General features: G+C 36.3%; 17 protein-coding genes and 1 non-coding gene across 47 annotated transcripts in view; 8 read left to right on the top strand and 10 right to left on the bottom strand.

Annotated features, from left to right (window-relative positions):
* The first annotated feature begins 77,597 nt into the window (after window positions 1-77,597).
* Window positions 77,598-78,473, top strand: LOC129925053 (uncharacterized). Its single transcript, XM_056023385.1, has one exon. It carries the CDS (start codon window positions 77,598-77,600, stop codon window positions 78,471-78,473), a length of 876 nt encoding a protein of 291 aa, XP_055879360.1.
* A 40-nt stretch (window positions 78,474-78,513) lies between these two features.
* On the top strand, window positions 78,514-106,685 carry LOC129925052 (E3 ubiquitin-protein ligase TRIM9-like). Its single transcript, XM_056023384.1, has 2 exons — window positions 78,514-78,766; window positions 106,381-106,685. The coding sequence occupies exons 1-2, from the start codon at window positions 78,514-78,516 to the stop codon at window positions 106,683-106,685; spliced, it is 558 nt and encodes a 185-aa protein (XP_055879359.1).
* A 121,970-nt stretch (window positions 106,686-228,655) lies between these two features.
* Window positions 228,656-240,461, bottom strand: LOC106056903 (radial spoke head protein 4 homolog A-like). The gene is made up of 10 exons (XM_056023922.1): window positions 240,194-240,461; window positions 237,699-237,888; window positions 236,853-237,135; window positions 236,681-236,740; window positions 235,248-235,361; window positions 234,795-234,892; window positions 234,223-234,364; window positions 230,945-231,057; window positions 230,308-230,567; window positions 228,656-229,861 (listed from the first exon to the last, which is right to left on the bottom strand). Exons 1-10 carry the CDS (start codon window positions 240,298-240,300, stop codon window positions 229,636-229,638), a joined length of 1,593 nt encoding a protein of 530 aa, XP_055879897.1. The 5' UTR covers window positions 240,301-240,461; the 3' UTR covers window positions 228,656-229,635.
* Window positions 240,462-240,523: 62 nt separating this feature from the next.
* Window positions 240,524-253,058, top strand: LOC106056902 (scaffold protein salvador-like). Of its 6 annotated transcripts, none has more exons than XM_013213822.2 (11): window positions 240,524-240,717; window positions 242,942-243,078; window positions 243,303-243,382; window positions 243,476-243,546; window positions 243,920-244,028; window positions 244,150-244,776; window positions 245,107-245,370; window positions 246,127-246,322; window positions 248,338-248,492; window positions 248,604-248,665; window positions 248,915-253,058. In XM_013213822.2, the coding sequence occupies exons 5-11, from the start codon at window positions 243,932-243,934 to the stop codon at window positions 249,242-249,244; spliced, it is 1,731 nt and encodes a 576-aa protein (XP_013069276.2). In that variant the 5' UTR covers window positions 240,524-240,717; window positions 242,942-243,078; window positions 243,303-243,382; window positions 243,476-243,546; window positions 243,920-243,931; the 3' UTR covers window positions 249,245-253,058. The 6 variants fall into 6 exon arrangements, with proteins under 6 accessions (XP_013069276.2, XP_013069274.2, XP_055879895.1 ...); XM_013213820.2 differs by having other exon boundaries at window positions 243,907-244,028; XM_056023920.1 differs by having other exon boundaries at window positions 240,524-240,745; window positions 243,907-244,028.
* Window positions 253,059-253,064: 6 nt separating this feature from the next.
* LOC106056904 (coiled-coil domain-containing protein 42 homolog) lies at window positions 253,065-260,245 on the bottom strand. The gene is made up of 8 exons (XM_013213825.2): window positions 260,075-260,245; window positions 258,477-258,696; window positions 256,821-256,978; window positions 256,634-256,716; window positions 256,387-256,496; window positions 255,115-255,285; window positions 254,738-254,854; window positions 253,065-254,349 (listed from the first exon to the last, which is right to left on the bottom strand). Exons 1-8 carry the CDS (start codon window positions 260,155-260,157, stop codon window positions 254,197-254,199), a joined length of 1,095 nt encoding a protein of 364 aa, XP_013069279.1. The 5' UTR covers window positions 260,158-260,245; the 3' UTR covers window positions 253,065-254,196.
* Window positions 260,246-273,146: 12,901 nt separating this feature from the next.
* On the bottom strand, window positions 273,147-312,563 carry LOC106050982 (TNF receptor-associated factor 3-like). 3 transcript variants are annotated; one of them, XM_056023911.1, is made up of 14 exons: window positions 312,386-312,563; window positions 299,070-299,155; window positions 289,562-289,741; window positions 288,527-288,721; window positions 288,271-288,375; window positions 282,248-282,415; window positions 281,624-281,704; window positions 281,333-281,407; window positions 280,732-280,848; window positions 280,425-280,499; window positions 278,954-279,077; window positions 277,819-277,973; window positions 277,448-277,636; window positions 273,147-277,055 (listed from the first exon to the last, which is right to left on the bottom strand). In XM_056023911.1, exons 3-14 carry the CDS (start codon window positions 289,691-289,693, stop codon window positions 276,819-276,821), a joined length of 1,653 nt encoding a protein of 550 aa, XP_055879886.1. In that variant the 5' UTR covers window positions 289,694-289,741; window positions 299,070-299,155; window positions 312,386-312,563; the 3' UTR covers window positions 273,147-276,818. The 3 variants fall into 3 exon arrangements, with proteins under 3 accessions (XP_055879886.1, XP_055879887.1, XP_055879888.1); XM_056023912.1 differs by lacking the exons at window positions 299,070-299,155; window positions 312,386-312,563 and adding an exon at window positions 294,909-296,023; XM_056023913.1 differs by lacking the exons at window positions 299,070-299,155; window positions 312,386-312,563 and adding an exon at window positions 294,941-296,023.
* A 43-nt stretch (window positions 312,564-312,606) lies between these two features.
* On the top strand, window positions 312,607-348,891 carry LOC106050162 (purine nucleoside phosphorylase-like). Of its 5 annotated transcripts, XM_056023917.1 has the most exons (12): window positions 312,607-312,714; window positions 313,064-313,194; window positions 317,181-317,624; window positions 321,310-321,464; window positions 324,636-324,654; window positions 325,153-325,223; window positions 341,992-342,036; window positions 342,585-342,754; window positions 343,830-343,933; window positions 344,097-344,272; window positions 345,867-346,057; window positions 346,577-348,891. In XM_056023917.1, exons 7-12 carry the CDS (start codon window positions 342,002-342,004, stop codon window positions 346,771-346,773), a joined length of 873 nt encoding a protein of 290 aa, XP_055879892.1. In that variant the 5' UTR covers window positions 312,607-312,714; window positions 313,064-313,194; window positions 317,181-317,624; window positions 321,310-321,464; window positions 324,636-324,654; window positions 325,153-325,223; window positions 341,992-342,001; the 3' UTR covers window positions 346,774-348,891. The 5 variants fall into 5 exon arrangements, with proteins under 5 accessions (XP_055879892.1, XP_055879889.1, XP_055879891.1 ...); XM_056023914.1 differs by lacking the exons at window positions 312,607-312,714; window positions 313,064-313,194; window positions 317,181-317,624; ... (1 more) ...; window positions 324,636-324,654; window positions 325,153-325,223 and adding an exon at window positions 339,594-339,889; XM_056023916.1 differs by lacking the exons at window positions 312,607-312,714; window positions 313,064-313,194; window positions 317,181-317,624; ... (1 more) ...; window positions 324,636-324,654; window positions 325,153-325,223 and adding an exon at window positions 339,603-339,889 and having other exon boundaries at window positions 341,946-342,036.
* Window positions 348,529-352,909, bottom strand: LOC106050163 (protein dpy-30 homolog). The gene is made up of 4 exons (XM_013205109.2): window positions 352,859-352,909; window positions 350,335-350,420; window positions 349,874-350,019; window positions 348,529-349,251 (listed from the first exon to the last, which is right to left on the bottom strand). Exons 1-4 carry the CDS (start codon window positions 352,866-352,868, stop codon window positions 349,188-349,190), a joined length of 306 nt encoding a protein of 101 aa, XP_013060563.1. The 5' UTR covers window positions 352,869-352,909; the 3' UTR covers window positions 348,529-349,187.
* Window positions 352,910-368,260: 15,351 nt separating this feature from the next.
* Window positions 368,261-371,379, bottom strand: LOC106071485 (PH domain-containing protein DDB_G0274775-like). The gene is made up of 2 exons (XM_013231606.2): window positions 371,176-371,379; window positions 368,261-368,479 (listed from the first exon to the last, which is right to left on the bottom strand). The coding sequence occupies exons 1-2, from the start codon at window positions 371,377-371,379 to the stop codon at window positions 368,261-368,263; spliced, it is 423 nt and encodes a 140-aa protein (XP_013087060.1).
* Window positions 371,380-373,697: 2,318 nt separating this feature from the next.
* LOC106059311 (serine/threonine-protein kinase D1-like) lies at window positions 373,698-467,731 on the top strand. 10 transcript variants are annotated; one of them, XM_056023903.1, is made up of 23 exons: window positions 373,699-374,179; window positions 400,608-400,746; window positions 438,384-438,515; window positions 439,176-439,351; window positions 445,214-445,433; window positions 446,630-446,713; window positions 449,224-449,359; window positions 449,819-449,942; window positions 453,716-453,793; window positions 455,028-455,289; window positions 455,744-455,781; window positions 455,913-455,988; window positions 456,693-456,799; window positions 457,062-457,118; window positions 457,630-457,734; window positions 458,159-458,257; window positions 458,728-458,812; window positions 459,117-459,192; window positions 459,300-459,406; window positions 459,737-459,822; window positions 460,196-460,337; window positions 466,673-466,807; window positions 467,156-467,731. In XM_056023903.1, the coding sequence occupies exons 1-23, from the start codon at window positions 374,042-374,044 to the stop codon at window positions 467,158-467,160; spliced, it is 2,607 nt and encodes an 868-aa protein (XP_055879878.1). In that variant the 5' UTR covers window positions 373,699-374,041; the 3' UTR covers window positions 467,161-467,731. The 10 variants fall into 10 exon arrangements, with proteins under 10 accessions (XP_055879876.1, XP_055879878.1, XP_055879877.1 ...); XM_056023901.1 differs by lacking the exon at window positions 467,156-467,731 and having other exon boundaries at window positions 373,698-374,179; window positions 466,673-467,145; XM_056023902.1 differs by lacking the exon at window positions 467,156-467,731 and having other exon boundaries at window positions 449,251-449,359; window positions 466,673-467,144.
* LOC106059312 (elongation factor 1-gamma) lies at window positions 467,472-483,898 on the bottom strand. The gene is made up of 11 exons (XM_013216893.2): window positions 483,792-483,898; window positions 483,510-483,659; window positions 474,877-474,940; window positions 474,587-474,729; window positions 474,163-474,306; window positions 473,897-474,026; window positions 473,616-473,746; window positions 473,018-473,097; window positions 472,403-472,575; window positions 471,396-471,520; window positions 467,472-467,731 (listed from the first exon to the last, which is right to left on the bottom strand). The coding sequence occupies exons 1-11, from the start codon at window positions 483,801-483,803 to the stop codon at window positions 467,579-467,581; spliced, it is 1,305 nt and encodes a 434-aa protein (XP_013072347.2). The 5' UTR covers window positions 483,804-483,898; the 3' UTR covers window positions 467,472-467,578.
* Window positions 483,899-496,143: 12,245 nt separating this feature from the next.
* Window positions 496,144-506,120, top strand: LOC106059314 (calcineurin subunit B type 1). Its single transcript, XM_013216894.2, has 6 exons — window positions 496,144-496,276; window positions 499,239-499,278; window positions 499,377-499,553; window positions 500,182-500,241; window positions 500,416-500,600; window positions 500,887-506,120. Exons 1-6 carry the CDS (start codon window positions 496,274-496,276, stop codon window positions 500,932-500,934), a joined length of 513 nt encoding a protein of 170 aa, XP_013072348.1. The 5' UTR covers window positions 496,144-496,273; the 3' UTR covers window positions 500,935-506,120.
* A 540-nt stretch (window positions 506,121-506,660) lies between these two features.
* Window positions 506,661-518,991, bottom strand: LOC106059315 (JNK1/MAPK8-associated membrane protein-like). Of its 5 annotated transcripts, none has more exons than XM_056023896.1 (8): window positions 518,877-518,991; window positions 514,740-514,879; window positions 513,949-514,007; window positions 513,708-513,862; window positions 510,546-510,749; window positions 509,693-509,862; window positions 509,343-509,419; window positions 506,661-508,558 (listed from the first exon to the last, which is right to left on the bottom strand). In XM_056023896.1, exons 2-8 carry the CDS (start codon window positions 514,840-514,842, stop codon window positions 508,319-508,321), a joined length of 1,008 nt encoding a protein of 335 aa, XP_055879871.1. In that variant the 5' UTR covers window positions 514,843-514,879; window positions 518,877-518,991; the 3' UTR covers window positions 506,661-508,318. The 5 variants fall into 5 exon arrangements, with proteins under 5 accessions (XP_055879871.1, XP_055879872.1, XP_055879874.1 ...); XM_056023897.1 differs by having other exon boundaries at window positions 518,916-518,980; XM_056023899.1 differs by lacking the exon at window positions 518,877-518,991 and adding an exon at window positions 518,748-518,873.
* Window positions 518,992-519,043: 52 nt separating this feature from the next.
* LOC106059316 (serine protease HTRA2, mitochondrial-like) lies at window positions 519,044-538,144 on the top strand. The gene is made up of 7 exons (XM_056023895.1): window positions 519,044-519,826; window positions 525,689-525,893; window positions 526,931-527,125; window positions 528,436-528,468; window positions 532,978-533,092; window positions 535,327-535,516; window positions 537,883-538,144. The coding sequence occupies exons 1-7, from the start codon at window positions 519,363-519,365 to the stop codon at window positions 538,043-538,045; spliced, it is 1,365 nt and encodes a 454-aa protein (XP_055879870.1). The 5' UTR covers window positions 519,044-519,362; the 3' UTR covers window positions 538,046-538,144.
* A 4,324-nt stretch (window positions 538,145-542,468) lies between these two features.
* Window positions 542,469-555,768, bottom strand: LOC106059317 (uncharacterized). 2 transcript variants are annotated; one of them, XM_013216898.2, is made up of 6 exons: window positions 555,365-555,768; window positions 553,364-553,438; window positions 548,484-548,719; window positions 546,966-547,107; window positions 543,596-543,787; window positions 542,469-542,807 (listed from the first exon to the last, which is right to left on the bottom strand). In XM_013216898.2, the coding sequence occupies exons 1-6, from the start codon at window positions 555,566-555,568 to the stop codon at window positions 542,577-542,579; spliced, it is 1,080 nt and encodes a 359-aa protein (XP_013072352.2). In that variant the 5' UTR covers window positions 555,569-555,768; the 3' UTR covers window positions 542,469-542,576. The 2 variants fall into 2 exon arrangements, with proteins under 2 accessions (XP_013072352.2, XP_013072353.1); XM_013216899.2 differs by having other exon boundaries at window positions 548,484-548,614; window positions 555,365-555,747.
* Window positions 553,248-553,318, bottom strand: Trnag-gcc (transfer RNA glycine (anticodon GCC)). Its single transcript has one exon. It is a non-coding gene; the product is annotated as a tRNA-Gly (tRNA).
* A 45-nt stretch (window positions 555,769-555,813) lies between the features above and the next one.
* LOC106053693 (uncharacterized) lies at window positions 555,814-569,095 on the top strand. 4 transcript variants are annotated; one of them, XM_056024088.1, is made up of 8 exons: window positions 555,838-555,949; window positions 559,209-559,295; window positions 560,688-560,737; window positions 562,352-562,433; window positions 564,250-564,456; window positions 566,524-566,580; window positions 568,507-568,679; window positions 568,761-569,095. In XM_056024088.1, exons 2-8 carry the CDS (start codon window positions 559,281-559,283, stop codon window positions 568,999-569,001), a joined length of 825 nt encoding a protein of 274 aa, XP_055880063.1. In that variant the 5' UTR covers window positions 555,838-555,949; window positions 559,209-559,280; the 3' UTR covers window positions 569,002-569,095. The 4 variants fall into 4 exon arrangements, with proteins under 4 accessions (XP_055880061.1, XP_055880064.1, XP_055880063.1 ...); XM_056024086.1 differs by lacking the exon at window positions 559,209-559,295 and having other exon boundaries at window positions 555,814-555,949; window positions 560,688-560,834; XM_056024087.1 differs by lacking the exon at window positions 555,838-555,949 and having other exon boundaries at window positions 560,688-560,834.
* Window positions 569,096-574,846: 5,751 nt separating this feature from the next.
* Window positions 574,847-576,716, bottom strand: part of LOC106052479 (uncharacterized) — a 10,328-nt gene continuing 8,458 nt past the window's right edge. The window contains exons 5-6 of one of the 2 annotated variants that reach the window (XM_013207864.2): window positions 576,463-576,640; window positions 574,847-575,215 (exon numbers count right to left, since the gene is read on the bottom strand). In XM_013207864.2, the coding sequence (XP_013063318.2) occupies window positions 575,207-575,215; window positions 576,463-576,640 (187 nt within the window). In that variant the 3' untranslated portion in view covers window positions 574,847-575,206. The remainder of the gene's footprint in view (window positions 575,216-576,462; window positions 576,641-576,716) is intronic. The other variant, XM_013207866.2, reaches the window with a different exon arrangement.

Genomic DNA, 576,716 nt, shown 5'->3' with positions numbered 1-576,716 from the left:
TCCTAACCCACAAGTTCTGTTCTTACTATGGAATAAGTTTCAGTCAAGTAGTAAACATTCAACATTAAGCTAAACAATGTCAAGGACGCTTAATTGAACTTTCGTGTTGCCAACTAAATAAAGAACTGAGCTCCAACTTTAGCACTATCTCAATGCCGGGCAGTTGATCTTCATAGCAGACCTTCTATTTTAGAGCTAGCTAGTTGGCAATTTGTTTTGAAACACAGTTCAAGTCCTAGAGTGAAAGTCTAACGATTACGGTGGGAAAAGTGGCTGAGTGGTTAAGCGCGCGGCTTCCGAATCTGGGGTGCTGGGTTCCAATCACAGTGAAGACTGGGATTTTGAATTTCGTGTCGTTGTGCTGGCCACATGACACCCTGCCGATGACCTTTACATATTTTTTTTTACAATTGGAGGAGCTCCGAAAATTGATTTAATTCTGCGTTGAAAAATGTGCACAAATTTACCATCATATAACTTTAAAAAAAACGTATTTATCAATACTTCCTTTAGTTTCTACACCGGATACACCAAGCAGCTTGCTACTATTTATAGTTTTTCCACCATGTATGAAAATCTCCGATTGAAAAATTGTTGCAATCTTTTCAATACAAATTAAAAAAACAACTTTTGTCTATTTAATTTGAAAAACAAAATGATTTGATTTTTGAAGACGAAATCGTTGAAACTATTTTTAGAATTCAGTGAATTGTAATTTGTCAATAGCTCTTTTAGCTCTAGAGATCTCAACCTGCAACAACCGGAAGCTTAATTGCTGACACCGGAAATAAGTGGCAAAAAAAGTAATCTCACAGATCTATCTATAGAGACTGGACAAGGATTTAATCTAATCTATCATCTATTTTCGGCGATAAGGAACGACAAAATGTTTTAGATGTAGCAGATATACATATTTAAAATGGTTTCTACTTGATCCAGATGTCTAGATGTAGCAGATATACATATTTAAAATGGTTTCTACTTGATCCAGATGTCTAGATGTAGCAGATATACATATTTAAAATGGTTTCTACTTGATCCAGATGTCTAGATGTAGCAGATATACATATTTAAAATGGTTTCTACTTGATCCAGATGTCTAGATGTAGCAGATATACATATTTAAAATGGTTTCTACTTGATCCAGATGTCTAGATGTAGCAGATATACATATTTAAAATGGTTTCTACTTGATCCAGATGTCTAGATGTAGCAGATATACATATTTAAAATGGTTTCTACTTGATCCAGATGTCTAGATGTAGCAGATATACATATTTAAAATGGTTTCTACTTGATCCAGATGTCTAGATGTAGCAGATATACATATTTAAAATGGTTTCTACTTGATCCAGATGTCTAGATGTAGCAGATATACATATTTAAAATGGTTTCTACTTGATCCAGATGTCTAGATGTAGCAGATATACATATTTAAAATGGTTTCTACTTGATCCAGATGTCTAGATGTAGCAGATATACATATTTAAAATGGTTTCTACTTGATCCAGATGTCTAGATGTAGCAGATATACATATTTAAAATGGTTTCTACTTGATCCAGATGTCTAGATGTAGCAGATATACATATTTAAAATGGTTTCTACTTGATCCAGATGTCTAGATGTAGCAGATATACATATTTAAAATGGTTTCTACTTGATCCAGATGTCTAGATGTAGCAGATATACATATTTAAAATGGTTTCTACTTGATCCAGATGTCTAGATGTAGCAGATATACATATTTAAAATGGTTTCTACTTGATCCAGATGTCTAGATGTAGCAGATATACATATTTAAAATGGTTTCTACTTGATCCAGATGTCTAGATGTAGCAGATATACATATTTAAAATGGTTTCTACTTGATCCAGATGTCTAGATGTAGCAGATATACATATTTAAAATGGTTTCTACTTGATCCAGATGTCTAGATGTAGCAGATATACATATTTAAAATGGTTTCTACTTGATCCAGATGTCTAGATGTAGCAGATATACATATTTAAAATGGTTTCTACTTGATCCAGATGTCTAGATGTAGCAGATATACATATTTAAAATGGTTTCTACTTGATCCAGATGTCTAGATGTAGCAGATATACATATTTAAAATGGTTTCTACTTGATCCAGATGTCTAGATGTAGCAGATATACATATTTAAAATGGTTTCTACTTGATCCAGATGTCTAGATGTAAATCTTAATTCTGTTTGAGATGTCAGTGTACGTAGGACAAGTATAAGTAGCTAGGTTATGGGGTGTCCGGTGTGCAGAATGGAAGAAGTTTTGACATTTTTTCTCGCCCGCACTATACTGCACTGTAAAATTAAATTTTAAAATAATTTTTGTATCGTCATTGAGCTTTCAACGTGGCGTTCTTCACATTGTTTTTTTTTTTTTTTTTGTCTTTTTATTTGGGAATCTTCTCAATCAAGCTTGTATCAACTCTGTCTGTCTGTCTGTCTGTCACAAATATTGTCCACGTTATTTCTCCAACTTCCCATCCTCGAATGATGTTGAGACTTTTCACAATTATTCATTGTCGATGACAACATATGAATATTTTTTTTAATTAGCAAATTATATCATTTTACCTTATCTTTACATATCCCTTAGTCTGTTGGATTGTTGTGGCACTAAGCAGGATTTGTCGACCTTCTTTCTCTACGTCTAATTTCCACGAAGAAAAATGTCAGCTATTAAGAGTAACGAAAAAAATCTAAAACAAATAAATTTCACTTATCTTATTCATGGTAAACCAGTAACACAGAATAAAAACGCAAACTACCTAGGTGTTATAATAAATGAAAACTGTCATGGAATCCCCATGTTGATGAAACTATTAAAAAAATCAAACGAAGCATTAGGGTTTATTAAAAGAAATTTCTACAAATCGAATTAGAACATAAAACTAAAATGTTGTTTAGTCACGGCTATTATCATAGTAAAATATGCAACTCAAGAAAACATAAAGAAACTAGAACAGACACAAAAAAGATTCATAACAGAAGAATATTCACAGTTGACTAGAGTAATACTTTTAGTAAAATCACTAAATTTAGAAAGCCTTCAGGATAGACTTATAAGTAAAGTAGCAATTATTCATAAGGCACTGAACCATAATCTTCAAATAAAAAAACTAAATTTAATAAAATACTCAGAAACACACAATGTGAACATCATCATACGTAAAGACAAATGTGTACAAATGCTCTTCCCTCCCCAGTGCTATTAGAACATGGAATGGGTTGCCTGAGCCAGCCAAGAAAACCAATGACTTGGCAGAATTCAGGTCATTGGTTAACATGCATGACTAGATTGACCTAGGAACACACGAAGGACGTAATCATTTTCTTTTTTTTTTTTTTAAGTAACGCCTGTATTTTATAAGATAAATTTATCCTGAAAATCTTCCGATATTCTAATTTGCAATGACCAACAGAAAAAGGGTTATCCTTTAAATCTGCAGCGTTTGTTTCGCGCAACTGGACAATGTACGTGACAGCACTCTCTCAAATCATTTATTATACAATTTCTACTAAAATCTAAAAATTAGAAGATCACCCCAAAAGTTTTTACCAAAAACAGAATGATGTCAAAAAAATGTTTCGTTTCTTATTTGATGTGTGAATGCGAACTCTCTGGAATATGGAAATTTAAATTCTTGAAATTAAACTTCATACGTTTTCTAGCGGGATAAGAAAAAAAAATTCACATAATATTTAACGGTTAATTTCTTTTCATCCATCGATATAGATAGCAGCTTAAGAAAGGGAATAAAATAGTGTGGTTTGTGTAATGTGTGTGTAGTGTGTTGTGTGTAATGTGTGTAGTGTCTTGTGTGTAATGTGTGTAGTGTGTGATGTGTAATGCGTGTGTAGTGTGTGGTGTGTAATGGTGTGTGAGAAGTGTGCGGTGTGTAGTGTGTGTGTTGTGTGTAAAGTGTAATGTGTAGTGTGTATGTAGTGTGTGGTGTGTGTAGTTTGTGGTGTGTAATGGTGTGTGAGTAGTGTGCGGTATGTAATGTGTGTGTGTAGTGTTTGGTGTGAAATGTGTGGTTTTGTAATGTGTGTGTAGTGTGTGGTGTGTAATGTGTGTGTAGTGTGTGGTGTGTAATGTGTGTGTAGTGTGTGGTGTGTAATATGTGCAGTGTGTACTGTGTGTGTAGTGTGTTGTCTCCTCACGTCTTCACTACATGTTTGAACTAACCAGAAACATTGAGACCATTCAGTACGTAGGCGAGAAAGTGATGACGTGTGTTGGACGTCACAAAGGTTGAGAATGGAAATATCAGCATCTCAAGTTACTTGATTAAGAAGAAACTCAACAAACACTCATGCTGATATATGTCTAGAGATAGACAGAGGCATAGAAGACAGAGAGAGAGAGACAGAGAGAGAGAGAGAGAGAGAGAGAGAGAAAAGAAGACGACAGACATAGACATAGAGAGAGAAAGACAAACTCACTTCTATTATCCTATGCCCTAGTAGTATGCTGTTCATTTCACAAGGTAACGTTGACAGAAAAATGTCTAAAGATTATTTTCAGAAACAAAACACTTACTAAAACAAACAAACAAACAAACAAAAACACAACAACAACATTGCCTTCCATTGACGTTTGAATTGCTGTGTAGGCATTTCAGTGTAGGCATTTCAGTGTAGGCATTTCAGTGTAGGCATTTCAGTGTAGGCAGTAAAATGTTTCGAACATGTTTGACATGTTTCGGATGTTCCATCAGAGTTTCAGATAATCTACTTCCTAGTCCTACGCAGGACCATCGACAAGTCCAAACGACTGTCCAGTGCGCCTACCACACGACCTGGCAGCCACCAAAATATCGAATAATATTATTAATTGAAGGCCAATAACTCGCGTTGAGAAGCTTTATGTTGTTTTTTTTCTATAAAGAAAATAATATTAGCTACACAGTATCCCTTCTATGACGTAATCAACCAAATGGCAAATGTAAAGTATCAAACTAAAAACTGCCATGAAGATATACATTTAAAAAAAAAAAAAGCGTTGTACCAGAAGCACAAAGATAATAACGGCCCATTATTTTCCTACTTTTATTTTGGCCCTTTAGGCGCGTCTGGATACTCCCCGTTGGCTACCAGAAGTTTCTTCATGTTTCCGACAAGGGGCGCCATCTCTCTACTTCCTCTCAATTTTACCATGTTGATTCTAAAAGTATGTCTGGGGGTGTAAGGGTGTGTCTGGACTGTGTGCAGTGTGAGAGGGGGAGGGGCAAACATTGGGAATTGCTATAAAAATATACGAGATAGAGTTGGGAATGTCCATAATAGTGCTGAACACTATTCTATGTGAGCCCTGCATCCCACCTTCCCATTCTACTCCTTCCGAGGTCACCTTGACATCACAACTTTTACACCCACTGAAGGTTTGTTTCCTAAATTTTCTTTTTTTTTCTACTACTTCAGAAAATTGTGTTGTGATCCTGTCAGCTGGTACGTCCGTCTGTTTGTGCCCCCATGTCTTTTCAGGGCGTTTGTTTTCCGGGTGGAGCTGTGGGCGAAAACAGATTGCTCTACAGTTGCCGCCACGGCAGAGTTTCCGAGATTGCAGGAGGCCACATCCGGTGGCTACATTTTGTGTTATTTGTCCCTGCAGGAGGCCATCGCGTAGGGGTTTGCCAGATGAGAACCTGATATTTTGTACCTATTTTGTTAACACTTTACAATATCTATTTATATTTCTTATTTATTTTTTCCAGGACAATAACTGAATTTCGGCACTGTTACAATAAGGGAGTGATGGTTCAGTGGTAAAGCTCTTGGCTATTGAAAGGGAGGTCCCGGGTTCAAATCTGGGTGAAGACAAGGATTTTGAATTTGGTCATTATGATGTCACCTCTGAGTTTACCCAACTATAATGGGAGTGTGACTTAAGTTGAGGAAAGTAAAGGCTGATGGTTGTTGTGCTGGCCACATGACACCCTCGTTATAATGTAACAGTGTGCCCTGAATAACTCTTAAGGAAAGGATCTCAATGTAATGATGTGTCCTGCTAAACGACTTGTTTCAATTAGTGTAGTTATCAAACGAGAACAGAAACTAATTAGGGAAATAAAAGAAAATCGTTTGAATTAAGGAAAGGAACAATAATGTAAACCAACGGTTCTCAACCTTTTTTGTTCCGCGACCCCTAATATAATTTCCAATTAGGTGGCGACACCCCAACCATAAATTTTTGTGATCATCATTAAATTTGAGTTTATTTACTATTCTATTGCGTATTCACAATATACATGTTGCACACTTAAGTGACAATTTGATAAATATGGCGAAGTATGGATACCTATCTTTGATACAGTCAACTACATTGTTACAGACATAGTGTTTCGACAGTAGTTACAAACACGACAATGATAGTATGAAGGTCAAGTTTGTTTCTGTTCCACCAGGAATCTAGTAGCACAACGAATGTCCACTTCTGCATCAAGTCTGCTTCTGACTTTGGACTTCACAACTAAAAGCTAGAAAACCTTGCTCGCAAAGATTTCTTCTTGGAAATGGAAGAAGAAGGCGCAGACGGATATGAAATATGTTGTATACCAAGTACAGTTCAGATCTGCTTGTTACAGCACATTACAATGGACTAAAACTTTCTATGATGAATAGACAAAAAATCCAAATTTCCTGGGGTCCTAGGCTACCCCTGACAATTTGTCATTCGACCCCTAAGGGGGTCGCTACTCAAAGGCTTAGAACCTCTGACGTAAACAGTCCAAAAGCAATCTTGCTAAAATTTTAAACTTCATCCTAATTATTTCAGTTTTATCATTCTTTATTTTCGAATCCAACTTTTTACAATACCTTTATTCAAGTCAGAACTTCATGGAAACTTCAGGAACCTGCATGCATTGAACATAGACGGATCTCAAAATACGGCTCCAACGATTTCCCTAGAAATGTAACAGTTGATATATATCACTGAGAAAAGAATTACCAGCTCGTTGGCCACATGGAGAAAACTGTAGTTTAAACGTTATACATTTTCGAAGTAAAAGCTAAAAAAATGTAAATTTGGCTTGAGTACTAGACTTACATCTAGAACCAACATCGGTTTTGAAAGGACAATTGGGTTCTAGAAAATACTTTCGCGTTCGGGAATTTCGAATGTAAGGCAATATATTCAATAAATTAATGCTCAGGAAACATTTGCGCATTGTCTTCTAAGTCTAGATTTAAAGGACCCATCATTGGAATTATTAATAAAAAAAAACATGGCTTAGTCAGCCGTAGTGTACCAATATTGTGCGATAACTAAGTAAATTGAAAGTTGCTTCAAGTTTACTGAAAGATTATCTAGTCTTTACTTGTATTTTTACGAAATCTACTTCAGAATTGGAACTAGATTTAGGCTAGATCTTAATAGTTCTTAATCAGGAATCTAGATCTAGTGTTAGCTCTAGATGTACATATAATGAAAATACCAATAAATAATCACTCATGTATGCCCGCTGTCCGAGTTGGTAACGCCGTACGTTCACGCAGCTGACGTTGTCAAAACCACTGGTTCGATACCCAGTTTGAACCAAATATTTTTTTACAATTATTTTTTAAATAGATTTATTATATTTTAAGTTGTACAATGGAGAAACTATAAAACTATTTTTTAAATGTATATGTTAAAATAATTTTCTTATTAATATGTCCATGTCGCTTCCATTTGTGTCTGAAAGAGTGTTTTGAATAATATTTTTCAAACTCATTTCAATGTTTAGTTTTCGTTTATTTCGATTCCATTTTTTTCATGTTTATTTATAAGATGCGTATGCAACAAGAAGTCTTTGCACCAAGAAGCTTTTGCACAGGAAGTCTTTGCACCAAGAAGTCTTTGCACCGAGAAGTCTTTGCACCGAGAAGTATTTGCACAGGAAGTCTGTGCACCAAGACGTCTGTGCATCAAGAAGTCTTTGCACCAAGAAGTCTGTGCACCAAGACGTCTTTGCACTAAGAAGTCTTTGCACCAAGAAGTCTTTGCACTAAGAAGTCTGTGCACCAAGAAGTCTGTGCACTAAGAAGTCTGTACACCAAGAAGTCTGTGCACTAAGAAGTCTGTACACTAAGGTCTAGTCAAACGGTAGTGGAAAAAGATATACGTTAAGCAATCAACACGGGGATGGGGGTAGGTATGTTGGGGCGGGTATGTAGATGAAGTGTATACATCAATATGGCTTTGCTCTGTCCAAACATGTCCCCTCCCCAACCCTGTTAGCCACAGTGCTTGACCCCTGCTCCAAAGACTGGACTTTTTGTGTGTGTGTCTCGTTTGTTATTGTTGATTTTTGTTTGTCTCCGTAATATCCAACAGAAACCTGAAGTGATTTATCGCCCAGGCGCGACTGGATTAATTGCTGGCTGTTGGGAACGTAAGGACCACTGAAAGAGGAAGGGTGGGGGCTTAAAGGGGTGGGCCACGCCAAGCGAAGGGTAAATCACATTGCAGATAAGAAGGAGAATTAAGTGCATGCTGGGAAACCTGGTTGGCCCTGTCATCCATAGATTTAATAGAGGACATTCTGACTGCTGAGTCTTTTAAACAAAGCAAAACAAAACAAAAACTACTGAATTAAACTATTCATCAACAAAACTTGAAATAATTATAAAGTTTGAAAATCTGAATCGCTTAGCAGGCCACAGTAACATTAAAAGTGTTACTAGCTCACAGCGTTTAACATCTGGGTCAAGATGGTACAGTATAACCTGTTATTAATAGAGGCACATAGATTTACCTTTTGATAGAAACAAAACAACACACAATAAAGAAGCTTTCATATGGGATGCTCTAACTCTCAACACCCCCCCCCCTCACCAAATTAATGAGAGGGATGAACCTTAATCAACCGGAGGTCGAAGATTTCCCAACGACTTCCGTTTCCTGATAGAACTACGTCATTGCAGGTATTCTGATGACATTTCAAACGTGAAACAAACTAACAGACTTTCTACCAGTATTTGTAATATGTAAAGATTATTAACTTCTACAAATGATAAGCTAATTGAAGCAATGCTACTTATAATAGTAGGCCTAATATCAAGCAATTTTGAGCTATGCTTTTTTTAGAAATACTGCTTATTATGGCACGATTAGGAATTTGGCGGGAAAAGATATTTGTTTCACAAAAAAAAAAGGAAAGTTTTGACTTAGAGACGATGACGCGACGAAAAAAATAAATATGATTAGTATTTTAGGAAGAATACTCCGAACAAGGATAAATGTCTCTTATTAGAACTGAGCTACACTTCGTCACTTTTTTAAAAAGTACAATTTTATTACAAATCGAGACTGTTTACTATTAAAGACTATCTCCCAAATTTCCCTTGGCCCCAGGCGAAATCAACAGAATGATGTGTCTATTAAAGACTTTAGCAGACGTGAACTCCTTTCGGTCCGAGGAAGACTCCACTGCACAGATAATGTGTCTCACAACTGATCTCTCCCGCGCTCACGTGTAGCAAGAGTTGGATATCCTTGGAGTTATCTACCTCTTTGTGAACTAATACTGAGAAAATGTACGCCTGCTGTTGATATCATAAAGTACATGAACACATACACACTGAATACCCCGGACACAAAGACATATACTTACTCTTACCTAAGCTCATGACGTCATGTTTATTATCAGCATCGTGATAAATTCCCAATTGGTAATTATCAATCTCTCTACGTTAATTATCAATCTCCTGTGATATCCCACGCAGACGTCAGGCCTCATTCCATTATACCGGAGCCTCTAGGGGCGCGCTTTCCGAGATAAGCGTAATTTTTTTATTCTTCTTTTCTTTGTGTGTGTGTGTTTGTGTGTAGACTTTTCTCCCCCCCCCCCCCTGCCTCTCTCTCCATTTCCTTTAATACAAAATAAAGAAAATAAAGAGAATATAGGTTAGTTGCCTGCTCAAACATCAGTTTATAGCACTATAGATTAAAATAAAAGATGTTTGAACATTGGTCATTTTATCATGACCTATTATTCAGACCTATTATTCAAACAAATATTGAAGAAATTCTGATTTACCTGAAGATTTAAAGCTAATTTACAACACGAACCTCTAAGTTTTGTGGTGTACCCCTATGTGTCACAGGGAACTCCTGCAACTCGAAACCACAATTGTCATAGGAAATTTTGCAAAGAAACTTTGCATCCTGGACCGAACCTCCAAGTTTCACTTTGCATCGCGGACCTCCAAGTTTCATATGGGACTTCGCTTGTAGTTTTGGGCAGAGCACTGCACCTTACCCAAGGTTTGCTTAACAATATTAACAATTATAACAATAATCGATACGATCCATAACACTTAATTGATAATTGGACAGGTCATTTAAGTCACTACTTTTATCAGCATGGAGTATTTAGGCAATGCCCCTAACAACTTTTTAGTTTTTACTCAGCATTCTTAAGCAAATGTGCCATTGTACTGAACAGTGTCATTTCCATAATAATCTTTGCACAATTGATATAATTGAAAACAAACAATATTTGGTTGAAGAACTTGCATATAATATCAAGCAAAACTGGAAAAAGGGAAGGGTAGCCGTATAACTTCACATGGTTGAAACAACAAGTGACGTAGCAACCATTGCGCGGAGGGGTTCAATACGCTCGGGCCCACAACTAAAAAAAGTCCCCAAATCGGTTATTGTAAGAGAAAATAGGTTGGCTGTAAGGATTTGAATGTTTTAAAATCTCAAATTATTTAACTAATCTTTTTATTTTTATTGTTCTTTAATTTTTAGCGGCCCCCGAAAGGGGAAATGACGCTATTAGTTTTGTGTGGTCTGTCTGTCCGTCTTTCCGTCTGTCCGTCCGTCCCGTTTAGATCTCGTAAACTAGAAAAGATATTGAAAATCCGACATCAAAATATTTTAGACCATTCAAAGTTCTGATGCAACGGCTACTTTTTTTTTTTTTTTTTTTGAAAGCGAAAAATCTAATTTTTTAAATCACTTATGCAAGCAGTTTTTTTCATTAAAAAATACACCACTTTTACAACTATTCACTATTAATAGTAACAAACACTTAAGGCTCTTTATTAGGGGAGATTTTCAATTACTATATTCTTAAAACACATTTATGCAAACGGTTGTAGATTTTTGTAAAAAAAAAAAATTTTTTTTTTTATTGTTAGGTTAGGTAAGTTCTGTTTTACTAAATACTATATTTACACACATAATTTTTTTTTAAAGAGAAATAATCTATTTAATATGCAAGTAAGTCAAACACAAATTAAAACAACAATTAATAAGTAGTTTTTCATATTATCACGTGAACTTCACTATGGAACACGGCTTCCTCCATTATTTTCTGTCATTTGTCTTTGATAGAATTTCATTCTGATAATATTGAAACCTGCCTTTTTACCTGCCTTAGTGGACCACTTCGGGGGCCGATCTTCAGTTTGTGTTTACACATAGACTGTCTTTGTAACCTTGTTTTTTTTTTGTATACTTATCAAAAGAGCGAAATCGATAACGAAGAAATGAGAATCTTATTCGACCATCGGCTGTTATGTATGCATTGGATGTGGAGAAATTTTAAATATAGCGTAAATTCTAACGAGTTACATTTTTATTTATTATTATAACTATAATTATAATTTTATTATTATTATTATTATTAATGACAAATTTGTAAAAAAAAAAAGTGAAAGTCCTTTATAAGATAAATTATGTTTGTTTTTGTTAAATTGTAACTGCATTCTTTAATATTAAGGTACATATTCACTTGTTATAATACGTGAATAGATATTATGAGAAAAAAAATAGCGTTTAGCTCTTTGGATTGGACACATTCTTGATCTCGTTCTATAAATATGCAGATTAAAATCTATTTAAATGTGCGTAATTTAACCTCACCAGTAACTTTACGATTAATCTACCATCTTTCAATCATTCAATGTATTTTACAAACGTGTCTGTGGAAACTGAGCTTCTGATTACAAATGACTTTCTAGTGAGTAGGATGAACAATGACCTGAACAAAGGGGCTTCTCAAACGTGTGTCTTCTGTGTCAAACATTCAATCAGAACAATTGTAATGTGGGATGTCTTCGGGACTTTGATTTGCTGTACTGAGCCCCGAAAGAACACCATTTTTACTGTTTACTACATTTGAGACGATTAATACACATTTAAAATATCCTAAGATTCAGCTTGAGACTCGGAAATCCTTGCAAGTTACATGGTTGAACAATGACATTGAACTTTAAAATTAAAGAAAGTTTGAGGACCTCATTCTCATTTACCCTCTGTCTTGTGTACTCTATGTATTATCTGTCTTATGTGTAATGTGTATTTTATGTATTGTCTGTCTTATGTGTAATGTGTACTTTATGTATTGTCTGTCTTATGTACTTTATGTATTGTCTGTCTTTGCACATCAAATAGGATTACAGTATTGCTCAACTTGGGTTCAGTCGCACTCAACTTACCGGAATAACCAAATGTCGTATTCCTGAACCGGGGCCCACAGGGTACCTTGATACGCCACTGGCAAACAAACATTCAAACACTTTAGACTAGCTCACTGTTGTCACACACTAAATGACCATTTTAAGTGCACACAGAGTCACTTTAAAGAGCGGCTATTATTTAAAAAAAAAACATTTCATTTAAGAAACATTGAAGATTGTTCACTTACTCGGCGGCTATTTCAGACTTCATTAACTGACCCAATTAAACCAACTCGCACGAATACTACACTGCCGCTTCCTATCAGGGTGAGAGGTTTCGGGCTTTATGTTGCGCGGGGCCCCTCCTGTCATCGAATTAAGTGCACTGAGTTAATGTAATCTATGCTCTGAAGCACGAGGCCCGACAGTCACCCTCTCTCCTCCCACGTCTCTGACTACAGAGTTTCCAGTAATAATTTATAATGACAATAAAAAAAAGATATATATTTTTTTTTATTTATGAAATTGCTACCAATTTGCATAGGTTGACAGTCTCAGGTTTAAATCTCTATAAAATGCAACTGGTGTGCATTCAAAGAGTTCCCCCTCCCTCGATTCTCTTTTTTAAGCGACCAATCTTCATGACAATAAATCTCGATCAATCTAAAAAATGTTCATGGCTGTTCATGTCCGAACTTTATTAATATTTTATGTTATATGTGAGCGATGATGTATCGCCAAAGGGCGCCACGTGAAAATAATGTCCCCCCCCCCTTCCCCCTAAACCTAGTCGGATTGAACCAGCGACAGTCACTCCGAATTCTCAAGTTGTTGGTTTAAATTATCGTCCGTCATGGCGCCCGCAAGTCACGTGGCTAGACCGGAAATCTTCATTACCATCGCCATTAAATTTGACACTATGCACCATTTATCAGCGCTCTTTGAAACAAAGTGTAAGAAAAAAAAATACACAATTTATTTCCCTCGCTTTAAATCTTTAATCGCAAATATTTCTTTATAAAAAAAATAATTCAATTAGCTTGTGCTATTAACTTTGACAAAACCGGATCTTTATCTCTACATTGACTCGGAACGAATAGCCAGCTATTGACAAAATTGACATTATATAATGTGATATCATACAGTGTTTCCCAAGCTTTTTTTCCTTAACGGAACACTTCGCACTTTCGGCATATTTAGCGGAACACTTTATTCTTAAGATAGATTACATCACGTGGTGGCTTACTAGTTCATTATTCCAGTAGTTCGTGGACACACCTAGTCAGGCCTCGAGAGACACTAGGGCTCCGAGGAACAGTTTGGGAACCACTGATGTAATGCGTTTTTTTTTTTAGTCGACTGCCCTCCCCTGTTACATCTTCGACTCCTTTATCCACCATGTAGTTTGTTGTTACTTCCCTTAAGCCAGATGTTACTCCAAATAATATCTAAAATGGACCTCAGTCACCAATCGTAAACAAACAATATTTTGCCACGTGGTTCTCTATCTCTTCTATACAACTTACGATCTAATTGTAATACATAGTGGCTAAATGTTGTTTGTTTATTATTGGTGAATGAGGTCACACACACTCGCATTGGAAGTGTCTTTGATTTTGAAGATAAGGATGAGTACAGTATTTCACGTGACCAGTAATCCCAGTTGCGACCTACATATTTAGCCGAGTGATGCAGACAAAGTCGTAAGGGGTGGGGGTCTATTAATTTTTTTCTTTTTGTTGTCTGCGCATGTCTTGTGCAAGGGCTTTACTTTGGGTCGCAAATGTTTCAGACGACATCATGACTTGTCAACAGCCAACTGTTATAATTATAACTGCTATAACTAAATTAGAATGACTCATTAGTTTCTGAGGGTGTGGATACGTTACCACCACAGCGATAAGATGTCCTCTTCTAAATGGCTGCCTGAACCTACGGTATGAGCTCAGGACTGACGTCTCGATGGTCCGGGTTTGAACCCTTCCCGTTTCCTTCCCATCTCACCTTGTAGGAGGTTTGGCCTTGGTGTAATAATCTTCAGTCCTAAAAGAACACCAGAAACTAGCAAGTCTGGAGTCCAACTGTATTTAGGTAGTCACGTGAAACACTGCACTCGTCCTTAATCTTCGGAACAGAAGACATTGCCTTTTATTATTATAGCCAAATCCGAAGCAGAATTATGAAGTCTCTTATATCAATTTCTAAAAATAGTAACCAAACGCCATGTTATTAACTGAATAATAATAAAACAACTGCATGTACCATCATTGTATCTGTCGTCACGCTCATCCAACTGATACCTAAGATTTAAACTGTTACCCGATGTTGGGATAATTACTTCCTTTTCACCGACCACTTTTCTAGAAGAAATATCCATCATTCCAAACAGTAATTTCTTTAAGTTTATATATATATATATATATATATAGTTTATATACATATAATGAATTAACCTTCACCTCAAAAAAAAAAAAAAAAAAGAACTCAAACGCCAATTTAGTACAGTCACTACAAATCTACTAATTCAGCAGCCTCCAAATATTCGTGTGCCCCCATGTCCTTCAGCGTGTTTATTTAAACCATTAAATTGCCAGTCGACATTGTGTGCTCACCAGACAAATTGACTTAAACATTGACTTGAACAATTGACTTAAGTCACGCGAATGCCTTACAAACTACATTGGTGTGTTTTATTGTGTGCCGCATGTCTTTTTATTGTCTCGATAATTCTACGTGGCTGGTTGTTTACAAAAAATAAATAAACACTAAACACAAAGACAAATAATCAATGACACAAGTAGGCCTAGATGTCTTTACAGGAACAGCACAGGATTAAAACGTTAGGTATGGCCTTTAGAACGAGTACAGTAAACATGATCGTAACCGTATAGCGGGAGAAGGGAGGAGTTAATCCTGACAGTTGTATTCCTTCGGATGTCCTACGGCTGATTTGGGCAAGAAAGAATAAGAGAGACAGACAGTGACAGAAAGTAGATGAGAGAAAGTAGGTAAGAGAAAGTAGGTCAGAGAAAGTAAGAGAGAGAAAGTAGATGGAAAAAGTAGGTGACAGAAAGTAAGTCATAGAATGTAGGTGAGAGAGAGAGAGAGAGAGAGAGAAGAAATAACACAGTCTAAATCAGCGGTTCTCAACCTTGTAACCCCTCACTCTTCTGCGACCCCCAACCACCCACCCACACAGCAATAGAAGAATTGACAAAAACAATCCATTTATCGATGGTCTTAGGCGACACCTGGCAAATCGTCAATCAGGTTGAGAATCCCTGGTCTAAATATACATGTATAAAGTTAGAGAATTCAAAGCGACCATTTGGTATGTAGAATGTCAGGACTAAATGTGTTGACTATTTCTATTAAGAATGAACAGTTCCACTACATGAACCATAGTATACATATATATAGTCTATGATAGGAACACATGACGAGGCTTGTCTTCAACTTTGAAGATTAAGAAGGAGTGCCGTATTTCTCATGGCTACCAAGTCCGATTTTTTTATAAACCTATTTTGTCACAGCCATTGAGAGAGAGAGAGAGAGAGAGAGAGAGAGAGAGATGAATATAGATAGATACACTGACTTGAAACCCATGGAGCTGCTAACTATATGTACCACTCTAATGTTCTATTTAAAATACATCACTATTATTCCACAATAGTTTCGACGCAAACGTGTTAAGGATTGATGGGGCGAGGAAAGAATGGTACCTTGGAAAACAGAGATGGAATGAATGGTACCATCGCATTCATATTTTCAGGGTTCGGTGACTCTGAAAAGTGTGGGTACCATGTTTGTACAAGTACTCAGCTTTCAAGGTAGAGTGATCCTCAGAACTGATCTGTCTTCTGACTATGACAGTGGGAGTCCTGTGTGTGTAAGAGTGTGGGAGAGTGAGGGTGGTTGAAGGATGCTGAATAGAAGTAGCGAGACAACAAGCTCCATTAGGCACAGGTAAACACGAGCTAACATCTGTACACATTTCAGGAGGGAAAAACTTGTCAAAAAAAAGGGTATGAATTGAAAATAGATTAGGCATTAGGGTTGGAGGGGTAGGAGGGTATTGTGTGAAAAGATAGATTATCCTCTTTCTGTCTGATCTGAATTGGGGAAGGGGATTAGAGAGTGTGGAGGGATGGATAATCCTTTCTCTGAGTGTGCTTTGAAGAAAAAAAAAGGGAGGGGGCAAGAGACAATTGTGTGGAGGTATGAACAATCCAGTCTTTGTGTGTGTGTGTGTGCTTGGTCTCTGCTGTACTGGGGAAGAGAATTAGCCTACAAAGAACTTTGTGGAGGGATGGGGAATACAGTCACTTAGTGTGCTTCTCATGGGGGGGGGGAATAGAGAGAACTGCGTGGAGGGATGGGGAATACAGTCACTTAGTGTGCTTCTCATGGGGGGGGACTAGAGAGAACTGTGTGGAGGGATGGGGAATACAGTCACTTAGTGTGCTTCTCATGGGGGGGGGACTAGAGAGAACTGTGTGGAGGGATGGGGAATACAGTCACTTAGTGTGCTTCTCATGGGGGTGGGGACTAGAGAGAACTGTGTGGAGGGATGGGGAATACAGTCACTTAGTGTGCTTCTCATGGGGGGGGGGAATAGAGAGAACTGCGTGGAGGGATGGGGAATACAGTCACTTAGTGTGCTTCTCATGGGGGGGGGGACTAGAGAGAACTGTGTGGAGGGATGGGGAATACAGTCACTTAGTGTGCTTCTCATGGGGGGAGGGGACTAGAGAGAACTGTGTGGAGGGATGGGGAATACAGTCACTTAGTGTGCTTCTCATGGGGGGGGGGAATAGAGAGAACTGTGTGGAGGGATGGGGAATACAGTCACTTAGTGTGCTTCTCATGGGGGTGGGGACTAGAGAGAACTGTGTGGAGGGATGGGGAATACAGTCACTTAGTGTGCTTCTCATGGGGGGGGGGGAATAGAGAGAACTTTGTGGAGGGATGGGGAATACAGTCACTTAGTGTGCTTCTCATGGGGGGGGGGAATAGAGAGAACTGTGTGGAGGGATGGGGAATACAGTCACTTAGTGTGCTTCTCATGGGGGTGGGGACTAGAGAGAACTGTGTGGAGGGATGGGGAATACAGTCACTTAGTGTGCTTCTCATGGGGGGGGGGAATAGAGAGAACTGCGTGGAGGGATGGGGAATACAGTCACTTAGTGTGCTTCTCATGGGGGGGGGACTAGAGAGAACTGTGTGGAGGGATGGGGAATACAGTCACTTAGTGTGCTTCTCATGGGGGTGGGGACTAGAGAGAACTGTGTGGAGGGATGGGGAATACAGTCACTTAGTGTGCTTCTCATGGGGGGGGACTAGAGAGAACTGTGTGGAGGGATGGGGAATACAGTCACTTAGTGTGCTTCTCATGGGGGAGAAGACTAGAGAGAACTGTGTGGAGGGATGGGGAATACAGTCACTTAGTGTGCTTCTCATGGGGGGGGGGGGACTAGAGAGAACTGTGTGGAGGGATGGGGAATACAGTCACTTAGTGTTTCTCATGGGGGGGACTAGAGAGAACTGTGTGGAGGGATGGGGAATACAGTCTCTTAGTGTGCTTCTCATGGGGGGGGGGGACTAGAGAGAACTGTGTGGAGGGATGGGGAATACAGTCTCTTAGTGTGCTTCTCATGTGGGGGGGGCCAAGGAGAACTTTGTGGAGGGATGGGGAATACAGTCTCTTAATGTGCTTCTCATGGGGGGGGGGGCGGGAGGGGACTAGAGAGAACTGTGTGGAGGGATGGGGAATACAGTCTCTTAGTGTGCTTCTCATGGGTGGGGGCGGGAGGGGACTAGAGAGAATTGTGTGGAGGGATGGGGAATACAGTCACTTAGTGTGCTTCTCATTGGGGGGGGGGGGCGGCGGGGACTAGAGAGAACTGTGTGGAGGGATGGGGAATACAGTCACTTAGTGTGCTTCTCATTTGGGGGGAGGAGAAGACTAGAGATAATTGTGTGGAGGGATGGGGAATACAGTCACTTAGTGTGCTTCTCATGGGGGGGGCGAGGGGGACTAGAGAGATTTGTGTGGAGGGATGGGGAATACAGTCTCTTAGTGTGCTTCTCATGGGGGGGGGGCGGGGGGGGACTAGAGAGATTTGTGTGGAGGGATGGGTAATACAGTCACTTAGTGTGCTTCTCATGGGGGGGGGGGGGGGCGGGGGGGACTAGAGAGAACTGTGTGGAGGGATGGGGAATACAGTCACTTAGTGTGCTTCTCATGGGGGGGGGGCGGGGGGGACTAGAGAGAACTGTGTGGAGGGATGGGGAATACAGTCACTTAGTGTGCTTCTCTTGGGGGGGGGGGCGGTGGGGGACTATAGAGAACTGTGTGGAGGGATGGGGAATACAGTCACTTAGTGTGCTTCTCATTTGGGGGGAGGAGAAGACTAGAGATAATTGTGTGGAGGGATGGGGAATACAGTCACTTAGTGTGCTTCTCTTGGGGGGGGCGGTGGGGGACTAGAGAGAACTGTGTGGAGGGATGGGGAATACAGTCACTTAGTGTGCTTCTCATTTGGGGGGAGGAGAAGACTAGAGATAATTGTGTGGAGGGATGGGGAATACAGTCACTTAGTGTGCTTCTCATTTGGGGGGAGGAGAAGACTAGAGATAATTGTGTGGAGGGATGGGGAATACAGTCACTTAGTGTGCTTCTCATGGGGGGAGGGGGCGGGAGGGGACTAGAGAGAACTGTGTGGAGGGATGAACAAGCCAGTCTCTGTGTGCTGGAGTGTAGTTGGGGAGGAGTCCGACGATTGTGAGAATATTAGTAAGGATAGGCTCAAACTAACCTCCTATTCAAAGTGAGAGCAGGTTAAAAAATCGTTTATTAATTAACTGGAGAAGAAATTATCTGGTGATCGATTTATCAGATACCTAAAGAAAAAAAAAGTTAGAAAATGAAAGAAAAAGATTGCCATTGAGTTTGAAATCATTAGATACAATTAAGAATATCAAGGACGACTTATAGAAAAATCAGTGACGCTAGTTTTAGATTTGACTTCATATTAAATGAAAAGCTCCAATAGAATATGGTTTTAAAATGTATCCAAATACAGTCGATCTGTTAACAATGTCAAGGACATCTTTCACTTTCCGTTCCATGTCCACCAGGTAACTTGAACTATTGAAAATGTAGTCCTTCTACATTCTGTAGGAAACAAAAGAACTAGAGGAAATAGAGTTCTAGATCTAGCTCATCAATGTGTGTGTCAGCTCGCGGGAGTTCGGGATGGCCTATTACGTTGAGGAATGCCGTGGTCGTAGACTAAACTCTATGGACCTAAGTTCAGTTCTTTGCTTATTGTAAGAAAGTCACACACAAAATATCCAACTCAATAGGATTTTATCTCTAGTAAGATCTGGGTTGGCTCCATGGAGACCAGAGATTGGGCCGCGTCTCCGTCCTCATTACTATCGAGGTCGTTATTCAGAAGATTAAGTTATCATCGCTTGTTGCTTCGGTTAGGATTAGTAGCTGGGATTATTTTGGATTATTATTTATGACAAAAAAGAAATTCACTAGATAAGATTTAGCCAAAATGGCGTTATTTGTTTTTCTTTAGGCAGGGTCATGGGCCTATAACTGAGAGAAAAAATAACACGATCGGTCTTGTCTATTGAATAATGATCGATGTTGTCTTGTGATGTCTTTGTAAAGAAGTTGGTGGGGTGAGGGGGGATATAAATTCTTCTACAAGTTCTTAAACATCGAGCAACCGAAATTATGATGAAACAAGATTACAATACAAACTCAGAGGCGGCCCCCGTCGGATCCCTGTCGGATCCGCCTATTCGCAAGGAATATTCAAGACATGATTTTGTTTTGATTGTCCAAAGAAATGTTTCAAAGATTTATTTGCCGTTGTAAAAAACAAAGTTTTTTTTTCTGTTTTATATGCTTCGGATGTTCCTTCAAAGTCAAAGATAATTTACTTCCTTGTCCAAACCTCACGCTGGACTGTCGCGAGCAGGGTATGTACCCGGGACCGTCGAGATAATCAGTCCAGTACGCTAACCGCACGACCAGGCATTGGTGTTAACCTATTATTGATAAAGAGATATATTACACATTACGGCAAGACATCTACCAAATATGTACAATATGTCAGACGAGCGATTTTAGATAATCTGTTGGCATTGATTTGTAATTTAAAAAAAAAAAGAAGAAAAGAACAGGTATAGGCAACGTCCTCAGTGTCCCAGCACAGTTACCAACAGAGCTATTGGCATTTTCATTTAAATGGAGCTAGAATGAGGATGTAGATCTACTTAAACTAAACTTCTGATTTAGCACTTTTAAGATCTATATCTACTAGATCTAGATCTAAAATATAAATTTGGAATAATTTAGATTTAATTTAGATTAGATTTATGCACAAAAAAAAGCCTAGATAATCTATCAATAGACTGAATGCATCATTAAATTTAAAAATAGTAGATTAGTTTTAGTATATTATAACATTGCAATATTGATCTAGACGTTATGAAATCAAAATCTACACTTTAAGTCCAGCAAAATTGAAATTTGATTAAATTTAATTTTAATATTTTTTTTTACATCAGTTAACAATTGAGATGAGTTCTGAACCCAAATATTCCTTTCCTAGTCGACTTTTTCCAACCTTTGCTCAATCTGATATTTTTCTATTACATAAATAAATTTGGGACTACTACTCACTTAACATGAAGATGATATTACGATAAATACACCTGATAAAGAAATATTTAGGCTACTTGTGCCTCGATTGTCAGTCACACTTCAGGATCGGCCCTCGCCCCCACGTTACTTTATGTCATATGACCTGCCTTTTTTTAAAAATAGGATGAATAATGAGCTGTAGATGTCAGGAGAATGCGTTTCTGAAGTGAAGAATGCAAGAAAACGCTTGGCGTCATTGGTTTTCCTGGCTGATTCAGGAAACCCATTCAATTCTCTAAGATGGAGCACTTGTACGAATTAGTCCTAGCATATGGAATAAGATGGGTGCCTCTATCTTTATGTCTTTATAAGTACTTGTGTGTCCCATAGTTATATTTAGTTAACACGAACATGTTATATCATACTCTAGCGGGCCTAGCCTACATGTGTCTATGAAATCCTATGTTGTAAAATGCACACCAATGCTAAGATGTCTTTTCTTCCATGCTATGCTAGGGGATAAAGAGTAATCTTCTAGACTTTTCGTTCCCTGATCGTAAAAAAAAAGTAATTACTTGGTTTATATGTGTATCTATAAAGTTAATGGAAAACAATATGTTTAGTACCTATAGCTCATTGCTTTGTGTTACGGTTCCATTAAGTTTTATATCTCAAGGTTAATTAGTTGTTTGTTTGTTGTTTTCTTTATCTTCGAACACTATCAGAACTGGAGGTCTCTCTTGATTAATAACTGTAGTCAAAAGTGTGTCCTTATATTAAATATATAGCATAATATATAAAGATCAACAGACAGAAATGAATAGATAAAGCAGTGGCGTAGCTATGTTGGGGAGAGGGGGTCCAAATGTGAAAATTCCCCGGGGCCCCCAAATCCCTAGCTACGCCAGTGCTTCTAAGGAAGAAAGAGTTAACAGTCAAGAAAAGCAATAAAGGTAGATGATTTTCACAAGAAGAGAGAGAGAGAGAATGTCAACCATTTAAAAAATTCTTTCTTCGCTAGTATAATTAACGTTTGACTACTACTTCTGATGTTAAGTCAATACAGCAACTCTATCAAAATATTTTGTTGAGAAACTACAATGGCAGAACCTGGGAGTAACTCTCTCCATCTCTCTCTCCCTCCCTCTCTGTCTTGCCTGTCTGGTCAAAATATCTTGCAAGTTATTTCTCCCACTTCCCTGTCTCCGACCAAATTCAAACTTTGCACAATTACTCATTGGTGATGACAAGACATGAATTAAACAAAAGATGAACTAATTAATAATCACCTTCACCTTCACTCATCTCTTAGTCTCTTGGACCCCTGTGGAACCACACAAGTTTTGTTGACCTTCTTTCTCCATTCCTCTCAGTCTTTTGCCTTGAACAGAATCTCTTTCAATGGTAGGCCCGTCCATTCTTTGATTAATCAATTAGTCAAAATTTATAGGTCTTGTTTTTAAAGAAAATAGGACACGTGTCAACATGCAAGATAGCAGACGCATACAATTTGCAAGGCCTGGAGAGTAGCTTACGCCATTGCGTACAGATTGATTCAAACTAATTGATGCAATTTCACTCAATTTAAGCGAGTTTTTTCAAAAAGTATTTGTACAATTAAAAAACAAAACGGGAACCTGTACACAGATCTCGAAAACAGATCCAACTGTTTTTCTAGAAATTCGATAGTTTATGTTTATCTTTGAGAAAAATAAATTAGTAGCTAATTGGTGAAAACATAAACTCATGTTTGACCATTATAATTTTTCAAAATATCATCATCTTAAATTGAAATTCGGTCTATTTTGAAAACACGTCATTGGCGATTCCAGCATGTGTTTAGTAAAATGTTAAATAGGCATAGACGTCAACGACATTTTTCGACGCGAGGGGGGGGGGGGGGGAGATTGTGTCAGGGGAAACATTCTCGTTTTTTTTAAAACTTATCATTCATTAGTTATTAAGAGCAAAATAATCTCTCATACACAATGTCATCAACGTCTTTTTAAAAGACTTTCCATATGATTGTTGCTTATATTTAACTTGCTTTTTTTAATCAAGTCCAATTTTATGCTGAAAAAAAAAAAAGTAATTTAAATATTCTGATTTTATTTGGCATTCGCGTTACTAGCGCGACGCTCTACTAAATGAGTTAACATGCCATAGTATTTTTTGCAAAGCTAATATTATCTCACTCTTTCTGTCTGCCTGTATGCCTGGTAAAAATCAAAACGTTATTTTCCGACCACCCAATCTCGGATCAAGCTGAAATTGAGATCAGTTCACTCTTTGACCTGACAACACAAGAATCAATCAAGAAAGAACAAATTAGTTAACTAACTATTGGTCATTCATTATTTTAGTTGGTATCTCGAACAAGGGAAAGAAATTGTCTAACATAGTGATAGAATCAGTCCACTTTATAGGTCGCCGCTTTAAAGTAAGTTTGAACTAAAAAAACAGATGACTATACAATTTTCTATTTTTATACACTTCATCTCACTAGCAGATTTGATCGAATGTCGGCTTGAGGAGGCTCGAGACAGGAGTTCGAGTTCAGGTCGTCGTCCCCCCCCCTCCTTTTCTATATAAATCTATATAAAGGTTTTTAAAAAACGATTACGGTAACATTCACCTAGATACCGCCCCCGCCACCCCATCACATGGAGAAAATGTGAGCTAAGGATAGGAATAGAGAAAAAAATATGTGGTCATTGGTTTCAAACATGTAGAACCGAAAGAGTCACTATTTGACTTATCAATATACCCACTAAGTGTCATACGTAAAGGACAATCGTCTGTTCTTCTTCCAACTAACCCTGAAAAATGTTTCCTAGCCCCTAAGCAGATCACGGGAGGGTAATGTCCTTAGGGAGAAAATAGTCAGACCAGTAGGAAACAAAAAAGATTGGGTGGACATAGTCAGACCACTAGGAAACAAAAAAAGATTGATATACCTAGTCAGACCACTAGGAAACAAAAAAGATTGGGAGGACATAGTCAGACCACTAGGAAACAAAAAAGATTGGGAGGACATAGTCAGACCACTAGGAAACAAAAATGATTGGGAGGACATAGTCAGACCACTAGGAAACAAAAAAGATTGGGAGGACATAGTCAGACCACTAAGAAACAAAAAAGATAGGGAGGACATAGTCAGACCACTAGGAAACAAAAAAAGATTGGGAGGACATAGTCAGACCACTAAGAAACAAAAAAGATTGGGAGGACATAGTCAGACCACTAGGAAACAAAAAAGATTGGGAGGACATAGTCAGACCACTAGGAAACAAAAAAGATTGGGAGGACATAGTCAGACCACTAGGAAACAAAAAAGATTGGGAGGACATAGTCAGACCACTAGGAAACAAAAAAGATTGGGGGGACATAGTCAGACCACTAGGAAACAAAAAAGATTGGGAGGACATAGTCAGACCACTAGGAAACAAAAAAGATTGGGAGGACATAGTCAGACCACTAGGAAACAAAAAAGATTGGGAGGACATAGTCAGACCACTAGGAAACAAAAAAGATCCCCTCATCGGGAACCAATGTAACCGAGTCCATTGAACATGTCGGGAATTACAGATGGCAAAACATAAGCATAACAATTTGTGCTCGCATGCGTTTTGATGCAGGTCAACGAAATGGGAGCCTACTTTTAGCCTAGAATCGACGTATCGCCTAAAGTCGCAATGAGCAAAGAGAGTCACTGGGATGATTCCCATTCTATCAGTACAAATACCAATCAATATCAAAATGTGTTGTCATTATTGAAGAACCTGGCATTATTCAATAGATAGTGAAAAACCCCAAATCGTCAGAATCATTCCATCTTTCTGTTTCCAGACCTCTGTTAAAACAGGACAAAATTTTGAGATGTTCGTTCATGACATTATGAAGTAATTTTGATGTAAGTAAAATTTGTTCACGCCCCCACTTCATTGGGCGTCCTTGGAGCGTGATGGGAAGAATTATGTGGATGTATTTCTACCTCTGGCTATATATTTGTTGCAACGAATGTTTGTGGGAGGGAGGCTCTGTCTAGAACTACGATACCCAGACACATGTTGCGTTTATGTGACTATGCCTCTCGTTTTACCATCCAACGCTATGTCGTCTTTACTTTTATAAGGTTCATTCTGGCTACAAACTAATCTCTTATAGTTTGTAAGTGTTGATAGTGTAATGCCATCAGAAGGCAGGGGAGATAATGAGATGAAAAAAAAAAAGGGGGGGGGGCAATCCTCCATTCCTATCTAAGCTAGACCAGAGACATTTTTTTTTTTACACTGTAAAAATACGATCTAGACAAGAGCAGACACAATATGCGACACCCTTCTCGCTACTGGCTCCCCTCAAACCAAGTAATAAGTTTATCAACTTAGAGTGTAGCGTCCAGAAAATGTGGAGCAATTAAAGTCATAGTCGACTTGCTCTCCGGCTAGCCGTGACATACCTACGTGCTGGCGGGAGCACACATTCCAGCTGTCCGTTTGAATATCCAGTCTCTCTTTTAACTGCTTGGTTTTATCGGAGCAGACTTACACAGGATGCCATTAGCGGGAGGCTGACTTCATGGAGACGATGTCGTCTGCTCAAGTCACGTGGAATGGTTATATTATTGTAGTATCGGTGTTCGGAACGCGATATGACATTGAATTATAAAAACAAACAACCCCCCAAAAAAATGCTAATAAAAGAATTATCTATTACAAATAAGCTCGTAAGCGGCCCCGGAGACTCGGTGATAATCACTCATGTATTGCGTATTTGGAGTGTACAGGTCCTCGTATTTATTGTCATAAAAGTTGCCGGCTATTTGTGTTTTAAAAGAGGTCTATATAAATACACATATTATGGGGACATTTCTTAAAAACAAAATATCAAATTGAAAGCTTGCTGAAGATCATAAGAATTAAGGAATTTGCAATTAAATTGTTTAATTCGTTTATTTAAAATACCAAAACTTTATATACATGCTTATACTTGTGGCAGAAGAGAATGCCTTTTTTTTTTCATTATTAATTCATGCTTTTAATGTGTAGATAGTATTATTAGGCAAGACTTTTTCAATTGGCTGTGTCATTAAATCATTGACTCACGGATACATTGTAGCACAGAATCATCTGTTAGCATAATAATAATTTGATTTATAATGCGCTGTTAACAAACAAAATGTAGGCTCAAGGGGAGGTATCCCTGAAAATCTTATTTTTGTTATTTCTAAAGCTAGGCCTTTGAAATTTGTTATGGTAACATATAATGATATTCTAAAATAAATAATGCTAAAAAAAGTTTTTTTAATGATGGTTGCCATGGTAACGGCGGCCATATTGTTTATGTATACAAATTAAAACTCAAAATTTTGTAAAAACTATTGATCAGAAATACATGAAATTGAATTAAAAGATAAGAAAAAAGGATCCTCTAATTGGTGGAGCATCAAAGTGAAAGATTTTAGTATGTTAAATTTTTTTACAAATTTTTGAAATTTTAGTATATTTTAGACCTAAAAAACAAGATAAATATTAATTAAAATTACTTTTTAAAAAAAAAAGTAAATAAAATATTGAAAAAAATCATTGTACGAGTAAAGTAAATGATGTCCTTAAGAAGTGTTTCAAATTTCATTAAAATCTATCAAGTAGTTTAGGAGAAATTCCTAGTAAGGCACAATGACATGTGCAAAAACTAACATTTTGAGAAAAATGAGTTTAAAGTATAAATTTTATTAAGATTTTGTCTCATAGCCCCTACAAAAACATTTAAAAAACATGTTTTAGACATGGTTGTAATGTAATGAAAAATGATTGATCTACTTAATTATGTTATTAGTTAAAAATCGATATCCTAGACCTAAAACTCGATTTTCTCTAGGGATACCTCCCCTCAAGGCGCTGTGATAACATTACAAGACGTGCGCCACCTTCTCTTCTGATTCCCCGCAGTGTCGGCAACGGGCATCAAAATTAGGCCGGAACCGGGCGAAGTACGCACCTATGGGGCAGTGTCCCGTACGCCACTGCGCTATTGTTGTTTGTTCCGACCTTTTTAGCCTCTACCACGGGTCCTCTCGATTTGGGCTCCGCATGTGCTGCCAGACTCCCCTGGTAGTGTTGGAGTCATCCCAGGATTTCAACCATTTTTCATGTACCCACTCTCGTGCTTCTTTCACCAGATAACACAATTACGACTAATGCATAATGCCGTTTTTATTTATCGCGCGTAGGATTGGCGTTTTCCATATTGAATGACACCCCAAAATGACAATTTTTGTCTATATATTCCGTTTATTTAAGGACTTTTTCGTATCTTTTGCTATTTCAGGAGATTTCCAGGAGTTCCTGGTAAATCGACAGGAGGGCGTGGGAAATCTGTTTTAAGTTATAAAATGGTTAAATTTAATAATTTATACACCTCAAATTAGCGCGGGCCTTATGAAAGTGCGGGTCCTATAAAAGTGTGGGGCATAAGTTGCAGTGTCCTAAGGCCGGCCTTCAAAATAGCGGCTTATGCTACGCCGCCGGTCAACTAGTTACTATTATTTTTCATGTAATGCAACCTGATAGTTCTATCAATTTTACCATAATTACATTTTCCTAATTTTCGAATTTTCGATAGCTTAAACAATCTGGCCTACAAACCAAAGTGCTGGCCTGACAAAGTGGATATTATTGTGCCAGTTTTAAAAAAGAGGTGAAGTTAAAAATATAAAAATGCATTTTCTCACATTGAGAGTAATTTTTTAAAAAAATAGCACCCATGTCAAAATAGATTGTCAAACAAAAATAGTTTCAAAGAATGAGTTCGCACTTTTAACTAGGATGTCAATTACAACCGTCTAATTCATCAATTGACATTTCAAATATAATATGTCAAACTATAGCCACAACTACAAAAATAGCTTGCCAACTTTGAGCCGTGGGGGGTGTTCATTTATAGATTTTTGAATGGGATTTTTTAAATTTTCACATTAATTGTGCAGTCTCAAGACGTCATTTTGTTTAGTTTGTATTTTTAGTTTAGTATTCACTGAGGCTATGAGGGAGGGGGGAGTGGAGAAAAAGGGTGTGAGGGTCGTTGTTTTCAAATTAAGAAACACTCAAGAGGGTATGCAACAGTGATTCTCAACTTGTGGAGGACTTCTCCCAAGAGAAAGTAAAGAGTAAAAAGTATAATATTGTATTTAGTATTATTTAGTGATATAGTATAGCTGTGCCTATTCCCCATTGCCCAAATACTTTGCGAACGCTCTGCCTCCCTAGGTTAAAAATGTCATTGTGACTACACAATAACTAACACTTTTCCTATCAACTCATCAGCACTGACCTATATGCACTAAAACATCTACATTGTAAACATTAGGTCACGTGATGCGCCTGCACGTGAAGACTTTCATCTGAGAGCTAAAGAAAGCTGCATGATGCCAGTACTCACACTACACTTCTACAGACAATAGTTTATTTAGGTGTGACAACCCCATGCCCTGTCACATTCTGCTGTGTGTTTTTCTGTCTTGTTAGCTGACATCTACTCCGAGCTCTAATCAAGATTTTTACATTCCAGGGGAGAGAAAAAAGGGTATCTGTACTTAAGTATACGGAGGGTAGCGCAAGAGTTAGCGTCCTTACACTGCAGGAAAGAAAGACGAGTAAAGGCGAAGCAAAAAAAAAAAAGGTTCCAAGACCTATAACTCAGTCACTCTGGAGAGAACGAAAGGTAACTTGGAAGAGTATACACATAGCAAAAGAAAGGAACTGATAAGATGGACACAGGACGTCTAGGTAGTTCAGACCAAGTAATTTAATGCTGAAAAAGAAACAGATTTTTTTTTAATTCAGCATCATAGCCTGAAGCACAGAGCGCACGTTCCCCCTCCGACCCCCTCCCTGTCTCCTATTATTACTTCTACACGCGCAGTTATAAATTATAGAGATGTCTGTGTTTTAGAATATATTTTATCTTGCCTAGTACTGAGCACAAAACAGTATTACTTCGTATGAATATGTATAGTGTCTTTGACTCTATGGAATGAGTAGACTTTGTTGACCTATCTCACATGTGATTAAAAACATAAGTTTCTGTTTTGGATTATATATATATATATATAACTTCGATGGGCGGACATGTAGTACTGCGCATGTCAGACAATCGCCTTCCCAAACGACTTCTGTACGGGGTAGTTGTGTGCAGGAAAGCGCTCCCAGAGAGCTACAAAGACACTCTCAAGAGCTCCTTCAAGGAGTGCGATATCGACATTCGTGGCTGGGAAGCACTAGCTCTCGATCGCTCCTAATGGCGTGAAGCACTGAGTCTCGGAGCCTCATGATTAGAAGCAAGAAGAGTGGCCAGGGTGAAAGAGCGCCGAACCAACAAAGAACTGAGAGAAAACGCAGGCCTATCTGCAACTGACAAAATCTACCCATGACACGTATGCTTTACAGTCATTTTCGAGTCCATAGGAAATGAGAAATTTATATATATAAATACATATATATACATGAATTAAAAAAAGAAATGATGATAATATGGCTCAATGTGTATATCGTAAAGATGGCGGAATCCTAATTAAACCAAATCCTGAATTAACCCATAACTACATTTTGCCAAGAGGTTGTCAACGTTGTTGCGTGTCCAGTGGTCATTATATTTGCTATGAGAGGAATCCAATAGAATCTGTACAGAAAACAAAAGTGGCCCCTGGACTTTTCCATCTAGCTTTGCCTTGCATGCAGTACAAGAGAAAGTGTAGAATGTTTTAATTTCAATGGAAGTCCGAACGACAGTCCAGCGCGCATAACGAACGACCAGGCAGCCATCCAACGTGTTCCTTGTTAATTGTGTATTAGGCTACCTAGTGAATGTGTATTAGGCTACCTAGTGAATGTGTATTAGGCTACTTAGTGAATGTGTTTTAGGCTACTTAGTGAATGTGTTTTAGGCTACCTAGTGAATGTGTTTTAGGCTACTTAGTGAATGTGTTTTAGGCTACTTAGTGAATGTGTTTTAGGCTACATAGTGAATGTGTATTAGGCTACCTAGTGAATGTGTTTTAGGCTACCTAGTGAATGTGTTTTAGGCTACTTAGTGAATGTGTTTTAGGCTACTTAGTGAATGTGTTTTAGGCTACTTAGTGAATGTTTTTTAGGCTACTTAGTGAATGTGTTTTAGGCTACCTAGTGAATGTTTTTTAGGCTACTTAGTGAATGTGTTTTAGGCTACCTAGTGAATGTGTATTAGGCTACCTAGTGAATGTGTTTTAGGCTACTTAGTGAATGTGTTTTAGGCTACTTAGTGAATGTGTTTTAGGCTACTTAGTGAATGTGTTTTAGGCTACTTAGTGAATGTGTTTTAGGCTACTTAGTGAATGTGTATTAGGCTACCTAGTGAATGTTTTAGGCTACTTAGTGAATGTGTTTTAGGCTACCTAGTGAATGTGTTTTAGGCTACTTAGTGAATGTGTTTTAGGCTACCTAGTGAATGTGTTTTAGGCTACTTAGTGAATGTGTTTTAGGCTACTTAGTGAATGTGTTTTAGGCTACTTAGTGAATGTGTTTTAGGCTACTTAGTGAATGTGTATTAGGCTACTTAGTGAATGTGTTTTAGGCTACTTAGTGAATGTGTTTTAGGCTACCTAGTGAATGTGTTTTAGGCTACTTAGTGAATGTGTTTTAGGCTACCTAGTGAATGTGTTTTAGGCTACTTAGTGAATGTGTTTTAGGCTACTTAGTGAATGTGTTTTAGGCTACTTAGTGAATGTGTTTTAGGCTACTTAGTGAATGTGTTTTAGGCTACCTAGTGAATGTGTTTTAGGCTACTTAGGGAATGTGTTTTAGGCTACTTAGGGAATGTGTTTTAGGCTACCTAGTGAATGTGTTTTAGGCTACTTAGTGAATGTGTTTTAGGCTACTTAGTGAATGTGTTTTAGGCTACTTAGTGAATGTGTTTTAGGCTACTTAGTGAATGTGTTTTAGGCTACCTAGTGAATGTTTATTACGCTACTTAGGGAATGTGTTTTAGCCAAAGAAATGTCTGCCTATCCCATCGGATGTTTACTTGCTTCATTAGATGGGCACCTTCACTGAACTTTGTTTGGTGTAAATGGCTAAATGGAGAAGACATTGCACAAAGAAGTCTACATTACGATTCGATTTTGATGGCCATGTCTTGGCTTGTTTTGAAGTATCACTGATAGTTAGATTGTTAATGCCGTGAAGAAAGCCCCCCCCCCTGTGATATTCTTGTATTTCAATAGACTTCCTGGTATTGTATAGCTGTGGATTAATAGCTTCAACCTTCAATGCAACGTCAAGGTAAACTGCAGCGAGAGCCTTCAAATGTAATGCCTAATCCAAATGTGTGACCTCTTTCAATTGCAAAGAGACTATAGTACATCTCATAGCAATGAAATGAAAGCCTGGCCATTAGCTATGGACGGAACAATGCCTACCCTTCTCTATGCAAATGATGAATCCAAAGAATCGGCAAGGGCCGATACAGTTTTGGATCAGCGGCTTCACAGTGTTCTGTCAGGGAGTAGCACTCTGTGCTGCAAACTGCTTAAGGATCAATGTCTGCTGATTTTTCCTTTGGGTTGACTCCCGAAGCATTTCCAAGTTTGGGTATAGCCGCAATGCAGCAGGATTGGAATCAGAGTCTAACTTCTTCACATCAAAGCCTGGTTAAGGCCGAGTGCTATTCTTACCATTAAACGCATTGCGTGTCTTACACTTACATGTAACTTATATAAAAGTATATTTTAAAATAGTTCTCATTTGTTTCAATTAGAATAAAATATAAAGTTCAAGTAGTCTCATCAAGAATTATAATGTAGTCGTCAGTATAAGCCAAGTTAAAGTAATCTCTTCTTTCTTTAATACATATGTAACAAAAAAATATAAAAAATATTAAACAATAAAATAAAAGTAAAAATCTTTTAACAAAGGGGAAGAACTTCAACTTTTACAACTATATTTCTCACTAATTAGAAGTTATTTCCTTTTTTCGATATCAAACAATATTATTAATTAAGAATAATGAATTGGCTAATTAGTTAATTCTTTAATTTATACATGTTTTGATAGTTACAATAAATAACTGTTTAAAGTTTCAACTTGATCCAAGGATGGGTGTGTACAATTATCTAAGGTGACAAACCCCAAATATTTAGCCGTATATCTGAAAACTGAAGAATTAAAGACACCAAACGGAGATTGACAATATCAAAGACTATAACTAATTACCAGTTAATTTTTCGTATTGATTCATGTTTCGTCTTCGCCAATGAAAAATTTTGCTACGTTTCAGCTTGATCAGAGAATGGGTGTAGGAGAAATAATATAATTGAAGCTCCTTACCAGACAGAGTGAGCTGATATAAGCCATGGACCTATTTCTTACACTTTGAGTAAAAGACAGAGTGAGCTGATATAAGCCATGCACCTATTTCTTACACTTTGAGTAAAAGACAGAGTGAGCTGATATAAGCCATGGACCTATTTCTTACACTTTGAGTAAAAGACAGAGTGAGCTGATATAAGCCATGGACCTATTTCTTACACTTTGAGTAAAAGACAGAGTGAGCTGATATAAGCCATGGACCTATTTCTTACACTTTGAGTAAAAGACAGAGTGAGCTGATATAAGCCATGGACCTATTTCTTACACTTTGAGTAAAAGACAGAGTGAGCTGATATAAGCCATGCACCTATTTCTTACACTTTGAGTAAAAGACAGAGTGAGCTGATATAAGCCATGGACCTATTTCTTACACTTTGAGTAAAAGACAGAGTGAGCTGATATAAGCCATGGACCTATTTCTTACACTTTGAGTAAAAGACAGAGTGAGCTGATATAAGCCATGGACCTATTTCTTACACTTTGAGTAAAAGACAGAGTGAGCTGATATAAGCCATGGACCTATTTCTTACACTTTGAGTAAAAGACAGAGTGAGCTGATATAAGCCATGGACCTATTTCTTACACTTTGAGTAAAAAACAGAGTGAGCTGATATAAGCCATGGACCTATTTCTTACACTTTGAGTAAAAGACAGAGTGAGCTGATATAAGCCATGGACCTATTTCTTACACTTTGAGTAAAAGACAGAGTGAGCTGATATAAGCCATGGACCTATTTCTTACACTTTGAGTAAAAGACAGAGTGAGCTGATATAAGCCATGGACCTATTTCTTACACTTTGAGTAAAAGACAGAGTGAGCTGATATAAGCCATGGACCTATTTCTTACACTTTGAGTAAAAGACAGAGTGAGCTGATATAAGCCATGGACCTATTTCTTACACTTTGAGTAAAAGACAGAGTGAGCTGATATAAGCCATGGACCTATTTCTTACACTTTGAGTAAAAGACAGAGTGAGCTGATATAAGCCATGAACCTATTTCTTACACTTTGAGTAAAAGACAGAGTGAGCTGATATAAGCCATGGACCTATTTCTTACACTTTGAGTAAAAGACAGAGTGCGCTGATATAAGCCATGAACCTATTTCTTACACTTTGAGTAAAAGACAGAGTGAGCTGATATAAGCCATGAACCTATTTCTTACACTTTGAGTAAAAGACAGAGTGAGCTGATATAAGCCATGGACCTATTTCTTACACTTTGAGTAAAAGACAGAGTGCGCTGATATAAGCCATGGACCGATTTCTTAGGATTAAAGTTAAAAAGAAGTTGCATGTAGAAAGAGAACGCCTTCTATAGACTCTGGGACTACAGTATCTGAGTGACGATAGCAGTGCTAGCTGGCAATCAAAGGCGGCCATTTCAAGGTGTGGGTTTGCGAAGGGAAGAAGAAAAGACATGGGGAAACAAGACCCCCCCCCCCATCCTATTTCCCCCTCACCCGTCCAAGCTTCCCTAATTATCTATCTCTCTATTCTTTTCACAGCTTCCGGTTTCAATTTAACTGCACGAGCGCCTTGGGGGATGTGAATAGACTTATTGAAATCTTGTTTTTCAAGGCATTCGAATCACACGTTCTGTTGGTGCGTGTGTGGGAGAGAAAGTGAGGGTGCGTGTGAGTGTGAGTGCGCGTCAGAGCTAGTAAAGCCTGGATATTCTCTCCTTAAAATCTTGTAAGCTTTTAGCGTGTCCCCAAGTGTCTTTCTTCTTTCTTCTTTCCACACAAATCCATAGATAGATAGATAGATAGATAGATAGATAGATATATAGATAGATATATCATGGGCGTAGCCAGGATTTTTTTCGGTGGGGGGGGTTATGCATATTCTGAGGTATCTACAGTCCATTTTCCTGCTATTAGAAAGTTTTATTGCAAAAACTAAATGTGCTATTCTTACTGACTAAGACCCTCTCGCGCCTTTCGGCGCACTGGGCGGCAAGCTGTTTCCACAAAAATCTGTCACTGGTAATGTCTGAAGCCTCTTCCCACCTGCTCCGAGGACCTCCATGAATGTGTGGCGCCCAGTTGTACTAGGATGTCATCGCAACTCTTATTATGAGTAATTCATCTTGTCGGAGAACATGTCCCGCAAACCTCATGCGACGCTCTGTCACAATCTTACTAAGGGGTCGACTCACAGTTCGGCATAGGATTTCCTTGATTTAGACCCGATCTCTATAACTGACTCCTAAAATCTGTCTTAGCCATCTTTGTTGAGCGACATTTAGTGTTTTCAATTTCGGTAGATGACTATTCACTGCAGTTTATTAATGGAACACCATCACTGGTAGAAATGTGTAACCTCTCTTGAATACGCTCTTGGAATTAGGTGACTGTAGTTTGCTTTAGATTTTATATCGAAAGGGGATGTTTTATCGTCAAAATCATCTGTTGGGGGTTTTAAACTAAAAAAATCTCTGGAGTTATTTTTTTTTTTTAATTCAAAACCCCATTTAGCTACGGTCATAGAATTTGGTAACTGTAGTTTGCTTCAGAATAATATTGAAGATAGAGTTTTTTCCACATCAAACCTCTCTGTAGGGGGATTTTAAAGTCAAAACTATATGGAGGGGTTTTAAACTTTTAAGAAAAGACATCTATTGGAGAGGGTTTAAACTCAAAACCCCCAATTGGCTTGGCTACGCTCAAATAATTTTAATGTGTAATTTGCTTTTTTTTTTTATATTGAAGAGGTATTTTTTTTTAGCATCAAACCCCTCTGAAGGGGGTTTAAACTCAGAACCCCTTTTGGGAACGCTCATAGCATTTTGAGTGCGTAGTTTGCTTTTTTTTTTTACATTGAAGATGTATTTTTTATCTTTAAACTCCGCAGGAAGGGAGTTTAAACTCAAAACCCCTTTGACTACACTCATAAAAATTTTGAGTGTATAATTTGCTTTGTTTTTAATATTAAAGAGGTATTTTTTACCTTCAAACCCAGCTGAAGGGGGGTTTAAATTCAATACTGAGTCAAAACCCATTTAGCAACGCTCATAAGATTTTGAGTGCGTAATTAGCTTTTTTATATTGAAGAGGGGGTTTATCGTACATTTTGGAGGGGGTTTTAAAATCAAAATCTCCCTTAATTGTGCTCTTGGAATTTGAGGATTGTCGTTTGCATTTTTTTTTTGTTTTGTTTTATAGAAGAGGGGAGTTTAACTGCAAAAACCTCTGGTAGGGCGGGGTTTAAACTCAAAACCCCCAGGTAAGGGGTTTTAAACTCAAAACCCCCTGTAAAACCCCCTGGTAGACAGAACTAAAAGAAAAATGTATGTTTCTTATTACTTAGTATCAGTAACATCCTTTTTGTATATGGTCACCCCCATCTTTTATTAATATGTATCTACAGTATGTGATGATATATAGTATTTAATATAACATTTCTTATCTATGTAGTATTAATTACACTTCAATTTATGGCTCATGTATGACTCATTGGAAATGAGAAGAAAACATGTACAAATTAAAAAAAAAAATAAAAAGATAATTATTCCTTTATACAGCTGATGACTTTTTGTAGTAGCGGTTTCTCTGCGCTCCATAACTAATGATTGATATATATTTTAAAAAAAGAAAAAGTTTTACCCCAACCTCCCCCCACCCCCACACAAAGTGTAGACAATTGCAGTTGATCTAGCTCCAGGCCTAGAAATAGTAACAGACAAGAGTTTTTACGGTGGGAACACTAACAATATATGCATATAGTATAGAAAGAGATACAGAGAGACAGAGAGACAGAGAGACAGAGAGACAGAGAGACAGAGAGACAGAGAGACAGAGAGACAGAGAGACAGAGAGACAGAGAGACAGAGAGACAGAGAGACAGAGAGACAGAGAGACAGAGAGACAGAGAGACAGAGAGACAGAGAGACAGAGAGACAGAGAGACAGAGATACTTTTTTTGTATGAAGTACAAACATTTCTAGCAGTGCTTCCCTATACTAGATAATGGCAGTGCTTCCCTATACTAGATAATGGCAGTGCTTCCCTATACTAGATAATGGCAGTGCTTCCCTATACTAGATAATAGCAGTACTTCCCTATACTAGATAATGGCAGTGCTTCCCTATACTAGATAATGGCAGTACTTCCCTATACTAGATAATGGCAGTGCTTCCCTATACTAGATAATGGCAGTGCTTCCCTATACTAGATAATAGCAGTACTTCCCTATACTAGATAATAGCAGTGCTTCCCTATACTAGATAATAGCAGTACTTCCCTATACTAGATAATAGCAGTACTTCCCTATACTAGATAATAGCAGTGCTTCCCTATACTAGATAATAGCAGTACTTCCCTATACTAGATAATAGCAGTACTTCCCTATACTAGATAATGGCAGTGCTTCCCTATACTAGATAATGGCAGTACTTCCCTATACTAGATAATGGCAGTGCTTCCCTATACTAGATAATAGCAGTACTTCCCTATACTAGATAATGGCAGTGCTTCCCTATACTAGATAATGGCAGTGCTTCCCTATACTAGATAATAGCAGTACTTCCCTATACTAGATAATGGCAGTACTTCCCTATACTAGATAATGGCAGTACTTCCCTATACTAGATAATGGCAGTGCTTCCCTATACTAGATAATAGCAGTACTTCCCTATACTAGATAATGGCAGTGCTTCCCTATACTAGATAATGGCAGTACTTCCCTATACTAGATAATGGCAGTGCTTCCCTATACTAGATAATAGCAGTACTTCCCTATACTAGATAATGGCAGTGCTTCCCTATACTAGATAATAGCAGTACTTCCCTATACTAGATAATGGCAGTGCTTCCCTATACTAGATAATAGCAGTACTTCCCTATACTAGATAATGGCAGTGCTTCCCTATACTAGATAATAGCAGTACTTCCCTATACTAGATAATAGCAGTACTTCCCTATACTAGATAATAGCAGTACTTCCCTATACTAGATAATGGCAGTGCTTCCCTATACTAGATAATGGCAGTACTTCCCTATACTAGATAATGGCAGTGCTTCCCTATACTAGATAATGGCAGTACTTCCCTATACTAGATAATGGCAGTGCTTCCCTATACTAGATAATGGCAGTGCTTCCCTATACTAGATAATGGCAGTACTTCCCTATACTAGATAATGGCAGTACTTCCCTATACTAGATAATGGCAGTACTTCCCTATACTAGATAATGGCAGTGCTTCCCTATACTAGATAATGGCAGTGCTTCCCTATACTAGATAATGGCAGTGCTTCCCTATACTAGATAATGGCAGTGCTTCCCTATACTAGATAATGGCAGTGCTTCCCTATACTAGATAATGGCAGTGCTTCCCTATACTAGATAATGGCAGTGCTTCCCTATACTAGATAATGGCAGTGCTTCCCTATACTAGATAATGGCAGTGCTTCCCTATACTAGATAATGGCAGTGCTTCCCTATACTAGATAATGGCAGTGCTTCCCTATACTAGATAATGGCAGTGCTTCCCTATACTAGATAATGGCAGTGCTTCCCTATACTAGATAATGGCAGTACTTCCCTATACTAGATAATGGCAGTGCTTCCCTATACTAGATAATGGCAGTGCTTCCCTATACTAGATAATGGCAGTACTTCCCTATACTAGATAATGGCAGTGCTTCCCTATACTAGATAATGGCAGTGCTTCCCTATACTAGATAATGGCAGTGCTTCCCTATACTAGATAATGGCAGTGCTTCCCTATACTAGATAATGGCAGTGCTTCCCTATACTAGATAATGGCAGTACTTCCCTATACTAGATAATGGCAGTGCTTCCCTATACTAGATAATGGCAGTGCTTCCCTATACTAGATAATGGCAGTACTTCCCTATACTAGATAATGGCAGTGCTTCCCTATACTAGATAATGGCAGTGCTTCCCTATACTAGATAATGGCAGTGCTTCCCTATACTAGATAATGGCAGTGCTTCCCTATACTAGATAATGGCAGTGCTTCCCTATACTAGATAATGGCAGTGCTTCCCTATACTAGATAATGGCAGTGCTTCCCTATACTAGATAATGGCAGTACTTCCCTATACTAGATAATGGCAGTGCTTCCCTATACTAGATAATGGCAGTGCTTCCCTATACTAGATAATGGCAGTACTTCCCTATACTAGATAATGGCAGTGCTTCCCTATACTAGATAATGGCAGTGCTTCCCTATACTAGATAATGGCAGTGCTTCCCTATACTAGATAATGGCAGTACTTCCCTATACTAGATAATGGCAGTGCTTCCCTATACTAGATAATGGCAGTGCTTCCCTATACTAGATAATGGCAGTGCTTCCCTATACTAGATAATGGCAGTACTTCCCTATACTAGATAATGGCAGTACTTCCCTATACTAGATAATGGCAGTGCTTCCCTATACTAGATAATAGCAGTACTTCCCTATACTAGATAATGGCAGTACTTCCCTATACTAGATAATGGCAGTACTTCCCTATACTAGATAATGGCAGTGCTTCCCTATACTAGATAATAGCAGTACTTCCCTATACTAGATAATGGCAGTGCTTCCCTATACTAGATAATGGCAGTACTTCCCTATACTAGATAATGGCAGTGCTTCCCTATACTAGATAATAGCAGTACTTCCCTATACTAGATAATGGCAGTGCTTCCCTATACTAGATAATAGCAGTACTTCCCTATACTAGATAATGGCAGTGCTTCCCTATACTAGATAATAGCAGTACTTCCCTATACTAGATAATGGCAGTGCTTCCCTATACTAGATAATAGCAGTACTTCCCTATACTAGATAATAGCAGTACTTCCCTATACTAGATAATAGCAGTACTTCCCTATACTAGATAATGGCAGTGCTTCCCTATACTAGATAATGGCAGTACTTCCCTATACTAGATAATGGCAGTGCTTCCCTATACTAGATAATGGCAGTACTTCCCTATACTAGATAATGGCAGTGCTTCCCTATACTAGATAATGGCAGTGCTTCCCTATACTAGATAATGGCAGTACTTCCCTATACTAGATAATGGCAGTACTTCCCTATACTAGATAATGGCAGTACTTCCCTATACTAGATAATGGCAGTGCTTCCCTATACTAGATAATGGCAGTGCTTCCCTATACTAGATAATGGCAGTGCTTCCCTATACTAGATAATGGCAGTGCTTCCCTATACTAGATAATGGCAGTGCTTCCCTATACTAGATAATGGCAGTGCTTCCCTATACTAGATAATGGCAGTGCTTCCCTATACTAGATAATGGCAGTGCTTCCCTATACTAGATAATGGCAGTGCTTCCCTATACTAGATAATGGCAGTGCTTCCCTATACTAGATAATGGCAGTGCTTCCCTATACTAGATAATGGCAGTGCTTCCCTATACTAGATAATGGCAGTGCTTCCCTATACTAGATAATGGCAGTACTTCCCTATACTAGATAATGGCAGTGCTTCCCTATACTAGATAATGGCAGTGCTTCCCTATACTAGATAATGGCAGTACTTCCCTATACTAGATAATGGCAGTGCTTCCCTATACTAGATAATGGCAGTGCTTCCCTATACTAGATAATGGCAGTGCTTCCCTATACTAGATAATGGCAGTGCTTCCCTATACTAGATAATGGCAGTGCTTCCCTATACTAGATAATGGCAGTACTTCCCTATACTAGATAATGGCAGTGCTTCCCTATACTAGATAATGGCAGTGCTTCCCTATACTAGATAATGGCAGTACTTCCCTATACTAGATAATGGCAGTGCTTCCCTATACTAGATAATGGCAGTGCTTCCCTATACTAGATAATGGCAGTGCTTCCCTATACTAGATAATGGCAGTACTTCCCTATACTAGATAATGGCAGTGCTTCCCTATACTAGATAATGGCAGTGCTTCCCTATACTAGATAATGGCAGTGCTTCCCTATACTAGATAATGGCAGTACTTCCCTATACTAGATAATGGCAGTGCTTCCCTATACTAGATAATGGCAGTGCTTCCCTATACTAGATAATGGCAGTGCTTCCCTATACTAGATAATGGCAGTGCTTCCCTATACTAGATAATGGCAGTACTTCCCTATACTAGATAATGGCAGTGCTTCCCTATACTAGATAATGGCAGTACTTCCCTATACTAGATAATGGCAGTGCTTCCCTATACTAGATAATGGCAGTGCTTCCCTATACTAGATAATGGCAGTGCTTCCCTATACTAGATAATGGCAGTGCTTCCCTATACTAGATAATGGCAGTGCTTCCCTATACTAGATAATGGCAGTACTTCCCTATACTAGATAATGGCAGTGCTTCCTATACTAGATAATAGCAGTGCTTCCCTATACTAGATAATGGCAGTGCTTCCCTATACTAGATAATAGCAGTGCTTCCCTATACTAGATAATGGCAGTGCTTCCCTATACTAGATAATGGCAGTGCTTCCCTATACTAGATAATAGCAGTGCTTCCCTATACTAGATAATGTGTCTGTGTGTTTGGGTGTGTATGAGAGAAGATGGTGTTTGTGTGCATGTGCGCTCGTGAGTACGTGTTTGTTTACCATGAGGGTAGAAAGAGCCGAGTACAAGAGTATCCCATAACTCCTTGAAAGATACAACAACGGAATTTCAAAATCGTTCCAGCACTCTACCATTTCATCACAAACTCTGAAGGTATCCATCGTCCTTAAACTGAGCCGCTTAACTACCTGTGGCCGGACATTTCCCGAGACGAGGCGGCTTTAGTTTATTATAAACCATACGATTGTTTTAAGTTTACAAAACCTCATTCTTTGTATCTCTCAAAGTATCTGACCTCATGACCCAGAATCCTGAATTCTGAACCAAAATATATTTATTTATATAAATAAAGTAACGGGAAAAAAAAGAGAGGGGGGAGGAATGAAAGGGTGGGGGGTGGGAATATGTTCACCTGTTAAAAACTATCTAGATCCAGGACTACTGAGATTCGAGGTACAAAGACGGCTAACTTCTGTCTTAATCTGTCCGCGAGTTAACGCCCTTGCTTGACCCTCGCGTACCGCGAATACAAATCGCGCAAGAAATGGCATCTGTCCACAGTAGCTGACTTGACCAATGGATTATCACGCCCAGGAACAGACATTCAGTAACTTGTCACATGATTTCATGAAATAATGGGAGGAGTTGGGGGCGGCTGGCAGTACTAATAGGGTCAAGGATTCAGAATTAATGACCACGCGAGAGCGCGTGCTAACGATGGCGCATGGTTGTAGGCGCCAAAAGGGATTAGTTGCTGTCACAAGTGCGAGTTGATCACTAAATACAAGATGTAAGCAGAGCCATCACTACCTGTTGAGCAGTGCACGCAGGCGGCCGAATTTGGAGTGAGCCAAAACGTTATTCCAAATATTTTTTTTTTTTTAAAAGTGAACGACCTGAATTCGAATTGGTGGGTTAGAGACTTCTCAAGCCAACACGGTAACCACTCTGCTGGTGAAGAGCAAATGAGCATGGAAGATTGTATAGTTATGTATTGTTTCTATTTCATGTTTGTGTTCACTAAGCCTCAGACGACGACCTATAAAAGGGATTATTTCAGCTTATACCACCACTTCAGTGAAGTACTATTTCTTTCCTTTGTTACCAATTACCAATAGTTAATTAACTAATTGGCTAATTTCATTTATCGATTCTTGTGTTGTCTGGTAAAAGAGATATATGTGCGAAATTTCAGCTTGATCCGTGATTGGATGTGGGAGAAATAACGTGTACAAACATTTTAACAGACAGACTGACAGACAGACAGAGTGAGTTGTTATAGGCTTTGTAAAAACAGTGTCGTGGCAACCATGGCACAAGGGGAGTTCATTGCGCCCAGACCCACGACCACCAAGTGCCCAAACGGACACTTGAAAAGGAAACCATTTGGATGTAAGAATGTGTTTCAGATTCTTCCAAGATTCTTAAGTGTTCTGAAATAAGTTCCGTTCTATATTTATCAAAAGAACAAACTAACCAATCAAATTTAATCTTATTACTGTAATATGAACTCTTTTAAAGGAAGGCAACTCATAAATTGTCATTCTCACTTGTTTTTTTATAATAAAAATAATACCTGTAATAGTAATAATAATATTATTAAATACTAATAATAATAATAATAATAAATAATAATAATAATGAAAAATTTGTAGATAATGTAAAATGCTCAACTAGATAAATGATGTTTCTATTTGTATTTGTTATATTGTTATTTCTTTCAGTAATATTACATGACTGGTTAAGATACATGAATTAATATTATTAGATGTAAGTACATTTAAATAATTTTGGTGATTAAAAGGTATAGATTTAAAAGTAATCTCAAAATAAATTGTTAAATTGATACAAGAATTGGTGAAGGTAAAAGTAATGTGTACCAGGCGAATGATTTTTATATAAGCATTGTGTATAAAATAATAACTTTGGATTGAGCCCAGGACTGCCTCCAGCGCGCAACGCCTTGAGCCATTGGCATCTACACGAGCCTCTCCTGTAGTCTGGTCGTAAAGATTTCAATGCACTTAGTAACACTGACTTTTCAATAGAATCTCGAGAGAAAAGTACTGACGAAATGTCAACACAGTCCACACCCTCCAAAACAATCTCAAGCGAGTTAAAATATAAATTTTTAAAAAAAATTCCCGTTAGTCTGAAACGATTGGCACCGAAACACCCCCCCCCCCTCGGGTTAATGAATATTTTGGATTAAGAAAAAAAAATTTACTACAAAAGATATAATTATGAAATACACTGTAGGGCTACGCTACATAAAATATAATTATGAAATACAATGTAGGGCTACGCTACATAAAATATAATTATGAAATACAATGTAGGGCTACGCTACATAAAATATAATTATGAAATACAATGTAGGGCTACCTTACATAAAATATAATTATGAAATACACTGTAGGGCTACGCTACATAAAATATAATTATGAAATACACTGTAGGGCTACGCTACATAAAATATAATTATGAAATACACTGTAGGGCTACCTTACATAAAATATAATTATGAAATACACTGTAGGGCTACGCTACATAAAATATAATTATGAAATACAATGTAGGGCTACGCTACATAAAATATAATTATGAAATACAATGTAGGGCTAAGCTACATAAAATATAATTATGAAATACAATGTAGGGCTACCTTACATAAAATATAATTATGAAATACAATGTAGGGCTACGCTACATAAAATATAATTATGAAATACACTGTAGGGCTACGCTACATAAAATATAATTATGAAATACAATGTAGGGCTACCTTACATAAAATATAATTATGAAATACAATGTAGGGCTACGCTACATAAAATATAATTATGAAATACACTGTAGGGCTACGCTACATAAAATATAATTATGAAATACAATGTAGGGCTACGCTACATAAAATATAATTATGAAATACAATGTAGGGCTACCTTACATAAAATATAATTATGAAATACAATGTAGGGCTACGCTACAAAAGATATAATTATGAAATACACTGTAGGGCTACGCTACATAAAATATAATTATGAAATACAATGTAGGGCTACGCTACATAAAATATAATTATGAAATACACTGTAGGGCTACGCTACATAAAATATAATTATGAAATACAATGTAGGGCTACCTTACATAAAATATAATTATGAAATACACTGTAGGGCTACGCTACATAAAATATAATTATGAAATACACTGTAGGGCTACGCTACATAAAATATAATTATGAAATACAATGTAGGGCTACGCTACATAAAATATAATTATGAAATACACTGTAGGGCTACGCTACATAAAATATAATTATGAAATACACTGTAGGGCTACCTTACATAAAATATAATTATGAAATACACTGTAGGGCTACCTTACATAAAATATAATTATGAAATACACTGTAGGGCTACCTTACATAAAATATAATTATGAAATACACTGTAGGGCTACCTTACATAAAATATAATTATGAAATACACTGTAGGGCTACGCTACATAAAATATAATTATGAAATACACTGTAGGGCTACCTTACATAAAATATAATTATGAAATACACTGTAGGGCTACCTTACATAAAATATAATTATGAAATACACTGTAGGGCTACATTACATAAAATATAATTATGAAACACACTGTAGGGCTACCTTACATAAAATATAATTATGAAATACACTGTAGGGCTACGCTACATAAAATATAATTATGAAATACACTGTAGGGCTACGCTACATAAAATATAATTATGAAATACAATGTAGGGCTACGCTACATAAAATATAATTATGAAATACACTGTAGGGCTACGCTACATAAAATATAATTATGAAATACACTGTAGGGCTACCTTACATAAAATATAATTATGAAATACACTGTAGGGCTACCTTACATAAAATATAATTATGAAATACACTGTAGGGCTACCTTACATAAAATATAATTATGAAATACAATGTAGGGCTACCTTACATAAAATATAATTATGAAATACAATGTAGGGCTACGCTACATAAAATATAATTATGAAATACACTGTAGGGCTACGCTACATAAAATATAATTATGAAATACACTGTAGGGCTACCTTACATAAAATATAATTATGAAATACACTGTAGGGCTACCTTACATAAAATATAATTATGAAATACAATGTAGGGCTACGCTACATAAAATATAATTATGGAACACAATGTAGGGCTACGCTACATAAAATATAATTATGAAATACAATGTAGGGCTACCTTACATACAATATAATTATGAAATACACTGTAGGGCTACCTTACATAAAATATAATTATGAAATACACTGTAGGGCTACCTTACATAAAATATAATTATGAAATACACTGTAGGGCTACCTTACATAAAATATAATTATGAAATACACTGTAGGGCTACCTTACATAAAATATAATTATGAAATACAATGTAGGGCTACCTTACATACAATATAATTATGGAACACAATGTAGGGCTACGCTACATAAAATATAATTATGAAATACACTGTAGGGCTACGCTACATAAAATATAATTATGAAATACACTGTAAGGCTACGCTACATAAAATATCTGCATTCCGTCTCGACCCCTGCGAGTTTCTGAGGCGCTGGTGTCATATGAGAGGCGGTGTTCTTCTTTTCCATAAAAAAAATTTGTAACAGACTTTTTAAAAATCAAAATAGTTTAGAATCACATAGAACATTGTTCTGTTATGTTCATTACACATTCCTTGAAACGTACTATAATTTTTAATAGTTAAGATAAGATAATTTGTATTGATCCAAACAAATAGAGATTTAGTTTGACTACAGTTGACAACCTTAGTGTAACTACCTTCACAATAACAATACAGATACAACAAGGCACAACATTCATCCACTGGATATACACACACACTCACAACCAACACTTTATGAATTAGACTTCTATGTACTTCTCGATGGCGACAGATGACCTTGTAACACTCTGACCGAAACTGGGATGAAGGAGTTTTTAAATGTTTCTATTTCAGTCTAATGGAAAGGAGACGACCACTTCGTTCAGTGTTTTAAAGGGTGCAGGTTGTCTTTACGGTCCCCGAAAGGGGAAAAGACGCTTTTAGTTTTGTGTGAAATGTCTGTCCGTCTGTCCCGTTTAGATCTCGTAAACAAGAAACGATAGTGGAATTTCTTAAAATTTTAGTCCATTCAAAGTTCTGATGCAAATGCTACTTTTTTTATTTTCTAAAAGCGAAAAATCTAATTTTTTAAATCACTTATGTAAGCAGTTTTTTCAAAAAAATTATATTTTTTACATTTGTATTGCTACGTTATGTAAGTTCTGTCCTACTAACTATTACATTTACCCAAAAATAATGTTTACCTTTTTTAAAGAGAAAAAAATCTATTTAGCAATGCATATAAGTTGGACATAAAATAAAACAACAATTAATAAGTAGTTTTTCATATTATCGCGTGAACTACAGCACCGCTAGTAAATTTTTCACGGAAATATTTTTTTTTCTTGACGATTTGAATAAGAGTATTTACAAAATAATTAGATCAATTAGATGTTCAATTAGATCAATTAGATGTTCTATTAGATCAATTAGATGTTCATTGTAAGACATCAAATATGCCACGTTCACATTTAACTTCATATTCACTTTCACCTATCCTATGGTCTGCTGGACCGCTGGGGCACCACACAAGATCTGTCAAACTTCTTTCTCCATTCTTCTCTGTCATTTGTCTTTAATAGAATTTAATGCTGATGTTCTTTCTGAAAATATTGGTACCTGCCTTTTTGACCAATTTGGGGGCCGATTTTGTGTTTCCACACAAACTGTCTTTGTAATCTTGTTAGTTATTGTTTCTATAAATATCCTTATTTCGGTTTCGGATTAAGTGGACTTTTAGATTAGCGAAGTTTGGATTATCAGGACTTGACTGTAGTTGGACAAAAGAAACTTGTAGACAAAGAACAAGGCATTCAATAACACAAGTACATGATAGATAGTTTATTAAAAGCAAGGCGTCAGAAAGTTGAAGAGTGGAGGGGAAAATACAAACTTTGTGTATGAGTGCTTGTGTATGAGTGTGAGCGTGTGTTGGTGAAAGAGAGAATGCCTAAAGATAAGAGAAGTGAAGAAGTGAAGAAGTCAGAAAAACAAAAAAACAAAGCTTGAAAAGAAAGCAGTCTCAGTACTTTGGAAGCAGTCCCAGTACTTTGGAAACAGTCCCAGTACTTTGGAAGCAGTCCCAGTACTTTGGAAGCAGTCCCAGTACTTTGGAAGCAGTCCCAGTACTTTGGAACCACTAAAATTTTGTTATGTCTAGCCTTGTTTCTCGTGTTGATACTTTTATCAAAGGCTGAACTGTATCCTCGTGTTTTGGTTTTTTTTTTTTTTTATAGTTTTTATCAGCGTGATGTATAGTAAGAAAACCTACCCCTTTTCCTAGAGTCTGTAAAGTATGGGTCAGTGCTTCAGTCAAAAAGTGTGTCCATATCATTCTGCTCACTTAAGAAAAATAAACTCAGGGGACAAAAAAAAAACACAGAACTTTTTTGACTGACCCACCCAAACCAAAGAGATAACCTCGGTACTAAGAGCGCAGATTGTGATAAATGGAACACCCCTGTGAGTGTGTTTTCTAATGCCAAGGATGAGTAGCCGCCCTTCTTGTGAACAGTCAACATCGGCACCCGTGTGTGGAGCAAGCACCGATGTTCACATTATAATAGATGATATTAGAATAAAGGAAGCTTATTGTACTCCTAGCCGTATCACCCTCTGATTGCGCTTACACACATGTGTAATGGGTACACCGTCTACACACTCCTGTGAAGATTGGTATCTACAAAATACCGGCATTAAATTATAATATTTTTCATGATAAATGTTTCCTACAGTGGCGTAGATAGGGTGGGGGGAGGGGGTCCAAATGAGTGTCAGTAATTTGTTTTTACATTAAATATTACGCCATTTTCTCATGTCATGATATCGAATGTCAAAATGCAGTGGCCCCTAAAGAGGTCAAGGCCCCCCAAATCCCTAGCTTCGCCCCAGTTTTCTCCCTTTGAGCAGTAATACCAAGAAGGAGGGATGAAAAGGGGGTGGAGAATAATATCTCTCTCGCAACCAACAATTTGTTTATTAGAGTGATTTTTATAATTAGTGTGCCTTTTATAAAGTGTGTGCACGTGTGTCTTATCTATAATATAAAGCATAAAGTAAGGCGTATGTATGTATGTATGTATGTATGTATGTATGTATGTATGTATGCATGTATGTATGTATATATGTATGTATGTATGTATGTATGTATGTATGTATGTGTCTAATGTATGTATGTATGTATGTATGTATGTATGTATGTATGTATGTATGTATGTATGTCCTGAATAGAAATCAAAACCATTTCATCAATCTTGATAAAACTTGGCATAAAAGTTCCTTGGGTACTAACTCTAACAGTAATGTATGTAAGGTAGCCCTAAAACAAGCTTATGTCCCTCAAAAAAAAAAGTTGCTATTACTATTTCATGGATCTAGGTCATATAACCATGTTTAAATGAGACAAGACCGAAAGGATCTAGATCTAATTTTAAAAACTACACTTTGCAAATATAGTTTTTTTTTACTTTCACACATGAAAATACAAAATATTTTGATTTCATTATTTTTAAAAAATGTACCTTCAAATTTGTGTTTCAAAAGCATTTTTACATAAAGTCATTCCTTACATCTGCGAATTTAGACGTCCTGACGTACTTTATATTCCATTCAAGACCTAAAGGTTACGCATGCGCAGAACTCAAAATCTCTCGAACCCTAGATCTAATTCAAGTCTAACATGATAGAACTACTCTTCGCAATGATAGTTGTATACTTGAATACATGGACATACTTGATAAAACTTGGCATAAAGGTTCTTTAGATCATGGCGTAGACCGTAGTGTATGTTTAATGTCCCTATCACAACCAGAGGGCCTTAAAAAGAGACAGAGAGTACCCTAATTGTATCTCTTTTAAAGTACCAAATATTTTAACAAATCGGGTAAACCCATTTAAATAGCTAAAATTTTCTCTAAAGAGACCTTAAAGAAACTTTTAACAAATCGGGTAAACCCGTTTCCATAGTATTTTATATAATGTATCACCTTAACGCAGCGGTTCTCAACCTTTTAAGGTCGGCGACCCCTTTTAGAATCCCCCCACTCTGACGTGACCCCCTAACACACACACACACAGCAATAGAAGAATAGACAAGAACAATCTATATTTTCGATGGCCTTAGGCGACCCCTGGCAAAGTGTCAATCGACCCCCAAAGGGGGCGAGACCCACAGGCTGAGAACCCCTGCCTTAACGGGTAAACACATTTTCGCAAAACTACTTTTATTTTGGTGGCGAAAGAGAAAAACTTGAAAGGAACATTAGCTAAGTTCGACATAGATCTAAATCCAACCCACAAGATAAGTAATACACAAAGGCCCGCATGCCGCGGACATTTCCGGCTAGTATAATAATAATAATAATAATAATTATTATTATTATTATTATTATTATTATTATTATTTATTATTATATGGGCGTCTTTTATCCCGTGTGGCCTTCCTGTAGGACCATAAAACAAATATATACGTGTGTATCTTTAATGCTCGTATGTGCGTCTTTATTGAGCGTGTGTCTTTCATTGTGTCTGTCATGTTTTGTGTCTTTTAAGTGTGTGTTTATTTCATAGTAGCAGTCGAGGTGGCTGAGTGATAAAGCGCTAGGCTTCCAAAACAAGAGGTTCCGATTTCGAACCTTGGTGAAAACTGGGATTTTGAATAATAGGATACCTCTGAGTCCACCCAACTAAGTTGGGGAAGTTGGTTGGTCGTTGTGCTGGCCACATGACACCCTTGTTAACCCGGGGCCATAGAAACAGAGGGCCTTTACACCTTCTCCCCTACAAATGTCAGGTTCCGAAAGGGCGACTGCCAATACTGGAATAATGTTCTCAAGCAATGATTAAAATTACTTCCTAAAACAGAAAAAAAAATCTCCCTCCCTTAGAAACAGTGTTTCAAAAATATAATGTATTAAAAATATAACAAGCGCTTGTGTGTTATTAAAGGGGATATCTCTGTGAGTAAACTCACCAATTATTTGTAACTCCGGTGTAAGCTGTAGTGCAAGACAGTTTGATGCTAGAGGGAGTTTACTGCAAAGGTTAAAAAAAAAAACCACCAAATATTACCTCCCCTTAAAGTAGGCGCAGTCGAACTCCATTTTAAAAAAAAGTAAAAATATAGAAAAATAAAATTTATATAGGTCTAAGTATCTGAGTCACAATTGCTAATATTTCTTTATATGTACTTTTTCTTTTCTTTTTTTATTTTTCAAATGTATATATATATACAAACTTTACTTTATGTTGCTGTCGTCTGCCAGTTTGAAGAGTTGTTTTCCCTTGCCAAAGAATATATTTTTAATGCTAGAATATGAAAATTGAAACCCGCTGCCGGATCTATTAAGAACCCAGTTTATGTATCTATCTCAACCCAGATCCGCATATCTATGAGTTGGAAATTCAAGAAAGTAGAAAACAATTTTACTCTGGGGAATGTGTTTTTTTTTAATGTGGAATGAAAAAATGAAACTTGAGCAATTTTACATTGAATAAGAAATTGAAACCAGAGTAATTGGCCGTGTTTGGCTCTTGGCTCAACCAGCGGGACTCCCTGTTTGCTCCGTTCCTCCTTCCCCGCCCCTGGAGTGTGAACTTATGCTTCGCGGCGCCGACTTATTCTCGGCCAACTAATGTGTGTATACTGTGTGTATACTGTGACTAATGTTTTGAATTGTTTCTCGTGATGACTCTTAAACGTTATGTGTTGAACATAATATTTTGACAACAGAGTACCCGCCTATGTGTTGAACATAATATTTTGACAACAGAGTACCCGCCTATGTGTTGAACATAATATTTTGACGACAGAGTACCCGCCTATGTGTTGAACATAATATTTTGACGACAGAGTACCCGCCTATGTGTTGAACATAATATTTTGACGACAGAGTACCCGCCTATGTGTTTAACATAATATTTTGACGACAGAGTACCCGCCTATGTGTTTAACACTCAAACACAGAATCAATTATTTTTAAACGTCCACTATTACACATGTTGTACCCCATACCAACACCCCCCCCTCTAAACACACACACACTATCATGGTTACGTTTTGATATCGAGACTCGCTTTCTGGAAAAGGCTCGCTTGGTGCTCAAGAGGCAGCTCTCAGTGTGGTTTAACTTCTAACGGGGGTTCTGGGACCAGAAACTTTTTCGGGTCTCTTCCACCTGGGTCATGCTTCTCTGTTGACGTTCCAAAAGGGCACACGCCACTAGTTCAGATTTTCATCTTACAGAGTACGTGTTGCCTCACTCTGTTGAACTCTTTACAAAGGCAACAACAAAAAAAAGTTGACGTTGAAAGCGATTGGCACATGGCGACTCCGTAGTTGTCTTGAGCTAACACCTGTATGACTCTTTAAAACATGTCACATCCATCTCATGTTGTTCAACTTACGGCCTGCGGGTCAAATCCGGCTATTGAGGAGCTGCTGTTCCTCGAAACTTCTGCTTTTAGAGCATAATGAATAGAGGCTTACTTCTATTGGACGATTTTCTTTTTTGCTGATATTCTTGTTGCGTGTCGTTAATTGACATGCCCCCCCTCCCCCATCTTGCCAGATACAATCGAAAATGATTGGTCACCACTGGTCTCCGGGCTCAGCTGAGATCACTGGTCTCCGGGCTCAGCTGAGATCACTGGTCTCCGGGCTCAGCTGAGATCACTGGTCTCCGGGCTCAGCTGAGATCTCTGGTCTCCGGGCTCAGCTGAGATCACTGGTCTCCGGGCTCAGCTGAGATCACTGGTCTCCGGGCTCAGCTGAGATCACTGGTCGCCGGGCTGAGCTGAGATCACTGGTCGCCGGGCTGAGCTGAGATCACTGGTCACCGGGCTCAGCTGAGATCACTGGTCTCCGGGCTCAGCTGAGATCACTGGTCTCCGGGCTCAGCTGAGATCACTGGTCTCCGGGCTCAGCTGAGATCACTGGTCTCCGGGCTCAGCTGAGATCACTGGTCTCCGGGCTCAGCTGAGATCACTGGTCGCCGGGCTGAGCTGAGATCACTGGTCACCGGGCTCAGCTGAGATAACTGGTCTCCGGGCTCAGCTGAGATCACTGGTCTCCGGGCTCAGCTGAGATCACTGGTCTCCGGGCTCAGCTGAGATCACTGGTCTCCGGGCTCAGCTGAGATCACTGGTCTCCGGGCTCAGCTGAGAAGCATAACCGTAGTTCTCAAGTTCTCCAGCCACATTGAATGCTGCAATTTATTTTATTTTTTGTTTTCTGGAGTGCATGGCAACAAAATCACTGAGCTGAAGTCCAAATAGCGCTGTCCAGTGTCTTTTAGGCAAGTAAAAACTTCCTCCTGCGACTTCACAGCGGCTTCATGTAAGGGCAAGCAATGCGTTGATCAAGAATTATCTAGATCTAGACAGACAGAAAATAAATGACTAGATAAAGATAAAATAACTGGCACCTTAAAGGCAATCAGTCACCTTATAGTATTACTTGAGTCAGATATACTTGAAAATATATTATATTTATTTTTATTTTATATTAATACTCATTTTCGTTCATATTTTTATTTATATTAGCCTAAAGGCTGTGCTATATAATACCATATATATATATATATATATATATATATATATATATATATATATATATATATATATATATAAAGAGAGAAAAAGAGAGAGAGAGAGGGATAGTTCAACTATTAAAGGAACAATCCAGAATATCACGTGACAATCCTCTTGAACTTTCAATACTATTGAGCAATCTTGTTCGCGGCGCTTTGTCAATTATTATTATTTATTACTTTTTGTCTTATCCAATTGAGAATCCCTGGTCTTTGTGTTCATGTTAACTTTGTTGAACTTTTCATTCAAATAAATGTGTGGGTATGTGTGTTGGGCTATTCTTACTTCTTAGCTTTAATTCCAGGTGAAGGAGCAGAGCATCTTCTAGTCTTAGCCCCAACAAGAGTTCATCTATCTTAGCTTTTGTTTATTTTAGTGTAAACTTTTTAAATTTTGTTTTTTAAGACACAGTATTTCGAAGGTTATAACACAACTTTTGAAAAAAAAAGGGGGTCAAACCTTAGCATCCTCCCCGTTTTCTCATGTAGGCTTAAATAAGTTTTAAATTTTCATGCAGGTAAAACCCAGGAGCTCTACACTTCAACATTTTAACTGGCAAACCTGGACATTTTTTTTTTGTTGTTGACTCTATACAATGTTAAAATACACTTCCGTTGTGTCTTGGTGAGAGTGAATTCTTATCAGACAAACTGCAGCATAGTTGAACGTTGTAATGAGTAGGAGAAAGAGAGAGAGAGAGAGAGAGAGAGAGAGAGGGCTGGAAGCAAGGTGATTCAGGGGCGTGAAAAGAAAGACAACGACAACGGAAGTAATTAAAGACAAAGACTTGAACCGATCTTAATCTGTTTTTAAAACTGAGTTCTACTTTTAACTTTCAAAGAGTTCCAGCAGGAGGGAGAGAGTATAAATAAATCAGACAGAACGTATCCACAATAAACAAGTCATAGATGTTGGGAGGCCTAGACTCTAAGCGGTTGGAATTACAGTTCAGCTAAATAAAGTTCTAACCTAGGAAACAGTCAAATTGACGAAAATTTGCAAATTTTGATTTTGCCCGAGCACTGACGAGAGACATTTGTTTTTAATCTTGCGAACTAGAAAATTAAGAAATGTGTACAACAGAGAAGGAATTCAGGACTCAAAACTCGCGGTGAGTCTGTTGACCTCTAAACATACAGCTCTGCAGAACTTTCTACGATATCTAGAAATTAAACTTTGAAATAATTCAATGCTATTGTGTTTGGGGTGCGGTTTGAAAACATCGTGCTCATTCAGATTTGTGTTTTGTTTGGTCAGTACAGCCTTCTGCCCTTGTCAAGGCTATCGAACATGTTGTTTATGATATTGATCTGATCTAATGCAGTATAGTTCAATCTCTTAGGTCAGTGGTTCCAAAATTTTTCCTTAACGGAACACTTCGCACATTCTGAGTATTTAGCGGAACACTTCGCTTATAATTTTTGAAGAGAGATTATATTCCACGGGCAGCCTTTGTTATAGGTTGAGGACGGGGTTAGTTGAATCGGGAATTTCCTTTTAGCGACGCGACTTTTAATTGCACATTATTTTGGACGGAAGTAGTTCTGGGATAGTAACGGCAGTTGGAGACGCACTCTTCTAGCTTAGGCAAGACGTTGTTTTTGATTAGCAACTGATGACAAAGGAATTAGCCCCTTCTTTATGGATGTAAGGTATATTTTAAGTTGAACAAGCTTTTTCAAGTCATTTTCTTAATGTATTATATGTGTGGTGAGTGGTAGCGAACTGCAACGCCTGAGTGTGAGTTATTAATAATTTTTTTCAAAGTACAGATCTTTATTTACAACATGCAATATCACAATAATATAACCACCGCCCCACCTTCTAGTTCAGTATTACCTCTAGTTTGTGGAACACCTATGTAGGCCTCACGGAATACTAGAGGAAACATGAACAACAAAATGTATAGGTCTATTTACATCACCAAAACATAGGTATGTCCTATAGACCTTATATGTACCGAGTTTAGGAAACATGAACAACAAATGTATAGGTCTATTTACATCATCAAAACATAGGTATGTCCTATAGACCTTATATGTACCGAGTTTAGGAAACATGAACAACAAAATGTATAGGTCTATTTACATCACCAAAACAAAGGTATGTCCTATAGACCTTATATGTACCGAGTTTAGGAAACATGAACAACAAAATGTATAGGTCTATTTACATCACCAAAACATAGGTATGTCCTATAGACCTTATATGTACCGATATACAAAAACAAAAGTATTTCCTACATAGCTAAAGCAAAGACAAAACAGTGCTAATTACTTCTTCAAAAAGAGTATGTATCCCCATTTCAATTGAGCTGGACCCCACTCCATCTGTCAAAGTTCACGGACCACCGGTAAGTAAATAATAGTATACAACTGACCACGAACCAGAGCCAGCTGGTTCAATTCCCAGACTAAGCTTGCTCCCCGGGTCTATACCAGGAGCAGTAGGGGCAGATTACTCTATTGACAATGTCCAGACAAAGGCCGGTAATCACACACTCAGACATGTCACAGAAATTGGACAGCGGCGCCCCCAATATTGGGTTCAGTCCGCCACGAGCATTGCGGCCTCGGGGGCTAATTGGTCATTGTTTCACGGCTGTGACCGCGCATAGTTCGGACATCAAATAAAGGAAGTTTCTAAACTTCTGGGCCGTTGCACATCGAGAGAACGAGAGAGAAAGAAAGAGAGAGAGAGAGAGTCGGAGAAGAATATTTCAGGGATGTGGATTAGACGCCATGCTGACCTTGGAAAAGGCGTGGATGGAAGGGGGTCCATCTCATAATGTAAATTGTGGTAATAACATATTTAAATGAGCCGACGAAAGCCGAGGTTACAGTGGCTGTGTGTGTATGTGACCCTGGTGATGGTGACACGCTATTCTGTAGGCAGCAGATTTCATCCCATGCAAAACATTTTCAGGTTTTTATTAGAATTGTATTCATGTTGACTAAGCTATGTACATCAAGGTAGCAACGATCTCTGCCACAAAGAAATAAGGGGTAAAAGTAAAAGGGCTTAAAGGCACGCATCCCAGACCTATCCAGAATAGTGCTTTTCATTTACAGATGGTGCTAAGGATTTAACGTTCTACACGGAGACACTGCGAAAGGTGGACCTTTAGATCTACTACGAACCAACCTCGCTTTGGACCATTTGTAGTTCAGTTGGTAGCAGACTTAAACAACGCTAATGTAGCTTAACAAGCAAGATATAACAAACAAACAAAATCCTTTTTACAAAAAAAGAAAAAAAAAGCTTAGCAAAGGGAAAGAATTCCGCACTTACAAATACAATGTTTATTTCTCTTATTCAATATTCAACTAAATATTTAATTAAAAATAATTAATGGACTAATGGGTTAGTTGTATTTTCTTAATTTGGTTCATTTTTTTGTGGGCACAATAAATAATTGTTTATAAGTTTCAACGTGATCCGAGAATGGGGATAATAATTATGTATGTGGACGAAACCCTACATATTTAGCCGTGTCTGTGATTACTGAAGGATTAATTTCTCTTGTTGGTATAAAAAAAAACAATTAATTACCAGTAATTAATGGACAAGTAGTGCTATTTTTTTATTGCTTCCTACCTTGTCTATGCCAATGAATAATTGTTCCAAGTTTCAACTTGATCCAAGGATGGGTGTGGGAGAAATAAAGTGTACACACTTTTGACCAGACAGACAGACAGACAGACAGGGTTGGTATAAGCTTTGTAACAAGTAAATAAGCAGTTGATTTTTTTTCTTCTTCTCTATTATGAGTATCGATACGTCCTGTCAGATGTTGTAAAATAGAAATTCATCCTGTTGCTGTCTTCATGTCACGTGTTTCTGTTGGACGTGTGTTAGAGAACTGATGGACATTGAGGAAATACAACTTGGACCTGATGGACATTGAGGAAATACAACTTGGACCTGATGGACGTTGAGGAAATACAACTTGGACCTGATGGACATTGAGGAAATACAACTTGGACAGGATGGACGTTGAGGAAATACAACTTGGACCTGATGGACGTTGAGGAAATACAACTTGGACCTGATGGACATTGAGGAAATACAACTTGGACCTGATGGACATTGAGGAAATACAACTTGGACCTGATGGACATTGAGGAAATACAACTTGGACCTGATGGACATTGAGGAAATACAACTTGGACCTGATGGACATTGAGGAAATAAAACTTGGACCTGATGGACATTGAGGAAATACAACTTGGACCTGATGGACATTGAGGAAATACAACTTGGACCTGATGGACGTTGAGGAAATACAACTTGGACCTGATGGACATTGAGGAAATACAACTTGGACCTGATGGACATTGAGGAAATACAACTTGGACCTGATGGACATTGAGGAAATACAACTTGGACCTGATGGACGTTGAGGAAATACAACTTGGACCTGATGGACATTGAGGAAATACAACTTGGACCTGATGGACATTGAGGAAATACAACTTGGACCTGATGGACATTGAGGAAATACAACTTGGACCTGATGGACATTGAGGAAATACAACTTGGACCTGATGGACATTGAGGAAATACAGCTTAGACCTGATGGACATTGAGGAAATACAACTTGGACCTGATGGACATTGAGGAAATACAACTTGGACCTGATGGACGTTGAGGAAATACAGCTTAGACCTGATGGACATTGAGGAAATACAACTTGGACCTGATGGACAAAGAAAGATGGAAAGGAATAGAAATTTAAAAAAAGTTGATTGAGTACGGTATAATAATTTAAATGGGAAAATGATTTGGGGGGGGGGGGGAGAAGAAATAGACAACACTTTTTAATTTTCAAACACGTGACCATTCAATATTAGTTCTTTAAAATAGCTCAGCAGGGCATGATGGCCCCGGCCCCTTGTCTTAAGGACAGAAAAGAAAGAAATAAAAAAAAAAAAGAAACTAAGAGGCTGGTCGAAATTTAAACACATAGGGCGCCATATTTAAATTGGTCGATTGGCCGTGCGATGGCAAAGCATGAAGGGAGGGGGGCTGAGAAGGTTGGTGAGATGGGGGGGGGTGAATGACTGATGCCAGCAAGTAATTGGTCCGTCTAATTATCCTTGTCACAAGGCCAGTTAAGCTGTGTAACGTACGCAAAGGGGGGGGGAAGAGGGTATGTCTAAAAATAGAAAGATGAGAGAGAGAGAGATTGGGAGATGGATGGATAGACAGAGAGAATGGATGGACGAATAATAGTTTTTGTGTTTAATGATGATCGCCTGCAAGCAGGAGATGAAGAAGGATGACACACCAAATAATAATCTCCAGAAACCGTCCAGACGAAATTGGCGGGAGAATCTCGAGACGTCCGTAAGATGGAGCAGCTGTCAACGGCTCGCTCCAGAACTACTGCAGCGGAAAACTACTAACACTGCAAGTTCTGCTGTCTGGTGAGATTCAACTAGCGTTATCCGCTTGAGTCAAAGGTGCAGCTGATTGACTTGAATCGATCACTTTGACTTACGCACAATTTGTTGGTATAACTGTTTGACGCTTCATATTCTTTTTTAATTTTTTAATTGTTTATTTGACTTTAAGCGGGTGGGGGGACACTAGGGAAAAAAACATTTAGGCCTACATTAAGGATGGGTAAAAATGTCTCGTTCTCTCTCTCTCTCTATATATATATATATATATATATATATCTTTCTCTCTCTCTCTCTCTTTCTCTCTCCTTTTCTCTTATTCTCTTTCTCTCTTTCTTTCTCTCTTTCTCTTCTCTCTATTTCTTTAAATCTCTTTCTCTCTTTTTCTCTTTCTCTCTCATTTTCTCTTACTGTCTCTTTCTTTCAATCTCTCTCTTTCTCTCCATCTCTGTTTTTCTCTCTCTTTCTCTCTCTTTCACTCTCTCTATTTCATTATCTCTCTTTCTCTCTCTCTCCCTCTCTCTCTCTCTCTTTTCTCTTTTCTTCGTCGCACTAATTGTTATTCCATGCTTTTTCTTTCCAAATCTCCTTTTCTGTCCCTCAATCCCCCCTTCTCTCTCTTTCTCTCTCGTTCTTCATCTCAAGTTACTTCTTCTCGTCGTCAGACTGTCTTGCCAAGTTTCTCTTAGAAACACTTCATATTCTCCCCAACAATTCACCTGAACCCAATAGTACAGGTCCAGAGGTCACATCCTTACTACACCAATTAAAAAAAATGTTATCAACTATCACCACTTTGTACAGTGAGACAACGCAATGAAGGCGTGAGTCTAACTCGCTGAAAGCCTGGCTCACTTTGACCTTGACATAAATGCCAGGTACTGACCAGAACAGAGAAAAAAGCGGTTCAGTTCAGAATGACAAGTGTCATAAGTGCCTACTTTAAGAAAAAAAAATTATCTGCCCCTGCATTTGCACAGTTATCTTCCCTTGAAATCCTCCAGATTGTGTGCACGTCGTCTGCAGTTGATATCTCGTCTGCTATTATTAATGTCAGCGCATCGTGGTCGCCATTGTAGACGTTTTGGTTTCGATGTAGACAAAGAAGGAAACAAAGGAAATCATAATTTGGTACGTTTTATCTATTTACCAGCAGACGTGAGAAACTCGGACACTTTAGAGACTGCCTGGCGTTTCATGAGGGAAGAGAAAATAACTTCACCATTTCCTACTTTGTATAAACATTGTATAGAATTGGATTTATTTAAAACGTTTTAACTGAAGATCACAAGTTGTTGTTTTTTTGGGTGAAGTCCGAATCCACACATTCCCGAACGACCACTGTCTATTTGTACATTATCGTTCTAGAAAGAATATTAAAATAATCTAGTACAAATAGTCTCGCTGGTATTTTTTATGTCTCAGATAACATTATTATTATATTATTATTTTTATTATCATTATTATTATTATTAGACTGTTACGACCATTTCTAGATTTATACAGTCAATATGGCTAGTAACACTGTTAGAATTAGCTTCGTGCATGAGAAATAATTTTTGAACATACGGAATAAAACACAAAAGTAGACTTAACCTAAAGCTTACAAAATTTTGACTGGCCCCGTTTATTGCCTTCCCTTGTATTTATACCCTTTCTAAAATTGACTACTCCAATAGTCAAGAATCAGAATCTTCAACTGAAAAGGTCCATAATTATTTATACATTTCTTGGCTCTGTTTTGTTAGAATCTAACTGTTGTTTTTAGAAATGTAAAAATGTTTCTCGTTGTTTATACAAATAAAACAATTTTCTTTTCATGTCTTTTTTCTTTTCAACTTTCTAACTTTTTGTTTCCTTTATTTCAGTGGCCAGGTTTACATTCGACACGTCTGCTACTCACCAGGACGTGGTTGTGTCCAACGGACAGATGACCATCACCTGCAGCACTTTCGACCATCGGGTCGCCATCGCCACCGTCGGCTTCAGCAAAGGGGTTCACTACTGGGAGTTGACGTTTGACCGCTACGACAACGACACTGACCCGTCGGTTGGAGTTTGTCGCTTTGATGTGGACCGAAGCAGTATGCTAGGTCAGTGAGACCATTAAGTTAGGCCAGCATTACCAGTATTTTAGATCAGTGATTCCATTACGTTAGACTAGTGATTCCAGTATGTTAGGTCAGTAATATCTGTATGTTAGGTCAGTAGATACCAGTTATGTGAGGTCAGCGATAACAAATGTTAGGTTAGTAATTCCAGTCATGTTAGACTAGTGATTTTAGTATGTTTGGTCATAAAATCAATATTTTAGGCCAGTAATACCGTTATGTTAGGTCGATAATAACAGTGTGTTAGGTCAGTAATACCAGGATATTAAACTAGTAATACCTGTACATAATGTCAGCAATACTAGTGTGTAAGTCAGCGATTATGATATGTTAAGCCAGTGATTCCTTCATGCTAGGGTTAGTGACAAAAGTATGTTAGGTCAGTGATTCCAACATGCTAGGTTAGTGACACAAGTGTGTTAGGTCAGTGATTCCTTCATGCTAGGTTAGTGACACAAGTGTGTTAGGTCAGTGATAACTTCTTCTTGCTTTCCATCATTAATCAAAGCTATCAATGAATTAAGATTAATTAATTTATTTAGATATTATTTTTTACTTTAAATAGTTTGGTGATGTACTCATTTATGCGATAATTCTATGTTTATGCGACCTCTCTGTCTGTCTGTCTGTGTGTGTCTCTCTCTCTCTCTTTATAGTACACTGTTCCATGTGTTCACTGTTCCATGTGTTCACTGTTCCATGTGTTCACTGTTCCATGTGTTCACTGCTCCATCTGTTCACTGTTCCATCGTTCCATCTGTTCACTGTTCCATCTGTTCACTGTTCCATCTGTTCACTGTTCCATCTGTACACTGTTCCATCTGTTCACTGTTACATCTGTTCACTGTTCCATTTGTGCACTGTTCCATCTGTTCACTGTTCCATCTGTACACTGTTTCATCTGTACACTGTTCCATCTGTTCACTGTTCTAACTGTTCACTGTTCCATCTGTTCACTGTTCCATCTGTTCAATGATCCATCTGTTCACTGTTCTATCTGTTCACTGTTTTATCTGTTCACTGTTTTATCTGTTCACTGTTTTATCTGTTCACTGTTTCATCTGTTCACTGTTCCACCTGTGCACTGTTCCATCTGTTCACTTTTCCATCTGTTCACTTTTCCATCATCTGTTCACTTTTCCATCTGTTCACTTTTCCATATGTTCACTGTTCCATCTGTTCACATTTCCACCTGTTCACTGTTCCATCTGTTCACTGTTCCACCTATTCACTGTTCCATCTGTTAACTATTCCATCGTTCTATCTGTACACTGTTCCATCTGTTCACTGTTCTATGTGTTTACTGTTCCATCTGTTCATTGTTCCATCTTTACACTGTTTCATCTGTTCACTGTTCTATCTGTGCAATGTTCCATCTGTTCACTTTTCCATCTGTTCACTGTTTCATCTGTACACTGTTCCATATGTTCACTGTTCCATTTGTGCACTATTCCATCTGTACACTGTTTCATCTGTACACTGTTCCATCTGTTCACTGTTCTAACTGTTCACTGTTCCATCTGTTCACTGTTCCATCTGTTCAATGATCCATCTGTTCACTGTTCTATCTGTTCACTGTTTTATCTGTTCACTGTTTTATCTGTTCACTGTTTCATCTGTTCACTGTTCCACCTGTTCACTGTTCCATCTGTACACTGTTCCATCTGTTCACTGTTCCATGTGTTCACTTTTCCATCTGTTAACTATTCCATCGTTCTATCTGTACACTGTTCCATCTGTTCAATGTTCCATCTTTACACTGTTTCATCTGTTCGCTGTTCTATCCGTTCACTGTTCCATCTGTTCACTGTTCTATCTGTGCACTGTTCCATCTGTTCACTTTTCCATCTGTACACTGTTCCATCTATTCAATGTTGAATCTCTTCACTGTTCAATCTGTTCACTGTTCCATCTGTTCACTGATTTATCTGTACACTGTTTCATCTGTACACTGTTCCATCTGTTCACTGTTCTAACTGTTCACTGTTCCATCTGTTCACTGTTCCATCTGTTCGCTGTTCCATCTGTTCACATTTCCACCTGTTCACTGTTCCATCTGTTCACTGTTCTATGTGTTTACTGTTCCATCTGTTGACTGTTCTATGTGTTTACTGTTCCATCTGTTCATTGTTCCATCTTTACACTTTTCCATCTGTTCACTGTTTCATCTGTACACTGTTCCATATGTTCACTGTTCCATCTGTGCACTGTTCTATGTGTTTACTGTTCCATCTGTTCATTGTTCCATCTTTACACTGTTTCATCTGTTCACTGTTCTATCTGTGCAATGTTCCATCTGTTCACTTTTCCATCTATTCACTGTTTCAACTGTACACTGTTCCATATGTTCACTGTTCCATCTGTGCACTGTTCCATCTGTACACTGTTTCATCTGTACACTGTTCCATCTGTTCACTGTTCTATGTGTTTACTGTTCCATCTGTTCATTGTTCCATCTTTACACTGTTTCATCTGTTCACTGTTCTATCTGTGCAATGTTCCATCTGTTCACTTTTCCATCTATTCACTGTTTCAACTGTACACTGTTCCATATGTTCACTGTTCCATCTGTGCACTGTTCCATCTGTACACTGTTTCATCTGTACACTGTTCCATCTGTTCACTGTTCTAACTTTTCACTGTTCCATCTGTTCACTGTTCCATCTGTTCAATGATCCATCTGTTCACTGTTCTATCTGTTCACTGTTTTATCTGTTCACTGTTTTATCTGTTCACTGTTTCATCTGTTCACTGTTCCACCTGTTCACTGTTCCATCTGTACACTGTTCCATCTGTTCACTGTTCCATCTATTCACTGTTCCATGTGTTCACTGTTCCATCTGTTAACTATTCCATCGTTCTATCTGTACACTGTTCCATCTGTTCACTGTTCTATGTGTTCACTGTTCCATCTGTTCAATGTTCCATCTTTACACTGTTTCATCTGTTCGCTGTTCTATCCGTTCACTGTTCCATCTGTTCACTGTTCTATCTGTGCACTGTTCCATCTGTTCACTTTTCCATCTGTACACTGTTCCATCTATTCACTGTTGAATCTCTTCACTGTTCAATCTGTTCACTGTTCCATCTGTTCACTGATTTATCTGTACACTGTTTCACCTGTACACTGTTTCATCTGTTCACTGTTCTAACTGTTCACTGTTCCATCTGTTCACTGTTCCATCTGTTCACTGTTCCATCTGTTCACATTTCCACCTGTTCACTGTTCCATCTGTTCACTGTTCCACCTATTCACTTTTCCATCTGTTAACTATTCCATCGTTCTATCTGTACACTGTTCCATCTGTTCAATGTTCTATGTGTTTACTGTTCCATCTGTTCATTGTTCCATCTTTACACTTTTCCATCTGTTCACTGTTTCATCTGTACACTGTTCCATATGTTCACTGTTCCATCTGTGCACTGTTCCATCTGTACACTGTTTCATCTGTACACTGTTCCATCTGTTCACTGTTCTAACTGTTCACTGTTCCATCTGTTCACTGTTCCATCTGTTCAATGATCCATCTGTTCACTGTTCTATCTGTTCACTGTTTTATCTGTTCACTGTTTTATCTGTTCACTGTTTCATCTGTTCACTGTTCCACCTGTTCACTGTTCCATCTGTACACTGTTCCATCTTTTCACTGTTCCATCTGTTCACTGTTCCATGTGTTCACTGTTCCATCTGTTAACTATTCCATCGTTCTATCTGTACACTGTTCCATCTGTTCACTGTTTTATGTGTTCACTGTTCCATCTGTTCAATGTTCCATCTTTACACTGTTTCATCTGTTTGCTGTTCTATCCGTTCACTGTTCTATCTGTGCACTGTTCCATCTGTTCACTTTTCCATCTGTACACTGTTCCATCTATTCACTGTTGAATCTCTTCACTGTTCAATCTGTACACTGTTCCATCTGTTCACTGATTTATCTGTGCACTGTTCCATCTGTACACTGTTTCATCTGTACACTGTTCCATCTGTTCACTGTTCTAACTGTTCACTGTTCCATCTGTTCACTGTTCCATCTGTTCACTGATCCATCTGTTCACTGTTTTATCTGTTCACTGTTTTATCTGTTCACTGTTTTATCTGTTCACTGTTCCACCTGTTCACTGTTCCATCTGTATACTGTTCCATCTGTTCACTGTTCCATCTGTTCACTATTCCATGTGTTCACTGTTCCATCTGTTAACTATTTCATCGTTCTATCTGTACACTGTTCCATCTGTTCACTGTTCAATGTGTTCACTGTTCCATCTGTTTAATGTTCCATCTTTACACTGTTTCATCTTTTCGCTGTTCTATCCGTTCACTGTTTCATCTGTTCACTGTTCTATCTGTGCATTGTTCCATCTGTTCACTTTTCCATCTGTTCACTGTTGAATCTCTTCACTGTTCAATCTGTTCACTGTTCCACCTGTTCACTGTTCCATCTGTTCACTGTTCTATCTGTGCACTGTTCCATCTGTTCACTTTTCCGTCTGTTCACTGTTCCATCTCTTCACTGTTCCATCTCTTCACTGTTCAATCTGTTCACTGTTCCATCTGTACACTGTTCCATCTGTGCACTGTTCCATCTGTGCACTGTTCCATCTGTGCACTGCTCCATCTGTACACTGTTCCATCTGTGCACTGTTCTATCAGTATACTGTTCCATCTGTGCACTGTTCTATCTGTACACTGTTCCTTCTGTTCACTGTTCCACCTGTTCACTGTTCCACCTGTTCACTGTTCCATCTGTTCACTGTTGTATATGTTCACTGTTCCACCTGTTCACTGTTCCGTCTATTCACTGTTCCACCTGTTCACTGTTCCGTCTGTACACTGTTCCATCTGTTCACTGTTCCATGTGTTCACTATTCCATCTGTTCATTGATCCATCTGTTAACTGTTCCATCGTTCTATCTGTACACTGTTCCATCTGTTCACTGTTCCCTGTGTTAACTGTTCCATCTGTAAACTGTTCCATCTGTTCACTGCTCCATCTGTTTACAGCTCCATGTGTTCACTGTTCCATCTGTTAACTGTTCCATCGTTCTATCTGTACACTGTTCCATCTGTACACTGTTCCATCTGTTCACTGTTCTATCTGCTCCCTTTTACTGAAATAAAATTTTAAACAACTTTATGTTATTGTGACAAGTCAAAAACTCGCTGTCAGAGTCACTCAAATTTATCACAGCATTAATTATTATTATTTATTATTTATTTATTTTATTTTGATTATTTGTCCATCCTACCCCTAAATCATTCACCCGCCACACCTTTTCCTCTCCAGGCTAGACTTAGTTGACCACCTTGGAGATAGCTAAGGCGCGTCCTTTCATTTATTTGCCCTTGACCGGGGCAAAGATAGACACGTTCTCTTTAGTCTTATCCGCGGATGTCCGCCGCGATTGACACCCCCCCCCCTTTGGGTGGAATGTAGGTCACTCTTCCCCCCACGTCTCTCTTTGATCTAAGAGATTACACGGGTCAATACACCGCGTGGTACTCCAAGGTGTGACTCTTGTCGGACTTCACCCACGTGTAAGCTAATTCTTAGCCTAGGACATTTCCTGTGTCCCACATTTCCCAGGCATATATAAAGTAAATTAAATCGGGCCAGACCCTCTTTCATTCTCATACGAGCTGAGCTATCGAGTCTGGACTACTTCATACATTCTCTCTCCTAGAGGAATACCTGGTGGTAAGCCGAACTTAATCACAAGTTCCATCTTAATTACTCTGTGTATATTTCCATTGGATTTTATCATGTGTATTTTGCCTAGTTCATTTATATTTAATTAGTGCATTGTGTATTTCTCACTGGCGTAAGTAGAAAACATAAACATGTCCTATGTATTTATTTATGAATTGCATTAATCTATTAATGCTACGTTGCTCAATTGATCGTTGATGCAACCATGTATATATTTGTACATCTTATTTTATTTCCTTTATCTCGGCTGGTCGCCTTGATAATTTTACTAGCGCACTGATACTGCGTCTAGTGAAGAGATATGAATTATCCCCCCCCCCCTTGTGTGTAAGGATTTGTCTCCCCTGTAGTCATTTCACTCTTACGAGAGTTGCGCCCTCTCCATTCAAGTGCGTTCCATTGTTCTCGATCGACGGTCATACGTGAACATACCGTCAGGATCGCTGACCACCGCCCAATTCAACCCCCCCCCCTTCTTTCTCTATCCACCTGTGGTGTTTATTTGAGATCATTATTCCCCTTTTATGTACATTTTATATTATTACTTTCCCCTTTTATGTACATTTCTATATTGCTACTATCCGCCATCTATTTTCCCATATCCCATTTGTCATCATCTCCCCATTGTGCTCTAAAGCAATTTTACCAATCTGACGAATGCACCTCAGTCGAGGGCATCGATAAGATGTATGAGAGACATGTCCTAACTTGTCTTTATTTATCCGCAGCCTCCCTCAGGTGTCTGCCTATTTATCGGGTTACTTACCTGCCTATTGCCTATTTAGGTGCTTAGTGCTACTAAGCACTGTATTTGCTATCAAGAATCACCTATCGCCTATTTGCCTACTGGCCTATCTATGTGCTTAGTGCTAATCAGCGCTGCACTTGCCTATTTGTTCGATATCAAGAATCACCTACTATTTATGTGCTCAGTGCTATTCAGCACTGCACTAGCTCACTGACCTGCCCATTTGTTTGTGCTTAGTGCTATCCAGCACTGCACTTTCCTATTGAGTATCATCTACCGCCTGCGGAGATCTACTCAACTCTACCACTTGGCGCTATCGGCATTGCCCGCCTATTCGACGGCCCACCTGCCAAGCTATTAAGGCGACGTCCCTATAGACCAGATCTGTGTGAGACGTCATAGCTACGCCAACCCTCTGCAACTCACTGGACATATCCTGTCAACTACGCTGCCCACGGCAGATCAGCTCTGCCCGCAGTAACCTTGTGCCCACGGTATCCGGCCACCCGCCATACTGTGCCCACTACAGATACTAGAACTTGGGACTGAGACTCCACAAGAGCTATATCGCCGGCGTCCCTCTATCCGCTAGAGCGCCACCTCCAGCTGCAGATCCTCAAGCCAGGACACAGCCAGCTACGACATCAACAGGAATACCAGCTAAGTCAGAGGACAAAGTGACATACTCTCTTATTATGTGCAAGAGTGATGATTAAACATAGAATATATTAGAGATAGATGCAAACCCTCCCCCTTTTATTATCATATGTATATTTATGTAAATAAATTTCCTTTATTTTAACTTTTGTATCTATCTTTCATTGCTTTGTCTCGTTGCGTGTCTGCTCCCGATTCATATGCTGATAAGTGGGGGTGTGATAGCATTAAAAATAATCATCCCCTAGACATAAAACGTGCCAAACACACGTCACATTTCCCCACCTGTCACATTTTGGCGAGCCCGTCCGTGGATTTAACCCATCTTTACAGCAGGCACGAACAGGCAGCAATAACTAAATTCCATATCAATTTTTTTCTAAGAATATTTATAAGTATCATCACTTCGCATTTTCAAGAGTGTCACTTCTGTCATATTTTATATTTTATATTTATTGCATTTTATTTGTAATATTTCATTGCAGGAATTTGTGATTAACATAGGCAGACACCACATTCCTTTAGCACTCTTTCCTATAACCGGCGACTCACTTTCGCTAACCCACTTTCTTTAATTCTAGCTCGACCCTATTATCCATTCTATCTGCCCCTCCACCATCCTAGTACCTCTCATTACCCACCCCTCATCATTATGGCCAGCGGCACTCGCTCCAAGACTGAACCTGACCGCAAGCAGCGGATAGCAGATATCATGGATGAGGCTAAATTGTTTAGCGACGCAGAGCAGAATGAATACATTAAGGGACGACTTGCTGCTCTTGATAGAGAGGAACAGGAAAAACATGCAAGGGAGCATGAGCTAGCAATGAAGGAAAAGGATAATGAAATAGCTATTGCTAGAGAAAGAAAGGAAGCTGAAATAGCTATTGCTAAAGAAGTCACAGAGCGAGAAAGAGAAAAAGAGCAACAAATTACAGCGAGAGAAAAGATAGCCGCGGACAAAGAGAACGAGGCCGCCCGCCAGGCTTCTTCCGAGTCTCGCCCGGCTAGCCCAGCATCCTTTCAAAGTTCCTTGAACGGCCTGCCCCACATGCCAATGGAGCACTTCGACGACAAGACAGAGAACATCGAAGTTTATCTTGTCCGATTTGAGGAAGTAGCACGCTTTTACGGTCTGCCAGAGGAGAAATGGTGCTTCCGGCTATCCCAATGCCTCCGAGGCAAAGCCTACGAGGTTTACTCCAAACTTCCCTCCGGCCAGAGAGAGGACTACACAGCCCTCAAACAGGCGCTACTCGTCCAGTTCGAGTTGACCGCCGAGGCCTACCACAAAAAGTTCAGAAGTTCCCGCCTCGAACGCAGAGAGACCTACGGCAACCTCTGCGAGAGGCTGGACAAGTACCTTGTCAGGTGGCACGCCCTCAGCCAATTGCCAGAGACTTTTGATGGCCTAGCATGCCTCGTACTCTCTGAGCAGCTGTTAGAATGCATGTCCCCAGAGGTCAGAGTTTATGTCAGGGAGCAACAAGCGACCGCACCCGCTGACATAGCTTCCGCCGCTGATAGGTACTTGAACGCTCGTAAGGACTTAAAAGGCAAAGCAACCGCGACAGACCAGCAAACAGACCAACCAACCTCTCCGGCTCAATCCAACCTTGCTCCTAAAACTCTCCAGCACAACCAGGCACCAGGCCGGCAATCAACCCCTCATAACTACAATAACCGCCCCAACCATCAGTCTCGCTATAACCAGTCCAACTACTCTCAGCGCGACTTACGTCATAGCGCGCGTGACAGTAGACCCACTCCACAACGGCAGCAGCAGGCCCCACGGACCCTATCTACGGTGACGCCAGTCTCTCAACCCTCCGCGATCGATTCTTCTGACCAACCGGAGGAGGACACATACTTCGTCTCCACGATGGCCGTGGTTCCTCAACCCACTGCCATTGATCTCGGCCAACCAGAACTCCCACCAGTGCTACCTCACCCCATCTCATCTCCCCCGGGAGTAGAGAACATTCTGGCCAACGGTGTCGAAGTTTTGGGCCTATACGACTCAGGCTGTTCGTTCGGCGCGGTTATCAATAAGAAGCTGATTGACCCATCGGATCTCACTGGTGGAACAGTGATAATCCAGTCCATAGACCGTGGCACTCCTCCGCAGGTTCTACCTGTCGCGAGGGTACACGTGGAGTGCAGATACGTACATGGCACCATTGATGCCGCCGTCATGGACACGCCAGTGTATGATTTCATTCTAGGCTCCAAATATGTCCCTCTTGGAGTAGTCCATAAGCCATACTTCTCTCTGCCCGTCGGTAGATCGACGAAGCAGAAACGTGGCAGCAACCAGCAGGTTGGAAGCCCTGGTCGCCACACTAACACGCCTAGTCCCGACTCATCAGCGAATCTCAAACCACTCCACCCTGGCATTGACACTGCTAGGAAGTCACGAGTTAAAGTGTGCCCGCGCACTCGTGAGGATCTACTTGACCCAGGCTACTCCGCCAAAATTAAACGACATTCCTCTGACATTGACAGTGTCAGAATGCCCCGAGGTAAGATGAACCCTTGCTCTCGCGGACTCACTCCTCTTCATGGCTTTTCAGCCACCATTCCGAATCAACCTCCCCCTGGCATTGATAGTGTCAGGAAGTCACGAGGTAAGCCGAACCCTCGCGCTCGTGAAAACACTTTTAACCATGGCCCCTCGGCCACCAATCGTTATCAACCCCGCCCTGGCATTGACCATGTCAGGAAGCCACGACGTAAGCCAAATTATAGCACTCGTGGGGACGTTCTCGAGCAGAACTCCACATTCTTTATCAGGCCACTCTTCCCTGACATTGATCGTGTCAGACGATACCGAGGTAAGCTGACTACTTACTCTCGTAAAGAAGCGCCTCACAGCGGCTTCGGAGGTAAGCCCCAACGAGCACACGTGCCTTGGGCACCCCGCCTAAGCCCCAATCACCCTCCCCAATCCGCCCCAGGAAAGAATTATTACTCACCCAATCGCCCAATCTACTCTCCCGAGCAACCCCATATGTTTCACTCAGGTGACTACATACACAGGGACGGGAAGTAGACCACGGACAAACTTGGACAAACTCTCCTTCTGGCATGGCTATCCCTTTATTTCCAGATTTTTTTTCTAATGCTGTGATAACAACTGATCTTAAAGTTAGAGTGACATCAGTCTGCTCGCACTTTATGGATCTTTCTGCGATAGATCCATCTTGGCGGCGGCGTATGTGACAAGTCAAAAACTCGCTGTCAGAGTCACTCAAATTTATCACAGCATTAATTATTATTATTTATTATTTATTTATTTTATTTTGATTATTTGTCCATCCTACCCCTAAATCATTCACCCGCCACACCTTTTCCTCTCCAGGCTAGACTTAGTTGACCACCTTGGAGATAGCTAAGGCGCGTCCTTTCATTTATTTGCCCTTGACCGGGGCAAAGATAGACACGTTCTCTTTAGTCTTATCCGCGGATGTCCGCCGCGATTGACACCCCCCCCCCTTTGGGTGGAATGTAGGTCACTCTTCCCCCCACGTCTCTCTTTGATCTAAGAGATTACACGGGTCAATACACCGCGTGGTACTCCAAGGTGTGACTCTTGTCGGACTTCACCCACGTGTAAGCTAATTCTTAGCCTAGGACATTTCCTGTGTCCCACATTTCCCAGGCATATATAAAGTAAATTAAATCGGGCCAGACCCTCTTTCATTCTCATACGAGCTGAGCTATCGAGTCTGGACTACTTCATACATTCTCTCTCCTAGAGGAATACCTGGTGGTAAGCCGAACTTAATCACAAGTTCCATCTTAATTACTCTGTGTATATTTCCATTGGATTTTATCATGTGTATTTTGCCTAGTTCATTTATATTTAATTAGTGCATTGTGTATTTCTCACTGGCGTAAGTAGAAAACATAAACATGTCCTATGTATTTATTTATGAATTGCATTAATCTATTAATGCTACGTTGCTCAATTGATCGTTGATGCAACCATGTATATATTTGTACATCTTATTTTATTTCCTTTATCTCGGCTGGTCGCCTTGATAATTTTACTAGCGCACTGATACTGCGTCTAGTGAAGAGATATGAATTATCCCCCCCCCCCTTGTGTGTAAGGATTTGTCTCCCCTGTAGTCATTTCACTCTTACGAGAGTTGCGCCCTCTCCATTCAAGTGCGTTCCATTGTTCTCGATCGACGGTCATACGTGAACATACCGTCAGGATCGCTGACCACCGCCCAATTCAACCCCCCCCCCCTTCTTTCTCTATCCACCTGTGGTGTTTATTTGAGATCATTATTCCCCTTTTATGTACATTTTATATTATTACTTTCCCCTTTTATGTACATTTCTATATTGCTACTATCCGCCATCTATTTTCCCATATCCCATTTGTCATCATCTCCCCATTGTGCTCTAAAGCAATTTTACCAATCTGACGAATGCACCTCAGTCGAGGGCATCGATAAGATGTATGAGAGACATGTCCTAACTTGTCTTTATTTATCCGCAGCCTCCCTCAGGTGTCTGCCTATTTATCGGGTTACTTACCTGCCTATTGCCTATTTAGGTGCTTAGTGCTACTAAGCACTGTATTTGCTATCAAGAATCACCTATCGCCTATTTGCCTACTGGCCTATCTATGTGCTTAGTGCTAATCAGCGCTGCACTTGCCTATTTGTTCGATATCAAGAATCACCTACTATTTATGTGCTCAGTGCTATTCAGCACTGCACTAGCTCACTGACCTGCCCATTTGTTTGTGCTTAGTGCTATCCAGCACTGCACTTTCCTATTGAGTATCATCTACCGCCTGCGGAGATCTACTCAACTCTACCACTTGGCGCTATCGGCATTGCCCGCCTATTCGACGGCCCACCTGCCAAGCTATTAAGGCGACGTCCCTATAGACCAGATCTGTGTGAGACGTCATAGCTACGCCAACCCTCTGCAACTCACTGGACATATCCTGTCAACTACGCTGCCCACGGCAGATCAGCTCTGCCCGCAGTAACCTTGTGCCCACGGTATCCGGCCACCCGCCATACTGTGCCCACTACAGATACTAGAACTTGGGACTGAGACTCCACAAGAGCTATATCGCCGGCGTCCCTCTATCCGCTAGAGCGCCACCTCCAGCTGCAGATCCTCAAGCCAGGACACAGCCAGCTACGACATCAACAGGAATACCAGCTAAGTCAGAGGACAAAGTGACATACTCTCTTATTATGTGCAAGAGTGATGATTAAACATAGAATATATTAGAGATAGATGCAAACCCTCCCCCTTTTATTATCATATGTATATTTATGTAAATAAATTTCCTTTATTTTAACTTTTGTATCTATCTTTCATTGCTTTGTCTCGTTGCGTGTCTGCTCCCGATTCATATGCTGATAAGTGGGGGTGTGATAGCATTAAAAATAATCATCCCCTAGACATAAAACGTGCCAAACACACGTCACATTTCCCCACCTGTCACAGTTATGAATGAAAGAAAAAGATAGTGAGAAAGAAGAAAAAAAAAATAAAAAGAATGAAAGAGCGGCATAACATCAAATTAATTAATGAACATTTTTTTTTAGACAGCTGTACGTGTCTGTGCATGTCAGAGAGTTTAATCTCCTATTGATTGCCTGTTGTCAGCTTGAGTGTCATGTGACATGCTACCCGCAGACACTGTCACTGTCACTTTATTTTCTACCTGACATCAGCATCACGTCTGTCTTTTTCTTATCCCCTCGCCCTCCTCCACCCTTACTTCCTCCCCCACGTCTCCCCCTGGCGCCCCCTCAACGACTGACTTTCATATACAACTAAAATTTGCAAGATTCGTTCAGGAGAATTTGAGTTTAAAAAAAAATCTTTAAAAAAGAAAACAAGTAAAGAAAGGAAGTCTAAAACTCAAACTGGTATCTTCAGAGGGCGATGTTCGTTCAAACTTTGAGACAAAATATCTCGTATTCTCTCTCTCTATCTCTCTCTCTCTCTCTCTCTCTGTCTCTCTCTCTCTCTCTCTCTCTGTCTCTCTCTCCCTCTCTCTCTCTCACTCTCTCTCTCTCTCTCCAGTTTAATTGCTAGAATCTTATTTCTTAAAGGCTTTGTGTAATTTCTTTTCTCTCGTTTTTGTTGCGTGTTTCTTCTCGTTTCCTTTATTCCGCTGTTGATGTTTTTTTTTTGTTTTTTTTTTTTTGCTGTTTCACACTTTCTCTCTATCCTTTTTCTTTCCGTTCGTATTTTGTTCAACTCTTCCAATTTCTTCTTTTGTTTTTGTCGCTCTCATGTTTCTTTTGCTTTGTTTCTCAAATATCTCAATAATAATTATTATAAATATATAGATATTAATAATATTGATAATAATAATAAGTAAAATGCCTTTAAATATTTTGTACTCTAGTTCAGTGTTTCCAAATCTTTTTCCTTAACCGAACACTTTACACATTCTGAGTATTTAACGAACACTTTATGTTTTTAGAGAGATTATTCACATGATGGCCTACTAGTTATTCCAGTAGTTCGCGGAACGCCTATTTAGGGCTCGCGGAACACTAGGGTTAAGCGGAACACAGTTTGTGAAACAATGCTCTAGTTTACTTCTTATTTGATTCGTTTTAACTCTCTCATCTTTCTCTCAATCAAACACACACACTATTTCTCTCTCTCTCTCTCTCTCTCTCTCTCTCTCTCTCACTCTCTCTCTCTCTCTCTGTCTTGTTCTAATTTATATTGTTTTTTTCTTTTTAAAAACCTCTTTTTTTTATTTCTACCTTTCTTCTATCATTCCATTTCCTGTCAGACCCCTCGCCCCGCTCCCTTATTTCAGTCAGGAAACGTAACTGCTACGCATATTTATCACCCCGCCCCTGAAGTGTGTCAGACTCTCTTTCATATCTCCTTGTACAGCATGTGCACAAACAGACAAACAGACAGATAGCATCACAACGTAAAGACAACATTACAATCAAAGATGGCAAGTGGCGCTGAAATATTTGGTAAACACGGCGCCCTCTGGAACAATCTGTTTATGTATTGTTCCTCAGAGGATGAAGGTTTAGGGCTAGTTTAACTGTTAGATGGACAGAATAGCCCAGTGGTATGTCGCAAGAGGGAGCTGTTGGTGTCTCTTGACAACCTCAAGATTAATCTTCGAGTTTGTAAACACTACAAATCAAACACGTCAGTTGTTTTTCAAGAGATTTTTGTAGAACATGTAGGGAAAGAGTAAAAATAGAAATAAATTATAGTGTGTCGTGAAACAACGAAAGAAATAAAATGAAACTTATTTCTTGGCCAAAGAATAATTTAAACCAAATTTTGATGCTTTATTTCTCGCTTTAGCTACAAAGTTATCGATGAAAAACTGATCAGGAAAAATTCAATGACACAATTTAAATTTGAAAACAAAATCTCAAAAGCAGAATTATAACAATGAAACCCAGACAACTTAATCCCAACATAATACAAAGAAAAACTTGGACTTTTATTCTAGCCTAAAACGTTCTGCCCTCCTTAGAACTAAGCCACAGACCACACACTACTAGAACAGAATCAAGAAAGAGGACATTCTTTTCTACACTTCAACTCATTGTCCTCGTGGTAAGACCCTATGTAAGTGTGTAGACACGACACGACTGTCTAACGTTTGCTGGTTTCCAATGTTTCAGATGTTTTTCAGAGTTGGAGATTTTTGCCGGATAGCGGGAGATGGCAGCGGGGCTTAACCCGGAATCATCTATACCACACGCAGTCATTCCTAATTCACATAGATAAGGCGTTATGCCAATAATGCACTAAAAGGTGATGCCTGACCTCAGCTTAGGGGCTATATCAATTTCTAATTTGCATGTTACGGTCCGTAACATCGCAAAAAAGTAAATTAATAAAATAAAGTCCAGTCTAATGAACCCAAGCCTTTGCAGCATCATTAAGCACTTTTCACCGAATAGTACCGTGTGAATGGCCGGATATGACCCGCTGGTCCGACCAGGTCGTCGGTAGGCATCGCCGCTTTAAAGTTTTTGCAACTACTCCCTACCAGTATTGTGACAAGTCAAAAACTCGCTGTCAGAGTCACTGTAAATTATCACAGCATTAATTATTATTTCTCATTATTTATTTATCTTATTTTAATTATTTCCCCATCCTACCCCTAAATTCTCCACCCGCACCACCTTTTCCGCTCCAGGCTAGACTTAGTTGACCACATTGGAGATAGCTAAGGCGCGTCCTTTCATTTATCTGCCCTTGATCGGGGAAAGGTAAACACACAATCTCTTTTGTCTTGCCCGCCGGATGTCTGAAGGACGGTCGCGGTTGACACCACCTTGGTTTGAATGCAAGCTAATCCCTCTCCCCCCCCCCTTCTCTCACGTCTCTCTTTGATCTAAGGGATTACCCTGGTCAACACACCGCGTGATATTCCAAGGTGCCGCTCCCATCTTAAGGCTACTTCACCCACGTGTAAGATAATTCTTAGCCTAGGACATTTCCTGTGTCCGCCCGCACTTTCCAGGCTTATATAAAGTGAACCAACTCAAGCCAGACCCTTTTTCATTTCTCATTCGAGCTGAGCTATCGAGTCTGGACTATATCACTTATTCTCTCTCCTAGAGGAATACCTGGTGGTAAGCCGAACTTAATCACAAGTTCCATCTTAATTACTCTGTGTATATTTCCATTGGATTTTATCATGTGTATTTTGCCTAGTTCATTTATATTTAATTAGTGCATTGTGTATTTCTCACTGGCGTAAGTAGAAAACATAAACATGCCCTATGTATTTATTTATGTATTGCATTACTCTATTAATGCTACGTTGCTCAATTGATCGTTGATGCAACCATGTGTATATTCGTACATCTTATTTTATTTCCTTTATCTCGGTTGACCGCCTTGATAATTTTACTAGCGCACTAATACTGCGTCTAGAAAAGAGTTATGAGTTTTCTCCCCTGTATTGAATTATCTCCCCTTTACTCATTTTACTCTAATGAGAGTTGCGCCGCTTGAAGGGACACCCTCTCCATTCAAGCACGCTCCATTGTTCTCGACCCACGGTCATATGTAAACAAACCATCTGGGTCGCTGACCACCGCCCTATTCACCCCCCCCCCCTCTCTTTCTCTATCCACCTGTGTTGTTTATTTGAGATTATTATTTCCCCTTCTATGTACATTTTATATTATTACTTTACCTTTTTATGTACCTTTTTATATTGCTACTATCTGCCATCTATTATTCCAAATCCCATTTGTCATCATCTCCCTATTGTGCTCTAAAGCAATTTTACCAATCTGACGAATGCACCTCAGTCGAGGGCATCGATAAGATGTATGAGAGACATGTCCTAACTTGTCTTTATTTATCCGCAGCCTCCCTCAGGTGTCTGCCTATTGCCTATTTACCTGCTATTTATTTATTGGATCAACGATCTATTTACCTGCCTATTTACCTATTAATGTGCTTAGTGCTATTCAGCACTGCACTTGCCTACTGAGATCTACTCAACTCTACCACTTGGCGCTATCGGCATTGCCCGCCTATTCGACAGCCCACCTGTCATCTTATTAGGTGCGACGTCCCTATGGACTCAGGTCTGTGCGAGACGTCATAGCTACGCCAACCCTCTGCAACTCACTGGACATATCCTGTCAACTACGCTGCCCACGGCAGATCAGCTCTGCCCGCAGTAACCTTGTGCCCACGGTAGCCGGCCACCCGCCCTACTGTGCCCACTACAGATATTAGATTTTGGGATTGAAACTCCACAAGAACTATATCACCGGCGTCCCTCTATCCGCTAGAGCGCCACCTCCAGCTGAAGAACCTCAAGCCAGGACACAGCCAGCTGCGACATCAACAGGAAAAACCAGCTAAGTCAGAGGACAAAGTGACATACTCTCATTAGGTGCAAGAGTGATGATTCAATCTAGTAATACTCAGAGATAGATGCAAACCCTCCCCCTTTTTTTATTCTTATATGTATATTTATGTAAATAAATATTCTTTATTTTTAACTTTTGTATCTATCTTTCATTGCTTGTCTAGTTGCGTGTCTGCTCCCGATTCATATGCTGATAGGTTGGTGTGTGATAGCTTTAAAAATAATCATCCCCTAGACATAAAACGCGCCAAACACACATCACATTTACACCACCTGTCACAAGTATGGACTGTAGAAAAGTCAGCATCGACAACTCTTGTGAACATTCTAGAAGTATGGACTGTAGAAAAGTCAGCATCGACAACTCTTGTGAACATTCTAGAAGTATGGACTGTAGAAAAATTAGCATCGACAACTCTTGTGAACATTCTAGAAGTATGGACTGTAGAAAAGTCAGCATCGACAACTCTTGTGAACATTCTAGAAGTATGGACTGTAGAAAAGTCAGCATCGACAACTCTTGTGAACATTCTAGAAGTATGGACTGTAGAAATGTCAGCATCAACAACTCTTGTGAACATTCTCGAAGTATGGACTGTAGAAAAGTCAGCATCGACAACTCTTGTGAACATTCTAGAAGTATGGACTGTAGAAAAGTCAGCATCAACAACTCTTGTGAACATTCTCGAAGTATGGACTGTAGAAATGTCAGCATCAACAACTCTTGTGAACATTCTCGAAGTATGGACTGTAGAAAAGTCAGCATCGACAACTCTTGTGAACATTCTAGAAGTATGGACTGTAGAAAAGTCAGCATCGACAACTCTTGTGAACATTCTAGAAGTATGGACTGTAGAAAAGTCAGCATCGACAACTCTTGTGAACATTCTCGAAGTATGGACTGTAGAAAAGTCAGCATCGACAACTCTTGTGAACATTCTAGAAGTATGGACTGTAGAAAAGTCAGCATCGACAACTCTTGTGAACATTCTAGAAGTATGGACTTAGAAAAGTCAGCATCGACAACTCTTGTGAACATTCTAGAAGTATGGACTGTAGAAAAGTCAGCATCGACAACTCTTGTGAACATTCTCGAAGTATGGACTGTAGAAAAGTCAGCATCGACAACTCTTGTGAACATTCTCGAAGTATGGACTTAGAAAAGTCAGCATCGACAACTCTTGTGAACATTCTAGAAGTATGGACTGTAGAAAAGTCAGCATCGACAACTCTTGTGAACATTCTAGAAGTATGGACTGTAGAAAAGTCAGCATCGACAACTCTTGTGAACATTCTAGAAGTATGGACTGTAGAAAAGTCAGCATCGACAACTCTTGTGAACATTCTAGAAGTATGGACTGTAGAAAAGTCAGCATCGACAACTCTTGTGAACATTCTAGAAGTATGGACTGTAGAAATGTCAGCATCGACAACTCTTGTGAACATTCTAGAAGTATGGACTTAGATTTATAAAGTCAGCATCGACAACTCTTGTGAACATTCTAGAAGTATGGACTTAGATTTATAAAGTCAGTCTCTAACACCATTCTTTCCAACGCCGACATTGCCTTTAAAACCTTCGCCGTCCACTTCTTTAAATGTGTGCCTGGCACGAAGTGAAACACACACAAATGGTTCACTTTCACTCTGTCATGGCAGATAGTCTCCACATGTTCAACTGAACATAAAGGGCTCGCACTCTATAATTTTGTTCAAAAGCTGCTGTGATTAAGTGATCCAAGATTGTTAATGTTTTTCAAATATTTATTGCATTATTTTGTATGGAAAGACAGTATATGCATGGCAAGTCTTACAAAATGCGGGGATCCAATTTAATGGATTCTTGCGAGGTCCCTCATCTAATTGTTTTTTTTACAATTGCAACTATAACTATTAATTAGATCATTATACCAACATTTGTTATACAACATGCATAGGAAGCAACTCAAACGTACTAGGCGCCAGTGGGTTAATTTAAATTACGCCAGTCGTACGATAGGCCTCATCTAAATATGTTAAATCGGCCTAAAGCCGGCCCTGAGTATACGAAAGATATATTTTAAGAGATTTAGAAAAAAAAAAGTGACTTCTGACGTTATAGATTAAAAAGATTTAATTTTAAAAAAATTAAATTTCTTACAATAGCACTGAATATTTCACAGGACATGCGTGACATGCCTGACACTAAATTGACTTTACTTATGCATTCATTCTAATGGAGCCTTTAATTTGACTCTATGGTGCCTGGTATGCTAAAAAGATAATTCAATACTGCATGTCAATAACACATTGGTGAAATAAAACTGATCATTGCAAAGAAAGAAGTCTGCTAACTAAAGGGGAACTAAGTTTACAGAGCACCACAACCATTGACTGGCATCTGGATCACTTTTCTTCTATTCAGTTTTTTTTTTTTTTTTTTTTGTTGTTTTTTTGTATTTGTGTATTCCTGGAAAATCCAAATGTCAAGGACACTACTCGAAGATTTTATTGGAAAGAAATTTCCCAGATGCCTCCACGCCAACCCAATCTCACCTGACCTGTCCTATGTCACAGGGAAGCTTTTAAAAACACAAAATCTACTCCATCACGTAACTAAACAAGAACAAAACTGTTTGGCTATTCATTCAACGTTTACAAAATCGAACCATTAGCACAGTTTCATTTTTTTATGTCTCAAATATTTTAGAAATAATTGATCAAAGTATTAACAAAGGACATGCCAACAGGTTGACCTTCATCTTTTGATTATTTGGCAGAAGTAGAGAAAGAAGAAGACTAGAACAAGGGAAGCTGAAAACTGAAAATACTTTTAAAAAAAAACAACAACTATGCTTTTACGAAGTGTCATTGTATCAGTTTGTATCATTGGTGTCTAGATTGTATCAGTTAGTTTGGATCATTGGTGTCTAGATTGTATCAGTTAGTTTGTATCATTGGTGTCTAGATTGTATCAGTCAGTTTGGATCATTGGTGTCTACGCTATGATCCTATCACTTGTCTCACTACGCTATGATCCTATCACTTGTCTCGCTACGCTATGATCCTATCACTTGTCTCGCTACGCTATGATCCTATCACTTGTCTCACTACGCTATGATCCTATCACTTGTCTCACTACGCTATGATCCTATCACTTGTCTCACTACGCTATGATCCTATCACTTGTCTCACTACGCTATGATCCTATCACTTGTCTCACTACGCTATGATCCTATCACTTGTCTCACTACGCTATGATCCTATCACTTTCTCAATACGCTATGATCCTATCACTTGTCTCACTACGCTATGATCCTATCACTTGTCTCACTACGCTATGATCCTATCACTTTCTCCTACGCTATGATCCTATCACTTGTCTCACTACGCTATGATCCTATCACTTTCTCACTACGCTATGATCCTATCACTTTCTCAATACGCTATGATCCTATCACTTTCTCAATACGCTATGATCCTATCACTTGTCTCACTACGCTATGATCCTATCACTTGTCTCACTACGCTATGATCCTATCACTTTCTCCTACGCTATGATCCTATCACTTGTCTCACTACGCTATAATCCTATCACTTGTCTCACTACTCTATGATCCTATCACTTGTCTCACTACGCTATGATCCTATCACTTGTCTCACTACGCTATGATCCTATCACTTTCTCAATACGCTATGATCCTATCACTTTCTCAATACGCTATGATCCTATCACTTTCTCAATACGCTATGATCCTATCACTTGTCTCACTACGCTATGATCCTATCACTTGTCTCACTACTCTATGATCCTATCACTTGTCTCACTACGCTATGATCCTATCACTTGCCTCACTACGCTATGATCCTATCACTTTCTCAATACGCTATGATCCTATCACTTGTCTCACTACGCTATGATCATATCACTTTCTCAATACGCTATGATCCTATCACTTGTCTCACTACGCTATGATCCTATCACTTTCTCGCTACGCTATGATCCTATCACTTTCTCGCTACGCTATGATCCTATCACTTGTCTCACTACGCTATGATCCTATCACTTGTCTCACTACGCTATGATCCTATCACTTGTCTCACTACGCTATGATCCTATCACTTGTCTCACTACGCTATGATCCTATCACTTGTCTCACTACGCTATGATCCTATCACTTGTCTCACTACGCTATGATCCTATCACTTGTCTCACTACGCTATGATCCTATCACTTGTCTCACTACGCTATGATCATATCACTTGTCTCACTACGCTATGATCCTATCACTTGTCTCACTACGATATGATCATATCACTTTCTCAATACGCTATGATCCTATCACTTTCTCAATACGCTATGATCCTATCACTTGTCTCACTACGCTATGATCCTATCACTTGTCTCACTACTCTATGATCCTATCACTTGTCTCACTACGCTATGATCCTATCACTTGTCTCACTACGCTATGATCCTATCACTTTCTCAATACGCTATGATCCTATCACTTGTCTCACTACGCTATGATCATATCACTTTCTCAATACGCTATGATCCTATCACTTGTCTCACTACGCTATGATCCTATCACTTTCTCGCTACGCTATGATCCTATCACTTTCTCGCTACGCTATGATCCTATCACTTGTCTCACTACGCTATGATCCTATCACTTGTCTCACTACGCTATGATCCTATCACTTGTCTCACTACGCTATGATCCTATCACTTGTCTCACTACGCTATGATCCTATCACTTGTCTCACTACGCTATGATCCTATCACTTGTCTCACTACGCTATGATCCTATCACTTGTCTCACTACGCTATGATCATATCACTTGTCTCACTACGCTATGATCCTATCACTTGTCTCACTACGATATGATCATATCACTTTCTCAATACGCTATGATCCTATCACTTGTCTCAATACGCTATGATCCTATCACTTTCTCGCTACGCTATGATCCTATCACTTGTCTCACTACGCTATGATCCTATCACTTGTCTCACTACGCTATGATCCTATCACTTGTCTCACTACGCTATGATCCTATCACTTGTCTCACTACGCTATGATCCTATCACTTGTCTCACTACGCTATGATCCTATCACTTGTCTCACTACGCTATGATCCTATCACTTGTCTCACTACGCTATGATCCTATCACTTGTCTCACTACGCTATGATCCTATCACTTGTCTCACTACGCTATGATCCTATCACTTGTCTCACTACGCTATGATCCTATCACTTGTCTCACTACGCTATGATCCTATCACTTGTCTCACTACGCTATGATCCTATCACTTGTCTCACTACGCTATGATCCTATCACTTTCTCAATACGCTATGATCCTATCACTTGTCTCACTACGCTATGATCCTATCACTTGTCTCACTACGCTATGATCCTATCACTTTCTCCTACGCTATGATCCTATCACTTGTCTCACTACGCTATGATCCTATCACTTTCTCACTACGCTATGATCCTATCACTTTCTCAATACGCTATGATCCTATCACTTGTCTCACTACGCTATGATCATATCACTTTCTCGCTACGCTATGATCCTATCACTTGTCTCACTACGCTATGATCCTATCACTTTCTCGCTACGCTATGATCCTATCACTTTCTCGCTACGCTATGATCCTATCACTTGTCTCACTACGCTATGATCCTATCACTTGTCTCACTACGCTATGATCCTATCACTTGTCTCACTACGCTATGATCCTATCACTTGTCTCACTACGCTATGATCCTATCACTTGTCTCACTACGCTATGATCCTATCACTTGTCTCACTACGCTATGATCCTATCACTTGTCTCACTACGCTATGATCCTATCACTTGTCTCACTACGCTATGATCATATCACTTGTCTCACTACGCTATGATCCTATCACTTGTCTCACTACGATATGATCATATCACTTTCTCAATACGCTATGATCCTATCACTTGTCTCACTACGCTATGATCCTATCACTTTCTCGCTACGCTATGATCCTATCACTTGTCTCACTACGCTATGATCCTATCACTTGTCTCACTACGCTATGATCCTATCACTTGTCTCACTACGCTATGATCCTATCACTTGTCTCACTACGCTATGATCCTATCACTTGTCTCACTACGCTATGATCCTATCACTTGTCTCACTACGCTATGATCCTATCACTTGTCTCACTACGCTATGATCCTATCACTTGTCTCACTACGCTATGATCCTATCACTTGTCTCACTACGCTATGATCCTATCACTTGTCTCACTACGCTATGATCCTATCACTTGTCTCACTACGCTATGATCCTATCACTTGTCTCACTACGCTATGATCCTATCACTTTCTCAATACGCTATGATCCTATCACTTGTCTCACTACGCTATGATCCTATCACTTGTCTCACTACGCTATGATCCTATCACTTTCTCCTACGCTATGATCCTATCACTTGTCTCACTACGCTATGATCCTATCACTTTCTCAATACGCTATGATCCTATCACTTGTCTCACTACGCTATGATCCTATCACTTGTCTCACTACGCTATGATCCTATCACTTTCTCCTACGCTATGATCCTATCACTTGTCTCACTACGCTATAATCCTATCACTTGTCTCACTACTCTATGATCCTATCACTTGTCTCACTACGCTATGATCCTATCACTTGTCTCACTACGCTATGATCCTATCACTTTCTCAATACGCTATGATCCTATCACTTTCTCAATACGCTATGATCCTATCACTTGTCTCACTACGCTATGATCCTATCACTTGTCTCACTACGCTATGATCCTATCACTTGTCTTACTACTCTATGATCCTATCACTTGTCTCACTACGCTATGATCCTATCACTTGTCTCACTACGCTATGATCCTATCACTTTCTCAATACGCTATGATCCTATCACTTGTCTCACTACGCTATGATCATATCACTTTCTCAATACGCTATGATCCTATCACTTGTCTCACTACGCTATGATCCTATCACTTTCTCGCTACGCTATGATCCTATCACTTTCTCGCTACGCTATGATCCTATCACTTGTCTCACTACGCTATGATCCTATCACTTGTCTCACTACGCTATGATCCTATCACTTGTCTCACTACGCTATGATCCTATCACTTGTCTCACTACGCTATGATCCTATCACTTGTCTCACTACGCTATGATCCTATCACTTGTCTCACTACGCTATGATCCTATCACTTGTCTCACTACGCTATGATCCTATCACTTGTCTCACTACGCTATGATCCTATCACTTGTCTGGACCAGTTGGGAAAATGGGCGGGAGAAAGAAAGGGATATCTGCTAGTGAGGAGATAATGAAAATAAAAGATTGTATAGTTACGTATTGTTTGTTTCAAACCTACTTTAAAGCAGCGACCTATAAAAGGGACTAATTCAGCTTATACCACCACTTCAGTAAAGTACAAATTCTTTCAATTGTTCAAGATACCAAACAATATAATTAATTAGCAATAGTTACTTCACACATTTTTTTTTATTGATTCTTGTATTGTCAGGTAAAACAAAATAATTGCTCAAAATTTCAGCTTGATCCGAAATTCAGTGTCAAAAAATAACGTGTATAAACTTTTTACCAGACAGACAGAGTGAGTTTCTATAAACTTTTTACCAGACAGACAGAGTGAGTTTCTATAAACTTTTTACCAGACAGACAGAGTGAGTTTCTATAAACTTTTTACCAGACAGACAGAGTGAGTTTCTATAAACTTTTTACCAGACAGACAGAGTGAGTTTCTATAAACTTTTTACCAGACAGACAGACTGAGTTTCTATAAACTTTTTACCAGACAGACAGAGTGAGTTTCTATAAACTTTTTACCAGACAGACAGAGTGAGTTTCTATAAACTTTTTACCAGACAGACAGAGTGAGTTTATATAAACTTTTTCAAAACTTGAACTAGTTTTAGTTCTGTAATTAAAATGAAAGTTCCCATGGCAAGTCTTCTGACTTCTGAGACATTCCCAGATCCAGTTGGTTGTTCTATGAACTTCTATCGTCTGTTACTAATGTTGAGTGTAACACTGAGTAACAAAGTGTTTTCATCTAAAGTTGACGTTGTATCCTGTGTACACACTGTAGAAAGTGTTGCTATGACCTTTTCAAAACAACAACAACTTGTAAGACACAATAATATCAATATGAAGGAAGTGTTCGATCAGTAAATGTCTCATTACTCAAAACATGTTTGAAAACTATTAGATAACTAAGGGCAGTAAGCAGGATGGATTCGAAGATCAACTGATACGTTGATAGTTGATAGTTATTTAATTAATAACAATGATTTTTCAATTCAGCGTCCTTGACATTACTATTTATTTCTAAGCCTCTCCAAATTTTCCAATGTTCACATTGTAACGATATTTGTATTTGAGTGCTAGATGGAATGAAGTCTTGATGTTACGATGAGATTATGTTGATCTGATGTTATAATTTAAAATAGATTTCATCTTTTACACAATTACTGAACACTCAAACACTATTCTTATGCCGGAGATTCAGATGTAAACTATAAATTCAAACAACGAAGATTCTTCAACAATAAATACAAAGCTTTCATTCTGGAACTAGAAATCACTTTAATAATATACACACTGTACAATACAATTTAATGAAAACAAATTTATTGTCTTCGTTCAAGCTCAAACTGACTTAAAAATCCTTTGAAATCCTTTATATCATCAAACTCTTTCTATATTTGGAAACAAACAAACTCGCTCCTTATATGGTCTGGAATTAACTTGCCGCCGTGATGCAAATATTCAGCCAATGAATGCATTAATAATAGAATTGCACGCTTGGGCCGCCGCAGCGGGGGTGCAAGGTGGTGCACTTGCACACCCTTGGATTCTGAGCAGCCAAATTCTAGCTATTTTTGTGCACCAACAGATCAATTAAAATGTAAGTAAACAACTATGACCAAGTAGTGCTTCCACTACTAAGAACAGTTGTAGTAGATTAGCCTAGGCTTTGTTATGACATGATTAGGAATTAGTTATTTGTTTCGGGAATAGGGTAAAGTTTTACTTAGCGACGATGACGTAAAGTTGGTTAAAAAACAAGAACGCTCTAAGTGACGCTAAAAGAAGACGCTTCGTGTAGAGCAGTACAATAGATATACGGATTTACGGACATAGCTGACATCGGACGATTCCCTTCAGTTTAGTATTACTTCCAGTCAGACGTAGATCTACACTAGTTATATTTCATAGAATCAACACCGCGCGGAAGCCTTAACAGCTTATTGGGAATTGATGGCTGACCATGTATGTGCACCCCTCTGAATTCTGAGTACTCAAATTTCAGCCAGTAACTTCTGCTAGGAAGCAACTTAACATGTAGTGTCTCCACTGAGATAAAGTTAGTCAGGATAAGCTATTTTGTAATAATCTGGAATAGGCTTATCTTAGTTCATGTCCGACCATGTGCGCTTTATTATTAGCTTGCAATTCAATATTCTATAGCACGCTAGTCGTGACGATATGTTTTCATTTGCGCACAATTATAGTTATCATTATATTTAATAAAGGGGTAGAATATGATAAAAGTTATTTTTTTGTCTTGGAGGAAACATCCTTGCCAGCTGTCTCTCGATGTGATATATGGGAAAGTTTCTTTGAACAAGATTGAAGAGTGCAGTTATCTTGGTCAATGTATTTACGTCTTGCGGAGTTGCGGTCATTGTTAGCGCTTAATAAACTAGCAGGTTAAACACGTCCACCAGTTTACAATAGAAGAGATATAAGAAAGTTCTTCCCATGCCATCAAAACGTTGATTTGTATCGGCGGAGCACTGGTAGCAGCAAGAAACCAAAATATACCACCAGCAGCAGCATTATGAATTAACTGCGTTTTCTTGGTATTTCGTTAATGAAACTGCAGATATCTCTGGCACTAAGTAAATGTGTTTGAGACTTGGATTTGTTCATGGCAATTGTACACGAGAAGAATTCGTTGGTTTTGTCCCTGTTGTTAATAGAGACCCACTGCTTGTGTCTAAAGTCATTGTCAGCAAATACATTAAGTACAGCCTAGACCTGAACAAACTACCCGGCCAATGCTACGATGGCTGACCCATGATGATTAGCATTCAGAACTGTGTTCAGGCTAGGATTTATTAAAAATATCCAAAAGCAGACTTTGTCCGTTGCGCGTCTTACAGACTTAAACTTGTTATCATTGACCTGAATAGCGCTTCAGATATAAGTAATGCGTAAGATTGTCTATTTCTTCCGTAACAGTCCTAAGCGAGAGAGCTGGTGCTAAATTTACCTCTTTTGTTTGAGACACGATGGACTGAGAAATACTTATTCATTCTCGCTTCATTCTCGCTTTATGTCACAACTTTGAGAAGATCTTTGACTGTTTGGCGTATTTTAAAATAACGGTTGTAAGTGAAACCAGACAAACTGCATCAGTGTAATCAGTGCCTGCTTCTCATGTGTTTCTTATTTGTCTTTTAATTGTCGACCATTATTCACCTGTTCTTGAACCAGTTTCCTTGATGTTGCAGTCTGTGCAGCTTAGAATAATTAGCCGCTCAACAACACATCAGCTGTCACATTAATGACCATGCTGAGGAACACTTCAGGGATGGCATCCTAATTAAGGCAATACTATTGGCAGAGAAAATTTGGTATTGAGTCGGTGCTGCGAGAATTTGCAGTCAACAGAGGAACCGAGCAATAACCACATGTTTGGATTTTGTAATTATTACAGAACACGTGACTTAATATTCTGTATCTTGATTCGTTAGTTTCTTCATTAACGTCTCGCTTTTCAAGCAATACTAATGCTCAGTTCAACCTGCTTTGTCTACATCCTAAAACGATGCAAGAGCTGCAACGTAAAGAAGAATATTAGTTTTGGCAGCGTTTATATTTTTGTTTGATCTATTGTTGGGATGCATGGGCCACACGGATAAACTTACCAACGTGTACAGTCAATAGTTTATTCACTTGTTAGTTTGTTTGTTTTTTATTTCATGAAACAAGTATTTACAGTGAACATAATATCTCATAGGTATGGGGGAGAGGGGGCACCAGTTCTTTTCTTTAATATTCTCTGTGATAAAAAAAGTTACGACTTTGAATCATAGGTGGCAACTTGCACCCCCCCCCCCAATCCTGCGGGCGCCCATCCTTGAAACCACGACCTTGCTATGCAGACGCTGCAGAAATCTAAAAACAAACTTAATGCAACAGCTGCTTTATGCTACGTGACACACATTCTAACGTTTTTCTTTAGGCGCCTTTACACTGCACTCACATTTCTCCACATTGCTTTCTTTTCTACAATTCTTTTAGTCATTTAGTCATCTTTGTTAATGATCAACAATGCGATATTCCAACATCTAAACCTTTAAAACGTATCTGTCAAGTATGGAGATATGTTTGCACGTTTTTGAAGTGCACTTTTGGAATGTCAATAAATGTTATACTTTTAAATGATTTATCTTAACCTATGAACACATATCAATCTTTTGAAAGACACAATGAAATAGATATACAATATATTTGTCAATAGTATTTAGCGCCAAAACGGTTGGCGCCTAAACGGTAAGGCCAAAACGTCCCTTTTTGTATAGACACTACCGGACAAAGTCTTTGTCTGCACGAGATGCGGAAAAATATGTAGGTCGCTACTGGGTTTCCTCTCATCCTTAATCTTCGGAATCGAAGACATTGCCATTATGTATGTATGTAATACTATGTATTGAGTATGTATGATGTATGTATGATGTATGTATGATGTATGTATGATGTATGTAGGAGAGAGAGAGAGAGAGAAGAAGAAGAAGATGAGGATAAGTTAGAGGTGCGGTATCCAGGGTAAATAAAGTAATGGCGTAAAACAGAGGTTGACTTAAAAAAAGAAACATTTGGATTTTTTGCTTTTACGACTCAATAATTCACACACACACACACACTTAAAAATACAATCACATACTTTCACGTGCGTACAGATGTCACGCGCAAGGTGGGGGATGGGGCGTTAGAATAATCAACATAAAAGAGGGAGGGGGAGGAATTAGTGACATCTGAGTTTCTCAAAACACTGTGGGTGGTCCTACCTGATAGGTCGGGAAAATAATCTAATCTTTTGATAGCGTCTGAGATCTGAACCCTGGCCCTATAAACAAAAAGTTGTCGTTTTTCTTTCAGAGTTGCACAATCAAACAAGCCCCACTGTCCATCAGCTGCTCCAATAAAACTAAATTGTATCGACTTATCTCCCTTAGATTTCATGATAGAACGATACAACAGATTTAGGAGAGAGAACATTTTCAAAGCGATACCATAAACTAGTCCAATAGACTGGCCAGTGAGAACACTTGGTTTCGTCTATCAAAAGATAATACATAGACTCCAGAGTTAGCAAATGTCAATACTTTCATCCAATTTCTATGAGCTGATCCATCGTCTTTTTTTAACAGAGGAAGAGGGTACAATTTGACTTTTCTTCGGCTACTCGACTCAATATTTAATAGACCCTATGTTTCTTTTCGAGCGTGACCCCCGCCCCCACACACACACACACGCAACCCTCTTCACTTCATGGCTCGCATCAAAGACTCACAACATAGACTCGAAAAATAGACTCACAACATACACTTACCAACATAGACTTACCAGCATAGACTCACAACATAGACTTACCAACATAGACTTACAAGCATAGACTCACAACATAGACTCGAAAAATAGACTCACAACATAAACTTACCAACATAGACTTACCAACATAGATTTACCAGCATAGACTCACAACATACACTTACCAACATAGACTTACCAGCATAGACTCACAACATGGACTTACTATATACTTTAAACAACATAGACCCATCAACAAAGTCTCGTCAACATAGGCATACCAACATAGTCTCAACAACATAGGCATACCAACATAGTCTCAACAACATAGGCATACCAACATAGTCTCAACAACATAGGCATACCAACATAGTCTCATCAACATAAACTCACCAACAGACTTAAAACATAAACTTACCAAACACAGACTTACCAACACAGACTAACGACAAGCTGAAAATGTATTGTGCATATTAATCAAACCATGATGGCTACTTTCGCATCCGAGCCAGTTGTTTCTGGTGCAAGCCAGTGAAACTGTCCATGAAATTTGCAAGTAAAATTGTGTTGCGTTCAGTGATAAATAAATAGTGTAACCTTCAGAGATTGAGAGTTATTGTCTAGAGGAAATCATGAATGATGGCCCCTTTTTGAACAGCCTTGTTTTGATATACAATGGTTGTTGTGATGTGTCTATTTGAATAATTTATTGACGTGAAAAAAAAAAAACAACTAATAGTTTGACACTTTATTCTAAAAATAAACGTAGTAATGAAAGGACAGAATTATCAACATACGTCAAAATAAAACTCAGGGCTTTAAGGCATTGGGTCATCTCGGAAGACTTTCAGAACAAATTTGAATTCCCTTTTTTTTAAATTTACAGAAAGACTGCTTCAATGACAATACTCAGTCAATCTCTTTTTTTCCCCTCGTGGAAGTTTTTGGGTTTAAAAGGTCATAATGGGAATAAGGGGCGGCCTGGGAGTCGTCAATATTATCTTCTCCTGAATAGTCAGCTTTATTATTGTTGATAACAGGACTAACTAATTATAAAGCATTCTCAAACTGTCATAACCTTCACCACTAACCCTAGCTCAATTCACAACAATGACGCATAAGATAAATCTCTCTCTCTCTCTCTCTCTCTCCACCAATTTCCATCCGCTTGATATATTTCAAAATATAGCACTCTTTTTTTTATATCTCCATCTTATCATTCTCTCTATTTCTCTAACCCTCCTCTCTCTCTCGCTCTCTCTCTCTCTCTCTCTCTCTCTCTATCTCTCTTTCTTTAATTTATTTTTTCCTCTTTCACGACTCTGCTATGTGAACACTCTGAGGACTCAGCCTCTCAGGTTCCTTCTCTCGGACAATTACGGCCCTTCCATTCATCAGCAGTGACTAATCGTGTTACTTCAAGAAAAGTTGGTGAGCAAACTAAAGGTCTTCATGCCCGACGGGCCGATGCTGAAAGTTGGACTCCCAGTTTACCCTCGGGATTACAACAATTAGAAATCTGAACACGCGGAGAAGTAACGAATGGCAGGAAAATTATTTAAAACTCGCATTTTTATTTTATTTTTAATTTTTGTTCTGTTTTGTTTTGTTTTGTTTTTGTATTCGGTTCTTTCTTATGATCTTTCCTTTTCTCTTCCAGTTTTCTTTCATTTTAATCAATTAATTTATTTCACTTCCTTTTTTTTTTTTTTTACGTCTGATCAAAAATGTATTTTCATTTAGAGTTGCTCCTCTTTAATTATATATTTCTTCGCAGCTTGTGAACAATTTTTTTTTAAGTTTCTGTTTTTAAAAATAAATTTTATTTAAATTGTATTTCTGATGCTTTTTTAAAAGACATTCGCTCAAAAGTTTGTTTGTTGTCCATTTCTGAACTTTGTTCTACATACAAATGACACCACTCTGTCCTCCCAACCTTTCCACACGGTCATAAAACAGGAAGATTCTAGAATTACCAATACCTACTGACAGAAGCACTAGCTTATCTTGGTGGTGGTATAGAATGTGCGGCACTATGGTTTTGACAAAGACGCCAAACGTTTACATACATGATTTATTAGGATTCATGTGACTATTATAGCGATAACACTGGTTTAATTAGTAAGTTCAGCAAAAACAAAGAAGTACCTCTCTTTCGTGTGGGAAAAGGGAGGGGACTGATTATGTAAAGCTCATCTGTTTCTAGGGCTGACAATTAACGAGGGTGGCATGTGGCCAGCACAACGACTAACCGCCAATACTTCCCCAACGTAGGTCAGTTAAGAATTCGGTGGACACAGGGGCGTCCTTAGGATCCGGATCGGATTCGAACACTAGAACCCACGGTTCCCAAGCCAATCGCTTTATCACTCGGCAACCTCTAGAACGACTCCAAGGTTAAGATATCTGCCTTACTTCCTTTTATAAGAAATTTTATACATACTAATACTTATATGACATATTGACGACCCTGCCTTCTCCCCCATGCCATATGACATATTGACGACCCTGCCTTCTCCCCCATGCCATATAACATATTGACGACCCTGCCTTCTCCCCCCTGCCATATGACATATTGACGACCCTGCCTTCTCCCCCCTGCCATATGACATATTGACGACCCTGCCTTCTCCCCCCTGCCATATGACATATTGACGACCCTGCCTTCTCCCCCCTGCCATATGACATATTGACGATCATACCTTCTCCCCCCTGCCATATGACATATTGACGACCCTGCCTTCTCCCCCATGCCATATGACATATTGACAATCCTGCTTTCTCCCCCATGCCATATGACATATTGACGACCCTGCCTTCTCCCCCTTGCCATATGACATATTGACAATCCTGCCTTCTCCCCCCTGCCATATGACATATTGACGACCCTGCCTTCTCCCCCCTGCCATATGACATATTGACGACCCTGCCTTCTCCCCCCTGCCATATGACATATTGACAATCCTGCCTTCTCCCCCCTGCCATATGACATATTGACAACCCTACCTTGTCCCTCCTGCCTTCACTAACGTAATGGTTACATATAAATTCACTCATGTCTTGTATAGTACTTCTCAAGTTTGGCCAGTGCACGCCCCCTACCAAGCTTTGAGTTCTAACAAAATTACGACACTCGAAGGTTTGAACTGGCCCTCGGCGGTGTTGTCGAGAAACACCATCTGTACTCGGGGAGTGTGTTGTTTTAAGAGAGCGCCCCCACTCATCCCACCCAAAGTAAAAACAGTCCCCCCCCCCCTTTTCCCACAGTCGCTTCTTCCGATTCCGGTTGATTCTGTGAAGTGTGGTTGGACTGTGACAAGAATGGGAACTCTTTTCTGTCTGTCTATCTATCTATCTATCTATTTATCTATCTATCTATCTATCTATCTATCTATCTATCTATCTATCTATCTATCTATCTATCTATCTATCTATCTATCTATCTATCTATCTATCTATCTAGATCTTTCTTCTAATTGTTTCTACTTCTTTTTTTGTTCAATTCTCTCTTTCTCTTTTTTTCTGTACATCTTTTTCTCTACTATCTTTCTCCCCCTCTCTCCTTTCTCTCAGTAATCTCCTCTTAATTCTCTCTCGCTTTCCTCTCTTCTCTCTCTCTTTCTCCGCTCTCTACTTTTTCTATGTACTCTCTCTTTCTCTCGCCTCTCTTTTTCCCCCCTATATCTAAGCTGTGTCTATACTATGTTTCTTTTTTTTTCCACTCTTTCTCTCTTTCTCTTACTCCTTTCCTTATTTTATTCACTCAGTGTTTACTTTCTCTTTCTTTCTCTCTCTCTCTTTTACTTCTTAGAGCTCTCAAACCTATCCCATGTCTCCATATGAAAGCCACATTTATCAAACTCGTTCAAGAAACATTCCGACAAAGAGAAAATTGTTTTAATTTTGTTTCTTTTTTTTTTAAGTCACTATGTCCATTGAAAACCATGACAACATCATGTTGTATAGAAGTATTAGTAAGAAAAAAAAACATAGTTTAGTTTAAAATACCCAGACTATTTGAATGAGTGATTAAAAAAAAGAAGGGCTATGTCCTTTCTTTCTGTCTTCTTTACGAACTTCAATCATTTTGGAAACATTGGTAGTCATGTTTACAGCAAATAATAAATAGTACACAAGCTTACACTACAATGATCGATGTAGCCTACTTTCACTCCCCCTACTTACAGTGGCGCCACGAGGGCACCCTACGCCGCCAATCTAAACGTAACGCAATTCTTTTTTTTTTCTTTTCACTCCCGCCTTTCAACCTCGGGCAGACGTAATTTCAGCGGTACCGACAAGATGGCAGTAATCGATTAGCGCAGATGTGTCTTACTACTATTAAGAAGGTGTCGTGGGTAAGACTTGCTAGCACTTGCCTATGTATGTCTAACGAAACTTCACCATCAGTTATTTATAGTCTCGCGATGTGGTATCGATACGTAGGTAAAAAAAAAAGATTTTGTGATTACAATACTACGTAGTCGCCATCTGTTGAACTTTTTTTTTTATCACCAGAGAAAGATTTAGAGACAGAGAGAAAGAGAAATATAGAATTGAAAGAGAGATGTGAGAAGGATGATTAGAAATAGTTAGAAAAGTTTGTTTATATAATTAAACTAGATTAAAAATTGACATGTGTCTTGTTCCGTCATGACATTCCAAACACAAATAGCGGAGAAAAGTTTTCTTTCATTCAAAATGTTTTTCAAGATAGATGCACGCTCAATACTAAGGTATCTATCTATCTATCTATCTATCTATCTATCTATCTATCTATCTATCTATCTATCTATCTATCTATCTATCTGTCTGTCTGTCTGCCTGTCTGTCTAAGTCTGTCTATCTATCTATCTATCTATCTATCTATCTATCTATCTATCTATCTATCTATCTATCCATCCATCCATCCATCCATCTATCTATCTATCTGTCTACGTCTGTCTGTCTATCTATCTATCTATCTATCTATCTATCTATCTATCTATCTATCTATCTATCTATCTATCTATCTATCTATCTATCTATCTATCTATCTATCTATCTATCTATCTAATGTTATGGCACGATTAGGCATGAGTTATTTGTTTCCTAGAAAGGTGAAAGTGTTTGACTTAGAGACAATGACGGGTGACTAGTAAACACAAGACCAGGAATTGACTAACGAAATAGAAACAGTGTAAAAAGAAAACTTTAACTATCCCAATACTTCCATGTACGTACTAGATCTACGAGATTTGAAATAAAATAGTTTCAGGCCAATTTCATTTTGTATCTTTTCCATCACGTGGCCCGCAACACTAGTGTTAGAAATTAAAATGGCCCGCAGATTGAATTAGGTTGGGCATCATTGTTGTATATTGAAAATAAAATAATGGTAAAATTACTATGGTAGGCCAGTAGAGCAGGACTCTAAAATGTTTTCATAGTCCAGGATAGCTCTTGTCCAAGTCACTGACTTTTATAAAATTGTCATAACTCTAAAGCCTCCTCTATCAGTTTTATTACTATTGTGATGCTAGCGGTATTGAGCCTACACACAGGGAGCAGTTATTGCAAGTGTCACCGTAACGTTTGCACGCTAATGGAGGTTCACATTGTAATAACAAGGGGAACAACTTCTTAGCGTGCATGCTCTAAAAGTTTAATGAAACTGCAGCTCACTCAGTCTGTCTGTCTGTCTGTCTGGTAAAGAGTTTGTACACGTTATACTCCCTCATCCTATCTCGGATCAAGAATCAATAAAAACAATTAACTAGTTAGTTCATGAATTATTGGAAATTAATTAATTTGTTAGGTATATAACAAGAGAAGGAAATCGAACTTGACTTGTGTGATGGTATAAGTTGAATTAGCTCCCTTTACGTTTTGTAGGTCACAGTTTTAAATTTTGAAGCTAACAAAAGATATTTATAAAACCTACTATTTTTATAAGCAATTCGCTGGCACAGTAGTTGGCGTGCTGAATAGGCTTGAGGAGTCCCCGAGTTCGAATTCAGGTGTTTCAACTTCTTAAAGAAATGCATTTAAAGAGCCATCACAGTTGCATTTACCCAAACACCCTTCTTTCTAACCCCCCACCCACCCACACACACACACTTTTTCTCAACTGGTCCAGACTAGTGATTAGAATCATAACTTATTGAAAAAAGCCAAAAGCATGAAATTGCGCTTTAAAAAAATCAATTAGTAAAAATATTTTTAATCGCGCAGATCTATTATTGTAAGTCCAGATCTATTACAAGTTTAATTCTATGACCCATCCAAACGAATGGATACTAACACATGCAACATAAACCTTGTTGGCTTTTTTTTTTTCACAATTGAGCTATTGTTAGTGTATCTCAATGAAACGTCGGAGGTAGCCGGTGGGTAAAAGTTGCAATTATCTGTTGTATAATATATATCTTAAACAGGAAATCAAACATCTTTGAAATGACAAACATGATAAAAAGCTTACGGCAAAATTATTTGTACATTTTTGTAAAAAAAAATTTTTTATTTATTGTAGCATCCGTATTGATAGAAATGTCATCACACACATTCCACATAAAGACACCCCCACAGCAATGTCATCAAAAGCATTCCACATGAAGACACACCCACAGAAATGTCATCACACACATTCCACATAAAGACACACCCACAGCAATGTCATCAAACGCATTACACATAAAGACACCCCCACAGAAATGTCATCACAGATATTCCACACGAAGACACACCCACTAAAATGAAATCCCAGACATTTCACATAAAGACACCCCCACAGAAATGTCATCACAGACATTCCACACGAAGACACACCCACTAAAATGAAATCCCAGACATTTCACATAAAGACACCCCCACAGAAATGTCATCACAGACATTCCACACGAAGACACACCCACTAAAATGAAATCCCAGACATTTCACATAAAGACACCCCCACAGAAATGTCATCACAGATATTCCACACGAAGACACACCCACTAAAATGAAATCCCAGACATTTCACATAAAGACACCCCCACAGAAATGTCATCATAGACATTCCACACGAAGACACACCCACTAAAATGAAAGACATTTCACATAAAGACACCCCCACAGAAATGTCATCATAGATATTCCACATAAAGTCATAAAGAGACACCCGCAGAAATGTCATCACACACATATTCCAGATAAAAACACACCCACAGAAATAGCTACATACATCATTGCACTGAATGGTCTCATGTTTCTATAGCCATTGGCGTACGACACTGCCCTGTGGCCAGCACAAAGGATCAAAAACCTTTGACTTGCTCTGAATCAATGTAAGCTATTCAGATAGAAGCCATCAAGTTTGATAATATCATCTGAATTTCAACTCGTTACTTTGAGCGCAGCAGCTAAACATTAGCTCATCAACATGCTCGCCACTTTCTGAACGACGTCCTTGTAACCCCGTGAGTTTCAGCACTAAACACAACAATCAGACTACGTACGGATGTTCTTCTGGACACTCGTGCCGGACATGAAATTGGAGAATGCCAAAATTGACCATTGTCCACTTTGAACTTGTTTGCATTGGACGACAACTCTGTGTTGCCTTGCTTCCTGTACACGCGGCCGCCGTGTGATAAGTGATCCCCCGCGGTATTGGATCGCCAGAACCCCCGAGGCGGTCAGTCATCGACTCCAAATTAGTTAATTAGGAGAATATAAAAAAAAAAAGAACGCCGTGGTCAGTATTCTTGGGCATGTCAAGTAGTTTACGATCCGTGAAGATTGGAGATACCTCTCTCCCAGTTCCCACAACAAGCCCCTTTGTCCACGGCTACGCCCATGTTAGCACTGACTTCTCTAAAGCAATCTGTAGCAGCTAATTAAAACCCGCCAAACTGACCACTGCGTCCACTTGTGCATGGGTCCGTTTCTTTCACATCAAAAGAACCATTGATTTATAAACGTGGAGGATTCAGGTCTTTAATTACACATTCCCTCGGACAGCGTGGTCAGTTGTTGTGGCCAAGCCGGACCGCCCAAACACAACAAAGTTATGTCCAGTCGTTTGTCTCTTACGGGCTAGGGGCAACAGGAGTTAATGATGTGGTCATGCGGTCATCTTATTTAATGTCTGAATTCAAGATTTAATCGAAATCTGAACTGCTGCAGCCTTTTTGTGAGATGTGATCATCAATGCGACAAGCTATGTGCTAACCGAAAAGATCAAAATGGTCATGTCAAACAATTTTGAAAAGTCAGCCAACAAAAGAAACGAATGCGTCACTTACTAAAAGTTGAAAGCGATGAGTAAAAGTGGAACTCAATCAGAACAAAAGCATCAAGTATTGTGTTTCGTGACTTTGTATCATGGAAAAGACAGATTGAGTAGATCTAGTGGCTTGTTTCACATACAGAATGGTCAAAAATGTTAAGACACTTGGTAAAACTTAGTTTTAAGACATTTGATAAAGCACATTGTAAGACTTTGTTTGAAGACACGTGACTAGACACGTGGTTAGACTGTTAAATCTTTGTCGATATTAGTAAAACGTTTTTTTAATTAACAATACTCACAAAGAAAGAAACCTTTCTATTAAATATTTTTTAAGAAAAATAATTCAATCCTGGAACAAAATAACTTATAAAATAGTCTAATTTAAATACAACGGGCTTGTCACAGTGAGTTACATGTATAGGAGTTTCGAAACTCACTGTGACATGAGGTGATTTGTAATCACATAGTACATGTATATGCATGCCATTTGCACGGGGATAAAGATCTCTGTCTGTAAACTAAAACTACGAGGGAGAGGGGCAGTTGTTACCTGGTCCTCAGAGAGACAGGATGTGGGATTGTGGAGATTGTTAAAAGGAGAACATTAGTATTAAGTAGCATTGTGAAATGTATTCATATCTTGGTCTTGTCATTTGTTCTTGAAGCTATTATTCATTCGATTACGACGCCTTTATGGCTGCATCTCTTATGTAAACTGTTGCGCCGCCTAGAAAACATTATAAAAAGGGCATCAAAGATCACGCGCACAACATTACCATATTTAAATAAGCTTTATGGACAAAAATGTCTAAGAAAAATCGGAAAAATCTTGGAAGACAACAGCCAACCACTCCATCAGTACTACGTCAGGTCGTCGCGAAGTGGGCGACTACTGTCAATCAAGACAAGAACAGGCGGTGCAAAAACTCGTTCGTACCTTACTCGGTCAGACTATATCAACGCCACCCGTTGATCAGGAAACATGAAAAGGAACAAGATGCCTGTGTGTAGTCGCTGAATGACCTCTTTATGTTGTGTCTGTTCTATTTATGTGTAATGTTTCTGTTGTGTTGTCTTTATATGAGAAAAGAGTCCTTGAAATCACAACCAAAATTTCCATAAGGATCAATAAAGCAATCTTAGTCTTAGTCTTAGTCTTAGTCTTATTATTTTCTAGCATATACTTGTAGGTCGTCTCTTGAACGTTTTGAGCTAAAATAAAACTATAAAGCCTTCTATTTTGATAAGGTATTCCTGTCTCAGTGGTTAGTGTGGCGGCTTGAAGAGGCTTGAGCCCCCGAGTTCGAATTCAGGTCTTTCAACTTTTTATAAATTCATTAAAAAAGCGATCACTGTAACATTCACAAGATAACCTTCCCTTCCTCTTGTCCCAAGTGATGATAGGATAAGCCTGTTTAGAAAGCTAAAAGCCTGAAATTGCTCTGATAAAAAACAATTGGTAAAAAAATATTTCTAATCGCACAGATTTATTATTGTTAGTCTAAGTCTACCGCAAATTTAATTACATGACTGACCCAAACTAATTGATACAGCTACGCGTAATAAAAGATTTGTTTTTTTTTTTTTTTTAAAGAATTTTTCTTTTCTTGCTAAATGTTTAAAATGTTTTCAGCTTTCTTTAAAAGTTTCTAAACTAGGTGTCTATGTGGAGTTTGTTTGTTGCCCATGGTTTTAGTGGCACTATTGAAAACCACTAAAGATAAATCCATTTCTTTTTGGGCTCAACCCTACGTCGCTGACATTTGAAGCCAGTTGTCTTTGTTCTATAACCTTGTATCTTTGTGGGGGGAATTCCCGAGCCATGTTTATATAATTTAACATCATTTCTCCCGCTATTGACGCAGGCTACTTTCCCTGTCCGGCACTAGATTGACCTCAGCCGCCATCATTGTCCAGCCTTTCAATAGCCCAACCGTCCTGCTGGACAACCGGAAGAAGAGAGGGAGAGCATTAATGAAACGTTTATTAAAAGCCATGATTGAGGAGGGACGATGAAAGGGGCTGGGCGCCTTCCTAAGAACGTGTGACTCAAAGTAGGGGAGGGGGAGGGGATGATATAGAGCTAGTCAATAGCCATGTGGTAGGGAGAGGGAGTTCATGTTCATCTCCTTCCTCGGAATCCCTCCTTGCACCGCAAATCTTGAACTGACCGCCAATTATGACCCCCCAGTTGTCATAAAAGTGACCCGTCAGTGAACTCAAGATGTCTTTTCTCCCACCCCCCACTCCCTTTCCCATGCTGACATCAAACTGTCCACCTCTCCCCACCGCTCATCAAACTGGACACACGTTTCAGGGAAAGCAGTGGACACTTGAATGAAGTCCAGCGATTGCCTCTCGTGCTGTATGAACGCGTCTGACATCTGACGGTGACATCTTTCAAGTGGATAAAAGCTGGACTCTTTCTTTTCTTTCTTTCCTTTTTCTTGCTATCATTCTCTTGTATTCTTTCAACTTTTCTTATCTTCATTCTCTTGTATTGTTTCACCTTTTCTTATCTTCATTCTCTTGTGTTCTTTCAACTTTTCTTATCTTCATTCTCTTGTATTCTTTCAACTTTCCTTATCTTCATTCTCTTGTATTGTTTCATCTTTTCTTATCTTCATTCTCTTGTATTGTTTCACCTTTCCTTATCTTCATTCTCTTGTGTTCTTTCAACTTTCCTTATCGTCATTCTCTTGTATTCTTTCAACTTTCCTTATCTTCATTCTCTTGTGTTATTTCATCTTTCCTTATCTTCATTCTCTTGTATTATTTCATCTTTCCTTATCTTCATTATTTTGTATTCTCTCAACTTTCCTTATCTTCATTCCCTTGCATTATATTTTATTTTGTCTTCATTAACTTCTCTTATTTTATCTTTTCAATTATTTTATTTCCTCTTTCCTTTTTTCTCTTGTAAATGATTAATTTCATCACTTCTTCACTCTTTGTTTCCCCTAGCTAAACGTTTCCACTCCAACCTATTGACTCAATTCCTCCTAGAACAAATACATAGATATGTCTTCGTGAAAATTTTATTGGATTTCAATTAGTGATACTTTAGTCATTAAAAGGCTTCGATGTGGCGCTTGTCTGTTTTGAAACTTAATTCAGAAGCTCATTCTTATGCTAGTGTTGTTTTTTGCTTTTGTTTTTGCTTTTTTTTTTTGCTTTTGTTTTTTTTTCTTGTTATACAATTTTAATTGCAATGATTAATTCGATAAAAAGATAGATTAATATTTTTTTTAAAAGCTTGGAAACTGGAAAGTGCATGTGTTTCACTGAAGCAACAAACTACTCTCAAAACATCTGTCTAAAACTAAGTTAATTATTCACATCCATTTGTTATCATCAGTTGTTGTTTTTTCTGAAAAAAAAAAATCAAACATTTAACAATTTTCATACTATACATATTTTATTTCTGTGTATCTGTTGTTTTTTTATGGGTATTTTTTGTCCCAAAATTTGAGTAGATCTACGCGTTGTGAAAGGCTATCGATGTTTAAAAACACGTGCACACAAAGCCTTAAGAGTTTTTTTAGGTTTTTTATTTAACAGATGGCTGTGTTTGTTTTGTTTTGTTTTTTTTTTCTCCGTCCATTGTTCTGTTTGATTGTCATTTGATTAGAGATTGTTTGACTGTGTGTCTGATAAGGTGTCTCTATCACTCGGAACTATCAGGATTGTGTGTGTATCTGTGCCTGGGTGTGTTTGTTTAGGCACGCTGACCTCGTAAGCCCTCTGTGTGACATCAAAAGTTGTGGTCAGATAGGATTAGTAAGGGGCTTACATTATACTTCAATTTACTTTTAAATAGGGCTCGACAGGGGTCATTAAAAGATACTTGTTTAGACTTTTAAGTATTTTTAAACAACTGGACATCTGGTTTACAAAATTGTTCTTTTGTTCTCTTCTGTTACAATAGTCTAGAATACACACACACAAACGGTTTAAAAATTAAAATGAAGTTTTAAAAGTTTTCAAAGATTAAAGTTGTTGGTCGGCTCATTAGAACGATCCTTTTGACCAGTACTGACCTATGCTTTTACTAGGTGCAATGGTCAATGCACATGACTTTCATAGCTTCTGACCATTGTTGACCATTGCTACAAAACGTAAACTAGGGGATATGTTTAGGTCACATGACTCTCAGGACCTTCTGACTATTGCTGACCATTGCTACCAAAACGTAAACCTTGGTGCTATGGTCAAGTCACATGACTCTCAGGACTTGCTAAGGTCTTTCCGAAAGGTACAGAACGATTAGAAAGATGACAGAAACAAGGGGAGACAAACGAATGGTGGACACTAGTAGTGTGACGGCTTGCGATCCAACTTCCGGAATAGGATTGTCGTAAATATGAGGCTTAATGTTTATGATGCAAGCTGGTCTTGAAAGACTGGGACGCTTCGGATAAGGGCCGTGAACTTTGCAGGCAGATGAGTTAAACCAGACCGAAAGGATGCTTACTGGTAACTTAATAGAGCGGAGCAGGCCATCCTAGCCCAAAATCAAGTCGGTAACTGTCCCATTGCCCATTGGTGTTTATTTCAGACGGTTTCGAGAACACTACGTCACACGGTGTCGCCACTGCATCGAGGACGATGAGATAATAAACCACATTCTGTATGAATGTCGCATTTTGCATGAAGGCAAGGATTTGAGAAAGAGAGAGAGAGAAGAGAAAACTGGCAATGGGTCTGTCTTTGTACGGGGACAAGGCGACCTAAAGACTCACTGCCCGATTTCTTTCACGTGCTCTAAAGGAGTTATCTCAGCAGGATTTCTTACTCTCTGATACGGTCTTTCAAAGATTAGACCCCAGGTGGTTTAACTGGCATAGTAGATTGCACCTGGTAGCCAAGGGCGTGGGATACACACTAGAGACTGAAACGCTATCTACTGCTGAGGACAGGGATATAGGGCGAACAGAGACACTAGACCGACCACCGTCTGACAACAGTTATATCTGAGGTGGATGTGGCACAATATGTAGATTACAACTAGGACTGTATGTAGTCACGTCACCTACTGCAATCCTACTTAATCTTCCGGAGTCGAAGCCAGGCCTTAGTATTTACTCTTCAATAGACCACGTGAACATTGACTATTTTGAATTAAGACAGTCAGTAATGTCAATAAATCAAAAACTTTTGACGGAAATAGTGTGTAAATGAAATGAGAGTCATTGACTGAAACATTCTGAAATGCTTTACACAACAGTAAGATCTCACCCAGCCCACGAACGGATATTTTACAACTTAAACTTAGCTTAACGTAATTATCTATATGACCAGATTATAGCATTTTTTTCGTGCTAATTGAACGCATGCCTCAACAGCGCTGACACCTAGCCTTCTTTCTTTACAACTAATTGAATTGTTATGAACATAAAGATAAGAGAGTCAAGAACCATGTCTGTATAGAATGGCTTTAATACACTGAATGACTACACAGCACACATTTCGTGAACACATTCTCAAGGACGAGTTACAAGCACATGTAAACATAAGAACGATAACCGATACAGAATACAATTTTCATAACACACCCTTTCCAGAAAAAAAACAATAGCGAGATTAGTTGATAATATATAGTTGATAATTAAATGTAAAAAATCAATTTCTAAGGTTTGAAGAATTTTCTTTCTACATTAGTCTAGGACTTTTTCTTAGTCTAGGACTCTTTCTTAGTCTGGGACTCTTTCTTAGTCTAGGACTCTTTCTTAGTCTAGGACTCTTTCTTAGTCTAGGACTCTTTCTTAGTCTAGGACTCTTTCTTAGTCTAGGACTCTTTCTTAGTCTAGGACTCTTTCTTAGTCTAGGACTCTTTCTTAGTCTAGGACTCTTTCTTAGTCTAGGACTCTTTCTTAGTCTGGGACTCTTTCTTAGTCTGGGACTCTTTCTTAGTCTAGGACTCTTTCTTAGTCTAGGACTCTTTCTTAGTCTAGGACTCTTTCTTAGTCTAGGACTCTTTCTTCACTAAAACAAATTCAACAATGCATTTTCTTTTGTGTGTATCTTTTGGTCAGAAATGGCAAACTTGAGTTTGAACTAGTGACAGTCTACTTCGAAGTTGTCTCTAAATCCGTCTTAAAGCAAATTCTCAAGATTTGTTCACGGCTGTCTTCAGTTGTCTCCCACTACGTCTCCCCTTTTCTTCTCGGTCTAGTCACATTTGTCTCTAATCCAGATTAGTGGACATTGTGAAATATTGATTTGTTCCGTGAAGTAGCTTCATTATTTTATTGTAGCCGGTGACAATAAAAAAGTGTCAAGACGGACGCGGCAAAAAGGATTCCAACGTTTTGTGATTCTTTAGGAATAGGATTAAATGTTGTCCTTGACACTGAACACACGAAACAAAAAGTTGGGAATAAAAATGAAAAATGGTTTTGTCTATTCGTCCTTCATGTTTATTTCTTTTGTCTGGGCTTACGAGGCTATCGTTTGGTCAGTGCAATGACCGACAGTTTTCAAACAAAGAGATACATCTAGAACTAGATTACTTCTGCTAGATGTATGACGCAGGTCAAGTAAGCATTGCGTGGTTGACCTAAACATGAACCATCTTTACATAAAAGAATTGCAAAAAGAATGACGCCATTCACTTGTGATGTTTAAAAAAAAGAAAAGAAGGAAACTATTTAGTTGGTTACGTCACATCATGCATCTTTAGTTATTGAGGATATACCTGTCACGTGATAGATTTTACCAGGACCTTATGATGAGTTTCAGTTTGATTCGTTCAATTTATTCTGTTTGTTTGATTCGTTCAATTTATTCTGTTTGTTTGATTCGTTCAATTTATTCTGTTTGTTTGATTCACAATATTTCCAATTTGGCTTGAATCTATTTGATGTGATGCACTAATGGGATTTAAATATATAAATACTGATGGATTGATTGATTGAGTGAGTGAGTTTCTTAAAGTGCCTGTGTTCGCATTTTAACTTGTGAGTATTCCTTAAGGACTTTATTCCTTGCGACTTAAGTTGAGCCAGAGTAAGAACAAAGGAATCCGTTCAAATCTTTCGTCACAAATAAAATATCAATGCAATGTACTATAAGGTTAGTTCTTCAAGTCAAAAAAATGTACACATGATTAGTGCGTAAAAAATTCTTTTAAATTGATTTTGTAACCTGGTGAAGAAAATTGTATTTATTACAAAGCTTATATTAGATCACTATGTCTGTCTGTCTGTTTGTCTGTCTGGTAAAAATTGTGAACACTTTATTTCTTCTACACCCCCTCCTCGGATCAAACTTTACATAATTATTTATTGTACCTAACAAAACATAAATCAATAAAAAAAATAATTAAGCAATTAATTGCTGATAATTAATTATTTTGTTTGATACAAACAAGGGACATTAATCCTTCAGTATTAGGCGATATGGCTAAATATGTGTTTTTCCCCCTTAGATAATTGTACACTTTATTTCTCCCACACCCATTCTCGGATCAACTTTTCACATTTATTTATTGTAACTAACAAACATGAATACATTTAAAAATTGTCACATTTGTCAATTAGTTATTGGCATTTAATTATTTTGTTTATATCGAAAAAGGGAAATGACTTCTACATTATTGAGGTATATAGTTGTAAATATGAAGTTCTTCCCCACTAGATACGTATTGTTATGTCTTGTTTTATATTTCGCCAGTTCTTCATTTGAGGTCTGCAGCTCAATTAATGGTCCCCTAGGCTTACATTGGTACCTAGCCTCACTTAGTCGTGGGAAGAAACGATTTCGCTCAGGTCCTTATTAGTGGTCTAGAGCACACAAGAATTTGACTTCATGTCACATGAACCGCAATGTCTTGTGGGGGACTTAAGTCTTCAAAGTTTATAACTTCTCCCCCCAACCACTAGAATTGCTGCAGCTTTTTGCTAGATTGTCTTCCTTGTTATTTGCTAGATTGTCTCCCTTACTTTCCCGCGGATACCCTGACATAATAATTCCCCCCCCCCCCCTGTAAATATTCAAATTTACACATTAATATAGGTTTCGATTCAGACGACTACCCACAAGTATATCTGAAGAAATTCTCGAGTCTGATTGGCTTGGCAGCATTTCTACAGTGATTGTGTGTATAACTAGTGGCTAGTGATTCTAACCATACGCTTTTCTTTTTGTCTTCCATCCTCAGGTAAAGACGACAAGGGCTGGAGCATGTACATTGATGAACATCGGAGCTGGTTCCTGCACATGGACGAGCACACTAACCGGACGGAAGGGGGTATCCGGAGCGGCAGTACCGTCGGCGTCCTCTTAGACCTGAACCAGCACACCCTGAGCTACTTTGTGGATGACGTCCCTCAAGGACCCGTGGCTTTCGACAATATGCATGGGGTCTTCTTTCCGGCGGTCAGCATCAACAGGGATGTCCAGGTCACGTTGAAGGCCGGGCTGGTACCGCCACTGGACAGTGCCAGTGAGCTGGACTACGAATAATGTCCTAGACTACGAATAAACGCCCTAGTTGTCGCAGGACCCGCTTCAAATTTGAGAGATTTTGGCTACCTTTTATTAACACAGTAAATAGCACAAATCGATAACTACCATACGAACTTGAACCTCGCCCCAGAAAATTGTGGGCACTTCTTGAATACATATATTTTTCTTATGAAATTTTAATTGGAGAGCCCATTGAATGTTTCACATTACTAAATGATTGTACATGTTTTCTTTACATAAAAGAGGCCATTTATTTGACCACAATTTATAGATTCGAAACTTACACTGGTCTCTCTCTCTCTCTCTCTCTCTCTCTCTCTCTCTCTCTTTCTCTCTCTCTCTCTCTCTCTCCCTTCGTGTCTTAGTTACAAATCCGAATATTTTTTCTTTTCTTTTTTAGCCTTCTCCTTTTTCCTACATTTCATCCATTTTGAACAGACCTCTCTCTTCCAGTCATCTCTCTCTCCCCCCCCTCTCTCTCTTTAACTCTCCCTCTATCTCTCTCCAACTCTCTCTCTCTCTCCTTCTCTAATGTACAATTACATTTCCCTTGCCTTGAACTCAAATGTCACTTCCAAGTTGTCCGTCTCTCTATTCTCAAGTGACTTGTAAACTTCTCTACATTTGTTGTTTTGTTTTACTTTATGGTCGTGTCCAGGCTACAGCTTGAACTTAATACGATTCCTGGAAACAGTTCATTTTGTCGCTATGGTAGGTCACTGTGACACAGACATATCAGACGGACCCGGGTAACTAAATCTGACATACATTTTTTGTCCGGTGTCACTCTGAAGATGGTGTTGCGAGTTTTGAATTATGGGCACAATTATTCTGCTTCCTCTTCTTCTACAACTTCTTCCCCTCCCCCTTCCACAACTACTTTTGCAGGACGTGTATATGCAGGGGCGTTGCAACTTCTCAAGTAAGTTCTCAGTCCTAGATAGACACGATTGTAGTTTAGTTCATGACATACATTTTAGGACTCTACTGACTGCGTTTCATTTAGTTCGCTAATTAGAAACTAGTCAATAAATGGATACATTTTATAATTGTTGAAGCATTCTTTATCATTACTCAAATGCTAAGGTTCTTATGGACACGTATTGCAGGTGATGGGAATGTTGTGTGAAAACGAACAAGAAATTTAAACTATATATTATTTTAAAAAATGCACTTTATGTTCAGATCAAATCGGGTCAGATAAGGTTGTCATTAAAAACAAATTACAAATATGTGGACCTGTGGGGGACTAGAAAGTGTCCATGTCAACTGGAGATATTCAAGTCGTAGAAAATATACATTTGATGTCACTTAGAAAGTTCAATCTAGTTTAGGCAGGCATAGAGATTTTATGTCGTTATACTATGATATGGGTGGGTGACTGTGCGACAAGGAATGTCTGCGTGGTCAAGGATTGATGTGGTCAAGGATTGATGTGTTTTGTAGCTGTCCCTATTCAATTGAACTGGTGCACGGGAAAAGGTGCGGCTGAACGAAAAATGTATTTAAAGACTTGATTTTAGAATACTTGTAGAACGATAAGAGTTAGACTTTGGAGAGAGAGAGAGAGATTTGGAGACAAACGCAAGAATTGTGTTGTAGAAATGTACTAATATACTTGTAGAACTAAGCCTGTACTAATATACTTGTAGAACTAAGCATGTACTAATATACTTGTAGAACTAAGCATGTACTAATATACTTGTAGAACTAAGCATGTACTAATATACTTGTAGAACTAAGCATGTACTAATATACTTGTAGAACTAAGCATTCAAACTGCTACAAAAATGAGACTTGACTTTGCTGTTATTCAAGGTTGAACTAAAATAGTAAATCATGAACAATCATAAAAAACAAAAGTCGCACCATAACGGGACCGAACCCACGACACTCTATTAGCTTGCAGCCAGTTTGGGGAGTTTCCAGACTTTCAGTTTTAGTTTGTTATTTTGCTACCGAATAAGACCGTCTACTACATTATAAAAACCTGTTTCCTTTCGTTTAAAAATGTGATATAAAGAATTTTTTTTTTAGGTATTGTTATCGAATGTCGTATAATATACACATAATATTTTTTGTATAGTGTAATACTGCGGCACATGCGCTACTATTTAAATTTATATCAGTTATATTTTAGTATTTTTAGTGGTAGAATAGATTTCGTGGTTGAGATTAATGATAGCTAAAATCAATTCAAATGCAAGAGTCACACTGAAATATTTAGAAATAATTAAACGCGACATGCACTAAATAGCTCGGGCAGGTTTGTTCTCATCCTGAACTTGCAACGATTTTACATGTTAAAAGATCTGCAAATGTTTAAAATCGTCTCCCATGGCTCTAGATCAGGGGTGGGCACATTACGACCCGCTGGACACATGCGGCCCGCCGGAATGTTTTATGCGGCTCACAGACACCAACAGAAATCAGGTGCGCCCACAATATATACATATAAATATGCCAACCTATTAAAACTAATCCCTATGTCTATAAAGTATTAAAACTGTCTCTATATTCAGGTAAACGAAGATTATTCTTATTGGCTCTACTTCAATACACTCAGTTACTTCAATACACTCAGTTACTTCTTCAATACACTCAGTTACTTCAATACACTCAGTTACTTCAATACACTCAGTTACTTCAATACACTTAGCTACTTCTTCAATACACTCAGTTACTTCAATACACTCAGTTACTTCAATACACTCAGTTACTTCAATACACTCAGTTACTTCAATACACTCAGTTACTTCAATACACTCAGTTACTTCAATACACTCAGTTACTTCTTCAATACACTCAGTTACTTCAATACACTCAGTTACTTCAATACACCCAGTTACTTCTTCAATACACTCAGTTACTTCAATACACTCAGTTACTTCAATACACTCAGTTACTTCAATACACCCAGTTACTTCTTCAATACACTCAGTTACTTCAATACACTCAGTTACTTCAATACACTCAGTTACTTCTTCAATACACTCAGTTACTTCTTCAATACACCCAGTTACTTCAATACACTCAGTTACTTCTTCAATACACTCAGTTACTTCAATACACCCAGTTACTTCAATACACTCAGTTACTTCTTCAATACACTCAGTTACTTCAATACACTCAGTTACTTCTTCAATACACTCAGTTACTTCTTCAATACACTCAGTTACTTCAATTCACTCAGTTACTTCAATACACTCAGTTACTTCTTCAATACACTCAGTTACTTCAATACACCCAGTTACTTCAATACACTCAGTTACTTCAATACACCCAGTTACTTAAATACACTCAGTTACTTCAATACACCCAGTTACTTCAATACACTCAGTTACTTCAATACACTTAGCTACTTCTTCAATACACTCAGTTAATTCAATACACTTAGCTACTTCTTCAATACACTCAGTTACTTCAATACACTTAGCTACTTCTTCAATACACTCAGTTACTTCAATACACCCAGTTACTTCAATACACTCAGTTACTTCAATACACTTAGCTACTTCTTCAATACACTCAGTTAATTCAATACACTCAGTTACTTCAATACACAACAGATGATTATGACGATAAAACTTCCCTTTTCGATATAAAATCTAAAGCAAACTACAGTCACCTAATTCCAAGAGCGTAGCCAATAGAGGTTACAAATATCTGCCTGTGGCTGGGCTCCATTAATAAAGTGCAGTGGATAGTCATCTGCCGGAATTGAAAAAGACTAAATGTGACTCAACAAAGATGACTAAGACGGATTTTAGGAGTCAGTCATAGAGATCGGGTCTCAAACAAAGAAATGCTATGCCGAACTGGGAGTCGACCCCTTGGTAAGGTTGTGACAGAGCGTCGCATGAGGTTTGAGGGACATGTATTCCGACAAAATTAATTACGCATAATAAGAGTTGCAATGACATGGAGGCCATTACGAGGAAATCGCAAACAGGAACGTCCTAGTACAACTTCACGCCACATTTTCATAGAGGTCCTCAGAGCAGGTGGGAAGGGGCTTCAGACATTGCCAGTGACAGATTTTTATGGAAACAGCTTGACGGCAAATTAGCCGAAAGGCGAGGGAGGATCTAAGTCAGTAAGAATAGCACACGTTTTGAAATAAACCTTTTTAATAGCAGAATAATGTACTGTAGATACCTCAGAATATGCATTTTGTTGGCTTTCAATACCGGAAATAGTGCGTGGCGGGAAGTCTAAAAATTTTCCACTAATTCCAGGAAGAACCTATTCTAGGGTATAATAAATGTCTTCCAAAAGAATGAAGAGTCAGAATGTAATAAAGATTAATTATACACACACACACACACACACACATATATATATATATATATATATATATATATATATATATATACATATATATGCGGCCCTCGATACAAAAAGGTCTCCCACCCCTGATATAGATCACAGAAATGCATTTCACTGATATAAAAAAATCTTTACTGACATCTCAATGATTGACCTACTATTTACCGTGCTGTGTCTATAAGATTTGCGTCTTTAGCGCCCATGACCAGTAGTGGACTTACGAATTGTGTTTGCTCAACTCTTGAGAGTTATCTCCCACGATGAACTGTATCCTATTGCACTGTATTAGTCATTACAAAGTTTATACCAACTCACTCTGTCTGTCTGTCTGTCTGGTTAAATATTTGAACACTGTTATTTCTCCCATTTCCCATTCTCGGATCAAGTTAAAACTTTGCACATTATTCATTGAACCTGACAAGACATGAATCAATAAAAAAAAATATAATTAGTTAATTAATTGTTGATGACTAATTATTTTGCAAAATAAGGGGAATAAATTATACTTAATGAGAGATGAGTGTATATATGTATGGATTTAGTCCCCTTATTACGTTTTGACACGTTTTTTCTACCACTTCCCATTCTCAGATCAAGTTGACCTTTTGCATATTTATAGTTGATAACACATACACACATCAACTAAAAAATTAGCCAATTAGTTAAGCATTTAGTAATAAATTAATTTTGTTTTATATAGCAGAAAAGCTAAACTCTGTAATTTTCAGATACATGGTGGTACTTTTTTTCCCCCTAGATAAGCTTTGGTTTCAAAAAGTATTCTTTTATGTATTGCGTTTTAGTTGTTTTTTAATTCTATTTGTCTGTTTGTCTGTCCAATTTAAAAAAAGATAACACTATTACTAATGATGTATGTAATTCAATCAAGTGACTACAGTGCTTATGTCAGCTTAGATGTTTCCACATGGCATTATCGTGTTACGTTGTGACGTCATACATGTCTGAAAGTGTTCAGTTAAAGAAAAAAACATATAATACAGCAGTCATTGCCATTTCATTTTTGTTTTGTTTTCTTCGCTGCCTAAATGTATAAATCATTCACGTCAACAGATCCAGCATTTCTGCTTTGACATTCTCGGAAATCCAAGTTCCTAAAAGTAAGACGTTTGATGATGACTTGAGAAAAATTCATAATTACATCAAATACTCAGGGGTGGGGACGTTCTAAACAAGCCAATTTTTCTTTAAATCCCAGATTTCAACTCCCATTCTCTCGGTTTAAATCCCAGATTTCAACTCCCATTCTCTCGGTTTAAGTCCCAGATTTCAACTCCCATTCTCTCGGTTTAAATCCCAGATTTCAACTCCCATTCTCTCGGTTTAAGTCCCAGATTTCAACTCCCATTCTCTCGGTTTAAATCCCAGATTTCAACTCCCATTCTCTCGGTTTAAGTCCCAGATTTCAACTCCCATTCTCTCGGTTTAAGTCCCAGATTTCAACTCCCATTCTCTCGGTTTAAATCCCAGATTTCAACTCCCATTCTCTCGGTTTAAATCCCAGATTTCAACTCCCATTCTCTCGGTTTAAGTCACAGATTTCAACTCCCATTCTCTCGGTTTAAATCCCAGATTTCAACTCCCATTCTCTCGGTTTAAATCCCAGATTTCAACTCCCATTCTCTCGGTTTAAGTCCCAGATTTCAACTCCCATTCTCTCGGTTTAAGTCCCAGATTTCAACTCCCATTCTCTCGGTTTAAATCCCAGATTTCAACTCCCATTCTCTCGGTTTAAATCCCAGATTTCAACTCCCATTCTCTCGGTTTAAGTCCCAGATTTCAACTCCCATTCTCTCGGTTGAGAAGAAAGAAAGAAGAAGAAACAAGTAGAGCGTTTTTAAATAAAAATGTTGAAAAAAGAAAACAGAATGTCTCTCGATCTATTCTGAAGAATAGAATTCATGTTCATCCGAACCAAGTGAATGTCTCTCGATCTATTCTGAAGAATAGAATTCATGTTCATCCGAACCAAGTGAATGTCTCTCGATCTATTCTGAAGAATAGAATTCATGTTCATCCGAACCAAGTGAATGTCTCTCGATCTATTCTGAAGAATAGAATTCATGTTCATCCGAACCAAGTGAATGTCTCTCGATCTATTCTGAAGAATAGAATTCATGTTCATCCGAACCAAGTGAATGTCTCTCGATCTATTCTGAAGAATAGAATTCATGTTCATCCGAACCAAGTGAATGTCTCTCGATCTATTCTGAAGAATAGAATTCATGTTCATCCGAACCAAGTGAATGTCTCTCGATCTATTCTGAAGAATAGAATTCATGTTCATCCGAACCAAGTGAATGTCTCTCGATCTATTCTGAAGAATAGAATTCATGTTCATCCGAACCAAGTGACGTACTGAAGGCAGGAGCTCAAGCTTGGTAGCTACTGACACAATTTTAATGAGTCGAACCATAGCCTAGATTTCAATGTAAATCATGAGAACACAATGATTTCATCCCCATTTAGCAGTGAGCCATTTGAAAGATCATGTTAATTTCACCTTTTTCAATGTCCGACGATGAACAAGTATGTCATGTGGTCAGCACAACGACCAACCGACTTTACTTCCACATCGCTTCAGTTACCTATTAGAGTTGTGTGGACTAGGGGGGCGAATTCAAAATTCTAAATCCGAGTCTTCGGCGATTTCGATTTCGAAATAATCGTTTCAGAATCGACTTGACTTTTCAGCCAAACATAAAGTGTTGTTTTGTTCTTCGGAATCTGTGTTTCAATGTGGGTAAAATAAATGTCAGACAGAACAACAAATTGATTTTAAAATTAAAACATATGATCGTTTTCACTTGACGTAAATCTTGAGAACTTTTTTTAAGCACGGTCACGTGATAATTAGACAATGCATTGTTATTTGACCTTTACGAATTAGTGAGCACGTGCAGTTCTGCTGAAGTCACGTGAGTTGATTGATCAAAAAAAAATCAAAAGACGCCTGGATTTTGAGGAATAAGCAGATATTGAAACATACAATAAAACGAGAAGTAGACCTAAACTGTATGTTGTATGATAATGTTGGTCGAATGATTTTTATTCAAATCAAAGTATCTTGGATCATCACATTATATTCAGGAGGTTAGAGATACAGCAACTCCCATAAGAAGTTGATAGAACGGGAGGGAGAGTAAGAGTGATAGAGAGAGAGAGAGGGAGAGAGTTATCAATAATTGTGTCACTCATTACCTTAGTTTAACATGGATTTTGTTTTTACTTTACAAAGAAGAATTAGAGTTCACAGCAAGTAGCCATCACATATATTGTTTCGTTGCATGAACATTAATAAGATGTTCATGAATTTGTTTTTTAAATGCTTTTTAGATTCTGTGTAGAAACCAGCTGATACTCGTGCTTCGCTGATGTCATATGGACCGTGAATTACCTCATGCAACCCCCAAACACACACACACAATAATCTAATTTATAAACGTGTTCCTCCACACTGTAATAACCAAAGTACAGACCAACAGAAGTATATCATGTTTATATTTCGTAGTGCCCTGGTGGCATCTACAATGGCCATATTTGCAGTCTTGAGAGTTCAATTCCGTGTTTGTTTGATTGTTGTTGTTTTGTTTTTTTTAACTAAAATAAAAAATAATAAAATAAAGGAAATGTCATTTGGTGTTATTAATTATTTTCTTTTTTTACTCTTTGATAAGACTTATTTGAATGAATTAACGAACAAAGCCTTCTTTTTGGAAAATTTTACATTAGGTAGTTTATGGGACTTATTTCCCAATTATTGTATAATGAAAACTAGTTTATATAATTGTGTCTATGTGTCTGAACAGTAGCAGCCTTAGGGGATGGCAAGTGGGGCCACCGCCCCAAGCCCCGCACCTAAGGGGGACCCTGCGATGGGAGATTTCCTTGTCACCGTCAGGTTCGAAAAACAAGACCAGTCTCATAAACTATAACTTGTTGCTGAATTTTTCTCTGGCATCAATATGATACGAAGTACCACTTAAGCTCTTAAAAGGATATTTTTGGTTTCAAATACCGTTCATTTTCGGTAAAGATGTCACGAGTCGAGTCTGTGACCTATTTCGACCAGTTTCTAGAAGCGAGTTCAAACTAGTGCAAGTGTCCAGCGTAAACAAGTTAATTTTAGGTATCCAATCAAAGAAAGAGGTTAAGGGAAAAAATAGCACACGTCAGCTTCTAGAAGGTCAAAGTTACTAAAATAATTATCTGAGAAGGTTCCATGATTCTGGAACGTACGATCAAAGAAAGTATAAATTAAGGGAAAGTCAGTTAGACATGGTCCTCGCATAGTAGTAGTTCTTGTAGAGCGATGGTCCTCGCTTAGTCCTCGATTAGTAAAGGTCTTAAGTTTTGTGATATTAGCGGGTCCATTAGTTAAAGTTTTATTAGTTGAAGTTGAAGTTATGCTAAGTGAAGTTTCATGTATCATTTAAGTTTTATTTATGAAGTATCAAGTCAAGTTGTTATTGAATTGAGAAGTTAATTTTATGTGAAAGTTGAAGAAGTATTATTAAAGAAGTTTGGAAGTAAATACAGAGAGTTCTTTCTTCATTTCATTGAATTATCAAGTTTGATAATATAATCCCCGGCAAGTGTGATCGTCACAAAAGATATTATCTTATTTTGAACTGTACTTTCTAATCGGCTATTACTGTCTAAAGGTTTAACAGTTTAATGGTTTACCTTGGCATAAAACAATCAACACGTGCTACCAATGCTACTAACCAAAATAGTTAATGTAAAGAAAGAGTCATACAGTACTGTTATGTTGCATTACAGTATAAAAAGTAAATATACTGTTACTTTAGTCCGCCATAGAAAAACAAAGGGGACGCGGCTGTGTGAGAAAGATTTCTTGTTTTATACTATGGCCTAGCTCGTAGAGTTATTTCAGCCAATCAGCATCCAGAAAGTTTGACGATGACGTAGTCATTTTTTTTCTCCAATAGATTACTGTGCATATGCATCGGGTGGCCGTGTGAAAAGCCGTGTTTCAGTGTAAAAAAAAAAAACAACGCGGATGAATGTTTTCATTAGAAAGTCGTTTCTTTGAAAGTCAATGGACCACTTTGCTCCTATCATACACTTTGTTCTTATACCAAAGACTAAAGACAGTATTTTGTTTTCCTGGTAAGTTGTTGGCATGATAGCTACTGGAGACCAATTAGCAAACGAAAACCGTTGCGACTGGAAAGAACTTCAGTAGCATGTAAATCACGTTCAAATGTTTGTCAAATGTTTCGGATGGTGTTCCTTCAGAGTTGAAGATAATCTACTTACTAGTCTTAATGTTCCGCAGGACGACGGTGGATGGCAGCGGGCAAGGTATGAACCCGGGACCATCGGTTGGGTTAGGGTTACATTAGTCCGGGACCATCGGTTCGGGTTACATTAGTCCGGGACCATCGGTTGGGTTAGGGTTACATTAGTCCGGGACCATCGGTTGGGTTAGGGTTGCATTAGTCCGGGACCATTGGTTGGGTTAGGGTTACATTAGTCCTGGACATTTGGTTGGGTTAGGGTTACATTAGTCCGGGACCATCGAGACCACCTAACAACAGTCTAAGGCGCATACAGCACGGCCCTGCAGCCATCCATACTTGCATGTATGTGTCAGCGTGGTTGGATTAAGCTCTGAGAATGTCCAATGGTAGTGTAGTGGATGACTTGATGCTAGAACAAAGTAGAAAAGAAAAACTGCATTGTCGCGCAGTCTTAGCAAGAATTCTAGCAATCATTCAGTAATTTGCCAAAAAAAAACACACACACACACACAACCCATTTCATTGGAGAACACAAAAACTTTATTCGCCAAACAACTGTCAGTTTAGGCTTGGTTGAGATGCTTGACAAATTCGACCTAACCATGCAACAAGTTGCAAGAACATCTTCGACAAACTATAAACGCCTAGGCTCACGACCAGTACCTCGGATATAAGATTTAAAACGAGCTTGAAGACCCGATGGTATATATTCCCGTCATCATTGATTGCACGCTTGATGTTAGCCACAAAGAACACACGTCTTTCACATAACGTGTTGTGGACGTATCAAATCCAGAAGTTAAGGTGGAGAACACTTCGAGTTGATATAGTTCAATGGCCAATAGTACAGTACTTATATAAGAAAGTATTTATTTGTAACAGGCCTATGGCGTTAGAGGTGGACGATCCCGTTAACGTGACGTGGTACTCTATATACAGTCTTCCCTTAAGGCTCAGGGCACCTAGTATAGATGATTGTGCCTATGTATCAGTTCTCATAAACTAGAACTTGTTGCTTAATATTTCCTCCGTGTCTGAAAATAAATTAAAGTTTGATAATAATAATAACAATAGTCTGTAATTCAATAGCCTACTATAGGGCCGGTCCTACAGGTTGCGGGGCGAGACGGAGGGCGCGGGGCATAATTTGGGTTGTGATAAGGATAATAAGTGAAAATTAAGATTTTGAATTAGTAAATAAATTCGCCTTTGCATTTTATTCATACTTTACTAAGTACAAAATTACCTTTAAATTAACTTTATGAGCCATCTACAATAGATGGTAGTTTTCCTACAAAAAGCCGATTCGCAAAATATCGCTTTTGTTTTTGTTTTTTTAAGCGGTCGAGATAGATTTAGATCTATATTTGTAGGCCAGTGACTATTGAAGTAAATTAAATATTTGAAGTTCTTATTTTGGTTAAAATTCGCCTTATTATTACATTTTTATTAAATGAAAGCTGTCAATGCCATTTTTTTAATCGCGAGTAGGATTGGCGTTTTCCATATTGAATGACACATCGAAATGACAATTTTGTCCGTTTTAAGATTTGCATCAGTTTTCAGAAGATTTGTATACTGCATTTATCTCTTCCGATTGTATCACAAATAATGTCAGTATGGAGTTAGCATTAGACTTTCATTCTATTTAAACACCAATGGGCAACCAACTAGTGATAAGATAGAAGATTTGCTACCAAGATCAACTGCTAGCTAGACATTGAGATAGTGTAAACATTAGAGCTTAATTTATTGTTTTTTAGTTGGCAACAATAAACGTTTAACTTAGCGTCCTTGACAGTGTTCAGTTCATCGTGAAAAACTCCAATGGACTCCCTAAGGTGATGTGACAGTCTGGACATAACAAAATATTTCATAACATCAGAATAAAATAGGTGTAACTGTATAGACAATACAGAATCACTCAACGTATATTGTAGGCAACAACAACTCGCATACATATGTACAAGTTCTTCCCACTTTCGTTGAGAATCCCACTTCTGACACCAATTGCTGTAACTCAACCAACAGCGAGCCCAAAGAACCTCAACGAAAGGGATATATCAAAACACCAATTTAATAATAGAGCAATAGTAATGCGATAACAAATGTACCACTAGAGCAGTGGTTCCCAAACTTTTTTGTCTCGTAGACCCCCTGCCATGTTTTCTGGTTTTCGGTAGACCCCCTGCTCAACTTGCAATTTTTGCAAATTCATCAACATTTTTGAAAACAAATTTCTAACTGTAATGAATTGAAGAGTGAAAAATAATAATTTAAAACTACACAACTAAAGATATTATGTTTATTCATGTACGAATTTGTTGTTCAATGAAGTAGTCTTCCCAACATTAAATATTAATTAATTAATTAATATGCCTTAACTATCATTGTAAAAGGTTTCGTAAAGAGCAGTTTCTTGTATATCTCGTGATCTTTCATGTGTGGCTCAAATATTAAATCTGTGGAACTGTTTTCATTAACAGGAGAAAGGGCGAAGGCGTCGAGTAACTGGAGCCTAAACCATTAAGCTTCGAGCATGAAGGGCTCATTAGCCTTGGCTTGCTACCCACCTAGCAGAAGGAAAACTTAATTCAAAACTCTGCTGCCTTGCAACTATACCCAAACATGGGAAAGGTCTCGTGGGTCAACCTTAAGGAAATATATAAGGAGACGGCGACCATTAGACAGTTTGTAGCACACAGCGCTACACCTTGTCAGACCAAACAGTATTTATGTCGTTTGCAAAGATTTACATTTAAGAAGCTTTTAATTTTATAACTCATGCCACCGAAGCGACTTTGAACTGTATTGTTGCTTTAAGAAATTCTTTTAATAATAAAGGTTGTAGGTTTGTGTAAAACGGCTGGTAAATTCAATGCTTGCCCTTTGCTGTTTTCCGTATTTGGCTTTAAGTAAAGAAATCTTGTAAGACGCTCACAAACCATCATCTTCTTTATATGATGCCAGAGATTTTGTGGCTCTATTCTGAACTTTATCTTTGAGTGTTTTAAAGTTTTTCAAATCTTTATTTTTGTCAGTGTGGCATTGCCTCAGATGATCCTCCAGCGTAACTGGTTTCATATCGTCATAAAAAGTCACTTAGGCAACCAATGGCTTCAAAAGGAAGGAAGGAATCCCAATTTTAAATTAACAACGCTTTACAGTTTACATTTATTTTTTTCTAAACATTAGTTACATGTAGACAAAATTAAGCTGTTTAAATAAGTATTGGAATTGAATACAACAATTATTCGTTTGAATAGCAGGATAAATATTTGTAAATTTTCTTTATAGAGTTATCTGACCATATCCATTAAATATATTTGATTCTCCTATACTTAATGCCTGGACCCAAAACAATGTTCATATCTAAATGAAATGTAATGAAACAAACGTTTACTGTCATTCGAATACAAATATATATCTACTTCCCGGAATACTCTTCTTCCTGCTGGTATAGCTTCCAACACTAGTGTATATTCTCCGCCGGTGATATGTGTCTTGACCGTTGTTTGTCTATATGCCGTAGTCAGTGTATATCCGTTGGTCCTAAATGGGTACTGTTCTCCACCGTATTCAAAATTCACTATTGTTGCCCACAGCAGTGCTAATAATCGTACAAATTTCCATCAAGATTAAATGTTAAAGGTTTTTGTTGAGAACTATGACCAGCCAGAATAATGAACATGTACTTCAGCAGCCACTGACATGATTTTTTTTTATTGACAATAAATTCATAACACATCCAAATGCAGTGGGTAATCCCTAACATTTTCACATTGGTGAATGTAGAGAATTGGCCTTCATAATAATTATAATGATATAAATCTAGATTTAAATGTTAAGCCAATTGATTAATACAGCACTAATGTTTTTAGTTAAGTTTCAACCAAAGGTTTATGTCTACCCATGAGCTTACTTAGCACGTAACTGTAGAGGTCTAGATGACGCTCACTCTCTCAATCCTAATAGATCTAGAGATCTAGAGATTTTGTTCCACTTTGTAGTAATAGTAATACCTCAGTAGACAGGAATTAGATACCGTTATAACGCAGGTCTTGCCCCACGTTGGGTGCCACTTGTTACGACACAAGACTCTTCGAAATAATAATAGACTCTAGGGTTATTACTCTATAAATACTTCAATATTATAACAAGTTATGTAAATAGGAACATTTCATTTCTCTTCCTGTCCATTTCTCCCGGCTTCCCCTTTTTAACATCCCTTCCATTCATTACACAAATTCGCACCATTACATTATTCATGCACACCGTGCTACGCTACGACCGTAACAACCTTCTTAAATGAAATCTATTACCGTAGACCCCCGTGGACATCTCATAGACCCCCAATTTATTTTTTCACTTTCGTAGACCCCCTGGAGGTCTTCGTAGACCCCTGGGGGTCTATATAGACCACTTTGGGAATCACTGCGTGACTAGAGTAACCAATAATAGCAGAACTTCTTTCTCGTTTACATCCTAGATCTAATTATCGGCCATCTTTGACTTCCTCTTATCTTTTAACGTGTCCTGTGTCTCATGGTGCACAGTCTCGCACCTAATGACAGTGCGAAATTTAGAGTCATAACAATATAAATAATTATTAACATTAAATATTATTAACATAAGTAAAGAATTTGTATATAAATTGTTTGATTTCTCTTCTAAAATTCGTCCGCCACACCCTCCCTCCTTTTCGAGTGAGTGAAAACAGATGTTGGATCTAGATGGCTGACTGGTCGTGCGGTTTGCGCGCTGGACTGTCGTTTGAATTTATCGATGGTCCAGTGTTCAAACCCTGCCCGCTCCCATCCCCCATCGTCCTGCAGGAGGTTTGGACTAGGAAGTAAACTATCTTCAACTCTGAAGGAACATCCGAAACATGTCAAACATTTTACAAACAAACATTTTACAAACAGATGTAGGCGTATAGCAAAATTTAAATTTATTTCTTTTTTCTTACTTTGAAACATTATAACGGGTCAACGGATGTAATTCAAGGTGTCTTAGGTTTTGTATGTAGGTTTTGTAAGTATTTGGGACTTAGAGATAGTTGGAACTTAAGTGTATAGGAATGAAATATACTTTGAGTGAATGTGAGCCTCGTATTCTAAGTTTTTTCTTTGTTGTAATGAGTGTTTGCGTTATACTTTGTTCCTAGTGAGTGTGCGCTTGATGAGTGTTTGCGTTATTTTTTTTGGTTCCTAGTGAGTGTCCGCTTAATGAGTGTTTGCCTCGTGTTTTTTGGTTCCTGGTGAGTGTCCGCTTAATGAGTGTTTGCCTCGTGTTTTTTGTTCCTAGTGAGTGTCCGCTTAATGAGTGTTTGCCTCGTGTTTTATGTTCCTAGTGAGTGTCCGCTTGATGAGTGTTTGCCTCGTGTTTTTGGTTCCTAGTGAGTGTCCGCTTAATAAGTGTTTGCCTCGTGTTTTTGGTTCCTGGTGAGTGTCCGCTTAATAAGTGTTTGCCTCGTGTTTTTGGTTCCTGGTGAGTGTCCGCTTAATGAGTGTTTGCCTCGTGTTTTTGGTTCCTGGTGAGTGTCCGCTTAATGAGTGTTTGCCTCGTGTTTTTGGTTCCTGGTGAGTGTCCGCTTAATGAGTGTTTGCCTCGTGTTTTTTGTTCCTAGTGAGTGTCCGCTTAATGAGTGTTTGCCTCGTGTTTTTGGTTCCTGGTGAGTGTCCGCTTAAAGAGTGTTTGCCTCGTGTTTTTGGTTCCTGGTGAGTGTCCGCTTAAAGAGTGTTTGCCTCGTGTTTTTGGTTCCTGGTGAGTGTCCGCTTAATGAGTGTTTGCCTCGTGTTTTTGGTTCCTAGTGAGTGTCCGCTTAAAGAGTGTTTGCCTCGTGTTTTTGGTTCCTGGTGAGTGTCCGCTTAATGAGTGTTTGCCTCGTGTTTTTTGTTCCTAGTGAGTGTCCGCTTAATGAGTGTTTGCCTCGTGTTTTTGGTTCCTGGTGAGTGTCCGCTTAAAGAGTGTTTGCCTCGTGTTTTTGGTTCCTGGTGAGTGTCCGCTTAAAGAGTGTTTGCCTCGTGTTTTTGGTTCCTGGTGAGTGTCCGCTTAATGAGTGTTTGCCTCGTGTTTTTGGTTCCTAGTGAGTGTCCGCTTAATGAGTGTTTGCCTCGTGTTTTTTGTTCCTAGTGAGTGTCCGCTTAATGAGTGTTTGCCTCGTGTTTTTGGTTCCTGGTGAGTGTCCGCTTAATGAGTGTTTGCCTCGTGTTTTTTGTTCCTGGTGAGTGTCCGCTTAATAAGTGTTTGCCTCGTGTTTTTGGTTCCTAGTGAGTGTCCGCTTAATGAGTGTTTGCCTCGTGTTTTTGGTTCCTGGTGAGTGTCCGCTTAATGAGTGTTTGCCTCGTGTTTTTGGTTCCTGGTGAGTGTCCGCTTAATGAGTGTTTGTCTCGTGTTTTTTGTTCCTAGTGAGTGTCCGCTTAATGAGTGTTTGCCTCGTGTTTTTTGTTCCTGGTGAGTGTCCGCTTAATGAGTGTTTGCCTCGTGTTTTTTTGGTTCCTGGTGAGTGTCCGCTTAATGAGTGTTTGCCTCGTGTTGTGGTTTTTAGTGAGTGTCCGCTTAATGAGTGTTTGCCTCGTGTTGTGGTTTCTAGTGTTTTGGTCATTTTAACGAAAGTTTTTAAGGACATAAGCGTTGTACAGCCTGTCTGATTGAGTGCCCTAATGTTTTTTTTAGTGTCCTGTTGCAAGTGACTGAGCTGACTGATACCGGAAACTGAATTGGAGTGACATGCAGGTATTATTGTTAATGTATTTTCTTGTTTTGCTTGCATATAGAGCCCACCCCCCTAGGGTGTTTTGAGCGTTGAAGAGTCTTGAAATATCAACCTCCAAGGGACCTTTATTTGCTCTTGTTCTCCAGAATAGTGCAACAAAAAACAACAAAATAACACAAATAAAAAAAAATTCAACCCTGTTTGGGTTAGGCAGGGCCGGTCCTACAGGTTGCGGGGCGAAACGGAGTGCGCGGGGCCTAATTTGGTTTGTGATAAGGATAATAAGTGAAAATTAAGATTATGAATTAGTAAATAAATTCGTCTTTGCATTTTATTCATACTTTTCTAAGTACAAAATTACCTTTAAATTAACTTTATGAGCCATCTACAATAGATGGTAGTTTTCCAACAAAAAGCCGATAAACATTCAGATCTGCCTTTTAGATTTACTATCGATTCGCAAAATATCGCTTTTGTTTTTGTTTTTTACAAGCGGTCGAGATAGATTTAGATCTATATTTGTAGGCCAGTGACTATTGAAGTAAATTAAATATTTGAAGTTCTTATTTTGGTTAAAATTCGCCTTATTATTACATTTTTATTAAATGAAAGCTGTCAATGCCATTTTTTTTAATCGCGAGTAGGATTGGCGTTTTCCATATTGAATGACACATCGAAATGACAATTTTGTCCGTTTTAAGATTTGCATCAGTTTTCAGAAGATTTTAACAATTTCAGGAGATTTTCATGACTTATTGTTATATTTTATAATTTCAGGAGAATTCCTGGAACCCTTTAATAATAAGTTAAAATGGTTTAATTTAATAATTTACTCCTAGAATTCACATCGCGCGGGGCCTATGAAAGCGCGGGGCCCACTGCGACCACATAGGTTGCACTGGCCTAAGACCGGCCCTGGGCTACTACGTGGTATTTTCGTGTTTTTTTTGTTCTTTTTTCATCGAAATGTAAATAGCAGTGCACGGCTGCCGCAATCCTGCTCGAAATGTGGATGTATTCTAGACAGTTGAACTTATTGAGGACAGCGCCCTCTGGTGACAGAAATAAGTCAGCACGTTATCATAATCTCATTGTCTGGTGTGAGTGGCTCGTCTCAAGTTTCTGGAGCCAGGTGAACAAAAAAAAAAACATTATTTGTTACAATCGATATATCTATGTATGTATATATGTATGTATCTTTTGTATGTATGTATGTATGTATGTATGTATGTATGTATGTATGTATGTATGTATGTAATAATGTATGTATGTATGTATGTATGTATGTATCGTTTGTATGTATGTATGTATGTATATATGTATGTATCGTTTGTATGTATGTATGTATGTATATATGTATGTATCGTTTGTATGTATGTATGTATGTATATATGTATGTATCGTTTGTATGTATGTATGTATGTATATATGTATGTATCTTTTGTATGTATGTATCTTTTGTATGTATATATGTATGTATGTATGTATATATGTATGTATCGTTTGTATGTATGTATCTTTTGTATGTATATATGTATGTATGTATGTATATATGTATGTATCGTTTGTATGTATGTATGTATGTATGTATGTATGTATATATGTATGTATCTTTTGTATGTATGTATGTATGTATGTATGTATGTATGTATGTATGTATGTATGTATGTATGTATGTATGTATGTATGTATGTATGTATCTTTTGTATGTATGTATGTATGTATGTATGTATGTATGTATGTATGTATGTATCTTTTGTATGTATGTATGTATGTATATATGTATGTATCGTTTGTATGTATGTATGTATATATGTATGTATCGTTTGTATGTATGTATGTATGTATGTATATATGTATGTATCGTTTGTATGTATGTATGTATGTATATATGTATGTATCGTTTGTATGTATGTATCTTTTGTATGTATATATGTATGTATGTATGTATATATGTATGTATCGTTTGTATGTATGTATCTTTTGTATGTATATATGTATGTATGTATGTATATATGTATGTATCGTTTGTATGTATGTATGTATGTATGTATATATATGTATGTATCTTTTGTATGTATGTATGTATGTATCTTTTGTATGTATGTATGTATGTATGTATGTATGTATGTATGTATGTATGTATGTATGTATGTATGTATCTTTTGTATGTATGTATGTATGTATGTATGTATGTATGTATGCATTATGTATGCATTATGTAAGTATGCTAGAGTATATGGTAATGAAACAGTGTGTGTATTTATATGTATTTTATTTATCTATTTGTGTGTCATATGAAAAAGTATGCTACTCCAGTTGTCATAGTAACCAACCAGTGGCGTAGCTAGCGTGGGGGGGGGGGCGAATTCGAAAGTCCCGGGCCCCACTGCTCACACAAGCGTTATTCCTATAACGTATCACTACTCATCACAAATACATGCATATAACTTATCAGTAATCACAAATACATGTATATAACTAGTCAGTGCTCACAGATGCATGCATTCAACTAGTCAGTACTCAGACCTACATGTAAAGATGCAGACATTGAAAGAAGCCAATACGTTACACAGTTCCCACTTCTTTCCAACAGCACTAGAGAAACATTTCACCCGGCTACTCTATTTTCTCTCCCCCGTCTCGAGTCTAACAGCTGCCTTATTCACTGCCCCCCTTCCGCCAAAGCCCTCCCATCTCTCTCCCCTAGCCAGACAGACCGTCGCCCCTGAGACGTTTTGATCACGCCGAGGGCCTTATCGATTTAAGGCCTGATTGATTGATACCGACTCTTTTTGTATGTAAATAAAACTAGAATTACGGCCCCTGGCCACAAGCAGGAGAGAGAAAAAAGCGGAAGAAGAAAAAGTAACGGGGCTGACGGGAAATAAGGAAACAGGACAATTCGCTGACAGTCAGATGCACACGAACGATACGATACTTGCGTTGAGAAAAAAAAAAGTGTCAGTTTCTCGTCCGGTGGGATAATGCAATGAAAGAAGAAGGGGCGCGTTCATTCATCAATTGCTTGGCAACGCAGCTGAGTAAACATCCCGGTGACAACTCGACTTTCGTCCATCCACGAAACTTTTTTTTTTCATATATGCTGCCAAACTAGGCATATTCGTCTGATTACCCTAAGAAAATAGAAACCAGAAACATGTCTGGTACAGCTGCATGGAGCTTGTTGATGGTGGACGTTACAGACCAAATGGACCCAAGACTTACACTGAAGGTTGCGCTATTTCTGTGAGCATTACAAGTTTGTTTGTTTTTCTGTAGAATATGCAAATAAGAGCTAACAACTAGAGGAGTTGAGCTAAAAGTAGGGGATAGGGGATTGGAAGTTAAGTTTTAAAAAAAATTAGTCGAAACTCTAATGTCTTGGTGACATGAATGATTGATGTCTACATGTGAATGCAAACAGAGACGGGCGATTTTTTTAAACTACATAATAGTTTGATCATCGTTTCTAGTTGCGTTGAAAAAACGTTACATCTAGCGATTTTATTTCAATCTAATAGAAAAGAAAGTGTGGTGGCATTAAAACGTGTTGTGTGGATTGATCGAAACCCATTTTCTTTTTTTCTTTATTATTCTTTATTGCAAGTTGTGCAAGACAGTGCAAGTTGTGCAAGACAGTGCAAGTTGAGCAAGTTGTGAAAGACAGTGCAAGTTGTGCAAGACAGTGCAAGTTGTGCAAGACAGTTCAAGTTGTGCAAGACAGTGCAAGTTGTGCAAGACAGTGCAAGTTGTGCAAGACAGTGCAAGTTGAGCAAGTTGTGCAAGACAGTGCAAGTTGTGCAAGACAGTGCAAGTTGTGCAAGACAGTGCAAGTTGAGCAAGTTGTGCAAGACAGTTCAAGTTGTGAAAGACAGTGCAAGTTGAGCAAGTTGTGCAAGACAGTTCAAGTTGTGAAAGACAGTGCAAGTTGAGCAAGTTGTGCAAGACAGTTCAAGTTGTGAAAGACAGTGCAAGTTGAGCAAGTTGTGCAAGACAGTGCAAGTTGAGCAAGACAGTGCAAGTTGAGCAAGACAGTGCAAGTTGTGAAAGACAGTGCAAGTTGTGAAAGACAGTGCAAGTTGTGCAAGACAGTGCAAGTTGAGCAAGACAGTGCAAGTTGTGCAAGACAGTGCAAGTTGTGCAAGACAGTGCAAGTTGTGAAAGACAGTGCAAGTTGTGCAAGACAGTTCAAGTTTTGCAAGACAGTGCAAGTTGTGCAAGACAGTGCAAGTTGTGCAAGACAGTGCAAGTTGAGCAAGTTGTGCAAGACAGTGCAAGTTGTGCAAGACAGTGCAAGTTGTGCAAGTTGTGCAAGACAGTGCAAGTTGAGCAAGTTGTGCAAGACAGTGCAAGTTGTGCAAGACATTGCAAGTTGTGCAAGACAGTGCAAGTTGAGCAAGACAGTGCAAGTTAAGCAAGTTGAGCAAGACAGTGCAAGTTGAGCAAGTTGTGAAAGACAGTGCAAGTTGTGCAAGACAGGTCAAGTTGTGCAAGACAGTGCATGTTGTGCAAGACAGTGCAAGTTGTGCAAGACAGTGCAAGTTGTGCAAGACAGTGCAAGTTGTGCAAGACAGTTCAAGTTGTGAAAGACAGTGCAAGCTGAGAAAGTTGTGCAAGACAGTTCAAGTTGTGAAAGACAGTGCAAGTTGAGCAAGTTGTGCAAGACAGTTCAAGTTGTGAAAGACAGTGCAAGTTGAGCAAGTTGTGCAAGACAGTTCAAGTTGTGAAAGACAGTGCAAGTTGAGCAAGTTGTGCAAGACAGTGCAAGTTGAGCAAGTTGTGCAAGACAGTGCAAGTTGAGCAAGACAGTGCAAGTTGTGAAAGACAGTGCAAGTTGTGAAAGACAGTTCAAGTTGTGCAAGACAGTGCAGGTTGAGCAAGACAGTGCAAGTTGTGAAAGACAGTGCAAGTTGTGAAAGACAGTTCAAGTTGTGCAAGACAGTGCAGGTTGAGCAAGTTGTGCAAGACAGTGCAACTTGAGCAAGACAGTGCAAGTTGAGCAAGACAGTGCAAGTTGAGCAAGACAGTGCAAGTTGTACAAGACAGTGCAAGTTGAGCAAGCTGTGCAAGACAGTTCAAGTTGTGCAAGACAGTGCAAGTTGAGCAAGATGTGCAAGACAGTTCAAGTTGTGCAAGACAGTGCAAGTTGAGCAAGTTGTGCAAGACAGTTCAAGTTGTGAAAGACAGTGCAAGTTGAGCAAGTTGTGAAAGACAGTGCAAGTTGAGCAAGTTGTGAAAGACAGTGCAAGTTGAGCAAGACAGTGCAAGTTTTGAAAGACAGTGCAAGTTGTGAAAGACAGTGCAAGTTGTGCAAGACAGTGCAAGTTGAGCAAGACAGTGCAAGTTGTGCAAGACAGTGCAAGTTGTGAAAGACAGTGCAAGTTGTGCAAGACAGTGCAAGTTGAGCAAGACAGTGCAAGTTGTGCAAGACAGTGCAAGTTGTGAAAGACAGTGCAAGTTGTGAAAGACAGTGCAAGTTGTGCAAGACAGTGCAAGTTGTGCAAGACAGTGCAAGTTGTGCAAGACAGTGCAAGTTGTGCAAGTTGTGCAAGACAGTGCAAGTTGAGCAAGTTGTGCAAGACAGTGCAAGTTGTGCAAGACAGTGCAAGTTGTGCAAGACAGTGCAAGTTGAGCAAGACAGTGCAAGTTGAGCAAGTTGAGCAAGACAGTGCAAGTTGAGCAAGTTGTGAAAGACAGTGCAAGTTGTGCAAGACAGTGCAAGTTGTGAAAGACAGTGCAAGTTGTGCAAGACAGTGCAAGTTGTGCAAGACAGTGCAAGTTGTGCAAGACAGTGCAAGTTGAGCAAGTTGTGCAAGACAGTGCAAGTTGTGCAAGACAGTGCAAGTTGTGCAAGTTGTGCAAGACAGTGCAAGTTGAGCAAGTTGTGCAAGACAGTGCAAGTTGTGCAAGACAGTTCAAGTTGTGCAAGACAGTGCAAGTTGAGCAAGACAGTGCAAGTTGAGCAAGTTGAGCAAGACAGTGCAAGTTGAGCAAGTTGTGAAAGACAGTGCAAGTTGTGCAAGACAGTTCAAGTTGTGCAAGACAGTGCAAGTTGTGCAAGACAGTGCAAGTTGTGCAAGACAGTTCAAGTTGTGAAAGACAGTGCAAGTTGAGCAAGTTGTGCAAGACAGTTCAAGTTGTGAAAGACAGTGCAAGTTGAGCAAGTTGTGCAAGACAGTTCAAGTTGTGAAAGACAGTGCAAGTTGAGCAAGTTGTGCAAGACAGTTCAAGTTGTGCAAGACAGTGCAAGTTGTGCAAGACAGTGCAAGTTGAGCAAGACAGTGCAAGTTTTGAAAGACAGTGCAAGTTGTGAAAGACAGTGCAAGTTGTGAAAGACAGTGCAAGTTGTGCAAGACAGTGCAAGTTGTGCAAGACAGTGCAAGTTGTGCAAGACAGTGCAAGTTGTGCAAGACAGTGCAAGTTGAGCAAGTTGTGCAAGACAGTGCAAGTTGTGCAAGACAGTGCAAGTTGTGCAAGTTGTGCAAGACAGTGCAAGTTGAGCAAGTTGTGCAAGACAGTGCAAGTTGTGCAAGACAGTGCAAGTTGTGCAAGACAGTGCAAGTTGAGCAAGACAGTGCAAGTTGAGCAAGTTGAGCAAGACAGTGCAAGTTGAGCAAGTTGTGAAAGACAGTGCAAGTTGTGCAATACAGTGCAAGTTGTGCAAGACAGTGCAAGTTGTGCAAGACAGTGCAAGTTGTGCAAGATAGTGCAAGTTGTGCAAGACAGTTCAAGTTGTGAAAGACAGTGCAAGCTGAGCAAGTTGTGCAAGACAGTTCAAGTTGTGAAAGACAGTGCAAGTTGAGCAAGTTGTGCAAGACAGTTCAAGTTGTGAAAGACAGTGCAAGTTGAGCAAGTTGTGCAAGACAGTTCAAGTTGTGAAAGACAGTGCAAGTTGAGCAAGTTGTGCAAGACAGTGCAAGTTTTGAAAGACAGTGCAAGTTGTGAAAGACAGTGCAAGTTGAGCAAGACAGTGCAAGTTTTGAAAGACAGTGCAAGTTGTGAAAGACAGTGCAAGTTGTGCAAGACAGTGCAAGTTGAGCAAGACAGTGCAAGTTGTGCAAGACAGTGCAAGTTGTGAAAGACAGTGCAAGTTGTGAAAGACAGTGCAAGTTGTGAAAGACAGTGCAAGTTGTGCAAGACAGTGCAAGTTGTGCAAGACATTGCAAGTTGTGCAAGACAGTGCAAGTTGAGCAAGTTGTGCAAGACAGTGCAAGTTGTGCAAGACAGTGCAAGTTGTGCAAGTTGTGCAAGACAGTGCAAGTTGAGCAAGTTGTGCAAGACAGTGCAAGTTGTGCAAGACAGTGCAAGTTGTGCAAGACAGTGCAAGTTGAGCAAGACAGTGCAAGTTGAGCAAGTTGAGCAAGACAGTGCAAGTTGAGCAAGTTGTGAAAGACAGTGCAAGTTGTGCAAGACAGTTCAAGTTGTGCAAGACAGTGCAAGTTGTGCAAGACAGTGCAAGTTGTGCAAGACAGTGCAAGTTGTGCAAGACAGTGCAAGTTGTGCAAGACAGTGCAAGTTGTGCAAGACAGTTCAAGTTGTGAAAGACAGTGCAAGCTGAGCAAGTTGTGCAAGACAGTTCAAGTTGTGAAAGACAGTGCAAGTTGAGCAAGTTGTGCAAGACAGTTCAAGTTGTGAAAGACAGTGCAAGTTGAACAAGTTGTGCAAGACAGTTCAAGTTGTGAAAGACAGTGCAAGTTGAGCAAGTTGTGCAAGACAGTGCAAGTTGAGCAAGACAGTGCAAGTTGTGAAAGACAGTGCAAGTTGTGAAAGACAGTGCAAGTTGTGCAAGACAGTGCAAGTTGAGCAAGACAGTGCAAGTTGTGAAAGACAGTGCAAGTTGTGAAAGACAGTGCAAGTTGTGAAAGACAGTTCAAGTTGTGCAAGACAGTGCAGGTTGAGCAAGTTGTGCAAGACAGTTCAAGTTGTGAAAGACAGTGCAAGTTGAGCAAGTTGTGCAAGACAGTGCAAGTTGAGCAAGACAGTGCAAGTTGAGCAAGACAGTGCAAGTTGTGAAAGACAGTGCAAGTTGTGCAAGACAGTGCAAGTTGAGCAAGCTGTGCAAGACAGTTCAAGTTGTGCAAGACAGTGCAAGTTGAGCAAGATGTGCAAGACAGTTCAAGTTGTGCAAGACAGTGCAAGTTGAGCAAGTTGTGCAAGACAGTTCAAGTTGTGAAAGACAGTGCAAGTTGAGCAAGTTGTGAAAGACAGTGCAAGTTGAGCAAGTTGTGCAAGATAGTGAAAGTTACGCAAGACAGTGCAAGTTGTGAAAGACAGTGCAAGTTGTGAAAGACTGTACTTCTGCCTAAGGCCTCAGCTTTAAAGGGGGCCTCCACTTAAAAAAAAATATATTTAAGTGAAATATGCATATTAAATATACTTTAATAATTGACTTGAGATTAAATATACTTTAATAATTGACTTGAGATTAAATATACTTTAATAATTGACTTGAGATTAAATAAACTTTAATAATTGACTTGAGATTAAATATACTTTAATAATTGACTTGAGATTAAATATACAAGTAATCTATTTATTTATTCATAAGTATGACACTACTTGGGGGAACTGTGGTTGAACGAAAAATCCCTTGGCTGGGTTCGAATCCTGGTGAAGACTGGTATTTTTTTAATTTCGGTATATTTGGGCGCCTCTGTGTCCACCCAGCTCTAATGAATACCTGACATTAGTCGGGGAAAAGTAAAGGCGGATGGTCCTTGTGCTGGTAACATGACACCCTCGTTAACAATGGGCCACAGAAACAGATGACCATTACACCATCCTGCCCCATAGATCTCAAGGTCTGAGAGGGGAACTTCACTTGCTTTTAGATTTATTAATATTATCAATTGCATTGACATTGAAGCTTAGGCACGAGAGAAGCCGCCCCAAAACAAAGTAATACATTTGTTTAACATTCTTGAATGATATTTATTTATTTCCTCACATAATTGAGACTTTAAGATTTGAACAAATCGGTAACTGCTGTCAAAACGTGTACCTAATATTCTGATGTTGTTTACCAATATAATACATATTCAAGTTTCCAAAGAACATATAAAGAGGGGCTGATGGAAGAGGTGACGCAATCTCTGTATTCTAAATACAAACTGAAAAGTATTTTCTTAAGCCGCAAATTCCCACAACGCTTGAGCTTCTCTATCCAACAGATCTGAACATAATAAGGTCACTCCTTGTCCAGACGGCCCACAGCCACGCCATGATATAACGGTACCGTTCACCCACTCACTCACAGGAAAGCTCATTCACCCGCTAGCCACCGTAATTGGTAAGAGGAATGCATGGGCATCAAGTGGCTCTGGGTTTATTTAAAACTCACTCCGTTTAATCTGAATTCTGACCAGCTCTATTCTGAACTCTGTAAGATTTATGTAGGTTTTCTGACTTTAGTTAGATCTATAATCCAATCTCTTCAGATCTATGTTCTGAATTCTATTAGATCATTATTCTAAACTCTGCTAGCTCTATGTACTTAACTTTGCTAGATGTATGAACTAAACTTCTAGATCTATGAACTAAACTCTGCTAGCTCTATGTACTTATCTTTGCTAGATGTATGAACTAAACTTCTAGATCTATGAACTAAACTCTGCTAGCTCTATGTACTTAACTTTGCTAGATGTAATGAACTAAACTTCTAGATCTATGAACTAAACTCTGCTAGCTCTATGTACTTAACTTTGCTAGATGTAATGAACTAAACTTCTAGATCTATGAACTAAACTCTGGTAGTTCTATGAAATAAAGGGATGGCTGCCTGGTCGTGCAGTTTTCGCGCTGGACTGTCATTTGGATTTATCGATGGTCCCATCCCCAGTCGTCCTGCGGGAGGTTAGGACTAGGAAGTAAACTATCTTCAACTCTGAAGGAACATCCGAAACTTGTAAAACATTTCACAGACAAATATTTTACAACAAACTCTGCTAGCTCTATGCACTTAACATTGCTAGATCTATGAATTAAACTCTGCTAGCTCTATGCACTTAACATTGCTAGATCTATGAATTAAACTCTGCTAGCTCTATGCACTTAACATTGCTAGATCTATGAATTAAACTCTGCTAGCTCTATGCACTTAACATTGCTAGATCTATGAATTAAACTCTGCTAGCTCTATGCACTATAATTTACTATATCTATTTTCTCAACTTCGCTAGATCTATGTGCTTACATTTGCTAGATCTATGTTCTGATTATCTTATCTTATAAATTTCAGACGTTAGCCTACTTCAAAAGAGAAAATAATTACGTCCCTCACATTTCATGAGTCAATCTAGACATGCATGTTAATCATTGACGTAAAATAGGCTAAATCATTGGTTTTCCTGGCTGATTCAGGCAACCCATTACATTGCTCTAATGGTACTAGGTAAGAAGGAGTCCTTGTTCTATGGAATAAGAAATGTGCCTTTACCATTGTGCCTTTCGGAATATTTTATTAGGTTTTGATTTCATATTTGTATTTGTAATGAACCTCATTCACCAATCGTAAACAAACAACATTTAGTCACGTGATAATATTGATAAAACACATGACAGCCTGTGTGTATTACGTAATTTGTATAGAAGAGATAGAGAATCATGGGGCTAAATGTTGTTTGTTTACGATTGGTGAATGAGGTCCATTAAAATCTCTAGGAAGAAATGGTTTAACGTAGTACTGATATTGTGTTATTATAACAGGTACTTGTTAATGTGTGTGTTTCTGTATTTATTTGGGTTAGAGTTTGTACAAAGCTTATATCAACTCACTGTGCCTGTCTGTCTGTCTGGTAAAAAGTTTGTACACGTTATTTATCCCAAATCCGATATCGAATTAAACAGAACAAGATTACAAAGAGAGTTTGTGTTACACAAACTCAGAGGCGGCCCCCGTCGAAGTCGGATCCCTGTCGGATCTGCATATTCGCAAATAATATTCAAGAGGTGATTTAATTTTGATGTAAAATGTTTTACACGTTTCGGATGTTCCTTCAGAGTTGAAGATAATTACTTCCTAGTCCAAACCTCCCGCAGGACGACGGGGGATGGGAGCGGGCAGGGTTTGAACCCTGGGCCATCCATAAATCTGAACGACAGTCCAGCGCGCAAACCGCACGACCAGGCAGCCATCCGATGGTCAAAAGTAATAATGTTTCAAAGATTCATTTGCCGTAAATTTAAATTTAAATTTAATAAAAAAAATAGTAGATTAGTTTTAGTATATTAAAACATTACAATATTGATCAAAATGTTTGGAAATGAAAATCTACACTTTTTTTTTTACACTTTAAGTTTAGAAATTGAAATTCTACATCTTAATCTAGTCTATTTTAGTCTAAACTAGATCTAGAAATTCTAGATCTAGACTCTAAAATAATTTTAATTAGAATATAAATCCAGATCTAGATATACTGTAATAAAAATCTAGATCTAGTTTAAAAAATCTAGATTAGATCTAAATCAAGATATCATTCCTTTTTTAAACGCGAGTCACATAACGAGGCTTAATAAACATTACTATACCGAGTTCTTTTTTCATTTCATTTGAAGAATTAATTCCATATAACGTCAGAGGGAAAAAAACACTACGTCACACGGCCTAGCTAGACTAAAAATCTCCTTCATCTATAAGAGCCATTTATCGAGTGTTCATAGACTTTGGTGCACCGAGTGCGTTCTTTAAGCATTTCATTTAAAGAATTCATTCCATATGACGTCAAAGGAAAAAAAAAAACACTACGTCACACGGCCTAGCTAGAATAAAAATCGCCTTCATCATTACGAGCCTTTTATCGAGTGTTCATAGACATTGGTGCACCGAGTGCGTTCTTTTAGCATTTCATTTAAAGAATTCATTCCATATGACGTCAAAGGAAAAAAAAACACTACGTCACAAGGCCTAGCTAGACTAAAAATCACCTTTATCAACACGAGCCATTTCTCGAGTGTTCATAGACATTGGTGCACCGAGTGCGTTCTTTTAGCATTTCATTTAAAGAATTCATTCCATGTGACGTCAAAGGAAAAAAAAAAACACTACGTCACACGGCTTAGTTAGACTAAAATATGTTTTCATTAATACAAGCAATTTTTTCGAGGGTTAATAGACATTGGTGCACCGAGTGCGTTCTTTTAACATTACATTTAAAGAGTCCATTCATATGACGTCAAAGAAAAAAAATTCCATTACCTCACAATAGGCTAGTACCGGTACCATAAAAAAAAAATGTCTTTATTTACACGAGATATTTAACGAGGGTTCATAGACATTGGGGCACTGAGTTCTAATAGATATTATTTAAAAAGGATCAAAGCCACATTGTTTTTGCGTTTTGTCTGTCAGTCGATCTGTCCGTTATCTTGATATAAAAAAAAACAACTAAAAGTTATTAAAAATTGATTAACCTTTATTTTACGTTTCAAAACATCGCAATAATTTTTAGGTATGAACACAATTGAAAAGTTTATATAATAGATTGTTCCGGATGTTTGTATAAATAGTAAAAGAAAAAGAGAATTTCAGATAAATGTAATACCGTTAATTAAATTTTTTGGATGGTCTCGTATAAAAATTAGATGTACTACAGCCACGTGGAGAGATTTTCATACCTTACTTTGGTGTTTGGATTCTGTTTTCCTTAAAAATCGGAACATAATATTAACGATAATTAGATTTTTTAATGTTTTAGGTAGAAAGTTTAATGTACTGTAAGAGAGTAGTGAGTTAAAATATTTTTCATAAAAATCCGTAAAAACATTATTTCGTAAATGAGAAGATTATTTGTTTATTAATTAGAAGAGGGAGTTCAAACAATTATTTGGCGTTAGTAGATTTTTAAATAAATTCGGAAATCTCTGGCGACGATTTGTAAGAAACAAAATCCGGAACTTTCTTTATCGATTACAAAACTTCTATGTTATGTTTTACAAGAAAATTAAATGTCTAAAAAGTAATTTTCAGTAATCAATTCTAGTAAATTACTTTTTTTAAAAGCATTATGCGATTTCAAACCATCATTAGGCATAATTCAGGTTTTATAAAACAATATCCGGAACATTTTTACAATTAATGAAATATAAGTCAGTATAGAGATTATGATTTAGCATTAATATGCTATTTACATAAAAAGCGGAACAACATATTATTGATAATGTGTTTTTGCAACGTTTAAGCATGGAAATTGAATGTAATATAAGTTAGAAGAGCAAACAAACATTTGTTGGCGTTGATTAGTTTTGCACAAAAAAATCCGGAACAATCAATTTTAGATACTTAAAACTATTGAGATGTTATGGGAGGAACATTAAAGGGTAAATCAGATTTTCAATAGCTTTTAGAGTTCTAGTTTTTTAAATCTAATCGTGACGGACAGACCGACCAACAGACAAAACGCACAAAAATAAGCTTCTTTTATTCGGATGGGGGCACTAAACAAAAAATAAATAAAATCTGATTTTTAAAAAAAGTTTAAGGAATTGGTTTAGCACCTGATCATGTTGCGACGTTACGCTACTGCACGAAAATCGCTGCATAAAAAGTCCATTTAAAAAAATGTGCGTGATATTTACATACAAAGTGCATTATTAGCCTTTATAAACAAACAGAAATGTTTTCTTTTAATTTTAGCAGCTAGTTGACCAGAAAAAACGTCTTTAACTATTATTTGTATTTGTTGTAAACATTTCCTGTACATTTTAAAAATATATTTGACTTAGTGATACTGAAAATACACAAAAATTGTCCATCTTTGTTAGCATATTGTAACATTGCCTCCCTTACATTTACGTAATTGTTTTAGAATTGGTGTATTTTTATGAAAAAATCGCTTGCATAATTAATTTTATAAATTAAACGGTTTGCTTTTAGAAAACCAAAAGTAGCCGTTGCACCTAAACTTTTCAAGCCGGATTTAATGATGAAATAATATTTTTCATATCTCTTCTAGTTTTTGAGATCTGAGTGTGACAGACGGACAGACGGACAGACGGACAGACGGACAGACGGACAGACGGACATTTTGCACAAACCTAATAGCGGCTTTTTCCCCTTACGGGGGCCGCTAAAAATTGCACAATAATTTCTTTAACCTGACAAAACAAAAATCAATTTAAAAAAAATAAATAAATTATTGGTAATTAATTATTTTGTTTGGTATTGAACAGGGGAAAGAAATTGTACTTGACAGATTTTTCGATATAAGTTGAATTAGTCCCTTTTATACTTTGTATAAAGAATTAGAAACTTTCTCTTTTCATAAGCACTTCGCTGGCACAGTGGTTAGTGTATTGGCTTGAGCCTTCGAGTTTGAATTCAAGTCGTACAACTATTGTTTACAAAATACATTTAAAAAGCGATTATTATTGTGACTCTAGATCTATAACAAACTTAAGGACATGACTGATCCAAACTAATTAATGCAATTAGATTTCATTTAATATAAGCTTCGTGTTATACCACAGTTATACAATTGGCTCTAGATAATACATATACATATACATATATACTGTGCTCTTATTTTTTGTGACGGTACGCACCGGTAAGACGCACTGGCACCTTTTTCAATGTGAGGACAAAAATTATGACTTTTCTTGTATTATAACATTTATTATTAATGTATTAGTAGTTAAAAGGCAATACATCACGGAGAACCGGTACCTATTTTTTTTTTTACAAAAAAGCACTGCATTTATATATATATATATTTACTATTGGCTCCATTTAGTCTATATGGGGTTTTTTTTTTGTTTTTTTTTTTTTTACAAATGGCTCTATTAAGCCTATGTTTTTTTATTTACGCCCTATTAAGTGATCTGCTGAACAGTTAGTTCTTTCCGATTCACAGTTTTCTGCTATCTTTCTAGTCTGAGTGGGGAAACCTTGTGCCAGGTGTCTCCTTAAGTTATTTATCGTCTTTTTTATTTTGGTCTTACTTCCTGGCATAGGCTGGTTTCATTCATAACGATAGGAAAGGAGGAAACCAAAACAGTATAAAACAAAAACTTGTTTGATTAAAAAAAAAAGACAGAAAATCTTGAAATTGCCAACTCTAAACTTTCAGCTTTCATCCATTCTCTGAACGTTTCTGTCAATTAAATCTAAGTTGGCATATTAAAGTCTAACAGAAAACATCTCCAGAAAGGAGAGTTGAGTGCATGGAGCATCCCAGTGGTTCTGAAACATTTTAATTGGCATACGTCACCTCGACATGTCATTCTGTAAGTTAATTAAGCTGACTGGGTGCATCCCGAGGCAAAACAGTACTCCCTGGCCCTGGACTCATTAGAGGTCTACCAGTGCTTTATCATAAATAGGTTTTTTAATGCAAATTTTGTAAAGGCAGGGATTAGGTGAAAAGTGAGACTCACCTGAACAGTGTAGTCACGAAGTGATCTATTCTTTTTATATATTGATCTACATTCTACAACAGCGGTTCTCAACCTTTTAAGCTTGGCGACCCCTTTTTAAAATCCCCCACTCTGCCGCGACCTCCCCCCCCCCCGACACACACATACAGCAATAGAAGAGTAGACAATAACAATCCATATTTTCGATGGTCTTAAGCGACCCCTTGCAAATGGTCAATCGACCCCCAAAAGGGTCGCAATCCACAGGTTGAGAACCCATGTTCTACTATGTTAATAAAATATCCATTCTCTCATCAATGAGCTCAGACAAAAAAATATGCAATTCACTAAGACCAAGAAAACTGTAAACATTATTGAGATTTATAGTATGCTTATATTTTATTTCTAGTCTGCAGATATCGGACTAAAGTTAATATACACAATTTAATTGTTTGTTTGATGTTTTAGATAATAATATTAGAGCAAATAAGAAATCTTAGACTAACGTTTGACTGTCCCTCAAATATGATGCAATAAAAAAAGATTAAATAATTACAATTATAACCTTAGAAGGATATGTTCACATTTAGTACCATTTCAGTCCTTACGATTCTATTGGGGCAGATTATTGAAGGGTCATCTGTTTTTATGGCTGACAGTTAACAAGGGTGTCATGTGACCAGCACAGCAACCAACCATCTTGGCTGCACCCAACTCATATCAGTTACCTAGTAAGGTGGACTCAATGTTGACCTAAAAATCCCTAACTTCAAAATTCCTTTTCTCAACAAGAATTGAGCTTAACGGTAGAGAGGCTATTAACCTTACCACTCAGCTAAACACTAGGGAGGCTATGAACCTTACCACTCAGCTAAACCGAGTAAATATACTTAAATGCAGGTCGTCAACGGTGTCTGCTAAAAAAATGTCAATAGAATTACACATTTTTTGTCATTATCTCAAAATCCGCTTTAGATTTCACAATGCGATTTGATCCACCAGCGCCCTCTGCCTTACCGAGCTATTACCTTCATCTTGCATCCCATCACGTTTGTTGAATCAGGTGTAAAGCTTGGTTGAATAATCTCATAACTCCAGGTTCTTCCCTACCTTTAAAAACAACGTTCTATCTTTAGAACCTCCGAAGAAGCTGAACACATTTGGACGAGATCCTATTTGTGGATTGTGTCGTTTTCTATTTTATAGAAATAAACTTCTTACGGGCAAGTAATTCATCCAGTAATTAGACTAGAGGAGAGTATCCTTGCTTAACTTTTGGCCGATAGCTGGAAACCTACCGGTAGGTTTAATCTGATAATTGACATGCAGCCGCTTAATGGTTGGGAAGCTTACAAATAGAGATGTGTTTTTAATTGAAATGAGATTTCCATAGAAAATGCACAAAAAGCTAAAAGAAAAAGGCTGTTTCTACAATTGTATTAACAAATATTTATATTAAGGTGCAGTGGCGTCGCTATAAGGGTGCTGGGGTACGGTCCGCACCGGGTGACACCCGATAGGAGGTGACACCAGAGTGGAAAAAATGCACTTTAAAAAAATAAATTATAAAATAAATACCAACTTAAAAATGTGACAGAAGGAAGATCCTAAAGCATAGGTCTGGTTGAAAAAACTTATTCTTAATGGGGAAAAATATTAATAGTAAAAGAAGAACATTTATCAGGCTTTCAAATTTGGAACATTTTGGCAGCCGGACTTGAGCTTCAAAAATTGTCAGGGAAGTCATTGCTATGATTGACGTATAGATGGGAAAACATAGGAACAGCTTGCACTTGTAGATTGTTTACTATCGCATTGTTTCTAGTAAAACAAAAGTTAGTATATGGTGGCGAATTGAATGAGACTTTTCTTGGTACTGTGGAAATGTTATCCTAATATGACCCAGTGCTGAAATAATAACTTATAAAATTGCAAGAGAGCGACGCAAAAAAAAGTTACTTTCCAAGCTTGTACCAAAGCTCAGAGAGTTTATAAATGTTTTAGCAAACCGCTATACACTATATATAAGGGATACACTTATCAGAGACACAAATGCTGCAAGGTACTCTGGTACCTTGTATTACTCCACACCTAACATAGGTCTCTGAAGTTTTAAGATTAACAGTAGCAATGGTAATGTTCAAATGACTAAAATATTGTGGAATATTCCTTTTTAAGTGGACCAAAAGCTGATGGTAGCAGTTCTGATAATTTAAAACTCGTGGAAAGAGATTGATATGATGAGCTCAAGGACATGGTCATGCAGCTACAAAGTCAAGAATTCATGAAGAAGTGCAGGCAGTATTAATGAAGAACAGAAAAGAAACTTGAATGGATGTGTACACCAATTATTTACGCTATTTGGTCAAAATTCTTTATCAGAACATGCTTCTAACATAAAGTTTTTTCGGTTTTCTGGCAAATAGTTTTCTTTATGTGCCGCTTTTACCAATCGATGGGATATTTTAGTTAATGCTAGAGTGTCATAGGAACAACTGGCTGGTGTGCTCATCGTGTTGCTGTTAGAACCATGAAAGAACGATTTGATGAAAGTGTGACGGCGAAAATCTTTGCCGTCGTTCTGAAAATACAAACACTAGAAGAGCAGCGCAAAGACAACTGCCAGCTGTCTGTGAATACATGTATATACCTTTCATTGCTTGACTTTCTTGTTGGCAGATGTACTGAGCCAAACTAAACACAAGAGTACCTTCAAATTAAAGTGTTAATTATTGGCTAAGCTGGTGGCTAAGCTAGAACGCTTCATTTACTCTAAAGATAACTTTTGTCAAATCAAACGAGCATGTTATTGCAACAGAAAAATAAGTTTTAACAATAAGAAAATATCAGGAAAGTAATCTTAAGATGCCAGATTAGCTATTCAAATAGCGAACAAGAGATTAATGTTGAGTGCATTAATCTCTTTTATACTGAGCCAGACCTCAAGATATGTGAACAAGAAGACATTTAGAGTCAGTAAAGTTTTGAAGGACGTCAACGAATCTCTACCAGACTTAGATTTAAGCTTTTAACTGTTTCCTTCCATGTCTAAGTGGTATACCTACGTGGCGTCATGTGAAAGAAGCTTTTCAAAACTTAAGTTAATTAACAACTATTAATAACTTTTGATAAACGAATTTCAAATCAAGCAACTCTGTCCAATGAAAACGAAGTCGCAAAAGGTATTGAGTTAAAAAAATTTAATTATAAGTTTTCTAATTTGAAATCCTGAAAAGGAAATTTAAGCTTTTATTTTCCTAGGTTATAATACTTTTAAATGTTAAGATTTTAAAAAATCATTTCAAGTTTTTGTACCGATCAATATACTTTTCATAAAGTTGCATTTTGTTTTTGGTAGTCGTCCTCAGGAAACTACCACTATATGTGACTATAATGTTACAAAGTTTCCCTTAGGAGCTCTTTAAAGTTTACTAAGGAAAGCACGCATGTTCAGTTGAAGTTTAATTTCTTTCTAATTAAAAAATCTTAGGTGTTAATCTATGTAATAATTAACGATAAAATGTCAGCGACAAAAAATGAAATATAAAAGAATCGACACTAATTTTAAAGTTGTGTAACAGCAATCAACTAATCCACTAACTGTATTGCCTATTGTGCAAAAAAAAACAAAAAACGAACTAACGATAAATTTTTTTGGGAAAAATAAGTGGAACGCTGGGAGGGGGGTGACACCCTGGTCTTACGGTTCTTACCGCACCGGGTGACACCCATCTTAGTGACGCCACTGTTAAGGTGTATCCCAAATTACATACATTAAACTCATAATATTCCGCGAGGCCCAGATAACTGGAATAATTAACTAGTAGGCTTCTTCGTGAATTAATCTCTCTTAAAAATAAGCCAGTGTTCCGCTAATGACTTAGAAAGTGTGAAGTGTTCTGTTAAGGTCAAAGTTCGGGATTTAGTACATTCCATTTGCATCTACAAAAGTACATCATTTGATTGTACGTGTAATTTTAGAATTATTGAAGCAATATTACTGCGGTAAGAACTTTTCTAAACTGGTAACTTATATTTAATAAATATCGTATTAAAAATGAGTTTGAATGTATTTAAATATAAACAGATTTCCTTTAATTACATTTAGCATGTCTCTTAAAGCACAAAAGGTATTTAGATTTTGCAGTGTAAATTAAGGGTATAGCTCGAGCATGGGCGTAGCCAGGATTTTTTTTCGCGAGGATTTGGGTGGGGGGATTTTTTTGTCTACCCCCATATATATTATATATACATGTGTGTGTGTGTGTGTGTGTGTGTTGTGCTGTTGTGTGTTTATTAGTAATTCTCCTCATTATATTCTGACATTTCATTCTTTTGAATGTTTTTTTGTACCTTAGAAAAGTTATTCCTTGAGTTAGTAGAAAAACAGTGGGTCACCCCGACCTTGTTAGTTATAGAGTTTGGGGGAGTGCTGTGAGCTGCCCCAGCGAGGTCCGGGCAGGCGCCATGCATTCATTCCAGTATTTGACACTAAACAAATGTATATTCTGAGGTACCTAAAGTGCATTATACTGCTACTCATCTTTTGAAAAATTGAAAACTAAAAGTCCAATCTGCCATTCACTGCACTTTATTAATGATACCCAGGGACTGGTAAAAATTGGTTTCTATATTTGTGCTTTAGTTTATTATTGGTAGGGGGAGGCTAACCACAAAGCTCCTTTTGGCTACTCTCTTGGAATTTAGGGACTAGCTTTTTCTTTGTATTGGAAGAGGGGTTTTAACCTCAAAATCCCCCATTTGCTGGGCTCATTGAAACCCAACCCCCTCCCGGCTACGCCCATGAGCTCAAGTCTCTTGCGTTTTCTTTTGTGTGTGAACAATTTGGCGGACTGGAGTTTAAGCTATTTTTTTTCTTTTAATGTTCAATCAGGCAAAATAGCAGAGGGGAGTGGTGATAGCTTTTAATTACAGAGTGGCCTCGTCACTAATGGCAGTGCTAGGTACAAAAACATAAATAGATCTAGTGTTTCAATACTCTCTCATCGATTTTAAAAGCAAATCCTAAAGTCGATCCTATCTTAACATTGTTGCAGTTTGGGACTATATGGAGGAAAGAGTTTAGTGACCCTGGTATCCAGGGCCACCGCCTGCGTGCGAATTTTAAAAATGCCGCCCCCAGCCCCCTTTTTTTTTTTAGAAACAAAAAGTATTACTCCTTATCTGGACGCGCCCGTTGGTTGAAATCTATTTTTGTAGGTCATTCCTTTTGTTTCCCTTTCATATTCACACCGGTGTCGTATCCCTCATGCCCTCTTAGATGTTTTATAGTTTTATTTACAATTTTAACTTTGTATTTTTTTTTCTTTTCCGAAGTCACAAAGTCCTTCTCCAGTTTATCAGTAATTGGGCGAAACCCCAGAAAAATGTTCATGTATTGCAACATAGGGTATATAAGGACCAGGAGCAATAATAATAGTGATTTGTTCAGTGTGAGACATATCTGGTGTACAATGTTTTGAGAAAATATTTGTGCGCTTATACAATGTCAAAGACTTTATTTTCTATTTCACTCAAATTTTAAAACTGCCTGTATTAATTGATACAAATACCCTTTGTGTGTGTGTCAAATAAACTATTTGTTGATCCTTTGAAAGCGAGACATTGCCGTTAACTTATTCGTTCTATCAAGGATTGCTTAGGCTGCTTTTCAAAGTCATGCATTCTTTAATGCCTTGCATCTAATGTTGTTTTCTTTTTAAAAGCAATTTTCGATTAATTTTCTGCATTATATTCGTGGTTTTGTTTTTCAGAATGTGTACCTGTAATGTCGTCTTTATTTACTTAGTCATAAAGAAACGACATGGACTATTAAATGCTGAATAAAGTGACTCGAAACACAAAAGCCATTGACGGTGAACCATTTTCAACGTTACGTAAGTTTTGATAATGATGATCACGATTGTATTTTGGAGACCAAACTCAGATAAGAAAATCCAGAAGAATCACACTAGCGGAGACGTTTTGAAATGTTTTCTTCAAAAGTTTTAACCCATAGTATTGCATACACCTCTCTCGAAAATGGTTTACATTTGACAAGGTCTTAATAGAAGATGAAACGACGTCTCTTACTTAAGGTATTTTAATTTTTAAACATTGGTAATTAATTTTAATAACTACAATGAAAATAAAATCCCCCCGCCCTTTCTGTTGTTGGTTGGTCGTTGGCTTGTTGCTCGAAACAGCTAGTAGCCAACATTTTAAAATAGATCTGCATCTATAATGACCCAAAAATATTCAACGCTTACCTAACAGCCATGTAACATAAAAGTGAAAATGTTTTTAGCTATGAGTTTTTAATTGGTAGATCTACTTGCAGGGCTGGGTGTTGACTAAACAACAATATTTATATGTAGTAAGTAGGTACTAAGAAGGAAAAAATATTTTGACTGATCTGCTTCTGTACCGCGTCATACGAAACAAATATTACAGACAACCCGCGAAAATTCAAGGTCAGAAATGATTATGCGTTGGAATCCCTCGCGCGCCGCTTCATTTTTTCTGATTAAAAGTTTCCAAAATAGCTTCTTATGTATGAATAATTGAATATAGTTGTTTTTTTTTTTTTAAATAGTTTTCAAAGGATAATGGAATAATTAGAATTTATATAGAATATTAAAATATTTGAGTAACTTTTTTTTTCTAAACTAAAAATTTGAAAAAAAAGGTAACCTTGGAATAATGATTTGGCCGCCCCCTACGTTCGGCCGCCTGCGTGCAATGTACACATTGCACAATAGGTAGCGGCGGTCCTGCTGGTATCGTGTGGGGACTACGGACTCTTCTTTTATGCAGTAAATCTAGTGACACACTGTCCAAGCGTATGTTGGAAAATAGTGAAGTAGTATCGTTGCTGACCAATGTACAAAATCGAATCATGTATGTTGAAACATACTAACATTGGTCTAGGCACGGTTAAGAATAACAACACCTTAAAATCCGTTTAAATAATAAATCACCAATAATAGTCTTGCAATGAAGCACATTGATTAAAGACCATGTATTTTCTCTTATCTTATCTTATCTTATCTTATATAATACAGACGTTTCTTCAAAAAAAGAAGATGATTACGTCCTACGCGTCATGCATTTAGTCATGCATATTAACCAATGACTTAAATTCTGCCAAGTCAATGGTTTTCCTGGCTAGCTCAGGCAACCCATTCCATGCTCTAATAGCACTAGGGAAGAAGTAGTATTTGTACAAATTTGTCCTAGCATATTGATCTTTGGCCTTTTGTATATTCAACGATCTCAGAATATCTGGATTTCTATTACTTCAAACTGTACATTTATTTTTACCTTCCTTAGGCTTTAATAAGCTATTTTTAGCTCTTCCATACGTTTTCCATGTGTGATAGAAAAATATTTTGACAAATCAGTTTTTGGTGTTACTGGCGTTTTTGCCACGTTTTATCACGCGACAATAAACTTCAAATTCTAGTCATATAAATATTTTAGTTTGCAACGGATCTTATAACATAAGCAATGGACCATAGATCTATATCATTGTTATTAATATATAGATCTAGAGACTAAGACTTGACTGAATATACGTTCTACACATCTAAAAAAAAAATATACACACGCTTACCGGCACACACACACTCTTCCACACTCACTCATGCCAGAACACAGTCATGCACATCCATATACAACACAAACATATACTCACGCAAATTAACACGCACATACACATCACACACAAGTAAACACGCACACAGTTATACACACAATTTCGCCATTTTGAATTTAACATTGTATTGGTAGGTCGACGTCTACATCACACCCCCCCCCCCGCGCTACCCGCCCGCCACCTAGCGCACCGCCCGCCATCTAGCGCTTCCTGTGTGATAATTAGTTGTCGAAGTGCAGACGAGATAGTCTGTTTTTGTTTCCTTCCAATATGCCTGCGCACGTGCAAGCATTTCCCGTCCACTATATGTAGTCATCTTTCTCATCTTCTGGGGAATGTTTGGAAAGAATAAATATTTGTAGAGATCAAAGAACGCGATGGACAAAGTGAAACTCTTGGAATAGTTCAGAATAGGCTTGTAGGAAAATAGGAAGGAATTAAGCTTTCTGGAGGATGTCTTGACTTTTGGCGTAGTTGACCGAACAAGAGGAAGATAGGAAGAAAGAAAGGAAGGAAAAAAGGAAAGCAAGATTGAAATGAAGACAGAAAATGGGTTTCGGTGATTTTATGGTCACAATGTCCAATGCTCTATATTTATATTCGCGATCTATCTTGATAATAATTATATTTATTCCATTGATTTAACGTAGGCGTTACATCACACATAACTCTTAAAGCTTAAAAAAACAAATCACTCGAAGAATAAATATAAAGAAATAACAGACTAGCCACAGGTTTTGAGATCATCCATTTGTTACGTCTGCAGGAAATAATGAATTCTGAAACTCTAGTCGCCCAATCGATCATATGTGTCTGTATAAGACCGACCCCACCCTTTCCATACACATGTACCGTCAGTACTCTTTCGAGGGGATAGCCTATTGCAACGTACAAGTCATGAACCAATATAGACATACTAAAATAATATGTGGCATTCAACTGGGCAGTTGTATTTTGGTATTTTTTGCTACATTTTACCTCTTTGTTAAACTTTGTTTTAAACAGAGTCCAATTGAAAGCTAGGGAAAATAACATTATGGTTTACAATAGACTGACATTAGTTGGGGAAAGTAAAGGCGGTTGGTCGTTGTGCTGGCCACATGACACCCTCGTTAACCGTGGGCCACAGAAACAGATGACCTTTACATCATCTGCCCTATAGATCGCAAGGTCTGAAAGGGGAACTTTTCTTTTTACAATAAACTACGTATAAAATATTTGAGTAATTATTAAACTAGTTTGAAAAGTTTATTATATATATATATATATATATACATATTACAAGACTTTCAAAAACAATGTCCGTATTTAATGGCTTTTACGCTGTATGAGTTAACATACAACAAACCTCTAGCATGTTGTGAACACATTGCAAACACATGTCAACATTTGTACAAACTCTCATTCTTCCCTAGTGCTATTAGAGCATGGAATGGGGTGCCTGAGCTAGCCAGGAAAACCAGTGACTTGGCAGGATTAAAGTCATTGGATAAGCATGCTTTACTAGATGCATGACGCGTAGGGCGTAATTATCTTCTTTTGTTGAAGTAACGTCTGTATACATCGCATTCACTGTATATTTCTCTTGCCTGCCAATGTTAGGTTTACAGAGACCAGTAGGGTGAAGCATCCATTGCCTTTCAAGACACCAGGCAATTATATTAGATTTCTGTTAATGGTATTGTTTCCCGCGTTATATACTGCAACGTTCTGAGAACTAGATCTAGTCTCTTGGCAGTACGATTCATAAAGCTGACAATACTGACAAGGATCTTTCAATCTCCGTGAAGGAATATACTCCAATTAGAACAAGTCCATTCTCTCTTCAAGACTACTCCGACATCAAAACCATGTCTATTTCTGTGCAAAACTCAGCAGCAAGGAAATTTGCAAAAATATCGTAATCTCATAAGGTCATTCCCTGACCAACGTTGTGGTCCTCATGAGGTCACCCCTGACCAACATTGTGGTCCTCATGAGGTAATCCAGTGACCAACGTTGTGGTCCTCATGAGGTAATCCAGTGACCAACGTTGTGATCCTCATGAGGTCACCCCTGACCAACGTTGTGGTCCTCATGAGGTAATCCAGTGACCAACGTTGTGGTCCTCATGAGGTAATCCAGTGACCAACGTTGTGATCCTCATGAGGTCACCCCTGACCAACATTGTGGTCTTCATGAGGTCACCCCTGACCAACGTTGTGGTCCTCATGAGGTCACCCCTGACCAACGTTGTGGTTCTCATGAGGTCACCCCTGACCAACATTGTGGTCCTCTTGAGGTCACCCCTGACCAACGTTGTGGTCTTCATGAGGTCACCCCTGACCAACGTTGTGGTCCTCATGAGGTCACCCCTGACCAACGTTGTGGTTCTCATGAGGTCACCCCTGACCAACGTTGTGGTCCTCATGAGGTCATTCCTGACCAACTTTAACTGAAATAGTGGTATAGTACAAAGAAAAAAAATTGTGGAAACGGCCAGAGCTCATGGACAATGTTTCATTCTGATGTCACTGTCAATCAAGCCAACAAACAAACAAACAAACCAATAAACAAAATAGTAAGTGAGAGACAACGAAGTTTCCTTCAGTCACGAAGCGCCTATACATCATCTCATGGAAATGAGATGAATGTCTGGACATTAGCTGTGGTCGGAACGATGTCATCCACGCATCAGTTCCCCCTGCCCCATGCAGCTGATGGATCCAACTTTTATTACAATATAGTGTTAAGGCTTCCGCGAGGTGTTGATTCTTTGAAATATAACTAGTGTAGATCTACGTCTGACTGGAAGTAACACTGAACTCAAACTACTTCAGTAACACCGGCGAAAGGCCGAAACAATCAAAATATGTAGTCGACGCTGATGTTGTTCTACAAATATATTTAATCATCAAGAAGGGAATCGTCCGATGTCAGCTATGTCCGTAAATCCGTATATCTATTGTACTGCTCTACACGAAGCGTCTTCTTTTTAGCGTCACTTAGAGCGTTCTTGTTTTTTAAAGATCTGTGACGTCACTTGTCGCTAAGTAAAACTTTCCCCTTATTCCCGAAACAAATAACTAAATCCTAATCATGTCATAACAATAAATAGGTAAATTTAACTTGAGATGAAATGAAATAAATGTAGCAGAGTTCTAAGCCTTTTGAAAAATCTTGAATTAGTCTTATTAGTTGTACCAGACAGAGTGAGTTGATATAAGCTTGGTAAAAATGTAAATTACCATACATGTAGTCTGAAGGGACTTTTGCTATCAAACTATAAACATTTAATAGTTTTTTAGTTTTGTATCCCCTCTGAGGTCTCATCTTTCTTCATCCTTCTCCGAACACTTTCCAGATTTAGTTTTTAAATGGACGTCAGAAAAGGATGATCCTTCTTATTTTTATTCATCTCACTCATTGAAGAGTTCCACTCCTAAAAGAGACAATAGTGAAGGTGACACATTATTTCACGTTTCTTTTGACCCAGCTTACATTTCAATTATACACACAGACACTTACATGGGGTGGGGCTGTGAGGGAGGGCTTCTAACGCAGACCTGGGTGGTCGTCACAACTTTAAGGATAACGATTTAGTACTCCATCTCATCCAGAACAGTCAGTGATTCAGCCATCCTTCCTCATGTAATAGCTGCCACATGCTTTCGACCTGTGTGACAAAGATTAGTAAAAAGAGAGAGAGAGAGAGAGAGAGAGAGTTATCTAAACCTCTGAACTCACGTGAAGTGCAGCTTTGATGGCTGAGTAGAAAACAATAGACATTACATATTTATTGGTAGTATCGAAAAGGAGTAATGGGGGGGGGGGGTAGATGAGATTGTGGTTAAAAAAAAAGGGTTGGGAGTGATATCTGATGGAATGGAATATTTGGGTGCACTGTTTACATAGGCGGAAACTCAATGAGGTAGAAAGGGTAGCTGAATAAAATTGATAGTTTCCCCCTGATGCCTCCAAGTTGAAGTCAACTTACGGATGTATGCGTTGGTTGCTTGTTTCAACATTCACGTGTTTATACTCTAGACATTGGAGTTTTATTTCAGCTGTTAGTGTCCTCCCTTAAAAACCAAGAATTGAGGAATAATGGAGGGCCTATGATTTGAGTCTTCAGTTAAGAATCTCGGAGATGACAAGCCCATTTTTAACGGGAATTATTTGTTTCAGTATTCACTTGACTAAACGTATTGACGACTTTGTATATATCTTGCATAGCTTCATTTCTATAAACTAACTAGCCTGACATAACCCGCGGCCTGCGGGTCTAAGTTTGTGTTTACTAATCTAGTGGATTGGATTTAGATGTATGTTAAACTTAGCTAATGATCCTTTCAAGTTTTTTTCTCTTTCGATACGAAAATAAAATTAGTTTTGCGAAAAATGGGTTTACCGGGTACCGAAGCCGATACATTCATATCTATTAACAAGATTACAAAGAGAGTTTGTGTTACACAAACTCAGAGGCGGCCCCCGTCGAAGTCGGATCCCTGTCGGATCTGCATATTCGCAAATAATATTCAAGAGGTGATTTAATTTTGATGTAAAATGTTTTACACGTTTTGGATGTTCCTTCAGAGTTGAAGATAATTACTTCCTAGTCCAAACCTCCCGCAGGACGACGGGGGATGGGAGCGGGCAGGGTTTGAACCCTGGGCCATCCATAAATCTGAACGACAGTCCAGCGCGCAAACCGCACGACCAGGCAGCCATCCGATGGTCAAAAGTAATAATGTTTCAAAGATTCATTTGCCGTAAATTTAAATTTAAATTTAATAAAAAAATAGTAGATTAGTTTTAGTATATTAAAACATTACAATATTGATCAAAATGTTTGGAAATGAAAATCTACACTTTTTTTTACACTTTAAGTTTAGAAATTGAAATTCTACATCTTAATCTAGTCTATTTTAGTCTAAACTAGATCTAGAAATTCTAGATCTAGACTCTAAAATAATTTTAATTAGAATATAAATCCAGATCTAGATATACTGTAATAAAAATCTAGATCTAGTTTAAAAAATCTAGATTAGATCTAAATCAAGATATCATTCCTTTTTTAAACGCGAGTCACATAACGAGGCTTAATAAACATTACCATACCGAGTTCTTTTTTCATTTCATTTGAAGAATTAATTCCATATAACGTCAGAGGGAAAAAAAACACTACGTCAAACGGCCTAGCTAGACTAAAAATCGCCTTCATCTATAAGAGCCATTTATCGAGTGTTCATAGACTTTGGTGCACCGAGTGCGTTCTTTAAGCATTTCATTTAAAGAATTCATTCCATATGACGTCAAAGGAAAAAAAACACTACGTCACACGGCCTAGCTAGAATAAAAATCGCCTTCATCATTACGAGCCTTTTATCGAGTGTTCATAGACATTGGTGCACCGAGTGCGTTCTTTTAGCATTTCATTTAAAGAATTCATTCCATATGACGTCAAAGGAAAAAAAAACACTACGTCACAAGGCCTAGCTAGACTAAAAATCACCTTTATCAACACGAGCCATTTCTCGAGTGTTCATAGACATTGTTGCACCGAGTACGTTCTTTTAGCATTTCATTTAAAGAATTCATTCCATGTGACGTCAAAGGAAAAAAAAAAACACTACGTCACACGGCTTAGTTAGACTAAAATATGTTTTCATTAATACAAGCGATTTTTTCGAGGGTTAATAGACATTGGTGCACCGAGTGCGTTCTTTTAACATTACATTTAAAGAGTCCATTCATATGACGTCAAAGAAAAAAAATTCCATTACCTCACAATAGGCTAGTACCGGTACCAAAAAAAAAATGTCTTTATTTACACGAGATATTTAACGAGGGTTCATAGACATTGGTGCACTGAGTTCTAATAGATATTATTTAAAAAGGATCAAAGCCACATTGTTTTTGCGTTTTGTCTGTCAGTCGGTCTGTCCGTTATCTTGATATAAAAAAAACAACTAAAAGTTATTAAAAATTGATTAACCTTTATTTTACGTTTCAAAACATCGCAATAATTTTTAGGTATGAACACAATTGAAAAGTTTATATAATAGATTGTTCCGGATGTTTGTATAAATAGTAAAAGAAAAAGAGAATTTCAGATAAATGTAATACCGTTAATTAAATTTTTTTGATGGTCTCGTATAAAAATTAGATGTACTACAGCCACGTGGAGAGATGTTCATACCTTACTTTGGTGTTTGGATTCTGTTTTCCTTAAAAATCGGAACATAATATTAACGATAATTAGATTTTTTAATTTTTTTAGGTAGAAAGTTAAATGTACTGTAAGAGAGTAGTGAGTTAAAATATTTTTCATAAAAATCCGTAAAAACATTATTTCGTAAATGAGAAAATTATTTGTTTATTAATTAGAAGAGGAAGTTCAAACAATTATTTGGCGTTAGTAGATTTTTAAATAAATTCGGAAATATCTTTCGACGATTTGTAAGAAACAAAATCCGGAACTTTCTTTATCGATTACAAAACTTCTATGTTATGTTTTACAAAAAAATTAAATGTCTAAAAAGTAATTTTCAGTAATCAATTCTAGTAAATTACTTTTTTTAAAAGCCTTATGCGATTTCAAACAATCATTAGGCATAATTCATGTTTTATAAAACAATATCCGGAACATTTTTACACTTAATGAAATATAAGTCAGTATAGAGATTATGATTTAGCATTAATATGCTATTTACATAAAAAAACGGAACAACATATTATTGATAATGAGTTTTTGCAACGTTTAAGCATGGAAATTGAATGTAATATAAGTTAGAAGAGCAAACAAACATTTGTTGGCGTTGATTAGTTTTGCACAAAAAAATCCGGAACAATCAATTTTAGATACTTAAAACTATTGAGATGTTATGGGAGGAACATTAAAGGGTAAATCAGATTTTCAATAGCTTTTAGAGTTCTAGTTTTTTAAATCTAATCGTGACGGACAGACCGACCAACAGACAAAACGCACAAAATAAGCTTCTTTTATTCGGATGGGGGCACTAAACAAAAAATAAATAAAATCTGATTTTTAAAAAAAGTTTAAGGAATTGGTTTAGCACCTGATCATGTTGCGACGTTACGCTACTGCACGAAAATCGCTGCATAAAAAGTCCATTTAAAAAAATGTGCGTGATATTTACATACAAAGTGCATTATTAGCCTTTATAAACAAACAGAAATGTTTTCTTTTAATTTTAGCAGCTAGTTGACCAGAAAAAACGTCTTTAACTATTATTTGTATTTGTTGTAAACATTTCCTGTACATTTTAAAAATATATTTGACTTAGTGATACTGAAAATACACAAAAATTGTCCATCTTTGTTAGCATATTGTAACATTGCCTCCCTTACATTTACGTAATTGTTTTAGAATTGGTGTATTTTTATGAAAAAATCACTTGCATAATTAATTTTATAAATTAAACGGTTTGCTTTTAGAAAACCAAAAGTAGCCGTTGCACCTAAACTTTTCAAGCCGGATTTAATGATGAAATAATATTTTTCATATCTCTTCTAGTTTTCGAGATCTGAGTGTGACAGACGGACAGACGGACAGACGGACAGACGGACAGACGGACAGACGGACATTTTGCACAAACCTAATAGCGGCTTTTTCCCCTTACGGGGGCCGCTAAAAATGAAAAGAGCGATAGCTTTGTTAAATGAATGGGATTATAAAGTGAACTTATAAACGAAATAATTTTTAGTACGCAATTCATGAATGAATATAGATCTAGGCCTATCTCAACTCGGCTTCGCAGCTTACGTAAACGAATGTAGTCTCTTAAAAATGCTTTAGAAAACCAAATTTGAATGTTTATTTGATCAAAATATGAAATGAATGGACTATAATTAGTATGTTCATGTGTTAAAGTATAAAACTATCTGTGCGAAGAGAAGTTTTATCATCTTAGAGTTGAATTAGAGTTTTAGATCTAGGGATGGGATTATAAAGTAAACAATTAAACGAATTAATTTTTAGTACGCGATTCATTACGGTATTGTCTAATGAAAGAATGTTCGCCAGGAAATTTGTAGTCACAGATATCAGGAACTAATTTATGTAAAGAAATACGTTTGAAACACAAAATTGAAGGTTAATTTTATTATATAATGAAATCAATGGATCTTCTTTTGTATTTTCATGTGTCAAAGTAAAAAAACTATCTGCGCAAAGTGTATTTCTTAAAATTAGATCTAGGTCTAAATCCTTTCGATCTTTTCTCATGTCAACATTGTTAACCATGGCCTAGATCCATAAATACTATAGCTTTAATAGAGTCGGACAACTTTATTTTATTTGAGGGTCTTAAGTTTGTTTTAGGGCTACAATACATACACTACGGTCTACGTTGGTACCCAAGGAACATTCCTGCCTAGTTTTATCAAGATTGGTCAAGCGGTTTTGATGTCTATAAGTCACATACATACATACACCTTACATTCTACTTTATAGTATAGATAATGGTAAAATCGAGCAGTGTACATTTGTTTTAATTAATTCAGTAGGGACAAACTAGAATTTAAAATTAACAAAATCTAGAATTCCAACATCTGGTATGTACGAGTTTATTGGAATAAACTCTAAAACACGCGCCACTCTTGAGCGTTAAGTCATTAGCTTTACTGTTTTATTGTATCTCTTTCTCTCTCTCTTTCTCTTTCTCTCTACATCATTCTTCTTCACTATATCTGTATTTAACTAAACCACTCTCTTTTTTTTTGTACCACATTCTCTCTCTCTCTCTCTCTCTCTCTCTCTCCATGCACTGCCTTCATCGGCATCAAACCTCTAAACCTACAACCATTAAACCTATTCAAGAAACAATTTTGGCGGCATTCGATAGTTTTAATTTCCCTTAAAGTTCTAAAAAAAAAAAATTACAATTGCCATAAGGTTTAATTAAGAAAATTTGTTGCCTGCCAAAATAAGGGGGAAACAATTAAATGATTAATGAATTACGTTTCAGTGTTTATGTTAAACTAAGTTTTGTCTCCCCTTTACGTCTGCCTTCACGTCTGCCGCTCTCCAGGTCTGAATGGGTAGGAAAAAGAAGATGTGAGAATATAGGTCAGCCAATGTCTAGACACGATACACGAAAACAATCGAGGCGCTCACGAGGAGGCAAAACTTCAGCAAACAAGAACTCATCACGAGAGTTCCTTCACTCCTTCATCGACATCAAAACATCCAAGTGACATCCCCCCCTCCTCCTCCACACCTAGGATGTCGACACATTTCGTGCTCAAATTTTCCTCTTGGTGAATGCCGTCATCTCAACGATATACATGAAGAAATGAAAGACACAAAATGGAAGACGCGCGCGGCAGTTAATGAAAACAAAACATGTCACAAATTTGGGAGAAAATGAAAGAAACGAAACAAAAAAAAAGTATTTTCTGACATTTTGTGAAGTGTCAAAATAGGATATTTAGATGCTAGGCATTACATTTGTGTTGTCTGTACGCGTGTCCGTCAATGTGGTACTAGGGAAGGGGAAGGGGGTGGGTAGGGGAAGACATTTCTTTTAGTATATTCATTAGCAGGAAGACGAGTACTTCACATCTGCTCAAGAGCCAGACAAGGTACAGTGTATTAGGGCCCAACGGTGTTCAATAGTTTTTGTTTGAGGGTTCCTATACATTTCTGAAACGTCCAACGGCCCCCGGGCCCGCATCGCCCCTATCTCGCACGAAGTTTGAGGATGATGATTAATTTCCACAAAGAAATGCAATGAAGTCTATATTCTTCTGCTCCATTGTGCACCGTAGACAAATGTTTCAATGATTGCTACGAATCACGGGCTGGATTTGGCCCTAGGGTTGTGATTTTTGTGTGGATCGTTTGTACCAAAGAAATATAGACTAGACTTTAACAAAAAATTATTGTTACTATCTAATAGTTTTACAATTTAGATCTCTTCACAATTAATTGACCAGATAATAATAGTAATAATAATAATAATAATCTTTATAACCCATAAGAAAATTTCTCTTACAATTTGTACTGTGCATTACACTAAACCAAATAGTAGAACTATACATCCACACCAGACTCACTTAGAATTGTTCCTGTGCCAAGACCTGTTTCACTTACTTCCATTGTGTTTAAATGTTTATAAAAACAGTTAATGAGTTACTTTGATAATAAAACCTTTTACACTCTCAAATCAACCATAATTAACAATAAGACCACAACATCAAAGTCATCAATATCAATACATTAATGTCCTATATATAATACATCTGTGTTATAATAAGTTAAGAATGACATAGAAATGACACTTCCGTCTCTCATATTTGCATAAGAACAGTCAAAAGTAATTGATACAAAACTTGTATATAGGCCTAATATCAAGGAGCCCATTGATGACTAAGTGTCTACATCTATTAGTCATCAATACATCCACAAAACACGAATAGTTCTAGGAAGCAATTTAAAGATGTGCATACAATTTCGCGAAAAAAAAATACATTTAATAACTCAAACAAATTAGAGGAGGAGGGATTTTAATTGAAATAAATTCTCACATGGGATTTTTTTTTCGTAAGATCTGACGTCATTTCAACTCAACGTCCCTCATCCTGAGCTACTCGTGTCCCTAGGGGAGGGTTTGGGACATTTAGGACCTGATAAGTGGTGATCGAAAATAAGAAATGTGCTTATATTCTATTGAAGTCTGACTAAAAGTACAATGTTCGTAAAACACTTTATTTCTCCCACTTCCCGTTCTGTGATCAATGTGAAACTATTCACTGTACCTATTCACTGTACCTATTCACTGTACCTATTCACTGTACCTATTCACTGTACCTATTCACTGTACCTATTCACTGTACCAAACAAAACAGGAATCAATCCGAAAAGTAACAATTAATTCATTAATAAGGGGTAATTAATTACTTCAATTGATATTAAAAAGGGGAAATAAATCCTACAGTATTGAGAGACGTGGCTTTAAGTAATGAGTTCTTACCCTTTGATAAACTTTGTGTAGTTTAAAAAGTATTTTATATATTTTGTTTTATTGTTCTTCTTTCTCCGCTTATAAGATTTTTTAAAAATGAATAAACTTAACGCATGCACTGAAATAAGATTCTAAATTACTTCCACGTGACTAGTTTTCATGTTTCGATACACGCCCCTGAGTAAACATTCAACACAATTTATATGTAGAACGAGAGAGAAGAAAAAAAGGTGTGCCCTCCACAACGTAAACACCACAACTACAGTGGACGCCAGAGACCAGTGTCGGATCTAACAGCGAGTCTACATCAACAACTTGTCAGTGGTGTTTGTTGATCACCTAAATCCAAGACACCAGCCGCAGCATCAAAACCATGTCACCCTCTAAGACACTAACTACTTCAGGTATAGTCTTTCTAAATACACACCTGGTCTGAAGGGGGGCCTGGTCTGAGGCGTGAGTTTACTAAGACAGTGTACTCGCGGGATAGATAATCAGCCCAGGGAATGAAGATAGTTTTTTTAAAATAAATGTTTAGTAAAATCTATAATGAGAAATCTGACAAGTTTAGTTGCCAGAGAAAGTTCCATGAATGATTCTTCGTTTTTGGAAAGAGAATGAGAGATTTCCTTAAGTAAAACCACATTAAAAGAGATGATACGTTTTATCATAGCTACAAAAGTAGTGGCTCATTTATCATTGTAAACTAGTACAAATATTTTAAAAATACTTTTTAAAAAATGGAAAGCTTATATAACAAAAAAAAAACCTGCACATTTACAACCATGTATTTCAATACTGTAAGATTTGTTTCCCTTTTCTATTTAAAAACAAAATTAGTTTATGACCACTAATTAAATAATTAATTGGGTTGTTGGTGTTTTTTTTTTTTTTTTGTTAGGGACAATGAATAATTGTTTAAAGTTTGAACTTGTTCCGAGAAGGGGGGGAAGAGGGAGAAACAACGTGTGCAAAATTTGTCAGAACGAGTGCATAATATTAAATGAGGCTCTGCCCAGGTCATGGTTTTATAGTAGTCAGAAAGATGTTTTATAAGATGTTGTACAAGACGTTCTATAAGATGTTTTATGAGATGTTTTATGAGATGTTCTATAAGATGTTTTATGAGATGTTTTATGAGATGTTTTATGAGATGTTTTATGAGATGTTTTATGAGATGTTTTATAAGATGTTTTATGAGATGTTCTATAAGATGTTTTATGAGATGTTTTATAAGATGTTTTATGAGATGTTCTATAAGATGTTTTATGAGATGTTTTATGAGATGTTTTATAAGATGTTTTATGAGATGTTTTATGAGATGTTTTATAAGATGTTTTATGAGATGTTCTATAAGATGTTTTATAAGATGTTCTATATGATGTTTTATAAGATGTTTTATGAGATGTTTTATGAGATGTTTTATGAGATGTTCTATAAGATGTTTTATGAGATGTTCTATACGATGTTTTATGAGATGTTCTATACGATGTTCTATAAGATAAGATATTCTATAAGATGTTTTATGAGATGTTCTATAAGATGTTTTATAAGATGTTTTATGAGATGTTCTATAAGATGTTCTATAAGATGTTCTATAAGATAAGATGTTCTATAAGATAAGATGTTCTATAAGATAAGATGTTCTATAAGATGTTTTATAAGATAAGATGTTCTATAAGATAAGATGTTCTATAAGATGTTTTATAAGATGTTCTACAAGATGTTCTATAAGATATTATAAGATATTCTAGACTAAAAAAGGCGTTAATACACTGAAACTGTTAAGTACGATTCCACTCTTTCATTTCCCTAAGTTGTGAGTTTGTTCATTGCAGTGATGGAATCCCCGTCAAACAGTGGCACTGAAATATTAGAACCATTGGTTTTTGTACAGTGCATGAATCTTCAGATACCTACATACACACACACACACACGCTAACACACACAAACACTTCTATACTTTTCCCCTTATTGTTGTTTTCTCTTCGTCTCTTTGGCTTTGAATCTGTTCCACGACCTGGTCCCAATACTCCGTTATTGAACTCACACGGGTCACTTATTGAACTCACACATTCGGTCGTCCTGAATTATTTTTTTTTGTGCGTGTTTATGTTTTATCTTTCAAGGTCTGGGTGAGGGCGGGCGTGCATAGAGTGAGTGAGTGTGTGTGTGTGTACAGGTGAGATGAATTGGGGAGACTGTACCGGCGCCAGGTAGGGCATTCTTACTTCTCTGAGCTGCTTTCCAGCCACTGAGGAAGTTGGGGGGGGGGGGGACGGTATTGCGTGGGTGCGTGTGTGTGTGCTAGAGAGAAGGAGAGAAAGAGAGATGAGAGGAAAGATTTGAAAGAGACATTTAGAATATGGCAGTAGTTTTAGTTTCGTAAAAAAAAAAAAATCATTAAAACAAGGGGAGCTAAGTAATAATTCATTTTGAACGTGTTCTGCTAGAATTGTCTGTGTCTACTGTGTTCGGTCACGTGCCCTTGCTCGTGATTTATCTCCCCTGGAATGATCAAGTGTACTACAATATATCTTGTAGCCTTCACAGTCCTCTCCCATTACCTTAATGAACTCATACCGTATTGGTTTAACACTGCACTTTGTAATTCTCTCCCTTTGAAGGTTGACTTTTTTTTTTCTACCCCCAATTCTCATCACAGTACAAGAAAACAATCCAAGATGTTGGAACGCACATGTAAACGCGAAATAGCATAAGAACAATAGTTCAGTTGCAAGTCTGTAAAGCCTGCAGGAAAACAAACCATAAGACCAGAATTTTTAAGTCAAAAATAGACATAACTGGCACTCATAGTCAGGGGCGGACTGGATACCCAAATCGGCACTGGCATTACTTACTATCGGGCCACATCTTGCTTGTTTTATGAAGGGCTATCCATCAAAACTGAACTCACGCATGCGTTGGTTTATGTAACCTATTGTAGCCTGCATGTCAGAGGTTAGATTAAGTCTCAATATGTAATACAAAAAATCTACAATACAAAGCAGTCTTAATTTGTCTGAATAAAATACCTGATTTACATGTTTTTGAAATGATTTAAAAGGACTAGAAGAGTAAAACAACACATTCATAGGGAGAGACGTGAAAAGTTCTGTCTACAGTATACATCAGGGGTCTCAAACTCATATCAGCATGTGGGCCGCAGTGGAAAGTAACAACCAGTCAGCGGGCCGCACAAAATAGTTTCGCGGGTCGCGAGTTTGAGACCCCTGGTATACATCAACAAATTAGTTGCTGAAAGATCGTTTACAGTTGTGTCCGGATCAATTCTTTTCTCGAATACCCATCAATGTGAAAAGGGACTTTCTAAAATTATAAACGGACTTACTGTCATTTAAAGTGTCCCCTTCGACGGCAGCAATTAGGTCCATAATGTCCACCAGGCTATTGCCCACAATGTCCATAAAACCAGTCCGCCCCGGTTCCTATTAGACAGAAGATTATTGATTGAATATAAATGTTTTGTAAGAGTGCAAGAGTTTAACAGAGAGAGTACTTCAAACCCTGAAACAGTTTGAGGACCATCTAAAACGGATGCTACAACGATAGTAAGCCTCATTAGAAACAAACAGAAATGTAGAGCCTTTCATTTATTTATGAAAATCAAATATCAGATTTTTAGAAAGGGACTGCATGTAATTAAACACATTTAAATAAACATCGCTAAGTCATTAGAACTGCTAACTATTGTAGAAAAAAATGCAAAACTAAAAATCTATGGTCATATTACAAAGTCTTCGGGGCTCGCAAAGACCTTCCTTCGGGGAACAGTACCAGGAAAAAGAAGAAGAGGCAGACAGAGAAAGCGATGGTAAGAACATAAAAGAATGGATGGGCCCGCCACTGTAAGAGGTTCTATCCAAGGCAAAAGACAGAGAGGAATGGAGAAAGACAGTCGACAAATCTTGCATGCTGCCCCAACGGTCCAACATACTAAGGGATAGGTAAAAAGGTAAAAAGTTATTAGACATTAACAATCCAATGTATCTGTATACAACAGCAAGAATTAGTGACCTTTGAACTTTAACTTGGCTGCTGTTCACTGTAAATCATTGTTGAAGTACCAACATGACGTATCACACGAGTTTGCGTCTTATAAGATTGATTAGGAAGAAATTACTAATACCTTTATATTTAATTGTGTACTTCGAGTTGCTGCCTTGTTTAATTATTTCTTAACCTCTATCAAATACCAAAACTTTCTATTTTTGCTCATCCCTAAAATGTACAGGCCTACATAACAAGAGAGTGAGCAGTACAGGCCTACATAACAAGAGAGTGAGCAGTACAGGCCTACATAACAAGAGAGTGAGCAGTACAGGCCTACATAACAAGAGAGTGAGCAGTACAGGCCTACATAACAAGAGAGTGAGCAGCGGCGTACCCAGGTTGCCTGCAAGAGACAGAAAATTCATGAGTAAACAAAACAAAACAAATAGAATGTAAACAAAGTTTACGTACGAACTGAGAGTGGGGTACAAGACAGATTTGTGTAGCAACTGAGAGTGGGGTACAAGACAGATTTGTGTAGCAACTGAGAGTGGGGTACAAGACAGATTTGTGTAGCAACTGAGAGTGGGGTACAAGACAGATTTGTGTAGCAACTGAGAGTGGGGTACAAGACAGATTTGTGTAGCAACTGAGAGTGGGGTACAAGACAGATTTGTGTAGCAACTGAGAGTGGGGTACAAGACAGATTTGTGTAGCAACTGCTACGTTTTGTTATTCTCTAGAATGCTACAGCAAAAGTATGACTAGCACGATTGTATTAGATCTGTTTGTCATGTCTTGACATTTTAGATGTAACTGACTGTCACCATGACCAGGTCATGGTTCAATGCCATAACTTGTAAAGCCTTCTTTCTGTATTTTATAAGTAAAAGGACTTCACTAATCCTTACAAAGACAGAAAAATTGCATTTCTGTTATGCTTGAATGTCAAAGCAAATTTATCGTAGTTGAAACTAGTTTAGAATATTAAAATAGTGGTTTTCCTGTTTTGTATGTGTTATGCCTGGAGGCGCGGTGGCTGAGCGGTAAAGGCATAGCTTCCGAATTGTAGTCTCGGGTTTGAACGCTTCTGAGTCCACCCAGCTCTAATGGGTACCTGACATTAGTTGGGGAAAAGTGATGGCGGCTGGTCGTAGTGCTGGCCACATGTCCCCCTCGTTAACCGTAGACCACAGAAATAGATGGCATTTACATCATCTGCCCCATAGACCACAGAAATAGATGACATTTACATCATCTGCCCCATAGACCACAGAAATAGATGACATTTACATCATCTGCCCCATAGACCACAGAAATAGATGACATTTACATCATCTGCCCCATAGACCACAGAAATAGATGACATTTACATCATCTGCCCCATAGACCACAGAAATAGATGACATTTACATCATCTGCCCCATAGACCACAGAAATAGATGACATTTACATCATCTGCCCCATAGACCACAGAAATAGATGACATTTACATCATCTGCCCCATAGACCACAGAAATAGATGACATTTACATCATCTGCCCCATAGACCACAGAAATAGATGACATTTACATCATCTGCCCTATAGACCACAAGGGGAACTTTACTTTACTATGAGTTATGCCTAAGTAGTTTTTGTTTTGTTCTTAAATTGAATGGGATTCACTTTTAGAAACATTTAAAGTAATTAATTAAAATCCGAAAGAAAAAAAATGTAGATTTATTTCATCAATGTAAATCTGTAGTGCAGCCAATTATACACGGCTCACTATGGACCAGCTAGTGTCCACCATTGTTCCCCCTTTCTCCCTTTTAACCCAAATCACTAATCAGGACTTGTGAGGCACAGCAGGACCGTCATTGACCAGCCTAATCTACTGCAGTGGAGGGTCAGCTGAGGAGCTCGAACCCGTATCGACCCGTGTACACAATCCATGTCAGAGACCTCACAATCACCTGGTCACTTATTCGGTCTCTTTCAATGATAAAAAACATAATAATGTCAACAGCTTTTTAAAACTTTGTTTTTGTCTCTGTCGGACTAATTGTTCCGTTCCTTCAACCAGTCATTATCTTCCAATTTTTTTATTTAATTAACGTTTGCACGTCACGTGGCTGAACTATTACGTCATCGAGCAGATTTTGTTGTGAATTCGTTTGACTGCATTGGATTGGCAGGTCAAGGTTGAGATGGAAACGTGTTATCTTTTGCACAAATTGACTCACTAAACTGGGATGAAGGTGTCAAAGACGATCTCTTTGTTTGGTCATTCTCGTCAAGGCTTGTGTAGGTAGCTCTTAGTAATGGTGCTTTGGGTTGTTGTTTTTTTTTCATATGGGTAGCATAGAGTCCTCCCATATTCTAACTATTTACAAGACACGTAGTCCTGGATTCATGAACAGATTAGATAAATAAAACTAATGACATATTAATTTATGACATATTAATTAATGTCATATTAATTAACGACATTAATAATGACATATTAATTAATGCCATATTAATGAACGTTTCTATGTCGCTTGAATCTGATCAGCAGGAGATCGCAAGGTCTGAAAGGGGAACTTTACGTTTACATTCACAGTAAAGGAGTATATAATGTATGGGGGAAAAAAAAGAAAAACATAAAAAAGACTTAAAAAGAAAAACTTATATTAAGTGTAGTTGTATCAATTAATTTGGATCAGTCATGTATTTTAATTTGTAATAGGTCTAGACTAAAAACAATAAATCTGCCGATTACAAATATTTTTGCCAATTATTTTTGTTTAGCTCAATTTCATGCTTTTAGCTTTCTCAATACGCTATGGTCCTATCACTTTCTCAATACGCTATGATTCTATCACTTTCTCAATACGCTATGGTCCTATCACTTTCTCAATACGCTATGATTCTATCACTTTCTCAATACGCTATGGTCCTATCACTTTCTCAATACGCTATGATCCTATCACTTTCTCACTACGCTATGATCCTATCACTTTCTCAATACGCTATGATCCTATCACTTTCTCACTACGCTATGATCCTATCACTTTCTCACTACGCTATGATCCTATCACTTTCTCAATACGCTATGATCCTATCACTTGTCTCAATACGCTATGATCCTATCACTTGTCTCAGTACGCTATGATCCTATCACTTGTCTCAATACGCTATGATCCTATCACTTGTCTCAATACGCTATGATCCTATCACTTGTCTCAGTACGCTATGATCCTATCACTTGTCTCAATACGCTATGATCCTATCACTTGTCTCAGTACGCTATGATCCTATCACTTGTCTCAATACGCTATGATCCTATCACTTGTCTCAGTACGCTATGATTCTATCACTTTCTCTATACGCTATGATCCTATCACTTGTCTCAATACGCTATGATTCTATCACTTTCTCAATACGCTATGATCCTATCACTTGTCTCAATACGCTATGATTCTATCACTTTCTCTATACGCTATGATCCTATCACTTGTCTGGACCAGTTGAAAATGGGTAGGTGGAGAAACAAGGTGGAATCTGGGTGATCGCTTTTTAAATCTAATTATTAAAAAAAAGGTGAACAACCTGAATTCGAATTCGAGGGATAAGGCCTCTTCAGCCTCCTCAGGCCAATGCACTAACCAGTCTTCCAGCTAATCGCTTATGAAAATAGAAGGTTTTTATAGTTATCTATTGTTAGCTTCAAACGTAAGTTGATATAAGATATACTCTTTGTAAAAACAACGAAAATATCCGTTTCAGAACTTGCGATCTATAGGGCAGATAATGTCAAGTTTATCTTCTACTGTGGCACAACGACCAACTGCTTTTTACTTTTGAATGGACTCTGGAGAATCCTAAAAATTCCAAAGTTCAAAATCTCTTTATCACCGTGTTTCGATGATGGCCACTTTCGTCATCCAGGAGGGCTCAGGGCTCAGATATATATATACATATGTAAAACAATCTCTATAAACTGTTAAAACACTATTTCATGCAACATCCCTTCTCCTACTTGTGAAATGTCATGGACAGCCGAGCATCACCACACAGTGGACAGTTTCCCTCAAACCCACTGCGGTAAAGCGTGGTCGAGAGGCCCAGTGCGCTTGAACTTAGCTTGGCTTAGCTACCTAGAAGGGGGCTCGAGGTTCGACACCCGACTCGGGCAGAGTTGTGTTTACTGAGCGCCTAAAGGCAGCACGGAAAACCAACTCCTAGATACCCCCTCCCCCCCACTGGTCCACAAATGAGATTGGAAGTAGCGCTATATAAAAGCTATAATAATAATAATTGGTGATCTGTTTTGATTTATTATTTTTTTATTATTTTATTACATTTTCTTTTAAAAGGGTTTAGTTATACCGTTTTATGATGCTATACCAAGTATGCAGAACCTAACTAATATAACATTCTCATTAACTGGTGGGAAAATGAAACATCGACTATGCTATGGACTGATAGGTGTTCGTTCAAGGTGACTTAACTTTTAAAATGGTCATTACTACTGACCAGTAATGACATGTGGTTTAGCACCTGAATGGACATTCGGACGATTTCCCTCACACACATACCAACATAGCAACATACTAATGGACTCCCACCTGGAATTTAAAAAAACAACACAACAGCGTTGATGCTGGCTTCAATTAAGTTAAGTCACGGACGATTAGACACTGAATAGACAAGGGGGAGGGGAGATAACGGACGATGAATGACATTTTTGATCCCCCACTGGACATCTCGGTCGGGTCGTCAAAAGTACGTGACACCTAGGGGCCAGGTCAGACCAGGCCAGGACATTGCCCGATCACACGTCATTTCACTTTGTTAGCCTGGTACACAACAGTTGTTAAAGGTGTCCAGATACAGCAGCACTTTTATCTTTCCGACAAAGATAGATGTATGTATCAATACAATCCAAGGAAATATGTAAGAAGCAGTATATCTACCCACTAGTTTACATGAGTGTTTTCATAAGAGTATTGTACGCGCACAGTTTGTCAAGCTATGTTCCACTTTCCGACATTGCGATCTTTAAGGTAGACAATGTAAGGTCATCTGTTTCTATGCCCTACGGTTAACGAGGGTGTCATGTGGCCAGCACATTTTTATTGGATAAGGGGGGGGGGGGTTAACTTCAAACCTACATTGGCAACGCATGAGACAAGTTTTTGTTGTTTTTGTTAACATTATAATTTCCTTTCCAGTAAAAAATTATAAAAAAAAACAGTCAAAAAAAAATTATAACCTTCTGAACTTCAGAAGCTATCCATTCTCTTGGCGTCTGCAAGGCACTTTTCTTCCTAGTAAGAATAGCGCAGGTCAAATAGTTAGGCAGCGGTGAACTGAAATGGGAGATACAGTAACAGATGTCATGTTTGAAACTTGATCGTCCGTAAGATCATCTTTCTGGTCAACAAGAAGTTTGTTAGCGGCAATGTACAGGCAAACAGAACGATGGTATGTCTCTCTCTGAAGAAATTGAAAGTCCGACGCAAGAAAGATTCGAGAATTGTATTGGTGAAGACGTATTGAAATGTCTTCTTTAGCACAGCTTTTTACAAACCTTATATCAACTCATTCTGTCTGTATGTCATTCTCTCTGGTAAAAAGTTTGTACACGGTATTTCTCCGACACCCATCTTGGATCAAGCTGAAAGTTTGCACAATTATTTTAATTTTTTTACCTCACAAAACAAGAATCAATTTAAAAAAATAACCAATTAGTTAATTAATTATTGATAATTAATTATTTTGTTTGGTATTTTGAACAAGGGAAAGAAATTGTACTTGACTGAAGTGGTGGTATAAGATGAATTAGTCCACTTTATAGGTCGTCGTCTGAGGCTTAGTGAACACAAACATGAAATAAAAACAATAGGTAACTATACAATCTTCCTTGTTCATACGCTTTTCACTAGCAGAGTGGTTACCGTGTTGGCTTGAGAAGCCCGAGAAGGCCTTAGCCCATGACTTCGAATTCAGGTCGTTCACTTTTTTAATTACATTTAAAAAACGATCACCCAGAGACCCTGTTATTTGTTATTTATAGGCAAACTGAGCGCTGTCTCCAAGCATGCTCAGTACGCTCTGATCTATATAGCTTTTACACATATGATGTTTTGGGTGTCGGTGAGATGGCTGCCGTGTTGCTTTTATCAGACACGGTGCCGAATTTTACTATGTGAAGTCTTGAACTGTGTTAAATCCGGCCCTGATCAGAAAGATAGAATGTGACTCAAGCATGGAACATATTTTTCTTTAACACTTAGACCTTACAATTTGCCAAGAGACACATATCTATATTGTTCCACCCACAGTATCATGTCGTTCATGATTCAGAATTAAAAATACAGCCGCAATCCGCCCCATCGTCAAAAACTCAGCCGTTCCTTTCTCTGGAAGACTGTATTAGCGCTGCTCGTTGGCTGGCCAATATAAAAAGAAAGAAGATATATGTATGTCACTCAATCAATCCCTTTTTGTGTCATGTGTGTCAGTGGCTATATTACGAAGATCTTTGGGGCTCGTTAAGACCTTCCTTCAGGGAACAGTAGCAGGAAAAAGAAGAAGGCAGACAGAGAAAGCGATGGGAAGATAACATAAAAGAATGGACGGGCCTGCCATTGCAAGAGGTTCTAACTAAGGCCAAAGACATAGAGGAATGGAGAAAGACGGTCGACAAATCTTGTATGGTGCCCCAGACTAAGGGATAGGTAAAGGTAAAGGTAAAAGGTATAAGTGGATATTAATCTCGATCATTGGGATTCGACCTCGTTGCCCCTCAGTATGGCAGGTAATGCGGTAGTGGTTATTACCTCTCAACTTTTATCCCTTTTTATGCACCATAAAGATGTAAACAGGAAAGACTACTGTGTTTGGAAAATGTGTCCTTCCGGTTCTTTTTAACACATGATAGTTTTTCATTTCTTTTTCAGGGAAACAGAAGACTTTTGGTCGCTGGCTAACTAGTCATGAGATATGAGCTTTGGACATGGACATCTGATATTTCACACATGAAAACCTGCTTCCGCTGCCGCCTAGCATAAGTATCGGTTTAGTTGTTCTGGCAATCTGGTACTACAAGTTAATGTATGCTACGTTTGATAGAATACCAAACTATGCTTAAGAAAATACCAAACTAAGCTTGATACCAGACTACGTTTGATAAGAATACCGGACTACGTTTGAGATAATAACAAACTACGCTTAATAAAATACCAGACTACGCTTGATACCAGACCACGTTTGATAAAATACCGGACTACATCTGATAGAATACCAGACTACGTTTGATAAAAATACCTGACTACGCTTAATATCAGACCACGTTTGATAGGATACCGGACTATGTTTCATAGAATATCAAACTACGCTTGATACCAGGCTACGTTTAATAGAATACCGGACTACGTCTGATAGAATACCGACTACGCGTAATAAAATACCAGGCTACGCTTGATACCAGGCTACGTTTGATAGAATACCAGGCTACGTTTGACAGAACGTAATCATCTTATTTTTTGAAGTAACTTCTGTATTATATAAGAATACCGAACTACGTTTGATAGAATACCAGACTACGTAACTCCCCCCCCCCCCTTTTCTGTTACGTTTATGCTTTAAAAAAACGAAAACCAAAAAAAAAATTCCAAACTGTCCGGAGGAGGAATGGGGCGGGAGTCAGGTTAAACGTATAACTCTGATTTCTTTTTTCTACATTTTCATTCAAACATTCTGTGTGTTCAAAACAAACAACAACAATTTTTTATGTTTTGTGTTTTTGCTTACTTTAGTTTCCATAACAAACTCCCAGCGGGGTCACATGAATGTCAACATTAAGTCTAAAGACACAGCTGCCCAGCTTGTAATCTCTAGGTGAAAAAAAGATTGAATAAACACTTGAATCGAGATTATTTCAGGCTTTACCTACTGTTTTGTTCCTACCAATAATCCCATGACTAGTCCCAATGATTTGTTTATGAGTGTGAGTACTTGCATTTAGGAACTCAATCTTTTGAAAAGGAACTCTAGTAGATGTATTAGCACAACACATTGAATAAGAATGCTAACACACAAACTCATTGGCTGGAGTTACCCTGAGGATCAGCCAGTTGGAAGCACGCAGCGTGACCTCCTCAAGGAACACAGTCTTGACAACGTGAAAGAGTAGACTCGCTGTCGTCTTTTAACTTACAGCGTAATGCCTCTGACTGGGAGTAGTGGAGAACCTTGGTTGTGCGCTCCTATTTTGTCTGAATTGTCAAGGATCAATGAAACTGAATGGATGAGTGACCATAGCCAATGAAATATATCAAGTCTCTCTGCTTTAAAGGTTTGAAAAGAGTCACTAATATATATATTTTAGTTGCCAAGAGCTCCTTAAGAATTCATTTCTTACAAGTCATTGGCTTTCAACTCTTCGTGGAGGGAAATGTAAAACATTTTTTAAAAATCATTGGAGCCGTATTCGAGAATCATTCCACCCAGAATGTTCCAAGTTTTGCCCACTCCAAATGTGTGACTTGAATAGAACTACTGTTAAAGAATAAGGAACTCTTCATTGATTATCTAAATGTAAATTTTTACGCGATGTTGGATCTTTGAAGAATAACTGTGATGCTGAATTTCTCGAAGATAGATGATACTTACATTGTTTTAAATGGCTATGATAAACAGACATTACATTTTAAGCTAAGCTTTCAAAGTGTACTTTTGTTTCCTGTCCTCCTTTTTGTCCTATGAGAATCCTAAACTATATCAACATTGTGTCTCAGTGTCGAATGGAAAACAAAAAGAGATTGCATTTTTTACATTTGAAAACACAACAAACAAACAAACGAGTATGCTTTTAGTCTACCAAAGAATCTGATGCAAGACAGACAATTGTAAAGTCGGATTCTCGATAAGGCTTTTAGTTTTTTAAATTAAATTAAGTCATTGCATGACTAGATGAACCTAGGACATGCGTAGCACGTTATCATATTCTTTTTTTGAAGTAACGTCTGTACTTTATAAGATAAGATATGTCAACCAAACAGCCAAGGTTGTTTTGTTTTTTGTTTTTTCGATATCCATACATCATCTTCATATTTATATAGTATCCCTGTCAATCCTTGAATCCTTGAATTCCTATATTTAACTACATCGCCCCCCCCCCCCGTCCATGACAGCAAAAAAGGTTTCTATTTATGTCATTGAAGCCTTTCATTTCTGCTTCAGAAACACAAGGCAGAGAGAGAAAGAGAGAGAGAGAGAGAGAGAGAGAGATGGATAAAATAAAATACGAAAAAGAAATTAGGTCAATCGAAGCACTTCGTTCCACTTCCGCTTGAAGGCGTCCTTGACCTTAGCAGTTATCAGCCTTACTTCCGGCGCATATCAAGGCCAAAAACATTCACCTCGTGTAAAAGAAAGAAAGACAAAACTACTACTAGTAGTAATGGCGTCATTGTGAAGTACTCTCTACACATCTATTCTTATTACTTTAATCAATACTGTTGACTATGAAATTTCATATGATGCTAGCAAAGAAATATTTTTTTTAAATGTTCAGCTTTTCTAATTTTAGATCTTTTCCAAGAGTACAGCTAAGATGTTGAAATGAAGTAGTTACTGTATCTCCTGACCTACGACCTCTGCTGACTTCAGGTGGCCGCTACTTGAAGATATTGACCTTCAACACGTCACTTTGTCGCAACTAATATTTTCTCTCGTTCACTCTCTTTATCTCTATTTCCCCCTCTCTCTCTCTCTCTCTCTATCTCTCTCTCTCTCTCTAAATTTCTAAATATATATTTTTGGCTCTCTCTCACTCTCATTTTCTCTCTAATTTTACGAAGCTTATATCAATTTACTTTGTCTGTCTGTCTGTCTGGTAAAAAGTTTGTACACGTTATTCTCTCTATTCTTTCTCTTTCTCTGTCGCTATCTCTGTCTCTCTCTCTTTCTCTCTGTCTCTGTCTGTCTCTCTCTCTCTCTTAACTACATTAACAGAACAACCATTTATCATTTTTGTAAAAAAAAAAATAGATTAGAATTCAGGGCATTATTTTTAAAAAATCGAAAGTTTAAGGTCAACAATGCTTTATACCAGACCAATCTAGTCACTAGCCAACATGGCGCAGATAACCAGCAGCAGTTCAATGCATGCGGTCAGGACATTTTAAACTTGTCATTGCAAGAGCTCCGTTTTTCTCTTTTCAATCTTACGTAACAAGATGTCGTCGTCGTCGATATACTACTATCTTCATTACAGCCGCAAGACTATCCCTATATGGCTGTTGGGCAAGACTATCCCTATATGGCTATTTGGCAAGACTATCCCTATAAACCAATACTATCCTCGTTAGGCAAGACTATTCTCATTAGGCAAGACTATCTCTAATCGGCAATTGGGCAAGACTATCCCCATTAGCCAAGACTAGCCTCATTAGGCAAGACTATCTCTGATCGGCAATTGGGTAAGACTATCCCCATTAGCCAAGCCTAGCCTCATTAGGCAAGACTACTCTACTATGGCACTTGGGCAAGATTATCCGTACTAGCCAAGATTATCCTCATTTGGCAAGTCTCCATCATTTGGCAAGAATATCCCCATCAAAGCAAGATTATCCTAATTAAGCAAAAACAATCCCAAAAAAGTTTTGCAATACTACCCCGAGACTATCCACATTAGGCATGACTATCTATTTGTCAAGATTATCCGAATTAGTCACAATTATCCCAATTAGGCAAGACTATCTTCATTAGAGCAAGATTAGACTAATAAGGCAAACATGATCCCTGAAACAAAACTTCCCCCCTAAGCCAAATTATGTCTTAGTAGCACCCGTCTTGCCTTCAAACAGCATACTAGTAAACATTTGTAAATCTTGCCTCATGAGGAGCATATATTATATCAGCCAAATACTTAGAATGTAAAATAACATGAATTTAACACTATTTAAAAGTAGGAACCATGTAGGTATGGTTACATCCTAAGTACTTATTAATGTTTCCAGACATTATCTTAATAAAGTTGTCTACAGATGGAAGGAAAAAAACAACAATATTTATATGTGCTTTAAGTTAAAAAAAACAAAATAAAACTAGAAACCCTAATTACATTCTCAAACACTTGCATGCAGTACTGCTAAATTACTCATACGCAACATCTATTAAAGACGTGTCGTATTTTCCCCAAGAGTTAACAAGACAATAAATATTTCGTTCTTAATGTTGCCTTTAATCTCAGCATCTTGTTCTAAATACCTTAGCATTGACTGAGTCATTGGTCACGTGATCTCTTCAACTGTGCTCAAAGATAACTAGCTGGTCAAATACATTCAAGTGCAGTATCTCCAGAAATGATCTCAATAAGTTCTCTGATGATTACAGCTTGACGGGTTCAGTTGAAGGTCCGTTATCCAATCATTTCACCTTCATTCTTGCTGGCAGCATCCATAGCTGTCATTCTGGAACTCTGTTCGCCACAAGAATCTTCTTTCGTGTCAAAAAGACTCAACCAAGCTCCAGAAGAAAACTCTTTGTCGCTTTTTAAAACACCTTCATCCAGACTGAAAGACAAAAAGTGTTTACACAAGACATTTCTTTTTTGTGTGTTTAGGTTTATCTTATGCCTCTGTTTAGTTACTTTCGGACGCCTAAGGGAATTTAGTTAGATATTGGAGCTCATGCCATCATGCTTTATTAGAGGGACCTTCATCGACGGAGGATACTTGGTTTTTCCAAGGAGGCTGAATCAATAGGAGCTGGAATTGAAGGAACTGAAAGTAAAGTGGCGGCGTCTGAAACGCTTTGAAAAAAATAAAGACATTCTAAGAGCACGTCTTCGGCAGGGGAGGATCCGGAAACAATTTGTTTGAGGTAGATCCAGATATCGGCGAGCTTTTCATTTCATATAATATACACGACTTATAAATCTGAATTTCATATAATATACACGACTTATAAATCTGAATTTCATATAATATACACGACTTATAAATTTGAATTTCATATAATATACACGACTTATAAATTTGAATTTCATATAATATACACGACTTACAAATTTGAATTTCATATAATATACACGACTTATAAATCTGAATTTCATATAAATATACACAACTTATAAATCTTAATTTCATATAATATACACGACTTATAAATTTGAATTTCATATAATATACACGACTTATAAATTTGAATTTCATATAATATACACGACTTATAAATTTGAATTTCATATAATATACACGACTTATAAATTTGAATTTCATATAATATACACGACTTATAAATTTGAATTTCATATAATATACACGACTTATAAATTTGAATTTCATATAATATACACGACTTATAAATTTGAATTTCATATAATATACACGACTTATAAATTTGAATTTCATATAATATACACGACATATAAATCTGAATTTCATATAATATACACGATTTATAAATCTGAATTTCATATAATATACACGACTTATAAATCTGAATTTCATATAATATACACGACTTATAAATTTGAATTTCATATAATATACACGACTTATAAATTTGAATTTCATATAATATACACGACTTATAAATTTGAATTTCGTATAATATACACGACTTATAAATTTGAATTTCATATAATATACACGACTTATAAATTTGAATTTCGTATAATATACACGACTTATAAATTTGAATTTCATATAATATACACGACTTATAAATTTGAATTTCATATAATATACACGACTTATAAATTTGAATTTCATATAATATACACGACTTATTGGAGTGATCGTTAAATGAACTTGTGTGTTACCCGTGCTTGTAATCGTGCTAGTATTTGTAATCGTGTTCGCATTATCGTAGTCTGTGAATCGTGACCAGTCTGTACTGTGTTATTGTGTGTATCAGTCGTGTTTTATTGAAATAAAGCCTTGTTTCTAAGGTTATGAATTGACTTAGTATATTACAATTTATTTCAATATTACCATTCTTAAATGGACAAGTTTTTGCGTCCCAATAGACTGGATGCTGATCCTAGTTCAACTAATGCTTCAGTTACATGGAAACATTGGATTTCTTGTTTTGACAGATTCGCAATGAAGGTAGGGGCTAGTGAAAGCGAACAGTTTGACCTGCTATGCAACTTTGTGTCTCCATCCTTTTATCAGTATATTTCTACCTGTTCTAAATACTCAGAAGCAAAATCTATTCTTGAGAATTTATTTGTGAAGGCCCCTAATGAAACATTGGCCAGACATTTGCTTGCAACTTGCAAACAAGAAGTCGATCAAAGTCTTGATCAATTTGTACACAAGCTGAGAGTGATGGCCAGAGATTGTCAGTTCCGAGCTGTCAGTGCTGACAAAAATGAAGAGGACGCCATTCGTGATGCCTTTGTTAGCGGCATGCGTTCGAGTGTAATTAGACAGAGGCTACTTGAGAAAAGATCCCTTGACTTGAAAATGGCTTTAGATATTGCCAAGACACTCGACATGGCCCAAAAAGAATCCAGTTCGTTTAGTATTCCTTCTCAATTGGTAGAGTCATCTCTTTCGTCATCGGCAATCTCAACCGAAGAAATGGTGGACTCAGAAACAATCGCAACAGTGAATACTAAATGTTTCTTTTGCGGAGGTAGTCGGCATCTCAGAGCGAAATGCCCTGCCAAAGACTGCATGTGTCATTCGTGCGGGAAAAATGGACATTTTTCGAAGGTTTGCAGGTCTCGCAACACTCCTATAACCAAAACAAAAGTCAAGACATCTAGCCACGAGATTAAAAGACAATCTTGTAAAGATTGTAGCTGCATTAAGGACTCTACACATCTAACATCACTAATTGCTACTTCGTCGGTACCTGGTTTAACTAAATCAACAGTACACATCTCTGTAAATGGCGTGAACCTAAAAGCCCTAATTGATACAGGTAGCGGGGAAAGCTACATTTCTTCAAACATACCAAGAGAGTACGATTGGTCAGTGACACGTTCAAAGCACAAAATTTCTATGGCGTCATCTCAACTGTCAAGCGTCACAAGAGGCCACATACTTGCATCGCTAAAATACAAAGGGGAAGTTTACAATCAATTCAAACTTTCGTTACTAGATGAACTTTGCACTGATGTAGTGCTTGGGTTAGATTTCCTCGTATTACACAAAGAACTGATAATTCCATTCAACGGTGGTCGACCTGCATTTCATGTTTGCTCGCTCAATGCTGTGAAGGTAGAGGCACCACAATTGTTTGCAAATTTATCCCCTGATTGCAGACCTATTGCTACTAAATCTCGTCGTTACTCCTTCCAAGACACACAATTTATTAAAGCTGAAGTTGAAAAATTGATACGAAACGGTATCATTGAACCTTCCAAATCACCTTGGAGAGCTCAAGTCCTTGTCACGACCAATGAGAGGCACAAAAAGCGAATGGTCGTTGATTATAGCCAAACTATAAATAGATTTACTTACCTGGACGCTTACCCCATGCCTAGAGTGGATGAAATGGTGGAGAAAATTTCCAGGTATGAAATCTTTAGCACATTGGATCTGGAGAGTGCTTATCACCAAATACCTATCCAACAGAGCGAAAAGAAATACACAGCCTTCGAAGCTTGTGGTAAACTCTACCAGTTTTGCAGAATACCCTTTGGGGTCACTAACGGTGTAGCTTGCTTCCAGAAAACCATAGACACTATTATAGAAAAAGAAAAGTTGTCTGACACGTTTGCCTATGTCGACAATGTAACAATATGTGGTACAGATGTAGACTCCCATAACAAAAATCTGTTGCATTTTCAGAAGGTAGCTCTGGAATACGGAATAACTTTCAACGAAAGTAAAAGTGTATTTGCTACTAAGAAGGTAAAGCTGCTTGGATATGAAATATCCAAAGGGCATTTGAAGCCGGACCCTGATAGATTTCAAGCTCTGCGAGATTTGCCACCTCCAAAAGATCTGAAGTCTCAGAAAAGGATTGTAGGACTTTTGGCATATTATGCTCACTGGATACCAAATTTCTCCGACAAAATGTATCCTATAATGAAAAATCTAATTTTTCCTGTACCTACAGAAGTAAAAACAGCGTTGGAAGACTTGAAAGAAGAATTGCAGAAAGCAGCAATTTTCACCATAAAGTATGACCATCCTCTAATTGTGGAAACTGACGCTTCTGACATCGCAGTAGCTGCCACTTTAAATCAGGATGGAAGACCTATTGCATTCTTCTCTAGAACTCTTTCACCTAGTGAAAGGCATCAATCTGCCATAGAGAAAGAAGCAACTGCAATAATTGAAGCTATACGCAAATGGAAGCATTATTTGTGTGGCAATTATTTTACCCTTATTACGGACCAGCGGTCTATTTCATACATATTTAAAGACACTCATGACAAGAAAATTAAAAACGATAAGATACAAAGGTGGAAATTGGAACTGGCAAGCTTCAAGTTTGATATACAGTATAGACCTGGGAACGCCAACACAGCAGCAGACACCTTGTCTAGAGGGCACTGTGCAACCATGACGAAACAAAGTAGCCTGAAGACGTACCATGACTACCTGTGTCATCCAGGTGTCACTAGACTTCTACATTATGTCAGGTCAAAGAACTTACCCTTCTCGGTTGAAGAGGTCAGGCAGACCATTCAACAATGCAGAACCTGCAATAGAATTAAACCGCAATTCTATAAGGAATTTGCAGGTACGCTCATCAAGGCCACACAGCCGTTTGAAAGAATAAGTGTTGACTTTAAAGGTCCTTTGCCATCAGCTACTCGCAACAAGTACTTGTTAACAATGATTGACGAATATTCGCGGTTTCCATTCGCTTTTCCCTGTCCTGATATGACATCTAAGACAGTAATAAAGTGCTTCGACCAGTTATTTTTCCTCTTTGGAACACCCAGTTACATCCACTCTGATCGTGGCTCATCATTTATGTCCACAGAAACTACAGAATATCTACATTCTAAGGGCATAGCCACTAGCAGGACAACGCCCTATAACGCAAAAGGAAATGGTCAAATAGAAAAGCTGAATAAAACATTGTGGCAGGCTATTTTATTAGCATTGGACTCAGGGAAGTTGGAACTATCACAGTGGGAATCTGTGTTGCCCCAGGCACTTCACTCCATTCGATCATTACTGTGTACTTCTACTAATGAAACTCCACACGAACGGATCTTCAAATTCAACAGAAGATCGCCAACGGGAACATCCTTGCCTACTTGGCTACAGAACCCAGGCAAAGTATTACTAAAATCACCTGTAAGATCTTCAAAATTTGACCCATTGGTACAAGAGGTTGAACTTATTAGCTGCAACCCACAGTACGCCCATATACGATTTCCAAATGGCCGGGAGGAGACAGTGTCGCTTAGGCAGCTGGCGCCGAAGGAAAGTTACACGAACGACTATTTCGAACCAGAGAACGGTATTCTGCCTCAAGAGGTCGGTGACTCTTTGGATCTCTCACCAGGGAGTGCCTGAAACTATCAGTAATTCACAGAGTCCCACCCCAATGATGTACAACCAGCCAGAAGTCATCAGTGACTCACAGGGGAGCCACCCAATGCCAGAGGCCAATATTGACTCGAGTCCCGTACAGGACAGTTACGACTTGCAAGGAGAAAAGTCTACGCCAGAGATACCTCCGGATCCTTCCCTTCATACGCATGGCTATAACCTAAGACCCAGAAAGAAATGAAGGAGGGGTGAATGGAGTGATCGTTAAATGAACTTGTGTGTTACCCGTGCTTGTAATCGTGCTAGTATTTGTAATCGTGTTCGCATTATCGTAGTCTGTGAATCGTGACCAGTCTGTACTGTGTTATTGTGTGTATCAGTCGTGTTTTATTGAAATAAAGCCTTGTTTCTAAGGTTATGAATTGACTTAGTATATTACACTTATAAATTTGAATTTCATATAATATACCCTAGTTATAAATCTGAATTTCATATAATATACACGACTTATAAATCTGAATTTCATATAATATACACGACTTATAAATCTGAATTTCATATAATATACACGACTTATAAATCTGAATTTCATATAATATACACGACTTATAAATTTGAATTTCATATAATATACACGACTTATAAATCTGAATTTCGTATAATATACACGACTTATAAATTTGAATTTCATATAATATACACGACTTATAAATCTGAATTTCGTATAATATACACGACTTATAAATCTGAATTTCATATAATATACACGACTTATAAATCTGAATTTCGTATAATATACACGACTTATAAATTTGAATTTCATATAATATACACGACTTATAAATTTGAATTTCATATAATATACACGACTTATAAATTTGAATTTCATATAATATACACGACTTATAAATTTGAATTTCATATAATATACACGACTTTTAAATTTGAATTTCATATAATATACATGACTTATAAATTTGAATTTCATATAATATACACGACTTATAAATTTGAATTTCATATAATATAGACGACTTATGAATCAGTTTGAAAAAAAAACACATAGAAGTTGATGAATTTTGAAAAAAAAACATAATTAGCTAAGATAAGCTAAGAAGGTGCGTACCGAAAACAAAAAACATTGCAAGTGGTCAAGGATACAAAAAAAGTTTGGGAACCACTGAGTCAGAGGCAGACAGTAAAATAAATATTAATAAATCTCATCTAAATAAAAAAAAAAGGCTATATATCTAGAACACATCCTATTGTATTGTATCGTATAATCCTATCACATGATATAATCATTTTATCTAGTCGATTGAATCTTCGACATCTGCAGCTCATGCGTAGCACAGTTTGTGTAGATGATGAATGTACATCTGTCATCTTCTTCATCCATGGCCTCAATTTCATTCACTCTTCCTCTTTTACCAAACTATTACAGGCGCCAACACCCTCCCCCGCCACCAATAACCCATCATCCGTCGTAGCCTACATCTCGTGGGATCTCGTATATATCTGGTCAGGCTCACACGTCATGAGTGCCGGCCTCGTTCTCGCACGTGCGTGGGGGGAGGGGTGAGTGATGAGCAGTGATGGGATTACAACACAAAAAAAAAAAGGTGCATTTCGTTCTGCATGGGTGATCTTGATCTGATTAGTTGGACACAGAACACACAAAAACTGGTGGCATTGATTCGGAGTTCATGGCTGTGTGAGTTGATTCCCTTCTGAAAGCAGAACTTTTTTTTACTTAGTTATTTATGTTGTTTATAGTGTGGATATATATAAAAGAAGGACTGAATATAATCTTCTCCAAATAGAAAGTGGTATTGGAATGACGAATATGCCATTCCAACTTATTGGTTTTAGATGTTTCGGATGTTCCTTCTGACGACTAATATATCCTAGTTGAAACCTCCAACAGGAAGTGGGGAATGGCTTCTAGCTGAGTTCGAATCTGAGACCATCGAACAAAAGACCAGAACGCATACAACGCGACCAAGCTGCCAAGTAATATGTTATCTTTGTACCTGAGTTGTTGCTAGGCGACGTGGCGTGGTTGGGGGTCCGTGCTGAGACTCCTCACCGGAGCTTACCTGTGTTCCTCAATCATTTTCTTCACCGCCTTCTCTCTATAATTAATGTACCCTAGTGCTGCAGTTAAATGTTTAATGTTCAGTTTATTCAATTGAAAATGGTTGGATCTTTTACCATTGACTTTCTCATTGTAAAACAGTAAAATAAAAATAAATACACATTTAAAAATTTGGCTCCTCCCCCAAACATCCCCCACACATTATAGTTATTGAAACTAGATGTAGGCCTATTTCAATGTTCGTGAGTCCAGTCCTACTTGAGATTGAAAGAGGGTTGCTTGTCTAGGCCTAATTTATTAATATAAAGTGTTGTAGGGCCTACTCTTCAACACCAAATAGTTCTATCTATCTATCAGGTGGGGGGCGGGCCACAGAAAGGAAGGAACACTGCGTGTAGGCTGATCTCATCCTTTTTTTATGAACTAAAGACTAGCATCACTGCTTTTAATATGGCACACAGCGTTACCGCTAACAATTTGCAGTGGTACCGAGATAGGCCCAGGAACGTGAAGCGATGAAGGATTCTGGAGAAAATGACAATGTCTATGTTTTATATTGCCTTTTATGCGCGGACACTCGGACGCTATTTTATGGAAAACGATCAAGTGGCCTCAGTGTGCCCCCCCCCCAGAATGTGTCCTCCTCATTGCATATCTAAGTATGTATCTATGTATCGATCTAATTATGTATCGATCTATCCAGTTATCCTATGTATCTATCTGTCTATCTATCTATCAGTATCTACCTATCCTATCTTATCTTATCTATCTTACATTTTCTATCTATCTATCTAATCATCCCATCAATGTGTTTACCTTTACCTTTTACCTATCCCTTAGTCTGTTGGACCGATGGGGCACCAAGCAAGACTCGTCGACCGTCTTTCTCCATTCCTCCCTGTCTTTCGCCTTGTTTAGAACCCCTTTCAATGGCAGGCCCGTCCATTCTTTTATGTTGTCCTCCCATCGCTTTCTCTGTCTCTGTCTCTATCAATGTGTGTGAAGAAGTATCTTTGTCAATGTCATGTTTTACTGACTAGATCTATTTAGACGAATGATAATTATAATATGAAATGCCCCGGCGGACGTATTCTTAGATCTGCTGAGCTGCCACTCGTGTGGCAAACTTTACCTATCACACCTGAATATTTCACGTATCATTTACCTGCCAACCAGCTTGACATCGGCTGACATCTAGAGTATCGTTTAAGTAACCTTTACCCGGTGACACCGTTTAGTGGGGGATAATTTCCGATCCCTTCCTACGATGTTCCCATCTGTCGATTGTACCAGAGTTCAGTTCTGCTGACGAGATGGGAGGAAACTGGCAGACGTTGAGGACTCTCAAACTCTGGTGCTAGTATGTTCTACGATTGAATTGGCTTCAGGAGATTATAAAGACTAACACCAAGTATCTGATTATGATTACAAGTTGCGCACAGTTCAGAGCATACACATCTCGATGTGCGCATCTTACGCATCTTTCGTTTTCAGCACATCCGGGTCTTTGTATCAGACAATACAAACACAAACACACATTTCTTCAATGATTTTTTTCTACGTTAGCTGGGCTGAGCAAGGTGAGGTCAAGGTGAGGTCAAGAACACCCGACTAGCGTCACTGGTCTACTGTATGCCAGTTAGTTACTTTACATTAAGTAACTCTAGCACATTAATCTCTGGGTTATGCTGACATAATCAGGCAGACATTTATTATCCCCAGGTCTTAGAACTAATCCGGTAGAAACAAGAAATGAGTGTGTCTTAGAATGGTTGTAATTGAGGCCAAACCTTTCTTGTCCTGTTTCGTTAGTGTACGGCTATTTGACGGACTCTGTTCTGATACTTCTTAAAGACATACATACAAAGTACACATTCAACTATCTAATAGATATTTTTATAATACCAAGTGTAACACTTTAAAAAAAAAGAGCATTTGTAACATTTCAAACATTCAGGGTTATAGATGTAAAAACAACTTGTAAAATCTTTTATCTGCAAACATTACGATAAAGAAGAACTGGAAGTCGGTATTTTGGACAGCAAGAAAAGTCTAAAAGTTTTTCAAGAAAAAGTCAACAACAAAGTGTATCATGTAAATTTAATCTCATTTGACTGACTTTTAAAAAATGCATATTTTTTTAGTTTTCAAATCTTGCTGGTCAAACATACGAAACAAAAAGATATTTCAAAGGAAAAATTGTTACAGTTTCTGACCCGTCGAAAATCTGATTTTTTTTTCTTTCATGTGGGGACACACCCCCCACACTCGCACCTTTAGCCTACCGTAACGCCTGCCCTGATTTTAGTTATCCGCCATTGTATAAAATCTTAAGTAGAATGTGTAGCATGATTTAGGCAAGCAGCTCCCAAAATAGATTTAAATTTGCATAACATGTGCTACATGAGACAAAGTAGCCAATTTATATTTGTAAGTGTTGTGACGTTCGTTCAGAGGAATTAATATAAACATGTGGAAGGTTTTAGGTACGTTAAATATAAAAGGAATGTATAAATAACTCGGTGATTGTGCTTATCTGTGCGTCCTTGTGTTTACAGGGCAGATTTATGAAGAAGGCGTTTTTCGCAAGGGCGTCAATCTATTAGGGAGAAAAAGGAGGGAGGGGCATACTCTTGGAGGGAATAGCGGTCAGTGAGAACAAGAGGGAGTGGGAGTAAGAAAAATAGGAAGAAAGAAAAAGGGGGGGGGATGATAGCCTTAACGTAGTGCACTGAAATAGAAGCTGCACTTAAATACAGAACTGACCAGCGTTTGGCGGGGGAACCCCCTTTAGACCGGTAGTGTTTCCAAACTGTCATCGAGGAATGGAGGAAAACGATGGAGGAGGAGAGGGGGGAGGATGGATGGAGCTTGGAGCTGATTCAATCACTGATTGTCCAAATGTTAGTGACCATGACTCATGGCTATCGAATGTCCAGCGACCATCAGAGAATGACCATAAAGCAAATTAAAGCTGGCGGCTATCATCCTAAAAGGGGCGTTTCGGATTTCCTCTGAGCCCCCGCTAAACGGCCTTACCAACTTCAACGCTGAGAATATACGGGTTCTTGGCGAGCGACCAACATGTGTATAGGAACTCTTAAATGGCTCTATTTTTTTTTATGCTAGATTGAATGCTGTAAAGAAAAGCAGATATTATTTGTCAACCAGGTTGTAAAATAAAATTTGGCTTTCTATTTCATGCTTGCGTTCTAATAAAAAAAAGGTCTTTCAATTCAAAGTAGCCATTTCCTTTGACATAGCGATTATTTAACATAGCATGAAATTTCATAGTATACTACGGTTAATACTTCTATATGCATACAACGCTACGACCCTTTTTTTATTAAGCCAACACCAAGTCACGACCAAGTGTAATGTTTGAAAGTTGTAAACAAATGTTATATCAGTGGCGTAGCAATCAAGGCGTGACGTTTATATTGCGCCCGAGCACATAACAATAAGGGCGTCCACAGAGTCCATTGCAAGACTGTCGTATGTGGTATTTTTATATAAGACTTACAGTGTCTTGACACTATTCCCTGTAAGAAGTCTATGCTGGATGATGAATCGATTTGTTTGTCCGTCACACACAACCTTCATAGGCAGGGGGGGGGGGACAGCATAGTTTTAAGTCTTGACCTGGGCCCACTAGTAGCTTGCTACTCCACTGGTTATGTTTGCAAGACAAGACTTTCTTCATAACACAATTGTACGATTAAGACAAAGCATGTTAGGAGATTTAGACTATTGGCTATGATCAAGAGAGGTGTGGCATAGAGAGTAACTTCTTTAATTGAACAAATGTGTTGTACTGTGTTAAATGCGCTAATCTTTCAACAGGTCTCTTTATTAGGAGGCGCGGTGACTGAGTGGTTAAGTGCTTGGCTTCAGAACCGAGAGGTCCCGGATTCCAATTCTGGTGGAGACTGGGATTTTTTTATTTCAGGATCTTAAAAGCACCTCTGAGTCCGCCAAGCTCTGATGGGTACCTGACATAAGTTGGGGAAAAGTAAAGAAGGTGGACCGTGGGGTACATAAACAGATGTCCTTACATCCATCTGTCCTTAGGTCATGAGGTCGGAAAGGAGAATTTTACTGGACTGCACTGTTGATACCTTTACCTTTACCTATCCCTTAGTCTGTTGGACCGTTGGGGCACCAAGCAAGGCTTGTCGATCGTCTTTCTCCATTCCTCCCTGTCTTTTGCCTTGTTTAGAACCCCTTTCAATGGCAGGCCTGTCCATTCTTTTATGTTGTCCTCCCATCGCTTTCTCTGTCTGCCTCTTCTTCTTTTCCTGGTACTGTTCCCTGAAGAAAGGTTTTTGCGAGCCCCGCAGATCTTGTAATATGGCCATAGATTTTAATCTTGCGTTATTTTTACAATAGTTAGCAGATCATCATGGGGTCCTATCGCTGCAGTAACCCTGTCTTTAATCTCTTGATTTGTGATGCGGTCTTTAAATGTGATACCTAGTATCCTTCTGTAGCATCTCAATTCCATTGCTAGGATCCTCCTCTGTTGACAAGGAAGAACACATTAAATATGCTCTAGATCTTGTGAAATATATTTCTCTTCAACAAGTAGTCTTGTGAAAGCGGAAGCACAGCTTCTTGGTTAAAGCTTAAAATGGGTTTTATTGTCATTGAAGTCTCGTTCCATGTCCTGGCTTGATGTCACTTGTCCACATGAGAGACTTTGGTTTCTAACTTTCTGGTATTTCAAGGTAAACACACACACACACACACACTATGAAACTAGTTTATTAGATTGTAAGGTAATTAGGTTATTATAGATTATTTTTATTATTATATATTTAAGATTATTATATTATTAGATAAAAAAATTATTAGATTTAATTATATTATCAGATTATAGATTTAATTATATTATCAGATTATAGATTTAAATATTATACGATTATTATAGTATAAGAGTCTATTATATTTTAAGATTATTACCTTTTTAGTTATTATGTGTTTAATATTATATTATTATAAGATTATTAGATTGATTAACAGTGCTGGCAGTGTTAAGATTATTTTTTTACAATTCTTCTTCAATTTTTCTTGTTAAACTAGTCAATTTCTTTTCTCAGATTTAATGCGTTTCTAAATCAATTTTTCGTGCTTCAAATATTGACAAATCCTGTCAATAAAAAAAGGGGGCGGTGTCCGTGCAATGTTCATAGAATGTGAGCAAAATGAATGTCATTAAAAGAAAGGCAAAGAGGAAGAAGAAAGAAGAAAAAGAAATTCACTATGAAACAAAAAAAAGTGTGTGAGTAATGGAAAGATAACTGGACAACTTAAAGGTTCTCTGCTTCCGTCATCCGAACAGGGACGATGTTCGAAGGGACTCTTGTCCAGGGCGTCCGCCTCAACCCCGCACCCCCTCCTTTTACTGCTCAACCCAACTAATTAGAAAGATTTTCTGTGGCCCCCCTCGTCAATGAATCATCTCTGAAGTGGAAGGGCATGGAGAGGAATGGGGGGGGGGCAGGGGTGAGAGGTGGCTGACGAAAGAGGATCTAGTAGAAGAGGAAGGCAAGGAATTAAAGAAATATTACAACAAATATCTTTTTTATGGAGATATGTGTGAGTAATGGAGAGGGGTGCATGGATGGAGGGGAAGGTTAATCTCACAAACATCACATACAAGCACCATCTACAAGCACCACATACAAGCACAAATACAAGCACCACAAACAACAATCACATACAACCACAATCTACAAGTACCACATACAACTATCACATACAACCACCACCTACAATCACCACATAAAACCACTATCTACAACCACCACATACCACCACCATCTACAACTACCACATACAACTACCATCTACAATCACCACATACAACCACCATCTACAAGGACCACATACAATCAACCACCATCTATAAGCACCACATACAAGCACCACATACAACCACCATCTACAACCACCACATACAATCAACCACCATCTACAAGCACCACATACATGCACCACATACAACCACCATCTACAACCACCATCTACAACCACCACATACCACCACCATCTACAACCACCATCTACAAGCACCACATACAACCACTATCTACAACCACCACATACAACCACCATCTACAAGCACCACATACAACCACCATCTACAACCACCACATACCACCACCATCCACAAGCACCACATACAACTACCATCTACAACCACCACATACCACCACCATCTACAACCACCACCTACAACCACCATCGACTATAAGCACGAGTTATGGATTTTCTTTTTACACAAGTTCATTGAATGACATTTTATGGTGGAGTCAGTGTTAAACCATGTGTGTATTGCCTTACCTGGTGGAGTCAGTGTTAAACCATGTGTGTATCGCCTTACCTGGTGGAGTCAGTGTTAAACCATGTGTGTATCGCCTTACCTGGTGGAGTCAGTGTTAAACCATGTGTGTATCGCCTTACCTGGTGGAGTCAGTGTTAAACCATGTGTGTATCGCCTTACCTGGTGGAGTCAGTGTTAAACCATGTGTGTATCGCCTTACCTGGTGGAGTCAGTGTTAAACCATGTGTGTATCGCCTTACCTGGTGGAGTCAGTGTTAAACCATGTGTGTATCGCCTTACCTGGTGGAGTCAGTGTTAAACCATGTGTGTATCGCCTTACCTGACGTTACTCAAGCTGCTTCACTAGAAAGCTATCGGTTATTTTCTAGTACTGCAATCTACATCAAAAAAGTTTTTAAGGTACATGGGATGCAAAGTTGGGCCTTTCTCAATAATTTCTCATAACCAAATGTGTAGGAACTACTCTAGTGTTACATGGATAACACAATGATTGCCTTCATCCTGGAATAACAAGTACCAGAGCTGGACTGACTCACGGACCCTGGAAAGTATATATAGCCAGCATGGGCGTAGCCAGGGGGGGGTTCTTGGGGTTCAAACCCCCCCCGAAATGAAATCCCCCCCCTGGGGGGGGGGGGGGGGGAAAGGAATTGAGTGATTGATTTTTGCTTTCATTTTGTTTATTTTAGGTGAGATTTTAATACTAAATCATCACTTACCACAGCACAGCCGAGGAAGTTTTTAGTTTAAAACCCTCTACCAGGGGGTATTGAGTTTAAATCCCCCTACCAGGGGGTTTTGAGATTTAAAAAAACCCTTTCAGTGGGTTTTGAGATACAAATCCCTCTACCAGGGGGCTTTGAGTTTAAAAAACCCCTACAGAGGGTTTTGAATTTTAAACCCCCTACCAGAGGTTTTTGCAGTTAAATCCCCCTCTTCTTTAAAACAAAACAAAAAGAAAATGCAAACAACAATCCCCAAATTCCAACAGCACAGTTGAGGAAGATTTTGATTTTAAACCCCCCCTCCAAAATTTAAAATAAACCCCATCTTCAATATAAAAAAAGCAAATTACACACTCAAAATTCTATGACCGTAGCCAAAGGGGTTTTGAGTTTAAACCCCCCCCCCTCCAGTTGGGGTTTGAAGCTAAAAAGTACCTCTTCAATATAAAAAAAAAAGCAAATTACACTTTATAAAATCTATGAGCGTAAATCCCCCTCCTCCAGATGGCTTTTTCTTTAAAGTTTAAAACCCCTCCAGATGGTTTTGAGTTTAAAATTCCCATACAGAGCGTTTAGAGTTGAAAACCTCACTCTTCAATATTATTTTAAAGCAAACTACAGATCGTAGCTAAATGGGGTTTTGAATTAAAAACAAAACAAAAAAACTCCAGAGATTTCTTAGTTTAAAACCCCTCAACAGATGATTTGACGAAAAAACTTTCCTTTTCGATATAAAATCTAAAGCGAAATACAGGCATGTAATTCCAAGATCGTAGTCAGGAAAGGTTACAAATTTCTACCAGTGGCTTGGGCTCCATTAATAAAGTGTGAATAGTCTTCTGCCGAAATTGAAAATCATTAAATGTGTCTCAACAAAGATGGCTAAGACAGATTTTAGGAGTCAGTCATAGAGATCGGGTCTAAATCAAAGAAATCATATGCCGAACTGGGAGTCGAATCCTTAGTAAGGTTGTGACAGAGCGTCGCATGAGGTTTTGCGGGACATGTTCTCACACAAAATGAATTACGCAAAATAAGAGTTGCGGAAACAGCTTGCCGGAAAATGCGCCGAACGGCGCGAGAGGGTCTAAGTCAGTAAGAATAGCACATTAGTTTTTTTGAAATAAAACTTTTTAATAGCAAGATAATGCACTGTAGATACCTCAGAATATGCATTTTGTTGGCTTTCAATACCAGAAATAGTGCTCGGCGGCGGGGCTTCGCCCCGCGCTGGGGGAGCGCTGCGAACTCCCCCAGACCCCCTTGCTAGCAAGGGCGGGGAGTCTACAATAAACAATAAACGTCTTCCGAAAGGGTCAGAATGTAATAAAGATTAATTATGTACACACACACACACACACACACATATATATATATATATATATATATATATATATATAATTTTTTTCCGCGTGGGGGAGGAGGGTCGGGGATTCCCCCCCAAAACCCTCCCCGAAAAAAAATCCTGGCTACGCCCATGATAGCCAGTCTCTGAGTCTTCATTAGACCTTAAAAATACAACATTCGGTCATAAGGCCAAGCTTTCTGCCATTTGGACGCCCACGTGACGTACTTGATAAGCGTTAACTTGAAATGATTTTATTCTTCTTTTTTTTTCTTTAACAAAGTTAATTCAAGAATTTAAATCTGTTTTTAAACCCTAAAACATCTCTACCTGGAGTGCGTCTGTTTCTAAATATAGGTCTAGCTTTACGCTGATTGAATTATGGTTATGGCAATTGCCTCGGCCTAGGCTGCTACACAAACAGCAATGAAATGAAATTGATCACGTGGTTGAGTTTAGCCAAACCCTAAGCTTGTCGTAAACCTTTTTGATTCTTTCAATAAAACTGATATGATTGGTCACGTCTGCGGGCTGCAAAGCATTAGCGAACGAGTTTCCTTCTTAAATTCGATATTTATGGGGCACAGAAGATTTTTTATCTTTAAATACTCTATTAGTAGACAGAAGTATAATTATGGTGGTACAAAGTGGACAAAGAGTTGGTATAAACATTTATAGTTCGAATACCAACCTGCTGGTATGTTGATGTCTGGGTTAGGCTAAATTTAGACAAACACTGAAAGTCCAGGGAAAATGAAAATAAAAAATTAAAAAAAATGAACGCTTCATAAGTAGAAAATTTCATTGTATAATTAGATCTGGGCAATGTGCAATAATTGCAATATAAAGACATTAAAGAGAACATATGGGCAATGTGCACTATAAAAAACATTCTTCTCATTCTGAAATCTTCGATATAGGTCATTTGGTATCCATGGGCAAGAAGTCACGTCTGCATTCGATCAATTTAAATATTTCTGTTTACTTTCTGTTTTTTTTTTTTGTTTTTTTGTTTTTTTAGCGGCCCCCGAAAGGGGAAAAGACGCTATTAGTTTTGTGCGAAATGTCTGTCCGTCTGTCCCGTTTAGATCTCGTAAACTAGAAAAGATATTGAAAATCCGACATCACAATATTTTAGACCATTCAAAGTTCTGATGCAACGGTTACTTTTTTTTTGTCTGAAAGAGAAAAATCTAATTTTTAAAATCAGTTATGCAAGCAGTTTTTTAAAGAGAAAAAGCTAATTAGGTGCCTCTGAGTCCACCCAGCTCCAATGGGTACCTGATATTAGTTGGGGAAAAGTAAAGGCGGTTGGTAGTTGTGCTGGCTACATGACACCCTCGTTAACCGTAGGCCACAAAAACAGATGAACTTTACATCATCTGCCCTATAGACCACAAGGTCTGAAAGGGGAACTAGTTAGGCCGGGTTCACATCTAACTTTGCATTCACTTGCACCTATCCTTTGATCTGCTGTACCGTTGGGGCACTACACAAGATCTGTCAACCTTCTTTCTCCATTCTTATCTCTCATTTGTCTTTGATATAATTTCATTTGGATGTTCTTTCTGAAAATATTGAAGCCTGCCTGGGTGGACCACTTCGGGGGACGATTTTGAGTTTGTGTTTCCACACAAACTGTCTTTGTAATCTTGTTTTTTTGTTCGTTTTGTAACATTCTGTTTCTAAAATCATCGATAGTTTAATATTTTGAAATTGAGTTTCCCTTTACAGGTTGTTAGGACATCGGCACGAAATATGAGAATGTGAAACTCAATCTGTTTTATATTGGCATGTGTAGTTCAATCTGTTTTGTATTGGCGTGTGTAGTTCAATTTGTTTTATATGGGCATGTGTAGTTCAAGCTGTTTTATATGGGCATGTGTAGTTCAATCTGTTTTGTATTGGCGTGTGTAGTTCAATTTGTTTTATATGGGCATGTGTAGTTCAATTTGTTTTATATGGGCATGTGTAGTTCAATCTGTTTTATATTGGCATGTGTAGTTCAATCTGTTTTGTATTGGCGTGTGTAGTTCAATTTGTTTTATATGGGCATGTGTAGTTCAAGCTGTTTTATATGGGCATGTGTAGTTCAATCTGTTTTATATGGGCATGTGTAGTTCAATATGTTTTATATGGGCGTGTGTAGTTCAATCTGTTTTATATTGGCGTGTGTAGTTCAATTTGTTTTTTATGGGCATGTGTAGTTCAATTTGTTTTTTATGGGCATGTGTAGTTCAATCTGTTTTATATGGGCATGTGTAGTTCAATCTGTTTTATATTGGCATGTGTAGTTCAAACTGTTTTATATGGGCGTGTGTAGTTCAATCTGTTTTATATTGGCATGTGTAGTTCAATATGTTTTATATGGGCGTGTGTAGTTCAATTCTTTTTATATTGGCATGTGTAGTTCAATCTGTTTTATATTGGCGTGTGTAGTTCAATCTGTTTTATATTGGCATGTGTAGTTCAATTTGTTTTATATTGGCATGTGTAGTTCAATCTGTTTTATATTGGCATGTGTAGTTCAATCTGTTTTATATTGGCGTGTGTAGTTCAATCTGTTTTATATGGGCATGTGTAGTTCAATCTGTTTTATATTGGCGTGTGTAGTTCAACCTGTTTTATATGGGCATGTGTAGTTCAATCTGTTTCATATTGGCGTGTGTAGTTCAATCTGTTTTATATGGGCATGTGTAGTTCAATAAGTTTTATATGGGCATGTGTAGTTCAAGCTGTTTTATATGGGCATGTGTAGTTCAATTTGTTTTATATGGGCATGTGTAGTTCAATTTGTTTTATATGGGCATGTGTAGTTCAATCTGTTTTATATGGGCATGTGTAGTTCAATATGTTTTATATGGGCATGTGTAGTTCAATCTGTTTTATATTGGCGTGTGTAGTTCAATTTGTTTTATATGGGCATGTGGAGTTCAATCTGTTTCATATTGGCGTGTGTAGTTCAATCTGTTTTATATGGGCATGTGTAGTTCAATATGTTTTATATGGGCATGTGTAGTTCAATCTGTTTTATATGGGCATGTGTAGTTCAATTTGTTTTATATGGGCATGTGTAGTTCAATTTGTTTTATATGGGCATGTGTAGTTCAATCTGTTTTATATGGGCATGTGTAGTTCAATATGTTTTATATGGGCATGTGTAGTTCAATATGTTTTATATGGGCGTGTGTAGTTCAATCTGTTTTATATGGGCGTGTGTAGTTCAATTTGTTTTATATGGGCGTGTGTAGTTCAATCTGTTTTAATATTGGCGTGTGTAGTTCAATCTGTTTTATATTTTCGTGTGTAGTTCAATTTGTTTTATATTGGCGTGTGTAGTTCAATCTGTTTTAATATTGGCGTGTAGTTCAATTTGTTTTACTTTTTATTTTGCCTTATTAAAACATGTGTAAATTTAACATTAAAATGATAAAAAGTCAAAACTGATAACATAATCAGTTGTCAATGTCAAATCAATAACTACTTTATGTTCAAATATGATCCTAGATTGGATCAGATCGGAACAGATTGTGCTGTAATGCTAGATAAAGTTCATGTTGTCTTACCAAAACCTACTAATTGTAATCACGTCAACTCTTTTGTTGTTCCTAAACCTTGACCGAACGGACTTCTGTACATTTCTCCCCTTCCCAGCACTTCGGTCCTAATTAAATGAAAAGGTAACGTTGCCACCACTTAACTCGCCCAGTCGCCGCCACTGTAAATCTTTGAGCATGCAGCACGTCATTACTATTCCCCCCATGGAGAGTACGAACCACTTGTTCAATTGTTTTTCTTGTTTCTCCTCCCACCCCACCCCTTTTTTTTTCAATCCATTTGTTTTTCTTTTTTTTTTTTTCAAAAGCTCTAAAGCTGAACGAATCTAAACAAGCCTGTTAAGCATTACTCAATTCTCAAGTTCCCTTCCCTGCTCAGGACCCTGGGGGAATCTTGGGTGGGGGGTGGAGGGGGGCTCTTAATTCCAATACATTCAGTCTAAATTCTCCACGCTCTCTCTCTCTCTCTCTCTTCCTCTCTTTCCCCTTCCCAATCCTCTAAACACTTTCACTTTGGTCCAGTAACTTTTTTTGTTGCTCTCTTAATTCCTCCCTCCTTGAGATAATACCCCCCCTCTCTCTCTCTCTTTTTGGGACCAAAACTGGATTTAAATTACTCCTCAATGATTTTACCCCCCCCCAAACCCCAGTCAAAAAAAAAACTTTACCCTCCCCATTCCACTAAGCAAAAAAGCAACAGGAGGTTCAGAGGTGAGGAGGAAAAAAAGAAAGAAGAGGGAAGGAAAATACAAAAAATAAAAAAATAAAAGAACCGGGGGGGGGGGGGGAGGGGGGAATTGTGGTGAAAAGATAGAAGCCAAGTGGGAATTCCATGTGACAAACGCAGGCAGTGAGGGAGGTTTTAGGAGGAATTCTGTATCACATGTAAGCCCCTAGGGGCCTCCTGTGGACACCAGAGATAATGTCTCCGGCCCATTATGCGAAATGAGACGAAAGGCCTTAGCGACCCTCTTATTTTACAAGAGGATTTTTTTTTTTTTTTCTAGAACTCTTAAAAGTATTTTTTTCTGACTCACGCTGTCCTGTTTGAGGGGCATGTTGCAAGTCATTCGTGAAATGAGTTCAGAGATTTGCTTCTGTGTCAGGGGTGGTCAAGTTCCAGAACTCCGCTGGACATCAATTACATATAAAATTGAAAATTTTATTTAAAAAATGGAGTGAGAGAGAAGAAATGCTGGGAACTAAGAACATGTGAAAGTTCCTGTGACTAATTGGCTTCTTTTTTTTCTGATGTATCCCATCAGCACAAAACTTTTTAAGTACTATATGTTTATGATATAGTGATATAAACTATGTGTCTAAGTGTCTACACTACAGTGGATCCCTGGACACATTGGCATCATGGGAAATGAAAAGGCAGATAAGTTATAAAAGGCAGGTTCATCTGTGGAACAACCAGATAGACCTGTTAACTACCTCACCCTAAGGTCAATGGTAGTCAACAATCACAAAGAGGAGTGGCTCAACCAATGGGCATCAGGAAACACAGGCAGAGCCATGTACAGAGAAATGACTACGCCTAACAAACTGGACAGTATTAACTTCCTCCCCCGCAAAGAACAATCTACAATCTTCCAACTAAGAACAGGACACACACCACTATTAAATTACCACCTGAACAAAATAAACTCCACACAACTACCCCTTTGCAGACATTGCGCCCACCCCTTTGAAACCGTAAACCATATCCTCTTTGAATGCCCCTCCTTAATCCACCTTAGGCAGACCTCCACTACAGCCCAACATAACCAACACCCTGTACGGCAGTGCTGAACAGCTGAAGAAAACAGCACACTTTTTTTCCTTGGCACAGTCTACAAAAGAGCTCACAGTTCAGCAGCAATAAAGCTGGCTAGAAGAAGAAGAAGAAGTGTCTAAGTTTCTGAAAAGTATTTAATAAAATGTTTTTAAAAAGGCTCTACATATTTTGATTATTTTGATAAACAACATAGTAGTCAAAACCTCCCGCAGGACGACGGGGGATGGCAGAGGGTGGGATATGAACCCAGGGCCATCGAGACGACCGAATGACATTCCATTGCGCTTACTGAACGACTAGAGAGACATCTTAGAAGCGCTTTCTCCAGGAGCAAAACTATAGCTCTATAATGCGCACTAAGAAAATGTAATAATTTTTTTTGGATAAAGATTGTGTTATAGTGCTATATTTTTGTAATATAAAAGTCAGATTGATATATATATATATTTAGCCTTTTATCCCATACATACTGTAGATAGTAGATAGTATCTTTATTCAATTTTACAAATCCGTGACCTCTGTATAACCGGCGTGCTAACTGTTTGACCCAGCCAGCCTTAGGTACCTTTAGTTACCTGTTTCTACGTGCAACATAGTGTTCATAGGGTTCACGCCTTTCGGGGTTTATTTGTTATGTCTGGTACAAAGCTTGTACACGTTATTTCTCCAACATCTAATCTGGATAAAAGTCTAAATTATGCACAATTATTTCTAGTTCCCGACCACTAGCGGATCCAGAACTTTGGAGTGGGGGGGGGGGGCGATTTTTTTCCAAACCCTAACCCTAACGCCCAGTAAACCCTAACCCTATACATCAGTGTTTCTCAAACTGTGTGCCGCGGCACACTAGTGTGCCGCCGAAGATTTGCAGGTGTGCCGCGGGAGTTTTCAGAACGCCACACGTGCAGCGTTACACAAGTCTATCTACTATTAAATGTTTATTTTACGTTGCGATGACATACATACCCACTTGCAACGACCAGTAATAGAAGTGGAGCGCTCCATATTGACGGAAAGGGGTTTTAGCGGCTCTTCAGGTTATGGAATTGTCCTTTATACATATATTATCATTATAATGACTCAAATGTAGGCCGCTTTAGCAGACGCACAGCAGTTCTTGAATTGGTAACGATAATAATAAGCGATGTGTTTCGTGTAAATTGTGTAGGTGTATACTAATAGTAACAAATTATCAATAAGCATCATTCATTGTTATCCATGGAGAAATACGTTAGCAAGAATGAAACTGAGAAAGCTTTAAATGAAAAGCAAGGAACCAAACGAAGGTACAAAGGAGATTACATCGGGTATGGTTTCATATCTTCTGGACCTGAAGATGCTCCATTGCCATTCTCTCTGATCTGCAATGCAATTCTGTCGAATGAGGCGCTTGTTCCAATCAAATTGAAGAGACACTTGGAAACAAAATATCCAGCTGTAAAAGCGCAACCGAAAGAATACTTCGAAAACATCAGGGCTCAACAAAATAAACAAGCTAAGAAACTTACGAACTACCTAAAGCTGCCAGAAAAGGGATTGATTGTAAGTTATAAGGTTGCTCAGTTATTTGCAAAACGCTAGAAAGCACACTATGTGGCTGAATCAGTCATTGCACCAGCTTTAGCAATAGTTGTTGAAACTATCCTTGGACGCGATGCCGCCGAAAAAAATTAAAAAGTTCCTTTGTCAAATGGTACTATTTTGCGCAGAATTGAAGACTTATCGTCAGATTTACAAGATCAAATCTGCGAACACTTCGACGTGAGTGACGATGAAGTGTCTCTGCTGTGGTCTCTTCAAGTTGATGAATCCACTAACGTTAGTGGCAAAGCCCAGCTGCTAGCTTTTATTCGGTTCATAAAGGATGAAAAATGTGTCAACGAATTCTTATTTTGCAAAGACGTACCAACTACGACCAAAGGCGAAAATAATTTTAAAGTGGTGAACGAAAACATTTTGCTATTCAAACTACAGTGGAAAAACTGTGTCAGCGTTTGCACCGATGGCTGTCTTCCATGCAGGGAAATAGAAAGGGATTCGTTACTCTTTTGCGTCAAGAAAATCCAAATGTATTAGTTGTTCACTGCATGATCCACAGAGAAGCTCTTGCCTTCAAATCTTTGCCGAAAGATTTAATGTCTGTTCCGGATCAAGTGATTCAAGTTGTAAACTTCATCAAATCTCGACCGCTTGCATCCCAACTTTTCTCTCAGCTCTGTGAAGCAATGGATTCAGACTACAAATGTCTCCTGTATTACACCAGCATTCGTTGGCTGTTCAGGGGAAAAGTGTTAAAGCGTGTCATCCAGCTCAAGGCTGAGCTGATTTCATTCTTGGGGGCTGAAACAAAAGACTTTGGATTTTCCATTCATGACGAGATCTGGTGGGTTAAGGTGACATTTCTCTCTGATTTATTTGACAAATTAAATTCTTTGAATTTGTCTTCAAGGACCATCGGAAACCATCATCATTGCATTATCAAAACTGAAATCATTTGGTGAAAAATTGATTGTCTTTGTGGCAAAGTAAGATCTCGAAAGGACTGCTTTCCTACTTACAATGAATGTGCTTCAAATAAAGAAATTACCCCCAAAATTCTGGACACTTTGACACACCTGCAGTCAGCATTGCAGCATTACTTTCCACAGTTGGAAGTCATGAATATGGATGGGTCAGCTCTCCATTTGGAAACAATGAAGCTACAAATCTTACAACTGGAGAAAAAGAGCAGCTCATTGATTTAAAAAATGATGCAAATCTTAAGTCAAGTTTTGCCGAGAAAAGCCTGGATGTGTTTTGGATTTCAATCAACAATTATATCCTGCAATCAGTTTAAAAGCAATCAAAATAATTCTTCCATTTGCATCTTCATGGTTTTGTGAGTTTGGATTTTCAGCACTGACTGAAATCAAATCTAAGAAAAGAGAGAGACTTCTTACAATAAACGATGAAATGCGAGTTTGCTTGTCGACTTTGGAGCCTCGATTAGATCGCATTTGCTCTCAAAAAACAGGCACACCCTTCACATTAAATTTAATACTTAAAAACAAGTCAAATCATTGTTTTTTTAAATTATAAAACAACTGTTGCTTTTCGTGGTGTGCCGCGAAATTTTTGTAGTTTGTTTACTGTGCCGGCAGACAAAAAAGTTTGAGAAACACTGCTATACATAAACGTGCGTACAGCGCGCGCTCGCGCGCGCGCACACACACACACACACACACACACATATATATATATATAAATATATATATATATATATATATATAAGAATAAATAAGCAGTATTTCTCAGTATTTTCATGCATTCTTCACTGCAGAAACGCATTCTCCTGACAAATACAGCTCTTTATCCATCAGTGGTGTTCGGGGCGAAGCCCCGACGCCAAAAAGCGTTTTCTTGCATTTTTCACTGCAGAAACGCCTGCTCCTGACATCTACAGCTCACTATTCATCAGTGAGCTTCGGGGCGTAGCCCCGACGCATAAAGCGTTTTCATGCATTCTTCACTGAAGAAAGGCATTCTCCTGACATCTACAGCTCATTATTAATCAGTGGAGTTCGGGGCGAAGCTCCGACGCCAAAAAGCGTTTTCTTGCATTTTTCACTGCAGAAACGCCTGCTCCTGACAACTACAGCTCACTATTCATCAGTGATTTTCGGGGCGAAGCCCGACGCTAAAAGCGTTTTCTTGCATTCTTCACTGAAGAAACGCATTCTCCTTACCGAAAGCTCATTATTCATCCTATTAAAAAAGGACCTTTTGAATAATATTGTACTTGAAAAATATTCTAATTTGAATGTATACGCCCTTAATACATTGCAAATAAAACCGATTTGTTCCTTGAAAAGATCAGATACCCCACATATTTAGATTAAGGCTTTGAGGATCGCCGCCGAAAAAAAAATTCGATAAATAATATTCAATAAAATTCAAGCATAAATTGTGAGTTATAGTCCCAAATTTAACTAGAAAAATATTAGATTGAGTAGAGGTTGGAAAAAAAGGCTACTCATCTCAATCGTGACTCATATACTGAAAATTTTTGTTTAATTCTAACTTTTCCAAAACAAAGTCTTTCTTAAAATAATTATGATAAATTCATGTGAAATTGCATAAACTCTGTCTGGAAATGGGAGGGGCGGTAGAATGAAAACGATTTATCCTCGCTCCTTTTTATAATTTCTGCTAATGATTTCATTTGGCATTAAAGAATAGGGTTGGGGCGACTTGATATAAGAATTTAATTTATAGCATATATAAATTATATTAGTGGCTGATTTTTTTTTTTACATTTTGTAATTTCTTAACTATAATACAAAAAGAAAAATTATTGCTTCGTCCGATGAGGGAAAGAAGAGTGCATGTATGGCCCCTCCCACCTTTTTCCTTTTATATTTACTAATCAAAAAATTTGAGATTAGAGTGTGGTGCGACATAATATACAAATGGTTTCACATATCAATTATATAGAAATTCAACTATTTTTGTTCACAAACTATGATTCCTCCGTAAAAATATGACCGCCCCCCCCCACTCAGAGGACTAGAGCGGGGAGGGCAGTACATGCAATCGCCCCACCCCCTCTTACCCCACCGAATCGGCCAAGATACCTGAAGGAGAGCGACATAATATCAAATTTTATATCAATGCAACTAATCTTGCTCACAAACTATGATTTCTCCATAAAAGTAGGACCGCCCCCCCCCCACTCAGAGGGTTTAGGTGGGAAGGGCAGTAGAGGTTTCGCCCCCCCCCCACACACACATCAATCGGACAACAGGGGAACGACATAATATAAAGATCGGTTAAAATATTAATAACAAGTTTTAATCATATAGATATTTAATTGATTCTTTTGGCAAGCTGTGATTTCTACAAATAAATTGGACCGCCCCCCCCACTCAAAAGTTTATGGTTGGGGGAGGGCGGATTGATGCTATCGCCCCCTCCCGACCCCACCTAATCGGCCAACATACTAGAGGGGGGGGCGAAATAATCTAAAAATAGTTTGAAATATAAATAATTAGTATATATTATCAACATAAGTAATAAATTCGTATACAAATTGTGTGACTTCTATGCTAAAATTCGTCCGCCCCCCCCCTTCGGAGGGGGGGGGGGGTCGGCCGAGTGGGGGGGGGGCGATCGCCCCTACCGCCCCCACCCCCTGGATCCGCCAGTGTTCCCGACCAAACAAGAATCAATAGAAAAAAAAGTAACCTATTAGTATTTAATTATTGGTAATTAATTAATTTGTTTGGTATTGAACAAGGGAAAGAAATTGTACTTGACCGATGTGGCGGTATAAGTTAAATTAGACCCCCTTATACTTTATGTAGAGAATTAGGTCGTCGCTTAAAAGTTTGAAATTAACAAAAGATAGCTATGAAACCTTCTATTTTCATAAGCACATCGCTGGCACATGGGTTAGTGTCTTGACTTAAGGAGGCTTGAGCTCCCGATTTCGAATTCAAATGGTACTATTTGTTTATAAAATACATTTAAAAAGCTATCACTGTAACATTTACACAGATACCCCCCTTTTTCCCCCTCCCACTAGCCAACTGGTCCAGACAAGTGGTAGGATCATAGCGCCTAAATAAGCGAAAAGCTTTAAATTGCGCTAAACAAAAACGTTTGGTACAAATATTTCTAATGACACAGATTTAATATTTGTTAGTCAAGATCTATTACAGATTTAATTACAAGACTGATCCAGACTAATTGATACAATTACACTTAATATATGCTATGTTGTTTTTTTAATTATTTTTGATATTTTTCTTGTTTGTATATCTATGTTTATGTGTTTTTGTTCGTTTCTTTTGTTAGTCAAATCTTTTAAATTTGTTTGTCACAAATTGAAGCCAGTCTCCACGTGCCTGAAAATTGGAGATTACATCCAATTTTGGTTCATCTTTGAATTCAAGTTCTTGAAGTTCACAAATTCAGAGAATTTGTATGTGTTCACTATAAGGAAGAACAGACAGAAAACAAAAAGACAATATATGCTGTAAACTAAACACAATTTAAGGTGTGTACGAACTACTAGCAACAAAAGGACAAAAAATGAATAGATTCAATGTTTCTTGAACACATTCATCGCTTTTTGTCTCTCGTATTGCCATGTTTACATTTTCATGAAGTGTGAACACGCTCGTAAGTATGTTAATAGACCTCATCACTTTTGTTACAATAAGGCTTATTCAATAAAAAACAATTGTTAGTTTTGTATACACGAGGAATATATAACTTGCCCATCAGCAACTACTAAACAAATCTAGAAATTAAATATATATATATATATATATATAATAAATATAGATAGATAGATAAGCATGGGCGATAATTTGTGTAATTACATACTGGAATTGATTTATTTCGAGTATAAAGAGATACATAAATAATAGTTCTCAAATTAGAAAAATATTGATTGCATCAGATGCTCTGGCATTTGATTTTTTTTTTTACCCTTGCTTCGAAAAAAGGCAGAAAAAAAAGGGAAATAGTGATTGCATGGTTGGTACACCTTGAAGTCTAGCCGAAAGTTAATCATGTAAGTTATTGACGCCAATGTGAATATATACATGCTATACCCCATACTCTATTAATGTAGCAAGAGCAAACGAGACCTTTCAACACCAGAAAGATCGAGCCTATAGCAAGATCCAAAAACATCTAGACTTCTCAGAGTGTGGGATTATTGTGTTTGTTTGTTTTTTCGACAACACGCCAGATAACATAAAAGATTATTGAGTGAAAACTTTTTTTTTTAAATCGTAATATAATTACGAGTCCCCCTCCCATTTCCAAAGCATATTAGGATTCAACAGCTTCCCTTACCCCCCCCCCCCCCCCATCTCCTCCCATGATGCGTCAGTTCTGTTCTGGTCCTTGACATTCTTCCTCTCACTTTACTTTCTGGTTGTCCGAAAGTTCTATCTTCAAACGTCAACCCCTCACAATTTTTGTGTTGTTGAAGCCGTGACATGTGACACATTTAGTGTGACGATAAGAAACCGTCCTGCAATGGCTCGCCAAACTTTTTGTACAAAATTATTATTGGTGTCACAGTTTCTATGATGCATGTGCAAGTGTATGTGAGTGAGAGGAGGAGAGAGGGAGGGGGGGAGAGAGAGAGAGATGGGGAGAGAAAGAGAAAAAAAATGTTCCTGTCTCAATGAGAGTGGCGGGTGTTCAGCAAACGTCAAAGAAAAAAAAAAGCCCCGTTGTAGAATAGATCCGGTTGTATAGAATCGTATAGGTCATTTATACACAATTGGCAGCTAGCGTACAAGGAACAGACCTCTGGAGAAAAACAAATTGTGGTATACCTATTAGAGATTTTCATCTATGGCGGAAACAAAATATAAATATTGAGCTTTTTGGCGTATCCGGTGTCCAGAATCACGGAAGTATTAGAGCTGCTCATTTTGTGTTGTTTAGTTTGTCGTAAAAATGCCCAGTTCTATAGGGCAGATGATGTAAAGATTATCTGATTCTCTGGCCGACGGTTAACGAGGTAGTTATGTAACCAGCACATTGACCAACCTTGTTCACTTTCCCCAATCAAAGTCAGGTACCATCAGAGTTGGGTGAGCTCAGGGGCGGCTTAAAAGTCCCAAAATTCAAAATCCTAGACTTCACCGAGATTCGTACCAGAAACCTTCGGTTTGGAAGCCATGCATTTTACCACTCAGCCACCAAGTATCGTTCAATGAAAAGTTGTAATATGTACAAGATTATAAATTAATGTTACGTGCCATTGGAGAGGAAGATAACTAATTCCTATCTCAGGGATGACGTCAGGCAGGGTTTGAACTCAGAACCATCATTACAGATGATACCTGATGACGAGGCATAAAGACCAGACATTTGAAGAGCCCAAACGTCTTACAGGCCTAACATTTCATTTTCTCTCTCTCTCTCTCTCTCTCTCTCTCTCTCTTTATCTCTCTTTCTCTCTCTCTCTGTCTCTCTGTTCGCCATCTCTTATTCTGTTCCTTATCTCCATGTTCATCCTCTGTCAGGTGACTGTTGAGGAAATCTTCCTCTCGTCATCCTCTCTTACCTCAACTCACTCTTTGATTTCAAAGTTGTTGAATTGTCGTTCTCAATGTCTTCATTCTTCTTTCTAGATTTTATTTATTCTCTCTCTCTCTCTCACTCTCTTTTTCAATATTTCCGCCTTCTCTCTTTTTTTCTTCTCTCTTTAGCTCGCCTTTCTTCTCTCTCTCTCTCTCTCTCTCTCTATCTATCTCTATCTCTCTATCTTTCTCAAAAAGAAAAAAATCACACATGTTCAGGTAGGTTTACCACAGCTTTAAGCATGTAACTTTTTTTTTAGTTCTGCTGTCTTTCACTCCACACACTCCCTCCTCACATTTAATCCTCACAGCCCACTTGAGTGTCTTCAACAGATTGGCCTCATCAGTGATTCATTCTATTTTATTGTTCGTTCATTCACACATCTCAAGTCATCTTCATTCGAACGAGAGTCAGAGGTTGGGAGTAAGTGTGGTGGGAGAGAAGGGAGAGAAAGAGAGAGAGAAAGAAAGTGTGTGAAAGAGAGAAATTCAGAGAAAATTAAAAAAAAAAGAGTGATAGTCAAAGAGAAAGAATGATTTAGAGAAAGAGCGATAAAGATAGTGTGTGTGAGAGAGAAAGACAGAGATAAGAGATAGAGAGAGAGAAAAAAAAAAGGAGAAAGAAAGAGATCAAAAGAAAAATTGAGACAGTGAGAGAGAGACAAAGAAAGAGAAAGAGATATTAAAGAGAAACAAAAGTTAAAGAGAAATATGCGAGAAAGAGAATTAAGAAAGATAGACAAAAGAGAGTGTGTGAGATAGAGAGAGAGAAAAAAAGAGTGAAAAAAGTGTTAAAGATAGAGTCAGACAGACAGGGACGGTTAGTTCAATTGTTTTGTCTTCTCACTACCCTCTTTTTGTTAAACTCTCTCATTATCCACAAAGCATCCAATTAAAACATTTCTTCTAACTCCTCCACCCCCCAACTCCTTTTTATTTAAGGTCCTCCATCTTGGTGACTCATTTATGAGAATTTCAAAGATGGTGGTCACGTGCAGGGAGATCACGTGTTGAAACCAATGCGAGAAATTCGCCGGAAGTTGAAATGTAACATATTTCATTATGATGATGCTCTTATTTCTTTTCCGTTCCCTCTTTTTAAATAGCCAGCAGAAGTTTGTTATCATCCGCAGACGATGTCGTTTTTTAGCGGGGAAAAGACGCTATTAGTTTTGTGCGAAATGTCTGTCCGTCTGTCCGTCTGTCCGTCTGTCCCGTTTAGATCTCGTAAACGAGAATAGATATTGAAAATCCGACTTCACAATATTTTAGATCATTCAAAGTTCTGATGCAACGGCTACTTTTTTTTTCCCTGAAAGCGAAAATTCTAATTTTTAAAAATCAATTATGCAAGCAGTTTTTTATAAGAAAAAGCTAATTAGTATGCATTATATGTTAGACCTAATTTAAGACGAATAGTAATCTTATAAATATTATTTTAGTTAAATTTTTCCATATACTGGAAATATTTCCCTTTTTTTTTTTTGAGCATTCGAATAAGAGATTGATTAAGTAGCTAACACTTGAGGATTAATTCTGTGGATTATTTGTGTTTCTGTGGTTTATTTTGTGATTCTGTGGATTTTTGTGTGTTACTGTTTAGAGTGGACGGCGCGAGGGTTGTGTAGTAAAGTATTGTGTAGTTTGTAGTGTAGTTATCGTCTCTTTTCTGTCTCTGTACTTGTGATAAACCCTTGTAAAAATGTCAGTTAAGACATTTTTTATTGAAAAAAAGGACCTGGATGGTGGACTTGTCCACTCCCCAGGTACCTTGCTTCTAAAGCTGTCAGGCCAAGGGGCTGTTAAGGCCACTATGGCGAGCCTAATAGAGTGCCTGAAACTAACACCGGACGAAGTGAGTTCTCTCTATCGCTTCGAGAACCCCTTTGTCTGGTTCCTGGTCCCAACATCCGCCCGAGTGAGAACCCGTATACTAGGGAAATCATTCGGGAATGATAAGGACTTCAAGGTAGATGTCTGTACCTTAGAAGACGAAAAAATCAGGGTTACCCTTCACTGGGTAGCACCAACCATAAACAAATCAAAGATAGGAGAAATCTTTGGAGCCTTTGCAGAAGAAGGCTCCAAGATAGAGCCAATCAAGCTAGGCAACTCAGATAAGTGGGCGGCTTGGATCAAACTCCGCAAACAGACTGAACTCCCCCATTATATTCAGTTACGATATGAGGACGATCCGAGGACCTACAAGGTCCTCGTGACCATCCCGGGACGTAGACAACAGTGCTGGCATTGCGGACAGGACCAGCACTGGTCAAACCAGTGTCCAAATAGGGCGAACCCCAGACGGGACCAAAACCCCACAGAAGGTGCAAAGGAGGTAGGAGGGAAAATCTCCTATGCCATGGCCCTTAAAGGGGAGGGAGAGAAAAAGCAATCCGAGATTGATCAACAGCTAAAAAAAGATGGCTTCACAATGGTTGAAAGCAGCAAAGGAGGGGGAAAAAAACAAATAGAAGCTATGGGAGCTACTCCAAGTGGTCTCCCCCCACCTAACAGCCCTGAAAACAAATCTAAGCAAAGTAAAAAAATTAAAACATCCGGAGGGGCAAGTTCAGCACCCACCACCCCAACCAAAATAACAAGAAAGAGGGCCCTCTCTCTCTCTTCCTCATCAGAGGATCTAAACGAGGATCCCCGGGTAGAGGAGGAGAAAAGAGAGGAAGAACAGTTCAAGCTCGAGCTGAACTTTCCAGACTCCCCGTCAGTGCTAGTCATAGATGAGGGCGAGGACCCTAACACACATTCAAACACATAAACAACAAAGCAACTCTTAAAGATAAAACGCATACACATACAATAGAATAACAAACACGCAAACCAATCTCACACACTCATGGCAGACATCAAAATTTTGACACTCAACATCAGAGGGCTTAACAATAAACACACATACATAGCACACCTCACAAGGAAATACAAGCCAGACTTTATCTTTCTGCAAGAAACCAACACACAGTTAGAGTACAAGGCCAAAAAAGCAGTCTCTCTTATGGGCCTCCGGGAGGGTTATTTTAGTTTAGGTAGAAAGCCACGAGGGACAGCCATTTTACAAACATCCAATAGGTTTTCAATCACACACTCATATCAAGACAATAGCGGAAGGATAGTAATAATTAGGACAAGCTCACAAAAACACACATACACGTTAGTCAACATTTATGCACCCGCTCAAAAAAAAGAGAAACACGAGTTTTTTGGAATGCTAAGTGACATTCTACACACTCAGTACGCAGGAGAAAATTTGATAGTAGGGGGTGATTTAAATTACATTGATTCCCAATTAGACAAGCAAAACACAAACACAGAGGGTCCTGCTCCTCGTGTAACAATTAAAACGCATGACTATTTGGGGGGAGTCATCAAGGCTTTCCGGTTAGTAGATGCCTATAGAGAAGTAGAGGTCACGGGCCGGGTCACCACGTTCAGGGACAAGGCACACCAAATAGAAACACGGATAGATAGAGTGTATGTGCCAAGGGCGTGCGAAACAAAAAGTGTAACACATCTCATAGAGACGTTACAATATACAGACCACAAAGGAGTCTTAGTGGAACTGCTGAACCCAAAACTAAAAAAGAAAAAACAAAAAACACCGATCTGGAAATTTAACAACGACCTCCTAAAAGACCCGCTCTATTTAAAAATAATCGCAAACCTCCTCAAAAATATAATACATGACTCAAACACACCCCATTTCAAAGTGACACAAATATGGACGCTAATTAAAAGCTCCATTAAGCAGCAAAGCCAAATACTGGCCACACTAGTTAACTCAAAAAGGAAAAAAGAAGAGGAAAGACTTAAAAGTTTACTAACACACGAAGAAGACGAAGCAGCCAAAACACATATACTAACACAACTAGAAGAACTATTTAACTATCAATACAAAGGAGCGGAATTGAGGTGCAAAAGTAAAAAAATAACCGAAGGGCCTAACAAACTTTTTTTATCAGCAGAACAAAACATTCAAATTGACAGAACTATTGACAACATTGTTGATAGTAAAGGAGAAATTATACACGACCTGGACAAAATAACAGACACATTTACGAAACACTTTACTAATTTGTATGACAAGGAACAGACGGACGACAACGCACAAAAATTATTTTTACAGAACTGCAAAGAAATACCAATTACAGAACAGATAGAGACAGACGCTCCCTTTACGCTAGACGAACTGAGGGCTGCTTTAGATACAACACAAAACAACAAATCCCCTGGCCCAGACGGTCTGACGTTTGAATTTTACAAAGCCTTTTTTCCCCAAATAGGACCCCTACTATTAAATCTATACAGCGACATGTTAGTGACAGAACAGTTACCTAGAGATTTCAACTTAGCATACATCACACTTCTACCAAAAAAACAAGAAAACAACACCTCACCTAGCGACTTTCGACCGATCTCACTTCTAAACACCGACTACAAACTCCTGACGAAAATGATTTTTTTAAGACTAAAACCCCTCATACCACACTTAATAGGACAGGACCAATACTGTAGCAACCCAGACAAAAACATCGACGAACTTAACCATTTTTTAAGAGACATTATATATTTCTGTAAAGACAAAGACTTGAAAGCAGCCCTCTTTTCTATTGACCAGGAAAAAGCCTTTGACAGAATAGACCATGATTACCTTTTCAAAATACTAGACAAGACGAAGATAGATGGAAGAATGAAGAAATACATAAAGCTAGTTTACACTGATGCCACAAGCAAACTCATAATAAACCAAACCCTTAGTGGCAGTATCCCTATTAGAAGATCTGTTAGACAAGGGTGTCCCCTTTCTCCCTTTTTATACACCCTTTGTCTAGAACCCCTTTTAGAAACCATCAGGCTAGATAGTGGAATCACGGGGATAAAAATCCCAGGCCCCACGCCCGTAGTTAAAGTTAAAGCATACGCTGATGACACCACCCTTTTTCCCTCCTCAGAAAAAGACATAGCCGCAATCATAGATAAGTTTATTCAATTTGGGAGGGCAAGCGGGTCAAAAATCAACATAAATAAATCTTGTATTATGGGATTGGGCAGGTGGGAAATCCCCTTAAACATCCCCTTTAACCTTAAAATAGAGAAGGCAATTAAAATATGCGGCATCACGAGGACAAGCAACCCAACATATTACCACACACAGCAGTGGGAAAATATTTTAAACAAAACCAAAAACACACTTAAAAGATTTCATTATACAGCAACTACTATATTTGGTAGAGCAATACTAGTAAACAACCTGGTCATCCCGAAGATAGTTTATTTAGCAAACATCACAGAACCTCCACCAACTTTTATACCAAGCATAAACACAATCATTAGGAATTTTATATTTAAAAGCACTATCAGGAACATTAAACACACAACACTTATACAAAACAAAGAGGATGGGGGGATAAACTTACAGGACATCAGAACCAAAATACAAGCACTAAGATTAAAATACATAGGACAAGTAGCCAAGAACCCAAACAATTTTCCATTAACAATATACTACTACGGCTTAAGGTTAAATAAAATAATTCCAATAAAAAATGACACCCCACACCACTTTGGTACAAACACACATCCATTTTACAGATCCATATCAAGAATACTCCCCGGCAATGAACATCTAATACACAGTCAATTAAAAGACACATATACAACACTTAAGAAACAGTTACAAGAAAGATTATTCAATAGGATCAAATGGAGTAGAGAGTTAGGTGTAATAGATTTCAGAGACACTTTTATAAATCTACACAGCAAACACATTACACCCAAAGCCAGAGAAATAACATACAGACTAATCTTCGGGATGACCCCTGTAGGAAGTAAGAAAAGAAATGTACACACATGTGTTTTATGTCACACAGATAATGGTAACAATGAAAGCCATATGTTTTTAAAATGTAAAATATTTGATAATGTTAGATGCACTATGAAAGTCCTACTAGAAGCAAACTGTAACATCAATGTTAACCTTAACCTAGCTATTGTTTTAAATAAATTGCCTAAAATCAAAAGTAAGATGATTCATAAATTTAATCTAATAATAGTGAGTGAATACAGAAGTCTTGTGTGGCACAGTAGAATTAAAGTTGTTAATAACAATGTATCTTTAAATCCTTATAATCTAGAGTTAATATTTAGAAAAATAATTGAACATAGAATTGATAATTATACTGGTTAGATAGAAATTGTAATTATTGTATAATTTATTGCCCTTGACTAAATTGTCAGACCTCAGAGATAAAAATCTAAATACTGTAAACTGTAATCAATCTGTAAAGTTACTCTATTTGTATTATGTCAGTTAGTTTAAGTGGTTATGCGAGTGTGTGAGAGTGTGTATGTACCTGGGTTAAAGAGAGTTTGGGCTAAGAGATGCGGGATAGGAATCAAATTGAACTTTATTTATCTATGGAAAACTACAAAGAAACTGTCTTTTAAAGGGAAGTCAACACTTTTGAAGAATTATTTCTCCCTCGCGGTTACGTCCTCTTTGATCACATGATCGGAGAGCATGTCACAAGTCAACATCAAGTGTGTCTGTACAACACTCACAGAACACGGCAAGCTCGTGGAAACGTTACAAGAACTCTATGACAATGTCTATATCTTAGCGGCAGCCTCATCCTAGACATACTAGGAAACAAAGGAACAAGAAAACAAGACGCAACTGAATGGAGCCTGCGAAGAGACTAGAAACAAAAATAACCAAAACCAATAATCCTAAAGAATATAGACAAGGGCAGACAATTGAAAGTCAAGAATCTTTTATGAATAATGTAATAGTTTAAGACAAATTAACTATTTTTTATTTATTTATCAATTTTTTTTTTATTTTTTTTTAAACCCCTCGTAATGAGAGAAAAAAGAATCCTTAATCGACACCCCTATCCTGAAATAATTTACACATGACCCTAACAGAACCCTGAACAATTGTGATACAGCAGCACCTTTGCTTGGTTAACTATCCCAGAACGATTCTAACAGACCCAAGGGCCACCTTGATGATGCTAGAGTAGCCCTCTTACATCTCAAGGAGACCTTTAAAAATTGTCGTGAGAGGGATTAACCTGTTCCCTGATCAGTCTTTTTAAATATACAAGGCAGCTGTATAAAACCTATATTAGCTTGCCTTGCCTAATTACTTGCTACTACCTGGGAACATAGCATTGCTACAAAGTCAATTTCAGGAAAGATTGTTAATGTTGCTGTGCAGATTTGTTAATAAACTCATTTATGTAGAAGATTGTTACTGTTAAAGCAAAAATACTGAGGCCACTTATCAAGGAAGTCCTTTCTCTCTGTATTACTTTATAGAAAAGATATTGTTCTGTTGTGTAAAATTAAATATTATTATATGTCTAAAATACTATTTGACGAGACAGAATGGAGGCTTAGGATGAAATCAGTCACTTTTTCCTCTTCGTACTACCACCAAGAGCAATACATTATGTCCCCTTTAACCATAAAGTGACAATGACAATGCCAAGTGCTTAAAAGGAAACATAAACTAATTGGATACAATCACACTACAGATTTCCCTTTGTTTCGTTTAATTTTTTTGGAAAATGTGTACAAAATAAGATAACTTAAATTCAGTTTGACTACAATTGAAGGCGTTGTCAACTAGTGGATATTAAATGAATTGTAATTTCTTGACCAAAAAAAAAAAAAAAAAAAAAAAATGAGATTGAGCCTTTTCAAAGAAATTAACTTATTTAGTTCGAACCGAGGGTCCCGGGTTCGAATCCTGGTGAAGACTGGGATTTTCAACTTCTGAGTCTACCCAGCTCTAATGAGTACCTGACATTAGTTGGGGAAAAGCAAAGGCGGTTGGTCGTTGTGCTGGCTACATGACACCCTCGTTAACCGTAGGCCACAACGACAGATGAACTTTACATCATCTGCCCTATAGACCTCAAACTAGTTAGGCCAGGTTCACATCTAACTTTACATTCACTTTCACGTATCCTTTGATCTGCGGGACGGTTGGGGCACTACACAAGATCTGTTAACCTTCTTTCTCCATTCTTATCTCTCATTTGTCTTTGATATAATTTCATTCGGATGTTCTTTCTGAAAATATTGAAGCCTACCTGGGTGGACCACTGGTCGTGCGGTTTGCGCGCTGGACTGTCGTTTGGATTTATCGACGATCGAAGGTTCAAACCCTTCCTGCTCCCATCCCCCGTCGTCCTGTGGGAGGTTTGGACTAGGAAGTAAACTATCTTCAACTCTGAAGGATTATCCGAATTATGTAAAACATTTTACTTCGGGGGCCGATTTTGAGTTTGTGTTTCCACACAAACTGTCTTTTGTAACCTTGTTTTTTGTTGTTGTTGTTTTTCTTTAACTATTTACTTTTTTTTATTGTAGATCTCATGTTGTTGTTTTCTTTTCTCTATTGCACTGCAATTGAATTTCTTGTTCGTTGTCTAACTCGGTTTTGAAGCCCATGTACTTTATTATTTTAAAATTTAAACACTTTTTAGGCGACAAAGACTATCCTATGAAATAAAAAAAAGTATGAAACTACACCATTCCTATTTTTATTTCAAGTTTGCCAGACAGCTGGTAAATACATCCAGATAAAAATTTTATAAAATCCCTATTGGGCTTCCTCTACATTCTCTTCTTAACAAGATCAAATGCTACATTGGCATATAAATGCAACGAAGGACTCAATGAATGGTGGAGGTTATCACCGAAACTTGAAAAACATGAAACATGCTGAGCTCACTTTCAGTGATCGCTTTTTTTTTTTAATTACTTGTGTCTATTCTTTCTTTTATGCCTCTTTTGTGGACCAGTTTGGGGGAAGGGAGTATTTTGAAGAGAGTTTTCGTTCTGCCTTTAGGCGCCCTGCAAATACAGCTCTGCTCGAGTCGGTATTCGAACTCGTGCTCGCTTGTTAGGTGGCCAGGCGGTTTTTTCCCTCTCAGCCACACATCGCTTGCTTGGAAAGAACTTGAAGTTTGGCTGCGAGTAGAATCTTGGACATCATTCGTTTTCTGTCAAATCAGAATCTGACACTCCGCGGGCAGTGCGAGGGAGTTGAAGAGGAATTGGAGGGACACAAATCAAGGCAATGTCCTGGAGTGAAATCAGTGGCGTCACTAGGAAGACGCGGTCCGCACCGGGTGGCGCTATCGGGGGGTGACACCCAAGTGGCGATATATCCCCTTTTGCAAAAGCAGAAAACTTATTAGAAATTAGGTGACACCAGCTAGATAACAGACATGCTTATCTTCGTTTAATAGATTTAGACCTTTTTTTTTCGGCCAGAGCCGCTAGAAACAAGATCGATGCAGACATTCATTTGAAGAAGGCATTTCTATGTATTATCGACAACGCGATTCTAAGATCTATTTCCCTTTTATAAATTACTAGACATATGTTACCCGCGACCCGCGGGTCTTTATTTGCGCATTACTTTCGATATAGTCACTGAGAGTGTTTTGTAAACAATTAAACGAAATAATAATGTAATAAGTAAAGCGAATGTGTCAATGTAAAAATAGTGTGAATGAAGCTATCAAATCAAAATAGCTAATAGGCTTAATTAAATCCATTTTTTTTTAAATTAAAACATTTGCTTAAACATTTGATTAAAATTTGAGATGAATAGACTAAATTTTGTATGTTCATGTGTATAAAGTATAAAGTAGATCTTGAGGTAGACGTAGATCTAAATCTACACTAATCTAGAGTTCTGTGCTGCGCATGCGTGAACTTTTTTTCATGAATGAATATAGGCCTATCTCAACACGGCTACGCAGCTTTAGCGAACAGCGAACGAATGTATTAAAAATGCTTTAGAAAAACAAATTTGAATGTTAATTTGATTAAAATATTAAATGAATGGACAATAATTAGTATGTTTATGTGTTAAAGCATAAAACTATCTTTGCGAAAAGAAGTTTTATCATCTTAGAGTTCAATAAGAGTTTTATTAGACCTAGGCCTAGGAATAGACTCAGTAGAGAGATGTGTTAATGTGTAACCATTTGGTAATGTCAATGTCTAATGAAAGAATGTTCGCCAGGAAATCTGTAGTCACAGATATTCGGAACTAATTTATGTAAAAAATGCTTTTAAATAATCTAGTGGATTGGATTTAGATGTATGTTAAACGTAGCTAATGATCCTTTCACGTTATTTCTCTTTCGCTACGAAAATAAAATTAGTTTTGCGAAAATGGGTTTACCCGAAGTCGATACATTCTTATCTATTAAAAACGAAAAGAGCGATAGCTTTGTTAAATGAATGGGATTATAAAGTGAACAATTAAACGAAATGATATTTAGTACGCGATTCATGAATGAATATAGATCTAGGCCTATCTCAACTCGGCTTCGCAGCTTTCGTAAATGGATGTAGCTTTAGAAAACCAAATTTAAATGTTTATTTGATCAAAATATGAAATGAATGGACTTTAATTAATATGTTTATGTGTTAAAGTATAAAACTATCCGTGCGAAGAGAAGTTTTATCATCTTAGAGTTGAATTAGAGTTTTAGATCTAGGGATGGGATTATAAAGTAAACAATTAAACGAATTAATATTTAGTACGCGATTCATTACGGAATTGTCTAATGAAAGAATGTTCGTCAGGAAATCTGTAATCACAGATATAAGGAACTAATTTATGTAAAAAATGCTTATGAAACACTAAATTGAAGGTTAATTTTATTATATAATGAAATTAATGGATCTTCTTTTGTATTTTCATGTGTCAAAGTAAAAAACTATCTGCGCAAAGTGTATTTCTTAAAATTAGATCTAGGTCTAAATCCTTTCTATCTTTTCTCATGTCAACATTGTAGACATGGCCTAGATCCATAAAATACTATAGCTGTAATAGAGTCGGACAACTTTATTTTTTTTTTGAGGGTCTTAAGTTTGTTTTAGGGCTACAATACATACACTACGGTCTAAGTTGGTACCCAAGGAACATTCCTGCCTAGTTTTATCAAGATTGGTCAAGCGGTTTTGATGTCTATAAGTAACATACATCCATACATACATACATACATACCCCTCACATTCTACTTTATAATATAGAAGATAAAGATATTTGCCATGTTGAGCAATGTACCATAAACTTTTTTAGTTTTTTATAATCATGTCATTTCGTCTCTAAATGGGTAGCTGAGTCAAGAAAAAAGGACTAGAGTTTTTAGTTGAATTATAAAAAAAAAAATTTTCTAAAATATTTTATGACGGGAATGTTTTTCTTCTAAAGTGCCAACTATTTAGGTCATACCACTCTAATTGAAAAAGAGAACATTAAAACGAGGAACTCACAAATAAAAGTGTCTCATTAGTTAGGTGGCCTCTGTCGGGGGAGGGGGGGAGAATTGGGTCAGTTTTCTAGGAAAAAATGTTTGCTGATTAGACCATATAGTGTTTGGAAGGGGGGGGGGGAGGAGAATGATGAATGGACGATAGTCAGGGCAAGGGTATGGAAGAAAGTGGTGTGGGGGGGGGGATAGCGTTTATCAAAGCAAGCTGTTGGTGAGTGCCGGCGGACCACTGGGCAAGATGGACAGGCGAAAACGTTCTTTTAATGACCATCTCTGATGGAAACGTGAAGAACTGCAACTTTGCTGTGGGTCTGTTTTATTAAGTGCCTGATTGTCAGAGTGGGGGATTGTGTATTAGGATATTTTTAGATTTATAAACCGAGGGGAAACATTTATAATTAAGAAATATTATTGATCTACCTGATTGCGTAGTCACCACTGGTCACAAATTTGACATATGCAAATGTGTTCTAAGACACACATATAAACCCATCCACACACTGTGATATACATATACATTTGTCATCGTACAACGTACATATGTGTGAGATACAGAGACGTAGCTAGGGTATTTGATGTCCGGTGCGGCCGCTCCTTATGCTGCCATCCAAATAAAAAAAAAGTGAAACAGCGAAGAGACTGTTGTTGTTTTGTGTTGTTGTTTTGTGTTGTTTTGTTTTTTGGCGAGTAACACACCCACTTTCTCAGAACTTTCTTGCTGATCCGCATTTTCCGGACGAACCAAAGCATTCGAAAGCATTTTTTGCCTTTCCTTTTGCCTATTGAAAGCAAAGCCATCAGCAAGCAGTAGGTCTGTAATAGTTGCCGATTTTGTTTTTCATTTGTCAATGAGACACCTAGGGTTGAATAGGCCACCATCAGCTCAGGCCACCATCAGCTCAGGCCACCATCAGCTCAGGCCACCATCAGCTCAGGCCACCATCAGCTCAGGCCACCATCAGCTCAGGCCACCATCAGCTCAGGCCACCATCAGCTCAGGCCACCATCAGCTCAGGCCACCATCAGCTCAGGCCACCATCAGCTCGATACGTTATGTTTCTTTCCTTGCCATTACATTCCCTAAACGACAACATAGCAGGAAACTGAAGAACGTGGTCGTTGATGTTGAGACACAAAACGTATTTCAGCCCAATGAATCTCAAACTGTTCTGACGTTTCTCGGCTCACGAGCTTTCATGCCGTTGTAAACAATTGTCATGTAATAGTAAGTGTCGAGGTCAATCTTGTTCTACTTGTATAAACAATTATAGAAACAACATGTTGACATTTCGAAAAACAACAGTGATTTTCCAACGGTGCTAAAAATAGACAACGGAGTTAAAAATAATCAGGGAACTTTCCAAAAGAAGGTGACGGTTCTTTCCTATCAATTGAAGAACTAATTTTAAAGTCAAGACTTTAAGCAAAATCAGTCAATAAGTTTTAGTCTTTGAGTTAAGTCTACTTTTGAGAATGTACTATTGAAATTAAATTATGTTGTGTGTCAATGGTGTGTGTTCAATCCTTTTCATGATTATTACTTGGAAAATTAAGTTGTTCTATTTCTTCACCTGGACAAGATTCCCGGCATACTTTGGATTTTAGGTCATAACTTTTGAAAATACGAAGGCATGCTAACAGCTATCCAATTCCATTACAACAATGGTAGAGAGAACTGTTATTACAACTGTAGCCTGATAAGTGACGTGTCTAAGCAATTTGAGGACCAGCGCTAGTAGTCTACTTATAGGCTGAAAATAAACTTGCAAACAGATTAATTAACTAACGCGTACACAATAAACAACAATACAAACACAAAATTTATGCAAAGGGGTTATCTTCCTTGATAACCGATTATCTTACTTTACAATCCAAACGATTTAATTAATTAGCTTGATGGACTAAAGCCTCGGCTGACCAGCTCTAGCCGCAAAGTCGGATTGTTAATAAAAAAAAAAATCTCTCTAATGGCGGCTGTTAATTAAATGTCCACAAGGCGGTTAGATTGATCTTTTAAGTCTCGAAGATGGTCATGCCACGTTGTACAGACCTTCTTGACGGCCCTCCCGCTCTCTACCATTTATCATTGGTCTGTGGTTTACTTCCTCAATCTTAATTAGTCACATTCTAGTCCAATTGATGTTGACCTTTTGATAACCCCACCCCTCCAACCACCAAACATCTCCGAGTCGCCGACGGTGAAGCTAATGCACATATAGATAGATAGATAGATAGATAGATAGATAGATAGATAGATAGATAGATAGATAGATAGATAGATAGATAGATAGATAGATAGATAGATAGGATGGATGGATATATGGATAGATAGATAGATAGATAGATAGATAGATAGATAGATAGATAGATAGATAGACAGATAGATAGATAGATAGATAGATAGATAGATAGATAGATAGATAGATAGATAGATAGATAGATAGATAGATAAATAGATAGATAGATAGATAGATAGATAGATAGATAGATAGATAGATAGAAGGATGGATGGATGGATAAATAGATAGATAGATAGATAGATAGATAGATAGATAGATAGATAGATAGATAGATAGATAAATAGATAGATAGATAGATAGATAGATAGATAGATAGATAGATAGATAGATAGATAGAAAGTGGTCATAATCGAACTATGATGGACGAACTATATATATATATATATATATATATATATATATATATATATATAGAGAGAGAGAGAGAGAGAGAGAGAGAGAGAGAGATAGATAGATAGATAGATAGATAGATAGATAGATAGATAGATAGATAGATAAATAGATAAATAGATAGATAGATAGATAGATAAATAGATAGATAGATAGATAGATAGATAGATAGATAGATAGATAGATAGATAGATAGATAGATAGATAGATAGATAGATATGGCATAAATGTTCATTGGGTACTAACTGGAACGTGACGTATGTATAGTAGTCAGATAGTTTTTTACTTTGACACATAAGAACATATGATATGGTCTTTTGATTTCATTATTTAATAAAATTAACCTTCAAATTAGTGTTTCAAAAGCATTTTTACATAAATTCCTTATATCTGCGAATTTAGAAGTCCTTGAGTTTAAAACCCCTTACCAGGGGTTTTTGAGTTTAAAACCCCTGCCAAGGGGGTTTTGAGTTTAAATCCCCCTACCGGGGGGGGTTTCGAGTTTAAAACCCCCTACCAGTGGGGTTCGAGTTTAAAACCCCTTACCAGAGGGGTTTGAGTTTAAAACCAAATTTCACGAGCACAGTTAAGGAAGATTTTGATTTTTAAATTCCCTACAAAATTTATGATAAACCCCCTCTTCAATATGAAAAAAGAAAATTACTCAAAATTCTATGAACGTAGCCAAAGGGGTTTTGAGTTAACCCCCACCCCCTCTTCAGTAGGGTTTGAAGCTAAAAAATACCTCTTCAATACCCGGTATAAAAAAACGCAAACTACTCACTCAAAATGTTATGAGCGTAGCTAAATGGGTTTTGACTCAGTTTTGAATTTAAAAACCCCTTCAGCGGGGTTTGAAGGTAAAAAATACCTCTTTAATATTAAAAACATAGCAAATTATACACTCAACATGTTATGAGTATATTCAAAGGTGTTTTGAGTTTAAATTTCCCTCCACTGGAGTTAAAGTGGAGTGAAGCTAAAAATTACATCTTCAATATAAAAAAAAAATAAACACTCAGAAATCTATGAGAGTTGCCAAAAGGAGTTTTGAGTTTAAACCCCCCTTCAGAGTGGTTTGCTGCTAAAAAAATACCTCTTCAATATTAAAAAAAAAGCAAATTACAAACTAAAAATTTTTCTAGCTTAGCCAAGACAATTGGGTGTTTTGAGTTTAAATCCCTCTCCTACAGACGGCTTTTTTTAAAGTTTAAAACCCCTCCAGATTGTTTTGAGTTTAAAATCCCCCTACAGAGCGTTTTGAGGTGGAAAACCTCTATCTTCAATATTATTCTAAAGCAAACTGCAGTTACTAAATTCTATGATCGTAGCTAAATGGGGTTTTGAATTTAAAAAAACAACATAACTACAGAGATTTTTTAGTTTAAACCCCCTAACAGATGATTTTTACGATAAAACTTCCCTTTCGATATAAAATCTAAAGCAAACTATAATCACTTAATTCCAAGAGCGTATTCAAGAGAGGTTACATATTTCTACCAGTGGCGAGGCTCAATTAATAAAGTGCAGTGAATAGTCATCTGCCGAAATTGAAAAACACTAAATGTGGCTCAACAAAGATGGCTAAGACAGATTTTAGGAGTCAGTTATAGAGATCGGGTCTAAATCAAGGAAATCCTATGCCGATCTGGGAGTCGACCAGTTAGTAAGATTGTGACAGAGCGTCGCATGAGGTTTGCGGGACATGTTCTTCGACAAATGAATTACACATAAGAAGAGTTGCGATGACATCCTTGTACAACTTGGCGCCACACATTCATGGAGGTCCTCGGAGCAGGTGGAAGAGGTTTCAGACATTACCAGTGACAGATTTTTGTGGAAACAGCTTGACGGCAAATGCGCCGAACGGCGCGGGAGGGTCTAAGTCAGTAAGAATAGCACATTAGGTTTTTTGAAATAAAACTTTTTAATAGCTTTAAAATGCACTGTAGATACCTCAGAATATGCATTTTGTTGGCTTTCAATATCAGAAATAGTGCATGGCGGCGGGGCACCGCCCCGCGCTGGGTGAGCTCCTAGCGCTCCCCTAGACCCCATTGCTGGCTAACTCCAGGAAGAACCTATTCTAGGGCACAATAAGCGTCTTCCGAAAGAATGATGTTCAGAATGTAATAAAGATTATACACACACACACTCATACATAATTATAAATATATTTTTTTCGCGGGTTGGGGAATCCACCCAACCCCCCCCCCCACCCGAAAAAAAATCCTGGCTACGCCCATGACATATATATATATATATATATATATATATATATATATATATATATTAGTGTGTATATATGTAATTAATCTTCATTACATTCTTATCTTTCATTCTTTTAAAGGTTTTTCTACTATAGAGTACTCTTTTCCTATTAGTAAAAGGTAGTACTCACCGCCAAGTGACAGCTACAGCTAGGAAGTCTGGGGGAGCGCCGTAAGATCTCCCAGTGGGGTCCGGGGCGAAGCCCCGGATCCAAGCATTATTTCCGTTATTTTAAGCTTTAAAAAATGCATATTCTGAGGTATCTTCAATGCAATTAGCCTGCTACTCTTCCGCTAAAAAAAATCAAAAACTAAATCTTCTATTCACTGGAGTCCAGCGACTGGTAGAAAATGGTAAAATGCTTTACTTTTGTATTGGAAGGGGGGGAGGGGAACCACAAAACCACTTTTGGCTACGCTCATGAAATTTGGTGACTGTAGTTTGCTTAAGTTGGCTGCACTGGGGAAGTAAGTAAAGTTTCCCTTTCAGACAATGAGATCTGAGGCCAGTGATGGTTTGAATTCCTCCCCTCTCGGCTACGCCCATGTGTTGTATCATAGGTGTAAGCCTAATTCTATTCAAAATGTATAAAGTTTGATAACGCATCGAAAACTGGATGTATGCTTTCGTAGGCTTACATAATGTATTCTATTTATAGATCTACATGTATGTAGTCTGAAAACTATAAACACTAGAATAGCAGCCTTAATGAGTTTCTAACTTTTTGGTATTACTTATAGATTACAGACGTTTCTTCAAAAAAATAAAATAATTAGGTCCTACGCATTTCACGTGTCAATCTAGTCATGCATGTTGATCTGTGACTTAAAATATGCTAAATCATTGGTTTTCCTGCCTGACAACCCATTCTTTTAAAGTGGTATCACCACAAATACAAAACTAGGGGTCTATCGAGCCGTCATCCTCCTCTACATTGCTCTATGCCTCAGAAACATGGATAGTGTACAGTTAACATGCTAAGAAACTGAATCACTTCCACATGACATGTCTGTGAAAAATACTGAATGTCAAATGGCAAGACAAAATACCAGATACTGAAGTCCTTCAAAGAGCTGGTCTGCAAAGCATCAACACAATCCTGATGCAGTCCCAGCTGCGATCGGCAGGACACGTATGCAGAATGGAAGGCCACCGCATCCCTAAACGACTCTTGTATGGCCAACTAAACGAAGGAAAGCGCTCTTAAGGTGGTCAAAGAAAACGCTTCAAGGACACACTCAAAGCTTCTCTGAAGGCGTTCAACATAGACCCATCCACATGGGAGACAGAGGCACATGACAAAGCATCATGACGTTGCGCTGTGAAAACCGGCGCACAGATTGCTGAGGAAAAGAGAACAAAGCTGGCAGAAGAAAAAACGCCAGAGAAAAAAAGAAAGGCCAATGACACTAGCTCCAGCTGGAATAACCTGCCTAGTGTGCGGCCGAACTTCCGGGCTCACATAGGTCTCACCAGCCACACGAGAAGACATAAAACCCCAGTGCAAAGCCCTCAGCCCCCCCCCCCCCTGGATGACAAAGTGGTCATAATCGAACTACGATGGACGAACTATATATATATATATATATATATATATATATATATATATATATATATATATATATAGATAGATAGATAGATAGATAGATAGATAGATAGATAGATAGATAGATAGATAGATCTATGTATATATTCCTTTAAAAGACAAGAGAAAGCAGAACGGTTAGAGAGGTACTTCTAAACGTCCTAGTACTTTATCAAAAACGAGATTTGTATATGAATATATTATTTAAAATATAAATGATTCTAAATCTCCTTTCATTAAATATCGGATGTGACAGCGCTATATAAATTATTGTAATTATTGTAATAATTTTCATATTCAATGACTTCATACTAAGCATAAGTTTGCCGTTTATAATAATGGTATAAAATTGTTTTAGATCTAGATTTATGTTTTAATTAAATAATTATTTTTTTTGTAAGCCTTAAGTGTAGTATTTTTAGATCTATGTTATTACAAATAAACAACAAGAAACTTACTTTTTCTTTTGAAATCAAAGAAAATAGAACTTTATACCCATATTGAGCTATGAATAAGTTGGGTGGTTTGCAATTTCGCGGCTGTGTGTATGTGTTTTGTTAAAGAGCTAATTGTCTCCCTTTTTGCCGCATTATATCAATTTTTACTAACTTATCCTCTCCCATCCCTCTTTTTCGTTCACTTTCATGGAAACATCAAAAAACGGGTGAGGGAAGGAGCAAAACAAAAATAGGAGTGCCATCAAAGGCCCATGCCGACCAGCAAAATGATCAGGCCAAACACTGTCTCGAGGACATCAAAGTAGTGTAGAAGGCCATGCCGTCGTGCATAGCCAAAAGTACGGTCAAACGTTTTACAAATGATAATACGTACAGTGTATAGTGTAATTCTTAAAATTATATTCTTGTAGAATTTCAAACAAAATTAATCGTAACAAGATTACAAAGAAAGTTTGTGTGGAAACACAAACTCAAAATCGGCCCCCGAAGTGGTCCACCCAGGCAGGCTTCAATATTTTCAGAAAGAACATCCAAATGAAATTATATCAAAGACAAATGAGAGATAAGAATGGAGAAAGAAGGTTAACAGATCTTGTGTAGTGCCCCAACGGTACAGCAGATCAAAGAATACGTGCAAGTGAATGCAAAGTTAGATGTGAACCTGGCCTAACTAGTTCCCCTTTCAGACCTTGTGGTCTATAGGGCAGATGATGTAAAGTTCATCTGTTTTTGTGGCCTACGGTTAACGAGGGTTTCATGCAGCCAGCACAACGACCAACCGCCTTTACTTTTCCCCAACTAATATCAGGTACCCATTGCAGCTGGGTGGACTCAGAGGCACCTAAGGATTCCGAAGTTGAAAATCCCAGTCTTCACCAGGATTCGAACCCGGGGCCCCCGGTTCGGAAGCCAAGCACTTTACCGCTCAGCTACCGCGCCTCTCCTGGCCTAACTGAAGTCTTATAATAGATGTAATCGTTTTGAAAAGGATCAATCTCTTATTCGAATGCTCAAAAAAAAAAAAGGAAATATTTCCGCAATAGAAAATTTTTTCACGAAAATGATGTTTACAAGATTACTATTCTTTTTAATTTAGGTCTAACTTATTATGCATACTAATTAGCTTTTTCTCTTTAAAAAACTGCTTGCATAACTGATTTTTAAAATTAGTTTTTTTCGCTTTCAGAAAAAAAAAGTAGCCGTTGCATCAGAACTTTGAATGGTCTAAAATATTGTGATGTCTGATTTTCAATATCTTTTCTAGTTTACGAGATCTAAACGGGACGGACGGACAGACGGACAGACATTTCGCACAACACTATTAGCGTCTTTTCCTCTTTCGGGGGCCGCTAATAATAATTTAAAAAAAAACAACAACAAGAAAAGATGTTCGGCCTTTGTGTCTTGCTGCTGTCACTTTTTTTTTTTTTAAGTAGTCTGCATTGATTTTTTTTCTTTGGTCGCTATTAGACCGGCCTATTTGGTACCGGCCCACCGGGCATTTGCCCGTTTGCCCATATAGCCAGTCCGCCCCTGTGAACATGTCATTTTCACACTTTACTTTTATTTTCGTGGCAAAATAAAAATAGGTGAAGGAAACATTCTCCATGTTTGACATAGATCTAAATTCAATCCAGTGGATCAGAAATACCCAAACTTAGTCCAGCAGACCTCGGGTCATATCCAGTTAGTGCAAAATATACGTAAACCGACTTTTCATTTACAGTTATTACATTTTTAAACAGAAACACTTCACAAGAAAATATAAAATTAGTGATTCGCTTTAAAACTACCCCCCTCCCTTTTTTTCTTTTAGCCTAACTGTTAACTCGTCGTAGAACTAAATAACAACTGCAGGGGCATGTTAACAAAATAGAGAAAGCTCCTTTTAATTTGGAACATCTGTTCTGATGAGTCCCCATCTTCATGCTTTGTTTCAAAAGAGGAAAAATAAAAGTCGGGCACTTTATTATAAGAACTAATCCACAATCTAGCAAAGGATTGTCTCCCATTTCCTCTGCAATCTGTGTGTTTGTGACAACTCTTGATGCTCCGATTGGTGCCCTCAACTCCCTTCCTAATCCTATCTAAAGCAAATGCAAGCCACTGCACTGTGAATGCAGTTATCCACATCCATGGATCCCAAATACCTTGGATTATAGAACATTATCCTCATCCATGGATCTCAAATATAATTGATTATAAGACCATCTTATTTTTAATATCAGGAAATCTAACCCGGTGCAGTTTTATTGAATCTGAATTGCCAAGAATGAAGTTAAAAATAAAGAAATATTTTGCCAAACGTGTGGAATGTGTTAAAGGCATATTTTACATTTCTTTTTTTTTTTTAATGCAAGACTAAAAATCTTTTTTTTTTAATTAACGATTCGCTTTCGAATTAAAAACAAAAGTCGCTGTTGCACCAGAACTTTGCAAGATTTAAAATATCATGATATCGTTTTTCTATATCTTTTCTAGTTTTTGCGATCTAAACAGGATGGACAGACAGACAGACGGACAGACAGACCACACAAAACTAATAGCGGCTTTCTCCGTTAAGGTACCTCTAAAAACAAAAAGGCTGCTTATACCTATAAGTAATTAAATTTCCTTTTTCAGACCTTGCGATCTATAGGTCAGACGATGTAAAGGACATCTGCTTCTATGGCGGACGATTAACAAGGTTGTCATGTGGCCAGCACAACGACCTACCGCCTTTTATTTTCCACGACTAATATCAGGTTCCCATTAGAGTTGTGTGGACTAAAGATCTCGACGTTTAGAAGCCAAGAGCTTCACCACTTAACCACCCCGCCCCATTGTTGTTATATTGTAGGTCAAATAGTAACAAATATAAGAGCTGATGAAAGACGTCATGTTTTAACAATGTATATCAACGTTGGTGCTTGGGACAAGGAGAAATCAGTGAAAGATAAACGAATCCAAAAAAACGTATTACTCAGAGACTTAGAGAAAAGTCAAAGGGATATAATCGCGATAAATTCAAGCTACTGCAAATTAATTTCTCTTTTTATTTTATTAACGGTCCCAGTAAGGGGAAAATCTTATAATATTATTTCACCATGCGTTGTGGCTTGCAAAATGTAGGTGCAACGGCTACTTTTTTGTTTTCTAAAGCAAACCGTTTAATTTATAAAATTAATTATGCAAGCGATTTTTTCATGAAAATACACCTATTTAAAAAAAATACATAAATGTAAGGTAGATAGTGTTGTAATATGGCATTAGATACTCATAAACTTTTGTACATTTACAGCATCATAGTACAGAGTATATTTATAAAATGTACAAAACATGTTCACAAAAAATATAAGTATTAGTTAACCGTGTTTTTTCTGGTCAACTAGCTGGTAAAATTAAAAGAAAACATTTCTGTTTGTTTATAAAGGCTAAGACTGCAATTTATATGTAAATATTACGCACATTTTTTAAAATGGACTTTTTATGCAGCAGATTTTATGCAGTATAAGGACGGCTGCGGCATAACGTGATACTAAACTAGTTCCCTCAAAACGTTTTAAATCATCAAATTTTATATATTTTATGTTTAAGGCCCCCATCAGGATAAAAGCCGCTTAGGCCCTATTTGTGTGTCCGTCACGTTTAGATAAAAAAAACAACAACACTAAAAGCTATTGAAAATCTGATTTAACCTTTAATGTTCCTTCCGAAACATCGCAATAGTTTGAAGTATCTATAATAGATTGTTCCGGGTGTTTTTGTGCAAAACAAATCAATGCCAACAAATGTTTGTTTGCTCTTTTAACTTATATTACATTTAATTTCCATGCTTAAACGTTGCAAAAACACATGATCAAAAATATGTTGTTCCGGTTTTTTTTTTAACTAAACAGCATATAGGCCTAAATGTTAAATGAAAATCTCTATACTGACGTATATTTCATTAACTATAAAGTTGTTCATGATATTGTTTTATAAAAAATAAATTACGTCAAATGATTGTTTGAAATCGAAAAATTGACTAATATTACACTTATATTCTTTGAGAATACGTCACTATAGTTTAATTATCGATATCAAATTGTTCTGTATTTTCAACTTAAAACAAATTTATGTCAAATGACTTCGTTTTTTTTTCAAAAATATCGACAATAGTTTTTTTTTTCAGGATTTTAAAATAACAAAGTAATTTAGTAGAAACGATTATTAAAAATCATTTTTTAGACTTATTTTACATTTAATTTTCTTGATGAAACATCACAAAATACTTTTTATCGGTAAAGAATTTCCGTATTTTGTTTTGAAAAAGAAATCTACTTATTACTTTAATTTTCTTACAAATCATCGCCAAAATTGTTCCGACTTTTTTAATGAAAACTCTACTAATGCCAAATCCCAAATACCTGTTTGAAATCCTTCTTCTAATAAATAAAGCAAATAGTTTTCTCGGTAACACATGCGTGATATTTAATCGAGAAAAGCGGTTTCTCCGAATTTTTATGAAAAGCATCTTAAATGTATTTATTTAAAATCGCACTTCTGGCTTACACTACATTAATTTTTTAGCTAAAACGTTACAAAATCTAATTATCGATAATTCCATGTTCTAGATTTTTTTTTAGGAAAACAACTTCCTAACGCCAAAGTATGGTATGAAAATCTCTCCACAAGGCTAATTTATATACTTTGTGTGAGCTTGCGCTCCCAGAGCTATATTTTTATATATTTTATTTTTATAGGCTAGTGCCAAAATTATTATTGTACTTCCGCTTTTTGTGTATAAAAAGTGATGCCACGCTGTTTTAAAAACAGTTGAGTGTACATTTGACCAGTGGTCAGTACCATATCTGTCTGTGTGACAGCTGAAGATCTTTGTGGTCTGTCGTCTAATTATATTTTTATTCCTGTACCTGGGACGGCCTGTAAGTGTAGAAATATTTTATATTTTTTTACTAGATCTATACTATGTGTAAGGTAGTTATTTTATTTTCTACTTGGACTATTTGTCATAATAGTTGGCAACATGCTGTGTTGAAGATGGCGGCGTCCATCAGTCCTAATAGAATATAGATCTAATATAGTTTTGCATTTATGTATTGCAGGCTATTGTTACTGCTTTTAACTGCTGCTTTTAGCTGCTGAATATTACTGCTTTTAGCTGCTTTTAACTGCTGCTTTTAGCTGCTGCTGTTGAATATTACTGCTAATAGCTGCTGTTTATAACTGCTGTTGTTAGATCTATTCTAATTCTAGGGAATCTAGAATCTAGTGTTACTTTGTTTCTGCTATTGATAGTTTTGTTATTGTTTCTGTAGATCTATTCTAGATCTAATTCTAGGGAAGCTTAAGCTAGTGTTATTTCGTTTCTTTATTATCGCCTTGGTAAACTTAGTTATATTTATAGTCTGTTTCTCAGTTCTGTTCTTAGTGAATAGTAAGGTACTGAGCCTAAGGATAAGATATTCTTGTTTTAGTGTTAGTGTTATGAGTGTAATAGTAGGATATTGTAGATCTAGACTAGTTTATTGTAGTGTGTTAGATAGGTCTAGTGTAGTAGTTGTAGTGATTTAGTTAGATAGTTGGTTTGATCAGTTTGTGTTAGTTAGTTTGGTTCGTTTGTTAGTCAAGTTAGTGTTTGTAGTGGCGTAGATTTAGAAGGTAGTTTTTAGTGGTTAGTGTATATATTATATTTTATTATTATTTGATTCCATGTAAATAAAGTTTCATTTTGTTTATTTATACTAAACTAAAGTTTGTTATCTTGTTTCCATACAGTTTAGTTTAGTATGTCTGGTTACTTAGGTGACTCTAGCCCCTTGGTCGTAGACTGAGGTGTCACAGATGAGCCCACCCAGTAGCGCAAACATCTGCCTACTGTTAGGTAAAATTTAATGTTGAGCAGCAGAGAATAGGTCCTCTCTATCCACTCGCGCCTGCCTGACCTGCTCACATTTGTAAAAGCATGTAATGGGGGGGGGGGGGTAAAGAGGTATACGAAAATCCCATACATCTGATAGAAATGTATTTGTTAAGATAATACTTTAAATTTTTTAAAAAACGTTACAAAATGCTTCAGTTATATATCACTTTTTTTTTTCTTTTATCCGTTTAGTGAGAGCCCATAATGCACAAGAGATATTAAACATGACATTTGACCGTTTCGTTAATCAGTAAGCGAATTTCAAGCCTTAGAGTTTCTTTCTATTTATACAACTGAGACGCTGTCTATCAGAAAATCGTATTGTCATCGTTTATTCCACAACTTTTTCCTAAGCGTCACGAAATCAAACAAAAATGTTCAATGTTAATTTCGTCCACGTCTGCTGATCAAATAATCTGTCGACTGGATGCACTCCCCTTTCCTTCCCATCTCCATCCGTACACACCCTTAGTATCGTTCGGTCTGCCATTGTTCCAGGCGCGTGCTGCGCGGGAGGGTTGTCATCCGTTTTAACAGCACGGCTCATTTAACGTTTGCCGACTGTGGCGCCACACTGTCTGAAAGTTTCTGACCTAAGGACAGCATCGGCTAAAAAGATTTCACATTCTGCATTGTTATGAAGTCTCCCCCCTTCTTTCTCCTTTTTTTCACACACCAAAAACCCTGAGAGCTCTTCAACTTTCTGCCTCGCTATTCACTGTAACCAAGAGAAGACCACTCGGGCCTGTCTGTTATCCCCATTCCCCCCTATTCCTCTCCCCCTCCCTTCTATCAATGAATGGCGGAGACAATGACAAAGGGAGTCCCTCAGACCAACAGTGGACACCAGCTTGTCTCGCACTACTATTGCTCACGTGCCTCTCATAATTGGGCACTATAAAATTCATTTGTGCGCTCAGTCTAACCAACAGACCGGGGATGAGGTTCAAAATTGAAAGTAAATATTCCGGAGACTTGACAACGCACGTCACATTTACTACAGACTCTGATTCTAGCCTTACGTCACCGCAATGAGTCTTCAGACTTGTCAACGCGCTGGGATTTTTGTTCTTTTTTAATACTGTTCCAGCGTTTAGACTTAACCTTTTGTATTACGTCCTAAGCTATTAACAAAGACAAAGATATATATAGGCCTAGAAACTGGCCAACGAGACAATATTGATGAGATCATTTTGTATGCGACATCGATAGTGAAAAAAACAAATTGCCGTTAAAGATTCTGCGACTTTGTTCTTCATTGTAAAGAAAGAAAGAAACTAAAAATACAACACATCTTCCATATTCCTGCAAGGAACATCACTAGGAAGTTATAAATACTTTGTAATCATTCAATTTTTAGCGGCCCAGAAAGGAGAAAAGCAGTTATTAGTTTTGTGTGGTCTGTTCGTTCGTCAGTCCGTCCGTTAGAATCGTTAGTATTATATGAACCAGGCAAGATGTTGAAAATCAAATATCATGATATTTTAGATGTTACAAAGTTATGGTACCCCGTAGGCGGGGGGGGGGGGGGGGTCAGTGGTAAGACTATTGTTCTCTGGTAAGCTCTCCATCCACCTGACCACAAATAAATTGAGATGGTTTTCCATCCCTTTGGATCTGGTAAGTATGGAAGAGAGGCGAGTGTTGACGTGTGGGCAGCTCAGCACTCGCAAATTACCGCCCAGGCTTTCCCCCATCAATAGATTTGTTGCAGAGAGAAAAGATCGTCTCCCGAGACTTAAATGCCACAGACAGACAAAGTTCTGATGAAAGGTTACTTTTTTGTACTCAAAAAGCAAACTGTTTAATTTTAAAAATTAACTATACAAGCAATTTAAAAAAAAAACACCATTTTTACAACTACTCACTATTAATAGTATTAATAGTAGGCTAAGGGAGACGGATATACAATTTACTTTTAAAGCTTTCCTGCAAACGTTTTGTTTCAATTACTAAGTTTTTCCTATTAGCTACTTATAGTTTAAATAATTTGTTAACTTTTGTTTTAAAAGAGAAAGAATACCTTTATCTTATCTTACGAATAACAGACTTTTTTTTTTTAAAGATAATTGCTCAATGGATATTCCAATAAAAAAGACCACTTATATTCTGAGTCATTAGTGTTCCTGGAGAGCTCAGGCAACCCATTCCACAATCCAATTGCATTAGGAAAGAAGGAGCATATGTACAAATTGTCCTAACCGGCACACGCCTATTTTTCTCTGTTTAAATGGAGTTAGTGTATAGTTCATATCTTCTAATGTTCATGCTGAAACCATGTCGGGGGCCGATTATGAGTTTGTCTTTCCACACAAACTATCCATGTAACCTTTTTTTTTTATGACTTCCAGAAAAAAAAAGGGATTTAACGAATTTACATCTGCTTGGATCCCTCTCATTAAGAACAACTATTGCGATAATTTTAAAAATAATTAATTTATACAAATATAATAAAATGAAATATATATTTGAAAGCGAAGGTCATTTCTTTTGTACCCAAAAATTATAACCAGTTTTGGATAGTATATAAGTATAATATTATAATAATAATAACATATATAATATAATAATGTTGTTCCTAATCACCATCTATATCATACCAGAGGTGCATGTGACTTTCTGCTAAAATGTTATTAAAATGGGGGTTTTGTTTTTCTAGATGAGTAGATACATTAAATAGGACTGCATTTTTTTTTTATGATTTAATGTCGTTTCCTTTTTTTTAATACAAGGGATGTAATAAATAAAATGAGTCACCTCAAATAGAGCGACGTTTGTCTCCCATGAACATAAATTCTAATTGATTTTAGAAGAACAAGTCGGTAAGCTTGGCTGCTACAGTTCAAAGAGATCTTCGTGTCTGCATGCGTTGTTATTGTTAAACAGTTTGCAAGTTTCTGTTCAAATATATTTTAGACCCTCAAAAGTTAATGATTCTATATAATTTCTCTTTAAATAAAAACTTAGAATTATTTTAAGAAAATCAATTAATATATAGAAAAAAACAATCTCTAGTTTGTATTTATTCATTTTATTCATGTATATTTTTGTTACATAAAATTATCAGTCACCATTTTTCAACCATAGCACAAAACAAAATATTTTACTAAAAAAAAAAAAAAGAGTAGCAATAAATAATAATGTAATGGTTCATTTGAAACAAAAAAATAACATTTAGAATATGAAATCTGAATTCTTATGATAACTATAGATGGAAGAAACTGAACTGTCAGGCACGCCAGCCTGCACCTCCTAGATTTAGGTGCAAACTGTTCTCTTGACTGTCACTCCACTCTCAAAGTCATACAATCTCAATAATCAAGCATTTTATACTTTTAAAATATTCATTTCTATATAATGTTCATTTTATATACATATCACATTAAATCCTGGGATGATAAAATGAAACAGACAAATGTACAGTCTTTTACTCAAATGAGTTTCAAACATTGGTTACAAATGTTGTAATTATGCTATATTTTTTCACTTGATGTTTTTTAAGCAAAAATATAAAAAATAAAAAACAGAAAATAATAAAAATGTAAAGTTGTACCAATAGACAGTGAAAATATCTATCAAAATTTGTAAGTAGAATTTAAAAACAAAAAAAAAAAAGAAACATTATTGTAAATCATGTAAGCCTATATTATAAATTAAATTGTCCAAAGTTTGAACATATTCATGTTTGTTTGCTAATATGATGGAAATAATAACAAACTTTTAAACTTTAATACTAGCTGTTATGTCCAACAATATCCAGCGTAGTGTAAGAAAAGAAGGAAGAAAGAGAAGAAGATGAAGATGCAAGACGAACAGAACATTAACGCAATATGATGTGTTTTTGCCTGATGTAATAATAGTTGCCTTGTAATGTTGACTTTTCAAATCAAGAGATGTCAGCATCATGAGTTCACATGACTCTTTTTCCTAACAGTCAAATGATCTTATAAAAGCTACAGTAAAGTAGGCAAATCCTCCAATCAAATTCAAATAATCTAATCGTCTTCATCATCATCTCCTTCAGGCTCCTCCATCTCTTCAGCTTCAGCAGCTTCCTGCTGAGCAGCTCTGAGTGCTGCCTCCTCCTCAGGAGTTGGGTCGTCTGCCTCTGTGATTTCTGGGCCACTTGGGAACTCTTCTTGTATTGGGGGTGGGTTTGGCGGAGTGTAGTTTTCTGGTTTATACTTATGCCCATATCCAATGTAGATGTTCTCAAATTTTCTAAAACAAGTAAAAAATAGTGATGACTTTTTTTTATGCAGCATTTTTTAATGAGAAAACTAGATCGCAAGGGGAGGGTTTTTCTTCACTTTTTTTCACCCTTCGATAAAAATGTTGACCACTGGGATGACTGGCATAAACTGCATGACTACCTATCAGAGGGGCTCAAGTTCTAATCCCAATTCAACTGAGTAGTATTTGCTGAGCACTTAAAGGCAGCATTACCAGATACCACCTCACCCAATAGGTCCATAAAAGAGATTGGACCAGAACACACTGAACATGCTTAAAGCCAGAAAGATTTGCTTTACAAAAGCAAAATTTGTTTAAAAAATAATCAAACAGTTGCATTCTATTAGTCTGTACTTACTACATTTATATGTCTTTGCTTTCAAATCTGTCATTTATAAATAAAAGGATTTTTAAAAATTATAGCAATGACTCACTTGTCAATAGCGAAAGCATGTGCTCCAGGCCACAGATTGGAATGCATGACAGCCACAGAAAACTGTGAAATTAGTTGTGAAGAGAGTGTTGGAGTCCAGGCAGGCATGCCTCCTACCTCCTCATCTTCTGCTATAGGAGTCAGAAGTGGAGGCCCGACTTCTGGTTCTGGCTCGTCAGGTTCCTCTCTCTCCTCCTCCTCTTCATCTTCCTCAAAATCCTCCTCTGCCTTCTGAACAGGATTCCACCATGAACATCGGCCCTGAAGAAATTAAAAGCATTTTTTTTCATTTAATATGTGCCCTTTAAAGAATTTGTAATAATTAAATTAATTTCATTGATAAAGAAACATTCATTTTCTAGTAGCATTAAATGTATTTGTTAGTTTTGTTAAATATATTAATATTAAAATTTATTATTTAAATCTTATTTTAAAAAATTACTTGTTTCAAAGAAGAATTTTTATCAAGAGCTTCAAAAAGTTATATCACATTTTTATATGAGATAGAGACTTTAATTTTTTTTTCTAAATATTTATAGTCCAAATGATCCTAAAGACTCAAAATCAGTTAGGCTAATAATTTTTAAGTAGTCACAATTTTTTATTTGAAAAAAAAAATGCAGTTCTGAGGTTTGTACCTGAGGAAGGATGTGCTGCACATGATGTACCCAGTTACTGAGGGATGGATCTGCCAATTCTCGGACAGGAATACCCTCAAAGTCAATGTTCTCAACAAAATGATCCCGCCCGCCTGAAATGTTAAATACAAGTTAATGTCTGAAAAAGCAAATGTCTGTGTTTGTTTGTTTCAAAATCAAAGATATATCTAAAATATTTTTTTTTTAAAAAAGTAAATAAATGAAGTTTGTATTTCAGCTTCTTTTGGCTTTCCAGTAAAAATCAAAATGAATTTAACATTTTTGAGATTGACAAGACGCTACCTAACATCAGTGGCGTCACTAGGGGGTGCGGTCCGCACCGGGTGACACCCAAGAGTAAAAAAATGCACGTTTGGAATAACTGACAATTAAAAAAAGTAAGTGTCAGTGGCTAAATATTGGAATATGTTATTCACAATTGATAAATAGATCTATATACATTTTTTTTAATATTTCGGCTAAGCATATTTAAATTGTTCAATGAAATTCTACATATAGTCCAAAACGTTACACTATACTTTAAATTAAGAGCAGATGTGAGACCTTACTTAGTAGCATGTATAAAAACACTGCTTTAATGTGGAGTATCACCAGAGAATGCCGACAACATCCTCCAAAACTGCTCTCTTTACCAAGAGGCCCGTATAAGACACTGGCCCCAAAACACCCCAATAGAAAGAAAACTATATGGAGAGCTCCCTGATTTGGAAACCACTGCGCAGTTCATCTCATGTATTGGTCTAGTCATCTGAACACTCCAACATAACAATGAGAATGAAGAAGAAGAAGAAGAACTGCTTTAATTTTTAACAATGTTTTTATCAAATCTGTTAAAATTGTAGCTAGCACTGTAATATCAGGATGCCAACTAATAGTCACTGTTCAACAAATGACGATATTCTTCAGGCATATAATATTATCAAAATTTCACATGTACTGAATGTAAATTTTATAGAGTTGGCAAGTAAATAAGTGGCAATTGAGATTTCTGAAGATGATGATGTAATTTCAGATGTTGAATGTAAAAGAAACTCTAGCCAAAATGAAGGAAATGTTATGATGAATCAGTCTAATGATATAGGCTTAAATATTTTAGTTGATTGTTTCTTTTTGTCCTGGGCCAATTTTACAAAAGGAAAAGTACGCAAGTGGTTAAAATAATGGTTCTGATGCTTCCTATTGGGGCTGAATTAGTCACTTAATATCAAGTAATTGTATGTCTTTTGTTGTCAACTATCTTGAACTTAGTCTATAGAAATGAAATACAAATTAGTAACTTAATAAGTGGTGGAAGTAAAGTCCAAAATTGGAACATCAAAAGATGCATGAAGCATTGAGAATAGTCATCAGAATTAGAAAATCAGAAAACAAGGGCATCGCAATACAATTGACAATGAAGTTGTTGCTATGATTGATGTAAAGAAGAAAAACAATGGAAGGATAAATTGCACAGATTGTTTCTATAAAATCAGAATATTTGACATTTTGTGACCATATTAACAACGAGTCTTTATTTCTTCTTCTTCTTCATTGTTTTCATTTTTCATGTTGGAGGGTTCAGATCAGTAATCCTATATCTGAGATGAACCACACAGTGGTTTCCAGATCAGGCAGTTAAGATCAGTAATCCTATATCTGAGATGAACCACACAGTGGTTTCCAGATCAGGCAGTTCAGATCAGTAATCCTATATCTGAGATGAACCACACAGTGGTTTCCAGATCATGCAGTTCAGATCAGTAATCCTATATCTGAGATGAACCACACAGTGGTTTCCAGATCAGGCAGTTCAGATCAGTAATCCTATATCTGAGATGAACCACACAGTGGTTTCCAGATCATGCAGTTAAGATCAGTAATCCTATATCTGAGATGAACAACACAGTGGTTTCCAGATCAGGCAGTTCAGATCAGTAATCCTATATCTGAGATGAGCCACACAGTGGTTTCCAGATCAGGCAGTTCAGATCAGTAATCCTATATCTGAGATGAGCCACACAGTGGTTTCCAGATCAGGCAGTTCAGATCAGTAATCCTATATCTGAGATGAACCACACAGTGGTTTCCAGATCAGGCAGTTCTTCGTATAGTTTTTTGTTCTATAGAAGGGTTTTGGGGTCAGAGTCTTGTTCGAGCCTCTTAATATAGTATGCAGCTTTGAAGGGCATGGACATTTTAAGAACCAACAGAAAAGCTATTTAATAGATGTGTATAGCATTCACTTAATCTATATGGTCAACATTCTTTTCAGAAAATGCTTCTTGCCTAAAATTTTTGGTACAATGGAAATAATTTTTTTGTTCTAAAATTATAGGCTTTAGAAATGCAGCTTAAGATCTATTATTTTACCTATCTTTGCTTTATTTTTTTGCAGGGAAATTGTACTAGAAGGCCAAAGATACATAAGAGTAGGCCTACCTTTAAACATAACTCATTCGACAATGAACAGACGACACTTTCACAGCGGGCACATTTATTAAAAATGAAAATGTTAAAGACATTAATTGTAAGTGGTTAATACGTTTTCAAGTTTGAAATTCCAGAAAAGAAAGAAAAACATTGTAATTTATTTAAGGTTGTATTGTTACAAAAATTGAACAATAGATAAATAGTCATTATAGTTGTTTAACAATCAATTAATGTAGTTAATTATAAATCATGTTTATTATGGCACCACAAACAAGAAAAAACACAAAATATTGTGGGGGAGGGGGGGGGGGGGGGGGAACGGGGGGGGGCACCCTAGACTGACCACACCAGGTAACACCCACCCTAGTGACGCCATTGCCTAACATTGCCATTTCAGAATGCTGATGTGACACATTTTTGGTGTTTGGTGCTATTATTTTTGCTTTAAAAGCTTTCCTTCAGCATTGAAGATTATTTCATCCTGGCCCAAACTTCCCACAGGATGGCAGGGGGGATAGTGGCAGGCAGGCTTGAACTTGGGGCCAACAATCCAGAGCACATGCCATTTCTTTAATTTTTTTTTCAAGAGGGGGGGAAAGAGAAATTTTTTAAATACTAATTCTAAACTTGTTTGTCAGTTAACATCCTGTATGTTTTTGTTATTATGATCTTCAACAAATAGACAGTCAATATTCTGTTCATTAGGCAGTGATGATTGACATAATAATATTTTCTTACTGTAGTATAAGGTAAGATAGTTTTTCCCTCACTAGATTTTTAAAAACTAGAATAAGTATAATCTTGAGATTTAAAAGAGTATTTTTTTTATTATAATTGAATTAGGTTACCTTCTCCTTCCTCCTCCTCTTCCTCCTCCTCATCAAACTGGTAGAAACCGGATGGTGAAATATGTGTTCCAGCACTAATCCTGGCAATCTGAGATCTTAGGTAGTTGGCTTCATTACCAGGGAATGGTGGGTAACTAACAACCTAGATAGAAATAGGTAAGTTCTATTTATTAAAGTTTTCACATTAAAACATGTATGAGTATGCCTACCAAAAATTTTGAAGTGATAAGTTGTTACAGAAATTAAAGGCTGTTAAAATGACATGGGGACAACTAACTAAATAGAGGTTCTATAAACGACAGTTGCAGTTTTTTTATGCGACTCCATGGTTACAAATGATATTATAATTATTATAATTATAATGCAATTAAAGCTATTTTTATCAAGTCAAATAATTGATTTTCATTACCCAAATAATTTTTCATCAACAATTTTCTTAAAGAAATATTAAAGTATTATTACATTCCTTGACAACAAATATATCTTTTAAGGCATCTCTAATACATGCACTAAATATTTGTAGTTATATATATAATAATAATTTTAAATTAATGAACAAACATTATCCTTACTGGTGCATCTAATCTTCCTGTAAAATATTTCTTTATTTGTCTTGCAGCACTAATTTGATTTGGACTGACCATTGGTAGTTTCACCCACGGTTTTCCAGCTAATGTTTAGAAAATATAACACAAACATAGTTATGTCATCAAAAAAGTAATAATATATGAAAACTGCAAATGAGATGAAGAATGAGATGAGCTATTCTTTTTGTTACCTCCCTTACTGTTAGCCTTTTTTTTTTCCACTAGATATCATTAAAAAGTGATCTAAATTTGTTACACTCTAAAAGATGAAGGGAAAGTGTTCAGACTTTATAGGTGCAGTATGCCTATTTTGAGACACATCTCATTATTCCTGTGGTATCTTCATATTTAATGATGATCTAGAAAACTAATTACCAAGAGTGCAAGACTATTTTATAATTAAGTAAAATGGTGATAATTTATTTTAATATTTCTTACGATCATTGCAGACAAAATATGTTTTTTTATTGGCTCCAGTGCGGTTCTCTTCTTTAGGCACAACAGGTGGAGACTTGAAATCCGGTTTTGGAATATCATCTTCTTCAGTCTCTTCTGATTAAGAAGTAGGGGAAAAATTATGTTGTAGCTGATACTTAACATATAAAATGTTAATTTTATTCTAGTATTAAACTAGACCAAAGAAGAGTAGTTTCTTATAAGCATAAACTATTGTCTTAAGTTGATCCTATTATGAAATGGACCATTTTTAACATTAGTATTAACTCCATGTGGATTTATGAAGAACAAATTCACACTATCTTATTAGCTTCCTTTTTCCAGTTTTAAAAAAGACAGATCTAGATCAATATGTTTAAATGTTTTAAATTAGGAAAAAATAATAAAGCCCCATAAGTAGCCTCAATCAGACTTGATATTTATAAAGATTTATTGGCATCTATGATTTTATTAATATATTTGAATATTTTTTGAAGCTGAAGTATCTGGGCCTATTAATAACTTAAAGTTTTACATAATGGTAAAATATTTTATCCATAGTATAATATTGTTATAATGTGTGTGTGTGTTTCTATGGTGAAGATGAGAAGAAGATGGTTGGTGGCTATTCAGGTTGAATGATGCAAGATATGCTGCATTGTTGTAAGCTGACTTAAGTACACAAAATGACTCTAGAATGCCAGAGTGAAAAGATATGTTTTTGTAGTGTTAGATTTTGTTTAATATACAATTTTTACATTATTACTAAAGTCTACTACATTTATTTCATTTCATCTCAAGTTTAATTTGTCTATATGTAATAAAAGTTATTTATAGTATTGTTCACAAAGAAGTTATTCAAGTCATTTCAAGTTTTTACAAGTTAAAATATAATTCAGCTACAGCAGTTTGGTTATCAACCAGTAGTTTGGTGCTACAAGTCAACAACATAAAGAAATATTTCTTGAAATAAACAAACACATTGCAATTTTTTGGTTAAGCTTAAGTGCAATTAAAACAAATTATATGAAAATACTAGACATGGAGAGTCACTAAAACAAATTAATTAACAGATGCCTACACTGGATATTAGGATTTAGGTGGCCTGAAAAGATAACTACTGTCAATTTGTGGGAGAGAAATAGATAAAAACACATAACAAAACACATAAAGTGGAGATGGATAGGACACACCCTACAACAACCAGCTAAACATGTTACAATAAAGGCAGGCACTTGATTGGAATCTAAGCAAACTTGGAAGAGGTCAACCATCAGTGAAGCTGAGGATGCTGGAATACCATAGCAGCAGATGAAGAAAGCTGCTCAGAACTAAGTTCGGTGGAGAGGTGTGGTTGTGGCCCTAAGGTCCCCTGGGAGTTCACAGGATTAAGTCAAATAAAAAAGTCATGTGAAAAAAAAAAAAAAAGAACTTACCATCTTCTCCCTCTTCCCCTGCATCCTTGTCAATATCTTTATCCTCCTCCTTTGCTTCCTCTGTCTGTTTTAATACAAAAGAAAGTTACACACACAAATTATCCTAAACTTTTTTTGTTGATAAGATTTGTTACTAATAGTTTTATTTAAACTTAAAGTTGGTGATATAAACTTGCCTCTTCTTCCTCATCCTCTTCTTCATCACCCTCTCTGTACTCTACTTCTGCCACATAGTAATTCTGTTCTGTGCCTAAAATTTTGCCCCAAAACCTCACATGCTGCAAGGGGTGATTGTCAACAAGGTTCTTCATGGCCAACCAGATGCGGACAACTTCTTCTCTGTTTAGACCAATGGCAGCTTGTTCAAAGAAGAAGCATAGCTCCATCAAGTTTGGAAGAGGTGTTTCAACATCTTCATCTTGAGCTACTTCCTCTTCACCATCTTCACCTACTCTCTGACAATAAAAAAATTTGTTAACTTTTTTTTTTCAATCAATATTCTGAAATAAATGATTGTCTCCCCTTATAATATTTAAATGATATCAAAGGCATGAGAAACAGATTCTAACTTGTAAGATTTTAGAAGGTTCCTTCAGTCATGAAGATTATTACATCCTAGCCTGAAGCTTCTGCAAGCTGGCATAGGATTGTGGTGGGCAGGGTTCAAAAAGAAAAATGATTTGGAAAAAGTGTTGGTACGAAATAAATGTTCACACTTTAAGAAAAAAAAACTATTGTTAGCCTTTCCTTAAATAAAAGTTCTCTTTCAAAACCCAAAGACCCATAAGAACATGACATAAAGCTTATTTTTTTCTTTTGCATACCATCAATTAATGGCACCTTTACTTACATGTATAAGGTGCCCATTAAAGATAGGGGGATGGAAGAACATCCTATATTACAAACTGTATAACTATCATTTTCAAAACAAAATTGTGAATGTTTTTAAAACCTCCGTATGATGACTAAACATAGTTCAGATAAATAGCATCTTCTAATTCCCGAATGCATAACTTACTGTAAACAATTTCCTCTGAATTTGTGCAAGGGCAACTTCAGTGGATCTGTCTACTTTGTCTTGGATGGTATCAACATCTGAGGTAAATTTAGTTCTTTTACAATCTTTGCTAATATCTTCAAAAATATCTACAACATTATCTGGTCTCTCATCAAGAATTTTTCCCAACACACGAGACAGATGATCATAACTGTGAAGAAAAAATATATAAATAAATATTTCAATAGCATAACAATTTAAGCAATAAGAATGTATTTCAATTTTATTTATTTATTAGCATAGTTCATGTCGGTTGTTATAACTCTGCTTCAGTGAAGGCACTGTTCAAGACCAGTGATGAACATTTTGTTGAGATGAATGAGAGAGACAGTTTATTCCTGCCTAGGTGAATGGAGAAACAGAACTAGAGCTTAGTTTGATATGCCTAGAATTGTAGAAGGAATAAGTGCCAGTGAGCAATTTTAAACCAGCCGGTGAGAAGTAGTGTAGGTTCTCTGTGTGGGTTGTCTGGTCAGGAAGCTGTCTGGGAAATTGTGGAAGGATTATTCTTATCAGTGGAAGACATTCCTGTTGGCTCATGAAGGCATTCTTGAGACAACCTGAAGATAGAGAGAGCCACAGACTGTGATCCTGTTTTAGTGGCGAGATAGTGGACCCTGTAGGAACATGAAGACAGTGGTTGCAAAAGTGAACCCTGTGGACCAGAGTTAGAAGACCTAACAACCAAGAATGACATTTATGTTTATTGTAATCACATCACAACTCTTATCTCATGTAATACATAATTCATCTTTTATGTTGATCCCAACACAGAGCATATCATATTGTGTGTGTATGACTGTGAGAAGGAAGGTTCAGACAACCAGTATTTGTCACATACAAGTCAAATGAATGCTCAAACATGATGTAACATAGGGGCCTTGGTGGCTAAAGTGCTTGGCTTTCAAACTGAGAGGTCTTGGATTCAAATCTTTGGTGAAAACTGAGATTTTAAATTTAATTTTTTTTTAGGATTCTCTTGAGTCTACTCATCTCTGATGGATACCTGACATTAGAAAAGTAAAGAAGGTTGATCATCGGGCTAGCCACATGACACAATTGTTAATTGTTGGCTCTAAAGATTGCAAGGTCTGAAAGGGGAACCTTACTTTTGATGATCTAACATATCATATGACTTGTTTACACACAAAATTAGTGTTAGCAATCAATCTATAGTGTGTTGAAGGAGTAATTGTTGGCTTGTTATGGATGTGTGAAATAAGCTTATATAAGTTAAAATTATCTGGATTCTAATGTAATTTTTAGACACCTTTCACTTCAACATCTACATTTCGGGGTTCCTTTATGTATTATAACTTTATGTTGAAAATACTGAAATGAAGTATTAATCTGCAGATCATTAATAGCTTTACTTTCATTATCAATCAGACTTTAATTATCTGCTCCCTCTAATGCAATTCCTGTCTTAAATTACACTACAATTTAAGGCTCTTTTAAAGCAGAAGTTTAGTAGATATTTTTTGTGAATTATGTCTCCTTCTTCTTAAAAATCAAATAAAGTATCAAAACAGAATTTCAATTTTTTAATTTAATCTTTTTGTTAATTCTTTGTTAGAATTAAATTCCCTATAAAGGCTTTAAAATGTTAGTATAATGAGTAGGCTTTGTATCTATCATGTTGCTTTTTCAAATATCATTTCTGCATGACTTGATTATATTGTATTCTGCTAGGAATTAATGTCTTCAATTCAGATGATATTTGTATAGACTTTACTCTTGTTTTCTCTAGTCATTTAATGTATTTATATTTATCTTAGTACAGGAATTGTGTCACTTTAGTTGATCAACATTTTGTTGTACATTTTTCAAATATTCCTTCAGATATGAAGATAATTGCAATCTAGTCTAAGCCTTCTGCATGACAGCAAGAGATGGCCACTGGCAGGATTTGAACCCAGGACCACTGATTGTTACCATCGAACAACAGCCCAGAGCACAGTTCTGTTTAATATGAGTATAGGTATGTTAAATGTTGTATATCTATTTTTTTTATGTAGGTCCATGTATAATTTTTTAAATAAGTTCTTCTAAACACATATTTTATGCCAGATGACCTACTTTGATTTTTAATAGTGTATTCTGATGTGGATTTTTTTAAAACTGTTTTTCAATAATGTCTGGAAGGTGAGAATCTCTGAATTTTATGTTAGATCTACCAATTAATCAACAATAGAGGTAGATAGATAATCTTAAACATTAGTTAAACTTTGTGCAAGAATGTAGATCTAGATTAAAATTTTAATTTGATAAAAATCTAGCAATATAAAATAAATCAATTGCATTACCTTTCCTTTAGGTCCTATCAAATTAAAAGTATTTATAATTAACTTAATTATTTAGATAAGTTAAAAGCTTACAGAAATAATAAAATCTTAGATTATATCCTGTAACCAATATTTTATTATGAAGACTTTCATGATCTATTGAAGACTTACACATTTAGTCCTGTGGCGGTACTACTTTGAAGTAAATAAGCCTTTGCTTTTTGAAACTCTTTGTTTTTGTCATTATATCCAGGGAACTCGTGTTCTATGTCTGTCATTTTTTAAACTATATCTAGTTGGGTCTCTCTAAGAGTGTATCGCGTAATATTGAGAGCCCTATTTTAATTTGGATATATAAGTTTAATCGTTTCACATGTACACAGACTAGACAGTTCCTACATATGGCTTCCTGTCACCTAGGTGCAGGTTGCTAAGAACAACAATAAAATATAGGGATAAATGTAATTTCCGGAATGTGTACACAAAAAGTTGTGACGTAGTCATCATGTTATTGTATATAGGTGAATAGGTGAAGAGAACCTAGACTAGATCTATATCTAGTCAATACCTAAATAGAACGTATAGACTATATTACCTAAATACTAATAGATCTAGACTATGTGATGCAAACTTAAGATCTAGAGGCTTTATTTCAAATAAAATATGTGTTAAAATATGCTTAATATTTTCAGAAGGTGATCATTCACTGTTGACACTGTGACTGTTCGTAAATAAAACTGTTGATCTAAAAATTAAATAATGATAATGTCAGATAATGATGTCATTGCATTGATTATGATTGATTTGATGATCAAGTATCAATTTATGATGAATATGATGATAATATGTCCATAGATTATTAGATTAAAATATAGGTGTGTGTTTTGTTTGTTTATGAGTGTGTAGGGTTAGAAGAAGATGAGGACTGAGGTGATGGGGGAGGGGTGCTTTATTTTAAAATAGTAATTAATGCACAGATGAGAAGGCATAAATGAGAAAACTATATTGTGCATACTCTGTATAGTATTAGGGCCTGCAGGTTTCATCCGTAGAGCAGCAAGTAACTATGCTCATTTAGATATATATATATATGAGTATTAGCATTATATATAAGTGCTGTGCTGCAGTTGAAAGACTTGGACTTGGTAAATCCTTTAATAAAACGGCCCACATTCATTAGTTTTAGAACTATATGCCCATGAATGTTAAATCCCAGCTCTTGAGGAGTAACAAAGTTTCAGCTGAATTTTTGAAGGAATACCTTACCTTTACCTATCCCTTAGTCTGTTGGACCTTTGGGCACCAAGCAAGACTTGTCAACCGTCTTTCTCCATTCCTCCTTGTCTTTTGCCTTGTTTAAAACCTTTTTCCATTCTTTTATGTTGTCCTCCCATCGCTTTCTCTGTGTGCCTCTTCTTCTTTTTCCTGGTACTGTTCCCTGAAGGAAGGTCTTTGCGAGTCCCACAGATCTTGTAATATGGCCATAGATTTTAAGCTTGCGTTTTTTTTCAATAGTTAGCAGGTTATCATGGGGTCCGATCGATGCAGTAACCCTGTCTCTAATCTCTTGGTTTTTGATGCGATCTTTGAATGTGATACATAGGATCCTTCTGTAGCATCTCAATTCCATTACTAGGATCTGTCTCTCTGGCTCTGCAGTCAGCACCCAAGACTTGCAAGCATATAAAAATGTGGCCATGACCAGGGAGCACATCAGTCTGAGTTTGGTGGCGAGGGCTAAGCCCTTGACTTTCCATATCGTTTTAAGTTTTGAAAGGGCTGCTGTGGACTGTGCTATTTGGGCCAATAGTTCGGGTTTCGTTCCCTCATCTGAGATTATAGCTCCGAGGTATTTGAAGCTGCTAATACTAGTCAGCTTTTCACCTTTAATACTGATGCCCCTTTTAAAGCCCTGTTGACTATTTGTCATAATTTGTTTGTTTTTTTGGCATTTATTTGCATGCCATATAATATGCTGCGGAAGTCTTGTCAATCACCAGGTGAGCTAGTTTTTCTTCTGTCCCTGCTAGGCCGTCAATGTCATCTGCCAAGCGCTAGTAATTCTTCTTCCTCCAATGCTAACAGTACCTTCATAGCCATCGAGAGCATCTTCCATTATCCTTTCAAGGAAGATATTGAAGAGTGTTGGTGAAAGTAGGCAGTCCTGTCTTACTCCAACTGTAGTTTTGAACCAGACCCCAATATTATTGTTAAAGTACACTTCACTGGTGGTATCCTTGTAGAGGTTCTTGATAACTGTATGTTTTTATTAATGTTGTACTTTTCCATTGTCGCCCAGAGTACCCTGTGCCATACTCGATCAAAAGTTTTCTTAAAATCAATAAAGACATGGAAAAGATTGTCTTGGTGTTGGAGATATTTTTCACAGAGTATTCTGAGGTTTAGGATTTGCTCTGTTGTGCTGCGACCTTGTCTAAAATCCACTTGTTCTTCTGATATGATGTTGTCTGCTATCGGTTTTAGCCGGTTTAATATAATTTTTAACAGTACTTTGCTGGGATGGTTTATGAGGCTGATAGTGCGATAGTTTTGACATAGTTGTAAATTGCTTTTCTTTGGAAGGGTTATGATGAGTGATTGGTTCCAGGGTTTGGGCCATTCTCCTGATTGCCAGATCTTGTTACAAATCGTATATAGTGTGTTTATCATGGTTTCTCCCGCCTGTAGAAGTTCACCAGGAATGTTGTCAACTCTGACCGATTTTCCCTTTTAAGGCTTTCAGGCTGCTACTTCTGAGCAAAGAATCGGATAGGCGTCAATGTTGGATACTGCCAGGACATTTAGTATCTCTGTATCTCCTTCCTCTAGAAGAAATACAAGAGCTCAAATTAGATTCCCCCCACACCAACAAAATTTCTTTTTTTTATCTATTAATTATTTATTTACTTCCATATTTAGTTTTGTATAAAACAATGTCAACATTTCTTAAGTGGACTCAAGCATCTCATTCAACAAGCTACAGTATGGAGGCTTATAACACATTGTCACTTTTTGTTTGTACAGTTAGTGGAACACTGTGAGGCTAAAGGAAGGAGGTAAAGAGAATAGACAAGTAATTAGCAGTTTGATAAGCTTGTTAAGTCTAATATTAACTTATATCAGATGTCAGTTAGTTATCTTTGAATAAAAGGATTTATGAAAGGAAAATGTTAATTCTTATGGAAAAAAAAAAAGCAACACAAAAAATGTGCTCCCTCTCATGCTATTTGTTTATTTATTGTTACCCAGATCTAACTTGTCATATCCCATTTTTTCACAGTGGTTGCTTTGAGTGGTGCCATTTTGTAGCTCTTTAGATAACTATACCTATAAGTACAACTAAGCGTTTGAATATGACAGGTATGGCATTCTTTATTATTTTTAACAAAACCTTTTCATATTTTGTTTTAGTAATGAGTAGCATAAGTTAGCATCATTTTCTTCTGCATTCAGGAGTGAATGAAAATAGAATGCTACATGAAGAGGATAAAGAAATAACTTCTTGAAAAAAAACAACTTTAAAGGTATAGCTAGTGACTAACATATTTATTAAGAGCAGTAATTTATACAGACCTTGTTATATAAACAGATTTATAATAAGAATATTGTGCAATGCTTTCTCTAGTTTTCAATTAGTTCCCTTATCTATGTATATTATCTTAAAAATTACAGAGATTACTTCAATAGATAATAACATTCTATAAGTTTCATGTGTCAATCTAGTCTAAGACTTAAGCTCTGCTAAGTTATAATCACACTGATAATTAGATATGATTACTCTAATATGTCATCAGTGTAATGAGATTAGACTGTATTTATCCACAAAAATCTCATTGTTGCTGTCAACACTATTGGCTCTTTTAATGTTTTAACTCTTCTTTAAGGTACGTCATTAAGATTTTGTCTGCCATGGATAAAAAACGTTTGACAAGAAAAAAAGATTCTGGCCTTAATGAAGGAATTGCTGGTCGTTATGTGAAAAGAGACACACCTCCACTCCTCAGAAGTAAAGACATTTCTTTTCTTTTTTTCTCTTAATCATATTAATTGCTTTCTAAAACTAGTAATAAAATTTTAAGCTATCTGTATAAGTCATAAATGAAAGTCTTTTGTTTTCATTTTAAAAGATTACCATACTCCTGTTCGCCAAGGAACTTCATTCCAAAGAATGGGTCGCACTACGAGAACCCCAGCATCCTACATTCCTCAGGCTCAGGTGTACAATGTACCTGGCCAACCTGTCACCCAGAATGTTTCCACTCCTCGTCCAAATGCGCCAACTGTCCTGGCACATGAAAGCAGTGGTGACATTGACAAGTACTACGCTGGTCATCAGCCTCAGCAACAACATTTCTCATTTTCATCACAGCCGCAGACAGTGAGGTACCAGATGTTTTATCAGGCCCCACATGGGGTTAGTCCACAGATGCAGTCACAGCAACATTATCAACACTATGAGCCTGGAGCCTTGCCTGTCAACCAGTTGACCCAAGGCTTTCACAATTTAAGAATGACCTCCTCTCCTGTATCTCGTACGGAGGTGACCTCATCAGGTCCTCAGACATTTGGTGTGGCTTATTCTCAGGTGGTCAGTGATGTGGCCACAGGAGTGACACGTCCTGCAATAAACATGAGTCAAGGGGCTTTCAGTAATCAAAGTGCAGAATTGCAGCATCAAAAATTATTAGGACATTTAGGTGGAAATCAAGAAGATCAGCGCAGTATTACAAGTCCCCTGACTGTCATCAGAGAAGGTAGGCTTCAGATGTATCTCATATTGTTAATAATTATAAGTTTGATCTCACTAATTTTAACCTTAAACACAAGTGATATGTAGATTTTTTTTATATTAATATCTTGCCATGCAGTGGACTGAATCATAGCTTTACTTATTACATTATTTACTGCTTATACCGGCCATTTAGTCTTTTTAATGTCTTTAAAAAAAAGATCTTGCATATCTCAATTACATTCAACATTTTTTTTCATTTGTTCACATTAACTTTGGTAATTTTATTTAAATCAAGATTACTAACATTTTAATATCTCTCTTTCAACTTTTCGTGCTTTCTTGAAATGCACAGATGACAACCCTGAAGGCCAGCCTTATTACAAGTACACAGGTGCCAGCAGCGGAAGTAGCACAACAAGCAACAACAGCAACAGTGACTACTACAATCTGCAGCAGCTGGATGAAAACTACCAAATAGCTCAATACCACCAAGAAATCCGAAGTCATTATGCCCAGCAGAATCCTGGAGGCAACCTCCTTGGGAAAGGAATGTTTGGTCTGGTGACAAGTGACCTTCACGATCTTAAAACAACCTCTGGGTCTTCAGCCTCATCTGGTAAGGCCCTCAAGTTTAGATTAATGAGGTTCTTGTCTCCTCTTTAGAATCATTTGGTAAGACAATTAGGATTATCTTTCCAACCTAAAAATGATTTTTAAATTAAAACTAGATAAATCACTCAAATGGTTTTCTATTGCTAAAAATTTGTGAAATAGCTATAAATTCTGCAGCCAAAGCCTTAACACACCTCTTAAATGGATGCAATCGCAAGTATTCCTCTTAAGGTGGAAACATATTGTACTAAAGTGATAATTAGCTTACATGCCTTAAATAATAGATTTTGAAGTAAAAGTTGCTTCAACTAATTTTCCGAAAATAGAAGAGACCTTTCATAGCCCTTTATAGTTGTCAAGATGTTTACTTTTTTTTTTTTTTTGAAGTACAGAATTATAAATACAATAACTGAATTTCTATGAGAAATTATCTCTAGATAGATTTGAACATAGCATGAACCCTTTTTAGTAATTCAAGTTTCCTTCAAGATCTATCAATCCATACATTATGTGAATATCTGTTTGTTAGGCTAGGGGTTAACAGTTAACAAGATTGTCATGGCCAACACAATGACCAAACATGCTTAATTGTCATCAGCCAATGCCTGGTATTCTGTATTGTTTCTTGACTTTACAAGCATATAATCCTGTCCTCAAACTCCAATTAGAAACCTTTTAGCCCTCAGTCTCAGCTGAGACATTGGTTCTAAATGTATTTATATATTCACTTTGGTTCTCAAGTGGCATTAAATATTTTCAGGGGTGAGTAGCTATCTATCACAGGAAGAGCTTCCCCTACCACCAGGGTGGTCAGTGGACTGGACAGTGAGAGGCAGGAAATATTACATTGACCACAACACGCAAGCCACACACTGGAGCCATCCATTGGAGAAAGAATCTTTGCCCACTGATTGGGAGAGGATAGAGTCTAAAGAACGAGGTGTTTATTATTATAAGTAAGTTTTTTTTTAACTGTTGGATGTAACTCTTGTTAGGTATGTTGGAATTAGTTTAATTATAAGAAAAAGTTTCTTAAATGATCTTTAAAGCACTGGTTTATTCATTTTAACTCTAAAACCAGTTAAACAAACAAAGGGGAGAAAACTGTATGGCTATTTTAGTAAACTTTGACTTACTTGACTTAATCCTGTGTACTCCCAGGGGAGCATAGGGCCACAACCACACCTCTCCACCGAACTCGGTTCTGAGCAGCTTTCTTCATTTGCTCCCATGTCATTCCAGTGCCCTCAACTTCACTGATGACTGACCTCTTCCAGGTTTGCTTAGGTCTGGCCACTTTCCTCTTTCCTTGTGGGTTCCAGTCAAGTGCCTGCCTTGCAACATTGGTAGGTGGTTTTCGCAGGGTGTCTCCTATCCAGCTCCATTTTCGTTTTGTGATGTCTTGGGCTATGGGCTTTTGTCTAGTTCTCTCCCATAAATCGATAGTAGTTATCTTCGTGACACATAAATTATTTACTTTCACTACTATTTTAGGACAAACAGACATAACTTAAATTATTTTAATTTTTGAAAGTAAATCAGGGTATGTAATTTTAATTGACTTTTGCTACGGTGACTTCCAGTAGTGTTTGGTGAGGAAAGGCCATTTTTGATGAAGATACAAAAAAATTGATAATTAATATAAAAATCTTAAGTCATTTGTGTTAATAATCAGTATATAGTGGCGTTTGTTTTGTTTTTGTATTGCATCTTATTGTTTTTCTAAACATTCTTCAGAAAATAAGAATAGTGCAATACAATTCGGAAGCCGTATGAAACCTTTGTATTTTATTTTCGGTATTTCCCCAAAAGGCCGCAGTCTACTTACTAAGCATTTTTATTTAATATCAAGAAAGTAAGACTTCCTGTATATTTTATTTTCCCTAAGTGAACTTTTTAAGCTTGCCTTACGTCTTTTCAACTGCGACTTAAATAAAAAAACAAAACCATTCCTAATAGCATTAATAAGATAGATCTAGAGTCTTTTTCTTTTGTACAAGAGAGAGAGCAAGGAATAGATCTATTGTCATTTCGCTAGATTCAAAAGGGGCGAGATAAACATACATGGTTGAAAAAAAGGTAATCCTAATAGCATGAAAATGATAATTGTAGATCTATTGCTACATTCCAAAGGGATCAAATAAATGATTAATTAAACCAAATTGATATTTCTTTTTATTTAGAGAACAAAATACCAAGAGAAATGTAGAAACAGGAATATCTACAAAGGACTAACTTTTTGTTGTTGGCGGGGGTGGTAATGGAGGTTAGGAATAAGTCAAAGTGCTACTAAAATTAATAGGCCCAAAATATGTGAGCGTATATGTGTCAAGAGAGGGAAGGAAAGAGAGAGTGGGCCATGAAATGTCATTGTAACAGTTACACTGATTGACAGGCTAAAATAGTAAGATAGATTGATCATTAAAGCATGGCTCATTTATTTAAAAAAAAAAAGGTGTTTTTAGGAAAGCAAGAGTGGGCCATGAAATTTCATTTTAAGAGATACAATGATTCACTGGCTATATAAGTATGTTAGGTTTATCGTTATAATGATGTTCATTTATTAAAATTCAAAAAAGAAAGATAAGAAGGGGTTGTTCTGGCCATAATAAAAAAAAAATTAGGCTCGTTTATTAAAATTAAAAAAAAAAGTGTTTGGCCATAATAAACATTTAAAGCCTGGGAACAAATCAACAGGCGTAGCCGGTGTGTACTGCTAGTATATATAAATTATTTTTGCTTTTCATTTTGGTATTTGGGTGAGTAGATCTATAACTGTAGGTTGGAGAATAAAAGATAAAAGTTTTTTTTTTTAAGTTCTAGTTGTTCTAGTCTAGGCCCAATATTGCTTTTCTTTAGCTGATTTGAAAAGAATAGTTTCTATTTTGTTCTTTTTTTGTTTTTTTTCTGTTTTGTTTTCTAACTTGATCATGAGCCAGTGATGTATCTTTTATTTCTTTTTATTTTAAAGCCATATCACACGCACAGCTCAGTATCATCATCCTTGTAGTTCAACTCAAGGTATGGTACTCGCTTACGGAGGTCTGGTTCCAGAGCGTATTCCTCCCCACTTAGAGTATCGCCAAAACAAACAGCTAGTTCCTGCCAACCCATATCTCAACACAGGTTGTTTTTTTTTTAGTTGTTTATAATGTACTTGATAACATTTCAAATAGGTTCGTGCCAACTCTACCTTAATTGGTTCACAGCTCTTTACTTTATTTTGAACATTTTCAGAAATCCCAGAATGGCTCATTGTCTTTTCTAAAGCACCTCATGAGCATGACCATAAATTAAAGGTAGGAATCACTTCTATTAATTTTTTTTAGAAGTTCGGTTGTCAGTGACATTGAAAATAAGATTTGAATTTTTATGGATGTTCTTTTTAAATAATACCAGTACTTGATTTAAAAAGTTCATTTATAGATTTTTAAAAAGTTCATTTTTAGATTTGATTAAAATTATTATTTGCTTATGAAAAATTATTGATGTTCGAATCAGTGACTACAAATGTGCCAGAAATTTCTTTGTTTTATTTTTATTTTTAGTGGGAACTGTTTACACTGAAGCAGTTAGAAAATTTTGCTGCACTCCTGACGAGACTTTACAAGCAGGACCTAGAACACATTGTGATGAGCTATGAGAACTATCGCAATGCTCTCAACAGAGAGCTAGATCGTCGAAAGAAAGAGAGGCAGCTGCAGCAGCAGCCTTTGGCCATCACCAACCTACCATTCCAACATTCTCTAGTCCAGCAGCAGATGATGCAGATTCAACCCCAACAGCAAGTGCCCTACAGTCAACAGCCGTCCCAGTACCAGCAGCAGCCATCAAACCAACATTTGCTACTAACACAAAATATTGAAACAAAAGTGTGATATTTTTTTGTTTTACTTTTGGACTTGACAGTGCTTGGGATTATTACAATCAACAACAATCAAATGTTATTTTCTTCAAATGGAGATTACTAAACTTAGCTAGAAGTGTTGAGTAAGAAGTTCAATCAAGCTCATAACTAGTTTTATTTTCAGTTGCTTTTTCTTCCGAGAATCGTTTTCTCTCTATCTTTCTTTGTTTCATATAGTTTCTGTATCATCTCTCTTATATAAACCAAAAATTAATCTATTTTATATTTATGTTATAAAACATCAATAGGTTAGGTCAGTGTTAAGCACAAAGTCAGTAAATGTTGATAGAAAGTCATCAATGTCATATCATCTGAAGCTATACCAATGCAGTTAAGTGCTGCTAATGTTCAAATATTGTAATGCAATATGAAGAATTTGAGCAAGAAATGCTTGTTTAAGATAGAAATCTATTTTGTTTCCTTAGTTGGGATTTTGTGTGTCTCTCATTGGATACATATTTTGTTACTCTCAGAGCTGTCTTTCTCTTCGCAAGTGGATCTTTGTTTATTTATGGCTTCATTTTGTTAGCAATATGATGTTCTTCCATTTATTTTTTGTCATCAAATTGACTTTGCTTATGTTACATAGACAGTATGTAAGAGAAGGTTGAAGCCAATGACAACATAGCAATGTTGATCTCTGACGATTAACTTAACTCTGTACATACAATTTGTTTTTGTTTTGTTTCTGTCTTAAAAGAAAATGTTGCCTTATTTGTTAATGTTTGACAACAACTAGCGCTTGTGTTGTTTATGAACTAATTGTTATCTCTCAAAGCATTTAAATTAACCATCAATGATGAAGTTCAGGGGGTTACCAGGAGAACTAGAATAAGTATTTGAATTTATTTCTTTTCTTTTTTAATTACATTTCTTTTTCCTCTTTTAATTCCTAGTTGTGTCTTATTGAGCTAAATATATATATATTTATGTACGCATTTAGACAAATAAACATTTAGACTATCCTTTATATATATATATATATATATATATATAAATACAAAATAAAATAAAAATTATATTTTATTTTTCCATTATTTACATGAAAAACAATTTAGGTGTTATAAGAACTTCTAAGAACTTTTTTTTTATTTTGACTACAAATTGTAAGGAGCAGAATTTTATCTATAAAAAAAATTATATATTGTGGCGATGATTTAATTCTCTGCAGCCAATGTGGCCACTGTGAGAGTATTTAATAAGTTGTGATGCCACAGTATTGTTGACTACTGTTAAGCTGATTCCAGCTAGTTTTCAACAATAAATTGAAGAATAATGTTCTATTTTTTAAAGCATCATTTTACTTATATATTTACTCTAGGATGAAAAACAAAGTTTTTTAAAGTGCAAATAATTATTTCCTATTGCTTTGATATTAGAAGTCTGTGCATAGCTTCTTACGTCTACATCATACAAAGTTCATATTTTTATTATCAATTCCAAAGTTTTGTGTGTATATATTTTTTGTACTTAAAAAAAAAGGTTGTGTTTTTATCCCTTTACAAAGGACTATTTATTTAGTGTAATTTGTTTGTTATTGTGATATAAAGAAAACAGAGTACAAGCTTGTTCATTGATAATTGTTTCTGTTTTGATGGAATGAAATTCTGGATTAAATCTTCAAAGAAAAAATGATGGTTGTATTATCATTTCATTAGGGAGCATGGTGGCTGAGTGGTAAGGCTCTTGGCTTTCTAACTGAGGGATCTTAAGTGAGAACTGGGATTTTGAGCTTCAGGATTTGTAAGACACCCCTGAGTTCATCCCATTCAAATAAGTACCTGAGATACGCTGGGGAAGTAGAGGTGCTTTGTTGTTGTGCTGGCCACATGACACCCTCATTGACCACTGGCCATATAAACAGATGAGCTTTACACCATCTGCTCCCATAGAATGCAAGGGTACCTTTGCCTTTATGATTATATTAGGATTGTGAAACAAGCAGAGGCTGTTCAGTGTGTGGTGCCGCTCTGGTTGTGAAGAGTTAAATGTGTGTATGTGAAAGTTTGAGAAATGTTTAGGTGGAATAATATATGTCAGGATGGTACATGCATTACAGTCTGATACAAACTGTTCTCATCATCCATTTCAAACATTTCCATCAGATCTGCACTGCCAGTTGTCCATGCTTTAAATCTTCATTTGTTTCATTTTCTATTCTGTTTGGTAGCTACGGGCTAATAAGCTATAGATATTCATTTAATGTGATTTGTAATGAGTTCTCAATTATGTTTTGTGGAAATATGGATAAATATAAACACATTCTGCACTCATTTTGTAAAAATTTCCTAGATTTAGTCTAGATCTTGTATGTCATATTTAAGGTCAGGGTGTTATCTTTGTTATTTTCATAGTTGAAATTTAACTCTTTCTCTCCTTATCATCGATACCATGATTGATTTGACCCCATTCTTTCAGCCAAAGTGACAGTACTATGAACAATACTTGAATAGTCAGTTGTTTTGTTTTCTTTCCTTTCCTGCCAAAATGTTTTTGTTTATAATTTAATCTTGAGTAGTTTCCCTTTGGAAAATAATTTTTTCATTTTCACTGTTATACCAAAAACAATATTTTTAAGAGTAGGGGCTACCTAAAGGCTCTGTCTTTTGTTGTTTTTTTATATTACTTGTCTTGTAGGTAATGGCATGGGACAGTGAGCTCAAGAAAATGAATGTATATTTTATATGTTTTATATTAAGTTTTGTGAAAATATGAATAACTATTATAAAAATTACTTTTAGTTCAATTTGGATCATAAAATAGAAAGTCTAGTCCATTTCATTTTGGTTGTATAATCATTGATATATTTTAATTAAAAAAGGGTGTGCATTGCCCATTAAGTCTATATTAAATATAACATTTTCTGATAACAAACAAAAAAGATATTGATGTATAATCATAACAGGCTGGTGAAATGCATATGAACAAAATGGATAATGACATTGTGGAAAATAATTACAGAGAGAAATAGTTAAAATAATAATTTTTTCTACAAAATCGAATTGTATTATTTTAAAAGGGGATTCATTTCTCTGTAATTTTACCATTTTCTGATAACAACCAAAAAAAGTTAATTTAATTTAACCATAACATGGTAGCACACTACAAATTGGCAGAATGAATCATTTTTTCCTGAACTTGGAAAATAATTCAGGAGATAAAGAGTTAAAAAGGTATTTAAAATCAAGTAATCGTGCTAAAGGCTATTTCTGTAGAAGACTTTTAAAAAATGTAAGTAGTTAAAAACAACAACTTTACTTAGTAATTACAAACACTTACCTAGATATTATAGTTCATAAATATCATTTCCATATTCTGCATGATTATTGTAAAACCACATTTGACTATATTTAGTTCAAATTTAAATTTGAATCATTTCAAGGGTTATGAAATCACATAGTCTGAATGATTCTATGCCAAGATTCTGTTCAACTTGTTTCAAATATAAAAATGTCTTGAATGATGTGTTACACTTCAGAAATTCTGTCCAAACAAATATTCTTGCCTTTGAATTGAGCCTTTAGTGAGTACATTGTAATATGAGAGACTGTAACCAGAGAATGCAATCAAATTTTAAATTTTGCTATCATTTTAATTATAGAGATATTTGCATCTAAGTGATTGTTTTCTAATTGTTTTGTTTTTTTTTTTTTTTGTTCAGATAATCTTTTATAGCACTGGTAGAACAAAATTGATGGTTGTTTACCTGAAATAATGATTTCAAACACATTTTTTTATGAAAGCCAAAAAAAATAATAATAATAAAATACATCTGAGACAATAAAGTCATGTTTTTGTTTTCTTTTACCTCATCGTTTGATTTTTATTTTTTTTAAATAATCTTATTCACATATAAATACATCATATATTATGGTATGTATTTAGCAAATAAAAATTTACAGTAAATAAAAAAAAAGAAAGAAAGAAAGAAATCACAGTCAGATCAAATACTTAGTACAATTAGATTATATGCATCCGCTCCAGCTTATGTCTTTATGTACACTTTGGCATTTAATGTCATGGCTGATATTTTAGTGTCTTTACATGAACCATCATAGAACAAAACTACAGACAATTCCTGATTAAAAATATTATTAAAAAACTTTAAACATTTAAGCAGCTACTAAAGAACATAAGTAGACATTTGTATTAGTTGCATCAAAACACAATAACATAGAGTTGAAATATCACTAAACAGAATTGACATGTACAAAACTTACAAGCATTACAAAAAAAAATGATTGTATGACCAAAAAATGTACATTCAATCATAAGAGTTATAATTAAAGTGCCGATTTGTTTTCCACTTTTTCATGAGCTATTTGGGTGAAAATGTTAGTAAGAAATGAACAAATTGTACAAAATTATTGATTGATCTTTGGTGATCTAATAATTTTACAAAATTTCAATAGTTGTAAAGAATACCAAAAAAGCTTAACATTTTTTAATTGATTTTGGCATTGAGTGGGAACTCCTGTTTGGTCTTAACTCTGACATGCATAATCCAGCATTAATTAAACCAGAAAAGTTGTGTTTGCAACCCCTGAAGACCTCAGGAGCTGTAGGCTTTCACAGTGGGGTCATGAAGGGTATTTAGAATGTAATTAAAAAAAAAAAAAGCAAAAAACATGTATAAAACAATTTTTGGTTACAATATATATATAAAGATTTACAATATGTTAGTAATCTAAATTTACATATTTAATTTTCATTAAAGCTTGTCCATTTCTTTTAGATATTATGTTTCGCAGATAAACATGGATTAAAAACTACAATGACAATACCTTTTTTGCCCCTTGAAAACAAAAATGGACCCAATCTGCCACCCCCTTTATTCAGGATGTCATGCCCCACCTTGAGAAGACCTCACACCTCCCTACCCCACAGTTTGAGAAACATTGGCATAATAAAGTATCAGTTTTCTTATTTAGGCGCCTGTGCTATTGTGACTTTCAATCTTGAAGCACTTTTAACCTTTGCCCTGGCTTTAGTTTGTTCTGTGGAACTACTTCCTGTAGAAGAATTTGTGGCACTTTGAACAATTTTAGCAACCCCTTCTCTTTCTTGTAAATAATCCTGTGGATCAAACACATTTTCAAAATAATTTTAAGATTTTCTATCCTAGTATTATTAAAATCCTCTCTGATTTAGGTGTCTACATATCAAAATAGTATCAGTGGATTTGATATTAATTCAGGAGCTCTCTAAGATAGGCAGAAAAAAAAAGGGAATAATTACACTAAATATGATTTTTCCTTCAATATCACACATGCAAAATTATTTTTTTTTATTTAGAACATTCATCATTACTAAAGCTTATTTAGAATCTTTCAAACCTATCTGCCTAATAATACAATTGTTATGGAAACAAGTTTTTTAGGTCTTTCAGTGTTTAAGCAGATAGATACATCAACAATTTCCAATGCAGTGTCACAAATTTCACTTCTTTTTTGGTTGAACTTACTTTGATTTTGTTGAGCTTTTGATCCCAATCTTCTTTCCCCAGAGGTAGATCTGTTGGTTTTTTACACTTGTCATAGATGTTATCAATTGCCATAAAGATGATCCCCACCTCTGTTCTCTGAGTCAAGATACAATAACACTACAGTATTTACAGACAAGCTAAATTTATAGTGTATGTTATTGTATAATTTAAATTACAGATGTTCCTTGAAAAGGGAAAAACCTTTGAAACAAATACTTAGTTTATATTTTATGTAGTATGCCATAATGTCATTCAAAGTTGAACCGAATTCTATTTCAATTCTTTTACTTGCAATTCGATCAAAATTAGCAATATTTTTTACTTAACGATTTAGAGTTTCAAAAGAGTTGTCTAACCTTGTGTCTTAGGTCTTCACTTGTCATGTTGTAGTTCTGTTCCATCTGTTCAGTCCTACTCTGGAGGACCTCCTGCTTCTCTAACAACTGCGACAACTCTGAAGTATTGGATAGGCGACTCTTCTGGTGCTCCTGGTTCAACACCTCATATTCCTTCCTACAAACCTCAAGCTAAACAAAACAAATACACACTTTGAATTATTATTAGTGAAATCATTTTTAGTATAGTACAAACTTCAAGCTAAATAGTGCAGAGCATCAGAATTTAGAAGGACAGCATGTTCTGGTGTGTTAAGATGATCAAATTTTAAATAACCTTTTAATAAAACAATTTGTTTAGAAACAATCTTTTGAAAGTAGATTGTACATGTATTCTGTTAAGTAATTTTTATTATTTAGGATTGCTAAAATCAAATCTCATTAAACGATCACCAAAGGGCTGATGATGTAAAGGTCATTTGTTTCTGTGGCCCACAGTTGATCAGGGTGTCATGTGGCCAGCACAACGGCCAACCAACTTTACTTTTACCCAGCTAATCTCTTAGAGACGCCCTAAGGATCCCAAAATTAAAAATCCCAGTCTTCACCTGAATTCAAACACGGGACCTCTAGGTTTGAAAGCCAAGTGATTTACCACTCAACCACCATGTACGATGTGATTATCTTCTCTTTTGAAGGAACATCTGTAATTTATTAAATAAGATTTAGCAGAATTTAAGTCTCTAATCAATATGCACGACTCTGGAAATATTTCACATACTAGCCAGGAGATCAACTGTGTTGGATAAAATAAGATTTGATTTTTTTATTCCATTTAGAGTTTTTCTAACACCATCATAATTTGAATGTCAGTTGTGGTTAGTAAAATAAACCCATACTATCTTCTTTTTTTTAATCTGTCTAATTCTACATTAACATAGAGCAAGTTGAAAACTTGGTCTAATCCTACATAGAGCACGTTTTCAGCCCCAGCTGAAAATCCCTACAATTGTGTAGTTAAATACCTCTTTTAAAGTAGACATTCCAATTTAAAGATCTAGTACGCTAGTTTGCCTAACTTTCCAACCTTCAGCAGATACAAGTTGCATCTTTTTTTTTACATGTTATGGAAATTAGTAGTCTCTAAGGTACCCTAAATGCAAAGCTCAGAGAAGAATACTTGACACTTCAACAGACAGAAAAAAAAATAGACATTCATATAAAAAAAAATCAAATATGAGAGGTTATAATCAAGTTAAATACTACATCATCCTTATGTATAATCCTAATTACCTCATCAGAAATAGTTTCCAGGTTATCCACTAAACCTTTGTTAGATTCACTTAATGTTCTATATCTCATCATTAGTCCTTTAATTTTGTCTTCAGTTGAAGGGAGATAATCTAAAAGGAATGCATTATTAATCTATTATAATGTTATTGTTATGAATGATTGGAAGTACAAATATAGTATTTCTTATTTTTACTGCTTACTGCATGGATATAATTAGTCTACTAGATATATTTCATGAAATATTCACCTTCTGGCATTGCATCAACAACACTTCTTAGGTATTGCTCAAAGATCTTGTAAGCTTTTAATTTTGCTTCTAGAGTTTTATGCCTAAAAATAATTACAGAACAATATTAAACTAGTAAATTGAAATAAATTATAAAAATGTAAGTCATCTTATAAAAAGAGCCTTTGTTATTCCCTGCGAACATTACCTTTTTTTCAACTGTTCCAACTGATCTGATAGAGATGAAAACTCCAGTGCTTTTTGCTCCCGTAGTCTGACCTCCTGCTGATATTTCTGTATGGCTCGTCGTCTTTTGGCTTCATTCTCTTGGATAAACTTTTCAAACTTGGCGACTCTATCTTTCATCTAGATTGTTAAAAAAATCTTCCTTATTAGTGACCCTTTATAAAATTGGCCATAGGAAAATAATGAGTTGCCAAACTGAAATGCCTTAAATTTATTTGGGTCCAAAAAAAAAGTGAATGCAGTCAGCAAAGTCAGCATTATTATCAATTCTTTTGACTGCTGAGAAGTAGAGGAGAACTCCCTTATTGTATCATTGTGCGTCAATAAACATTGAGTACAACCTAAGGTTATGTATAAATTATAATCTTTGAAAAATTGTTAGAATGTATCCTATTCATGAATTGAGCATATTTTTTTTACACTTCCTTCTATGCTCTCATTGAGGGCACAAGAATTGTGTATTAGGTGGCACCATATTTGTCATCAGTGCAGAAATAATAGGAAAAGCAACATTATTTTAAGGAATTGATTTAAAAAATATATGCATTTCATTTTGGCATAAGGTTAAAAATATTCTATACATTTATAAAACAAAACTATGCATACATCATCTTAACACAGTCGTCATCCCAACATATGCATGTGAGACATGGAAGTCATCTGCCAAAACTGAGAAAAGACTATATGTGGCTCAACAAAAATGGCTAAGAAGGATTTTAAGAGTCAGTAATATAGATCGGACCTCAAACAAGGACATCATATGCCAAACTGGGAGTCAACCACTTAGTGAGGTTGTGACAGAGCATCGTATGAGGTTTGTGGGACCAAATGAACTATGCATACCAAGAGTTGCAATGACATGGAGGCCATTATGAGGAAAGTGCAAACAGGGGCATCCTCATATAACTTGGCAACACACATGGAGGACCTCAAAACAGTGGACACTAGGTGGTAAGAGGCTTCAGACATTGCCAGTGACAGATCTTTGTGGAGACAGCTTGCCAATGCACCCAAAGGCGCAGGAGGATCTAAGTCTAAGTAAGTATAAAAATTTAGGTCTGTATTATGTCTGTAAGATTTTTAAAATCACATTAAGCTTACAGAGGTTTCTTAAGAGAGATTTAGCAATTAAATTCTTCTTATTATTATTAAGTTTTATTATAACAGACAATCTGATGCTGCTAAACTAGCCATGAAAAGAATCTACAAATTATCTTTCTGATAACTTCACTTCACTAGTAAGTTTCAGACTTCAGAAATAAAGATTACTAAGACTGAGACTACTTTATTGATTCTTATGAAAATTTGTTGTGATTACAAGGACTCTTTTCTCATATAAAGACAACACAACAGAAACATTCACATAAATAGAACAGACACAACATAAAGAGTTCATTGAGGGACTACACACAAACATCTTGATCCTTTTCATGTTTCCTGATCAATGAGTGGCGTTGATATAGTCTGATGGAGTAATCTCCTGCAGGAGACAGTGGTTGGGGTTGAATCTTGACATCATGACAGCAGTTTGGGGCACATACCAAACAACCAAGGTGGAATTCTAATAATTCTAAAAAAATTATTCAAAGAAACTTTTCATGAATGTATTCTCAATTACCTGTTGTTGTTTTTTCTGCAGCTGTAATTGTCGCTGAGCACAGTTGTCAATTCTCTGCTTGAACTCATAACGTTTTGCATCCAAAAGACCATTAACTTTATCAATTTCTACTTCTTTTTTGAGAAGAAGTGTTTTTTGCAATGTATTGATCCCAGACTCAATAAGCTTGTCTCCTGATTCTTTAACCACAGGAAAAGCTGTGATATCTTCTTCATCCTCTCTGAAATCATAAGCATGGGGACACATTATTATCTAAATGCTTAAGAAATATTTATACATATATTTTTTTTTAATGTTAAGTTATAAGAAAGTAAATAATTTGTATACTATAAATACTTCTGTACATTATTCTGACAATAGATTGAAAATCATTGAACAGTAGGCACTATAATATATAGTAAAATAGTAAAAGTAAAGTAAAGTTCCCCTTTCAGACATAGTGGTTAACCGTAGGCCACAGAAACAGATGACCTTTACAATATATCAAATAACTGAGCTATAATTTTTGTGGTAAATTTTGCATATTATTAAAATGCTGAAGAAAGCATAATTACTACACACAGGATTTTGAAAATGTTATTTATCTCAAGTTGTTGTTTTTTTAATTTGAAAAGTTACAAAAATTTAAGTAAAATGTATCTATTTTATCTTCTATATATCCAGTATTTCAAGTGGGAATAAAGAATCATACCCTCTACTCTGGTCTATGGCTACTCTGTGTGTGTTTGTTTTAAGCAGTTTTAGTTTTTGATAAGCTGTCTATAATCGTTAATTAAATTGTGCCATGAAAAAACATCATGTGTCTTAATTTTTATGAGGTTCAATTTGTAACTTTTTCTATTTCTGGAATTTTACTGTTTTAATCTCTTCATTTTGTTTGCTACTACAATACAATCTCTGTTTAGATCTAGAAAGCATAAGTCTATTTAGAGTCTAGGGCTGGAAATATAAATTACTACTGAAAAAAAAATCTAGATCTAGTTGAACTATATTAGTATTAGTAACTTTTTATGTAATTAAATAACACTTTATATTATTATAATTTCTAATTTAAAAATCTGGTAAAAAAAATCTTATCTAGAGTTCTAGAGTCTAGTAATCTAGGCCTATATTATAACTTGATTTTCACCTACTGAGTTACTCTATTTAAAATTTAGATTTTGACTTTTAACAATAAAGAATTATTATTTACATTTACTATTTTTAGGGGTTATTAAGAAGAAGCAAAATAGAATTTAAAGATCTACTATTTAGACATAGAACTGTGATAGGGCCTATACTGGCTATACAAATGATATTCATTGATTTATATCATACAGATTTACTAATAATTTCTAATAATTTTAAAGTTTAAATTGTATATTATGATGCTCAGGCTGCAAAGTCAAATCTGACTTTCTGAGAAAGGGAGAAGGGAAAGCTGGAAAGTGGAACTTGCATTGAATGATTGATTGATTATTTTTTATACTCATTTATTAGTAATTAGTTAATTAGATCTACTAATTTTACTGTAAGTTACAGTAGGCCTAAGTAGTGTAAGATTTTTTTTAAATCTCAAAAGCCAAAAGCTTCAATTTAACGATATTAGTTTATCTTACCGGTCATGTAATTGTGTGACAAAAACGTTTTTCTTTTGATTCTCCAGATCAAGGGTATACGGACCCTGGACCGCCATTTTCATTTATTATTTATACCGTTAATTGTGTTCGCGTGTATAGGAAAACTGTCAACCATACTTAAACAGTTCCGTGCTCCTTGGAGATTGTCACGTGATTTCAGTACTTTATGAAGTTGGAAGCTTTTATACACATTTTTTTTTTATATAAACGTGTGATAAGCTATAGCAAAGTAATATAGATCAACCTGCTATACTTTACGTATAATTTCAAAAATAATATTAATTTAAATAATGTGGTTTGCTATTATTTTTAAAGGGGGCATCACTTTAACTACAATGATCGTTATCAAAATGAATCAGGTCAAGCGATCGATAGATCAAAAAAAAAATAGCTAGTCTACTCACTCTAGGTCTAAATCTAACAAGTCTTAATTTAAGAATAGATTTAGTCAATTTAGTCATTATAGACTTATTATTCTAGATCTAGAATCTAGTTAGAATTAGATTTATAATTATAAGTTAATTTAAGTCTTCGATTAACGGTCACTTCCGTCAGCAGAAATTAAAATTGCTATTTCTCATAATCTTAAATCAAACTATTGATAAATTAAATTAATATAGGCTATTGTAATAACTTTTAGGGAGGCAAGTCGATGACGATTAACAGCATAGATAAGACTAAGACTGCTTTATTGATCCTTGCGGAAATTTGTTGTGATTACAAGGACTCGTTTCTCATATAAAGACAACACAACAGAAACATACACATAAATACAACAGACAACACGAAGAGTTCATTCAGCGACTACACACAGGTATCTTGGTGCATTTCATGTTCCCTAATCAATGAGTGGCGGTGATAGAGTCTGACCGATTGAGGTACGAACGAGTTTTTGTACCGCTCCGTTCTTGTTTTGATTGACAGCAGTCGCCCACTTCGCGACGACCTGGCGTAGTTCGGATGGAGCGGGTGGCCGTTGTCTTCCAAGATTTTTTCGATTTTCCTTAGGCACGTTTGTTCAAAAAGTTCCTTTAAATGTGGTAATGTTGTGAGTGTAATTTTTGATGCTTTTTGATGTTTTCTAGACGTTGCAACAGTTTAGATGAGGCGTTGCCTTGCCAACAACTTATTCCGTATGTTAGCAGATTTTGTACAGTTGCGCCGTAAAATGTCTCAAGGATCATCTTGTTTAATTTAAAACTGTTGAGTTTGTATAGAAAAAAGAGTCGCTGGGCTGTTTTCTTTGTCAGAGTTCCAAGGTGGTCTTCCCATGAAAGCTTGTTGTTGATGATAACGCCTAGATATTTATATGCCTTTACTTGTTCTATAGATGTAGTGTTTATTTGCAGTTCACGTATAGTTTGTTTTTTCTTTCTAAAATCTATTATAAGTTCTTTAGTTTTTGTTACATTCAGTTCTAGAAAGTTGTCGGTGCACTAGTTTGTAAACTCTTCTATCGAGCTTCGATACTGAGTTTCGTCTCCTGAAATAAGACCGACTATGGCAGTATCATCAGCGAATTTAATGAGTTTAACTGAGTCATAGATGCTTCTTATGTCATTAGTGTAAATAGTGTATAGCACAGGAGAAAGCACACAACCTTGTGGAGCACCCGTACATAGTACTCGAGTTGACGATTTGGTGTTGTTGACTTTTACATACTGGGGCCGTTGGGTTAAAAAGTTTAGAACCCATGCTTGCAAGTAAGGGCTTACATTTAAGTTACTCAGTTTGTTATTTACAGATGTGAGGTGATATGAGGATATCACAGACCACAACATAGAGACAGAATTTAAGTCTTGGTGATAAATTTTCTTTTGCTTTCAATGCTCACTATCGCCGTTTCCATAAGGTCAGCAGTCCGTGTTATAAACGAATGGTCTCGGTCGCTCGCTATCTTCTAGTTGTACCAAAGAACGGTTGTCTTAACAATTGAAACAAAACACACAACCACTTGAACCACCAGCCACTTGAACCACCAACCACTTGAACCACCAACCACTTGAACCACCAACCACTTGAACCATCAACCACTTGAACCACCAGCCAAGACAAGAATGAAGAATGACTTAGAATTTCTAAGAATGTCTCCTAGATCAATTTGCAGGCACGACTCTTCCATTTGTTTCTCAGACACCGACGTCATACCATCCTGACAATACAGCCCCACACTGGGCCACACAGATCGTCTATAATGCTTCTCACCTTGCTGACCCGTCCAATCGCTTTCATAACTCTGGACTACCCATTTAGGCGGAAATCAACTGTCGGCTCTTTCTTGTCTAAACAGTTCGTCCAGATCTTGTATTGAATAGTGCGCTGCTACACACTGCTACGCGTTATAAGAGCCTATGCAGGGCAGAGTTGTCAATATTTAATTCTTATTAGGTCTTGATCTACAACTAATCTTTATTAAAATGGTGGCAGGGTTCAAACAACAGCCAAGAACGCATACCAAACAGGCATAGTCCATAGTAAGTTATTTAGCGCTTTCTCCTTAAAATAGTTCTTTAAAAGGTGATAGCATGATTATCAAATAAAAATCTCTGCCTTCTGAGCACTAGCGATCCAGAACTTAATTAATTGGAGGGGGGGGGGGTGATTTTTTTCCAAACTCTAACCCTAATGCTCATTAAACCCTAACCTTATGCATAAATATAAATATGAGAATAAATAAAACCCCAGTGTTTCTTAACCTTAGGCGAAAAAAAAAAAACAGCAGTGTTAAGGCCTTTCTCTTGACCGCTTGGGGGTCAGGGTGAGCGCCATAAGCTCTCCCATGGGGTTAGGGGCGAAACCCCCGACACCAAAAGCGTTTTTTTGCATTCTTCACTGCAGATACTCCTGACGTCTACAGCTCATCCCCCCCCCCCCCCCCGCGAAAAAAAAAATTATATGTATTTATGTGTGTGTACATAATTTTTATTACATTCTGACCCTTCATTCTTTCGGAAGACGTTTATTGTGACCTAGAATACGTTCTTCCATGAGTTAGTGGAAAAAATGTAGATTCCCCGCCATTACTAGCAATGGGGTCTGGGGGAGCGCTAGGAGCTCCCCCAGCGCGGGGCCAAACACTATTTCTGATATTTAAAACCAACAAAATGCATATTCTGAGGTATCTACAGTGCATTTTCCTGCTATTAAAAAGTTTTATTTCAAAAACCTAATGTGATATTCTTACTGACTTAGACCCTCCCGCGCCGTTCGGCGCATTTGCTGTTAAGCTGTTTCCATAAAATTGTAGATTCCCCGCCATTAATAGCAAGGGGCCTGGGAGGAGCGCTAGGAGCTCCCCTAGCGCGGGGCGAAGCCCCGCCGCCAAGCACTATTTCTGGTATTGAAAGCCAACAAAATGCATATTCTGAGGTATCTACACTGCATTTTCCTGCTATTAAAAGTTTTATTTCAAAAACCTAATGTGCTATTCTTACTGCGCCGTTCGGAGCATTTGACGTCAAGCTGTTTCCATAAAAATCTGTCACTGGTAATGTCTGAAGCCTCTTCCCACCTGCCATGAGGACCTCCATGAATGAGTGGCGTCAAGTTGTACTAGGATATCATTGCAACTCTTCTTATGAGTAATTTATTTTGTCGAAGAACATGTCCAGCAAACCTCATGCATCGCTCTCTCACAATCTTACTAATGGGTCGACTCCCAGTTCGGCATAGGATTTCCTTGATTTAGACCCGATCTCTATAACTGACTCCTAAAATCTGTCTTAGCCATCTTTGTTGAGCCACATTTTGTGTTTTTCAATTTCGGCAGATGACTATTCACTGCAGTTTATTAATGGAGCCCTGCCACAGGTAAAAATGTGTAACCTCTCTTGAATACGCTCTTGGAATTAAGTGACTGTAGTTTGCTTTAGATTTTATATCGAAAAGAGAAGTTTTATCGTCAAAATCATCTGTTGGGGGTTTTCCACCTCAAAATGCTCTGTAGGGGGATCTTAATCTCAAAACCATCTGGAGGGGTTTTAAACTTTTAAAAAAAGCCATCTGTAGAAGAGGGGTTTAAACTCAAAACCCCCGATTGGACTGGCTACGCTAAAATAATTTTAGTGTGTAATTTGCTTTTTTTTTTATATTGAAGAGGTATTTTTAGCATCAAACCCCTCCGAATGGGGGTTTAAACTCAAAACCCCTTTTGGCAACGCTCATAGCATTTTGAGTGCGTAATTTGCTTTTTTTCTTACACTGAAGATGTATTTATTATCCTCAAACCCCCCTGGCGGGGGGTTTAAACTCAAAACCCCTTTGGCTACGCTCGTAGATTTTAGAGTGAGTAATTTTCTTTTATTTATATTGAAGAGGTACTTTTTAGCTTCAAACTCCACTGGAGGGGAGTTTAAACTCAAAACCCCTTTGACTACACTCATAACATTTTAAATGCATAATTTGCTTTGTTTTTAATATTAAAGAGGTATTTTTTACCTTCAAACCCCGCTGAAGTGGGGTTTCAACTCAAATCTGAGTCAAAACCCATTTAGCTACGCTCATAACATTTTGAGTGTGTAATTAGCTTTTTTTTTATATTGAAGAGGGGGTTTATCGTAAATTTTAGAGGGGGTTTTAAAACCAAAATCTTCCTTAATTGTGCTCTTGAAATTAGTGGATTTTCGTTTGCATTTTTTTTTTGTTTTGTTTTATTGAAGAGGGGGAGTTAACTGCAAAAACCCCAGGTAGAGGGTTTAAAACTCAAAACCCCTGGTAGGGGGTTTTAAACTCAAAACCCCTGGTAGGGGTTTTTAAACTCGAACCCATCTGGTAGGGGTTATAAACTCGAACCCCCTTCGGGGGGAAGGGGATTTCATTTCGGGGGGGGGGGGAGTTTGAACCCCCCCCCCCTGGCTACGCCCATGCAGCTCATCCTATTAAAAAATGACCTTTTGAATAATGTTTTGTTTGAAAAATATGAATTTACAGGCCCTTACTACCTTGCAAATACAACAGATTTTTTCCAAACTCTAACCCTAAAGCTCATTAAACCCTAACCTTATGCATAAATATAAATATGAGAATAAATAAAGCCCCAGTGTTTTTCAACCTTAGGCGAAAAAAAAAAAAACAGCAGTGTTAAGGCCTTTCTCTTGACCGCTTGGCGGTCAGGGTGAGCGAAAAAAAAATATTCGAAAAATAATACTTTTAAAAAAAGCTCGTTTGTAAGTGATACATTTTGTTCAAATAGTATTTTTTTAACTTTGTCTTGTTACAGGACTATAATTCAAAGCTCTAAACAAAAACAAAAACAAAAATCTGAAGTGGGAGGAAAAATTAAGTGGACCAATTAGATTAGTTGCATTTTTGGGATTCAAGCATAGGGCCTATATTGTGAGTTATAGTCCCAAATTTATTTATACAATAAAAAAATATCAGTATGAGTGAAGATTGGAAAAAGGTGACTAGGAAAATAATATTTGTGTTCAGAACTCATCTGAATAGTTACTCTTATACTAAAAATTTCGCATAAATTCTAAATTTTCCAAAATAAAGTCTTTCTTAAAATAATTATGCAAATCATGTGCAATTACATAAACTCTGTCGCCATATTTGACTATTCTGTTTTAAATTAAAACTACAATATTTCGGCATTAATTGCCCACTGCATCAGTGGATTAAAGATTTTCTGATAGGGAGAGAACAAACTGTAATAATAAATGGCTCTAAATCAGCACAAATAACAGTAAACTCAGGTGTACCTCAAGGAACAGTCTTAGGTCTATTACTATTTCAGGAACAAAAGTCAGATTATTTGCAGACGATTGCATTATATTTAGAACAATAAAAACAACACAACACACAGAAATTTTACAAAGAGAATTAGATAAATTACAGAAATGGGAATGAAATTGGAGCATGTCCTTCCACCCAGAAAAATGTCAGTTATTAAGAGTAACAAAAAAAAAAAACTAAAACATATTAATTTAATTACACTTATCTTATTCATGGTAAACACAACGCAAAATACCTAGGTGTTATAATAAACGAAAAACAGTCAAGGAATCCCCATATTGATGTAACTATAAAAAAAAATCAAACAAAGCATTAGGGTTTATTAGAAGAAATTTCTATAAATCAAATAAGAACATAAAACTAAAATGTTATTTAACCTAGGTTAGGCCAATAATAGAATACGCATCCTCTGTTTGGGACCTCTCAACTCAAGAAAACATTAAGAAACTGGAACAGACACAAAATAGAGCAGTGAGATTCATAACAAACGAATATTCACATTTGACTAGAGTAACACCTTTAGTAAAATCACTAAATTTAGAAAGCCTTCATGATAGAAGACTTAAAAGTAAAGTAGCAATTATACATAAAACACTGAACCATAATCTTCAAATACAAAAACAAAATTTAATAAAATACTATGAAAGACACAAAGATAAGGCACATTCCTCGTTCCATATGCTAGGACAAATTTGTACAAAAGCTCCTTCTTCCCTAGCGCTATTAGAGTATGGAATGGGTTGCCTGAGCTAGCCAGGAAAACCAGTGACTTGGCAGAATTTAAGTCATTGGTTAAAATGCATGACGCGTAGGACGTAATCATCTTCTTTTTTGAATAGATTACGTCTGTGTGACAGGTGGTGAAAATGTGATGTGTGTCTGGCGCGTTTAATGACTAGGGGATGATTATTTTTAAAGCTATCACACACCAACCTATCAGCATATGAATCGGGAGCAGACACGCAACGAGACAAGCAATGAAAGATAGATACAAAAGTTAAAAATGAAGAATATTTATTTACATAAATATACATATAAGAATAAAAAGGGGGAGGATTTGCATCTATCTCTAAATAATACTAGATTTAATCATTACTCTAGCACTTAATAAGAGAGTATGTCACTTTGTCCTCTGACTTAGCTGGTTGTCCTGTTGATGTCGCAGCTGGCTGTGTCCTGGCTTGAGGTTCTTCAGCTGGAGGTGGCGCTCTAGAGGATAGAGGGACGCCGGTGATATAGTTCTTGTGGAGTCTCAATCCCAAGTTCTAATATCTGTAGTGGGCTCAGTAGGGCGGGTGGCCGGCTACCGTGGGCCCAAGGTTACTGCGGGCAGAGCTGATCTGCCGTGGGCAGCGTAGTTGACAGGATATGTCCAGTGAGTTGCAGAGGGTTGGCGTAGCTATGACGTCTCACACAGATCTGGGTCCATAGGGACGTCGCACCTAACAAGTTGACAGGTGGGCTGTCGGATAGGCGGGCAAGGCCGATAGCGCCAAGTAGTATAGTTGAGTAGTGTGGAGTAGACACTGAACAGCAAATAGCAAATAGTTGAGTAGTGTCGAGTAGACACTAAGCGGCAAATAGGCAGATCTCAGTAGGAAAGTGCAGTGCTGAATAGCACTCAGCACATAAAATAGGCAGACACCTGAGGGAGGCTGCGGATAAATAAAGACAAGTTAGGACATGTCTCTCATGCATCTTATCGATGCCCTCGACTGAGGTGCATTCGTCAGATTGGTGAAATTGCTTTAGAGCACAAAGGGGAGATGATGACAAATGGGATTTGGAAAATAGATGGCAGATAGTAGCAATATAGAAATGTACATAAAAGGGGAAATAATAATATAAAAATGTACATAGAAGGGGAAATAATAATCTCAAATAAACAACACAGGTGGATAGAGAAAGAAGGGGGGGGGGGGGTTGAATTGGGCGGTGGTCAGCGACCAAGATGGTTTGTTTACATATGACCGTCGGTCGAGAACAATGGAGCGCGCTTGAATGGAGAGTGTGTCCGTTCAAGCGGCGCAACTCCCGTTAGAGTGAAATGACTACAGGGGAGATAATTCCTTACAGGGGGGGGGTAATTCATATCTCTTTACTAGACGCAGTATCAGTGCGCTAGTAAAATTATCAAGGCGGTCAACCGAGATAAAGGAAATTAAATAAGATGTACAAATATACACATGGTTGCATCAACGATCAATTGAGCAACGTAGCATTAATAGATTAATGCAATACATAAATAAATACATAGGGCATGTTTATGTTTTCTACTTACGACAGTGAGAAATACACAATGCACTAATTAAATATAAATGAAATAATAAACTACACATGATAATATCCAGTGGAAATGGCACAAAAGTAATTAAGATGGAACTTGTGATTAAGTTCGGCTTACCACCAGGTATTCCTCTAGGAGTAAAATAGTATGAAGTAGTCCAGACTCGATTGACAGCGATAGAGAAATAAGAGGGTCTGATTTGATTTGGATCTACTTTATATAGGCCTGGAAAATGCGGGCGGAAACAGGAAATGTCCTATGCTTAGAATTATCTTACAGGTGGGTGAATTAGACTTGAGATGGGAGTCGCACATTGGTACGTCGAGAGGCGCTTTGACTCGAGTAATCTCCTAGATCAAAGAGAGACATAGGAAAAAAGGGGGGGGGGAGGAGTGACTTGCATTCCACACAAGGTGGTGTCCACTGCGGCTGTCAGACATCCTGCCGATAAGATCAAAGAGTCTGTGTGTATCTTTGCCCCGGTCAAGGGAAGATAAATCGAAAGACGTGGCCTAGCTATCTCCAATGTGGTCAACTAAGTCTAGCCTGGAGAGGAAAAGGTGGTGCGGTTGGAAAATTTGGGGATAGGACGGGGAAATAATTAAAATAAAATAAATAAATAATGAAAAATAATAATTGATAAATAACTGTGATAAATTTGAGTGACTCTGACAGCGAGTTTTTGACTTGTCACAGTCTGTATCATATAAGATAATATAAAACGTGATGTTTTCGTCTGGAAAAGGGAGGGAGCGGTAGAGCAAAAACGATTACTCCTCCTTTTTATAATTTCTGCTAATGATTGCATTTGGCATTAAAGAATAGGGGTGGAGTGGTTCGATATAAGAATTTAATTTATAGCATATATAAATTATATTAGTGACATTTTTTGTTTCAATGTGTAATTTCTTAACTAAAATACAAAAAGAAAAATGAATTGGTTTGTCCGATGGGCGGAGGGCTATTGCATGTATCGCCCCTCCCACCTGGTATAACCCTTTTTCATATTATATTTACTAATGATAAAATTTTGAGATTAGGGTGTGTGTGCGACATAATTTACAAATGAGTTCAAATATCAATATGTAGCTTATATTCAACTAATTTTGTTCAAAAACTATGATTTCTCCAAAAAATTGGACCTCCCCCACCCCCCACTCAGAGGCCTAGAGTGGGTAGTGCAGAAAAAGCAATCCCCCCCCTCCACACACACACACACACATCACCGAATCGGCCAAGATACCAGAAGGGCAGCGACATAATATAAAAATGATATAGTAATTCAACTAATTTTGTTCAAAAACTATTATTTCTCTCCCCCCCCCCACTCTAACGGTTTAGGTTGTAAGGGCAGTAGATGTATTCTCCCCCACCCCACCCAATCGGCTAACAGGGTAACGACATAATATAAATATCGGTTAAAATATCCATAACAAGTTTTAATCCTATCGATATTTCATTGATTAACAAGCTCGAAAGTTCATGGGGAGGGGGATTGATGCCATCGCCACCTCCCCATCCCACCAAATCGGCCAACATACTAGAGGGGGGGGCGAAATAATCTAAAAATTGGTTGAAATATAAATAATTAGTATATATTATTAACATAACAAATAAATTCGTATACAAATTGTGTGATTTCTTCACTAAAAAGGGGGTCGGCCGAGTGGGGGGGGGGTGATCACCCTTACCGCCCCCCCCCCTCTGGATCCGCCAGTGCTTTCGAGGGAAAGATTTAGTTTAGGAAAGACTATGTTGTCATTTCTATTGTCTCCATGATTGTAGCACGTTTTCTTTGCAACTTTCTTTTCTTAATCTCCCCCCACACTTTCTCTGCAACTTTTATCAATCTCTCTCTCTCTCTCTCTCTCTCTCTCTCTCGGCATCTGACTTTTTTGCTTTCACTGATTCTCTTTTTTATCATTGTCTTAGACTTTCCCTCTCTTTCCGGTATTATTCTAAATTCTCTTTGATTCTCTTTGCTTTTATTACCAAGCTTATATCAACTCACTCTGTCTCTCTGTCTGATAAAAACTCTGAACATGGTATTTCTCCCACATCCATTCTCGGATCAAGTTGAAACTTAACACAATAGTTCATTGGCATATAGGCAATAGATGAATCAAAACATTTAACCAATTAGTCAATTAATTACAGGGTATTAATTATTTTGTTGGATACCAACAAAGGAAACTAGTCCTTCATATTTTGATATCGAAAAAGGGAAATAACTTCTACATTCTTTAGTGATTTACTTGTAAGTGCGGTGTTCTTCCCCTTAGATAATTTTTTTTATTTAAAGGGATTTTTAAAAATATTTTGCTTGTTTAATATGTACCGCCCATGGCACGAACCATAACCTAACAAAATTATAATTTGAAAACCTACAAAGGTTAATTAGGCCTACTAAGAATATATTTCGAAAAAAAAAAAAAAAAACTGATTTTTTGAGGAACTAGATCTATATTGACGATGATTAGTTTAGGTTTTCCCGATTCTGACGTAAGTCTACTGCGTCTATACTGACGTAGGCCCTATGCTTGCCAACTAGTCCAAAGATTAAGGAAGAGTGCAGGATATCACGTGACTAAGCAAGCAATCTCCCTCTCACCTAAATCTCTCTTTTATATAGGCCAATATTTCTCTTTATATTTTGCTTATTGTTAAAAATGAAACGTCTTATCGACTGAAGAAAATAACAGCCATATATATATTTATCACCCCACAGTAACACATAATAGACCTAACAGGTAACCAAAAAAAATACATGAAAAAAACAACCTATATTGAGTGAAATTATTTTGAATCAATCATCAGATGATATGTAGTAGATGCAGAGTCCTAGACAAACAATAACAAATCTGTGCGGTTCGAAATATTTTTACCAATTAATTTTGTTCAGCACAATTTTCATGCTTATAGCAAGCTCAGTGCTCTATAGTCCAATCACTTTTGTGGATCAGTGGGGGGGGGGGTATCTGGGGACTGGGAGATTTGGAGCATACTTCGCCCGGTTCCTTCCCAACTATGACTCCCGATGCCGTCACTGTTCCCAATCAGAGTTCATCTCAGGGGGCTGGGAGAAGTTTTCTGTGCTGCCTTTTCAAGCGCTATTTTTTAAAAAAAGTTGCTCAAGTCTAAATTTGAACTCGAGGTCTCGAGTCTCCATGATGGAAGATGAATAATTGTACAAAGGCGGTTATTATTGTTTAGTATATTTTCAACAAGAAATGGAGCTTCAGTTTTGTTTTACACAAAGCATGCTCCCAGGCACTTTGGCCTCATTATTGTACCTTGGGATAGGCCTAGGGGGAGAGGTACTTGTATCCAGTCTGGTGTACACCGGAGAACTAAAGACCTCCCAGTTGTTGTTGACGCTCGGTGACTTGTAGCACCAAACTGCTGGTAGATAACTAAACCACTGTAGGCAATTTTAGTTTTAACTTATAAAGCTTGGAATAACTTGAATAACTTCTTTATGAACAAAACCAAATATAACTTTTATTACAATATAGACAAACTCAACTTAAAGTGAAATTAAATTAAATAAATTGATATTTGAACTAATCCAACTCACAATAAAAACACGTTCTTACAGTCTGGCATACTGGAGCTGTCTGGCGTACTTAACACAGCTTTCGACAGTGCCGCTTAACTTGTATCATTCTAACAATAAGTACTCCCTTTCCATAACACATAACAAACACACACACTCCATAACACCCATCCTTCCTTAACTCAAAGCTCCGCCACCGACAACATAACAAATAATAATTGTACTCGTTTAAGACGATCCTCATAGAGGACAGCAGACAGAGGGCTGTGGTCAGCGTGGCAGAGGGCTGTAGTCAGCGGGGCAGAGGGCTGTGGTCAGCGTGGCAGAGGGCTGTGGTCAGCGTGGCAGAGGGCTGTGGTCAGCGGGGCAGAGGGCTGTGGTCAGCGTGGCAGAGGGCTGTGGTCAGCGGGGCAGAGGGCTGTGGTCAGCGGGGCAGAGGGCTGTGGTCAGCGGGGCAGAGGGCTGTGGTCAGTGGGGCAGAGGGCTGTAGTCAGTGGGGCAGAGGGCTGTGGTCAGCGGGGCAGAGGGCTGTGGTCAGCGGGGCAGAGGGCTGTGGTCAGTGTGGCAGAGGGCTGTGGTCAGCAGGGCAGAGGGCTGTAGTCAGCGGGGCAGAGGGCTGGTTTAGAATTATGAATAGAGACTCTTCCTGCATGTCCAGGTAGCTATACAAATCATAAACTATGTTAAACTGATGGTATGGCACAGCAAATGTTCTTGATCTCCCTGACAGTTCTGTCGATTTGTTTAACGTTGAGACTATGATTTACCACAAGTTTCATGGATAATTATTAATAACAACACAGACACACTGGACAAATTTAGATTACATGAAGAGTTATACCCAAAAATACATAGATGAATTATGTTATGTACACTAGATAAAAGGTAAGGTATTAAAAAAATTATTGTATGAACCAATACATTTCTGAAACACTTCAGATGGCTATAATTATAGAATAGTTCCCCACCAAGGAAAAGTAAAAAACAAAATTTAAAAAGAAGCAATTCCTTCTATGAACAGCTGACCAAACTTTGTAAGAGCGATTATTTAGCTGCATAATAACTAATGAAGGATAGATTTTTAAAAATCCCACCCCCCAGAAACAAAATCCTGGTTAAGCCAATGGATCCAGACTTATAACATAGTACATAAAATGTTCCTGAACTCTATTTATTTAACTCTTGAATGAAGATTTTCAATTCCAAATTTTATTTTAGAAGCTATTTTAAAGAATTATGATAGTCAAATTAGAGTTTTCCTAGTGTGGCCAATTAGCTAGTAATTCTTTTCCACGAGATATACATTAACTGTCAAATTTCTAGGAAAATTGTTAGATTTCGAGAACCATGTCCAGGTTCTAGGTTTTGCCAATGAATGTGCTAGCTGAATAGAGGAATTGTAATAGCAATAGTGATGAAGTGGATTAAGAAACATTTACACTAAAACAAGAAAATAACATGATGGTTTGAAAAATCTTTCATAATAATGTTTATTTTAACACATACCATGTATTTTTTTCCTTTTTGAACAAAAATAAAATACACATCTATACTCATTGAAATCAATCAAGTAAATGAAAACAAACAGAACATAAATTACATTTTTGTGACAATCGCAATATACAATATTTTTAAATATACATTTTAAGCAAGATCCCCTCTGCCAATCACCAAACTACAATATCTTGAACTTAGGGGTCACTTCTTAAGTTTTTGAGTACATAAAGAAACTTGAATGTTGATTTTTACATGTTACACTATTGACTTTGAAATTCAATCCAGTTTACTGTTCAAGACTTTGAAACATGATCTAACTGACTGATTACATGATGTAATATTTGTTGATGCATTATCTAAGTATGAAGCATGAAACTGGTACATTAAACATTTGGGGGAAAAGATGAGAAGCGTGGAAAAATGACAATCCCAATGAGCCAACCCATTTAGACAATCATGCCAAAGTCTTCAAATGATGGAGTGAAGAATAACTGTTGTTTCTATCTCATTGTAACTTATTTACACTACCGCCTAAGGTCTCTAATAATAATGAAGGTTTCTATTCTTTTTTACATAAGCGAGTAATTAGATTAGATTGCATTAAAGAAATCAAACATTACACATCATAATAACAAAATCTGTACATTTTATTCCCACAGTGACACAACATCAAGAGAGAAAAAAGAAAAATTTTTAAAAGAAGATTCTCATAAGCAATCGACATGTACAAGGAGTGGACACACGCACTAAGAAGAGAAGAGAATGGATGGAGACTACATACTTTTCATCTAAAATATTTTTTCTTTTCAAAGTATTTCACATTTACCAAGACTATCTTAATCCTGCTGAATTTGTTTTTCCACCATGAAAACTTGAAATAGACTTTTATCTTGAAGTCCTAATGTTATAATGCCATAATTCTTAATTTTCTGTTCAGTGAGTCACACACACATTTAGACAATGTTTCTGTTTTACTCTAAGAAACACATTTAGGCATAAACAATATTCTGATTTGTTTAGATACATGGTACTCGAGAAAAGTATTCTATTTTATTAAGGTAATATTTTTTTTAAAAACCTTTACCAATATGTCAATACTTAAACTATCTTCTCAAAGCGAACAAATTATTTGGGGTCTTACATTATTTTTTCTTTATATATTCTAAGCATTTTGCAAATCTATTTTTAAATTGAAAGCACGCCGTTAGGCTGTAAATCTCAATGTAAATGATTGAGAAAAAAACAAAGTCAAAGAGTTTAACTCTATTCAGTCTAACAGAGTAAGGGATAGGTGAAGACCAAAGTAATCTAGCCGTATATCTGACACTTTTAAAAAATGAGGAGTTTGTTTTTTTTTAGATAAAAACTTGATTATTTCTCAAATATTTATCTGCTTTTAGCTATTCACTGGGGTATAGTCTGTAAAATGTTTTACATGTACATAAGAATCTAAACAATGGACCAAGACTGTGACAAACATTTACAATAGTACTTTAACTCTTCAAAACCGCAACGACACTGTCAGCATCCAATCCCTCAAGCTATGATGCCGAAATGATGCTACCAGCGTCCGATAACCTCTTTCCTGTTTACTCCTTTTTCTTTTCTAATCCACATTTTTAATCACTTGAATGGCTTTTGGGAATGCTAGAGGAGTCATTTTTAAAGTTTTTTTCCTTCTGAAACATTGTGGATCTAAGCAGTTTTTATTATTCTTCATATTTTTTAGCCTAAGTGACTAATGACTTTTTCATTTGTTTGCATTATGGCTGACAAGCCTTTCTTGTTCTTTGTCTGGCTCTAGGTGTGCTAGCCGTTTTACTAATGATCAAGCTCTAAAGATATTTTTAGATATGAATACTAGTGACATGAGTGACTTAGAAAACTGTCCTGGAAGCTCTAAAAGCTATATTCAGCCTTCAGGTTCATGTGAGTCTGATAGTGAAATAGATCTACATTTAGATACACCTAGATCTAATAAACGAAATGGGGCATCACCCCAGCCAGGCGCTAAAAAAGGATTACTTCAGGTATAAATATTGATCAAGTTCGACATTTATTTTTTTTTCTGTAGATACTTGGATAGTTTAATATTTAATACAATAATAATGAATTAGGACTGTTGGGATATTCTTTTTTTCTTGGGTTAATCAATTTTTATAAGAAATCAAATATGATTTTTTTCATCTCTGATATTACCTAATTATTTTTCCAGTGACTATTTATAACACTGAAGTATAAATGATCTTGTAGTAAATTCAATTTCCAAAAAATTTTTTATAACAAGTCTTATGTTTTAACAAACAGAAAAAAAAAGTCTGACATTTATAAATAGGCATATGTTATAAAAATTGTGTGAAAAAAATTATAGTTATAGCATAATGAGAAAAACATTATGGTCTGGAAGAGTTAAAAAATTCCCCTTTGATGATTACATGAGAATGTTTAACATGCTGAGTAATATGACAATGTATATATAATAATGTTTAATGAATATCTCAAACTAAAACACCTTTACATTTGATAATTCAAGGGTAAGGCATGCTTTTGTTACTTATACAAAATTGACAGAAGAGCCTGAATATGGAAGGTCAAGATTTATTTCTCAAGTCTGAAGGATATCATGTTGACCTTTCAACTCAAATGGTTACCTAACACCAGTAAAGGAAGGATACAGTCAGTTGAACATTGTGCTCCTACTGATAGCCACATAAATCAGTAAACTCTACCTCACCTGCTCTATCAATAGAGTCCCAGTAACATCTCAAATCAGGACCTCACTGACACAGAAGAGATTGCTCTCTAGGCCCACAAACAAATATTACAAGTTCATTGCACTATCATCTTGCTTGAGATCTAGTTGTAGCCTAACCTCACTTAACTTTGAAGAGTACCCAAAAAGAGTAGAGCGTAAAGCCCTTGAAACCCTTTACCAAATGGAAAGATTTTACCCAGGCCCCCCCCCCCCTCCCTTTTCATCATCAATCACATCCATTTTGCAGGATCATGGCTCCTTGAGCCACAACTAGGCTCCTGCTAACAAAAAGTCAAAGTTGCTAGAATAATACTGAAACAATCTGATGTATGAAGAAAGCCCTGATATTTCTTACAGAAGGCTTCAATCTCATCATGAAAATTTCAGTACTTAAAAAGAAATCCATGAAATAATTCTATCTCTTTGATAGAATCTGTCTTTTACTGGATGTAAAACTGGGTGTAAAACAAAAAAAACATTTGACATCATAATGATGAGCCCTTCAATAAAACTAGACAACATAATTGGATAGGAAGTGAGTCTGAGGAACAGTGTGGCAACTAAATAAAATGCAATCCCACTCCATTAAATTTGAAATACTGAAAAAAAAAACAACGTATAGCCATCAAGTTTGTAAAGGGACTATGATGCTCAAGAACATATGAAGCAGAGCTAACTGTTTCTGTGACACATGACATGGATCTAGTAGTCAGCACAATTTATCCCTCACTGCTAGAAGAGAACCATTTCAAGATCAAAGGCGACTCAAGAACTTCCTACAGGTTTGAGAAAAAATCCTGACCTTCCAAAATGAGATTTATTTGCATGCTTTTACCAGGTCTAGGATTGACTATTGGCCTACACAGTAAGCATAGCTAGAAATACTATTTCATCATATTGGTGTTAAATTTGTAACATCTACAGCTATTTTAATGAAAAGTGTATCATCTTTAACATAATTGTTAGATGGATTGTCCAAAACAGTGTGGGCGACAAACAATGGGCAACCGCTGGCTACGTTCATTTCTGCAGCCATGGGGCGTCTGAAACTAGTGCTGTTAGGATCTGGGAAAAATTCATCTTTAAGATGCCTCTTCTCTGGCGACTGATCCATTAATATTAGGCTCACCTGGAGTAAAATTAAAAATGTAATCAATCTTACATCGCAAACAGTCATTTTTTAAAGGTGTCAACATTAACAAACTTTGTATTTTCTTATATAAATCTAGATCTATTAGTTTTTATTATTTAGAAAATTTCAGATGTTTCCTTCTTTTCCATGATCAAATAGCACTAAGCAAGAGATATTTTATTTGATAGACCTTGTCAGTTGGGTGACTAGACATAAAGTAATTTTTTATTTTTTTTTTAAGCCTGATATGCAGGCAGGTAGCCAGCTCTGTGATGCTTGGGTATACATACCTGGACATAATAATTAGCTAGCACACTAAAAAAAATATACAAATTAGGAATATCAAAAGAACGATAATTTGAAAAACATTATTTAATACTTATTCCTACCCGATGCTGAAAAGGCCATGACAACAAAGCATCATACTCTCCTTTCATGACAACAAAGTACAATGACATGTGTGTCCCACGGCCGATGCCATCACCATTCAGGTACACTCTGGCACACATTTTATAGCCAAAGCGTCCGGTATAGAAAGGCTGACTATACAATGATACAGTTCTCCCTTGTACAGCATCCTAGGTAAAGATTTTTTTTTTAAATGATGAAGTATGACTATAAAATAAATATATGTTCATTTCATTTTGCTTAGAACAAAAAGAAATTACAAGCTAATGTTAAAAATATATTTTGAGTTGTTTCTTTAATTTTTTAAATGCTCTAAGTTAAAATTCTGTCAGTCTTTATCAAGTTTAATTACCCTTTTCCTATGGCTGAAATCTCGAATTTTCCACAAAAGTTTCCCATCATAGCTGGCTGTTTCTAGCATTTGGAATCGAAGATCCATTTCAGCCATGCGTATTTCATGGCTGGCCACCTGTCTCTCTGCATTTGAAACTTGAGTTATGAGTACCTCTGTGAATAGTAGAACAAATATTATAGTTATTAAAGATTATCACGTACCATTGCCCTTCCTGTTTTGTTAAGATCACAATATAGCAAAAAACAAAATCTAATTAGGCACTTGGCTCAATACAATACAGATGGCTGTAGAGGTGAAGCAAGGGAGCTTTCCAATTTCAATGTAGTAGTAAAAAGGATTCTGTAGCCACGAAACAGTTCTGCATAGCTACCAGACATGTCTGAATTAAATCTACCTTAGGGTACATTACTTTTTAGATTTTCATGACATTTGAGCCACAAATTAGATTGGATTCAATCTTTAAAAAACAAAATACATAGTTTTCAAATATATGACATTATTTGATTTTTTTTTTTTTAAATAACTATTATTTTTAAAAAAATTATAATGAGAATTTCATTAAACATTTGGATAAAAAAAAATTTAAAAATGCACAAAAAAAACAACAAACAACAATCTACTGAAGGCTGCCTGGTCGTGAGGTTTGCGCGCTGGACTGTCGTTCGGATTTATCGATGGTCGAGGGTTCAAATCCTGCCCGCTCCCATCCCCCGTCGTCCTGCGGGAGGTTTGGACTAGGAAGTAAACTATCTTCAACTCTGAAGGAACATCCGAAACATGTAAAACATTTTACAAACAAACAACAATAAAAATACAAGAATAATGGTAACCAATTCACACTATTATTATAATAAGAATAGCAGACTCTAGCCTTTTATTTTATAACAATGATTATAAACAATATTTATAAAAAAAAAAATGTATTATCTTTTAGAAGAAAAAAAAACACTGATTATAAACCATATTTAAAAAAAAAAAGTTAAGTAGCTTTAAGAAAAAGAAAACAGACTTGATTTTGTTAACAAAATTTGTGTTCAAAAGTAACTAAAAATGAATTTCTTTTTCTCATCAACTTCGTCTTTTCAAACAAAATTTTTTTTTTCTTCAACAGATTTAATCCTACAGTACTTACTTAGCTGTTCAATACTCTGCTGTAAATTCTGCATTTCTTGACGTAATCCAGCAATAGTTGTTTCATACTGCTGATTTTTTTGTTCCAGAATGATTAGTCTTTCAACTTGCTGAACCATTTTCAACTATACAACACAAAAAAGTAAAAATGATTATTCTGATCTTTTATACAGAATCTGTAATTTCAACCTTCGTTATGTTGTTGAATCAAGACAGTGTAGCATGTTTTAGGTGCAATAGAAAATTATAAATTTATATAAATTTATATGGAAGGTGATGTTTTATTTGAGCAGTTGCTAGGACCAGTGTTCAATGAGATTTTTATGACAACATAAGACCAACCTCTAAATTCTTTATGAAATTTCAAATACAGATTGGTTTGACAAACAAGCATTTTAAATGATGACCAACTATAAACTTCTTTATAAAACGTCAGATAGGGATTGGTTTGACAACCAAGCACTTTCAACAAAGACACACCAAGTCCCGTAAGGCTACTCAGAGAAATTCTGAAACTCCCAAGAGCACATTACAATGGAGCTTGAAAGAAAGCAATTTTATTAGCATATTTATTCTCTCTATGTAGATGTAATTTAATTCAATATTTTCTATAACTCTTTCTCTTTAAAATTATTTTTAATGTTCTGATAAAAGTATTTACCTAGCTCATTCTTATTGCACTACTATGTTATGATTGAGATTCAGTAAGTTTGAAGTTTGTTATAAAATGTTACATTTGCTATAGAATTACAGTACAGAGAAATGGCTCTTTTGATGAGATACAAAAAAGTTTGGATAAAACAAAACAAAAAATAATTTTGATTTTGATTTTGTGTTGTGGACAAGACACCTAGATATGCAGCTAGAAAATACTTTATGATCCAAATTGAATAAAATGCTTTCTTTTTCTTAGTTATACATTAACTCACACAACACAAATAAAACACATCACATGGAAATCTAAAGATTGTGACTACCAACATAAAATGAGGAAGAGAACATTTTAACTTTAAACACATTATACTGGGTAAAAATAATATAAAATGGAAAAATCCAGATGTTTAACAAAGGGGTTAAAGTAAGCAGTAAGTAAAGTTTCCCCTTTCAGACCTTGCGATCTATAGGCCAGATGATGTTAAGGTCATCTGTTTCTATGGTTAACAAGCAGGGTGTCATGTGGCCTGGCCAGCACAACAACCAAACACCTTTACTTTTACTTTTAAAGTCAGGTACCCATTAGAGTTGGATGGACTCAGAAGTGCCCTAAAATTAAAGAAATTCAAAATCCGTCTTCATTAAGATTCGAACCCAAGCACTTAACCAGTCAGCCGCCAAGCACCAAAAATTAAGCAATTAAAAATATTTACAGCAGGAGCATGGGTCTGAGGGAAAAGAGCATTTGCAATAGACAATGAAAATGTCATACTGAAGGGAAAGAGTTAAATGTAAAGATCAAAACAAAATTGACTTACTTTTAAATCTCTATGATTGCTCTTGACAGTATTGCTTAATTGTTCAGAATTTCTAATAAATGTTCCTAACATTTGCTGATAGATGGAAATAAAGCAATATATTAAGTCAGTATCATGACTTTTAAACAGTATCAATTCTAAAATACAACTGACTTAATATGAACATATTTATAAGAGATTTGATTCTAAGACAAGTAATGTCCAACATTAATGGAAAAAGTTTTAAGATATTAATAAGTCTCAGTCTATATAGGCACTAGACTATATCCTAAGAGGAAGGAATCATACAAGTAAAGCTAAAGCTGACCTCATAATATTCTTTTTCTCTCATTCTGTTTATTTCAGACTTGAGAGCAAACTCACAGACAACTTCAAAATGACTTTCAATATTCTGTTCATGAGCTCTGATTGTTTCACTATCACCCTGTAAGCAAAAGAGTCAATGTTTTAGCTTAAATCTTTAGAAAAAAAAGTCTGGATAGGTTTAAGCTTAAAAAAATTATATTAATACAAAAAAATGTATTTAAATGTTTATATACTATAACAGGATTGGTCAAACAGTTTTTATTTCTATGTGGGACATACATACACACTCTTTTCATTCTACTTTATATATTACATATTAATACAAGATAGTCTGACCAGAAATGCATCTCATCTTACCAAATGTTATTATTCTAAGCATATTATAACATAAAAAAAACTTTGCCTGAGAATGTTTATGATGTAATAAACTCATTGTTCTATACTGGCAATCAGTATGTATGAACTTTAATTAAAGGTAGACCTCTATATAACAATTTTACTGACAATAATAGTTTATGAAGTATTTGTAAATAAAACTTAAGCTTTTTTAAAATCTGATCAGGGTTGAAAGGCATTGAAAAGCTTTTGCATAAACAACATACCATAAATGGACATCCAAGACTTTTGAACTTGCATTCTGAAGGCCGCTTTGGACATACCATTTCATGATCTGCAAGCTAATATACAATAACAGAAAAGACTACTGTTTTAAAGTTGTAGAAATGAAAAAAAAATATGATCATTTTTGCAAAATATGTACCACACTATTGAATAGTTAAAGATATATACAAATACTCATACATATCTAAATTAAAATTACTTTTGCTATCCAATTTGGTGACTGAAAATACAAAACAAAAACAACAAAAGTACACCTTTTTATCAATATTTACCTGACTCCGCTTCAAGTTTTCAATTCCACAAAGAAAAGGGCAGTCAATCAAAGCTGCAGGACAAATGGAGTCTTCATGTTTCTGTTGAAGTTTAGTTCACATTAATAATTGAAATTTGTTAATACATGACTCACGAAAAGCTTACAGCTTACAGTTCATTATCGTCTCATTTCTGTTAAGGGCAAATTTTCACCCTCTACTTCTAACCCTAAACTCATTAATGTGATTTACCAAGAGTGTCATAATAATTAATGATTAGCTTCTCTACTTGATATTTGTTATTGGTAAGTACAGACAATTGATCAAAGGTAAATTGTTTAATTTAGATTAAAGGCTCAAAAACTAATTTAAAAAAAAGATCATTACATAATAAGATGATAAACCATTATTTCTAAAGATACGATCAGGCTAACACAGTTAAATGATAATAGAATTTAGAATATAAAAATGAATGCCAAATATATAACATACCGGTAGATCTTTCATGGAATTTGAAAAGTATATGATACATTTTGTAAATTTAGAAGACACAAAATTTTTTTTAAATAGCATCCAAGCATGTGCAGAAGCTGTATTAAGCAAAGAAGCATATTAGTTGCCACAAGGATGGCTATTTAACTTTACCTTCTGTTCTGATGCATTGAATTCTTGGTTGCACAGCTCACAAAAAACTGGTCGACAAGGGCACATCTTATTATGAGTGTCTGCATCTTTAAACAATATGCTTTGATTGCAGCCCCGATCAGAATAAATACATCGAACATCTCTGTATTCACAGTCTTTAGTATGATTCTGTAAGAGAATTGATAGTAACTTTAGTAGATACAGCAAATTTTGTATTTCTTTATAAAGAAGACTATGGGACTCAGTGGGTACCTGACATAAGGTGGGGAAAAAAAAAGACAGTTGGTGTGAAGAAACAAGTCCCTTTACGTTTAAAGTGCCTTTTAATTGTGAAGCATTTCAACATAACATATATACACGGTAAAAATTATATACAGATAACCAACTCCACTAGATGACTTCCTCTCTTCTTGTTTACACACTCGTCACTTCCCGCAAATCCCCACTAACTCTCCAATACCCAACACTTGACCATGTGTCACGGTTGACCACACACAGTAACCGTGTCACAACAGTCCTCCTAGGGCAGAGAAAAATTTTGATCGTATCAAAATTTCATGAACCCAATAGTTTGGGTGTACATTGATAATGTTTTACATGGACAAGAAAAAACAATGACATGTAATACAATGGCATCTTCAATTATGAGAGAACTGATAATGCCTATGACGACAAATAAATCTTCAATAATATGTTATTGCAAGGGACATTTCCAATTGAACTATCGCAGAAAGCTTTCCTGTTATATTATACAACTTATATTTTAAAAATCCTGCATTTAGTTTTTTGCTATGTCTTTTGAATGCCAACATAGTCAGGTGAAAAATACACAATTAGTTAATACTTTATGTTACATCAAAACATCTTTCAAATTAAGGGAATTGTTTATTTTGTGTTTCTTTCATACCAGTTCCTAAATGGACATTTATGACTACAATCAATGCAACAAACATAAAAAAAACTAAATTGTAGTACAAATTTCACATCTCTGAGTGAAATTTTTTAAATTTCTGGAGCGTACTGTTAACTTGACAAGACAGAATTTAAAGTTATCTTACAAGGTATTTGTTAATTTTCTCATAAGCTGATTAATGAATGAACATCAGCGGTCCCTAGACACATCTTGTCAACACGTCAGCAATCACGTTGATTTGTCCCGGAATGGCTTGAACTGTAAAGCTGAAGTCTTGAAGTTTTAAAGCCCATCTAGTAATACTCTGGTTGGCTAGCTTATTTGTATTGATATAAGCTAGTGGGGCGTGATCTGTTAGTAAGATGAATGATTTCCCAAGCAAGTAACGGGATAGTTCGTTATGTAGAACACAATAGCTAGAGCTTCACACTCTATCGTGGAATATTCTGTTCTGCTGCGTTCAACTTTCTGCTAATGTAGTAGACTGGTCGTAGTGTTGCATCACTCTTCTGCATTAAAGTGCCTCCCACTGCTGTGGAGGATGCATCTGTTGCCAAGTAGAAAGGGTTTCTGATGTCTGGAAGCTGGAGGGAGTACTATGTCGTCTGTGAAGACATTTTTAATGCTTTGCAGGCATTCCTGTAGTCTGGGGCTCCATGTGATCATGTTTGGCATGCCTTTTTTTGTCAGTTCAATTAGAGGTTGTGTAATATTTGTGAAATTTGCCAGGAACTTTCTATAGTAATTACATAAACCTAAGATGCTTCGAACTTGTCCCTTTGTTGTAGGTATTGTTGAGTATCTTATATGTTGTCTTGTAGTGGTCTGATCGTATTCTGCTGTATTCTGTGCCCTAGAAATTCAATGTCTGTTCTGGTGATTTTAACCTTACTAGGTTTTATTGTAAGCCCGTTGTCTTGTAGTACCTGGAATACTTGTTGCAGACCAGCAACGTGTTCTTCTAATGTGTTGTGGAAAATACATATGTCATCAAGATAGAAAATGACAACTGGTCTTTTCCCTAATAGTTTTGCCATCATTCTGTTGAAGGTCGCAGGTGCCTTACTAAGCCCAAAGCTCACGTAATTCCATTGGTAACAACCAAATGGAGTAGTGAATGCTGTGAGTGGCTTAGCATCTTCGTCTAGTGTAATTTGCCAATAACCTCTGGCTAAGTCAAGAGTAGTGAAGTATTTTGCACCTCTAAGTTTAGGTATAATGTTCTATATGTTAGGCATTGGGTATGTATCTTTCACTGTAAAGGCGTTTAGTTTCGGTAGACTACACATAGACGCATCTTTTCGGTTTCACTAGGACTGCTGGAGCTGAGTATGGAGATGTAGATGTACCAATTATTTCCATTTTTAATAGTGTTTCAATTTCCTTTTTCAGTATCTCTTCATGGTGTAAGGAAACTGGATATGGTTTGGCTTTTGTGAGCTTCGTATCAGTCAGTTGGATAGTGTGTTTTATGTCAGTTGTTCTACCCGGTTGGTCTGTGAATATTGGCGCCCATTGAGCTAGTAGTTTATCAATATCTTGCTTAACTGGATAATGGAGGTGTGATGTGTCTATATCTTTCAGTTTCACAGCTTTCAATAACTGGACATGGTAATTCATCTGGTTCCTCTATTGTTTCTATCATCATGACTCTCTGTCTTGAGTATCTTGCTTAGCGTTAGTTGAAAGAAAAAATGGTCTGAGCATGTACAGCTTCAGCATATTGATGTGAATTACTTTGTCTCGACCTCTGATGTTCATACTGTAGTCGACCTTCGAAATCACCTTTGTGACTTGGAATGGACTCTGCCATTTTATAAATAGCTGGTTATTTTTGTCAGGCAGCAGAACCAAGACATTATCACCAACTTTGTAATTTTCTCAACTTTCGACCTTGATTTAGCTTTCTCAATAGTTCTGGTTTCTCTTTGCTTGCTTTTGAACAGTTTCGCATGCTTCGATTATATTTTGTCTTGTCTTGATGACAAGATCGTATCCTGTCAGTACGTCGTGTTCAATGCTACTATTAACTAGAAAGTCTCTGTATAGTGACATGGGTCCCCTAACAGGTGAGCCATAGAGTATCTCGAATGGTGACAAGCCCGTTGTTGTGTGTGGTACTTCTCTGTAGGCGAACAGTATTGGGTTGATCAACTTGTCCCAGTCTGTTGGGTTGTCCTGTGCTACTTTGTTCAGCATTGTTGTCAGCGTTGAATTCAGGTGTTCGCACATCCCATTCGTTTGGGGGTGAAAATGGGCAGCAAATTGTTGTTTAATATTCAGAATTTTCCAAAACTGTGCGAATTCATTCAATTTAAACTGAGTGCCTTGATCGCTCAGTATTATGCGAGGGTAACCTGTTCTTGCAAATATTGCTGTTAGTGTGTCTCTGACATCTTCGGAAGAAATTCTTTTCAATGGTATTGCTTCTGGAAACTGTGTTCCCTTTGCTCCATGTATTTGACAAATATGGCAAGATTTTATGTAGGCCTTGACTTCTTGCGTAATTCTAGGCCAAAAAAATTCATTCAAGATTCTATTCAATGTTTTCTTTACTCCCATATGTCCGGCAAGCTTTAAAATTTTTGCTCTATACTTCTTTGGAACAAGCAATTGTTGTGTCTTGCCTGCTTTCAGATGAATTTCTCTCACATAAGCACCATCTTCGCCTATCTTGATTAGACCTCGTCTTAGTGGAGCTTCACTTTCTATGAGTTTTATTAGATCTGGATCATTTTTCTGTTCAATAACAAATTTTTCTGTTTTAATCTGTAGTGGGTCTTGACTTTCTGTGGAGATTTCATTTGGGTTGTTTTCTTGATTATGGCTTCTCATATCACTATTTTCTGTTTCTGTATTTTCATTTTCATTGTTATAAGGAACTTGTATCTTATCGTTTGTATTTAGCACTTCTTCTGCTTTCTTCTGAGCTCTTGTAGTAACAATGGAACATCTCTGTGTGTATTTTTCTTTCCACTTGTTCAATTCTTCTACTGTGCAAGGTTTAGTGCCTTTGATACAGCCAATGATAAGGCCAATGTTGTCAGGCTTATTGTCTAGTACTAAAGCCTCATGCCAACCACTGATGAACGGTGTGTGTATGTTGATACGTGCTACCAGATGTGTAGTTACTTGACCAGTGTAACCAACACAGTCTTGTCTTCTTCCGGTGTACTCTTGTGGGTAGACGTATTCTTTTGTGACTAAAATTGCGGTTGCACCTGTATCGTACAGTACGTTGGTCATTTGTTCTCTCACAAAGCCTGGGTATACCTGCAGTTTATTAGCATGTTTGGCAGCAAATGCTCGATCTCTTGGTCTGTTGTTCCAATCTTTTTTGTGTCAGTTATAGAAGCAAGTCTCTATTGTGTGGTTTGTTCTACCACAATTTTGACATTGGAAACGAACTCTTTGCTGATTACGTTGATATTCTCTTTTCTTGTAGGTCTATGTTGGGGGCTCCTTTCTTCATCTTGTCCCCTTCTATAGGTGTATGTTGGGCTCTTAGCTGTTTCTTTCTTATCTTCTATGTATATGTTGGGCTTTTATCTGCGTTCTCTCTTCGATATCTATATGTTGGGCTCATTTCTTCATCTTTGTCTCTTCGATATCTAAAGGTTGGGCTCATTTCTTCATCTTTGTCTCTTCTTCCTGTATATGGTGGGCTCTTGTCAGCGTTCTCTCTTCTATATAGTGGGCTTGGAGTCCGCATTCTTGCAGCGTTGTTCACCATAAAAGCTGATGCCGCAGTTGGGTTCTCTCTTGCTAACACTTCCCTTGGGTGTGCGGCCTTATACTGCCTTAGTTGTGCTATCAGGCTGCTGATGGTCTTTAGCTCTCGCTCAGTGACGGATGTTTTCACATTATTATTGTAAGCTTCCATCACAGCGTCCATTATGATGTGTTCTCTGAGGGTTTGATATTTGTGATCCACTTTTGACAGGTCTACCCATCGATCGAGGTAAATTGACATGTTGGTAACAAATATTTGTGGATCGTCGTTTTCTAGAGGTGTCAACTCTTTCAATCTCCTTCGGTATTCGTAACTTGTGGAGCCAAATTGTCTTAGCAAAGCCTCCTTCACGGCCACGTAGTCTTTTCTTTCCTCTTCTCTCATCTGTATGCAGATATTTATGGCTCTCCCTTTCAAATGCCCCATGAGTCTTCTTGCCCATTCTGATTGTGAAAGGTTGCATGCTGTTGCTATGTCCTCAAATCTCAGTAGATCCAAATGCACTCATTCTGGCTCTCGTCACATGGAGACATTCTGTCAAACTGTTTGTATTTGTCAAAGTGTTCCTCCTTTTCATTTTGCTGTTCTTTGTCTTTCTTTTCTTTAAGTCTTAGTTCTAGTTATAAGATTTCCTTCTTTCTACTATCTTCTTTCTTTTTGGCTTCTTCCATATTAAATCTCCTTTCTTCTCTTTCTTCCTCCTGTGTTATTTTTAGTGTAATGAACTTTTCATATTCTTCGCCTTGCAGGCCATTTTCCTTGCCCGATTCTCTAAATATTTTGTACATCGACATTTCCACTTACTTGTAATCTCGTTGTGGTCGCCAGTTGTGAAGAAACAAGTCCCTTTTAATTGTGAAGCATTTCAACATAACATATATACACGGTAAACATTATATAGAGAGTTAACCAACTCCACTAGATGACTTCCTCTCTTCTTGTTTACACACTCGTCACTTCCCCCAAGTCCCCCTAACTCTTCCATTCCCAACACTTGACCGTGTGTCACAGTTGACCACACACAGTAACCGTGTCACAACAGTTGGTCATTCTGGCCACACCCTTGTTAACCATTTGCCATAAGAACAGATAAGCTTTGAATCATCTGCCTCATAAATTGCATGGTCTGTAAAGGAATACTAAATAGAAGATTTGAAACAGCTCTTCTGATTACTTACTAATCCAAAATTTTGACCTTATTAATTAAATGCATAAAAAAAAAAAGAGCTATACTTTATCTTTTGATTCAGCTCAACTAATTATCAAAGTATTGTGTAAGAAAAATGTCAAAAGAAACAAAATATTTTAAATCTAGCATTTTTTCCATATTAAAATAAAAAAGAAAGAGATAAAAGTATATAATGATTTCAAACGTACATTTAGCAAACCAAACTTGACAGTAACTTTGCAGCCCTTTCCTTTAAATGGACAGTAAACAGCAAGCTGCTTGATTTCTCTACGAAATCCTGGATCAGGCAGTATCTAGAATTTTATAAGAAAACAAAAGATGACATTAAATTGTAAAACATTTTGTTAGTTTCATGTAGTCTTTATTAAGCCTAGCTTTGATAAATAAATATTTGTCCATCTATGTAGTTAACATTGCTAAACTTTTTTCTCGCATAGAGCTTACATTTTCTTTAGTTATATCTGAACAATCTTCTTCATTGGCTGGACATCGTTTCTTTTTATCCGAGCCTAAATAAAGCCCAACACATGCTTGACAAAGCCTGTGGCCACATTCTGTCTGCACTGCCTCCCGCAGTAATCCACCATGTACAGGGCAAAAATATTTAGGATCTGGGTTGACAAGTATTGGATCATCTTCCTGAATTTTGACAATAAATAGAAATGTGTCTAAATACAGATGTTCTAGCAGCTATACATTATATAGTATCCTACAATGCTTAATTAATAAAAAAATTTTTTTGAAGATTAAGAGATAAAGAAAACTTTGGAAAATCTTATAATAGCAAATATTTTTTATTATTACAATTAATCAAAAATATTTATTCAATCATCTAATAAATTCTCTACCTATACCTTTGGACGTCAATTATAATTGAAACAGTATTGCCGAATTTATTTAATACACCAGAGCAAGAAGTAGGTAAGAAGAAGTGATTGCCTAACAGCCTGTGACTGATGGAACCCTGCACTAATCAATGATATGCATATCAGTACTGAATTGTACTTTTTTTCAAAGATCCTGCTAGTCTCATGTTACCCACGGTCTACATCCACTGGTGTCAGTTCAATAACCCAGTAAGAAGTCTCTGTTTAAAGTTAAAAATGGTTGGGGTCTTAAGATATCTTATGATTCAATTCTTGGAGTATAACAAAAAAAAAGCATATAAATAAACTTCATTTTTGTTTAAAAAAAAACTATGGGTTATCTCATTCTTTAAATTTTGAACCAAAGTATTCATGCCTTAAATAATACCTAAGATGATCTGTAGGTCCCAATCATTCACAAAATGTAATTAAAGACAATTTTTATGATTTTCTCTAAATTTATTTTTTATGTTCAAGTGACAGGCAATTTTTTTTTAATTAGAAAAGGAATTATAAATGCTTATATTAAAAAAATGTGCTATTATTAGCCACTATTTGAGCCAGTAGGCCTTTTGAAATTTCATAAGAGAATAGATAGCATTTTTAAGATTACCGGCACAAGAGACAGAGATAATGATGTAAAGTTTCCTGATGTTGGTCCACTGTCACCACCAGAAGGATCTGTGAATGAAAAGCCATCATGGACTTCACTGGCAGTAGCTCCAAGCATCTGCCCATTGGACATCTTAGTAACTACATTAACGTCCTCTTTAGTTTAATACTTGAGAACCCCCTAAGAAAAAAAAAAGCATTTCAGCTTACTAATTTTGAAGACATTTAAATTACAGATGAAAGCTTTTTTTAAGCTAAAAGACTTTCACAAATATGTGGTGTAAACTCAATTGTTGGTTACCTATCCAGAAAGGAGTTTCAAGGGCTCTAAATATGCACTTGAAAAAGATAACCCAATAAGGAAACAAGTAGAATATAAAACCAAAGCAGATTTGTATTAGATCTGTCATAAATTGGAATGTATGAGTAAAACTGCTAAGACCTTGAGATTTTTCTTCTTCTTCTTCTAGCCAGCTTTATTGCTGCTGAGCTGTGAGCTCTTTTGCAGACTGTGCCAAGGAAAAAAGTGTGCTGTTTTCTTCAGTTGTTCAGCACTGCCGTACAGGGTGTTGGTTACGTTGGGCTGTAGTGGAAGTAGGGTCTGCCTAAGGTGGATTAGGGAGGGGCATTCAAAGAGGATATGGTTTACGGTTTCAAAGGGGTGGGCGCAGTGTCTGCAAAGGGGGAGTTGTGTGGAGTTTATTTTGTTCAGGTGGTAATCTAATAGTGGTGTGTGTCCTGTTCTTAGTTGGAAAATTGTAGATTGTTCTTTGCGGGGGAGGAAGTTAATACTGTCTAGTTTGTTAGGCGTAGTCATTTCTTTGTACATGGCTCTGCCTGTGTTTCTTGGTTGAGCCACTCCTCTTTGTGATTGTTGACTAACATTGACCTTAGGGTGAGGTAGTTAACAGGTCTATCTGGTTGTTCCATAGATGAACCTGCCTTTGATAGCTTATCTGCCTTTTCATTTCCCCTGATACCAGTGTGTCCAGGAATCCACTGTAGTGTGATATTGTTAATTTTGATATCATCTGATGGATTATCACAATGAGTGTTGTCAACTCTCTTGGGCTGTTTGAGGTGCTGCTGTTAAGTGCATGCAGAGCAGATTGGGAGTCTGTAAAGACAACAATATCTGATGGTGGTTGCACTCCTTCATATAATTTGTTTTCCACTGTCTCTGTAGTGCTATGGTAATTGCCACAATTTCGGCTTGGAAGTTTGAGCAGTAATCGCCACAGGGTGTGCTTATCTCAAAGTGTTTATTTTTAGGGAAGACCAGGAAGGCACCAAGACCAGCATTGATGGTGACTTTGAAAGCCGATCCGTGTGTATAAATATGGACAGCTGTTTTTTTATAGCTTTCAATTGTGCCTACTTTGAGCTCCAGTGGATTTGATTCTTTTGTTAAGGTGTTATTTAGTAAATGTGTTTTGATGGTTGGTTGTTTGTAGTTTAGTCCGGGTGTAATGTTTGAAAATCTGGTAATTTTTTCTCTGTTATTGGGTAGGTGGTGTTTTAGGGCTAGTTCATCAGTAAGTTGGATCAGAGTCCTTTGCTTTTTTTTGTTGTTTTTCCTATTTCTCTGTGTTAGTAATTTATTTGGACGATCGTCCTCCAACCTTCTGTATCTCTCAATAGCTTCTAATGCTGCTCTGTTGCTCCTTAACTTAAGAGGTTCAATATTGGAGTCTATTTCACAGGCTGCTGCGGGAGTAGTTCTCATACCTCCACTAATTAGCCGCAAGGCTTGGTTTTGGATTGTGTCTAATGATGATTGATAGGTTTTGTTGGCAGCTACTTGTATGGAGAGACAGTTATCCATTACAGATCTGACATATCCAGTGTATAACTGTCTTAAGGTTTTCTTTTCAGCTCCCCAGGATGTTCCTGCTAGGTGTTTTATTATGTTTAATCTTTGTGATGCCTTTTCTTTTAAATCTGCCATAAAGTGTTTTAGAGACAGCCTTTGGTCTAGTTTTACACCAAGATATGTTGGATTTTCTTCTTTATTTAATGGCTGTGAGTCTATTTTTAGGATGTAGTTTCTTTTTGCTGTTTTGTTACTGTGGCTAAAGATTGAATAAACTGACTTTTCTTTGTTTATTTCCATTTTCCATAATTTTGAATACGTGGAGATAGTTGTGAGGGCTCTATTTAGTTTGGATCTAGTCAGCACTGGATATTTCTCTGTAGTCCAAATTAAAAGGTTGTCTGCATAAAGTGCCTTATTGACCAAAATGAGGTCCGGGAGGTCATTCATGAAGATTAGAAAGAGAGTGCAACTAAGGGCTGAACTTAGTGGTAGTCCTTCTTCCAAATTTTTTTTACTAGAGATGGCACCTTCGAATCAGGTTTGGATGGTTCTGTTTTTTAAGAATGCCCTGATCCAGCTGTACATTTTTCCATGGATGCCCATTTTTTTCATCTTCAGAAATAGATCTTTTCTCCACACTCTATCATAGGCTTGCTGCAAATCAATAAATACTGCTGTAGTGTGCTTGTTTTCATGTAGAGTGAAGGGAGTGTCAAAGATCTGACAGTTGACTGTTGGAGCTTTTTCTTCTTTCTTTAAGATATTACTAAAGGCCTGGTCCAGTTGTTTTCTTGGCTTTGACTTGTAAATGCTGGCAAAATATTTATTGAAGGTTTCAGCCTTTTTAAGGTTTTCTGTTATTGTGTCGTGAGTGCCTTTTATAGGTTGGGGGTTTGTTATTTGTTTCTTTCCTGCTAGCCAGTGCAGAAGGGTCCAGGCCTTTTGACCATCCTTGTTTAGATCTAGTTGTTCGCATGTTGTGGTCCACTTTTTCTTTTTTTCTGTTTTAATTTTGTATCTTATAAGCCCTGTCAATTTGTTGTACGTTGTCTTGTTCTCTCTAGTAGGGGTTTTTTCTTTAGTCTTCCTGGCCATGTTTCTTTCTTTTACTAATTTATCTTATTCAAGTGTCCAAAAAGGTTTGTATTTCTTAACTTGGCCTCGAGGGATGTGTTTTTATGCTGCTTGTAAGATGTTGGAGACTATAGTTGTGTAGGTTGAGTTAATGTCTGTCTCCATTATGCTTGATAGTCTTGTTGTCTGTTTCTTGTGAAAAAGCTGCCCAGTTAGCTTTTTTATAGTTCCATCTAGTTGTTTTGCTGGATTGGTATCTACCTGGCGTTCCAATATTGAGGAGTATGGTCACTACCTATGTTTTCAAGTACTGTTATTTTAGAAGAGTCTGTAATGTCTGTAGAGATAAAAGTTAGGTCAGGTCTGCTAGTTGTGTTGTGTGCTCTGTGGAGGAATGTTGGAGGTGAAGTTTTGTTTTGCAGAAGTTGTAGGTTAGAGGCATTTGTTACATCCTCTATTTCTTTGCCACGCTTGTTGTAGTGTGGGTAGCCTAGGGAAGGTGTGTGTGCATTAAAGTCGCCAGCTATTATTGTCCTTGTGTAGTGTGGTAGTTGTATGTCTATTTCTGCTGTTGATGATGGTGGGCAATAGAAGTTTTTGATGGTGTACTTAGTTCCTCCTCTCCAAAGAAGTATTTCCTGAGTGTCGATGTCTGTATTGTTCTGTATTTGTTTTACTGTGGCTTGTGTGTCATTTCTTATGAGGGTCATAATTCCCTGGCATTTGGTGCAAAGGCATCTGTACTGTGTGTAGCCTGTGATGTTTATTTTTTTCTTGGGCAGTAGTGTTTCTTGCAATAGCGCTATGTGTATATCATGCTTCTTGAGTATGTGTTGGAGTTCTGTTGTCTTGTTTTGTAGGCCTAATGGTCAGAAGACTAACCGGAATATCCATGGGACAAGGTGGGGTTGGCCAATGGTCCATTCTCCGCCATCCATAGAGCTCTCCAAATGAAACTTTTCTGCAGTAGAAAGCTTAAAGTGGACTGTGCCCTGGGTATGCCCTGTGGAATTGTCACATCCTGGATCTAGGCCCCTTCACGATATCACATTCACCAGATCCAGAAAAACAACAACTTCATGATGGGTTTATATCTAGTATTAGAATATAGTGAGACAAGGACCTCCGTCAAAAAGCACCTAGATGGGGGGGGGGGGGGGGGGGGGGGTTCCACTATTCACTTCGTGAAATGCACGTGGAAAGGCAGTGGGGTTATTTATTTCTCTTGGTCATTTCCAAGCCCCGATATTCACATGGGGGAGTATCGCCACAGAGTGGAGGTTTGGAGTTTTCCTTCTTCTAGATGGGTTGCACTGTTTAGGCTGACGTGCCCCATCAACACGAAGCTAAACTGGTTTTGAGGCGCCAGTGTTCCGCCTTTCATCCATTCTCCTGTCAGTTTGTAAGAACAGGTTCCGCCAGATTTTTGGGAAAATCACACATGAAGGCCAGGAGCTGGATTTGACTGTCAGAGGCATTTAGAGATGCAAGCCATGGGAGCATTTCTTGGAAAGTGGGTGCTTATCCCCACTTTCACCCCGGCATTGGCAGTCCTTTGGAAGACTTTGAGATAAGGAAGAAGATTAAAAATTCAGCTTTTTTAACAGAGCAGCTATTCTGAACTTAAGCATTCTTTTCTAACGAGACTTTTTGACTGTCTCTAATATATATGTCTATATGTACACTGCATCTAGATTCTAGATCTAGACTAATTTTATTGATCTCTTGCATTTATATTGAATCATTCTTATAGTAGTGATATTACCATCACAATTTTTTTCCTCCAACTAAAAATTGAACTATAATTAGTGAGTTGATGGAACTTAATTTTTTATACTACTAGATATCTAGATCTATATCTAGATCTAGTTAGTACTAGAATTTTAAAAAATTTGATGTCAGATCTCCATTCTCCATGTAGCAATTCTCAAGCTCAGTTGCATATAAACAGTCATTACTTAGAGTATAAACAGTCATTACTTAGAGGAGATGAATAGGAAAGTGAAACAGAACCCTTATTACTAATATGGCTAATAGGGTGTCAAATAGGAAAAAAGCCCATAGCCTCATAGTCATAGTGGCAGTGGGCCATAGCACTGACTCACCAGTGCCAGTGATGATGGGAGAGAGCCCTAAGCCTAACACACTGTCACAATCCAAACCTTGTTTCTAAAGGCAAGGGGTCATCTAGATATCTCCGGCACCTTTTTCATTCAAAGTCAAGTCAAAGTGGGGAAGAAAATTAGATCTAGATGTCTAGATCTAGACTCCATTAAATTAAGTATTATAATATTTTAGTATTTTTAGGATGATACTTTTCAGTTTCGGTAATCATGAAGTATGATGAAGGTTGGCGTCATGGCTAAATGATAGCCGAAAATTAACAAAAATAATTTCACTAATGTAGAACAAATGGTTGAATAAATAGATCTAGTGTTTTTAATAGATTTGGTTGTACCGAAAAGTAAACCTTTATAAACTCAAAAATACTTCAAAAATGCCTTGGCGAGTTTTTAGGATGACAAGCGTGCTGCCATTTTGTTGTCAATAGTGTTTTTTTTTTTTCAGTGTTGTTGCCATTTTTTATTTTTTTTTTTTGTAGCATTTTTTTGGCACATTTTTTCTTTTTTTAAGAAAAGCTGCCACTGGCATGTGTCTAAACACTAGTTTGAAATTTGTGTAAAACGAATATTCTACACTAGATTAACAACGCTTAGATACGCATAAGACATAGACCTAGTTACATATAGATAATAGCCTATAGCATTCCTCTAGATCTAATAAAATTAAAAAATAATATCCGAGAATTAATCTAGAATCTACAGACTGATGGACGTATTCATGACGGCTTAAACTTGGTTGGCTATCTAAGGTGGATTGTTCTCAAAGCTTCAGACGTTGCTTAAGAAATGAACCATGGGATGGCAGCAGTGTGGGTTCGAACTCATCCTAACGACAGTCCGAAGCGCATAGGCTACAACGTACATTGACTAAATCTTTAGAATGAGAAAGGGACCAGAAAGCTGATAATGTCGAACAGGTTAAACTACATCTACTTCAAAACCCCAAAGCGCACTCTACAAAAAAAAAAAAAAAAAAATATGTTCACATTTCTGATTAAACGTAACGATATGTTATTTTAAAATTTGGTCAAAAGTAAAAAAGAGTTGATATTTATGGCGCTGTTAGGCCGTCCGCCCAGACGCCATTTTGCCCTCACTGGCATAAAGGAAAGTAGTTGGCAGCAGATGGCCTCTGAAAGAGAAGTTGAATAGCTTTCACGAAGGCCGCGGACACACTTTTAAGGTACAAAGAAACTTAGATTTAATAATTTCTATTTCTTGTTGGTTTTTTTTTTTTTTCGACACTTCTCAATCAGATTGTAAAAGAATTCTTTCTCTTCGTTGAGGAGGAAATTGAGACGATCACATCGAGACTCGATTAAGCCGATTACAAAAATGCCTGTGCTACTTATGGCTCGACTGTCTCTAAAATTTCAATATCGACCCATTCCATCTTTGAGCTACGCTCTTTTACTAGGAGATATTATGTGCAGCAGACACCAAGTAAAAAGCATTTCTGACATGGGCGTAGCCAGGATTTTTTTTCGGGGGGGGGGGGGGGGTTGGGGGGTGAATTTTTTTTCTCCCCCCCCCCCCCCCCCCGCGAAAAAAAAATTATATGTATTTATGTGTGTGTGTGTACATAATCTTTATTACATTCTGAACCTTCATTCTTTCGGAAGACGTTTATTGTGCCCTAGAATAGGTTCTTCCATGAGTTAGTGGAAAAATTGTAGATTCCCCGACATTACTAGCAAAGGGGTCTGGTGGAGCGCTAGGAGCTCCCCCAGCGCGGGGCAAAGCCCCGCCGCCAAGCACTATTTCTGATATTGAAAACCAACAAAATGCATATTCTGAGGTATGTACAGTGCATTTTCCTGCTATTAAAAAGTTTTATTTCAAAAACCTAATGTGCTATTCTTAGTGACTTAGACCCTCCCTCGTCGTTCGGCGCATTTGCCATCAAGCTGTTTCCATAAAATTGTAGACTCCCCGCCATTACTAGCAAGGGGGTCTCGGGGAGCGCTAGGAGCTCCCCAGCGCGGGGCGAAGCCCCGCCGCCAAGCACTATTTCTGGTATTGAAAGCCAACAAAATGCATATTCTGAGGTATCTACACTGCATTTTCCTGCTATTAAAAAGTTTTATTTCAAAAACCTAATGTGCTATTCTTACTGACTTGGACCCTCCCACGCCGTTCGAAGCATTTAACGCCAAGCTGTTTCCATAAAAATCTGTCACTGGTAATGTCTGAAGCCTCTTCCCACCTACCATGAGGACCTCCATGAATGAGTGGCGTCAAGTTGTACTAGGATATAATTGCAACTCTTCTTATGCGTAATTCATTTTGTCGGAGAACATGTCCCGCAAACCTCATGCGTCGTTCTCTCACAATCTTACTAAGGGGTCGACTCCCAGTTCGGCATAGGATTTCCTTGATTTAGACCCGATCTCTATAACTGACTCCTAAAATCTGTCTTAGCCATCTTTGTTGAGCTACATTTAGTGTTTTTCGATTTCGGTAGATGACTATTCACTGTAGTTTATTAATGGAGCCCTGCCACTGGTAAAAAATGTGTGTCTCTTGAATTAAGTGACTGTAGTTTGCTTTAGATTTTATATCGAAAAGAGAAGTTTTATCGTCAAAATCTTCTGTTGGGGGTTTTCCACCTCAAGATGCTCTGTAAGGGGATCTTAGACTCAAAACCATCTGGAGGGGTTTTAAACTTTAAAAAAAAGCCATCTGTAGAAGAAGGGTTTAAACTCAAAACCCCCGATTGGCTTGGCTACGCTCAAATAATTTTAGTGTGTAATTTGCTTTTTTTTATATTGAAGATGTATGTTTAGCACCAAACCCCTCTGAATGGGGGTTTAAACTCAAAACCCCTTTCGGCAACGCTCATAGCATTTTGAGTGAGTAATTTGCTTTTTTCTTACACTGAAGATGTATTTTTATCCTCAAACCCCCCTGGAGGGGGGTTTAACCTCAAAACCCCTTTGACTACGCTCATAGATTTTAGAGTGAGTAATTTTCTTTTATTTATATTGAAGAGGTACTTTTTAGCTTCAAACTCCACTGCTGGGGAGTTTAAACTCAAAACCCCTTAGACTACACTCATAACATTTTTAATGTATAATTTGCTTTGTTTTTTATTATTAAAGAGGTATTTTTTACCTTCAAACCCCGCTGAAGTGGGGTTTAAACTAAAAACTGAGTCAAAACCCATTTAGCTACGCTCATAACATTTTGAGTGCGTAATTAGCTTTTTTTTAAATTAAAGAGGGGGTTTATCGTAAATTTTAGACGGGGTTTTAAAATCAAAATCTTCCTTAACTGTGCTCTTGGAATTAGGGGATTTTCGTTTGCATTTTTTTTTTGTTTTGTTTTATAGAAGAGGGGGAGTTAACTGCAAAAACCCCAGGTAGGGGGTTTAAAACTCAAAACCCCTGGTAGGGGGTTTTAAACTCAAAACCCCTAGTAGGGGTTTTTAAACTCGAACCCCTCTGGTAGGGGTTTTAAACTGGACCCCCCCTGGTAGGGGGTTTTAAACTCGAACACCCCCCCCCCCCCTTAGTAACTCAAAACTCCTTTGGTTGTGCTGGGGCAAGTGATGATTTAGTATTAAAATCTCACCTAAAATAAACAAAATCAAAGCAAAAAATCAGTCACTAAATTCCGACTCCCCCCATTCGGGGGGGGGGGATTTCATTTCGGGGGGGGGGGGGGGTTGAACCCCCAACCCCCCCCCCCTGGCTACGCCCATGTTTTCTAACCCCCTCCCCCAACTGCGCTGGGGGCAAGTGATGGTTTAACATTAAAATCTCACCTAAAATAAACAAAATTAAATCAAAAGATCAGTCACAAAGTTCATTTCGGGAGAAGGGTCACCCCCGGGCTACTCCTATGAATCCCTGGTAGGTAACTTCCTGCACCACCGTAAGGGTATGGTTTCCAATACTTACCACTGGTAGCCTACTTCTATGACGTCTTGTGCCACAATTTTCGTCTTGGGGAGAATTTTTTAAAGACTGAACTCCTGACATGCAGCCGCCAAAGCATTTACCTGGCTTTTTCTTTTAGTCCTTCTTGCTAATGGGAAGAACAACAGTTTTCTATTCTAACTAGCTAAAATACTTCCATCGGATCTACTTGGATATAAACTTTTATCTTACAGGGACTAAATGGCCCTGGAGCAGGGCCAACTTTGGATAATTTGAGGCACTAGGCGAAGTGAATTCGATGACCCCAAATGAAATAGAAAAATAAAAAATATTAACAGCGAAATAATACAATTAAGAAATTTATTAAAAACCTAAAAATGTACTCCAACAAAAACATTGGTGGCAAGTTTCACACTTGTTTTAAGTCTTGTGCGAGGCCTTCATCATCAATCGGAAGCCTAGTTAGCTGCCTAGTTTTCCTATGCCTAAAGCAGGCCAGGATTTAAGTAAGTGGTGCCCCCTGGCAGGATTTTTGTGGAGGCTCCTGCCCTTTTTCGAAAGCTTCATAAAAATCCACTTTTTAAAAATAATACGTATACATATATGCATACTCACATGCAGACACGATCAGAGCTTCATGAATTAGACTTCTACTATCTATGTATGTATCGGGAACGACATGTGACCTTGAAACACCCTGACTGAAAGTGGTATAAAATAATTAAAGTGCATAATGGAATAGGATTAGTCCAAACATAATTTTTTAATGTTGATGTCATGACTCAGCCAGCCCTTAATTTTTTTTTTTTGAAAGTAATTTTAATTAATATTTATCCTTGTTTTTTAGGTCTAAAATATACTAAAAATTCAAAAAAATTGTAAAAAATTTAACATTCTTAAGCCTTTAATTCTGACGTCGTACGAATTTAGAGGATCCTTTTTCTTATCTTTAATTCAATTTCATGTATTTCTGATCAATAGTTTTTACAAAATTAAGAGTTTCAATATGTATACAATAAACAATATGGCCGCCGTTACCATGGCAACAATCATTCAAAAAACTTTTTTTTTAGCATTATTTATTTTAGAATATCATTATTATGTTACCATAACAAATTTCAAAGGCCTAGCTTTAGAAATAACAAAAATAATATTTTCAGGGATATACCTCCCCTTAAGGCTTACAACGCAAAAATGTTTTTTTTTTTACTGATGTTTAAAAAAAAAACAAATCTAGATCTAAAGCAATTTTTTTCTCTGGGGTAATAATGGCAAATTTATGCTTAGTATGAAGTCATTTTAGACGAAAATTATTATAATAATGATCTAATTTTATATAGCGCTGGCAGTGTACATCCGATATTTAATGAAAGGAGATTTATATTTGAAATAATAAATCATTGTATATTCATATGCAATTCGCGTTTTTGAGAATGTACTACGATGAAATAAGAGCTTTTCACATTAAGTGAACCGTTCTACATTCTCTAATCTTTTAATGGAAAGGGTTGCCTGAGTCAGACAGGAAAACCAACGACTTAGCTGAGTCACAGATCAACACGCAAGATAGACACATGAAATGCGTGGGAGGTAATAATTATATATTTTGAAGTAACTTGTGTAATCTGTAAGTAGGTCTAATACCAAAAAGTTTCCAAACATTTAATAATTTATACATTTCAAACTCAAATTAATGCTGCTATTGTACCGTTGATTTTCCAAACATTTAATAATTTATACATTTCAAACTCAAATTAATGCTGCTATTGTACCGTTGATGGTGTTCAGACCACATACATGTATAAATAAAATACAGTACGTAATCCTACGCAAGCATACATGCATCCAGTTTTCGATGCGTTATTGAGCTTTACATAACTATATATAAAGACATAGACTTAATAGACGAAGTAAAAAAGCATAGTATATCACTCAAATACAGCTACCATAGGCCTATCTTGCAGAGATTTTCCAAGAAAATTGCATTTCCAAAACACTCACGATTCTTAAAGACAACCTGCACCCATTAAACCACTGTTACATTATAAGATCTGAACGAAGTGGTCGTCTCCTTTCCATTAGGACTAAAACAGAAAGATTTAAACTCCTTTATCCCAATATCGGTCAGAGTGTTACAAGATCAGCTGTCGTCATCGAGAAGTACATAGAAGTTGATAGAAGTCAAACTCATAAAGCGCTGGTTGTGTATGTTTTTCATGAGTGAATGTTGTTCGAATTTTTCATCCATATTGTTTTTGTAAAGTAATTACGCTGAGGTTATCATTTGTAGTCAAACTGAATTTCCATTTGATTGAATCAATAAAATTATCTTATCTTATATATTATAACATATATATACTAGCCTGACATTACCAGCGGCCTACGGGTCTTAGTTTGTGTTTACTAATCTAGTGGATTTGATTTAGATGTATGTTAAACTTAGCTAATGATCCTTTCAAGTTTTTCTCTTTCGCTACGAAAATAAAATAAGTTTTGCGAAAATGGGTTTACCCGAAGCCGATACATTCATATCTATTAAAAACGAAAGGAGCGAAAAAAGGGGAAAAAATCCCCTCCAAAATGCTGGCAAAATGACATGCCATTTGTGGGCTGGTTTATATGGTAATGCCCGGGCCGATATTCCCAGTCCGCCCCTGACGAGATCTCTTAAACTGTCGTATGTATCCGCATCATATATTTCGTACCCAGGTTTCTTTTACCTCCTATGTGCTCACTAAGAACACTTTTTGACAGATTCATAACATGACGACCGCCATTATCGAAAAACCGCAAGCTCTATCAAACCTTTATATTTTATTTTCGGTATTTCCCCCAAAAGATTACATTTAAAGCAGTGGTCTTCAACGGGGGCGATATCGCCCCCTAGGGGGCGTTTTCGAGATTTTGGGGGGCGCTGAGAGCCAAAGGGGCAGTAGAGGGGCGCTGGGCACAAAATGGGGCGGTAAGGGGGCGCTGGGCATAAAGGCGGAAAGAAGAAACTAAAGGTGCTCTGAAACAAAACAAATTTAAAAATTCTTCAACATTAAAGCTGGGAAACTAAATATAGACAAATTAAAGTTAACTTGCTTCTAATTTAAGAACAGTAACAGCATTAGAAATTGAGTTTGGGAATCCCATTTTCTATTTTTAAATTTTTACTCTTTTGCTGTGGTTGGAGAGTATTTATTGTCCTTGGATCTTGCGCGTATAAACGTTTAATATTTGATCAACAAACTAGGTAATACGCCTTTTAGATTATATCTAGATATGTTAATATATTGATATTAAAATATTAATTGCAAAAAACATTAAAGGTAACATTTAATAGAATAATGTAACTTTTTTAAAAAACAAAAAACATTGATAAAGTGTTGTTACGAAAAGTCACTGGTATGTCATGTAATATTTCCTTGAGATTTAGTGAATTGCCACTAGAAAAAAAGTAAGTTCTACTTTGATGGCATTTTCAGATGAGGTTATGAAACCAAGTCTGCTTCACGAACATATAGCGATATCCAAAAATAATTTAAGAATATTCATGAACAATTATAAAAATCTACAATTAAAACAATTATAAAAACAAAAAACTGCAAAGCAGGATATGTTTTAATGGCTTCTTAGAAAAATGCATAACTTTTAAAAATTCGTATGATATTGTTGAAAAATTGATTAAAACTAAATTTATTTTAAAACATATGTAACACAAAATGACTTTTTTTCTGTTAGAGATGAAATATTATTTCAAAATTGTCTAGTTATGTAGCTTATGAGGACATATAGGAAACCATCAGTGGTTGGACGCTACAATGACTTCATAGGTAATATAGAATAAAGAACAAATCTATTCACTATTCACTATTCACATTGTGAGTTATGATACACAAGAAAAGTTTAGCCCGCAATTTCATTTCTATTTTAATCTAATTATAAAACTTTAAATAAAATATAAACCCATGCCGAAAATAAGCGCATCTTTCAACAGTTTTGTGAAACAAATGATGAAAAAGGTGTTAGACTCTTGTTGTAAACTGAAGTTCGCTGAATTTCGAAAGCGGTTTGTTAATTTTATGGCTCGTTTTTTTAAGCTCTTAAATAATTTTTTTTTTTTTTTTTTTGAGAAACTCGAAGATTCAACGGTTGGCGATGACTTAAAAAAAAAATTGTTTTACATGGTAGGCATCTAACACAAATGAATGAAACGAACCTCCGACTGCTAGGAAAGAGATTGACATTTATTGATAATCTCATGTTCTCTTTTATCGAGATATTAAATCTACTTTAAAGAGTTTTACAATCTCACATAACTTGTTTGTTGACAAATGAATTACTGCCCAAGGACACCGATATCTATGCCATTCACAAAACAATGCTCTATGAAGAAATTAAGATTCGATTCTAAAATTAAAAAAATATATATATAAATGACAATTATTAAACATGTGTTACTGGCGTTCAAATTAAGTTGCATGAAAAAATAGATTTACAAAACTATGTCTTCAGTAAAAAGAATGTAAACCTAGGAGGCACACAGTGGCGTAGCTAGGGTGGGGGGACGGGTGAAAATTTGAAAATCACCCGGGCCCCCATTTAAGGGGGGGGGGCAAATTAATGCTTTTTTAATTAATTAAATTAAATATTACGCAAAATGCAGCGGCCCCCAAAGATGTCAAGCACCTTGGCCCCCAAACGATGGAAATTCCTAGCTACGCCCCTGGAGGCACAACAGAGATGTGGCTGCATTGAAATGTTTCAGTAAAATCCCAAAGCTGTGGTCAAAATTGGAATTATGTTTTAGCTTTTCAGTAAACATACATGGTTAACCTAGATTTAGTGCGTAACAAAGTTAATGAATAAGCAAAGAAATAGACTGGATGTAGCAAATAGAAGAGACCTTCGCCTTGCCTTGGCTAACTTAAAGCTTGAAGTTTTTAATATTGTCAGACTGCAGGAGGCACAATGTTACCATTAGCTTAATTTCATTTTGCAGTGAATTCAGCAATAATAATATTTATATTAAAAAATAAAGCTAAATTTACAAAAATTTAAACGGAGAGTATTCTTAGGATTTTAAAGAAAGTCTTTACAATTAATTTTTGTGTGTAATCCCTGTAAATTATTTGACATAATTTTTGCATAATGATAATATTAGCTGTTTTTGCCTTTAATTCCGAAGATTATGGCTGAGTCCAGTGTTTCACATAACTACGCAAACCCAACTGCGACATACATATTTTCCCGAATTTTATGCAGACAAAGCCGTTGTATGCTGGCTTTTCTTTGTGTATCAAATGTTTGTCCCGCAGTTTTTGTAAGAGCTCTCGAACTGTTTCTCTCAGAGGCTATCTGCTGCCAGAGAATGCTGCCAGGTACTTTCCTCTACGCCAGTGAGAGCGAAATGACGCCTGAATAAATCTTTATAGTGCTCACGGGGGAGGGGGCACCTCTGTAACTCAGTCTTCCTCAAAGCTCGTCAGTCATAGGCCAAGGAGTTCACAGCAATCGCCTTTGGCATGCGGTCGTCTCCCAAGCGGGATAAGTGTTATTGACAGCATAAAAATTAATAGATAGATGATATTTTGTTCAAATTTGCCTTCTCACGCTTCTTTATAAGTGTTTTTCTTAGAGGGGGGCGCTGGCGGATTTTTTGAAAGAAAAAATTCGAAAAGGGGGCGGTAGGCCAAAAAAGGTTGAAGACCACTGATATAAAGTGTTGTTGTTTTCTTTTTATTATCACGAATTCCGAATATTTGAAGCAATAATTTTCTTTTTCCCTAAGTCTACTTGTTTTAATAGGATTTACGTCAGTTCCACTTCCTTTTAGAAGCGATCTAAATAAAAAAAAAAAAGGTTACAAAAGACAGTTTGTGTGGAAACACAAACTCAAAATCGGCCCCCGAAGAGGTCCACCCAGGCAGGCTTCAATATTTTCAGAAAGAACATCCAAATGAAATTATATCAAGGACAAATGAGAGAGAAGAATGGAGAAAGAAGGTTAACAGATCTTGTGTAGTGCCCCAACGGTCCCGCAGATCAAAGGATAGGTGTAAGTGAATGTAAAGTTATATGTGAACCTGGCCTAACTTGTTTCCCTTTTAGATGAGGTCTATAGGGCAGATGATGTAAAGTTCAACTGTTTTTGTGGCCTACTGTTAGCGAGGGTGTCATGTAGCCAGCACAAAGACCAACCGCCTATACTTTTCCCCAACTAATGTCAGGTATCCATTAGAGCTGAGTGGACTCAGAGGCGCCCAAAGATTCCAAAGTTGACAATCCCAGTCTTCACACAGGATTCGAACCAGGGACCCCCGGTTCGGAAGCCAAGCGCTTTACCGCTCAGCCACCGCGCCTCCCCTGGCCTAACTGATGTCTTATAATTGATCTAATTGTTTTGAAATGGATCATCTCTTATTCGAATCCTCAAAAAAAAAAATGTATAATTTCGCAATACAATAAATGTTCAGAAAAAATTAAGTTTATAAGATCACTATTTATTTTAAATTAGGTCTAACTTATAATGCATACTAATTAGCTTTTTCTCTTTAAAAAACTGATTTTAAAAAATAGATTTTTCGCTTTCAGAAAAAAAAAAAGTAGCGTTGCATCAGAACTTTGAATGGTCTAAAATATTGTGATGTCGGATTTTCAATATCTTTTCTAGTTTACGAGATCTAAACGGGACGGACGGACAGACGGTCAGACGGACAGACATTTCGCACAAAACTAATAGCGTCTTTTCCCCTTTCGGGGGCCGCTAAAAACCAATCCTAATAGCATTAATGAGATATAGGCCTAGAGTCTTTTTCCATTTTTTTAGAGACAGAAAGAGGGAGAGAGAAATAGCAAATGATGGTGCTTTGTAATATTGTTTTAAAAAAAAACTTAATCCTAAAACCTAATAGCATTGAAAAGATAAATCTAGATCTATTGACATTTCGCAACATTCAAATGGGGTAAACGATTACTGTTATCTTATCTTATAGAATACAGTTAATAAAACCAAGTTGATAGTTCTTTTTAATTAGAAAACAAAATACCAAGATAAATGTAGAAAGGAGAGAGGGAATGTGTGTGAAGGACTAACATTTTATTGTTATATATATATATATATAGGCCTACAATCTAAAATGAAAGAAAAACAATTTCTTTCTTTTTTAAACAAAAGCAGGCTAGACAAACGGACGGTATGACCGACAGACAAGTTAAATGAAAGTGTGTAAAAATAGATTCAACACTGTTTAAAAATTCAACAGTTATAATTGTGTAGCAAAGTTTTATGGTTTAAAACAGCGGTTCTCAACCTTTTTGGCTCGGCGCACCCCTTGTCTGTATGAAACATGCTTTCATTCTGCGAGAATAAGAACTGTCCGGTGCAGAAACTAAATTTTCTCTTTGACGATCGTTGACGCTGTAAAATGTTTGTATCTTTCCTCGAATAACAATTTTTAAAAATAGTAACTACAAATGGAAAAAGTTAGTTTAATATAAAGTTTTGCAAGTTAGAAAAAATTCAATAGACCAAAAATCAATATTTCTAATGGTCTTAGGCAACCCCTCGGATATCGTCATTCGACCCCGAAGAGGGTTTGCGATCCACATATTGAGAACCCCTTATGTAAATAAAATGTAAGTAATAATTTCTTTTAAAAGTATTTTTTACTTTGACACAAATTGTACTTTATTTTAATAAAATCATCACAATCTGATTGTTACATAGTCGGTCCTTGTCACGTATCAATTTGAAATAGTCACGTGTCAATTTAAAATAAACTCAAGTCTAGGTTATTTAAGTTATGCTTGTAAAGTATGGGTCATTCACAAAATTTGAGGTAGCAAAAACAATGCAAATTCCTAAACCCGAACAATGAACATGGGCTGAACAGCAGTTAGCTTGAGAAGGCAAAAGATGGCAGGAAAGAACAAAAGAAATAGAAAGCTACAAAAGATTTTTAAAAAATAACTAGAATTTTTTGATTCTCAAACAGATGCAATTTTGCACATACAAGATTATGAAGAAAGAATGAGTATTTTCACAAAGCAAGATTAATGAGAATTGAATCAGAAGAAGATTTAGAAGACTTTTCCAATGAAAACAAAGAAGAAAAAAAATGAAGACACAAAGTCACAACACATGAAAGATGAATGTAACAAGATACAAGAAACGAAAGAAAGTACAAATACTATGCAGGAAAAGAAAACTGAGACAAATGAACACATAGATAAAAGTCAAGAATGCAATGTCATTGACAACATGTCAAAAGAATCTAATAAACATAAAACTGAATTACATGAATTGAATAATGCAAACCTCATAAATGAACAAAAGAATGATACAACATTAACAAAGAACAAACCAGATTACAAGGTCGGAACTGACAGAAATGAATCTATGACTTATGACTCAAGCAAGTCTACATGGACATCCCTACCTAGCACATGTCCATCCTACCTATTACATGTGCATCCCTACCCACTACATCTCCAACCCTACCCACCACAGGTCCATCCCTGGCCTCCTTCAGTCGTAGGACGACTATGGTTCATCTCAGAGCACACTTCCTCATGTGGCTGTGGAGCCCTATTTTGGAGAGACTCTCCCGTCCACAGATAGCGCAGGTTAAGGTGGCTTTTGCGTCGGTGGTAGAGGATCTGGCCGTTTTTCGGATTGTGCGTTTTTCTTCCTGGGCTGAGACCCATGTACTTTCACTGTCCACAGCTTTCTTGGTCACTGTCTCTCTCCACCTGTTGCGGTCTAGAGCTATGTCTTCCCAATAGTTAGTATTGATGTTCACTGATTTGAGGTCACGTTTTATTACATCTATGTAACGGAGGTGGGGGCGACCAGTTTTTTTTGTGCCAGTCGCGAGTTGACCATAGAGGATGACTTTCGGGATGCGCTTGTCCTCCATCCGGCGAACATGTCCAAGCCAGCGCAAACGGCGTTGTCTGAGGGCTGTAAAGATGCTGGGAATACCTGATCGCGCAAGGATCTCAGTATTGCACACTTTTTCTTTCCATGTGACATTCAAGATCCTACGGAGACATCTCAAATGGAATGAGTTCAGTTTTCTCTCTTGCTTTTTCTCTCTTGTAGGTGGTCCATGATTCACTGCCATCCCTACCTACTGACTATGTTACTAATACAAGTACTACACAAATGAAGGAATGTGAGACAACTAAAGAAGCCACAACAACCATGAATATTGAAAGTCAAAGAACATTACATGAACACAGAAAACTCAGAAATTTTGCACAAGGGGACAAAGTTAAATTATTGTAACCTGATTTGAGTAACAAGCTGTTTTACAAATGGCAAGGTCCATTTACCATCATCAGAAAGATTTCAAACTTGCATTATGAAATCAACATCAACAATTCTACAAAAGTATTTAATGTTCATTTGCTTGAACAATACAATGAGACAGATAATGAAGACATTATAGCAGAAGTTGAACATTTTACATGCCTGGCAACTATTCCTGAAGAAGAAAGAGATGCTTCATTACAAGCATCTAATCAATTTGACTCTGGATGACTTAGCACTACAAAAAGTGAAAGACATTTATGTACTCAAGGATTATGCTGAAATGTCTAATGAAGTTCCTGACACATTACCAGTCCTGAACTATGAAATCAACTCGGGAAGCAGCAGGACTACCAATCCACATTCTTATCCTCCATCCATTCAAAGGACAGATTTTCTTTTAAAAGAAACATATGAACTAGTCAGACATTGCTTTGTTGATCAATCGAGTTCAAAGTACTCTGCTCCAAACATTTTACAGCGTCAACGATCGTCAAAGAGAACATTTAGTTTCGGCACCGGACAGTTCTTATTCTCGCAGAATGAAAGCATGTTTCATACAGACAACTCTTGTGAATTGAATATGGCATGGAGACAACATCTTCACAAACTTAGAGACCTTCTTTTCTAAAAGTTTAGAAAACACACACGCACAGCCAAAACGGCAACTCAAAAATGGTTTCAGAGTTCACACTTTCATTCTACACATGTACCAAATTGTGTGACACTTGCTTCACATTCAAACTCATCAAGAAATGACACTTCATTCAGATATGTACAACCAATTACTTCGTTTATTTTCAATCATATTAATATTTCATGCATTAGCAATCTTGAGTTTATTTCCAAATGCATTTAATTTGTTGTATATTGATACCAGTGCCTAAATATTTTTCTCTTTATTCTATTATGATATTACAGATACATGAAATACAATTGTAATTTTCACTTTGCTTCACACATATAGCAATTTGTTTTACATTTAGTATCATTGTTCAGAAGATTGTCTTGTACTATTACAATCATTTTTTTCTATTTTAAATGTAGTTTAGTTTTTCATGTAAATATTTTAACATATACGCATTTTTTAATTCCATACAAAATGCTAAAGAGAACGGGGGGTATTATGTCACGTATCAATTTAAAATAAACTCAAGTCTAGGTTATTTAAGTTATACATATATACCTGTAAAGTATGGGTCAAGTACACAATTTCCAATTGCATAGTTGGCATCTATCACTCGAGTGACACGCATGACACTTGATAGGAAATTATTTGATTGGTTGCAGAAAATGATTTCATTGGTTAAGCCAAAGTATGAAACGGGAAGTATGAAAAAAAGGCGCCACGGAAAAGTCATTAGTGTTGAGATTCTTAGACAGTAAAGACGTACATTAGCTTTTGAGTTAAAATTGATAGAGATCAGTCTTGTACTTGTATTTGTATTCAATCTAGTTGTAAATTTGAATATTTTATTTGATACAGTTTACTATTGTAAATACTGTACATTTCAGAGATTACTAGTTTTGAATTAAAGTTCTGTATTTGTTTTAAAAGGATCTCCAGCAAAGATCAACAACGAATTTAACTAACAAGAAAGAAACTTAGAAACAGTGATAGTCAAGCTCTTTAACTGTGATATCTTTAATCGTGATAGTCCTATATATAGGTCTTATTGCACTAGGTCACAGGGGCGTAACTAGGGATTTGGGGGCCCGGGGGGACTGACCTCTTTGGGGGCCCCTTGCATTTTGACATTCGACATATGTCATGAGATATGTACGCAAAAATATATAAGCCCCAAATCAAATTGGTTCAGTATATCAGTAAACTTAACAAAAAGTAATCATCAAGACTCTTTTAATGAATAATACCGTTGTTTATTAGTTAAATAATGCACAAGTGACAAATCTAAATTGATATCGCTTCACGTCGTGCATTCTGTGCAGCAAAGACATCTATAACATCAACTACATCGATACTTTCTAGTATTTGTGACTTCACTGACATTAAAACCATGATAAGCCTTTCTTGCGTCATTGTGCTCCTGAGATACTTTTTGATGAGCTTGAGCTTTGAGAATGATCTCTCACATGACGTAATGTCGTAATGGAAGTGGCCTGAGTTAGCGGTATTCAATATGTCTATTGGTGATTGTATTACTGTTTGTTGATGAAAAGTGCTCGTGCATCAATGACATCATTGAAAAAGCGATTTTCCATTTATTTCATCATACAAACAGGAAAAGTAGCACAGTTTGTCACAAGCGTGTCTTCTAACAGGTGTCTTGGTTCAAGAAGAAACCAAAAGGTATCCATTTTCTTTCCAGCCTTTGGAATCTGCCCTTCATCTCCATATGAAATCTGTCCAGCACTTCTGTCACAACACGTTTGAATTGCAGTTGTGTTGACAGTCCTACATTAGAACTCAACTTCCCATCAAGTCTTTTCTTTCATATGGTTGTTTTGATTACAGGGAATCCATAGTATTCACTACCTTCTTTTGCTTTTTCGATGGATTGGGTTTTTGTCAGTTTCTCATCATTTTGCAGAAAGCATGAAAGGGTACTAATTTCTTTAGCAGATTCCCGTATATGCAGTCCAGACTTTTGTAGTTTCTTCCGAACTATATTAATTGGGCACAGGAGCTTTGACCAGAATTCCAGATAGGCAAAAAATTCTTAATCTTTCACTGCATGAAGAAGATTCTGTGCTAATATTATATGGCATTACGTCATTGTTGGTTGTTTATGTTTTGTGCGAAAGCAAAAGGATTCAGGGTATACAAAAGTGGGAAAGATCCATATCTCGTTATGCTCGAGTATAGAAATACTCCGATAAGTGGACTGCCGTATTCACCATCACAATTGCTGACGAGTAGAAGACTCAGGGAATCATTCCAACTGATCACAAACTATTGAAACCATTGGTAGCTGAAAATGCAGAGACATTACTCAACGAACGACAGATGAAAAGCTAAGTGAAATACGATGCAAAAGCAAGACTACCTAAAGATTATTCTGTCGGAGAGTTCGTCTAGATCAAACATGGCAGAAAGCAGTTGTCATAAAAAACATTCAGCACCCAGATCTTACATCATAAAGACAAACGGAAAAACATACAGAAGAAATCAACGCTTTTTAAATAAGAGTTTCGATGAAGACATCTCTGGGTACTATGATACCGATGAAGACAATGAACTGCAAACTGTTGCAACAAACGAAACAGACAGTTATAGACCAACGTCTAGAGAACTTGTTCAGTCAAGACAACCAGAAGTGGACGAATTGTTAAAGTTCCTAGTAGACAGTGCCGGTCGCAGTGGGCGCCGCGCTTTCATAGGACCCGCGCTAATTCCAAGTGTACATTATTAAATTAAACAATTACAACGTATATAAAATAACAGGGTTTTCGCGACCTCCTGATTTTTCAGGGCCTCCAGGAAATCTCATAAAAAGGCAAAATATACGATAAAGTCCTGAACTTTTTTTGAATTTATTCAAATCTCCTGAAGAATAGACGAAATTGACGTTTTGGGGTGCCAATAAATAAAAAGTGGCATTGCGAGCTTTCATTTGATAAAAATGTATTGCAAAGACAAAAGTAGGCCTATTTTCTAATTTAAAAAAAAAATAATTTTGACATTATGCTTATCCCTACCCAGACTAGGCCCCGCGCGATCCGTTTCGCATAGGGCCCCGCAAATGCTAGGGCCGGCCCTGCTAGTAGATATCACTATTAAGAACTTTAAAAGGAAGGGTGTGATAATAACTTCAATAGGAAGGATGTATTAATATTATATGATATTACGTCTTTATTTTTTGTTTATGTTTTGTGCGAAAGCAAAAGGACTAGATCATAAGATGTAAATAAAAAGAGAGTTTCCATTGGATTGAGGAAAGATGAATAAAGGGGTAATAACTCGAGTGTGAAGTTTAATTCTGAAATTACAGACGCCAAACCCGAAAAATGGACAATTTTAGCATTGTTAAGAATAACTTTTTAGTTATACTCGATTCTGTAAATTTTGCTTAAGGTTAAATAGTTTAGCCATATAATACTCGCCATTTAGATCTATTATTAGTAAAGGTAACAAGATACCTTGAATTCGCTGTATATCATGCAGTTTTATTCGTGGCAACAAAGTATAAAACGAAAGGCACATACTATTTTTAAAAACTGATCTCTACGGCAAAAATATTTTTAAAATATCTAGGTTTAGTCTTTGTGATAAATTTAATCCATAAATGTTGATTAAAAAAAGACACCCGTTGACACTATTTGTCAATCAAATATATTAATTTATGTATTTACAAATAAATTTCGGACACTTATTTGGGGGCCCCCCCCTAGGTGGGGGCCCGGGGGGATTTTAAAATTCTCCCCCCCCCCATCCCCCCCCTTAGTTACGCCACTGCTAGGTCACACCCTTTCTTTCATATTTTCTCTCTTTCTCTCTCTCTCTTCTCATGAACACACTCAGGCGCAAATGTTTCTTCCACTTATTAATCCAGTAGGGCTGTTTATTCAACATTAATATGATAGGGTGTGACAAATACTAGAAGGTTTATTTTGTTAACAATATTAGGAGTCTATATATTTACAGATCTCTTTATAATGAACAACTTACCCGAGTAGATCTTCTGTTTTATTTCAACGAAAAAGGTAGCCTAATACTTAAGTATTTTGACGATTTGTTCATCTTACTAGTTTAGTTTATAAAACTGAAATAAACAATTCAATGAGTCGAAAAAGAAATTCTAGTTTCAAAATCTCTATATAGATCTACACCTAAAATTCCTCTTTTATGACAACACGTCATCGGGAAAAATAACTAAGTAAAAAAAAATCCCCTCATTGACGGGAATGCCTGTTGGGCTATATAAAGAAACCACGATCGGAAAATCTATAAAAGCTCATTCTAGTAGACTTAATTATTGTGTGCTTGTTTTTACAAAGGTTAAATATTATTTTTCTTTAATACTCTTATTATATTTGTTTCATTTTAAAAACTCAGGAATTTACGTGTTTGTTTTTATATAATTAGTATAGTTCGATGCCTAGATCTAGAATTCTAGTCTAGTTCAAGAGTATTATAGAGAGGCACTTTAGGTGACGGATGACGACATTAATCCAGAGCGAGACTGCAGATAAAACATAGTCGAGGCTAGGCTTTCATAGAGGTAACATCGTAAATGGTAGTGACTGAGACTAGACTGCTCCCGTTATTAATTAAACAGTTATACATCTTCATACTCCTGTTGATTGTTCACTCTATTTGTTATGTTATTTGTCTGCATGTCTGTAGCCAAGAACTCACCAGTAATCTGACGCGTACAGAAACACGCAACCTATTTGATGAACAGTACAAATTATACAGACGCAGATTAGAAATACATCTCTACAGTATGTTTACTACATTCTGTATCTATTTTTAAAGTATGTATCTATTTATTTAATTCTTTTTATTATTTCGGAAAAAGTGTTTAATCGCGTGAATAAGATACCTAAATTTAGTTCTTAATTTGCCTTGGTTTAATTTTTTCTTCTTTTTATAATTTTTTTTTTATTTAGAGATGGAAGAATTTCCATCTGAAATTCGTCGTATGGGGGACGACCGTTTGCCGAAGGCTAAGCTGAAAGGTCGTCGGCGCAACGGTTCGTGGTCACTTCATCCCAGGTCATTTTATACCCTGGTCATTTCATACTCTGATCCAACAAATAATTTCAAAAAGTTTGATACTAACAATATTTTTTATATTTACTTTTATTTACATGACAAAAAGTGTGACACATTAAATAAAAATAAAATTTAATGTTATATATTTACCTATTTACATATATTGTTTCATTTCTCAACAAGTATTAAGACAGGAGGCAGAAAACTATAAGGACTATAATAACTGTCATAAATATCAAAAAGCATTCTAAATAAACATATTTATGTATAAGATCTAAAGAGAGCTTAAAGGCGAAGCCTTAACAGCGCAAATACACAATGACTAAGAAAAACAAATACCGGTATTTAATTGTGGATGAAATGACCGGTCACCGGCGCAACAAAGATGACCCCAGGAAACGATATAAAGATTAGCTTAGACGCCAGTGGCGCCAGCTAGCTGAAACTGATATAGAAGAGATCATCTAGCTGGCAGCAGGTGGCTTGCGAACGATACAGCTGAAGATTTCGTACAAAGGCCGCGGGCTACACATTTGAGAACAAGAGAGAATCCACTGCCGAGGACAAACATAGACGGCGGAAAGTGAACCTAAACCGACCACCTGCGAACAAACAGTTATGTCTGCTTAAGGTGTGGCAAAATATGTAGGTCGCAGCTGGGACTGCATAGCCACGTGAAGTACTGCACTCCTTCCAAATCTTCGGACTCGAAGACACACTTTACTATTATTAATTCATCTATATATAATATGATGAAAATGATAGAGTGTAGAATAAATGAGCATTGGACCAGCTCACACCCCAACTACAAGAAAAAGGATGCCTATTATAAGCTATCTCGACATGGCCAACGCATAATTTTTCGACTCAGAGCCGGACACAACAGAATGAGAAAACATGTTCCGGAAGCTAATAGTCGGGAATAGCGAAATGTGCCCTTGTCAGTAGCGTAGCATCCATGGCGCGAAGGGGTTCAATAAACCCGGGCCCACGACCCATTAGGACCCACACCCGATGGTGAAACAACCATGTGGCCAGGCCCCCTCTATGCAACATAAGTTCTAGCTTAGGGCCTCCATGAAATATTTAGTAGTTACATTCAATATCTAGACTTATAACTCCTTTCAACTCTGCATGGCGCGTAGGGGTTTCATATCACCTTGTCCCATGACTAATGACCAATTGTGGCCTGCCCTACACTGAAATTTTGTAAAAATGGTTAAAACATTTAAAAGTTTCCTTAAACTATCCAACACGTCATGTCAAACTTTTTATTAACTTAAAAACATAAATCCATGTTTTCACCTAGAGTCAGTGTAAGGAACTGCTTTCATCAGGTTTATTGTAATGTGGTGACGGTGCGTTGGTGGTGATGGTCCCATACTCCCAATCTTTCTTTTGATTATTCCCTCTAAGTTAATTAAACCATTGATAGTATTACTTTTTTCTGTTGTTTTTTTATACATTTTTCCGTTACCAGAAAACAAGATTTAGACTTAAAATAGGTATTAAGCAAGAAAAAAAACCTTCATATTCCGTTTGTCACTTAGAGAAACGTTAAAGATGTTGACTTTTAGCTACTTATCGTGACTGTATTGGGGAGGATGTTTAGAAAAAAAAAAAGATATAGCGATAGTTACATTTATCGTGGAATAGTGTATTTCACTTGAATGGCTGCTTTGTCGTCTGGTAGGTGCACTGGAAAGTCGTTCAGATGTTCTAGGGACGCCTATGACCAATCTCTGTGAAGAGAGGTTGCGCGGGAGAACCTAAGTCTTAGCAAGTTAGGCTTTTATCATAGGTATACCAAATAATTTCTACGCCTTGACTGCGTATATTGAATTCCAATGTTTGCTTGTTTTTTTTTACTGAATTATAAGTATTGTAGTAACTCCAGTGGCGGACTGAAAGGGTTAATGTGTGTGCGGCCTACTGACACACACGACTCAGACCAATCACACAGGTCAAGGGCTGTTGAACAAGAGACAGTACTGCTAGTGCACGCAAGTATGAACCGTGCTGTGGTCATGTGACCGAAAGCCTTTACGGTCGAGGGACAATGTGTAAAGAAAGGACAGTTGAGTCCAGGACAGCGAGGCAGTAAGGACCGTGTAATACATTGGGAGTCTTAGAGAATGTAGCAGTACGAGCTAGAGAGACTTGTAGTGTTTATTAGGCAGTTCTGTTAAGTAGGCCTACAAGAAAAAATTTGAAGTTTGTGTAGCCAATTGTGTCGTATTGGCTGTCGATGTAATTGTGGTTAAAACGCCACATTGTTTATTGAAACTCTTGTTGTCAAGTTCTTGCGTTAGATGTGCTGTGTTGTGTTTAGCAGTGTTTACAGAAGGCCTGATTGAGAAGATCGTAATAGTATATAAATTTAGCTTTTGTGGTATGAAGGGAGAGTAACCCTTGAGGCACTACGGGCATGACATGGCCTAAAGTGTGCCGATGTGCAAAAAACTCAAACTGACCAGACATCATAAGTGTTACGTAGTAGTCTAGCTGCATCTAGATTTAACTCTTCCCGGATGTGGCCTTGGTAATTGGCCCCGCCTTCCTTCCAGACTTTTCTAGAGACGGAAAAACCTATGACGCCATCTGATCACGCGATTGTAGCGTGGGGCCCGCCTGAGAATTGCGGTGATTGGTTAGAGTGAGTCTTAGCGCCAGTTGTGGAGATGATTTCATATAAAGGTTGTAGACTAGAAAGTTAGGAGATGAAACTTGAATAGACAAGTCGCATTTATTTTTAATTTGAATCTAATTGTTAACCACCTTGAAAGGAGATATTCATTTGATAATTTTTTTTTTACATTTGTATATTGAAGTGATTTTAGTTATCAAATTAAAGTTTTGTATTTTGCATTGAAGGATCTTCGTTATTTGAATCTCTAAAGATGTATTTAGATCTAGAGATAATATCTACATAAGAATTCCCGGCACGTCACAGAGAGAAATAAAACTACAGTGGCAGATATTGACAATCTAAAGTAAAATACTGTGACAATAAGCAAAGTCATGATCAGTAACAAAAGGATTCATGAAAAGTTATTGTGTGGAACATAGTTAATATTCGTGGGCACCAGCTGAGAAAAAGCTGTATAAGCCCCCTATGACCGATCTCTGTGGAGATAGCTTGCCGCCCTAAACGCCGAACGGAGGCGCAAGTAAGGCTTTTACCATAGATATACCACTGATAATTTTAACGCTTTACTGTGTATAATGAATTCCACTGATCAGATATCATTAGCAAAGTTATAATCAGTGAGAGGATGGTTTAGGAAAAGTTATTGTTTGGAACCATAGAAGAATAAAGGTTATTAATATAGTTCTTTGCGCTGTTAGTATTCTCCAAAGCTCTCTGACGCATTATTCTTACCGTCACCCAAGTCACTGCTAATTAAATACGACTCTTTCTTGCACGTTGTTTTGAATATGGCTTAGCTCGATTAAGTCGTTTATCGCTTCAACTTACACTTTTCTTCTTAGTTTTCCTTTTAAAATGCCTCCAGACCACAATTTTCAGAAACAGTTTTAGACTGACTACAAAATATTCCCACATTGTGTTTCTTGACTTTCCCAAGCCACTGACTAATTTAAACACATTTTCCGTTATGCTTAGGAATGAAGCGTCAAGAAAAATGTTTCGCATTTTAATGTCCTCATGAACCATCTTTTCTGTAATTTTTTTTTTTACTTACTATAAATGTAGTAATTTTTTATTTTTACTTTTCATCTAAAGAAAACAATGGGAGAAAGGAACTCCCACGAAAGATTAATTGGCAATGTGACAACAAAACAGTGTCATCATCATGGCAAGCCCGAACTATGTGCACCTTCGGGAACGGAATATGCAGAGCCTTGCCAGCGTATGAACGATTTGCACCTATCTGAGCATTCGGAAAACGTTGAAAGAGAGAGCGCTGCCTCAACTTCTGAGATTTCGCCAAGCGTCCAAGCCACGGCTAACATGGCCGAGGTGTCAGTCTCAACAGCAATTCAAAGGGAAGCAAAGATGAAGCCCAGAGTGTGGATCCTGAAAGAGAAACTCTGACGATGATTGGAAATGGACGGCCGAAATACACTGAGATGGCATCTTTGGCGAAAAGACTTAAATCTTTTGAGAGATGTTTTAATCTAATTAAAAGCAAGGAAGAACTAGCTGAGGCTGGATTCTATTACGACGGTTTGAAATTATTAATACCATTTATATAACTATTTAAGGGATGGATTTAGTGGAGAGCAGGTGTGGCTATAGCCCCGTACTCCGTAGTTTTTTGTTGTTGTTTTTTTTCGCATTTATGACAAAAAATGTCGTGATTAAGAAGTGTTCGCTTATAATACTAAGTCAATACAGCTCCTTATTTACGACAGTGCGTCTATCAAGAGCCTTCCCCTCCACAAACTAAAACATATACACGTTTTAAAACCAAAATATGTATATTAAATATTTTTAAAAGGAAATTATGATTAAATCTACAATGACTCTATTTCTTTCTTCTAAAATATAGCATGCTTTTATATTTATATTTTCATTCATAAGTGGATCTTTATTAAATCTTTAGAAAAAAATTGCAGGGGTCCCCACAAGAAATCCTGCCCCGATGCCTCCACGTACTTAAATTCGGCCCTGGATTGAATGATTTCTTTTCAAAATAGAGAGGGTATAGAACTGAAATAGGAAGACATGGAAAGAAAACGCGGACATGCTGATGAGGGGAAAAAAACATAAAATGTAGAAATTGGAAAAAATAACAACAAATGGTGTCTGAGTCATACACAACCAATGCAAGAGTTAGGAAAATATGAGAGAGAGAGAGAGAGAGAAGATGGTGAGCTAGGAAGTAGGTGAAAAGAGAAACTAAAAATGTAACTTAAAAGTTATGAATGAAAATATGACTTAAAATTAAGAACAATACATGGCGAATCAAACGTTGACTGATTTACGTGGAGAATGGGCGTTATTCCTCCCATATGTCTTCACAGCCCTTAACCCAGTGGTTCCCAAACTTTTACCCTAACGGAACATTCTGCTTATTTTTTTTTTTTTACAGAGATTAATTCACGACGTGGCCTACTAGTTCATTATTCCAGTGGACACACTCATTCAGGCCTCGCTGAACACATTTTGGGAAACACTGCCTTAACCAATTAAAGCTTCATGCATTATTATCTCTCTCTCTCTCTCTCTCTCTCTCTCTCTCTTTCTCTCTCATCATCTGTTCCTTCACTTTGGTCGGAGTGAGGTGACAGTTCGCGCAACCAAATCACTCCACTTTTCCCGGCTAGCAGCTGTTCCAAACAAGATATCACGAGACAGGCTCGTCCATTCTTTTACATTGTCCAGCCAGCTTTTCTTTGGACAATCCTTTTTTTTTTTCTTGCTCTCTCCACTGTATCTTCATCATGGGCGTAGCCAGGGGGGGGGGGGGTGGGGTTCAAACCCCCCCCCCCGAAATGAAATCCCCCCCCCAAGGGGGGGGATCGGAATTTAGGGAATGATTTTTTGCTTTGATTTTGTTTATTTAAGGTGAGATTTTAATACTTCACCATCAATTGCACCAGCACAACCAATGGAGTTTTGAGTTTAAAACCCCTTACCAGGGGGTTTTGAGTTTAAAACCCCCTACCAGGGGGGTTCGAGTTTAAAAACCCCTAAAACCCCCTACTAGGGGTTTTGAGTTTTAAACCCCATACTTGGAGTTTTTGCAGTTAACCCCTCCTCTTCTATAAAACAAAACAAAACAAAAATGCAAACGAAAATCCCCTAATTCCAAGAGCACAGTTAAGGGAGATTTTGATTTTAAAACCCCCTCCAAAATTTACGATAAACCCCTCTTCAATATGAAAAAAAGTTAATTACGCACTCAAAATGTTACGAGCATAGCTAAATGGGTTTTGACTTCGTTTTTAGTTTAAACTCCCCTCCAGTGGAGTTTGAAGCTAAAAAGTACCTCTTCAATATAAATAAAAGCAAATTACTCACACTAAAATCTATGAACACAGCCAAAGGGGTTTTGAGTTTAAACCCCCGCCAGGGGGGTTTGAGGCTAAAAAATACATCTTCAGTGTAAGAAAAAAAAAGCAAATTACGCACTTAAAATGCTATGAGCGTTGCCAAAAGGGGTTTTGAGTTTAAACCCCCATTCAGAGGGGTTTAATGCTAAAAATACCTCTTCAATATAAAAAAAAAAAGCAAATTACACGCTAAAATTATTTGAGCGTAGCCAATCCAATCGGGAGTTTTGAGTTTAAACCCCTCTTCTACAGATGGCGTTTGTTTAAAGTTTAAAACCCCTCCAGATGGTTTTGAGTTTAAGATCCCCCTACAGAGCATTTTGAGGTGGAAAACCCCCAACAGATGATTTTGACGATAAAACTTCTCTTTTCGATATAAAATCTAAAGCAAACTACAGTCACTTAATTCCAAGAGCGTATTCAAGAGTGGTTACACATTTTTACCAGTGGCAGGGCTCCCTTAATAAACTGCAGTGAATAGTCATCTGCCGAAATTGAAAAACACTAAATGTGGCTCAACAAAGATGGCTAAGACAGATTTTAGGAGTCAGTTATAGAGATCGGGTTTACATCAAGGAAATCCTATGCCGAACTGGGAGTCGACCCTTTAGTAAGATTGTGAGAGAGCGACGCATGAGGTTTGCGGGACATGTTCTCCGACAAAATGAATTACGCATAAGAAGAGTTGCAATGATATCCTAGTACAACTTGACGCCACTCATTCATTGAGGTCCTCATGGCAGGTGGGAAGAGGCTTCAGATATTACCAGTGACAGATTTTTATGGAAACAGCTTGACGTCAAATGCTCCGAATGGCGCGGTAGGGTCTAAGTCAGTAAGAATAGCACATTAGATTTTTGAAATAAAACTTTTTAATAGCAGGAAAATGCTCTGTAGATACCTCAGAATATGCATTTTGTTGGCTTTCAATACCAGAAATAGTGCTTGGCGGCGGGGCTTCGCCCCGCGCTAGCGCTCCCCAGACCCCATTGCTAGTAATGGCAGGGAATCTACAATTTTATGGAAACAGCTTGACGGCAAATGCGCCAAACGGCGCGGGAGGGTCTAAGTCAGTAAGAATAGCACATTAGGTTTTTGAAATAAAACTTTTTAATAGCAGGAAAATGCACTGTAGATACCTCAGAATATGCATTTTGTTGGCTTTCAATATCAGAAATAGTGCTTGGCGGCGGGGCTTCGCCCCGCGCTGGGGGAGCTTAGACCCCCTTGCTAGTATTGGCGGGGAATCTACAATTTTTCAACTAACTCATGGAAGAACCTATTCCAGGGCACACTAAACGTCTTCCGAAAGAATGAAGGGTCAGAATGTAATAAAGATTATGTACACACACACACACATAAATACATATAAAAAAAATTCGCGTGGGGGGGGGGGGTCGGGGGTGGGAGAAAAAAATCCCCCCCCAAACCCCCCCCGAAAAAAAATCCTGGCTACGCCCATGATCTTCATTGATGACATTTGACAGAGTTATGTCTCACAATGTGACCAAGCTCAGCTTTAGTCTCTTCATAGTATTGAGGAGGTTGTTTTTTTGCCAGCAGAGTGTTTACTTGTAACAGTACAAACTCATTTGTCCTGGTATCTGATACACATTTGTCTGTAACATTGACTCTCAAAGGCTTGAATTCTTCTTTCAGCCATAGCGTTCAGTGTCCAACTTCCACAACCATATAGGAGTGCAGAGACTACTAACGAAAAATACATAGTTGTATATAATTAGATCTAAATAAATCTAAATAGATATTGTTAACAAACAGTATAAGTAGAAAAAAAATTAATTGAAAAAAAAAAATGTTTTCTCAATTTTTTTATTTTTTCCCTAATAACGTAGCTGACGGAAACTGTACCAGGTGCTTTGAGTGTGGAATAGGTTTGACAAATTGGCAGCCAAGCGATGACGTATGGATAGAACATGCTAAATTTAGAAAAACATGCGCTTGGCTATTAGAAAAAAAGGGACAGAAATTTATTGACGACGTAGCACAGGTAAGAATTTTACGGTTTAAACATTATAGACATTCCTCCGAACTAATGATGTCCCAATCTTCTTTAGCTTGTTCCAGTGAGTCTTCTCACGGCTCCCCCTTAACCCCCGCCGAGTTCCTGAGGCCGAGCCCCATGAGAGGTTCCCCCGTACATATATTCCCTGTCCGTGCAGTCGTGACCTCGACAATGAAAAAAAAAACCGGATGTAATAAAATGTTTCCCAAACTTTTTTCTTAACGGAACACTTCGCACATTCTGTGTATTTAGCGAAAACTTTTGCTTATTTTTAAGAGAGATTAAAGCGCTTGGTGGCCTACTAGTTCATTATTCCAGTAGTTCGTGGAACACATATTCAGGCCTCTGAAAACACTGATCTTGTAGATGGGCGACCTCTAGACTATTTCTAGACCTCGGAACAGAATTGTCAGTGAAGAACCAATATATCATTCTGGCCTCTGTGTAGAATCCTTCCTTTTTTATGTCAAAGCCAAGGTCATAATAAAGGCGCAAGCTCGACTCGTAAGGGAAACTCTACTAAGTGGTTGATGTTCGTCTGGTTTTATTATGATATTGAGTGCTTTAACGTAAGAAACTGTATGTAATGTATGTATGTTTGTGTGTGCAAGAGAGAGAGTGAGTGTGTGTGGGGGGGGGGGGGGAGAGAATTTGGTGACAGTATAGGCTTAAGTTGTTTTGTTTTTTTGTTTTTACTGTTGCTTGGATTACTTGTAGATTTACTATATTAATGGATCCTAGTGACTTTTGGGATCTCTACGATTATGGAATTTGGTTATAATAGTTTTGCTTGAGTTTTTATAGAAATGGGGTTTCAGCTTCATTTTTAGCTACACCTACGAGCTTTTGTGACTGAAGTTTTACTTTATTTGTTTTATTGGTGAGGGTTTAATCTCAAAACCTGAATTCGGTGATTTTAGTTTTGCTTTTGAACCCCAATCTCCATGCTACGCCCATGATACGCCTTTTCTGCTGAACAAATTACAAAAAACAAAAAAACACCACAAAATACTTTTATTTATATATATAAAGACAAGAATGCATTTTGTACGTTGATTATCTACACATTTGATAAAACCAGATTTAATAAATAGTATTAGGTGAGATGTATCAGTACTGTAGTATAAACCCATCCTCCGCAAAGAATGGCCACTGAACCAAAGGGAAGGACTTCTTCCAGAGTCCATGAATGGGAGATTGACCAATCATCATTTTTCTGTTCGAAGGTCACTGCCAACTAGATGATCATTTCATCATTCGTTAAGCTTATATTTATTAATTAAGTTGAAATCTTCCTAACAATCAGTTGATTGAGTACTTATGAATAGTAATAACATATAATATAGGCCTAGTAGCCTAATGATTTAAAAAAAACGTCAGCCAAACAAACAATGTAAGCACCACAGCAATTCGATACCTCTGAGTACAATTATTTGTATGGTAGAAGATAGGATTGTGGTTGTTGATAGTTTGCACTTCATAGCTTCTGATATTCGTGCTGACAATGTTGAAGCCTGCCTTTTTACTTGCATCGCACACATGACACACAGGTTGGCTATACGGTGGACTCTTCAGGGGGTCACCCGTGAATGTGTGTACAAACAGAAACTCTCTTTTAATTTTGTTAAAATACATTTTCTAATTAACAACATTCACTTGCGTAAGAAAAAGATTTGTATTCAACACTCAACGTGAGTGTAAACACACCTTTCTTTGAAAATTAAACTTCAGCTTTTCTGTTATACAAGTAAAAGAAAAACTACTAGATCTAGACTGCATCTCATTTTTTCATGGATCTGTTTTGACTCTTGGTAGTGACTAGCAGAGAAATGAAACGAATACCTATTTACACGGATACTACTACACAAGCACTCGGAAGAAAGGGGAATACCCGAAGTCAATAGTCGACTGTTTTCCAGCAACATCCATTTCCATAAAGCGGACACGACTATTGGTTCACAGACAAAGCTTTCACCGACATATTGTTCACCGACTTACCGTTCATAACAATGGGTTAACCCAAAAAATTGTTCATTAGACAAATGGTATGAATGGAAAGGAAACATGGAAGAAGCGTATTTGCTCTCGGCAAAGTTCGAAATGCCCAGAGATGTTCAATATTTCAACTGACCAGGTCAGCTTGAATACGAGCAGAACCAAACTATTTTTAGCTGCTCAGCCACTGTGACTTAAAGTAGAGAAAAGTGACGAAGACACAATTCAAGATGTTGAATTAAGGCGTTCATTTCAGATACCAATATGTTGATACTCGGTCGTTGGTTTGTATCTCCAAGCAGCCAGTATGACTAAACCTGTATAGGCGTCTTATAGTCTTAATGGTCGTTGGTTTGTATCTCCAAGCAGCCAGTATAACTAAACCTGTATAGGCGTCTTATAGTCTTAATGTAGAACGTGAAATCAACTTGAACGAGCTTCTTTTAAAACAAAGCTGAATATAAATTTAATTAATAAACATTCCCAGTTGAAAGTAGATGTTTGTAGGAACACAAAGTGAAACGATAATTGAAACCAGATATAACTGACTAAAAATACCCAGATCTTTTATGTCTCGTGTCTCTTGCTTGTTCTCTCCTCTCTTCAACGTTAACACGGACAATCACACTTCTATTGATGAACTTGAACACCTCTATTGATGAACTTGAACACCTCTATTGATGAACTTGAACACCTCTGTTGATGAACTTGAACACCTTTATTGATGAACTTGAACACCTGTATTGATGAACTTGAACACCTCTATTGATGAACTTGAACACCTCTATTGATGAACTTGAACACCTATATTTATTAACTTGAACGCATCACCTCGAGGTTTCATCAGAATCCATTCAGTCTACACAACCAAACCAATCGCCCACATTTACTCATGGTTACATCAGAAACACACACATACACTCTTTAACACGAGGTATAGTCCTGCAGGACATCACCTGACCTAATCTACGAATGTCAGTTTAAAAAAAAAGTTAATATATTCCTTACAACTGCTAGAAGTAATAAAAAGCTATAATATAGAGCTCACTGTATGCACGTGTACAGTTATTGATACTCAAATTTAACATAATTATTTTGAAGACGGGCATGGGTCTATTGCTTTAGTAAACTCGTGTAAATATGTTTACTGCTTTGTTTCAGATTCGTGACCAGATGAATGGTAAGATTTTTTTGTACATGTAATTTTCTAACGTAAAGAAAATATTAACTAATTAATCTGACTTTTTTTTTTTTTAATTCAGTCATTATGCGTTACAGTTCATATCTTTAATTGTGTAATAAGCTAAGATTTACTATTTAATAAGCCTCTGGACATAATCTCTTACATTTAATAAGCCTTTAGACTTAAGTTTTAACATTTTAAAAAGCCACTTGACTGAAGTTCTGGCACTGTATTGCACGCCTCCCCATCTACCAATGGCACTAATGGAGATCATCCAGTCCTTATGTGTCATTGGCAGGGTTTTTGAAAGTAATTTTTTTTTTCAAGCGCAGGGTGCAAAAAGAATTTAGATATTCCCTGATTCTGCCCCAATGACAATTTTTTTTTTGGGGGGGGGGGTTTAGGCCTACGGATGATTTTATTTTTTAATATTAGTGTGAGACCTTTTCAACCAAAATGTGTTTGTTAATCATAGGCTCTTTTAACTTTGCACAGGAAAGTAGTCTCTATGATGGTTTATCTGTTCACTTGGAAAAATCAGCGAAGAGGCGCTGAGCCATTGTTTCGTATGTAGCATGGCTATTTTATAACCTAACATTGTTGTAAATTCCTACCATGAGATACTTTAGTAGATATCTATAAGTCGATATAATCAAACAAGAAAACAAACAAGAAAATATATTTAAAAATAATCTGTCAAAAAAAAAAATTAATTCCCTCTATTTAGTTTGCTAATTGTTTTTTTTTTTTTTTTTTGTATTTATTTATTCGTGTTCTTGAATAAACGTACAGAGTTTCTACGTAAATGTGAAGTGGCAGAAATAGCATGTTACAAATGTGTGACAGACGGACAGATAGAGTGAGTTGATATAAGCTTTGTATCAAGAACATGAAACTAATATGATATTAAATCTTGGTTAGACCAATAGTAGATTATGCGTCCATTAATTAAAGAAAACATGAAGAAACTATGGTCAAATACGGCGAGATGACCCATGACACTTTTAAATTTCACACGAAAATGAAAATAGACTATGAAAATGAGGTTTACAGTTTAGTCGACATATTCATAGCTACTTTAAAATGATGCGAAAATCATTAAATGGTTTTCCCGATTTGCTAAAAAAAAAAAGTATTCATAGTATAATATACTGTGAAAATGGGTTTACCCGATTTGTTGAATAGTTTCGTTCTTCAATAGTTTTGTTGTTCTTCTAAATTATTATTTTTAGGGTCTTCAGCATGTGGTAGGGCTACTTTATATATATATATATATATATATATATATATATATATATACAGCTTCACCGCTAGTATCTAAGGAGCATTAACGCCAAGTTTAATCAAGATTGGTCTACGCGGTACAAACATACAAACATATAAGATAATCACTTTTTTCTCCCCAAGAACGAGGACAAAAATGTACAATTCATTGGCAGTGGTAGCAGTGGCGTTAGTAGGGGGTCCGGGGTGTGCGGCCCGCACCGGGTGACACCCACCCTTGTGACGCCATTGAGTAGTAGCCTTCTTACATTTTACTAGTTCTCACTGAGTGGTACTTAATTAAAAAAAGAGTTTGGAAACCTTGGAACTATAGAATCAATTTACACCCAAAATGCGTTTCCTATTTTATGTTACATTTGGGTGTTATTTTTTTGTCTTTTTTTTTTTTTTCAATTTGGTGTTCCATTTTGTTTTAAATATCGTTGTTCAGTAGTGTAGGTGGAAGTTGGGGCTAAAAAGTCAAAATGTTCAATTCTTTGATGGTTTACTGAACTAGAGAAGTAGAAGCCTATAGTACGTCTGTATTATATAATACTAGTCGACCGGCGGCGTAGCATACGCCGCTATTTTGCAGGGCCGGCCTAAGGTGACCGCAGTGGGCTCCGCACTTATGCGACCGCAGTGGGCCCCACACTTTCATAGGACCCGCGCTAATTCTAGGTGGGAATAGAGAGTGGTAAGGGTAGCCATTTCATTTTACCATGTATATCTTTTTTTGGTATCGCGACTTAAAGTTTCGATTTTCTTTAAAATTAAGCATGAAATTAGGTCTGTAGAGCTATAGTGACATCCCCTGTGACTTTTAGCCTCATCCCCCCCCTCCCATATTTAATGTAATCTTTAATTTGATGTTTAGTATTGTATTTAATTTGACTTTTAATATTGTGTTTAATTTGATGTTTAATATTGTATTTAATTTGATGTTTCGTATTGTATTTAATGTGATATTTAATATTTTGTTATTATACTGTTTTATATTTGATGTTTAATACTGTATTTAATTTGATGTTTAGTATTGTATTTAATATCTATATTTAATATTGTGTTACATTTGATGTTCATTATTGCTTTTAATTTGATGCATACTTCTGTATTTTATTTGATTTTCAGTATCGTAATGTTGAATATGATGTTTCAATTTGATACTCAGTCTGGTGTTCAACTTTTTGTTCATCTTTCTAAGATTTTCTTTTCAGTTTGATTCTTTCACCAATGTTTTTTTTTTTTTTTTTTTTGCCAACTAAAAAAAAAATAATCTTATCCCAATTTAGATATTATTGCATTATTACACATGATTTTTATTTATGTAACAATTGTTTGTTTTTTTATTTAACTAGAAGTTTCCATGCGATGTAAAAAGTGCCAGAGAAGAAATGCTGATGTAGTCTACTATAAATGTGGTCACATGGCCTGCTACGAGTGCGCTCACAGAGACAAGACTCTGCCTTGTCATGAATGTGGTCAAGAAATATGTGGACGGGTCGAAGCAAAATTATCAACACTAATTACTGGATAGCTTTGTGTGTGTGTGTGTGTGTGTCCATTGTTGTTCCATGCTATATACCAGGCATGTCAAATTCATTTAGGTGTATTGGCCACATAAAAAGCTTACTATGACCTGAGGGGCCGCAGCAAAAATCAGTTGCGAAATAGCCTACTAGTTTTATATAAATTGGAAACAATACAATAGAATAAAATAATTAATGGCATACCTGTTCCTTAGCTAAATTTTAGTACTATTTGGTAATGAAAAATTACTATGATTACGCATTATTTTGTTTGTCCTGATCCTTGACATATTTTCTGGGATACAAGTTTATTAATGTCAGGTGGAAGTTTGTTTGTCACTGACACTATCATCACTGACGACAAATTTAGATCAGATAATCTCGAACGGTGAAGTGATTTGTAGCTTTCATTATGGAAAAGAACTGCTCACAGAGATAAGTGCTTGCAAACATAGTAAGAATTCCAGCAGCAAATTTCCGCAATTCAACGTACCGTTCAGGTAAATAACAGTTAAAATTTTGGCACAGCCACTTCTATATACTTCGATTTCAACAAAGAATCTGACTGCTATTCTATCAGCTCTAGTTGCACATTACCAGCATTTTCAGGAGCAAATTGAACATTGGCGATGAAAGCATCACTGGCACGAATAAAATGGAGAGCGACTGAAAACGGTCTTATGACATGTTGGAATTGTAATTGCTGTGCGCAGAATGTTTCTTTGTGAATGATGCACTGAAAATGAGCAAATTTAAAATTAGCATCAGTCTCTCTTATTTTGCAAGAAGCTTTACATCAAAGCCATTTCATTTCATGGTTGGTGCGCCATCCGTTGTTAGATTAGTTAGCTTTACCAAATGTAATTCTTCGTGTATCTCAAAATTAATGTCACAGGCCCTTAAGAATATAGCCAACCCGTTACATCAGTTGACTCATCGAGAGCCAATGAAAATAATTCAAAATCAGCTATTTTGTTCTTTAATTGTTCACGCAAGCTGACTGACATGTCATTTATTCTATCTGCCACAGAGTTCCTAACGCTATTTCTTTTAATGTTTTCACCTTTTCTGGAGAAATTACTTCGGCTTTAACGACGCACTCATTCATAAAATCACATTCATTAATGATTTGCTATGGCTTGTAATTAAGTTTGATAAAATGTAGCTGACTTTCACTGTGTTCTGTTTATCAATTACTTTTTTTCAATTCAAGTAGCTAGTCATCGTTTATTTTCCAGCGTAATAGTTTAACATTATTTTGATAATTTTTAAGGTGGCCAAGCGGGCCGCATGCAAGGTGGTCGCGGACCGCATGCGGCCCCCAAACACCGTGTTTTACATGCCTGCTATATAACATCTATAACTTGATATGGGCATAACATTGTCTTACCACAAAATTGTTAAGACTAGACAGATAGATTGATAGATAGACAGATGGAAAGACAGACAGACAAATAGGTAGGTTTGTAGATAGATAGATAGGTAGGCAGATAGATAGATAGATAGATAGATAGATGGATGGATGGATGGATGGATGGATGGATAAGTAGGTAGGTAGGCAGCAAATGCGTCACCCGGATCGCGGCGATCCATCATGGCGGCTAGCGAGGGCATGGCAATCAATAATTACGCAGTGTAGTCCTATTGCTTTGTTCTGTCCAAACTGCGACGCCCGTGGTGACGTCACTGTGGAGAGTCTTTGGAAACTGCCAGATATCTTGCTAGAGTTAGGGTGGAGAAGTATATGTAATTTCACTAGACCGGTTTGGACGCAGTTTATTACCAGAGCACTACGGGAGGAGTGGTCCTTTCTGCTCTGAAACAAGGCGGAGTTCATCTCAGGTTCTGCGACCTTTCTTTTGTTTTGTACGTCGCACCCGACACATTTCTCCTGAATAAAGTACATCGTCTTATGTGTGTGAACTAAACAGGCTCGCCACAAGACGTCTTATGTGTGTGAACTAAACAGGCTCGCCACAAGACGTCTTATGTGTGTGAACTAAACAGGCTCCCCACAAGACGTCTTATGTGTGTGAATTAAACAGGCTCGCCACAAGACGTCTTATGTGTGTGAACTAAACAGGCTCGCCACAAGACGTCTTATGTGTGTGAACTAAACAGGTTCGCCACGTCTTGCTGAACACGTATGTCGATAAAGCCCATTGCAAACGTACAGGCTCTACTGCCTCAAATGTCTCTCCACCAGAAGAACTGACGGGGAAGGGGTGGCGAACGTAGCTTTTTTTTTTTAAATTATTTTTATTATCTAATTGTGCACCTCTAGTCAAAGTTTGTAAACACTTCTTTCTGTTGTGTTTGCTCTCATTTGTGGAGTAATTGTTGATGTTTTAATAGAAAAAAAGGGTCATTGAAATCACAAGAAATTTCTAAAAACAAAACGATGACTAAAGAAGTCTTAGTAATGTCTTGTAAATATAATAAAGAAAACGTGTTCAGTTAATGTTAATATTAAGTTAATAACTATTGATTAAATGTCATAATAAACGAAGTTTTTAAAATAAAATTTGACATTTTAGAGTTGTACAATTATGATATCAATGTATATATTAGCTCATTGTATTATGGCTCGACAAAAAACAAAGTAACGATAGTTTTTCGGTGGGGGGAGTTGATTAAGGGGGGCGGGGTTCACAGCTAACGGCAACGGGTGATACCGAATAATACCGATCTTAATGATGTTAGTGGTTAGAAAACCCGATTTTTACGTGTAGGCCTGCTCGATGATAATGGCTGCCTGGCAAGGAGTTAAGAATGCTTAGGTTAACTCTGAAAGAGCCTCAGGAAAGTAGGCCTACGACTCCCATCTACTCGTCATGAATCTGAAGCACACTAATCTGATGTCATCCTTGATGGCTAGTCTGCTCCCCATTTTAAAAAAGATGTCTACATTTCCTGTCAACATTCATTATACGTAGGCTAAAAGAAAAAAAATCTGCGTATGTCAGCAATGATTATATTGTTTACATTTGATGATAACTTTTATGACGTGGAAATAACTCCGCTGACAGTCAATGATTAGACAATATTGAAACACAATCTATTCTTGTAATTTGTCTTCAAGAATATTGTTATTATGTATAACCACAATTTTATGCACATAATTAGAATAAAAAGATTGTTTCAGTTCTATTTTTTTTTATCCGATTCTTAGTGTCTTTATGATCAAACGTACTTCTAAAAAAAAAAGTTAAATGTGTTTTCTGTTGTTAGTCACGGTAAATACTGCATTCCTCATTAATCGTCGGACTCGAAGACAAGCCTTATTATGCCTATTATTATAATAAATTGAGAAGTGTGAGAACTTTCATATATTTTTATGTATTTCTTTTTAAATTTAAGTAGTATACAGAAAAATATGTGATACTTTGTGCTTGTAACTGTGTAGGCCATGTTTTCTATGTGTATATATTGTTTTCTATAGACTCGCAATTGCAATTCCCCTAACAGCTTAAAAAAAACATTCTTCGTGTGTTATGGACGAGTATTTCGAAATTTACTCAATCGATTCCCCTATAAATTAGACTGTTTCGGGGTAAAATACTACCTGATTAGCCACATAGTGAAAACTCTGGTTTGAGCAATATACTATTACAAAATATCACCATGTTAAAATGAAATTAGTTACTTACTTTTTTATTTTAAACTTTGCTTTAATTGTATATACTGCGCTCGACTCAACTGTTTCTTTGTATTCAGTAAAGAGGTGAATAAATAAATAGACATAAATGAACATTTGAGCACCTACTTATGTAGAAATCATTAAGTCAATGGACTGGAAAAGACTGCTTGTAATATTGAAGCATTGCAAGAAATAAATAGAAATTATGGACCACTAACAGAATCGCTAAAAAAATTGTTTCAGTTCTTGTTTCTGTTTAAATCTCTTATATTTTACTTCTTAGAATCACGCAGAAATCTCGAATTCCCGTTGATAATATTCTTCTTATTTCTAAAGCACAATAGCCTACAGACATACTTTCAGTTATCGTGGGTTCAAGTGAGACGAAGCCCGTAAACATTTTGCTTGAAATAGTTTGAATGTTTCATAGCTATTAATTAGTTTAGTGCCTAATTAATTAATTAGTGCCTCATATTCTGTTTGACTGCCCCAGACTTGCTGATCTCCGTCTCGACAGGTCTGGGAAACCCAAAATTCTCGACCTGTATGGCGACATTTATGCACTACGCAAGACAGCAGGGTTTCTGTCCAGGGCTTTTGCAAGAGAGGATTTGAGCCTCTCAAGCCCTCACTCTAATGGAGTTTGATGATGATGATGATTAAATTGTTGATGTGTGTTTTATATAGGTTGCACCACTCGGTGTTTGGGAGTAACATCCTTTGTAACTGTTTGTTGTCAACCAAGATGGCGTTAGATTAAACAGCTGATTTCATGTCTTATAAGTTATATCCAGAGTATTGTTATTATTCGTTCATGATAATCAACAAAATAGTTTACTGGTTTCACCGCTATGAAACAGTCGAATAGTTTCACCGCTGTCTAACAGTCGAATAGTTTCACCGCTACGAAACAGTCGAATAGTTTCACCGCTATGAAACAGTTGAATAGTTTCACCGCTATTAAACAGTCGAATAGTTTCACCGCTATTAAACAATTGAATAGTTTAATAGTTTCACAGCTATTAAATATTTTGAATTGCTCACCGCTATTAAATAATTTAAATGTTTCACCGCTGTTAATTAAAAAAAAATATATTCATTGCCATTCAATAGTATGAATTGTTCACCATTATTACTAAGTTTGAATTGTTCACGGCTATTAAATTATTTAAATGTTTCACCGCTACTAAATAGTTTGAACTTTTCATTGAAACTAAATAGTTTGAATGTTTTGCCGCTAAAAATAGTTTGAATTGTTCACTACTATATTAAATTATTTGAATTGTTCACCGCTATTAAATAATTTAAATGGTTAACCACTATTAAATAATTTAAATGTTTCACCGCTATTAAAAATATATAGGCCTATGTTTCAATGCTACTAAATAGTTTGAACTGTTCACCGCTATTAAAGAATTTAATTTGTTCACCCTACTAAATAGTTTAAATGTTTCCCCATCATTAAATAGTTTGAATTATTCACAGCTACTAAATACTTTAAATATTTCACCGCTATCAAATAGTTTAAATGTTTCACCGCTATAAAACAGTTTAAATGTTTCATTGCTATTAATGTTTGTATTATAGATACTGATCTTGTTCTCTAAAGACAGTGCTTTGGAGTGCCAGATTGAAGTGTGGTAAGACCTAGCTTTGAATCGTCATACGTTCCACCATCTTTACAACTCTACTTCCCAGATAAGTGAAACGCTCCGTATCGCGTATGTTCTCTCCCTTTGGTATGATTGGCTTCTCTTATCTGATAGTGATCCTCATAACTTCTTTTTGTTTATTAGAAGTCCGATCTTCTTCGCTACTTCCGAGCATCTTGTCAATTTGGTCTGAGCACTTTGTTGTGTATGAAAGAGGAGACATGTCGTCGGCGAAATTCAGATCTTCCAGATGATGTGTTTGGGTCCATTGTATGCCGTATTTTGTTTTCTGAGACTGTCTTATGACCCAATCCATCACCACCAAAAATATCAAGGACGAAAGCATCCCTGTCTTACTTCTGTATTTACTTGAAAAGAATTGGTCAGCTTACCATTCTGTATTACTTGCCATGATGAGCCATAGTAGGCCTACAACTGTTTCATGATGTTGGTGAGCTTTGTTGGAATTCCGTAGTGATACATCGGCCTCCAAATTATGTTTCAGTCAATACTGTCCAAGGCTTTCTCAAACTCCACAAAGGTCATCTGCAAAGGAGATTCCATTAAATGGATTGTTGTAGGATAATGCGTAATATGGTAATCTGGTCATTACATGATTTTTCCTTCCGGAAATTAGCCTGTTCTGGTCTTAGTCTTTAGTCCATGACATCTTTTAGGCGTTCCAGTATTTTCTTAGTTAAAAACTTACTAAGTGTTGTCAGTAACATATTCCTCGCCAGTTGTTGTATTGTGTAATGTCACCTTTCTTGTGTAACTTGATTAAGTAACCTAGCTTCCAAATTGTAGGGACCTATTCTTAGTCGCAAAGCAGCGGATGTAGCATTTCAGCAGAGGTTTGATGTCTACATTTAAAGTGCTTCCACCGGCAAATCATCTTTTTGCACTTTTGATGACCTTGATGATTTCCACTTTAGTAGGAGGACTCGTATTTACCTCCGTTAATTCTGCAGCTGTAGATATACTGGAATAGATTCTGGCGATTGTCGGTTCAAAATGTATTAGCTTGTGTAGCAGATAAGCGTTATTTCTATTAAATTTGAAAAAAAAAATTTAAGTCAATTTATCACTTTATTATAAAGTATGATGTTACCATTATCTGGACTGTCGTTTGGACTTATCGATAGTACCGTGTTCAAACCCTCCCCGCTCCCATCCCCCGTCGTCCTGTGGGAGGTTTGGACTAGGAAGTAGATTATCTTCAACTCTGAGGGAACATCCGAAACGTGTAAACTATTTGACAAACATTTTTTTACAACTAATATAGTGAACTAAATCCTGCACCATTCTCGTTTTTTACCTAAAACACTAACAATGGATTTTAAAACAACTAAGCAGAGGACAGCAAGGATCTGTGCGAATGAATACTGGTTAGAGCTCAGTGAGAATATTCAGCTGGCAGCTAAAATAGGCAACATAAGAGGGATGTATGAATGAAATTAAAAAGGCTCTCGGACCCTGCCAAAACAAGTCAGCACCTCTTAAATCAACCACTGGGGAAATCATCACAGACAAGAGCCAACTAATGCACAGATGGGTCGAACATTACTCTGAACTCTACGCCACAACATGTTCAGTCTCTGCCTCAGCCCTTAACGCTATCAACCAATTACCCACAATAAATGAGCTTGACGAAGTACCCACTCTAATAGAGCGCAACAAAGCCATAGACAACATGGCTGCCGGCAAAGCCCCTGAATGAGATGGTTTCCCCCCCCCCCCCCCCAAAAAAAAATCTTCTAAACCAATGCAAAACCACACTAATCAAACCTCTACACGAACTGCTCTACAAACGTTAGCTAGAAGGTGCTGTGCCACAAGTTCTGCGGGAGGCTAAAATCGTTTCCCTGTACAAGAACAAAGGTGACAGAAGCGACTGCAACAATTACAGGGGAATTTCTCTCCTAACTATTGTAGGCAAAGTCTTTGCTCGAGCGATACTTCCCAGGCTACAAAAACTCGCCGATCTGGTCTATCCAGAATCACAATGGGGCTTTCGCTCAGGGATATCCACAATTGACATGATTTTCTCCATCCGTCAACTTCAGGAAAAGTGCAGAGAACAAAGGATGCGATCATTGACCTGTCTAAGGCCTTCGATCTAGTCAGCAAAGATGGCCTCTTTAAAATTTTACAGATAATAGGCTGTCCACCCAAGCAGCTAAATGTAATAGTCTCCTTTCACAAAATACGATGGCTACTGTGCAGTTCAACGGTGCCTGCTCCGAAAGTTTCAGTATAAACAGCGGACTTAAACAAGGATATTTTACATGTTTCGGATGTTCCTTTAGAGTTGAAGATAGTTTACTTCCTAGTACAAACCTCCAGCAGGACGACGGAGTATGGGAGCGGGAGGGTTTGAACCCGGGACTATCGATAAATCCAAACGACAGTTCAGCGCACAAACCGCAATACTAGGTGTCCTGGCCCATGGCCCCAACCTTCGTTTGAATATTTTCACTGCTAATCCACAACGCGTTTGACAAATCCACCGAAGGCATCTATCTCCATTCCAAATTTGATGGCAAAATTCTAAATATTGCCAGACTGAGGGTCAAAACTAAAATCAGAACAACCCTCGTAAGAGATATGCTATTCGCGGACGATGCAGCGATAGTGGCACACTCACAAGAGGAGCTTCACTCACTAATGTCCCGCTTCTCTGAGGCTTGTAAAGAGTATGGTCTAACAATTAGCACGAGAAAAACAAATGTTATGGGATCATCTGCCACAAGAATCTACACATGAGTAGATATACTAGATATGGATTTAGAATCAATATTGATCTAGAGCAGTGATTCCCAAAGTGGTCTATATAGACCATGGGCGTAGCCAGGGGGGGGGGGGGGGGGTTTGGGGTTCAACCCCCCCCCCCCCCCCCGAAATGAAATCCCCCTCAAATATGAGGGGGGGGGATCAGAATTTAGTGAATGATTTTTTGCTTTGATTTTGTTTATTTTAGGTGAGATTTTAATACTAAACCATCAATTGCCCCAGCACAACCAATGGGGTTTTGAGTTTAAAACCCCTTACCAGGGGGTTTTGAGTTTAAAACCCCCTACCAGGGGGGTTCGAGTTTAAAAACCCCTACCAGGGGTTTTGAGTTTAAAACCCCCTACTAGGGGTTTTGAGTTTTAAACCCCCTACTTGGGGTTTTTGCAGTTAACCCCCCCTCTTCTATAAAACAAAACAAAAATGCAAACGAAAATCTCCTAATTCCAAGAGCACAGTTAAGGGAGATTTTGATTTTAAAACCCCCTCCAAAATTTACGATAAACCCCCTCTTCAATATAAAAAAAAGTTAATTACGCACTCAAAATGTTATGAGCGTAGCTAAATGGGTTTTGACTTAGTTTTTAGTTTAAACCCCACTTCAGCGGGGTTTGAAGGTAAAAAATACCTCTTTAATAATAAAAACAAAGCAAATTATACACTCAAAATGTTTTTTGTGTAGTCAAAGGGGTTTTGAGATTAAACTCCCCTCCAAAGGAGTTTGAAGCTAAAAAGTACCTCTTCAATATAAATAAAAGCAAATTACTCACACTAAAATCTATGAACGCAGCCAAATGGGTTTTGAGTTTAAACACCCCGCCAGGGGAGTTTGAGGCTAAAAAATACATCTTCAGTGTAAGAAAAAAAAAGCAAATTACGCACTCAAAATGCTATGAGCGTTGCCAAAAGGGGTTTTGAGTTTAAAAAATACCTCTTCAATATAAAAAAAAAAGCAAATTACACACTAAAATTATTTGAGCGTAGCCAATCCAATCGGGGGTTTTGAGTTTAAACCCCTCTTCTACAGATAGCGTTTGTTTAAAGTTTAAAACCGCTCCAGATGGTTTTGAGTTTAAGATCCCCTACAGAGCATTTCGAGGTGGAAAACCCCCAACAGATGATTTTGACGATAAAACTTCTCTTTTGGATATAAAATCTAAAGCAAACTACAGTCACTTAATTCCAAGAGCGTATTCAAGAGTGGTTACACATTTTTATCAGTGGCAGGGCTCCCTTAATAAACTGCAGTGAATAGTCATCTGCCGGAATTGAATAATACTAAATGTACAGTGGCTCAACAAAGATGGTTAAGACAGAATTTAGAAGTCCGTTATAGAGATCGGGTTTAAATCAAGGAAATCCTATGCCGAACTGGGAGTCGACCCTTTAGTAAGATTGTGAGAGAGCGACGCATGAGGTTTGCGGGACATGTTCTCCGACAAAATGGATTACGCATAAGAAGAGTTGCAATGATATCCTAGTAGGCCTACAACTTGACGCCACTCATTCATTGAGGTCCTCATGGCAGGTGGGCAGAGGCTTTAGACATTACCAGTGACAGATTTTTATGGAAACAGCTTGACGTCAAATGCTCCGAACAGCGCCGTAGGGTCAGTAAGTCAGTAAGAATAGCACATTAGGTTTTTTAAATAAAACTTTTTAATAGCAGGAAAATGCACTTTAGATACCTAAGAATATGCATTTTGTTGGCTTTCAATACCAGAAATAGTGCTTGGCGGCGGGGCTTCGCCCCACGCTAGCGCTCCCCAGACCCCATTGCTAGTAATGGTAGGGAATCTATAATTTTATGGAAACAGCTTGACAGCAAATGCGCCAAACGGCACGGGAGGGTCTAAGTCAGTAAGAATAGCACATTAGGTTTTTCAAATAAAACTTTTTAATAGCAGGAAAATGCACTGTAGATACATCAGAATATGCATTTTGTTGGCTTTCAATATCAGAAATAGTGCTTGGCGGCGGGGCTTCGCCCCGCGCTGGGGGAGCTCCTAGCGCTCCCCCAGGCCCCCTTGCTAGTATTTGCGGGGAATCTACATTTTTTCCACTAACTCATGGAAGAACCTATTCTAGGGCACAATAAACGTCTTCCGAAAGAATGAAGAGTCAGAATGCAATAAAGATTATTTACACACACACACACATAAATACATATAAAAAGAAAATTTCGCTGGGGGGTGGGGGAGGTCGCGGGGGTGGGGGGAGATAAAAAAATCCCACCCCCCACCCGAAAAAAAATCCTGGCTACGCCCATGATATAGACCCCCAGGGGTCTACAAGGACTTCCAAGGGGTCTACGGAAGTGAAAAAATAAATTGGGGGTCTATGGCCTGTTAATGGAGGTCTACGAAGGCGGATCTCATTGAAGCATGACCATTCATGAAATTGACTCGTTCACACATGATTTGTACCATAGTTAATCCTTTGAATTTCAACCCTGTTAGTGGAATGATTTTTTCTTATTTAAAAATTTTAACGTAGGCCTATTATTTTAAATACCTTAATTGTGTCTACATGAAAGTAATAATTTACATGGCCGAGTCTATAAAATAAAATGTTGACCGTAAATTGTTGGTTATTAAAAATTTGGCTTCATTCTTTCTTTGTTGAACAACTATTGCATTTGTTCTTTATTTTTATGTAACAAAGTTTGAAGCTATGTCGCTATGAAACCATCGAAGCTGGAACATCGAGAAAAGTCAACATGAAATAAATAGATTAAGATTGGAAATACTTTTAAAAACTTTTAAATTCAGAATTAAGCCACAGTAGAAGAATGTTGATTAAACATTATAGGGGAGTATAGGTTTGTGAGCGTCTTACAATATATTTACTTAGGCTTATATCAAACTCTAAAAAACTGCACACTATAAGCAAAATATTGACTTTGCCAACCATTGAAGAGGTTTTACAATCTGTTTTACACAATCCTATATCTGATATCATTAAAAATTCCTCTAAGCAACAATACAGTTCAAAGGTATAATGGTGAAATGAGTTTTGGACAATGAATGGTTATTACGATTTACTTTTTTAAAAAGCTGGACTAGTTAACCTTGCCTGATATTGTAGTGGTATTATTATATTTTTGTTATGAATCAAGAAATTCATAAAGAATTGCTTTATGCCTGAAATTTTGATCAATTGCTCCTTCACACTGAAGTATGATAGTTTTCGAAAGGCTTATCTTTGACACTATTTTTTCTGAGTTCTTAGTTGCTAAGATCCTATTTTAAAACACAGAAATTAAACAGGAATCGGACATAGTCTATTTCACAAACTTGTTTCATAAATTGAATGAGGTTAACTTGCAGCTACAATGTGATAACCTAAATTTGATCAACACGAAGGCATAATTTCAGTGTTTCATGTGAGGATTAAATTAATGAAGCATACAATGACAATGATAAATTTTCTTACTTTCCAAATTTAAATCAGTCAGACATCATCTAATCGAGAAGATAGAATGTTAACCCGAACTAAATTGAAGCCCAAGATTGACATTTTATTATCAAAGCTGCCCACCAATAGGCGTTTTGTTGTTGTTGTTGTTGTTTAGTTACTTCTTGTAATGCATATTAAATTTTATTTTGCTTTGAATGTCATCAATAAATATATATCGCATAGTAATCAGTGAGAAAAGCATATCTGAAGTTAATGAATTTAAAAAAAAATGCTGGGGGGTCTACCGAAAACTTAAAAACATGGCAAGGGGTCTACGAGACAAAAAAGTTTGGGAACCACTGATCTAGAGCTAGTAAACGTAGATCTAGACCAGCGGTTCTCAACCTTTTAGGCTCGGCGACCCCTTTTTTACAATCCCCCACTCTACCGCGACCCCCCCCCCCCCACAAACACACATACAGCAACAGAAGAATAGACAAAAACAATTCATTTTTTTTTTTCGATGGTCTTAGGCGACCCCTGGCAAATCGTCAATCGACCCCCAAAGGGGTCGCGATTCACAGGTTGAGAACCCCTGATCTAGACAGAGTCTCTCTCTCTATATATATTAATATTTAGTACCGGTATGTCTTACATGACCTAGATCTACAAGCTAGAGAGTTTGTGACCCTTTCAAGGATTACATGTATTTGGGTTTTTTTTTCCATGCCAGTGCTATATTTTTTTTCAACCTACCGATAACCAAGCCGTGCAAGCAAACGGAAAATAGATCTAGTCTGCTACAGTCTAGATTCTAAAGATTATTTTTCCACACATTATTTTTAAAAGTTAATCTTACTTAGCTTACACCCTTACTTACACCCAGGACCAGGATACATGACTAGGTCTAGTCTAGATTGGAAATTTAGATCTTCCGAAAATCTTCGTTTTGAAGAAAGGTAATCTGGACAGAGTCTGTCAGAGGAGTGTGAGACTGTGTCACTAGTCAGTAGATAATAGTGTCACAGAGTGCAGTGATTGAGTGAAAGTTATAATTAGATTTAGATCTATATAGATCTAGTAACTAGAAACAAGAAATCTAGTCCTAGTATTATTACTATTATTATATTATTAGTATTATTAATGTTAGTAATTATTTATGTATCGAAAAATCTTTTTAATGCATTGCTATTAATTAGTTCAATACCTCGTCCTGAGATGTTTCCAGAACATCTTCAATTTAGACAGAATGGACTTCTTGCAATCCCAAATGGGATGTCAGGTAGACTGGAAAGTATGATGAATTTTTGTTCACAAGTATGGTTGTTATTTGATAGAAATTATCACAGGTTCAATGTCAATTTCTTCATACAAACCAGATAAGGTTTGCAACATATAACTAAATTTTCTTTGAGGAAGCTGAAATTTCATTTGTAAGGATCATATCTTTTCTGAAAAATTGAGGTATTTTGCACTTGATGCTTGCAATAATAAATTTAACTCATTGAAGATGGCAAAGATGGCTATTTTCTGTATTTCTCTTTCATTGCTATGAAGTGTTCTATTTATAGTCAAATACACACTTATAGGGCCACCAATTAATTGAACCAACGATCTATCAATCTGTAAATAACTAAATCCATAAATTTTTAGATCATCTAGACCAATTTTTTTTTTTATAAATCAAAGAATGGCTTTGGTACAGCTGTAGGACATACTCATCTTTAAAAAAAAAATGGTTAATAATGTTCACAAAGTGGATGACAACCATCCTCAGCAGCCAGTGAAGTCAATAGATATGTCATCATCTAATAGTTATATATTTGTGGTCAATATGTGGTGAAAAAATAGGAAACAATACATTTCATTTTTCCAATGTGGTTTTAAGCACTTGGTCTGAATAATGTGTGAAATGTCTTCTTCAGTAGTTATAATATTGTTTTTTCTATGAGATTTGGTCTATCCCCCTGCACAGTGACTTAAAAATATCTGAGCTATACCAAAGTTGGTCAGTATGACTGTTCCATAGCTTAGTTTATTCATAAAACTTTTGTTTATAGATAGGCTATCTAAAAATACCAGATTTTTTACCACTTCAATTTAGACAGGTCACTGACAACATCACTGGTGTATTCAGTTGACAAACACTGTACATTGGATCATTAAAAAAAAAACTTCCTTGTTAAGAAAATTTGTCAAAACATGTTTTAGGGGACTTGAAGCTGTTATTTACTTATTTGCTAAATTCAAAAACATTTTAAAATGTACAACTCATGTTACATAATTTCTGAAAAGTAAAATGAAATAATTTGTCTAATTTACTGGACAGTCACAAGAAAAATAGTTGTTGCTTATTATGTTTCTTTATTTGTTACCTAAAGTGTGTATTCATTTTGCACATATTAATATATATTATATTCTTAACATTGGCAATTAGAAGATCTAATCAAATTTTAGCAAATCATTTTTAATCTTCTAATAGCAAACAGACCCAACCTTTCCCCAATTTTTTTTCAAAGCTTATATCAACTCACTCTGTCTGTCTATTTATCTTTCTGTCTGTTGTTGTTCTGCTGATAAAAGGTTGAACATTTTTTTCTCCCACTTCCCATTCTCTGATCAAGTTGAAACTTTGCACAATTATTCAATATACCAAACAAAAAATGAATCAATGAAAAAAAAAAACACCAATTATTTAATAAAATATTGGTAATGAAATTATTTCCTTGACATCTGTTGTAACAGAGTTCTAGATTAATAGTTATTTTTTTATTTTCTAGTGCATTTAAATTAAAGTTTGATAGTATGGTATTGCTTTTTTTTATTATTATTATTTCACTTAGATATATATATAAGTGAGAAAATAAATTATGTATTTAATGATGCTGGGTAAAAGCTGTTTGTATTTTTTGACATTAGAGTCTTGAAAAACATTGAAAGATCTTTTTTTTTTTTTTAAAGACTAAACATACGATAATACATTTTTTTCAGCTTCATCCCCCTTTTTGCTTATAGATTTCTGTCCCATTTAGTTTGAATTGATTAGTACTCTTCTTTGTAGAAAGCAAAGAATGGCAGCTATAAACACAGACTTATCAGTCATTGGGTAAGTTTTTAGCATCTTTAATATCCATAAACTGTGTGCTTGCTTCACTAAATATTTTTATTTATAATAGTTTGACATAAATCTTTTGGGCCAGTTCTCATTCAAAATTATTCATGAAACTAATATAAAAACTGCAGATTCAGAATATATTGGCTATACTTGATGAAGTCGTCTTCAATCTTAGTTACACCTTTACTAACCCACTTGTTTTGTAGATCTCCTCCTGCCAGTCTTGTATCTTTAAATGTTTTCTTGTTATTAATCCCTAAACTAAACTTTATATTCAAAATATAATTTTCTTTTTTTTTTCCTTGTCGTTTTTTTTATACATAAATTTTCTTTTTATGGTGTTTTTTTTGTGTAAACATAACAGGGTTTTATTTAATGTCACAAAGATGGTTCCACAATACATTTTTAAAGGCATATAAATTAGATATAACCAAACTGTGGGTTGGAAACATTTGCTTTAACTTAAGATAATTAAATTTCATTGACATAATTTGGTTTGTTTCCCATTTTATGTTTAATAATTTCTATGTTGTCCAAAGGTACACTTATGAAGATATCCAGAATATGGCTCAGTCTATTTTGAAAAATACTGAACTGCGACCCAAAATAGGAATTATCTGTGGTACAGGACTTGGTGGTATAGCAGATATTGTTGAAAATCCAATCACAGTTTCTTACGACACAATAAAAGGCTTTCCTGTTAGCACAGGTACTATGATCTACTTAAGATTACAATGCTTGAAACGTCCTTAAGCTTACTCTAAAAGTTTTAAGTTGCAAAGTTTGGCATTTGATTATTTTACCATTTTTCTCACTTAACTTGAGACTTCTCTAATCAGGATGGGTCACGTAAAGTTAATAATTTCTTAATTATTGTTGATACTCATTGGTTTGTAGCTCCAGACAGCTAGTACAATTTAACCGTTGGTATTATATTTTTAATGCAGAACTTCAATAAAGCATTAACAAACTTCTTTTTTAACAAAATGAACCTAACTTTTATTAACAGTATATTCACAGCCTAGGTGGGTGGGCAGCGAAGGCAAATGAGCCAGCCATGCCCAAACTCAAACTTCTGCTGCTTTGCATCTGTATATCAGATAGGCTTCAGTAGTCAACCCAGAGGAAAAATTGTGAGCCAGTGACCTTTAGACAGCTTGCAGCACACAATTGGGTGTCAAACTCTAGCCCTGATAGGTTGCCAAGCCTCCTTGATAGGAATAATAGGTAGCCAAGCTGTTTGAGCCTGTCAGCTACACATCCCTATTTAAAACCTCAACTATGACAGACTTTCTCATGGTTATTCAGCTATATAACCGAATTATCCACCTAGCTGATTATGTCAGAAACTTGTACACATACTCCATAACAATTATCAACTGTATAAACGGCTCCTTCTGTCTCGGAAGACAATGGATTAGCCACTGGTTTTGGTTTCATCTTGAGACGGGGCAGAATCTGGGGTGACTAATCAAGCCAATTCTGGAGTGGCAGAATTTGCCACAGTTTTAGCATGTGTATGCATGTTTTAGGGCTAGCTGATAGGGCAGCTTTCTTTTTCTTTCACTTGACTAAGGCAGCTTCATTTCTTTTGCTCTTTGTGAGGATCATACCAGTACGCACAGTCTGTCTCCATACACTCAGGTCTTGGACTATTTCCTCCCTCATACTTTCATTATCAACTATTCATTTTTTTTAAATATTTGTAATTTTTTAAAATATAATATTCTTTCAGTGAATTAGTTTGATCGACTTTTGACTGAATCTTGTTTTTACATCCACAGTAAAAGGACACTCAGGAAAGTTTGTTTTTGGAACTATCAAGGGTAAAGAAGTTCTACTTATGATGGGAAGATTTCATTATTATGAGGGTTATCCAATGTGGAAGGTATGTTTTTCTTATGCTTGCTATTATTGAACTTAGTGTTATTTAATGAGTAGGTCAATACAAAATTGTGTACCCTTTCAATTACTTCACACTTCATTGCTTTGTTGTTAATCAAGCTTCACCAATCATTTATAGAATTTGTTCATCAACTTTTTACTGACAGGTTGCCATGCCTGTGCGAGTCATGAAAGCTATGGGAATAGAAGTGCTTCTGCTGACCAATGCTGCAGGTGGCCTAAATCAGGACTACAAGACAGGCGACATAATGATTTTGAAAGATCACATTGATTTGCCTGGATTGACTGGGGAGTGCGTTCTGATTGGCAAAAATGATGAAAGGTAGCAGGACTATGAATTATTTTGTTTCATTTTTATAGCTGCCATAAAATTTTTTTAAGTCTTGAAAAAAAATTTGGATCTAACAGTTAGTTAGGGAAACTCCGATAGTTTTTCAAATTTTAGTTATTGACATATTTAAATTCTGCGTAAAAAGTTGTAATAGTAAACATTATATCATTTTTTATTTAAATGCTCAGAAAATTTTATATTTAATAAATTAGACAGAAAATTCTTCACATCTAAAAAAAAAAATGGGGTTCTGCGAGATGTTTATAGTTTTAAAAGACGTGATGTCACAACTGCGTTGGCTAAATTTAGATCTAGACCTATATAACCGATAAACTATATAGATCTATCGGATCGCATTTATTGTTACTCTTCACAGCTAGATCTAGTCTCCACGTTGATTTATAATCGGTCATTGTTTATAAATAATATTCTAGATCTAAACCTCTATTTCTACTTGAAGAAAATGAAATACTGTTCTTCAGCTTGTTGCAGTAGTTCCAATCACAAAGATAAAATCAGCAAGTATGCTGATACAGAAATTACTGTCTCTTTTCATTTGTTTCCAAGATGAAGTTTTAAAGGGAAAATAGGAAAAAATTATTCGCCTGAAGAGCAAATATTTTACCAAGGCATTAGCTAATTCCTGTTTATGCTCAAACCATTTTGAGAGAAGCTGTTTCAGCAACTTCATTGCTGTGGAAATGGGATTTGAAAAAAATTGAATTTAATACCAGGTGCAGTACCAACAATACATTGGATTTCCAGGCCAAAGAATTCAATTAATGATACTACTGAGACATTTTAAACAACTGAAGTTCATAAATATAATTGAAATCAGATTTGTGGGCTAGAAATTTACTACGAATACTAGATCTACTATTAAATTTCTTATTTAACTTTTGACCTTGGGGGTGTGTCTCGCCGGCTGTGCCAGCGACAAGCTCTCTCATCACTTTTTCCATGTCAACCAATGTTAGGTCAAAACGGCACAAAAAAATCATAACTTTCTTACTGTCAAACATACAGTCATAATTTATACACCATTAGAAATTTCTTTTAAGGTATTTTAATGATGTACTAACGAAAAAATTTTTTAGCAAAGATATTTTTTTTTTCGCCTCCCTATCTATAGGATTTGAGTGCACACTCATGATGTCACACAGAAATTCAGTGAAAATCTGACCGTTTTGGATGCGCAGAAAAATTATGTCACAAAAACATCAATTACTAAGTTATTCTTGCAAATAAAAAAAAAAGAAGAATATATTCATTATCTATAAGTCAAAACACATATTATATCAAAAATTGTCAAAACCATCAGAGTTTTCCTTTAACATTCCTTGAGGAATGATTGTTGATGGCTATACAGTGACCTTATTACCCTTGGTCACAGAGATAAGTGAACATTGAATCTTGTGTGCCATGAACAATTAGATATTCACAGACTCCATGAACAATTATTATATTTAGAGAACTGTACATTATATTTTCACATAAATTATGATATAATTAATATATGATTTAATAGATATATAATAAATTAAACAATAGTAATATTGCTATAAAATTTAAATTATTTCAAAAGGTTCGGTCCAAGATTTGTGGCTACTAATGGTGCATATGATGTAGAATTAGGGAAAAAATTTCTGCAAATAGCTACTGAGCTTGGTCATGGTAGCATTATGAGAGAGGGTATCTACATCATGATTGGTGGACCTACGTTCTCATCAGCCGCTGAAGCCAGAGTCTTACGCATGTTTGGAGCTGATGCTGTTGGTAAACAAAAAAGTTGTTGTGTTGTCAGATTTAAATAAATTTATTTATTTTAGTTACTTTTTTTTTTAAAAATCTGAACATATATTGAACAACCAACTAAAATTCTGTCTTTTCTTTATCTGATTATGTCAGCCATTTTTCTTCTAAGTTGATGCTTTGCCCTTCTTTCTTTGCCTTTCCTTGAAATTTTCAACTAGATACTGTTGTTAAAATGTCCTTCACCTTTACACTCAAATCATGTGATATGATCTCAAGGGCATCTGTATTTATGATAAATGATGGACCATCAAATCAACTAAACACTGATACATTTCTTTTATTTATGTAAGAAGTTTAATTCAGTGACTTCCAATGATTATGATAATTTCAATCATTTAGATTCTTACCTAAAACATCTGTCTTTGTTACACCTTATAATTTTGTATTTTTTATACAAGAAATTTTAGTGATGTAATTATAAAAATCATTTTTTTATTGTAATTTCTTCTTGTAAATAATTTTCTTATTATATCACCCCAGGCATGAGCACAGTTCCAGAATCAGTTGTGGGCAGACACAGCAGCATGAAAATCTTTGGAGTGTCACTCATCACGGACATGGTGGACCTTGATGTCGGCTCACAGTTTCAGGTCACTCACGAGGATGTTCTTAGAACTGCCAATGAGCGGGCACTTATACTGCAAGATATATTTGTCAAATTTGTACAGCAAATTTAAGTTAAAGTTTGTGATTAGGGAAAATGAGTCAAAAGATCAATGATTGCAGATTAGCACTTTTGATGAGATTAACAATAAGTATAAGCTAGATGTAATCAAGGAGTAAATGAAATCAGTAAGATGAGATGTTAAAACTATAAGTTAAATAATGTAGCGAGAATGTAGTTGGAATATCTCTAAGCATTTCTTTATAGTGTATCCTTTTTACATCTTGTTCAATATTACTTTATCCTACAGTCCTTATTTATTATTCACCTTATATGTACACCTGTCAATAAAGAGTTGATAGCAAAACGCTGTATCCACCATTTTCAAAAAGAAAATTTTATTACTGTGGTCTAAATTTTATAAGTACTGTGAAGAAACTATTGACTATAACTAGATCATCTTACAGTTTTGAAAATGAAAATAAAGCATTTTGACTATGAACTCTTCATATATTTAAACCTGGGCATTTGAACTTCCTCTTTGTGCTAATACAACTATTTGCAGTGCTTTCAAATGACTTGTACACATTGCATTTGGTAGTCAAATTGTATTTCATTTATCACAAACTGATATATAGGAGCCATTCCTAATTATAAAGAAAAAATTTACAAGTAAATTAGATTTTGTGCAAGTAGTTTGTTCTCCAATCAATTTGATGTACTTGCAAAAGGTTCACCGTTTTTCATTTCTTTAAAAAATATGTGTTCATATTTCTACATGAGATTATCTAGACATGTTTTTTCTGGTGATATTGTTTATAGAAAAATGTTGTCTTTATTTCTCTGTGACAGAATCACTTACACTATTTTTTCATAAATCTGAATTTAATTCATTTTCTTTTTTACCTATATAATTCGTTTATCGTGTAATTTTGTTATCTAAAAATTTGATAGGAGATATAAACTCATTAAATGAGTGTCTCTGTGTATTTACAAACAGTTCTTGGATTTGTTATTGTCTGTATACAGCAGAATCATTGGAGATGTAACAGTTTTTGTTTTCTTTTATAATGTTTCTATTTTGATATTGTATTGAATCAAAAATTTGATCTCACTTTCAAATAGCAACAAAGTTCATGTATTTAAATCTGTAGAAAGACTAAAGACACTATTTGTTACTTTAAAAAATTAATAATAATATATAAATTGATTTCACCACTTGCTTTTAAAGGTCAGAATGTATTAAGTTTTTATTTTCTATTACGCTTATGGTCACTTTGATCTTACAATGAAAGGTCTTAAGAGTCAGAAAGTGACTATGCCATTTCTTAAGGTTCTTACTTTTTTTTTTTTTAAGTGAAATATAATATGCATTTCAATTATTTTTTTAAATTAAGCTTTCTATAAATATACATAATACAGTTAATGAGCATAATTCATTTTGGATCAAAATAACTGAAATATTTATATTTGCTTGTCAAAAGCTTGTGGCATTATTGTTTATGTTTTAACAAATGGCATTGCTCAATTGTATTCAAGATTGTCTTCTTTTTTTATGTGTGAGTGTGACATTTTCTCAAGTTGTATTAAGATAAAATAACAAATACATTTAAGCTGAATTAATTGATTGCTCCAATTGAAAGTTAAAATATGTATAAAAATGCATAGAGACACACACAAAACAATTTTTTTTTCTTCAGTTAATAAAGTACTGCAATTTTATTTTTAAATCCAGTTAATAAAGTACTGCAATTTCATTTTTGAATCCATCTTGCAGATACTTTTTTTTAATCCAAATGAAAATTCATTAAAAGAAAAAAAAAACAAATTTAGTATTAAAAAACATCAAAATTTATTTTGTAACATATTTTACTGCTATACATTTTTGCTTTTAATTTCAATCTAGACAGAAACCATAAAAGCACAAAACATTTGTATTGTTTACAGATGATTATTTACACAATGATGTACATGACAATGATAGATGACTTGGACATTTTTTTGTGGGGATATATATTTATCTTTTTTCTATCTTTATACAAAGTCTATAGATTGATGTTAATTTAACCTTTGAAATAGATTAGTACATTTCCGTAACAATCTTTTTAGAAATACATTTACACTAGCTAATAATTTTGTTTGTATCCTCTAGCAGCTTTGTGATGTAACAATAAAACATCCTTAACATTGATACTTTTTGTTGACTTGACTATATATATATCATTAACATATTACTTTTTGTTTGTAAACAAATGATGTGACTGGATCCATTTAAAACAATCTTTCAAGCAGATGAATGTCATACAACAAAGGTGATGTATGTGAATTGAACTTGGAAGAATACAAATATAATTTAACACTAAAGAAATAAACAGCTTGTTTCCCTACTCAGTTCTCTTGACAGTGTACTATTATTAACAACTGCCAGAGTCGAAGAAGGGACAAACAAACTAGATGTGAAACAAAGTCTGGCTGATGGATGAGAGCTCATTCAAACTGATCTTTGTTCTTCAGCAAGTAAGCTGCCAGAAATTCAATGGGATTGGGGGGTCTGAAACAAAACAGGGAAATTAATTTTAAACAACCAATAGTGAAAAGAATACTTTAAAAAAACAAAGCTTATCTAAAAGAAATAACTGCTAATTACTACCATGTATCTGAAAATTTTACGGTTTAGCTCCCTTTCTGCTATATAAAACAAAATTGATTAATTAGTACTAAATGATTAACTAACTGGTTAATGTTTGGATTGATTTGTGTATTGTCATCAACTTGATCCAAGAATTACGTCTTAAACTCTATGAATGAAACTTTTCAAATAATCCAGTTAGCTATGAATGTTTTAACATTTTCTGAGCACAGAAAGGGGCAACAACTGGATATTTCTTTCCAACTCCAATAGTTAGTTCTCATAATCAGCTTATCATAATGCGATGTTGCTACTTTATTTTAGATGACTCCACTAATGTAAATAAAAAGTTGAAATCACTGATATGAAGTTCTTATTAACTCTTTTTCTCCTATTTTACCACAACAATTCATCTAAATGTGATCCCAGGCATGAAAGGTGGAATGCTCTGAGAACACTATAGTTAGCTTATGGCTCAAATTTATTGAAATCTACATGTAGAACTTTACAAAAGTTTCTAGTAAAAAAAAAGATGATTTACTACCTCTCTCTGGCCAACACAGACATGCCAGATAAGAGTATTGGAACCACAGTTTGATCAAGATAAGCTCTAGTTGGTAATGACTGTACATCTACTTTAGGGCGTTTGGCTGGAACTTCCAAAGCTTCTTTTTCACTGGCAATAATTTTCTAAAAAAACAAAACAACAAATTTATAGAAGGGATACATAATACTCTATTATTTAGCAGTTTCTTCAGGTGTTTATATTTTGCAATTGTTTTTTTTTTGTTTTTAAAAGTTTAATTAATGTAAAAAGTATATAGTTGCTTTTTTTTTTTTTTTTTTTTTTTTTTTCATATTAGGAAATGTGATGGTCACCAAATAAGTAAAACAAAATTCTGATAGAAAATGTCAGTATTTGTCATGACTCATAAAAACAATAAATAACAAATGTATTTACAGCAAAATATTTTAAGTATAAACAAGATAATTCAAAATATTTACCTGAATATTGTCTGGTATATCTTGAGATTCCATTGGATCATTTATATTTGATAGTTGTGCAACGCTTACAGGCCTTGATACTGATTCTTTAAAATCAAAACAGTAAAATATTAATATTTTAATTTAATTTTAAGACTTCTATCATGGATCTTGCTTACAGTTCTGCAGGCTGTCTCTATCTATTAGTCCTTTAATATCTATCCAGTTGTATTTATGTTATACTGTATTGGATTATAGAATAGACTTGGACTCCTAAATTTATATGAAATATAGGAACCATTCTATGATTTAAAAAAAAAAAAAGATGACCCATATACAATTAAATTAGCTCTTGTGCAAGTAGCTTGTTCTACGGTCAAATGATGTATGTTGCAAAGGTTCACAGTTTTTCATTGCTTTAAAAAATGTTTGTTTATATTTCTACGTGAGATTATCTAGACCCTATTTTTTTTCTCTTGATATTGTTATAGAAAAATGTTGTCCTTATTTCTTTGTGACAGGATCACTTACACTATTTTTTTCATGAATTTGAATACATATCTATATACGTATAGTATTTAAAATGAAAAATATGGGGAAATTGCTGTTTCATTTCTAATGTAATCAAATATTATCTGAATCAAACCTTTTTCCAAAAAGAGAAAAGATGCTATTACTTTAGCATATGGTCTGTCCAACCCTATATATGTCACATTTAGATCTCAAAAACTAGAAAAGACATTAATATTTTGATATTTTGACATTATAATATTTTGTAGCTTGTAAAGTTTAGGTGCAACAGCTAATTTTATCTTCTGAAAATGAACTGTTTTCTTTTTAAAATTAAATATAAAAATACTTAAATATTAAAAATACATCATTTTTACAGAAGTCTTTCCCTTTGGTCAATTTACATGGTCGTCCTCTTAGATCTGGGCAAAAATTTTAGGCCACATATGAAAGGCTCAGAGAAGAGCAAGCTGGCTTCCAAAGAGGCAGATCATGCGCTGAAAATTTTTTGTCCTCTGAAATATTGAGTGAAGCCTAGAATAACAACAAAGGCTGATGAATCAGTTTTGTGGTTGCAAAAAAACGATAGTGTCCATTGTGAATTACTCTGGAAAATAGTGAGGGAATAAATGGTAAAAATGTGTCTAATTTCTGCGAAATTTCTACAAGAAATCAAGCTGCAGCATCAAAACAAATGATTGTGTAATAAAAAAAAAACTGTCTTCTGTGCCTCATGGCACATTCTAAACCAACTGATGGACCTCAACAAGTTTGTTGATCACTTCTCCTTCTTTCTTCATATGTCCAAAAGTACTGTTTCTGGAGCATGGCATGCCAGGAGCATGGAGACACAATACACAAAGAAAACAAAATCCAAAGGTAATGAGAATAATGTAGATCTGGAGTAAGAGGAGAGACAGAGAGGATTAGATCACTACCACCACTCTTCAATTATTGTTTTTTAAAAGCTATGACTTTTCAAGCTCTAAACCAACTACTTTTATATATACACAACTATATATATACACAGGAAAGAAAAGTTAAATAGACTGCACAAGATGCGGAAGAATATGCTGGTTGCAAATGGGTTTGCATATTCATATGAAACACTTCCCTCATCCTAAGTCTTCGGAATCGAAGATATTACCATTATTATATAAATAACATTTTTTTAAATTATAATATAGATCTATATTTCTATCTATAGACATCTATAGAAATATAGATCTATTACTTTAAATTTTAAATTAGAATCTAGATCTAAGATCTGTATATCTAGATATACATATAATTTGATTATAATTGATAAAATATTAGATAATTGTCATTTATCATTATGTAATCTAATTAGAATCTAGATCTAATAAATATTACTTTAAATTTTAATTATTTTTTTAAAATTTCCTTAGTGACGTCTAAGATGTGTTTGGAGGGGAGTGTTTAAATAAAATATTTTTAATGTTTTAAAATATTAATAAGTCAAGATCTAGAAATAATAATAATAACTTAACAAGTAGATCTAATTATTTAAAATTATATTAATTACTAAAATAACTAGATGTACTGTAGATCTAGGTCTAGATCTAATCATTAAGACTAAGATTAATAGATTCCCATCATTCACTGATTCTGTTATTTCAGTATTCACTGCCATTCATTTGGCCATTTCAGAATTATTATATTTATTATTATTGACTATTGATTTATTCCAATGTCTGAATATGAACAAAGATTTACAATGATGTTGAATGTCACATGTGCCATTGCAATGATGATCATTAATGTCTTAATCACGTTAATGATTATCTGTTAGTGTTAATACTGTTTTATCATTATCAGATTAATCATTACTCGACTCAAGACGTCGTAATTAATTTGTTATTAAAAAATATACAAATAGATTTATTATATTGCTAGAAGCTAATTTATAATTTCATGATATAGATTCTAAAGGGTCTAGATCTAATTATTTTTACAATTAAATTTTGAAAACAAATTAAATAAGCACGGTCGGTAAGACAACAAGCAAATATACCTTCCGCCATGTTTGTTTCTAAGGGAAGTCATTATCTCCCTTTGATTTTAAAATCAGATCTTGATCTAAGTAATTTTATATTTTCGTCCTTTTTCGTTATTATTTTCCTTAATATCATCGAAAAATAAAACATTCCTAAGACTAAACAAATGATTTATGTAATGTATTAACTGAATCAACTCTCATGGAACTAAAAAGTAAGGCGGTTTTATACGTGCGCCCTTATTGCTCACACTGAACATACTTCAACAAACCTCTGAAAAAAAAATGTCTTCTTAGCTTATAGATTACAGACGTTACGTCAAAAGAAGATAAAATTATTTCCTACTCATTTCACGTGCCAATCTATTCATGCATGTTAATCAGCGACGTAAGCTCTGCAAAGTCTATGTTTTTCCTAGCTGATTCAGGCAACCCATCCATGCTCTAAGGGCAATATGGAGTAAGGAACACTTGTATGAATTAGTCCTAGCATATGGAATAAGAGATATGCTTTTATCTATGTATCTTTCACAATATTTTATTAGTTGTTTTTTTTTTTATTTATAAATTATGGCGTAGTGTTTTATGTAGGCCTATATAAAATGCATATTGCTACTTTACTTTGTATTATTCTGTTCTTAAGTGTCTCTAAATTTTGTGATTGTAGGCTACTAAACAAATTGGAATATTCGTTTGTTACAAATCTTTCCGCTCTATATTTCGTCTTTTCTAGTTTCATTATGCTTTCTTGAGTTGAGGGATCATGTTTCAGAAGTCACCAGATAAAATCTACTCAGCCCAAAAGATAACAGTGAATGACATCCCTCCACATGGTAGACAACTTTACGTATCTGGGAAGCACGGTATCCAATGTTTTTTGTTTGGTGTAATGCACAAATTGTAAGACAAATTTCCTTACGGATAATAAAGATTATTATTATGTTAGAAATGAACGAGTAGTCATTCTCTGGCACTGCCAGGGTCGAGTTTCGCTAAAGAGAAACAAAATTCATCGTAGTCCCTTTAACAGTTTCCACTGAGGAATTTTCTGGTGATGTGGCAGGTCTGCAGCAGTACCGCCCTCTGACAGGCAACGAAGATGTTCCTAGGAATGTTAAGGGCCTTGAAGGTGTCTGTGAGGTCAGTTGTTATTATCCCCTCGGTTGATATAACAATGGGGTATATTGTTATTTTGGACAATTTCCATAGACGCTTAATCTCCAAGCCTAGGTTCCCATATTTTCTTTGTTTTTCTATCTCAGTTTTTCTCAAATTATGAGACAGTGGTACGGCGATATCGATAATGGTAGCGGTTTTTTTCTTTTTTATCGATGAACAGCAGATCCGGGCGATTGAAATCTACCGTTTTGTCGGTCAGAATAGGCCTATCCCAGTACAGCAGATGTTCAGTAGACTCGAGAACCTCTTGCGGAGAGTATTTATAATAAGGGGGAGTGTCCTTACCGATCAATTTGTACGTCAAAGCCAGGTGTTGGTGTATTAACTTTGCAACTTGGTTATGGCGACCTAGGTAGGCTGATTCTGATAGGGCTGGACATCCTGCCATAATGTGTTCAATGTGTTATTATTATTATTATTATTATTATTACTTTCAAGAGAAGTTGATAACCGTCTAGCAAGGCTAGTATAGGCCAACTAGTGCTTTTGGGCGGCTCCAGGCGAGAGTATAGCGGAATAAATCGCCCCCGCTGGCCAACAAATATACCAAGCAGTGGTTCTTTTATATGGATTTTATACATGCGTAGGGCCTGCAATACAGAAAGTAAGTAAGACTTCTTGAACGCTTTCACCAAAGATGTCTGCGCTTCATCATAATCATAGACAAACGATGGCAAGACCGAATTACAAATATTGACAAATAACAATGTTGGCTACTTGCCGTTATGGACAGTTTAGAGAGACTGATTATAGTTAGACAGCTACGCTAGTTGTAACATAATAGTATTATATGTACATTTGCACACTAGCGCGTCAGTGCACCACCGCTGGTGTTTACGTAATAAATGAGTTCCTAATATGTCTTCCCTCTTAAACACTAGTTTGTTATTTGTGTAACACGAATATTCTACATGGTGTCAGAGTAAAACTTAAAAAGCTGTCCAGACAAAGGTTTTTATTAATCTAATAATGGCTTCTTTTTATTTTGAGCAACCAATCTTGAATTGGAATGCTAAAGATCTGTATCAAGAGTTTTTAAGGTTTCAACAGCAGGTGACACTGAGGTGAGCTTTTGTTTCAAAGGACCGTTAGCTGGTGCCGATAGTAAACAAAAAGCCGGATGGCTGGGAATGTGGATAGGTCAACAAGGCCGTGAAGTGTACAAAACTCTAAATATCGATGATAGTGAAGAGGGAGATCCGCAATTGCTATTAAAGAAAATAGAAGACTACATAAGGCCAAGACAAAATAAAAGAGTGTCTAGATTTGAGCACATCAGAGAAAGCAGGAAGAAGGAGAAAGTTTTGATAACTTTGTTAAAGACCTAAAGCTTCTCATTATGGACTGTGAGTATGACAATCCAGACGATATGCTTATTGATTTGATTATTAGTGGAGTCATACACGAAAAGGTGCAATTAAGACTACTTGATCAGGGACAGAAGTTGACCCTTAGCAAGGCTATTGACATTGGACAACAATACGAGATGTCGCAAAGCCAAGTGAAAATGTTTAGGGGCCAAGAAGTTCTAGCAATCAAGAGACAGTCACACAATGTACTCAAGCAGAAGTCTAAAGACAACTCAGATAAATTATGTAGTAAATGCGGCAAGAACCACGAAAAGGGAAAATGTCCGGCAATAGGAACCACGTGCAATTTCTGCAAGAAGAAAAACCACTGGTTTCAAATGTGCAGACAAAGACGCAACGTCAATATGGTAGAAGATAACAGCCACAGTGATGAAAATGTTGTACCTGTTAGCACTGCAAGTAGCCAGTCTAAAAAGGGTAAAATTGAGAACATCAATGTCGTTGAAGACAAGTGGACTGTAAAACTAGTCGTGAATGGCAAGACATTAATTTTTCGTATCAACACTGGTGCAAGATGTAACATTCTTGTCAAGTCGGAGTTTGAAAAGCTCAAAGACAAAGTAAAACTTGCTTATTCAGCAAAGTCGCTCAAGTCTTACACTAATCATGTTATTAAGACTGTAGGAGCAGTGGTGCTACTTTTGAAAAATAATATCCAAGAGGTAAAAAAAAAAGGTTTGAGGTAGTAGACATTAGCCAAGAGAACATTTTGAGTGGTGACACAGCAGAATGTTTAGGACTACTACAACAGATAGACAGCATAGAATCCAAGGCAGAAGACGAGTTACAAAGAGAATTCCCTGAAATGCTGAAAACAACTGGAACACTGCCAGGAGAATACAAGATTCAGTTACAGGAAAATGCTAAAGGAGTTATCCATCCACCACGTCGCTTAGCAGCATCGTTACGCAAGAAAGTTGAAGAAAAACTTAAAGAAATGCAAGCTGATGGATTTATTACTCCAGTACATGAACCTACTGAATGGGTTAGCTCCATGGTTGTTTCGTTCAGGAATGACAAAGTGAGAATATGTATTGATCCAAAAGATCTCAAAAAAGCAATCAGACGGGAACATCACCCGATGAAAACTATTGAAGATGTGATCACTAATATTCCAGATTCGAAGATATTCTCAGTTTTCGATGCCAAGTCAGGGTTTATGCAAATAAAGCTTGAAAGAGAATCTTCATTTCTCACAACTTTCAACACACCTCTGGGAAGATATAGATGGTTACGATTATCTTTTGGTATCAAATCAGCGCCAGAAATTTACCAAAAGAATTATGAATGAAATGCTTCAAGGTATTGAAGGAGCATATGTCATCATAGACGACATTCTAGTAGCTGATAGAGATGTTGAGCATCATGATCACATTTTGAAACAAGTCATGCAAAGAGCAACGGAGTACAATCTAAAGCTGAACTATGACAAGTGCAAGATAAGGCAAAACAGAGTACCTTATATGGGTCATATCTTGTCAGAGAAAGGTTTAGAACCAGATCCAGCAAAGATAAAGGCAATTATTGACATGCCAGCTCCTCAAGACAAAGATGGAATCAGAAGATTTCTAGGTTTAATTCAGTACCTATCAAAATTTATTCCTAATCTAAGTCAAGCAGATGCTCCAATACGAAAGCTTCTAAAAGATGACATAGAATTTCAATGGAATCATGAACAAAACAAGAGTTTTGTTGAATTGAAACATCTTTGTACAAACCCTCCAGTTTTGGCATATTATGATGTCAACAAGAACGTAGAGATAGAATGTGATGCAAGTAAAGATGGACTGGGAGCAGTATTACTCCAGGAAGGTCGTATAATTGCATATGCATCAAGAGCTCTTACAGATATGCTCAGATTGAGAAAGAAATGCTTTCAATTGTGTATAGTACAAGCAAATTTCACTGCTACATATTTGGTAAAGAAGTAACAGTTTATAATGATCACAAACCTCTGGAGCAAATCTTCAAGAAACCTCTACTGTCAGCACCAGTGAGAATACAGAAGATGCTAATAAGACTACAGTGGTATGATCTGAAAGTCTGTTACAGAAAAGGCAAGGAAATGTTTATCTCCGATACACTTTCTCGTGCACATCTACCAAATACTGATACACAGACATGTGAATTTACAGATGATTCAGTGCATATGATCTCTGTAAGTGATTCGAAATACAGTGAAATTAAAGACTGTACAGGCAAGGAACTTTTAATGCTTCTGGAAGTAATTATGACTGGTTGGCCAGACACAAGAAGCGAGACTCCAATTGAAGTCAGGCCATATTGGGATTCAAGAGACCAGTTATCAACTTCGGATGGTATTATATACAAAGGTCTGAGAAAGGTCATGCCACCGAGCTTACGTAAATACATACATGCTAAATCTGATTCACAAGTCTCACTTAGGAATAGTCAAGTGTAAGCAGAGAGCCAGAGAAGTCATGTATTGGCCAGGCATGAATGCAGACTTTGAAGTGACAGTTAGGGATTGTAGCAGGTGTGCTGAACATCAGAATCAAAATGTGTCAGAACCGCTAATACCTACCAAGACACCAGATCTCAAGGTGGTGAAGAAACACTTTGACTGCGAGAAACAGTCTCAGAAACATTATAATGATAATTGGAAAGGAGTTAAGAGTTATAATCCACTACAAGACGGAAAGGCAGTCAGAATGCAACTTAATTCTAGGTGGAAACCAGGAAGCATTCTAAGCCTAGATCATATAATGTCAAAAGTGGAAATAAGGCCTACAGAAGAAACAGAAAACACATCAGAAATTCTTCTGAGAAAGCAAACAGATTTGACAATAATTATGACTTTCCAGATGACATCTCAGAACAACCAGAACCACTAGATCTAGAGAGTCCAGGATTACAAACTACACTAGATTTTGAGCCGCCACTACACACTGCTTCTTCTAAAACATCTAGACCACATTTAACCTTACGTAACACGCTCAGGCAGAATAGTTAACAAACCCAAGAGACTTGATTTGTGAACTTGATTTGTGAATTGACCTTTTAGTTGACTAGTTTAGTTTGTTAGTTATTCTGATAGATAGATTTTCTGAATTAAAGAAGAGAGATGTAACAAAATAGTATTATATGTCATGGGCGTAGCCAGGGGGGGGGTCCCCCCCCCCTCGAAATGAAATCCCCCCCCCCCCCCCCGTCGGAATTTAGTGACTGATTTTTTGCTTTGATTTTGTTTATTTTAGGTGAGATTTTAATACTAAACCATCACTTGTCCCAGCACAACCAAAGGGGTTTTGAGTTTAAAACCCCCTACCGTGGGGTTTGAGTTTAAAACCCCCTACCAGGGGGGGTTCGAGTTTAAAAAACCCTACCAGGGGGGTTCGAGTTTAAAACACCTACCAGAGGGGTTCGAGTTTAAAAACCCCTACTAGAGGTTTTGAGTTTTAAACCCCCTACCTGGGGTTTTTGCAGTTAACTCCCCCTCTTCTATAAAACAAAACAAAAAATGCAAACGAAAATCCCCTAATTCCAAGAGCACAGTTAAGGAAGATTTTGATTTTAAAACCCCGTCTAAAATTTACGATAAACCTCCTCTATAATATAAAAAAAAAAGCTAATTACGCACTCAAAATGTTATGAGCGTAGCTAAATGGGTTTTGAGTCAGTTTTGAGTTTAAACCCCACTTCAGCGGGGTTTGAAGGTAAAAACTACCTCTATAATAATAAAAACAAAGCAAATTATACACTCAAAGAGGTTTTGAGTTTAAACTCCCTTCCAGTGGAGTTTGAAGCTAAAAAGTACCTCTTCAATATAAATAAAAGAAAATTACTCACTCCAAAATCTATGAGCGTAGTCAAAGGGGTTTTGAGTTTAAACCCCCCGCCAGGGGGGTTTGAGGATAAAAAATACATCTTCAGTGTAAGAAAAAAGCAAATTACGCACTCAAAATGCTATGAGCGTTGCCAAAAGGGGTTTTGAGTTTAAACACCCATTCAGAGTGGTTTGGTGCTAAAAATACATCTTCAATATAAAAAAAAGCAAATTACAGACTAAAATTATTTGAGCGTAGCCAATCCAATCGGGGGTTTTGAGTTTAAACCCTTCTTCTACAGATGGCTTTTTTAAAAAGTTTAAAACCCCTCCAGATGGTTTTGAGTTTAAGATCCCCCTACAGAGCATTTTGAGGTGGAAAACCCCCAACAGAAGATTTTGACGATAAAACTTTTCGATATAAAATCTAAAGCAAACTACTTTCAAGAGAAGTTACACATTTTTACCAGTGGCAGGGCTCCATTAATAAACTGCAGTGAATAGTCATCTACCGAAATCGAAAAACACTAAATGTATCTCAACAAAGATGGCTAAGACAGATTTTAGGAGTCAGTTATAGAGATCGGGTCTAAATCAAGGCCGAACTGGGAGTCGACCCCTTAGTAAGATTGTGAGAGAGCGACGCATGAGGTTTGCGGGACATGTTCTCCGACAAAATGAATTACGCATAAGAAGAGTTGCAATGATATCCTAGTACAACTTGACGCCACTCATTCATGGAGGTCCTCATGGTAGGTGGAAAGAGGCTTCAGACATTACCAGGGAGGGTCTAAGTCAGTAAGAATAGCACATTAGGTTTTTGAAATAGAACTTTTAATAGCAGGAAAATGCAGTGTAGATACCTCAGAATATGCATTTTGTTGGTTTTCAATATCAGAAATATTGCCATCATTATTAGTGTTTCCTTAACCAACTGATCTTTAATGTTAGTATTTGTGAAGAAATACTGGTCTATTCTAGTAGGACTGCTTACTATCATTGGGCTATTCTAGTAGGACTACTATCATTGGTCTATTCTAGTAGGACTACTATCATTTGTCCAGATCTTTGTTTGCAAGTTAACTTAAAACCAAGTGTTTAATCAATAATAATTGTGCTGCCTGTTCTGACTTTTGATCCCCCCCCCCTTTTTTTTTCCCGGAGAAAAAAAAAAGGTCTGCAGTTAGTGTAGGTTATTCAGGAAAATAAAAATAGGCGCCAACATGTACTAGGAAGTATGACTAAAATGAGCTCATGAACATGCTTCTTGGAAATGTGCTATAACTAGTAGTGAGAAAAATCATTTCCCCACCAAAAGATTTGAGCAGTACACTGCTATTTTTTATGTTTTTTAGATGCAGTCAAAAACATAATTCTTGAGTCTTCACACTTGGTGTTGTTTGCTGCTGTGTCAGACTAGACTGCCACTGCAGATAACATTCAACCTAAAAATTGAGGTCAGCCCAGTCTCTCTTTACTATAAAAAAACAAAACAAAAAAAATAAACAAATCTGTAATTATTTTCAAAATTGTATTGATCGGATACATTATAGATGCATATTTAGTAATATGTAAATTTAAAAGTTAATACATCAACTGGTGTAGATTTTAAAAATTTGTAGTGACAAAAATTAGCTTTAATTCCAATGGGGGATCAGTTAATTTATTACATCATACAAATTGCTTTGATCATTTGCTGCTGTTTAAATTGTAAACACCATTTACAATTTCCTTTGCTTTCACAACAATGAAATAGAAGCTTATTTACAAAACAACAACACCACACTCTACAGAAATGTATACTATTCAATTACTTTATAGACAGTTTTTCTTCCCCCTGATACTTTCATTATAAAGCTATCATGTTGAACATAAACATGACTTTTAAAATATGTATAGTATTTGTAAACAAAAAATTCTATTAAAAAAAAAGGTAATGACAAAGTTTCCCTTGACCTGCAGCAGTATTCAGGCCCATCATAGTCAATGAATTAACTGACAGGAAAACATGACGTTGACATGCACAAAATGCTGGAATAGATCAAAGTTTTTGGTTATATCCCACGCCACTGTCATGCAGATTTCTTTTTTTTTTAATTAGGGCAAAGAAAAAATGAAAAGTGGTTAGGCTCAATTGTTGTTTTAAAGTTAAGGCAAATATTGACTATATACCTAGACACTTAGGGGAAACAAGGTAAAAGTTACTATAAGCTATATCATTTCAAGAGTGTATGAGGACAATGCAGGACATTTTCTATTTTTTTAATGAACGACATTAAGTCCTTTTATTTTCAGTGGGCTCAATAACTTGCAACAAGGATTTGATTTAGCTAGTCTGAATGCATAACAAATTTGAACAGAAGATTTAAGATTTAGAACTGCTAACCCATCGCTAATTTAGTGACTTTGAGGTATCCTTTTTCTTTTAGGGCAATCAAGATTTCAATGTACGTTGTATTCAGGGATAGACCAGTATGATTTAAAAACATTGTATTCTGTGATAGACCAACATGATATATAAAATACAATTTATGAAAAAGAGACTTATGACTAATTAACGTAAAAAAAAAACAACAAAAAACAACAAACAAACAATAATGTACATTAAGAGAAATTTTTTATAAACTATGTTAAAATAAACAAGCATTAAACTCCTTGTCCAAAGACAAAAACAAATGTTAATAAATTGAAAGTAGTTAATAATAGGTTATCAAATGTAAATTTAAAGTGCTTGATATAGCAAAATGTTCATTACATTCTTAGCAATATCAGCATATAAACTATTGAGGTAGCATTTATGATAAGTAGTAAGAACTTAAAAAAAAATAATATAGTTTAGCTTAGAAATGAAATCCAAATTATTTTTACATTTCCATTGAGAAAAAAATGCCCAAAAGTGTCTTAAAAAAGAATGATTTTTTTAGCATAAAAAAAAGTTTGCGATAATGCTTACATTTTTATATTTATTTTTTAAAAATTATGCTAATTCAAAAAAGTAGTTTCCCCTACACATCATCATTTATATCTATATACTTTAAGGGACTTCCTTGGAATTCTAAATGATATATTTGTGTAAATGAAGACCTCTTCATTAACAATGAACATGAAGACATAATGTAGAACCTTTCAAACCATTCATATATGTATTACTGAAAAACAAACATTTATTTTCATCCTCATCTTAACCAATCAGAAGATGTTATGAAGAGAGGAGCTCGTAATACTTTCTTTACATTGCAGGCCAAACTGGTGTGGCACTTGTACCGGGCATATTAAACCGGGTATGTCAAATCTCTGGTCTCAGGTATTAAAGCTCAATATTGATATTATGCGTGTCAAACAAATGAGTTAAGGAGCATGTGAAGACAAAGCTAAAAGGTGGAAATCTTTTAAATTTTAATTTTCGAAATCTGTAACAATTTAGGTCTCGCCTTTTTTATTTTGAATATTTTTGTGTGTGTGTGCAAGGAAAACAAGGAAAACTAAGAGCAATATATAAGGCAAATAGCAGAAAGCCAGGTTGAACTATCAGAAATAATTAGTTTTTGTTTTTTTTATTTCACAAAAGCAAAAAAACACCAAACAGTCTTGAAAAAAACGCATTAAATTGAGATAATTCCAAAAGAACAGAAAAAAGTTGATTAGGGGCATATATTGCAAAATAGCACAAATTTAACCTTACATGTACAAACAAAAATATTCAATAATGTGCACCTTATATAAAAACATTATAATACAATCAGAAATATGATACACAAGGAATATAACTTGTTTTTAAAAAGTGCCAACAATAAAATAAAAACATATATTTAAAAAAAAAAATGGTTTAAAAAAAATATCTAAAAATGTATTGTCCAGAAGATAACACTTCGATAACTACTATTTTTTAATGTTCTGATCAGACTAGATTGTATATTTTGAATAATTTTTTGGATTTTAAGCTTAATTTATTACTGATGCACAATTTTTTAAAATGAAAAAACTGAGGAAGTCAAGTTTAATCCTTCACCCAAGATCAAAAATTTCCTAATTATAAATATTGATTAAAAACTAAAAATCAAACAGGGATACTTTTACAATACAATATAAGAACATTTATTATGCATAATTAACATACAAAATAAAATTTATTAAGGCATTTTATATCTACCATTACAATTCTAAAGTAAAAGAAAAGATATTTATATTTACATAATATATAAGCGATTATTAGTTTAACAATTCTGAGATTATGTTGTAAAATATTACTTCTGACAACATCAAATTCAATAATCTGGAATTCAAATGAAAAAAAGAAAAACAACATAGAATGTCAAACGATAAAACTTTTAATTTATTATCATTAAGATTCATAGACTGAAGGATTGTGTAGCATTATGTTGAAAATTTGTTTAGCACAATTACAAATCTTGAGTGTTTGAAAACATTTTACAGATAAGTAAATAAATATACAAGCATGAACATCTACTACAATAATACTACAGTCTATTAGTTTTTTTATTCTCTAGGCCTTTCATCTAACTAATATAAAACCTAGAGGCATTCAATGCAGATCATTGTATTAGTAACAAAAAGGTTGTTTTGTGTATGTGTGTTTTTTGAGATTTAAAAAGTTTTCCTATTTTATTAAAAAAAAGAAAAAGTTCATCTAGAGACAACAGAGCAGAAAATATACAAAAGGCGAAACATGAAATTAACCTATTTTGTATTTTGTTTTAAACAGTACAGCAATACAAAATGCATTGACAAAATCATTTGGAAGGAAGTTTATATTATCAACAGTGTCACCTACTTTACTTTACTGATAGAGTTATAAACCAGCTACAGACTAAGAAAATAAAAAGATCTCAAAATGTATATAAATTATCACAGGAAATGACATCATAGAACAAGTAAAGACTTCACAGCCATACAGTAGAACAGTTTTTAAAAAAAAACATTGGAAAGGCTGTAAAACAAACTCCTTTAGAATAACCTAGCAACTTACTTTCATCACAAGAGGAGATATTATGCAAGAAAGTCTTACACTTCCTCTGATTTCCTACCTAGAAACAAACCATGTTCCCAATAACAGCTCCTAAGTGGAAAGATAATATGCAGAAGGGGAAAAAAGCTGGGAAATTACAAAAGATAATATAACATTACAGTAAAAAGAGGCTGATATTTTGTACAGTGACTTATGAGCATAATTGCCAAATTCCATTATAAATTTATTATAAAATAAACATTCCTCTGCAAAAGAAGATGATGATAACATCTTACACTTATCCATTCAATCACATATATGATAGAACCGCACTCTAGGACAAGGCTAAAAAATAATAAGAAAGAATGAAAAAGAAGAAATGAATCCCCCAAGATTAGAGTCCAAGACTTGATGACTTTAACCACCACCACTAGATATTGCAGTCTAGCATATTAATGAATTATCCTGTGAATGTAGAAAGTTGAACAATGCAGAACAGGTCTATTATAATTGACAGGTAAGCCAAGTGTTAAGACATTTTTGTATTGCTCATAGTTGAAATTCAGTATTTTTCATCATTAAGTTAGGAATGAACATTCAACACAGATCATTACAAAGCAATAATTCCTGTAGTCAAAGAAGTTATCACATTGCTAAACAAGGATCTAAACAAGGAAAAGCTTTTCTATTTTGGTTGTTTTGTAATTTTTGGATGATCCTTCAGGCAGGGTATGAACTTCAGACCTTGTATTGACAGCCTGAATTTCATACTGGATGCCACATACCAAGTTACCTACCATTTTATATGCACAAAGACTGTTTCCTCTTTATCATACAACTAACTTTAGAGGCACACCCTTTTAGTTTTTTGTCTGGACAATGTGTGCATTAAAACCCTCCTATCTTCTGGTGCAATAGTTAATAATTTAAAAGCTGCACATTCACAAACAAACTAGCATAAATATATTTTAAATATGACACCAATGTAACTTATTTAAATAAAAAAAAAAGTATCATGCTACACTGGAACTTTGTCTTAAACTAAAATAGCTTATCGTTATACATGATTTGTATTTTTAATATGAATACTAAGCCCTTCAACTAGGAACAAGCTGCAATAAAAGTTTGACTGATGTCTTCAAGAGTGGCACACAGTATTTCAAAAATTTAAATTTTCACTGTCTGCAAAACAAATATATTGTTAATGGAAGACTGAGTGAGTAGCCTAACAGAAAGCTCTCAGAATCTAGACATCATGCACAGGCTACAAAGTGTTTAAATTAATTTGGGGACTAAGGTGCTTGTCAATATTTGGCCACTAGAAATTAGGAAAACCCCAAATTTTCATGAAATCAATGCAACAAGACAAGAAAAAAAAAGATTAATATCAGACTACTTTGAAATAAAATGAGCATAAGAGGAAACATCCAAAAACAATCTCTCTTCTTTCAAATCAATATGCTTCAAAAATATGATGGCATTTCAATTATATGTCAACCTAAATAAAACTTTATAGCACACAGTGAGCAATGAATAGTGACATTTAGCAAAAATATAAGTTAATAGCTTCTTTTAGTGCTGTTGTATTTGAATAATTAGATAGAAATAAATAGCTGCCTAGATTAACTGACATTACTTAAAAGTCATATTGTTATTTTTTTATATGCATATATGTTTTTGTTTTAAAATCAATATGGTAGTATTGTGAAAAAAAAAATTATATGTACATCTGTATTGTTTTTTACAAGCATACTGGCTGATTTTTGTTTTTTATAAACAAAGATGTGTAATTTATAAACAAAGATGTGTAATTTATAAACAAAGATGTGTAATTTTTCTCTTCACTTACAAAATACTTCCCTATTTGTACCAGGTATCTCTAAATAAAATTATTAGTTTTTCTATCTTGAGCAGCTCACAACCTCTAAAGAAAGAAAAAGTTTGCAGTTCCATTATAATACTTTTGTTTAAAAAGGGGGAGGGGATTAAATATTACAATTTTGATTTTAAAATTAAGGCATGTTTAAATGTCATAAAAAATTTAGGACACATTCATTTAGCTAATACCGGTATATAATTGTTCAGGAAAAGAATGAGATTACAAATAAAGACTAATAATAAAAATATTATATTGTGGAGTAATTTTTATATCCCCCCCCCCCCCCCAACTAGAACATTTTCTTTCCAGGTTTCATTCCATTAAAAAATATGAATATTATATTAATGTTATTCACCTTTGAATATTTACAATAAAAATTCTACTATTCTAAGTAGATTTAAAAAAAAATCAGTTTTCCATTTAAAAACTTAAGTTTAAAAAAAAGAAATAATAAGTTTATATAAGAAATATATGCTCAAGAATAAAAGTATATTAACATTACACTTCTTACAGATACTTATTAGCAAATTTTATAAATAAGAATTATAAGGAGATAATAGTAAATTTACTTATCATAAATGGAAAAAGAAATTACTATTTAACAAACAATATGACAAAGAAAACTGAATTCATTCCATTGCACATTTGTCCATTCAGTTTTAGAAGCAGAAACTTAAATTCTTAATTTTTCCCTTGACCAATACTATTCTGACATTCAAAACCCATGCCAGCTACAAAATAGGGCTTATACTCACAAAAAGAAATGCTCCAAGATTATCTAATGGCAGCCAATGAAGAAATGAAATATTTAATTATGTCACTAAACTATTTTTGTTAACCTGTTATTAAGCTCCAGGAGACACTTAAACTATATAATTGTAACATCATGTTAACTTTTTCAAAGCAAAGCTATTACTTTTCTTTTCATGTTACTAATGGGGAACTGAGAGATTCAAACATACATGCTAACTCAATAAACCGGTTACTGTGTGTGATAGCAATTAATGAGTTTGAGTGTTTGATTTTTTTTATATTGTTTTTAATGAAATCTCTCTTTCCAATACCATAAAATTTGTATATAGAAATTAAGACATGCATGAGAGATTATGAGAAAATGACTTAAAATTTGCACTTACTCATTATTATAAAAAAAAAAAAAAATAAAGACTTAAACATTCAATATCATTCCATTTTTTTTCTAATGTTTTATGACTAGAAGGCAAGAGCTTACATTAACAACAAAACTATATATACAAGGAAATGTTTGCAATAATAACTGGAAATTTAAAAACAAAAAAAAAACAAAAAAAAAAAACATAAATGAATTCAAATAACTAATCAAGTCTAATCCTTTGTGTGTAGTCCTTTCATTCATCAGAAACTTGCATGTATTACAATTTTAAGTCTTTGTCTAGTTTTTGAAACACATGACCTAGATTGTCTTTTTCATCAAATTCATCACAAAACAAAAAAATCTTAAACTAATTAATTTACAAATGTTTAAAATGCACTCAAATATTCTCCTTCAACCAAACACCAATGTACTGAACTTGACAACCATTCAACAATAAAATTCATTTTTCTCCACTTAAAAAAAGAAAGCTTAACACATGTGACAAAAATGTCAAACTTAAAAAGCATCTGGACAATATACTGTTACTGAAGTATAATTGGAATGTTTCACATTTACAGGTGCCAGACTAAAAAGAGTAAAACAGAAATGTGTTTGGTCAAACCAACCATGATTTGGGTATTAACAATATACCAATTCATAATAGCTGTCACCAATCTGCAAAATTCCAGACATAGAAACGTAATCAAGAACCTTTAAAAGCTTTGTTTTTTCCCCCTCTTTTTCTTTGAGTTTTTTTTTTAAATAGCTGCACTTTATTTCACATTGTCAAAAATAATTTTGAAAAGTATCAATTCAATGATACCAGAATTCATAGAGACATACGTCAGTATACTTTTATCACCAGTTTTTGTCTTTGTTTATTTACATGAAGTGAGAAGTTCTTAAGTATTACTGAGCATCCCTTTTTATTCTGAGCCTTGTATATTTACAAGTGAATAGCATGAAACTCACAGCTTAATATCACAGTCTTCAGCACTCACACAAGACTGAAGGAAACGCAATTTAATCGAAATTATTTAAATTTTGAAAAAAAAAAGGAAAGTTCATTTAAGGTTATTATCACATGTTGTGCTTCACAATTATGCAGATCTTTTCCAAGAAGACTCATTGCACGACACACGCTTGTGATGCTCCACCATTATTTCCAGCAGCTTTCGCAAAACATATTGCCTGCATCCAATTGTTTTGGGTCATCTCATTTTCAGCGTGAATGTAGTAGGTGCGGCCATTCTGCTTGCTGCGAATTTGAAAAGCATACTGTTTTTTGTCCACTCTTGTCTCGGATATATCTGCATCTGTAAGTGGTATTTTCTTTAGAGAACCCTAATGTGAAAAACAAAAATTACATAATAATCCATAAACTTAAAACAAATAATTTTCTATACTAAAGTGATCTTTCATTAAAAAGAAAATTAATTTTTTTCAATACACACTGCTAGCTTGTGTACTTTTCTCATAAATAAAATTGGATGATTGACCCTAAAAGATAACCTCTTCAGCAAACATCACTAAATATAATGCATGGTGAGCAAGATGATATTAAATTACAAATCATCATCATGAAACTCCATTTGAGTGATGGCTTGAGAGGTTCTAATCCTCACTTGCAAAAGCCCTGGCATAAAAACTTCTGTTTTGCGTAGCACATATATCTGTTTCCATAAAGATAGAAAATTTGTGGTTTCCCTGACCTGTAAGGCAGAGATCAGCCTATGTATAAATATGGGATGTTCCCTATAATTCCTTTATTACTATCAATGACATTAACAAGTGGTATTTTAAAGTTGGAAAAGCGTATCAAAGGGATATACATCAAGGTTGGGAAATATAACTTTCTTTGATTTATTTTGTAACATTTTCTTACATAATTTTGTTAGACTCTCCAAGAAATAAATGCTTGTGGTGATACTTTTTTGTTTGTTAGTGTAACGTCTTGAGGATGAGTTCACATCATTTATTGATTGACAAGGATTAACAAGGTGTAATATCAGTCTCAAATACTGAGTCAAGTCAGCTGTTTCCAGACTTGTGAGACTGCGCTACATTTTTTAAACACTATTTTGCCATAAATCTTAAAAAGACAAAGGCAATCTAAATAACTCTAAAAAAGACAAAGGCAATCTAAAGTGATAGGCTACTACAGCAAAACATATGCAAATACAATTAACAAACATAGTGATAAGCACGACCCTGCTCTCCCTCTCTCCTATTCTGTTTCTCCTTGGAGCCCTAATTATTGATAGACCAGATAGGTACTAAACATGGTATCATCAACACAGTACCAGGGAAAAAAAGTTGCGTGAGTGAGAGATAATTGTTGGTCAATCAGGTACCAAATTTAGATTTAGTCACAGTCACTAAGAGGAGTGAGTGGGCTAGACACGAAAGATTAGGCAGTTTTTTTTTCATCTAGGTAGGCTACAGTACAGGTAAAGCTAGTGTCTAATGGCCTGGTTGTGGCATCAGCTATAAGCAGAGAAGATAGCAATTGAGAGTGTGAAAAGTAACACTGGCCAGTCTGTTTTAGAGTTGGTGTAAAAAGAAATTGATTTAAAAAAATATTAAGTTAATAATATTTTTTAAATGCAATCACTATGAAGTGTTACAAAGTTACAAAGCGTGGGAAGGTATTTATTAATATTAGTGCTGATCTCATTGACCTGACCCTCTTTGACATCATATTTTATGTAACTATTCGTAGTGAAACGAAACAACAAATCTATTTTTATCAACAAATGGATGACAAAAGAACATATCTATTTAGTATTTTTATTAACAAGATAGGAGTCAAACAAGGATGTGTCCTGGCCCCAACCCTCTTTGGAATATTCTTTTCAATCCTAATCCACCACGCATTTGACAAATCCACTGAAGGCATATAATATATCTTCATTCCAGATTTGATGGCAAACTTCTAAATATTGCTAGAATGAGGGCCGAAACTAAAATCAGAACCACCCTCGTAAGAGATATAATATTTGCTCTTCGCTGACAACACAGTGGTAGTGGCACACTCACAAGAGGAACTTCAGTCACTAATGTCCTGCTTCTCTAAGGCTGCAAAGAGTATGGCCTACCCATTAGCACAAAGAAAACTAATGTTATGGGACCACCTGCTACAGCACCACCATCCATTCTCATTGACGATAACAGCTAGTGCCGTAAATGAATTCAGCTACCTTGGATCTACAATTCAAGATCACCTGTCTCTAGAAGAGGAGATAAAAAACGCATAGGGAAGGCCACATCAACCTTCCCTAAACTCCGACCAAGAGTTTGGGAAAACAAGAAGCTCACCACAGCGACCAAAATGGAGGTCTACAAGGCATGCGTTCTTAGTAGCTACTGTACGGCAGTGAGTCGTGGACTATCAACACAAAGCAAGAGAGAAAACTAAACTCATTCCACTTGCGCTGCCTTTGAAGGATCTTAAAAATAACATGAAAAGAAAGAGTGTGTAAAACTGAGATCCTCGCGAGAATGGGCTGGCCTTCCCAGCATCTTTACAGTCCTCAGGCAATGCCGCCTGCGCTGGCTCGGACATGTTCGCCAGATGGAGGACAATCGCATCCCAAAAATCATTCTGTACGGGTAACTTGCGCATGGCTCAAGAAAAATTGTTCCCCCCCCCTTTCATAACGTGGATGTGATAAAACGGGATTTAAAATTTATATAAATGAACATTGATGCTGACCATTGGGAGACATAGCCTTAGACGGCACTAGTTGGAGAAAGATGGTGACCAAGAAAGCTATGGACAGCGAGAAAACATGGGCCTCAGCTCTTGAAGAAAAGCGTGCCACACAGAAAATGGCCAGCTCCACTATCACCAAAGCGAAAGCCACCTTGACGTCCTTGACCTGCACTATATGTGGATGGGAGTGTCTCTCCAAAATGGGGCTCCATGGACATATGAAAAAGTGTTCTAGAATTTTAGATCACTTAGCTTTAAGATTATGATTTCAAATAAAAAGTTAATTTGATAGACTATATTTTTTTTTTTGTTTGGTTTGGATTACCTTTGGTGATTCACTGTAATAAAGATCACAATTTTTAAGTAAAAACCACTGTTTTTTCCATTTTCTGGACAGGCGAGCCCTCTTCATTAGATAGCCTTTGATTTCAGTATCTGTGACTTCAGCATCAAGTTGTGAATCGGATCGATTAGATAAGCTATTGGTCTTTTGACTATCTGTAGTGACAGAATCAGAGCAGGAAGCCATGTTGAGAATGGTGTCAACAATGATGCCCCGACCTATATTTATATTTTAGTAGGCATTATGTTTTCGGTAGTTCCGTGAAGTCAACGCTTCTATTTTTAGTACTTACTTAGAGTCTAGTTATCTGAGTTATCTATAAATTTAAATCTAATTTCTAAATATGTTCTAGATCTAAGATATATTTATACTTTTAGACTATACTACTATAGCATGAAAAGAAACAGTAACAGACAACCATATCTTATCTAGATCTTGTAATGTAATGAGGAATGCGGTATTTCCCGTTGTGTAAACGCAGCCCCAGCTGCGACCTACATACTTTGCCACACCTTAGCGCAGACATAACCATTTTCCGTCGGAAGTCAATTTAGAATTTATTTTCGCCGTCTACGTCTGTCCTGTATCCCGCGAACTTTGTGATATTCAGCTGTCTTGTTCCGAAGCCAGGTGATCTCTTCTATGTCAAATTAAAGAAAGTTGGCACCTAAGCTGTTCTTTAAATCGTTTCCGTGGGACACCTATGTTACCTCGACCACCTTTCAGATCACCAAAAAGAACTGCTTTTGGTATACCAGACTACGTAGGCACTTATCGAGTGGGAGGCGCGCGCATGAACAACTGATCATCACACCCTCATTTCACACAAAAAATAATATAATTAACTTAGATATTATCCAAGCCCCCAACGAAGCATGTGTGCCACAAGCAACTTGATAATTAAAATAATTGTCTTCCCACATAAACGGATATAACATGGTAAATTGGTATCACTTACCAGACCTGTCAACTGAGAACCAAATTGACCACATCTATATCGTGAAGAAGTTCCGCCGCTCGTTTCAAGTATGTATTAAACGATGAGTAGATGTTGCTTCAGATCTGGTCGCCCGAGTGAAACTGAAGTTGAAGAAGAGTTGGACAGGAGGATCCAGCCAACGTGAGCACTACAACACGCAGAAAGACTGCACGCGATAGGAAGAATTCAATGTCACCCTATCAAATAAGTTCCAGTCACTTGAAGAGCTGCTATAGCAAGAGGAAATAGGACAGACGTGGCAGAAAGTGACCTCAATAACGACTTCAACATGCCTAGAAGAACTGAGTCACAAGATATAGGTCTAAATTCAATACATTAGTTCAGTGATACACAAACTAAGGCCAGCGGGCCGCGGGTAATATCCGGCTAAAAACTAGCGTCCTCCCCAAACGCTCTCTCTCTCTCTCTCTCTCTCTCTCTCTCTCTGTATATATATATATATATATATATATATATATATATATACATGGAACAAGACGATGAGTACAACGATGAGTCTCTCATACTCAAAGAAAGTGCCACTATAGATGGACAGCCATTAGAGAAACGATGTTCAGGGTCGATGCCTGATAGTTATTAAGCCTATTCTAAAATGTTCACCATAAGCAATGTACCTGATACCGAGTTAGCCTAATGAGGGTTATGTTTCACTTCGCTGTTTCATTTTTATTAACGCATTCAACAGAACACCATGATAATGCCAATACAATTTAAAAAGAAAAAAACATGGTCATACACATCTTCTTGCATTCTGACAGTCCTGCCCTCATTTTCTACCAGCAGATTTCCTTACATCATCAACATAAAAAAAAAAAAAAAAATTAACATTTTTAAAAATTCGCGATCTAAAAAATAAACCAGATCATATCTATAATTATGCGTTTAGGTTTTCATGGGGCATCTGAAACGAAATGGATGGCTGCCTGGTCGTGCGGTTTGCGCGCTGGACTGTCGTTCACATTTATCGATGGTCGAGGGTTCAAACCCTGCCCGCTCCCATCCCCCGTCGTCCTGCGGGAGGTTTGGACTAGGAAGTAATTATCTTCAACTCTGAAGGAACATCCGAAACATGTAAAACATTTTACAAACAAATGCTAACTACTCTGTTGCATTACCTTAATCAAATATACTACAGCTATACACCATTCACATTTAATACGTAACTGCATAGTTATTACGCAACCGAGTAAAACGGCAAAGTAGTATCAATGACATTGCCCCACCCCTTTTGAGGACGTCGTAAATGGATGATCCATTATAATAGTTTTTACCGGTGTTGAAAATCTTGCCATAAATATAACTAATGTCGCGAAATATTTATCACTAACATACTTAAAACGTAAAACTAAAACTTCAAACGTAATTGATAACGCTTTTTAATTTTTATTTTAATAAAATGATAATATTGTTTTATTGTTTCTTTTCGTTAATTATGGAGCGACAATAGACATTCGAATACCCTATCTATGAATACACCAACTAGGAATTTTAGCGTTTCTTATAAAGAAAATCCGGAAGTGCATCTCGTTGACTGACACTGGAATCTGCTTGTTGATAATCCGATAATTTTGAACATTTCAGGAACAGGACAGGCAGCATTTGACAACTTGGCCTAATTTTTACCATCTTACTCTTATGTTTGCTCGGGTATAGGGCACCTGGGAATGAGAGTATGAGCTATCATACAAAAATGAAAGGATAAGATCAATATACGTCTTCTTACGCTGACTAGGGCGTTAAATCAACTTCTCATTGTGGAGTATTTCAGTTCGTGTTTAAAGGAATATCGTGCCTTTGTGTGTGTGCCGCTGACGCTGTCAAGTGTCGCACACATCCAGGTAGGCAAAAATGCAACCAGATTCACCTTTTCGAGGTAGAATATCGTTTTACATGCAAAATGGCTTAACCAGAGAACCAAGAAGTCTTGAAACGGAATTTACAGTTACGAGATTACACGAAATCGCTTGTGCCTTCGTAGATAGAAAGGTGAGTGAAATAAATCTAGATTAGAATTAGATTTTGTGATTATGAGATTATCTAATCTGGTAAGATCTCTAGGCCTACTCTAGAATACTCTATATCTACTAACTCTAGATCTTGATCTAGTCTAGTCTAGCTGTTAATTAGAAATTAAATTTTTATTTAGAACTATTCTAGATTAGATAATTGTCAAATTCTTCTAGATGAGGTATATTTTCTAGATTATAAATTTAGAACTTTAGACCAAAATAAGGTATCGATAAAAAAAAATCACTGAATCAGGTTTAAGCCACGCCCATTTATTTACACTACAATCTACTACTGTCTACACTAGTCTACAGTTCTAGTCTTCTATCACATGTGGGAATGTTATTTTACCATATATTATATATTGTTGGATAATAATTATTGTTAAAATGAGTCACTGTTGCTTAATTTATTGATTATTCATATAAATTAAAACTAAATCTAGATTAGATCTAATTCAAGTTTCTTCAATGAACCAATGAATGATCAGTTTGCCAAGTTCCCCCATTTAATATGTTTAAAACACTTGTCACTTGTTGACCTAGTCTTGTTTATACAACTTTAAGATTTTTATCACATAATTTATTTGCAAATTTTCTTTTCATTTCCTTTTTTTCTTTTATGTTTTAAGTTCTAATTGTTATTGAATACAAATTTTTTTTTTTAAACATGAAAATTAACTTTGTGTTGAAACAAGTTGAGTACTTCAATCTAGTTTAGTTGTGATACATTTTTAATAGGGCCTTGAACTATATTTACATGTTGTGATGGTTATCTAATGTTAGTAAATTTAGGTTTATTAGTAATGAAATATAGTTGTATTTCAAATGGTGATGAAGTCGTTTAATTTTTATTGGTTAGAAGCATGAGATAACATTTGTTTACAGATTGTAAGTTTGTTTTAATAAAACTGGAACATCTTTGAAACTCAACTAATTAGTACAGTTCTAAAAATCTCAACTGCTCTGAAGCATTGTCTACTTAATTATGATTGCTATCATTGTTTAGAGTGATTAGGCCAGTCAGATCTTACATTTCTAAAACATGTATACATAGTCATGTATCTTATGTTTCAAAAGGTCTGAAGCATGTCCACCTATTTGTGATTGTTGGTAATTTAGTAGTATTTGTCATTCATGGTATATACATTATTTTTCAACACTTAACTACTAATATAGTGTTCATAAAAATCCTTCCGATTCAGTCTGCCTTGATCATTGTGTACAAAATAAGTACCCCTTGCAATCTATTAGGTAGAGGATGTAAAGGTCATCTATTTCTGTGGCACACAATTAAAAGGGTTTATTGTGGCCAGCACAATGACCAACCTCCTTTACACTTTCCCAACTAATGTCAGGTACCCATTAGAGTTGCATGGACTCAGGGGCCCCCTAAAAATTCAAAATTCCAGTCTTCTCTGGGATTTGCACCGAGACCCCCTTGGTACAGAAGCCAAACTTTTTACCACTCAGCCACCACACCCCCTGATCATTGTGTGAATATGATTAATTACTTTTTTTGTGAAGTCATACAGCAAGTTAGGTGTTAATTGATTTGAATGAAAAGTGATTCATACAATACAAGGAAGTGTCAGCTTGGTGCTAATTAAAAGCTTTTTTTTCTTTTCCATCAAGTATATGGGTGTAGCTCAGCCTTTAAAAAAAAGTTTAAAAATTTTTTTAAGTCAGCATATTTTGGCATAGTTCTACTAATAAGACATTTCCTGTTACCTATATAAAAATATTTCCCCTTGTCTTAAAAACATGGTTGTATAGGACAAGAGCCAATAAAAAATATCAATTATTTTTGCGTTTCTGTTTCAAAGAGTCCTAGCCCCTAAAAATAATTATTTACAAATATAATGCTGGTGAATATACATTGACAAGAAAAAAAAAAAAAAAACTTTCTTGAATTGTCAAGTTGCACGCACTTTAACAAGGTTAAAAATTCATCTTAAAAGTAGAGTAGAGAGATTGAAAAATTAACATTAAGAAATGGATTAAATTGGTTTAAGTTTGCTGGCTTACAGGCAGCTGTTTTTTTTTTTTTTAAATAATGATTTACTTTCCCTTGGATTTAATGGCCGAGTGATGAGGCTCTCGACTTAAAACTACAGAGTCAATATTTAATAGGGAGAACTCCATTGGTTGTTCTGCTATTCTCTTTATACCCTAGTTTACAATTGGCCAAGAAATAGTTTATATCATTACATCATGAGCCTAATAGACTGGTGAGACTCAAAGGAAAACATTACTTCACTTGCTTATTACTAACAAGGCGAGTTGTATTTACTTGGTCTATTGAGGTTATACGCCTGATAACAGCTGATAACATTCCATTCACAACATCAGTCCTGCTCCTTCATTATTGCTCTGTATCCTAAATACGTAGTGGTGTGAGCTCACCTGAATGGCCGTCTTTTTTTTTTTTTAAACTAATCCAACAATTTAGTCCTTAGCCATATTGTGTATAGACAGACGGATAGTATTTAATAAGCAGACTCTTCTTTAGTCTTCATTGTCTTCTGGTTTGTATGTGTGTACTGGTTACCAATCATGTCACGCGATGACCTACACTTGTCGCCATGTTAAGTGCCTGGGTATGAGGCTGCGAGCCTACATATGGGATAGTTCTGAGCACCTACAATTAATTCACCCTTACTAGCCAGTTGTTTCCTGGCTGACACATGCGCCACAATGAGTGGTATTCTCCCCTAAACACTTTGTGCAATGAAACTGTAGCATTAGAATCGTATCATTGTCTTAGTCCATCAAAACCAACCGTCTAGATGTGCCTTCACACTGAAGTGCATAGTGACGTTTTATATCACACTCTTATGTTTTATAGTATTTCATAGAACTCCTTTTGTGTTGTTTGGCGACATGATTTATCTTCACATTTCCTTTTTGATACTTTTTATTGACAAATACAACGCTCTAATATTCAGTTGACCTGTAGTTTCAAGGTATTTAGGGAACCGTAAACAAAGGGAAACAAGGGGTGTCATCTCATCCATTTAAATATTAAACCTGACATTCCATAGGCCTTTTTATTATTACTAGTCGACCGGCGGCGCAGCATACGCCGCTATTTTGCATACGCCGCTATTTTGCATACGCCGCTATTTTGCAGGGCCGGCCATAGGCCACAGCAACCTATCCGACTGCAGTGGGTCCCACACTTTCATAGGACCCGCGCTAATTCTATGTGTAAATTATTAAATTAAACCATTTTATAACTTATTGTTATTTCTCGCGGCCACCTGATTTACCAGGAGCTCCTGGAAATCTCCTGAAATTGCAAAATATATGAAAAAGTCATGGAAATCTCTGAAATTATTAAAAATCTTTTGAAAACTCATACAAATCTCATGAAATATATAGACAAAAATTGTCATTTTGGGGTGTCATTCAATATGGAAAACGCCAATCCTACGAGCGATAAATAAAAACGGCATTATGCATTAGCAGTAATTGTGTAATCTGGTGAAAGAAGCTTCTCGCGCCTCAAACTAATGAAGAATTACTTTAGTTCAACAATTCTCGTCGATGGATTGGTGATCGTTGCTATTGAGCGTGATCTATGTAGGAAATAAAATTTTCATGATACAATGTATGACTTCGCTACACGTAAGGCTCGTAAAGTTCGTGGGATTACTCTATACGCAGAATTAAAAGAGTGATCTTTCCTTTACTTCTTCTTCTCGTCCAAATTCTTGAGCGAAGAAGAGAATTATATATATATAGATTATTATTTGTTTGTGTGTGGTTTTTACACTCTCTGACCATGACTGAAAATCACGGCTCGGTGAAGCTAATCCATCGAAAGACTGAGGGAGAGCTAGTTACTGTGGATAGCGATTTATCACAATACGTGTCCTACTATTGTCGTCCTCTACAAAGTAAATTTGAAAGCTGATTTAATGTGTGACACACTTTTAGAATTACGGGTTTCGATTTAGGGCCCGATTTAAGTAAGTGGAGGCCTTTTTCGAAAGCTTGAATAGAAATCCACTTATCAATAGTACTAAAAAAGCATGTCCTATTTCTGAAGAAAGAAATAGAGTACTGGTACTTGTACATTTAATAATTTAATATCCTTTTCCGACTTCAAAAATATTTCATATCCATATTTCGGTCTAAAAAGTGTTGTTTTTTAGCGGCCCCCGAAAGGGGAAAAGACGCTATTAGTTTTGTGCGAAATGTCTGTCCGTCTGTCCCGTTTAGATCTCGTAAACTAGAAGAGATATTGAAAATCCGACTTCACAATATTTTAGACCATTCAAAGTTCTGATGCAACGGCTACTTTTTTTTTTCCTGAAAGCGAAAATTCTAATTTTTAAAAATCAATTATGCAAGCAGTTTTTTATAAGAAAAAGCTAATTAGTATGCATTATATGTTAAACCTAATTTAAGACGAATAGTAATCTTATAAACATCATTTTCATGAACATTTTTCAATATAGCGGAAATTTTTTTTTTTTTTTGAGAATTCGAAAATGAGATTGAGCCTTTTCAAAGAAATTAACTTATTTAGTTCGAACCGAGGGTCCCGGGTTCGAATCCTGGTGAAGACTGGGATTTTCAACTTCTGAGTCTACCCAGCTCTAATGGGTACCTGACATTAGTTGGGGAAAAGCAAAGGCGGTTGGTCGTTGTGCTGGCTACATGACACCCTCGTTAACCGTAAGCCACAAAAACAGATGAACTTTACATCATCTGCCCTATAGACCACAAACTAGTTAGGCCAGGTTCACATCTAACTTTACATTCACTTTCACGTATCCTTTGATCTGCGGGACGGTTGGGGCACTACACAAGATCTGTTAACCTTCTTTCTCCATTCTTATCTCTCATTTGTCTTTGATATAATTTCATTCGGATTTTCTTTCTGAAAATATTGAAGCCTACCTGGGTGGACCACTGGTCGTGCGGTTTGCGCGCTGGACTGTCGTTTGGATTTATCGACGATCGAAGGTTCAAACCCTGCCTGCTCCCATTCCCCATCGTCCTGCGGGAGGTTTGGACTAGGAAGTAAACTATCTTCAACTCTGAAGGATTATCCGAATTATGTAAAACATTTTACTTCGGGGGCCGATTTTGAGTTTGTGTTTCCACACAAACTGTCTTTTGTAACCTTGTTTTTTTTTGGGTATATGCAGTGCCTTAAATCCGGAGCTGCTTTTGTATATTACGAGCACGCTTGAAGCGGACATTTCTTAACCACGACAATGTAGCCAGCTTTAAGATGTAAAGTATTATCGATAAAAACGCGAAAAGGAATGTTTAAAAAAAAACACGTAAAGTTGCTGACCCGTCGAAGTATGGATTTATTTCCTCCATTGTGGAGGCCCCTGGGCAGTAGCCCTGCCTGCCCTCCTTTAAATCCAGCCCTGATTGTAACTTTGTGTTTGTTTGTTACTCGGAATCGTCTTATCTCCAGTTACATTAGCTGAACTTTTTTTTTTATTGAGGGGGGAGGGGGGGTTGTAGAAGTCAAATGTGCTCTTTCTGTCTACAGTATCTCCAGAAAGGATAATAGTACATAGAGGACACGAAGTCTTTCAAAAGTATTACTAGCTTTGTTGTGATTAACGTTGAGAAATTCTTCCCTCCTTCAGTATAGAAAAGCGGGCAATAGCCAACAATTCTGTTAAGAACATTCATCGACACATTTGGATCAAACAGACGCGGGTGAAATTGTTTCAGACTAATGTGAAGAGAGATCGGATTAGTTTCACTTTTAGAACATCTCCGTAGTGAAATACTTGAAATTCAGGTGAAACAACTTTATTTTCTAAATTCATCAGGTCCGGTAAGCAGAGACATAAGTGACCAAACTTGGCCGTAGTCCGACTATTGGTTTGACAATCGCCCTGCATTCACTTGACGAGGGGCGGGAACTCAAATAAAAAAAAACGTAAACATAGCTGTTGATTTCAATACATTATTAAAACTTGATCTTTACGGCGATGTTCCTGTTTCAAAAAAAGAGATGTGCTATAGGGAAGGAGGAGGGCTCGGTATCTTTCCAGCTTAACTGAGTCATTATTAGGAGATAGAAACTAGCATTTAAAAGAAAACATATACGTTGCATAGCAAGTTGCCAGGGACGCTACCTGACAAAATATAAAGATGCAAGCTATTAGAAATATTGCCCCATCACATTGAGTACTGTCTGAAATACTACGGTGCATGTATGTACTCGGTCATTGTTTTGGGCCTGACCGGAACTTCTAGAATATTCAGTTCACTGAGTTCATCTTGTTGTCCAGGATGACCGTGACTTAAGAACGTGACACTATTTTTAGTTTTCAAGCTGACCGGATGTGTACATTGGGATTGTTATTAGATGTGCTTTCCAAATCTTGTCAGACATCCTGGAGCTGAGGTCACAATTATCTTTAATTTTTCTGTAGATTAAGTCATTTTTCAGCACCCAACCAAATTAGATGTAAGTGTTTAATGTCTGTCTACGGTTTAAAAACAAATTAGGTGATCTTTTCCTCTTTGTAGTTTTCTAAAGCAGAGCTGGTTTGTTAATTAAGCTAATCATTTATGTATGGTTTTACATTCCCTACCTGTTCTCTCTCTCTCTCTCTCTCTCTCTCTCTCTCTCTCTCGAACCAGTTGATCAATAATTGAGTAAAACATTCTTGCCATTTTTAGTTTACACAAGACTGTGTTGGAAATTATTACCCACAATGTTAAAGTGATGTCTTCTAGTCATACAAAAACGTATACAGTATATGAGTATATACACCGAAGATCCCTCCCTGCATGTATTCTAGTGGCTGTACAGCCCACTGATTACCTTGGCCTCACACATCCTTTCATTCAGAGCTCTCTTGACCTATTCGTCATCGTGCCCCAACTGTCAGTAATTGTACTTTTGCCTCTACATCATCAATCCATCCTGTGATACATTCCTTTCAATAACACGAAATAATGAACGGCCTCTTTGTTGCACTTGTTAACTTTAGTCTAGTGTACGTTACCATTCTATAACACATCGTTATCTCCCCCCCCCCCCCTTCGCTGTAGTCAGTTCAGTGGCAACCAGTTCTAGACATCAGACCATGCCATCGCCATTCACTGGTTAATGACATGAGGATAGAAATGTTATAACAACCTGACTGCGCAACGGATCGAAGAATGTTACTTATCAGTATAAATCAATGTAGTAAAAAAGACATGCAAAATAATCATAATACTAATCATTTCTAAACGGGGAAAAAATTCCTTGAGGCACATTACCCAGTGGAAAACCTTGGCGTCTGCTGGCACATCGCACCAGTCGATGTGTCAGAGTCGTCAAGGCCGAGGGGATATCGATATGTTGACATTTTTTGTGTACAATGACGTCTGGATTTGTGACTTCGGGTCAATGACAACAAAATGATAAGTCGCTGCGTTGTGACGTTGTGTCCTTGGTTTGAAACAAACATCACCAGCACAACAGAAAGCATTGGTGCAAAGTCAAAGTGAAACTTAATTAGTTTTAGATATTAATCATAAGTCTAATGAGGAAAACCTAAGAAATACTTTTTAAAAATCAAAGCTTATATTAAGTGTAGTTGTATCAATTAGTTTGAGACATTCATGTATTTAAATTTGTAATAGATCTGGTTTAACAATAATAATCTGCGTGTCTAATTATATTTTTAACTATTGTTTTTGTTAAGTGCAATTTCGTGCTTTTAGCTTTGTCAATACGCTATGATCCTATCACTTGTCTGAACCAGTTGAAAAGGGATAGGGGAGAAAGAATGGGGTATCCGGGTGATCGCTTTTTAAATGAATTTATATAAAAGAAACAAGAAAAAAAAACCTGAACTACCTGAATTCGAACTGGAAGCCACCTCTGCCTCCTCAAGCCAATACACGACTCTGCCAGCGCATTGTTTATTAAATTAGAAGGTTTTATAGTTATCTATTGTTAGCTTCAAACTTTAAAGCGGCGACCTGCAAAGTATAAAGAGGACTAATTCAACGTATACCACATCAGACAAGTACAATTTCTTGCAGTTGTTCGAGATACCGACCAAATTAATTAAATACCAATAGTTTATTAACTAATTGGTTGATTTTTTTAAAATGGATTCATGTGTTGTCACGTAAAACAATTTTAGCATGATTCGAGACTGGGTGTGGGAGAAATCACGTGTAACAATACTAGGACTTCATGTACGTTTGGTCCATTCCTTGGCGTCTCTCGTTACTGGAGAGTGAAACGAAGCTGGTCTTCGTAGTCGAACAAATGTTGACACGTGATCTATGATGACGTCTCATTTCTTAATATACCTAGAATCTAGGTAGCGTGAGTTTTTAATCCGGATAACTGGGTTATCATGTAAAAGAGAAAAGTTTTATTTATTTATTTATCTTTGTTACTCTGAACGATTGGGCTTTTTTTTTTTCTGGATGTGTGGCTGAGATTCCAAAACCGCTTGGGCACGGCTTGTCATCAAGAGTTCCAATTCCGACTCGAGCAGAGTTGTGTTTGCTGAGCACCTAAAGGCAGAACGGAATCCTTCTTCCAGATACCCCCCACCCCACTCTCCCACAAAAGTGTACTGAGCATGAAAGTTCTGCGGTACAAAAAGGAATTAAAAAAAAAAAAAGAAAATATCAAACTTTCAAAACACACACATACACTCATATATTTATTTGTCAAATGAAATGATCAAATATTTCTATGCTAATTATGTGGTTAAATTAATTAAAAAAAAAAAGCTATTTCCGAAAGCGTAAGTGGGCACTTTGTAAACAAGTACGTTTAAAAAAAAACGTTTTGAAAATCATTTTAAAGGAAGTTCCTTTCCGTCCTGCTAATTTTCTGGTGATTTAATTAATTATGAGTAAATGTGAGACTTAATATATAAGTACGACTGACCTACAGGGGCGGCCTATGAGTTTGTGTTTCCATTCATTCCCATGTATTGTTTTAAATTGTGCGTTCATTTTCTGCTCGATACATTCTTATTCTGTAGTACGTTAGTTGTCAACACGACCTCCTGTGTCTTAACCAGGCTCTTGCGTCACATGTCAATTTGTATTGAATGAACAATCTCCTCCCCAGACACGTTTTCCCCGTTGTGTTTTGGAATGGAAAGAAACGTTTCTTTGAACAGATTGTGTGCTGGCAGTCTTGAAGGTGCCTTCTAGCTAATAATACTTTTCTTTCTTTGGAGTGATGTAGTTTTGTTCTGTGGATAGTTGACTACATTTCTTTCACCCATCCTCACCCGTCCTTTGTGTTCATCATGGAACTTAAAAACATAACACTCTCCACGGTCTCTTGCTAGTCTTTTAATGGCTTATACCAGCTCTTTCCCGCCCTCTCAATAATGATATTTCTTTATCGATGCTAGTACTTCTATATTCTAATACATTTTGATGTTTTCACCTTCTGATCTTATACATTTCAATGCTTATATATATGTTACTAAATTCATTCCAATGCATTCTATATACACACTAATTCATTCTACAATTTTTGCCATTAGTACTACATAATTCTAATGATTATACATACTAGTTTCCCCTTTCAGACCTTGCGATCTATGGGGCAGATGATGTTAAGGTCATATGTTTCTATGGCCAACGGTTAACGTGCAGGATGTCATGTGGCTTGCACAACGACCAACCGCCTTTACTTTCCCCAACTAAAGTCAGGTACCCATTAGAGTTGGGTGGACTCAGGGACTCCCTAACAATCCGAAATTCAAAATCCTAGCCTTCACCGAACCCAGCTTGTACATACTAGTACGATCTAATGCTAATGGATTCTAATTGACTAAAACTGACTTGATCAAAACGATACCGGACTCTAGCAGTTCCTACTTGTTGTGAAGTAATACTATTAAAGTAACAGTTGGGATTAAGCAGCGGGACTATTAAAAGTAACCCTGTGCTATTAGACTAGTCCCCAGTAGAACACATCCTTATTGACATCGTTTTCTTCTATATAACTGACACTGGGGCGACCGGACCGGTCTAAATAAATATATATGCTTTGCCTAGAGTGTTGCAGTGTTTCGGCACATTGTCATGTTGACAAGCTGCTAGGACAGTAGCGCACCGGGCCTACCTCCAGTTCTACTGTTGGAATGAAAGAGTCTCTATTCCGTTCATGAGATCCTCTAACACGAAAGAGATTAGACTGAGTTGGAACAAAAGACAAAGCAAAACTGGTTTTCACTTACTATTTTCTTGTAAACTTTAAACACCAAAATTAAGCTAAGCTGTTTTGTCATTAAATGTTAACACATGAAGTGAAAGTTAATAAAAAAAAAAAAAAAAAAAAGACAAGTTAGAAAAATGCCTAAATAACACAAGGAGATTAGTTCTTTTTAAAATTGTCTGATCTCAGTCGAGTGCTTGTTAGACATTGCAGTTTTTCATGACAATACTAAGTCACAAGAAATCAACTAGAGCTAGTGTTCTAAATTATCTAGTGTTTGAATTATCGAGAGTAGCTGAAAAGGATTTTTTGTTTAAATTAGTGTAAGCCCAATATGTAACCTTCGATTTTTAATTATTTGTTTTTATCAATTTTTGTGTTCAGTGTTTTTGTAAACCCATGTGGTATGAAAAAAATGTTGCCTAGAGTTTGTAATCAGTTGATTTTCTGTTGATGTATTGATTTTCTACCGTAAGTAAGGCACTTGGCATCGAGACGTCGTCTACGTTATAGATCTGAGGCAAGAGCTTTAGCTGAGTCTGACTCGTTAATATTTGAACATAAGATATCCTGGCCGGTAGTCATGGACTGATACACACATGCATTGTGGGAGTGTCCTTTGGAGTGTGTTTCATTGTCTGCGTCGAGGACATAGTTGGTGTGTGCATGTGATAGCATTGCATCATCGACATACATTCCTCTAGCACCAGTATGTACCATCCTTATGGACTCGATTTGAATGTCGTGCTCTTTATCCTCGCACACGCACACACACACACACTCAAGACTGACATGACCCCCGTTGACTGGATGAAATACTTCGTATTGTTTCATCTATTTGTTTAGTCACCCACCTCTTTAGATCCGATGGTTCTCAGCCCGACAAACTGACGGCGTCTGTCCCTTTCCCCTTTGTACTGGAGAGAATTTGAAAAACATACATTCATCATTCTTAGGATAGTTACATTGATGTATTAGACACATTTAGACATTCCTTAAGAAAATGTCTAGTACATATAAATGTATTCCACTATCCTAGTCCAACATTCTAAAGTGAAATATACAGAAGGTCATTTTTAACTCTGAAGAAAAAAAGTAGTTACCGATTAAACAAAAGGGGTTTGAGTTTCCCACCCCCCCCCCCTCTTTCTCTCTCTCTCTCGTACTGGGTGTAATTTGTAATTTTATCTGTCTTTCTGAAAGTAAAACGATATAGATCTAAGTGACGTCAAGATGTTTTAAACATTGATTCTTCCGCTTGCTGCCGCCCTTTCTTTCTTCTTCTTTATCACTTGCAATGCACTCGGTATTTCAGAAACCAACGGGAGTTCCCTGTTTATCTATTTCCTATTATAAACTTGCAATGCACTCGGTATTTCAGAAACCAACGGGAGTTCCCTGTTTATCTATTTCCTATTATAAACTTGCAATGCACTCGGTATTTCAGAAACCAACGGGAGTTCCCTGTTTATCTATTTCCTATTATAAACTTGCAATGCACTCGGTATTTCGGAAACCAACGGGAGTTCCCTGTTTATCTATTTCCTATTATAAACTTGCAATGCACTCGGTATTTCGGAAACCAACGGGAGTTTAGGGTTCCCTGTTTATCTATTTCCTATTATAAACTTGCAATGCACTCGGTATTTCGGAAACCAACGGGAGTTTAGGGTTCCCTGTTTATCTATTTCCTATTATAAACTTGCAATGCACTCGGTATTTCGGAAACCAACGGGAGTTTAGGGTTCCCTGTTTATCTATTTCCTATTATAAACTTGCAATGCACTCGGTATTTCGGAAACCAATGGGAGTTTAGGGTTCCCTGTTTATCTATTTCCTATTATAAACTTGCAATGCTCTCGATATTTCGGAAACCATCGGGATGTCCCTGTTTATTGCCTATTATAAACTTGCAATGCTCTCGGTATTTCGGAAACCAACGGGAGTTCCCTGTTTATTGCCTATAAGAAACTTGCAATGCTCTCTGTATTTCGGAAACCAACGGGAGTTCCCTGTTTATTGCCTATTAGAAACTTGCAATGCTCTCGGTATTTCGGAAACCAACAGGAGTTCCCTGTTTTTTGCCTATTAGAAACTTGCAATGCACTCGGTATTTCGGAAACCACCGGGAGTTCCCTGTTTATTGCCTATAAGAAACTTGCAATGCTCTCTGTATTTCGGAAACCAACGGGAGTTCCCTGTTTATTGCCTATTAGAAACTTGCAATGCTCTCGGTATTTCGGAAACCAACAGGAGTTCCCTGTTTTTTGCCTATTAGAAACTTGCAATGCACTCGGTATTTCGGAAACCAACGGGAGTTCCCTGTTTATTGCCTATTAGAAACTTGCAATGCACTCGGTATTTCGGAAACTAACGGAAGTTCCCTGTTTATTGCCTATTATAAACTTGCAATGCTCTCGGTATTTCGGAAACCAACGGGAGTTCCCTGTTTATCTATTTCCTATTAGAAACGTTCCCCAAAGTCCGGGGGGGGGGATACTACATACACCAGGTGTCGCCATTACTTTCATTGAACACGAATTTTGTAATTAGCAGTGGTTCAGGTTATTTAAAAATAACTCACACTTACCAATGTTGCCTTACATTTCTCATCTGTTTGTTTAGAAAATCCAGCAACAAGTAGAAGCTCGTGCATTGTGTGTGAGTGATTACACTCGTGCTGTAATTAAACGTTTTAATGGGGGGATGGGGATGTAGGCTTGTGGGTTTTTGGTAGCTTGTAGCTTTTAACTTCTAAAGTTCGTACTGACAATGCCAAAACCTGTCTACCTGCATTGCGGACCTGTTCCGGTCAGCTACTGTTCTTAGCAGGATACGAAGAGAGAGGCCGGTCCATTCATTTATGTTGCCCAGCCAGCTTTTCTTTGGATGACCGTCTTGGTGCTCCCTTCACTGTACCTTGAAGAATGACTTTGAACAGTGAGCCATGACCAAACCAGCTCAGCGTTTTGGTCTCTTCACGGTATTGAAGGGTTCCTCCAGCCAGGGTGTTGGCTTGTAACACTGCAAACTTATTGGTCTTCGGTATCTTATACCCAGCATTGATCTGTAGCCATCAACGTCCGATTATGAAGACTAGGTATTAGATAGCTTCTGCATTTAAATAGACGGCTGCATCAAAGAAGTTCCGAAAAAAATAATCCTCATTTATTATGGGAGACTGGATTGCTAGGATAGGAAAGGATGCATTTCTCTGCTTACGTCTTTTGTTGACATGTAGGGTAGCTTAGGGGCTCAGAAAACACAACTCAGCCCGAGTCGGGATTCGAACCTGACCCCCTTTATAGGTAGCCAATCAGTTTCAGCACATCAGCCACGCGTTATCCCAAACGTACGCTTAGTTCCTTGTATTGCAAATGACTCTTACAATATCTTCTTGTGTTCAACAAACTCTAGAAACGTTAGACAATCGATCTTTTAAATGGGCGTACTCATCGTATGGAGTAATACAGCCCCGTTCAGTTTCCTTTCATTTCTCTGACGTGTTTTCCTCCTGAATTCCCTTGTTAAAGTACTTATTTCGTTATTTTTTTTTCTGTTGAAGACGAGGCGCTTGGTGAACGCTAAGCTACTGGTCTATATGAGGGAAATACCCAAACTCAATTTGAGTGTAAATACTTTTGCTGCTCTGAACACGCTCTTCCGTCGCCAGGTATTCGTATGTGTATATAAGACGATAGTGTTTAGTATTGATGTTTTGTAAGATTAATCCACCCATTTCTAGGTCAGCTTAGACAATCTCTTGGTTCCAACAACGGAAAGTAAATATCTTGTTTGTTTGTAATGAAATCTTCTCCATGCAATTGAAATGCCCAGTCGTGTAATTAATCTCTCTGACCGTTCTTCTCTAGATTTTTTTTTTCTTTTTCTTTTTACAAAACGTTGAACGCATTTTTCCCCCGCGAATGAATATGGGCAGATAACCTCTACCTGTAATGTTAAAAAAGTTCTTTTTCTTGTTATTTCCCTTACATTCTAAAACTGTTATTGTTACTCCACTACCGGCTAGTCCCCTCACATTTGTATTTATGTAGGTCTGCGTCTACGTCAATGTGGATATAGATATATGGCTTATACAAAATGAAAACACATTTTTTTTATCTCAGTTTATGATTAGTATGTAATCTGATGAAATCATTCAGACATCTAATTATTATTCTATACTATCTCTTTCACATATCAGTTTCTTTTATTTATTCATTTTTGTTTGACACCGAATAGATCTATTAGTGGTTAATCGTTTCGGCTGACGCTGTTTACACAGTTCATTAGACATGTTTAAATCATAAGCGGAATAAGCTATTCTACCAGAAAGCTAGTTCTTAGTTGCTCAGGCATTCTCTTAAATGTATATTTATTTCTCATTTATTTCAATAATCCGTCAATAAATTTGTACTGTGCTGTATGTCCTCTATTCAAAGTAAAGATTTGTGATTGTCGACTTTATTCGCCTCCTAATACACTATGCACCTCTCCCAACTGCCTGGAGAGAAATGACAACTTTTGGACTGTATTTTCTAACAGACTCCTATTCGGAAGTGAATTTGTGGCGACTGTTTGATTGAGTGAATTATAACCCGCGCCCTTTGTTAATGGACTTCAGATTCCTTACAAAAAAGAGACTGCTACGTCTAAACTGCAGTGATCACTTGTCTCGTTGACGGCGAAACGAAGAACGACTGTGAAGAGCATGAGAGCTGGGAGGGGACGCTTGAGCACAAATCAAGTCCTTTAGTCCTCTCTCCGATTGCAAACGTGCCAATAGCAGACGAGAAAGTGGACAATTCCGCACAATTCAAGCTACAATAGCTATTGCTAGCGGAAAAGTAAGGCATCAGCAAAAGGTGTCATTAGGTGTCCTGGATCAGGAGGTTGCAGAAACACAAGTCAGGGGTATTCCAAAACTCATTGCACACCGCATGAGCATGCCAAGAATCGAGGAAACGCTATTAGACGCGAAAAAAATTATTATTTCGAAGTTATCGTCTTTGGTGCATTAGCCATGTGTTGTTGTTTTTTTTGGGGTTTTTTTTTTGTTGTTTTGCTTCAAATGCATCCGAAATTTAAGCCGCACATGAAATTAGCCCTTCGTAAACTCCCAAAAGAGTACAGCTAAGATCACTGGCGGATCCAGAACTTTGGAGTGGGGGGGGCGATTTTTTTCCAAACCCTAACGCCCAGTAAACCCTAACCCTATGCATAAACGTGCGTACAGTATATATATATATATATATATATATATGTATATATATATATATATATATATATATATATATATATATATATATGTGTGTGTGTGTGTGTGTGTGTTTATTTATATATTCGATATATGAGAATAAAATAAGACTGTTTCTCAATCTTCGGCGAAAAAAAACCCAGTCATGTTGAGGTCTTTCTCTTGCAAGCTTGGGGGTCTGGGAGAGCGCTGTAAGCTTTCTCAGTGGGGTTCGGGGCGAAGCCCCGGCACCCAAAAGCCTTTTCTTGTATTTTTCACTGCAGAAACGCATTCTCCTGACATCTACAGCTCATTATTTATCAGTGGGGTTCGGGGCGACCGACGCCAAAAGCGTTTTCTTGCATTTTTCACGGCTGAAACGCATTCTCCTGACATCTACAGCTCATTATTTATCACTGCGGTAACGCATTCTCCTGACCTACAGCTCATTATTCATTCTATTATAAAGGACCTTTTGAATAAAGTTGAGAATTATTCTAATATGAATTTATAGTCCCTTAATACATTGCAAATACAACCGATTTGTTCTTTGAAAAGATAAGATACCCCACATATTTAGATCGCCGACGAAAAAAAAATTCCGATAAATAATATTCAATAAAATTCAAGCATAAATTGTGAGTTATAGTCCTAAATTTATTTAACTAGAAAAATATGAGATAGAGTAAAGGTTGGAAAAAGTCGACTAGGAAACGATTATCTGGCTTTTGAACTCATCTCACCCGTGACTGTCATATTGAAAAATTTCGTTTGAATTACAACTTTTCCACAGCTAAATCTTTCTAAAAATAGTTATGATAAATTCATGTGAAATTACACAAACTCTGTCTGGAAAGGGTAAGGGCGGTAAAATGAAAACGATTAATCCTCGCTCCTTTTTATAATTTCTGCTAATGATTGCATTTTACATTAAAGAATATGGGTTGGGCGACTCAATATAAGAATTTACTTTATAGCATATATTAATTATATTAGTGACAGATTTTTTTAAATTGTGTAATTTCTTACTATAATACAAAAAGAAAAAGTATTGCTTTGTCCGATGGGGGGAAGGTGATTGCATGTATCGCACTTCCACCTGTTTATATTATATAGATATTCGATTAATTTTGTTCACAGTCTATGATTTCTCCATAAAAGTAGGACCGCCCCCCCCCACTCAAAGGGTTTTGATGGGAAGGGCAGTAGAGGTATTCGCTCCTCCCCTTCCAATCGGCCAACAGGTGAACGACATAATATAAAGACCGGTTAAAATACCAATAACAAGTGTTAATCATATAGATATTTAATTGATTCTGTTAGCAAGCCACAAATAAATAAGACCGCCCCCCACTCGAAAGTTTAGGGGGGGGGGGGCGGATTGATGCCATCACCTCCTCCCGATCCTACCAAATCGGCCAAAATACTAGAAAGGGGGGGGGCGAAATAATCTAAAAATAGGTTGAAATATAAATAATTAGTATATATTATTAACATAAGTAATAAATTCGTATACAAATTGTGTGAATTCAATACTAAAATTCGTCCCGGGGGGGGGCGATCGCCCCTACCGCCCCCTAACCCCCCTGGATCCGCCAGTGGCTAAGATTCGATAGAAAATGGTATTTCCCTATTGACCGTAGAAACTTTTCAGGAAAAATACATAGGAATTAAAAATATATTGCGCTTGAATAAAGCTATCAAACAAGCGATGTTCAGAAATACATACAGCTAATTTAACAAGAAATGGAGGTTCAGAAATACATACAGCTAATTTAACAACAAATAGATGTTCAGAAATACATACAGCTAATTTAACAAGAAATGGAGGTTCAGAAATACATACTGCTAATTTAAAAACAAATAGATGTTCAGAAATACATACAGCTAATTTAACAAGAAATGGAGGTTCAGAAATACATACAGCTAATTTAACAAGAAATGGAGATTCAGAAATACATACAGCTAATTTAACAACAAATAGATGTTCAGAAATACATACAGCTAATTTAACAACAAATAGATGTTCAGAAATACATACAGCTAATTTAACAAGAAATGGAGGTTCAGAAATACACACAGCTAATTTAACAACAAATAGATATTCAGAAATACATACAGCTAATTTAACAACAAATAGATGTTCAGAAATACATACAGCTAATTTAACAAGAAATGGAGATTCAGAAATACATACAGCTAATTTAACAACAAATAGATGTTCAGAAATACATACAGCTAATTTAACAACAAATAGATCTATTAGAGTTTTGGCAAGGTGATACAAAACAATAACAAAAAACATAAAGTGTATATAGGAACGTCTGACGTAAAGCTCGTAAATAACAAGAAGCTTGTTAACCATAGTGCTAAGTCTAAAATAACATGAAACTTGTTAACCATAGTGCTAAGTCTAAAATAACAAGAAGCTTGTTAGCCATAATGCTAAGTCTAAAATAACAAAAAGAAGCTTGTTAGCCATAATGCTAAGTCTGCAATAACAAGACGAAGCTTGTGAACCATATTGCTAAGTCTAAAATAACAAGAAGCTTGTTAACCATAGTGCTAAGTCTAAAATAACAAGAAGCTTGTTAACCATAGTGCTAAGTCTAAAATAACAAGAAGAAGCTTGTTAACCATAGTGCTAAAATAACAAGAAGAAGCTTGTTAGCCATAATGCTAAGTCTAAAATAACAAGAAGCTTGTTAACCATAGTGCTAAGTCTAAAATAACAAGAAGAAGCTTGTTAGCCATAATGCTAAGTCTGCAATAACAAGACGAAGCTTGTGAACCATATTGCTAAGTCTAAAATAACATGAAGAAGCTTGTTAACCATAGTGCTAAGTCTAAAATAACAAGACGAAGCTTGTGAACCATATTGCTAAGTCTGAAATAACAAGAAGAAGCTTGTTACCATATTGCTAAGTCTAAAATAACAAGACGAAGCTTGTGAACCATAATGCTAAGTCTGCAATAACAAGACGAAGCTTGTGAACCATATTGCTAAGTCTAAAATAACAAGACGAAGCTTGTTAACCATATTGCTAAGTCTAAAATAACAAGACGAAGCTTGTGAACCATATTGCTAAGTCTGAAATAACAAGAAGAAGCTTGTTAACCATAGTGCTAAGTCTGAAATAACAAGACGAAGCTTGCTACCATAAAACTCTAAATTCTGAACCTCGGACATGACATGATTTGAAGCGAGCGCTGGATAGGTCCAAGAGTATAACGTGATTACGATAAAGGAAATGTCACGATATTGTGTCGCCTTATCATCTTCTCCATGCAGAGGATGTCCGTCAAGTCTTACTGACGTGTAGAGTTCATAGACTGGACTTGTAAGACATACACTGGGTCATACACAAACTGGCTAAGCGTCTTTTCTATTTCACTGTCCACACTTTGGGATAATAGGGTAGGCGTACATTACTACACGTACTAAGTGTAGAGTCTTGATGCAGGCCGTTATGACAGCATCACTGTACAGTTTGTTGGGCTGATTACGTTGTTCTAGTTAGAGCTCTCAAGGTGGCGCCTCTAGTACTCCTACTGATTAAGAGTTAGAGGGCTTAATGGCTGCCTGGTCGTGTGGCGTGCGTTCTGGACTGCCGTTCAGTGGTCTCTATGGTTCCGCGTTCGAACCCTTCCCTCTAACCCCCCCCCCTCCCCTGCGGGGCTAGGATGTAGACTTTGTAGATTATCTTCAATTCCGAATTATGACTTATTTCAGTTTCAAAATTACATTACACCAGCTATTGGCACTTATTGTTAAAACAAGAAAAACATTTTAAAAAAATACTTTAAAAAAAAAAGCTTACCTTAAAAAAAAATTATATCAATTAGTTTGGATCAGTCATGTAATTAAATTAATAGCAGATATAGACTAACTATAATAAATCTGTGCGATTACAACTATTTTTACCAATAATTGTTTTTGTTTTGCGCAATGTCATGCTTTTAGCTTTCTCAATACGCTTTGATCCTAACACTTGTTTGGACCAGTTAGATAAACAAAAAAAGGGTGAATCGCTTTTTAAATCCATTTATATTGAAAATTTGACGTTATGGTGTAGGATATAGGATGTAGATTATCTTCAACTCTTAAGGAACATCCGAAACATGATTATTTTCAACTATTAATTTTGTGTAGTGTGTCAGTCCTTCCGTTCCGTATAGATCACAGAAACTAGAAATGATATTGAAAATTCGACATCATAATATAAGGATGTGGATTATCTTCAACTCTGAAGGAGCTTCCGAAATATGTTGAACATTTTACAAACAATGGAAGAACATATTTTCCTTTTTAGACCTTTCAAAGTTCTGATGCAACGGCTGCTGCTTCTTTTCTTTCTCTTTAAGCGAATCCTTTAATTTTTAAAATTAAATATGCAAGCAGTTTTTTTCCATTAAACACTATGTTTACAACTATTTACTATTAATAGTAAAAACAAGGTTACAAAAGACAGTTTGTGTGGAAACACAAACTCAAAATCGTCCCCCGAAGTAAAATGTTTTACATAATTCGGATAATCCTTCAGAGTTGAAGATAGTTTACTTCCTAGTCCAAACCTCCCGCAGGACGACGGGGGATGGGAGCAGGCAGGGTTTGAACCTTCGATCGTCGATAAATCCAAACGACAGTCCAGCGCGCAAACCGCACGACCAGTGGTCCACCCAGGAAGGCTTCAATATTTTCAGAAAGAACATCCGAATGAAATTATATCAAAGACAAATGAGAGATAAGAATGGAGAAAGAAGGTTAACAGATCTTGTGTAGTGCCCCAACCGTCCCGCAGATCAAAGGATACGTGAAAGTGAATGTAAAGTTAGATGTGAACCTGGCCTAACTAGTTTGTGGTCTATAGGGCAGATGATGTAAAGTTCATCTGTCGTTGTGGCCTACGGTTAACGAGGGTGTCATGTAGCCAGCACAACGACCAACCGCCTTTGCTTTTCCCCAACTAATGTCAGGTACCCATTAGAGCTGGGTAGACTCAGAAGTTGAAAATCCCAGTCTTCACCAGGATTCGAACCCGGGACCATCGGTTCGAACTAAATAAGTTAATTTCTTTGAAAAGGCTCAATCTCATTTTCGAATTCTCAAAAAAAATAAAAATTTCCGCTATATTGAAAAATGTTCACGAAAATTATGTTTATAAGATTACTATTCGTCTTAAATTAGGTGTAACATATAATGCATACTAATTAGCTTTTTCTTATAAAAAAACTGCTTGCATAATTGATTTTTAAAAATTAGAATTTTCGCTTTCAGGAAAAAAAAAAGTAGCCGTTGCATCAGAACTTTGAATGGTCTAAAATATTGTGAAGTCGGATTTTCAATATCTCTTCTAGTTTACGAGATCTAAACGGGACAGACGGACAGACATTTCGCACAAAACTAATAGCGTCTTTTCCCCTTTCGGGGGCCGCTAAAAAACACCGGAGGCTATATTACCAAGGGAAGACATTTTTCTGTATATTTTTTTTTTTATATTTGTGCGAACTTTTTTTTGTTATATCCTAAAAAAAAATAACTTTAAAATATTTGTATTAATTAGTAAATTGTATTCTGTTTTGTAAGCTATTTACATTTAACATAAAATGTTTACTTTTGTTTTAAAAGTGAATAAATGTATTTAGTATTTATGTAAGTCAAATATAATTATAAACATCATTTAATAAGCAGCGATTCATTTATTGTACTACATTTAGAATGTAATGGGCCAATTTAGGGATTCAACCAAAGGGAAAAGTTTCTTTCTTGACTTGAGGCATTGAATGGGAGATTGGCCCTTTAGAAAATGATTAATTAGATAATCATTCAATAACATCAGATAAGACAGGCTGAAGTTCAACCATATCTTTACAATCGTCAGTTTATTGAATACATTGTAATAATAATGTAATAATAAGATTGACGGAGATTTGCTGTAGTTGTGGATCATGTTTAGTTCCTAGCTTCTGATATCCCTGCTGAAAATAGTGAAGGCTGTCTGTTTACCTGCCTGATTTGACCACTTCCTAGTCCGATTCTGAGTTTGTGTGTCCATATAATTGTAACCTTGCTTTTCTGTATGGTTATTTCTTCACAGAGTGAGTGTGAGATATTATCCTTACATCAGTGTGATTATCAAATGTGTTTCTTATCTGTATGAAAGTGCGCGCGTCTGTGTGTATGTGTGTGTGTATAGAAAATGTCTACAATTGGAAATGTAAAGACTGTAGGTAGCACAATTTTTAAACGACTAGATATACAAGTAGGCCTCTATTTTAAATCAAAAATTTTAAAGTCCTGTCCTGTGAATATATTAGTAGTGTGTTTGTGTGTGTGTGTGTGTGTTTGAGGTGTTTAATACGTTCAGTGAAGATAGGTTACTCTAATAAATAGTGTACCTTTCTAGAGCTAGATCTAGGACTGACGAAATAAAAATAAATATGTATAGAGTGGACTAAGTTGGGACTAGAGATATTATTGTAATGCTGGTGTTCCACTGAATATATACAAGGCCCAAGAAGTGTATTGTTGGGGCAGGTGCGTTTATAGTGTGTGTGTGTGTGTGTTTGGAGGCATGATAATGCAAGTAGATAAGAAGACTACAACTAATGGGCCTAATAATTGTTTGTGCATACTCCATACTAGTGGCATGCGGGCCGCTCGATTGAAGGATGAACGAGACAAAAATGAAGGCAAGAAAATTGTGTCAGCTGTGGGGTAGCGTTATAATGCGGGCCGTTTTATTGATGGATTGAAAAGTGTTCAGGGCGATATAAACATGTACCAACTTTTTCAACAGTAGCGTAGCACAGTTAAAGTAATGCGCTTTTTTAAATTTGAGGACATCCGTTTCATTATAATATACAATGGTCAGACTGATGGGCCTTAGAAGTGTTTGTGCATACTCTACAATAGGAGGTTGCGGGCCCTTCGTTTGTAGGATGAAAGAGACAACAACAAACAAAAAAAAAGGACAGGAGTTGAGGGCTAGAACATTTTGTTGGGTGCGGGGAAATGTTACGTTGTAATGCGGGCCGTTCTTTTGATGGATTTAGTAATGACTTATTCCAGATCTAATGAGCAATAACAGAAATGTCTGTACCCAGCGACCTACTTTGCTTACTCTGACCCACTCCCTAGAAGTACTTGACCTCACTTTGTCCAACGGGACGTCTGATTGCTTGAGTTGTCTGAATGAAACGAAATAACTTGAACTAGACCAGGGGTCGGCAACCTTTTGAGTCTGAAGAGCCAAAAATTAAAATTTACAAATTTTCAAAGCTTTTAAAGAGCCGCACATTTTTTTCTTGCCAACTATAAATGGTACTCGCATAAATTTTTTTTGAAATAAAAAAAAAACAAATATATTTTTTCATACATAAGAATAGTAGTAATATATTCACATAAAAATTGTGTTTGTCACATTATATATATATATATATATTGCTTTATCGGGTAATAACTTACTATTTAAATATAAAATTAACAATTAAACATTTACTTACAACACCAACATGTACATCAATAACAAACAATTATATTACAATTATATAACAAACAATTTATCGAACAAAATAAATCCATGGGTGCGATGAAGCTTTGCATGGTTATTCAAATAGAAAACTTAAACTTTACTAAACAATGTAACTTGTACTTCAAATAAAATAAAATAACAATTACATACATTTGAGCGAACAAATTCAATGGGTGCGATGGCTTTGCATTGTTATTCAAATAGAAAACTTAAACTTTACTAAACAATATAACTTCTATTTAAAATAGGAAAGCAATTACATACATTTGGGCGAACAAATTCAATGAGAAAATTGGCTTTGCATGGTTCTAGAAAGTTTGGATAAATTTGGCTCATAACTTGTTGTTTTTAGTTTCAAACAAGACTCTAAATTTTCATTTGTTAGTTGGCTTCTTACTTTGCTTTTAATTATATTCATGCAAGAGAACGCTTGTTCGTGCGAATATGTAGATCCAAAGATAGTCAGCACTCCAAATGCCAGCTTCTTCACTTCACTGTAGCAATCTGGAAGACTATTCCATGTGTCGAATATAAGTGACTCAACTTTCGACATTTCTTTTAAAGCTGTCCACTTTTTTTGTGCTACATACATACAATTCAGGACCTCCAACTACTCCAACTTGCTTTTTATTTCTGTAAATTTTCCACTCCACAAAGCTTTACCTTTCAAATCAATCAATTGCATTTCTAGAGATCCAGCATCAATTTCAAATGGCTCAATGTGGATTTCGTTACAATTTGTGTTAAGAGGATTAACTATGAATGCTAGAGTGGTTTTGTTTGTTTTGAATTGTTGAAATCTGTCAGCAAATTCATCTTTAATTTTTTTAATAACTGTGCTAAAATAATTTGTGTCAACAGTTGCATTGGTTTTATCGCGATATTGCTTTAGAAATGGAAAATGAAGTAATTTACTACTCTGAATGTCTTCTACAAAAACAGTCAATTTTCCTTCAAAACAAACTAATTCTTCGACCAAAACATAGACTGGGTTTCCCTTTCCTTGCAGTTTTCGATTCAGCTCATTTAATTTCTCTGTAATATCAACCATAAAGTAAAATGTTTGCAACCATTTGTCGTTTTCTAATTCAGGGTGATTAATGCCTTTTTCATTTAGAAATGTCTTTATTTCATTCAAGCACACAGCAAAACGTTTCAACACTTTACCTTTGTAAAGCCATCGCACTTTATTGTGAAGAAGAAGGTCGGAATACTGAGTCTCCATTTCGTTTAAGAATTCTTTAAACTGACAATGATAGAGTGCTTTTGACAAGATACTGTTAACAATCTTGATTACCAAATTCATGACCTCAATAACTTTGGCTGGAAATGTTTTGGGCACAAAGCGCTTCTTGGTGTATAATGCAGTGAAATTTAAGAATTTCATGGTTTATTTTCTCCGAAGAATCGTAGTAGCTCCTTTATTTTTTCCTGTCATACTTCTGGCTCCATCAGTTGCTATTGAAACAATTTTATTTAAATCAATCTTATTGTCTTCAAGGCATGTTTGCACGGCATTTGCTATATCTTCTCCTCTAGTTTGTCACGAAAGCGGTAGCAATCATAGAAGTTCTTCTTTTGTACCTTGGGAAGACATATACCTGACAAAAAGGGCCACTTGTGCCGTGTCTTTTATGTCGCAATACTAGCAAGTGATAAGGCAGAAGAAAGTTGAATATCTTCCATCTGCAAATATGTTACATTTGAAGACATTTTAGCTATTCTATCTTGTACTGTTTTAGCGGATAGTGGCAAATCTTTGATTCTTTTCAATATTTCTGGTTTGTTTTTGAAATCACGAAACAGTTCTTCAGATGCACGTAGGAAGCAGTCTTTGACATACTCACCATCTGTGAATGGTTTGTCTTTTTTTGCAATTTCAAGTGATACCTCAAAGCTTGCCAGATTAACATTACTTGTAGATTGAGTCCAGTTACTTAACATGAAACTTGATTGCTATCTATGCATTTGGAGCTCGTCAACAGCTTTTTTTCATTCTTCGCCTGCTGGATATTTACTAGCAAACTGAGTATGTTTTTTAGTGAAGTGTCTCTCTAAATTTGATTTCTTATTGTGTGCGAGTTTTTCATGGCAAATGAGGCAAATCGGAAGGCCATCTGAGTTGCAGATGAAAGCGAAAGACTCTGTCCAATCCAGATTAAATTCTCGATTCTCTTCTTCAGTAGTTCTTCTCTTTCTTTTTGTAGATGCCATGATTGCGGTAAATGAACAATACAATTTTAATATCAATATATTTACCAAAGTCTCTTCTCTCCTTAAAACAGTTAATACTCTACAATCTTCCCCTTTTCTTCTTTATCGAACTATCTAATTCTAAGCTATTGTTGAACCTTATGGAAATTCCACAACCTTGTCCTAATTTTAAACTAACTTGTAATAAATTTAATCTACGACCTTGCTACCAGTTATTGTTCTAAAAATAAACCAGACAAAATTGTTTTCAAATATATGACCTTGAAGATAACATAGTTCTAACTCTTTTACTCGAAACTCCACTTCACCGCCAAAGCACGTGGAGTAGACGCCAAATAGTCTTGTGTCGAAAGCCAAGTAAAACGTAATATAGAGAGCTTCCAACGGAAGGACGACAGTGACGACTCGTGTCACGGGGGAGGGGAGGGGTGGAAAGCGAGTACAAGTGGCTGAGAAATATAATCGGTGCCAATTCATTGTTGATAGATAAAGAACGATTTTTTTTCGATAAAAATAAAATTTGCGTAAGGAACTAAAGAGCCGCAGCTTCCAGTCTAAAGAGCCGCATGTGGCTCGCGAGCCGCAGGTTGCCGACCCCGGAACTAGACTTCTCTCTGTCCACAATGTTTCTCGCTAGTATCTGGACCGTCCGAGTTTTGTCAAATATATATTTTCGTTTTTATGTTGAATTTGGACACATTTTTGAATGGAACAAGTTTACTGATTTAAACAATTGAAATAGATTCGTATCATGTAAAATTTACTTCTCTCACAACCGGAAATACATGTGAACGGAAATGTCTCCCCAGGATATGGGCTCTAGATAGAGTCTCACGAGACAATGTTTCACGAGATGAACTATAGTTCGTTCTATGACTGAAAGAGACCAATACACACTATTTACTCTCGATTCCCACATACACTTTGTTTCCCTGAGGTGCTTATAGAAAGTACAAATAATACACACTAAAAGGTATTTATTGCTTTTATAGGAAGTGTCTGCCACAGCATTGTGTCCACACAGTACAAGAGAATTAGGAATCGATCAATCTGTAGTGGATTATTCATTCTTGAGCATCATATGTCTGATCAGTCAGTACTCTTATCGTCCTGTCCATCCATTGCTATCATGTTATTATGTCATTATTTTTGCGTCATTATTAAGGTGTCCCTGTGTTTCTGTGCAAGCCAATGGTATTTATTGTTATCTAAACTGGACTCATGTCTTTCGTTTCAGTTTCCTGAGCATGGATTCTACAAGACTGCCGAGAAGATATTGCTGTTCCGTCATGACGCCAACGACCCGAACATCCTGCGGAAGGTCAACAGCGTGTCGGATGTGGAGGAAGGGTGCCTCATCGAAGTGGTTCTATCAGGTCAGTCGTTTGGTGGTCAGTCTTCACAGCAAGTGTACCTTTTGTTCCGTGCGAGTAAATCTAGTGTTGTCTCTTTATATTTCTTCTTTGTAGTCATCGACAAAATATTTATTTGAGATGTGAGAGGTCTTTCATGTTTTTGTTTGTGGAAAAAACTTTTTGGTAGCTGAAGCAACCTCTCCTGATTTTCTTAAGATGGTGTTAACTGTTTTCTTATATACTCTGTTTGCAATGGATGCCGCTTGAATAGACATTTTGTAAAGACGTAATGTGTTAGTTGCAACCCTTTGTAAACAGATATTCTCGTTGTCTAACTAAAGGACGGTGCTCGGTTGCGAATGTTTTTTTATGAAAGTGATGTCGCAAAAAGAAGATAGATGACGGTATGCTTGACGGACACCACTGATGTTGATGTTGATTTAGGTTTTGATTGGATAAAACGTACTCAAGATTATACCTAACCATGTAACTTGCCTAGTTCTTCACCCAGATTCAGTGTATTTTGTTTGTACTTTGAGAGCGAGCTGATGGGTGGAGAGTCCAAGTCAACAAGAAAGGGTCGCGTGTTCCACTGTAACTTGGGCGCTTGAAGTTTTCAGGTCTTGGTATTTAGTCCAACCAATAAGATCGCCAGTCTGACTTGTTGATCTGTTAGTCACCCTCAGTTTCTATCAGACGGACGACTTTATTTGAGCACTTGCTGAACGAAGTCTTTACTTGTAAGTTTGTAAATTAAGTGTGGACCCATTTTAGGATGGACATGGTGTAGATTTAATCCTGTTATAATCTGATCTCCTAATTTATCTCATTTCAATAAATGTAGCATGTATTTAGATCTAGTGTAATGTATGTAATTTCCTTCCACACTTTACTAGCACAGTAGAATGTATCTTTAATAATCTTACGATCTTTCGAATATGTCACGATTTGTTATTGATCTCTCACTCCCTCCCTTTTCTCGCTCATTTCTGTCGTTCTAACCTCGGTCCTGTTCCCTTTCCTGTTCTTCATTTCATTTTGTATTCTTTGTGTCTGTGTGTGTGTCCGTCCAAATTGATTTTCTCTACTATTTCTCCGCGTGTTCTGAGAAAGCGTTGCCCTTGTCTTTTTTTTTTTTGTTATCTCCATTTCTGCTCATTGTAAAACAATATCCCATCAGTGGCCGTTCTCTGATATCATCTTGGCTTGGATCCTTTTCTTCTTGCCCTTTTCTTCCCTTGGAGTTCTTGAAACAATCACTGACCTCCCCCGCCCCCTTTTACTTACGTTTCCCTGTAGTCTCCTCTTTAAAAAAAAAAAAAAAGCCGTTTTCTTCCTACATAGTCCGATGAGTTTATTGAAGGCTTAGAAATGAGTGTTATGACATCTCGTAGACTTTTGTGTGAGCTGCAGAAGTATTAGGCTACAGGTCGTATTTAGCTGGTTTGTTATTTTATTATTATTAGAGAACCTGCGACGCGGCTGACCCCAAACTGTATCGGCACTGCCGTTCCTTTGGATACATCAGCTGCGTTGGGGGGGGGGGGAATGATGTGTGGGCGACATCATTCTGACCACAGCTATTGCCCAGGCATTCATCTCATTTCCATAAGCTGATCCATAGTCGCTTCGCGTCTGAAGGAGGCCATAGGTAGATTATTAGAGGACCTGTAAAAACGTAAATATTGTTAGTTTAATAGTTTAGTATTTGTCTTGCCACTTGTGAAACTGTAAATATCCAATATGTGTTATTTTGAGTCCATTGCTGTCTTTATATTATAAAATTAATTTATATTATAAAACATCTCCAGTTCCCGTCTCCAAGTGTTCTTGTTTTGTTTTGCCTTTCCAATTAAAACAAACAAACTACAACTTTGTATACAATTATAATACATTTTTTTTTCTTTGCATCTCATAGTGGGTTTTGTCTAACCCACTCTTCTCTACCTCTTCACACTATTAATAGCCACGTATATTGAATCCCCATAATTACGATTGTATACATTTTTTTTAAATCGAATATTTACAAGCGCGTATCATTCTCTATTAAATGTGTCTATGTTTATCACGCTGTGCCCATCCAATGTGCCCAGCAATCTGGTCTCATCATAATGAAGCTGTCTGCACATCATTCTTGTCAATTGCTTCTTTTCCTATTTTCGAAATACGATTTTTTAAAGTCTATTTCTTTGTTCTTCATAAGAAATAGTTTCTTACTCCATTTCTTTTAAGCTGAATTTTTATCTATTTATTTATTCCCCCTGTCGATGTTTACGTATTACTCTGGCATTTTTATTTCTCTACGAGAAGAATAAATCTTGTTTGCTTTCTTTGTTAATTTAATCCTCCTAGCATGATCAAGTTCTTGTGGCTTTGCTATGGAGTCTGTCGATGTGTGTTTCCAAGAGGATTATGAAGAAAGGGAGCATTAATTGTTAGATGATGAAGAAAGGGAGTATTAATTGTTAGTTTTGAAGAATGGCGCAAGATAAGCGGCGCTGTCGTAAGCTGTGTTAAGTACGCCAGACGACTCTAGGATTCTAGACGTGTTATTATTGGTAGATTTGTTTAAATATAAGTTTATTTCATCTTAAGTTAAATGTGTCTCTATTGTAATAAAGGTTCTATTTAGTTTTGTTCACAAAGAAGTTAATCAAGTTAAAGTTTTATTAGTCAAAATAGAATGCTCCTACTGTGGACTAGTTGTTTACCAGCAGTTTGGTGCTATAAGTCAACGACTTCAACAACAGTTTTACTATTTACTTCTTAAGATGGACAGCTATGGGATCATGTTATAGCGGTGAATCCCTTAATGGGCCAAGTTTTGTTTGGTTCAGTGGCGTCATTATAGGATAGTGATGAAGCGCGTTTACCTGTCATATTTGTTCGCTTTAAAAGATAATCAATGTTAAGATCAGTTTTAAAGATATTTAATTACAGATGTAAATGGAGCAGAGAGAGAGAGAGTTGAGTATCAGGTGCTTGTTTCTTCTATTTGAGCACATTGGATAGAAGCGGTTGTGGTACTGCTCGTCTGTGGGGGTATCACTGGTGTTTGTATTGGGTTAGAGACTTGGAAGCTGCTGAAATAGTGTTTCACTTGCTGTCAAGTTCGCGACACTTTTACTGGACACCATTATCACTAAACTTCATTTGATGGTTTTTTTTTTTTTTTTGTTTATATGTGAAGTTTGGCTTAGTGTGTCTGTGTGTAAAGACTGAAAAAAGGGGGTGGTGGTTAATCCTCAAGATTGTTGGCAATACATTAGGTAATCATTATAATTAACAAAACGGCTTGACCAGAAAAAAGGTTAGCCTCAAAGCAGCGCCATTGTCAAATGAAATGACAAAAACTTGTCTGAGAATTTCGATTTAGAGGTACTCGTCTCTTAAATCATTGTTTTGGAATGCAGTCAAGTTTGTCTTAGACACTGCACGGGCAGCAAAGCTCATCTATTTTGATGGCAAACACACCAACCAATCGTTTTTAATATACCCAAATAGCGCCAGGTACCCTATTTAAATCCACCTGAAACATTGGCAATGATGTTTTAGGAGCATAATGTTATTGCAACATTAGGAGTTGGCTAGCTGAAATAAAAGGACAACATCACAGATGCAGCATACATCAATGTAATATACATGAAAACTCAAGGGACCTGCAATTAGGCTGCGTCTCTTATCCCCTTACACTACATAGAGATGTTCATTCCACACTGGAGACAAATCAAGATAAGACTCACACTAAACGATGTCCGCCCTTAAAGACTTAAGGAAGCCTGGGGCTTGTTCTGAATACTCCGTCAGACTAATTAAACGAAGCTAGAGAATGGGGTTCTTGGCCAAGCCGGTCATTGTGCCCACGGTCACATTATCACCTCGTTAGTGGTGGCCGTGGACTAAACATCTCGTCTATGGTCACTTTGTGGAACAAAGAACACCTCCCTCCCTTTTTTCATTGGGTTTCATTAATCCTAGATCTCTGAACAATGACCCGTCGCTCCAGTTAGTCATCTCTAATGGTCGTAGCAAAACTATGGGGTAATTGTTTATGCTATATACTTTTTTTTGTGTGTTTGCTTTTTTTTTTTTTACGAGACCTTTCCCACCTTTTCCCCACTCCTTTAGGTTAGCAATGATAAGCTATATGCTTAGTTACGATAAAGGAAAAAAACAACATCATTTGTATATAATTGTCAGTATTATGTACATTTCAAGATGCGGTACCGGTATCAGTATAAGTTACATAATGTAAAGATTCAGAAGTTAAATTGCTTCACTTGATGTCAAGGTTGAAACATTAAGCGTGGAGCTTACAGTTATTTAGACGAGATTGAACGGGAAACCACAAATCGAGATGGCCAAGAAAAATTACTGAAGAAAGTCTAGAGGCCACAACTAATAGTATTACAATGTAGATCTTCTAAACTTGAGAGAATCCAAGCGCTGACTTACAACTAGGTATAGATTGCTAACTTAACTTTATTGTGAAATTATGTGACAAACGTTAGCTTGCGACCTCTACACTTGCTTGATATATAGATGTGTGTGATACATTTACAGCAAAAAAACTTATATCTGGTATTTGATACACATTTTTCTCAATGTGATCTTGTCAAATACCTTTAATAAGCTAGACCCTTTTTTAAAAAAAAACATTAATTCAGATGATATTATTTGAAAAGTTTTGGTACTATTGAAAAAAAAAAAAGAGGGAATCGTCTTTATTTAAAAGATAAATCTTTTTTTTTCCCTCACTCCGCCTCTCCTTGCCTCTCGGTTAGTTTTCATTTTTCTTCTCACTCTTCTGTCTCCTCGATGTTACTGATTCAATTACTCATTTCGTGCTTATTGTCCACTCTCCTATTGCTACCAGATTGCTGTTAAAATACAACTTATCGACCAGCCACCTCTGTCGTTTATTTTCCACCGCGGTTCTCACATTTGTATAGCTTTGTCCTCAGCTTTCCCAGGGGAACTCGGGCTACATGTTTTGGAAATGATTTGTTTGTTACATATGGTTCACCCCCTCCCTTGGCTTTGTTTTAGTTTCCAATGTGTTACATGATACATTTTGTGTTTGGGGATTATTCTCCTTCTATATTGAGATCTCCTTAGGTGGGGATTTGTTTGTTTAGTACAATTAATAGCGCTACTATCTCTGTCACACTTTACGACATCACGTGGTAGGGGTAAATTAGGCGTTTACAGACATTTGGTCTGTTGTTTAACCGTTTGTACTAGCATACGTCTTGCAGTAGTGCCGTTTTTTTTTAATCGTAGATAGAGTGAACTCGTCTTTTAACGACTATTGTATTTTGATCGTGTTTTTCCTTGTGCAGCCTTCCATACAGACACATCTCTATGTTCCTCTGGGGTTTCTAAAATAAAAAAACAACAACGAATACTTAGGTAAAAAAGATTGAGAATCGCTGTCCTGGAGGACTTCTGACCTTCTCTTCTTCTCTCTCCCCTAACTATGGACGCTTGTGACTGTGAGTGGTTATGTTTCTTCCCGTAATAAATGTATAGCTCAATCATCTACTGGGTAATCTAAAACCTCACTCCATTGTTCGAGCGAGTGTGTGGTTTAAATCCTTCAATTATGAACTTAATCAAGTGGCGATGCTGTGGCGTGGCAAAAGAAGGGGTTCACTCACACACACGTGCGCACACAAACAAAGTAAAACTAGCTACGCTTTTATGTAGACTAGTAGCTTCTAGAGGGTGTTTCGTGGTTTCCATGTCAGATCGTTATCTTTGTTTCAAAAGGATCTAGCGTATTGAATGCGACATAATTAGGCTGAACAGGTGGCAGGTGCATGGATGTCAAATGTGCTTGCAAAGTCTTAACTTTCATGTTGAATGTCAGATCCATCATTAAGTTTCAAAATATCGAGAAAACTATAAAAGTAGGAAGGGGGTGGAACTGGAATAAATAATTTGCTTTAGAAATGGTGTGCACAGGCGTTTAAATTAAAGGCGATGTCATTGTGTGCAAGAAAATAAATTGCTATAGAACTAGCATACACGGGCGTACTAATGTAGCAATTTGTAAGAAAAGGAAGCCGCCTTTGATTGATATCCAATAGATAGATCAGAATGAAATACATGATCAATGAGGAGTACATTACTACATTTCTAATCTGTGCTATTGAGTTTAAGTTGGGGGATACACTATCTTTGCTCCTTGCTCGGCCTGCTAAAGTTCACCTGATGGCAGCCCTAGCAAACAACCCCCACGTTTTCCTGACCATTAGATTTGATTAGTCTGAAAGCAAAGAGTTCTCACTGTCATTTCTCTCCCATTGACCGTGTCCTCTCATTGGGAGACAGACACAGTCATCTCACTTTGAGGGCAGACGACCTTTTTTTTTATATTGATGTTCATTATTTACCTCCCTTTCCAATTAGAGCGCCTACTTCAACCCAGCTCTCATTGCTCTACATTCTGTCGCCCCTCCTCCTCCTCTTCTCTTAAATTGATTCTTTTTTATTTTTTTATGGATGGCTTTGGGCCAGTGTCTGCCAGACCTCGGTGATCATACTGCAAAGGTGAATCAGAAGGCTTGCTTGATAAGGCTTAGTGTGCTACGTACAGTGACTATTTTACCCGTGACTACGTCTCCTTGTTTCATCTGTGTTCAAGTAATACCTCGGAGGACTACCTTCTGAGTGCCAATATCTGTTTAGTGTTTCTACTTCTTTGGTGTTATTTGTTTGTTTCAAGACGACCTATACTACTACCAATAGTTAGGTACCAAGAAACGTGTTACACGCTGGTGTTGTGTGTGTGTGTGATTTCCACTTCGTATTAATCTATTGACACGGACACTAGCGTAATGCTGGTCGGTTATACAGAAATACAACTTGGAATATTATGTCATTTAATAGACCAAACTTGAATGGTAGAATAGACGTATTAAATTATTTTAATATAAACGGATTCAACACATAAAACTTTCAGTTAAACACTTTTTTTTTAAAAGCACGACCACCACGATTTTTCCGCCATCCGCGTTTTCTACAATTCGATATAAGATCTAGAATATTTGCAAACAATCCAGAATCTAAAGTTGAATGTATGTTAAGATCTAGAATATTTGCAAACAATCCAGAATCTAAAGTTGAATGTATGTTAAGATCTAGAATATTTGCAAACAATCTAGAATCTGAAGTTGAATGTATGTTAAGATCTAGAATATTTGCAAACAATCTAGAATCTGAAGTTGAATGTATGTTAAGATCTAGAATATTTGCAAACAATCTAGAATCTGAAGTTGAATGTATGTTAAGATCTAGAATATTTGCAAACAATCTAGAATCTGAAGTTGAATGTATGTTAAGATCTAGAATATTTGCAAACAATCTAGAATCTGAAGTTGAATGTATGTTAAGATCTAGAATATTTGCAAACAATCTAGAATCTGAAGTTGAATGTATGTTAAGATCTAGAATATTTGCAAACAATCTAGAATCTGAAGTTGAATGTATGTTAAGATCTAGAATATTTGCAAACAATCTAGAATCTGAAGTTGAATGTATGTTAAGATCTAGAATATTTGCAAACAATCTAGAATCTGAAGTTGAATGTATGTTAAGATCTAGAATATTTGCAAACAATCTAGAATCTGAAGTTGAATGTATGTTAAGATCTAGAATATTTGCAAACAATCTAGAATCTGAAGTTGAATGTATGTTAAGATCTAGAATATTTGCAAACAATCTAGAATCTGAAGTTGAATGTATGTTAAGATCTAGAATATTTGCAAACAATCTAGAATCTGAAGTTGAATGTATGTTAAGATCTAGAATATTTGCAAACAATCTAGAATCTGAAGTTGAATGTATGTTAAGATCTAGAATATTTGCAAACAATCTAGAATCTGAAGTTGAATGTATGTTAAGATCTAGAATATTTGCAAACAATCTAGAATCTGAAGTTGAATGTATGTTAAGATCTAGAATATTTGCAAACAATCTAGAATCTGAAGTTGAATGTATGTTAAGATCTAGAATATTTGCAAACAATCTAGAATCTGAAGTTGAATGTATGTTAAGATCTAGAATATTTGCAAACAATCTAGAATCTGAAGTTGATTGTATGTTAAGATCTAGAATATTTGCAAACAATCTAGAATCTGAAGTTGAATGAAACTAGTGGTTGTGGATTTTTGTTTGTTCAATACTCATTGAATTTTGTCTATACGTAGAGTATAGTATGCTTCTATTTCTGACTGACTTGCCTCCTGCGCCCACTACAACTTGTGGACATGTTCAGAATAAATGAGATTGGGTCGAAACTAAAGTGTACATTGGAAAGGTAATCCAGTACATGACATGGAGGCCAATACGAGGAAAGCGCAAACAGGGAAGTCCTCGTATAACTTGGCGCCACACTTTCATGGAGGACCAGAGAGCAATGGACACCAGATGGGAAGAGACTTCGGACATTGCCAGTGATAGATCTAAGTTCAGTACTTTTAGTATAAACTTTGTCCAACCAGCGTTCCATTCATACAACAGTGATTTTGATTGAACATCACCCCCCACCCCCATTTTTTTTAAAATATAAAAAGGAAAAAGATGCTTTGATGTCTATTTATATATGCGGATATATCCCTTTCTTTTTGTTTCTTGTGAAATGAAGGATAATAAGGGCTTGCCAATAGTCTTTCGTTAAGGTAGAACAACTGAGCACAATAAATGTCTAAGGTGTATCATTTTCCTGTCCACAAATGTATGCTTATGTAGCATCAAAAGTAGCGAATGATTTCAACATTAAAAAAGATATATATAATGCTCTTGCTATTGACTCTATAATGGATAAGATCAGAAAGTATGAAAGTGATAAATGGACACGTCAACTGTTGGGGAAAACGATTTTAATAGACGTCTTTCTGTAGGAACTGGAACTTGTCCCCAGAGTCACAGACGTGATGACAGTGTTCACAGCTAAACAAAGATTAATTTTCCCAGACTTCCCTGACTTGGCCCGCCTTCTGCTGAGGAGATATAACACCGCCTCCTGCCAAGAAGACGTAACGATGTAAAACACGATACTTGTTCTGATCTTAATAAGATGACCATTCTTTTGTTCTGATCTTAATAAGATGACCATTCTTTTGTTCTGAGCTTAATAAGATGACAATTCTTTTGTTCTGATCTTAATAAGATGACCATTCTTTTGTTCTGATCTTAATAAGATGACCATTCTTTTGTTCTGATCTTAATAAGATGACCATTCTTTTGTTCTGATCTTAATAAGATGACCATTCTTTTGTTCTGATCTTAATAAGATGACCATTCTTTTGTTCTTATCTTAATAAGATGACCATTCTTTTGTTCTGATCTTAATAAGATGACCATTCTTTTGTTCTTATCTTAATAAGATGACCATTCTTTTGTTCTGATCTTAATAAGATGACCATTCTTTTGTTCTGATCTTAATAAGATGACCATTCTTTTGTTCTGATCTTAATAAGATGACCATTCTTTTGTTCTGAGCTTAATAAGATGACCATTCTTTTGTTCTGATCTTAATAAGATGACCATTCTCTTGTGTGTGTGAAAGTGGTACACCAAGTCAACACCAACCTCGATATCAGATTTGAAGTCCAAATATATTTGTTGCCTATGTTTGCTGTTTCTGTCACGAGGATTGACTAGGCCACTAGGAGAAGGATTTTAAAAACAAATGAGATGGGAGGAAATAGCTTGTTTAGGAAGACTTGGAGACAACTGCGCGGTGTGCCTATGGCAGCCAAGAATTTTTTCCAGCAAAATTTAATGGGATAGTCAATCGATAGTTACGTCCTTGGGGGTTGTGTGTATGTGTGTGTGCTAATCGAAAGAGAACGTCTATTCAGAAACGTTTTGATTATGTGTGTGTGTGTGCCAGCATCACCCCCCCCCCCAAACAAGAATGATGTAATATATGAGCTAGATCAGTGATTCCCAAAGTGGTCCATATAGACCCCCAGGGGTCTACGAAGACCTCCAAGGGGTCTACGAAAGTAAAAAAATAAATTGGGGGTCTATGAGATGTCCACGGGGGTCTACGGTAATAGATTTCATTCAAGCAGGTCGTAACTTAATTTTCACATTCCATTAGTGTAATTATTTCATACACTAATATATGATTTGTACCCGAGTTAATCCTTTCAATATTTATCCTGCTATTGAAACGAAACATTCTTGTATTCAATTTCAATACTTATTTAAATAGCTTAATTTTGTCTACATGTAACTAATATTTAAAAAAAAAAAAAAGAATGTAGACAGTACAGCGTTAATTATTTAAAATTGGGATTCCTTCCTTCCTTGTCAAACAACAGTTGCCTAAGTGACTTTTATGACGATATGAAACCAGTTACGCTGGAGGATCATCTGAGACAATGCCACCCTGACAAAAATTAAGATTTGAACAACTTTCAAACACTCAAAGTTCAGAATAGACCCACAAAATCTCTGTTCGACATCATATAGAGAAGATTTTGTTTTGTGAGCGTCTTACAAGATTTCTTTACTTATAGCAAAATACGGAAAAAAAACAAAGGTCGATAATTGTTATTACCTTTTTACAAAAACCTACATCTGTTACTATTAAAAGAATTTCTTTAAGCGACAATACAGTTTAAGGTCGCTTCGGTGGCCTGAGTTATAAAATTAAAACCTTCTTATGTAAATCTTTGCAAAAGATATTAATACAGTTTGGTCAGACAAGGTGTAGTGCTGTGTGCTACAAACTGTCTAATGGTCACCATCTTATCTCATCTCATCTATGCCTGTGGTCCTTTCTGGGCATAGGCCACCAACCAGCTTTTTCCAGGCATCTCGGTTCTGGGCGAGACTCTCCAACTGTCTCCACGTCTTGCCCATCTGCTTGGCATCTGCTTCCAAATCGCGGTGCTATTGTAAAGCTCAAGCAGCCTTCCATTAGCTGAAGAACACCTGGGGATCTAGGGAAAAAGCACCACCACCAAGATTAGGCTATGTAACACCATTGTTAAGCCGATACTACTTTATGGAGAAGAGACCTGGAGAACCACCATCACCACCATGAAAAAAATCCAGGTATTCATCAATAGCTGCCTGAGGAAGATTCTTATAATCCGCTGGCCAGACAAGATCTCGAATGAGGAACAGTGACAAAGAACAAAGCAGCAGCAAGTAGATATCCTTCAGAGACGCTGGAAATGGATAGGTCACACCCTTTGCCAGCCTGCATCCAGCATAACATGGCAAGCCCTAGCCTGGAACCCACAAGGAAAGAAGAAGAGGGGATGGCCCAGGGATACATGGCGGTAATGTTGCCGTCTCCTTATATTTTCTTAAGGTTGACCGACGAGACCTGGTTTAGGCTCCAGTTACTCGCCTTTGCCCCTCCGCAGATTTAATATTTGAGCCACATGTGAAAGATCAAGAAAGACACTAGAAACTGCTCTTTGCGAAACCTTTTACAATGATACTTAAAGCATATTAATTAATTAATTAATTATTTAATGTTAGAAAGACTAATTAATAGAAAAACAGATTTGTGTATAAAACATTATATCCGTAGTTGTGTAGTTTTAAATTACTATTTCACTCTTCAACGCACTACAGTTAGAAATTTGTTTAAAAATAATGTTGATGAATTTGCAAAAATTTGCAAGTTGAGTAGGGGGTCTACCGAAAACCAGAAAACATGGCAGGGGGTCTACGAGACAAAAAAGTTTGGGAACCACTGAGCTAGATGAACCTAGTGTTAGAACGCTGTGCCCACACAAATTGTATCAACAATCCCAATGTCCTCTCTCTCTCTTCTCCAACTGTTGTGCGATGTTTCATCTAATGCCCTTCTCTTTGATCAAGCGAGGCTTTTAACAACCACAACTTTTTAGCCCATTTGTTTTTAGGAAAAGGAGGGGGGGTGGAAACAAGTTTGTATGATTTGTTCAAACTGAGGATTTAGAAGATAGGAGAATCTTGTCTAGTTGGATGTCCATTGTGGTTGGGAACAGAGTGATGTTAGGGGGCCGATGGAATGTATTTTGGAAGTCTCCTTCCATTGATGACAACTAGACGAGTACAGGCCTTAGTAGTCCATACAACAGCACGGTCTGTGCACATAGTTATTGGAAGGTTTATCGTTCAATGCACACCTCGTCATCATCTTTCATTTGCACACGGTGTTGTGTTCTCGAAGTGCGTCTGTATGTCTTGTATGTCAAGTACAGCAGTATGTGTAAAGAATAGGTCATTGTGGCCGAGTCTAGTAGAACTAGACCTGTTAACAAAAAAATAACAAAACATTCTAAATGCTCTCGCACGTGTGAGTGAAATGTCAATGAACATTTGTAGACATCCAGTGAACCCGGAAGCTGACGTAGAAGCTTGGAGGCATGCCCTTCCCATAATCTCCATCCAATCCAGTCACTAAATGACGCCCCCCCCCCCCCCCAATGTTGAGAAAGGGGGGGAAAGGATGGGGCCATAACTAATTTGCCAGCTTTTCTGTACTAGATTAGATCTGCGCGGAACGAGAGCGTGAGAAGAGGATTCTTTAATTGACTGCCCTGCTCTCCTCTGGCAGCATTGCGATGAACTAGTTTTCCTAGGTCATGTGGTTTGAAAATGTTAGTCTTTTAGCTGCGTGACAGTGTACTAGACCTAGAGATGTTAGTCTTTTAGCTGCGTGACAGTGTACTAGACCTAGAGATGTTAGTCTTTTAGCTGCGTCACAGTTTACTAGACCTAGAGATGTTAGTCTTTTAGCTGCGTGACAGTTTACAAGACCTAGAGATGTTAGTCGTTTAGCTGCGTGACAATTTACTAGACCTAGAGATGTTAGTCTTTTAGCTGCGTGACAGTTTACAAGACCTAGAGATGTTAGTCGTTTAGCTGCGTGACAATTTACTAGACCTAGAGATGTTAGTCTTTTAGCTGCGTGACAGTTTACAAGACCTAGAGATGTTAGTCGTTTAGCTGCGTGACAATTTACTAGACCTAGAGATGTTAGTCTTTTAGCTGCGTGACAGTTTACTAGACCTAGAGATGTTAGTCTTTTAGCTGCGTGACAGTTTACTAGACCTAGAGATGTTAGTCGTTTAGCTGCGTGACAATTTACTAAACCTAGAGATGTTAGTCGTTTAGCTGCGTGACAATTTACTAATTGATCTCACAAGAAAAGAAATCAGTGCATAGTTTTTTGTTCTTGAAACAAATAAGCTGATCTTTACGGAAACATTGGCACACTTTTTGCGATACAAAATACTCACGTTTGTTTCGACTTGAGTTCATACCACCATATTTGTGAGTGTGTGTGAATTTTTATTTAAATACTACGCTTTACGATATTGTCATTAACTATTATTTAAAGGTGTATTTTTTCCATGAAAAAGTCTGTAGTTTATTTAAGTGTTTATCTCCACTGGGGGGCGGTGATTAGTATTGGCATATTGGACTACTGTATCCAAACATATTTCTATGCAAGAAAACTCATGCATAGCCTATGTCCGTGGGACGAGGCGTTCAGACGACCTTTATATGTCGCGCGCATGCGATTGCACCAAGAAGTGAGGATACTTAGATTCTTTCAAGAAGTGATCGCTAGTCCTTCCCTCTTGCCAAACAAGCAACGCCGTGAGAGTGACACACTCTGACATGTGTAAGGAAATGTAAAAGTGTTCTTTAAGCAAGCATCGCATAGAAGTTATGCGTGTTGGACATTTCGAGGTGTGCTTTTTTTTTTCTTGTCTGCGTGGACTTGTATTGGGCTCTTTTATTTTGTGTGAACAGTTATATACTCTTTACAAACTGAGACGGATGTTTGTATTCAGATGAGTTAGGATTTCTTTGACTTTGGTCCTAGACGAAAAGGATATTGCATCTAGCAAACTTCGTATCATTCATTGAAGTTATTGTTTTGAGTTCGTGCTAAAAAGGTCAAGTTCTGCATTGTGACAGTAACCCCGCAGACATTAACTCGTTCTCATTATTTGGATTTAGGCGGAAGGTCTTGTTGTTCCAAAACTAGCAAGAAATTGTCAGGGCAAGGAGTTGTACTGACTTTCTGATTCCATAACAACACAGTGGTCTAACATGACGTCCAATCTGCTCACAGTAGCTAGTCAGCGACTCAGTTCTAGCTGTACTGACCTAGTGGCAGGTAATATGATTTAGTGTCTTTAAAGTTACTGCTCTTTATCTCTTTCTTCCTCTTCCTTTGTGTGTATGTACATACATACATGTATATATATAGACTAGCTAAGGCTCGTACTACGACCTCATTACCACATTAGAGCGCTTCCGCATGTATAGTATTGATCCTTAAATTCCAGTCTCCCGTACCTTCCCCTTTCCCCAATAAAAAGATGACAGAAACACTCAGTTCTAGATCTAACCCTTATAACATTCCCTTTCACACTTTATAACTTAATGCAGAGTACTGCAGCTATTTGGTTGTTAGCGGCCCTCGAAAGGGGAATAGACGCTATTAGTTTTGTGTGGTCTGTCCATCCGTCCGTCCCGTTTAGTTCTCGTAAACTAGAAAACATATTGAAAATCCGACATCATGATATTTTAGTCCATTCAAAGTTCTGATGCAATGACTACTTTTTTCTTTTCTGAAAGCGAAAAATTAAATTTTTTAAATCAACTGTGCCAGCAGTTTTTTTTTGTTTTTTTTATATAAAAATACACAATTTTTACAACTATTCACTATTAATAGTAACAAACACGGGAGGCTATTTAGTATTGGAAATAAATACTTTGCATATTTTTATCACATTTTTGCAAACGTTTTTAGATTATTTTTTTTAGATTTTTTTCGGGGGCCAATTTTGAGTTTGTGTTTCCACACAGACTGCCTTTGTAACCCTGTTTTTTTTTTGTGTGTGTGCCGGGGAGGGGGGGGGGGTTAGATACACATTAAAAAAAAAATTTTTTTATAAAGACAGAAAGGGGGAAAGATGGTTAGAATGCACTTTTGCTAACTACGCTCCTGAATGCATGCATAACTTCCCGAATACTGACTCTATAGACTGATATAGGTTTGTGATTTTAAAAAATAGACTAGCCATTAGAGCATTCTAAAGTAATCATGAAGTCATTGGCTCTTCGTGCTCCAAAGTACGAGACCTAATCGAAAGTGCTCATGAAACATTCACGTCTTTCTGGTTTAGTAGTCAATTATTCAGTCGAACCAACATACATGTTGAGATACATAGCCTCGGGTTTTGTGGCGCGCCTGACCATTAGTTCGTCCTGACCTTTCACATCTTCTCCTCCTCATGTCGCCCCCCCCCCCCCCAGCCTTTAACTTATACACCTCTCGCTCGCTCTTTACTATGACGGCCATCATGTGATTATCTTCCTTGTCTTTCTGACTCTCTCTTGTCTTACAATTTTATTATCTTTCACCTTTCAGTCTCTCCCTCTCTCTCATTTTATATCACACACACACACACACACTTTCACTGTTTCATGGTTTCTCTTATAATGCAATATTATCAGATTAATGCCAAGGTTTATGACTTGGTTTTTAAGCTCCTGGCTTACGTGTGATTTTGTATTGAGCCCTAGGCGTCATGTGTTAACAAAAAGGTGGCTAAGATACCGAGCACGTAACTGTATTGGAGGACACCTTTTAGACTTGGGTTAAAAGGTTTAGCTTGAAGCTTTTTGTGTATTACTTTGCTCGTCCAATCTTCTTTAGAATCACTAAGATGGCTGCTACCTAATGGAATGTAAGAGCTGACACTCATTCTTTGGATTTTCGTTTTCGGTTGAAAAATACCCTCAACCTCTTTCTGTTTGACCACATATTTTGAAGCTTCTGTCTGATTTATCTCTCTCTCTCTCTCCCCATTCTATTTTTTTTTCTTTTTCCCTGCCTTTCATTCCATCCACTCTTATCTAATTGTGTCCAATTTGTCCGCACCTCGTTGCCTTTAAGGATGAATTTTCTCTCAAGTAAATGCAGGGATAAAAAACAAATCCAGCCAGAAAGACATTGATGGGGCAGCGAGTCCATCTCGCTTCGTTCTTCACTTGTTTGACAACTGCGCCTCCAAGAACGTGAACAAAAAATGATCAGAAAGTGAATGCCAGCTTTCTTCTAGAAAATAAAATTGAAGGAAATTATTGCCAACTTCTAAACTAATGTCGTTTTGATTCTGATGTGGCGCATAAAGAAAATCACGCACTTGACAGCATTGCTAAAATAAAGTTGTTTTCTCTTGGCAGAGAGACAGGGGAGGGGAGGGAGGGTTACTTTTTCTTAACCTCATTCTCCTTCCTCCTCCGCCACCACCTCTGTACGTGCACTAAGAATCTCAATTTATTAAGTGGAGAAATTGAAGTCCAGTCTCTTGTGCCACCTGTACATTTTTTTTCTCTAGACATTTTCAATGCCTGTTCTAAAACGCATATTTAAAGCCGTGCAATAAGAATCGCACTTGAATCTCTGAATGACCTGATTCGAAGCAGATTACATTGGGGAACATTCATTTCTGTAATGGATCCGCCGTGTCTGTGTTCACTAGCTCCTCAAATAATGTTAAAATTAAAAGAACATTTACATTGTATTGAATGTCTGTAGTTTTAATGCACAGAAACCTAGATCACATTGATTCAGACATTTTACTAGGCACAGAAGATTTTAATAAAAACATGTCTTTTAGAAAGTAGATAAACATCAGCTTGTCGGCCCAGAAAGTAATCTTTAGCGGCATTATTTGTAAGCATTAAACACCTCTTTTTTAGATTTGATCATACAGTTTTTTAAATGCTTTATTTCCCAAGACACATGAACCACGTCTGCAAGTTACACAAGTGGAAGCTCGCTTTGTGATGATGTTCTCTTCCGGGTCAGTTCTAGACTTGTAGGATATCGGGTCAGTTCTAGACTTGTATATCAGTTCTAGACTTGTAGGATATCGGGTCAGTTCTAGACTTGTAGGATATCGGGTCAGTTCTAGACTTGTAAGATATCGGGTCAGTTCTAGACTTGTAGTATATCGGGTCAATTCTAGACTTGTAGGCTATCGGGTCAGTTCTAGACTTGTAGGATATCGGGTCAGTTCTAGACTTGTAGGATATCGGGTCAGTTCTCGGAGGATATTCCAGCTACCGACGCCTCAGCGTGGCGCCTCCGTGGAAACGTCCGCCCGGGAAAGTGGATAGGCTAAGTATGGCAGCTAACATAGCTCTCAGTGGGCTACCACACGTACCCTCTAGCGAGGCGTGGTAGGGATGTAAAAAAGGCTCGCTAAACCAGTCCGAAACCCCCATCAGCCCGTTTCCCAAAGGGGCCCATACGTGTGGCGATGGTCCCCCCACGGGTACGATGGGACAGCATAGGCATAAGGATGGCCCCCACGTGGGGTTTGAGCTTCCAGCCACACACGATAGGAGGAATTCATGCAGAGGTTCGGAAGAACGTGCAACATGCCAAGACGGGTGTGCATAAATGATCACTTAGTCGACGGGGGCCTCCTGACAGAGAGATCGGTGAAGAGTCAATTTCTCATCCTGGCTACGAGATAAAAGCCTTTTTCGGGTCACATGGTTCATAAAAGGGGCGTGCTTGCCTCGAACCATTTGGACATCTGAATCAGGTCAGTTCTAGACTTGTAGGCTATTGGGTCAGTTCTAGACTTGTAGGATATCGGATCAGTTCTAGACTTGTAGGATATCGGGTCAGTTCTAGAATTGTAGGATATCGGGTCAGTTCTAGAAGTTGGAGTTAGCCGAATTTGTTTCAGAAAAAAGTGCGTCTCTTGAAGTAATAAAAACTGCCATGGCTGTAGAAAGATTTTTTTTTTTTTTACCAACATTTAAACTTTTAATTTCTAACCTGTTTGCTTTGAAGTGAAACACTTTTCTGGTATTTTTTTCTTCTTTTAAAGTTTAAATAAAACTTTTAAACACATAGGAATGAGCTTAAGTGTCTCTTATAACAGTGATGATATTTCAGTAAGAAGTCGATGGCTAGAAAGAAGATTGACAAAAACGTGCTTAAAAAATTATTTTCGTTTGTAGATAAACAGCACTACCCCGCTCTAGTGAAAGTGTTTTGTTAGCCCATTGTTCCCCCGTTATTCTTCTTGTTTGAATGTGGGGTTTTTCCCCGAAACAAATCTCCCCCTCTCAAAAAAAAAAAATAGAATCTCTTGTGTCCTACGCGCTGGCCATATATCTCTGTCTATTGAGTTCACTAAGTGGGTATTGAATAGCATCCTGACGCGTGTGCCAATCTGACGTGCCATCAAGGACAAATGCCCGTTGTCAAAGCTTTTAACCGCGGTGTCACTGAGTGGAGTGTCTGTTGGCAACTCATTTCTGCTTTAATTTTATTTACAAGATCTCGATGTCACAGTGCAACTGTGTAATGTCAATGTCTCGGCTTATTAAAGCTGCTGCATCTTTGTTAGATCTTTCAGTTTAGTCTGCATTTCATTTCTCGGTTTGACTTTCATCTTGAAAGCTCTCTCCCATATTTCATCAGCAAGGACAACATACAACCTTTTAGTGTGCTTCTCTTTAGTTTGTAGCTATGTGTGCGAATTTTCTTTACGCTGACAACTAGATATTCCATTAGAATCATTGGTGCTGTGAAGCTCCAGACAACTTATCCTTGTTGGCGTAGTACTTGGCTTTCACATAAAGCTCGAGTAAAGTTCGGAAACATCGTTTAGAGACTGAATAAAATTGACTTAGGATTGGACCATACAATAGCCACAAGTTGTTCCGTTTTATTCTCTTCCGTTTCTCTTCGTGTATTCACTCACATGCATCAATCCTAGTCAAAGTTTCATCAGACGTAGACACACGCACACACACACAGACCAACTGAGATATATTTTGTTTTAGAATTAACTCTATGACTGGGCGTCCATGTTGGAACTAGTACATACGTCACTTGTCTATTTTCGTCTTCTCTCTCCGTCCTCTCCCCTCCTCCTCTCATCTTTTGTTCCTGCTTGAAGAAAAAGTTTGTCCCGCCAAAATGTTCCAGTCAAACATGAGATGTCTAGAACACGGGAGCTCTGGATGTGTCGACCCCCCAAACCCTCTTAAAACGTTTCCGCCTTGCTTTATTTCGGTGTTGTGGAGCGCAACTCAGACAAGAGAGAGAAATGTCTTTATGGCGTTTTTTTTTTTTTTGTCTTTACAAGAAACCGTCTTGCTCGTTTTCTCCTAGCTACATGCTAAACCGGAAGTCAGAGAGAAGAGATTGTGGGTGGAGACTGACGTCTGCATTAGTTGTAGTATGTATGAATACACAAGGAAGAGACCAAAAAATATTTTTGAGACGGATCCTAGAACTGTTTGCACCTCTGAATAAATAAGATCCTTGGTGAAATGATGATTTGGGTGTAATAGAATGGGGGGGGGGGGGCATTAGCCGCCATTCCGACAACTTTTCGTGTCTGCTAATCTTTGGGACTGTTCGTAGTACTCAAGCAAAATATAGAAATACTACTACTACTAAAAAAAAAACCCTCAAAGATTATCTAAAGGAAAGAAGTCCACATTTTCAGTTATATATATATATATATATATATATATATATATATATATATATATCAAAGCTGTAAGATTTATTTCCTTATCGATATTATACAAAATTAATTACCACTATTAAATTAGCTCATTGTTGTTTTTTTACAATTGATTCCTGTTTTGTAAGTACCAATGAACAATTGTGCAAAGTTTCCACTTGATCCGAGACTGGAAAGGGAGAGAAATAACGTGAATTCAAACTATGTGCCAGACAGACAGTGAGTGGGTATAAGCTTTGCAAAAAGAATGATACCAGCTCAGCAGCAGAAGTGTAGAGAACTGTTTAGGGCAGGGAAAAGAAAACGACGTACTGCTCTGTCATTAGAAATACTGCAGCCTTTTAAAACAAAAATTCCTTCTACCAGCTTGCATTCTCTTCATCCGCTTGGGAATATAGAAACTGGACGAGGATTTGGAGGACGACGATATTCTTAGAAATGAGACAGGGAAAAAAAAAGGGAACAGATGACGTAGGGCAGGCCACCTGGAAAGAATGCCAGAGATCAAAAGGAGCAAAGATTGTTCACCGGCAAAAACCAAAAGGCAGGCGCCCCAAAGGCAGACTACGAGAACATTGGCTTGATGGCGTAGGGGCCGATCTAGAACAGCTAAAAGTCTAGGCACGGAGACGTAATGATTAGAATAGATCAGAATGGAGAGAAGTGCTAAAGCAGGCCAGGGCCCTCACGAAGATAGTGTATATTACATAGTCATATGTTTTCATATTACATAGTCATATGTTTTCAAGCACACATAAATGGCCCTCTACTGTCGAGAAGTGACTCTGGATCATCTCATAGAAATGAGATGAATGCCCAGACAAACACACATAAAGATCTTAACTAGTTATATCTAGTCGGGCAATGATTCTGAAACACCGTGGAATGAATTTACTGCTTAAGCTGGCTTGCCATAAGTTATCAAGATTTTCTTCTCTAGTTACAAATCACGAACACGCACGCGCACACACACACACACACCACAAAGGTGCACTTCCTGTTTAGGTCAATGATGACTTCGTCAGATTTACTAGACTAGGGGAATCGGAAAGTGAAGAGAGGCGGGGATAAGGCACATCTTCCCACGACCTGTGGTTAGATCACCTAATTAGTGGGTGAGGGTCAAGTTACGTCATGAATTACAAACGACCTTTTGGCGCAGTGGTTCTCAAACATCGTTGGAGAGGAAACAACACTTGTGGGTGGGAAGAGTGCGGCACTGGCGAATCTCGGTGTAGGCTGGTACTTAAAATTTCGGAATTTTAGTGGACCCCCTGGAGTCCATTGGGTACTTGGTTTGTCGTTGGGTTAGACACATAATTCTCTCGTTAGCCGTCGGCCAAAGAAATAGTTGACCTTTGCAACATCTATTGATCGCATGGTCTGAAAGGGGTACTTGACTTTTTTTTTCTTTCTATGGACTGCTGGTGTGGTCCTTTGCTGCTGCTATGCGGAGGGTCCGTGGTTCGTGCCCTGATCAGGACTGAAATCTGTTTCGCTATAATTATTTCACCATTTTCTCTCATTAAAATAATTGTACCATGTGTTGCCTTTCTTTCTGTAATAGTTATATATGTATATGAGTATACCTGGTGGGCCGGACTATGTGATTGGCTTCTTGCTGCATGTGCTGTTTTCCAGACGTTTCCAGAAAGCATTTATATGGATCGCTCTTATTGAATTCTTATGAATGTCAATTATGACAAAGTTTACTTTTTTTATGTACTTTATGAAGTTAGCGTTGTGTACTTTGTGTCCAGGAGTACATTGTGTCACCAAGTCGTGAGGTGAGCTACTTAAATCATTTCCTTAGATGGCCACGATATAACGTGATGGAGACTCTGGGAGAACTTTAATGCAATAATAGGTTGGGAACTAGTAAGGGAGGAGATGAGGAGGAAGCGGAGCAGTCTCATCTAATACAAGCTCTCTCTCTCTCTCTCACACACACACACAAACACAATTAATTAGCCTCTATCAGGTCATCATTGCTGTCACAGTTGAGTATTTTCCACTTTAACAACAGACGCTGTATTTTTCCAACTTTTTTTTTTTTTAAACTTAATAATGCTAGTTCGCCAAGATTCTGGTGTGTGTGTGTGTGTGTGCGGGGGGAGTGCCTTACTTTCGCGATGCTCAGCTTGACATTAGTCAGGGCTGGTGACGTGCGGGTGATTTTTCTCTTTCTTGCTCGTAAACAATTGATCTTGGTAAGAGAACTCCAATGGACTTGTGCTTTTATTTACTGAAAAAAAAAAAAAAAAGGTTTGGCGGGGGGATGGACAGGAGCAGGCTCTTGGAGAATGTTTAGAACGTATGGAGTTAAAACTCTAGGACAACATCAAAACAAATGTCTCCGACACGCACACTTAACCAGTGGTTTGGGGGGGGGGGGATAGCGACAGTTGTGTGTTGTCGTCGTCGTTGCTCATTGTTGAAATAAGCCTCAAACTCTGTGGGCCGGAATTCTGTGACTTTAACTGTAGATGACTTCAAGGTTTTGAGTTGCAGCTTTTCAACATAATGGGATGCGAATAATACCAAAAAGAGAAAAACATTCATGTCTCTGCTGCTAAATTTTACCTTTCTTATTGGACACTGTTGAGGCTTATGAACTCTTGGCACCATTAGTACATTTGCCTACCTGTCAGGCCTGGACCCAAAACAAAAGAAGATGAAATACCTTTGTAAAATGAGATGCCTCTAGACTAGAGAACAAACATATGGTCCAACAAGGGATTGGACTGCTATGTTCTAGTAAGAATGTTAACAATCTGGATACTTTTGTATATTATTTTTTTTTAAGTGCATCTTTCATACTATAGTATGCTTTGTTTGCTTTGTTCTAATCTCTTTTGTGGGCGGAGGGGGTTGTCTGGAACAGGTTTTCATCTCTTGCTATGTGTTTATATATTTGAAAGCAATAGGAAGCATGTGTTTGATGATTGAAAAGCATCGAGCCACGTGATCTCGCGTCATTCAGAGTTGGCTGTTGATAGTGTCATTAGGAAAAGTATTCTATCACAAGACATCTAGCCAAAACGTTACGTTGTAATTCGTCTCCAACATGTGTTCATCTTTGTCATTGTCTTGTCCTCCCGTGTATCTCTCTCTCTTTCTCTTCTCTTTCTCTCACCTACACACTCCTTCTTTTCTTCCTCTCCCCCCACCCCCCAACATCTGTATTCTAATCTCAGCACATATAAATCATTGCGTTATTCACCAACTCGCTCATTATCTTAAAGGTTTCAAATGATAAGGCTTTTCTTCGAGTCTGAAGATTAATGAGGAGTACAGTGTTTCACGCAGTCCCAGCTAAATTATAAATAAGAGGGCTGCATTTCCTGTATCTTTTTAGACATGTCATAGAGGTTGACCTTTTCCAGTTTCAATAGTTCATAACTTTTGTTTTTTCCTTTTTTCCCATCTATAAGACGTTGAATGAGTGTTCAGAGATGAATGAATACAGAATGTGTGTATATCTAAAACAAAGGGAAAGTCTTTTCTCCGACAGGGTGCTAGGGATGGTTGACGTACGTTGTCCAGAGAAATGAAACAAAGAAACGCTTAGGATCTGATTCGACAGTCAGAGACCATCAATGCAAAGATTCATGTCTTAGAGACGTTTGTTGGTGGGGAACCAGTCAGCTCTGAAACATGAACTGTTTCTTTGTAGTATCTTGTACCTGATGCTAAGGAAACGAACTAGGTGTTGACTGGTGCACTGCACTATTCATTCCAGGCACTATTTAGGTCTACATAGGTCTTAAGAACACTACATTGTTGTAGGGTTGTCTTCAGATGTGTACAAGGAACATGATATTCTTACTAGCTTAGGTTAAGGGAAAGAACTGCGGATTTACAGGCATATTCTATCAATACTGTAAGATTTTATTTCCCTTTTCAGTATCTAACAAAATTAATTAATTAATTACCACAATAATTAATTGTTAGGTTTTGTTATTGATTTCTGTTTTGTTAGGGACAATGAATTATTGTGCAAAGTTTCATCTTGATCTGAGAATGGGAAGTGGGAGAAAAAATGTGTACAAAATGTGTACTAAACGCACAGAGCTTTGTAAAGACTTCGATTTCTACTAAAAATTGTGTGTATGTATATATATCCTTAATCTATTTGCATTCCTTTCAGTGTCTTTACACTAAAGAGTTTTTTTTTTCTCTCTTTAACATTTACCTTTTTTTTTTTCCATTGTGCAACAAATCTCCTTTCCCCGTATCTGGTCAACTCTTAGGATTGTGTCCTGTTCCTGTTTGATACATGACTCTAGGCAACAGTTTATCCTGACATTACTATTCTTATCATTTGCAACCATATAACTTTGGCTTTTTTTTTTTCACTGAGCTCATTATCTTGAATCAAACTAGCGGTCCTAGCATTTGCGTAGAGGCTGGTGATCTATTACAATGTGAGTGAAATATTCACACATTTTTTTCCGTCCACCCCCCACCCCTCCTTCCCAAGCTTTGAAGAATGTTTTAATAGCATCTTTAATAGTTTCTTAATGAAGGCTCACGTTTCATACGCTTTGTCTATTCCATTTGCTAGTGTTGATGCACAAGAAAGTCTTAAACTACTTTCTTAAGATCATGCCCTTTTAGTCTCCGCCTCCGTAACTGATGTCTGTTGTACCGTTCATCAATCCTCTTAAAGACATGCTTTCTTCCTCTTCCTTCTGTTCAGCATACGTTAAAAACAAACTGGAACACTTGAGGAACAGTTGGGTCGACCTTGAGTAGAACAAGGAAATTGTTTTTATCGCGTGTGTGTGTGTTGGATCAAGTCTGTCCTGAGCTTAACCCTAGCGGGACGTGATATCTTTCCTAATCATCCAGTCGAAACAGACATGAGTGTTAATGCATTTTCCATCTTGAAAATTGATTTGTATCTCCAAGGACCTCGGAAGGCCACATCTTTGCATCTGTTACATGTACTTCCTCTTCTTTGGGCGACTGTCTCATTAAACACGTGATTAGTTATTTCACAATAATATGTAGATGTCAACTGCTCACTGAGTGACATTGGATTGTACGTATTAAACCAATGAAAGATGCCTTGTTTCACTTGAGTTGCTGTACTACTTCTTATCTCGTATGTCTACTACCATTAGCACAGCACAACAAATAGTAATCAATAAAGTCTCTGATCAGCAGATAGAACATTATTTATACCATACAAGTGAAATACAACTGGCAAATCCAGCCATAAAGAAATACACATTAAGTTTCCAAATGAACTTCTATCCAATAATATATACTCTAAGTACACAACTGGTAAAACTCATAGAACCAACGACATTAGACATCCGTACACTTTCAGAACATGGCTACTACTGATTTCTCTAACCTTGTGGTTAACTCCCAGAACGAGATTTCCTGCCCACAATTCTCGATTAGGTCTCACTTTGACGTGGAACACAACAAAAAGTTGTACTTCGTGATTCCCACCAGTTCATGTCCTCAAACAATGATGTGACTGTCGAGCTTTCATTTACAATCAAACTACTAGTTGTAACAAGCATATTATAGTCAATGTTCCGTAGAGGCAATCAAGTTATCTACTTTCTACCCATTCACGAAAAAGTAACCATAAAAAAGAGAGTACCCCCTTTCAGACCTTAGATCTATAGGGCAGATGATGTTTCTGTGGCCGACGGTCAACAAAGGTGTCATGTGGCGAGCACAACGACTAACCGACTTGACTTTCCCCAACTAAACCCATTAGAGTTAAGTGGAGCGTCCTAGAAATCCCGCCGATCATCACTGACATTCAAACTCAAGAACCTTAAGTAAAAGAGAAAATACAAAGTTAAGACGCTGCGTTCTATGTGGCAGGTGTTGTAAAGCTGATCTATGTGTCGACAATGTCAGGTGCCATAAGAGTTTTGGGGAAGTTCTAAAAATACCCAACTTTCAAATTTTGACTTCACCAGAATTCGAACTTTTGTTCATTGAAGACCAAACTGTTTAATGTTCAATACTTTGTCAATTGAACTAGTAAAAAATCGTTGTTACTTGTGAGATGATTCAAACCTCGGCTGTGTGTCTTTTACTCATTGCAATCTCAACGTCATCAGTAGGAAACTGCTGGTATAAAGGAACACCTTATTGTTTGGAGTTTGACACAATAATCTATGAGTTTGACACAGTAATCTATGAGTTTGACACAAAGTGTGAGAAAATGGATCAAGCGCTAGGCACTTACCAACATCTCCTGTAGTCGGCGCATCTTCCCACGCCAGGTGTGACATCTTTGCGACATTACAATACAATATCCCAAAAAGTGCTACACCTTGACACTGTGTGCTTTTGTACAGGCAGACAGCGTTGTCTCAATCCCCTCTACAGGTAGACCGATAGACAGGCAGACAGCGTTGTCTCAATCACCTCTACAGGTAGACCGATAGACGGAAGTGAACGGTCCTAATGTTGACCTGGACGTCAGGTTGTCGAACACAGTATTTACCTGGGTGTGTGTGTGTGACTATGTGCTTTTAGGAACATCCGTTTCTTTTGTGTTGTTTGCAAATCTTCAGCTCGAAATAAAACTTTGACTTATTATGTGCTCAGTATTCAGAGTTGACATTTTGTTTTTGTTTCCCTGCTGCTCGTGAATTATACGGACTGAAACATTTAGGAATGTTTCTCGTATTTGTTATTTGACTTTATTTCATGTATCGAACTGCGGACACACCTTGTGCTTTCGTGTATTCTATTAGAAGATTTATTGGTTTATGTTTTGTGTGGACCATTGTTTAGTAGAAAACAAAAAACAAAAAAAACTTGGTTATTATGTTCATCTTGTGATGTGAGTTGACTGCGTTATGACCGTCAACAAGAAGTGGTACGGATCATGTGATAGTCATTGGGCAGCACTATGGGCATTGGTATTTGATATACAATTTAATACAATACAATGTAAATCTCTCCTTGTTATGTTGATCAGATAAAGTTTTAAGTCTTCACATTATCCAGTGCGTCAAGAAAAGTCACTCTGGTTTCAGGGAGAACTAGATCTAATAGTCTGGTAAATCATGCCCGGAAGAAAACATAGAATGTCTGGAAATTCCTCTATTGAACTAGGACATTGCGCGTCAGCTGGTTATAGGTTTAATGATGTAGACTTACGATTTATTAGTCTTCTTGAACTTTGACTTTCCTGCTTTGACCAAAAGTTTTTTTTTTTTTTTTTTTTTAGGTCTTTGTTGTGATGTTACATCGTCTTAACTTGTTGATCAAATCACTTTGTTTTTTTTTATCATTAGACAGTCGTTGACCTCTTTAGAATGTTTTTCAACTTTGTGATTCCGTCGCTTTTTAAAGCTGTTCAAAATGTTCATGTTTTAGTTTTATTTTTACTTTGTTAGCAAATTGATTTTAGTTAAGTCGTTTTTATTGTTGGCACTTTTCAGTGGCTTTTTGACGCTACTGGAGGTACATAGCATTTTCATGGTGTTCAATCTATGGGGCGATTAGTGTACTTTTGAAGTGTTGAATCATCGGGCACTTCTCGTTCGAAGTTCAGCACTTCTTAAGGCTTTGAACATCAACCTTCTCCTTGACACTATTTGTTTCTTACGTCTGGCTTCGAACTATCCGATCTGTTCTTGCATAGGTACTCAATGAGAAAAGATACATTTTGTGTTGACTGTATTGTCTGAGACCAAACATGTCGCTGTGTTCACACAGACTCTCTGCAGCAACACACGCACCCATTACCTGTTGCTACTGATGGTTTAGAAAGTGTCAAAGTGACCTACCTTTTTGATGTGGTCGCGTAATCTTGGGCTTATTTTCCCATCCTTTTCCCTAGCCTGTCACTTGCTGGTTAGACAGACTGTACTAGCCTGGTTAGCGCGGTCTTATAGCATGCCCTGGGCCGGAGGAACAGATCGACATATATATGACAGACCCAATCGTAGTCATGGTCGCTGCCATTGTGGAACCTTCAGGACTTGGGGTGAAGAGCTCCTGCCAGGTCCACGCTTGTCCGTTAGCTAAAATCGTTCGGAACTGTCATCTGGATGATGCGTTTTATGACGGGGGGGGGGGGGGGGGCATAGTTTAATATTTTATGTTCCTTGAACATCTGGCAGAGTGTGAACAGTACATTTAAAGTACTTTCGCTTTTTTTTTTGTATACGATAATTATGAGATGTTTTGCCCCCCCCCCCCCTTTTTTTTTCCCCAGTCCCTTATTCAAAATCTAAATACTTATCTAACTTGGTGACGTGCCATGACAACTAAGCAGTAGTCTCTCTAATTACTAAACCGCCCCCGACTTGCTCTATTCTTACAAGGCCAGACTTGCAGAGAGGAAAGTCTTTGAGAAGATTGCACTTCGGCTTGAAGACATTTTGTTTGAAAGCAAGACCCACGCACGCATTATTTAGATAAAGTTGTTTGTGTTTTAGGGTGTAGATACAGCTCGGGGTAAGAAATAGGTGAGGGGTGTCAAGATCTGCTGCTTGCTGGTGACAGTGCCTTTGGCTACGTCTGCTTGCAGGAGCAATGAGACCAACATGTCGCCTTGACCCACACATTGTCTTAGCTGGGATCAAGTGAATGTCAACAAATCCGAGGAGATCGATACGTCTCAAGTGTGTATACAAGTAACTTGTGATCAGAGTCGATACAACTCGATCTACGGACATTGGTTTTGGCTGGAGATTGTTGATAAACAGTGGGTCTAAGGAGTACACACTACTCTACTGTAACAACCTCCTGGAGGACGAGTTGACCAATTATTGGATGTCAAGAATGTGTACAGAGAATCTTTCTCGATGAGGAAGTATCAGGAGTGTGGGAAGTGAATTGTTTGTTTCAGCAGAACATAGAAAAGTAAAGAGTAGAGTATCGCTGAAATCTGAAAACCTAGATGGAAACAACTATTCTCTTGCTCTATTATGGGCTGCTTTTAATTCAATCATTGCCATCAACTTGTAAATCAGGGTTGAAGATGCTCAATGCATCCACTTTAAAAAAAGAAAATACCTGTGGTTGTGTGAAGAGGAAACTTTATATATATATATGTATATATATATATGCGCGTGCGTGTGTGTGAAGTATGTAAAGTATGTATGTATGTATGAATGAAGATCGTCTTTCTCGTGCTGTTGTAACGAGATTCGTCAATTTGGGACTATTGCATAAGGGAACACAATAGTCGATTTTCTTTTTCTCTGTCTCGATTTCTTCCAGTGAGTTTGGTCTGTGACAATTTTGATCTAGTAGGTAGTTTGTTGGTACATCTGAATGTTGACATTGTTACTCCTAAACTTGGTCTGTGACATTTAACGTTTCACCTCATGACACCCTCGCACGCACACCTGTGTCCGCAGATTGTTCTTGTTGCCTTCCTGTTTCATTGCTTCTGCTCTCACCAGTGGTCAGTTGTTCTAGTCCTGTCGGGGTGCACGTTGACGTCAGGTGGTGACCTAGTTGAAATGGAGCAAACAATAAAAGGACAACTTCTTGATCACGTTCGCTTTTTTATGGAAGAAAGTCACTGGCTGGACATCGCCGCCGGAGTTTCATTTGATTCCATCGATTTTTTTTTAAACTTAAACTTGACGTCAGAACAATAGCCAAACTAAATGAGTGTAATAGAAAACATGTTTGTTTCCCTTGGAAAATATTTGTAGTGTCGGGCTCTAACCGTTTGTCTTGTTCCTTTGCTAGACTGAGATTAGAAGCTCTTGTATAGATAAGTGCAGCCTGTTCAGTTTGTAGAAGTCTAGACAGAGATTAGAAGCTCTTGTATAGATAAGTGCAGCCTGTTCAGTTTGTAGAAGTCTAGACTGAGATTAGAAGCTCTTGTATAGATAAGTGCAGCCTGTTCAGTTTGTAGAAGTCTAGACTGAGATTAGAAGCTCTTGTATAGATAAGTGCAGCCTGTTCAGTTTGTAGAAGTCTAGACAGAGATTAGAAGCTCTTGTATAGATAAGTGCAGCCTGTTCAGTTTGTAGAAGTCTAGACAGAGATTAGAAGCTCTTGTATAGATAAGTGCAGCCTGTTCAGTTTGTAGAAGTCTAGACAGAGATTAGAAGCTCTTGTATAGATAAGTGCAGCCTGTTCAGTTTGTAGAAGTCTAGACTGAGATTAGAAGCTCTTGTATATATAATTGCAGCCTGTTCAGTTTGTAGAAGTCTAGACTGAGATTAGAAGCTCTTGTATAGATAAGTGCAGCCTGTTCAGTTTGTAGAAGTCTAGACCGAGATTAGAAGCTCTTGTATAGATAAGTGCAGCCTGTTCAGTTTGTAGAAGTCTAGACTGAGATTAGAAGCTCTTGTATAGATAAGTGCAGCCTGTTCAGTTTGTAGAAGTCTAGACAGAGATTAGAAGCTCTTGTATAGATAAGTGCAGCCTGTTCAGTTTGTAGAAGTCTAGACTGAGATTAGAAGCTCTTGTATAGATAAGTGCAGCCTGTTCAGTTTGTAGAAGTCTAGACTGAGATTAGAAGCTCTTGTATAGATAAGTGCAGCCTGTTCAGTTTGTAGAAGTCTAGACAGAGATTAGAAGCTCTTGTATAGATAAGTGCAGCCTGTTCAGTTTGTAGAAGTCTAGACTGAGATTAGAAGCTCTTGTATAGATAAGTGCAGCCTGTTCAGTTTGTAGAAGTCTAGACTGAGATTAGAAGCTCTTGTATAGATAAGTGCAGCCTGTTCAGTTTGTAGAAGTCTAGACAGAGATTAGAAGCTCTTGTATAGATAAGTGCAGCCTGTTCAGTTTGTAGAAGTCTAGACAGAGATTAGAAGCTCTTGTATAGATAAGTGCAGCCTGTTCAGTTTGTAGAAGTCTAGACTGAGATTAGAAGCTCTTGTATAGATAAGTGCAGCCTGTTCAGTTTGTAGAAGTCTAGACTGAGATTAGAAGCTCTTGTATAGATAAGTGCAGCCTGTTCAGTTTGTAGAAGTCTAGACAGAGAAATAGCTTTATGACATTTTTATACCAGCTTTTCCCTCCTGTTTCCTAATTGAGTAGTTTGAGTAAGACATCAGTTTGTAGGTAGATTAGCACGCCGCTGCTACTTCCTGGATATAATGTTGAAACGTTACAAGTGCTGTAGACATTGTATATTTTAACGTTTTGTTTTCTATAACTTAGAAAATCACATGACAATCAGAAGGAAAAGTGTGTGTTTCAACTAGTAAGTTTGTTTTGGTGAAGTGATTGTTGCGCTTTTGTTTTAAGTGGCAGTTCTATTCATAGTGACTACGGAGTCTTGATTACGTACAGAGAAATCAATCGATGGGAATGTGTTGAGTTCAAGGGCTGAGTTTAGTGCTGCGAGACTTACCTGTGCCAATACGAGGTAACACTGTGGGCATGGCATTCTAATGTTTCACACTAGTTGTGAGGATAGCGTCGACATTAATTGTGTATTTTTGATGACAGAAACATTTTGTACCAAACAATGGCTACACACTGACTAAGGAGATGGCTCCATGCAACGGCCACACGACTAGATAAAGAGTGGATTGCTTTGGTCTGGGCAGATTCGATCCTTAATGACGGTCATTAACATGGAGGAGAGTCCCCCCGCCGCTGTTGTGCTCCGACTGACCAGGCTCGTGTCCTGCGGCAACGGAATGAAAAAGCGGGGTAATTAACCACTTTTGTTGTGTTTGGTTCAGTTTAAGTTTAGATTGCAGCTGTTCCATTGATATTGATTCTAACAGTCTGTAATGGTTAAAAGGAAATAGTTTAATGTCTTTATTTTCCCTCTTGATTCTCTCTTTTTTTTTCTTTACTCTCACACATTATTGTTTAGCTTATTTATTGCTCTCTCTCACACGCGAATTCTCTTTGTCTCTCACACACACACACACACCTACATTCTCTCTCTCTCTCACACATACCTACATATTGACACCTGCGCAATGACCAGTAAGGAGAGCCCATGTTTTCAAGCATTAACATCTCTCTGTGCAGCATCACGAGACAAACCAGTTGAAGGACTGACTTAATACATGGATACAAGGAGGCGTTCAGACCAATGAAATAGTGTTCAATCTTTCCTATACACATCTTCCTGAGTTAGATACTCCTATACACATCTTCCTGAGTTAGATACAAAGAATATCTTGACACTTTTTCTTAGATTACAGCTCCCCCCCCCCTAATCCCTTTGTTATCCCCTCTGCCATTGTATTCTATCAGAATACTACACATAGGGCCTACATGTTTTAGGGTTAACTCTGAACTTTGGCAACGTGAATGTTAAAATACATAATGACATTTTTTATTAGGGTTGTTGGTGTTGTTTAGAAGAGACCAGTTGTATAAAATATGAATCACCAGAACATGATTTGACTTTAAGATTTGGATCCATTTTCCATAAAATAATATGCCCGCCACACACACAAACAAAACAAACACTTGAGTTTGGGCTAATAACCCCAGGCTGCGCACTCACTCTCATGCATACTGTACACACACAGACACAGCAAGTGCTTTGATGTAAATGCATTGTAAATGAGTTTGTTGACAAGTAAATTGTGCCATCTCCATCCAGCGTATTGGCCTGGTCTCAGAGACACGATCTGCAGAAACCCATACACTCACCTACTTCTTTCTCGCTCTCTCTCTCTCTCTCTTTGTCTGTCTCTCTATCTCTGTCTGTCTGTCTTGTCTGTCTCTCTCTCTCTTTGTCTGTCTCTCTATCTCTGTCTGTCTGTCTTGTCTGTCTCTCTCTCTCTCTCTTTTCCATGTGGAGGCTGGAGAACTCCCCATGGATATAAGAATGAAAAAGCTTGCAATGCAGTATATAGTCAAGCTAAAATCCAACCCCACGAACCCTGCTTTTGACTCCATATTTAACCCCACAGTGGTAGAATTATACAATCGAAGGCCTAACGTCATACAGCCGTTGGGCCTTCGAATGAGAGAACCCATCCAAAATTTAACCCCACCCATTGACCAAATCTCTAAAATAGAAACCCCTCAGAATCCTCCTTGGCTAATGAATAAACCTAAATTAAATTTATCCCTCCTCAATTTCAAAAAAGAAAATACAGACCCAAGCATACTACAAGTCCACTTTAGGGAACTGCAGGAGAGCTACGGAGATTGTGGCACCATCTACACAGACGGATCCAAAATGGAGGGAAAGGTCGCGTGTGCCTGCTCCTTTCGGAACAAAACAATCTCCCGTAGACTCCCCGATGGCTGCTCCATCTTTACGGCCGAATTGCACGCAATATTGCTTGCACTTATGGCCGTAAAAGCATCAGAAAGGAGTAAATTTATAATCTGCTCCGACTCCAAATCTGCATTGCAAGCTTTGGGGCGGATGAAGACTGGCATCCCATTGGTACATAAGAGCCTGAAGCTGTTGGACCTAATAACAGCCGACCGTAGGGATGTCACCTTCATCTGGGTCCCCTCCCATGTTGGCATTGAGGGAAACGAAGCCGCAGACAGAGAAGCAAAGAGAGCCCTAAATCATGCGGTGTCAGGAACCCAAATTCCCTACTCGGACCTGAGACAAAGTATTGCCTCTGCCACCTATCGAGAGTGGCAGAACCGATGGGAGGCTGAGACTCACAGTAAACTCAGGCAGATTGTGGCGGATGTCAGGTGGCGGCCCACATCTAAGGGTCTGACAAGGCGTGGTAGCACAACCATGTCCAGACTTAGGATTGGCCACACCTACATCACGCACTCTTTTGTACTGAAGAGAGAGGAGCCCCCACTTTGCGAGTACTGTGACTCTCGCCTCACCGTGGAACATATCCTCGTTGATTGCCCCAGATACCAGGATGTCAGGGCGAAACATTTTAGAGCCACTAATCTAAAAACACTATTTAATAATGTCGACCCTGGGAAGGTACTGGGCTATATTCGGGAAGTGGGGCTATCTACGAAGATCTGATTTCTGAATTTGTGAACATGCACTATTTACATTAGATTTTTACCAAATATTTAAATTTTTACTACCTTTACTATTTTAACTGTGAATAGACCTTAATTTTAATTATATGACTGTATAGAATCTGGCCCTTGTTGTTTAGAGAGAGAGTAGTCCTTAAGGGACTGCAGGCACGACATGGCCTAAATTGTGCCGATGTGCCTCAAATCAACAAATAAACTCTCTCTCTCTTTAAATACAAACCTTCCAATTTCTCCGTCTACTTTTATTAAGTGACATCATACACTGGTGGAGGAAGCGCCTCTATGGTGTGAGCTCCAAATGTAATTGAGATGGTCTATGTTAGCGTTGTGCACTGTGAGCCGTGTCTTGTGCTGCCATCACGCAGAGTGATGTCTGAAATCTCTGTACACCGACAGATTTAGTTGTAGTAGAGTACCGAAGAACTGTTTGTATGTCTCAGTATTAGTTCTTCAGTGAGCAAACACCACTATCACGCAATGTAGTCATTCAACAGACTTGACAGTAGGCTAAGAACGATAACCTAACCCAACTTCACAACGTCGACAAGTGTAGCACTATGACTTCTTGAATGGACCTCATTCACCAAGCGTAAACAAACAACATTTTGCTACGTGGTTCTCTATCTCTTCTATACAAATTACGCAATCCATAAAGGCTGCCACGTGATACGTTTTTTTTCTTCAATGTTTTATGAATATTGTTACGTGGCTAAATGTTGTTTATTTATGATTGGTGAATGAGGTCTATTGCGTGTAAGCCTACTTACCTTTCACTGACTTGTATACAAATGAAATCTTCGGTTAACCCAGTTATGTTTAGCAATTAATTTGGAACTAAAAGTATTTGAATTTTCGTGACATGCACAATGCACTTTGGTGTATTAAGCAGTAATGGGTTAACATGTCCCGCAGTACCTTTGTTTAGCCCTTTCCGGCCCTAATGTTAGCCCATGGAGATAGATGAGAAAACTAGGACACTTGTTTTCCATTCATCCCTGACCTATGACCCAGAGAAAACAAGATGGCTGTTACGATCACGCTAATGAGCTGGCCGAAATACATGAGTTTTTGGAGAAGCGACGTCTATCTGTGCGTCGGTTGTTTGGTTTATAAAGATTGTATTTGTAGACCATAAGTTTCTGTGTGTAACGTGTGAGAAACACGCCCACGCGAAGCAGGTGTTAGAGATAACAATCTTGTTGGGGGGTCGGAGCTGAACACACAATTCACACCTAGCCCTCTTTTGTCTTTGTTTACAATCATTTTGTCTCATCCCCGCGAGATCTGGGCCAGGACCACTATCTCGATCACAGCAAATAGATGAATACTTGGTGTAGCAGGATTTCTTCTCAACTTGGCTTGATCGTCTAACGGCTAGACTGTAATAGGAAATGAATGATCTATTTTTACCACTGTCTTGCACAATTGCTTCTTGTCTTTGTATATATTCAAATTAGATGCTGATCACGTGCCAAAGCAGAGCATTCGTTTTAGTTTTTTTTTTTTTTTTTTTTGTTCAACTAGCCATCTTTCTCCCCATAAATTCTAATTGAGCTATACTTTGTTTCCCTAGTTACCAGAAGGCAGGGTTCTGCCTATGAAGGTCACAAATGATGTCATCTGATTGTAAAGTCTATATACTTCCACCATATGGTCTTTGAAAGTGCGCTCCCACCATATGTCTGACTGTACAGCTGATACACTGTATGGAGATAACACAAGGACCTGGTGTGTGGACACCATTTACCTTCTTCTCCAAGTTGTTCTAGTTTTTTGATGGAACTCATTAATTATTCACGTCTACGCCGTTGTGATTGCTTCGCTGTGTGACGGGAGCAAGTGGTATGGTCAGTCTATTTATTGGATACAGACCAGTTCTTAATAGGAGCAAGTGGTGTGGTCAGTCTATTTGTTGGACACAGACCAGTTCTTAATAGGAGCAAGTGGTGTGGTCAATTTGTTGGACACAGACCAGTTCTTAATAGGAGCAAGTGGTGTGGTCAGTCTATTTATTGGATACAGACCAGTTCTTAATAGGAGCAAGTGGTGTGGTCAGTCTATTTGTTGGACACAGACAAGTTCTTAATAGGAGCAAGTGATATAGTCAGTCTATTTGTTGGACACAGACTGTAGTAAGTTCATTTTGATCACACTGCTGGCAGCATTGGTCTCAAACTTCCACAAAGTGCTCTGACCATCCAGGAGAAACCTGCTTACATTTCAGTAGATAAATACCTTCAATACCTACAGTATAGTGTATATTAACAAAACACAATTGAAGAGTGAGTGGAACATTATCTGTATGGTCTTGCTATGCAATGCAATCTACCAACTAGCTGAGCAATGCCATTGAACAGTTTTAGTTCCTATTTAGTTTGTGTTGGCTTACCCAAGGATATCCATTTCATCATCAAAGTATAAGAATTGTTCTGTCACACCATTCAAGCATTCAATGATTACACTTTGGGTCTGAGAGTTCAACACACAAATGTCTTCTCTCAAGGAATCACACATTTTAATCAACACTCTAGAAGTGTATCATACTTTTGTGGAAAGCTCTGAAATTCCTTAAAACCTGTACAATTGATACTATTCAGCATATTTCTGTTGTCAAACTTGAAAACCTTTTGTAGTGTGTAGAGACACTTTGCACAAGTAGGCTACAAATCTTAGTTTGTAAATCACAAAGATGGAGGCTGTGATAGCCAGAATAGATGCCAGACTCAATCAGCTCAGGGTCAACCCCAACAAAGAAATGTCTGACCCTGTAGAACCAATGGATGTTGATGAAGAGGAAGAAGAAGACAAAAACAGCACTGGTAAAAAAAAAAATTCTATCTCCGACCTTAATAAAGAGACTTTTTTTTGTGTGGGGAAGTTTTAGAAGGAACAAAATTTCTGCACTATTTCCTGCTTAGCTTAGTGTATTTATATATCTGCTCTGAAGAGTCAAGGAGCTCTTGTTTAATTCCATGTACTTGTTTATTGTGTCCAATAGTTTCTGTTTAAATACAATTGGCTGTTTCAAAGTTATTGGATTAGCATGCAGTAAAAACATTTGGAGCAGGGTTGGCACATCTATTTAGACTTCAATGGTTGGAAACAAGATGACCCATCCATCCAGCCCAGTGGCATTACAGGCCATGGTGAGCCCTGGCCTGCTTTAGCACATCTCTCCTGGACTTTTAGCTGTTGTAGATCTACCTCTATGTCATCAAGCCACCTTACTTGTGGCCTGCCTTTGGGGCGCCTGCCTTTTGATTTTTTCCCTTCTCTGGCATTTTTTTTTTGAGTTGACCTGACCAACGTAATCTGTTCCCTTTGAAACAACATGACTCATTGAACTTAAATTACTTCCACCTGCTTCCTCTACCTCCAACAATATATTAGGGCAAGGCCCTGGCTAACATTCACATTCATCAGTAATTTTTTCCTCTTGTGGTCGACACAAAAAACTAAATTCTAACCTTTTATTACTTCTCATTTCCTTGGAATAACTGAAGTACTTTCATGTTCACAATGACACGCCCGGAAGTCAATTTAACCTAATTCCTAATGCATACCACACAAAGATGCATCATTTATTGCACTCTCTCATAGCAGCATAAAAAAACATTACTATAGATCTGTGTGTGTGTGTGTTCTTTTTTATTTTGAAAACTAAAAAATGTATTTGTTTGTTACTAAAAGGGCTAAAATAAGATTCATTGTGTTTAAGGGGTGGCTGTAGAACCAGGGGTAAACCAGAGAAATATCATTGTATACAGTATATTCCTTTTTTTTTTCCTAAGTAGAATTAAAACTCAATAACCGAAAAATGTTGTTTTTTTTTAGTTGGGGAGGGATGAATGCTGTTGTATTGAAGGATGTTTAAAAAAGTTGTGACAAAGTGTGTCTCAATGTGGGGGAGAGGTCAATATAATAGGAGCTGTTCTAACAGGAGAAAAAAAGTTTCCAGTCAAAATAAACAACATAAATTATCTGTTCACCAATTTGATAAATACTGAATTCTGCTTCTGACATGTAGGTCTTGCCTCTGCATTTGTGTGCCTCCTCTGCATGTAGCTGGCTGTTCAGCTGCACTTGCTATTGTAACTTATTGAAAGCTTTGCCAACTAAGTCAAAGTTTGAATACTTCATTCAGAGAGTATTATGTTTAGTGTTAAATAACTCAAGTCTGTTTGTATTGTACAGAGCAAGCCACCATGGAGGAGCTCCAGATACGTCCTCACTTGTTGTTTGTTCACTCCTACAAGTCTCCACACTTTTGTGACTTCTGTGGTGAGATGCTATTTGGACTGGTCAAACAGGGGCTCAAGTGTGAAGGTAGCTAGATAGTCAATAGATTGTAATTAGTCTAGGAGAAATAACTGGCCCCTTAACTCTTTCTTTCCTAACTTATGATACCAACGTTGATTTCACCAGAATGTGGTAAATAATTACGGAGAAAAAGAGTTAATAGGAAATGTTCAACTCATGATTTAATCATTTGTTTTATTACCATGTGTGTATAAAATTGTTTCTAAGAGTATACAGAATAGCTAACCGCAGTCTCCTTGGTTAATGGACAGGTGGTAAAATGTTAAACAGCTCAGTCAACTGCAAGTGCCCTTTAAAAATATTTATACATTGATATCAGAAACAGATCACAAAGAGGAAGCCAACATTTTTTTTTTTAAATTATCGTTTAATGAAAGTTTTGAAATCTTTTGAAAAAGAAGTTTGTTTTTTCCAAAAAAAATGAATAGGTGGCCCATGTAAGCATTGTAGACACATTATTTAATTATTCACTTTATTAACAAAGAATTGTTTAATCGTGTTGGATATTGTTGTTGTTAGAATTCATTTATTCAAAGTAACTATTTGTCTAAATGAATACCTTAGAAGCTACCCACCCTCTTGTTTCTAAATATTTTCAAACTTTCTTCCTCCTGTTGTTATTTTGAATGCAAAAAAAAATAATTTTCCTGCCATTCTGTTGCATAGGCTGTGGTCTGAATTTTCACAAGCGATGTGCTTATAAGATTCCCAACAACTGCGCTCATGACAGATACAGACGGCACTCCTCCTCAAGCATTTCCTTCAATCATCATCCCAGAACTGACAACAGCCTGTCCAGTATTGATTCTCCTGTGCCCCATGCTACACTCCCTAGCACTCAGGTTAGATTGATATTTGGTCTCTGAAAATAAAATCTAATTTTGAAAATGTAATTTGAACATTTTTTGTGTGTCATTAAAAAAATATTGAAAGTTTTTTTTCCCCTGTAGCAAAGTTTGAATAGCTTAAGAAGAACACACACACACAAAAATACAACAGCTGAGAAATAATTAAAATTGTTGCCGCTTAAAAAAAAAATCTAATTTAAAATAATATTTTGGTCTTTTTAATTTTAACAGCTTACATTTCACAGATTGATATGAGACAGTGAAATTTCATTTATATCTTGATCAGGTTTTTTTGAATGGAAAAATTCAATACAGTAAAGGATAAAGTCAGATTTATAATAATTTAAAAAAAAAAAAATATTCCTTGTGGTTAGAATTAGAGCAGGAGTATACCTAGCTGTACTTATTTACCTACACAATTAACCTTTTGAATTAGTGCTGCATTAATCACTTCATTAACTCCAATGTATATATGTATGAACTTCTTGAATTCTATTACTAATAATTAATCAAATGACAAACTTCTTCATTCTCATTTATATGTTGGAGGGTTCTATATCTGTGATGAACTGGGCAATGGTTTCCAGATCTGGCAGCTCTCCATATAGACTTTAGTTTTTGTTCATGGTTAGCATTCTCTGTTGATGCTCCACAAGGGCAAAATCCAGCTAGTCTCTATTTTTAGCTTCTGGAACATGTATTGTCTCATTCTGTTGTAACTGGTTCTGAAAAGAATTATTTAATTTAATATTTAATATAATTATATGTTGGTCATGTTAGGACAGCTCTGAAATAGGCATTGTTCCTCTATACATTTGAGTGAGAGTTGGTCTTTTTCTTGTTTATTCTACTCTTTCTTTTTTTTCCATTTTTTCTGTGTGGAGAGGGATTTTGATTGTTTTTTAAGTCTTTCTCCCATCTTTGGCTAATAGATCTGCTTTTTTCATTGCCTTCTATTTCAATGTAGCCTGAGAACAGTTTCCTTGCTGTTGTTTAGAAATGTCAAACGATTGGGTCTTCTTTTGACTACTATCACCCTGAAAATATTAACAATGTTGCTCTAGTTATACTTTAAAATTGTTCCTTTTACCATCTCTAACCATCCCTTCAATTTTTGACATATGTAATGCATCCCCTTAATAAAACTACACATGCATGTTTAATTAGCTGATATTAATAATACTATACACTAGGGGTGCACCAGATAGTACTTTTTGATATTTGGCCGGAGCCGAATATTGCCAAATAGTAAAAAATGATATTCGGCCGGAGCCGAATACCTAAGTGTCTTGTAAATAGCTTTTGTTGCTGAACATTTTACGAAACTGTTAAATAACATACCTATATTGGTTGGTATTTTTTTCTTTCTTTTATATACCTTATTGTTTTAAACTCTGTTACTGATTGATTTATTAAAGCTTAACAGTATTTATAAAGAGATAGGCCTATCACAAATTAATCTGTGTAGTATGAGCGTGTATGTACTAGGCCACCAACTATAAAGACTGTGTGTGGGAGGGTCAATGTAAAATATGTTAGTATATATTTAATTAGTTATTGATGTAAATCTCTTATAAGTAAAGTGCAATCTGGCTTGTATGTGTTCTTGAATTTCAGACCAACAACTGGTCATCAGACTTGTAATTTTAAATCCAAAGACCGCGTCTGGTTCTGGCTTCAATAGTAGCTGTTAGGTAATAGTTGGAATCTGAAGCGTAGTAGGTCAATTATTTATTGTTTTAGATAAATCCATTTACGGCAAACGATATTTTATTAACAGCGAGAACATCAATTATACCTATTTATAGATTGAACCTTACATGTTGCGAAGCATAGATTTAATTTTAGTCTGTAGGCCTATTATTGATATCTATGTTTAGATCTACAATTGTATAAAACTAAGAGCATTAGAGAAAACCAACTATAAAAGAAAAAAACTCATCCACAACCTCCCTACCAAAAACAAAACATAGACATTGTGTTCAACTGATTGCAACAACCTGGTTGGATAGACGTAGTGAGCCTACACACGTAGTCCTAGTGTAGTGTGTATAGTTGATTGTGTTGACCATCACGCGTTTTTTTTTCCTTGGGCATACGCAATAGTGTTTAGTGATCAGACAAAAAAGATAACACATTGGCTTGGTCAGTCAAGCATATAGATAAATTATACCCATACACTAGTTGCAGAGGTCAAGGTTGTTTTTTTTAAACACTCTAGCATATTTTTTCTTTGTTTGCTAGATCTAATGCGGTACTATTGTTCAATTTCTTTTATGGGATTTTAAATTTTACTGTAAGGTTTTCCATTATTTATTAAGTCAAAAGAATTAAAATGAAATTAGCTTTCTTTCTAAAGGTTTTAATACAAGGCAAAAAACACGCACATGCAAACATGCACATCTTTGTTTTATTTTATTGTGCAAAGAACGTATGTTAGAAACATTCAATGCAAAGAATGTATGTTAGAAACATTCAATGCAAAGAACGTATGTTAGAAACATTCAATGCAAAGAACATATGTTAGAAACATTCAATGCAAAGAACGTATGTTAGAAACATTCAATGCAAAGAACGTATGTTAGAAACATTCAATGCAAAGAACGTATGTTAGAAACATTCAATGCAAAGAACGTATGTTAGAAACATTCAATGCAAAGAACATATGTTAGAAACATCTTCCTTAATTATTACTGATTTTATTCGTGGTTTCAGTAACTGTTACAAAAGGGCACGATAGTAAGTCTATGGGTGTCAGGTGTGTAAAAAGTCGTCCTGGCTTGATACACAGTAGCTAAGTACGCATCTTAAGTAAAAAAAATAGTAATAAGGAGGATTTACTTGACTGACACAAATTATTAAGAATATCGTTATTAAATCAAGACACTTAACTGCAGGAGTAATATTCAAGTTAACCCATTAGAAAAAGTAATTTAACAAAACATTTATTTACAGTCTAGTATGCTTTGTTAGCACATTGTGTTTTTCATTCTGGCTTTAAAATGGTTAATGTCAATTAATAAATTCGGTGCCAAGGACCAAATACATAAAATAAAGAGTATGGGGTGTTTAGCTCTCCATTTAAAGATAGGCCTGGTCGTGTCTTTTACGCTAATATAGATTTTTTTCTACAAAATAATTAGTTACTGGCTTACTGGGCTATGAAATCTTGCGGTTTGTGTTCTGTGTAGCTAAAAGGTCACTCGTTTAGGTGTGTGATCTTTAGTCCAGCTTACTAATTGAGATTTATATCCAAGTAACTCGGCACCCATGAAAAGGTGTGGCCTCTAGTCCAGCCACATGAAATAGATTTTTCTCCAAATAAGCAAACTCTTTGTCCGGTTACCCGTGTAGATGTGTGGCTTGAAGTCCAGCCCCCCTAATTAAGATTTACTACTAAGTAAACAAGCCTAGTTCCCTCGTGTGACCTCTAGAGAGTGCTTACGTTCATCTTATCTGACTTGTGGTTTCCTGTCAATCAATGAACTAATGTCATGGACTAAACCAGTGATTCCCATAGTGGTCTATATAGACCCCCAGGGGTTTACGAGGACTTCCAAGGGGTCTACGAAAGTGAAAACATAAATTTGGGGTCTATGAGATGTCCACGGGGGTCTACGATAATAGATTTCATTAAAGTAGGTCGTGACTTTATTTTTCACATTCCATAAATGTAATTATTTTATACACTAATAATTTGTATAGAATAGTCAATACTATAAATATTTTCCCTGATGTTCAAACGAACAATGGTTCTATTCAATTTCAATATTTAGGCCTATTTCAATAGTTAAATTTTGCCTACATGTAGCTAATGTTTCAAAAAAAAGCAATGTAGACTGTACAGCGTCAATTATTTAAAATTGGGATTTATTCCTTCCTTGTGAAACAAGCGGTTGCCTAGGTACCAATTACACTGAAGGATCATTCGAGACAATGCCACGCGGACAAAACAGATACAGATTTGAAAAACTTTAGAACATTCAAAGATAAAGTTCAGAATAGACCCATAAAATCTCTCTTCCACATCACATAGAGAAGTTGATGGTTTGTGAGCGTCTTACAATATCTCTTTACTAATAACAAAATACGGAAAACACTAAATGCAAAACATTGATTTTACCTGCCGTTTTACATAAAGCTACATCTGATAGTATTAATAGAATTTCTTTAAGCAACCAGTTCAAGAGCACATCGATGGCATGAGTTATACAATTAAAAGCTTCTTATGTAATTCGTTACAAACGACCTATATAGGCCTACAGTTTGGGATCAGCTGCTTCACAGGCTCTCACAGGGTGTAGTGCTGTGTGCTACAAACTACCTAATGGTCGCCGAAACCTTTCCTGTGTTTGGGTATAGTTGCAAGGCAGCATGGTTTTTAATTCAGATTTTCATTCTGCTAGGTGGGCACAGCAAGCCAAGGTTCGAAGCTTACTGGTTTAGGCGCCAGTTACCCGCTCCCTCTCCTGTTAATGAAAAGAGTTCTGCAGATTCAATATTTGAGCCACATGTGAAAGATCAAGAAATGCACGAGAAACTGCTCTTTGCAAATCTCTTTACAATGATACTTAAGGAAAAAATAATTAATTAATATTTAATGTTTGAATGACTACTTTATAGAACAACAAATTCCTTTATGAAACATAATAGGCCTATCTGAGGCAATGTATGATAAACCTACAAAAAAAAACAACAAAAAAAAAACCATTTCGAGTGTGTTTGTTGTTGATTCCAGCAATACATATTCATTGTTATTTTAATTGGTTTAAATTTAAATGTTATCTATAAAAAAAAAGAGAGATCTCTATAACGTACTATGTAGTTTTAAATAAATGACTTTTTCACTCTTCAACCCACTACAGTTAGAAATTTGTTTTTAAAAAATGTTGATGACTTTTGCAAAATTTGTGCAAGTTAAGCAGGGGGTCTACCGAAATCCAGAAAGCATGGCAAGGGGTCTACAAGACAAAAAAGTTTGGGAACCACTGGACTAAACAAATAAAAAGGGGTGGGAGTTGTTCATCTATACCTTAGGAAATATACCTGGTTACCCTTGTAGAGGTGTGGCTCTTGTAGTCCAGCCCCCTAATAAAGATTTATTACCAAGTAAACAAACTCAGTTCCATCGAAAGGTGTGACCTCTAGAGAGTGTCGATATGCTGACATTAAACCTATGTCCATCTTATTTAATTAGTGGTCACCTATCAATAAACTCAATGTTATGGACTAAACAAACAAAGGGGGTGGGAATTGTTCAACTCTACCTCTGGAGATATGCCTACACAGCTAGGACAGACATCTGCTCAGCATGACGTAGTCAAGGAATATAGCATTTTAACATGTTAACTAACCTACTCAAAGGTCAAGACAAATTGAAAAAATGTGCCAGCCATTGCTGCTCTGTATGTAAAGCGCATTTATGATCTAAAGTTTCATTTCTATTTATATTAACACGCCTTGTCTTTATAATAAACGATGTTTGGTGCATATTCATAAAGGCTCTATTTTAAAGCACATTATTTTGTTTTAATATAAACATTAATACATTCTACAAAAGACATTAATGGAACGAGGTCCACTTTATTCATATTATGTATTAAATAGGTGTAGTTTTTACTATTCAGCCAACTATCCGATAGTGATATTCGACCGGAGCCAAATATGGCTGAATAGTGAAAAAATGTTGAATATTCGGCAAAAGCCAGAGTGACTATCTGGTGCACCCCTACTATACACTTATTGTTTATTATTAGTGCCAGTGGTTTATTTTGTTTATTGTGAATATGTCCTAGATTTTCATAATTATTTTTTATGTGATCTAGAACATAATTTGTGTTTTTATTTTATTTTTAGCCTCTGTTAAGTGTTCCATCCCCTGGACCTACACCTCCATCACCGGGCAGTACTCGCTCCAAGTCCTGGACAGGACGACCTATCTGGTTGGAGCGTGAATATGCCAATCGTATCAAAGTACCTCACACATTTGTTGTTCACAACTACAAGAGGCCCACCCAGTGCCAGTACTGCAAGAAACTTCTTAAAGGAATCATTCGCCAAGGGGTTCAATGCAAAGGTAGTTTCTTTGATTTTGGGGAAACCTGACCACATCACCTAGCAGCGACCCAGGTACCATGCTAACTTGTGACTTGACCATCCAGGTTGACCATCCAGGTCCCCCCCTTAAAGCTTTCAAGTCAGTAGAGTTATCTAGACCTGTGTGGGCCCCCACTAGGGTTCAATGGTTATGCCACCCACCAAAAGCATATCCCCATTTTTCCCCACACTCCCCTTCACAAACAATTATCTATTTAGGTCATCATTTATTGGAGCCCAAGATTTCTTCCAAAAACAAAGTCCCTAACCTCTGTTGAACAGCAGGACAACTTCAATACATTTACAGATAGATATTTTCAGACTTGATAGTAATTAACTAAACAAACATAAATAGAATTTAATACTGAAACAAATGATGAATAATCAGGACTAGGGACCAATAGTTATTGAGAGAAGGGGAATAAAATGTAATACATTGATAAGTTCTAACAAGGACTCAAACCACAGATCTCTGACCACTTACTAATGTCTCTACTGGAAATAGTTTCCTGCTAGTAAGTAACATGTACAATTAGAGAAAATTGCCATTTTGTGCTTAATGCTAGTGTGAATAATGAACAGAGATATATTGACTTATAAACAGTACATTTATAATTCTTCCAAAGATCACTGTCATTCTTCTCTAGTCCCTCTGGTACACAACACAACAGATAATTTGGTTCTTTCTTGCTCTCCATGCAGCCGCTTTGGGAATAGCTACAATATTTGTTTCAAATAGCATCCTTTTAAAAAAGGTCATTTAAATACATTTTTTTAAACAAATCATCTGATGGGTGGACTCATATCTACTAATGAAAGGTTAGTCTAATATATAAGAGTAAAAGTTGCTACTATTCCTTTCAACATGTAAATCTAAAATTTGTGGTAAAAACTTGATCAAATCAGCTATGTCGTCTTATGTTTGACACATAAAAATGCTTTAAGACTAACTTGTCTCATTTCGTGCATTTTTTAAAGAGTTGAGTTTAGCTACACTGTTTTATTATTTGTTGATTCCTATCTTTTTATAAAATGTCCTATCCTCGCCACACACATTAGTATTCTTAATGCGTTTCTTTTCTCTCCACATTGATATCTCGTATATCCACCTTCCATTCCCTAGCTTGTGACCTGATAGTTGAATGTCTTGTATCACATTTGACTCTCTGTTGCCAGATTGCAAGTTCAACTCTCATCGTAAATGTTCTCCTCTGGTTCCTAATGACTGCGCAGGGGAATTAACTTATGATGGAAATGATGGTAAATATTTTTGTACATCTTTTTTTTAGGACTACTTGTGTGAAAATGTATTTTGTATTGCTTTTAACTCTATAAGGAAACCATTGATTTAGTGAATAGAAGCTATTTTCTAACTCACTAACATAGAACTACCACAACAAAAGTTTGTATTCATCAAATGATAGTCAATAAATATTTTGTACATAAATCCAACACAAAGTAAATTTTTCTGTGATAAAATTTATGTTTGCAGTAAGAAGAAAATGTGAAATTCAAACAATGGGAATCAATTTTAATTTTTGACTCTGTATAGATCAAATAAGCTCCCATGTCTCAATGATACAAACACTTATGTAAAAAAAAACAAAAAAAAAAACTTTTAAATATTTTCTATAGAATTTCTATCTAGTTTGACCATTCTAAAGTTGATGGTTTTTATCAATCAATTACTGAAAGCCTTGTCACTTTTGATTAATTAAACCACACTCAATAAAAATGTAATTAAATTAACCAAGCCATCGCATCCAACAATTAAAATAAAATGAGTGAAATTAATTTGAATGATATTAGAGCCACTGCATTATTTTTTCTTGCTAGAAATAAATAATAATAATTTTATTTATAAAGCGCTGTTAACAAACAAAATGTAGGCTCAAGGCGCTGTAACAACATTACAAACATAAACACAACTGCTATAATAACAGTTAATCTAAAAAATGTGATTTTGCTATTTTTGGTTGACCTCAATTTCCCCTTAAAGAATGGGGAGTATGGGAGGTGAAAAACAAATTGGTCTGAGTCTCACCTGAACTCACCCTAAAACTGTTTGAAAATGTTGCATCCAGTCCTTTTCAAACCCTCCATTTGTCTCACTTTTTTTTTTTATATTGATATGTTTTTGTTTAGCTTGAACACAATGGAGCTCATATTAAAATGAATGGGTTTCTTATTTAATTTAAAAGAAAAAAAAACTGAAGGCTTTGATTTAATTTGTTTTTTTTGGATGTACTTTATTTTAATCAACTTAAGTTTATAGATATTGTTCTTCATCTAGTATTTACCTTTGCATTGAGGTTAAGTGGAATACCAAATTTTAATTAGATTGTATGTTAAAGTCAGGTTTTATGTGTTAATTTTCCAGTTATTTTTGTTTACTTTTAATTCAGTATCTGCTCACGAGGAATTATAAATATTATTTGTCATCAAGATAAGATTGAGTCATTTAATTCATATAAGATTGAGTCATTCATCTCATTACCTGTTTGTTTAGAATACTTATGTTAAGTAGTATGTGTTGCTGAACTATTCAACTCAAAAAGTTTCCTACAGTTTAAATTAACCACATTTTCTTTTTTGAAAGCTTCATGTTAGTATGCAAGCTTCATCAAGTTAAAGAACTGTAATTTAACAAAAATTATTACTGAACTTAAAATTTGTTTTTAAAAGTTTTTTGATTCGCATAGGCAAGTGCGTTTCAAGCACTAGTACTAGTGGAGATTTTCACATTCCTCTCTCTCCTCTTTCTTTACACTTTGTAAGATCCAGGTTACTTTCTTTAAGCAATCAAATACAGTAAGAGAGAAAAAGAAGAGAAAGTAATAAGAAGAAATTGGGTGGTGCTATTTGAAGCTAAAGAAAAACTTCAGAAAATGAAAATGTGAGAGATTTGGAACTGAATGGACTAAATAAAGACTGCCACTGGGGTGAGGCTTACATTGGGACACAAGGGAACAAAGCTTCAACATTTTATTCTAGTGTTGAAATAGTATGATTTTGTTGATACTTTTGCTTATCATTACTTCCATATTCTATACACCAATAAAAAAAATCTTTTGCTTCTTATGGATTTTGCCACCAATGTCTGAAAATCTCCAATGCCTTAGTGTTTGCTTTGCAATGGAACAACTTGCTTTAAACTTGATGTAAACCCAGTACTAAATAAGCTAATACAAACCTAGTTGGTCTGTGATGCATTAGTTCACTTTGACCTAGTTTGTTTTCAATCTTGTCTCGTCTCATTGTTTTTTTGTTTGGTTTCTTTGAGTGCTCTGCTTGAAATGATACAGAAATTAACCTGTTGCACAGTAACCAACCTTTTTATTTTAATTAACATTTTCAATTACAATCTCCACATTATGACCAGTTTAAAGATCTATTTCTTAATCAACTTTTAAATATTTTTTTTCATTCCTGTACAAACAGTTTTAAAATATTTATTTCTAAGACCAAAAGATTTTTTAGTTCCTTTTTTTTTTCTAACCAGACCTGCTTGTTGATTTGAATGCTTCCTCCCTTTTGTTAAGAGTTTTTTGAGCTAACAAATTCTTCTTGTTCATGATGAGTACATATTATATTCTCTAATTGAAATCCCTTTAAAATAAAGTAACTTTGTTTATGTGTTCAGTGCAATGTTAATTTCTCTATAGTTTCATGCTTTAAAAGCACTTTTTTTTTCTCTCTTTGTTTTTTTTGTTGTCCTGTCCATCTCTTGTCCTGTGTGTGTGCGTGTGTGTTTATTTGATGGTCACCAGTCCTATTAGAATCTCTTGAACACGCAGAGCAAGAGTCTGAAGAGCAGCCAGACATTCCAGAGGTGACAGAGGATGGAAATTATCCTCTACAGGAAGACGATGAGGCTGAGGACATGGAGACCAAGCCTCCTCTTAGGTTTGTGGTCACTTCATTTACAATAGTCTGTGTTACATATTTGATGGCAGTGGTGCAGAAGAAGAAATGTAAAGGAGAGAAGTTGACAGGGAGGGATTAAAATTTTGGGTAGCAATAAGTAAAATGTAGGCATTTGTCTATTTTCCCTCTTCCAATTGTCTGCTAAAGGCTAATGTTACATTTGTTTGAACCTTCCTCCTGGCTGAAATGTTGCGAATTACAGAAGTAAAATTCTAACATAAGGTTTCAAAAAGAAAATTAATTTTACTGGCCATAGAAAAGTGCCGGCTTCATCATTGTATTAGGAAAACATTAGCAATGTTTAGGAGTGTTAGCTTTTACAAGGAAAATATTAGGAATGTTAACTTTTACAAGGAAAACATTAGGAATGTTAACTTTTACAAGGAAAACACACTAGAAATGACTACTGGAATAAAGAATACATTTGTGTGCTTTCAGTCCCATAGACAGTAGTAACATTCCATTGATGAGAGTAGTCCAATCTGTCAAGCATACAAAACGAGCTGGTTCCAGGGTTCTTAAAGAAGGATGGATGGTTCATTTTACAGATAAAGAAAATACGGTATTTAGCAATTTTTAAAAATTCGTTTAGCCTTTGAATCTTATTTTTTTAAAGTCTTTTGTTTAAGAACTATTTCATTTATTTGTAGTCATGCGAGAATTCCATTTCACTACTAACTGAAATTTTTTGTTAAAGTTTTATTTTAGAATGGCCAAGCAGCTCTAGCAGCTTGTTTGGGTGTTCAATGTTGGCCATAGAACTTATCATTACTTTAATGTCTGAAGGAAACTGAAATGGAGGCTTAGTTGTAAACACACACTTTGGTTTATTTGTTAAATGCCTAGATGATCCAACATAAACAGATTAAACTTCTGTTCTGAATGAAGTTTTAGAATTAGTTCATCAAACTCAAAAAATGGATTGAGTTAATAAGAAAAGTGTCTAATTGAAATTTATTTCAAGCCTACAGAGATATTTTTTCAAATAGAGTTGAATAAAAGATGGCATTATTCATAGTTACTAGCAAAACAATGGCCTTCTAGCATTTGTCTTCATGCTTAGGACCACCTCACATATCTTTAAGTTTTTAAAAAGTGTTAATTATTTTTGTTAAATATCCCTTGTCCTAACATTACAACCTATTAATGCTAACTGAAATGAAGTAATTATACACTAAGTTTGGGATTAGAATCTAATTCAGAATTAGATTTTCACATTTGACCCCCTTCTGAATTAAAATGATCAAGTTCAATTTTCCATTGCTCTTGATGTGCGCTGGTTTTTCTTTTAGAGTTAGAAACTTTTTATTTGATGTTTAGTCAACCAAACTGAACCTACTAGTTAACTACAAACTGAACCTACTAGTTAACTACAAAACTGAACCTACTAGTTAACTACCAAACTGAACATACTAGTTAACTACAAAACTGAACATGCTAGTTAACTACAAAACTGAACCTACTAGTTAACTACAAAACTGAACCTACTAGTTAACTACAAAACTGAACCTACTAGTTAACTACCAAACTGAACATACTAGTTAACTACAAAACTGAACATGCTAGTTAACTACAAAACTGAACATACTAGTTAACTACAAAACTGAACCTACTAGTTAACTACAAAACTGAACCTACTAGTTAACTACAAAACTGAACCTACTAGTTAACTACAAAACTGAACCTACTAGTTAACTACCAAACTGAACATACTAGTTAACTACCAAACTGAACATACTAGTTAACTACCAAACTGAACATACTAGTTAACTACAAAACTGAACCTACTAGTTAACTACCAAACTGAACATACTAGTTAACTACCAAACTGAACATACTAGTTAACTACAAAACTGAACATACTAGTTAACTACAAAACTGAACATACTAGTTAACTACAAAACTGAACATACTAGTTAACTACCAAACTGAACATACTAGTTAACTACCAAACTGAACATACTAGTTAACTACCAAACTGAACATACTAGTTAACTACCAAACTGAACATACTAGTTAACTACCAAACTGAACATACTAGTTAACTACCAAACTGAACATACTAGTTAACTACCAAACTGAACATACTAGTTAACTACAAAACTGAACATACTAGTTAACTACCAAACTGAACCTACTAGTTAACTACAAAACTGAACCTACTAGTTAACTACCAAACTGAACATACTAGTTAACTACCAAACTGAACATACTAGTTAACTACCAAACTGAACATACTAGTTAACTACCAAACTGAACATACTAGTTAACTACCAAACTGAACATACTAGTTAACTACCAAACTGAACATACTAGTTAACTACCAAACTGAACATACTAGTTAACTACAAAACTGAACCTACTAGTTAGTACCAAACTGAACATACTAGTTAACTACCAAACTGAACATACTAGTTAACTACAAAACTGAACATACTAGTTAACTACCAAACTGAACATACTAGTTAACTACAAAACTGAACATACTAGTTAACTACCAAACTGAACATACTAGTTAACTACAAAACTGAACATACTAGTTAACTACCAAACTGAACATACTAGTTAACTACAAAACTGAACATACTAGTTAACTACCAAACTGAACATACTAGTTAACTACAAAACTGAACATACTAGTTAACTACAAAACTGAACCTACTAGTTAGTACCAAACTGAACATACTAGTTAACTACCAAACTGAACATACTAGTTAACTACAAAACTGAACATACTAGTTAACTACCAAACTGAACATACTAGTTAACTACAAAACTGAACATACTAGTTAACTACCAAACTGAACTTACTAGTTAACTACAAAACTGAACATACTAGTTAACTACAAAACTGAACCTACTAGTTAACTACCAAACTGAACATACTAGTTAACTACAAAACTGAACCTACTAGTTAACTACAAAACTGAACCAACTAGTTAACTACAAAACTGAACCTACTAGTTAACTACAAAACTGAACATACTAGTTAACTACAAAACTGAACATACTAGTTAACTACAAAACTGAACCTACTAGTTAACTACCAAACTGAACATACTAGTTAACTACCAAACTGAACATACTAGTTAACTACAAAACTGAACATACTAGTTAACTACAAAACTGAACATACTAGTTAACTACCAAACTGAACATACTAGTTAACTACCAAACTGAACATACTAGTTAACTACCAAACTGAACATACTAGTTAACTACAAAACTGAACATACTAGTTAACTACAAAACTGAACATACTAGTTAACTACCAAACTGAACATACTAGTTAACTACCAAACTGAACATACTAGTTAACTACAAAACTGAACATACTAGTTAACTACAAAACTGAACATACTAGTTAACTACAAAACTGAACATACTAGTTAACTACCAAACTGAACTTACTAGTTAACTACAAAACTGAACATACTAGTTAACTACCAAACTGAACCAACTAGTTAACTACAAAACTGAACATACTAGTTAACTACAAAACTGAACATACTAGTTAACTACCAAACTGAACATACTAGTTAACTACCAAACTGAACATACTAGTTAACTACAAAACTGAACATACTAGTTAACTACAAAACTGAACATACTAGTTAACTACCAAACTGAACATACTAGTTAACTACCAAACTGAACTTACTAGTTAACTACAAAACTGAACATACTAGTTAACTACCAAACTGAACCAACTAGTTAACTACAAAACTGAACATACTAGTTAACTACAAAACTGAACATACTAGTTAACTACAAAACTGAACATACTAGTTAGTACCAAACTGAACATACTAGTTAACTACAAAACTGAACATACTAGTTAACTACCAAACTGAACATACTAGTTAACTACCAAACTGAACATACTAGTTAACTAAAAAACTGAACCAACTAGTTAACTACAAAACTGAACATACTAGTTAACTACCAAACTGAACATACTAGTTAACTACCAAACTGAACATACTAGTTAACTACAAACTGAACCTACTAGTTAACTACAAAACTGAACATACTAGTTAACTACCAAACTGAACATACTAGTTAACTACAAACTATTGTTTATTTAGTTCAATTTGAAATAGTTTGTTGTTGTACCTCTTAAGACGGTGAAAAAAAGATATTGAATCAGACAATGCCAGTGTTAAATGCAACATAAATGTTTAGTATAGCTGGGTCTGCGTAGCCACTTCAAAACTGCACTCTTCCTTTTAACTTCAGGCTTAAAGCAATGTCTTATTATTAATGTTGTTATTATTATACAAAACTTTTGTAAATTCGTTCTAATTCACTTTTATTTATCTCTGATTTCCTCAGCGTAAACGTCATTATTGGAGGTTGGATCCAAAGGTTATTGTTATGTACTCAGATGAAAAAACAACAAGATATTTTAAGGTGAGACCCTGTTGCTGTCATTATTGATAGTTTTATACATTTTAGAAAATATTTTTTATGTCTTAATAAGTAAACATTTTAATTTCTGCCTCATGAAAAAAACTTTTTGGTGTAAATATATATATTGTTGTGAAATAGAACAAATAATATATATAAGTAAGTAAAAGATAGTGTCACAAGCTGAGTAGAGACTGCTTGGCCACCATAACCTTTAACCTTTTTTGCACACAAACATTAGAACTAGAATGTTGTCATTCATTAGATGTTTCTAGGCAAGGCTAAGGGGGGAAAATACTTATGACTTCATTTATTTTTGTGCTCTAAAAATGACTAGTAAAAGTGGAAGTAGGTCAAATCTTCTTTTGATGTGACAGAGTTATTGTTAGAACATTAGAAATGCAGTTTTCCCTTGACCATCCTTGAAGTGGAGATGCTGTATTTAATTTCATATCCTTACACTATTTGTGGATATGAACTGTACTGCAGAACATCCCCTAACATTTTAAAACCCTAAATAACAATTTCCCTTTTCTTTAATAATAAGCTGTTTTTTTTAAACACTTCGTAAATGTGCAGAAATTTTTTAAATGGCATACAACTTTATTCTGAATGTCACTTTACAGAAAAAAAAAGAATTGATACATACAGTGAGTACACTGTTATCTGCTATAGAAAGAACAGTGTTAGAATTAATATTTGTAATATTTTTTTACAAATATTGTGATTTCAATGCAATTTCTTATATATTTTATGCAATATTCATTAAACCTGTGGTGTTAAAAAAAAATCTTAGTTTTTTTTTCCATTTATATTATTTGAAAACCCGCCATATAGCCCTTCTGCTAAAGTGTAACCCTTGAAAGTCAAGGGACCAATGTAGTATCAATGGAATGCAACACATTATAGAGGTCCTTTTTTTTTTTAGAATTATTCTAGTTTTTCTTAAAAAATCTACTTGATGTGAATTCAACATTGCATAGCAAACCTAAAAGTATTCTTCTTGGATTTCTAGATATAAAGTATTTGTGTTTCAGTTTGTAGATATTTCTTTTGTGCTTGTAGATAAGTTATTTTCAGGTGCTTAATTCATTTCAGAAGTGTGAAGTAAATCTGCTAACTCTATCATAGCAGCTTGAAATATACACAACCAAATAGACACTTTGTAACAATAAAATATAATTATTGCCTCAGAGGCTCTAAGGACTGATGTTTTTTCTTTTTTATTTGTATCTAGAAAATAGATTTAAGCAGTATTACCAGTGTGGATTCAGCTAAAAACAAAGCCCAGGATTTCTCACGCTGTCCTCATGTGTTTGAAATGTCCACTGGCTCTATAGTCTACTATGTGGGTGAGGATCCCAACTGTGGTCAGGAGTCCAACCTGGTGGTCAACCCAGAAAGTGGGATAGGACTAGAGCAGGCCAAACACTGGGAGAGTGCTATCCGTCAGGCCCTAATGCCTGTCACACCTCAGTCTAGCATTGGCAATGCTCCAGGTGAGTACACATTGTGAAAATTTAAGTTTAATGTAACAATTACTCAAAGATGACAGTTCATTTGATTTGTCACTGATGCTTTTGTTTTTTTCCTTGAGTGTCTTAAAAACTTTTTTTTGTTTTTCTAAATATTTCTGTCACTGATGCTCATTTGTTTCATAGGATCTGAAAGTTTGACATAACATAAAGATTTTTAAAAATCTATTCTATATTTTTTTTGTAATTTATCATTTTAAGAAATATCTAAAGATAATCAGGAAGAAAAGAGAGAAAAAAAGCAGTAAACGCTATACAAATATCTACAACTGACTCAGTAGTATCAGTAGATTATTATAACCAACTTGACTTTCTAAACTGTTGCTCTTCTCTAATCTATAGAACATGATTCTTATGTTTCTTTGTCTTTCCCTTTCAAATTACAATTTTTAATGATTTCAACATTTTGTTTGAGCAGACAATAATGGCAATGGTGAAGCCCAGGGGGCTGGACAAGTGAGTGGCTCTCTTTTTTTTTCTTACATTCATTGAATCATTTTCAAATTGAAATTTTGTTTCCTTGTAGTTGTATTACCATTTGTGTGTTTGATTTGAATAGAACTAATTCAACATTTCTTCTTTGACAGGCTGAGATAAGTCATTTGTATCAAATTATACCTGAAGATGTTCTGGGCTCTGGACAATTTGGTATTGTCTATGGAGGTCAGTCTGGTTTTGATGCTTTTAGTAAATGATAAATAGTTAGTTGTAATTAAGCATTTGATTATTTTATCACAGCACCATAGAACTACCTACCACTCTACTACACACTACCATCTACCTACAATCTACCTACCACTCTACCTACACTCTACCTATCTCTTCTACATACTAATTACCATCTACCTTCACACTACCTACACATTACCTACTCTTCTACACACTACCATCTACCTACACACTACTTACCACTCTAACGACACATTACCTATCTTTTCTACGCATTACCTACCACTCTACCTATACACTACCTACCTCACAACTTACACTCTACCTACCACTCTACCTACACACTACCTATCACAGTTATACATCTACCACAACTATACTTTTTGAAAAATATTTTTTGTGATCCCAACAATTGAAGTCGACTTCAAATTCGGACTTAAGATATCGAAATGTGTACTTTTTTTTGTGAGGGTAGAAGGATTTTTAGAAAAAATAATATGGTGGCCTTTTTGTGTTTACTGTGTTTACATTTATTAGTAGGCATAAGCATTAATTTACATACCCCATTTTTAAACAGAAAGCAGACATCTCTGGAAAATATTTTATTAAATTTAATAACTCAAAAAAATATATTTGTTTTTCCCATTCATTTGTATGCCTGGTTGTTACAGTGATTAAATGTACTGCTCTACTTTCAGGTCGTCACAGGAAAACCAATAGAGAAGTGGCAATTAAAGTGATAGACAAGATGAGGTTCCCCACTAAACAGGAGGCTCAGCTGAAGATAGAGGTGGAGATTTTAAAGGTTAGGGTTCACTTATTTTTTTCCGTACTTCATGTTATGTTTCGAGCATTGACAAAGAGGCTACTGAACATTTTGAGACAACTTAGAAATAATGTAGGATAGAACATTTCATAAATAAAATTGTTGGTTTCGTTACTTACCTTACCAGTGAGCCACCATTTTTAGAAACTAGATATTTATTTTAGAAAGAAATTTAAAAAGACTTATTCACTAGATCTACTATTCAACTAAATCTGTAACACGTGATGTTGTTTTTTTTTAGAATTTGCATCATCCAGGAGTTGTCAACTTGGAACAGATGTTTGAAACAAATGAAAGGGTGAGTTGTGTTGTTGGCATGCTTTCAACAAAAAAAAATATTTTTTTTAACTATATTGCTTTATGTATATATGGGTTAATTTATTCTCTCATTTTTTGTTTGTTTGATGTTTTCCTGGGTTTATTAAATCTCACATATTTGTGTAATTTTTCTAATGTATTCATAAAGTAATTAAATAAACATGTTTTAGTGTATGATTTTGGTTTGTAACTTCTTTTTAGTTTTCTTACTCCATATAAAACATAGCCTTGAATAGAAAAAAAACAATTATTTACTAAATGTAGGATCAGACATTTTCTGAAATAGAATTCTAAACCTCATTAAGTTAAAAAATAAAAGAGAGTAACTTATTAGCCTGAAACAAGCAATGTGTTCAAAGGCTATATTTTCTCTATCGCTACTAATTGAATTAGCTTTGACTTGCTTCATTAACATTACATTTTGATAATTGTTTCGTTTGCCAACTGTTGTTCAACATTTTTATGAAGTATAACCCATGATTCTCTGACAGATATTTGTGGTGATGGAAAAGTTGAAAGGTGACATGCTGGAAATGATTCTCTCTAGTCCAAAAGGCCGTCTGAGTGAGCGGGTGTCCAAATTCCTTGTCTCACAGGTAGATGAGTTTGTATTTTACTGTTGCCATTGAATCAATGGATGTGATGACTTATGGTTTCTGGGTATAAACTTAAGACTGGTGATTAGTGTATACTGTGACCTCTGACACCATTGTTTAACCTTTTTTTTTCACATCAAAATAGACTACACCACTCAATGTAAATTAGTTGCATTTCTTTGTCTAGTACCGGTACTAAGAATTTTAGATGAAGTCACTTAAGTTTGTTGTTGTTGTTGTTTTTCAAACTAACTGTTATTATTATGTGTGCTGTGAACCACCACTGAATTTCTTTTTTTAGTTGACTGAATTGTTTGGCTATAGAATATTGTCAGTTGTGTGCATTGCTTACTTTCTATTGAAAGAAATATTTCCACCCTAACACCTAATCATAAAGCTTTAACAACTACTTGTTTGTTTTCAGATTCTGATTGCCTTAAAACATTTGCATTCCAAGTGCATAGTGCATTGTGATCTGAAACCTGAAAATGTTCTGTTGTCTTCAGAAACTGCATTCCCCCAGGTACTGGCATTATTGATTTATAGCTAGTCAAAATGGAATATGTGATGCACCACCAATAAGAAATATCAATATTTAGTTTACCAGTTTGTTGAAAAACTACATCAAAAAATCAGTAGAACTCTGATAAAACGAACACATTTTGGACAGTGTATTATTATTAAGAGGTTTTAGTTCCTAACCCTAAGTTTTGAAATATAGACTTTGAATAATTATTTGAACAATTATTACCTAATTGATTATATTTTTTTATGTCCCAAATTAAAAATCATGGTATTAAATTTAACAAAAAATATATCTTTATACCACAGCACTTATATGTACTTTTTAGAGGCTGATTTGGTTTTTCTCAAGTTATTTGCCAATAAATAAGATCATTTTCAGAACAAAAAATTTTAGTTGTTTAGTCAGCACTCTTTCATTGCTAATTTAATTTAATGTTTTAACTTTTTCTCACTTTTTTGTTTTTCCAGGTCAAACTCTGTGACTTTGGCTTTGCAAGGATCATTGGTGAAAAATCATTCCGTCGTTCCGTTGTTGGCACTCCGGCTTATCTAGGCATGAATATATATCTAAATAATAATGTAGACCAAAAAAAAAACTAATATATTTACTAAGATTTGAGGTTGTACATTTTCAAACTTGATTTTTAGAGTTAAGATAGGAAGGTATCAGTTGTTTTTTTTTTTTTTTTGTTTATCTGCCTCACAATACTTCTAGAACTCTTGGGGAGGGGTCCACATTTAAATATGACTTAAGGTTCATTTGGAAAAGCTATGACTACTTCCTCGTTTGGTTTTGTATGACCAACACACACCTAAAGGATTTGAGAATCATTTCAATTAATAATTTTTATTTTCAGCCCCAGAGGTCTTAAAAAGAAAAGGTTATAACAGATCATTGGACATGTGGTCTGTGGGAGTTGTTATATATGTCAGGTCAGTAGAGATTTGTTCAGTGTCCTTCTTTTTTTATTGTTAAATCTTAAGAATAAGTCTAATGTTTTTTTTTTATATTATACAATCTTCTTTCTCTACACTTGCAGCCTCAGTGGTACATTCCCATTCAATGAAGATGAAGAGATCTCTGATCAAATACAAAACGCTTCCTTCATGTATCCTCCCAACCCTTGGAAAGACATATCACAGGAAGGTGAATTTTTTTTTTTCATTTTTATTAATTCATTTTAATGTACTTTTTTGAAGGAAACAAAGTGATTGAAGATCATTTCTAGAATGTTTAGCTTAGCTTGAAAACTAGCAATTATTCATATCGACTTAGATTAGAATTGACATTTAAAATTTTTTTAAAATGAAAATCTTTATTTTAATTCAAAAATTCTATCAAAATAGTCTACCTCCATTCTACCAACTAAGGGTATGAAGTCCTATATACTCCTAACAAATAGCTTGTTGTCAAGTAATATAATTAATAAGTATCACAACACTTTTTTGTAAAGTCTCAATTTGTGTTGTCTTTCAGCCATTGACTTGATCTCCAACCTTCTACAAGTCAAGATGCGCAAGCGTTTTACTGTGGACAAGTCCCTCAACCATGTGTTTCTACAGGTAACTATTTTATTTTTTAAATTTTTATCATTATTTTGTGCCAAAAAAATCCTACAGCTTTAGAAACCAAAAAGAAATGCCATTATTTTAATAATATACATCTTCACATTTCCAGGCAGTGTCAGTTGGTTTAAGTTTTTAAAGTTAGCTAGTTTAAATGGTTATTGAGACCTACTAGTACCATTAACTTTTGTAAAACTAAAACACCCTTTTGTGCTTTATTTAAATATCACAAAATGGAAATTGGTTTATCTGAATGCCACTCTTGTCAAAAACTGTGAAGTCTTTAGGTTAGTAGGCCTACTGTTCATCTTTTTTATTTTAAAGGAAGAACAAAAATACAAATGCAATTATTCTTAACTGTACCTTGCAGGACTACCAGACTTGGTGTGACTTGCGTGTTTTAGAGAAGCAGGTGGGCATCCGCTACCTGACTCATGAATCCGATGATGAGAGATGGGAGAAATACCGCCAGGAGAAGAATCTCAAGACATGGGACGAAATTGGTCAAAAAGGTGTGAATGAAAAATACTCCTTCAGCAAATATCGTGAAAAACAGGCAAACAATCAAAGCAAAGCTGCTTCCTGACCTCTCTTTCACACGCAGCCTTGTGTTACTGACACTGATTCTTGTTGTCTCTTCAATATTGTGCTTTCTTCTTCCATAACTTTCTACAACTTTTTTTTTATATTTTGGCTTATTTAAACAATTATTGTAAGATGCGAATGTTGCCAAAATATTTTTTTATCTATGCAGCATGAGAAATATTTCTGTAATACAGGAATGTTCATAGTTTGTCCACTTAGCTTTTATTATTATTCTTATCATGTCATTGAGATCACAACTTCATTTATTTCATTTACTAGTAGAAATTCAAATATTAGAATAATATAAATATTTGGACACTTCTGGCTAAAACAGCTGATAAAGAATTTGTATATAGGTTAAGCATTTGTTTTTAATTGATATTTATATTGTGTATAAACTGTAAATGAGACTTTGGTCTTGGTGTAACTCGAGAACTATTTTAGTGTCAGCTGACTTGAGTGTCAATGTGCTAGTTCACTGTATTCTCTTTCCACCTCTATTTGCATGTTCAGCGCACTTCTTGCTGTGTTGATGTCACATGTCATTTCTCATGTTTTGCTTTACTGCTTAAGTACCTACACACATTTTTTGTATTAATACATATTTGTGCGTGTGTGTCTTGTACACAAATATAGGTATTTTTAATAAGCACACATAGCAGCTGTATAAGACAATACTTTGTGAAGAGTTGACTGGTAGATAGACATTGTCATGCATTCAGAACTCTAGTGATGCTTGACACGTTTTCTGAGAATGATGTTAAGTTTCTTTCATACTTTAAGGTGTCCATAAGGAGCATTGATTAATCTCACCTATTAGCTTGTCTAATGGTTTCAAAGGGTATTGTTTGGTTCTAGTCTACCAAACCTGTTAATTTATCAATGATTTATCAGCCATTTCCAGTGAAAACATATCCTTCATAAATGAGAGAGGCTGAACACTAGCCTTGGAGAAAGTTGACTGAAGTTTCCTTCACCTAACAAAAATCTTACTTCATTACCAAATGTCACTTGCTGCCTTTTGTAAAATGTGTTCATCTCCCCTGGTGTGAGGTGTTATCTCCCCTGGTGTGAGGTGTTATCTCCCCTGGTGTGAGATGTAACTGCTTGTTGCTCACTTCTTGCTCATCAACAGCCTTGTAATGCTACAGCAGTAAACTCTTGCTATTGACTTCAACCAAAAAAATATGGTCAGCCATTCATTGACTTGTGATGGTAATATTTGTAGGAAAGGAATGGTGGTGTAGGTCTGAATAGAAGACCTGTTCTTCTTATGATCAAGAGTTGTCATCTTCACACTTGTAAGATCTGTGCCTTATATACAGAGGTGTTTCATGCTTTTGTTTGACAAAAGCCTGTTGATAATTCTTAACAGCAAGATGAAACTAAAAACCTCCACTTTGTATGGTTGTGAACTTTTATGGAGAGTTGCCCTCTCTCGTCCAATTCTCTTCCATGGTTTGAATATTTTTCTTTGGTTTTTCTTCCACATTTTTTTATGTTTCTTACCCACTTTTCTTAGTACCTACACACAGAATGAACCTAGTTCTGGTTTGTGCTCATCATTATGGCTGTGTAGATACAATTGAGAAGCAGTTCAGAAATTGTACAGTTTTCCTTTTGTTTTGTTGTAGTAGAAGTGACAGAGTGAATGTCCAGTATCTGTGACTCCTAATGGAATACAAAACACTTTTAGATGACTAATGATGGTCGGAATTAGTTTAGTATGAATGGACACTGGATCAAGCTGTACATTGTTGTAGAGAGAAACCTTCCTGGTCAAAATGTTTAGGCTATACAATGTTAACACCATTTCACGCTTTTGATTTAATGCTGCCTAAAATAACAGAGTTCTTTTTTTAAGGAAAAGTAATTTAATACTATTGCTCCTAGTTCATTTGTAGGAAAACTTTGATGTTCTGTCTAAAGAAAGTAGTTTTGTTGTACATAGTAATACATTGATGCCAGCTTTTGATGATTTCTATTTATACTGTTGACAAAGGTCAATTTCAAAATGAAATAGAATAGACAAGAATTGAACAGCAGATACAGTAGTATTTTTCCTTTAGTTTTAGCAATGACAGTAATATAAATATTGACATACAAAATTTCATTCTGCCTTTAGTGTATTGCTCAAGTATCTCCCAGCGTTTGGACAAGATCACAATAAAAATAGTTGATCTATACTGGTCATAATTACTGAGTGCAAAATGAAACAAATTGAGCTTTTTAATTGAGCAGCTTTTCAAGAAAATCAAAAAAAAAAAAAAATTTGACATATTTGTGCATAATCTTTTTTTTTTTATTAAAGCTTTTAGCATAACCTGTATCACATCTTTTATTTATATATATATATATATATATATATATATATATATATATATATAATAAAGCTGTGACAATAAATGTAAACTATTATTTATAACTTGAAAATACTTTTTACAAAATCAGATAATATTTACACTATATTATTAGTGATACTTGAAAAGGCCTGCATTGGTTTATACTACTTGATACTGTTTAGAGGATTTGTTTTGTTTCACTTTGTTTTAAACTTGTGTACATAATAGGACTGAGATCCCTTGTACTATATCTACCATACAACTTATTTACCATTGCCATATTAACACAAAACCTGGACAGTTGTTTTGAATTATGTTCCTTGTTGAGATTTGAACCTTTTGAGGGAGGTTTATGTTGTTTTTAGTTTTGTTCAATGGATTCATGTACATGTATGTCTGGTGGCCAGATTTGTAGTGGTCACTTTGAGTATTACCTGCATTAGACAGAAAGGAAATTTGGTTCCCTATGACGTTACATCAATCATTTTCTCTTTCTGTAACTGCACTGGGTATAAATTTTGGAATCTAGTCATATTTCATTCCCTTTGACAGTCCATTTTCTGGTATCATTACAGCCTTATCCTTCATTGGTATAGTAAGGAAAGGCTTCAACTACTTAGCACATATATCTCCTTTTTATATTTAAAAGCATATTTTTTATTATTCTATAATTGCATGACATGGCTGAACCAAAGTTCTGGTAGAACTCTGACCAATGCTTGAATATGATCTACATACACTTCAGAAACATAATCCATGCCTATGGAAAGCTTTGCACTGCTATTATAAGCTTTCAGCTTTTTTCATTGCAGGATTAAAATGACAGTATTCTTAATAAAGTACACTGGTAGGTTTAACATTTGGTTTAAATTTCCTATTGTAAAAAATTAAATACAGCTTTTTAGCATTAGAGGCTCAGGCACTAGTAAATAAAGAAACAGAAATTTAGAGAATATCGTGTGACCTTAAAAATCATCAGTTTCTTCGTAATTTTACATTTCAGGCTCACCTGAAGATGATTTCAGAAATAGCCTGCGTGGCTTTTTGGCTGACAATGATTTCATTCCCGTTTTTGATTCATAAAAAGTGTTCCCCTCCTCATCCCCCCCCCCCTTTCCCATTGCTAATTTGGTAGAGTGAATGTTTATATTCATGTTTGTTTTGAGTGAAAACAAAATTGTCTTAGGGCATTTTAATTTTGTCATGTTTTTATTATTAGATTATTATATGATATTTCATGGCCTGATAGTTTGTATGTAAGTATTTTTTTTAACATATAAGTACCAGTAATTAATAAGAGTAAAATTGTTTTTTCTGCTTGAGAAATCATTCCTTTACTAAAATCTTTTCCTTCTTTTATTAGAAAAAAAAAAGGGGGGGGGGGGGGCAAATGTTTTAACTCTGTTGCTAGCTTGGTACCTGGGTTGCTGCTGGATATTGTGGCCAGGTCAGAGGTCATCTGTTTCACCAACTTTTTTTTGTTCACCTCCTTCTCTCAATGACTTTTGCACCACACTTGTGATCAAGTTACAATACAAATGGACTATTTTAAAGTTATTGATGTGAAAGCAACTGTCTGACATCCTGTGAAACAAATCTTGTATTTTTATATCTTTTTGATTCTGCCTGTGTTCCCAATTTGGGGCTTAGGCCACCAACCAGCTTCCTCCAGGCATCTCAGTTCTAGGTGAGTTTCTCCAACTGTCCCCACATTCTGCCCGTATGCTTGACATCTGCATCAGAATCTCAACAGTATGTCTGGAAAGATTATGTGATATGATGATGATGGGGAAGGATGATGTTGAAGATAGCCTTAAGTGGAGCATTTTTAACTGTTTTACACAAAAACAAACTTATAAAGAAATATAGTGTTTGCCAAAAAATTTTCCTATTGGCTTATGGATCACTCCCATTCATATCAGGTACTTCAACAAATAAGATCACGCAATTACTTTCAATTGTTAATTTCAATTACTGTACTGGTAGTTGCTGTGAAAGACCCTTAAATCATAAATTTGTAAACACACTGCTACTGGGTAATTCAAATATAACTTGAAATGGATCAATTTCGGTTAAGAAGCTTTGAGTTGGATCAACTCTTTTGCTGAGTGTTATGATATGTCTAACTCAATTGGACTCCCACATGTTTTATTGTTCCGGTAGTTAGTGTTGCAGGGCAACATTGCAGTAATGATGAACTCTTGGCTAGAATGCAAGTGTGTGTGTATGTTGAGATGATTTCTCTTTCATTCTTTGAACAGCTGCTGTGATCTGTCATTATGTCTAAAAGAATTTGTTTTATTGTCTTTGACTTCCTGTTTTAAGACTGCTCTTGAAAGCTAGTGAAATGTTGATACTTCATGCCTATTTCATCATGTTTACTTTGTAAGACCCTCAGGATACATAATTGTCATAATTTTCTAAGCTATGACTCTAGTGATACATTGAGTCCTGTGTAACATTTATATTCATTACATTTTTTATAATCTGTTAATAATTTTTTGTTTACACTTGTTATTGTTACATGTTATCTTTTCTCTTGTCAAGTTTTTGTGATGTGTGTTAAGCTTCTGACACATGGCATTTGTAATGTTTTTTCTGCATGACTTTCTACTAGGTTTTGAAAGTTAACATTTTTACCTATCATTTAAAAAATAAATATTTTGTTCATTTAAGAATGTGAATGATGATGGTTGAAATGACAGATTGATCTGATTTCATTACATTGTTACATCCATAATTCAGATTTATTAAAATGAATCTTTTTCAAAAACATTCCAATAGATCTGTTCATGTTAAACCATATTCATCTAATACAAGACACAGGAGTCATAATAATGATTTTTTCAAGCCCAATGCTGGTAATAGAAATGGCAATACTAAGAAATATTTTAATGGATTCAATAAATAAAAAAAAAAATTGCAAATAATGCTCACATTTATAATGTTAAAGCTTTTATTTGTGATCTAGAATTGTATAAAATGTTTACTATTTTTAGACTGTACACATGTTGATTCAATTATATGTTTTTATTGTCATTTTGTTAGTGTGCACTGAAGATGCTCTGTTAATAAAAGGCTTTATGATACTATTAGTGACTGTTGTTACTGTCCTGACACTGCTATATACAGATGGTTAACTCTTTTTTTTTTATTACTGGTACATTGATTTCTTACAGCATATGAAGAATTAGCAATAGTCTTTACATTTAAACTAAAATTATCCCAGTATCGGTATATAAAATATTCTATCAGACCATTAGTGCCAACTAGGAGAATTTTGCAGGGCAACTTATTCCTGTTGTTTTTTTTTTCAAAAATTAAAAAAAATTTAGGATTGCAACAAAAAACTTTTTAACTTACCATATTCCTCTTGCACAAGCATCCTAACTTATTGTATAGGTTGAAGGTTCAATTTAAATTATTCAATATATACCCACACATGAATCACCAGTTTTAATACTAAATTATTTGAAACACTTGTATCTCGCCCTACTTCATAAGTAGCACATATATAAACATTTGCAGTTGAATGTGCTGTTCATAATTTATCACATCTTTCATTGTTTTTTAAATATTGTATTCTGGACAATAAATGCAGCAGTCAAAGATCTGTTAGTATTGATTTGCTTTTATTTGCATGGCTTAATGTTTGTCTGTGTGTATTTCTATTTATAGTGCCAATCTCAAAATAAAGATGCTTTTTTTTTTTAACGTCCATGTCATGTCTCAATCTCATTTTAATTAACATTAATAAGCATAGTATTAGCAGCCAAATCTCCTTATATTGAACTGCTTGACAATTACCCAGTAAAAGCATTTATAATTATAAAGTGAGCAAGTTCAATATAACTAGGTTTGACTTAACCTGTGGCTTAAGTTTATTGCCTAAGTAATATATGGTTTTCTCTATGCTCCAGACTTCAGTGAAAAAGAATTTAACATTAGAGCTGCTCTCCCCAAAAATTTTCTACTTCTGTCTCTTGGCATTGACCACTTTGGGCCAGTAGACCACAATGATCAGGACGATTTTGACACAAAGAGTACCAACAGTGGTAATGACAGCACTAGGTGTTTCCAGCATTCAGTAGAAACATTTAGTGTACACTATCATTTTCAGCACTCTAAGACAGCATAAAGAGCAAATTTTCGCACATTTAGTTAGATTTTTGTATCACCCACTTTAGATGTTTATTTATAAGGTAAGTCAAATATTTAAAGGAAGTCCTGATAAATAAAGGAACCTAAATGTCTGATAATGCACATTTAGAAAAGAAAAAAAAGCACTTCTTTGTTCAATTTGCCCAAAAAATGGGACTTGAGTAAAAGCATGAATATTTTTGTCATTACGTAACTAACCAAAATGTTCATTGGCCATTTATAACCTTTTTTTTTTCTTTCAGTCTGACCAGCCAGTTTACATAAATCTTCAAGTCTTTTCTTCACCAGCAGGCTTAAACACAGTTATCTCTACTACACTCATAGTTTTTAGTTTTTAAGGATGTGCACAGCACTTTCATTATGGCATAGTTCAAGCTACAGGAAATGTTTGATGTTCTCAAATGTGGTGTTTGCCAAAATTTTTATTGTATTTTTTTTCTTCATGAATGTAACATAATTTTAACTATTGAAGTTTTGTGGTGACTAATAAAATATCTATGGAAGGAATTAAATGTTTTATTTCCCAGCTTTCACACAAATCAAACAAACACTTGATAATTAGGCTTAAAAGCCAGACAATTTATTCTAACCTTATGACAAGGAACAAGTTGTGGTATTCTGATAAACATTGCTTACACACATAAATACTTAACACACATTCAGATTTATTTGAATATCTTTCCATCAGCCACAACTTTGCCACCAAAGTCACCATCTTGCAAGAAAAACTTCTGTACTAGATCCTTAGCTTCATCACTACCTGGATCTAGCTTTTTCCAAGTGTAAGATTCATAGTCTACCATCCAATCAGGAGAAAGCTAATGGATAAAACAGAGTTACCGATTAATCTTTAATAAAATCACCTTCACTTGATTTTAAAGCTTTAAAAAAAATGTCTTCACATTCAATTCAGATATTGGCTTCAGTACGGCGAGTGATTTTTGTTTCATAACATATCAAATTCCTCACTCATCATTGCCATTCAATATAGAAATAATTAAATTAAGACAAAAATATTAAATCAAATAAGATCAGATTACATTATTCTTGGTTCACTAAAAAAAAATTATACCTGCATGCATACTGACTCTTAAAAAAAAATCTACCTATAAATGGACTTTTAATACAATGTTATTACACCTAACTAAAAAAAAGTATTAAATTTACTATTCCCTGTTCTTTTAATTGTCAATGGCTCAGTACGGCGAATGAATATTGTTTCACTAACATCAAATTCCTTCACTCATCATTGCCATTTTTTTCTTGTATTAAGTTTTTCGGATAATATAAACTTTTCCCATTAAGATACTGATTAGTAGCAATCAAATAAATAGGCCTACATCAAAGAAACTTTTTATCTTTTAAATGAGTGTAGGAAGTGGATGGTAAATATTAAATGTAGTACCAGTAGCTTTTATGTAGGATGTGAGATTTCAGAGAAACTACTGCCATGATTTCTCCCTTTCAGTTCCTTATTAATTGTTAGCAATTAAAAAGTAAATAATATTAAGGTTTATCAATAAGGCCCACAAGTAGTGATAGATTTAAACATAACCTATCAATTTCAAATTTTGTTTTATTCTTAAAATATTTAAAAAAAAAAAAACTAACATTTCACTAAAAACAAAAATCTTTTAAAACATTTACAATTTGTCTGATTCAAAATATTTAAACATCTATAATACAAATGTACTATTTTTTTTTTTTTACATTTTTTAGATCTTCAAAATGATAAATATTTTGATAATTTTTTATGCACCATTGGTAATGTTAATTTTTCAAATGGTCTCAGTACGGCGAATGAATATTGTTTCACAACAATCAAATTCCTTCACTCATCATTGCCATTTTTTTCTTGTATTGAGTTTTTTCGGATAATATAAACTTTTCCCATTAAGATACTGCTTAGTAAGCAATCAAATAAATAGCAGACCTGCCTACCAAAAAAAGTCCAAATGCGTAACGCTGATGGTCAAAATGCGTATTTTGGCACCAAAATGCGTAACACTTACGCGATCAAATATATATATATATATATATATAATATTAGATCTAGATGTCATGATTAGATCTACAATCTAAATCTAGATCAATACGACAATAGAGATGATATCCAGACTAGATCTGGATCTATGTCTATATAATGAATATAATCTACTCTAGATCTGGGCTCAAGAGTGTTACCGATGCTGTGGATCCGCTACAAACGTAGGTCTACTCCAAACTTTCGTAGGCCTACCTTCATCCTTGATCTATTCTATACTTAGACTAAGAATCTAGTCTAGATCTAGACTAGATGGTAGTAGATGTTATCGATCTAGATAAGCTAGTAAATCATACTACTACTAAATTGGATCTAGAGATCTAGATTGTAGAGTAATGTAGAATGTAGAGAATCATGATGACATAACATAATGACTAGCTAGATCTATTCCTGTATAACAAGTTATCTACTATCTAGATTCTAGATCTAGAATCCAGATCTAGACTAGATATCTACAATGTCACTCAATGTGTTTTGAATCGATAGCACTTCGATATTTTTTTTCTATACAAATGAATACGGGAATCAGGGATTCAACATAATTAATTTCTACTAATGAACTTACAAAAAAAAAAAAAGTCACGTTGGTGTATCAGCTAACTGACGGTACCAACCTGCCACTCCCTCACTCTCGCGTTCTTCATTTCTAGACTAAATCTAATTGCTTTTAAGAACCAATCAACGTACAGATCTGGACACAATGTGTTCCCTCACCTTTTCTGTCCCCCCCCCCCCCCCCAACAGGACGGCTTAGCGTGACCTCAGTGACCTCTCGTAAGCTAGTCAAGAGAGGGAAAAAAAAGATACGAAATGCGTAACGCGACGGGTTAAATGCGTATTTGCTTACTGCCTGTCATTTTTGGGAGATTTTGCGTAACGAATATGCATTTTGCGTAACGGTAGGCAGGTCTGAAATAGGCCTACATCAAAGAAACTTTTTATATCTTTTAAATGAGTGTAGGAAGTGGATGATAAATATTAAATGTAGTACCAGTAGCTTTTATGTAGGATGTGAGATTTCAGAGAAACTACTGCCATGATTTCTCCCTTTCAGTTCCTTATTAATTGTTAGCAATTAAAAAGTAAATAATATTAAGGTTTATCAATAAGGCCCACAAGTAGTGATAGATTTAAACATAACCTATCAATTTCAAATTTTGTTTTATTCTTAAAATATTTTTTAAAAAAAAAACTAACATTATTTCACTAAAAACAAAAATCTTTTAAAACAGTTACTATTTGTCTGATTCAAAATATTTAAACATCTATAATACAAACGTACTATTTTTTTTTTTTACATTTTTTAGATCTTCAAAAAGATAAATATTTTGATAATTTTTTATGCACTATTGGTAATGTTAATTTTTCAAATGGCCTCAGTACGGCGAATGAATATTGTTTCACAACAATCAAATTCCTTCACTCATCATTGCCATTTTTTTCTTGTATTGAGTTTTTTCAGATAATATAAACTTTTCCCATTAAGATACTGCTTAGTAAGCAATCAAATAAATAGGCCTACATCAAAGAATCTTTTATATCTTTTAAATGAGTGTAGGAAATGGATGGGAAATATTACATGTAGTACCAGTAGCTTTTATGTAGGATGTGAGATAGGAAATGGATGGGAAATATTACATGTAGTACCAGTAGCTTTTATGTAGGATGTGAGATTTCAGAGAAACTACTACCATGACATAAAAAAAAATGCTTGACTATGCTGCTCAACAAACTTCCAACTGATCCTGTCTCACTGCACTGTGATATCTGGCCCTTTGCACCTAGTGCATAATGAAGCATCACCCAAGGCTCTGCATTTATTGTATTGGAAGTGTTACTAAATTACATCAAGGGGGCCATAAGATTTCTCCCTTTCAGTTCCTTATTAATTGTTAGCAATTAAAAAGTAAATAATATTAAGGTTTATCAATAAGGCCCACAAGTACTGATAGATTTAAACATTACCTATCAATTTCAAATTTTGTTTTATTCTTAAAATATTTTATTTTTAAACTAACATTATTTCACTAAAAAAAAATCTTTTAAAACTACAATTTGTCAGATTCACAATATTTAAAAATCTATAATACAAATGTAAACCAAATTTTTTTATTTTTTAAAATAGTTTTTGAATCTTCCAAAAGGGAACTAATATTTTGATAATTTTTTATGCACAATTGGTAATGTTATTCAAATGGCCTCAGTACGGCGAATGAATATTGTTTCAGAACAATCAAATTCCTTCACTCATCATTGCCATTTTGATCTTAACAAACCAACAAAAGATGGATTTAAAAGATTTATAAATTAATTTCTGAAATTAAGAACAATAATGAGCACATGAACAAAAATTCTTTCATGTTGCATTATGCAGACAGCATTTTGTTGAGCATTATAGGGAAAAAAATATGACTTATTGACTTCATAAATACACTTACAGTAAATGCAAGTTCAGGATACCTCCAGAACCACAAACCGGCAATAGAGTTCTTTTTGGATTCCCCAAACACTATCATGCTGCCAAAAGCATTCTTTCTGAACTTGTCCAATCTTTGGAACATACCTACAAAAATATTTTTTGTTTTAAAAAATCATGATTTTCAAACTTATATTCAATTACTTGCCAGATATTACCCGCAGCCCATAATTCGCGTACCATTGATATAGTCACTGATATAGTGTATTAACAATAAAAAAAAAATGTTAAGTAAAGCAAATACTTGAATATAAAAATATGAATGGAGGTAAAATAAAATAGCTTATCGACCCAATTAAGACTTGTACCTTTTCTTTTCAGCGCATGCATGACCTCTTATTTGTGACATGTTTGACTGTTTCAAATATTTATGAATATGTTTAATTTCATTTGAGTAACTCAAGTACTATAAATATAATATTTTAGGTTCTCTGCAAGACTTAATACAATTTATGATTCATAAAACAAGTAGATCTAGACCTTTTCAAATAAACATTGAATTTAACAGAAATGGATAAATTTTGAAATATTAGCAGATATATTAAATTAAACCTATTATTGAACATGGCTTTGGTCTACTCACGTTAATAAATTTTAATAAAATAGAAAATTTGAAATTATTTAGCCTGTAGATTAACATGAACCAAAATGACTAAACATTTTCAATTAGATTTGTTCATATTCTTAAATTATCAGAAGTGACTATTAATCTAGCCTTTTTTTTTTTTAAATATTTAATTTTAATATTGGGAAATGTTTATTTCTTACATTTTATCAGGGGACCCAGCATAGAGCTATTTAAAAAATAAAAGGACATCTGAAATAAAAGATTAAGTTTAATTGGTAATGTTCCCATTTGGATCAAATAATTTGCTGGCATTAAATGATAAATCCAGACTTGGCCTACAGCATGCAAAACCTTTCCTCTTTAATTAAAGCAAGCTAGCTACAACTTATTTTCAGACTTACCTTCAACCAAGTTTGACACCATGAATGACATTTTTCCTTCCAGATTCTGATTGTATTCACAATACCATAAAGAATAATTTTCTTTATCAAAATTTTTCCAAAAGTAGGGAATAGCTTCTGTCAAAATATCCTGATTAGAATACACACGTTTAAATTCATCCAGATTCATTGTTCTGATAAAAAGAGTAAAAAAAATTTTTAAGTTATAGATTACGTTTTAATTTTAAAATTTCTGAAACATGAATTACATTAGTAATAAGCCAAAAATTGATCAATATTTTGTTTTATATAGGTGTCAGAATTTAAGATGTTTTTACTTCAATAGAAAGACACTAACAGATTGTGATTCTTATGAGATAAATAACTTAAATTAGTAAGAAAGGTGAGCATGTCCCTCTGCAGTTCAGGCATACAGCACAAATGATTTCAGAGACTAAAGGGTTGGTAAGGCTTACAGCTTAAGAATGTCTGATCACTAAATGAACAGATTATCCATAAAAGAATAAACTGCAACAGGTGATGTCATCATGATTCTGTGCCTCCCAGTCTTACACATCAGCTTAAAACTGACATGTCTTTGAAAGGAGGAAATCAATAAATCCAAAAAGAATTTACCCTTTAGGCAAAGCAGCAAAAGGATCTTTAGATTCCTGCTTAGGCTCATCACCTTCCTCCTCATCTGCCACAGCTGCAGGCTGAAATAAAGCAAACATATTATACACATTGACCAACGAAGTTGGGAAATTTTAAAATCATTTATATCTTTGAGCAAAAAAGAAATAGGCTCAGTACGGCGAATGAATATTGTTTCAGTTAAATCAAATTCCTTCACTCATCATTGCCATTTTTGCTCATTTAAAATTGACACTTTAAATACAATTTTAAGAACAAATTAAAGGAATAGACATATACAAGATTCAATTTTTTTTTCTAAATTAGTTGTTCATACCGTCTGAGAAGGGAACTTTACTTTTACTAAAATTTTTAAACAAAATTAACCTTTTCACTCACATTATAAGTTTTTAATACAACAAATTCACATATGATTGCCTCAGATTTGAAATTGACAAACGCATAGTAAACAAATTTTGATGCCAGCTTCTACAAAAGTTTGCCCATCATCGAGTTAGTCTCATTAGCTAGCAGAATCTATTTCTGGCAATGTTTGTTTTTCAAACATTTTTACAGAAACTATGTTACAAAGGATAAATACTTTAGGAGCAGGTTTTTCCTTTTCTTTCTTAGGTTGTTGAGCTTGGGGTTGTGCTGGCTTCTTTTCCTTTTTCTTGCTATCTCCAGCTCCACCAGTAGAGGCAGACCCATGTATTTCTTGATATTTTTTGGCTGTTTTACAAAGAGATTTATTTTGTTTACATGTCAAGTGTGTACATTTTTTTAAATAAGCTTTTAGAAATTAAGACTAAAATAGTGCATAAAAGTATAAAATGTTAACAGTGAACCTTCAACTCTAAATTAATGTAAAACATTCATTACCATCAAAAGTGGCCATCTTGGAAGCTAACTTTACTTCTCCAAGAACCTTTTTAACTTGTGGTTGATTCACGACAGTATTAAACCATCTGTTGACATTTTGGTATGGCTTACGAAATTCAGGATCAAGTACCTGTTACAGAATGCAAAGTGCTGCTTGTAATTGATTACATAAAAATATAACCAAGAAATCAGTATCTAAACTAGAAATAAGAAATCATTAAACTAATGTGTCCTACTATTGAAAACTAAGGCTATCAAAGACAAACCTGTTCATACAATGACTGCAAGTTGCACACAAGGCTGATATCAGCAAGAGTAACCCTCTCTCCAACAGCAAATGTACGGGTCAAAAAGTGATCATTCAGTATGGAGAGAACTTTCTTAATCTGCTCCTTGGCACGGTCTGTGTCCTGCAGATAAAACACAAAACCTATCCAGGATTGCTGTCCTATGGCACACCCTGCTGATGTGAAAAGATGATACTATACTTCTATTTTTTTTACATGCTGACCATGTGAACTGAAACTTTATTACCCCAATTTTTACATTTACAAAGCAATTCTTGTGATCCTATAAATTCATTCTAGTCTAGAAAAAGAATTCAGCTTGCTACAATTTTAATATACTTTTGCATTATCTAACTTGAGTAGCATATTCTTAAGGTAATATATCTTTGTAGAGATTTCAAACCTGTTTATTGAATTGAGTAATTCCCAAACAAGGAAATACCCATGTACAGGCTGCAGGAAGAATTTCATTGTCACTGAAACTTATCCACTGTTGTACAAGTGCAGCATCTTTGCTATTTTCTCCATGGAGCTGGGAGTTGGAAACTGTAATGTTAGATTCAATATATACCTATATTGATTTTGAGTTGTAATTTTTAACCAAAAAAAAAAATGGTTAATCTACACTTAATTTCAAAATATAGGTTCAAAAAATAGGGAGTTAACGTTTGTCTAAATTATAATTAAACTGACCATAATAAGCTATGGCATTGCTCTCAGACAGAACAAATCCATCAAGTCCTTCAAAGGCTGGAACCTGTTAACCATTAAAAATGAGACCAACTTAAAATATTTTGTTTTCTAAAGATGACATTAAATTAAAGCATTAAAATTGAAAGTCCAATGGCTCAGTACGGCGAATGATACTGTATCATGAATAATCAAATTCCTTCACTCATCATAGCCATTATATTAAATAAATTTACATAATATACCCTTTCTTAACCCACGAAGCGTCTTAAGAAACTTTCTGTGGCGTTTGGGGAGTTTTAGCATTTTTTATGCATGTTAGAAAACGGTCTTAAAATGCCATAAAATGAAGGTTGATATCCATGTTTTATATATATTCTGAAAGGTAATTGGACAGCGAACACTATAGATCATATATTGAACACCTGAATTTAATCAGTTGACCTTGACCCTGACCTAATTAGTATGATAGTTTTTTTTTTATCAACAAAAAAGCTTGTTTGCTGACCTCTGTGAGAAACATTTTTAGAGTTATAACAAAAGTTTTGATGTAATTGGATAGCCCATTCATTTTCCTTTATAAATATATATAATTTTGTTAAAAATGGACCATTAGATTTGAAAAAAATTTTTTTTTAGTGAATTGGTTACCCTTTATACAAGTAACAGTGAAGGAAAAAAATAGATAATCTTTTTTTTTTTTGTTCAGTTAAGTTAAAAGCATTTAAAAATTGAAGAAATAGAATACTGAATGCATAAAGAAATCAATATTATCATTAATATGCTTCAATCTATCTTAAAATGTCTTAAATTTCACTAAATTTTGACTAGGTCTAGACTTTAGATCATCAGCCACTTCATGAATAGATCTAGATTTAATATATAAAATATTCTCATTATTCCTAGATCTAAATCTAATTGTAATATTAAAAAAGAACAACTAAAAGTATTTGAAACTTTATGTTTTGTAACATCTCATGGACCAGGGCTAGCATCAGATATCGCAAGAAAATTCGCCGGTGAATAATTAGCATGTAAACACAAAAACAGATGGGGAAATGGGCTATTTTTGGATCTGACAGGATGAAGAATGTCTAATAGATCTGAAGTTTAAAAATGGTCACTTTAAAATGTGGATTGGAATAGAAAATCAGCAATCTAAAGTCGGCCGATTATATCAGCCGGGACGCCACAGAAACAAAATTATATCGGCCGACGACGCTTCGTGGGTACCTAATAAAGTTTAAATTTGTAGCTATGAAGTACATTATGAAAAAAAAAAAAAAAAAAAAAGGACTGAAAGATGCACTTATATGAAAAAAAGATTGTCTATGACTATGAAAGAAAATGCCATGGTAACATTTCCACCAGTGGCACCAATCTTGACTCACTGGTCAATATAAAACTGCATAACAATTGAGGGATGAGACTGTATTCCCCAATATGTTCAATGACAAAATTTTTGGTAATTAAGGTCAACCCAAGGTCACTAGAATATTTACCTGCAGCTGACTGCCCTAGAAATTACAAATTGCTTTTACAAGAATAATTTAGAAGGGGAGGGGGAGAAGGAAATAGAAAAAATTTGTCAGTTCTTGAAAAACCCAAATAAATTAGCTTTAGACTATGCAATAACATGTTTCCTGTTGATATATACAAGTCTCTCTGAGCTGATAAGTCATCAGACTTATGTCCCATAGCCAAGATGACCCTTCATATAGGTAAAAAAAAAAATTATTCCATACCACTTTGCCTATGCAAGGAAAAGGAAGTGTGAAGGAGCATGAACAGTAACATTATAGATCAAGCAGTCCTTTTGTAAACTTTTATTTTAGATAGAGAGCATATATACAAATCAAAACTGTTGGAGCCCTTCACCTTAGAGAGATCTAGGATCTAACTAAACTAAATAAAGTGTCTAAAATATAGATAGATCTAGGTCTTAACTTTAACCAAAGACAAAGTCAAAGTGGGACTAAAAGTTTTTTTCAGCCGGACTGAAGAGCCTAATAATCTAGAAATCTAGAACAAGTCATACAAGTCTAGCTCAGTACTTTTTTTTTTTAGTGATTAGTGTCATTAGTCTCAGAGAATGAGATCATATTGTCAAATATTGAATCTAGACAGCACATCAACTAGATATATGAAAATCCGTAAGACCGGAAGTAAAAAAATGGCGTCAAATTTTGAGTTCCGTTTTTCTTACTTTCTGTTCATAGGCCCTTGATTGAAATCAATTATGATTTTAAATCCATTGAAATTGTTGCTAAAATGGGTGAATATGGATACATTTTATATTGAGGAACATTTTTTTCATGTGGACTTTAAAAATTATACTGATACTCATTTCAGGTTACGTTTTAGAACTTGATTTTTTTTGTGCTAATAGAATATATATCTGGCCATATTTCTGCCAAGTTTTATCACGATACTTTGCTCACTTTAATTGTTATCGATTATAATGATGCATAAATTTGCACTGCTCCCTATGGAATTTTTAATTTTTTTTGAAAACTAAACTATTTTAAGAATAAAATCTTGCATAGGCTAGTAGATATAGCAATTATGTATAGGTCTCTAAAGTCTAAATAGATTTTAAAGAGTTTTAATGATCGCTTCTAATTTTTTTTTTATTTTAAAGCGCATTTGAAAATAATTGTTTCAGGCGATTTTGATCCCACTTTTTAAATATTTTGTTAATTTCTCCCATCACCATTTTGTCCACACCCCTCAGACATTTCTTGTAGCTCTAGACTCTAGACCCGATAATTTGTTTATTTTATCAATTTTTACATTCTAAACAAGTGAAGTTCATAATTAGATCTATAAATGAAATCAGATTTGTGAGCTAGAAATTTTCTTATAATACTATAGTAGATTCTTATATTAGGCACACCGTATTAGGGAACTAGGTCAAATTTTTATTTTATTTTTTTATTTGGTGACGGTTTAACTTACAAAAAAACAAAGCAGATTTTTATTCTGCAACTAAAGGACTTTAAAAATAGCTGTGTTTCTTTGAATTACCACTCATAGTCAAGATTTTATTTTAAAATAAATCAGGCCACTTCATGCTCCTATAATAAACGCAGTTTTTGTGCTTTCTCCTTTAGCGCACATCGAGCACCCTTAAGAAACACCACTATGTTATTGCTAATAAATTATATCTGTGTTAATTAAAAATTATTTAGATTGTATTAAAAGAAGTAGATTCACTTCTGCAATATGTATTTATAGTATATTGCCTCTCTCTCTCTCTAGATATATATATATAATATATATATGCCTACCTATATAATCTATGTGTAGAAACGGACAGAAATAAATCTATATAATTATAGATCTATAAATTAATTATTATAATTTAATAAACATGATATTTTCAACTAGGCTACATGTATTCTCTGTCTCTTTCTTTTAATTAGATCTATAAATTAATTATTATAATTTAATAAACATGATATTTTCAACTAGGCTACATGTATTCTCTGTCTCTTTCTTTTAATTCCCATCCAAGGACCCTCTTCTTTTCATAATTTGGATGTTCCTTTTGTTACACCTTAACATCCCCTCCCTCCCATAGATGCTTATAATTCTTTTCATGACTCTCTCCCCCTTCCCTCCACTGCCTGTATGATAGGTTGTGACACTACACGCTTAGTGTATACCTCTCCTCACCACTAGCACTCGCCTGGCATGATCACCTGCAGTGGGCATGGTCTCTGGCTTCAAATTAGCAGCCCACACTTTTTCTTTCATTCATAAATTATATATTCTAGGTATCTCGATCTAGGTCACATTTATTTATTGAAAAAAATAGATTTATTAATCCCAATAATATTTCTTAATATGATTTTGCCTTGTGCACTATAGGAGAATGTGTTTAATTCATTATTATTCATTGAAACACCTTTTTTAATTTTATTTAACAGCTAACAGTATGAATGTGATTGGAATGTCTTTCTAAAGATGTTTGGAAGCTTATTTTGATAGATCCACCAGCCTACGATCAAACAGGCTCATAATATAGCCTTCATCCCTTATGGGTATGAATTGCCGGGGGAGGTTTAAACAATAGCTTTACATACTTGGTTACCGAGAATCTAAAAAACTGCCATCTGCTTTGGAAAAGCGGAACAAAAATACAGGAACTTATCTAAAATTGGACATGTACTGTCCCGAAACATCATTTTTAGCTCCAAACATAAAAACAAATTAATTATAAACAAAAAAAGCGACGTGTTTCTTAAAGGAGAATTCGATGAGCTGTGCCTAATATAAGAAGCTACTATAGATCTACTATTTAATTTCTTATTTAATAAGTAGATCTATTGTCTACGCAACTCAATTCCAACTTTTTAACATTTTGAGCGGGGTTGGGGGGGGGGTGTCTCGCGGGCTGAGCGAGCTAGACGCTCTCATCCTTATTGTTCCATTCCCCGAAAAGAATCATAACTTTCTGTTTAACCTAGAGTAAAGTAAAGGATGGTTGTCGGACACGCTAAGCCATTCTCCGGCCATTTTTAAGTTTCAAAATTCATAACTCCGTAATGGTCTAACCTATGAATAAACTGATGGTGTCAATGAATTCGTCATCCTTTTGTCTATAAAAATAGCTATTTTGTAATGTATCACTACGCATAGTTAAAATTAGATCTGATGTGAAGAGGGGTAGGTTGGGTTTTCTGATGCGTAAAAGTTTTCGTCATGATTTTTGTCTCTGTAAAAGTTGTTGGCCGGTTTGGAGATTTATCGGACACTTCAAAGGAAATAGATGTCTTCTATATATTAAACATGTTATTATTAAGACATTTCATCCTTAATTTTATTATTCTGTACATTGGCTCAACGACACAAGCCATATTATCACTTTTCCCACGCTTTCATTCTCGGCTTCTAACTGACGTCACACCACGGCCACTACTTTGGGCCTAGCCTAGCTGGTCGCGCTAGGGGAAAAAATCGCCTCTGTTGGGGGTGAGAAGAGGACTATTCTCTCTAGTCTACCTACGGGGCACTTTTTTTTCCCCGTAGCACAGCTCCACTAACGCAGTGCGTGCCTGTCTCACCTTAGCCTTTATGGTACCAGTCAGATAATTGCTAGTCTCCTGCTTTTTTTTTTTTTTAGAGCGTGTAATGGTATGCTTAAGAGACATGGGAAAAAGGGGGGAAAAAAAGGGGGGGGGGAGACTTCATGTAGTATACTCTCTTTTGATTTTGACAATCTCTTAGATTGTTGATGATTGTTGATGTTTCACACAATGGTAATTTAGCGCACCTGGTCGATCAATAATTGTAGGCTCGAGGTCTACAATGATATTGCTATTGTGACTTTTTTTTTTTCAGTTGCCCATTGATGCCAATTTATTATTGTATGCATATGTGCACCTAAGTGCTATAACATTTGTACATATTTGTTGCATATTAAATGGTTATACGTTTTGCATACACCACATTAACTTTTTTTTTTTATAAATATGTTACGAATTTTTTTTTTTTGAAACATGTAACAAACACACACAAGAACACATACGTAACTTAAATATACATTTTGTACTATATTATTTTAACAAACAACAAAATTATTATTGTAAATGTTTAAAAAAAAAACAATAACAATTTGTTTATTTCCCCATAAGTACTGTGTCAAGTTATTTCCCTTTGATGACAAGCGTCATATGACGATATGTTTTCTTATTCAGAAAGGTAAAACTTGTTGGCCACCCCCTATTTACATGTTTAAGTGGGAAAGGAGAGTCTGGGTTGTACAATTTATGTTTCTAGTGCCTATTTAGAAGCATTATATCTGGGTTTTAATTGGGTAATGCATCTAGGGGCTTAAAAATCGTCTTAGCTCCAGACCCTATCTCGTTCTTCCCCTTGGCCTTGGGAGAAAAAAAGCTAAGTTTTACAGTAGTCTACTTTGACCCCAGATATAATTACTTTCTCTCAATATAAAAGGGAGCTGTACGTGTCGGAAGTGTGACAAAATAGTCCATGCGCAATATTTATGCGGAAGTTGGGTAGTAAACATTCAAATAAAGAAGATTTAATAATAATACATCGAGGTGTCTGATATGCGAGACGAAACCCGGGTGTCCGCCAACCATCCTTTACTCTACATTCATTGGAAAGTTCTTTCAAAGTATTTTAATGATGTACTAACGAAAAAATTTTTTTCAAAGATAATTTTTTTATTTCACATACCTAGATCTACATCAACACATCATTTGTCGATTTGAATAATGATCAGACTGATCTAGATTTAGAATCTATATAGATTTAAATCTAAATTAAATCTAGACTATTCTAGAATATATTTAGGCCTAATATTATATATTAGGTAGTTCGATATCCGCGTATAAACACCGGAAGTAGTATTCCATTTTTCCTTTGAAAGTCTGCCTAGGTCCAAAACGATGGTATTTTGAATTTCATAGTAAAATTAAAATTTCTTAATTTTTTGTACAAAATTTGTGCTCAATGTGACCTGGAATGTTGATATTTTTAAAAGGAATGTCCCGATTACGCCAGTGTTGGCTTGTTTTTATTTGTTTGAAGATCAAATGACTGCATATTTTTGTTTTTATGTTTGTCATATGAATTAGTCCACAAGGCAAGCTTTTGAAAAAAGTGGCATTTGGGCATTTGCTTAAAAATGCATAATTAATAAATTAGAACCGTATTATCGACCTTATTCAATTAAAAAAACGACATACAGTGAAGTCCTCTCGATTCACTCAAATTTGTGACCAATTATCGATAGTTGACATTTTCAGCACTGAACACTATATTTTATGACAGAGTTGGCAGAAATATTTTTATCCATGAAATCAAGAGCTTTGTTAGAACATATATACATCCATCACTGTCAGTACATATTTAAATCCTTCTCAATCGGCCCCCTATTTATAACCATCTATGATTTGAATATTTTCTTTTTAAAAGCAATTGATTAATCTACATATAAAATTAATTATTTTTACATAAGGTTAAATATTTTTCTAATTATTCCAATTCAATACAATATAGGATTTGATGTTATCTATTAGGGTAGTTCTGTATAATTTTAAACAAAAATTCTTAGTTATCTTTTAAATTAGTTTGTGCCACTAGTAATATTCATATAATTTAATCTTGGTTTTCATCACATAATGATCAACTACTCTAGATAAGTTATTATAATTATTTTACTATTATTATTATATTTTATACTATTAATTTAAAGATTTTTTTATTAACAATACTATATAGCTATTATTGTTTTATACAAAAATATAATAAATTTAATTAAATTTTAAAGGCAATACTATGATAATTTTGTCATATTTAGGTGAAAGATATCAAGGACCTTTACATTCCATTAAAAATTGCTAGATTCGCAAGAGTTGCTATTTACCTCTCTGATATAATGCTTTTGGTTGTCCTCTAATTAATTATTAAACCATGATAAATACTATTAGTAAACTCCACTCAATTTTTAAATCAAACTCAAATTAATTGAGAGTGGACAGATGAGAAAGAAATGAAATGGCAAATGAAATAAAAGCTGCTTTGAAAGACAATGGTGTGCAAAATCCTCAAACACATGTTTTGATCGAAGAAAATATATTGTTTACAAAATCTGTGAAATTTGCAATATCTTATTGGGAAAAATATGAGGATGATGCTGGGATTATATTTATTCTTTAATTGTGATACTATTTTACATCTCTCTAAATGTATTTTAATTTTATTTGATTGATTTGCTAATGAGTGATAATTGTAAAGTTTATTAAAAAAAAACATTTGTTGGAATCAAAAAATAAATCTACATTAATTAATAATCAACCTATAAAATAGAATACTTAGACATTTTTAAAAAATATATTCATGCATTAGACATTAATATTTAGAATGTATTTAATATTTTGATGATACCCATTATGTTCTTCATTAAATAGTGTTGCAGATTTTATATAGAATTGATATAGATGTAAAAATTATTTACATTTTCATGCATCAAAAATTACTTGAAATCAAAGCATTACTTTTCATTTTTTTAAATAATATTTTCAGCATAATAATTAATTCATACTTTAAAAGTATAGATACCAGACACTAAAATAACATTATTTATTTCTCTTTTAAGATTTAAATTTAAAAAAATGACTTTTTAACAAACTTAAGTAATTTTTCAAATCCAAAAAGTGTTTTATTATATATTCATTAAGAGTACACTTTTTTTTTCTTTAAATATAATTAATAATCCTATCCATACATTCAAAATAAATTCCATGTTACATGCAATAAAAGGAAACTCAAAAAATAAATTTAAAAAAATATGAGGTTCATTCTTGTTACAAAATTAGCTCAATTGGCAGCACAATAAAAAAAATACTCTTGACCTATTTCCCAGTTTGATTCAACTTCCGGTAGTGAACAGAAATGACATGGATCTAAAAAATCAAGAATTTTCCCCTCTCAAATAAAAATTAATATCTCCCCTTCCACTTGTCATACAATGATAAATTTAGTATGGTTGGAAATATTTTTTCAAGCCCTTTTCAACCATATAGGTTTTATTAGTATATTGTGAGTTTGAATTTTTTATCGAACTACCTATATATATGGACTACTGACTAGTGATGTTTTACCTTGCCATTGGGAAACTTTTTTAGAAATTCGGCTGATTTATTAGTTTCACCAAACTTAAACTTGCTGTCGAGTTTTACATCAGCACCACTGTATTGAGCAGCAATGAGAGCCTTGTTCGCTCTGAAGCTTTGGGGATAAGTGTAAAGAGTCTGGGGATAAATAGCCAAATTAGATAAAACAATAATGAATGTGTCGTGAAAAAAACAATGATTACATGTAAAATATTTTACATGCCTGCAACGATAGTCAGAGATAGAAATTACGATGCTCAGAACACTTACGCCGGACGCCATGTCATAAGCGAAAAAGGAAGTACACTTACTTGTAAGATTCGAGTACGGAAATAATCATGAGTGATTGTGCTGCTGTTTTCACCAACCGCATCGATACGAACATTTGTCCACCACTACCGTATTTTTTTTTTCATTTTATTTATTGATCTATTTTTTTGAAGAAAAAAAAAGGGGGGGGGGCGGAAGAGCATAGATGTGGGTAACTTAGTGTATCAACTAGTTTGCACATAACGTGTTATAAGTTATAACTTACATTACGTCTCTTAAAAGTATTTGAGATTATATATTCTGAAACATATATGGGCTATTAGCCTTTCGATTTTATGTACATGTATAATATAGATCTATATAAAGCACATTGAAAATTAAGGAGTTGGGGCGCCGTTGGGGTCTAGATCTAGATGTTTTGTTTACTTAAGCTGTATTGGCTTTGTTTTGCCTTTTAGAATAAACAATAACAATGCATTTATGCTGGTATAGGACTACACTCAAGCTGTTTATTGCTCGATTTAGGCCTATATAAAAAGTACGTAGGCCTATACTAATAGGGAAAGACAATGATTAACCCAGCCTTTCTCTGATTGTGGCCCAATTGTGGGGGTGAAGATGTGTCGTTCTGATATTTTAAACCTTCTACACTAGTTCCGATTTTTCCCAACTTCATTAGGCCCTATGTCAGAATGGTCCATTTTCTCCCTATTGTTGTAGGCTACATCGTTTTATTTGAAAAAAAAAAGTTCAGTGACAAAAAGTCTAATGTTCGTTGAATAACAGTTATAATGGTCAGTGCTGCCTCCTTCTATTAGACTTAGTTTTACCCGCGTATTTTTTGCTTGACTAGGATGAATGCATTTCTCAGCTTTGATTGACGTGCGCTTTTCTTACTAAGAGAAAAAAAAGTTCGTTGTAGACGCCGAAGAGAATGTATTTCTGCTTTCTCTCAAAAGCTGCGGGCTTTTTCAGTGCACTAGGTTTGGAACTCACTCCCCATTGATCTCAGACAGACAACATGCTGCACCACTTTTAAGAAGAACATTAAGACCTATCTGTTTAAAACTTTTTTTAGATTAATTGTCATTTTGTCTGTCGTGTTTGTGTTTGTAATGTTATTACAGCGCATTGAGCCTACATTTTGTTTGTTAACAGCGCTTTATAAATAAAATTATTATTATTATTATTAAGTGCTATCTCAGAAAGAGGCTTAAAAATTATATACGAAACAGTATTTTTAAAAACAAAAAGATTAAACGGACTATCTTTAATGGTCATGGGTTATCATTCATTATGGTCTATGTAATTTTGGATTCCAATCCATCCATCCATCCCAGTGGCGCTACAGCCCATGGAGGGCTCTGGCCTGCTTTAACACATCCTTCCATTCAGATCTCTCCTGGGCCTTTCGTCTCCACGCCCTAACCCCGAGCTGCTTCAGATCTGCTTCCACATCATCTATCCATCGCATTCGGGTCTGCCTTTGGGTCGCCTGCCTTTTGGTTTTTGCCTGTATACGGTTTTCGCCCCTCTGTTGTCTGACATTCTTTCAAGGTGACCTGCCCAACGTAGTCTGTTCTTTTTTATTTCGTTCACTATTGGTGGGTCTTCATACAATTGATATATCTCATGGTTAGTGCGTGTCCTCCACCCTGTTTCATCCTGAATGCACCATAGATTTTCCTAAGAATTTTTCTTTCCCAAGTGTTAAGTAAATTTTCAGATGTCTTTGTCAGTGTCCAGGTCTCACTTCCATACATTGCTGCTGGTCTTATTATGGTTTTGTATATTATTTTCTTGGTTTTCCTTGAAATCGTTTTGCTCTTAAGTAAATGGTGGGTGCTATAAAATGCCCTGTTGCCTCCTGCTATTCTTTCCTTTATTTCTGTTAGTAGGTCATTTTTGAAATTAATAGTACTTCCTAGATATTTGAAAGTTTGGACGTTTTCAAATTCGTGGTCTTTGATTTTGATATTTTGTCCCTCTGTTTGATTGTCTCTTGTCATTGTGATGTACTTGGTTTTACTGTCATTGACCTCAAGTCCTGCTGGTCGAGATGCTTCTTCTAGTTGTATGAAGGCTCTAGCGATGTCAGAGGTTTCTTTACTCAATAAAGCAATGTCATCGGCATAAGCAAGGTATTGTAGAGGTTGGCTATATATCGTCCCTGTTGGTTGTGGACCCGTGTTTTCTCTCCTGAAGTAGTCAGTAATAGTTCCCCTAGTGTTTATGTGTATATTTCTTATAACTCTCTCCAGTGTTAAATTGAAAAGCATGCAGGAAAGTGTGTCTCCTTGTCTTAATCCTCGTTTAATCCTAAATTCCCGTGAGTGTTCTCCTTGTATTATGACTTTGCTTTTTGAGTTGTTTAATGTCATATGTATAAGTCTTGTCAGCTTGTTGGGTTTTCCAAAATCCTGTAGAGTGTCATATAGGTATTTCCTTCTGATACTGTCATAAGCCATTTTATAGTCTATAAAGAGTTGGTGGATTGGTATGTTGTATTCATGGCATTTTTCTAGTATACATCTTAGTGTGAAGATGTGGTCGGTTGTGGATTTGTTGGGTCTGAAACCACATTGGTAGTCACCTAAGATTTCTTCTGAATATTTTCCAAGTCCCTTAGTTATAAGCCTAGACAGTATCTTATAAGTCACATTTAGTAGAGAGATTCCTCTGTAATTACAGCACTTTAACTTGGATCCTTTTTTGTGTATTGGGGTTATAAGAGCCGTTTCCCATTCTGTTGGTATTACTTCTTCTTCCCAAATTCTTGATATTAGTCGGTGTATTTGGGAATGTAAGTCTTTCCCTCCATATTTAATTAGTGATTTGGTCCTCTCCTGGTGCTTTGTGATTCTTCATGGTCCTAATTATTTCTGATGTTTCAATGAGTGTTGGAGGGTTCACTAAGGGATCTGGTCCCCCATGTGGCAGTTCATATTCTCCATTGTCTCCATCTTCAGTGGTATTTAGGATCTCCTCAAAGTATTCAGCCCATCTCTCAATGACCCTGCTGTTTTCTGTGATAAGGTGACCATCTTTGTTCTCACACATGTGTGATCTAGCTTGAAATCCGTTCTTTTCATCTTTAATTTTCATATACATTCCTCTCATGTCTCCCTCCTTTGCTAGTTCCTCAATTTGAGTAATCTTGGACTTTTCCCATTCCCGTTTTTTCTTTCTTACAACTTTTGTGGCCCTTCTTCTTGCTTCATTGTATTGCAGTCTAGTGTTCCTGGTTTCTCTCTGTAGCATTATCATTCGGGCATTGTTCTTCTCTTCTATAGTTTGTCTGCATTCATCATCATACCACCCTATTTTCTCGTTCTTTTGTTTAAATCCAACTACCTCTTCTGCTGTTCTTTTGATAGCATGCTTTATTATTTCCCAATGCTCATTTATGTTATTTTCGCTGTCCTTTTATAATGTTGTCAGTTGCGTTTGGAGTGCCATTCTATAAGTTTCTGCAACAAGTGGATCCTTTGTGAGTTTTTGACTATCATATTGCTGTGCTCTCTTTCTTTGGTAATTGTGTATGGTACTTATTCTCTGTCTAAGTTTAGCTTTTACTAGTAGGTGGTCTGAGTCAGCATTAGCTCCTCTGAAACTTCTTACATCTAGTATGTCTGATCCATGTCTCTTATCTATGAGTATATGATCTATTTGATTCTGGGTGTTGCCATCAGGTGAGATCCAGGTAACCTTGTGAATATTCTTATGTTGGAATTTTGTGCTGCTGATAGACATTCCTTTTCCTGATGCAAAATCCACTAATCTTATGCCATTATTGTTGGTCTCTTCGTGTAAGCTTTCTTTGCCAATCGTTTGTCTGAATGCTGGTTCCTTTCTAATTTTTGCATTGCAATCTCCTAGGACTATTTTGATGTCATGCTTTGGTGCTTCATCATAAATTCTTTCCAGTCCATCATAGAAGGCTTCTTTTGTGTTATCATCTGCATCTTCAGTAGTGGCATGAACATTGATAAATGATATGTTGAAGAATTTTCCTTTCAAACGTAGTGAGCAGAGTCTATCACTTATAGGTTTAAATCCAATGACATTACCTACCATTTCCTTTTTAACAGCAAAACATATATCTAAGTTGTTAGTGCTTCCACCACTATAAAATATAGTATACTCCTTGGTTCTGAGAATGTCCGAGTCTTTCCACCTGATTTCCTGTATATCCTATATTTCTTTAACACTTCAGTAAGTTGGGCTAGCGCACATTCTCTATAAAGGCTTAGCACGTTCCATGTCGCAAAACAAAAATCATGTCCTTTTCCAGGCCTAGGTCGTTTCCGTTGAGATCTGTCCGGGTTTTCTTGTGTGTATTAGCTTTCGTAACAGTATTTTTTATATGACAGAGTTGTTAGCCCTGTGCATAACTATCTGGGGGGCTGCCCCTCCCTTTCAGCTCTCTAGATAGCTGCCTTTATTTTCGGGTAAGGTGCCCTAGCCTTTGTGGATCCCTCCACTTCCTGCAAGGCAGCAGGTTTGATTTAGGTCCACCCCGGGTATTTTATTTCCCCGGTACCCACCATATCTGGAGGGCATTCCCCTATCCGCCACCTGGGGAGGCGCTCGATGGGAGATCAAAAACTCCACACGATAATTTTGGATTCCAAACATACTGTAAATATATATGCAAGAAAAAAAAAACAGAATCATTTTTGCCATCTCTTTAAGTTTCTTTTCTTTTTCATTACATTCTTAAAATCCTCCTGGAACCAATGTAGGGGAGCATATAACGCTCCCTTGGCAGGCTAAAGAAATGTTTGCATCTAGTTTGCACCACCGGTAGAAATATGAGAAACGGTATATTAACGTTAAATCTAGAAACCAAGACCCGCAAGGGAATCAACTTGATTTCGTTGTTGTTGTTGTTGTTGTTGTTTTTACTTTTTACAGTTTTCTTCCAAGCCTATCCTCAGCATTCTAGCTTATGGCATCTTCCAGAAGGACGTGGATACATCTTTGACCTTCTTCTGGGTGTCCAAATATGGAGGCCCTCTTTCAGACCATACTCTTCCGATAGTCCGACACAAGTCTACATCTTGCTAAATAAAGGCAGCACTAGGTACCAGATTTGTGTGCGTGTGTGTGTGATTTGATTATAAAGAAACAATGCGCAATCCTGACTGGTAGCAATGCACCGTCATGCCATAGCACCAAACCATATCGTCTAGATGCTGCTAATACTAAGGTAGTACTCCTTTAAGACCTTGGGATCTATAGGACAGATGATGTAAAGGCCATCTTTTCAATGACCGACGCTTAACGAGGGTGTCATGTGGCCATCACAACGAGCAATCGCCTTTACTTTCCTCAAACAATGTGAGGTACTCATTAGAGTTGGGTTGGTCTCATGGCCGTCCTAAAAATTAAAAACATGTGTTTCATCGTAGGCCTGTTCTCCTTTCATTCGCTGTTGTCTCTTCTACATGTTTCAAAGGTTCATTGACCATTATTACATCCTAGCCCACGCCTCCTGTAGGACAGCGGGATATGGCGGAAGTCAGAATTTGAATTCGAGACCAAGCAGACGACAGTCTAGATCGCATTTTATTTTCTACTCGCTCTTGTTTCGGGCAAATCACCTCATTGTCCAGACTCAACGTAGTCAATGTGGTCAGTTAAAAAGAAAAATTTAAACAACATTTAACAAATAACAAAGTTTATACGAAGTCTAGTTGTATCAGTTTGGATCAATCATGTCATTACATTTGCAATAGATCTAGACCAACAACAATAAATCTGTGCGACTAGAAATATTTTTAATAATTTGTTTTTGTTTAGCGCAATTTCATGCTTTTAGCTTTCTCACTATACCATGATACTATCACTTATTTGGACCAGTCGGAAAAATGGGATTGGGAGGGGGGGGGGAGAGAAAGAAAGGGATATCTATGTGAATTGTACCGTAATCATTTTGTAAAAGCATTATTTAAAAAAAAGGGGGGAACGACCTGAAATAAACTCATGACTCAAGCCTCCTCAAGAGGACGTTCTAACCACTCTGGTAGTCAGAAGATTGTATTGTTCTCTATTGTCTATTTCAAACGTACTTTAAAGTGGAGACCTATAAATGGGGACTGATTTAGATTATACCACCACCCCAGTCAAGTAGGATTTCTTTCCCTTTTTGAGATACCAAACAAAATAATTAATTACCAATAGTTCATTAACGAACTGGTTAATTTTGGTCTATTGATTCGTGTGTTGTCAGATAAAGGAAATAATAGTGAAAAAATTTAGCTTGTTCCGACATGGGGTATCGGAGGAATAACGTGTACAAACTTTTTATCCAACAGACAGAGTCAGTTGTTAGATTATACGTTTTCTAAAAAAAAAGATGTTAAGGTAAAAAATTCTGTCAAGATATTTTCAAATGACAGTAAAATCTTGTATGACATGACTTTTGTTCTTGTTTCGGCTTTCAATTCGCTGTCTTTGCAATTCTACCAACAACTAGAACACTAATGACAGAAAACCTACTCTTTGCATGAGGGCGACCCCAAAACATTTACCTACTTATACTCTAAGTCTTAAAGCTCCGTTTCTTTGGACTACCACCGTGCTTCTCCGTTTGAGTGAAATCTTATCTTATCTTATATAATACAGACGTTACTTCAAAAAAAGAAGATGATTACGTCCTACGTGTCATGCATTCAGTCATGCATATTAGCCAATGACTTAAATTCTGCGAAGTCACTGGTTTTCCTGGCTAGCTCAGGCAGCCCATTCCATGCTCTAATAGCACTAGGGAAGAAGGAGTATTTGTCCTAGCATATGGGATGCGGAATGTGCGTCGGTGAAAGGATTTTTCTCCACACACATTGCTTACTTGATCATGAACATCTCCAATAAAATCGCCAGAAGCCTCTTCATGGCCTCTTCATAGGAAATATGCTTCTGGCCAGTTTATTGGAGATGTTCATGATCATCTAAGCAATGTCAAGGACGCTACTTTAGCCAACTAAATAGAAAATAATTGAGCTATAATTGTAACAATATCTTAATGATAACAGTTAATCTTCGTATGAAATCTACTTTATTATCGCTAGTTAAAGAAGTACGCTATTGTTGAGTGAATGTCTAATGCTTCCGTCCAAAATTGAAATTTAATTTGTGCTGTGAACCATGTGTTAACGAAAGAACTTAGAACACTTGACTGCAGTGCAGAAATTACTTTCTAAAAATCCAAGTTTACAAACACGGGATACACATAGCTATTTATAGTATTTCCATATGGCGATATTTTAGTGTTCTATTCTATGATGAATCAGCAGTCTCTTGCATGACTTAGACAAAAGCTTTTTTTTTTTACAAAGCTTATATCAACTCACTCGTTATTTCCCCCCCCCCCCCCCGCCCCTTTTCTCATTCTCGGATCAAGTTGAAACTTCGCACAATTATTCATTGGCATAGACAAGACATGAATCAATTTTAAAAAATAACCAAAAATTATTAATTACTGGTAATTAATTATTTTGTTTGATTCCAACAAGGGAAACTATTCCTTCAGTATTCACAGATGGCTAAATTTGTTGGGTTTAATCCTCTTAAATAATTGTTAACGCTATTTAAAGAGGGTTTTTTTTCCATGTGTTTTATCAAGTTTCAAGTAGGCCTAAACAGTACGGAATCACGACACTCCGTGGGTCTCTTTGAAAAGAGAATATGATTAAGATGAAATGGACCTTACTGCGATTCCATGTGGCTTATTCGACGCCCCCGTAGTCTCATTACAAAACTGTCCACCAGACATTTGCTTGAATGGAATGCCCACATGGTCAATTCGACCCTGCATTCATCACCTCATGACGAATGTGTTTTAGTTTACATACGAAGTTTTCGCACATAGAATGTGAATTATTACATTCGCGTTAGTCAAGAGGTTTAATAGCTCTTTTTATTTACAAAGCTAATATCAACTCACTCTGTCTGTTTGTCTGTCTGTTTTCCCACACCCAATCTCGGAATAAGCTGAAAGTTGTAACAATTCTTTCTTGTACTTGAGAAAACAAGAATAAATAAATGATCAATTAGGTAATTAACTATTGGTAATTAATTATCCTGCTTGGTATCTCTTGTTTGTTCCCATGATTTATATTGTTTATTCTTTTCGAACATACCCTCCCTTTCGTTTTTTTTTTTTTTTTTGGAACTTTCAGTAAACGGGGGCCACATTTTAATGACCCTCCCAACCCAAACATACTTTTTGGTCCTTGAATTAGTGTATCAGTCACAATGAAATTAAATTACCTGCTTTCCTACTCTTTCCTTCTCTCTCTCTCTCTCTCTCTCTCTCTCTCTCCCTCTTTCTGGAACCCACATTTTTTTGTTAAATTTTTACCCTGCGCTTCGTTATTTCTCCGAAATAGACATTTGACTTGATTCGGAAAGACCCGCTGTATAACGTCCCTCACACACACGTACATACGCACTTAAGCTTTTGGCCCGTGAATTCTAGTATCACTTTTGCTTTTCCGCCCCCCCCCCCCGACTCACCCACAACAAATAATGTTAGTCCTACCTACAATCTCTGACTTTTCTTTGGCTTCTCAATATTTAATACACCCTGTGTTGCTTTTACCCCCCCCCCCCCCAAACACACACTGAGCCGCTTTCACACTTTTCACTTAAAAAAAAAACAAAAAAAAAAAAAACAACCGTACCTTATTTACCTTTTTTTAGCATCCTCCAATTGATCGACCTTTCATCAAACACTTTTCACTGCCTCCAATTGATCGACCTTTCATCAAACACTTTTCACTGCCTACAATTGATCGACCTTTCATCAAACACTTTTCACTGCCTCCAATTGATCGACCTTTCATCAAACACTTTTCACTGCCTCCAATTGATCGACCTTTCATCAAACACTTTTCACTGCCTCCAATTGATCGACCTTTCATCAAACACTTTTCACTGCCTACAATTGATCGACCTTTCATCAAACACTTTTCACTGCCTCCAATTGATCGACCTTTCATCAAACACTTTTCACTGCCTCCAATTGATCGACCTTTCATTAAACACTTTTCACTGCCTCCAATTGATCGACCTTTCATCAAACACTTTTCACTGCCTCCAATTGATCGACCTTTCATTAAACACTTTTCACTGCCTCCAATTGATCGACCTTTCATCAAACACTTTTCACTGCCTCCAATTGATCGACCTTTCATTAAACACTTTTCACTGCCTCCAATTGATCGACCTTTCATCAAACACTTTTCACTGCCTCCAATTGATCGACCTTTCATTAAACACTTTTCACTGCCTCCAATTGATCGACCTTTCATTAAACACTTTTCACTGCCTCCAATTGATCGACCTTTCATCAAACACTTTTCACTGCCTCCAATTGATCGACCTTTCATCAAACACTTTTCACTGCCTCCAATTGATCGACCTTTCATCAAACACTTTTCACTGCCTCCAATTGATCGACCTTTCATCAAACACTTTTCACTGCCTCCAATTGATCGACCTTTCATCAAACACTTTTCACTGCCTCCAATTGATCGACCTTTCATTAAACACTTTTCACTGCCTCCAATTGATCGACCTTTCATCAAACACTTTTCACTGCCTCCAATTGATCGACCTTTCATCAAACACTTTTCACTGCCTCCAATTGATCGACCTTTCATCAAACACTTTTCACTGCCTCCAATTGATCGACCTTTCATCAAACACTTTTCACTGCCTCCAATTGATCGACCTTTCATCAAACACTTTTCACTGCCTCCAATTGATCGACCTTTCATCAAACACTTTTCACTGCCTCCAATTGATCGACCTTTCATCAAACACTTTTCACTGCCTCCAATTGATCGACCTTTCATCAAACACTTTTCACTGCCTACAATTGATCGACCTTTCATCAAACACTTTTCACTGCCTCCAATTGATCGACCTTTCATCAAACACTTTTCACTGCCTACGAAGACGAGCGCTGTGACCGTAAGCAATTTGATGTTCTACCGGCGACGGTGATTGAGGACGAGGAGGAAGAAGAAGAAGAAGATTGTTTCCTCCATTTATAATGAAATATCAATTTGGTTTATTAAAGAAGAAGGAGATTGTTTCCTCCATTTATAATGAAATATCAATTTGGTTTTATTAATTTTTTTTTAAATTTTAACCCCTTTTGAATGTAGAGAACGGACAGCGCAAAAAAGTGTCATTCCTTGCTCTCTCTCTCTCGAAAATAAATATTAACAAGATTACAAAGACAGTTTGTGTGGAAACACAAACTCAAAATCGGCCCCCGAAGTGGTCCACCCAGGCAGGCTTCAATATTTTCAGAAAGAACATCCAAATGAAATTATATCAAAGACAAATGAGAGATAAGAATGGAGAAAAAAGGTTGACAGATCGTGTGTAGTGCCCCAACGGTACAGCAGATCAAAGGATAGGTGCAAGTGAATGCAAAGTTAGATGTAAACCAGGCCTAACTAATTCCCCTTTCAGACCTTGTGGTCTATAGGGCAGATACTGTAAAGTTCATCTGTTTTTGTGGCCTACGGTTAACGAGGGTGTCATGTAGCCAGCACAACGACCAACCGCCTTTACTTTTCCCCAACTAATATCAGGTACCCATTGGAGCTGGGTGGACTCAGAGGCACCTAAGGATTCCGAAGTTGAAAATCCCAGTCTTCACCAGGATTCGAACCCGGGGCCCCCGGTTCGGAAGCCAAGCGCTTTACAGCTCAGCTACCGCGCCTCTCCTGGCCTAACTGAAGTCTTATAATAGATGTAATTGTTTTGAAAAGGATCAATCTCTTATTCGAATGCTCAAAAAAAAAAAGGAAATATTTCCGCAACAAAAAAATTGTACACAAAAATGACGTTTACAAGATTACTATTCTTTTTAATTTAGGTCTAATTTATAATGCATACTAATTAGCTTTTTCTCTTTAAAAAAACTGCTTGCATAACTGATTTTAAAAATTAGATTTTTTCGCTTTCAGAAAAAAAAAAAGTAGCCGTTGCATCAGAACTTTGAATGGTCTAAAATATTGTGATGTCGGATTTTCAATATCTTTTCTAGTTTACGAGATCTAAACGGGACGGACGGACAGACATTTCGCACAAAACTAATAGCGTCTTTTCCCCTTTCGGGGGCCGCTAAAAAAGGGACAGTGTAACAAAGTATCATTCCTTGCGTGCGCTCTCTCTCAAAAAACAAATCAAAACAACATACTCTAGATCTACATTTTTGTGTGTGATGCTTTTTAGAATTTATTCTTTTGTTTAGAGCGCGTCTAAAAGGAAGCGGAAATGAGAAGACAAATTCTATTAAAAAGTTGACTTAGAAAGTCCTTTTTTTTTTTTCGTGCTACTTCTATATATACCATGGAATGTTTATACTTTATATATTTTAACCATAGACTATAATTTTTAACGATATAGGAAACAAAGCCAAGGAGTTAAATTGATATTGAAAAACTGAAAAATATAGCTCAGTAACACTTTCTTGATTTTTTTTCCTTTTTTTTTTGTATAGGTTTTCCACCGGATATAATATTAATATTGCTAGTCTTCGAGTCCGAAGATCAACGAGGAGTTCTCCGAGTTCATTATGTCACGTGGATACGCAGCCCCAACTGCGACCTACATATTTTGCTGCAAATAGAGCAGACATAAACATTGTCCTCCAGTGGTCGATTTAATTTCTCTGTTCGCCGTCTACGTCTGTCCTCGACTGTGGATTTCTTTGGTTTCAAATGTGTACTCCTTTTTAAGTAATCTCAAGCTGTCTCGTTCCTAAGCCGCCTACAGCCAGGTGCTCTTTTCCAAATATTATAGGCCTATAGATTTGAAATTCAATCATAGCTAAATATAGATCTACAAGTCTTCTCAAATGGCTGCTGGACTGAAATTATGTTATTATTCACTCTCATTAAAAGTAAGAATATAAAATAGCAAAATTAAAATATTTGGGGGCATTACTCCTAGCCTTAGCTATTTCTCTCTATTTCTTAAAAATTGTTTTAAAACTTAAAAAAAAAACAAAAACACATGCGATGCATTTTTGGGGGTAATCGAATACTACTGCAAAAGAATCGTAGTGTTTTTATAAGGAAACGGAAATCAGACACTTGGGCAATCTAAACAACTAAAATGTGAATTCATACTCGCATTTATTTTTTACAAATATTTTTCTCAAGTACGGCTAAAATATTCTTTAAAATATAGATAATAGATCGTCTATAATTTTCTTATTTATAAATATAAATTTTGTTATATTTAAATTAAAAGAATTCTTATTTGCTAAATTTATGTTAGCATTTCATCATTCTTTTTTTTTTTTTAATAACATTGTCATCAGTATTGCTAAGACCAGCTTGTTTTGTAATTTAGTCATAGCAAGATTGAAAATACCCGTATGACATAGCAAAAGGAAGTAGACACTCGATTGCAAGAAGTTGTCAACAGCGGGGAAGACAGCGAGAAAAGAAATGGTTAGAAACATTAGTCATTAGATATTTTGACATTATGCTTTTCAGAAGATATTTTAGTATGCTATTCACATTAGATCTAGACTTGATTTATATTTATGAATATCTATAAACTAATAGTCAGAAACAGCAATGCCAGGATAGTCTAGTTTACTAGTTTAAGTTACAATATTATACAATAGTTATATAGTACAATAGTCTGAATAGTCAATAGTATTATTATTATCATTAAAATATTAATAGATCTACTTTTACTTAAAAGTTTAGAATTAGGTTTATCAATTTTAATTTATCCTAGGCTAGTATAGAATCTCTAGTCTAGACTCTAGACTAGTAACTAGTTAATTCTACTAATTCTAGTCTAGAATAGTCTAGATCAGATCTATTGATCTATCTATAATAATCTATATCTAGAATCTAGAGACAGTAGAGATTAGAATTGATTAGAAATAGAGTCATTGTCACGAATCATTGTGATTGTCCTTAGTCTTAGTCCACTTAGACTTGATAAAAATGTAGATCTATAAATACTATAATCTATCATAATTATGACTTATCATCACTTATGTCACTTATGAATTATGATATCTAGTAATCTAGTCTAGATTGACTAGATGAGTAATCTAGATTTAGAATGATACTGATAGTGATAGTATCTATTAGTATCATAGACATAGTAGAGTAAGCCCTTATAGACTTGTATTCCGAACACCTCATCAAATTCTCGTTCACTGAACGCATTGCTTTTTTTGTTCATTTGTAACCATTTGTTTTTATGCTAGAGAAAAAAGCGTTTGGGACTGCACATGTCCAATTTTAGATAAGTGCCTTTATTTTTTGTTCCGTTTTTCCAAAGCAGGTGGCAGTTTTTTTTATATTCTTGGTAACTATGATACTATATGTATGTAAAGCTATTGTTTTAACCTCCCCCGGCAACTCACACATGTCAAGGTGGGTTTACGAGTTTATCTAGGGGTTGACAATGACATACTTCCCCAGGTTCCCCACCTCAACAGGCTAATGCAAATCCCAATGAGTAACAGCATATCAAGTTGCATGGTAACTGAACATTGAATAAAGGGTCTTTCAAACTGAACAGTTAATAAATAATCAACAATTGCTTAACAAGAACAATATTTAATAATAAGCTAATTACAAATTAAACAAGGTATTTCAACATATGCCAATCAATGAATCATGGTTGTTTAAACATTGCATTAGTAATTACACAAATAACACACCTCCCACACGCACACTCCATCTCGGCCCCACAGATCGACAGCATCGAATACATTATACAACAAACAACTCTAGGCACAGTCACAGCTCCAAGGGTGAGAAGACGACACTCTTCACCCTAGCCCTAAGCATAACACCCTGAAACGAAAAAGAACCTAGATCTAGCCATGCAGCTACATCACAGAATTTTTCATTAGCGCGCACCCCCCCCCCCCCCCCCCCCCCCCCCGTTACAGAAAGACCAACCCACTTACTAAAGCTATGTACTTACATACGTTTAAATGGAGAAACAGTGAAACTGTAAACTTTAGCGTAAACAGCTCTACAGCTCAAAAGCTCTCTCTACTACAAAGACAATACGGGAACTAAGCGTGACATAAACACACACAATATTCTTGACAACGAAACACGCCCAATACAAACTACTTTCTCTATATTAAAACACAACTATTAAACATGAAAAGAAAACTTCACATATACACTACATCCCACCTCTCCCTCTAACTGGATCTTGCGAAGTCCAGATATTGAAAGGAAATGCATAGTCAACCGAAATTAGCAAAAAGAATTAGGAAACATTGCCAAAACTAAATGAATCCAAAGAACACAACCCGAAGATAGTCAAGGACAAGATTATGTCACAAAGGGCAACAACCCTCGTGAAAATACTACAACATTGCAATGCATTAAAAAAAATTATATTTATATTTATATTAAAAAAAAAAATTATCATGGATTGTGATGTCTAGTATCTAGATTTAGATTATTCTAGATATAAGAATTTTTTAATAGATAATAACACTGACTAGAATACTATATTTATTTGGTTTCAAGTTCAAGTTCAAGTTCAGATATAGATCTTTATCTAGCATCTAGATTATAGTCTTCTGTCTAGTTCAGTAGTTAGTAGACTTGACTAGATTCTAGAGCTAGATTATGTCTTCGACTCAAGTGACTCTAGCCTCTCTAGAACTCTCAGTAGATCTTGCCTCTGGGTGCTCGAATCTGAGTATGAACTTCCTATCATTACAATTTAATATAATTATGAAGAATTCTTTTTTAATATTTTAAGTAGTCTAGGATTATAGTGTACATTAGAGATTATAAATCTATATTTGGCATCCTTCGGTTGCAAATAACTGGTTTAATAATAATAATAATAATCTTTATTGTCCATATGGAAATTTGTCTTACAATTTGTGCATTACACCAAACAAAAAACATAACTTTATAAGAAATCAAAATGTACATTCACACCAATAAGAAACCAAAATGTACATTCACACCAGACTCACTTATAATTTACATGTGACAAAGTTTATCTCATGATCATGGAAATGAGATATATTTATATATAATTATATGTATATATATTATATTGAGATCATAATACTTTAAAAAGTGGTTCTAACAACGAGAGGTGCAAGTGCTGATCCATAGATTAGAGTTAAGGGATCAGCAGCACCTCTGCCTCTGTGTTGTGTATGCTGCAAGCTGCCTAAAGATTGCCAGTTACTAATATTTCCTCAGCAATGTCAGTGTTTATTAAGTCTGTATATTATGTGATTTATGGTTTCAACGTCTCAAAAAATTGAAAACTTCTGGGTTTACTTGAACTATTAGGGTCAGCTCTAGAGTCTAGACTTACAAAGATTGATGAAGAGGTGGCAGTTGGAATAATTTAGTAAAATGCCTGAAAGATATTTTTTTTTTTTTAACTTTACAGGGGAATGAAAACAGCCTGCCAATGGAACTGTGTTCCACATGTAAGTAGATTTAAATTCAAGTGGACTAATATTGTTTTTATTTTGTTGGATATCTTTATAGAGTACCAAACATTAAACAAACATTTTTCCTTTTACAGTTGATATGGATGAGATTAAAAGATTAGGAAAGCGCTTCAGAAAGTTGGATTTGGATAATTCAGGGTCACTTAGTATTGATGAATTTATGTCATTACCTGAATTACACCAAAATCCCCTAGTTCAAAGAGTCATAGATATATTTGACACAGATGGAAACGGAGAAGTTGACTTCAAAGGTATTTTTTTGGTACCTAATTGGTATAAAGCTAATTTTTTTAAAAATAATTAATGAAAATAACTGATTCTGTATTTAAAATACTAAACAATTTTAAGTACATAGTTGCTTAACATTTAAAATTGTACCATTATTAGACATGAATTCTAGATAATTTCTTTTGTACCTGTATTTAAGCCATGATGTTGCCCTTAAACATCCAAAATTAAAAATTCTTGTCTTCACCTAGATTTGAACCGGGGACCCCTTGGTTTGGCAGCCAAGCCCTTTACCACTCAGCCACTGTATCCCCTTATTGTCATCAGATATAGAAATATTTTTTTGGTCCTTCTCAGCAGCTTATTAAATAGTAATTAGAGAATTTTTTTTGTGGCATTTGGATTTTAATTTCTTTAGTTTTTATTAATATAATGATACTTCTGGTTCAGCTTAAAAACAATTATAAACATTTTGTTTAGTTTAGGCTGATATTATTTTTGTTAGACCTCAATTTTTTTAAATGTACCTATACATCTGTCTGTTTTATTTTATCTTCTTGTTGGCCCATTGATTAATCTTAAATAATGTGACTAGTAAGAGTTTTTTTCAAATAGCAGTTGCTAATAATGAATTTGTTTTATATTCTACAGAATTTATTGAAGGTATTTCACAGTTTAGTGTCAAAGGGGATAAAGAGTCAAAATTAAGGTGTAAGTAGTGGTTCTAATTGACTTTGTGATAGGTGTGCACTAGATTAAATAATTAAGAAGCTTAAAACTATTTGAATATACACTTTATTAGATTTTAGAATAGATTTTTGTATAAAAATTGATTAAAAGCTGTTTGTCTATTTCATCAAAGATTTGTGCACATTATGTTTCCAGTTGCTTTCAAAATATATGACATGGACAAGGATGGCTACATTTCCAATGGTGAGCTTTTCCAAGTCCTGAAAATGATGGTAGGCAACAATCTTAGAGATACGCAACTCCAGCAGATTGTAGATAAAACCATTATACACGCAGACACAGATGGGGATGGCAAGATCTCATTTGAAGAATTTTGTGATGTAAGTACTTCTGTTAACTCTGACCTTTACATTTCAAAATATAACTATTCTTATTGGATTTATTAATTAATAAGTGTTGAAATTACTATTCATTTGTTTTTTTTTGTGCTTTATTCAGTACCGAAGGGTTTTTTTTTGTATAAGGGCAAAGAATCTGCGAAATGTATCATTGCTACTGGAACTGTACACAATCATATATATAACTAATTTATAACTAACTTAACTAATTAATGATTGATTTCACTTTGTTTTAGGTATACTAAAGTTTTGTTGTTTTTTTTAACAGGTCGTAGGAAATATGGATGTTCATAAGAAAATGGTTGTTGATGTGTAAGATATTTGGTCAGCCTCATAACTTTTTTTTTTTCTACATACCCTAAGGCAAAAAAAAGTTCCAATTTAGTTTTTTATTTTTCAATATACTTTTAAAATATATATATTTGTATATATATATATTTTTTTAAAGTTCCCAAATTAGCCAGCATGCACCTTGTACATAACCAACCATTTTTTTGTGGATAGTTCAAAGAAGATATGCAAAGGAACAAGTTGGCGCTTTTCTTTTTTTTTTTCTCCACTGCTTGGATGTAAAAATAAAAGCCGATATCTAAACATACTAGATGCTGAAAGTAAGATAACATTGGTTATATGGTGGATACATCTTGCACAATTTGTTTGTGGCAAAATCATTGAGAGGGCTGGAGTTTTTAGCATAAATTTTGTGTATGCTTGTGTTGGATATTTGACCTTTTATGATGGCACTAGTCCTCTTTTTTTTTTTTTTAATACCTTTTCTGCATTTAAATTTAAAAAAAAATTGTGTATTTCTATAGTGTTAAAGTCTCAAATCTATGAGAAATCAGTGGTTATGTTTGTATGACACCTGAACAATTATTTAGTTATTTAATGCTGCACTCTTGTATGTATGCTTTTATCAAACTACTGTTAAAAATATTCTTTATTATTATTTTTTTAACTTCTCCATTTTACTATTGGTTATGCTTGGCAACCATTAAACTGAGTAAACTTTTCAAAGTTACAAGATGAATATTGACAATTTGTTTTCTTAGAAATGAAAGAAAAGTAACATTTAAATTTTATAAGGAGCCATGTTTTTAAACAAAATATATATATATATATATATTATTTATAAGTGTAGGAGCAATGTTTATAAAGATTGATTGTGATATATTGAACATTATATCAAAGAATTCATTTCAACATAATTATGGGAGCCTGCACTATTCATTTCAAACAAATATACTCCAGGTGATTTATGTACTGTGCTGGTTTCATTAGCACAATACAAGTATGTAGAATTAGTGTTTGTTTTTGTCTATTTTTAAACAGAGTTTTATTTATTTTAGACACATTTTTTCCCCTGTGTATTGTATAGAATTTCTCCCTTTAGTGTTGCAAACCCATGATATAGTCATCTTAATAGCTTGATCCTAAATCTAATCATTTTTCTTTGCTGTGCTCTATTATGAGTTTTTTTTAAAGTGAGTGTTACCCCTTTGCTAACCTTTTCATATAAATATCATAAACAGACCCTCAGCTTCTCCCCCTTGTTTCTATATTATTTAGAATATATAATATATATAATTCTGTAGAGCATAATGTTATTTCTTGACACTTCTAGTTCTACAAATATTGTGAACAACCCATGACATTTTGAAAAGTGTCCAAGCTTGGTTTAATATTTCACTTATAAATCTGATTTTCTTGTGCTTATTTTGGTTAATCCAAAATTTGGATTTACCGAATTTCATAAAAGTATAAATATTTTTTTTTTTAAATGTGAAAGTTTGACAGGAAATTCAGCTACTCGATTGCAGTACAAAACCAGTCAATGGATTTTTCTTCTTCACTCGAATGTTTTTTGTTTGGAAGTGTTTTTTAAACCCTTATGCTATAAAATGTTTTATTAGTGCACACCATCCTCTTTCTGATAATGAGGGATCTTTATTTTGGAGTTGTTCACTTTAGAATAATAATAATAATTTATAGTTATTGTTATGCAGGTTATTAACATTTTTAGGGTTATCTAGCGTACATGTACTGTAGCTAAAAGTAATTTTTTTTTGTTCATGCCCTTCACTAATTATTATTGTTATTGTTTGCTCCTTGACGAATGGTTACTGATTTTTTAAAAACTTTTGACAGCGCCATAGTATTTACATTTTTTTAATTTGTATTGTTTAGATGTCAGTCAGTAATGATGATCCATTCTCTGAGATGATAGTCTTTCATCATCCTCATCTCCCTTGACTCATAACTTGTGTTTACTGGTTTTGTGTATGTACTTAGTTGGCCATTAAAAGACTGTGTACAGTGTTCAGAGAGCAGCCACCATAGCTCCTTCTTCACCAAAATTCTGTTTGTTTTTTAAAAATTGTACATAATTAGACATAGCCAAAATAAAAATAAAAATATTTTTAAGATCTGTACAAAGTAAATTTTACAAAATGGTTTTTTTTTTTCCTTTTGAGCTGCCATATTTTATTATTTAAAAAATAAGCAACACTGGTTGCATCATCAATTTACTATCTTAATTTTATCTTAAGTTGACATTATTCCTTTTTGAAATGTATTGACTACATCAGAAATGTTGGTCCTAGTGAGATTTTTTTCTATTAGTGTTTATCCCATTATGCAAATTGGCCTAAATGCTGATTAAAATATCTCGTTTACCATCATTTATTGAAATGACAAAGCCATTTTTTTTTTGTTGTTGTTCATTTAGCTCTGCACATTTTTAATTTTTAAAAATTTTGTTGGATGTTTATTATTACTTTTTTTTTTTTTTAAGATTTATCAAACAGTGCATATTAAATATAAATTTAATATATCTGTCATTAACATCTTTTTTTTTACCCTTTTCTTTGGCCCTTAAGTGTTTTTTTTTTTATTCACCTTGTTTTAAAATCTAATTTTTGCACCATTTTTAATATATAGTTCATTCAACTATCTTAAATGTTTTTCAATGATGTTGTCTCTACTTTTATTGATGTTTTGGCCGTAATATTTCTTTGATAGATTAAACAGAAAACATGACACTCTTATTATTTTCCTGAAAAATTTAAATATTATAAAATTATTTTACAAGAAAAATAATTCAGACTTCATAGTTCTTGCGATTTTCAATGTTAAGAAAGGCAGAAGTCAAATCTGTATAGCAATATACAATATCTGATGGTAACTACTTAACTAGTAAATACTTTGTATGAAAAATATTATGTTATCCCCTTTAGAAAAATCATCATTTTTGTTGTTTTTTTTTTACCTATGTTATTATATTTTGTGTTATTATTTTGTTTTGAGGCCAAAGACAAGTCATAGCTATTTCTTTTCTCTATTTTCTTTTATTTTTATTTTGAGACCATAATATTCCTTTGTGTGGGAGTAATGGAATGAGCAGACCTATGAAAATGTTCAACAGAATACAATATTTTGTTAAGACACAGAAACAAGACTGTACCGGTACATTTCAGATTATTAATGGTGATGCAGAGCATCCCATCTTTTTTTATATGGTCAAGTTACATTTAGATCAATACAGACAGGTTTCTGCTGATTTCACATACATATATGTACGTTGGTGTATCTTAACTATTGTGAATTTTTAAAACAAAAATCCTATATTTATCTTTACTTATTATCCCATTTTGTGTTTGTGAAGCTCTGTGGTATGTTATTTGCTTAGTGTGTTGATACACTGGTGTGTGACTGGGTGAACCTATTGGCATTGTAGCTCATGATGCGTGGTGCTAGTTCTGTTCTATGGAATTGAGCCACCTGCAGATTGCCATTCTCTTGGGTTAGGAAATTTGTGTTAAAGATCTAAGTGGTGACAGCACATAAAATTAATGCAAGGTAGAAATCCTTGCACTTTAAGTTAGTGAACATGACCTCACTTTTCCTGAACTTTCCAAGTTAACATTATCCAGCAACTTTAAAAAAAAAAATACATGCCGTTTTTTGTTTTGTTTTTATGACAGGGTAAAAACCATTAATTAAATTTTTTTTTTTAAATGATGTGTCCTTTTGAACTAGAAATGTGCTTCTTCTACACATATCTCCATTGAAATGTGAAACTTTGATATTGATTCAATCAACATTGGAAACACAACTAGAATAATAAATTTCTATCAATGATTTGTGAAAATGCTGTTATAATTTTTTTTTCTTTAAACTTGCATAAAAATAACCCACTTAAATGTAGAAAAAGATGTATGGTCTTATTTAAAAAAAATAAATTTTGGTTTTATTGAGATTCCAATTCAATTTCAATGTATGAGATTTCTTTTCAAGTTAAATGTTTATATAATATTGTCCTTGCCATTTTAGTTTCTTTTGAAAAGTAAAATATTTTTTGCTCTATTTGAAATTATCAATTTTTGAAAGTACTACTAAAAAAAAAAACTAGAATTTTTAATTAAAATGGGGGTTGAAGGGATTCAGCAAGTTGACATTGGCATAATCTTTCTTAGTTATATTCAGTGCTACTAAAAACCTTTTCTATGATCAGTTTTTCCACTTTGAAATTGTTTTCATGTTCTTGTATTGTGTAAAACATCTGCTAGGCTAGACATGTGTTCATTGTGCATGCTGTCTGAAGCAATGGCCATGCTTTTTTTCTGCATTCCCAAACATTGACTTCTTACTAATAGAATAGAGATTCTAGCCCATTTTCAAACTATTCAAAGTCATCTCTGTTTATAGTTATTATATATGTTCCCATAGCTAAGGACACCAACACTTATTAACAAACTGTGATATAAATTCTGACAGTGGAACAGTAGGTTACTTGACCTTTGACAAACACATTTAGATTGGTTCCATTTATTTTCCTGTACGAAAATGTAAACATACAAGTTTTTATTTTTTTTTAAATAAATAATCTATTTATATAATTCACATGTACTGATTTTCAAAATCATTTGTGTAAGTTTTGTTGATTTTTGCTTGTTTGTAACTGAGCCATGTGCAGGAGTGACTTTCTTTTTTGTCCTGTTGACAGTAATTGTATTTCATTCTCTCTCTACTTAAAGAACATGCAATAGTGCATTTAGAAACAAACATGTGTAGACACAGCTGAATAGAAATGTTATTACAAGTAGACTTGAAGTGATAGAACGTAATTTTGGAAGCATCATAAGATTTCTATGGAAAGAGTTATTTCAGTGCATGTGGTTCCTTTTAACCCTTAATTTACTTTGTGTTTCATCCCAAGACCCTTCCCCTCTGCTTACTCTCGAGTAAGTTTTATTTATTTCTCCTTGTGACTGCACCAATGCATGTTCCTCTTTCTCTTCACCAAATAGATCATTTTTTGTTTAAATGTGTGAAAGCCTTTTTTTTTGTTTTGTTTGTTTGATGTCTCCATAATGTTGTTTTCCTTGTTGTGATGTCGTCATGGTTGCTATGATCAGATATTTTCATTATTTTTATCTACACTATTTGACTGTTGTTCAAATTTTTCCTTATTAAAAACAAAATAAAACATAAAAACATCAATTTGCATTAATCTTTTCTGAGCTCAGTCAAGTTTGAGGACGAATGATTACAAAAACAAATATGCCAGATTGTGTGAGAATTAATAGAAAAATGGTAATGACTAGTTTGTATTAACAAAAGCCTTTTTAATGTTTTTTTTAAACTGTTTTTTTTTTTGTTGTATTGTTTGATTCAACATTTACACTGTCACCTTCACTATCCCTTACTTTATTGAACCATTGATCTTTTCAATTCCTCACCATCTTTAGCCCTGAGCAGAATCTCTCTCAGTGACAGTAATCTTCCAAAAGCTTTCTCTGCCAGCCTCCCTTTCATGGTACTGAATGAAGGTCTTAGCAAGCCCTGAGGACCTTGTGATGTGGTCATAAAATATGAGGATTGCAAAAACATGGCACACCACACAATTTCATTTTCTTGCCCAAAGTTTGTTTTCAAGTTCAAAACACACCAAATGAGTCTCACATATTGCTCTTTTTGCATTTCTATTACATTTAATTGTCAAAAGGTCCAGAAGTCTCATTATTGTGAAAAACATCAAAATAATTCTTTGATATTTTATTGTAACAATCATGGACAAATCTTGTAACATTAGCATTATTTTCACATGAAATAAGTATAAACATTTTTGAAAAAATCAAAAACTTAATGACAATAAATAGATCTTATCTTACAAATTAAAGACGCTCCTTCAAAAAAAAAAAAAAAAAAAAAAGATAATTAGGGTCCATCTACTATCCATCCTCTGTCTGCCTACTTCTGTCATGTTGTTTGTCCTATTTGTCCGTCTGTCAAATGTCTTCTATCTTTATCTGTCCATCCTTGCTCTACTGTTTTCTGTCTGTGTCTGCCTCTTTATCTCTCATGTGTCTGTCCTATCAATTTGTATGCCTGTCAACTGTCTACTATTTGTTTTCTGTTAACTGTCTTCTGTCCCTCGTCTTTCTTCTATTTCCTGTCTATCTGTCACCTGCCTGTCACTGTCTGTAATTCTATCTGTTAGTCATCTGTTTTCTGTCCATCTACAATCAATTTTCTGTCTGTATATTGTCTTGTCTTCTTTCTTTCCCTCCACTATCTGTCTGTGAGTATGGTCTGATTTAAAAAAAAAAACTACTAAGAGACCTACAATGTTGTACTGCTGACTGTCCATATCTGGAATTCAAGGCAGTTTTTTGTCTCATGGCTGCATATAATGCTGAGTGTATAAATGGTATACTTTTTAAAAAATTCAGTTTATATTTCAATTACAATAACACACAAGACAAGCATGTTAGTGGATCTGCATCCAGACTAGGCCTACAACACAGTTGAGCAGTCAACATTATCTGTTAATATCAAGAAATAGTATATAGTCCACGATAATTAACATTCATCATTGCAAATATCGGAGCATATGCTGGTTGACAGAATGAGAATCAGTTTTTAAAGGTCATCACAAAGAAGAAATGAATTCAACAATCAAACAGTCAACTTCATTATATTTGGTGTTGAACAAATGAATTCAACAATCAAACAGTCAACTTCATTATATTTGGTGTTGAACAAATGAATTCAACAATTAAATTATTTGTTGACAACTGACATGAGACAAGTCATGATGCTCTAATATTGTCCTTTGAATCACGTCAGAAAAGTCTCTCTCTTTTGTGTCATCATAGACTAGAGTAGGATGGCAGCTAAAGTGCATGCACAAAAAAGACCTGATTACAGTTCCAACTTGAAACAATAACATCAGTGCTTGATGAAATCAATCAACTTGAAACAATAACATCAGTGCTTGATGAAATCAATCAACTTGAAACAATAACATCAGTGCTTGATGAAATCAATCAACTTGAAACAATAACATCAGTGCTTGATGAAATCAATCAACTTGAAACAATAACATCAGTGCTTGATGAAATCAATCAACTTGAAACAATAACATGTCAGCTTAAAACATACCATCAGTGGTATATCATTACCATGGAATGTCAGTGCTGGATAAAATCAGTTACAAGCATTTGTTACTTATGAATTCTTTGCCAAATTTTGAACTATTTTGCCTTTACTTTTGTAGTAGTAAATGTTGTTGAAGGTAACATATAGAAGATGTTACAAACTTGATCTAATGATAACATGTTGTTATCTAAAGTATATCACAGATTTTCACACTTAGATTTCCAATTGACCAAGAAATTATTAAAAAAAACGGAAACTCAAGCACCCTGTAAAGTGATGGTACTGAAAGGATAAACCATGGCTGGATCTGTGAATTTGACAGTCAGAATGTAGAATATAGTTGGGAACGGGACAAGAGCCACCAGTGGGGCCTGGTAGGCTGGCTGAACAAGTTGTGTGATGGCTATGATTCCATAAGCATGAAGTGCCCAGTGACCGAGTAGAATGGTCAGATTGCGGATATTTGTCACATTCTGTTTGATGAGATCCTTCATGACCTGAAGAAAAATATTTTGATACAATTACTATATATGTTTTTTTTCAATTCTTTGAGCAATAAATAAAAATGAGTGCCTGCATGTACATTTTATTTTTCTATGGAAGTGAACTGCAGAAGGGGGATAATTCACTCTATCAGGGACTAAAAGTTGTATACAATGATTTAGGAGCAGCATGTTAGTTAATGTTAGGTTCAAAGGAATTTGTTTATTTCTTCCTTTAATAACCATAGAACATACATGAGTGGAGCCGTCAACTTTGGTTTTAAATTATCAACAAAATAGTCACTAACAGGTAGTTGTTTTAACACACTACTAGAAGCTAACTAAATTCTATTGCAACATTTATTCATTGTTTAGTGAAAGAAACCATAAAGAAGCAAGCAAGGCTATTGGGAAGTAGCAGAAATGCTGAATGATAAATATCCAATGATAAAGGTATAGACAAGAACAGAGACGTTTCACTCAATAATTTAAATGGAAGCCCTGACCTAACAATTCATGCTGAATCCAAAAAATCACAGAAGAATAACTTTAAGTGTATAAATATATTTGAAGTGTCCAGAAAATCTAAAATATTACAATTCAGTTTTTAGCTCCCCTTTTTATGTTTTTTTTTAAATTGGTAATTTACATAATTCTATTTTTAAATGCTCTTGAACAGACATTAAAACACAATTTTTGAAATTACAATTTCCCATTGTGAAAATGGGGTTTGGAATGTTAAGATTATGTTCAAAATCAAGATGTTGGGAGAGCTATAGCTATTTTAACTTAAACTTACCTGATTCTCTTCAGTAGCTAAATGACAAGCACTTGTGATAACTGACACAACCACCACAACATAGGGAAAGGCATAGTCTAAACAATACAAACAAACATAAAAAAGTTATTTTATTTGACAAAGCAACTATGCAACTAATTAACAAGAAAAACTATACAGATAACATTTATAAAATTTTTAAATTATATAAAAAAAAGAAACAAATGTCCAGATAAAAAAAATTGCAATCATAGGCATTGGAATTATTAATGTTTCTTTTATCAAGAAATCTGCAGATGATCTTTTATATGTAAGAAAATAAAATGTCAAACTAAAATGAACCAATGAAACAAGTTTATGTCTAAACCTACAGATAACTCCTGCTAGCACAGCATGAATCAGGATGAGTATTGGTAGAAAGTATAATGCTGCATAAATTGACTTTTGACCCTGACAGCCTTGAAGTCGATATGAGAGGATAGGGCGGAACAGCATCATGAAGACCAGAGAAAACACATAGTAAATCATTACCATGGAATATCTGAAAGGATTAAAACATTTATTTATAACAAACAAACTAAAAAAACAATAACATAACAAGATTACAAGTTGTTGACACAGGAAGATAAAAAGTCAGGTTTCAATATTTTCATCACAAATATCAGAAGTTATGAACTATAATGGGTGATAAACACTAGTATTATATAATATTGAAAACTGCTTATTAAATCTTGTTTTAAAAAATATTTACATTATCTACACACAAGTAATCTAAGAATGCTTTACTAAATAAAACTTTTCCACCTAGTCTAGGAGGGGGTTGGGCACTGCCAAATACTGTTACCCTAGATACAACACAGGGACCAAAGAATTATCAGTGGTGCCCCCAATGCAAAACTTCCACCCCTTGTTATTTTATCTTTATTCTTCAGAAAAACTCATGCAAAGCTTTCAGTTGGGATGTACACACTGCCTGGTTGTGTGGTATCTGTTTCAGAATGTCAACACAAAAGTCCCAACCAAGGTTGAACTCTTCCCCCTGCTATCCCCTGATATTCTGCTAAAAGTCTGGGCTAGAATTTATTATTATTCATTTTTGAAGTAGAAATCTCCCAACTAACACAAGAGTCTTCAATTCTTTTCCACAGGTGTCTCTAAATATTTTAAAATCTCTACTTATGTTATAATATCAATCCTGAACTATGTATTCCTGAATTGACTTACAAAGGGTAAACTATTTCCTGAGTACAGTAGTCTGTGTTGTAGTAGTCCTGGGTGGGGTTGAAGAACATACTATACCAATCACTGAATTGATTGACTGGACATGACCGCACCTCAAATGAACCAACTGGCTCACAAAGTAGCAGAGTTATCACTGCTGCCAGGACAGATTCCACCAAGGCTGACAAATGCAACAGTAGTACACCCCTAGAGGAAACAAGATGTTTTTTTTCTTGGTTTTGAAGATGTTTTGGATCATGTTAAAGTAAAGTGGGTTCCTATTTTGAGAGGATGTGGTGATAAAGAAGGAAAGTGCTTGACGAAACCATGGGTCAGGAGTTGAAATTCTGGTGAAAACTTTGATAATTATTTTGAGATTTTAGGCATTCCTACTTTCATCAAGCTCTTAACGATACCTAACATTACTTAGAGAGAGCAAAAAAAAAAAGTACCCCTTTCAGATCTTGTGATCTATAGGGCAGATGATGTAAAGGTCACTCTTGTTTTTTTGGTTGACGGTTAACAAGGGTATCATGTGGGCAGCACAATGACTAACCGCCTTTACTTTCCCTAACTAATGTCAGGTACACCTTAGAGTTAGGTGGACTCAGTGGCATCATGAAAATCCCAAAGCTCAAAACTTGCGACCAGTAGGTTTGGAAGCCAAGCGCTTTACCACTCAGCTAGCATGCCCCCGTAGTGAGAGTCAGCTACTGTTTAACTAAATGTGTAATGGCAAGGTCTAAATCTAGAATTCTTAAATCTTTAAGATAAATACCTGAAAAACATCTAGTGAAATGATAGTGTGTATATGAGGGAGAGGTCAGATCATCACATAATATGCAAAAAAACTTTACATTCCTTAAACTAGTAATGCCCAACCAGGCTCAAAAGGGGTAAAATAAATACAGGCTGCATTACCACAAAAAAGTCATAAAATCTATCAAACCAAGCCTCTGCAGTTCACATATATTCAACTAGAAATCTTAAATATCTTAAATGTATAGATTTATAATAGTTAGTTGACAACCTTCAGTTGTAGAATGACTATTATCTTATATAATACAAATGTTACTTCAAAAAAGAACATTATTACATCCTACGCATCATGCATCTAGTCATGCATGTTAACCAATGACTTAAATTCTGTTAAGTCACTGGTTTTCCTGTCTAGCTCAGGTAACCCATTCCATGCTCTAATAGCACTAGGGAAGAAGGAGCATTTGTACAAATTTGTCTTAGCGAATGGAACTAGGAATGTGCCTTTATCTTTGTGTCTTTCTGAGTATTTGATTAGATTTTGTATTTGAAGATTATGGTTCAGTGTTTTATATATAATTGCTACTTTACTTTTGAGTCTTCTCTCCTGAGGCTTTCTAAATTTAGTGATTTTACTAAAGGTGTTACTTTAGTTAAATGTGAATATTCGTTTGCTATGAATCTCACTGCTCTATTTTGCGTCTGTTCCAGTTTCTTAATGTTTTCTTGAGTTGAGGGGTCCCAAACAGAGGATGCATATTCTATTATTGGCCTAACCAAGGTTAAATAACATTTAAATTTTATGTTGTTATTTGATTTATAAAAATTTCTTTTAATAAACCACAATGCTTTATTTGATTTTTTGATAGTTTCATCAATATGGGGATTCCATGACAGTTTTTTAATTTATTATTATAATAATAATAATAATAATAAGGCTTGTCTTTGAGTCTAAAGATTAATGAGGAGTGCATTATTTCCCGTGGCTACGCAGCCCCAGCTGTGACCTAAATATCTTGCCACATCCAAGGCAAGCATAACCATTGCCCGCCAGTGGACAATTAAGAATTTTGTTTTTGCTGTCTGTGTCTGTCCTCGGCAGCGGATTTTCATTTATTATAATTCCTAGGTATTTTGCGTTTTTAGTCTGTGTTACTGGTTTACCATGAATAAGAGAAGTGGAATTTATTTGTTTTAGTTTTTTTGTTATTCTTAATAGCTGACATTTTTCTGAGTGGAAAGACATGCTCCAATTTGATTCCCATTTCTGTAATTCATCTAATTCTCATTGCAAAATTTCTGTATTTTGTGTTGTTTTTATTGTTCTATATATTATGCAATCGTCTGCAAATAATCTGACATTGATTTCTGAACTAATGCAATTTGGTAAATAATTTATGTAAATTAGAAATAGTAGTGGACCTAAGACTGTTCCTAGAGGCACACCTGAGTTTACTGTTATTGGTGTTGATTTAGAGCCATTAATTATTACAGTTTGTTCTCTCCCTATCAGAAAATCCTTAATCCACAGATGCATTGGACCATCAATGCCAAAATTTTATATTTTTTTAAGCAAAATTTGTCTAAAGCCTTGAAAAAATCTAATAAGATACCATCTATTTGCTCACTGTTATCTAGACCTTTTGAAAAATCATCAATTAGTCCTATTAGTTGTGTTTCACATGATCTATATTTGGTATGGAGTAGGGACATTATGTTTGTCTAAGTGGTTTATGATGTTGCTACATATTATGTGTTGTAGGATTTTACATGTGATGCTGGTTAGTAATATTGATCTGTAGTTTCCTGGGTCAAATTTTTTTCCTTTTTTAAATTGGGTGACACTAGCTTCTTTCCAGTCCCTTGGTATTCTGCCCTGGTTAAGAGATGCCCGAAAAAGTATTTTGAACACTGGTGCTAGCTCATTGCTTAGTTCTTTGAGTAATCTAGCTGAATTACCAGCAGGTATTTGGTTTTATGTTCGCTAATAGTTTTTGGATTCCTTTTTCTTGTACTTCTATATATCCAATGTTGTCTACTTGGTTCAAATTAAGTAATATGTCTTTGTCTCCTGGGGCTGAGAATGCTGATGCAAAGTATTTATGTAGTATGTTAGCTTACTTTTTAGAAACTTTTTCTGCCTTAGTTTCTTTAAATTTTCTATATAGGTTTTCCTTCTGTTTACAAAGTTTCTTTAACCTATTATTAAACCAGCATTTATTTATTTTGTTTGATGAGTATTTAGTTGGTATATGATTTTCTATAATGTTTTTAAGATAGTTTTTAATGAAATTCCAGAGGTCTAGGGTACATATATAGATTTATAATAATAATATAAAAATAATATAATATATATGCTTGTTAAATATAAATAAATTAATAAATGTCTATGTATAAAGAAATAACCTTTTAGGTCGAGACAGGAAATCAATGAAGCTCCAGTGCAGAACAAGGGAAGTTAGACTCATGAATCCAAGATAGAGCCAGTCATAAAATGTTGGTGAGCTGTTACACTGGACACAAAGAGATGCCATGTCTGGAGAGTAGCCACGAGGACAAGCCTGCAAAGAGAGATAATTATTTATATTTTCCAGCACTGGTGAGAACAAACTTTAAAAAAAGTTTCAAAATAAGCAAATTGAGTTACCCTGCATGTGCTGTTTCCAGGCATGCGGCCACAATATTTTCCACGACATGTCTTTTGAACTGAAAGTAAAGTTAATTAGATTAATATAATCAATCTTAATGACCATCCCCTAAGAAAATTTTCTAAAAATACATAACTTAAAAAAAAGTTATTCAATTCATGTATACTACTTACTTTAACAACTAAATTGAATATATTTAATATATAAAAATCCTCATTTTTATAAAAAACAAAAAAAAAAAAAACAATTTAGAGTTGGACAAAAAAAAAATAATGTGAGACATTGGATATTCCTATTATATATCTACAAAACACTTTTGAAAAATATAAACGGCTGTGGCATTACTATCATAAAGGTTTTAGGTCCTTATATAAGAAGAATCCAGAAGAACATGACAGTTCAGTTTGGTCAAGATGTTTTTAGGTCATATGTTTGGGAGAACCAAGTCATGTCAAGATATTGCTAGGTCATAGATGATACAATGCTTTAACAACAGGGATATTTTTAAAAATACTTTTTAAAATTGCTATTACAAAATTCACATCCTTAAATCAAATTCCTATGAAAGCACAAACATCACAAGAGATGATGAAAAATGATATTAGTTTATTTATTGACAGAATAATGGTCTCTAAAAGCTAGCAGTAGCTTTTCCAATTGTTTAATAGATGCCATACATCTAGGTATTATGTAGGTAAACATTAATATAGGCTCACATATTATGTAATACATAAAAATTTAATGTATGTGTATCTAGTAAGCAGACCCATAATAATTATTATTTATTTACCATTTGAATTGTAGTATTTGAAAGCGCCATTAATGTTTTCATAGACACAGTTCACAAATCCTAAGCAGAGAAGCAAACAAAGCACAGACATCTTGGTATCCATTTTTAGATTGTTTCTGATTTTTGTCAACTCAACAAAACTTAAATAAAGATATAAAATAGATATACAGATTACATTTTAGTATCTTTTTCACTTTAAGTATAGATCTAATCATCTAGATTTAATCTAATTAAAGTGAGACCTAGATCAAATAGAATCTAAAATCTAAATCTAGGTGCTACACTCTATAGAACCTAGTCACTATGTTAGTAATTAGTTACAGTAGCTCAAAGTCTAGTAAAAGCTTGACTAACTAAAAAGGAGTACAAATTCAATTCTCTAAAATATAAATATTAGATCTAGATTTAATATTTGTTTTCTTTTTTGAAGGAATAGCTGTAAAATTTTAATTTATAAAATAACAATAATAATGGCAATGTCTTTGATTCTGAAGATTAAGAATGTATGCAGTGTTTCACATGGCAACGCAAACTCAGTTGCGACCTGCATATTTTCTCACATATGATGCAGATAAAGCTGTTGTCCGCTGGAGTCTGTTTAAGTTTTTCTTATGACTTATGCATCTGTCTTCTTCATGGGCTTTCCTCTGGGCCTCAAATATGTGTCCCGGGGCCTTCATGAGAGCTCTCTGTCTCTTTCAGAGGACATCTGCTGCCAGCTACTTTTCTATATATATAATATCAGTTTGGGCACAATGAAGCTCAAGTGATCTAATAGCCCTTACGGGGGCATCTTTGTTATACTGATCATTTGTGGCATGCAGTTGACCCCATGCAGGATTAATGTCCAGCCTAGTGCAACTGTCAAATGGTGAGAAGTGCTTCTATACTGTTCACATCAGCCTCCAGAAGTACATGGTTATTTGTTAGGTAGTGTATTACTATATTTTTTTTTTACAGATATATTATTTATACAGATCTAAAAGAAACTGATAATTGATCAATATGGACTAGATCTAATATTTGTCTATATCGTAGGTACAATAATATTTGTATAATTGTAATCTAGAAGAGTATATCAGTGTTTCCTAAAGTCCAAAGTGGGATACGCGTACGTCCAGGAGTACAGGAAAAGTTTTGAGGAGTTAAGTATTGCAACACATTAACTTTGCTAATTAAAAAAAAAATATGCTTGACTTTTTCGCAAATATGTGAAGAAATAGGAAGTAGTCATACCAGCTTCTTTTTCATAGTGATGTTCTTTGGCTATCATGAGGAAAAATTCTAAATTAATTTTTTGAACTTATATAATGTTTTCTTAATTGATAGATTTGAGTTGAGAAATTATTTGCATGACTGAAAATGGTTTTGCAAACTAACATACTTAGCAGATATATTCTCTGTTTCAAATTACCTTAACTTATAGTTACAAAAGAAAAAAATGTAATTATTTTACTTCAAGATTAAATGTTTCCATCGCAAAACTAAAGTTATGGCAAAAGAGAGTTGGTAAAAGACATTTCCCTCTCTACATGAGTTTATAACCATTTCGGCTACTAAAATTGATGCTGATACAGTGAATGTTACTGTGATCGCTTGTTGAATGCATTTTATAAAAAAAATATTTGTTGTACCACTTGAATTCGAATTCGAGGGCTCAAGCCTCCTCAAGCATACACACTAACCACTGCGCCATCTAATCTGGGGTGATGCTCAAAGAGAGACATGACAATCCAATCCAGCAAGTTCGGAATGCCATTCCACAAGGGTGCCATCATTAGAGACTTGTGGCTGGAGAGGTGGTTCTTACACGCCTTAGTGGTAGTTTCAGATTAGGAATATGAAGAAATTACCCATAGTTACAGCGGCCTTAGGCTGCTTATAGCAAGAGGGCCCAGTACAGGAGTCTGTGCGCTATGTATGTGGCATGAACCAATCTTTATGATGGTCAGTGCCATTTTGCAATCTTCAGATAGGACTTGGGGTGATGAGATCCTGATCTACGCCTGGTCTTAGCTATAAATCCTTTCTAATGCCTACTAATGGAGACAAATTTCTGAAATATATTTTACTTTATGAGAAGTTGTTTTTTCAGCTGTTTAGACATTATTAATTAAGTCAAAAAAAAAGAGGAAAATACTATATATAAGTTTATAAGATTCTCATTCTGCATTTCAGATTAAAAATGACACCCAGGGAACCAAATTATGATGATCTGTCATCTCAGCAAAACAATTTTATCATTGGCATTCTTATTCATCCAAACCAAAATCAAATATAGTAGATTCTTATATTAGGCACACTGTATTCGGGAACTAGGTCAAATTTTTATTTTATTTTTTTATTTGGTGACGGTTTAACTTACAAAAAAACTGAAAGCAGATTCTTATTCTGCAACTAAAGGACTATAAAAATAGCTGTGTTTCTTTAATTACCACTCATAGTCAAGATTTTATTTTAAAATACATCAGGTCACTTCATGCTCCTATAATAAACGCAGTTTTTGTGCTTTCTCCTTTAGCGCACATCGAGCACCGTTAAGAAACACCACTATGTTATTGCTAATAAATTACATCCGTGTTAATTAAAAATTATTTAGATTGTATTAAAAGAAGTAGATTCACTTCTGCAATATGTATTTATAGTATATTGCCTCTCTCTCTCTCTCTCTCTCTATATATATATATATATATATATATATCGTTTATAGTTTATTTATTTATATATGCCTACCTATATACTCTATGTGTAGAAACAGACAGAAATAAATCTATATAATTATAGATCTATAAATTAATTATTATAATTTAATAAACATGATATTTTCAACTAGGCTACATGTATTCTCTGTCTCTTTCTTTTAATTCCCATCCAAGGACCCTCTTCTTGGATGTTCGTTTTGTTACACCTTAACACCCCCTCCCTCCCATAGATGCTTATAATTCTTTTCATGACTCTCCTCCTTCCCTCCACTGCCTGTATGATAGGTTGTGACACTAAGCTTGGCGTGATCACCTGCAGTGGGCATGGTCTCTGGCTTCAAATTAGCAGCCTGCACTTTTTCTTTCATTCATAAATTATAAATATATTCTAGATTTCTCGATCTAGGTCACATTTATTTATTGAAAAAAATCATAGATTTATTAATCCCAATAATATTTCTTATTACGATTTTGCCTTGTGCACTATAGGAGAATGTGTTTAATTCATTATTATTCATTGAAACACAGTATGAATGTGATTGGAATGTCTTTCTAAAGATGTTTGGAAGCTTATTTTGATAGATCCACCAGCCTACGATCAAACAGGCTCATAATATAGCCTTCATCCCTTATATGGGTATGAATTGCCGGGGGAGGTTAAAACAATAGCTTTACATACTTGGTTACCGAGAATCTAAAAAACTGCCATCTGCTTTGGAAAAGCGGAACAAAAATACAGGAACTTATCTAAAATTGGACATGCACTGTCCCGAAATATCGTTTTTAGCTCCAAACATAAAAACAAATTAATTATAAACAAAAAAAGCGACGTGTTTCTTAAAGGAGAATTCGATGAGCTGTGCCTAATATAAGAAGCTACTATATATGTTGTTCACTACGTACATTTATAAATTTTTTATATCAAGCTTATATCTAAATTATAATATAGCCGAATATACTAGTAGCTGAGTTAGTGAGTATAATAATCAATAATAGATTAATAATTTATACACTATTTATTTTAAGTATTTAGTTAATTTAACCTAATAACTAGTTAGGTTACTTTGGTATACTATCAATTATGTAATTGAATGTATACTCTGTATTAGGTATAATAAGTGTATTACTAATAGTATTATTACTATTATAATGATACCGTGATGTAGTGATTATAGTAAATAGTTATAGTAATACTAATTATATTTGACTAATACTAATAACTTATTAGATCTACTACTTGTCTACTACTACTACTACTCACTACTACACATCTAGATCTAGAATCTAGTAATAAGTAATACGGTACTTAGTGATACTCAGACGACTCAGTGATAGTTTAAACAACTCTAAGTCTAAGTCACTGAAATACTTCAAATGAAGTTCAAATTAAAATACTTTGATTTTTTTGTGCATATTCTTAAAATATAAGAGAAACCTGATTTAGCGTTTCTAGTCACGTAAACTAGACTAATACCGATTTTACATAGATATCTAGATCTAGATAGACTAGATCTTCAGTCACTGCAAAATTAAAAATATAAAAGTGGTATTTTCTGATACTTTGAGACAGTTTATTTGATTCCGTTGTTATTACTGTACTAAAGTTATATCTTTCTGCAAAAGATCATTTCCTATTTCCGTATCTAAGGGCGCAGAAGTTCAAACATCTAGATCTAATAAATCTAATTTATATTCGGTAGTGTTAATGTGATGGGCGTACATAACATTAATTATTATAATAATTTCACCACACATTCCTTGATTAAAAAACTTTTTAAGATCTAGTAATATAAATGATTAAGAACAGTAGCGTTCACTTTAAACATTGAATTAGTTATATAGGCCTAATGAGATCAGGTTCTGTAGAATTTCTTTCGATCAACTTCTCACTGTTACATAGAAGTGCTAATCACTCGTTAAAATGGCTTTTGCTTTCTCAAAGAAGATATGGCTACATAAGTATCTCTTGCTTGTACCACCCATTGTTTGCTCTTACCGTGCCAGAAGATGCTTCAACCAGTCAAGCAATACAAGCTTGGTACATTCTAACATCTCGGTGCTCAGCAAAGATCTAGAAAAGGAAGGCGTTTCTAGCAGTTTAATGGGCCTACTTGAATCAGAACATCTGTTTCATAAATACCCGGAGTCCAAGTTTCCAAATGTTATTCCCACTTCATGGACAGAAAGCTTGCTTAACCTTCGGGAAATAGTAACATATTCACTAAGTCAATTAGAAACACTAATTTTAAATTCACGTAGTGACATTTTCCCCAAAAGCTTGTTTTCGGTCAAGGCTGCCTCGTATTTCTCACTTCAAAAAAATTTCATTGCAAACATCGTCGAGAAGGCGGGGCCAGCAGTGGTGTTCATTGAAATCAAAGGAAGGTAAACTACTTGTTATTGAAGCATGTGTAGTTACCTTTCTCCATTTTTTAAACACTTTTTATATTTAAGATAAAAAAGAAAAACAGTAATGTTATGTCAAACTTATAATGTTGTAGTTATAAATTGAAATGTAAAGGAAATCAATTTAAAACATTGGTGATTTGAAATAGAGAGTTTGTACTAAGTTTGTAGGCCTATTTCATTAATGTATTAGGTGATTAGTCGATTGAGGTGAATATTTTATAAATGATCTTGTAATATAGGCTTACAGACGCTCCTTCAAAAGAGAAGATACTTACGTCCTGTGCGTGTTCATATATTAATACAATCGTGTATGTTAATTAGAGATTTAAACTAAGCTAAGTGGCTGATTCAAGCATGCCGAACATGCTGATGGTAGGCTTACAATAGAACAATTGTAGCTCGTGCGTATGATGGTCCATGTGGAAAATGTAATTCTAATTTAATGCCTGAATAGGTTACCAGTAAGACCAGTATTAAAACATATATTATTCATTGATTTTCAAATGTCCCTTTTTCTTTGCCACTATCAACCCATCTCATCTCTTTGTCATTGATAAGTGAAAAAGGTTCTAATACTGGTACTCTTTAACCATTCGGTTAAGAAAAACATCAACCTAGATAATCAAATATTTTAATTTTCATAATAAAAGCCTATATATGTCTTTCCAGAGGGCTTCATGTTGTCAAATACACAAACCAACCACTAGGCCTACATGTTGTCAAATGCACAAACCAACCACTAGGCCTACATGTTGTCAAATACACAAACCAACCACTAGGCCTACATGTTGTCAAATACACAAACCAACCACTAGGCCTGCATGTTGTCAAATACACAAACCAACCACTAGGCCTGCATGTTGTCAAATACACAAACCAACCACTAGGCCTACATGTTGTCAAATACACAAACCAACCACTAGGCCTGCATGTTGTCAAATACACAAACCAACCACTAGGCCTACATGTTGTCAAATACACAAACCAACCACTAGGCCTGCACGTTGTCAAATGCACAAACCAACCACTAGGCCTACATGTTGTCAAATACACAAACCAACCACTAGGCCTGCATGTTGTCAAATACACAAACCAACCACTAGGCCTACATGTTGTCAAATGCACAAACCAACCACTAGGCCTACATGTTGTCAAATACACAAACCAACCACTAGGCCTGCATGTTGTCAAATACACAAACCAACCACTAGGCCTACATGTTGTCAAATACACAAACCAACCACTAGGCCTGCATGTTGTCAAATGCACAAACCAACCACTAGGCCTACATGTTGTCAAATACACAAACCAACCACTAGGCCTGCATGTTGTCAAATACACAAACCAACCACTAGGCCTACATGTTGTCAAATACACAAACCAACCACTAGGCCTACATGTTGTCAAATACACAAACCAACCACTAGGCCTGCATGTTGTCAAATACACAAACCAACCACTAGGCCTACATGTTGTCAAATACACAAACCAACCACTAGGCCTACATGTTGTCAAATACACAAACCAACCACTAGGCCTACATGTTGTCAAATACACAAACCAACCACTAGGCCTACATGTTGTCAAATACACAAACCAACCACTAGGCCTGCATGTTGTCAAATACACAAACCAACCACTAGGCCTACATGTTGTCAAATACACAAACCAACCACTAGGCCTACATGTTGTCAAATACACAAACCAACCACTAGGCCTGCATGTTGTCAAATACACAAACCAACCACTAGGCCTGCATGTTGTCAAATGCACAAACCAACCACTAGGCCTGCATGTTGTCAAATGCACAAACCAACCACTAGGCCTGCATGTTGTCAAATGCACAAACCAACCACTAGGCCTGCATGTTGTCAAATGCACAAACCAACCACTAGGCCTGCATGTTGTCAAATACACAAACCAACCACTAGGCCTGCATGTTGTCAAATACACAAACCAACCACTAGGCCTGCATGTTGTCAAATACACAAACCAACCACTAGGCCTGCATGTTGTCAAATACACAAACCAACCACTAGGCCTACATGTTGTCAAATGCACAAACCAACCACTAGGCCTACATGTTGTCAAATGCACAAACCAACCACTAGGCCTGCATGTTGTCAAATACACAAACCAACCACTAGGCCTGCATGTTGTCAAATACACAAACCAACCACTAGGCCTGCATGTTGTCAAATACACAAACCAACCACTAGGCCTGCATGTTGTCAAATACACAAACCAACCACTAGGCCTACATGTTGTCAAATACACAAACCAACCACTAGGCCTACATGTTGTCAAATGCACAAACCAACCACTAGGCCTGCATGTTGTCAAATACACAAACCAACCACTAGGCCTGCATGTTGTCAAATACACAAACCAACCACTAGGCCTACATGTTGTCAAATGCACAAACCAACCACTAGGCCTACATGTTGTCAAATACACAAACCAACCACTAGGCCTACATGTTGTCAAATACACAAACCAACCACTAGGCCTACATGTTGTCAAATGCAAAAACCAACCACTAGGCATACATGTTGTCAAATACACAAACCAACCACTAGGCCTACATGTTGTCAAATGCACAAACCAACCACTAGGCCTACATGTTGTCAAATACACAAACCAACCACTAGGCCTGCATGTTGTCAAATACACAAACCAACCACTAGGCCTACATGTTGTCAAATGCACAAACTAACCACTAGGCCTGCATGTTGTCAAATACACAAACCAACCACTAGGCCTACATGTTGTCAAATACACAAACCAACCACTAGGCCTGCATGTTGTCAAATACACAAACCAACCACTAGGCCTACATGTTGTCAAATACACAAACCAACCACTAGGCCTGCATGTTGTCAAATACACAAACCAACCACTAGGCCTACATGTTGTCAAATACACAAACCAACCACTAGGCCTACATGTTGTCAAATACACAAACCAACCACTAGGCCTGCATGTTGTCAAATACACAAACCAACCACTAGGCCTACATGTTGTCAAATACACAAACCAACCACTAGGCCTACATGTTGTCAAATACACAAACCAACCACTAGGCCTACATGTTGTCAAATACACAAACCAACCACTAGGCCTGCATGTTGTCAAATGCACAAACCAACCACTAGGCCTACATGTTGTCAAATACACAAACCAACCACTAGGCCTACATGTTGTCAAATACACAAACCAACCACTAGGCCTGCATGTTGTCAAATGCACAAACCAACCACTAGGCCTACATGTTGTCAAATACACAAACCAACCACTAGGCCTGCATGTTGTCAAATACACAAACCAACCACTAGGCCTACATGTTGTCAAATGCACAAACCAACCACTAGGCCTACATGTTGTCAAATGCACAAACCAACCACTAGGCCTACATGTTGTCAAATACACAAACCAACCACTAGGCCTGCATGTTGTCAAATACACAAACCAACCACTAGGCCTGCATGTTGTCAAATACACAAACCAACCACTAGGCCTGCATGTTGTCAAATACACAAACCAACCACTAGGCCTGCATGTTGTCAAATACACAAACCAACCACTAGGCCTGCATGTTGTCAAATGCACAAACCAACCACTAGGCCTACATGTTGTCAAATGCACAAACCAACCACTAGGCCTGCATGTTGTCAAATGCACAAACCAACCACTAGGCCTACATGTTGTCAAATGCACAAACCAACCACTAGGCCTGCATGTTGTCAAATGCACAAACCAACCACTAGGCCTACATGTTGTCAAATACACAAACCAACCACTAGGCCTGCATGTTGTCAAATACACAAACCAACCACTAGGCCTGCATGTTGTCAAATACACAAACCAACCACTAGGCCTACATGTTGTCAAATACACAAACCAACCACTAGGCCTACATGTTGTCAAATGCACAAACCAACCACTAGGCCTGCATGTTGTCAAATACACAAACCAACCACTAGGCCTGCATGTTGTCAAATACACAAACCAACCACTAGGCCTACATGTTGTCAAATGCACAAACCAACCACTAGGCCTACATGTTGTCAAATACACAAACCAACCACTAGGCCTACATGTTGTCAAATACACAAACCAACCACTAGGCCTACATGTTGTCAAATGCAAAAACCAACCACTAGGCATACATGTTGTCAAATACACAAACCAACCACTAGGCCTACATGTTGTCAAATGCACAAACCAACCACTAGGCCTACATGTTGTCAAATACACAAACCAACCACTAGGCCTGCATGTTGTCAAATACACAAACCAACCACTAGGCCTACATGTTGTCAAATGCACAAACTAACCACTAGGCCTGCATGTTGTCAAATACACAAACCAACCACTAGGCCTACATGTTGTCAAATACACAAACCAACCACTAGGCCTACATGTTGTCAAATACACAAACCAACCACTAGGCCTACATGTTGTCAAATACACAAACCAACCACTAGGCCTGCATGTTGTCAAATACACAAACCAACCACTAGGCCTACATGTTGTCAAATACACAAACCAACCACTAGGCCTACATGTTGTCAAATACACAAACCAACCACTAGGCCTGCATGTTGTCAAATACACAAACCAACCACTAGGCCTACATGTTGTCAAATACACAAACCAACCACTAGGCCTACATGTTGTCAAATACACAAACCAACCACTAGGCCTACATGTTGTCAAATACACAAACCAACCACTAGGCCTGCATGTTGTCAAATGCACAAACCAACCACTAGGCCTACATGTTGTCAAATACACAAACCAACCACTAGGCCTACATGTTGTCAAATACACAAACCAACCACTAGGCATATACATATCTGAGGACGGAAACAAAAACGAGTTCGGGGGGAGGGGGGAGTAGCACTTAAAATAAAAAAAAAAAACTATATCGACAAGGTAACAAACTATATCGACAAGGTAACAAACTATATCGACAAGGTGAAAATCCCAAGAAGTAGATAGGCTTACAGGCCGCTTACACGACCTTTGATCAAGTAGGATATTAGGCCTATTAGCTGGAGGAGGAGGAGAACTGTGCGTCATTCCCTGATAGGAAAGTTTCAACAATAAGTCGGGAGGATTAATGTTATTTGCAAAAGTTAAACACTGTAATCTGATCTTTGTTTACATTTGGATTTTTAAGATACATTCTTTAAGCAACTAAAGTTTAGTAAGAGATAAAAAGAAGGTAAAGCCATATGAAGAAATGTGGGAGCGATATAACGGAACCTAAAAAAAAAGTATAATATATGAAATGAGAAATATTATTGTGAAGGGCGTTACATTGAAATCTCACTGTTGCCAACTTTAGGCCTACAATACACATGACTCAGTGCCACAAGAGAAAGAGCTTAGACATTTGATTCTACACTTCTGAAAATAGAAACAAAAAAATTAACATGGTTTATTAAAAAAATAATTCGCATATCAATGCTTCCGTATTCTGCTCACCGGACACACCAACAAATTTGTGAATCATAGGTTGGCCTCCATTTATGAAAGTCCCAAATTAACACATTTCTTTAGTGACGATATAACTTCTAACCTTAAATTAAAGCTGAGTTTGGGGATTGAATTTAGGCTTGTGTATTTGATCGTATGAAAAAAAAAAAAGAAGCAACAGCAAACTGTTCATTACTACAGACAACTGCAATGACCTGCCCATTATTGACCAAACTGAGACAGAGACTTTGTAGCTCAAGGGAGAAAACTAACATATAGGCTACTGTCTGATGTCTGTATGGGTTGTGCAGCATAACGTGTTATTTTATTGTTACTATTTAATTGACTTTTCAGACACCCAGTGAGCGGGAAGAGAGTCACTATCGCCAACGGCTCGGGATTCATCGTCAGGTCAAATGGCCTGATACTGACCAATGCCCACGTGGTGGCCAACAAGTCCACAGTGAACGTCAAGCTGCACGATGGCTTAAACTATGAAGGCCATGTCATCACATTGGACCCGGTGGCCGACCTGGCCACTGTGAAAATAAACACAGATGTAAGGGATTTCTAAAACCCAGAATTATATTTTCAACCTAAATTCGAAATTTTTCCGAGATGAAGGAACGTTGTGCGATCATTGTCTCGAAGATTAAAAAAAAACGCACTTCGGGTCTTACACAATGAATATTCAGCTTCTTACCGAACTCCTTTGATTGAATCTCTCGCCACTTTATGCCATCAAATCTGGTACCTACTGGGTGTTGATACTCGGTCGTTGGTTTGTAGCTCCAAACAACTAGTAGGCCTATAGCTAAACTGGTAAAGGCGTCTTATAGTCTTAATGTAGAACGTGAAATCAACTTGAACGAGCTTCTTTTAAAACAAATCTGAATATAAATTTAATTAATAAACAATCCCAGTTGAAAGTAGATGTTTGTAGAAACACAAAATGAAATGATAATTGAAACCAGATATAACTGATATAACTCACTAACAATACACGTCTTGCATGTCTCCCACTGTTCAACGTTAACACCACTATTTATTCACTTGAACTACGACAGACCACCTAGTGATTTCATCAGAATCAATGTCCACCTCTACATCCAAACCATCCGCCCATCCTTCTCATGGTTACTCCAGAAACTCGCGCATACACTTCATAACACTTGGTGGGGGTTGAAGGTCAGGAAGTACTCACCCTAACATCTCTTTTGCCCTTCCTACTTCATGTACTGGACATTTCGAGATAGTTCAAGGCAATGACGAGGCGCGGTGGCTGAGCGGTAAAACGCTTGGCTTCCGAACCGGGGGTCCCGGGTCCGAATCCTGGTGAAGACTGGGACTTTTAATTTCGTGATCTCTGGGCGAAACAGATGACCCTCACATCATCTGCCCTATAGACCAAAAGGTCTGAAGTGGGTTACGTTGTTTTAAGGCAATGAATATTTCCTTAGAGAGATATTTCCCCTTTATGACAATGTTGCCAGGTTAGACAACTATACAAGTCTTAAGTAAACAAAAAATACGTAAAAATAAAATGAAATAAAATTTGAAGAGGTGTTAAATGGCTTTATATAACTTCCTTTCTAGAAAAAACTGACCACTATACCGCTAGGTAAGTCCAACACCATCAGACCTGGTGAGTTCGTGGCGGCCATGGGTAGTCCGCTGTCTCTCCACAAGACGGCCACTATTGGTATTGTCAGCAGCTACCTGAGAGGGAGTAAGGAGTTAGGAATGAGCAACTCTAACATGGAGTACATTCAGACAGACGCCACCATCGGTGTAAGTAGAGTCAGACGGAAGTAGGTCAATTAGTCAGAGTGAAGTAGGTCAATTAATCAGAGTGAAGTAGGTCAGTTAGTCAGAGCGAAGTCGGTCAATTAGAGTGAAGTAGGTCAATTAGAGTGAAGTAGGTCAATTATAGGATTTTATAGAAAGATTATCATGACACTTAAAAGACAAAGTAGGATAATTCTGTGCAGCTGCAATGGTGCTTCGGGCCGCACCGGATATCATCAACATTGCCATCAGAAGCTCTTTATCTAATGGGCACAAGTATTACAATAAATAATCGACGCTAAGCTTAATTTAAAAAAAAAAGATTCAATTCTGCAGAGCTTTATGATCCTATCACTTGTCTGGACCAGTTGGGAGGGGGAAAGAAGGGGATATCTGTGCGTAGGTCACCGTGATACATTTTAAATGTATTTTATTTAAAAAAAAATAGTTGTACGACTTGAATTCAAACTCGAGGGCTCAAGCCAATACACTAACCACTGTGCCAGCGAAGTGCTTATTGAAAATACAAGGTTTCATATATATCTATTGTTAGTTTTAAACGACGCCTTAAAGGGAATAATTTATCTATCATGTACAATTCTAGATACCAAACAAAATAATTAACTATCAATAATTAATTAACTAATTGATTTTTTTAATTCTTATTTTCTCGGGTGCAAGAAATAATTCTGCAAAATTTCAACTTGATCCGATATTCGGTGTTGAAGAAATAACGGGTACAAACTTTTACCAGACAGACATGTTGATATAAGCTTTGTAACAAAGACTTGTACATTTATCTGAAAATAGCAAGATGATTCTGTTAGTTTGGCAACATGTGAGGGAAACTTAAGATGATCACAATTTTTTTCTTTGTGATCAACGATGAACAATTTACGACTCATCCGTTTAGAAATTTTGTCGATTGAACAAGAGCTGATAAAAGAAATAATTTTGATAAAATCGTTGATCGTTTTGCCAGACAAAAAGCAAGTTCACTTCTTTTCTAGTTTTTTCTTTAAATTGATTTCTAATACCTTCGCATTAAATACACAGTGTTTTAAAATTTCGATGTTTTATTTTTTTGGAAGGTATAAAACGGAGCTGCCGCACCAGGCATCATATATCCTTGTTTCGCCTCTTAATTATATGATTGACTTGAAGCTTATGTTACATAAGCTCTTCGTAGTTTCATGCGTTTTTATTTACAATATAGGAGAAATATTTGAATGAAATATTTAAAGACAACACTATCTCTGTTGTTATCTCCATTCAATGTAAGCTAAAAACTATAAATTTTCTTTTCATTCAAGCTTGGAAATTCTGGAGGCCCCCTTGTCAATTTGGTAAGTCAAACAAAATGAGTAGGTCTTCATTTTAAAACACGTTGTAGACATAGTGTGCTGTTCGTCAATGCACTCAGCAGTTTGAGGTAAATAGTAAATAAAGTTCCCCTGACAGACTTTGCGAGGGCAGCCATCTGTTGCTGTGACTCAACGACCAACCCCGCATACTTTTACCCGCATAATGTCAGGTACCCAATGGAGGTGGCGCCCTAAAGACCCCAACATTAAAAAGCCCAGTCTTAACCAAGATTCAAACCCCCGGTTCAGAAGCCAAGCGCTTTACCACTCCGCTACCGTGCCATGACGTAGTTAGAAAAAAAGAAATGTTTTTCTTGGTTCTATCATGTCTCCTTTTGGGTCAAATCCTGTACTCTTGGCTCTCCACCTTATCGCTCTAGTAATCAGTCAGCAAATTTCAATGTATTCTTAACAAATATACTCTTTGTTTTCGCTAATGAATGAATACACACATTAGTGCTCAAATAAAATATATATAGCTCATTGAAAGTTTCAGATATTGCCTCCCCGTGCTTGGCATACATTGTTTTAGTTTTTAAAATAATGTTAGGAAAGGGGCCATCACCTTCCCTGGGACCTTATTTATTTATTCATAATACCTCGATATATATATACTTGCTAGTCGACCGGCGGCGTAGCATACGCCGCTATTTTGCAGGGCCACCGCAACCTATGCGACGGCAGTGGGTCCTGCACTTTCATAGGACCCGCACTAATTCTAGGTGTATAAATTATTAATTTAAACCATTTTATAACTTATAACAGATTTCCCGCGGCCTCCTGATTTAACAGGTGCTCCTGAAAATCTCCTGAAATTGCAAAATATACGAAAAAGTCCTAAAAATTTCCTGAAATTATTAAAATATATAGACGAAAATTGTCATTTTGGAGTGTCATTCAATATCGAAAACGCCAATCGTACGCGCGACAAAAAAACAAAAAAACAACGGCATTATGCATTAGCCGTAATTGTGTAATCTAGTGAAAGAAGCTTCTCGCGCTTCAAACTAATGAAGAACTACTTGAGGTCAACAATTCTCGTAGATAGATTGAAACATTTGGTAATTGTTGTTATTGAGAGCGATTTATGTTGGAAATAAAAATTGTATGATATAATGTATGACTTCGCTACACGCAAGGCTCGTAAAGTAGTTCTGTACGCAGTAAAGAATGAATAAAATGCAAAGACGAATGTATTTTCTAATATAAACTCTTAAATTTGACTCATTATCCGTATCCCTCCCCAAACTTGGACCCCTCGAAATCCGTTTCGCATAGGGCCCCATAACGGTTGAGTCCGGCCCTGCTATTTAGTGACTAGGGAATACGAGTAGATTACTTGTTCTCCTTCCCCCCCCCCCTCTTTTTTTCGCAGCTAAAACTACTTCGGGTAGAAATAAAAAAGAGTGATCTTGGTCACAACGGTTAAGTCCGGCCCTGCTATTTTGTGACGGGTGAATACTACTTGTTCTCCCCCCCCCCCTCTTTTTTTTTCGTAGGGTAACTTTAGTCCGTCCGATTTGCAGAAATAAAAGAGTGATCTTTCCTTTCCAAACTCTTGAGCCATGAAGAGAATTATATATAGAGATATATAATATAATATTATATATATATATATATATATATATATTTAAAAGTTCATACTTTAACAAAAAACTTAATTTAGGATATGGTTTAAAAATTATTTTTTTTATTTACACAAATAGAAAAAAATTCAAACTATAAAACTTAGGAGTGTTCCGCTAAATACTTCGGGTATGCGAAGTGTTCCATTATAGAGAAAGTTCGGGAAACATTGTACTAGATGTAGCCGAGAAGTCAGGAAAGAGCTCGAAAGCCATTAAAAAAACTAACAAGAGACCGAGGAGAGTGGCGTGTTTTTACTGAGGCCCTGTGTACCATGAAGAACGCAAAGGAAAGATGATGATCATGATGATATTAAGATAATACCGAAACGGTCAAAATTAGGGTTTGTTGGACAAGTCCGTTTCGTTTCTTTGATTAAAAAGTATTGGGCCGGAAGTCGCTTTTTTCCCTATATATCTTTGTATTTTTCAGTTCTCTTTTTAAATTAAACTGACATTACTATGCTATAATTTTAAGTGTACCTGATAGAGAAAATAATTCTGCACAAAAATACGGGTAGTTGGGATATAACCCGATAGAGGCTATAAAAAGAAAAGACCTGAAACTAGCGAGTGAAAATACACATTTACAGTACTTTATTTGATGAGAATTTTACCCAAGATCTGTTTTGTTTTTTTTAGGACTAGCTTATTTCATGTACCCGGCATTTTCCGATACACAATTTCATACAGAAAATAATTGTTGAAAAAAATTGTAGTGATTTTAAACTTTAAATGATTACTTAAAAAGGTGTTACTCTAATCAATTTTGAATATTATTTTGTTATGAATGTCACTGTTTATTTTGTGTATGTTCTAGTTTCTTAAATTTTTCTTGAGTAAAGGGGTCTTTTTTCTCCTAATGGGTATACCTGATTTCTCCAAGCAGCCTTTGTAAAATATTGGTCCTAAATAATGCTATGTTTATAAACGAAAAATCGCATGGCTGCATTATGATGAATGTACGTGTTAGTTCAATATATTTTATATTACTAGGTAACTATAAATAGCCGCATAAATAGACGTAAATTTATTTTTTTTTCTGTTAGATAAAGTCATATGGCAAATTTTTGTTTATATCCTAATTCTAAAAAAGGAATAATAATAGAATTATACAGTAAAAATAATCACTAAGTTTTTCTTTTAATAATTTTGAAAGTCTAACTGATAAGATTACAAAGAGAGTTTGTGTTTTTGCAGATGTACACAAGCTACACTATGAGTCAGTCCATCTCTTCTAATTGTTTAGAAATGAGTGTAAAAATGTAGGCTTCGATATTTTTAGCCTGAATTTAAGAAGTTACAATCTTCAAACAACTAATATATTGCCTCTTCCATAAAACTTTGTACTTAAAAAATGAATTTATCCAATGCTCGAAATCCTGCTTGTATACTTAGGCCCTATTTAAATCGATCCGGTATCAATGTATTAAGTAGCAATAACCCCGCAAAAAAAATAAATGAAAGAAGATTGAGATATACATATATTTTTGTGACGTACGCACCGGTACGGGGTACCGGCACCTTTTTTCAATGTCGGGAAAAATGATTACTTTTCTTGTAATTCAACGTTAATTTATTATTAGTTGAAAGTTAGGCAATCTATCACTGAGTACCGGAGCCTCTTTTTTATTTTGACAAAAAAAAGCACTTTATATACTTTCAGCCAACATGCCGTATTATTAAAAACACCTCTATGTGAACTTCTCAATCATCTAGAGTCTTAGACAGTCATTATTTTAGACTAGATTTAAGTAGAGTCTAGAGACCTAGATTTAGTAGGCCTATTATTATAAAAAAAAATAATTAAAAAATCAGTCATTATAGACATCATTCGCAATTTTATTATTAGGTCTAGGCATTGAAAAGTAAATCTATTAATAAACTATAATAGATTTAAGTCTAAGTACTAACTTATTAAATAAGTCATTTAAGTAGAAGTATTATAATGAATATTGTATAGATCTAGATTGACTAGATTATAGATAGATCTAAAGATAGATCTCTAGTTTAGTAGATTAAGAATAGAGTATAGTAAACGTATTACAGTATTATTAGATCTATGTCTTATGTCTATGTCTATATCTAATAATCTAATAATTAAAAAACTTTAGTCTTTATTAATATCTAGACTTTTTTCTAATAAAAACTGACTATAGGCATAGCATAGGCTAGACTCGGCAATCTAGTCTCAAGATAGAATCTATACTATTACACTATCTAGATCTATTCGATTTTTATATATAGATCTAGACTAGAATTAGATTATAGATCTAAACATACTAATGGAGAGATGATATGAGGTGTTAGCATAGACATAAATAAATATAGACTGGCCGATAATAGAGTTTTATGAAACGAAAATTTGTGACTTGCATTTCTGTGTACTTTATTTATGTCTAGGAGTTTTGTTTAATCTCTAAGACTGAAGATCATGCAATTTTTCAATTTTTCAGAATTCGGAAATCCGAATACAATAGATATACATGTTTTCAAGTTACATGAAGTTATTTCCTTTTTCCAGTCTATATTTATTTATGTCTATGGGTGTTAGCTAATAGCGTTGCACAAGAAACAAACCTGGGTTTTTCTAAACTCTAATACTTGGTATGTAATAGTAAAACAGCACCTACCTAAATAAATCGCAACTAGCAATCAAAAACCTATATTTATTGTAGTATATATAGGTCTGTGGTTGTATTTTATATAGCCTTCGTAACTTCTTCTATAGAGAAATGACTTTTGTAATTTCTTTTACTGAAAATTGGGCTATTCGCGTCTGACACATATATAATTTTTATGTTCAGCAACAAACCCTATTATAACTATTTTTGTGTAATCTATATATTTCATGTATTGTTATTAGGACGGAAAGGCTATTGGTATAAACACATTAAAACTCACAGAAGGAATCTCCTTTGCCATCCCCGCTGACTACGCGCTGCCTTTGTTGGAAAAAGCAGACATTCTAATTAGCAAAGGTGAGAGTTGACTTAGTACCAAGGATGAAAACATTTTCTTAAGTTAATTTTTTAAAAAATTTGTACAGCCTAGAATGTCGCGTCTCTAACAATCTATTAGACCAGTGGCGACAATAACTTTTTTTTCGCTGGGGACATATACGTTTCTGACTTGTGAGTCACGGGTCAAGTCGACACAAAAAGTCGTCGAGCTCAAATAGAAACACAGGACAAGTAGCAACGTGTCACATCTGTTGAGCAGCGCTGTTATAGAATAATAGTAAACATATATTCAACACGTCAAATAACTACATCTAACAAACACATCTATTAAACATATCACTTAAAAACATCCATCAAACGCATCAATACATATATCTATTATTTTTAACACATCTATAAACAAATCTTTTTAACACATCTATTAAATCTTTTTATTGCATTTATTACACATCATTTTAACACATTTGTCAAACATATCTATTAAACACATCTACTAAAGTTATTTATTAAACACACACATATTAACTACATCTAGTAAATACATCCAATAAACACATGCATTAAATCTAAACCTTCACGACGTCTGTATTGCCACACAAAGTTGAACGGAGTCTTTGTTGCTTCATTGTCTGTCCATTGTGGGTACTAATTTCTAGAGCCGGATGGCACCGCATCACATGAGTTGAGCACCAATAGTCATAATCTGTTCAATACATCTATTGAAAACACATATGAAACACATCTATTTAGCACATCAACTAAATAGTTCTATTAAACACATCTGTAAAAAACAGCACATCAACATATCAATTTAAATATTTATGTAATAAATCGCTATCTGCTGTAATATTTGACTCTTGAGAAAAAGGTAACATGACAAACCAGTTACTAGTAACTCTTCACTGCATCTTGTACATTGTTTTTAAGACAGAAAAATAGACAGACAGAGGGAGTTAAAATAAGCATTGTAATTAAATCCCTTCTACTTTAAAACACCGTTTCTTATACAAACTAATACACTAAGTACCCATTCATTTATACAAACTAATACACTAAGTACCCATTCATTTATACAAACTAATACACTAAGTACCCATTCATTTATTTTGGCCCATTACGATGTTAATTGTAGTGAATTGTAGTGACTCAGCCATCGCCCTATTCTGTGCTTGATTACTTGTGTATGAGTTGTATTTCTTATTTAAAGCATGCAATCTACTGTAGTGTCGGAACGTGAGTTTCAATCTTTGAGAAGTTTTGAGTTTCATGTCTATAAATTATATTTGTTTTTGTTTTTTATACTCAACTGCCCACAGGTAGCGACGTCGTTGGTCATTGTTGAGGCCAGCTATAACGTTTGGTGTGGCTCTTAGTCTGCTGTAATTTATTTCAACGCGAACTAAATCATATTACATCATATAAACGTGTGTTGTATCAGTTGTCACATCAAATAAACATGTGCCGTATCAGTTGTCACATCAAATAAACATGTGCCGTATCAGTTGTCACATCAAATAAACATGTGCCGTATCAGTTGTCACATCATATAAACGTGTGTTGTATCAGTTGTCACATCAAATAAACATGTGCCGTATCAGTTGTCACATCAAATAAACATGTGCCGTATCAGTTGTCACATCATATAAACATGTGCCGTATCAGTTGTCACATCAAATAAACATGTGCCGTATCTGTTGTCACATCATATTAACATGTGCCGTATCAGTTGTCACATCATATAAACGCGTGTTGTATCAGTTGTCACATCATATAAACGTGTGTTGTATCAGTTATCACATCATATAAACATGTGCCGTATCAGTTGTCACATCATATAAACGTGTGTTGTATCAGTTGTCACATCATATAAACATGTGCCGTATCAGTTGTCACATCAAATAAACATGTGCCGTATCAGTTGTCACATCATATAAACGTGTGTTGTATCAGTTGTCACATCATATAAACGTGTGTTGTATCAGTTCTCACATCATATAAACGTGTGTTGTATCAGTTGTCACATCATATAAACGTGTGTTGTATCAGTTGTCACATCATATAAACGTGTGTTGTATCAGTTCTCACATCATATAAACGTGTGTTGTATCAGTTGTCACATCAAATAAACGTGTGTTGTATCAGTTGTCACATCAAATACACATGTGTTGTATCAGTTGTCACATCATATAAACGTGTGTTGTATCAGTTGTCACATCAAACGTGTGTTGTATCAGTTGCCCTCTTTCCATCAGCCGATGCGGTCCAAAAGCCAAACTATTTGCCCAACGGCAAGGACTCCACCAAGCGGAGATACGTGGGCTTCACGATGTTGCCCCTGACTGTGCCCATCATCATGGAGCTAAAGGACAAGTACCACGAGTTTCCGGAAGTCAGCGAAGGTGTTCTCATCCATAAGGTCGTGGTCAGCTCTCCGGCATACTCGTAAGCAGTGTCTCTGTTGGTGTGTGTGTCCTGTGTGAATTTTGGTGTGTTTTTGTGATTGTATGTGTTTTTTTTTTTTTGCATTGTTGTATGTGTGAATATATACAGTAGCGTAGCTAGAGGGTGGCAGGTGGGGCAACCACCCCAGGCCCCGCGCCTGAGGGGGGCACGCGAACATAGATTTCCTTGTCACCTTCAGCTTCGCAATCCAGATCAGTTCTCATTAACCAGGACTGGCTACTATATATTTTCGAAGCCTTCCCGGCATCTATATGATACCAATAGCCATGCAAAGTTTTAACATGACATTTTTGGTTTCAAATACCGTTCAGTTTCGGTAAAGACAGCATCTTATGACCTGTCGATTCAACGAGGCTATCAATGTTTAACAGTTTCGGTAAAGACAGCAGCTTATGACCTGTCGATTCAACGAGGTTAACAGTTCATCTTGAGATTAATAAAAAAAAGTTGCCGGAAGCGACCAATTAACATCGTCTATTTCAGTGATGCCCAACCTAATTTGACCTGCGGGCTATTTTAATTTCCGACACGCGTGCCGCGGGCCACATGAACGAAAAGGTACAAAAACGAAATGAAATTTACCTGAAATTATTTGTTTTGTAATAGAGACCTGTGGATATGGGATATTTAAAGTTAATCTTCTTTTAAGCGTCAGAGAAAGACTTCATTGCTCTACTTAAAATGTGAGCAATATTGTATCTAGCTTCACCACTGACTCATTTTCTTGTCTCTTTTTGGTGAATATTCCCATCTCTAGGCGTAGTTGAACGAATCAAGAATACCGTCATATATTTTTTTAAATAATCCGTTTATATATTATTTGTTTTTAAAACAGCCACACTTTCTTTTCAATCAAATATGTTGTTTTTATTATCATTTTCTACAAAAAGTAAATATCCGTTCACTTCTCCTGGTAGATTCCACATTCAGGGTCCCATTTTATAAATTCAAAAATGTTAAAGGTCATGGTACCAATCCGTCCTAGAAAGATCGAAGCCCTAACAAAGGTAAAGAGACATTTTTCAACCTTTTTCTTTTTTGGGGGGGGGGGGGGATTTTCTCCAATTTATGTCGACATTTCTTCGAGCCGGATGGAAACACCTCGCGGGCCGGATCTGGCTTGCGGGCCGTACTTTGGGCTTCACTGGTCTATTTCGTGAATAAACGACATCCACTCGAATTTGAATAGGAAAACACATAGTGATCAAGTTTGAACCAGCTGCTAGGCTATAGCTATTTCTACGTTAAAAGAGTCATTGGTCATTTCTAGTGTTGTAACATAAATCTAACTTTTGAAAAATTTTATTTTTTAAATGAAAATTAATAAAGAAATATAGTGCAACATAATCTGCAAAGTCCAAGTCCGTTAATCGGAGTTGTTCACGCCATGGAATACCAAAGGCAGTCTGGTAAGCAGACATTAAAGCTCTATTTTGAATGTTGAGACTAAATGTGGCTCAACAAAAATGGCTGAGACGGATTTTGGGAGTCAGTTACACAGATCGGGTCTCAAACAAGGAAATCCTATGCCGAACTGGGAGTCGAACACTTAGTAAGGTTGTGACAGAGCGTCGCATGAGGTTTGCGGGACATGTTCTCAGACAAAATGAATTACGCATACCGAGAGTTGCATAGAAGCCAATACGAGGAAAGCGCAAACAGGGACGTCCTCGTATTACTTGGCGACACACCTTCATGGAGGACCTCAGAACAGTGGACACCAGGTGGGAGGAGGCTTCAGACATTGCTAATAACAGATCTTTATGGAGACAGCTTGCCACCCAATGCGCCGAACGGCGCGGGAGGACCTAAGTCTAAGTAAGTAAGTAAGTTGATGTCTGCTTTACGTATGGAATCGTCTCTGTTTATTATGTTTTGACTAATCTACATTATTGTATTTCTCTATAGAAACGGAACAGTTTGTGAGTGTATACGTGTGTGCGTATATTTAAGTTAGTGCGTGTGCATTTGCATTGGTGTGTGTGTGTGTAATGGTGTGTTTGACGTTGCCCCAAACTTAAAAGACACAGTAAGACTTGCACATGCTTTGCATTCCATAATCTAAATATAGCCAACCACGTGGTCAATGGAAAAGTAGTTGGCGAACAGAGTCTTGGCTATAGACACTCGTATTGTCAATCTTTGAAACTAACTAGAATCAGAACTAACTAGAATCAGAACTAACTAGAATCAGAACTAACTATAATCAGAACTAACTATAATTGTGTGTTTACATTATGAGAACCCACAAGTCAGTGTTACTAAAGACTACATTTAGAGAACCTCTATGAAAAAAAAATCACTTTTTAAAACCGTCTTAATAATTGCACTGTATTAATGCACAGGGCCGGTCTGCATGCAGGGGACATAATCATCAATATCAACGGGAAAAAAGTGGCCAGCTCAGCTGACGTGTACAGCATTTTAGAGAAGTCTGACACCCTTGATGTCACTGTATTCCGAGGCAAACACAAGCAGAGCTACACGGTCAACACGGAATCTATTTGATGACGCCATCTTGTTTTCAGCGCATCCTCGTCCCATGAATATACAACCGATGAGAACATGTGAAGTAGAATAGCATCAATAAAGTGTAGTATAAATATAGTCTTTTTGCAAAATGGTATTTTTATTATGCATACACCGGCACTTATAAATGTTTCTTTCTCTGAAAACACGTACGTTTTTGTTTAGAAGTTTATTTATTACCTACACTACTGCAACCACTTTGATTGGTTTGTTTTTTGGAGATAATGCTGAAGACGAGCGCGGAGGGCGAAAACATAATTGAAAGATACCCCCGGTTGACAACGGCTTTATCTGCCTCACATGTGACAAAATATGCAGGTCGCAACTGGGTTTGCATGATCTTATGAAATACTGCACGTATCCACGAATCAAAGACAATGTTTTATTATTATTATTATTATTACACTACTAGACATATGTTACCCGCGACCCGCGGGTCTTTATTTGCGCATTACTGTCGATATAGTCACTGAGAGTGTTTGTAAACAATTAAACGAAATAATAATGTAATAAGTAAAGCGAATGTGTCAATGTAAAAATGGTGTGAATGAAGCTATCAAATCAAAATAGCTAATAGGCTTAAATCTATTTTTTCAAATTAAAACATTTGCTTGTAGGCCTACATATATTTGATTAAAAATTGAGATGAATAGACTTAATTTTGTATGTTCATGTGTTAAAGTAAAAAGTAGATCTTGAGGTAGACATAGATCTAAATCTACACTAATCTAGTTGCCTTTTATAGAGTTCATCCTGTGTTGCGCATGCGTGACCTTTTTTCATGAATGAATATAGGCCTATCTCAACACGGCTACGCAGCTTTATTTAGCGAACAGCGAACGAATGTATTAAAAATGCTTTAGAAAAACAAATTTGAATGTTAATTTGATTAAAATATGAAATGAGTGGACAATAATTAGTATGTTTATGTGTTAAAGCATAAAACTATCTTTGCGAAAAGAAGTTTTATTATCTTAGAGTTCAATAAGAGTTTTAGACCTAGGCCTAGGAATAGACTCAGTAGAGAGATGTGTTAATCACTGTTAATGTGTAACCATTTGGTAATGTCTAATGAAAGGATGTTCGCCAGACTTTACCCGCGGCCTTCGGGTCTAAGTTTGTGTTTACTAATCTAGTGGATTGGATTTAGATGTATGTTAAACTTAACTAATGATCCTTTCAAGTTTTTTCTCTTTCGCTACGAAAATAAAATTAGGTTTGCGAAAATGGGTTTACCCGAAGCCGATAAATTCATATCTATTACAAACGAAAAGAGCGATAGCTTTGTTAAATGATTGGGATTATAAAGTAACAATAAAACGAAATAATTTTTAGTACGCGATTCATGAATGAATATAGATCTAGGCCTTTAACTCGGCTTCGCAACTTTCGTAAACGAATGTAGCTTTAGAAAACCAAATTTGAATGTTTATTTGATCAAAATATGAAATGAATGGACTTTAATTAATATGTTTATGTGTTAAAGTATAAAACTATCTGTGCGAAGAGAAGTTTTATCATCTTAGAGTTGAATTAGAGTTTTAGATCTAGGGATGGGATTATAAAGTAAACAATTAAACGAATTAATATTTAGTACGCGATTCATTACTGAATTGTCTAATGAAAGAATGTTCGTCAGGAAATCTGTAATCACAGATATAAGGAACTAATTAATGTAAAAAATGCTTTTGAAACACAAAATTGAAGGTTAATTTTATTATATAATGAAATCAATGGATCTTCTTTTGTCTTTTCATGTGTCAAAGTAAAAATTTATATGCGCAAAGTGTATTTCTTAAAATTAGATCTAGGTCTAAATCCTTTCTATCTTTTCTCATGTCAACATTGTAGACATGGCCTAGATCCATAAAATACTATAGCTGTAATAGAGTCGGACAACTTTATTTTTTTTGAGGGTCTTACATTTGTTTTAGGGCTACAATACATTCACTAAGGTCTAAGTTGGTACCCAAGGAACATTCCTGCCTAGTTTTATCAAGATTGGTCAAGCGGTTTTGATGTCTATAAGTAACATACATACATACATACATACATACATACATACCCCTCACATTCTACTTTATAATATAGATGACGCTACATTTCTTAAACTTAAGCACTATAGTGTTTGAAACTTTCAAAACTAGATCTAGAGATGAGTTTCTGTATTGCAACAGCGACTTAACCCAATCTTTTATCATCCAACTAATCTTACAGAAATTATAAACCCAAGATCTTTTTTGTTATTAGACACATTTTTAACTTGAAAAAAAAAAGTTTCGTCGAATGATAAGGATATTTATATTCTACCTTTTGACCACGTGACAAAATTCAAGAAGAATTTCAAGACTTAACTGTTCAAACCTTTTATATTTTAGATTAACTTGCCCCCCCCCCGCCCCCAATCCTTTTTTCTGTTGAGTGCACAAAGCGCCTTGCTTGAGTCTACTTTCTGGTTTTTAACAGCACTATTCAAACTAAATTATTATTTTTATCTGAAATAAGATACCTAGGAAGATACCTAGGAAGTAACATTAACACTGACATTTTCTGTCTCGGTAAAATATATTATCCCTTTGCAACTTATTGTGTGAGTAAAGAGGCCAATCCTAGATACACAGCTGTGGTCACAGCCAGTCACAGGTTGGGCATCTGTAATCACCAGGTGCTGTTGCACTTTCACCCTTCTTTCTACTTCTGCAATCCAGGACCCTTCCTTTATGCTCGCTCTCCACGTGGATCTCTCCAGTGCCTCTTCTTCCCAAATGTTAGAGTGTCGATTTTGAAGAGATTCATGTCGAGTTTGCATACATCGGTCTACCTTAGCAGTGGAAGACCAGCGGCTCTCCTGCCTTCTGTTAGATCACCATACAAAACAACAACAACAACAACAAAGTCCATACGAAGTGTCATTTTATTAGTTTGAATTTGTGATAGATCTACACTAACGACAATTATTATTATTAGCGCTATATCATGCGTTTAGCTTTCTCACCACGCTATAATCCTTTCACTTATCTGGGCCAGTTGGGAAAATGGGAGGGCGGGGGGAGGGGGAAAGAGAAAGAAAGGGAGATCTGGGTGAGTTTGGTTTAACGTAATCGCCTCCTAAAAGCATTTATTTAAAAAAAAGGGAGAGGGGGGGGGGGGACCTGAATTCACGGAGACATTACGCATTGACCTCCCGGCGACGCCTCTCCGATAATAGTGAACAGTAAATTATTGAATTGCTTATATGTAAATGAATATGTGTACATTAAAATATGTAAATTAAAATTGTATGCAAATTAAGTTACGTATATTTAAATAGGCGAGTTAAAGTCAATAAAATAAAGAAGGCGAAGTAGACTAGAGATAAAGTGTGCGTGGGGTGAGCAAGTAAAGTCAGCAAAGTCATGTCGTCAAATTAAACTATAAGTAACTAAAGTAGGCAAAGTAAATTAAATAAATCAAAGTAAGTGAATAAAATATGTAATCAAACTGATATGGGTCAGTTCAGCTGTTTCAACTCATTGACCTTCAAGAGGTCAGTTCTGCTGTTTCAACTCATTGACCTTCAAGAAGTCAGTTCTGCTGTTTCAACTCATTGACCTTCAAGAGGTCAGTTCTGCTGTTTCAACTCATTGATACTCGTGTTAAAAACGGATACATTCAGTGGTGTAGCTTGGCTGGGAGAATGGGGCTCAAATTTGAAAGCCCCCCCCCCCAATTGAAGGGGGTCCATTGAATGTCCTAATTTTTTTTTTTACATTAAATATAAAATCTTACGCCACTGCCATGTAATCTTGCTAATACTAATACGAAACAGCATTGATCTAGATAATGTTATAGATGCTACACAGAAATCACCACATGAGGCGATATGAATTGAGATTTATCCCTTGTGTATTATCTCACCAATAAACCACGGAATTATTCATTAAAAGACTCGTAGTGATTTTTTTTTTGTTAATTTTACTTGTATACTGTACCGATTGAAATTTGAAATTATTTCTTGTCATGACGTCGAATGTCAAAATGCAGGGGCCCCTCAACAGATCAAGTTTCATCACCCCCCCCCCCCCCCAGATTTTACTCTGACGCAACATCTCTTTCTAGAGACGACTAGAAACGTTTGCGACACTGATACAACTTTCAACTAGTTTCCAATAAAAAAGACGAGAACATCTTAGACCCCCCCCCCCCTTTAGCTTCAAGACAATTGAATATCAAACAGGATTTCTTATCTCTGGGTGCAACACAAAGTTGTGAGTGAAGTCTAATTATCACAAAGTCCAGGAAAGCAGCTAATGTTTGTGGGAAGTCTGTATCACAAATTTCAACATAACAGCTAAACATTGCCTTCTGGGCGAGACAAAGACCTCCTGCTCAACACACCCAATAAAATAAACAAAAAAAAATATTACAATTTTTGTGCTGACGTTTTAATTCTTTCCAAAGTTCTACTCCACAACAGACTCTATGAAAACGTTTGTTGGACAGATCTCGCACATCGTGTTTGGGTCTAGCTTTAATCTCTCGGGTAGGATTCCATGAGGATCTCTTTCAACCCTTTGTGGCAGTAGATGAACCTGCGCGAGGATACATAGCGGTAGGCCTCCTCAAACGTCAGATTTGGGTTGTTTGCGAAGATGTACGAAGTCATAGCACTCCCGGCGTGGCTGATGCCGTCGCGGTCCCCGATGAGGATCTTTTGGTACTTCGGGTAGACATTCCACAACCACTTGACCAGGTCTTGTATCTGAGGACAGATACACACATCTATATAGTTCTTTTGTCTTGATTTATTTCATGTTAGTTTTTATATTTGTGCTTTGTTACCCGTTAGTAAATAGATTGTATTAGGAATATATATATATATATATGCTCATTCATTCGAGAAACGACTATGGATCATCTTCTGGAAACGAGATGTGAATACCTGGGCAGTTCAGCAGTTCCCCCTCTCTCCGCGTAGCTGATACAAAGGAACGGCAAATGCCGATAGTTTGGGAACAGGCATCGCAGTTTCGGCTCCTAATTTTTCACAAAGATCGACTTTTCCCTTTCTCCTTTCAATGAAAACAATATTAAACAGTTCTACCGGATCCAATAACTGATCCACACCTGAAGGCCAGGGCTAGGACATACACATGCACATTTATTTGTCATTCTAAACGTGTGTTTCTGTAAGACAATGGATTTCTGGGACAGCTTTGTAGAGCTGAACTGTTGATGGGACTTGTAGTTAACTAAGATGCTTTTTTTTTTTACCAACACAACGACCAACAGAAAGAGATGCGCCTATGTTGGAGCGTCCTCAAATTCTAAATCTAAGTTTAGGACTCAGTCCAGGATCTTCAGTTCGGTATTCTAATTGTCTGCCACTCTGCCACCCGCCTCTTCAATATAATGAGCTGAAATAAATACTTAAAGACAACACGTATACAAATATTGTTGTCGTGAGTATTTGAGTGTGTGGTCGACGTGATATTATCTAATACACAAATACATCATTTGAATGGCGTAACGTTAAAGTACATAGCTTACCTTCTCAGGGGGTAGCTCAAACGCTGCCCCTGTGCCCACTTCCATCGCCTGGAACGCCCTGGTTATATTCGCAGACAAGACGCTGTCCGCTTCCATCTCCGTCTCAGGGTCAAAGTTCAGCACGGCGTCGAAGCCAAGGTCCTCAGCGGCCAAAATAGACTTGTAGTTGCCCAGGAACATGTTCTGGGTCATCTATAACAATATACACGATTATGTAACAACAGGCACAGTTGTATTACTACAGATATGGGTATGAAAAAGTGTAACACCAGGCACTGGTATATGTTAACAGGCACAGCTATGTAATAACAGGCACAGCTATGTAACAACAGGCACAGTTATATAACAACAGGCACAGCTATGTAACAACAGGCACAGTTATATAACAACAGGCACAACTATGTAACAACAGGCACAGTTATATAACAACAGGCACAGCTATGTAACAACAGGCACAGTTATATAACAACAGGCACAGCTATGTAACAACAGGCACAGTTATATAACAACAGGCACAACTATGTAACAACAGGCACAGTTATATAACAACAGGCACAACTATGTAACAACAGGCACAGTTATAAAACAACAGGCACAGCTATGTAACAACAGGCACAGTTATAAAACAAAACAACAGACACAACTATGTAACAACAGGCACAGTTATATAACAACAGGCACAGCTATGTAACAACAGGCACAGTTATAAAACAACAGGCACAGCTATGTAACAACAGGCACAGTTATATAACAACAGGCACAGCTATGTAACAACAGACACAGTTATATAACAACAGGCACAGCTATGTAACAACAGGAGCTGGAATGTTGGTAGATGTATGGCGCGTTCATTCTGTTCACTCATTTGATGTGGCGCACTTTTCTTCTGGTCTCAGTTTATAATGTCAAATTTAACTTTATTTGTATGTCTTTCCGAAACGTGTGTATGATGTCAGACTAATACCAATAGTTGAAAAGTAATGCACACACTCAGCGTTACAGTAGAGCATTTTGTTTTTCAACATTCCCGGAACACTTAGAAAAACAAATCCACGTTTCGGATTTTTAGAACGCTGCCAATATTTCTTCATTCATCCACAAAGTCTTCGAGCGCCTCCGAGTCCACCCAGCTCTAATGGGTACCTGAAAATAGTTGGGGAAAAGTGAAGGCGGTTGGTCGTTGTGCTGGTCACATGTCTTGTGGTAGCTGTCTTGTGATTTCATTCTATCTAGCTAAGTGACACGGATGCTAAGTTGCTGACAGATCTAAAATAAATCACACAATTTCATTTTAAACAGAAGCATAACCATTATTTACAGTTATGTTTAGACTTTCTATAGACTTTCTATCGTGTATAGTTATGTTCAAATACACAATTTTAACTCACAACAAACTTTTATTTGCCTTACCAATTCCCACGACTTTCATTTATCATCTTCTAGTCTCTAAGCAACCATGGCGTAGCAACTATGATGTAGCAGTCCTGGTGTAGGAACCATGGCGTAGAAACTATGATGTAGCAGTCCTGGTGTAGGAACCATGGCGTAGAAACTATGATGTAGCAGACCTTGTGTAGGAACCATGGCGTAGCAACTATAATGTAGCTGTCCTGGTGTAGGAACCATGGAGTAGCAACTATGATGTAGCAGTCCTGGTAAGTCCTGATGTAGGAACCATGGCGTAGCAACTATGATGTAGCAGTCCTGGTGTAGAAACCATGGCGTAGCAACTCTGATGTAGCAGTCCTGGTGTAGGAACCATGGAGTAGCAACTATGATGTGGCAGACCTTGTGTAGGAACCATGGCGTGGCAACTATAATGTAGCAGTCCTGGTGTAGGAACCATGGCGTAGCAACTATAATGTAGCAGTCCTGGTGTAGGAACCATGGCGTGGCAACTATGATGTAACAGACCTTGTGTAGGAACCATGGCGTGGCAACTATAATGTAGCAGTCCTGGTGTAGGAACCATGGCGTGGCAACTATGATGTAGCAGTCCTGATGTAGGAACCATGACGTGGCAACTATAATGTAGCAGTCCTGGTGTAGGAACCATGGCGTGGCAACTATGATGTAACAGACATTGTGTAGGAACCATGGCGTGGCAACTATAATGTAGCAGTCCTGGTGTAGGAACCATGACGTGGCAACTATGATGTAGCAGTCCTGGTGTAGGAACCATGGCGTGGCAACTATGATGTAGCAGTCCTGGTGTAGGAACCATGGCGTAGCAACTATGATGTAGCAGTCCTGATGTAGGAACCATGGCGTAGAAACTATGATGTAGCAGACCTTGTGTAGGAACCATGGCGTAGCAACTATAATGTAGCAACTATAATGTAGCAGTCCTGGTGTAGGAACCATGGAGTAGCAACTATGATGTAGCAGTCCTGGTAAGTCCTGGTGTAGGAACCATGGCGTAGCAACTATGATGTAGCAGTCCTGGTGTAGGAACCATGGCGTGGCAACTATAATGTATCAGTCCTGGTGTAGGAACCATGGCGTGGCAACTATGATGTAGCAGTCCTGGTGTAGGAACCATGGCGTGGCAACTATAATGTAGCAGTCCTGGTGTAGGAACCATGGCGTGGCAACTATAATGTAGCAGTCCTGGTGTGGAACCATGGCGTGGCAACTATCATGTAGCAGTCCTGGTGTAGGAACCATGGCGTAGCAACTATGATGTAGCAGACCTTGTGTAGGAACCATGGCGTAGCAATTATGATGTAGCAGACCTTGTGTAGGAACCATGGCGTGAAAGAGGTCCATGGCACCTAAACACAAGGCTAAGAGAGACCTAAGAGCCATGGCAAGATAGTTGTTCATTACTTTAAGCTGAAGTACATACATTGAGTGTCATAATACTAATACTTCTATCAATGCATTTATGAATTGAATGTAGGAACACTATTATTAGCGCTACAATGAACTGTCTATTTAATTTTTTTTTGTTACTGATACATACAAGTGACTCGATTTTTTTTGTCCCACTCAATCTTCTAGTCTTTAGGGAGGCGCGGAGACCAACACATTTTTTAACCCAAGCCTACGGGTACCTTGCTAGCGCCTGCCCGCACCTACAGTTGCCTTTTTTTTAGAACAAGACATCCTTTTCTTAAAAGCCAAAATTCAAACTTTTCCACCTTTGAAAAAAACAACAACTATACTCACTTCTTTGTTTTTGAGGAATCAGAAACGCTATCCTCTCCCTACAGAGAGAAAAAGATCAGAGAGAGAGAAAGAAATGAGAGAGAGAGAGAGGAGAGAGAAACAAGAGAAATATAGAGAATTGAGAGAAAGAAGGGAGAGGGAGGGAGAGAGAGATAGAAAGGAGAGACTACTCTAAGCAGTCACTTTATATTGTCTTTACCTGAGAAAACGAAATCTCTTTCATCCATTCGTTGCCTGGATCCGGGTCGGTGACGAGAAGTCTGCAGTCATCCTGAAATTCGTTTGCCCAAACCATGACCTTGACATTGTCTGGCCGGATATACTTGACGTTGTAAGTCAGTCTGTCATATAATGTACGGGGAAAAAAAACAACAAATATCCATTTACACTTAGTTTCGAAACAATAATAGAATAGTAATTATAGAGCCGTAGAGACTTGCATGGACATCTTGGTGTTGGATTACAAAGTAGTGTGATCTCAAACCTAAGGAAGAAAAGATGCTATCGAGTCATTCATAATTCATCTCTATTAAAATGAACTTCTGACTACAATTGTCCCACATTTAGATACACCGCTTGATGAGAATAACAACGAACGTTATTCTGTGATATTACTATCAAAATACGCAATAGGCATTCCAAAAAAAAAACATAAAAAATAGCTCAAAAAATATATGTAAATTTGTCACTTATAAGATATAGCCTATATCCTCTCATATCCTCAATCCTTCGAAACGTACAATAAGACCTAAGGATATAAAAAAGGCGGGTGAGGAATACTGGGGCGTCTATTTCAACAGCTAATCCAATACAAATCTGTTGCCCATAGAGCAAGTTACAAAATTTATTCGCGCACAAAACTCTGCTTTATTGGCGCATAAAACTTTGCTTTATTGGCGCACAAAACTTTGCTTTATTGTTGAACAAAATTAGCTTTATTGGCGCTCAAAACATTGCTTTCGTGGCGCAAGAAGCATTGCTTTATTGGTGCACAAAATATTGCTTTATCGGGGAAGAAAACATTGCTTCATAGGTACACCAAAAATTGATTTAAATTTGCTTTGCTTTATTGATACACGATTTTCATATTGGTGCACACATTTTGCTTAGTTCTATTGGTGCATAGGCCTTTGATCTTACAGCACACAATCATTTGATCTACCGATGTACGAGCCACAATTAAATATGGAAACTCCTGAACGGGTATCAGATCGGAACACGACAAATCGTTCACAGACATTTCGTATCAGATAACTCACCTGTATTCCCCGAAGCTGGTTGGGTAGACCACAGTACTAAACTCACCTGTATTCCCCGAAGCTGGTTGGGTAGACCACAGTACTAAACTCACCTGTATTCCCCGAAGCTGGTTGGGTAGACCACAGTACTAAACTCACCTGTATTCCCGAAGCTGGTTGGGTAGACCACAGTACTAAACTCACCTGTATTCCCGAAGCTGGTTGGGTAGACCACAGTACTAAACTCAGCTGTATTCCCCGAAGCTGGTTGGGTAGAACCCAGTTCTAAACTCACCTGTATTCCCTGAAGCTGGTTAGGTAGACCACAGTTCTAAACTCACCTGTATTCCCCGAAGCTGGTTGGGTAGACCACTGTACTAAACTCACCTGTTTTCCCCGAAGCTGGTTGGGTAGACCACAGTACTAAACTCACCTGTATTCCCCGAAGCTGGTTGGGTAGACCACAGTACTAAACTCACCTGTATTCCCCGAAGCAGGTTGGGTAGACCACAGTACTAAACTCATATGTAGTGAGGCCGGTCTCATCCCATTTTCTCGAATCCTCCTTGTACTTGAGCTCAATCTCTCGGTAGATTCCCTTGGGGTTGTCCTGCAGAGTTTTAAAAAATCGTTCACAGTCTTCAACCACAATAGTACGAGTTGAACTTAGGGTCACTATCTTGTCTGACGGTTTGTTTACTGTCGTCTTGGCTTCCTGGATAATGGATGGGTCAGATAGAAAACAAATAAATATGGATTCATTGTTTACATTCATAGCAATTTTTTTTTTTAAAAAGTAAAAGATGCAACACATTATTTTTTAAGCCTTTTAAATATGAGAAATGCTCTATACATTCTTGACATATATATTAAGAATTCGACAGTCCTGGTGTGATATTTGTAGACATATGTTTAAAATATTCGACCGTCCTGAAGTGACATTGGTAAACAATATGTTTAAAGTAATCGACCGTCCAAATATGATATTTGTAGACATATTTGAAATATACGAACGTCCACATATGATATTGGTACACATATATTTCAAAACATTAAACTCTCCTGATGTCATATTGGTACACATATATTTCAAAACATTAAACTCTCCTGATGTCATATTGGTACATATTTCGTGTTTTTTTTTCTGACCAATGCCTCTCGCGAAAACGGCGTGAAAGTGTGGGAAAATGGTTAGAAAATCTCTTTTTACGTAATCATAAGTATAAATCCAACGCGGCTATTTGTTTAAAACTTGCTCCAGATTGAGACTCACTGAACTAGAATGAGTAAATGAACTACATTCATAACACAAACAAAATGAACATCCTTAAAAAAAAAAAAAAAAACAAACACAAATGTTATATAAAAAAAGGGGGGGGGGGATTACCAGTAATTAATTGATAAATTGGTGTGTTTTTTTAAATTGATTAATGTCTTGTCAACGCCAATGAATAATTGTGCAAAGTTTCAGCTTGATCCGAGAATGTGTGTGGGAGAAATAAAGTGAACACGCCCTTTTACTTTCACCAAACAGAGTGAGTCAGTTGGTAGAAACATTGTCAAATAGCTTTTCGATTAAAATTGCTTGTACTCCGCCTTGTTTTCCAAGTTGAACTATCATATTTTAGAGCTAAAAAAAAGTCAAGCTTATCTTATTTCAGCTATTTTTTTAAAAAGATATTAGAACTAATTTTATTAGTATTTGTTTCTTTTTAGCGGCCCCCGTAAGGGGGAAAAGCCGCTATTAGGTTTGTGCAAAATGTCCGTCTGTCCGTCTGTCGCACTCAGATCTCGAAAACTAGAAGAGATATGAAAAATATTATTTCATCATTAAATGCGGCTTGAAAAGTTTAGGTGCAACGGCTGCTTTTGGTTTTCTAAAAGCAAACCGTTTAATTTATAAAATTAATTATGCAAGCGATTTTTTCATAAAAATACACCAATTCTAAAAAAATTACGTAAATGTAAGGGAGGCAATGTTACAATATGCTAACAAAGATGGACAACTTTTGTGTATTTTCAGTATCACTAAGTCAGATATATTTTTTAAATGTACAGGAAATGTTTACAACAAATATAAATAATAGTTAAAGACGTTTTTTCTGGTCAACTAGCTGCTAAAATTAAAAGAAAACATTTCTGTTTGTTTATAAAGGCTAATAATGCACTTTGTATGTAAATATCAGGTATATTTTTTCAAATGGACTTTTTATGCAGCGATTTTCGTGCAGTAGCGTAACGTCGCAACATGATCAGGTGCTAAACCAATTCCTTAAACTTTTTTAAAAAATCAGATTTTATTTATTTTTTGTTTAGTGCCCCCATCCGAAAAAAAGAAGATTATTTTTGTGCGTTTTGTCTGTTGGTCGGTCTGTCCGTCACGATTAGATAAAAAAAAACTAGGACTCTAAAAGCTATTGAAAATCTGATTTACCCTTTAATGTTCCTCCCGTAACATCTCAATAGTTTAAGTATCTAAAATTGATTGTTCCGGATTTTTTTTGTGCAAAACTAATCAACGCCAACAAATGTTTGTTTGCTCTTCTAACTTATATTACATTCAATTTCCATGCTTAAACGTTGCAAAAACACATTATCAATAATATGTTGTTCCATTGTTTATGTAAATAGCATATTAATGCTAAATCAAAATCTCTATACTGACTTATATTTCATTAAGTGTAAAAATGTTCCGGATATTGTTTTATAAAACATGAATTATGCCTAATAATTGTTTGAAATCGCATAATTTACTAATATTACACTTATTTTATTTGACAATGCGTCACTATAATTTGGTTATCAATATCAAATTGTTCCGTATTTTCATCTTTAAACAAATTTTAAAAATATCGACAATAGGTTGTTTAGGGCTTTAAAAAAAAAGTAATTTACTAGAATTGATTACTGAAAATTACTTTTTAGACTTAATTTTCTTGCTGAAACATAACATAGAAGTTTTGTAATCGATAATTTTTTTTCTTACAAATCGTCGCCAGAAATTTCCGAATTTATTTAAAAATCTACTAACGCCAAATAATTGTTTGAACTCCCTCTTCTAATTAAGAAACAAATAATCTTCTCATTTACGAAATAATGTTTTTACGGATTTGTATGAAAAATATTTTAACTCACTTCTCTCTTACAGTACATTTAACTTTCTGCCTAAAACATTAAAAAATCTAATTATCTTTAATATTATGTTCCGATTTTTAAGGAAAACAGAGTCCAAACACCAAAGTAAGGTATGAAAATCTCTCCACATGGCTGTAGTACATCTAATTTTTATACGAGACCATCCAAAAAATTTAATTAACGATATTACATTTATCTGAAATTCTCTTTTTCTTTTACTATTTATACAAACATCCGGAACAATCTATTATATAAACTTTTCAATTGTGTTCATACCTAAAAATTATTGCGATGTTTTGAAACGTAAAATAAAGGTTAATCAATTTTTAATAACTTTTAGCTGTTTTTTTATATCAAGATGACGGACAGACCGACTGACAGACAAAACGCAAAAACAATGCGGCTTTGATCCTCTTTAAATAAATTCTATTAGAACTCAGTGCACCAATGTCTATGAACCCTCGTTAAATATCTCGTGTAAATAAAGACATTTTTTTATGGTACCGGTACTACTACCCTATTGTGAATAATGAATTTTTTTTTCCACGACGTCATATGAATGGACTCTTTAAATGTAATGCTAAAAGAACGCACTCTGTGCACCAATGTCTATTAACCCTTGAAAAATTGCTCGTATTGATGAAAACATGTTTTAGTCTAGCTAGGCCGTGTGACGTAGTGTTTTTTTTTTCCTTTGACGTCATATGGAATGAATTCTTTAAAAGAAATGCTAAAAGAACGCACTCGGTGCACCAATGTCTATGAACACTCGATAAATGGCTCGTGTAAATAAAGACATTTTTTATGGTACCGGTACTACTACCCTATTGTGAGTAATGGATTTTTTTTCCACGACGTCATATGAATGGACTCTTTAAATGTAATGTTAAAAGAACGCACTCTGTGCACCAATGTCTATTAACCCTCGAAAAATTACTCGTATTGATGAAAACATATTTTAGTCTAACTAAGCCGAGTGACGTAGTGTTTTTTTCCTTTGACGTCATATGGAATGAATTCTTTAAAAGAAATGCTAAAAGAACGCACTCGGTGCACCAATGTCTATGAACACTCGATAAATGGCTCGTATTGATGAAGGTGATTTTAGTCTCGCTAGGCCGTGTGTCGTAGTGTTTTTTTTCCTTTGACGTCATATGGAATGAATTCTTTAAATGAAATGCTTAAAGAACGCACTCGGTGCACCAAAGTCTATGAACACTGGATAAATGGCTCGTATTGATGAATGCGATTTTTAGTCTAGCTAGGCCGTGTGACGTAGTGTTTTTTTTTCCCTCTGACGTTATATGGAATTAATTCTTCAAATGAAATGAAAAAAGAACTCGGTATAGTAATGTTTATTAAGCCTCGTTTTGTGACTCGCGTTTAAAAAAGGAATGATATCTTGATTTAGATCTAATCTAGATTTTTTAAACTAGATCTAGATTTTTATTACAGTATATCTAGATCTGGATTTATATTCTAATTAAAAGTATTTTAGAGTCTAGATCTAGAATTTCTAGATCTAGTTTAGACTAAAATAGACTAGATTAAGTTGTAGAATTTCAATTTCTAAACGTAAAAAGTGTAAAAAAAAAAAGTGTAGATTTTCATTTCCAAACGTATTGCAATGTTATAATATACTAAAACTAATCTACTTTTTAATTTAAATTTAAATTTACGGTAATTGAATCTTTGAAACATTATTAGGCCTACTTTTGACCATCAAAATTAAATCACCTCCTGAATATTATTTGCGAATATGCAGACCCGACAGGGATCCGACTTCGACGGGGGCCGCCTCTGTAATCCTTTGTAATCTTGTTTTTTACATACAAAAGTCCTAAAACACTTTTGTAAATACTGGTTCATGGGCGTACTTGGAGGACTGGAGTGCCCAGGGAAACGAAGGACTAGAGGACCTTAATTATTTTCCAAATAAAAGAAGAAAAAAAATCTTCCGCAAGCTTTTCAAAAAAAATTTAGTCTACAAAAAAATAAATATTTCATCAAATAATGAAGTAATTTGTTCAAGTCAAATACAACTTATTAAAACCTATATTAGCGGGTATCACTTTAAAGACTAAGTAAGGTTAAAAAAAAAAAAAACTTGCATCGACCGGGAATCGAACCCGGGTCACCCGCGTGGCAGGCGAGTATTCTACCACTAGACCACCGATGCTTACAAATATGACAAGATTAAAAATACAGTATTTCAGAATCTTACCTGGTGATACACGTGAGTCCATACAAAAGCACTGAAGTTACGAAGTATTATAGGTTTCTCACATTCTATGCACAACTGTCATAATGAAAGTCAAAATTTAGATTACCATCATAGCTCTCCATTTTAGGTTACATTCACTACGCGACCTACTTAATTTATCATACTTGCCCTAGTTGCGCATACCGCAGGGAAGCTCGCGCAGTTGGGAAGAAAGCGCTGGGGGTACTGGGTCACGGTACAGGCGTAACCCACTTAGGTCATGGTAAACGCGGTTCGTTCATCTTTCAGTTCTACGCACGGTACAGAGACGGAGCTATTGTGGAATTATTTTTTTTATTAAAAAAAAAAAGTATTCTAGGTGGCTAGCAAATGTGGAAATAGTAATATTGAGATGGAGCACTTTAATTCAGCCTGAGTTTTTTTTTCTTTTTTCTTTTGTTTTTTTTTTTTTGTTGTTGTAGAGCAAGCTTTTTTCCCCAAAAAATAAATCTTTTTCATTTCTTACAACGTACATATTTTGTGTGTGTGTGTGTATAGTCTACTCAAAATTATGATGTGTGTATGGGGAGGGGAGGGGGGGTTGCCGAACAGTGGACATCCAATTCCCCTAATAATAAAATCTTCTAGTACGGGAGTCGTTCAGAGAAACTTATAGGCCTAAGTTCTAGATCTAGTGCTGGCCTCCCAATAGTCAACTCATTCCTTACTTTGTGTTCAGGCTGGAGTTTTAGGTTAATCATGCTTATCTTATCTTATATAATACAGACGTTACTTCAAAAAAAAAGAAGATGATTATGTCCTACGTGTCATGCATCTAGTCCTGCATGTTAACCAATGACTTAAATTCTACCATGACTTTGGTTTTACTGGCTGGCTCAGGCTCTAATAGCACCAAGGAAGAAGTAGCATTTATACAAATTCTTGGGCAATACAGCTGCATGCAAGTATTCCAAGCCTGTTGTTATAAACAGACATAGACATAAATGATAACTCTTGTAACAATCTTGACTTGCGTGGCCGAGGGTTACTCGGAAGCGATTTTCACATGTAGGCCCTAAGGTGGAGGAAAACCTAGTAGCCTAGCATTCTTCACATGCAGTAGGCTTACCAGAGGGTTTATATACATTAGTTAAAAATAGCCACTACAAAGAAAGACATTAAAAATCAGACATAATTTATAGGCTAAATAGCCTCTAAAAATCATTTAGATATACTGATAAAGATTTATAATAGCCACTACAAATCAGATAAAGACATTGAAAATCAGTTATATAATTTTTTTTAAACCACTACAAATCATGTGTAGACTCTATAGCCACTAAAAATAATTTAACTATAGCCTACCCACTACACAAAGTATAGCTACAACAAATCGTTTAGATATTTCACAAATATTCTATAAATCAGTTGCTAGATCTAGAATCTAGATGATCTATAGACTAGTAGCTACTAGGCCTGCAAATAATAGGCTATGCAATATGCCTATATAGTGATCGGTGTCTATCTGCTCTTATGAACCCGTGTAAGTCCAGCAAAGCGCTAGACTCTAGATATTTATCCTATATCTAGATTGATATCTACCAATAAAAGTAGGCCTACCAGTAATCTAAACAAAAAAAAAAAAAATGGATAGATCTACATAGTCCAGATAAAGTAGATGTAGATCTAGATCTATAATCTATATAGATCTATAATAATCTATATATAGATCTACTACTAGATCTACAAATTAAGCCCTAGAATCTAGATCTTGCTTATATCTAGATCTAGATTAGAATCTAGATCTAGTCGATAGCGCTAGACTCCAGATTAGATATAATAAAAGTAGGCTACCTGCAATCTAAAAAAAGAAAAATGGATAGATCTACATAGTCTAGATCAAGTAGATCTAGATCTATCATGTAGATCTATATCTAGTGACTAGATCTACAAATTAAGCCTTAGGATCTAGATCTTGCTTATAATTATATCTAGATCTAGTCGATATTCTAGATTCTATACCTTTATTGTTAAAGGACTCATCATACAAGTAGAGGCATCTCCTGAAATCGGGGGATCCGTCCATTTTATCCTTATCCTCAGCTTCTCCCAGGCATCTTTTGCGCTGCAGTATTCCATGTCACTCACTGGCCTCTCTTCCTCCATCTTCTCCACGTCGTCGGCAGCTCCTTTCCCACCACTAGCCTTAGTTCCTGTAGCATACATTCAGTTCACCCTCCTTTGGTCTAGACAGTTTCTGAAATGTCGCCAGCCACACAGACGCACATGAATAAATTCTTTTTCCTTTAGATCAATGCAGGTCCAATTTTAAATTTTCAGATTGGATTTAGTCGCTTTTCTTCACTTCGTGTGGTCAATAGTCAACATACTATGACGTCACAATCAGATAAAGAAGCGCGCAAGGATTTATATAAAAAAAAAAAAAGAAAGAGGAAAAGACTTTGGGTTTGAAAAAGTGCGCTGTCTGGGAAATGTCTGAACTGAACGGAAAAGACGAAGACATGTAAGTGTACAAAGTGCACCAAAGTACAGACGCATAGCTCCTGGCAAGAAACCCAAAGAAACAATCACCAAAGCTCAGACTACGTATGTATGCTATTGAGGACATGGTTATCGAACTCATTTTGAAAATACTTTGGTGTGATAAAGATTTAGTTAATACGAATGAACTCAACGATGTGGGGCAAAGATTTACAAAAAACACATAGATCTAAAATCTCTGATAGATCTAATGATCTATCTATTTATGACTAGCCTGGCATTACCCGCGGCCTGCGGGTCTAAGTTTATGTTTACTAATGTAGTGGATTGGATTTAGATGTATGTTAAACTTAGCTAATGATCCTTTCACGTTTTTTCTCTTTCGCTACGAAAATGGGTTTACCCGAAGCCGATACATTCATATCTATTAAAAATGAAAAGCGCGATAGCTTTGGTTAAATGAATGGGATTATAGAGTAAACAATTAAACGAAATAATTTTTAGTACGCGATTCATGAATGAATCTAGGCCTTTCTCAACTCGGCTTCGCAGCTTTCGTAAACGAATGTAGTCTATTAAAAATGCTTTAGAAAACCAAATTTGAATGTTAATTTGATCAAAATATGAAATAAATGGACTATATTTAGTATGTTCATGTGTTAAAGTATAAAACTATCTGTGCGAAGAGAAGTTGTATCATCCTAGAGATGAATTAGAGTTTTAGATCTAGGGATGGAAAGAAACATTACGGTATTGTCTAATAAAAGAATGTTCGTCATGAAATCTGTAGTCACAGATATAAGGAACTAATTTATGTAAAAATGGTTTTGAAACACAAATTTGAAGGTTAATTTTATTATATAATGAAATCAATGGACCTTCTTTTGTATTTTTATGTGTCAAAAAAAACAACAACTAGGCCTATCTGCGCAAAGTGTATTTCTTAAAATTAGATCTAGATCTAAATCCTTTCGATCTTTTCTCATGTCAACATTGACATGATCAGCCTAGATCAGGGGTCTCAAACTCATTTCAACAAGTGGGCCACAGTGTAAAGTAACAACCATTCAGCGGGCCGCACCACAAAAAAAATATGTTTTTTCATTAAATTTTACGAACAATATTGTCACTGCAGTTAGATGCTAAAATAAAGTTTTTATAATTATTAATTACATTTAGTGTAGTTTATTACATGCAAAGGCAGTTTAGTTTACTAAAATAAGTTGACGTTGTCTCTTATTAAAAAGCAGAAACTGTATTTCCTTAAAAATAACAACTATTATTTCTAGGCCTACTGCAGATGGCTCGTCACTCATGTTTCTGTCCACTCAGCTGAGAGAGTTTGGCAGAGACCAGACCATCGACGTTAGGCCTGAAGTCGCGTGTATTGGCAAGCCGCAATGTTGCTCTCAGATGCTTATCAGTCAGTCTTGATCGTAATGCTGTTTTTTTTAACATTGTAGAAAAAAAAACTGTTCGCAAACGTACGTACTCCCAAACATCGCTAGAAATCTAGCAGCTGCGCAGAATAAGTTTGGAAACTTCTCTCTGGAAAGAAACTGGTAGAAATCTGGAGCGCCAACATCGGCGTATTTTTGCTTCAGAACAGTGTCACACTGCAGGTCCAGTAGTTCCATCTGGACTTCCTCTGGAACGTTTTTCACTTCAATTGCGAACGGAGTGGCAACAAGGAAAAACTGTGGTTCGAGAGCAGTGAATTGCTGAAAGCGGTGTTCAAAATCTTCCAGTAGTCTGGAGAGGATGTCTACTTAGTCTTTCAGTCGCTGTGGTTCAACCGTAATGCTCTGTAGAAAAGAGAAATGAGCCAAGTTTCCATCTGCCAGCTGAGTGGCCCACAAAGTCAGCTTGCATCTGAATGATTTGATGCGGTCAAATATCACGGTAATCAGCTGCTTTGTGCCCTGTAGTTGTGAATGGAATGCATTGAGATGTTGCGTGATGTCAGTAAGAAAAGCAAGATCCGATAAAACATTGGGTCACTGAACTGAGGTATGTCTCCGTCTTTCATTGCCATGAACAATGCTATTTCCCGTCTCAATTCAAATAATCTCTACAGCACTTTTCCACGACTCAACCATCTGACTTCCGTATGATAAAGCAACTCACCGTATTCCGTTTCTAAATCAGTTAGAAATGACACAAACTGTCTGTGGTTGAGACCCCGTGCACGTATGAAGTTCACCGTCTTCACGACAGCATCCACCACGTTCTTCATTTGTAGACTTTTGCCACAGAGTGCTTCTTAGTGCAGAATGCAGTGTATGGCTGCAAAAGGTCCCGCCAAGCTGAGCTGATTCCGTTTCTCTACAATTAATCCAACAACACCAACCTTCTCTGAACACATTGCTGGTGCACCGTCCGTAGCCACTGAAACAAGTTTTTTCCCACGGTAGCCCACACACCTGCCAATACAAGCTTCCAGTTCTTGAAACACGTCGCGTCCAGTCGTCGTTCCTTTCATGGGTAGTAAGTCCAATAGCTCCTCAACAATGTTCAAGTTTTCGTCGACCCCACGAATGAATACAGCACAGTATGCGGTGTCTGTTACACCAGTAGACTCGTCCAGTGCAATGGAATATGCTACAAAGTTTTTTGCAGCGGCAATCAGTTGCTGTTGAACATTTGTCACTGCCTCGGTGATCCTGCTTGCAACTGTGTTCGCAGACAAACTTATGCCTTCGAATAGTTTCTTTTTCTTGGGGCAGATAATTTCACACGCCTGTAGCATACACTCTTTTACAAACTGGCCTTCAGTGAATGGTCGTGATGCCTTTGCTATCATCTCGCTAACAACAAAGCTTGCCTTCACAGAATCTTCGCATGCAGTAGGCGGACACCTCATTTACTGATTTGTGCAGTTGTAAATCATTTCACGGCTTATATGTGGTCATTGTAAATTTTATCTAATTTTTTTTATATTCGCGGACGTGGCCGCGGGTCACACAAAATTGATGTGGCCCGCGGGCCACGTGTTTGAGACCCCTGGCCTAGATCCATAAATACTATAGCTTTAATAGAGTCGGTCAACTTTATTTTTTTTTTAGGGTCTTAGGTTTGTTTTAGGGCTACAATACATACACTACGGTCTAAGTTAGTACCCAAGGAACATTCCTGCCAAGTTTTATCAAGATTGGTCAAACGGTTTTGATGTCTATTCGTCACATACATACATACGCCAAACATTCTACTTTATAGTATAGATGTAATGTGTAGATCTTATTTGGAGAATAGTGAGGATGGTATGGCGTGGTAAAATTTAATTTTTATCTTATACATATCCATGAATGCTTTTGTAATTATCGCTGTCAACTGTTTCCCTGTGTCGCGAACATTTCTAATACAGTTCTTGTAGGCCCTACTGTTGATGGCTGTTAAGTAATGGTATTGGCAAGTATTGCTTCTGGTCAACTTGGACATGTATCTAACTGAAGTAAGTATGTACTTATGATTTCTAGATGATACGATTGGTATAGGTCCGATAATATCTATGACGACTTTCTGGAATGGTTTATCAATTAGTTCTACTGTTTGCAGCGGTGTTTGTGTTTGTCTGCTCTTATGACCCTTTTTTTGTTGACAAACTTGACATGAACAGAGGCGTAGTTTTGTTATACCTCTGAGTAAGGTTTGCTGTGTCCTGATTCATTTCTTGTTGTTCTCTACGTCTATGGTATACTTATTTTTTCTATGGTTTCATGTCTTGTTGTTCTCTACGTCTATGGTATACTTATTTGTTCTATGGTTTCATGTCTTGTTGTTCTCTACGTCTATGGTATACTTATTTTTTCTATGGTTTCATGTCTTGTTGTTCTCTACGTCTATGGTATACTTATTTTTTCTATGGTTTCATGTCTTGTTGTTCTCTACGTCTATGGTATACTTATTTGTTCTATGATTTCATTTCTTGTTGTTCTCTATGTCTATGGTATACTTATTTGTTCTATGGTTTCATTTCTTGCTGTTCTCTACGTCTATGGTATACTTATTTGTTCTATGGTTTCATTTCTGTGTTCACTTCGTCATCAAAATAGGATTCATTGTTCAAGGTTAGGGTTCAATCCAGGGTTCATGTTGCTCTGTGGTTTCTTGTATCTGTTGTTGTTCCTGACACTTCCTGTTGTTGTATTGTGGCGGAATGCTGGTCTTGTCAGTAGTTTCGTTTTAATTTGTGTTTTCTTTATTCGGACGCTCACCTTTTTTTTTTTAGTTTTCCCGTTTCTCCTTCTACTGGTGTCAAGAAAAACGGTTGTCCCCACCTCCGTGAATGAAATCAAACGGGACCTCAAAGTAGTGAATATTGAGACTAACTATTGGGAACACATAGCCCTAGACCGCACTATCCTTTGGTTAAACTACGCATATTTAACTACATTCACGAGTTGATTTTTTTGTTGATTGTGTGTTAATGTGCTGTGGCCTAGGTCATGGCAACACAACTAGTGTATATTTGGATCCTGTCGGCAAGTTACTAGAAAGGGGTTTTCAAGTAGCCAGTGATCAACTTCTGAATACTCTAATTAAATTTCCACACACCAGTCCTTCCTATATATAGGCGGTTTGTAATTCTAGTGCGGCTATTGGATCCTAAATGTAGATCTAGTGTGATCATCGGCTTATAAACTATAAATAGACATTGGGCGACAAATTTACAGTTATATGGCTAGTGAATATTTTATAATACTAAAAGTAAAGGCTTTAAGATACATTTTTTATATTTCGTCATAGGAGAACTTGAGAAACACATATATACATATAGATCTCTCTCTCTCTCTCTCTCTCTTTCTCTCTCTCTCTCTCTCTGTATATATATATATATTTGCAGATTATAATTGGCCAGCAAAAGGGAAGTAATCTCCGTGGCATTAGAGAAAGGTAAAATAATGAGTATTGTCCCTTTCGAGTTTTTGTTCCTGACACCCTACACACCATCATGTCAGACGTGCTATCTACTGGATAAAGTGTTTTTCAGGTCAGAACAGTCTAGGTTTCACTCTTAGATCTATAGTTAGACACATTCATATATGCAAGAATAAAGAGAAATGATTTACTTTAACACTACCTTTAGTACCTTATAAGGGTGTGATCAGTTTTGAGACACAATCAGAACCGATGGTTTGATTTGATCTTCTGGTAACGCCAAAAGATGCAGCAGATTTCAATAAGTTATCGTCCCTTTTATAGTGTCTAGAGGGGTGATGCCCAAGCTGCGGCCGGTGGGACGTATCAGGCCCTTGACGCAGCGCTTTCCGGTCCTTATAAACAACTTCACAGGAAAAACGCTGAGGCTCACTTGAATTTCTTGCGATGATTTTATGTGGCTATGTGTGATGTGGCGATATGGTGATTGTTGTTGACGGTCTTACACTTTTATTATGGTACAGCTGGTAGACAACTAAACTGCTGCAGGCGTAATATATCTTAACAAATAAGACTTCATATAACTTGAATAACTTTCTTATGAAAAAATAACTAAATATAACTTTTGTTATATAAAGAAAATGAACTTGTGGTGAATCGCAATACTTTAGTCATAATATACAATCTAACTCACTACAATAACACGTCTTTTCAGTCTTACGTTCTATAGTCGTCTCCCCTACCTCAGACTGCTGACGCCAATGCCACCAATCTTGCATCATTCATAACCATTTGATAACTTTCTCCCATCTTCACACATTTATATGCCGCTGCAATGCCCCACCCCGAATGAAAAGGTTGGACACCCCCCTGGTCTGTAGCTTGAGGATGGAAGTACATTCCTTCAGCTCAAAGCCTATTGATCTTATCCATGTAGATCGTGGTCTTCCTAGCCTTTCTTTTTTTTTCAGTGGCTATTTTTCCATGATGTTTTTATCTTCTTGCTTCTCCTTCCCTCTTGTGCAGACACACTCCTCAGATTTTCACTATTTTTATTCAAGTTTTAATTTACTTTAATGTACGAGTGTTTTAATATACGAATGTTTTAATATACGAGTGAATGTATATATGTTCGATGTACGAGTGTTTTAATATACGAATGTCTTAATATACGAGTGAATGTATATATGTTCGATGTACGAGTGTTTTAATATACGAATGTTTTAATATACGAGTGAATGTATATATGTTTGATGTACGAGTGTTTTGATGTACGAGTTTTTGATATAATCTACGAACGTTTTAAAATACGTATGTTTTGAAATTCAAGTGTGCGAGTGTTTTGATATATGAGTGTTTCGAAATGTTACCCCCACCCCCTTTTCAGACCTTGCAATATATGGGGCAGATGATGTAAAAGTCACCTGTTTCTTTGCCAATGGTTAACGCATGAAATACGAATGTTTTGATATGCGAATGTTTTAAAATACGTGTGTTTTGAAATACAACCGTTTTGATATACGAGTGTCTTGGTATAAAAATGTTTTGCAATACATGCACAGTCGAAATGAATATGTTCACAACAGAAAGATCTGGCCATTGTTTCAATTTTTACTTTTCCTTAAACAGAACTGCATTGAAATATCCTGAAGAATCCAAATGCAGTAGTCAGGACTTTATAGTGGAACTTTGGACCGATCTTTTCCACAAGGTATTCATACGTATTATAGTTTATTAATTTATTATATGCGCTTAATATTCAACTAAACACATACGTCTGTCATAACCTTTTCATTTACGTTTCTATATGCGATATAAACTAGTCTAACAGAAACCTTGTACAAGACAAGTGTATATATTGTTTAGTATAGAATTAGTAAGCATTATATTAGTATGAAAAAAAGATACTTGTTGCCTCCATTGATCGATTCGTCAAAATGATGAATAATGTGAGGATATTTCACGGAGACTATTTGCTACATTTTCTGTCAAAATTTGACAAATAAATAGTTTACGGTAATAACTTTCATGAGTTCAACATTGCTAGACCCTATTACTCCATAATGTTTGTAGAATGAATAGATTTAGTCAGTTGATGAGCCAATAAGAACAGACCCAGAGGACTTGGGTGTAAGTGTATTATGGCCAGGGTTACCATACACCCTCAATCCAAAGGAGGTCAGAAAGGAGGACAAAGCCTTACGAAGAAAAAAGACAAATTAAAATAAAAAAACGAGGCTTGCTTTAAGATATCACTTCATTACAACTATAGCGTGATCATATTTTCTCAAAGTTACATTTTCTTTGAGAGATGAATGCCTCTGAGGCAACGAAGAGCGAAAATGCAACAGCGCCTTGTGATTACAACCTGTGACCGCTGCTGTGTATCAAGGATTGGCCTCTTTAGTCACACAAGAAGTTGCAATGGGAGCAATTCTCCTCTGAAGATGCATAATGCCACAGTCAACGAAGAGCCTACGTATTCCGTATTCTGTGTAGCGACTGAGCGCTGAACATTGAAACATTTTTTTCCAAAAGAAAACTTTACAGATCCCGAGGGGTTCTAAGTAGCAGGTTTTAAACGAACTGACTTAAAACACCACATAAAAAAAGTCATCACTGTAAACAAAGTGTCATCTTTTAGTACTTCTAATAAGTTGCAGTGATCAAACAACTAAACAGTGTTCCCATCAATACCCCATTCCTATGTGCACATTAATCACAATCACACATCCATTTATAAGTGAATATGGGTGTGTTTAAACTAGAAGATAGAAACGACTGCATTGGATAGTTGGATACTATGGCCTTGCTGTTAGCAACAGTGTAAAAACCGGACCTTTTCCCATTGTAGACCCTGCCGGATGGGGGACGGGAGTTCAAAAAGCCAGACTCGTCCTCCCTTTTATTTGACGTCTGCTAACTCTTACCAAGACACAATAGCCAACTTTCTTTACTTAATGTGTGCAATGAGACCACGTGATTAGCTCAAGTAGCGGATTGATTCAGAGAGGCGACTAGTTCATGTCATCTTCGCCATTATCATCACTCCTTGGTGTTCCTCACTGAGGCGTGGCCAAGTTCCTTTTAGTCTTGTCCAACCAAACTTAATATTTGTTTGTGATCTATAACGCCAGAGTCACTCGATAAATCAAATAATTTGCTCGATATATTGACTTTGCTTTTTTTGTGTGTTATTTTCTACTAAGCTTATACCAACTCAGTCTGTCTGGTACAAATCTTGTACACGTTATTTCTCCCACTTTACATTCTAGTTGAAACTTTACACAGCTATTCATTGTCGATGACAACACACGAATCAATTAAAAACAAATTAACACATTAATTCATTAAGTAGTGGTAATTAATTAATTTTGTTTTATTTACCTAAAGGAGATAACTCTTGCAGCATTGAGACGTATATCTGTAATTATGCGGCTATTTCTCTTATATAAGCTTTATTTTTCACAGTATTTTGTTGTTTCTATTTTGACTGTTTCTTGGTCCCCATTCCATCCTCTGACCAGGAGAACAACGAAGGGGAGTGGCACGAGGTGCCGATGACCTTCCAGTCCAGTGAGAAGCTGGTCGACGCTCACCAAGTAGTGTCCTACTACGGCGTGGACTTACTGGTCACCTGCTTGGGCAAGTACAAGTTCACCTACAGGGCCAAGCATAGAAAGGACAATGACTACCAGTGGGCAGCTTGGTTTAACGTCAACGGATGTTTGGAGGTGAGTTTTTTTTCACGCGTTAATGTCGTTCTCTGAGGTCTAGGGTTCGAATCTCGGATAACACTGGGAATTTGAATTTCGCCATTTTTAGGACTCTAATGACTAATGAGTACCTGACATTAGCTGGGGAACGTAAAGGTGGTTTGTCGTTGTGCTGGCCGCCACATGACACCCTCGTTAACCATCGGCTATAGAGAGAGATGACCATTAGGCCTACAACATCTGTCTCATAGACATAGATCGCAAGGTCTGAAAGAAGTACTTTTTTGTTAAAACGCTTATATCAACTCACTCTGTCTGTCTGGCCAAAAATGTGTACACGTTATTTCTCCGACACCCAATCTCTGATCAAGCTGAACTTTTGCACAATTATTTCTTTTACCTGACAACACAAGAATCAGTAATAAAAACCAATTAGCTAATTAACCATTGGTAATAAAGTACTTTGTTTGGTATTCCAAACAAGGGAAAGAAATAGTATTTGAATGAAGTGGTGGTATAAGCTTAATTAGTCCCTTTATATTAGCCTGTCGTCTCAGGGATCATGAACACAAACATGAAATAGAAGCAATAAATAACTATACAATCTTCCGTGTTCATAGACTCTTCGTTAGCAGTGTGGTTACTTTTAAAAAGCGATCACCCAGATACCCCGTTCTTTCTCCCCCTTTCCAACTGGTCCAGACAAGTGATAGGATCATAGCGTATTGAGAACGCTAAAAGCATGAAATTGCACTAAAAAAAAACAATTGGTAAAAAAAATATTTCTAATCACACAGCTTTATTATTGTTAGTGTAGATCTATTACAAATTTAATGACATGACTGATCCAAACTAATTGGTACACATTAATATAATTTTTTAAAAAAAGTATTTTTTAGTATTTTGCGTGTTGTAGTTGAAATGTCAGTCTCTATAGCAGGGAAAAAACTACGAGTGCTAAAATTTATATGAGAAATAATTGGGTTACGGTAGAAAGGTTGAGATACCGATTTAGTAGAAATGCAGTTTTGATTCCAATCCACCAAACTTCTATTCATTCAGTTTCAGAGAGTACGAAATCAATGAGCTGTCCAAAATAACTGGATCTTAGTAAAAACACTGACGTAGGCATGCACTTTAGAAGCTTGGTTCATACTGACTAATTACTTTTAGAAAACATTTCTTTTTTTGTAAATAAATCAATAATCCCGTTTGTCTGACTTTGTGAGTACGTCACTAGTTGAATCAATAAATAAAGTTTGTTTATTTCAAATACAATTTACTCAACAGTTACTTCTTTCAGCCCTTGCGACCTACAGTAAATCTCATCTGGTTCAACGGTTCGCGGGTTGTCATGTGGCCAGCATGGTTCCGTGAGGCTTGTTTTTAATGATTTAACTGTATAGAATTTATCCCTTGTTATTTAAAGGGAGAGTGATCCTTAAAGGATTACGGGCACGACATGGCCTAAATTGTGCCGATATGCCTAAACTCAAACACTCAAACACTCAAACTCAGACTACGACCAAGCTGATCCCAAACTGTATCATCTCTTGCCGTTCCTTTGGTTACATCAGCTCCTTGGAGAGGGGGGAACTGCTGTGTGGTTGACATCGTTCTGACCATAACTAATGCCCAGGCATTCATCTCATTTCTATGACTGAAGGAGGGCATATATTGCTGCCAGCATAACGACTACCGATTCAAAACGTTTAAGTTTGTAAAAAATGTTTGACATGTTTTGCATGTTCCTTTAGAGTTGAAGATAATCTATATCCTAGCTCAAACCTCCCGCAGGACGACGAGAGATGGCAGCGGGGAGGAATTGACCCTTGGGTCATCGAGACAACCGAACGACACCGCGTGAAAATGCAGCCATCTTGGTTGGACTCAGGGGCGTCCTAAAATTTCCCCAACTAATGCCAGGTACCCATTATAACTCTGTGGACTCAGAGGCGCCCAAAGATCCAGAAATTAAAAATCCCCGTCTTCACCGGGATTCGAATCCGGGACCCCCGATTCGGAAGCCTCTGCGTTCAAACTAGATGCAGCAATATGACCACTTTCTAATATTTGTTGGTGCAGGTACGTCGACAGACAAATCATTTGACAACTTTCATCCAGGTCCCAGAAGTTTCGCAAGTAAGTCTTCCGTCCTCTGTGTGAATGTGTGAGGTCTTTAACATTAGAAGGACAATTTCACTGCTGTATTAATAATTTTTTAAGGCCTCACATCTTCCCTGCACCCCTCTACCCCCAGCTCCCTGTTTCAGAGAACTTAAGTATATTGTTTTGTTTCATGTCATGGGCTTTAGTTGATTAATATTTCTATCTTCGATTAAAGGCACACTCTCTAATCCATTTGCCAGGACAAATTTGTACAAGTGTCCTTTCTTCCCTAGCGGCGTTAGAGCTTAGAACGAGTTGCCTGAATGAGCCAGGAATATTGAATATTGGAGTGTGTCTTGGTAGTTGCTACACATGAATATCGGAGTGTGTCTTGGTAGTGGCTACACATGAATATAGGAGTGTGTCTTGGTAGTTGCTACTCATGAATCTTGGAGTGTGTCTTGGTAGTTGCTACACATGAATCTTGGAGTGTCTTTCGATAGTTATTACACATGCGAATAGGAGTGTGTCTTGATAGTTGCTACACATAAATATAGGAGTGTGTCTTGGTAGCTGCTACACATGAATATAGGAGTGTGTCTTGGTAGTTGCTACTCATGAATCTTGGAGTGTGTCTTGGTAGTTGCTACACATGAATCTTGGAGTGTCTTTCGATAGTTATTACACATGCGAATAGGAGTGTGTCTTGATAGTTGCTACACATAAATATAGGAGTGTGTCTTGGTAGCTGCTACACATGAATATAGGAGTGTGTCTTGGTAGTTGCTACTCATGAATCTTGGAGTGTGTCTTGGTAGTTGCTACACATGAATATAGGAGTGTGTCTTGGTAGTTGCTACACATGAATATAGGAGTGTGTCTTGGTAGTTGCTACTCATGAATCTTGGAGTGTGTCTTGGTCGTTGCTACACATGAATCTTGGAGTGACTTTCGATAGTTACTACACATGCGAATAGGAGTGTGTCTTGATAGTTGCTACACATAAATATTATAGTGTGTCTTGATAGTTGCTACACATAAATATAAGAGTGTGTCTTGGTAGTTGCTACACATGCAAATTGGAGTGTGTCTTGATAATTGCTACACATGAAAATAGGGGTGTGTCTTGGTAGTTGCTACACATGAATATAGGAATGTGTGTTGGTAGTTGCTACTCATAAATCTTGGAGTGTGTCTTGGTAGTTTTTTTTTTTCTACACATGAATATAGGGGTGTGTCTTGGTAGTTGCTACACATGAATATAGGAGTGTGTCTTGGTAGTTGCTACACATAAATATTGGAGAATGACTTGTTGGTTGATGTGCTTCGTACTGAAGACACTTATTTGTAGACTCCATAGCAGCCATGGAAATGTTGAGCGGAACAAAGTTCTAGGTCATTATAAACTATTAGAATTAAGTATAGAAGTTCACAGAAGTCGTGAAATAATTGAATAGTAGCTTGGGAAATAACGTTCGCTATAAAATGTTTGCTACAATCTCTATTGTTATTCTGTCTAGACATTATTCCTCAAATCCCTTTTGATCATTACAATGAACATGAAAAGTGTTGATGGCGCTCTAAAACTTTGTAATGCGCAACTTACTAGTAGTAAGTAGTGATGTATGGGTTCCTTTTAGGAGACTTAACAGGAAACATGTCAACATTCAACTAACTCACTTGATTCACGGTAATGGTCTGAGTTGTCCGATTCTCAATTGGTAGTTCTGCAAGCTGTTTCACTCTAATTGGTTGTTCTGTACACTGCCTGACTCTTGATTGGTAGTGCTGTACACTGCCTGACTCTTGATTTGTAGAGGTGTATACTGCCTGACTCTTGATTAATAATGGTGTACACTGACTGACTCTTGATATATAGTGATGTGCACTTGTTTTGCTGTGGTGTGTGCTACTGTGCACTGACTTATAATGTAATATCGGATTGAATTGATGTTTCAGGTGACTCACAACATCTACATCGGGAACTTCACTGCGGCTCAAGAAGCACACCTGAACGGCTTTGATGGACTTCTCAACGTGTCGGACGAGGCCCAGGTGTACGCTAAGCAGCTCTCCAGGCCCATCATCTTAAAAAAGCTGCCCATTGCGTTTGGTGCCAATGTGGTCATAAGGTCAGTAGAATTCCTTTCTCACTGTTAACTCACAACTACAAGTATTAGTTATGTAGCTAAATATTTGTTTATACTCCACAGTGAAACTCACCTTTTGGAAGCCGTCTTTTGGCTGCGGGCAATGAGCGATCTGTGCAACAAAATCATGGTGGCTAGCAGGGACGGACATGGGAGGGCCGGCTCGATTCTGATCGCCTTCATCTTCGCCATGAACCCCAACTTGTCCTTCGAGGAGGCCTACCGCTTCGTTAATGACCGCCACTTTGTCTACCCCCATCGTGGTCTCAGGTCCGCCCTTGAGCGGCTATATGTCCGAGAATAGTCACTCCTGTTTCCCTTCAAACCTATACAGATGTCTCATGTTTTATTTTCCTAAGGTTTTATAAAAATGAATTATACATTACTCGCAACAGCTACATTTGTGTGTTTCCTAGTATTCGTTGTCCACCATTCAAACAAAACGCAATTAATCGCGAATTTCTTTTTCTAAAAAATTATATATATTAATTTTCTCAATAATCTGAATATTAATTACACATTCTAGATTTCTTATCTTGTGAAATCTAAAGACTGCTCCGTCATGTTTCTAATTATTTTAATTATATAGGGCCTAATCATAATATGTTCCATATACGTAGCCTAACTTATGTTTATAGTGTATTTTTCAAAAGTAGACTTTGCGATGGAAAGTACATAATGGAAGCCGCCCAGAGTCTCACTCTGAAATGAGGACCTCCACAAACTTAAAAAAAACAAAACAAGATTACAAAGAGAGTTTGTGTTATTACACAAACTCAGATGCGGCCCCCGTCCAATTCAGCCACTGGCGGATCCAGGGGGGGGGGGGCGGTAGGGGCGATGCCCCCCCCCCCACTCGGCAACCCCCCCTTTTTTTTTTGGGGGGGGCGGACGAATTTTAGTATAGAATTCACACAATTTGTATACGAGTTTATTACTTATGTTAATAATATATACTAATTATTTATATTACAACCTATTTTTAGATTATTTCGCCACCCCCTTCTAGTATTTTGGCCGATTTGGTAGGGTCGGGAGGGGGCGATGGCATCAATCCGCCCCCCCCCCCAACCATAAACTTCCGAGTGGGGGGGCGGTCCTATTTATTTGTAGAAATCACAGCTTGCTAACAGAATCAATTACATATCTATATGATTAACACTTGTTATTGGTATTTTAACTGGTCTTTATATTATGTCGTTCACCTGTTGGCCGATTGGAAGGGGAGGAGCGAATACCTCTACTGCCCTTCCCATCTAAACCCTTTGAGGGGGGGGGCTGTCCTACTTTTATCGAATATCTATATAATATAAACAGGTGGAAGTGCCATACATGCAATCACCTCCCCCCCCCCCCCCCAATCGGACAAACCAATACTTTTTCTTTTTGTATTATAGTAAGAAATTACAAAATTAAAAAAAATCTGTCACTAATATAATTTATATATGCTATAAAGTAAAATCTTATATCGAGTCGCTCAACCCCTATTCTTAAATGCAAAATGCAATCATTAGCAGAAATTATAAAACCGAGCGAGGATTAATCGTTTTCATTTTACCGCCCTTCCCCTTTCCAGACAGAGTTTGTGTAATTTCACATGAATTTATCATAACTATTTTAAGAAAGATTTTGCTTTGGAAAGTTATAATTCAAACGAAATTTTTATAACAGTCACGGTTGAGATGAGTTCAAAAACCAGATAATCTTTTCCTATTCGCCTTTTTCCAACCTTTACTCAATCTCATATTTTTCAAGTTAAATAAATTTAGGACTATAACTCACAATTTATGCTTGAGTTTTATTGAATATTATTTATCGAATTTTTTTTTTCGGCGGCAATCCTCAAAGCCTTAATCTAAATATGTGGGGTATATTATCTTTTCAAAGAACAAATCGGTTTTATTTGCAATGTATTAAGGAATTCATATTAGAATATTTTTCAACATTTTTCAATAGAATGAATAATGAGCTGTATGTCAGGAGAATGCGTTTCAGCTGTGAAAATGCAAGAAAAAGCTTTTGGCGCCCACTGGAAAATAATAAGCTGTAGATGTCAGGAGAAGGCGTTTCTGCAGTGAAAAATGCAACAAAACGCTTTTGGCATCGGGGCTACGTCCCGAACCCCACTGAAAAATAATGAGCTGTAGATGTCAGGAGAATGCGTTTTGAGCCGTGAACCCCACTAATAAATAATGAGCTGTACATGTCAGGAGATTGCGTTTCAGCCGTGAAAAATGCAACAAAACGCTTTTGGCGTCGGGGCTACGTCCCGAAGCCCACTGAAAAATAATGAGCTGTACATGTCAGGAGAATGCGTTTCAGCCGTGAAAAATGCAACAAAACGCTTTTGGCGAACCCCACTAATAAATAATGAGCTGTAGATGTCAGGAGAATGCGTTTCTGCAGTGAAAAATGCAAGAAAACGCTTTTGGCGTCGGGGCTCCGCCCCGAACCCCACCGAAGAAGCTTATAGCGCTCTCCCAGACCCCCAAGCTTGCAAATAAAAAGGCCTCAACATGACTGGTTTTTTTTCGCCGAAGTTTGAGAAACAGTCTTATTTTATTCTCATATATCGAATATATATATAAATATATGCTGTATGCACGTTTATGCATAGGTTAGGGTTTACTGGACCTTAGGGTTAGGGTTTGGAAAAAAATCGCCCCGCACTCCAAAGTTCTGGATCCGCCAGTGAATTCACCCATGGACCAGGAATATTCAAGCCATGGTCTTTATTTTATTGTCTAAAGTAAAACAAACAAAAAAAAACAACAAAAAACAATTGACGTTATTTTTCACTTAAAAGCAAACAGGATCAAACGTCAACAGTAATAGATGCTAGCTCTCTGGAATAAATATCTAAACTAGAGCTCACATGAAAATAAAGCTGCGTTAAATAATCACCTAAGAATAAAACGAACAATCCATACTTCTCTACATTGTTTAGTTTGTAGGAAACGCAAAACATTAATTTAAAAAGCAATTTTTAAGACGTTTCATTTTTTTTTCTTTTTTTTTTTAAATAAATTCTACTATGATTGTATAGGCCCTAACTACATTAGAATGCATCTGATTTGTTTCTTGAAAGACTCCAACGATTGTGAAAGTTGATTTAGATTAAGGCATAAAGGTAGTTGCCGAAAAAAAAAATGTTTTCGAAAAATAATATTTGAAAAAAGACGTTCATTTGTAAGTGATTCATTTTGTTCATTACATCTGTTTGTAAGTTAATTTTGTTCAATACATCTGTTTGTAAGTTAATTGTGTTCAATACATCTGTTTGTAAGTTAATTGTGTTCAATACATCTGTTTGTAAGTTATTTGTGTTTAATACACCTGTTTGTAAGTTAATTGTGTTCAATACACCTGTTTGTAAGTTATTTGTGTTTAATACACCTGTTTGTAAGTTAATTGTGTTCAATACACCTGTTTGTAAGTTATTTGTGTTTAATACACCTGTTTGTAAGTTAATTGTGTTCAATACATCTGTTTGTAAGTTATTTGTGTTTAATACACCTGTTTGTAAGTTAATTGTGTTCAATACACCTGTTTGTAAGTTATTTGTGTTTAATACACCTGTTTGTAAGTTAATTGTGTTCAATACACCTGTTTGTAAGTTATTTGTGTTTAATACACCTGTTTGTAAGTTAATTGTGTTTAATACACCTGTTTGTAAGTTAATTGTGTTCAATACACCTGTTTGTAAGTTATTTGTGTTTAATACACCTGTTTGTAAGTTAATTGTGTTCAATACACCTGTTTGTAAGTTAATTTTGTTCAATACATCTGTTTGTAAGTTAATTTTGTTCAATACATCTGTTTGTAAGTTAATTGTGTTCAATACACCTGTTTGTAAGTTAATTTTGTTCAATACATCTGTTTGTAAGTTAATTTTGTTCAATACATCTGTTTGTAAGTTAATTTTGTTCAATACATCTGTTTGTAAGTTAATTTTGTTCAATACATCTGTTTGTAAGTTAATTTTGTTCAATACATCTGTTTGTAAGTTAATTGTGTTCAATACACCTGTTTGTAAGTTAATTGTGTTCAATACATCTGTTTGTAAGTTAATTGTGTTCAATACACCTGTTTGTAAGTTAATTGTGTTCAATACACCTGTTTGTAAGTTAATTGTGTTCAATACACCTGTTTGTAAGTTAATTTTGTTCAATACATCTGTTTGTAAGTTAATTTTGTTCAATACATCTGTTTGTAAGTTAATTTTGTTCAATACATCTGTTTGTAAGTTAATTTTGTTCAATACATGTTTGTAAGTTAATTTTGTTCAATACATCTGTTTGTAAGTTAATTGTGTTCAATACATCTGTTTGTAAGTTAATTTTGTTCAATACATCTGTTTGTAAGTTAATTTTGTTCAATACATCTGTTTGTAAGTTAATTTTGTTCAATACATCTGTTTGTAAGTTAATTTTGCTCAATACATCTGTTTGTAAGTTAATTTTGTTCAATACATCTGTTTGTAAGTTAATTTTGTTCAATACATCTGTTTGTAAGTTAATTGTGTTCAATACATCTGTTTGTAAGTTAATTTTGTTCAATACACCTGTTTGTAAGTTAATTGTGTTCAATACATCTGTTTGTAAGTTAATTGTGTTCAATACACCTGTTTGTAAGTTAATTTTGTTCTGTCTTCTACCTATCTTTCTTCTACATGTATGTCTGTCTGTCTGTCTTCTACCTGTCTGTCTTCTGTCTGTTGGTTTTCTACCTGTCTGTCTGTCTTCTACCTGTCTGTCTTCTACCTGTCTGTCTGTCTTCTACCAGTCTGTCTTCTCCCTGTCTGTCTGCCTTCTCCCTGTCTGTTTTCTACATGTCTGTCTTCTCCCTGTCTGTCTGTCTGTCTTCTACCTGTATGTCTGTCTGTTTGTCTGTCTTCTACCTGTATGTCTGTCTGTCTTCTACCTGTCTGTCTTCTACATGTCTCTGTCATTTTGTCTTCTACTTGTCTGTCTTTATCTTCTACCTGACTGTCTGTTCAAATAACGGGCCTAGGATGTGGTATTGACGCATGCGTGGAATCCTAAGTTGTGGACATGTTTTGCGTGCAAGTGCTATATGGCCTGTCTGAAGCTGGACTCTGTTTTGTCTTATGATTGCTACGTCTAAATTGATGCATGTCGTTGTAGTCTATGGGTGGTGAGTGTCAGTGTGTCCCCCTCCTCCCTACACTTTATGTTCATGTTTGGACTTAAATAGATTCACGAGAACCTTCGAGAAAACGTTCATGAAATTAGAATGCTTCAAATTAACATTCTGTTAACATTCGTTAATACAATGAAGAACCCCACTGGGGGAGCTTACAGCGCTCCCCCAGACCCCTTAGCTGTCAAGAGAAAGGGCACTAACATGACCAACATAAATATTTTGCGCTTATATGAATAGGGGTAGGGTTTACTATGCATTAGGGTTAGGATTTGGAAAAAAATCCCCCCCCCCGAAAGTTCTGGATCCGCTAGTTGCCGTTCGGTGTAATGCCTCATAGCCCCACCCCCATAGATTGAGTGACTGTACAGACACGTAGCCCCTTAACTCTCAGAGTTGATTGCTTGGTGTGATCTGCTCACAAGCCACCATGGGTCGTCGCGATCTGGGTGACGCCAGAAACTACGGGCCTTCTCGGATTCCTCCCAAGATTTTAAGCACTTCTCATAATTGAGTGCTAGGATTTTTGCCTTTGCCTGTTGGTGCTTCGGGATTCGCAACAGCAAACGCACCCTCTCTTGCCATCAAAGGATAGTATTGACAATTTATATTAAGAATGCACACTGATTGATTCTAATGATATTTGTAACCAGCCGTTATTCAACTTCCTCCTTTCTTAAATGAGGGAGAGGGATATGGCGCCATCATATTCCTTCACCTTGCAACTCTACCGAAATTAGACATTTTTTAAAAAATCTGAGGTATCTAGAGATGGATTTAAAACAAGATTACAATTTGATCTAGATTTAGAATAAGACTTAGAAATAGAACTTTTTTTTAGAACTTGAACTGAATCATATGAAGAATAAGTTGAAGATTAAGAACTTCATTTGAAATAAGATCTAGAATTAAATCTAAATTAAAAGTAAAAAAAAAACATTATTGCAAAAAGTGATACCATAAAAAATTCAATAAGACACTATATATTGATTTTTTTCCCGATTTCTCTTTATTGAATTAAGCATGAATACCAATACTGACTGATGTTTGTCTCTGAGGTAACAACAACTGTACCACTATCTCTGCCTGCTTTGGTCTCTGATAGAGAAACAACTTCTGTCACGCTGTAACGGGGCTTAAATTTCTGGAACTGTATTAGTGTCATGGCCGAAGAGTGCGTCTTAAAGACAGCGATGACTTCAGTGAATGATCTGTGAGATGGTTGGCTTGATGGCGTATTCGAAGGGGTGATCGATGGCGGTTGGGTGACCTAGTCAGTTCACAACATCACCACCATCTCCTATTCCTCCTCTGTTTTAACTTCACCTTCACCAGTGGACATCTGGTCATCTTGCCTTCAAATAGAAAGAAGAATAAGAAAAACTAGATAAGTCGTCTGCAGATTTAAAATTTAGGCGCCCTCGTATAACTTGGCGCGCCACACGTTGATAGAGTACCTCGGAGCAATGATTGATTGTTGGTTATGGTGTGAGGATGATGAATTTTGCGAAATGTGAAACGGCAGACGATCTTGATACAGGAGTAAAGTTGTTGTTTTGTTGTGAGCTAGATTTTGTTTAAATATCAGTTTATTTCATTACTATTAGATCTATATCTCATCTCAAATCTGTGAATATTGTAATAACATTTAAATTGAGTTTTATTTCATAAAAGAAGTTTATTCAAGCTATTTACAATTGTTTTATTTAAATATAAAACGCTTAGATTGGTTCATTTGTACTAGTTGCTTAGAGCTACAACCCAACGACCGACCTACAACAAGGGGGACACGACGGCGGAAAAAAATGTTTTATTTTCATTTCAGTTATTGACCCATGTTTGAATATTGGTAAAATGATATTATTACCAATGTTTTACAAATTAAAATATCTCAACTAATAGACGTCATTTCATCTTCTAACAAGACCTCGTCAAATGTAGACCGCGAGAGACGTATGTAACAATATGGGTCAAAACTTTTTCAAGAAAACATTTCAAAACGTCTCTCTGGGATTCTTTCTGAAATTTCTCTTTTAAAAATGGTCGAATATTTTTCGTGACTAGTTGCGTTGTTAAATTAAACTCATCAATGGTGGCCTTTTTGATATTCTCTATTCTTACTATAAGAAAAGTAAAGGCGTTGCAGACGCCAGGAGAAAGAATTTCTGAAGCTGAAAAGATACGATTATAATGCAGATCATAAATTAACAAATTTTAAAACATTTGCAGAGCTTTAAAGCGCTCTCCCAAACACGTCTGACCAGTTTGGTGGCGAACGTAAAATTGTCTGGTTGTAAAATGTTGAGAAACACATGGACTTAAGCTCTGTCTCACTTGCCTTAGATTGAGAAACACTTAGACTTAAGCTCTGTCTCACTTCCCTTAGACTGAGAAACACATGGACTTTTAAGCTCTGTCGCACTTGCCTTAGATTGAGAAACACATAGACTTAAGCTCTGTCGCACTTCCCTTAGATTGAGAAACACATAGACTTAAAGCTCTTTCGCACTTCCCTTAGATTGAGAAACACATGGACTTTTAAGCTCTGTCTCACTTCCCTTAGATTGAGAAACACATAGACTTAAAGCTCTGTCGCACTTGCCTTAGATTGAGAAACACATGGACTTTTAAGCTCTGTCTCACTTCCCTTAGATTGAGAAACACATGGACTTTTAAGCTCTGCCGCACTTGGCTTAGATTGAGAAACACATGGACTTTTAAGCTCTGCCGCACTTGCCTTAGATTGAGAAACACATGGACTTAAGCTCTGTCTCACTTCCCTTAGATTGAAAAACACATAGACTTAAAGGACTGTCACACTTCCCCTGAGGAGAAAGACTGCGCGGGAAAATATTT

Source organism: Biomphalaria glabrata, chromosome 3 (genome assembly GCF_947242115.1).
Source record: "Biomphalaria glabrata chromosome 3, xgBioGlab47.1, whole genome shotgun sequence".
NCBI lineage: Eukaryota > Metazoa > Mollusca > Gastropoda > Planorbidae > Biomphalaria > Biomphalaria glabrata.
This window is presented reverse-complemented; position numbering and strand designations above follow the sequence as displayed.

Bases quoted from the DNA above. Each gene is read 5' to 3' on its own strand.
- LOC106050163 (XM_013205109.2), bottom strand. The intron at 350,020-350,334 runs GTAAATATTTTG...TTGTTTTTTTAG, and splicing joins ATATACCAGACAATATTCAG to AAAATTATTGCCAGTGAAAA. The intron at 349,252-349,873 runs GTAGTAAATCAT...GTTTTGTTTCAG, and splicing joins TCTGTGTTGGCCAGAGAGAG to ACCCCCCAATCCCATTGAAT.
- LOC106050162 (XM_056023914.1), top strand. From the start codon at position 339,828: ATGACTAGGTCTAGTCTAGATTGGAAATTTAGATCTTCCGAAAATCTT. The intron at 339,890-341,991 runs GTAATCTGGACA...TCTTCTTTGTAG, and splicing joins AATCTTCGTTTTGAAGAAAG to AAAGCAAAGAATGGCAGCTA. The intron at 343,934-344,096 runs GTATGTTTTTCT...TTTTACTGACAG, and splicing joins AGGGTTATCCAATGTGGAAG to GTTGCCATGCCTGTGCGAGT.
- LOC106059317 (XM_013216898.2), bottom strand. From the start codon at position 555,568: ATGTATGCTACAGGAACTAAGGCTAGTGGTGGGAAAGGAGCTGCCGAC. The intron at 553,439-555,364 runs GTATAGAATCTA...TCATTATGACAG, and splicing joins TGAGTCCTTTAACAATAAAG to TTGTGCATAGAATGTGAGAA. The intron at 547,108-548,483 runs GTGAGTTTAGTA...ATTATATGACAG, and splicing joins ACCTGCTTCGGGGAATACAG to ACTGACTTACAACGTCAAGT.
- LOC106059312 (XM_013216893.2), bottom strand. The intron at 472,576-473,017 runs GTAAATTCTTTT...TCTTTTTATCAG, and splicing joins TTTGCTGCTTTGCCTAAAGG to AACAATGAATCTGGATGAAT. The intron at 471,521-472,402 runs GTAAGTCTGAAA...ATATTTTTGTAG, and splicing joins GGTGTCAAACTTGGTTGAAG to GTATGTTCCAAAGATTGGAC.
- LOC106056904 (XM_013213825.2), bottom strand. From the start codon at position 260,157: ATGAAAATGGCGGTCCAGGGTCCGTATACCCTTGATCTGGAGAATCAA. The intron at 256,497-256,633 runs GTGAATATTTCA...CATTCCTTTTAG, and splicing joins TGTTGATGCAATGCCAGAAG to ATTATCTCCCTTCAACTGAA. The intron at 254,855-255,114 runs GTTAGACAACTC...ATCTTGACTCAG, and splicing joins GTGAAGACCTAAGACACAAG to AGAACAGAGGTGGGGATCAT.
- LOC106050982 (XM_056023911.1), bottom strand. From the start codon at position 289,693: ATGTCCAATGGGCAGATGCTTGGAGCTACTGCCAGTGAAGTCCATGAT. The intron at 288,376-288,526 runs GTAAGCTCTATG...ATAAAATTCTAG, and splicing joins CAGATATAACTAAAGAAAAT to ATACTGCCTGATCCAGGATT. The intron at 282,416-288,270 runs GTACGTTTGAAA...ATTCTCTTACAG, and splicing joins TCAAGTTTGGTTTGCTAAAT to AATCATACTAAAGACTGTGA.
- LOC106056903 (XM_056023922.1), bottom strand. From the start codon at position 240,300: ATGACAGACATAGAACACGAGTTCCCTGGATATAATGACAAAAACAAA. The intron at 237,889-240,193 runs GTAAGTCTTCAA...TTTTCTTCACAG, and splicing joins ACCGCCACAGGACTAAATGT to TTATGATCATCTGTCTCGTG. The intron at 231,058-234,222 runs GTAACCTAATTC...TTAACATTTCAG, and splicing joins AGAGGAGGAGGAAGGAGAAG to GCGGGCGGGATCATTTTGTT.
- LOC106059316 (XM_056023895.1), top strand. From the start codon at position 519,363: ATGGCTTTTGCTTTCTCAAAGAAGATATGGCTACATAAGTATCTCTTG. The intron at 525,894-526,930 runs GTAAGGGATTTC...CTTCCTTTCTAG, and splicing joins CTGTGAAAATAAACACAGAT to AAAAAACTGACCACTATACC. The intron at 535,517-537,882 runs GTAAGCAGTGTC...ATTAATGCACAG, and splicing joins GTCAGCTCTCCGGCATACTC to GGCCGGTCTGCATGCAGGGG.
- LOC129925053 (XM_056023385.1), top strand. From the start codon at position 77,598: ATGGACTGTAGAAAAGTCAGCATCGACAACTCTTGTGAACATTCTAGA.
- LOC106056902 (XM_056023921.1), top strand. From the start codon at position 243,932: ATGGATAAAAAACGTTTGACAAGAAAAAAAGATTCTGGCCTTAATGAA. The intron at 246,323-248,337 runs GTAAGTTTTTTT...TTTATTTTAAAG, and splicing joins CGAGGTGTTTATTATTATAA to CCATATCACACGCACAGCTC. The intron at 248,493-248,603 runs GTTGTTTTTTTT...GAACATTTTCAG, and splicing joins CAACCCATATCTCAACACAG to AAATCCCAGAATGGCTCATT.
- LOC106059315 (XM_056023896.1), bottom strand. From the start codon at position 514,842: ATGGATACCAAGATGTCTGTGCTTTGTTTGCTTCTCTGCTTAGGATTT. The intron at 510,750-513,707 runs GTTATTTCTTTA...TGTTTCCTCTAG, and splicing joins TTCCTGTCTCGACCTAAAAG to GGGTGTACTACTGTTGCATT. The intron at 509,420-509,692 runs GTAGGTTTAGAC...TGTATTGTTTAG, and splicing joins TGTGCTAGCAGGAGTTATCT to ACTATGCCTTTCCCTATGTT.
- LOC106053693 (XM_056024086.1), top strand. From the start codon at position 560,746: ATGAGTATTGTCCCTTTCGAGTTTTTGTTCCTGACACCCTACACACCA. The intron at 560,835-562,351 runs GTCAGAACAGTC...TTCCTTAAACAG, and splicing joins CTGGATAAAGTGTTTTTCAG to AACTGCATTGAAATATCCTG. The intron at 562,434-564,249 runs GTATTCATACGT...TCCTCTGACCAG, and splicing joins GGACCGATCTTTTCCACAAG to GAGAACAACGAAGGGGAGTG.
- LOC106059311 (XM_056023901.1), top strand. From the start codon at position 374,042: ATGCAACCAGATTCACCTTTTCGAGGTAGAATATCGTTTTACATGCAA. The intron at 400,747-438,383 runs GTCAGTCGTTTG...TGTATTGTACAG, and splicing joins CATCGAAGTGGTTCTATCAG to AGCAAGCCACCATGGAGGAG. The intron at 453,794-455,027 runs GTGAGACCCTGT...ATTTGTATCTAG, and splicing joins AAACAACAAGATATTTTAAG to AAAATAGATTTAAGCAGTAT.
- LOC106071485 (XM_013231606.2), bottom strand. From the start codon at position 371,379: ATGGCTTCCTGCTCTGATTCTGTCACTACAGATAGTCAAAAGACCAAT. The intron at 368,480-371,175 runs GTAATCCAAACC...TTTTCACATTAG, and splicing joins ATTACAGTGAATCACCAAAG to GGTTCTCTAAAGAAAATACC.
- LOC106059314 (XM_013216894.2), top strand. The intron at 499,554-500,181 runs GTATTTTTTTGG...TATATTCTACAG, and splicing joins CGGAGAAGTTGACTTCAAAG to AATTTATTGAAGGTATTTCA. The intron at 500,601-500,886 runs GTAAGTACTTCT...TTTTTTTAACAG, and splicing joins CATTTGAAGAATTTTGTGAT to GTCGTAGGAAATATGGATGT.
- LOC129925052 (XM_056023384.1), top strand. From the start codon at position 78,514: ATGGACTGTAGAAAAGTCAGCATCGACAACTCTTGTGAACATTCTAGA. The intron at 78,767-106,380 runs GTATGGACTTAG...TTCCATCCTCAG, and splicing joins CTCTTGTGAACATTCTAGAA to GTAAAGACGACAAGGGCTGG.